Raw genomic sequence first — 576,716 nt, 5'->3', positions numbered from 1 at the left:
AATCAACGTTGTGGCATAAAGCAAGCAGGTCAAGTTTTGAAGTTAGCCTGGGAGAGTTTATAAGTCAGACTGGTTTTGACTCAACTCTTTCAAGTAGGAATACTGAGCCAGATCCACCCCAAATGTGAGAGCAGTACTCCATACAAGGACGGATCAATCCTTTGTATAAACAAAGCAGCTGTTCAGAAGAAAAGAAAGTTCAACATCTGAACAGGACTCCCAGTTTCTTAGAGGCAGACTTATGTAATTTGTAATGATGGTATTCCAAGAAAGAGTGGGTGTTACATGAGTAGATGTATAAGATGGGCCTGAGACAACTGTTGGATGGTGTGAAAGCCTTTTGTAGAGGAGTAAATGCAAGTGTTAGTGTGGATGGAGACTTGAACAAAAGTTTTGGTATACATGTGGGTGTGAAGCAGGGCTTGTGATGTAATTGTGGCTTTTTAACATATATATGGATGGAGTGATAAGAGAGATGAAAGCAAAATTAGGGGTAAGGGATGCAGAGATGCAGTGTAGTAGTGAGGTATGGTGTAGAGTGACAAACTTGTTTGTGGATGATATTGTGTTGTTTGCTAAGTGAGGAGGAATTGCATAAGTTTGTGTGTTTTATGATGTAGAGAGTGAAGGTAAATGCAAGTAAAAATATAGCAGTGGTATTTGAAAGGAGATAGAATGAAAGTATAGATTTTACAAAGCCACAGAGTGAGAGAAGAATGTGTACTAAACTGTGTTATGGATTTAGGAGGAGAAAGACTGAAAAAGGTGACAGAATTTAAGTATTTGGGAGCTATCTTAGGCAAGTTTGGTGATGTGGAAGGAGAGATAAGGGAGAGAGCAGTACTGGGTAGAAGTATCAGTGGATCCCTTGATAGAAAAATGAGGGGTGGAGGTGTAAGTATGGTAGTGAAGAAAAGATAAAGGGACAGCATAGTCCTCATGACCCTTTCCTATATATCTGAAATATGGACATGGAATGAGTCACAGAGGTCAAGAATTCAGGCTGTGGCAATGAGCTATTTGCAAAGAGCATGTGGTGTTACTAGATGGAATGAAGAAAAAAATGAGGTGGTGTATGAGAGGTTTAACATGGCAGGGAATAAATGCAAAGGGAATGAATTGTGGAGAGGTAGAGTAGGTGAACCATAATACTTTGAAGTGGTTTGGGCATGTGGGTAGAATGCAACACAAGGACTTTACAGGGAGAGTGTATGATAGTAGTTATATAGTAGTTAAAAAGGGGTTGGTGTGAGAGGAAGACCTCTTGTGACATGGGGTAAATAGAGTGGAAGAGTACTGGAGGGAGAGAAATGGTGGAAGAATGCATGGAGTGGTGTATGTAACGGAGGCATGTAAGAACAGGGATAACTGGAGATTTTTTCCCATGACCATCCCCTTGATGGGAGTTCCCAGAGGGAATGGGCATCAGTAATATTGATAGATAGAGAGATAGACTTGTGTGTTTGATATCAAATTCAATATAAGTTTTTCAGATTGATTAATATGTGCATTTTTAAACATCTGTTCAACACACTACATAATTAGAGGCCAACATAGTTTTTCACATGGCAAAAGTATACAGAAATACAGAAATAGCTGTTAATGCATAACCAAAACATATTTATTTATATTTATTTTACTTTGTCGCTCTCCCGTGTTAGCGGGGTAGCGCAAGGAAACAGACGAAAGAATGGCCCAACCCACCCACATACACATGTATATACATATACGTCTACACACGCAAATATACATACCTATACATCTCAACGTGTACATATATATATATATATATATATATATATATATATATATATTTTTTTTTTTTTTTTTTTTTTTATACTTTGTCGCTGTCTCCCGCGTTTGCGAGGTAGCGCAAGGAAACAGACGAAAGAAATGGCCCAACTCACCCCCATACACATGTATATACATACGTCCACACACGCAAATATACATACCTACACAGCTTTCCATGGTTTACCCCAGACGCTTCACATGCCTTGATTCAATCCACTGACAGCACGTCAGCCCCGGTATACCACATCGCTCCAATTCACTCTATTCCTTGCCCTCCTTTCACCCTCCTGCATGTTCAGGCCCCGATCACACAAAATCTTTTTCACTCCATCTTTCCACCTCCAATTTGGTCTCCCTCTTCTCCTTGTTCCCTCCACCTCCGACACATATATCCTCTTGGTCAATCTTTCCTCACTCATCCTCTCCATGTGCCCAAACCACTTCAAAACACCCTCTTCTGCTCTCTCAACCACGCTCTTTTCCACACATCTCTCTTACCCTTACGTTACTCACTCGATCAAACCACCTCACACCACACATTGTCCTCAAACATCTCATTTCCAGCACATCCATCCTCCTGCGCACAACTCTATCCATAGCCCACGCCTCGCAACCATACAACATTGTTGGAACCACTATTCCTTCAAACATACCCATTTTTGCTTTCCGAGATAATGTTCTCGACTTCCACACATTCTTCAAGGCCCCCAGAGTTTTCGCCCCCTCCCCCACCCTATGATCCACTTCCGCTTCCATGGTTCCATCCGCTGCCAGATCCACTCCCAGATATCTAAAACACTTCACTTCCTCCAGTTTTTCTCCATTCAAACTCACTTCCCAATTGACTTGACCCTCAACCCTACTGTACCTAATAACCTTGCTCTTATTCACATTTACTCTTAACTTTCTTCTTTTTTTTGCCGTTGTCTCCCGCGTTTGCGAGGTAGCGCAAGGAAACAGACAAAAGAAATGGCCCAACCTACCCCCATACACATGTATATACATACGTCCACACACGCAAATATACATACCTACACAGCTTTCCATGGTTTACCCCAGACGCTTCACATGCCCTGGTTCAATCCATTGACAGCACGTCCACCCTGGTATACCGCATCGTTCCAATTCACTCTATTCCTTGAACGCCTTTCACCCTCCTGCATGTTCAGGCCCTGATCACTCAAAATCTTTTTCACTCCATCTTTCCACCTCCAATTTGGTCTCCCACTTCTCCTTGTTCCCTCCACATCTGACACATATATCCTCTTGGTCAGTCTTTCCTCACTTATTCTCTCCATGTGACCAAACCATTTCAAAACACCCTCTTCTGCTCTCTGAACCACACTCTTTTTATTACCACACATATCTCTTACCCTTTCATTACTTGCTTGATCAAATCACCTCACACCACATAGTGTCCTCAGACATCTCATTTCCAGCACATCCACCCTCCTCTGCACAACCTCTATCTATAGCCTATGCCTCGCAACCATATAACATTGTTGGAACCACTATTCCTTCAAACATACCTATTTTTGCTTTCCGAGATGATGTTCTCGACTTCCACACATTCTTCAACGCTCCCAAAACTTTCACCCCCTCCCCCTCCCTATGATTCACATCTGCTTCCATGGTTCCATCCGCTGCCAAATCCACTCCCAGATATCTAAAACACTTCACTTCCTCCAGTTTTTCTCCATTCAAATTTACCTCCCAATTGACTTGTCCCTCAACCCTACTGTACCTAATAACCAAAACATATATGAAACACAAATGCGAAGAAAGAAAAGGGATACTGACTTTGCTGAGGTAAATGGGTCCCTTACCTACTATTGTTTTTAGTATACGTGCTTATAATAATGATGAATGATTTTCAGCAAATCTGAAATAGATATGGGAGTTACACAAATATTTATTTTTCCACATCAAAATAGGGTGCATTATAATATTTGTAATCTTGCTCTGCAGTAAGATTGCCAATCCTTAGTGTAGTTTATACTTTCGGATATGATGTAATGGATGCTGAAGGTAGGTCAGTCTTTCTTGTGGAATATAAGTAAATTTCATGGAAGTGGAAGCGAGTCACAGGGTGGGGGAGAAGACGAAGGTTCTGGGAGCGTTGAAGAATGTGTGGAAAGCCAGAATGTTATCTCGGAGAGCAAAAATGGGTATGTTTGAAGGAACAGTGGTTCCAAGAGTGTTATATGGTAGCGAGACATGGGCTATAGGTGGGGTTGTGCAGAGGAGGGTGGATGTGTTGGAAATGAGATGTTTAAGGACAATGTGTGGTGTGAGATGGTTTGATCGAGTAAGTAATGAAAGGGTAAGAGATATGTGTGGTAATAAAAAGTGTGTGATTGAGAGAGAAGAAGAGGGTGTATTAAAATGGTTTGGTCACATGGAGAGAATGAGTGAGGAAAGATTGACAAAGAGGATATATGGGTCAGAGGTGGAGGGAACAAGGAGAAGTAGGAGACCAAATTGGAGGTGGAAGGATGGAGTGAAAAAGATTTTGAGCGATGGGGGCCTGAACATGCAGGAGAGTGAAAGGCATGCAAGGAATAGAGTGAATTGGAACGTTGGGTATACCGGGGTCGATGTGCTGTCAATGGATTGAACCAGGGCATGTGAAGCGTCTGGGGTAAACCATGGAAAGTATTGTGGTGCCTAGATGTGGAAAGGGAGCTGTGGTTTCGGTGCATTACACATGACAGCTAGAGACTGAGTGTGAATGAATGTGGCCTATGTTGTCTTTTCTTAGCGCTACCTTGCGTGCGCTTGGGGGAGGGGGTTGCCATTTCATGTGTGGCGGGATGACCATGGGAATGGATGAAGGCAGCAAGTATGAATATGTACATGTGTATATATGTTTATGTCTGTGTATGTATATGTATGTATACGTTGAAATGTATAGTTATGTATATTTGTGTGTGGACATGTATGTATATACATGTATATTTGGGTGGGTTGGGCTATTCTTTCATCTGTTTCCTTGTGCTACCTTGATAACACAAGAGACAATGACAAAGTATAAATAAATAGATAAATTCATGTAAAAGTTTATTTGATATCACATCTATTATAGGATACCATGTACTTATTCATTAGTCTAACACCTCAGGAAATGAAGCAGGTATTTTTGAGGTCATGGACACCAAAATACTTATTGTGTCTGCTGAAGTGGACATCATCAAATTGGGTATGGAGGCTACCACATGTTAATATGACTAGTTTCTAGTCTGATTTACACACACTCCATTCTAAGATGATTACCTGTTGCTTTACTCCATATCATATCTTTGGGTGTGTCAGTACCTGTTTAACATTTATCTTTCATTTTCAGGAAATGCAACAGAACTCTCGTGAAAGTAAGTCATCAGTTGCCATGGGCATCATCAAATTGGCTATGGAGGCTGCTTTAGGTTAGTGTCACATGTAACCACTTTCTAGTCATTGATTAAATTCAGACCACTTCATGATGATTAGCTGTTGCTGTACCCCACTTCATACCCATGATAAAACCTTGAGGAAAATATGTGGTGTGAGGTGGTTTGATTAAGTAATGAAAGGGTAAGAGAGATGTGTGGAAATAAAAAGTGTGGTTCAGAGAGCAGAAGAGGGTGTGTTGAAATGGTTTGGACATATGGAGAGAATGGGTGAGGAAAGGTTGACAAAGAGTATATATGTGTTAGAGGTGGAGGGAAGAAGGAGATGCAGGAGACTAGATTGTAGGTGGAGGGATGGAGTCAAAAAGATTTTGAATGATTGGGGCCTGAACATACAGGAGGGTGAGAGGCATGCAAGGAATAGAGTGAATTGGAATGACATGGTATACCAGGGTCAACATACTGTCAGTGGACTGAATCAAGGCATGTGAAACTTCTGGGGTAAACCATGGAAAGGTCTGTGGGGCCTGGATGTGGATAGGGAGCTATGGTTTCAGTGCATTACACATCACAGCTAGAGACTGAGTGTGAATGAAGGTGGCTTTTTTATATGTTTTCCTGGCGCTACCTCGCTGAAGCAGGGGATAGCAATGCTGTTTCCTGTGGGGTGGGGTGGTGTCAGAAATGGATTAAGGCAAGCAAGTATGAATATGTACATGTTTATATATGTATATGTCTGTGTATGTATATGTGTGTGTGTGTGTGTGGGCATTTATGTATATATTTGTGTAAAGTTGAGAGTGAATGCAAATAAAAGCAAGGTTATTTCGTTCAGTAGGGTTGAGGGACAAGTTAGCTGGGATGTATGTTTGAATGGGCAAAAATTGCAAGAATTGAAGTGTTTTATTTATCTGGGAGTGGACTTGGCAGTGAGTGCACCCATGAAAGCAAATGTGAGTCATAAGGTGGGGAAGGGGGTGCGAAGGTTCTGGGAGCAATGAAAAATGTGTAGGAAGAGAGAATTTTATCTTGGAGGGCAAAAATGGGTATGTTTGAAGGAACAGTAGTTCCAGCAATATTATATGGCTGCAAGGCATGGGTTATGACAGTTGTGTGGATGTTTTGGAAATGTCTGAGAACCGTGTGTGGCATGAGGTGGTTTGGCTGAGTAATGAAAGGTGAGAGAGATGTTCAGGAATGAAAAGAGTGTGGCTTATAGAGCAGAAGAGGGTGTGATGAAATGGTTTGGACTTATGGAGAGAATAAGTGAGGAAAAGTTGACAAAGAGGATATGCGTCAGAAGTGGAGGGAACAGGCCAAACTGGGAGACCAAATTGGAGATGGAATGATGAAGTGAAAAAGATTTTGAGCAATTGGGGCCAGAAAATCCAGGAGGGTGAAAGGCATGCATGGAGTGAATTAGAATGATGTGGTAGACTGGGGTCGACGTGCCATCAGTGGCCTGAACCAGGGCATGTGAAACATCTTGGGTAAGCCACGGAAAGGTCTGTAGGGCCTGGCTGTGATTAGGGTGCTGTGGTTGTAGTGCTTTACACGTGACAGCTAGAGAATGAGAGAGCAGATGAGGCCTTTCTTCGTCAGTTTCCTGGCACTATCTTGCTGACATAGGAGGCGGCAATCGGGTGTTGGGGAAGAGAAGGGAATGTACATTTCCTATTTTTCATTTCCTTCAAGCATTTTGTGCTGTTTTCTGTGGGGCGGGGTGGCATCAGGAATGGATGAATGTGTATGTGTACATATTTATTTATTATACTTGATCACTGTTTCCTGTTTCAGTGAGGTATCACCATGAGATAGACAAAGAAAGACCCATCCACTCATATACACATGTACATATTCATACATGCTTGCCTTCATCCATTCTTGGCACCACCCTGCCTCATAGGAATCAGCATCACCACCCCCTTCTGTCAGCCAGGTAGCACCAGGAAAACGGAAAAACAAGGCCAAATTCATTCACACTCAGTCACTAGCTGTCATGTGTAATGCACTGAAACCACAGCTCCCTATCCACATCCAGTTCCCACAGCCTTTCCATGGTTTATCCCAGACATTTCACATGCCCTGGTTCAAATCCATTGACAACACATTGACCCAAGTATACCACATCATTCCAATTCACTCTATTCCTTGCACGCATCTCGCCCCAATCACTCAAAATCTTTTTCACTCCAACCTTCCGCCTCCAGTCTGGTCTCCTGCTTCTCCTTGTGCCCTCCACCTCTGACACATATATCCTCTTTGTCGACCTTTCCTCACTCATTCTCTCCATATATTCAAACCATTTCAAGACCTCTTCTGGTCTTTCAACCACTCTCTCTATAACCACATATATGTACATATGTATATGGAAGTGCATATATGTATATATATGTGTATGTGAGTGGATGTGTCTTCTTTGCTTGTTTCATGGCACCACCTCACTAATGCAGGAAACAGTGATCAAGTATGAAAAAAAAATATTAAAATTCTGTCCTTAAACATGTAATATCTCCATGTCACACATAACACTTGACACATTTAACTAAAGCAAGTCATTCTTTGTAATTCTAGATTTTCCTGCAATAGGCACTATATGCTGGCCTTGCCTTTTGGCAAAATGATAGGAGCCGTAGACAGAAATAGACAGAAGCATTAGGTAGGAACATTAGATGGGAGCAGTAGGTAGAAGTAGTAGGTTGGAATATAAGGCAAGAACACTAGACAAGAGTTGCCCTTTGCCAGTGGTCTGTTAAGGGTGAGGCACTGAAGACCAAGAACCAGCACTGGAGTTCACTAGTTATAAGCCTTTTGCCTTAGCCATCTCCTTGAGGGAGTTCTCAAAGGGAACAGGCATCAGAGATATAGATGAACAGATATTATTGAAGCATGTATAGCTCACAGGTCATCATTTAAGGTTTTTCTCATGGAGAACATGACTGACATTAGTAATGCATCAGTCATAATAATGTATAATCTTTTTTCATACTGTTGATGTAGGAAGACGATGCACAAATAGTATCCAAAGACTTTTGAACAAGCACCACAACACCATTTGGCATTTTATATGGCCCAACCCACCCACATACACGTATATACATAAATGCCCACACACGCACATGTACATACATATACATTTCAACATATACACACATATACTTGCACAGACATATACATAAATGCCCACACACGCACATTTACATACATATACATTTCAACGTAGACATACATATCCATACACAGACATATACATATATACACATGTACATATCCATACTTGCTGTCATCATCCATTCTTGTCGCCACCCCACCACACAGAAAATCTTTATGCTTGTACACTGAAATATTTAAGGCCTCATAATTGCACAAGGGTAACAAATAAAACAAGGCTTTTTCGGTGACTTTCAAGTCCCAAACCCAATAGATTTTTATCATATTTTATTTTCTCTTCCAGCTGTCAAGTCTCCAGCTTTAGCTTACAAAAAGTTCTGAGGCTGGATGGAACTGGTGTTTTTAATACACCGAAAAATTAAGTTGAGAAAATGGAAAGTGCCAGAACGACTTTCTGGTAACAAGTGGAAGCAGACACAATGATGCTTCTTTTGTGATGGTGCATTGACAGCAGTTGCCTTAAAAGAAAGGATAATAACTCAAGTTCAGAAACTCTGGGCCATTGGTTTAGAAATAAAGTTTGTACTCTGTGACCAAGATACTGTGAATAGGTTTGTATCAAAATTACTATGCAAAAGTTTGGAGAATCCTTCATATGTGGTAGGAGGAGAGCTTATTTATTTATTTATTTTATGACTCATCCCACCTTCTCAAGAGCACTAGGGATAATTTTAGAGAGTATGGAATAAAAGTTAGAGAGCATATTGTGAAGTAGGAATATGTAGAAAGATATAGAGAAATCAACAAACAAAACATCAGTCTGGCTCCCAAAATAACTGAATAACATCTATGTAGACAAGAGTTTTCTAATATGCATATACACCTTGCTGCTCAGACACAACCATTTGGTAGCATACATGACTTGCTAAACTCAGATGCTGTTTGAGGGCAGATCAGCTCGTGATATTTTTTCTTACTAATGTCTGGTCGTCATCCCGGAAAGATTTTGAGGAGTCATGTGTAGTTGCTTGTGACATTTCCAAAGCTTTTGACAATGTGGGGTCAGGGTCTCATCTCTAACCTTTCCTCTTTTGGCTTCCCTCCCTCACTTTGCTCCTTCATATCCAACTTCCTCTCCAGTCAGTCTGTCTATGTGGTTGTTGATGGATCAGCCTCCCCCATTTTCTCCAACAGCAGTGTCCCTCATGGTTATCTTGTCCCCTACATTTTTTCTCTTTTTCATTGATCTCTTAACAAATAATCAAATGCACACATGTGCTGACAACTCAACACTGCTTTCATTTACTTCATTCAATTCTGCTCCATCTTCTATCACTTGATCTGCATCTTGTCTTGACACAGCTTCCTTAATAAACTCAGACTTGGACAGGATATCTCAATGGGGTAGACATAATCTAGTTGTTTAATGCCTCAAAGAACCAGTTTCTACCCATCTCTATATCAAAAACTCCTCAACTCTCATATCCTTTGATGGTTTTGTAATTACACCTCTTGACTCATTGAACATACTTGGTATTACTGTGACATCCACTCTTTTGGAAATCCCATATCAGAGGAATAGCTAGGTCTGCCTCAAAAAAACTGGTTGTCCTATTTAGATGTCGAAATTTTTCTTCTGAACAGTCGCTCTGTTTATACAAAGGATTGATTCATCCTTGTATGGAGTACCGCTCTCATGTTTGAGGTGGTGCTAGCTCTGTATCCATACTTGACGAGTTTTCTCGAAAGCTGTGCAACTTATAAACTGTCTCAAGCTAACTTCCAAACTTGACCCTCTTACTCCATGCTGCAGTGTTGGTTCATTTTCCCTCTTCTATAGGTATTACTTTGGTTTTTGCCCCCATTAGCTGGTTGCTTGTGTTCTCCCATCACTAGGTAATGTGGCCATTGGCAACTCATGGGTTGGCCATTTTGATAATTGCTCTTTCCCTACACATCATAGCTTTGGAAATCTACCTTCTCATGTCTTTTCCAATAACTAAGACAGGTTTTTCACTTCCTCCAAAATTTGTAAATTCTTTTCCTTTTTCATTATTCTGTATTTCAATAGCCCCAGCCTTGATGTGGACTTTTGTCCATGTCTGGAGGCATAAAAAGAAAAAAATTTGAAGAGCTGTAGTGTTGTCTAGTCCACTGTCTACCAAAGTAACCACAAGGATTAGAAATCCACTTTTGGAGAAAATAATGTCATTATACAAAGGGCATGTGTTAGAGAATAGTAGTAGCCTTGGTACCTTCAGCTCAAGTCTAAAGCTCTCAAGATTTATTAGCATTTACGTAAAGATAATGTAGCCAAGTGAGAACCATTTCAAGCAAGTAAAGGATGGCTAGATGAGTTTATTCAACATCACAAGCTACATGATGTGAAAATAACAGGAGGATCTGCCAGTGCTGACCACAAACTTACTGCACACATCCCATTTTTCTGTTTAGTGGTTCACTATATACAATTTCTCTTTTTGGGAGCTTTTTGCAGAACCTAACCCCAAATAAAGCAATGGATGGATGTATTTTTCGTAAGGCAAATATTTTAGAATATAAATGATTCTGCATATTACTGCATGTACATAGAATCTTGCATGCCAGGTTGTTGTGTTTTAAAATATTAATTTTGTTTATATAAACTTGCATTGCCTAGGCAAAGGGTGATATTAATACCTCAAAATAGACCTTGGAGAACTTGATTGACTACTGAACATATGAGATTTGATTATTTTAGATTGCCCTCGAGTTTTAAATGTTTTTAAATAGTAACTTCAGCACTACTCTGATCATAAAAAATTAAGTTGGCAAAGTCCTTTGTTATGTTTCCTTGATCTGACTCATGCCATATACAGGATTTTTACTGCCACTAGTAGCATTACTGTGTCACCATACCTACACATTTCTGCCTCAGATTAATTAAATGTTTACAACTAATTATTCTCTCGAATTGTTTTCATGAAGAAATGTAATGTTCAACATGGCCTTCAATAAGTTCTTTTTCTATTCACTGTTTGTGATATTCTTTATCCTGCTTAAGCAAAACTAAAATTCCCCAGTTGTAGCTGACAGACCATCAACATTCCATCTTCATATATTCCTATTAACTCTGTTGTCCCCTTTAAACATACATTATTTAAAAATAAAGTTTAACGAGTCTTCACTTGTGATTGAGGGAACAGAGAAGGGGGCCAAGTGAGGATTTTCCCCTCTTAGGCTCAGTCCTCTGTTCTTAACACTACCTCCCTAACATGGGAAATGGCAAATATGTATGAAAAATATGTAAACATGTTTTCTGCTTTTCAGCATCATCTGAACATAAAAATATCTTTAGAATATTTGTATGTTAAACTGGTCTTCAATGAGTATACCATGAAATACTTTAATACAAGCAGTCCACACTAAATATTGAGTAAAAACTAAACTTTATATCCAAATCTTATTGTGCAACTGCAAGGTGTATACTTAAAGAAATCTGATACTGAGAGTGGCTTCTGATATCCATGGTAACAATTAATGAATTTCTAGATTTTCATGTATTCTAATCATCAGCCATCCACTGAGCAAATATGAGATTCACAGCAGCTTGAACGTCTCCATTTGTTGCCTGTAGAGCTTGCCGACTAAGGTCTTCATCTGGGATGCCCATCTCTCTCATTAACTGCAAAGACTCCTCAAGGTTGGGGATCTGAATACTGGCAGATGGAGGTCCTGATGAGGATGAGGATGATGAAGGACCAGAAGCCTAAAGAAAAAAAAATTTAATAATGTACACATCTGATTTTCACATAACTGTGGATAATAAAGTGCCATCTGCAAAGAAAATAGGGTGTTGATGAAGTATGAAAATTAATATTGAGTATAATAAGACATTACATAAATGCACAAGAGCATGCGGAATTTTCCTGAAACAGTTAGAGACTATTTCCACACCTGCGAGTGCTGCAGACCACGAACCAAACCGTGAAACATTTGTATGAAAACAATTCTCCATAAGTAGGTATCACAATAAACTTTTCACTACTGTAGTCATATAAGCACATATGGAGATGCAATATCTTTTGCAGCTGTTTTTGAAGTTAACCAGGGCATTTGAATATCTGGAGTAAACCAGATATGTGGGGCCTGGATGTGGATACAAAGTTAAGGTTTCGGTCCATTACACATAACAGCCAGACACTGAGTGTGAATGAATGTGGCCTTTTCTGTCTGTTTTCCTGGTGCTACCTTGTTGAAGCAGGGTGTGGCGATGCTGTTTCCTGTGGTGCCGGGAACAGATCAAGGAAAGCAAGTACAAATATGTATATGGCTGTGTTTGTATATGTTGATATGTATATGTATGTGTATGAGCATGTATGTATGTGTGTATATGGCTGTGTATGTATATATGTGTGTATATGAAAGGATGTATCTGTTTGCTTCCTGGACATCCTCGCTAACACCGGAAACAGCGATCAAGTATAATACTACTACTACTACCACTACCACTACTACTACTAATAATAATAATAAGAATCTCTGGAACATTTCCCTGGGAAGTTATTCACTTCAAAAACAGATACAAAGGATGCATCTTCATAAGTGCTTAAAATAACTACAGTAGTGACAAGTTTAATATGAGATAACTACTTATGCACAATTGTTTTTATGCCATCCAGTGTGAGAGGGTAAATTTAAAACATAACAGCAGAATACAAGACTCAACTTTTGTAAAAGTCTGAGCAGATATTATTGTACATTTCACATTCCTGTTATGCATATGCTACTGTATGGTGTGAGATTTAATGGGATTACCCTCTTAAAATGATGGCTCTTTTCTTTGGCCTAAACTTCAAATGGTCTAAGAATAGAATCTCAATTTCCTATATTTCTGTTTAGCACATAAGAAATATTCCTGAGTTAGGTCTCAATTAATGTAACTAGCTTTTATCTGTGGAAAATCCACTTCTACAAGGAAAACTCCATTGAAAAAGGAAAAACTATAGAAGCACTGCATATAAAATTTTTCATGTCATGAAAATACATCCTAAAGTCAACTAACCCGACTTGCAGAAGCCGCCAGAGCATTCTGTAAGGCATTGCTGAACATCTCATGAGTGATAGGTCCAGGCTCTACTGAGGCACCACCTGAAGGTGCTGGGGTGTTGAAAGGAGTGGTGGTAACTGCAGAAGGGGTAGTGGGAATGCTGCGAGGAGCACTTGCAGGCAGACGATTACTGTTGCCATTACTGCTACTCCCACTACTACTATTACCTGTTCAGAGTAAATTTTTTCCATAATCATTTTTCCATCATTATTAATATACATTCATTCATATATTTCCTTTGCAATCTAGTTTCCTTATCTAAGAAAAAAATCATAAAACATCTTCATACATAATTTATTGTAATACTGTTACTCGGAGGGTTTTGATTTTCATGTCTAATACTCATCAAAAAGCTTTACCACAGATATCACTAACCCGTAGCACTGGCAAGAGCTGCAGCTAGTTGGGCTGGTGTAATTGGTTGAAAAGGAACTGAGCCACTTGCTTGGCTTCCACCTGCTGAGTCTTCAGACTGCAAAAAGGAGTTACTGATTTCACACTCAAGTTGTTTTGTGCATTTGCTTATTATCTGGAATAAGGCACTTAGACTCTACATAGAATAAATACTACTAAGGATATGGTTTGGATTGCAAATACTGCGTAACTTAACATTCATCTCTGAAGCAAAAAAAAAGAAAAAAAATTAAAAGATGTGCTAATTTGCAAATAGAGATCTGCTTCAATCTGATGTAATGTAAATCTATGTCCCACATTGTTCAATGATCCAGTCTATTATAGTCATAAAACCTCAAGGTGTTTCTCCAACTGTGGCTAATGAACTTTGAACTGAAAATGTTCTCTAGGACAGTACACCAAGTATAATGAGATTACTGGCATCATTTTAAGAAGTCTTGCTTCACTTAATACTCCAAGTTAATGACAACTCAAGCTCCTCAGGCCTGACTGAAGTGATAAGCACCCTGACACTTTAATAATATGCACCATAGAAAGGGGAAAACACAATTTCTGCTGATACATGTTTGGAAAATAGAATATCAGTGTGTTGCTGCAAACTAAAAGTCACTGCAAAATTTATCTATTTACCTGTCTATACCTCTGACACCTGTTCCTACCTGGAACTCTCTCAAGGGGGTGGCAATGGCAAGAGTTTCCACAACTAGTGAACTCCTGTGCCACTTCCTAGCCTTTATGCCTCACCCTTAACAGGCCACTGGCAAAGGGGAACCCTAGTGCAGTGTTTGCAGAGGCTCTTACCTAATGTTCCTCTTGACTACGTCTACCTAATGCTCTGGCCTAAATGTTCCTACCTACTACTTCTATTCATTGCTCTTACCATTTTGCCAAAAGGCAGGGCTAGTGAACAGTGCTCACCATAAGAAAATATGGAGTACAAAGACTGAACTGTGCGAGTTATGTGTTGTTGAGCATTATGTATGACAAGGAAAGATTGTATAACTGTAGACAGAATGCTAGTAGTCTATGTGTGGGTGAGGCTGAAAAAAATACAGCTACCTGGATCAGAGGAGTGCAACTTGATAACCAACATAAACTTTGGTCCTATTGCAATCCTAGTCCTTAAAAATATCTTAACCACTCTAGGTTAAAAAACAAATCCAAAACATCTGGAAGTTTGCCAACAGTACTCAACCTTAAACTCTCTAAAACCAACCTATTCCCCATCATCATACTGTCCTATTGTATTCAATATATCAAATTCCTTGAAAAATCAATCCAAAACAGAATCAAACAGGATATCCAAATATCACCTAACTTGTTCCTTCAGAACTATTTAGGAATGCAAGGGTCCTTGTATCTCAGATACTAGCAGGGGGAAGGTTGAGGCCTTGTTTCTCAGGTACTGGTGAGAGAGGTGATTCACCATATCTTTGTCGCATTTAGAGCATTCCATGGTCTATTCCATCAATAATTATCCAGTGATATCTCCACAATGTAAATTAATTTCTCAAGATCATTTACAACCACTAAATGGGCCAACCAAGAGATTCACATGCTACAGCTGTAAATCATGAAAAACTGACCACAAAACTTCACACTGGAGGTATAATAGTTACCTGTAAATATGAATTTTGGGAATAATCATGACTCCACTTACAGTGTTTCCTTAAAAGACAGGCTTCACAAATTAGGAAGTGACATTTTACTATATGTAGACATTAGACTGCAAGTAATCATTGTTACAATTAAATGTCAAAGCAAACAAATCGTTGTACACTGAACTGATATGATATCCAAAACCATTTTTGGCAAAGTGTAATGAACCATCATACTATGTGTAGAAAACAGCAGAGCTTTGTATGGTGACATACAACTCATAATAAATAACAAAGAAGTACTGGATGGAATGACTGTTTCTCACACAAGTCTACTATCAAAGCAACTGTCACCTGCAAACAGCAGCTGACTCATCTCCTAGGCATTTCTAACCCTCCCAGCAAACTGCATACCTGTGGTCTCAATGAGGAACTTTTCCCTACTTACTAGCTGACACAGTTAAGAGCTCTTTCAGAGAAAGGGATCCCAGGGTTATAGTATCATTATTATGGTAATAACAATAATAATAATAATAATCCTTTTTTCATACATATTCACCATTTCCCACATTAGCAGGTTAGCATCAAGAACAGATGAATGAGCCATGGAGGGAAAAATCCTCACCTGGGACCCTTCTAAGTTCCTTCTTTTGGAATGTAAAACACCAATAATAATAATAATAATAATAATAATAGTACTAATAATAATATTAATAATGATAATAATAATAATATGAATAAGCTTACTGTCTTCCCATAAATAATAATAATATGAATTAGCTTAATCTATCCTCCCACCTTACAGCCTTCCTTCATATCTATTTCTATTCACCTCATTCACGAGCAATTAAGTCACTCCTCCCACATTCAATTTCTCATAAAATATGTAGTTTCAATAGCTTCCTAGTATATACTATGCCATCAAATACAATAGACCACACCTGATCTGCCTCCATTTCATCGTCATCAGAGAGAGCGTCCATGGAGTAAGACACATGGTGTGAACGACGAGGAGATGTGGTTTCACTTGTCATTAAAGAAGTTACATATTGTGCAACTCTTCCAACAGCTGGCTGAGCATCAACAACCCTGTAGAGAATATAAGATATTTAATAAACCCATTCACAGTATCAAGTATAATAAGATATACTGTATCTAAATATCAAATAACTTGAAAATACTTCGGCATCTCTCATTTACACCTAATCCACAAGTGCCCAATTTGCACATATGTGCTGTACAATTTGCTATCCCAAATTCAGTTTTACCAGTGAGGATTCAAACTTACACAGATGGGCATACAAACAATAACTTTAAAAAAATAAGTTTATTTAACACTGAAAATTATGAAAAACACCAAAAGCCAGAAACAGATAAAGAAATGGTCACATTCACTCAAAACCAATCTCAAGCTGTCAAGTATAATGCACCAAACCACAGCTCCTAATCCAAAACCATGCCCAACAGACCTTTCCATGGCTTCAACTGACTGCTTCGTATGCCCTGGTTTGGCTCAATGAAGCCAAGCTTATATGATACATGGCAAAAATGGGTGTTTGAAGGGTATTGTAGTCCTAATGTTGTATGGACACAAGGCATGGGCTATACATGAGAATGTGTGGAAAAGGGTAGATGTGTTGGAGATTACATGTCTGAGAAGAATATGCGCAGTGAGTTGATTTGAGCAAGTAATAAAAGGGTAAGAGAGAGAGGTGTAGTAATAAAATGTGTGGTTGAAAGGGTCAAAGAAGGTGTGCTCAACTGGTTTGGATATGTGGTTTTGCCAACAACTGTGTCTTTCAGGAACTTAACCACTGCTGTTGCCATGAAACCTTTACACCATCAGCAGAGACTATAAAGAGTACAATGTCATCAAGGACCTTACCATTCCAAAGGAGCCCACTTTACCCTGCTCCTCTGGGGAGCATGGCTTTGAAGCTTCAGAAGCCCTATAAAAGGGACCTTATGGTTGTAACTAAAAACATATATAAAGCTCACATGCTCAGATTATCTGGATTAGTCAAACCCGTAAAGAGTTCTGGATCTTGCAACATGGCAAGCGCTCTTGGATCACTACGAGCAAAGGGGCATGAAGATAATATTTTCTCTACCATTTCAGGACCACGCAGTTTCTGAAAATAAGAGAACATATAATGTAATCATGTTTCAGGATTCTGATTTAAAAGTGTGTGAAAGGAGAAAGTTGACAGTTCAATGACAGTACATCGATCCCAGCATACCACATCAATCCAATTCACTCTATTCTGTGCATGCCCTTCACCCTCCTGCATGTTCAGGCCCCAATTGCTCAAAATCTTTTTCACTCCATCCTTCCACCTCCAATTTAGTCTCCCACTTCTTGTTCCCTCCACCTCTGACACATATATCCTCTTTGTCAACCTTTCCTTACTCATTCTCTCCATATGTCCAAACCATTTCAACACACCCTCCTCTGCTTTATCAACCACACTCTCTTTATTACTACACATCTCTCTTAACCTTTCGTTACTTACCCGATCAAACCACCTCACACCATATGTTGTCCTCAAACATTTCATTTCCAACACATCCACCCTCCTCCATACAACCCTATCTATAGCCCATGCCTCATAACCATATAATATTATTGTAACTACTATTCCTTCAAACATACCCATTTTTGCTCTCCAAGACAGAGATAATGTTCTCTCCTACCACACTTTCTTCATTGCTTCCAGAACCTTCGCCCCCTCCCTCACCCAAAAAATCACTTCCACTTACATGGTACCAATCACTGTTAAGTCCAATCCTAGATATCTAATACACTTCACTTCTTCCAATTTTTCTTCATTTAAACTCACATCCCAACTAACTTGTCCCTCAACCCTGCTGAACCTAATAACCGTGCTCTTATTCACATTTACTTTCAATTTTCTCCTTTCACACATTTTTCTAAACTCAGTCACCAACATCTGTAGTTTCACACTCAAATCAGCCACTAGTGGTGTATCACCAGCGAACGACAACTGACTTACTTCCTAGGCACTCTTATCCCCAACACACTGCATAGTCACCCTCTCCCCAAAACCCTTGCATTTATCTCCCCTAACAGTCCCCTCCATAAACAACTTAAACAACCATGGAGATATCACACACCCCTGCCGCACCAACCTTCACTGGGAACCAATCACTTTCCTCTCCTCCTACTCACACACATGCCTTACATCCTTGGTAAGAACTTTTCACTGCTTCTAGCAACTTACCTTCCGCACCATTTACTCTTAAACCTTCCACAACGCTTCTCTATCAACCCTATCCTATGCCTTCTCCAGATCCATAAATGCCACATACAAATCCATTCTTCAAAGCAAACACCTGATCTACACAACCTCTACCACTTCTGAAACCACACTGCTCCTTCCCAATCTGATGCTCTGTACATGCCTTCACCTTCTCAATCAATGCCATCCCATATAATTTCCCAGGAATACTCAACAAACTTATGCCTCTGTAGTTTGAACACTCACCTTTATCCCCTTTGCCTTTGTACAATGGCACTATATATGCATTCCATCAATCCACAGGCAGTTCACCATGGTCCATACATATACTGAATATCATTGCTAACCAATCAACAACAGTCATCCCTTTTTTAATACATTCCACAGCAGGCTACCCAAACTCACTGCCTTGCTGGATTTGATCTTCCACAAAGCTTTCACTACCTCTTCTCTCTTTACCACACCATTCTCCCAGACCTTCTCACTTTGCACACCATCCAGACCAAAATACCCTACATCTACCATTCTATCATCCAACACATTCAACAAACCTTTAAAATACTCACTCCATCTCCTTTTCATATTGTTATTACCTCCCCACTTGCCCCCTTCACCGATGTTCCCATTTGTTCTTGTGCCTTATGCATGTAATTTACCTCTTTCCAAAACATCTTTATAATATATATATAATATATATATATATATATATATATATATCTATATATATATATATATATATATATATATATCTATATATATATATATACTTGTCCACCATTTCCCACATTAGCAGGTTAGCATCAAGAACAGATGAATGAGCCATGGAGGGAAAAATCCTCACCTGGGACCCTTCTAAGTTCCTTCTTTTGGAATGTAAAACACCAATAATAATAATAATAATAATAATCCTTTTTTCATACATATTCACCATTTCCCACATCAGCAAGGTCAAACCAGGAACAAATGAAAAAAGGTTGCATTCACTCATATCCATTCTCCAGTTGTCATGTGCAATATAATAAAACCCTAGTGTTTTCCTTACATACCTGAATAAAATCACGGAAATTAGGGCTGGCAGCAACATTTCGCAAGGATACCAACAATGTCTGGACTTCTGGAAGACTCAATGGCACAGCTGCAGGTATTAAATCTTCTGTAATAAAAAAAAAATACAGCTCCAAATGCTAAAGTGCTGAAATTCAAGATATGTCTAGCAAAAGGCTAGAGAAGTACCTATATTGAATACGTACATTAATGCACTGGTCTCCTGAAAGAGTAAAACAGTGGTCCTGTATTTCCATTCTTCCAACTCCAATTAGGTCTCCCCATTCTCCTTGTTCCCACCATTTCTGACACATATCCTATCTGACAACCTTTCCTCACTCATTCTTTTCATATGTCCATACCATTACAGCAAACCCTCTTCCGCTATCTCAACCACACTTTTTTTACCACATAACTGTTGTACCCTTTCATTACTTAATCAAACTGCCTCACACCAAAAAATAGTCCTAAAATGTTTCATTTCCAACACCCCTACCCTTCTCTGTACAGACTCATCTGTAGCACATGCCTTGCATCCACATAATATTGTAAGGACCACTATTCCTTCAAACATACCCATTTTTGCCCTCCTAAATAACATTCTCTCTTTCCACACACTCTTCAGCTCTCCCAAGACCTTCGGATCCTTCCCCATCTTAAGACTTTCTCCCACTTCCATGGTTCCAGTCGCTGCCTTGTCCACTCCTAGATACCTAAACCACTTCACTTCCTCCAATTTTATATATCTAAACTCATACCTCAACAAACCTGTCTCTCAACCCTGCTAAACATAATAAACTTGCTTTTATTCACATTCACTCTCCACCTTCTCACTGCACACACTCTTCCATATAGTTACCATCTTCAGCATTTCATCACTTTAATCTGCCACCAGTGCTGTATCATCAGCAAACAAATGACTTACTTTTATCTGCCACAGATTGTATACTCATCCCTCTCTCTAATATATTTGCATGTACCTCACCACCCCATCCATAAACATATCCCTGAGAAAAAACAGATGGATTTATTTGTGTGTGGCATTTATAGATCTGGAAAAAGCATATGATATGGTTTATAGAGATGCTTTGAGGAAGGTCTTAACAATAAGTGGTGTGGAAGGTAAGCTGCTAGAAGCAGTGAAAAGTCTTTATCAAGGGTGTACGGCATGCGTATGAGAAGGAAGAGAGGAGAGTGATTGGTTCCCAGTGAAGGTGTCTTTGGGAGGGGTGTGTGATGTCACCATGGTTGTGTAATTTGTTTATGAATAGGGTGGTGGTTAAGGAGGTAAATGCAAGTTTTGGAGAGAGAGGTGAGTATGCAGTCTGTTGGGGATGAGAGGGCCTGGGAAGTGAGTCAGTGTTGTTCCCCAACGATACAGCACTGGAAACTGATTCAAGTGAGAAACCACAGAAGTTGGTGACTGAGTTTGGAAAAGTGTGTGAAAGGAGAAAGTTGAGAGTATATGCGATTAAGAGCAAGATTATTAAGTTCAGCAGGGTTGAGGGACAAGGTAGTTGGGCTGTAAGTTTGAATGGAGAAAAACTGTAGGAAGTGAAGTGTTTTAGATATCTGAGAGTGGACTTGGCAGTAAATGGAACCATGGAAGTGGAAGTGAGTCATAGGGTGGGGGAAGGAACAAATGTTCTGGGAGTGATGAGGAATGTGTGGAAAGAAAGTTATCTCAGAAAGCAAAAATGGATATGTTTGAAGGAATAATAGTTCCAACAGTGTGCTGTCTATGTTGGTAGATGCTGGACAGTACTTCTGTTGTAATGTTGAGATTTAAATAACTTTATCAAGTATTGGCACCTGATGAGGTGGATTGTCTCCATGAAACATTTCATGCTAAATGTAAAGAAAAATGACATGTTGAATAAAATCATAACTTCTACCTCGCTGGAAGGGGGGGAGGTACTGTTTCATATGTGGTGGGGTGGTGACGGAAATGGATGAAGGCAAGTTGAATGTGTACATGTGTATATCTGCATGTGTCTGTGTATGTATATGTATGTGCACATTGAACTGTGTATGTGTGTGTATAGATGTTTATATATATACTTCCCACGTATTCCCTGCATGTCATACAAGGCGACTAAATGGGGAGGGAGCGGGGGGCTGGAAATCCTCCCCTCTCTTTTTTTTCTTTTTTTCCAAAAGAGGGAACAGAGTAGGGGGGCCAGGTGAGGATGTTCCCTCAAAGGCCCAGTCCTCTGTTCTTAACGCTACCTCGCTAATGCGGGAAATGGCGAATAGTTTGAAAGAAAGAAAGAAAGAAAGATATATATATATATATATATATATATATATATATATATATATATATATATATATATATATATATATATAATTATCATTTTTTTATCATACTTAATCACCGTCTCCCGTGTTAGCAGGGTAACAGACAAAAGAATGGCCCAACTCACCCACATACACATGCATGTACATGTACATGTACATATACATAAACACCCACACATGCACATATACATATCTATACATTTCAACGTATACATACATATACATACACAGACATACACATATATATAAATGTACATATTCATACTTGCTGCCTTCATCCATTCCCATCGCCACCCTGCCACACATGAAATAGCATCCCTTCCCCCCTTCCAGTGAGACAGCCCCAGGAACAGACAAAAAAGGCCACATTTGTTCACACTCAGTCTCTAGCTGTCATGTGTAATGCAACAAAACCACAACTACCTTTCCACATCCAGGCCCCACAGACCTTTCCATGGTTTACTCCACACATTTTACATGCTTGTTTGAGGTCACAAAAGTGAGGTCACCTTTAGCAAGGCTGTAGTATCACTAGTTGACAAAAAAGTGTACAGCCTCGTCAAAAAACTTTTTTGTACTGCAGGAGCCCAATGAAAAGGGGTTCTGAGGTAAGTTTAAATATTTCCTATGAATAAATAAACAGAGAGGGAGAGAGTGCACCTACCTATAAAGGACACACAATAAAATGGCTAGGCTAGCATGAAGTGCTCACTACAAATCTTACATGATGTACATGACTATTCTCAGCTGCCACCTGCATTACATAAATATCAATTTTTGGTTCATTTGGAACTGATTTCAACTATATGTCAAGTTTCCTTTTACATTTTTCTGTATTTCCATGCAAGTTTCTTATTTCTCCTGACGTACAAGTACAATGAATAATCATTCTGCCTACTTAGCTGGGCTGTTAAATATTTTTGTCTGACCTACTTTCAATATGTTCCATGGTACTCTTTTAAACTTAACAACTCTGCATCCTCCCTCTTGAGAAACTTTTAGGTTTAATCCATTTTCTTTTAGTCATTCAATTTGTTGCCATGTGCAGATTACTATGCATCTTTCTCTTCTGTCTAGGCTATATAGTTGCTGTTCATTCAGTCTTTCATGGTAGAAAGAGAAAGGATGAAAAAAGAGAGAAGGAAATACAGGGAGTGGAAGAAAAATAGAAAGCCTGAAACAATCTAAAATATTCAACTTACCATGTTTAGGGAGGCAGTGGATCATAGCACCAGATGTTATTCCTGCTTCTTTAAGTGTGTCGGACCCTTTAAGAACCACACCGCAATGTATTAACTCTGCAATGAACCAGTAACACTCATTATTCTCTATTTACAACTATTAATTTTCATTTGACATATCAAGAATCAAAGCAAAAAATCATTTTCTGATAAAAAAAAGAAAGTTTTGAAAAACGATAACTCTTCTCTGAGGGATGGTAACTCATGCTCATAAGAGAATCCCTGAGGGATGAGAAAACTTTGTCTTCTGGTTAACATATTACCTCTCACCCATTGCTAACCTACTTTTTCTGCGGAAGTGGCTTGTTTGCATGGACCTGGGACTGCCACTGACCAATCAGTAATGCCACATCAGCAATGTCCTACACACTAACTGCATCAAAATTGACAAACTGCCTCATAAGTCTTGAAGCATGGTTGTCATCACAATGGTGGTCACCTTTGATTAAGAAAAAAGGTCTTTGAAAGAACAGAGGGGAAAGAAGGGCAAAAAACATCCCAGAGAAAATGTTTGTGGGAGAGCAAGCCAGAGGGAGAGAGTTTTTCATTATCTAAAACCTAAGGTCAAAAAGAGCCAACAAACGTGAGAGAATACCAGTATCACTGAAGCCAGATAAGATGATAAACTATACAAAAAAAGTTACATTAATAGTTATCCTGTGGAAGACTTAATCCATCTTCACCAAAAGCAGCATTTCTAGCACCATATAGGGAAGATCCACATCTAGAATTACTTACAATAACACAAAAGCAATTAAAGAATGACAAAGATCTCTTTTGTTGACTTCCAAGGAAAGGTTTCTTAGGATGGCTAAGGTAAAGGTTATCTTCCTAACATGATGGGTTCTGGTATAAAGGCTGGGTGAGGCCAGTAAAACAAGTTTCTTCATCTAGATAGAGACATCCCTTGCAGAGATGAATTTAAAGCTTCTTGGACATACGAACAGATGTTTTCTTTGGTAGTCCTTTGCAATTTCTACAAAATCTTCAGGAAATTAAATGAACATGAGGAATTACGTTCTCTAAAATCATAGAATTTGAAGAATACACCACTAAAAGGGTATTTCTGAACATACTCATCTCACTTTTTGCCAAGAATACAGACATGCTATAATAAGAAAATGCTTTAACTAAATAGTGTTATCAGCTTTGGGTATTATCTACTTTCTGGTGCTATAGCTATGTGACATTAACAACCCTGAATATTCATTGATTCTGTTAGGCAAAAGTTATTCAATATTATGAAAATAAAAGTATTAGAGGCATATCAAGATTTGGAGTATAGTTTTATTATTTGATATTAGATAAATTGGCAGAGGTGAGGATAATGAAAATCAAGCAAAATGATGGAATAAGTAATGTAAAGCAAGGTTAAACATATGCAATCAACAGATCCTATGCATACCACTTAACCTTCTCTAGCAGCGATTTAGTGAAGAAATATACCACTAATAATATGGTCTGCTGCTGGGGACTATGTGGAATGGTTGCTTGCGGGGAGGCTGAGGGGTGGTGTGAATGGCCATTCAGTCAGGGATCTGGTTGTTGAATCAACACTGAGCAGTCAGTCATACTAAAGTTTAACCTTCCCACAAGCAGCTAGTCTATACAACCCCCAGCAACAGAGCAACCCTTAATGGACATGTGTCAGTGACACTTTCAGGCTGCCAGAGGTCAGCATGTTGACCTGAACTCTCCCCTGACCCACCCACATACACGTGTATACATAAATGCCCACACACACACATACACATACCTATAAATTTACATATACATACACAAACATATACATGTATAAACATGTACATATTCATACTTGCTGCCTTCATCCATTCCCGCTGCCACCCTGCCACACATGAAACAGCACCACCCTCCCCCCACACGTGCACAAGGTAACATTTAGAAAAGACAACAAAGGCCACATTTGTTCACACTCAGTCTCCAGCTGTCATGTGTAATTCAATGAAACCACTGCTCCCTTTCCACATCCAGGCTCCACAAAACTTTCCACAGTTTACCTCACACGCTTTACATGCCCTGGTTCAATCCATTGACAGCATGTTGACCCTGGTATACCAAATCGTTTCAATTAACTCTATTCCTTATGTGCCTTTCACCCTCCTGTATGTTCAGGGCCTGATTGCTCAAAATGTTTTTCACTCCATCCTTCCACCTCCAATCTGGTCTCCCACTTCTCATTCCCTCCACCTCTGACACATATATCCTCTTGGTCAATCTTTCCTCAATCATTCTCTCCATGTGACCAAACCATTTTAAAACACCCTCTTCTGCTCTCTCAACCACACTCTTTTTATTACCACACATCTCTCTTACCCTATTATTACTTACTCGATCAAACCACCTCACACCACATATTGTTCTCAAACATCTCATTTCCAGCACATCCACCCTCCTGCGCACAATTCTATCCATAGCCCTCACCTCGCAACCATACAACATTGTTGGAAACACTATTCCTTCAAACATACCCATTTTTGCTTTCCGAGATAATGTTCTCGACTTCCACACATTCTTCAAGGCTCCCAGAATTTTCGCCCCCTCCCCCACCCTAAGATTCACCTCTGCTTCCATGGTCCCATCCGCTGCCAGATCCACTCCCCTATCCCCAGGGATAGAGGGGAGATATATATATATTTATATATATATATATATAAATTTTCCAAAAGAAGGAACAGAGAAGAGGGCCAGGTGAGGATATTCCCTCAAAGGCCCAGTCCTCTGTTCTTAACGCTACCTCGCTATCGCGGGAAATAGCGAATAGTATGAAAAAAAAAAAATATATATATATATATATATATATATATATATATATATATATATATATATATATATATATATATATATATGGTGTGGGAGGCAAGTTGTTAGAAGCAGTGAAAAGTTTTTATCGAGGATGTAAGGCATGTGTACGTGTAGGAAGAGAGGAAAGTGATTGGTTCTCAGTGAATGTAGGTTTGCGGCAGGGGTGTGTGATGTCTCCATGGTTGTTTAATTTGTTTATGGATGGGGTTGTAAAGGAGGTGAATGCAAGAGTCCTGGAAAGAGGGGCAAGTATGAAGTCTGTTGGGGATGAGAGAGCTTGGGAAGTGAGTCAATTGTTGTTCGCTGATGATACAGCGCTGGTGGCTGATTCATGTGAGAAACTGCAGAAGCTGGTGACTGAGTTTGGTAAAGTGTGTGGAAGAAGAAAGTTGAGAGTAAATGTGAATAAGAGCAAGGTTATTAGGTACAGTAGGGGTGAGGGTCAAGTCAATTGGGAGGTGAGTTTGAATGGAGAAAACTGGAGGAAGTGAAGTGTTTTAGATATCTGGGAGTGGATCTGTCAGCGGATGGAACCATGGAAGCGGAAGTGGATCATAGGGTGGGGGAGGGGGCGAAAATTTTGGGAGCCTTGAAAAATGTGTGGAAGTCGAGAACATTATCTCGGAAAGCAAAATGGGTATGTTTGAGGGAATAGTGGTTCCAACAATGCTGTATGGTTGCGAGGCGTGGGCTATGGATAGAGATGTGCGCAGGAGGATGGATGTGCTGGAAATGAGATGTTTGAGGACAATGTGTGGTGTGAGGTGGTTTGATCGAGTAAGTAACGTAAGGGTAAGAGAGATGTGTGGAAATAAAAAGAGCGTGGTCGAGAGAGCAGAAGAGGGTGTTTTGAAATGGTTTGGGCACATGGAGAGAATGAGTGAGGAGAGATTGACCAAGAGGATATATGTGTCGGAGGTGGAGGGAACGAGGAGAAGAGGGAGACCAAATTGGAGGTGGAAAGATGGAGTGAAAAAGATTTTGTGTGATCGGGGCCTGAACATGCAGGAGGGTGAAAGGAGGGCAAGAAATAGAGTGAATTGGAGTCATGTGGTATACAGGGGTTGACGTGCTGTCAGTGGATTGAAGCAAGGCATGTGAAGCGTCTGGGGTAAACCATGGAAAGCTGTGTAGGTATGTATATTTGCGTGTCTGGACGTGTGTATGTACATGTGTATGGGGGGGGGGGTTGGGCCATTTCTTTCGTCTGTTTCCTTGCGCTACCTCGCAAACGCGGGAGACAGCGACAAAGTATAAAAAAAAAAAAAAAAAAAAAAAAAAAAAAAAATATATATATATATATATATATATATATATATATATATATATCAAACAACTAACAGAGGACTATTGAACCAATAACTGTGATAATCTCTTGAGAAGCTTATGATGGAGCTGCGGTCCCTTTAGTATAAACACTACGACAATTGACATACTCTGACCAGTAAAGTTTTGAACCAGCAACTCAAGAGAATCTTCTCAGTGTCAGAGGGGCGACTGCTTAGTTAAACACCACAACTCTGACACATACCAGCGACAGCATGGTCCTGTCACAGAGACCCCTTCCCACCTAGCCAGATACAAGAATAGTCCTATACTTCCTATTAAGAATGTCAAAAGAAATCCATCTACAACTGTGCAACTAACCAGGCAAATAGGTTAGTTTCCTAAACATATGTGTATGTCAACTATTATATTACCTGTACCACAACCAACACGAAAATATTCATCACTTAAGTGTTCATCACTAAATAAATGATTTGTAAGACATGACAATATTACTGCAATTCAACCAATATGTAACGTTACATCAATTAATGTTCAACTAATCACCACAAACTGTATAATGTGTAATTTGCTCTCTAAAACTTCCTGTCTCTGTAGATATGCCATGCTCACGTGCTTTTCCAAATCCTAAAAGTACCCAGTCCCACCTGGGTGTTAACCTCTTTTATTATTAACTTCTTACTATTCTGTAATTTCTCAACCATATATTCTAAATGATCTTGATATTCATTTCTATCACAAATCAGTACTTTCTGTGATTCTACTCCCAAAACCATGGTTCCGTGGTGGATATCCAAAATGTATTCTTAACTTTATTGGTTCTGTTTTTTTTCTATGTTGAAAGCTCCGGTAATTGACAAAAGTCCACATCAAGGCTGGGCCTTAACTGAAACAGAGAAAACTACAAAACAGAAAAAGGAAAGACAAGGGAAAGTATTCACAAATTTCAGAGAAAGTGAAAAACCTGTATTTTGAAATATGCCAGGTCATAATTATTGGGAAAGCCATGAGAAGATAGAGTTCCAAAGCCTCACTGTGTAGGTAAAGAAGCAGGTATCAAAATGGCCCACCCTTGACTTGCTGATGGCCACACAATAATCACGTGAGGCAACAGCTTGCCGAGTGCTGAATGGTCTAGCTTATGGTGTGGGCACACAAGCAGCCAACTTACCTAATATTTTCCTTAACATACAGAAAACACTAATACCAAATGCCTTAACATATAATGTAACATAAAATAATGCTCCTAGTCATGCTCAGCAGCTTTTATTGTATTCTATAACATGATAGTGCATTTTAGATCCAAACCTGAACTAGCTTCAAGGAATGGCTACAGCAGTTCCAAAAAGAGGGATTTTTCTTAATCAAAAGCAATATATTATTATCAAAGCCTACATTTTCCCATATTTACTATTATCAAAGCCTACATTTTCCCATATTTACTATTATCAAAGCCTACACTTTCCCATATTTACTATTATCGAAGCCTACATTTTCCCATATTTACTATTATCAAAGCCTACATTTTCCCATATTTACTATTATCAAAGCCTACATTTTCCCATATTTACTATTATCAAAGCCTACATTTTCCCACATTTACTAATGTAACAACCGATCGACATCTAATAAAAAGCCCTTTCCTGTTCCACATGTATTTCTGTAGTCATGACATCTATAGCCTTTTCCAAAAACTAATTTGAATATAGAACTAATAATTTTTTTGTCGTTTCATATCATATTACTGTTACTAACCAAACTACTGCCTGAGGCTAGTATTGAATTCAATGCGTGGCTTAAGTGGTAATTCACCAAATCTCGTGGTATAGACCCAACAAATACTTACTTTCAATAAATTCCCTTCAAGTCTTGAAGAAAAAGTCATCATCCATACACAGTACAAGCTGGAGACTATTACTGGTCTACCCATCAGGTGGTCATCAACCACATGAGTAACCCTATGAAATTTGCAGAAGGCTCGAACTTTTCCCTCCTATGCTACACTAGTAAGAACATCCATCACAATATTTACCGATCTTGTCTGCTGTCGTTTTGCTTTTAGTGGCCGCTTGTTGTCGAAGAGTATCGACCGTATCACTTAAGTTGACATTATTTAACGTCAATTTCTCTAATTTGCGTGAGTTAATACGCAATCCCAAGTGTACCGTCGCCATCTTTGTTTACAAATACCAGCTGTCCTGGCCACATTTTCCAACAGTAAATCCGGATTCGTATTCCCGGTGACCCGTGACGTCATGTACAGTGTTGTCCTGCAGTGACCCACATGTGCTCTCACTCGTACTGATGTACATCGACATACTTGCGCACAAAAAAATATTATTAATCTGCACAAATACACGAAACTTCAACACATGAAACCCTGAGTAAACGATTTTTCCCCGTGGAACAAATAGATAACCACATACCAAGACCAGGAAAGAAGTGCCAATTAACAAGGACCAAAATACTGCAGACTTAGGGATACATAGACAAGGATATCAAGGTGCTCGTACAAATGAATAATGCAATTAAGCGTTAGAAAATGTCATCATGTGGATAGGAGGACGTTAGGACAGACCAGGTATTCAATAATATCAAGGGTAAGAAACTACAAGTCATACTGCGAAAGGAACTTAGCACATGCCAAACTTGTCTCAAGAACTTTAGGTGAAAGGGTGCTTTCAGAAAGGTGAATTGATTTAAGTAGTGTTAGAATTACCAAACTTTATGAACAGCTAGTTGTTGAAAAAAATATACATTATGTATAATTATCCAGAATTGGAATGTGCTGCAATAGTCTGGTTCCCTCACCTAAAGACTTTAGCCAGAAAGTATTGCTAATTTAGGTCTAAAGGAATGCAGTAAAGTATAGTAACAGACGAGTAGAACGAACTATGAAGGGAAGAGAGCTCTAGATCTGCCCACTTTAGAAGTAAGAAATGGAAGGGGAAACAGTTGCATCTTTGAGGGCCCAGACAATGAGTATCACTTCCCTTCCTGTGGGTATAAATTATCCTCAAGCAAAATGCAGGACCAATCTGATTGACCTGCCCATCCAAATTCACAGCATAATATAGATCAGGTTTGATGCATAATTCAAGTTAAAGAGTATAATATCTACTTCCAAAGCCTGAACAAAGAAGTGCCAGTATCCTCAACTATTTTCATACTATAAACTTAACGTGTGATATCCATCATAAACATGGGCTTAGTTTAAAGGAATGATAAACAATTAACACAGAGTAAATAATGGCATCAGTTTTCATTGTGCTATACTTTTTAAATCTCTATTAACTTCCTATTTCCGGTAATGCAGACAATAGTTACTCCATTGATACTATGGCTCTTTTAAATTAAGTGGTGTACAATATCAGGAAGGTATTTAGACAAATCCAAAAACAATATATGAATATTTATTTACAAATATAAAAATATAATAAATTCTAGATGAAGTTTATCACAAAGAATCCGTACACTGTAGGAAATATGGTTTATGTCAGTATACATTTATGTAAATAATATATGGACTAGACAATAATGTATGATATGATAATACTAGAGAATTTAGTCGACTTCCTCAATGACTGGTCCAGGTCGACTAGTGCTGGTGGTGTTGGCGCCCGCTGACCCATGAACCTTGGCAGCCAATGGCCTCCAGAGGTCCTCCAGTTTCTTGAGTTGACTCTCAAACTCGTCCTTGTCTGCCAGTTGGTTGTTGTCCAGCCAGGTGAGTGTCTTCTCCAGATGATCCTTGAAGGTGTTCTTCTCGTCTTGTGTTAGTTTGCTGGAGATGCTCTCTTGACTTAGACTGTTCTTCAGGTTCAGACACAGCGCCTCCAGTCGGTTCTTGCTCTCTATTCTCTCTCGCTGGAGGTTGTCTTCCTTGCAATATCTCTCGGCTTCCTGTACCATTCTGTCAATTTCTTCTTTGTTTAGTCGACCCTTGTCATTTGTGATTGTGATGTTGCTCCCTTTGCCTGTCGACTTGTCTACGGCCGACACATTAAGGATACCGTTGGCATCCACGTCAAATGTGACCTCTATCTGAGGAACTCCCCGGGGTGCTGGAGGGATGCCCGAAAGCTCAAACTTGCCCAGCAGATTGTTATCATTCGTCATGGCGCGTTCACCCTCGTATACTTGGATGAGGACGCCCGGCTGGTTGTCTGAGTATGTGGTGAAAGTCTGAGTCTGCTTCGTGGGGACAGTAGTGTTGCGTTTGATAAGGGCGGTCATGACGCCTCCAGCTGTCTCAATGCCCAGGGATAAAGGTGCCACATCCAGGAGCAGCAGGTCTTGCACATCCTGTGACTGGTCACCACTGAGGATGGCAGCCTGCACGGCAGCACCGTAGGCCACCGCCTCGTCCGGGTTGATGGACTTGTTGAGGTTCTTACCGTTGAAGAAGTCTTGCAGTAACTTCTGCACCTTAGGGATGCGGGTGGAGCCGCCCACAAGCACAATGTCGTGGATTTGACCCTTATCCAACTTAGCGTCTCGCAAAGCCTTCTCGACGGGAAGCAAAGTGCTGCGGAACAGGTCTGAACACAACTCCTCGAACCTGGCCCTAGTGATGTTTGAGTAGAAGTCCGTCCCCTCAAAGAGCGAGTCAATCTCTACGTTGGCTTGAGAGGACGACGACAGAGTACGTTTGGCTCGTTCACATGCCGTTCTCAGGCGTCGCATAGAACGTTTGTTGCCACTAATATCCTTCTTAAACTTTCTTTGGAACTCCTGCATAAAGTGGTTGACCAGACGGTTGTCAAAATCTTCGCCACCAAGATGTGTGTCTCCTGCCGTAGACTTGACCTCAAATATACCGCCGTCGATGGTCAACACGGACACGTCGAAGGTTCCACCGCCCAGGTCAAAGATGAGCACGTTGCGTTCGCTGGAGCTTTCCTTCCCCACCTTCTTGTCGAGGCCGTAGGCGATGGCTGCCGCTGTGGGCTCGTTGATGATGCGAAGAACGTTGAGTCCAGCAATGGTGCCGGCATCTTTGGTGGCCTGGCGCTGTGAATCGTTAAAGTAGGCAGGAACTGTGATAACGGCCTCCCTCACCTTGTGCCCGAGATACGATTCTGCTGTCTCCTTCATCTTGGTCAGCACCATGGACGAGATCTCCTCGGGACTGAAGCTCTTCTTCTCTCCCCTGAACTCAATACTTATCTTTGCTTTACCACCGTCGCTTTCCACCTGGAAGGGCCAGTGTTTCATGTCATTCTTGACAATGGGGTCGTTAAACTTTCGGCCAATAAGTCGTTTAGCGTCAAATACTGTGTTGCTTGGGTTGATAGCTGCCTGGTTCTTGGCTGCATCACCGATCAGTCGTTCTGTGTCGGTGAAGGCCACGTAGGAGGGCGTGGTTCTGTTGCCCTGGTCGTTGGCGATGATCTCCACCTTGCCGTGCTGGAACACTCCAACGCACGAGTAGGTCGTGCCCAGGTCGATGCCGATTGCTGGAACTGACGGTATTCCCATTGTATATAACTGTTGTTATTCAGCACAATGAATATTTCAGCCTCACGATAAAATCGAGGAATCACTGTGTGAAATGGTCTGACACTCGGGTGTTCTCTGGTTGTCAGATGTACTCGCTCACGGATCGAGTCGATTCTGCTCAGGCAACGCTGGGCAGCAGCTTATATCCCCCGGTCTTTTTTCTCGAAGGTTCTAGATTATTCTGTCGTTTTCTGTGAGATACAGCCGGTAGCCAAAGAAAACGTAAAACATTGTAATATGGACAACTATCTTATACTAGGCCTTTTTTCTGAATTTTTCGTAATATTTCATGTGTAAATATTAATTGGTATTATATTTAATGTAGATCTTTAATCAAATCTGATCAAATTATTGATATAATTCCGTATAGATTTTTTTTTGAAATTGTAATGTACCCGAAGAATATTCATGGTCAATCACGATGCGTCTAGAAATTTCTAGGTGTAACTAGTTTCATTTAATCAAATATGATCTAAAGATCTAAGCTAATGGCAAAGAATATTGATAAGTTGACAACTGAAATATTGCGAAACATTTGAGGAAACAATTGTCCAATACATGAGTTATTCATATCAAGATCTACTTACTTACTGTCAAAATGATTTGTCCATTAATAACTCTTGCCAAATTCCTTGACACAAAATAATGAGAGCAGATCAAAGTATTTAGTTCTAGTTACACCTAGAAATTTCTAGACGCATCGTGATTGACCATGAATATTCTTCGGGTACATTACAATTTCAAAAAAAAATCTATACGGAATTATATCAATAATTTGATCAGATTTGATTAAAGATCTACATTAAATATAATACCAATTAATATTTACACATGAAATATTACGAAAAATTCAGAAAAAAGGCTAGTATAAGATAGTTGTCCATATTACAATGTTTTACGTTTTCTTTGGCTACCGGCTGTATCTCACAGAAAACGACAGAATAATCTAGAACCTTCGAGAAAAAAGACCGGGGGATATAAGCTGCTGCCCAGCGTTGCCTGAGCAGAATCGACTCGATCCGTGAGCGAGTACATCTGACAACCAGAGAACACCCGAGTGTCAGACCATTTCACACAGTGATTCCTCGATTTTATCGTGAGGCTGAAATATTCATTGTGCTGAATAACAACAGTTATATACAATGGGAATACCGTCAGTTCCAGCAATCGGCATCGACCTGGGCACGACCTACTCGTGCGTTGGAGTGTTCCAGCACGGCAAGGTGGAGATCATCGCCAACGACCAGGGCAACAGAACCACGCCCTCCTACGTGGCCTTCACCGACACAGAACGACTGATCGGTGATGCAGCCAAGAACCAGGCAGCTATCAACCCAAGCAACACAGTATTTGACGCTAAACGACTTATTGGCCGAAAGTTTAACGACCCCATTGTCAAGAATGACATGAAACACTGGCCCTTCCAGGTGGAAAGCGACGGTGGTAAAGCAAAGATAAGTATTGAGTTCAGGGGAGAGAAGAAGAGCTTCAGTCCCGAGGAGATCTCGTCCATGGTGCTGACCAAGATGAAGGAGACAGCAGAATCGTATCTCGGGCACAAGGTGAGGGAGGCCGTTATCACAGTTCCTGCCTACTTTAACGATTCACAGCGCCAGGCCACCAAAGATGCCGGCACCATTGCTGGACTCAACGTTCTTCGCATCATCAACGAGCCCACAGCGGCAGCCATCGCCTACGGCCTCGACAAGAAGGTGGGGAAGGAAAGCTCCAGCGAACGCAACGTGCTCATCTTTGACCTGGGCGGTGGAACCTTCGACGTGTCCGTGTTGACCATCGACGGCGGTATATTTGAGGTCAAGTCTACGGCAGGAGACACACATCTTGGTGGCGAAGATTTTGACAACCGTCTGGTCAACCACTTTATGCAGGAGTTCCAAAGAAAGTTTAAGAAGGATATTAGTGGCAACAAACGTTCTATGCGACGCCTGAGAACGGCATGTGAACGAGCCAAACGTACTCTGTCGTCGTCCTCTCAAGCCAACGTAGAGATTGACTCGCTCTTTGAGGGGACGGACTTCTACTCAAACATCACTAGGGCCAGGTTCGAGGAGTTGTGTTCAGACCTGTTCCGCAACACTCTGCTTCCCGTCGAGAAGGCTCTGCGAGACGCCAAGTTGGATAAGGGTCAAATCCACGACATTGTGCTTGTGGGCGGCTCCACCCGCATCCCTAAGGTGCAGAAGTTACTGCAAGACTTCTTCAACGGTAAGAACCTCAACAAGTCCATCAACCCGGACGAGGCGGTGGCCTACGGTGCTGCCGTGCAGGCTGCCATCCTCAGTGGTGACCAGTCACAGGATGTGCAAGACCTGCTGCTCCTGGATGTGGCACCTTTATCCCTGGGCATTGAGACAGCTGGAGGCGTCATGACCGCGCTTATCAAACGCAACACTACTGTCCCCACGAAGAAGACTCAGACTTTCACCACCTACTCAGACAACCAGCCGGGCGTCCTCATCCAAGTATACGAGGGTGAACGCGCCATGACGAATGATAACAATCTGCTGGGCAAGTTTGAGCTTTCGGGCATCCCTCCAGCACCCCGGGGAGTTCCTCAGATAGAGGTCACATTTGACGTGGATGCCAACGGTATCCTTAATGTGTCGGCCGTAGACAAGTCGACAGGCAAAGGGAGCAACATCACAATCACAAATGACAAGGGTCGACTAAACAAAGAAGAAATTGACAGAATGGTACAGGAAGCCGAGAGATATTGCAAGGAAGACAACCTCCAGCGAGAGAGAATAGAGAGCAAGAACCGACTGGAGGCGCTGTGTTTGAACCTGAAGAATAGTCTAAGTCAAGAGAGCATCTCCAGCAAACTAACACAAGACGAGAAGAACACCTTCAAGGATCATCTGGAGAAGACACTCACCTGGCTGGACAACAACCAACTGGCAGACAAGGACGAGTTTGAGAGTCAACTCAAGAAACTGGAGGACCTCTGGAGGCCATTGGCTGCCAAGGTTCATGGGTCAGCGGGCGCCAACACCACCAGCACTAGTCGACCTGGACCAGTCATTGAGGAAGTCGACTAAATTCTCTAGTATTATTATATCATACATTTTTGTCTAGTCCATATATTATTTACATAAATGTATACTGACATAAACCATATTTCCTACAGTGTACGGATTCTTTGTGATAAACTTCATCTAGAATTTATTATATTTTTATATTTGTAAATAAATATTCATATATTGTTTTTGGATTTGTCTAAATACCTTCCTGATATTGTACACCACTTAATTTAAAAGAGCCATAGTGTCAATGGAGTAACTATTGTCTGCATTACCGGAAATAGGAAGTTAATAGAGATTTAAAAAGTATAGCACAATGAAAACTGATGCCATTATTTACTGTGTTAATTGTCTATCATTCCTTTAAACTAAGGCCATGTTTATGATGGATATCACACGTTAAGTTTATAGTATGAAAATAGTTGAGGATACTGGCACTTCTTTGTTCAGGCTTTAGAAGTAGATATTATACTCTTTAACTTGAATTATGCATCAAACCTGATCTATATTATGCTGTGAATTTGGATGGGCAGGTCAATCAGATTGGTCCTGCATTTTGCTTGAGGATAATTTATACCCACAGGAAGGGAAGTGATACTCATTGTCTGGGCCCTCAAAGATGCAACTGTTTCCCCTTCCATTTCTTACTTCTAAAGTGGGCAGATCTAGAGCTCTCTTCCCTTCATAGTTCGTTCTACTCGTCTGTTAACTATACTTTACTGCATTCCTTTAGACCTAAATTAGCAATACTTTCTGGCAAAAGTCTTTAGGTGAGGGAACCAGACTTTTGCAGCACATTCCAATTTTGGACAAATATACATGTATATTTTTCTCAATATCTAACTTCATAAACTTTGGTAATTTTCATACTGCCTAAAACGTTTCACCTTTCTGAAGATCCCTCTCACCTAAAGTTCTTGAGGCATGTTTGGCATAATGCCAAGTTCATTGCGCAATACCTGAAGAACAGTCTAAGTCAAGAGAGCATCTCCAACAAACTAACAGAAGACGAGAAGAACACCTTCAAGGATCATCTGGAGAAGACACTCACCTGGCTGGACAACAACCAACTGGCAGACAAGGACGAGTTTGAGAGTCAACTCAAAAAAGTGGGGGACCTCTGGAGGCCATTGGCTGCCAAGTTTCATGGGTCAGCGGCTGCCAACACCACCATCACCAGTCGACCTGGACCAATCATTGAGGAAGTCGACTAAATTCTCTAGTAATATTCTTATGTGTATCATACATTTTTGCCTTGTCCATCTAGTGTTAGATTAATATATAATGAAATGTCATGTAAATAGTTTCATGTATGTATTGATTGTGCTTGAATTCACCCAAACTGTGATTTTTGTTAGTAATATATGTATAGATTTATGTTCTATATATTTGTCTTAAAACTTTACTGATAATAATATGTATACTGATGAAACTATGATAGCTATAGTAACAGAAAATGGGAAATAATAGATTCAAAAGGCACAACAGCACCTGTTTAACACTAAGAAAACTGATATCATGAATACAGCATTAAATCTTATCTTTCCATCTTTTCCTTTACCCTGTTCTTTGCTACCACCCGTCATTACAGTGATTTATTCTCATCTTAGGTGCAATCTTTTGGTACTGGTTACATCCAGCAATCATGGCATCTACTACGGTTATTAATGGAAAAGTGCAAAATACCCTACAAACAAATATGAATGAACACTACAGCTGAAACTATTACAAAAACTGTACAACATTGAGAAGCACACAGACTTGACAAGCAGATACAGTCTTGATTTAGCTTTTTTTTTCTTTACCTTACCTTCCCACCCTAAAAGACCCCTAACTCATTTATGGTTTCATGTAGTACTGAGGACGCCAACCATGTCTTCTAAGAATGACTACAAGTCATAAAGTGTATGTGGTACTGTTAGTGTGTGTTTAAGTGGGGTGTGTGTTCAGTGCCTTCATTGTGGCAGCTCTATTATGGGCATGAGGGGTCTAGAGATATATTGAAGTGATTCTAATGTTGGATTGGATTGGACTATAAAATTTATGCTTATCAGCCAAGAACTGAAGCATCTAAGGATTCAAGCACTCTTAAAAAAGTATAGAATATTCTATCTTAGAAATTCATTTTAACTCATACAAATGACCAATTTCAGTTTTGAGAGAACAAGGAGGGAAGAATGATAAGTATAGGAGAAAAAAGCCTACATGTGTTCATCTGAGAGGTCAAGCTTGACCTTTGCAGTGTGGTTAAACCTACCATGGAAAGGAAAATCCCCACTGCCACAGCTCAAGCAATAACTGCTCCACACAAACCCCACCACTGCATTAAGGTCCAAGTATATCGGGGGGTTCTAATGTTGGAGCAATGGGTAATATACAGAAAAAACACAGGAAAGACTAACGACTTAATATCTGAGGAGTGTAGTTTCTGATGGATATGTATCATGTGGATGGTGTTTAATACTGGATTCAAGGAACAACTACTTAGCATTTGTCAGTGATATCAAAGTTCAAACAGAATAACTATTCAAATTTTTTGCTTAATCAAAATCATAAAAATTTGTCATGTGAAAGGCTCTAATGATACCTAAGTAATAGCAGAATACTTTACAACCAGTTCAAACTTTCATGATCTGAAGATGTACTAATTACATGTCTAATACTGACTGAAATAGGTTTTCATGATCTCAAGATGTACTAACTACATGTCTAATACTGACTGAAATAGGTAAAGATTATTAAAATCAAATAAACTTGACTGCATTTTCTTATGTCTGATCAGCTTGTTAAAAGCTTCACCAAAGCATCATGTTTGAGAGAGTGTGTAAAAATCAGCCAGGCATGAGGCTGATGGAAAATGTAATGTAGTTATTTGTTTGATTCATGATCATGATTTAACTCTCAGAAGACTATCCCCACATATGCAGATCCCACAAATGGATGAATCCCATAACAGTTGTAATCTGTTAGCCATTTCATTCATAAATGAAGTTATGTGCCACACGATCTAGCTATCCACAGATGAAGATCTTCACAACAAGAATTCCACCCACAATTTCTAGGCTACTTTCTGGGTATGTATTAGGGGTGTTACATATGGGAGACAAATGCTACTCTTTGTTACCCAGCAAACTCAACAGGAAGGGAAATGAACAGTTTGTCTAGATGTTGCCACATTTGCCAAACTCTTCTTTCTCAGTGCCACCCCACCCCACAGGGAACAGCATTGCCACTCCCTGCTTCAGTGAGGTAGCACCTAGAAACAGAGGTGGAGGGAACAAGGACGGGATAGGGGCCTGAACATGCAGGTGGGTGAAACGTGTGCATGGGATAGAGTGAACTGGAACAATGTGGTATACTGGGGTTGATGTGTTGTCAATATACTGAACCAGGGCATGTAAAACATCTGGGACACACCATGGAAGGTCTGAGGGACCTGGATTTGGATAGGCAGTTGTGGTTCAGGGCATTACATGACAGCTCAAGAATGGAAGTGAGTGGATGTGGCCTGTCTTCATAATTCACAATGCTAACACATATGAAATATATATAGTATCACAATATTCACTCTTTAGTCATCATGTATAATGCACCAAAACTAAAACCATCTATCCATGAGCAGAACTTGTTCATGGTTTTTCGCTGATCTCTTGCATCCTGACTCAGCCTACTGATGGCATGTCTCCCTTGTACACCACATCACTCCAATTCACTCAATCCCATGTTCAGGCCCTGAGCACTCAACATATTATCTATTCCAACATTCCATCTCCAATTCTCAGTCTTTCCTTACTCGTCCTCTCCATATGTCCAAACCACTTCATCAAACCCTCTTCAGCTCTCTCAACCATACTCTTCTTAATACCACAACTCTCTCTTACCCTATCACTTCTTAATTGATCAATCCTTCTTACACTACTTATTGTCCTGAACTGATCAACCCTTCTTACACTACATATTGTTCTGAAATGTTTAATTTCCAAAATATTTACTCCTCTTTTATACTTTCTCATATATAGCTCATGCCTCACATCCACACGAAGTTGTTGGGACCACTATACCATCAAATATGCCTATCTCTACCCCAACAAGCAGTGACCTCTCTTTCCATACATTTCACAATGTCCCCAGGACCTTTGCCCCTTCATCCATTCTCTACCATGCCCACTCATAGGTACTTACAATATTTCACTTCCTCTAAGTTCTCTCCATTTAATCTAAGTACACACTCAGAGTAAATGGTGGAAGCATGCAAAACTTTAAAGGTCTTAGGAACACACCAAGTATGAAATGTCTATTTGGTTCAGTGCTTAAATGGTGAGGTTCATCTAAATGGCTTATAATAGCTGATTTTCATTATTTCAAATACTCCTAAAAATCCATCTGCTACAAGAGACAACTTTTGGAAATTTACCACTCCAAAACATGTTTAAAGGTGAAATTCTAAAATACAAATGAAACAGTTACTTTTGTATTGTTTACCTTCTTCAATCCCAGCAGGTTCAGTGCTTTGAAACAATATTTATATATTTATCATACTTTGTTGCAGTCTCCTGTGTTAGCAAGGTAGTGCAAGGAAACATACGAAAGAATGGCGCAACCCACCCACATACACATGTATATACATAAACGCCCACACACGCACATATACATACCTATACATTTCAACGTATACATACATATACATATTGAGATATACATATATACACATGTACATATTCATACTTGCTGCCTTCTTCCACTCCTGTCACCACCCCGCCACACATGAAATGGCATCCCCCTCCCCCCGTGTGTGCGTGGGGTAATGCTACGAAAAGACAGACAAAGGCCACATTCCTTCACACTCAGTCTCTAGCTGTCATGTGTAATGCACCGAAACCACAGCTCCCTTTCCACATCCAGGCCCCACAAAACTTTCCATGGTTTACCCCAGACGCTTCACATGCCCTGGTTCAATCCATTGACAGCACATCAACTCCGGTATAACACATCTTTCCAATTCACTCTATTCCTTGCACGCCTTTCACCCTCCTGTACATTCAGGCCCTGGGCGCTCAAAATCTTTTTCACTCCATCCTTCCACCTCCAATTTGGTCTCCCACTTCTCCTCGTTCCCTCCACCTCTGACAAATATACATCTCCTCACTCATTCCCTCCAAGTGACCAAACCATTTCAATACACCCTCTTCTGCTCTCTCAACCACACTCTTTTTATTACCACACTCTAGATGATAATACTAGAGCTTTTCCTGTACATGGAATATAAACATAAGCTTAATCCCTTTGACTTTGAATCATAGAATTTCTTATCTTTCATTTAATTATTAATACAATTTAATTTGATTTAGTCAAAATCTATAACATACATCTCCATTATACTAAAGTTTTTAATTTCCAAACAAATTAATGAAAAATCATTGGTAAGATATTTCTGAAAAGGGAGTATATAGTCAATGTAATAATTATGTTTTAATTGGAATAAAAGTACTTTACAGTTTCAAATAAAATTTTATAAATTAAGCTCAATTACTACTATATACAATGCATCTTATACCATCAACAATCAAAAATAACTTAAGTGAAACAACTGGAGTCTAAAACAAATTTTGTACATGTAAAGAGACTGTAAAGTGCAGCATTTGCTGTATAACTTGATGATGTAACATACATCACTTCCCTAAAATCTTGGACCAAAGAGCTTCCTCCTCACTGTCTTCACCTTCATCATCTGATCCAAATATGGGTACAGCTGTGCTTGAACTTGGAACCTTTTCTGGTGCAGCAGATGATTGACTACACTGCTCTCCTGGTCCTATGGCTCCCTGAAGTGACGTACTCGATGAGTTGGATGCTTCATCTTTATCTTTCTTGACTTTCATACCAAACAATCGTTCATATTCCTCAATACTGCCAATGATGGGGACAAGAGGCTCAGCTGTCTTTTTCTGGGGTTCTTCAATTTTCTCTGCTGTTACAATTTTGGTGGCCTTGTCCTTCTTCTGGATCTTCTTACGAACTCGACTTAACATCTTACTGCTTGTAACAACCTTTTGAACTTTTTCACTCTGAAGCCACCTCATGCTCCAACTCGATCCTTCCAATTCAAAATCATCAAAATTGTCTGAACCCGAGTCTTTACTAGTCTCAATAACTCCAATAATTTCCGTTTCCTGACTAGCTTTTTTCTGAAACTTTTCATCAGACTTAGGTTCATAGTCTTCATAACTTACAGTTTCTTCTGAAGCTGGAATATTAGTTTCTTGTTCCAGACCAAATCTAAGACTCTGTTGGTTGGAAGTGGTAGATGTCATATCTTCTGCCAGTAATGAGCAATCAGTTTCACTTGCAGATGATATACTAGTATTCAATGTCTCCATTCCTGTACTAGGTTTATTTACCTTCAAGGGTTCTCCTTCACTTTCTTTTAATGATGAACCTAGAATATTTTCATTTATAGGTTTACATACCTTCATGGTTTCTCCCTCATTTTCTTTTAATGATGAACCCAGAACACTTTTATTAAAAGGTTTACATACCTTCATGGTTTCTCCCTCACTTTCTTTTAATGATGAGCCCAGGACACTTTCATCTGTAGGTTTATCTACCATTATGGTTTTTCCTTCACTTTCTTTTAATGATGAACCCAGAACACTTTCATTTAGAGTACTTGTTAAGAGACCAATGCCTTCAATGACAAGGGTGTCTTTGGATTTTTCTTTTTTCTTTTTCTCCTTTTTCATCCATGATTTATCTGGCATTACCATTTCCATTTTTCGTTGTCGCAACACACTTTTTCGAATTAGCCCAGTCTCAATTCTGATTGGCTCAACTGGACTACTATCTTTAATGTATTCTTCAATATTGCAATCATCATCTTTGTCATCATCACTGAATGCTAACTGCTCTGCCCCTTTGTAAAAATCCTCTGAAGGCTCCTCCCCACCAACACTACTAGCATTTGTGCCTTCAGAATCTGCACTTCTCTCTTGAAATTTCTGTTCTCTACCCACTATCATCTTTCTTTTTTTTAGTAAGTATTCCTCAGTGGCAATACTATCATTGTCATCTACTTCCATCACTTTCTGAGCTCTTCCTACACAATCTTCAGTTAGACTGTCAATCTCTTGCTCCTGCTCTATATATTTCTCTTCATTTTCTTGGGCATGAGAGATTTCTTTAATTTGAACCCCTTCCTCTTCTGCTATTTCCACACTTTTTTCTTTCACTTTCAGAGTAATTTCTTCTTCGAAAGATTCTGCAGAATCATTTATTACATCTTTGTTTCCTTCAACTCTAGTAAAATCTTTACAAGGAATGTCACTTTCTTCTTGAGAAGCTCTTTCATTTATTGCTGGTGTTACTTCCTTATCAATATCCTTTAAGTTTTCAACCAAAATATGATTATTCTCCTCTGAGTCATCATCTACTTCTTTGCATGACAACCCTGGTTCTGTTTCAGAACTGCAGCAATCAGTGCTCAAAGGAACTTTTTCCTGTAGTTTATTTTCAGTCACAACACAGTCTTTTCCTGTTGTCTCAGAATCATCAAACTTATCAAGCTTATCATCACTGTCACTGAACACTTCCTTTTCTGATGTGTCCACACAAATAACATTTACACTTACTGCTGGAAACTGAATGTCAGAGGAACTGTTTTGCTCAACATCATCACTTTGCTGTTTCTTTGCACCAGTATCATCTCTTTGCTGTAGATTTTCAACATCATTACTTTGCTGTGGTTTCTCTATATCATTATCATCACTCTGTGATATCTCAGCATAATTTTCATCCTGCATATCAAATCCAAGATTGTCTCTATTTCCTATTTCATCCTTAACATCATTCATATCATCAACTTGACAAGTTTCTGATTCTTTAACTGTTGTGGGACATGTAGAATTTGTTATATCTTCATCCTTTTCTATGGCAGCTTTGATCTCATCTTGTTTCTGTGCCTCTTTTCTGTTACAACTAACCTGTTCAAATGAATTATCATTATTCAGCTCTTTTAAAGGTTCACTTTTCTTAATTGGATGGCCCTTTGTTTCTGTATGGCACTCAAGCACTAAATCATCAGTTTCATCTTCTGGATCTCCTAATGTTTTGACCACTTTCACTTGTGATTCAGTGGTTTCTCTCTTGTTGACAGGTGGATCTATTTGTTTTGTATCTGCCTGTTTATGTTCTGATAAGACGTTTTTATGCCTACTTGATGCTGTAGTTACTGGGACTTTCTCTTGTATTTCTCTCTCACTGTCAGAGCTAATTACAATTTCTTCTTCTTTACTTGGTTTCAAAGTACCAATTACCCTAATACCTGATGACAAGTTATCAATAACTGAACTATTTACCTGACTCTGTTTTAATGGCAAGTCATCAAGATCTATGTTTGGAGTTATGTTAGGTGCTGACTTCTTTTGTAATGAGAAGCTAATGCTAGCTCGTTCCAATACTTGACCCTTAGCTGCTGATGCGAGTTTCTTGTCCAACATTTCCTTCTTGGAAGTTTCAAGATGGTCATCAAAATCTTCTTCGGAATCAACAAATTCAATGTCACACTTCTGGCCCCAGTTTTCCTCCTCCTCTTTGTTTTGTTTTTGGTTTCCAGGAGGTACTTTCAAATTACCTCTTTTGCCCATGTTGTCATTCCTCATTTGCTCTCTACTTTTTCTTTCATAACTTCGTTTGCCTTCATCTCTACTCTTCCAGTCAACACTCCTAGATCTTGAGCGACTTCGGGTATAACTTCTCCTCCTCCATCTCCTCCTCCTTCTCCTTCTGCTAACTGGACTTCTTGAAAGACTTCTACTATAGCTCCTAGACCTGCTTCTACTGCTATAACTCTTTCTCCTACTACTTGGTGAAGACGAATAATTACTGGCACTTGATATGTTACTAGGAGTACAAGCTCCCTCCTCTTCTTCATTACTATCAAGCTCACCTTCTTCTTTTTCTGAAACCTCTCCAGTGGCTTCCTCGGCCTCTCCTTCAGCATTATCTTCCTTCTTAGAATCCAAATCATCATTTCTATTCAATTTTAAATCATCATTTTCTTGTTCTATATTTGGTTCTCCTGCTTGATCTTTTTGCATCTCCAAACCCTTTGCTTTATCTTCATCTTCAGAAGTCTTTCGTTGTCTGTATGTCCTATTTTTCTTGGCACGTTTCATCCGTTCCTCAAATTCCTTACGGGTGATTTTCTTCTTCTTTTGGACATGTCTCTCTGAATTAATACCATCTTTTGATCTCTTTTTATATTCACCACAATTACTATCACCACTATAACTTTTCTCTCTCTTATCTCGAACTCTCCTTCTACTATCCTTTCTAGTATCACTATCCCTGGACCTATGACTTCTGTGGCTGGTCTTTCCATCTCTGCTTCCATTGGACTTGTCACCTCTCCCAGTTTCACTAATGGCTTCCTCTAGAGAGGTCTTAAGTAGTAAATCACCTTTCAAGTCTGACTCTACAGCCTTCTTTGATTCAGCCTTTGCAGCAGTCTCTTTCTCACTTCTTAATTGGTTATCTTCCTTTGTTATTTGTTTTGCACTCTGCATGACTGCTGCTATTGCATCTTCAGCTATCTTTTTTCCATCATCACCCTTCTCCAACATTGTTTTGATGATTCGAGCTCTCATCTCCAACTCTAAGAGTTCCAAGACACTCTTTCCAGCGTCAGAACCTAAGCCTCCTTCTGTGCTGTCTTCCAGGCCCGGTTCGACTTTGATTTTCTTCTGTAGGAAGTCTTTTGGTATTTGTTCACTGCTTAACTTTCTCTTGTCTCCCCTTTAATAAAAAATTACCAAGATATGAATAACAAGTGAAATTATCTGCAGAGAAAAAACAATTCAATGAGGCCACAACCAAAAGCCAAAATATTTATGCATCTACCACTGTGCTTTGAAAAAGGCAATCTCTCTCTCACTCTCTCTCTCACACACACAATTCTGAATGCAAAAAGGACTTAGGGGGTTGAAATCATCCCTAACCTAACATCAGAGTTCCACACTAGGAGAATATTTTAGGAGACAAACCATCTACTGGTAAATACTAGAAGAGCTTTCAAATATACAGATAAAGAAATATTTAGCAAGCTGTTCATTTCCTAAATAAGGCCCAAACTAGAAAATGCTTCTAAAGTTTGGTCACCACACCTAAAGAAGTATAAAAAGCTAACAAAGGAGGGCAACAAAGACAGTTCCAGAATTATGATGGTGAGTTACAGGGAAAGGCTACAGGCTTTACATATGTCCACCTTGCAAGAGACAAGACTCACGTGAGGGTGACCTGATCACAACCTTTAAGTTTTTAAAACAAATCAATGAAGTGGAAAGTAAACAGTTTTTGTGTGAGTTGTAGGGACAGGGCAACTAAAGGACATAATATGAAATTCAGCAAGAAACTTGCTAAAGAAGATGTAAAGAAGAACCTTTACTGCATACTGTATAAGAGAGGTGGATGAATGGAATAAATAAGATCACTAAGGACATGGTTAAAGTATGCAGCATACACTAATTCAAAATGTAGTACGATAGTGCAGAGTGTGTAAGACATGAGTCCCTAAAAGAATGAAACTCCCTCCCTGCACAGTATGAATAAGTGATTACACACAAAGATGATACCAGAATTACAAGAGCTACAGAATGGAGAAAGGGTAGAAGCCTTCACACCCTGAGAGAAACAAGAGTGAGGAGTGACCTGATCAAAATCTTTAATTTCTTGAACCTGACTGATGATTAGAGAGTGAACACTTCTTCAGAAGGTGTGGGGTCCGGACAACCAGAAGACATACAATGAAATTAAACAGGAAAATTTTTAAAGAAGATATGAAGAAGTACTTTTACAGGATAAGATAGGTAGATGAATGGGATATACTGAATGAAGATATGGTTAATGAAAAGAGCAAACAAAAATCCAAGAAGTATATTAGTAAAGAAAGTTCAGGAGTTGGATCCCAATGAGGATAAAACTCCCCCCTGTTACTGTGGAAATAGGTAACAGTATTTTTTCACACTAGATGCAATAGCACAGGCAACTGAGAGCCTTAATCAAGGCCATCTCTTTAACGGTATGTAGCAATATATACCTTACTCTCAGCTAAGAACCAATCTCATCGACTACAGGGGAGGGTGAAAAGATGAGATGACAAGAGTAACTATTGCAACCAGGATTGAAACCTATGTGCTTGACCCTGGCCTGTCTATGAATGCATCACAGTCAGTGGTACTAACCATTACACCAAGGAGGTCCATAAAGAAAAAAAAATTACTGTACTGAGCAGTCACCAACTCAGTGTTCAGTATGAAGGGAAGAAAAAATGGCCTCTCGGGGTGACCATGGTCACAATCAAAGAGCTCTCAAGATGTCAAAGTATGTTTCCTCCCTATGGAAGTCCAGAAGTCCCTTAAACATTTATAAGAGACAACAAAAAAGTGTAGGAAAATGTGAACTACAATCACTACCAGAGTAAATGGAAAAATTCCCTCATGTTATATGCCAATGAAGACTGAAAGGATCACAAAGAAAAACTCTGACCTTGAATTAAGGATAACTAGGATGAAGAGCAATATGTTTCAGAATATAAATAAAATGGTATGGTGTAACCCTGATCCTGGTTCTTTTGATAAAAATGGGTAGCAAAATTCTGGCAGGAAGCTAAAAATCTTTTCCTCCTATATTACTTTCCAAAAGAAGGAATAAAGGAAGGAGCCAACCAATGATTCTTTCCTCAAAGGCTTAGATATCTATTCTCAGCGCTATCTTGCTCATACAGGAAGTAGTTTCCTGAATGCCTGTAGCCCTATAGAAGATAAAAGGGATTCCTAAAACTGCAAGATATGGTGTATGTACATAATGATCCAGCAAAATGAAGAAAGCTGCAAGCAACTACTAACTGTAAAGGGACCCTGTGAAGAGAGCTGCAGGCAACTACCAAATGTTAAGAGACCTGCCACACACCAGAATTCTTACTTTCCCCTTTCTTGTGCAAAACACAGCCTTGAGTTTTCCCCATCCACCACAGTATACCACAGGTCATACCCAAACATCTTGCACATTCACACACATTTTCACTATAGGGAGAAGATAGCCCAGTCATCACCTACTACAGGAAGCTGGTGACATCAACCCTAACCTTGGACCTTCAGAGTACTTTTGCCTACAGCGCTAAATACTCACCACCAAAAATCACTATTCCAGCAGATGCCAAAACTGCCACAAAGACTACTGAGAGCACTGGACAAGTAACAGATATTCAGACAAATATTCAAGAAGCACCTTCAGAAAATCCTCACACTTCCAGCATAAACACCCAACAAAAAAACACTCTCTTCTATTCAAAAATGAAGTCTACTGCTCCTCAGCATCCCGACTACAAACTAAGCATCCTGCAACTCCAAGCCAATGACATTAAAGAAAATGTAAAAAAATGCTCAATCAACTCCGAAAATAAGATCTACAAAGCTAGAAACCAGACTCGCATCCAGATCCATCCTCCCACCTTTCTGTAACTACATAACACTAAGACAAGATAGACAACACAGACAACAAAGACAAGAGGAGGGCTCAAAATACTCAACCACCAAGTCACACTATTGTCTGACACAACTCAGAGTACAAAACAGCTCACAGACAAGGACAACAATAAGAATTAAATTTCACTGTACTAAATGCAACTTAACTAATACCTACAAACCTCTTTCCACCAAGTGCACTTTCAGATAAACTCCCCACCTGCAGAATCTGATTGACATACCCAGCATGTATCTCTACAGAGACTTCAGTGCCCACCAACCCACATGGCTGAAAATTTACACCCAAGCTTATCAAGGTGATCTATTCAAAAACCAACTACATCTCTGCAATATCCTCAGCCTATGCAACTAGCCAACCAACACTGCACACAGAGACCAACTGGAGCATGCTACATGACCTGTCCTCTGACCACATGCCTATTTCTATAACACTCTATCTGGACCATCCAATCCATACATCAAACAAAACAATTTACTCAAATGCCAAGAAAGTGGACTGGCCAGCCTTCACAGTTTATGATACTAAACCTCCATAACTTCAGCACATGATTTGCCATACGTAAACAGGCAATCTCACACTACATAAAAATCACTAACCAAAATAGCTTAAAGCTCATACAGCAAGAACATAGAATGAAATATAACCCAAACTTCTTCCCACAAGTTGCATATCTCATCAAACAAAGAAACCAGCTCAGACAAAACCATGCATCAATAAAAATTACAAGACAAATCTAACCTCTTTTCAACACAATCATTAACCTAATAACCAAAAGGCAGTGCAATAAACCATAAGACTCACAGCAACCAACTCTTGTGCACATTAATGAAGATCCTCACCTACCACACAAACCCAGATCCCATTCATGAAGCATTTTTGACCTAATCCAATGACATCCCTTCTCTCAAAGAACACATAAACATACTTATGATGCACTATCTAAAAGTCAGCCACAAACCAATCACACGTCTAAAGAAAAGTAATTAAAACATACATGAAATCCATACAAAAACTACTGTTCACCAATCCCTCGCTCCCACCAATACAAACAATGGAATTAAAAACTTAAAGTACTGTCACTTAAAATACATTGGCCACTCCTAACAACACAAAAGATTGCTAACATCAAGAAACATGCAAAAAATAACACCAATACTAAAACCCTCCAAATCACCCACCTCCTCCTCATCTTACTGCCCTATAATATCACTGTCTTCACACTCCATAATCTGAAAAATTAGGCCACTACAGAATCAAGCAAAACATATCACTCACCAACACAATATGGTTTGAAGCCTAAAAACTCCACAACCACACTACACACTGTCCATACACAATATATCCTAGCTAGATGACCTCAACCAACCACAACCCCTGTCATGCACAATACTAAAGGCTACAGATATTAACAACTTAATTGGCACTGTCCCCTGCCACATTCTCACCCAAAAGGTGCTAGTCTCCACCCTCCATAAAAATGACAAAATGTAGTTAACCAGCTTCATAGCTGGCTGTCATGCCAAAATCACTCACAACAGCTTGATGTCTAAAACCCTTACATTCTACAATGCAGTTTCCCAAGGAACAATCTTACTCCAACCTTCTTCTAACTCTTCCTACATGTCCTCCCATCACCTCCATCAAATCACAGTATAAAGGTCCCCTCATATGTGCACCTCACAATCACATCATAACTCTCTAATACTGAAGCAATGAATATCTATTTTTTCACATAAGTCTACAGTCTTTCAACCTCAGACAGACATGAATCTAACTTGCATCCTCCAGTTGCTTTGAATAAAAACTCACTGTCACTCACCAAAAAACACCAACTATTTTAGCATCACACCCTCCAGCATGTTCAAGCAATAATTACTTATGGCATATTTCACTCCATCTTTCAACCTTGTCCGTGGTTTCCATCTCCTCCATGTTCTCTGCACTCCTGATGCACATATCCTCACAGTCAGTCTTCCCTCACTCATCCTCACCATATAGCCAAACAAATTTGGCTAGTCCTGCTTAGCTCATTCTAACCAAACCTTTGTAAAAAAGTCATGATTCCATAACTTTAAGCTCCAAGTAGATGACTAGTTACTTTTGAGTCTGGTGAAGTGGAAGTCATTATGAAGGTAGCCATGTGGAGAAAGGGTAATGACTCAAAAAATTTGGGAACTACTGATCTTCAGGATACCAAGCTCATCTGTTTACTTACCTTTTGAGACTCTTTTATACTTATTAACACCATTCAACCTTATCTTGCCTCCTACACCGTTTATGTTGATAGCTCTAACATTCTGTTTTACACATTCTTCCATAAACACTAATAGTACCTTAGCCCAAGACCATTTCATTCACCAAATATTTTTAAGAATTTCTGACCTTCAGTGAATCATAAGACTACATATTCAGTCCACTATCCAAAATTTGCTTTTCCAACACATGATAAATTAACTACTTTCAACTCAAATTTCAAGGGATGCATTACAGAATGCTCTGCAACTCTTTCCATAAGCCTCTTTACATCTTTACTCACTTGGTATTATTCTCTTCATTTTTAGCTCCCTCATTTGTTGCTTTTTCTTTATCTTCTTTCTCTTCATCATCATCTTCGTCACTGCCAGATGATCCTTCCATCACTTGACCTGCACACCAAAAATAAAGTTTCTATGAAAGAGCATGCACAAAAAATTCTTTGGAAAACTGAAATGGATTCTGTGCAAAATGGTGAATTAAAGAAAAATGTCTCCAAAGGTGCAGCACAAAATTTGCTATATGAGCAACAATAAGATATAGAAAAAAGTGTCTGAAGGATAGATTTACTCCTACCATGGCAGGATATTATGTAAGATATTCCTCCCTTCTACTACAGGCTGAGCATCCCAAACTTGAAATGCTCCAAAATCTGAAATCTTTTGAAATGCAACATGGTGTTAAAAGCAGAAAATTCCACACCTAAATACATTATTTTTTCATTGTATTAATGGTATTTCATATTTCTTTACTGTTAAGTAGTTATACATTCAGAGTCAGGAATGAAGGTGATGCCAAACCACCACAGACTGTCCATATGGGCAGCCGAGGCTGTGACACCCTAGCTCTCTGATGGTTAAATGTTACACAAACTTTGTTTCATGCACAAAATCATCAGAAATATTGTATAAATTACCTTCAGGCTATGTGTATAAGGTGTACATGAAACATAAATGGCTTTTTGTATCCAGACTTGGGTCTCATCCCCAAGATATCTCATTATATATATGCAAACATTCCAAAATCTGAAAAAATTCAAAATCCGGTCTCATACCTAAGATCTCCAAATTTGCTGATGATATTAAACTAGGAGGTAGAACTGTAAACAGGCTGGACTAAGAAATGATTCAAAGAGATCTTAATTTACTAGCAGAGTGGTCAGACAAATGGCAAATGAAGTTTAATGCAGACAAGCGTAAAGTTATGCACTTTTATGACAAGAATATATGTTACGACTACAAACTATTCGGAAACTCTTTAGCTTATGTAAATGAAGAAAAGAACCTTGGCGTTGTCATTAGCAACAATCTAAAGTACACTAAACAGTGTCCAGCAGCAAGCAAGAAAGGCAACCAATGTTAGGTTTCATAGCCAGGCACATATATTACAAGACACCGGAAAAAATTCTCACACTTTATAATTCTCTAGTAAGATTACACCTTGAATATGCAGTCCAATTTGGTCCCCAAACTATAAAAACGACAAGGAGAATCAGAGCAAGTACAAAGACATGCAACAAAATTGATCCCATCCCTTAGAAATCTGGCATACAAAGAAAGGCTAAAATGATTGGATCTCTTCTCCCTTAAAAGATGTAGACTTCGCAGTGACTTAATCCAAGTGTGCAAAATTCTGAACAAGTTCGATAAATTAGATCACAAACATCTTTTCAAAATACAAGAAAATAAGGTTACCAGGAAAAACAGAATAAAACTCAAAGCTAAAAGATGTAGTATGGATGTGGGAAAAAGCTTTTCCTATGTGTTGAGCACTGGAATAAGTTATTGTCAGACGTAGTGAATGCTAAGACCATAAATACTTTCAAAAATCGTTTAAGTAAAAATCTTAAAAATTCAGGTATACTCTAAGAAAAATGCCAGAAATAAACTGTAAAAACAACAGCAGTAACAAGGACACTGGAAGGTCAATGTGCACTAGGAGGGAGTCAGTAATAGCTTAAAAAACTGCTGAGTGGAATTATATTCTCTTGTCAGGTTAAAATCCTTTGCTTTTTTTTTTTACCAGACAACCCAGTCATGGGTCAATCAGGCTTCCTGTTGTCTGTCTTTCTCAGGTAAAATGTAAACTTCTAGTCCCTTCCATTTCAGATAAGGAATACTTGACCAGCACAATAAGTCCTACAAATGTTCTTGGCATATGGAAGCAAAATTATAAAAATATTGTAAATAAGATCCTACTAAAAAAGTTGTAAGCATACAGCTGAATGCAGTACCACCCTATTCTAATGTCAACCAACTCAAAAAAAATTCCCTTAATTACAGTGTCTGCAAAAAACATTGTCTACCTCACTATACACTTTCAAAAGCGATGTCACACTTACATCATAGTACTTTTTCATCCTTCCTTTGGCTCTGATTACTACCTACAGGTCTGGGCATGGAACTGGAAATGTTCCTGAAGTATTCTAGGTCCATGAACGCAGCCATCTGATCGTGCATTCTGAGCACCTAGTGTACATAGAAATCTCACGAGTACCCACACTTTCTTACTTCCAGGAAAGAATTTGGGCTTTCTACTCCTTCAAAAGATAAGATTCAACTATCCTGAAACACAGATGGAAGATCTACAGCACTCAGATGCAAAATTCTCAAAATGAAGTGGCAGCCAGGAGGAGTAAAAAAAAAACACCCTTCCCTCAAGATAGCCTCAAGCATACTGAGGCAGATGGCTGGTGCTCACACCATTAGAAACACTAGTATCAGCAATCAGATAAACAAGTATTTCACCATGAGAGTTTCATGTGCTTGTACCCACAAAAACTTTAACCATGTATCATCTTTGAAAATATATGGGGGTGGACAATTTTTCCCAGACACTGTTAAAAAAGATTCAAACAGCATCCACAGATCTGAAAGCAGGGTTGGTAGGAAGCAGAACTCAGTTTTCTTGGTCCATATTCTACCACAAAAAAGATAGTAGTCCCTCTCTCTGAACTAAAATTTTTCCTGCAACATGGAAAACTTTTAAAGAAAACTTCTACACCTGCATAATTCAAATGGAATATTTGAGCCACTACGAAGTGGACATTAATTCCTATATTCTTCTACAGCATAAACAATAAAGGCATTTATTTTACAGAACTCACTCCCAAGGAAAAACTTAAATATCTAAATCATATATTGTCAGAAGCAGTGAAAAGTTTTTATCGAGGATGTAAGGCATGTGTACGTGTAGGAAGAGAGGAAAGTGATTGGTTCTCAGTGAATGTAGGTTTGCGGCAGGGGTGTGTGATGTCTCCATGGTTGTTTAATTTGTTTATGGATGGGGTTGTTAGGGAGGTGAATGCAAAAGTTTTGGAAAGAGGAGCAAGTATGAAGTCTGTTGGGGATGAGAGAGCTTGGGAAGTGAGTCAGTTGTTGTTCGCTGATGATACAGCGCTGGTGGCTGATTCATGTGAGAAAATGCAGAAGCTGGTGACTGAGTTTGGTAAAGTGTGTGAAAGAAGAAAGTTAAGAGTAAATGTGAATAAGAGCAAGGCTATTAGGTACAGTAGGGTTGAGGGTCAAGTCAATTGGGAGGTGAGTTTGAATGGAGAAAAACTGGAGGAAGTGAAGTGTTTTAGATATCTGGGAGTGGATCTGGCAGCGGATGGAACCATGGAAGCAGAAGTGGATCATAGGGTGGGGGAGGGGGCGAAAATTCTGGGAGCCTTGAAGAATGTGTGGAAGTCGAGAACATTATCTCGGAAAGCAAAAATGGGTATGTTTGAAGGAATAGTGGTTCCAACAATGTTGTATGGTTGCGAGGCGTGGGCTATGGATAGAGTTGTGCGCAGGAGGATGGATGTGCTGGAAATGAGATGTTTGAGGACAATGTGTGGTGTGAGGTGGTTTGATCGAGTAAGTAACGTAAGGGTAAGAGAGATGTGTGGAAATAAAAAGAGCGTGGTTGAGAGAGCAGAAGAGGGTGTTTTGAAATGGTTTGGGCACATGGAGAGAATGAGTGAGGAAAGATTAACCAAGAGGATATATGTGTCGGAGGTGGAGGGAACGAGGAGAAGAGGGAGACCAAATTGGATGTGGAAAGATGGTGTGAAAAAGATTTTGTGTGATCGGGGCCTGAACATGCAGGAGGGTGAAAGGAGGGCAAGGAATAGAGTGAATTGGAGCGATGTGGTATACCGGGGTTGACGTGCTGTCAGTGGATTGAATCAAGGCATGTGAAGTGTCTGGGGTAAACCATGGAAAGCTGTGTAGGTATGTATATTTGCGTGTGTGGACGTATGTATATACATGTGTATGGGGGCGGGTTGGGCCATTTCTTTCGTCTGTTTCCTTGCGCTACCTCGCAAACGCGGGAGACAGCGGCAAAAAAAAAAAAAAAAATATATATATATATTTTCTGGTAAAACATTAAAAATCTGTAATCCTTGGAACCATTCTATGTGGAGGTTTTGGATTTTTATGGGTTTTAAAATGGCTTGTGGAAAACGTTACAAATATATGGTTTGGGAGGAAAACTATTAGAAGCAGTGAGGAGCTTTATCATGTGACAAATTAATGAAAGTTAAGAAAAACCTACCTAAATATCTCAGTGTAGAGTATAAGACTGTATAGACATTAAAAAAAAAAAGCAAAACAAATGCAGTACTCACCGTTAATACAACACAGGATACGCTTCTTGCTCATGCCACGCAATTCATGAAGGCACAGTTTCTTCAACTCCTTAAGAGGAATGCCCTTTGGAGAGAATAATATATATATATATATCAGCATTTTATCACAATACTAGAGCAAATCTAGAGCTCTTCCAGGGAGAAAGTGCAGAAAATAATATAAGGTTTAAGCAAGGCCAGCAAACCAAAAGTCAAAAGCACCAGGGAGTGGAAAGTCAGCAACATTTAAATGAATATAACATCACTTGTCCTATTAACTAACTTCTTTCTTTAAATGTAACTTCACTTGTCCTATCACTTGACTTTTTCTTTAAGTGTAAATCAATTTTTACTACACCTTATGCCTTCAATCTAACTACTGACCTACCACTACAATTCAAAATCCTAATGCTTTCAGTAACAACACCAGAAATGAGAACGAATGTCTTAAGAAACAAAAAAGTAAGCTGCTGTCACACATCAGAAACACAGAAAGCGTTAGGAAAAGACATGGTGACATCACACAGTCCTGCCTCACGCCTACATGTATGCCCTCCCTCCACTCTTGCACATGCATCCAACAGTTGTCCCCCCTATACCATATATCCTTAACACATCCCATGAAGCATTCCACTCAACACTGTGATATGCTTTCTCCATATCCATAAAAGCTGCATACAAACTTACATCTCGCTAAATACTTTTCTATGGTTATCTTTATTACAAAAATCTGATCCATACATCCCCTACCTTTCCTAAAACCCCCTTGTTTTTCACTTATTCTGCATTCAGTCACTTCCATCACTCTGTCAATTAATATTCTTGCGTACATTTTTCTTGATATACTAAACAGACTTATTCCTCTATAACTGCTAAATACATCCTTTGCTTCTTTTCCAAGACATTCCCAAACCATTCTTCAATCTTCCCCTTGAGCTTTGTTTTACTCAGAGTCAAAACGTCCACTGCTAAAAGCAGCAAAGAGTGTACAAGTTGGAAAAAAGGAGGGTGAGTGGTAAACTACAAACCTTGAGAACTGGTGGAAGCATTGCTTCTAGCTTTGATCCTCGTATAGTTGTAAACATCTGATTTACCAGTTCCTCTTGGTCCGAAACATAATGCAATAAAGGGTACAGCTTCTGATTCAAGTCCAAGTTGTCTCCATCACTCTCTGAATCCTGTTTCTTTGGAAACAGAACATAAACCTAAAGTGTTCTTTCTACAGACAATAAAATGAGTTGGATATCAAATGGTATAATAAACAGCATGTCCTGCGAGTCACAAGTCACTTGTATACAGACAACTATTCATGATGCTCCATGAGTGGAATAAATTGATAAAAGAAATACTATGTAAATACTTAATGGTATCATAGTATAATGCTATTTCAAAATCAAGCAATGATTAAACATATGGGAAAAAGAACTATGCAAGGTAAGCAATAAGGAAACACAAATCTTTATGAGAATTTGTGCATTAACAAGATACTCTATGCTATTCCAAAAATTGATAAACTTTTAATACATTCATACTAACCTCAGGACCCTTCTTATTTTTCTTCCTCTTAGCTTTTTTGTTTTTAATTTTCTTCATCTTAATTTTCTTCATCTTCGGAACAGCAACTATATCATGGGTGACCATATTCCTAAAAGGAGAACTGAGAACTTAGGAGAAAGATCTACACAAACATTGCAAACATCATTGAAAGCAGTAAAATAATCAGTTTTTCTAATAAAATGAACAGTTTGTTTGTGGTTAAGCTAATCTTACTGAAAAAACAGTAAAATAAATTTTAAGGAGATAATGAGGTTAAAACTCCTTCCTCAAAAGTTTATGTACATACACAGAAAATGGTATACAGTCTGGAATATAATTTCAAATCTATACCATTTTCAAATTTGGTGTTTCCCCTTAAAAATACCTAAAGAAGCATTACTAGATTTCATCAACTTGTTATGCCAAGACTGAAAAGTTTCCTTTGTTGAAGTTGTATCACCAGAGTACAATCTTCCGAAAGAACCCTTCACTCTGAAGGAGTCCAACCTTTCCATACTACTGACTTTAATGCACTACTGAAATTGCAAGGATCCCTGAAGCATAATGGGTCCTTAGGATCATAAAATAATAACAATATTAAAAATAATAACATCATGGGGACTTACAAGAGACATTTTCAAATGGGAACAAAAGATGTAGACTATGTAGATCACTTTTTACAGTCCATCTAAATATCTATCTATATCTCTGACACTTGATCCTACATGGAACTCCCTCAAAAGCGTGGCCACAACAATAGTCTTCATAACTAATAATCTCCAATGTCACTTCTTAGCCTTTAGTATCTCACCCTTAACAGGCCACTGGGAGAGGGCAACTCAAGCAGCATTTGCAATAACTCTTACCAAATGTTCCTACTGACTACTTCTATCTAATGCTCCTACCTAATTTTCCTTTCTACCACTTGTACCTAACGTTTTAGCCTAAACGTTTGTACCTACAACTTCTACCTACTGTTCCTTCCATTTTGGCAAAAGGATGGACTAGTGCGCAGCGCTCACCACAGGAAAATCTAGAGTTACAAAGAACAAGCTGCGTGAGTTAAGGGTTATTAAGGGTTATTATTATGTGCGACAAAGAGAGATTGTGGTTTGGACAGATTGCCAGTGGTCCACATGTGGGTGAGGCAGAAAGAAAAGACAGCTACTTGGCAAGGTCAAAGAAGAGCAACTTGACAAGCACTGAAGAGCTGGCTCACTAAACAGTTGTCACCAATCCTCTTTTGCTGTGGCTACTCCATGATGGAAGCAGGCATCAGAGATATAGATAGATTGATAGATACAGCTGAATTGAGTAAGTAATGCTGTGTTAAACTGGGGGAGTGTGTCCATGTTCACCCTCACAAAAGATACAGGTTCAAAAACTTACTGTACTAAAGGTGCAGCTCCATACCCAATACATTCAGGTAAAAGTTTTCAATGACTATTGTTTGATTGTGATTAATTATCCTGTGTCAAAAGGCAAACACTGACAAAACTTGTCCCATACGTTAAATCCTGATGATGCAATGATAAACCTAAGCAAACACAACTGACTGTAATGAAACCAACTCAAACTAGAGCTATTAATATAAGCAAATTCTTCTAACAATCTTGGTTTTCTACAACAGCTACAGAAACATTATCAAAGCATACGAACATGGTGGTACTGAGTGTGAAGCTCCATACTGAGTACGGTAAAGATTTGAACCCTACTTTTACGATCTCCCACGGCCCTTAATAAATGCATTACACACTACACCATCATCTGAAGGATATAGTCTGGCTGATGTTCATTCCTTGGCCCCCCCCCCCAAAAAAAAAAAAAAAAAAATAAATAAATAAGAAACTGACCTTAACCTAACCTAAGGTTGAAGGTGAAGTGTTGGGGGAGGTTGATGGGGAAAATATTGGTTAGGAATCCTCATCACATATTATCCTTTGGGCCGACTCTCATTTGAGGCACTGATAACATTTCAGCCACTGCTTATCGACTCGTATCAACAAAAACAGACTTTTACCTTGACAACTGCTTTTGGTTAACTAAAATCTAGATTCATTTACAAATATGACATTGGGTTAATTTTGGTGAAATATAAATCTCATGACAAAGAGGAAAAAACAAAGTATAATTACATGTACTTATTTCTAATGTGGTCCTCAGTGATACTTAATGATAAGTTTATCTGATAAATGACCTATACTGATATTCTCAGTTAATACTCTAGATCTGCAATTTCCCAGTTACCTATAAAACCTCGAGCAAACCTTCGGAGTAAGCAGGTTCTTGGTGGCTGTGAGTAACTTGTTTGTTTACATGTCACACGAACAGCTGTTTCTCTACGATTCTTTAAGCAATATAGAAACAAAATTGAGAATATCTTTTAAGTAATTTATTAGAGTCATAATTAACGAAGAAATTCATGATTATTTACCCCGTTACTTGAAAATGGCTTTACTCTTAATTTTCTTGTAAAGTAATAATCTGCAATGAATGTGCTTTCAGTCTGCAGTGAGTTAACTGTAAATTACTTGTTAACATTCTACAGTATCTGCATGATGCTAACTCACAAGTGTAAATGGTAAATATTAACTAAAATATGTAAGAACAAGATGACTCGACTGCTTGGGAGGTTGTATTCATAGGTTCTGATTATTTACAAGTGTGTAACCTTTAACATCAATAAACACCACATTTGCTCTTATATACCTAACCTTTACTGCAATTGACATTCTTTCTTTGGGATGTTTATTGTATTACAGCCTTATAATCATTCGTTGCCTTTTAAACTATTTATATAACTATATCTTTCATCTTTCTTTAAAGGTATCTTAAAATTTCATTTCATATAAACATATGACTTCCTTTCAGAAAAAATTCTTCGATACTTTGCCACATCCAGTTATTACCTGAAGATTCGCCCCCAACCTTTTCTAGGCAATCTGGTAAAAAAGAAAATGAGTTTGAATTTATATGTGATCATTTAATTCATATATGGCTCTGAGACTTCTGTATGTTTTTTCATTTCAGTGTTCACATATTGAGGCAGAACTCTGCATTTAGTGATCATGTATGACCAATCCTTAATGGACAACGAATAGTCAAAATAATGATTTCTGTTAGAGGTGGACTGCCATACAGTACTTCAACACCTTCACATTTTGTAGATTCTAGAAGCACGCGTGATGTAAGACCTTCGCAGCCTCGGGGACCGTAACAGCAGAATTCAACTGACAACTCATTAGCGCACATTTCAATTAGTTTGGTAATACGTAGTGATGAATTTCCCACCCCAAATGATTAAACAACCAGACGCAATCAGAAAATCTTGCGTGTGGTCACTCCTCGCGTTTCCTAAGCGTACAGAAAGCAAGTACCACTCCCAGTTCGTCTTAAAATAAACAAACATTAGCACTATTACTACCTGTTTCTATGGGTACATGTAAGACTGATACCCCATAATTGTAACCCGTTGCAAAAGTCAGTCTACGGTCCCCCCTCCCCTCTCCCCATATGGAAAAGACCTTACTATAGAGACTGCAAAAATATGTCGGTCATGAAATAAGATAGCTGTCCAAATTATCCTGGGAAAAATAATCATGATGGCTCTTGAACCAGTGACCAAGGTAATGGACTACTGATCTTAACATCCATGTATCTTCGAGATGCAATCATAAGTGCCTCTTACCGAACCACACTCATGGTCTGGTTGCACTCGAGCACAGATATTGAAGACCTGACTTTGGTAGTCAGTCCACAGTCAAACCAGCTGTCCATACACTCTAACTTTTCGTTGGAAGGAAGGCTCATAATGGTCAACCTCAGTACAAAGACTTGAGTTTACCCTTGTTTTCTCCATGGTGATGCATATGGTCCCATGTAAGTCCAACTAAAACTATCATATCACTTCTTTAGATTTTGGTTTACCTGTATGCAAATTTCTTTTAAATACAGCCAGGCTCATCACCTCTTTCATTAATCTCTATCATATTCTATGAATTACCCAATTAGCTATTCAGAAACAAAGAATGCCCAACCACAAATATACCTTCAAGCATATTCCGTTTCCCAAAATTGAATATTTAATCCCTCGTAATCGTTCCCCATACCCTCTAAATTGTTATTTCTTTCTACATAAAAAAACTAATCTCGTTACCATGACATGCCAAAATTTACATATGCCTTAATCATTTACTGCCTTCCCGTTTTCTTGGTTAAAAGACACATAAAAAATTACCAAATTTATTAAGTTCACTACAAATGCAAGAACAAACATTATTAGGATATTTTTTATTACCTTGCATAGAACATGTAAAAAATCTTAAAAAGTATTGTGAAATAATCCTTTCAAAACCATATATATATATATATATATATATATATATATATATATATATATATATATAATATATATATATATATATATGTTTAAAGATTCCCAAAAAACTTTGTTATAATCTATATAAGAATTTCCTTGTTGTTAGAATGAGTTGGATAACATCCAAAACCCCTTGGTAGTCCCTTTGTTTCACCATCTGAAATAATGGAAATATAACTTCTGCCTTTTTGAAGAAATTTTGATTCCATATGAACTACACTGATATGTTTATATAGTGTCACTGGAAGTAACTCTATGTAAGGTTTGATAAGAAATAAACAAGTAACTCAGTCTTGCAGTCATAGTTCAAATATCTAATCTATGGATCTTGCTTCTGTAATACTGCATGTGACAGCATATCAGAGTTTGTGAATAACACTGAGCCTTTGACATCAGAAAATTATTATCTTACCTCAGATTAATGCATAATAATGAACCTTGCTGTTCATCAGGATGTGGTCTTAAGGATCTTCCTAAAAATACTTTGCAGATAATTAATGCAAATTCTCAAATTCATTTGATACCGTATGTCTTCAGATTTGGTGCTGATTGGTATGTTCTTTCAAGCTTGAAAACTGACTCATCTCTGGATACATCCATTAATTTTCTTGATCACATTCAGTTGAAATCACCATAGTGTGTGTGTGTGTGTGTGAAGTCAAGGCAACAAAGAAGCGAAATAATCTACATTCCTCTGTTTAACTTAATAACTAAGGAATGGGGCAATATGAGTGCTGACTTAACTCTTCATACACTCAGACACATATCATATATAAATCCACACACATCCAAAAGCTTCCTAGTGTAAAAGTAGTGCAACCCATGAATCTCATGAGCCCACGTTTGCATCCAAGTCAGGCTGGTTGACAAAATGGTACTCTGCATAAGCAAAGCACAGTATGCAAGTCCTTTTATATGAAGATGATTTCAGTCACACCACATAACACAGTCCCTACACAAGGAACGCAACATACAACAATACATCACACAAATGTAATGTTGTCTTGCTCAAAATAAAAAGTCTGTATCAACAAAGAAATACAGTTTTTCTCTGTATATGAAAGACATGAATCCAATTTACTCCCTCCCATAACACTGAAAGGCATGAATTCAGCATACTCCCTCCCATAATGCTGAACATTCAATTTATCCCACATGACAAAACACCTTTACATCTCAACGCATACATATTTATACACACACACAGACATATACATATATACACATGTACATAACTCATAGTCTGCTCTTATTCATTCCCGTCGCCACTCCGCCATGCATGAAATGACAGCCCCCTCCCCCCTCATGTGTGCGAGGTAGCACTAGGAAAAGACAAAGGCCACAGTCGTTCACACTCAGTCTCTAGCTGTCATGTATAATGCACCAAAACCACAGCTCCCTTTCCACATCCAGGCCCCATATATATATATATATATATATATATATATATGGATGGATAAGTGTGAATGAGGCCAACTGTTTGTTTGTTTCTGACCCGACCTCACTATATGGGTAATGGTAAATATATATAAAAGTAAAGAAGAAGAGATCTATAACAAACTGTCTTATCAATCATATAAAGACAATAAAGCTTAACATTTCTGAAGAATAGCTTTTAAACCCAAATCATCTTACCAAGTTTTCTAATCTGTAAAATTGTTATGTTTAGAACCTTAAATAATATATGTATCATCTCAAGAACAATGTCCTACAGAAACTGGGCCAACCACTGATACTAATAAACTAAATAATATAGTTCTCGTGTTGTAAACTAATGATCCTGGTTATAAAAATTAATGACCTTTCAGTTACTTAAACAAATACATCTGGGAGAAAAAACATACTTCAAAACCTGTGACAACAAAGAAATACCACATAAATCAATTGCCAACAAAGAAATACAGTATAAATCAAGAGGCAACAGTTAATCCAGCTACAGGTAAAGGAATTCTGTTATTAACTAAAGCAGAACAAGGACAATCCCATTTTTATCTTGCACCTGCATCAAGGCTGCCCTAATACAAAGTTTTTGTTTCTGAATATGTATGCTAAAATATATTTCCACTGAAACTATTCACAATTCTTTTAAAATCTACATACTGATATCTTCTCCAAACAAAAGATTTACTCCTATTTTGTCATGTTAAGAGTTATACAACATTAATTGGAAGGTCATTATTCAGGCCTTTTTCAGGCCATCTATACATATGTGTTAATCTCACACAGAATATAAGTATCTTATCATAAATCCTCAGTAACTGTTAATACTACAATAAAAAAAAAAGATTAATTTCATAGATGACTATGGAAAACTGAATAATCTTCACATGGATATATTTTGGGGGTAATTTTTCAAGTCCTATTGTCAAAATTCAAATGAAGCAATATCTTTTTCAGATTGTCAAGCCTTAATCTCTACCCATAAAATTATTCATTTCAACTTCTGATCTTTATGAACTATGTCTGTAATCATTCAAATTTTTTCATTTAACTCTTTTCTGTTATGGTTTAAAGTACCCTGTGAAAGAGCTCCTTTGGAAAATGATAAGATCTACATATGATTTAATAATCTGCTCTGGCATTTAAGAAGTAACAGAGCTTCAGTGGTGAACACAGTGAATTACTCATTATCTAATGCAGGCATCTCATGACTGCAATACCAAATATCTAATAATATGCTGTACATCTATAAAGGTAAATACAGCAAGAATAGTTGCAAAGACTACACTGGAATATTTATGTTAAATTTACATATCAACACCAGAATTTTAAAGATAATAAATTCTGGTCAATATTTACAATTCTTATATGTGTCCCTGGGGATAGGGAAGAAAGAATACTTCCCACGTATTGCCTGCGTGTTGTAGAAGGCGACTAAAAGGGGAGGGAGCGGCTGGAAATCCTCCCTGTCGTTTTTTAATTTTCCAAAAGAAGGAGCAGAGAATGGAGGCCAAGTGAGGATTTCCCTCAAAGGCTCAGTCCTCTGTTCTTAACGCTACCTCGCTAACGTGGGAGAAGGTGAATAGTATGAAAGAAAGAAAAGAAAGTGTCAAGATATGGCCCAGGTCTGTTTACTCAGATTTATTTGACCTACAAAAATTTTTTTTTGTTGTAAACTGTGAACTCACACTACAAATTCTTCCATGCTATATCTATGAAGTGAGTTAATCTTTCATAACTATAAGTCATAAGGCTCATTACCATTACATGCAACACTGGAGCTCCAGCTATGAAAATGAGTGCACTGAATGTTTGTAGGCGTGATGTTAGGAACTACAGTAAAGTCTTCTCTTGCACATGATTGGATTTTACAAATTACTCACTTGAGTATTTATGAAGTTCACCATCGTCTCTAAAAACATTTGATATCGGATTGGAATGCTGGTTACTGCATGAGAGGAAAGTTGTGCTTAAAGGTTTCCAAGTTGGTTATCATCAAAGCCCTCAACATCGACACAGTCACCAGAGATATTCTGGTGTGACTGATGACACAAATATATGTCCTGTGTTGAATGATGTGACACATTGACTGACTGAGAGTAAGGGTGACCTGGTCTAACATCACAGCCTGCTTGTTCAAGCAAGTAGTGCTGTTGGCTGCATGGAGTCATAGGGGAATGTCTGAGAGTCTCAGTTTTTAAAAGGGAACTCCTTTTGCACGGCTTAGCACAACTACCAATCCGCAGCTCCTCTGTAACACTAGAGGTTCGACTTTTAAGCCAGGCAGAGTCAGGCAATTTAGGCTGACAAAAGCTTTGATTATGATCTTGTTTTTTACCATGATTCCCTTTAATGTTAGTAAACCCTTTTGAATGAATCTGCAAATGTGTATCCAGAAAAACTTTTTTCTTGAAAACGTCACCACATGACATACACCTCCAACTCTCTCCTGTATGCAACTTCATATGGCTAACTAGAAGACCTTGACTCATAAATGTATGCCCACATTTAGAACACCTGAATGGCCGGTCTGCATTATAAGTTTCCAAGTGTTTTATGAGATATTTGGATGTGGCAAACTTCCTCTCGCATCCTTTGCACTGATACTGCTTAAGCTTTCCACGACGATCTAGATGTCGTGCAAGATGGGTTTTATTAGTGAACATTTCTAAGCAAAACGAACACACTTCTGATTTAATTTTACCATGGTGATATTCATGCCTCCTCAAACCCAACTCTGAGGAATATCTGTGACCACAAGTTAAGCATTTATGAGGAAAATCTCCGGAAACTTGCTTTATATGTCTTTGTAAGTGTGAAGCACATGAATAGCCATTTCCACACAAAGAACATTTAAAATATTTTTCTTTTCGGTGAACTGTTTGTACATGATCTTTTAACTGCTTAAAATCTGGGAATCTTAACTCGCAGAGACAGCAAGGTTCCTCAGTTTGAAAATGAATCCGTTCATGATTCCTGCAACTGGACTTTAGCATAAAAGTATGACTACAATAAGAACACTTGAAGCTATAACCATTATCTTTGGCTGTGGTTTGTAAGAGGTGTTTCTTTAAATATCTAAGCTCTTTAAACTTATGACCACACTCATCGCATTCATACCGATTTGCACCCATATGATTCTTTAGATGCAAAACCAGTTTATCTTTTCCTTTGATCTTTTCACCACAAACGTAACACTTGTATTGAGTTTTGACAGGCTTAATTGCATTATTCAACTTCATCTGATTCTTCTCTACTTTTAATCTACTGGCTGATCCTCCAGCAGCATTTGACATATTTTGATTTTCTATTTTAAATTCTTCCCTGATCTCAGAGTTTACACCACCATGAGTTTTGCTGAAATCAGTGGAACTAATATCCATTGTGCTCCCAGAAGAGACAGATGAGAATGGGTCTCCTGGTGTTCCTGATGTTTCTCTAATAACTCCACCATTCCTTGATTTCCAACCTGTCAATATTGAATATAGTACAATGAATGCAAACACACAAGACCTCAAGATATCACAAAAAAGCAATGCATCAAAATATTAAATATGAACCAACCAAATATATACTTTCTACTGATCAGTATTTTGTGGCAATCATGTTGCAATGGATTCAAAGGGACTGAACCAGAAACTACCAGCTTTAGTGCATTGTTTAGGTTTGCTCTCATGCCTCAGTCTAACCTAAACTAACCAAATTTTGCAGTTCAATGGTACTGTATTTTAGGATGGATAATATACAGACATCCAATACCCAAAGAAAACATTCAAACAAAAGTCAACTTATATAAAACTGTTACTAAATACAGATACTTCGGACATGATCAATGCAACTGTAATTACCATTCATACATAGTAACACACACACACTCTTTCCTGTCCATTAAGTTCAGTTAACAGTATCATCACTTGACTCCCCAGCTTCCTAGGTTAGGTTAGGTGACTGTTTGGACACCCCTTATTATGTATTACTAAAACTAGATCGTTCTCTAAGTATGCAAATTTCTTTATATACCTACAAATTCTTCTCTACTTAAATGTTGTTTACCAGATTCATGCTATCCTTTCTTAATTCTAATAATTCATTCCACCTAATTTGGGAAATGTAATTGTGTTAATGAAGTTTAAAAGCACAACATCAATCTTTCATTTGTGCTTGAGATTATGTGGGATGTATCTCCGGTATCTGCACAAGGGAAAAAATGAAATCACCACCTCACTCAGACAAGTGAAACATTATTCTTAAGCAATATCAATTACAATTCCAACAATTCATTCCCTATATATTTATGAGTCAATTAGACAGAAGAAATGAGACTGAAACAAAGAAGTACCTAATAAAACAAATCAAGAAGCCCTATCATGGTTGGGCATGTGGATGGACTTTTTTGTCACCCCATCAGTCATACAGCTAACCTGATGATCTCATTCTCTGTACACCAATGCATCATCACTCTTGTCCCTTCAAACCATGTTACAACTATTCCACAGGTAATGCCCGCAATGACACACAAGAATAATTTTGCAAAGATTCTATAATGCTGCACTAAAGTCCTTATTTTCCGTGGACTTGGCATATGTTAAATGAAAATTCCTAACTTCCTGATCATGACGGTATCAAACCTGAACTCGATGGTACAACCCTTACTAAGGAATGATGGCCAGGCTTGGACCTGATCCTTATTGAGGGCCATTGTACCTAGGGGTCGTATATTCATCTCCAAGGACGGTACTTTTGCGTCAGAGTGGTTGAACATTAATTCCGGCAAGTCTTTCATGTGGGTCAAGAATAACTTCCGAAAACAGAAACTTGGATTACTTCACTGGTGTCCGCCACCCATTTGGAGAATGCTCTTCCGTCAGGGTATTCCAGCTTTCCATGCAATCCTTTTTGAGATGCCATCCCTGTTGTTTTTAAGACCGACCTCAATGTATATTTGTTTGGTTGTTGGTTGTGTGCTGTTAAACTAATAAGGATAGGTTGGCAGATCGCATGAGAGACATATCGGCAAATGTGGAAGTATACTAATGAATACATACGTATATAGCCATATAAACAAAACAAGATCAGGATTAACAGATGTACATATAAAGACGTGTATTATAGAAATGAAAGATGGTGTATGTACGACAGACACATCCACCAAAAACAAGGATGTGCAGTTTTCCACACCGGAAAATAAAACTCAAAAACTATTGTTCCATGAGAATAATACTGTGAATTCTCACACACACACACACACACACACACACACACACACAAAGTCCCACATTCATACACCTTACCTGTCATCGTTTTTTCGGTGCTCGCCGCTGACCTGATTTTTTCGGTGCTCGCCACTGATCTGGCGGCTTCGCTGATAGTCCTGTGGTATGAAATTCGTTCATTAATCGCTTGTATCAGTATATCTAACGATAAAAACTCAAATAATTGATACACTGAATAAAACTATTGTGTTGTGCAAATGCACAAGTGAAACTTTCGAACGCGCGAAATCCTCTAAATACATGCTAAACTGTGAAAACGACCCTGACATATCAAAGAAGTTTTGGGGATAATATAGCACTTTGTGCCATTTACCTCTGCCAATTAAGGACTTACTTATGAACTGTTTAAATGAACTTACTGATTTGTAGAGCCCTCTGCCAAAAAAATATAGCAACCATTGTGTAAATGGATTTTAGACAAGCACACTCACTACACATTTTTTGTGCCATATCAACAACTGTTGGGATGTGTATCTCCTATTAAATGTTTTGCACTCTCATTTGATTCAAGAAGTACCGAGACTTAATATGCTGGAAATCTGAATATGTCATAGTTTATGATAGTCTACCTTGTTAGCAATTTTCTTTCATCCTTGAGCTTGGTGGCATGTAGGTGATCTGAAAAATATCAGATTTCTTCATCCAAGGAACATAAACGTCTTCCTAAGTAATATAATTTCTGAGCTATTGACTTTCGATGGTAAGAAGTCGGCCATCACAGCTTCAGCAAATGGCACACTTTTTAAGATGTCATTCCCTGGTTTCATGATCCCCCACCTACATAACTTAATTTTCACCACGAGAACACGTGTTATCTTGCCGGCCACTACACTAAGTATCAACTCATCAAGATCTGTGTGGAAGTTTGACAGACGTTAAGTACGCTTTCATGGACATGCTTCGAGTTTGCTTTAAAAAAAAAGAAAAAAAGTAGTGGTTGTTTTGCTGACAAGGCACTGCCAGTGGGTCAACTGTTATCTTGCCAACTTTCTGATTACGTTCAAGTCGGGTAGAGTTACGTATAATTAGAAGGCTGGTTGGCCCGAGTTCCTTGTCTGAAGATTAGCTAAAGTAAGCTTGAATGGTCGAACTGTTTGGAGCCAATAAACTGTACGCCAAAATGTCGGGTACCATCTCTTGCAACCCTGTGGTCACAGCGCAATCAAAATTGATCTTCAGATCAAAAGTACATCAATATTAAAGCGAATCGATCTTCACATTTTTTTTTCTAGAGGAAAGGTCGATATATCCAGTAATAAATCATAAATCAGATCTGGTAGGAACTACAACCATCAACAAAATACCGGTTGTCCCACAAACCCAAGTCGACAATACAACCATTGGGTTTCTTCCGGTTCAAAAATATACTTTTCTTGCCCTACAACACAATTTGGAGGAAAGAGAATCGCTTTCAGAAGCACTTTATGTTATCAAACCTAAAAGAAATAAGTAATTGCTTCAAAGGAATAAAATTGTACTTCAAACCTTGAGACCAAACCATACTTACGGAGCTTCGCCCCTTAATCCCTTCCTAAATTTTCATACTAAATTTCCTCTACAATTTTGTTGCTGAAAGCAACCTAAATGTTGTCCATTTCCCATGTGAAAAAAAAGTTTGGAAGGAAAATTTTTCAAATAAACTTTCGGTTTCAGAGCAAAATTTGGTACATCTAAGCATAGGCTACCTCCTAGGACCTATACCGAGACTAAATTAGAATTACTGAACTTACGTCGCTTTTTACATTTGTGTGGAAATATCGAAGGTCAGTCACTGGCAAGTTAGTAATGTTACTGTGTAAACTCAGGATCAATGTTGCACTACAAGCAGAAAGTGAGAAATGTTAAATTTCTCTAATGCAAAATTCTTTCAAGAGATGTACTCTTTGCGAACATTGCAATAAGAGCCTAGCCGACGACTTCTACTGGTCGAGTCCGGTAACACCACAATACCATCTTTACAAGTATTCTACATGCAAGCCAAAGGAAAACGGATTTCTTAACTGAAATACTCCTAAACCGTCGAATGAAAATTAAGAACTTACAGGTGAAGCAAAGTCATTACTGAATGATCATGTAGTAACCTGCTCACCCCCCAAATTTAGTTTCACTGAAGTTTTGGAAAACATTGAATTTAGTCCGCTTCACCGGTGCCAGCTGTCCACGTTTATTCTTCGTATAGAACTCTAAAGCAACTTTCACTCCATATTTGGCGTCCATCTAACTGTTCACTTGGAAAAATGAGGAAAACTAACGCCACGTCAAACCTAACGTGCACACCATTCAGGTACTAGTAGGGTAGACGTCGTGTGGACGGTCCTGTTGTACATATGAGGAAAATGTCGTATTGAGAATAATGTTAATTCCTTCAATCTCATACATTTGGATCTCAGATCATATGCGATTTCCTGACGAATAATTTGTTGGTAATATGTGACTGGATTAATTTCTTTGTGTAATGTACTCAAACGTATTACGTTCATGATCAATTGTCTTCCTGAAATCGTGTATTTGTTAGTGTGACACGTGTGATTTTAAAGACTAGAAAACAATATCATTCCGAATTCGTATTCTTGAAAGACTATAAACATAAGACTTTTTGCACTGCTTTACTTTCACCATAGTCAGGAAATGCAATATGAAATACTACCACTAAGACAGATCCTAGGCTTATATCACATACTTTACCTACTGAGGATATATAGTGCCTTGGTTAAATCTGAGGCCTCATTATTCTATTACTTACTTTGATATCCCATTTCTATTATTTATCCTTGATATCCTAATCTTCTTGTGATGAAATGCATACACAATAACAAGAAGGTTGCATAAAGAACACAAGAACAAATGAGCGAAAAACAATGTCTTTATATAAAAATCCTATATAATTATTTACATTAACCAAGAAAAAAATAAAGATACTATTGGAAATAGAGAAGTTTAAGAGGGGCTCTAATATCAAAGGCTTTGATAATCTTGATCTAACTAGCTTACTCAGGACTTGGTTCCTATTCATTCCTAGCTATGAATACACACTCGATAGCAAAGGTTTTGCCTCGAACGAGGCAAAGTTCTTTTTCTTCAACACGACTGTTAACATATGGAATGATTTACCAGTTATAGTGACTGAAACAACTACTACAGATACGTTTAGGAATAGGCTTGAATATTTTGATTAAAGTCCACAACTTACCAAATTTGCACCTCCTTAGTCTAAATGACAATTTGCAAGTTATACTCTCTGAATTATCCGTATGCCCTCCAACATTTACCACGTTAATCTGAGTTTCTGATATCTTCCACTGTCACAAACAGCCTGGAAAGGACTCAGGAGGCTGTTGCTGTTTGAATTCCCTTTGACATTTAAACTTACGAAAAGCCATAGACAAACTACCTTGCCAAAGACGGCAAAAAAAAATAAGGTTGTTACAGCATGGGATACCAACTCTGCATGTGGACAGTTTACTGACTCACAGATGAGAAACAAATGGTATTTAACAATAAAACATCTAACTTGCTAAGTTCCCAAGGACCCACCTATTCTGTCAACCATCTGGAGACAGAACTCACCAGCAGAGTTTTCGAAATCTGCCGATAACACAGTCAAAAAAAAATTCAAACTGATTTACACAAACTGGTGCATTAGTAAGTGAAAAGACAAAGGGAATTCAATGTAGACAAACAAAAAGTAGTGCATTTTGTTGCTAATGATATCAATCAAAATGCCCGATGACAATTCTTAGAAGAAAAAACTTTGGGGTAATTATTAGTAATGACTGAAATACAAATAACCATTCCTGGTAGATGATACGTACAAACAGCAGCTAGGTTTCATTGCAAGAAATTATCCCATGTAGATTTCATGACTTGAAATTATTCCGAGTGTCTGTGCTTGTTCCAATATCAGCACACCTGTGGCGCATCTTCTGTCCCTAAACGATGAATCGTGTCACTGATTAAGATCTGTCTCTCGACTACCATTATTTCCCTTTGGCTCCTCTATTCTTCTGTCTTTACAAATACCTTCAGCTTTCGTGGACAGTCTATATTCTTGCCGTGCGACCATGACATTCTCTCACTCGTAAGCTTAGGACCTACGCTGGGGAGATGTCATCATACATTATTAAGAATGGTAAACTCCAGTAAAGATAAATGGGGGAGATTGAAATTTTCATGTTCTCCATTCTCAAAGATCCATATCAAAGTATCACCCATACCTGCTGTTACTATATAAAAAAAACAGTCTGTTTTTCACCTTTAAAACTTCATGTTGGACTTAGTAAATCTCATCTTTGGTTCACCTGACCAAACTCTTGTAAATGTATCTTTGTTAATCACACCTCCAGTGTTCCCATTGTATATAATTCCTGCTAATCAATAAGATGTATTTTGCAGTTTACTCGATAAGCCGTAGAAATTACCGTTCGGAATGCTCTTGTATTGTGGTGTTCTCTGCTTATTACGTCTACATGGACGAGTCGACTGCTTAAGCAACTGGGAGCGTCACTTATATCACATTTACTCCCGAAAGCTCTAATTTATTCTTGACGTTTTCTGTGATGCGTAGTAGGAGGACAAAGAAAATGAAATGGGTAATTACTTTATATGGCAAGTAGACAATGGTTTCTCATTTTCGTGCTAATTTTATTGTAAAAATTTACAATCTTCCTTTCCTTTTAACCTAATTCTTTCAGTCTGAGCTGCTGATTACATAAAAAGTAAAAAGAGAAGACGGAAGAGAGTTAAAATTTTGGAGTTACAAGTACATGATACATTTGAAAATTCACACCGGGATATATAACAGAGACTGGATAAATACACTTACTTTAAGAGATAGTTTCAGAAAAAAAATCACAGATGAGAAATAAATATGTGGGTACTTTAGTTAAAAATGAATATCAGAACGGAAGGGATGAGAGAAAAAACAGTTAGTAAAATGAGTATATTCGAGGACATCAAAAAGGAGAGGCCAAGTATAAAGTAGAAGGAATAAGTGGGTGACTGTATGTACAGTAAAAACTAAGTAAGTAGGGAAATCTATAGATATGTAAAGATCACAGTCTGTAGTGTATTCTTACAGTATAGCAGATGGTCCAATCTCTTTTTCTGGAAAAATATAATTTTTCTTTACCGATACAGGGAGTCCCAACTTATAAATGTTCAATCTATACACACTTGTGTTTATGAATGAGCTCCAGAAACAACATCTACTTCTTAGTTAAGCAAACAATCTATCTATTCATATCTCTGATGTCCATTCCCTTCCGCAAATCCCTCAAAGGGGCAGCCACAGCAAAAGTCTCTATAACTGGTAAAAACCAGCAGTGCTTCTCAGCCTTTAGTGTCTCACCCTTAACAGGCCAATGGCAGACAGCAACTCTAGTGCAGCGTTTTCAGATGATCCTACCTAATGTTCCTACCAACTACTTCTACCTCATGTTCCTGCCTAATGTTCTATTACATCTACCTACAGCTCCCATCTAATGTTCTTACCTACTACATCTACCTACAGCTCCCATCTGTCCCTACCTACTACTACTTCTTCATAATACTCCTGTCTAGATAGGAATATGTAGTCAATTACTTATCCTTACAAACTGTAGAACTACTTAAATGTGAATTTTTTCCATTAAGTGTTGCATCAACGGTTTCATTAACTATATTCAATTCAGAATACAGTATTCATTACAGTATTACAATCAGGTATAAGTTAATTTCAAGTGACTTATCGTAATTTCTTTAAATTTTCTAGCTTATGAACGATTCAATTTATGATTAGGGTTGAGATATTTAGCCTGTTCGTAAGTTGGAGACACCCTGAATGAGAAAAATACATTGATGCATGTACTAAATATTGATAAGTCTATCAAAGCAGCCGGAGGATGTTATGAATGGTAAGAGTTAGCCTAAGATATGCACATTACAAGTTACTTCATACATGAAAGGGTTCAAATATAAATTAATAAATTTCTCCATACAGTATGCTTGATCACTACATACTTAGAAAAGTAATTTCAGTGAAAAATGGAACTGATAAACTACAATGGTATTATTAGTAATGAATGGTAAAGGATAACAGAATACTGTACCATTTAGATAATACATACTGTTTTCATGGTGCTTTAAGAGAAGCAAGAGGATTATTATTCAGTCCCTTTAGAAGGAGATTTGTTTGTGAGAGGTTACGATCAGCTTGTATAAGAGAAGAATGAGCTGAAAGTGTGGAATTTTGCGCTGCAGGAATGGTTGCTATGAGTCGAGAAATACGATTAGTTTGCTCCACAAGAGGGCCCCGGATGCAATGTGACAGGTTTCTTTCCAACGATGCATTAGCCTCCCCTACAAAGAATATTAATCAAAATCAATACAAATCTAATAACATGGTATAAGATGAACACAGACTATATAAAACCATATTGCAAAATGATATCATAAAACTTATAACAGTTGTTTATATTCACTTTAAAGGTAAACAGAAAATAGGAAACAAATAGAAAACCAATATCTAGAGTACTTATCTCTATTTTCAGTGTATATCTCTTCTGCTGCACATAAAGCACGGTAGTTTATGAAGATCCTCCTTTAAACATTTGGCTTCTGACCACCCTTACCTTCCAAGTTTTCATGAATCAGCATGAATGCTCAAAATCTTCTGCAAGGCTTTCACCACCTCTTGTCTTTTCACTAACGAATTCTCCATGATTCTCTCACTTCATATGCCACCTCAACCAAAACACCCTAAATCTGCCACTCTCTTATCAAACACATTTAGCTGTCCTTCAAAATACTCACTCCATCTCACTTCATCACTAACTGTTATCACTTCCCCTTTTGCCCCCTTCATTGATGTTCGAATTTGTTCTCATCTTTTGCACATTATTTACCTCCTTCCAAAACATCTTTTTATTCTCCCTAAAGTTTGATGATACTCTCTCAGCCTAGCTCTCATTTACCCTCTTTTTCAACCCCAGCACCTCTCCTAATGATGAAAACAATTAGTCTTCTTTATGAGTCACATTGTACTAGTCTCTAACAAAAGCTAGTAAAGAGGTAACATGATAATTCAAAAAGTCTTACACAGTTTCTGATGAAGTAATGACTGATGAGCTCTTTTCAGCTGTTCTTGATAATGCTGTTGCTGCTGCTGCTTTTGCTGCTTATGCTCAATATACTGCTTAATTGTCATGCCTTCCTGTGAAGTGCCTCCTGGTCTCTGAGTCACTGCAGAAAATGAAAAATTCAGTACCAAATTTCTCTCATAGATATATCCTTGACCCATGCAACTTGAAAACAGAGTGAGCCAGAAAAATCTGGTGCATCTCAGTAAGTAGTTAGCAAGTCTCACTCATTTCACCAGTAATCTGTCCTTAGCACTGACAACACTTGTAGCTTTCATGAAAATCCTGAAATGCAGTAAAATGCACTCATATTCATTAACCCTTATCCTATCAACATATTCTAAACATGTAAATTACCAGCTGCAGTCTTTTAGGACCCCAACACACAAAGAATATTGATGTTACACGTGAAACATACTAAATCATATATAAGTGATTGAGGTTTACTAAAACAACAGATCAACATATGACATTATCAGTGTATTAACTGCATGTTTGGACAGACACATTAAAGAAACCATAATCATTTCATATCAACCTTACTCTAAGGTTTGTAAAAATGGTAATGTTTTTTGTGCAATGAAATGTCCTTTAGCTCCATAAGATGCTGAACATCAAATCACAAATGCAACTGGCCATCAGAAATTTAAGAAGTGAACAACATTTTCTGGTGAACATAAACTGAAATGTGTAAGCAGGAATGATTACTGAAATATTCTTACAGAAACATTTTTCAGTGGGATATGACTGTCACAGAATGAAATTTGTTACAATAAACTATAGTACATCAACGACTTAAATTTTATAGTGGCAAATAGCATGCATTCATCATAAACACACTTCTATGTGACATACAAGCTCCTTGCAATTCAGCATATCCATCTGACTTTCCTGTTAACCTTTCAGGGAAATGTAAGGTGCATAGCTTACTCTCAGATCTTGCACCCTAGCTGCTGGTGGAGCAACATCAAAGCCAACCATCTTTATGGCCAATTCATTGATACATGGAGGGTTTGCAAAGTGAACCTGGTTTGTATTTCTGACTTGATCAAAGCTATCTGGAGTTCCAGCAGGAAGATTCTTCACTCTACTTGCTCTGAGACAATTTCCATTCTAGAAGCTTAAAACATCCATAGTATAGTATAAAGACTTCCACAATTCCAACATTAATTGCATTAATTGTCTTTCCAGTCCTGCCTAGTGGATGTGACTGGCTCCCTGAACATTGCAGGAGCCCCATAGAAGACAGATTGGACTCCTAGAGAAGCCTTGAGTCCCTTCTATCTTCTATGGGGCTCCCAAAGTGCTCAGGAAGCCTGCCACATTCACTGGGTGGTAATGTGTCTATGGGGGGAGTGAAGGGTGGGTCTGGTGTTGTGGTGTTTAAGACTGAATTGAGAAATGGTTGTTTAGTGTTTGTTACATCACTTTGGTATGTATATGTACAGTGTGTTGTGTATGTTAGTGCTAAGGGGTTGTGTGAGTAGAGGATACTGACATGTTATTCAGGGTTAAGCTTTTTAATGTCATTTCATTAAAATGTGATAAAATGGAGATAAAAAAAGATCTAGATACAATATCCAAATGCAGAAATTAACCTGATGGAATTTAATGGAGATAAAGTTGAACATATACATAATAGAATACTTCGGTGAAACCATATAAAGGCCCAAAGGAAAAAGCAATAGGATGTGAGATACATATATAAGATTTGGGTGTCATTCACAGATCCTACCAAAGCATCTTTTAAGTTCTGGGTGCTAAGTGCTAAGACGCACAAGGCCATCACCAGTGAGGTTAAGATGGCTGTACTCATAAGTTATGATAGGTAAATGAACAGCTGATATTAAGTGAGCCCATGTGCTTAGTGAATCCACTTGATGGATTATTCATGAGTGCTGAGAAGATCAAGTTGAGTACCAAGAGTGAAATATTTATTAGTGCATCTCAGACCATGTAAACCAGAAGTTTGATTACAGGAAACTGGAACGAATGTAGAGCAAATCGATTGAATATCAAACTCATAAACATTTTTCCATCGGCATGTTTGTAACACAAGCCAAGACCAAGAGACTATAAATCACAACTTGACAGCAGAAGAAGGAGGACTTGCATAACACCACAGAGTAATCAATTAGGATAAATCAAACATAAAAAAAAGTCAAAAACCAAAAGTAAAGACAAATGAACATTTTGAGGATTTATGAGATGGTCATCATCAGCCACTCACCCTAGGTTTACTTTAAGGATGATGACCAGACCCCTAATCCATTAAAAATAAATTAAACTGCTTTCATCATTTTTTACTACACTTTAAGAGCATCGCCATCTTGATTACAAGTCTGGTCCATATTACATGTTGAATCCAACTATAAGGTACAACAGAGAAGAAAGTCTGAGAGGCCCTGGCCTAGCAGGTCACTTGCACCTGAATTATAATCCCTAGTTACTGACACTAATACTGGGGAAATGTATACAATTCTCTAATCCTTAAAGGAGTAAAGATATAATAGATGTCTAGAAGTTAATGAACATGCTGGTGCAAGGAATAAGGGTAAAGTCTGGCTAAATGTTATTCAAACAATTTAAAGGTTTTGACTGGGCAATGAAAGCTTTTTATGAAAAGCTTTCTTCTCAGGAAAAGAATGTCTGCGTCATTTTAGTACCAATACCAAACAGTTCTTCTCAGGAAAAGAATGTCTGCGTCATTTTAGTACCAATGCCAAACAGTTTTTTGGCTACTTACCAAGCTGCCCCCTAGCCATTGCTGCACAAAACTCCTCTTCTTCATCCGACTCTGATGCCTCCCCACACACAACAATCCCTTGTACCCCACTCATCTGCAAGAAAAATATATGTCATATTCACATTGTAACTGTTAAATTCACGAATACAATAACTTTGCTTGGAGCATGTGAAAAGCAACTTTCTGAAGTAGAATCCTCAGCTGCCCTTCATCCATGTACTAGTTCTCCTATCAAGTCTAAGAAGCCACATGGTTGACATTAATAAGAAATGCAAACACACAACAAAGCTCTACTTCAGTGCCTTCTCTATGATGTTTTATTGCCACATTCTGCCACAGAATTGTCTACGACACCCGTCTCAGCTTTATGAGGTCATCATATTGCAAGCCAAGTTTTTAGAGGGGAGATGGACTGAGCATTTGTGGCATGAAGGGCAAATAAGGATTTTAACTTAAAAATATACTTGTTACAAATTCAACGTTATCATCGTCTATCAATATCTTTCAATACAAAACAACGCTTCAAATCATGCTTGGCAAATATCTTATTCATATGTTGCACATCAAAAAATAAATTCACTAAATTTCCAAAACTAACAACGATGTGAAGCTAAACTATATTCTTATCCTATATTACTGCCAAGCAGATAAATATAGTAATGAAGTGGCGTAGGGTAAGTAAACGATAAATATACGTACTGTTCATTTTGGTCTAGATTTTTAACCGAGTTTCTGTTAGTTTCCCCTATCAGAAAACCACCACTTTCCCTAATCTTCATAACCATTTCCATAAGCTTCTTATCTGGTATAGTATTACGTCCTTCTATCTCATCAGCACTCTCCTAAATCACTCCTAGTATGTCTATAAGGTCAAGATACGCTTTTCCCTTTCCATCAATAACTTCTGTGGTGCCCTTCCACTGCTTGTTAACCTTAGTGTCTCGGGAGGAACAGAGAAAAGAGGTGGACTCTTCACATGACCAAAACCTAAGACAACTGATTTTGTTTGAACAAATCTTATTCAACAAATCTTACAACTGACAGATACAACCTGAGTCTTACAAGTGACAGATACGACCTGTCTTACAACAAAGATACGACTTGAGTCTTACAACAGATACGACTTGAGTCTTACAACAGATACGACTTGAGTCTTACTTACAACTAAGATACGACTTGAGTCTTACTTACAATTGACAGATACAACCTGAGTCTTACTTACAACTGACAGATACGACCTAAGACGAAATGTGTTGTAAACATATCGTTCGTGGATGTCAGTTGATCTATTAGCATTTCGTGCGGACACAAAAGTATTCCTAAAGTATATTAAATACTCTGTTTCTCATGGCCTTTAAGAAAGTTACCCTATTTACTAACAAAAAAAAATGTAGTCTTGTTTGTGTGTAACAGAATACAAGGAGCTACTTTTCCCTCTACAAATCATACACCGCCAGGGAAATACGAGAGTCAAGAACCGGCCACTCACGAGCTATATTTGAATCCATGTGAGCAATTTACTTCTTAACAATTGTGCTTTTTCAAGGGTAAAAATAATTAATGCCTGCTAGTTTTTCAGTTAAAAGACATATCACCCATATAAATATCAAAGCGTTTTGAACAGTTTCTGAAACGTGATCATATAAATAAATATAGTTCGTTATACAGTGAAAGGCCTATAATCAGTTACTAAGTTCAGGTAGCACAACTAACAATATTGGTTCCCATTAAGAAGTTAATAACACTAGTTTATAGTTCAATATCACAGCTGTGAAAAGCAAAGACATTACGAAAGTAATGTTTCCCTACCGGTGTTTTTTGCATAAATTGTGCGCTATATTAATTTTTAGATTGCTAATTTTCCATTCATTAATGTTGGTAAACTTCAGATATGGTAAATTCTCCACTATCCATAAATATTTTCAGGGTTCTCACAGGATCCAACCTTGTTTGTTTCTATGTACAGGATTACCCCCTCCCCCCCATTCGAACCTATATTTTCCCTAAAGTTTACTCATACTATCTCTCCCTGCTCTCGCAGAGTCTCAAGTGCTCTCTTCTTCAACCCCTGCACCTTCCTCTTTACCTCCAACCACTTGTACAACTTCCTATCATTTGCACTCCCCTGTAAGTACTGCCCATACATATCTCTTCTCTGTTTCTTTTTGCTACTTTGTTTCATCCCATAATTCACAACCCTAGTTCACCTATCCACTTTCCATACTCCACACACTCCTCTTGTACATGCTAGTGCTGCAACCCTAAATATCTACCATTCTTCAACCCAAACCCCTTCATTTATTTTCACCATTTGCCATTCTACAACCAATCTTTCCTGGTATTGCTTAACATACATCCTTTACGAGACAGAGTAAGGAGAGTTTTTCCTATCCCAATATGTTTGATCCCTTGCCTGAATGTCTTCAGAACAGGTATGGTTCAACCATGCATTGGAACAAGTCATCTTGGAGGAAGAAAAGGTTAAATGCTTCCATTTTTGCAACAATAACCTCTGCTATGCATTTAGCAGAGACAGAAATATCACCACACAAGCGCAAGAGGTAACTTATCCATGGAAAGTTGGAAAAGAAATTCTTTAAGACTTGTTGAGGTGCCAGTATTTATGTTTAGATAGGAATGCTGGAGGGGGAAGTGCTGTTATTATATATATTTCCCAAATTACCAATATGTACTGTGAAACTTATTGCAGCCTAACAAAAAGAAAAAAAGTCAACAATGCATCAACCCTTCCATTCTCTCCCTTACATTATTCAGTCTATTTCCTCATGTATTCAAAGTGTCTGTTCAGATCAAGGGCCCTTCATCAACAAAACTTAACCAAGGGGTTTTCAATATGATTAAACAGCATTTCCTACATTCCAGTACATACACTATTTTATACTTTACAGGTCTCCTTGCCTACAAAGATTCTGTCAACCAACGCTGGAGACAGCGACAAGTATAATAGAAAAATAATAAATAGTCTTAAGCGTAAATTCTCAAAATAATGTATATCATCTTGCCAACTATGACATCAAGTTTTGGGAGCCCATGTTTCTATTTTTTTTTTCCATATTGTGCAGTATCATATGACCAAGTTTTGTAGCCCAGCCCAGCACACCATCAATTCTAAGGAAACGCTGGAGGAGTATCATAACTGGGATGTGTTGCTCGAGTGGAGTTTTCAGGCTGGCTGCCTTATGGAAGCATGGAGGCGTGGCATCGGGTGACCTACTGCCATCACATAATTACTTTATAGATTTATATGTTATTCCTTTGTAGCTTATAAAGAAAAAGCTTGTTGTTCTTGAAGTATAACATGCTTATCTTTAACCTTGAAGAGTTTATTATAGAAGTGATTGGTTCTCAGTGAATGTAGATTTGGGGCAGGGGTGTGTGATGTCTCCATGGTTGTTTAATTTGTTTATGGATGGGGTTGTTAGGGAGGTGAATGCAAGAGTTTTGGAAAGAGGGGCAAGTATGAAGTCTGTTGGGGATGAGAGAGCTTGGGAAGTGAGTCAGTTTTTGTTCGCTGATGATACAGCACTGGTGGCTGATTCATGTGAGAAACTGCAGAAGCTGGTGACTGAGTTTGGTAAAGTGTGTGAAAGAAGAAAGTTAAGAGTAAATGTGAATAAGAGCAAGGTTATTAGGTACAGTAGGGTTGAGGGTCAAGTCAATTGGGAGGTAAGTTTGAATGGAGAAAAACTGGAGGAAGTAAAGTGTTTTAGATATCTGGAAGTGGATCTGACAGCGGATGGAACCACGGAAGCAGAAGTGGATCATAGGGTGGGGGAGGGGGCGAAAATTCTGGGAGCCTTGAAAAATGTGTGGAAGTCGAGAACATTATCTCAGAAAGCAAAAATGGGTATGTTTGAAGGAATAGTGGTTCCAACAATGTTGTATGGTTGCGAGGCGTGGGCTATGGATAGAGTTGTGCGCAGGAGGATGGATGTGCTGGAAATGAGATGTTTGAGGACAATGTGTGGTGTGAGGTGGTTTGATCGAGTAAGTAACGTAAGGGTAAGAGAGATGTGTGGAAATAAAAAGAGCGTGGTTGAGAGAGCAGAAGAGGGTGTTTTGAAATGGTTTGGGCACATGGAGAGAATGAGTGAGGAAAGATTGACCAAGAGGATATATGTGTCGGAGGTGGAGGGAACGAGGAGAAGTGGGAGACCAAATTGGAGGTGGAAAGATGGAGTGAAAAAGATTTTGTGTGATCGGGGCCTGAACATGCGGGAGGGTGAAAGGAGGGCAAGGAATAGAGTGAATTGGATCGATGTGGTATACCGGGGTTGACGTGCTGTCAGTGGATTGAATCAAGGCATGTGAAGCGTCTGGGGTAAACCATGGAGAGCTGTGTAGGTATGTATATTTGCGTGTGTGGACGTATGTATATACATGTGTATGGGGGTGGGTTGGGCCATTTCTTTCGTCTGTTTCCTTGCGCTACCTCGCAAACGCGGGAGACAGCGGCAAAAAAAAAAAAAAAAAAAAAAAAAAGTATGTCTCTCTAACCCCTACTTCCCATAGACCTTGCCAACCAAGGTTTTACCAACCACAGGGTCTTCCAGTAATGTAATTCCTGTATTCAACAATGTGAGGATATCAATATACAGAAACCCATATTTCTAATACTATTTTGTTTATTAACAAACATACAAATCTAATACAAGAATAAATCTTAAAAACTGTCAATAAATTCATATTCACTACAGATCAGGTATCTGTAAAAGTTTTCCCACCGGGAACTATTTTCTATAAATAGGAAAAAAAGCACTATCTTCTCTGTTATAAAATTATTATAATCAAGATATATAATTTATGAAAAAAATTATCAACTTGCTTTACATGGAATTAGTGCCAATTGGACTCTTGAAGGCCATTAGTTGAGTTACATTTGGATTTTGCTTATGTGTTTGGGATTTTCAGGCATAAATACGTAAGCATACATAAAACGCTGTTTAAGATGTAAAACCAAACAGATAGATTTCTTTGGTAAATGTACAAAATAATGGTGCTACTCTTTACTTGTGCCTAAAATGTACGATACCACGATAATGATTAACAGTTAACAAAAGTCTGAGATAGAATACCGAGAAAAAAATATATGAAACCAAAAGCACAATGAATTTTCAAATTCTCTTTTACTTCAATGACCATATTTCTGTACTCCTAATAATACAGCCTCACCAAACATATTTCACTTGCAGTGTAAACTAATGCAAGAGTAATCCAGGAACATCATGATTGGCTATTGACTATAAAATTAGAAATCAATTAAAGATTCCATGCAATCCTATGGTGCATATAAAAGCTTTAAACTCATCTCATAATGTAACCCTTTTAACACAAAACTGTGGAAAATGGCATAAAGGATGTTAAGTTTTTCCAAAAATATCATGGTAACTGAACCATATAAACCACACTTTATCTCTCAAATTCTATCTACATTTAGTAAGCCTCTTTCTATGCTAAGGAGCAAGAAAGAAATACAATAAACTTAAATTTCAGTATCAATCCAATTAATTTTCTGCAGATACGAGTTTTCATGTGTAATGGCAGGTACTCTCCCTTTCTTTCAATTTCTCATAAGTGGCACTGTGAGTACATAACAATCATGTCTTGAGATAACTTTTTTATTCTTATTCAGCTGATTGCTACAGGAAGCTCCCAAGAGGGAGCTCATCCAAATGAGCAAATATGTGTTTCTTTTTTGGACTATACAAAAGTATTCAGCTACAATGGGTGATAAGTCTTCTTCAAGGTTAGAGTGTATGTTTTACAAAAGAGAGAATGAGTGAGGAAATAGCACTTTCCTCTAATAAAAAAGGAAAACATTCATTAAAAATTTTGGGATAGTGCCAAACTAAATAAGGAAAACATTCATTTAAAATTCTGGGATAGTGCCACACTAAATAAGGAAAACATAAAAATACATATTTAATAATCAACAGGACTTCTAACAGCACCCCAAAGAAGAAAAAGAAAATTAAAAGAAGTACTTTCGACAATTAGCAGCACCACAACGGCACTCAGTCTTCCCATACTGGAGGCCTCTGTTTCCTTTTGGTGTCTTCAAAATTAGCCCAGGGTTAGGCATGACTCTATCTTGTTCGCCTTTCTCTGGGGTTATAATGGATTCCTCACTCTTTTCTGAAACAGATTAAGTAATATATATAATAAAAATAGCATCAATTTATTTTACGGAAAAAAGATAACAGAACATGATCTTACATTTCACTATTCTCTAAGCCTGAAGTGTTGTCTAAGCTATTTAGTCTATTGTACATCTTGTTACCTTCTACCATTAAGTACCCCATGACTGATTAAACTCTATTTGGAAGGACAATGCAAATCAAATTAATAGTTCACATAATTTAAGTGCTGGACAATAAATTATTATTCAGTATACTAAAGGAAAAAGACTAACGAAATAACACAAAATGCTTGAAAATTACAACTCAATGTGAAATGTGGTGTTGATGTTCACTGATAATTTTTGTCATTCTGGGCAGTAGAGAGGCTACTGCAGTAATCAGGCTTTATTCCAGGTTTACATTTAGTTTGTTTCTGTTTTGACTTGATAATGCTCATTGCAGAAAAAGATGCTTCACAAAGGTAGTTAGACCCAAAGGGCAGAGGGTTTTCCAAAGTTGTACACATCTCCAAAACCATGTGAAGGTTGAGCTTTCAAATATCAGTTTGAAGCCATGGTCTGAACATACTTCTGACAGTGCTTCCTGAACGCAAATAGGAAGCTTTTTCATATTATTTTCAGATAGGAGAAACTGATTTATAATCCAATCACCTGTAGAGATCTCTCAGACATGTCAGGAAAGTAAGATTTAAAAGCTGTAGATGCTTTCAGAGCTGCTTGATGTTGTGGAGGCTTTCTAAATTGTTGTCTGGGAACACTTAAAATCAGAAAGTTTTCTTTTAAAAAACTATGCCAGTTTGCCAACCTGACACTGATGTTTTGGTAAGGTGACATGGGAGGTGGGCTGGTTTCATACTATTGTTGGCCAACCTCTCCCCACAAAAGAAGCCCAAAGCCTCCGTAGGATCAAGAATTCGTAGAAGTAAATCCAAAAGGCCCATAATCTTCCATGTATTGCCGATATTTAGGTATGTCTGTTTTCTTTTTCTTCACAGCTGCTTGATTTCCTTCACTTGCATTGCTGCTGTGGCTGCTACAGCTATCATGTTTTAACCATCTATCCATATTTCTTGCTGTTAGAGAAATAACTGTGTCTGGAAGCTTACATGTGAATTTGAAAAAGAGGAGTTCACACTTTCACTGCTACGACGAAACTGAGCAAGAGTGATTTAAGTGAGGAGTTCAGGACTGTACCCTCTATGGTTCCATCTGTTACCATATCCATTCCTAGGTACCTAAAGCACTCCATTCCTCCAGATTCTCCACATTAAATCTTGCGCTTAAACCATCCTGCCTCATCTCCCTGTTGCACCTTATTACCTTACTTTTGCTGCTTTATTTGAACTCCCTTCCTTTACTCTCCCAAACTCACCAGTTTCTGTAATTTATCTCAAGAGACAGCTACCAGCACAATGTCATCTGCAAACTGCTACAGATTAACCTTCCATGCCCTCCTACAACTGGCATGATGCTGAACTACCCTTTTCTCTACGACCCTTGCATGTTCCTTCCACACAACCATCCATAAACAACTTTGGTGTCTTCACACATCCTCAAAACAGACCCACCTTCAGTGAGAACCACTCAACATCTTCCTTTCCCATTCATAAACATTACCCCATACATTCACAATATCTATCATATGGTTTCTCTATTAACCTTATCATACACTTATCCACATTGATTACTTCCACATACAAATCACCCTTTTCCTCCATGTACTTCTCATGCAAATTCTTTAAAGCAAACACCTAGTCCACAAATACTCTGTCTCTTCTAAAGCAACACTGCTCATCCTTAGTCAGATGTTTTGTGCATGTCAGCAGTCTCTCAATCACTACTGTACCATACAACTTTCCAAGGATATTCACTAACTTTATACCTCTATAATTCAGGCATTTACTCGAGACAATAAGTGACATTTTGTACATAACATGAAGACAAATGCAGATGTGAAAATCTGAACAACTGTTGAATGTGCAGAATATTTACCAGCCATATGTTCCGAATTCAACCCAGAGTTGTAATCGAATGTCAGTTCTTCCCCTTTTTTAATATCTCGAACTGCAAACAAGGCCAGTCTGGGAAGGTCTGGATCAAGGCAGTTCACCCATACATTGAAGACGACCAAGTTTGGATCGCACTGTAAAGAAAAAAAATATAGAACAGAAAAACTGTGGGGAAAAGTGAGTCACTGTAAGGTGAAGTGGTTTAAGCTAATACCAGTCATTTATTCCAAGTCAAAATGTATTACCTGAATAAGCATAAAAATTGTGCTCAGCTCAGTTTTTCCTGTTTTGCAGAAAGAGAGAGAGAGATTCCAGGATAAAACAGAACATGAAGGTGCTTGAAAAGAATAAGCAAGCAATTCAGAAAAAATATAGCTCACTCAAGGCAGCTATATAAAACAATCAATAACTTACTGAATGATTGATAAAATGAGAGACATTGCCACACTTTGCAGCATCAATAGTGTATGGGTTCTGGTCACCTTTGTCGTAATCCAGGTCAAACAAGTAAGTGCAACCTTGAGCATCTGTGGAAGAGTACATTTTACTTAAATCTCTGTGTGAGATAATGAATACAAAAAAAAAATATCTACAACAATTCATCACATTTTTTATAACATCATTGAGCAATCCCAGTAACTATGACAAGAACTGGCATGAGTTGAAAATCTTCTATCAGTTACAATCGATTTCTTCTGCAAGGATGCTCTTTTTCATATCAATTTCCTTCTCTCCTCCCTTTTCTCTTCATCAGGAACTTAACAGACCAAAGATGGTTCAACCATATCTTAGATATCTATGTCACTGTTTTAGAGCAGTACAGTGCAAAGTAAACTTTCATAATTCTCTCTATTCATCTTAATCGCAGTACTTTTATCACCATTGGTAAACGTATATGGATGCTTCAAATTTTGCAATTTATCTTTTCACAGATTAACTATAATTTCAAATGTATACATGAAGGAGAGTACTTCTTTATGAGTACTTAACAAGATTTTGCCAAAAGCCAAGTATAGTATGCAGTGCACATTTCAAAAAAAAATCCAATGTAAAAAAAGTCATGCGAGTTACTTGTCAAGTGTTATGTGCCAAATGGAGAAAATGTATGTTTTGAAATGAATCCATACAACCTACATGTGGGTAAGGCATTAAAATAGGCTGCAACCTGAGTGAAAGGAGTGAAATTTGACTAAAAAAGAAATGGCTCAGAGCACATTCATCATTAACCCTCACTGTTCAGTGGCTGCCCACCACATTCTATGCTGGGAGGGAATACCAAACTGCCTAGCTATGAGTACTACTGATGAGGTTAACAAGAAGAATTGGGGGAAAGTGAATTCCATTGGTTTTTCCATGAGAAGCGCTTTCCTGAGATACCTTGGCCCTAGTGTAATGCCTTGTAAAAATCAAGAAATAAAAAATTGACCTAAAAATTGCCACAAAAAGGTGAGGTCCTCATTGTGGAAACCAAACAAACAATGACATCATTTGCAATTATAAGACTAGATCTCTTTTGGACATTCATCAGTATGAATGGGCAAATATGTGGATAATGATTAGAAGAACTATTCATGAAGTTATTTATGTCACTGACCATATATCTTTCCCCTGCGCTCTGCCTCCTCTGACGTGATGATTTCCCCAACATACTCCGTGACTAGGGAGTCCTTTTTTATATTTTCTAACGTTTTTACACCCCAACCTCGTCCGTTGTCAGTGCGGAAGATACACAAGCTAACAGTCCTGCCCTTCTGCACGACTCGATTCTGACAGTTGGAGCCACACTTACAACGTTTATTGCATTCATACACAGGAGTACCCAACGATACCTGGGAGAAATATCAATCAATAGTTTTTCAAAAGTAAATATAAATTTCTTATTGTAAATAAGTATGAAGGATGTAGAACAAAGCAAATAACATTTCACACATTTCCTTCAATAAGAAAAGCAGTTCCTACGATGTTTAAATCAAATTTGAAGGAGAGCATCATTTCTTCCCCTTGGTAGTTATGATGTCTGTCCCTGTGGCTACCTCACTAATATGAGAGAGAGAGAGAGAGAGAGAGAGAGAGAGATAGATAGAGAGAGAGAGAATATGCAATGAACAAGTGGTCCTACTGTCTGAAGAGAAAGTACGAAAGTCAGTGATGTAAAATGAGAAACTGAAAAGTGTAACATATGCATAGTTGACCACAAACTAAAACAAATAATTCTAACTACTTGGGAGTGTCAAGTACTATCAAGACTATCAAGCACAAGACTATCAAGTACACAGGGAAAATTCATTTGCTAAACCATATAATGACAGAAATGTACCAATGAAATGCAAAACAATTATGCTATCTAAGACCCAATTCGATATTTGGGTCAAAAGTATGGTCACTCACAACGAAAACAATTTCACAAATCTATATTGTCACAATGAAAGCACTAAAGTTAATGGATAAGATGAAAAACACCAACAAGTTAAGGTGGTATGGCCATATACAAAGCCTCATAAACCTTTCCTTGGTTTCCGCTCACCATGTTATATGCCCTGGTTCAGCTCTTTTACACAACACTTCAATTCACTCTTTCATATAGAAGCCTTTCATTCTCCTACTTGTTCAGGCCCTGATCACTCCATGTACAAGCCCTTCACTCTCCTACTTGTTCAGGCCCTGACAACTCAAAACTTTTCACTATCCTTCCATCTCCTCAGCCTCCACCTTGATCAGTTCAAAGAAAATCTAGCTCCAAAATCAGATGGAATCCAAACCATATTCCCTCAAAACACAAAAACAATAGCGAAACATGCAAAATCTGCATATATGCAAAATTGCCCAAAATTCAGAAATTGGCAAAATGATAAGAGTAATAGATAGTAGTAGTAAGAATATAAGACATGAGCATTAGGTAGAAGTAGACGGTAGGAACATTAGCTGGGAGCATTAGGTAGAAGTAGTAGGTTGGAACATTAGACAGACACATAATGTAATTGCAGTCTCTACAAACAATGCACTGAAGTTGCCCTCTGCCAGTTAAGGGTGAGGCACCAGAGGATAAGAAGAGGCAATGGAGTTCACCAGTCATGGGTATCTTTTGCTGCAGCCACCCACCTTGAGGGAGTTCCCAGAGGGAATGGGCATAAGATATAGATAGATAAATTAGAGATTACCTTACCTTTAATCTACCATATTTGTTATATGCAAACCAACTGTTCATCTGGTTTGGACAGCAAGATTTGTAGTTAATGGCACAGTCCGTACATTCACAACCAACTACTGGATCTGATGGTACTGTAACTCCTTCACCAGCCTGTGAAGAAATAAATTTCATGGATACATGATTACATAGGATGTATGAATTCATGTCAGATACAGAGCTTTAATCATTGCATTAGCTAAAATGGCAAGAACAGTAACACTTGATAGTTTGTGTGTCATAAACAGCAACATAAGTACCAATTCAAGTTGTGGTAAGGTGAAAGTTCTTCGATTCCTGAAAATACATAGGCGGCAGGTGGAGATGAGGATACATGTATACATTCTTAAACCTATATATGTGCATGGGATTATTTCCACCTCATTCTAACAGTTAATTAAAATCATGCAAGAGAACTGTCTATGGCATACAAATGCACAAATTTCTTCTGTAATGGCACATCCATTAAATGATCATTTGGTATTATGATATCAATTTTGCCCTCAATAATCATTATGGGTTGAAAGTGGGGAAAGGCAAGATGAAGATTTGAAATAAGACAGAGATGAATTATAATGATGATCATTATGCTCAAGTGGGATGAGTGGTTTCTAAAGAATGTAAGCAATGATGGCTAAGAGTTTACACGTGACCCGACAGTAAGTGAGGAAAGAAAAGGGGAGTAAATGTGAAAATATATCACGCTAAGGTATAGAAGAGATGGTTCGAACATTAAGAAATGTAATTAATGAGCTATCACAAGAATGGAATGCACAAGATACCTCATATCATATGGTCAACACAATCAAATTGGTTCAATACCAATATGAATAAAATACTCACTCTACACTCATTGATGTAAATGAAATCAAAGGGGGGAAGTTCAAGATCAACATAATTTTCTACTGAAAGTTTAGCAGGATCAGAGCAGATGGTATTCATGTTACGTTCCCATAAGCGAAGTTCTGCCAGCTGCTTCTTCCGCTTGCCTTGTAACTCCCTCAAAATCCTATCTTCTACCAGGATTTTGACTATTGCATTATAACGATCTTTCTGGAAACACAAAACAAAGTAAACATTATGTTTCGCTTGGTACTTCAATGTGATTACTGTATCATAGTCTCGCCCATGTACTATGTTCATTGTGATTATTGTTGCATTATGTCCCCCTAACTCCTGTACTATTTTCACTGTGATCATTGTGTCATAAAGATGAAGAGATCTCTTGGTTTGAAAAATTCCCTGAATCATTACGGTAATTGTTTGTGCCTCGTAAACTACTGTATTTCTTTTTCCCTTGTATTATTTGTTTCTTTTAATACAAGCAGTTTTAATACCAGTATCTAATTTCATCCCCTAACTTTAAAGTAGCATTATTCTGTGATGCTTAACATCAATAGCACAAAAGGGGGTTACAGGACTTTTTAAACTAGGTATTCCCAATCACCAGTCTTTTTTCAGCACACAAATCCACAAGCTCTTCACCATTTCCACTTAAAACACTGAACACCCTATGTACACCGATTATACCCTTAACTGCCACATTACTCACCTCCACATTTAAATCACCCATCACTGAAACCCAGTCTCATGCATCAAAGCTGCTGACACACTCATTCAGCTGCTCCCAAAACACTTGCCTCTCATGATCTCTTCTCATGAACAAATGCATCCAGTCTCTCAATCCACTTTCAGTTTTACCCAAATCAATCTAGACCTTCCTTTCTTACACTCTAATCACATATTCCCACAACTCCTGATTCAGGAGTAGTGCCACTCCTTCCTTAATTCTTGTCCTCTCACCAACCCCTGACTTTACTCCCAAGACTTTCCCAAACCACTTTTCCCCTTTACCCTTGAGCTTTGTTTCACTCAGAGCCATAACATCCAAGTTTCTTTCCTCAAACATACTACCTATCTCTTCTTTCTTCTCATCTTGGTTACATCCAAGCACATTCAGACATCCCAATCTGAGCCTTCAAGGAAGATGAGCACTCCTCGCTTGACTTCTTCTGTTTCCCCCCCCTTTTTTTTTTTTGCCGCTGTCTCCCGCATTTGCAAGGTAGCGCAAATTGAAATACAAGGAGGGGAGGGTTTCCAGCCCCCTACTCCCACCCCCTTTAGTCGCCTTTTACATGTGGGGAATACAAGGGAAGTATTCTTTCTCCCCTATCCCCAGGGATATACTGTAAAAAATTTTCAGCTCACCTTTTTGGCATACAAAGCCTTGTCTACCAGATCATCAATTTCCTTCTGGGTCTTTAAAACAGGAGGCTTTTGGGAGACCAAAAGTACAATGCTGTTCTGAACTGCTTGCTGACTTGGATGATTTATGTGAAATAATAGGGCCTTGCGAATCAAATGCCAAGTACTTGTATCCAGTGGCATCATTTGATAGGCCAATCTGGAAAAGTCAGTGTGACAAGAAAATAAACAGTTTTTTGTAAAGTAGGAAATGGATGTACTGAACCTAACTTTTCATGAGTGAGGTATTCAATAAAATAGATGACATATCGAGAATATAAATAACATTGGTAAATTCACCTCAGGTACGTACCAAATCATTATACGTCAACTAATTATTAACTGGCACCCTCTCCCTATGCCATAATTGAACTTAAATAACCAATCAATCCTATTATGCTCTCAGATAAACATAAGAGAATAGGTTCTTTGGTGTACTTACTCATCACTTGTTGTAGATTCTCGCTCCTTTAATCTTTTTATGTAAAATTCCAACAGTATCTCCTCACACCCTGTTAGGTTTTCTGAAGGCTCCCAAGTGTTATCTTCAGGTCCATAGCCTCGCCATGATACGTTGTAAAAATACTGTCCCTATAAAAAAATAAAGTGGAAGTATATGAGAGTATTTATTCAAATGTCTGTTTGTGTACCTTCTGCAAGGCCAGTTGGAACATTTACTGTCAAGAAAATATTCTTACATCAGACTGGTTCTACTCAGGATGATCCCAATGGAGCAGAAGGAACTAATCACATTAAAAAAATTCCTGATTCCCATGACCACTAACTTACTCAACTATCCTTTACCATGGAACCCTCTCAGTATTAGCACAATTTCTTCCCCACTGGGGTCCTCTGTGCATAATCTTGCTTCTATAATTTTCAAATGGGCACAGCCAACCAAAATCTAACACATGAAATATCACCCCTAGTACTAAAAGGGCTATATGATTTCCCTTGTACAGCTTTATACTGATTGTACATGGGATCAGTATTAATTCACCAGCTGGGATGCCTCCAGGTGTGCTACTTGTATAGCAAAAGTTATCTTTCACGGGAAGGAGTTCTGTGTCACTTTTACCAAAGCTCAATGTCCTGAATCTCATTCTAATTAGAATCACTGTTGTTTCCAGATGATACAGCTCTGGTGACAGACTCAAGTGAGAAAGTGCAGATGCTATAATCTGAGTTTGGGTGTGTGTGTGTGTGTGTGAAAGACAGGGTTAAAGTGGTAATGTGAATAAATGTATAGTTATGTGATTTGCTTTGGGGGGAGGGAGTTGTTTTCAGTGAGCAGTGAGTCCGAATGGGAAGAACCAGGAGGAAGTGTAGTGCTTTAGGTACCTGGGAGTGGACATAATAACAGATGGGACTCTGAAAGTGCAAATGATTATAGAGTGGGTGAGGGGATAGGATAAAGGTCCTTAGTACACTATGGAGTGTGTGGTAGGTGAGGTCGCTCTCCATGAGGGAAAATGTAGGAACGGTAAAGGTGTAACCAGCCCAATGGTGATGCATAACTGTGAGTCTTGCACCCTAAATACAAAAGGATGGAAGAAAATGAATGTGTTAGATATGAAACACCAAAGCACAACGTGTGTTGTAAGGAGGGTTGAGAGAAACTGACAGAGAATTGAGCACAGTGCAGTGAAATGGTACAGACATGTGGAGGGAATAAGCAAAGAAGCTGACTTACAGAATACACATCAGAAGTGGAGGCAATGAGAGGCAGAGGGGGACTAAGAAGGAAATAAGAGGTGAGGGGCTGAACCAAAGTTCAAAGCATTGAAAGGCCTAGGGAATAAAAATGAATACTATTGAAGTCTTAGTTTCTAGGGCAGAATATGAATTTTCTCCAAAAAATAGATGTCATCTTCATGCCAACAGATTCTGCAGTTGGTCAGTGTCTCTTCAATATGCTAAAAAAAAAAAAAAAAAAAAAAAAAAAAAAAAAAAAAAAAAAACCATTCGCTGAATTCGTACGCTGATGTGAATTCTGATAATACTAATGCTCTGAATGAGTTCTCAACATAAACTATTACACCTCCTCTATCAGCCCACCAGTAGTATATAAAATAAACATAATTAATAAGTTCATATAAAAATAAATATCTGATGTCAGTCTGACTTTTAAAAGTCAAGTTACAACAAACAAAGGAAAGGTTTTTAGACAGAGAGAATAACTGAGCAAAACACTTTGACAAATGACAAATATTTAACACAAATGTGGTCTCCTTATAAATGAGTACTTGGATAAATTGTGCAGCAAATATGACAATCCATAAAATGATCAAGTGTGTATGAATCGTATCAAAATCAGTTTATAAACACTATAATGTACATCACTTTTACAAGATTCGGGAAGGTGTATTGAAATTCAATGTTATTATTTCTATAACCCAATACACACTTACCTCCCCTTTCATATGTATCATTACTTTTCTAACCACCTCATATGTAGTATCTTGTCCTGAACATCTATTACATATTCTATCAACCTCCGATCCCACTTAACTCATATCCTACTTTTCTGTACCTATCAATCCAATAAGTACTTTAAAATACTTTGTCCATACCTCAAAATCTTTATCCTATCGCCATCACTCTAAAATGCTTGTTTGTCTAACTCATTTTTCTCACACTTTGCTGATGTCTTTACTCCCAAAACAGTAAGTTGTTCTCCTTTTTACAATATTCATTTGTTTTTATTCAAATATGATATCCTCCCTTTCTCAAAATCCATATGCTTTCATTCCAATCTACCATCTATTTTAAAAGTTTTCAGCCTGTGCCTTTCATTTATGACAAATCTGTGGAACAGCCACCTTCTCTTTCCACAGCCCCTCTCCAGCAAACTATATTCAACTCTGACAGGAATTAAATACCATAAGAGGAAAAGCAGATTTATGAACTTCAAAGACACATTTCTTGATCTGAAATTTACGTAAACATTTCACCAAAATTTCTGGCCCTGTACTTACAAAGGGTAAAACAGCTATGTTATTGTTCTTATGTAATAGGTTCTAAATAACCATAGGCATTTAACTTCACTCCAAACCCTGATATTTGAATATCCATAAAATGCTTTCTCATTTCTAAATCAAAAACTTACAATATAATAACTACTCACCTGACTTTTCTTGAAGGCTATGATGGTTTCAACTTCATATTCTGCTTCCTCTGTTTTGCTGTCATCCTTTGGAATGTTTTTTTTTCCCTCGGCAACATCTTGTGGTTTCCTCATATAGACATCTATCAAGCTCCTCCTAGGTCTTTTTACCACACAAGAGGAATGTGTTTCTAACATGCCTTTATGAGCTCTTTTCTTCTGTGATTCACCCAATCTGGTTTCCTCAACCATTTCCTTGGTATCCTCTCCCTGGTCTAGAACACTTGCCAGAACTTCATCATCATTTCCAGCTTCAGATGCTGGTGGGGTGATGCTCGCAGTTCCATTGGCCTTCGCCAGCACATCTGGGTGTTCATCACATCTCTTTACAGGTATATCTCAAATGTAGAAATGCATCTATCAACCTATCATTTAAATGACCCATAAAAAACTGACAAGATAAAAGCTGACAAATTCTTCTCTGTACATACCAAAGTCAAGAAATACAACCACTATACACATGATTACTGAATGATGAGCAAAGACATCAAACATGAGTTCCACATTTGTTCAAGCTCCAAGGGTTTTTCATCAATCAACAATTATCATAAATGTTCCATTCATTCATGGTAGATATTGTGCATTCAACCTCTATGTTTATTCATGTATCGATAACTTCTGTTCATTTCTGAGGTATGTATAGCATACCATGATATTCTAAAACTTCTTCATTTCCTCTGCATACTAAGTTAAACTTGCATCTCCATTTCCTGTTTTTCGATGACGGAATGTCTTTCCTATGTATAATAAGCTTCACTATAGATAGAACAGTACTCTAGAATTATTGAGATAATGAAAAACCTTTCAATATTATCTGCTTGTACTATGAATCTATTCATGCGTTGCTTGGTTAACCCCTACCCCTCCAATCATGCTACAACAAATTGTTTTTGAGAGAGAATTCAACCTATAAGTACCCTAAATGTCTGTTCAATTTCAATACACTGCTAACCATATGGTTATCAAGAGATTTCTTACTCTGCTCATCACTAATATCTTCATTCTCTATTCTTTCTGTTCTTTTAATTTCTATTAAAATTCAAAAGTTAAAATTTCTATACCTATGCCTTAACTTACAATATTTCAACTTTAATAATTTTGAATCTGCAACTTTTTAAGTGTACATTGTATCAACCAGCAACACGCATAATATGATGTGATAAATAAGAAAAAATAATTTTCTAACTTTATATCTTTACTATCAAAAGAACATTCATTTTCAATTATGTTAATGTGTAGATGACTGGGGATTGCATCAATTTACAAGGAGACCTTGACAAACTCCAAAGTGGGCCTCGTACATGGTTGATGAACTTCAATAAGGGTAAATGTAAAGTAACAAGGAAGGGCTACAATGAAAGAAGGCCTAAATATGATTATCAAGTAGCAGGACATAAGCTGCAGGAATCTATATGAGAAAGTCTTAGAAGATATACCTAACATGTCACTAGAGTCATATCTTGGGAGAATGGTTAAAGATACCAACTGTTTGATAGCGTATAAGCATATATAATAATTGCATTCAATTCATGTATACGAAAATATCTAACTAGCAGTCCATGTTATGAAGGGACAGACCAATCAGGGGACATAACATGAAATTTAGCACAAAACTTGCTATAAAGTATAAGAATGGTGTATGATGGTGAATGTTCAAGAGATGGAGCCCCACAAGTGGGCCATTTTGGTATATCTGTCTCTTTCCATGTGCCTCCAAGCTTTGGAACTCTAACTTCCCATGACTAGGACTTGGCACATTTTAAAAGACAGATTTTTCACTTTCTCCAAAATCTGTAAATACTTTTCCTTGTCTCCTCTTTTTCCCTTTCATAATCCTCTTTATATTTCAATTAAGGCCTGGCCTTGATGTGGAATTTTGTTTGTGACTGGAGCTTCCAACGAAAAAAGTAAAAGTCCCTCTCCATACATAATTACATAATATGAAATTAGGAAGAAACTTGATAAAAAAAGATAAAGGAGTAATCTTACAGTATAAGTGATGGATAAATAAAAAGAAATGACTGAAGACATGGTCAATGCAAATAGCATACGAAAATATAAGAATTTGTATGCTACAGAATGTTACTGAGATGGGGTCCCATTAGCGTTACTAAGCTCCCTCCTTGTACTGTACAAACACGTAAAAATATAAAATAACTGAGGACACCAAGAAGGATATTCAAAATAAGAGTGAAGGAGGCTTCAAGGTATTGGGGCCTGAACAATCAGGAAAGTAAGAGGTGTGCATGGAAAAGAATCAACTGATAAACATGGTATCTGGAAGGCAATATGCTATTAATGAGCCAAAACAGGGCATTTAAATGGTAAAGGTAAACCATGAAATAGTCTATGAAAATTGGCAATACATAGCACACTGAACTTTTAGCACTAATATGACAGCTAGAGAGTGGATGTGTGCACAAAATAAGGCCAATGATCACTTGTTCTTGACAATCTTGCCAAGGAAAAAGCAAGTCTATTAGAAAATAATATAATCAGATTCAGGTTTTGGTACATTACAAGAAAGCTAAAGGGGTGGTGTATGAAAATAAGACCACTGTTGGTTTGTTTCTGACAATATCTCGAAGTTTGCGATGTAATTTTCCTCTTACACAAACCATAGATCCTAACAATGACACTAACCAAAATTCACACCCTACAGAGTGTTTAACAAGTGTTTATCACTGATGACTTGGTAAAAAGAAAAACATTTCAATGCTGGGAAACTAAAGATTAAAGTTCCAAGGGCAAACGATGAATATTTTTCAAGCTTTCACATACTTTCATTTGGAAGTTAAACTTTTTCATATGTGGTATACTTCAGACAAAATCAAAACCAGTCATATGGGTTTTACTCCATTCAATTCTGTAGATGCTGGGAAACAACTGTATAAAGTTTCAAGATCTTTTAGAGTGTTTTAAATTAAGACCAAGAAAACCATGAAGGTCAAAATAAGCAATGTGAACCTAAGATTACATCATGTAAGATTGTATTGTGGAAAAACTAAATATACCAATGGAAACTCATCCTGATAACAAATGCAACCAGATCATCTCACACTGGTGTTTCAAGTGGGTGATGGAGCTGATCATGTGAGGAGTTGATCATGTGACCAATACAGATTATGCATGGGCTTATAACATAAAACCTAAAAGCATTTCATTCAAACACCTAAAGTGATTGGGTTACCACAATAACATCTATATGTAAATGAGAGTAATTCTGTAATGTTTATTGTTCAGAACTTGTAAAACATCTTTTATTATCATTGCCATTTAAATATAGCACTCTACCACTCCTGAAATCACATTGTTCTTCCCCAGTCTGATGCTCAGTACATGCCATCATACTTGTACTCAATGCTCCTCCATACACTTGCCAAAGTACTTCAACAAACTTACACTAATATAATTTGAACACTCACCTTTGTCCCCAATGCCTTTACACAATGGCACAATACAGGCGTTCCACCAATCTTCAGGGCCCTCACCATGATCCATGCACATACTCAAAATCATAACTAACCAACCAAATACAAACTTAACGGCAATACCATCCACTCCAGCCATCATCTCACATTCTATCTTATGCTAGGCTTTTCACCACCTCTTCTCTTTTCAGCAATCCCCTTGTTATTTCTCTCATTTCACATAGCTCCACAACCCAAACAAACAACATCTGCAATCTTATGCCATTAAACACATTCAAAACCCCTTCAAAGTACTCACTCCATCTCCTTTTTGCCTCATCTCTCTCTCTCTCTCTGCTAGTTACCACTTCCCCATTTGCCCCCTTCACCAATACGGTTTTTATTACTAAACTTACTGTATTCCAAAACATTTTTTTTCTCCTTAACCCACTAACCCCAACTCTCATTTGCCCTCTTTTCAGCTCCTGCACCTTCCTCTGAACCTCTTCCACTTTCTGTTGTACGTCTACTAATCACTCACACTCCTTCCCTTTCTTTTGTACATCTACTACTCACTCGAACTCCTTCCCTTAAGTAATGTCAATACACCTCTCTTTTCTCCTTTGCTAGTGACTTAACTTCATCATCTCTCCACTCACTACCCTTCTCACCTGCCCACACACTTTTCTCACACATACCAGCAGAGCTTTCCTAAACATGTCTCATTCCTCAACCACTCCCTTGGCTTCATTTTTTTTTTTTGTTCTAGCTGAGATGGAATGGGCAACTGATTGCCTTAATCAAGGCCATCTCACCATGCTATATATATATACCCTAACTTAAGCTAGATACCTAATTCAGTGACCAACCCATATGGGAGGATGAACAGTTGGGTCGACTGTGGAATGACCGCCACCACCATGATCTGATCCTCTACTAACCCTAGACAGCCCACAAATGTGTCACGGTCAGCAACACTAATCACTACACCATGAAGGTCCATATTTAACTCTCACCTTTAGATACTCTTTAGAAAACCTACTAAGATGTATCTTTCAGAGAAATAGCACACTGGATGGAAAAAAAAAAAAGCCTTCAACATTAAATACTTACAGGAACTGAGAAAAGAGCTACTCCCCAAGCTTAGACAATAAAGATAAATAAAAAGAAATGGAATGTTTCATTCTCTCAAATTATATAGACACCATAGCCAATAAAAACTTTAAAGTAATTATCTAAAAGTTTCCTCTTACTCATACTCTGTATAACAACGAGGAATCTCTCATCTGCAATTCCCATATACTTCTAGTAGGCTATATGATTACACTCCTTTAAGTATAAGGGAATCAAACTAAGTACCAGAATACCTGAATGCTCCGGTGTGTGACTAACTGAGCCATTGTGAAGTACATCACTTTCTGTCTTTAATACTGCTGGATTTGAGACAACCCTCTCAGGTTCCGCAACTCCATGACGTTCAATCAACTTGCTGAGGAAGCAACTCATTTCTTTCAGTTCACCCTCAACCTGAAATGAGGTTAACCTTAGTTTTAGTTGCAGTAATATTTTAAATGAAAGGCAAGGCAACCTTCAGAATGGAGGAGGTAGCAAATGATCATAGGCAACACAGATATGATATGCAAGGTGTGTTACCTCTCATGCTTTTGAAAATAACAAGACACATTCATACCATGTATATCATTCCCTATGAATTCAAATGTCTAATTCCTTAGCACATCTGAGATGAAAGAGCAGAAAACAGTATCAAAAGTGTTCATATATCTGTGTCTCAATCAATCCTTCATCATGAAATCCATTACTAGTTCTATGGGATAGAACAGGTACATAAAGCCTTTCACCTAACTCACACACATCCCCAAACACATATTCAGTATAATATCTTACTAATTTATATATCACTGAGCACAGGGAAAAAAGAATACTATCCTTGTATTTCTGTATATTGTAAAAAATGACTAAAGGGGATGGAATTTCAGTTTCTAAAAGTAGGAACAATATCATCAGCAAAGGATGACATGAAATACAACTCATGTTCACATCAACAACAGGTGTAAGAATGAAGAGGAAAGATACAAAAGGTACAAGTACTATTCCTTAAGGAACTGAGCCTTTTCCTGTGGAGGCATCAGAAATGGCACAGTTTATGTGTTTTGATCTGTTAGTAAAAAAATTTGTATAATATATCTAATTTTTCCAGGTATTCCCAACTTATGCATTTATGTTCCCGACACTATGGTCATATTCATCAAATACCTTTGCAGGGTCCATGTAAATCACTAGCATTTTGTTTGTTCTCCACAACCTCAACATTCTTATCAGTTTGGTCAAGCAACTGAGAAAGGCAAGATCTTGATCTTGTCTTAATATCATGTTGTCCTGGGTTATACAGCATGTTCAGTTTCATAAATTCAGTCAGTTTGCCTCTTAGGTCTCTCAAAGATTACAATAATGTCATGTTAGTGCTATTAGTCAATAGTTTTTTGAACTTGTCATGTTAGTGCTATCAGTCAATAGTTTTTTGAACTGCTTTGCTTCCAACTTTGTGAAGCTATGTAGTTAAGTTTCAAACTCTTGGGGATGATGTCAGAATCTAGATACTTTCTCCAAAGGATATCTATGGCTTATGAAAGAGGTGTTTTGCATTTCTTTATGAAGATTGAGTTTAAGAAGTCTGATCTTGGGTCAGAGCATGGCCATACACTCAATGACCCTCTCAAAATCTACCAAGTGGTGATACCAGCCATGAGTAACACAGGGACAGATTGGTATGGTTGATGGTACAGTGGCCCTAGTAGTGCTGTATGGATGTAAGAAATGGATCCTATCTGTATAAGTACTGATGAAGATGGATCATGAAAAAGGTTTGTTTGAGAGTTAAGCATGGTATGGTGAAATAATGTGGATATATGAAGAGAATGAGTTAGGCTTGAGGAGAAACTAAAGGATATATGTATCCATGGAATTCGCAATGGGAAGACCAAAAATGAGATGGAGTGATGAAGTGAATGGCACATCTGGAAATATTAGCTGAATTACACCACCTAAACTAGAAAAAATTAATGAACTATTTGTAACAATACTCACTACTAGCTACCTTGCTAACACAGGAAACAGCAATCAGGTGTGTATATTCATACTTGCCTGCCTTCATCCATTCCAAGCACCACTCTACCTTAAAGGAAACAGTATCACTACCCCCTGCTTCAGTGAGGTAGTGCCAGGAAAACAGACAAAAAAGGCCACAAATCATTCACACTCAGTCTCTAGCTGGCATGTGTAACACACCTAAAACACAGCTCCCTATCCACATCCAGGCCCCACAGACCTTTCCATGGTTCACTGCAGATGTTTCACATGCCCTGGTTCAGTCTACTGACAGCATGTCGACCCCAGTATTCCACATTATTGCAACTCCTTGCATGCCTCTCACCTCCTGTATGTTCAGGCCCCAATCGCTCAAAGACTTTTTCACTCCATCCTTCCACCTCCAATTATAAATCTATTCAGCACCATAATACCCTACATCCTAACCAAATCAAAAGACACTTCTCCATGGTAGGTTGGAACCCACAATAATAATAAAAAAAAAAAAATGCTAGAGGCTATTTGCAAACATCTGGGATTCATATAATTATGAGGCAGGTCAGCAAAAACAACCAAGAGACAATAATATCAACAAGTGGAGGTTGCTAATTGGTCAGTGGGTAGATTTGGGCCAAACTGATGGGCTATTTGCATCAAACAAGTGGTTATAATGTAAGAAGTAAGAGGAACTTACCTAACTAGGAAGTTGGAGGATTTCTGGTCCCAGGTGATCCAATAATTCTCTCAGGGTCCATATAACAATCCAGCCCAGAAAAGGAATAGATTCATGCACTCGTAATAGTAACTTTAACATAAGCATAATCAAAGATGGAGTGTTATCAGTCTTACCTGTTTTATAGATTCTGTAAAAATCTTGAATTCTGGGTCAGGGAAGAAGAAACTTTTCATTTTATACAACTGGAAAGCTTGTTTAGTTTTCATAAAGGCTTCATTGAATTCTTTGAAGCAAACATCTAGTTTCCCCAGAGCCTCCTGAAACAATGAACAATGAACAGGTTTAGGCCTTTTATTTCCAACACTGATATGATACATCAACCTCTATTATACTCTTATTAAATATAAGTGCATGTGAAAAATATTTGATTAATGAGTATAGAAACGTATGAAAATTATATTCATGGATATGCTTCATCTAACTTTATCATCACATGCAACCAATCTGCTTTTACGTAACTCAAATTCTAGTCTTGTCTAACAACTTCCTTAACTGTCATTTCTTGCCTTGAGATGTTTTCAGAAGCTGTCAACCCTAAATGGCTGAAGCCAAATCTAAACTGCACATTTAGATCACTGGTCAACCAGGCTTCTGGATATGGCCTCCCCACAAGCCACACAACCACCACAGCTTGGATGAACGGGTAAACTCTTTATATACTTATCCAAGACCTCAAATTTCTCCAATCTACACCTAATACTATTTTTCAGTGCCTTGGACCATGAATGTTTGAAAAGCTCTTTCATATCTTGCTGACAGCACCTTCTGGCTGTAGTAATAATATCCTACTGTCTGCCATGGCTATCATAGCTAGAGGGAACTATTTTCTAGAGTAAGATGAAAAACTAAGCCTTCTAGGATTTTCAAAAAAAATATCACGATGTGCCTCTTCGATCTGCTTTCCAAAGAGTATTTTCATTGATTTCTGTCAATTTCAGAAGTTCATATCTTCTACAGTGTCAATGCTGGCTGTGAAAGTTCTCTGTTACTTTCTAACTGAGCACTTCCACCTGCCCTGAAAGGTAATGTTACCATACAGCATTCTATTTGAGAATGTATTAGTGTATTGAAAGGTCATCATTGTTTTTTCCTCGCTTATCCAACTGACTGCAACTGCTCAAAACAAATGACATATACAACAATCCAGTAAGACTACTTACATGTGTGGTTAGCTTTACAAATGAAAAAATTTTGATGCTGTAAATCTGCCAGCCTATATAAGATGCATCAGTATGCCATATCATACGCACATTTTAAAATGCAATTGTGAAAATTTTGCAGTTTCTAGTGGTACCTATACGTTCTATCATCTACGTACATCATCTATCCCAGTTTTCCTCTGCTGCCTTGGCAGTACAATGAGACATTTTGTCCTCCTGGCAACAAGAATTACTGACTAGCCCTGCGGAGAAAATAAAGGCAAAGGCTGTGGAAACATTGCCCAAGTTGCCAAAGACTGTTTCCAGACGTACTACTCCCCTAATAACCATGACTCAGATTTCTAAAAGCCTCAAGGATGTATATGGGACATCTGCAGTCAACTGTCAGAGACATACTTCAGCAGTCAATGGGTTAAAGGTTTATAATATAGAGCTAGCTAGCTAGCTTTTTTTTGAAGAGGCAACATGTATTCTGTTGTGTTTACTAAAAAAAAGTTGTCACTGTTGATGACCATGAATTAAGGCATAAGAGCACCCAGGTTCAAATGCTGAGAACAAAAGCTGGTGTATACATACATACATATATCTTTTTCTTTTTTTCTTTCAAACTATTCGCCATTTCCTGCATTAGCAAGGTAGCGTTAAGAACAGAGGACTGGGCTTCTGGGGGAATATCCTCACCTGGCCCCCTTCTCTGTTCCATCTTTTGGAAAATTGAATAAAAACAAAAAAACAAGAGGGGAGGATTTCCAGCCCCCGCTCCCTCCCCTTTTAGTCGCCTTGTACGACACGCAGGGAATACGTGGGAAGTATTCTTTCTCCCCTATCCCCAGGGATAATATATATATATATATATATATATATATAATATATATATATATATATATATATATATATATATATATATATATATATATATGTAATCCTTGGGGACAGGGGGGAAAGAATACTTCCCATTTATTCCCTGGATGTCATAGAAGGCAACTAAAAGGGGAGAGAGAGAGGGGGGGGGGGGGGTGGAAATCCTCCCCTCCTGTAATTATTTTTCCAAAAGGAAGAGAGAAGGGGGATATTCCCTCTAAGGCTTAGTCCTGTTCTTAACACAACCTCGCTGATGCGGGAAAAGGTGAATAAGTAAGAAAACTGTGGGGCCTGAATGTGGAAAGGGAGCTGTGGTTTCAGTGCATTACACATGACTGCTGGAGACTTAGTGTGAACGAATGTGGCCTTTTTGTCTTTTCCTAGCGCTACTTCACTTGGGGGTGGAAGGGGATGACGATGCTATTTCATGTGTGGTGGGGTGGTGATGGGATTGGATGAAGGCAGCAAGTATGAATATGTATGTACATGTGTATATATGTATATGTCTGTGTAAGTATATGTATATGTCTGTGTAAGTATATGTATACAATGAAATGTATATGTATGTATAAATGTGTGTGTGGGCGTTTATGTATACATGTGTATGCGGGTGGACTGGGCCATCTGTTTCCTTGCACTACCTCGCTTACGCAGGAGACGGCGGTTAGGTATAAAAAAAATAATGTGTGTGTGTGTGTGTGTTTGATTTCATTCATCCTTTTTAGCCCATAATGAAGAAACAGTCTGAAGTAATTACAAAGTTAATTTTGTATGCAATTTAGATATGCAGTAATGAGTGCTTGGAAGAGGAAAAGATTCTTGAGGTTTTCAAGAAGTATTACACTGAAATTTTATAAATCAAAGGCCACTAACAAAGTGTAGAGTAAATGTTGAAAGCAGCACAACTGTTCAATTCAGTTGTAATTCAGGAACTCTTTGCATTGGAGCTATCCTTTTTCTAGTGATGTATAAAATTTACTATACACTGGTCTGCTATGTTTAATTACTGTGTTTTATATCATGTAGTCTTTTTACTTGTCTTCTTTCGTTTTCAATATTTGATAAATCAGTTCTTTCACTGCTCCTAAATTATCAACTCTAAACAAGAAGTGTCCGATTATATCATTTTGTTCCTGGTATGGTTAATGTAATTCCAGCTCCCAGTCCTTATACCGAAATTTATCGGCAAAAGAATCATTTCGTTTTAGGTATACATAGAATAAACCACATCTATATTCATAAGTTCTACACCCACATACCTACTACCCGGTAAAGCTATAACATATATCTAAGGTATAATCTAATGACAGTAGCGAGGCTCTCACCAGTTTGATTTGATATACTGGACCCATTGTGGCCATCCTAGTCTTGCCCGCCTCTGCTGGCGTGGGGGCGACGATCGCCTCAGCCTCCCTATCCATCACGCCTTCGTTGCTCTCACCACTCATCTTGGACTCACACGGAAATAACTTCACCAACGAACACCAATTAATTTTGGCAGAGTCCGCCAATGCCCATCAACATTCACTTAAACATCAACAAACTTGAGGCGGTTAACGGCGGGAAAACATAACACACTACTGGGTTACAACTATTACAAAATATCTTGACACTAAAATACTATCATTTTCATACAGAATATAATAAATACCCTAAATTACACGATGATATTTATTTGTACAATTTATGAGTATCTTATCACAAATCATGCCTTGGAATTCACTAGCATCAACTTTTACTTGTTACAATAAATATATTGTATCCGCGCCTATTTAATAACAGAATTATATTCGAAAGAGATGAAACTTGCATGACGAACATGGAGAATTAAAAGCAAGCGAGGCGAAACTTGAACCCATAGATTTCTGGAGGTAAACATATCTAAAATATGAAAACAATATACATATAATTTGAAGCAATGATGATATCCAAAGCTAATAACGACGGGGAACTACACTAGACTCCCTCCTGAGTTCTTAACAAAACAACATTCAAGATAGAATGCATGATACACCACTTGACCCACAGAAATTCACAGATAAATTAGAAATTGCAGAAGAGTTAGGCAGAGCAAGTTCCAGTCTAAGAAAGCTGTCACTCCCAGAGACTGGGATTAGGATGTGCAGGAAGAGGGGGAAGGGAATAGAAAAGCGGCCACAGGGTAGGTTATCTTAGGATGGGTCTCTAACATATCAGGAAAAAATTGAAATATTAGGAATAACTATTGAATAACAAATTAAGACATATCATGTTATAGGAGCTAGGCTAATATTCCTGGTCATAACAGTGCAAGAAGGGGGCCCATGGTCAGACCAGTCCTCACAAGGCATTTCACAGCCATGAGATACCTTTAGAGTGTAGTATCATCGTGCACTGAGAAGAAACTATCTACTTTTTATGACGATTGTAGGCTGACCAGAGTCTACCCAACATAGTCAAACCAACTAAAATTAACTGGACCTTTTTTTAGTGCCACAATTGGGTAATCATCAATGGTCACTTGCAAATGAACTGAAGCAGTCCAGTAGCGTGCTTCTCATGTATGAAGGAGCAAATCTGTTGCAAACATATCTTATGTGAAGTTCGCCTTTATGTTTTCAATTCATTTGTCATTGGTTGTGCACATTTATTTTAGTGATCAGGATGGTGGCTGTAATAAGGCTGCCATGAGAAAGGGGAAAGATTTTAGAAAATGAATTCTTTAATAGGGGAATAGTTGTCATTAATGACCTGCTAAACTTACATGAGAAATTAGCAATAAAGCCTAGCTAAACGACATGATTTCTGTCTGGACCTGTGCTTATGCAGTCTAATACTTTTCATCAGTTGATTTATTTATTTAATTTCTTTTATCAGTTGATTTATTCACATTTAAACTAGGAAAACTGAACAAATGTAGAACAAAAGTAGTTAATAGGAAATACCTTTTAAATGAAAAAGTTTACATCTTTAATGAGATGGATGGGGCTAATGATAATCATTAGCCACACCATATGAAGAGTAGAAACTTGCTCAGTCTATCCTTTATGTTACATACAATTAACTAGTTAAACCTTTAAAGTTAAAGCTTTTTGGCCCCCAGAAATCACTCTCCAAACAATCCACAGACAAATCATCATTAAATAATTCAGGATCATTGGCTGGTCCTCCAAATGTAGCTAAAAGCTAGTCAATTCCCTTCCTTGAAAATTCATACAAATGTCCTCTAATTGGCATGGCTATGGGAATGATTGACAGTGGGGGAAATTATCATGCACTAATACCTCAGCTAACACTCATGCTTGGTGCAAAGCCTTGAAATTGAAGTATGAAACGATGCATTTATATCTGCTTAGAGGCATCGCCTAGCTTGTATAAATACCATATTCATCTAGAAACATTAAGGGATTCAAAATGAAAAGCAAAATAAGAAAAAAAAATGCTTTGGGAAAAGTATTAATTACATAAGGTGGTAAAAGAATTGTTTAATATTAGTTAAAATACAATGCAATCAAAATAATTCCAAACAATATAGCTACAGCTGTGTTCTGTAATATTTAACATTATCTTTGATATTTCTTACATACAAATACATTGTGAGATCCATTACCAACCTTAAGATACAATGAAAATATATCCTTGCTTGTGATAACTTTAGTTGCATTCATTCGTCTATGATCCACCAAGTATTCTATACTATAACAACAATCTATTCAAGAAACTATGCTTCCCTTCTATTTTAGACATATCAAAACCAGCATATTAAGATCCAAATATAAGGTATTCTAACAAACTAGAACTCAGATCTGCTATTTCATTTTACAATGGGCAGGTGAAAAAATGCAATTTCACATTATATCAGGAAATAAAGAATATCTTCCCTATATACAACAAGCAAAGTATGGTAATGTAAGGCAAGTTATAATTAAATTTGCTTCATATGAACTCTTAAATCACAATAATTCAAAAATATTCACTTGTGCAACTTTTAAAATTTTGGTACAAGGGGATACAGGTTAAGAATAATGAAGTATATGGGATACAGGTTAAGAATGAAGTAAATGGGATACAGGTTAAGAATAATGAAATATATAACTTTTATATACACTTTAACACATACCAAATCATATTGAGTTTTATGATCAGAGGTTCAAGATTTTTTTCTCACTAGTTTAAACAAATATACCAAATTCAAATCAGATATGTATTTTCCTTACAAGATAAATACATAACATATGTAGACATTCATGTTTCTTCAGGAAAGAAAGAAATGACCAAGAATTCTTCCTTGAAACCCAAAAAGCTCTAAAATCCATTATCACAGTTATCTAGAATATAAGCATAACCATACAAATTGCACTATATCTGTGATCATATATATATATATATATATATATATATATATATATATATATATATATATATATATATATATATATATATAAAGAAGAGCAGTGGCAAGGATACTACTCTCTTGAGATCTGGGCATTCCTGCCCATTTGCCACCTGACAAGATTGGGAGTTGGGATCCCAGCTTTGCAGCTTACTCCCCATAAAAGATGCATTCGCTCTTGGACAAAAGTAGCAGGTTTGCAACTGCTTTTAATTAATAATAGAGGTTTGTATGGATGAATGGAATGTGGTAAGTATAAATATTGGTTGGTTGCTAAAGGATTGTTTATTTATATAAGTTTGTGCAAGACACAATAGCAGGACAGTGGGTCTCTTGAACAAGAGGATTTAGAGGTATGAGCTAAGGCTTTTTAGATGGTACAGGTGAATCACCAAAGGAATTTTGGGAAATATTATACATGTATAGTTGGAAAAGATGTTTGATTCTAAATATGCAATTGTAAACTCAAGTTTGTTCGGTACACAATAACTGTAATTGTTGCAAGTGCACCATAGAATGGTACGTAGGGGATATTAAAAGCACTTTCAAGAGAGAGCTGCAAGGAGCAATTGAAAGTGTGGATCCAGGGCAGATAGTATGTGAAGAGCTTCATGCATGGGTGGGTTTTACAGGCTTCCACTGTGTGGTGGTTATCAATGTTGACTAAAAATTCATACATAGCCCTGCATGGGTTTGAATCCTGGGTGTGTCAACTGGCCCACAGTTAAACTAACTGTTTATACTCCCATCAGGGATGGTCAATAAATGGGTACCTGGCTTACATTGGGGTAATTATATGTGTGTATTTTTTTCATACTTGTTCTCTGTTTCCCATATTAGCAAGGTACATAGTTCCAGGAACTGACAAAGAAAGGCCTCATTCACTTTCGTCATTTCTTTAGTTATCGTGTAATGCATTGAAACCACAACCCTTATTCACAACCAGGCCCCACAGACTTTTCTGTAGGTTCCCCTACTTGCTTTGTATGTACATATTTCTTTCTTTTTTCCACACTTGTCTACCTTTTCCCACTTTAATGCTAGGAACAGATGAAGAAAGGAGGCATCTATTCACATCATTCTCTAGCTATCATGGGCAATGCACCGAAACCACTGCCACTATCCATGACTCGACCCCACAGACTTTTCCACGTTTATCTCCAACCACTTCATATGCCATGTTTCAGTTCACTAACAGCACATAGACCTCCATATACCACAATGTTTCAATTCCCTCATATCCCTTGTACCCTCTTTCACCCTCCTGCATATTCAGGTCCTAGTCATTCACATTCATTTTCACCCCATCCTTCCATCCCCAAATTTGGTCTCCCATTTCTCCTTGTCCCTTCCACTTCTGACTCAAAAATCCTCTTTGTTGACCTTTCCTCACTCATTCTCTCCATATGTCCAAACCATTTCAGCACACCCTATTCATCTATCTCATAATAGCAAACCTGTCTTACCCATTTACTATTTAATCAACCAGATCACCTCACACAACATATTGTCTTCAAACATTTCATTTCCATCACCTCCACCCTCCTCTGCACTTCCTTATCTATAGTACATGCCTCTCATCCATACAACATTGCTTGGACAACTGTACCTTCAATCAGACCCGTTTTGCTCTCCCAGATAACAACCTCTCTTTCCACATATTCCTCAGTGCTCCCAGAACCTTCATCCCCTTACCCACTCTCAAACTCACCTTCACTTCCATGGTTCTATTCACTGTCATGTTCATTCCAAGGTATCTAAAACACTTCAATTCTTCCGTATTTTCTCCGTGCAAACCCACATCCCAACCAATCTGTTCCTCTGCCCTGCCTTGCTTTTATTCACATATACTCCTAACCTTCTCACTCTGCAGTTTCTCACCTGAATCTGCCGCCAGTGCTGTGTCATCAGCAAACAACTACTAACTCACTACCATGCCTCCTCATCCCTCTAGACTGTATACTCACCCCTCTCTCCAAGGCCCTTGTATTAACGTCTCCACTGCCCTGACCATAAACATATTAAACAGCCATGATGACATCACACACCACTCCTGCAGACCAACCTTCCACAGGAACTACTCTCTCTTCTCTTCCTACCCATACACATGCTTTACACTCCTGATAAAAGCTTCTCACTGCACCCAATAAAGGTATCATTCTGCACTCACTCTCTCGAGGTATTTCTTCACACAAGTCTCTTCTCCATGCTCACTTACTTTCCCCATCCTCTTCTCACCCATATCATTTCCTCTGATCAAAACTCTCTAAAAATCTTCAGCCTTGCCTCCACTAGGTAATGATCAGAAAACTCATCAGCTGCCCCTTTAAGCACATCCACAGCCAAAAGCCTTTCTTTTGCACTTTTATCAAGTAGTATGTGATCCAATAATGTCCACTGACCATCTTCCCTATTCACTCACACATACTAACAAGCAGGGAATTAGGAGATAGAATTCTTTCTCCTCAGTTCCAGGATACATTTTACATATATGAAAAATAAACATATGACACAATAACACAAATAACATTCTTTTTTCTTTCTTTCACACGTCTGCCATTTCCTGCATCATGGTTCTGATGATGTGTCTCTGTATGTGCTTAAAATGTGTACAAATATACTTTACAAGCCATTCAAAATATCTGATACTTCACTTGAAGTAGGTATAGTGACAGGAGAATGGAAGGGAGCAAATTTCATGCCTTTCTTCATCAAGGGAGAACAGGAAATTGCATTGAATTGCAGTAAAAAACAAGATAATCAGAAAGCAATTGGATGAATTTCTGCAAAAGAGAAACAATCCAAGTCAGAGGCAATATGGATTTAGGGAAAGAAAGTTCATGTGTAAAAAATTTCTTAGACTTCTATAAAAATGTGATCTCTGTTTTAGACATAAGAGAAGCCTAATGGGTTCACAGTGTGTTCCTGGACAACCAGAGAGTTCTGATAAGGTACCACTCAGAAAGGTGATAAAAAGGTGGATCTTCAGGCAGGAATGGAGAAAATTTACTTAACGAAAGGGAGAAAGGATGTCAGAGCTTTCTCAAAATGGGCAAGAGTCCAATGGCATGCTGCAGGGCTCAGTCTTGGAACCAATGCTCTTATTAATCTTTGTTGCAGGGCTCATTCCTGGATCCAATACCCTTTCTAATCTTTGTAAATGACATGTTACAAAGACAGGATTCTTACCTGAATGTGGATGATAATGAGGTTATGATGGAAATAAAGAATAAGGATAGCATCAACTTAAAATGGGGCCTAAACAAATTTTAAAATTGTTCTAATAAATGGTCAATGAGATTAAACCAAATAAATAAAAAACAATGAGGATGGGGCACAGTGAACGAGTGCCTTTAGATGAAATTTATCAGGAAAAAGTGTACGAAAATCTATGTCCGAGAGGGACTTTGGAGATGATGATGTACCTAACCGTCACCAGAACCACACTACAGGAAGATTGTAAATGAAAGAAACTGCCCTCCAACAAACATTAGACACAAATCTAAGTACAAGGGTAAAGAAATGTCCAGCAAATTATTCACAATGTATATTCCACTGAATTCAAGATATGTTTCTCACATGTGATCACTGCACTTATAGAAGCATAAAAAAAGAAGAGAAGGTCCAGAGGAGGGAAACAAAGATGGCACAAGAATTAAGAGAGTTGTGTTACAGTGAGAGGTTTGAAGCCATAAATTTGCCCAGATGGGTAATGGATGACTTTGACTTGACTGCAAACTTTATTTCTTAACCAAGCTGATGGTGTCCATAGCAAACAGTTCTTCAACAGCTGCAGACAGAGCAACCAGAGCCCATAACAAGAAACTAAGGAATAATCGTGAGAGAAAAGATGAAGAGAAATCCTTTTATACTATATGAGCAATGGATAAATAGAATAAGCTATGTGGTGAAACTGTAAATTCTTACAACATATGAAAGTTTAAAAAGCTGTATGACAGGAGAGAAAGGTCAGATGGGAACCTTTAAGTGTAAAACTCAATCCCCAAAAAATACTGTACAAAAAATAAGTATAACATACTCACATATTTACCAGTTACACATAAGATCCATCAAGCAAACACAACTTTGCCAACCATTGTCAGTTGTGTATAGTTTCTATTATTGTGAGTCAAGCACAATAAACAAAGCATGACATAGTACATGTACAAGCTAAAAGGAGTAAAGGCCTATTGCTAGGACTTCCCCAATCAGAAGATAGAAACATAGGCAGACATATGAAGGTCTATCACACCTTCCTTTCAGGAAGATGATCAACTATATACTGCATTGTAAAAAGTGAATACTGTACCCTAAGAACCATATTTTGGAGCAAAATCAGTTTTCATATGATTCTTTATATATCTAAACAACATATGTATGGACAACATATCATTCATGTCTAAATAAAACTTGCATCAAAATGTGCTGAATAAGCACTATCTTTGTAGAAGTATCTACATAAGCCCCAAAGGTTCAACTGCTATCTCACACTACAAAATTCTGGTCAAAAGTTTAAAAAGATCTAAGGAATCTAAAGCACTTGTATACAAGTATCTAGCATGAGCTTGAAATCAGCAGTAAGTGCTTCAAATTCCAGCTTAATGTGATATAACTGCATTAAGCTTATAAAACATCATTACCATAAAACACATGTAATGTTTCCTATGACAGTTTAGTGGCAATTTTGGAAGCTGATAATTTATTGGATCTTGTTGCTTCTTTCTCAGCTTTGCGTTTCTGCTGTTCTTGTCTCCGCCTTTCTCTTTCACGTTGACGTTTCTCACGTAACACAGCATCCAAGTCTGTTTCTTCCTCAGCCACGCCCTCCCAGCCACCTTCATCCTCCATCCACTCCTCTAGATCTGGGGACTGATTAAATTAAGATATATAAAACAGTTCTTGACTCTGTTGCTAATACCATTCAGGACAGCCCCACTTCATCACCTGTAAATTCCCTGACAAGTCTATATTTAATGGAATCTTAATCTGTTTCTCTTTTCAAATCAAACAGCTTCTCTTGCCTTAGCAAGCTGGCATCAGGAAAAAACAAACAATGATCTCATCTGTAAGCATCAGTTCTCTTCTTGTCATGCATAATGTACTGAATACAGAGCCTAATATCCAGTCAAGGTACAGAGACTATTCCATGATTTACCTGACAGCTTCATATGTCCTCATCCAGCCCATTGACAGCATGTTGCCCTTCCATTAACAATATCAATCAAGTTACTTCTATCTCATGCATGTAACACCCTCCAAATTATTAAACCCCAATACCCCTAAGCCTTTGTCACTAAATCCATCCATCTCCTTGGTCACCCTCCCTCTTCCAACATCTATTTTTGACACAAAGATCCTCTCAGATGGTCTGATTTTGTTCCCGTAATCCTCTATGTATGTCCATACAATTTCAGCAAACCTTGGTCAGCTATCTCAATTAGAAAGCACTTACTACTGAAACTCTCTTTTTCAATGAAACTCCTTGTGACCAACCTGCTTCACATGACATACTGTCCTCAGGCATTTAATTTTCACTCTCTTCCTTTCTTTGCATTCTTGGCCCAAGACACACATCCATGCAGTACTGTCAAGAATTCTATACCTTCAAACATACCCATTTTTTCTATAATTAACAATGATTTCTCCTTTCACACACTCTAATGCACCCAAGACCTTAACCCACTCTTCCTTCCTGACTCACTTCAGCCTTCATGATTCCATTTGCTGCTAGGTAGCTAAAGCACTCCACTTCCTCCAAGTCCTCACCATTAACACTTAACATTCAGACCATCCCATCTTATTTCCCTGCTGCAACTCATTTACTTACACTTGTTCACATTAACACTTAACTTTTCCCTTCCACACTCTCTTCCAAACTCTGTCACCAGCATTTGGAGTTTCTACTCATACCAATACATTCATATTTAACTATCATACAACATTCATCTTTATCTATCATGCATTATCTGTACATTTTTTTAATACTTGCTAGTTATTATCACTAGGGATAGGGGAGAAAGAATACTTCCCACATATTCCCTGCGTGTTGTAAAAGGTGACTGAAAGGGGAGGAAGCAGGGGGCTATAAATCCTCCCCTATCTTTTTTAACTTCCTAAAAGATGGAACAGAGAAGGGGGCTAAGGAGGATATTCCCTCTAAGGCTCAGTCCTCTGTCTTTAGTGCTACCTCACTAAGGTGGGAAATGGTGAGTGAATATGTAAGAAAAAAGACAAACTTACCAGTTGTCACAAATATCATGGCATTAAAAGGTCCCATCTGCCCAAGGTTACACTGTGGCTGAAAAGTCACTTTTGGCAAGTTTGTATCATCATCAATGGACAAAATGAGTACAATTTTACCAAGGAAATTCTCATTCCAAAGTAGTTCATCATTTTCCTGCAAGTGGATAATGTGCTGCCTTAAAACTATAGGAGCCCCATGTAAGAAGCCCAGGGGTTATGCAATTAAAATTATCGACATTCAACTAGATCTATCAGTGAGTCACTTCCTAGCTCTGCATAACCATTTGTACAAATATATTTTTGTTGGATATTCCTGTTTATCAGTGCAGAAAAAAATTATTCATTCAGATACACCAATAATGTAACATTACTCAAGTTCTCTCTAAGAAAAAAATGGTTCAACTCTTTACTGTTTTGTTTATCAGTTATCACAGAAGTTCGTGAGTCCACTAATAAGGCTGAAAAAGAAATCAGATAATAAACTAAAACATCTGGGAGCTGACACCGAATAACATAGCTATGCAGCGACTGTTAGTATGTTTAATGAACCATCCCAACCACCTTATCCACTTGAGCCACCTCACTATTATGTCCATTTAATGAATATCTAATAAGAGAATTGAATTTTGAGTTGTGTTACTTAGATGAATCAAGCACTGCTCTAACAAATTTTAATGTAATGCAAATGGGCTTCTAACAGTCTTTGGACCCTACCAGACTAAGTTTGGGATCTAATGTGAATTTCTGTTAAAGTTTGGGAATCTAAGGATGCTTTGGACTGGGTTTAGAATGTGGTGGAATAATCTGTTTGCTCCCAATCTCAGTCTGGAACAATGGGTGTCATGAAAACATGTGACAGCCTGTTGCACACCACCTTAGTGCACTTTTTCTTTACCAATGTACAATGTTTTCACTTCACACATACAATCGATTTAAATAACTTAATAATGCAATATGCATTTACTCAGAAGTAATCTTTTATTCAGGAGCCTTACCACACTGTGGATAAGGCTGCAAAGAAATGACTTCCCTAAGAGTATATGATGTCAAGACACCAAGGTCTTCGACCTAAATGGCAATTGTAGTAAAGGTTTAATCCTCAGCTATCCTAAGAAAGACAAAGAATGACAATCCAAGTGTTTTAATGTATGCATAGCTTTGTAAGGGTCTGGCTAAACTTAAGGTGTCCAGGACTCAAAGCTCTTGTCTAGCAAATTGCTTCTAAAGCTGACATATTCATACAATATGGCAATGCATGAAGTGAAAGATTGCACCAAGGTCCCAGGTCTTTACACAAATGAATGTCTGAAACTTCCTCAAACTGGAATTGTTGAAGTGTGGCAGTGGGCATCTCTATAAACAATGCTTTAACTTGTGAATCATAAGCTAGTAACTGTGCTACAGAAAAAAGTTTCTTTTAAAATCAGATAGAAAAAAAGTGTTTTCTTTTCTAAATAATGTCTTAAAATCATTCTCACTTCTGTAGAGGTAGACCAAATGCATAGTCTCATTACAATAACACAATTCATAAACCAACATCCAGCATGCTACAGAAAACGTCTCTACACTCATTCAAATACATCTAAATTCTTCATCTAACATGCTATGCATGTATAGGTTCATCATGTAAGACTAATTTTTTCCTTCACATTTCTATTCCAACGCAAAACATAAATCTGCTACATACAATAACCATAAGAGTCTTCCATGGAACACTTGTGACACCTGAATTGCAGTAGTTTCTATGACTGAAATAAAATGACTTCAAACAATGATGCAAGATCCATAGTCAAAGATGGAGTTTGCATAAAGTTATGAACCAAGTTAAGTTCCAGGTTAAAACTTTTTTAAATGGCATATATCAAGCAAAATTCAAACCAGAGTTGTGGGTATTATGCCACTCATGTCTTTAGATGCTAGGGAACAACTGTATTTGACCAGATTTGTACAGGCCAGATAAAGACTGCATCTTCATCAAACCAGTGTGTATTTCCCAATGATTGAGGACAGATGAATGGATGGATTGTGATACATAACTGTCTGCCATGTCATGCACAAAACCTCATTTCTCTGGCAATCTAATATGCTTCTTTCTCCCACTTCTACAGATTAACTCCTCTTCTTGTTCCTTCAGCTCTAGTACAAAATATCTTCTTAACCAATCTATCCATTATCATGTATCATGCATAGCCACACCATCTTAAAAAAAGACTTCTATTCATTCAACATTTCAATAATTTCTTCACACCACATATATTTCTCAAATCTAAATCATATATTCCAACTATTTTACATAGGTTGTCCATCTCCACAGCTCATTTTTAAATGACCTGAAATTCAGACAATGGTTTCAAGTCATACACCAGAGCTAAACAAAGCAATCCATTCTGTAGGTCTGCACAGACTTCACTAAGTTCTTCCTAGTCACCCAAGCTTCTGTGCATTTCCAGTCTCTATCCCTTAATTTCTGCTTTCCTGATACCACATTTACTTACTACCACTTCCAGTATCTGAGGCCATTTACAATTCTTAATACTTTTCCATTCAAAATAAATGTTCCATTGATTGACTATTTCTCATGAAAAACTATATACTTTGAAGATTATCCTTCTATCCATATCATCAAAGTGATCTATCATTCTAACCAACTCCCATGATCAATATAATAAAAAAGCATTATCTGCATAAAGTAACTGACGAACTTCCACTCTGAAATTTCTGTTCCACCATGGTTCAGCAATACAAACCTATCATTCAGGTCATTCTCTTCTGATAATGACCCATTAATAAAAATTATATCAATCACAGACCTCTGAATAGACAGGATTAAGATGCCAACGAATAATTTCCATCTACATGAGATGAATTGAGCAAACAGTTATGCTTAGACAGTTACAAAAAGTAAAGTTGTATCAATAATATCTATGAAAATATCATATAGTGGATTATTTGTTTCTTATGTGAAAAGTGATTCAAGAGTATAACAATAGGGATACTACTATAATGCTAATGAACTTTGTTTAAATTATATTTCCACTATTATGCATACAGCTCTGTGGATTATAATGAAAATAGTTGTAGTAGGGCCCTACCTGAAGAAGTGGATCAGCTAGAGAGAAGGATAGCCGATTGGAAACTTGCTGCTCCTCCTCTGGTCGCTCAAGTATGACAACCTGTGGCTTCTTTTCTATGGTTGGTGCCAGATCCTGAAAAAAGAAATGTTAAAAATCCCTTACAAAGAAACAACAAATGAGGGTCACATAGAAGATCAGCAACAAACCTTGCAATATGAAAGCCATACTGTTCATCTGAAAGAGAGTTATGAAACTAAGATTTTAATAAATTGTGAGTTAAAGAGCAGTTTTAAAGACTTGGAGATAGTAAGATGAATTGGACCAAGGAAAATTTCTATCAAGGAAAAAGTCTGGGGTTTTAGACGGAGACAAAACAGGCAAGCATGGACAGTGGCTAACTCAGAGGCATGATCCTTTAATATAAGAGGAGGTATGCCATCCAACCCAAATGCCTGACAACAAAAGAATCCAATTACAAAAATAGATGTAATCACACACTATGCATCTAACTATAATGAACAATTACAGAGGTGCTTGTATCCTGCAACTCAGCATGCAAAATATTTACGGTGAAATACTCAAACTATTGGGAAAGAAAGGTAATGGTAAACTTGACATCCAATTATGACGAAAGTTACTGGATTTTACTCTAAATTGATAATGAAGCTTTCCATGCTCTATTGATTTTGTCAATATGCTTAGGAGGAAAGACATGAAGTTTGAAAATCTAATTCTAAGAAGCACAGCAAAGCTTACTATTTGGGATAAACATATTTCACACACTCTAGTTGTTAACATTCTGAAGAACATAATAACTGTAGAATATTAGCAACTAAAAAATTAAATTTTCAACTCCTAATTGGTAGAAGCACAAGAGAAAGCAATTGAAGGTCAAGAGAAGGGTACAAATGAGAGATGGGGTAATAGTAATGAACTTCAGTGACTGTGTGAAAATATTCTGAATAAAGGTGAATTATGGAAAGAAAACAGGAATAATGGGAAGAGAAAATAGGATAGGAAAAAGTAACAGGCAAAGAAGCGTAAAAAGACGAGTATTTTGAAGAACTATTTTGCGTGTGGATGGGATGTGTTTGGGATGAGGTGGCATGGAGAGTGAGAGGGATACAGTGAACAGTATAGTGAAAACATAGGCAGTGAAACCTTTGTATAAGATGAAATGTAGCAAAGCAGTTGGAGTGAATGGTATTGCAGTTGATTTTTCAACAGGGGAAGTAACAGTGCTGCTGACTAGTCAGTCAAGCTATTTGAAGTTTGTGTGGCCAAGGTGAGGTGACTAAGGACTGAAGTATATATGTATACTGTGTTTATAGAGGCAAGGGGAGAAAATGAATGCTTAAAATACAGAGGCGTATATAAGTCTCTTAAGTATACCTCATAAGGTGTAAGAGAAAGTGGTTACTGAGAGGGTGATGGCATACACTACTCTAATTGAGAAGGAACAATGTGGCTTTAGAAGAGGTAGAGGATTCGTGGACCAAGGGTTTGCTTTGAACAATATATGCAAAAATTATGTGGAGACAGAAAGTGAAAAGTATGTGGCATTTATGGATCTGAAGAAATCATATGATGGTGTTGAGAGACAGGCCTCACAGAGGGTGCCACTATTGTATGGATTACTGAATGTTACTAAATGCAGGGAAGAGTTTTTACCATGAGGATATGGCACATGTGTGTGTTTAGACGGGAGGAAGATAAGTGGTCCCTGGTGATAGTAAATCTGTATTAAGAATGTGCAATGTCACTATGGTTCTTTAGGTTGCATCAATTGCGTTCAATCTCGTCAAAGAACTTCTCACTCCAAAGGAGTCTAACTTTTCTCTACTAATCAAATAATAATAGTAATAATGATAATAATGATAATAATAATAATAATTATCCCTGGGGATAGGGGATTAAGAATACTTCCCACGTATTCCCTGCGTGTCGTAGAAGGTGACTAAAAGGGAAGGGAGCGGGGGGCTGGAAATCCTCCCCTCTCGCTTTTTTTTTTTAATTTTCCAAAAGAAGGAACAGAGGGGGCCAGGTGAGGATATTCCAAAAAAGGCCCAGTCCTCTGTTCTTAACGCTACCTCGCTAACGCGGGAAATGGCGAATAGTTTAAAAGAAGAAAGAATAATAATAATAATAACAATAATAATAAATAATTAGCAGTGGATGGAACCACGGAAGCAGAAGTGAGTCGCAGGGTGGGGGAGGGAGCGAAGATTCTGGAAGCATTGAAGAATGTGTGGAAGGTGAGAACGTTATCTTGAAGAGCAAAAATGGGTATGTTTGAAGAAACAGTGGTTCCAACAATGTTATATGGTTGCGAGGCATGGGCTACAGAAAGGTTTGTGCGGAGGAGAGTGGATGTGTTGGAAATGAAATGTTTAAGGACAATATGTGGTGTGAGGTGGTTTGATCGAGTAAGTAATGAGAGGGTAAGAGAGATGTATGGTAATAAAAAAAAATGTGGTTGAGAGAGCAGAAAAGGGTGTATTGAAATGGTCTGGTCAAATGGAGAGAATGAGTGAGGAAAGACTGACAAAGAGGATATATGTGTCAGATGTGGAGGGAATGAGAAGTGAGAGACCAACCAAATTGGGGGGGGAAGGATGGAGTGAAGATTTTGAGCGATCAGGGCCTGAACACACAGGAGGGTGAAAGATGCACAAGGGATAGAATGAATTGGAATGATGTGGTACACTGGGGTCAACATGCTGTCAATGGATTGAACTAGGGCATGTGAAGCGTATGGGGTAAATCATGGAAAGTTTTGTGGGGCCTGGATGTGGAAAGGGTGCTGTGGTTTCGGTGCATTACGCATGACAGCTAGAGACTGAGTGTGAACAAATGTGGCCTTTGTTGTCGTTTCCTAGCGCTACCTCGCGTGCATGCGGGGGGGAGGGGGGTGCCATTTCATGTGTGGCGGGTGGCAATGGAAAGGGACGAAGGCAGCAAGTATGAATATGCACATGTGAAGTGTCGGGTAAACCATGGAAAGTTTTGTAGGGCATGGATCTGGAAAGGGAGCTGTGGTTGCGGTGCATTACACATGACAGCTAGAGACTGAGTGTGAATGAATGTGGCCTTTGCTGTCCTTTCCTAGTGCTACCTTCCATGTGCGTGGGGGGGAGGGGGGGTGCCACTCCATGTGTGGTGGGGTGGCGACAGGAATGGATGAAGGCAGCAAAGATGAATATGTACATGTGTATATATGTAAGTGTTGGTGTATGTATATGTATGTATACGCTGAAATGTATAGGTATGTATATGTGCATGTGTGGGTGTTTATGTATACACATGTTTATGTGGGTGGGTTGGGCCATTTTTCCTGTTTTCTTGCACTACCTCGCTAACACGGGAGATGGCGACTTCTTTCGTCTGTATTCTTGCACTACCTCGCTAACACAGGAGACGGCGACTAAGTATCGTAAATAAAACAAGTAAATAAATATATATATATATATATATATATATATATATATATATATATGGGAGCGGGGGGCTGGAAATCCTCCCCTCTCATTTTTTTTTAATTTTCCAAAAGAAGGAACAGAGAAGGGGCCACGTGAGGATATTCTCTCAAAGGCCCAGTCCTCTGTTCTTAACGCTACCTCGCTAATGCGGGAAATGGCGAATAGTATAAAAGAAAGAAGAAAGATATATATATATATATATATATATATATATATATATATATATATATATATATATATATATATATATATACATATATATATATATATATATATATATATATATATATATATATATATATATATATATATATATATGTATATATATATATATATATATATATATATATATATATATATATATATATATATATATATAGCGTTGGGGACAGCCTGTGCCGTCTCAGCTAAAAAAAAGAATAATAACAGTTATAGGAAAAAAAAAAAATGGCATTAGAATACAAATAAATATATGAAGTCCATGGGTTCTAACACTGTAATTGTTAAATATCTCTGAGGGGCTTGTCTTCTCTCTACAAACATATATCATCAAAGAACAGTCTGTATACTCCTTAACAAAAATTATAGTCTTCAAATCAGCAAAATAAGGAAGTTATACAAAAAGATTCTACTTCAGTATACAGTATACTTATGTAATATGTCAATCAATGAAAGAACTTAACAAATGTAATATGGCAATCAAAGAGAGAACTTGATTAACAAAAATGATGATCATTCATGATCAATATTCAAAAGCCAATGATTACACTATAATCCCTGACTAACCTCAAAGTAATTAGGTTCAGGTTCAGGTTCTGGTTCTGGCTCCTGCATCTTTCTCTGTTGGCTAAGCCGATACTGGTTAATCTGTTGCTGCAACAGAGACTGCTGTGGTGATAAAGATGCTCTTCCCCCACCATCACTCACTACTGATGATGGTACATCCCAGGAGTCCCACCCACCGAGACCCTCTTCATTTTTCTGAGGAAATATGCCCCATTATTTAGAAAACAGAAATGCAGATTCTTGTATATTCTGAATGAGTATTGTATATTCTGAATGAGTATAAGTCCTAACTTTCATTTCTAAGTTGTTGTAAACTGTAATTCTGAGCTAGGTGAAAAGTTTTAACTTGATAAAAACTCCTGTCATAGTATTCATGTGGTTGCATAAATACATATCCACCTATTCTACTTACTGTGTCATTCTTTAATACTACTTCATGCCTAAGGAAAATCTACACATTCAGAGGCATACCTGTATGGGAGGGGCAGCAAGTGTGCTGTCATCAACCGACACTGCAACAGGAAGATGAGTCTCTGAGTGTCGTCTTCTACGGAAGCAACAAAAACATCTTCTAACCAGACTCAACAGAAGCAGCAGCAATGATTTAACCTTTTTCACAGCCACCATTACAATCATCCTGCAAAGATATTTCACTACGATATCAAACCAAGCAAAGAAAGGGACATTCACTACAACAAAGAAATGGTTCCCCATTAACAAAAAATTACAAACATTTAAAATATCTTGGTTTTCAATTTTTATGGAAATATTAAATGTTTACATCTTTACACTAAATGTATTTGATGCTGAATTTGAGATAGCCATAATATAAGTCATCTGTGGTACCCACAAAAGACTTCTGTCTGAAAAGGTAAATAAGGTATGAGCCATCAAACAAGCCTGCAATAAAGAGGATCTGGATGGAAACAATTCTATGGATAGCAGAATCATCAAATCCAGTAATGTGTATCCTATATTATACACAGCTAATATTTGTCAGTGCTACCAAAAAAATATAAACACATACTGCATATATTATATGCAATCATAAACAAAGCATCCCCTCTTGGCTTCCCTCCCTCACTTTGCTCCCTCATATCTAGCTTCCTCTATGGCCAACCTATGTCTGTGGTTGTTGATGGATCAGCCTCTCCTTTCTCCATCAACAGCAGTGTCCCTCAAGGTTCTGTCCTGTCTCCTACATTTTTTTCTCTTCAGTCAAGGATTTCCTTTCTTCCACAATTGCATAACTGCCTCAACAATGCCATTCTCCACATCCTTTAATTCTGCTTCTTCTCTCACTTGATCTGCATCTCATCTCAACATAACTTCCTCAATAAACTCAGACTTGCACAAGATATCTCAGTGGGGCAGACAAAATCTGGTTAAGTTTAATGCCTTGATGACCCAGTTTCTACTCATCACTTTACCAAAAATTTCTCACAGCTTTCCTTTCTCATTTGATGGTTCTGTAATTCCACCTCTTGATTCAATTAACATACTTGGCATTACTGAAACATCCGCGTCATCTTGCAAACCCTATATAATGGAAATAGCTAAGTCCGCCTCTGAGAAACTAGGAGTTTTGTCTAGATGTCGAAATTTCTTTGCCTCCATTTATACAAAGGATTGATCTGCCCTTGTATGGAGTACTGCTCTCACATCTGGGGTGGTTCTAACTCTGCATCCCTACTTGACAGAGGTGGTTGAAAGCAGTCAGCCTTATAAACCCTCCCAGGATAACTTCAAAACCTAACTCGCTTGCCCTACACTGCAATAATGTTTCACTTTCCCTCTTCTACAGGAATTAGGTCTCTGCTCCCAATAGCTGGCTGCTTGTGTGCCCCCACTAGCTAGACCACATAATACTTGGCAAGCTGCTATGTCACATGACTACTGTGTGGCCGTTGACAACTCAAGGGTGGGCTGTTTTGATAAATGTTTCTTTAACTACATCTCAAAGCTTTAGAACTCTCTACCCTCTCATGTCTTTCCCAATTACTATGACCTAGCACATATCAAGAGGCAAGTTCTCCACATCCTCCATTATTTGAAAATACTTTCTCATCTCTTCTTTTTCCCTTTCATTAACCCCTCTATATTTCAGGTAAGACCTAGCCTTGAAGTGGACTTTTGTCCATGACTGGAGCCTCAAAAAAAACAGGGTGGTTTGAAGTGAAGGAAACAAGGAGAACAGGGAGACTAAACTGAAGATGGAAGGATGGGGGGAAAAGATTTTGAGTGATTGGGTCTGAACATGCAGAAGGGTGAAAGGCATGCACTGGATAGAGTGAACTGGAATGATGTGTCATATGGGGTTGATGTACTGTCAATGGATTGAACCAGGGAATGTGAAACAGCCTAGGTATACCATGGAAAGGTTTGTGGGGCCTGAACATGGATAGGGAGCTGTGGTTTCAGAGCATTACACATGACAGTCAGAGAATGGATATAAGGAAATTTTGCCTTTCTTTGTTTCTGGTGCTACCATGATAATGTGGGAAATGATGATCATGTATGAAATATCTATATCTATCCATCTATCTATCTGTCTATCTATATATCTATACATTTCAATGTAATGAACCAGGGCATGTGAAATGTCTGAGGTAAACCATGGAAAGGTTTTATTATACTTAATCGCTGTTTCCTACATCAGCGAAGTAGCACCAGGAAACAGACGAAGAATGGCCCATCCACTCATATACACATGTATATATATACCTAAACACCCATACACACATATATACATATCAACATACACACATACATATGCATACACATACACAGACATACATATAAGCACACGTACATATTCATACTTGCTTGCCTTCATTCATTCCTGGCACTACCCTGCCCCACAGGAAACAGCATCGCTAGCCCAAGCTTCAGCAAGGTAGTGCCAGGAAGACAGACAAAAAAGGCCACATTCATTCACACTCAGTCTCTAGCTGTCAAGTGTAATGCACCAAAACTACAGCTCCCTATCCAAATCCAGGCCCCACAGACATTTCCATGGTTTATGCCAGATGTTTCATATGCCCTGGTTCAATCCACTGACAGCACATCGACCCAAGTATACTACATCGTTCCAATACACTCTATTCCTGTGCATGTATAGGCGTTTATGTATATATCTATATATGTGTGTATGAGTGGATGGGCTATTCTTTGTCTGTTTCTGGCGCTACCTCACTGATGCGGGAAACAGCGATCAAGTACTATTATAATATAATAAAATATATATATATATATATATATATATATATATATATATATATATATATATATATATATATATATATTATTATTATTATATATATATATATATATATATATATATATATATATATATATATATATATATGGTGGAAAGGATCACAATTTTACGTGTGATCAAGATATTCCTATGAGTCCACGGGGAAAATGAAACATGATAAGTTCCCAACTGCACTTTCATGAAATAATCACATCGTCAGGGGAGAGACAAGAGAGAAATACAAGTCGGTTGATATACATCAAAGAGATGAAGCTAATACGCCATTTGGTAAACATGTGATTGTCCAAGACAACCGCATGTTTACCACTGTATAAAGGTAAAGGGGATAAACGTGAGTGTTCAAATCACAGAAGTATAAGTTTGTTGAGTATTCCTAGGAAAACTTTCAAAGGTTTACCCCATACATTTCACATGCCCTGGTTCAATCCATTGACAGTACGTCAACCCTGGAATATCACATCATTCCAATTCACTCTATTCCTTGCACACCTTTCACCCTCCTGTACGTTCACGCCCCGACCACTCAAAATCTTTTTCACTCCATCCTTCCACCTCCAATTTGGTCTCCTACATCTCCTTGTTCCCTCTACCTCTGACACACACACACACACATATATATAATATACATATAATAATAAAATAAATATACAGATGGATAAGAGAAGCACTTTCTTCTTTATAAGGCACTGGTTACATCGAAATTGGAGTATACAAATAAGGTCTGAGCTCCACACGTCAAGAAGGGTATAAATGCTTCAGAGAATGGTCAACAAAAGGTTTTCATACTAATATCAGGTTTTCAATATTCAATATACAGTGAAAGACTAAAGAGTCCAGAGTTAACACACTTAATTTCAAATAGGAAAAAGTAAAATGATCAAAATGCATCGGATTTTCTGGAGATAATCTGATCCAAGAGCGTATGACCTCATCAATATCAACAAATATAAGACATGAGAGCTGAAATAGGAGACTGACAAGAAATACTCATTGCTGAATATCACAGAATTTCGTTTGAATATGGTACTGTGAATTCCTTGGGTAATCTCCTGAAAGATAGCTCACACATCAAGTGTTACAGCCTTCTAAAGAGGGCTGGATAAATGTCAGGCTAATGAACGTGAAAATAAGGATCCGGACTCTGGAATACCCATCAACTGGGTTGCAGACGTGATTGTGAAGATCTGACATTGGAGATCATCTAAGCCTTGTCAGGAAAAGACCTTGAAGTACCTGTTAGTTTATAGCTCCTGTCTAGATTACTCAAGTGTATGAAATACACCGAAAGCAATTCTATCAATTTCCATGAAAACAGAGATCGGCGGGGTTAGACTTATACTTTATTCTCTACCATTTGCTTGTATTATTTAAGTGTAAATTGACATACCTTCTTGGAATATTACAAATTACGGTATAAATGTCCGCAATGACCTGGAATATACGAAAATAAAATTCTACGTCTAAATACATAAAGTATACATATGCACAACAGGGAATTGTACTTGTTTTAAACTAACTTAATCTGATCCCTAAATACCTTTATTATTCCCGAGAAATAAGTGTTGGGACATTAAGGACAGGTTCCCAAGCTATCAACTCGTGGACGTAAACAATACTTTCTTCGTCCGATTCGTCGAGCGACAGCTGACTTCCACTATATTTGATAAATTTCGATTACCTTGACCCTAAAAGATGCATAAATTATCGTCGACTTGTATTTTATGTCTTTAAGATAGCATCATCTTTTCAGATCACTCGTCTGATCATGACATCATGTTTGACAAACAGTAGGAAGTGTTCGGAGTTTGGGTTCAACAGGGACCCACAAGATCCAGAGTTTGGGCTCAACCCATTTGAACCATGTGAACTGGTCAAATATTTTGGTTTGCAAAATCCAAAAGGGGATCTGCATTAACCACTGACACTTGGTAGTCTTCTTTCACGATAGTTGGACGAGCCCTCAGAGAAAGTTTTTGTAACAGGTTTCATCAAGTTTGGGCGATACAACCCACATTTTCAGTTCACAAAGCCATCTGAAAACTTATATCACAAGAAAATGTGCGATAATGACACTGAAAAATTAGGAGAGGCAAAAGAAGATCTGGAAATCCAGCCGGTTTTGAACTTCCCGGTTCCCGCCATAGATGAAGTCGGTTACGACTTGCATCCTTTACCAAAACTTACTAGTAGAAATATGAAATACTTAAGTTATATCTATTGATACTTTACTACTCATCTTAATTACCTGTCTCTTTATATCACATTTTTTATTTCTATTTCTCATCATATTGTCATATTTTTTCTTAATTTGGGTGATACTGTCCAGCTCCAGCGAGGAATCGGACAATATCAACATAGCGCACCGCCACAGCGTTAAGTTAAAGCATTACGTTGGTTTCAAATCAAGAAGACGAATAATATATAGCGAAAACATTCTGTGAATCAGGTAAGTGTTAGTAGATGTATCAGTGGTAATGATGATCGTGATGGAATGATAACAGTTGAGTCAAGCAGCAATCAATACAAGGCAGTGCGTCTTTCCTTTAATAAAGCAGAGTTTGAGGATTATATTGAGTAACTAATTTTTAGATAAAAAGCTGGTCAGTATCACGGTCACAACCTCCTTAGTGGTATATGTATATATATAATATATATATATATATATATATATATATATATATATATATATATATATATATATATATATATATATATATATATATATTATGGAAAACGACTAGATTATTGGAATAACGTTTCTAACCTTGTAAGAGTAGGTAGTGGAGTGCCCCAGAGATTGCATTCTCAGGTAGATTTGGAGGACGTACGACCAAATATGGTCATCATAGATAAATGAAAAAGTTCGTTGTGATGTTGGTATATTTGGCAAAACGGATACAAAAACATTATACATTTAGACACAGTAGACTATATAGGAACTAAGATGCCCAGTTAGTCAAATGACAAGAATATAGAAATTATGACTAGCTCATTATGACTTAAATACAAGGATCTATATCACAAATGGCTAAATCACATAGTATAAGTTATATATATATATATATATATATATATATATATATATATATATATATATATATATATATATATATATATATACATTAATTCTGTGCTGCATCTTCATACAGATACAGTGGTTCCAGGGAACAGGGAAACTTCTGTGCAAACATCTACCATACAATATTATTTGTTGCCAATTGAATAGAGGAAAGCATGGAATACGGAGGCCATATCAAGATTTTCCAGTGAAAGTCAGAACATTGTGTGGAGCTCTGACATTCGTTTGCTGAAACGTTCATTAATAGATCAGAATGTATTCCCTGTTCACTGTTTACAAGAAAAGTGTATCGGCATCGGGCTCTGTTATCAGCATACAATTGTATTGACATATCGAAGCCTAAGTTGCGTTGGGTTCCTCTTATTGAAATCGAATTTATGCGTCACGTTTCTTTTCCCCCTAACACGCAGACAGCAAGACCATACGATTTCACTGATCTCACCATATGATGTCAGGATGCGTCTTGTTAGACTTAACGACACTAGTCTTAAAGGAAAACTACACACTTGAGGCACACCTCAAACCTGGTTCATTTGTTTCTGTTATGCAGATAATATTATTCTTGATCTAAAGCGTAAAAGGAGAGTCCTGGGGAATTGCATGGTGAGAGAAGTGTGGAAGGAGTGGATGAGACTGCACTTCAGATTCTCTAAGAGAAGCTGATTACTGGTGATTGTTAACGAGGAGAGAGTTTTACACTCGTGTTGTCCCGTCTCTTAATCTTGTATATATGTACCATGTCCTCTTATGTATTTACACACACACACACACACACACACACACACACACACATGTCTTATGCTAGTGTTTGTTAGGTTATTCAGCTTTTGTATGGCCCAAAGTGAGGTGCCTGAGAACTAGGTTGCACGTATAGTACGTTATAGATAGGCTATAGGGCCCAAAGTAAATGTTCGAATTATAAACGTATGCGTTTGGTAAGTATACCTAGCAAGTGAATGGGAGAGTGATGATTGAGAGGGTAGTGTCAAGTACACATCTGACTGGGCATAGATGATGTGTGTGCTGGGTGTTTTTCTTGAAGAATTAGTATGAGAAATACTCGAAGAATGAGTGAATTGTATTTCCATTCATGGATCTGGTGACAGCGTATGATATGGGTGACAGAGAGGCCTTTAAAGGATGCTGCGATAATGTAGAGTATATTGAAAGTTACTAAATGCAATGAGTTTTTCCCGGGAAAGGAAGTGAGCTCTTGTGGCAGACTTTAAGTGAGTACACCTAGAAGCGAGGAACAGTTTAGGAGAGAGTGTGAAAGAAGAAAGCTGAAAGTAAAGGTGAACTGCATTAAAGTAATCAGGAGCTGTGAGGTTCTGAAAGAGAACGGTTTGAGGGTGAATTTTAATGAAGGTAACATGGAAGTAAAGTACCTTTAAGTAGAAGTGATGGCGGATCTTATGATAGGTGCTAAAGTGAGTCATATGGTGAAAGAAGTGGCTAAAGTTGTCCGTACATTGAGGAGTGTGTGAAAGAGGCGAATTTGCTTTGGGGCAAACTTGGGTATGTTTAAAGGTATAGTAGTCCCATAAGTGTTGTACAGGTGTTAGTACTGGGCCGTGAACGGAAAATGAAAGAAAAAGGTGGACATGATAAAATGAAAAGCGACACAGCTGTGTCGTAAGGTGATTTATCGCGTAAGAAATTACTGTAGAGTATTAAGAACAGTCTGACTGACAGCTGACCAGGGTGTGCTGAAATGATTTGGACGTAGGGAGAGATGAAAGAAGGAAGACTGACGAAGAGGACCTATATGTCATTAGTGGAGGGGACAAAGGGTAGGGGAAGACCAATACTAAAATGAGGGATGTTGTGAAGGAGCTGTTTGGGTATTTGGGCCTGAACACAACGTGGGTGAGAGGTTTGCAAGGGATAAAATGAACTTGACCAAGGTGATATGTGGGGAACGACGTACTGTCAGTGAGCCAAACCCAGGTGCATGAAGTAGTCGACACAAGCCATGGGATAGTGTGTAGGGCTTGGCCATGTATGGTGGGCTATGATTACATTATACATGACGGCTGGAGATTGGTTGTAGGCAAAGGAGGCCGTTGATAGTTTGTTTCTGACCTTAACTCGTTAGGACGGGAAAACGAATTATATTTGTAAACTAAAACCCGAACAACATTACCCATAGTAGTGTCTCTAAAAATCATAATCTGTTGAACTTCCATTTTGGTCAGAATTCTCTTCATACGTGAGAGATACGCACGTTACGTTATTCTTTTCACGTTATTCTTTTCTCCACACGATCCATGAACGCTATGATACGCGCCCGTGACTATTACACACCGAGACTGAGTGAGCTACTGAAGGTGGCAGCTCCTGACATTCACTAGAATGCTATAAGGACGTAATGTGGGGGGAAAAATAACAGTTCTCTTGGCAGGAGGAATATATACTACAACACCAGTTCTTCTGGTATGAATGTTTTTAGCAAATAAGTGAACTCGACTGCAAGAGGACTGGTGATGGTCCACCCAGCCTGTGATATACGTGGTCCTGGGCGGTGATCGCTGGCGTTGCCTCGTATCATTTACTATTAGTCCCAACACACTTTACCAGTGTGACCTCGGCAGTGTGTCTCGCAGGTAACGACCTCTCTAAGGAATATTTTGATGAATGACTTAATGACGGGTAAATACTTCGAAATCTTTAGGTGCCTGGAGTGCATGAGGAGGTGTGGTTAGTTGATATACTTCTGCTTGACACTGGGAAATGCAGTCAGCATCTGACACTGTCAGCATGGTACAACAGACTGGCTGTGTATATGCTCTGTCCTTTTATAAAGCTAGTCCATATCTACCATTTGGTCATTAAGTTACACGCAGCGTCGTCGACACGACAGATATGTAAATTGTTGTATAAAGCGATTTTTTCTTCCAGACTGATGTTGATATAGATGCCAGTTATGTCTGTATTAGTAGTAGGATGTTAGGAAACCGGTTACAGCAATCTGTGAGATATGAGTGCTAGGTTACGCCAAGTGGGTTGGTCTATAGTTGACTGGTGGACGAGGAGTAGGACACACAGGATTGCCGGGGGATGGTCGTTTACCGCCACTCGGGAGCCTTGCAGACGTGGAACCCGAGGCATGCGTCCAGGCAACACTTCTGGCCTTGGTAGCAACCTTGGTCTTCTATACAGGGTCGTGGCGCGTTGTGGCGACTACCTGCAGGGCACGACTGTCGGATCCGGGGACAGTAGTATCCACCGTACAATGGAGCCTCTGGAGGAAACGAAAGCAATTATTGGAATACTTCGTGTGCGTGAACCATGGACAATCGGACATGAGGTGTAACATTAAAGACCATGATGTAAAGACACCACAGTCCTACCTTCCACCAACATGCAATGTAAAGAATACTGATGTATGGAGAATGGTACGTGTCTATGGTCCCACTACTGAGGCGAAGAATGGAAAATGATTTTCAAGAAAAGAATTTGAATTTTCCTTATCGTTATATATATATATATATATATATATATATATATATATATATATATATATATATATATATATATGTTATATATATATATATATATATATATATATATATATATATATATATATATATATATTCTTTTCTTTCTTTCAAACTATTCGTCATTTCCCGCGTTAGCAAGGTAGCGTTAAGAACAGAGGACTGGGCCCCTGAGAGAGAGAGAGAGAGAGAGAGAGAGAGAGAGAGAGAGAGAGAGAGAGAGAGAGAGAGAGAGAGAGAGAGAAGCTTATTTCTCCATTATGATTCGAATGTTATGTCCAATAAAGATGTTGGAGAATCAGAAGCATGAATTAAATACTAGCGAGAACTTCAAATGTATTACGAGAAATAATTTACTGTGAGGATTTAACAACAGACGTGATGGAAGAACTTACAGTAACGGAGGTTACGCAACGGTATGAGCCAGATAACAACAGAAGTATAATAAGCAAGATAATGAAGATGGGATGCACGTGTGACACATATACCTACCAACAATGCACGTCGGTCGAGCCTGAAGCCCCATAACTATTTTTTCTACATTTTCGTTACCTGGTACTGATGACTACACTTCCGAGAATCCTCCAAAACATTTTCTCATAACCTATGTATCCCGTCAACAGTCCAAAAAAAGAAATAATAGTCATCACATGTCCAGTTACCTGCAACAACCCAGAGCAGATGTTTTTACGAGATACACCCTAATATTGCATTTGCATCAACAATCCAAGTGGAGACCTTACTTACTGTTGCAGCAGTAGAAGGTGCCGGGCACGAAGCCCGGGCAGTAGTGTTTGCAGCCAGTGTTGTAATGTTTGGGATGAGTAGGATAGCCATGGCCAGGTCTGTGGAGGGATGGGTAATGGGGCTGCTGGAAGCTCGGGTAATTAGGTTGCAGGTGCGGGTATTCTTCGCTAACATGGAGCGTAGCAGCTGTACCTTGGTAGACCCCAAAACCATTGCCTTCCAAGCTGCTATAACCGGAATTCAGAATGCGGTTCGATCCAACCACCTTGTCGTCGCTGGAGGTGGGTAATTCCTCTGTCGAGTCGTTCGAAGCTTCTAGAGAGACATCCGGCGCCTCGGTGGTGGTCGTCAGGTCTTGAGTGGCGGCGGACGAAACCAAACAAGCCACAAAAAAAGTAGCCATCAGCGGAAGAGCCGAGTTAGCCATTGTCTGGAACAATGGTGAAAAATATAAAGTAAATGATCTCGAAGCTTTTTCCTAGAATATAAAGATTGTTCAAATTTGAAAATCACATAATTTTTCTATTTCTCATCATAATGAGCTTACCATGCATTAATGTACGAAGTGAGTTTGAGAAATCCCATTATGATATAATGATCTGATTAAACATTCCTATGTTCGTATGACCTTTCTGATAACAGTGGACATTATCAGGATTGATTACTTTCAAGACTGAGTCGCTCTTGCGCACCAAGATCAATATAGTATATCACTAATATTCATCACTAAAAAACTGTTGAATATAAAAGATGGTAAAGGTTAAGATTATGTAATATTATAATCATATATATATATATATATATATATATATATATATATATATATATATATATATATATATATATATATATATATATACCTTGTCAAGGTACAATGATAAAGACTCAACAATGGACAGATCATGGAAGGAAGGTAGGAATGTGAGGTCAAAATGGCAGTTAGGCGATTCTGAAGAATTACAAAGTGCGACTAGTTTCAATGACCGCAAAACTTGCCCTATATTTGATCCCATTCCAGAGTTTAACCTCGTGTAATAGTAATCTCATCACACCACTGTATGTGCTGACGACCTTGTCGTACTTCCTGACGTTAACCTTCAGCCTAACCTACATAACGGAGTGCCCTTCAGAGGAGTCATGCAGTGATTACACCGTGCCACAGTCTATTGGCTGGACGGTAAACGAAGATGTAATTTGAATGCAACAGGTATTCGTGGGACATCGTGAATTTGAACGATATGGAATACGTGCTGTCACTGGACAACCAGGGCATATGAAGCAGCCTGGGGAAACCAGGGAAAGGTCTGTGGCTCCTGGTTGTGGATAGGGAGCTGTGGTTTCAGTGCATTATACATGACAGCTGGAGACTGTGAATGTGGATGAATGATGCCTTTTCTTCGCCTGATCCTGGCGCTACCTTACTATATATACATACATATATATATATATATATATATATATATATTTTCAAACTATTCGCCATTTCCCGCGTTAGCGAGGTAGCGTTAAGAACAGAGGACTGGGCCTTTTTTGGAATATCCTCACCTGGCCCCCTCTGTTCCTTCTTTTGGAAAATTAAAAAAAAAAAAAAAAAAACGAGAGGGGAGGATTTCCAGCCCCCCGCTCCCTCCCCTTTTAGTCGCCTTCTACGACACGCAGGGAATACGTGGGAAGTATTCTTAATCCCCTATCCCCAGGGATAACATATATATATATATATATATATATATATATATATATATATATATATATATATATATATATATATACAACTATATATTATCCCTGGAGATGGGAGAATACTTCCCAAGTATTCAATGCCTGTCGTAAAATGCAACTAAAAGAGGAGGGAGCGGGAGGCTGGAAATCCTCCCCTCCAGTTTTTCACTTTTCCAAATGTTGGAACATAGAAGGGGTCCAAGTGAGGATTTTCCCCCTTAGGCATCGTCCTCTGCTCTAGACGCTACCTCGCTGACACGGGAAATGGCGAATGTATGAATATATATATATATATATATATATATATATATATATATATATATATATATATATATTCATTATACTTTGTCGCTGTCTCCTGCGTTAGCAAGATAGCGCAAGGAAACAGACGATAGAATGGCCCAACCCACCCACAGACACATGTATATACATACACGTCCACACACGCACATATACATACCTATTCATCTCAACGTATACATATATATATACACACAGATATATATATATATATATATATATACATAGTGCTTAGAAACGCGCACCTTCATAGAACATACAAACCTCCAACAGCCAAGATCGAACCCGGGACCCCTGTGCAAGAGGCGGGAATGTTAACCGCTAGGCTATGGGCCTGGCTAATAGGAAATAACTATTCGAATACTATGTACTTGAATATCCTTCGTCTCACGTTGTTGAGCAACGGGGTCTACACCGGTCATTTCCCAACAGGCGCACATAGCCAGCAGATAACATTTTACCGAACCTAACCGTACAACGCGGGGGTATATGAATACGAACATAGTGCATAGAAACGCGTACCTTCATAGAATATACAAACCTCCAACAGCCAGGATCGAACCCGGGACCCCTGTGCAAGAGGCGGGAATGCTAACCGCTAGGCTATGGACCTGGCTTATAGGAAATAACTATTCTAATACTATGTACTCGAATACCCTTCGTCTCACGTTGGTGAGCCTGTTGGGAAATGACCGGTGTAGACTCCGTTGCTCACCAACGTGAGACGAAGGGTATTCGCGTACATAGTATTCAAATAGTTATTTCCTATTAGCCAGGCCCATAGCCTAGCGGTTACATTCCCGCCTCTTGCACAGGGTTCCCGGGTTCGATCCTGGCTGTTGAAGGTTTGTATGTTCTATGATATATATATATATATATATATATATATATATATATATATATATATTCCTATGAGTCCAGGGGGAAAATGAAACACGATAAGTTCCCTAGTGCACTTTCGTGTAATAATCGCATCATTAGGGGAGACGCAAAAGAGAAATATAAGTCAGTTGATATACGACGAAGAGACGTAGCTAGGACGTCATCTGGTAAACGTGATTGTCCAAGACATGGTAGTTTTGTGCAGTGAAGGATGGCGACTTCATTCCGTCTAGCTGCTTAATATACACCGATTATCTTGTATGAATATGGAACTATTATGGAGCTGAAACTCTGGTAGCTAAGAAATTATTCTTAACGATTTGATGCTCAGCTAAAGAATTGTAAACTTACCTTGGACGGTTGTCAGTTTAGCGTATGGCGACGGAGTAAGAGGTTTACAGGTGAACAACAGCACGATCCCTGGAGTAAATACTGTAGTATCTGGTAACAGCTCTATTGGTGATTTAATTGTGGATTGTGTGTACAGAGGAGAGTCCACAACTGACTGCAGGACTCGCAGTTTAGTATTATATACCATCACCAGAGACAAAGGCTGAGGTCATTGGGATGTAAACAATAGGACGCTCGCTCTAACACTCACGTTACCCATAAGGGAATTTACCTGGTTAACCCCAGTGTTGTCCTGTCTATTCCTGTTGATTACTTATTCCACCTTTAACACAGCAGTGTCCAGGTAGTTGATATTGCTGTTATAATACTGAGTCGATATAGAGGTCCGCTTGCTTCACTCCATGGATCGAGTTGATTTAGTTCACCCCACGCACTGCAACCCTTATCTGGTTTACTTAACTAGGGTTTGACATCATCTGGTTAATTTAAACAATTGTTAACCCCACGAAGCTCATTAGACTACAATGTGGCACTCATCAAGTTCATCATATTTCACTTGTCCTTTTTTCTCCGTTAGGTGCAAATATGTTTTTCAGCTTGAACATGTTTATATAACCATATTGCAGCCTCATGATCGTGGTACAGCCTAGTCAACAAGTCATTTCAAAATGTTAGAGAAAGATATGGAAAAATCATTTTTCAATGAATGAGTTTCATGGTTGAGATTTGTTAAGTAAGAATATTCTAATGTTTTTACGTTGTGTACTTATAACCCAAGTGCCTGTAGTGTGTCTGTTGCAGTCAACTTATGTGTGAGAAGTGTTTGTTGGTCAAATGTATACAGCACAAATGACAAATCAGCAAGCTTTAGGAGGTAGTCGGAGACGAGAAGACCAGTGCCTTTGTGTCCCTAACTCTAGCAGTAGCCACCCAGGGGGAAGTGAACGATGCTTGTGCAATGTGCAACTGTAAGACTCCAGGGAACAAAACTGAAAGGTTAGGATTTGCGAGTGAATGCAGTCTGTCACCCACCATAAGCACTTTTGATATCTTTGTGACAAGACTCGTTAAGTTTAGAGTATGAATCAGTATGTGGAAATCGTGGTCTGGAAGTTCTGCACAGTCTCTCGACAGGACGCAGGGTAAGGTAAGTCCAAGGGTGAGGCAAGGTAAAGGGTCATTCAGGGTAATGAGGTAAGGCCAAGGGTGAGCCGAGAAAGAATGAGGTAAGGCCCAGGCACGGGAAAGACACAGGGTGAGTTAGGCCGATTGGGAAGATGAAGGTTGTCAAGATGAGTTAATACGGGATAAGGCAAGACGAAGGGTGAGGTAAAACTTGGTGAGTGAGGGTGAGACATGAAGCGCGGTGAGGCAAGACCCCAGCTGAAGGACAGCTCAAGGTAAGGCAAGACATAGTGTTTCTCCATCCATATTATAACCGTTTTTAAGGAAGTTGTTGATCTTTGTGGTGTTTCATGAACGCTGGCTAGAACTGAACAGATGATGACCAAAAATTATTTATATTTTCTAACCTTCGACCTCTATGGAAGGTGATATGTTACTCCGTTTGGTCTTCACGTTAAGGTACTGTTAGTAGTGGTACTTGTATTATAGTTTCTTAACGTATATTTGAGAAGTATGCTACGCGCGTTCTAACAAGTGCTCGACAGCACTGTTTACGTAATGAAACCGAAGGACGTACACAGATAAGGTATATATAGTTGATAACGAACGATCTATAATTTCATGATTCCCATAGAGTATCCATCGTGTGCCTTATAGCCAGCTGGTTGAATTGTACACGTCATGCATACATCACTAATAAACACCGCCTTACAGAATTATTACTTTTTTAAGCTATTGCCACTAACATTTATGAAAATTACATTTTTTTAGTAGATATATCTGAATATAGATTATTTTTTTTTTTCAGGTTATAACGATCGTAAATTTTCCTGGCATGACCCCCATACTCTGCTAACAGGTCATAGAACAATCACAAAAAGACTTTATAAAATAAGCTTATTAATCGGCGATCAAGTATGAATATTATATATATATATATATATATATATATATTTTTTTTTTTTTTCTTTCAAACTATTCGCCATTTCCCGCGTTAGCGAGGTAGCGTTAAGAACAGAGGACTGGGCCTTTGAGGGAATATCCTCACCTGGCCCCCTTCTCTGTTTCTTCTTTTGGAAAAAAAAGATATATATATATATATATATATATATATATATATATATATATATATATATATATATTTGTTTATTTATTTATTCATATGCAGTGAATATTGTAACCAACACGATAAAACATTTTGTTTATCCAATCGCGACAATTTTGGAGCATACCTCTTACGTCATCAAGCAAACTATAGAATGAGACCATACATGGCATTTAGAGACTAGTTATATACTTAGAAACAAGCAGTGAAAAGTATAAGTAACGCTGATAATATAACGTAGTGCTATAACAGAATCCAATACATGATCAGGTAAATTTGCATATGCAATGGTAAAACAATATACTTACCACAAAACTTTGCTTTTTACATGATGTAACAGAATTAAGACAACTTTTAAGACGCCAGATGAAAGAAAAAAATTTAAACCTCTTCGTGTAGTGAGTACAACAGGTGCAGAAATGGGCACAGGAGTAAGTACAGTATTGCTTGCAGCGGTATGTGCAGCATCAGGTAAAGCTGCAGCTGAAACAGCAGGTCGAGTAGCTGTAATTAAAGCAGCAGGTGATAAGTAAACAAAGAGACGTAACTGTTTTCCTATTATCATTATTCTGGCGAGGGCCAGCTGGGTGGGTGGCTGGGTGTGGCAGGTGCGGGACGCTCCGACACATACATATGCAGGATGACTCCTCGTCAAAGCCTTTGTCTAAAGATTATACACAAAAATGCATTTTTCGTGATAATTATGATCTGGAGAATAATCATGATTAATGATGAAATACGTACCTCTTACAGAGATGATACCATTAGATTTTGGAGCACGTTCTTTGTTTTTAATTAACTCTTAAGAACTTAAAATACCCTAGATTAGGATGGAAACGACCTCAATAAACAAAACACTAAATTAGTCAAGCAACGACCTCAATAGAAAAAAAAATGCATGTAGTGATGTAGTGTATGAACGATAACGAAGCGAGGACGATTTTCGTTTTACATCATTATAGGATAAAGTGGATAGAAATATAAAAGGGATCGAACCCGGGACGCTAAGCTTAGACTGCCTTGGGGTCCAGGGCAGCAACCTCGGATGACAGAGACGATGTGTGCGAGAGGCCGTTATTTCGTTTGATGAAAGAATTGCGACAGTTTTACAACACTGCTCATGTTTTCCACGATCATGTAAATACGAATTAAGATTCTAATCTGTTGTCTTTTGTGTTCGTCTTTATTCGCTCTCAAGTTCTTTGCACTATGATATTTGCGATAGAGCGGAGTGACGAGGCTTCTAGATGGACAGTGGTCCAGCGAGGTTACACACACTTCATTCTTATCATGAACACGAGTGAAGTGAGTGCTCTTACACGGCAGATCAATGCTAGACTTAATCAACAGTGGGTGGGTTCTGCAAGCGTGGCCAGACATTATCGGTGAAAGGCTGATTCATGTGAGATTCGGATTAGGAAGTAGTGATGCTATAGCAAAATACACGATTCAGTTCCCCATCTTAGTTGCTTAACTTTTGAAAGGCAAACGGGTTGAGAGTGTAGGTGGACAAATAATTTTGGATACATGGCGCTGCTTAAAGGGGGGCGCCACTCAACAGGTTTGTTTTTTGACATATGCTAACCCAATTGACATTTTTAACGGTTTGGTTTTGTGAGATACAGAAAGAAACTTACCTACTTTTCAACTATAGTATTATTTTGCTATCAGTTGCATTACCGCTTCTACGTTACAATTTTGATCAAATAAGTCTTTAAGTCCTTAAGAGCTTATATAGATTTAAGTTTAGCCTAACTCTTCAACAGTTTATAATTACACTGTATATATCTTTATATACATCCACTGTATGTACATTTTTAATCAAGCCAGGGGCGCAATTTCAGTGCTTGCCATAGGCGCTATTTCCCCTAGATACGCCCGTGTGTTTCACATATATGAAGAAGGGACTAACTGACCGTATGTCTTTTAATTTCCCTCCCAGACTATCAGCAAGAATTGTCCCAATATATTTTCATAGATCCGTCTTTTGTCTATGTTCATCAGTAGTTCGCAGGCAGCGGGGAAATGCTTTTTCAGAAGCATTGAATATGCCATAAGAATCAGGAAATTGAGATAGTCTTAACTGCAACCAGTATTATCTATAATGGATTCAAATCAATAGGGAAAATTTTTGGTTACATACGAGGAATCAGAAAAATTTTCTTTGAACTAATACAGAGTTTGATGAAAAAATATGCTGAGTTTGATAGCGAATCGCTCAGTAGGTATTAACGACATAGAAATTCTACATATGTCGTGGTGATGTATAGGACTGTTTTATATGGCTTCGGTACTTTTGTAATGCTCTATGGTTATTATCCTGCTTAGCACATTTCAACAAACATGCTCTGACATAAAACACGCTTTTTTTTTCATCTTATCTCCAGGCTAGCACACTACATCTTTTATGTTAAATGCTCAGGTGTTTTTCGACGGAATTGAATTTGGCTTGATTTCAAGAATTATAGTTTTAGTGCCATGGTTGAACGCTACGGCAGATAATTTGTTACATTCGCCAGATCCAAACCGATCCAAAACTTTTGTTTCTTAAGGGGCGGATCTCCGAGTCTTTTTTTTACAGTCAAAACGGAGTTTTCCAGCTGTTCCTTGATATACAGGGAATGGCAACATAATCATCCTAAACTGCTATGAGGAGTGTGGACTGAGGTCAGCACCAAATCCGGTTACGGCAGCTGGGATGTTTATGTATATCATCATCCTCTTGTTTATAATTCACATATGCATGTTATGCGGAAGAGGGATCATCATGAATAATACCATTACCAGTAAGTCATAAACTTGATGAATTTATTATGTGTAAGTTGTTACTTTAACTTAAAGTTATAGATTGACGATGGGTGGATGGGCTGTTAAGCGAGAACTATTGACGTCACCGCCTAACATACAGAGCAAAAGTTGTATATGTCATGTATTGATAGACATGAATGTCAAACATTGGCTGAAATTATTAATGAGTACTAAACGTACCACAAACAAGAAAGGAAAATATAATGGGTTAGGTAAGAACTAATCTTTGTTATGTGTTTGATGGTTGGTATTCCCCTGCTCCAGCTCACCACACTTGCTCTTCTGGCTGGGTGGGTCTGTGTCATTGTCACTATGCACCAGCTCACCACACCTGCCCCTCTGGCTGGGTGGGGCTGTTATTGTTCCAATGTACTGAATCACCACTGACTGTCATATCAACCCCTGCCAGCATGCAGATTTCCCAAAAAACATTGTGAAGTATGGGAAATTTTCATGCTTTCAGATGAATTGATTTTTTCCAGATCGTTTCTTTATAAGATGTATTTTCTACATGCTAAGGATTAAGTAAAACAGTTTTTTTTAAATGCTCCTTCAAAAAAAACTCGATGAAATTGAATTTGTTGGCCTTGAGTCTGAGACCCTAATTATTACTCTCTTGGCCTTTACGATGATGGTATATCAAGGATGGAGTGTCTTCTACCACTCAGCTCATTCTGCCACCTTGCTCTTCTCTGGAGGGCCGGATCACTCAATTTCTTTGAATATAATCGCTGCATCTTCTGCAACAACAAATCTTTTATCGCAATTCACATGTAAAATTAGGCGTTTATATTGTCTCTGGGTTGTCAAGTATGTAACCACAGCTGGTGGCCTGCAGCGGGCGAGAAGGGAAAGGCATCTTATCTGTAAGGTTGTTGTTGGTAAGTGGTTGTGGGGAACTTCATGTCTATGGGCAGAGCGATTCCTGTAGTGCCTTTTAACTATTGTTTTTCCTTGCATTTCCTTGAAACGATGCTTTCTATATTTTAGGAAAACTATAATTTTGTCTTTGCACCTGAAAAAGCTTCATTTGCTAAGTACGCTCCCGTGCTGTACCTAACACTTTTCAAACATACTACATATAAGAAACTATCGTACATAACGTTTGTACATAACCTATATAGGTCAAAAACGTAATCGTAGTATGTTATAGTTTTCTTTAAGGTGCTAATACTTCAGATCAGTTCAATTTCAATTAGGCAATTGACGTAGTGTCGTTGGAAAATTAAGGATAAATGGTGTTTACGTAGATGTCGCCTGCGTCGGCGAGCTACAAAGTCAACAATATGGAGTTGTCACGTACTGTGTCCATTACAGGTGTTTGTGATATCAACAAATTCAAGGACAGTCTTGTAAGTTGTTATCAAGGTGCATGGCTTTACGGAGACATAGTGAAAAAGAAAAAGTACATATGTGCTTGAGGGTAATAATGTACTTTCGTGCCGTCAAGAGAAACGTCTACGGTTCAGTTCCCAAAAGGACGTTTTCCCAAGGAAAAAGTGTATCGTCTCAGAGGGTAAGTTGATGTACCATCAGTATAAAAATAGTATCTGTATTTATAGAGTGATATATATATATATATATATATATATATATTGCCCACAATCAGCACGATTTGTATGTTCCGGTCGCAAGAAAGCCTGGTACTGTTCAGAAAAATGCCAGCGTGATCACTGGACAGTCCATAACTCAGCTTGTGTTCCTTGAGTCTGTGTTGCCTGTCTTGAATGAAGACTCTGGAAGGGCATATGTAAGATATTACCCTAAACTTCACGAGTGTGTGCAGCCAATCCTCTCCTGTTATGTGACTTGATCATTGGTTACATGGAAACTCTATAAACTGAGACAGTTTATGAACATGGTTTTGAAATAACCACATCTTTCCCTGTATTACATTGCCAGTTGAGCTGTTGTATGTGTAAAGGAAACTTGCTAATGCATGTTCATAAATGAGCTACCATTAAAGTTCATTTACATTTATTAAACTGAAAGAATAACCCACCCCTCCATTATAAGAAAAACTATGAAGTTCTTGAAACACATGCACTCATAAATCTGTGAAACTATAGATATCACATAAGAACCTAATTGTAAACAAAAGTGAATAGTTACTGCAATATTAGAAAGAAGTTCTTTTGAAATTGTGTTTATGATCTTTATTTACTGTATATATATATATATATATATATATATATATATATATATATATATATATATATATCCCTGGGGATAGGGGAGAAAGAATACTTCCCACGTATTCCCTGCGTGTCGTAGAAGGCAACTAAAAGGGAAGGGAGCGGGGGGCTGGAAATCCTCCCCTCTCGTTTTTTTTTTTTTTTTTTTTTTTTTTTTTTTTTTCAAAAGAAGGAACAGAGAAGGGGGCCAGGTGAGGGTATTCCCTCAAAGGCCCAGTCCTCTGTTCTTAACGCTACCTCGCTATCGCGGGAAATGGCGAATAGTATGAAAAAAAAAAAAAAAAAATATATATATATATATATATATATATATATATATATATATGTTATGTGTGTGTGTGTGTGTGTGTACCCTGCTTCAAAACAAAAGTTAACTTCAAAGGAAGTTGGGATTTACCTTCAAGGATGAAAGTGAAAATTTTATATGGTAATTGTGTATACACCTTCGGACACGAGAACGCTGTATTGCATCACCATGGCGGTCAAGTATGTTCATTATATTAATGTAGGATATAACACTTTCTTAATGTATTTTATGGGTTACTCAGAAATATCAACAGTTGTAATTTAAACCAATTTATACCAGACAGTTTGATGCTTCATTTTGTGAAACGCGAGTGAACACGAATGCGCTTTTTTTTTTTTTTTTTTTTTTGTCAAGTCGACTGGTTCGACTGTATTATATCAGAGGTATCACTTGTATCATATACCTTGTCATCCAGTAAGGTTAGGTTAAATGAGGTTTAGGGGAGACTAAGTCCTTTGGTTATGGTTACGGAATGATTGATTTTACCGTATAATACGGTATTTTGGATGCCATTTATGATTTTAACATCAGGATGTACGGATGATGTGATGTGTAATTTCCTTGCAATAATTGGTCCATGTACAATTATGTGTAACAGGAATGGAAGGCACCTCTTCCTGACCCAATAGTAAGGGAAAAAAGAGTTGGCATTTATTCTATTTTGTAGGACTATCATGTAGACTCCTTTGTAAAGATGTTGGGACGTTGAGGTCAGTAACAAATTATGAAATGAAACTAGGATACGTTTGTATTGTCTAATTGCTAAATTATTTGATTGTAATTGTGAATTATTTGGGTGCTTGTTAATTGACCTTATAACAAATTATAGCAGTTAAGTTACTGTGCATACAGGCATGCCAGGCTGCTATTCAACTACTGTATAATTCAACTAAATCATGATATTCATGGCTACTTTAGTAATATGATATTTTTTTCAAGAATCTGTATCGTTGAAAATATCTATTAATTATTTGCATTTAGAAATACAGGGCATACTTAAAGTTGGTTACGAATTTCTCAGCGATAAAGAAAAGTTAAATGTCTGTTAAGTTACTTTTAGAAACTAGTTTTGTATATTGAATGACATTGTTCTCCAGTGCTACTTTAGTATTTCGGGAATACAAAAAAGAGTTGTGGAGGGTGCTTTAAAGCATTAAATATTATTGTAAGATGCTAAGTACGGTGATAGCAGTGTAGGTGAGGTATATCGGAAGATGTGGGTTTACTTATAAAAGTAAGTAATACGTAAGATATTAACAAAACCAATAATAGACGAGAGTTACAGTAGAAATATGCCACTAATGATGTTCCTGTGGGGAGGGTGGGTTGGTGGCTCGGGACATCGTTTGTTGACAGACGGCAGTTAGTGCCGACAAATGTGTTTGGAATATATCGACTAGAATATTGATCATTAAGATATAAATTGGATTCAAGGGAGGAAGGATAATTAGAATTTCTACAGGTTGCTGATTTTTACGTGTTTTACCTACTTTTATATCAATTAACACCACGTTTTCCCTGTAATAAACAATGTAGAACGAGATTTAGTGATTTAGCGCTTCGCAACTCGTGTATTCTCAAAAAACTATACTAAAATTGCAGTACTAATATTGTATAAGTCACACAATATCTAAAGCTAATTTCTAACTTTCAGTAGATTGATAAACTGATAATTTACCAAAAGTAAATGTGTAAATATGCTAAGGACACATCCGTTTTTCGGAAGTATGTAACATGAATTAGAATATAATTTAGTTCTACCCAGACCTAGGAACAAAGTGCATGTGAACGCGCACCTTCATAGAACATACAAACCTCCACCAGCCAGGGTGATCACAGCCTAGCAGTAACGCTCCCACCTGTTGCACAGGGGTCCCGGGTTCAATTTTGGTTGTTGCATGTTTGTATGTGATATGTATATATATATATATATATATATATATATATATATATATATATATATATATATATATATTGCAGTAGATCATAGTGATCTAGTATTTGCTGATAACCACTAGGAAATTTAAACAAGTGTACGAAAATGCATTAGGGACTTATTGTTTCATTTTCTTCGTGAAGGGAATAATTTCGCTCTGCATTGCATTGAGCTTCCCAGTAACATAGGTATGTTGATAAAGGTGAGTAGGAAGGCGCCCAGCCAAAGGCAGTCCAGACACTGTCATCATATTTGTGTTGCGCGCGTAGGAAACTGGTCACCGAGGCCAGTATGTAGGCTCTTCCGGGTGGACCGTGGAACAAGGCTATTCGATGGTGACGGTCGTGTAGTTAACGTCGTTGTGTAGAGAATATTCTCCCTTTTCATTCTTTCACATTATTTTCACACACACACACACACACACACACACATATATATATATATATATATATATATATATATATATATATATATATATATATATATATATATATATATATATATTTATATATATTATCCCTGGGGATAGGGGAGAAAGAATACTTCCCACGTATTCCCTGCGTGTCGTACAAGGCGACTAAAAGGGGAGGGAGCGGGGGGGTGGAAATCCTCCCCTCTCGTTTTATTTTTTTTTTTTTTCCCCAAAGGAAGGAACAGAGAAGGGTGGGCCAGGTGAGGATGTTTCCTCAGGGCCCAGTTCTCTGTTCTTAGCGCTACCTCGCTGACGCGGGAAATGGCGAATAGTATGAATATATATATATATATATATATATATATATATATATATATATATATATATATATATATATATATATATGCGCAGTCCATTTCGAGAGCTGTCTCCTTACCAACTGTATTTCTGTCTCAAGCTTGTAGCTTGTATGTGCTCTCTGAACGTAATTAATGTGTGACTTGACATGTCATAGTATAGACGTGTTAACCTAAAACGAAGTGGTATGGCCTTGTACAGTAGCGCATGCCTGAGCATTAAATGTTAAGTTTTTGTTTACCTTAGATGTCCCAGAACTTGGTTCATATGGTATGAAATTATTGATATGTGGTTGTACCCTCAGAACATACCATTTAGTCATGGTGGCCATGAGCGTCACATCAACTCAGTTATATTGGCCAGGAACCGTCACATCAACTTCTAGTGACCAGGAACCGTGGCATCAGCTTATTGTGACCAGGAACCGTGGCCTTTGCTTGGATGTAGTGTCCAGGAACCGTCACATCAGTTCCGTTATATTGGCCGGGAACTTTCGCATATGCCTGGTTTTAATGGCCAGGAACAGTGACATTTGCTTAGATTTAGTGTCCAAGAACTGTCACATCATTATAGTCATGAGGAGTTGAAGTCTTCACGTCATCTTAGTTGAGCTAACTAGCAACCTTCACGTAAGCTTTGTCATGGTGGCTAGAAGTCGACACAACGTAGTTAACAAGGAACTGTCAAAGCATAGTATATAGCAGCCAGTAATTGACGCCAGCTCAGTTATGGTAGCCAGGATAGAATCACAGTTATGGTGGCAAGGAACAATCACATCAGCATATTTAGGTAGCCAGAGTCGCATCACTTTAGTTATGGTGGCCGGGAACACAGTAGCATGTTCATGGGGGTTAGGAAGTTGCATCGGCTTAGTTATGGCAGCCAGTACTTATGGCATCACATTAGTTCTACACTATTGCCGTTATTTAGGGTGAGCATATATCCATCAGGCACGTGTGTTTTGTGAGGGGTGCCATTAATGTCGAAAATGAGAATGTTATTCATGTCACTAAAGACATACGTTACACAGCGGTGTCAGGGTCGTGAATCTGGTTCAGCTACCACTCGACTGAGGCGTGGATACTCCACTCCTCTGGCGTTATTGGCAACAAATGTGGTGACCGCCAGTTGGCATCACTTGCTGTCCAGGGAGGCCCACCGCTGATATAGATAGGTTATATACTTTCAATCAGTGGAAGGGCGCGTCTGCGGAATGCCGCGAGATTTTCAGTTTCTTAAAGAACACAACTGTTCTTTATGTGCGTGTAAAGCATGTATAGTTACCTACTGAAATGCACTTAATAAACAGGATTGTGTAATCCTAACGTTCAAACTAGGCTTGGATACCTTGACACGGTCAGCCGCAGGGAAACATAAGGAATGGAATTGTAGAATTAGTTTGGTACACAAAGCAGTTTATGTAGTCATATCTTGTCCTTTCAATGCCTGTGTATACACAAAGAACTTCAGACTCAAAACAAAGTGTGAATAACTCACGAAAGGACAGTTCCGAATCAGACAAAGGGATCTATTGTTCGGACGACAAAAGGTCGAACTTAGATAACATGATCCATGGCCAACAATGGAATACTCCAGAGCCTTCTGCACTGGGAGGGTAGCTGACACGCACGAACACACAAAGCTGTCCCAGTTGAAAGTAAAACGAACCAAGGTGTGTGACTAGGCAGGTGTGTGACTGGGGAAAAGCCCTGTAAGAGATAGAACTTTAATTGTTATACTAATTAGGACGCGTGCACATACTCGGGATGGCTGGCATAGGCTAGTGTGTGCGTGTATCTGTGTGCATACATAAAAGTAATATATATATATATATATATATATATATATATATATATATATATATATATATATATTAATATATTATATATATATATATATATATATATATATATATATATATATATATATATATATATATATATATATATAACTTGGGGCAACACGTGTAAAACTTTCTCCCTGTAACACACAAATGATTATGACAAGAGAGTCATCACGGGCCTGCGTAGTATAGTGATAAACGTTACTGGCCATGAGTCAGCGAGGGCCAGCCCGGGGTCGAGCTAACACGGGTTAGAATATTGTGTGCGGCATTTGTCCCACACCCAAACTCGGCGTTAGTCGATAAGTGGGTAAATGGTTTAGGTTGGTCTATGTTTGTATACACTCATAGACATAAAGACAGTACATAAATAAAAAGTTTATTGAAAGACGAGTTAACATTAATGTAAAACTCTCCTTGTATCAAATATTAACCTCGGGAAATTTTCCTGTGCCACATGTCATAAAGGACAATAGAAACGAAAGGGCAAATAAATGGTCAATACAAGATCTTATCTTCGTGTAGAATACCATGGATATGGAAAAAATCGTGTATAATGAAGACACCATTTAGTCATGTAGTGCGCATGTCTGGGTACGTGGTAAATGTGCATTGACATGAATAAAGAAACCAAACAAAAATGAGAAAAAATTTTGACGTTACACTGCAACTAAATAATTTTTGTGGTATCATAGATTGGGAAAAAAAATTGATTAGAGAATCTAGGAAGGCTTTTATTAGATTTACATTGGGGTAGGAAAATGGTTGCCTTTAGCTTCAAATACAGAGGAAAGTTTAGAATAACGATGTCATATAACAAGGTTCTGTTAACGATGTAAAAAAAAAGAAAGATAAAACGAATGTACTGTGGAAAAACTAGACAACATTCCAGCTAGCCAGCATTGGAAATGTATAAAGATGACCAGAAATGAGTGCAGCAGGGTAAGAAAGCAGGAAAAAAGATATGAACAAAGATTGATAGCTGAAGTCCTGAGGTACCGTGATTGAGAGTGCTGTGGTAGAGCGAGACTTTAGAAGCCATTCTGTGGTAGAGCAAGACTTTAGAAGCCATTATTGTGTCCAACATGGAAGAGAGGACTTGATCATAACCTTTTATATTTTTACACCAATTTGATGACGTCGGCAGTTAACAGTTCTTTGAGACAGAGACTTTTTAGAAGAAGCTTATGAGGACAGATGTCAAGAAGTACTTGTATGGTATAGGTGTAGTGGATGAATGGAAGAAACCGAATCAGGAAATTGTAAATGATGCGCTGCCCTCCCCAACACACTCGAGTGTTTAATGACAGGTTGCTAACACAAAATTCTACGTGTCCTGCGGGATTCAGCATCTGATACTTCAGCTACATATTCGGTTTATTGTCGGAGAACCGATATTATCTAAAATATTTAGACTTGGCTTACCCAGCCTTGTTAACACTAGGTGCAGCCAGTAATATTCACAAACATCCTCCTGATCATAGATCAGACATGTGTTTGTTATGCTTAAATAATTGGAAATATCCATACCCAGTGTTGATACCTTAATTTCATGGTACCTCTAAATTGAAAATTTTAATAATGAAAAGTTTTTAGATATTTTGTCAAGAGCCGCTTCATGTATTTGTATTTTTTTTTTTTATTTTCAACAGTTTCCGGTATACACAGTATGTCTTTAGATAATAATAATAATGATAATAATAATAATAATGAATAATTTGTTACTATTATTATTACACAAGGTCATGTTACCTTCGACGTGGGAGCAAGATTAACGTAATCTCTTCCATTTCGGTAATATAATGAAGAAAAAATAAACATTTTCAACTTTTGTGGTAACACCTGCGTGGCCTGGAAAAAGGAGAAACAAATAGAAAAAAATAGCAAAATTCTAGTAAGATGCGGAAATTAAAGTGATTTTTGTTTGGGTATGTGTGATGTATTGTCCGAGCCATTGTAGGGTAATGACCTATTAACCTCTCTCTCTTAGTTGAGACGGCACGGGCTACTGAAGCCCTAACCGAGGCATCATCTCATTAACAATATATATATATATATATATATATATATATATATATATATATATATATATATATATATATATTACGATATATATATATATCCTAGCCTAAGCCGGGTACCCATTTTATCTACCTACCCCTAGGGGTAGATGAACTGCTGGAGTGACTGTGGACCGACTGCCACAACGAGGATTCAAACCTATGCGCTCGATCGTAGGCGGTCCGTGAATCCGTCTGGAAGTCCATCCGCTACATCATCCAGTGGCGGTACCGACTCGACGTGTGCACTTTCGTTGTTGACAAAATGATGGTAGATGTACTTCACACCACGTTACATTGTGTCAACAGATAAGGACCAGTTCGATTCTAACCGGTTATTCATAGTAGTGTTTAATGTGATTTAGTAATTCGACTTTACTTCCACTCAAGTCTTAGGCTAGGATAAGTCTCTACCCTGTTTTCTTTGAACTCATAAGTGGAATAGTAATTATTTTCTTGCTGGGATAAGGAAATTCCATATCGTTTTGTGTTTCGGAAAATATGAAAAATGACGTTGATAATGGGACTCTCCCTGACTTCTGCCAGTAGGAACAGGATCATATGCAACAACAGGTAACATCATAAACTTTAGTAATGACTTCATCCTATATTTGCCACAACACAGTATGTATGAAGATGGTCTGTTATGAGAGGTTCTAGGGATCATGAGGTTGATTAATGGATACAGAAAAATACAAACAATTGGTTAGTCATTTGCGAAAGAAGTAAACCATATGATTTAATCGTCTCTGTCTTGATTTCAACGGATAGTTTGGTAGGCTCGATCAGCAGTGACTGGATTTCATCCGCCGTGGTATTCCAGTGTAGCACTAGGCGGTGTGTTGGTCCTACATAGTAACTAAACTCTCCTTGGTAGCCATGCCCTTGCCACGTTCACCCCGTGGCCTTCGTCAGATAGCCTGGGTTATATACTGTTCTTTCAGTACTTCCTGCCCGTAGTGAAGCTGACCATGTTCTGGCATGTCAGGTAGCGATGATGCCAAGTTCACCACATTTGGTTTACCCAGTTTATGTGCATCTTGTATCAAGGTATAATCTTCCACGAAAGTATAGATAACATTGTGTGGCTAGGTTACAGCTGTTGCATTTAACGCTTAAACCAGACCCCTCCATCCTGTGTTGTAGGTACTGATTACACGTTGGCAGTCAACACCAGTAGTTCTAGCTGTGCCGACAATCCGTAATAATGACGTTGATCACACTGATAAAAACAGTAGGGCAGCCTGTTGTCCAAATTGACGGGAAGTATTGCCTGTCCGGCAGCATTGTACAGCACGTCCTGCTTCATGCTGGCGCAACAGGGGGAAACATCGCAGAAACATATCTCATTTGCAGTATATAATTCAAGTGTTTAGAAACACGATTACTATTAAGATATTTTGAAGTTAGGAGCACAGTCTCCATATGTCAGAAAACCAGACCCGATTTCAGGGCTCGGTTGAGGAGCCCTGACCAGAGCTCTCTTTCGTCCTTCATCGTTTTTATGTGTAAAACCTTTCTCACCTCTTCATCGTTATGTGATACACTTCGTACATTTTGCTTTGTTTTATAGGCTTCCTAATGCCATAATGCCCTAATTTGGGATCATTTTAGTAATTTTTTTTAAAGAAAAGTATAAAAAGAAAAGTGAGAAAGAGCCCCAATGAATGTTGCCGGTCCTCCCCCCCCCCCCTCTTTCAAAAGGTGTGTGGGGGGTTGGGGGAGTTGAGGTTGTTTGACCCGGGGACTGTGCTAGTCCTCTACACTTGCTGAGGGACTGGTTAGGTAAAAAGAAAACTGTAAATAAATATGGCTATTATGATGGGTATTTTTCTGCATACTACTACTTCGTGCACTGACTTTTAAACTTGAACTGTGTAAGCCAAGAAAATGTCGTATGTGCATTATGTCTTCTCGGAACATTAAAAACACTCTCCAAGTTCGATTATACTGCCTATATCAGTTAAGAGAAAGAGAAGGCACAGATAAATGATAGGACTTTCCAGCGTGAGACAGAGATGCTTGAAATGTTATATTGCCTTCTGTGTTAAGGTTAGACTAACAGTACTGTGGTGCATAGCGTGTACGGCTCAGGAAGTAAAGCGTAGTGAGAATATGACCTACATCGTTTAGAAAGTCGGTACCAGCTGAATTGTTGTGCTGGATGAAAACATTTTAGGGTAGGCTCAGTATAGAGGCCAGATCTTGCACTTTTTTATTTATATTTTTAACCTGCCAAAGTTGTAGGAGCTTAGTTATAGATGATATATTTCCAGAAAATTGGAGGGGGGGGGTGGCGTTGTGAGCCCTTTAACGGCCATGACAGGGTTCGGCGGGCTTACAGACGTGCTGCTCGAGGCATCTGTCGAAGCAACATTTATCGTTGAAATTGGGACAGGAATAATCGTGGGTGCAGGTCACCGGCGGGCCTATCCTGGGACAGTGAGGCCGGACTCGTGGACAACAGCCTGGCCGAACTGTGGGAGGGGAAAGACGGGGGGGATTAGCGCACTAAGAAAAGAAAGAATAAATTCACTGTTCATTGTATATGAGATGATAACCACCCTTAGCATGTAGTACTTTTAAGAACCTCAGCATTGTGAGCTGTTGGACCTGCTGGTGGAAACATGTTCATAATGCTAGCAAATTTTGGGGATCATGATTTACTTAAGACAACCGCTGTAAACAAGTATAACTCATCCATATCTTCTCTAGGCTAGGCCTGATTTATGGGCCCCGTATTCGCACGGTTGTCTCAGAACTGGAAACTGAGTCTTGTTCAGATAAACCACACTGGTTGGCTTTGGTTACAAGAAAAAAAATTTAACTGACTAGGTATCTTTAGGAGTAGTTTTTGTCGTCTTACATCCCTGGCGTTCTTGACATGGTGGCTACGTATGAGACCCTGTCGATGCTAGTATGCATGTATCTGTCGGGAAATAAGACTTGGGGTCTGGCACAGAATATGTTTTATGGAATATGAAATAGCTGAAACTTGTGGAGACGGTGAATGATAATGGATGTTGTGGACGATGTGTAGGTGGTTCATAATGTTGGAAGATCATAACCATTAATAATGTTAGAAACGTAGCTAAGACGCCAATTGCGTCTAAGCTACGTTTCTTCCTTGTATATCAATTGACTGTTCTATATCTCATTCTTGTATATCTCCTGCCGATATGATCATTACACGAAAGTGCACTTGGGAATTTATCGTGTTTCAATTTCCTGTGGATTTTTTTGCATATATTAGATCACGCGCACCACTGTGACCTCTTGCAACAAATGATTATATATATATATATATATATATATATATATATATATATATATATATATATATATATATATATAATGTGTGTTTGTGTTCTGCGTGAGCGAGGTAGCGTCCTGAAGATATGATATACAGTTTGATATAGACAAGCACGCTTGGTGGTTGTTATTACAGACAGAAGAAATCAGAATAGTTCCCACCTGGCCTGAAAGTAGTAGTTGTACTAATAATTGGGTGTTCGCAGCAGTAGAACTGGTGTTCAGGGGTCTGGCACCAGTACCTACAGCTGTTGCTCGACACTTGAGGCTGGACGATGATCACGCCCGAGGTGGGTGTCCCGACATGGTTGGGACGACTTCCCGTAGCCACGGTCAAGATTCCCTGGAAGACTCCTGCGGCCGTTTTCCTGCGGATATCAGAATTAGTGGTTTCTTAGGTTCACTGCCGTTGTTAAGAACTTAAATTTCACCTTACATAGAGCAAAGGTTAACCTTTCATTTCCTACCACCAGCACTACGGACTGTCCCCATAACAGATATATCCAGTCATATCATAAAATCACCAGCACCCAATTTCAGTCTGTAATACCACTAAATATTTCAGAATATTACCCTGACATAAGCATACAGTACGGGAGAGAGAAGTATGATGGTTTAAAAGCATCAGATTAGGGTAACTCACCGGGCCTGGGAAGGACCGTTACGGTTGCCAAAGTGGATCCTAGCATTCACAGACTCCTCCGCAACACGTCCTGGAATTAGTACCGCCAGGGCTGCCAACCAGATGATCGCCATCATCGCTCAGGCTGCCTCGCTTTCTATATAGCTTGCTTTCTGATAGAGCAAAAGAGACACATGCAAATTTTGAAATTATTGCGACCCTCGAATCTTAGGGGCAGTCAACCCAGCTAGGGCCTTGCTAAAATGGGTGGGTAGTGGATGTCATTCATTATACTATAGTTTGCGCCAGGGTCCATGCTGCATCTGGCCGGCTCTGCGAATGTGCTTATTATCCTTTTTTTCGGATAGGTTGAGGAATTATACGTGACATAAATTAGGGTATATTATTCTCATCGCTACCTTGCCATTCTCTGCTTCAGCTAAGTTACGATGGGAACACGACTAAACCTGAGTGAGAAAAGCTTCGCTTGGTTCTATCCTATGTTCCTTTCATATATTTGGAATGAGATCATACAAGAGAGCAGGATTTCCAGCGCCTCCCACCCTAATCTCCCGCCCCGGTTAAGTCGCCTTTACGAACGCAGGAGATACGTGGGTTTATTCTGTCTGTCCCGTCACCAGGGATAATATCAGTATCCATCTATCTCTATTATTGTATAACCCCTGGACATCCCCCCCCCCCCCCTCTAAAGATACAGCCTCGCCGAGGGGGACTGTCACTCACAGCATAACCTCAAGGTGGCAGCGTCTGATAACGCCTACCTTTCTCTTTATCTACCCTTTTTTTTTTTTTATAATGACCGACATGGCACAGGCAAAGCATGCCCCCTGTCAAGGCCATATGTAAAAGAAAAAGAAAACAAATCAATCAGGGCGTCCAAGTGTTTTTAGATCTGACTCGTGAAGGAAAAAAAGGCTATGTGAAGAATTCCTCACCTTAACTGTTTGAGGGAAGAGGGAGGCATCATTACGGCATGGTTATTTATTTACTGGTACCCCCAGGACCTTCTTACCAGGAACTCTTGTAGTTCCACAGCTTCGCTACTTCCAGTTGCATTGTTCAGTTGTGAGCTGAGACGGCAAGGGCAAGTAAATGCCCCAGTCAAGGGCATTTCATTAACGCTGTATATATATGATAAAGACCATTTTATTTTGGGAATATGAAAAAGAATAGTGCTCATATATCGGTCCAGACAGTGGGACTCGTCTGCAAACTGACAAGAAATTAAATACGACAAAAGAGGAGAGTTGGGAAGGTCAGGTGGAATGAAATTTACAGATTTCCGAAATGGGGAAGACATGACTACTAGTATCTAGTTCTTGATATGACGATGGCGGTATTATTTAGCAGTTCTTGAACTAGGTAGAACTTGGCAGTAGGAAGCGACAGGGAACTAAACAGGAAGAGGGGCAGACAATATGAAGAAAAATTTCTGTGTTGAGACTTGTGGACGAGTAGAATACAGTAATTGAAGCAATGACAGCAAAGAATATTAATAAGTTCAGCTGTAGGGATTTAAAGATGAGGTGGGCAAGCAAATCTATTCAGTTACTCGCTACATCCGTCTCAAACTACATGGTACACATCTTCCACGTTCATCCCACATAACTGACATGCGATACAAAAATTCGTGTAAGCCAAAACCTGTGCAATAAGACTAAGTTGTAGTTACTAACCACGTGAAACGCAAACCTCGGTAGAAGTAGTGTAAGCTAGGCTCGCGGTTGCAGAGGGCTTGAGTGTCGTGACGAGGGTGATCGTGACGGGGTATATGAGAGACTCGGACAGCTCCTGATTTGCTGGTTGAGGTCCCAACTGGCCTTTTCGAAACATAATTTCCAGTTTGATGTCATCCGTCAGAGATCTCCAAGAGACTCGTGTGTTGAGAATGTTGATATCGCGCCATCATGTGCAAGTGACCGTTTATCAGTAAATTCTATTTCCGTTGAAGAGATTTACATTAGATTCTTCCTGTGTAGCGATATGTAGTGAAAGTAGTTGGGAACATGAGCGCGGTAATTCTACCTTACACAAGTGCACACAAAGCCACATTCCAGATGTAGCATCAAGGGAAGGTTCATGGTTACATCGTACAAGGTTAGACATTCAACTGGGTACCATGCTCTTGTTATTCCTCCCTCAGCTGGTAGCCTTCATTAACCTAATATCCTTCATTTCCGCGTAGTTTTCGATACCAGTTGTTTTATCTTGATTCGTTAGGTGTTCCACTGGCGCTCCCAACAGTTCAGGTGTGCAAGTTTTAAGTGATAAATTCACGACAACACTAACCGGCAGTTTGTAGTTATTTGTAATATTTTATGAATGCGTTTATATGTAAGCTTACATCGGCATCAGGTATCGGCCGATATTGGCAGTCACTTGATTGGCTGCATGCACTTGCAAGCGACCTTATCTACTTGTTCTTGCGCTTCGCTATTATGGTGCACATGCATAGGCTTTAATTGAGTTTCCTTAGTGTGCTCATGATGATACACAGGAAACTGGCATGTTAACATTTTAATTGTCAACTGACTGCATGAGGTTTTGATTTGCATCATAACGCATGCGCATCAAATACAGCGAAAATTCTGACCAGACGCACGGAAGTGACTTGTTCCCTTCGATAGGAAATAGCGAAACGCGGTAGAATCAGTGTTAGGCTGTGGCTGCCCTTTGCTTTCCTCTTTGTACTCTCACACACACACACACACACACACACACACACACACACACACACACACACATACATACATATATATATTTTTTCTCTTTTCTGGGTCCCCTTTTCCAGAAGCTTTAAGGTTTCGCTGCTTCATCAATAAGGAGGTGTTGGATTCCTTTGGAGTGAGAAGTTCGTTGACGAGATTATATTTCCTTTCGTCAACTGACGACGGCAAAGCCTAGTGGGTGCAGTGTAACCACACGGTTTCTTGTCTTGTTTTCATGAAGAACTAATATGGAAGCACTGGTATTTATCCAGAACTAATATATTTTTTTCGTTGTAGAAAAATAAGTATAAACTTTCGCTCCACGATCACCAATACAGTCATGAGGCAAAATTATTCCTCGGCTTGTTTATAAGACTTGCATGAATCAGATCCACAGAGTGCATGGAGAAATCACTGGAAGGTACCTTTAACAAGTCTAAATTTCTCAATAGAAATGAACTAGACTCGTGAAATAAATGATCAAAGTACCTTTATGATAAAATTAACTCCGATGTTAACTCTAACGAACCATAGTAACGACCAGACGACCTAATTGGTGGAGTTAGATAATCGGTGGGAATATCTGTGAGCTTTCCACTGCGACCCTGAGTAAGGCTTACTTCTCACAGTCTACCTATTGACAGATGCCTCTGTGATCAGCTGCCATCGACTGACAGAGCGGAAGGAGTAGTTACCAGTGCCAGGGAGCAACAGGCAACAACAGTAGTTAAGTGTCAGGGAGCAGCAGTTTGGATACCGTGTTAGGGAAATGTGTTGGTGTTATTCCTGGCACAACGAGATATCTCACTTTTGACTAAAACCAAGAAACTTTCAAGAAGTTTCATTTCATATTTGAAAGCCTAGTTTATTTCGGGCGTTCTGACTGTTTGTGGGGAGTGATCAAGAGAACTCATTGCTTCTGTAGGTCACAGACCATTTTCATAATGGAACAAAAATACAGGTACTGCTTTATCTTAGTTATATATGGTGTGTTGGCGGCCTTCAGTGGATGACGGTCAACTGTGGTAAGGAGTGGCAGGTCATGTGGAAGCAGCACTGGCGAGGTAAACCTCATGATTGGTTCGTGTTTATACATGGCGGCAGCGACTCTGTTCGTGTTGTCACACTCAACCAGTTGTGTATCTGAGACGGGGGCCTTCTTCTCCCGCCGACGGCTCTCTATTTGCTTCTCAAGACGAAAACTAAGTGTCCTTGATGGCAGGTGTGATGTGGTGCGACTGTGGTATCTGCTGCCTGTGTGGAGTAGGCCTTGTGAGTCTTACTAGCCATAGTATCCCTCGGCCAGCTTGCAGGTGCTGAACTTGAGGCAGGTGTCCCAGCAGCACTTCTCCCTGGGGTTACTGCAGTATCCGTCGTGGGCGCAGGAGGTCGGAGGCCTGAGCCTGGTGTGTTCCGGGCAGGTGGGCCGCACAGGCGGACACTTGCCCGGCCGATTCGTAGGTCTCTGGGCTGAAGTGGTGAAGAAATAGAACGTTAGCATCTAGATTAGTCAAGACCTGGTTTGTTGTGCATCAATAACACAGGTAGAACCTCGGTTCCAGGAGCCTTGTTAAAGATAGGCCGGACCTTACACTTATTAAATCTTCTCTTCAGACAAACACTTTACGCTGTAAAGGAGAAACCAGAAGACGCCAGATGATATAAAGTTAATGATGCAAACAAAGAACTCGCTCCTGAGAGAGTAAAGTATGTAACTGGGTTAGTAAGGTCGTCACAAGACACGAAAACTTGGATATGTGGAACCAGTTTTCAGGGATGTAATGCACGTTTATAACACTGGGGAACTGAATGATGTAAACATGATGTGAAGATCTGCACCTCTGCGAGAGCAAAGCTATCCCCTCCCCCTCCAAATACCTAGTTAGGTAATTGAACACACACACACACACACACACACACACACACACACACACATACATATTGAGAAAGAAAACATATTAACATTGAATTGTGAATCAAAGATAATAAACAGTTCAGGAATTGTTAGTGTGGCTGAGAGTGAATGAAGCTTGTTGTCAGAAGATCTAACCGAGTTAGATCTTAGACTTAATATGTTAAGCAGAATGATCAGTTTTACTGATACTGGATTGGAATATATATATATATATATATATATATATATATATATATATATATATATATATATATATATATATATATATATAAAACAGGAATGTCTGTAAGAGTGCTGGTGATACGGAACTACACCCAAGTAGGTAGTTGATGCGATTGTTTGGTTTATGTCTGGGTAAGTGATATGGTAGTTGGACTTGATAAAAGTAATATTGAAGGTTCAGAGTGTGAGACAGAAGGTGACCTATTCCTGTGGTCTGGTGAATGTTCCAGTCCCCTTACACACTGGCGGACGTACGACAACTCCTACTGCTGTGCTACCTTGTTGCTAGCTGCTTGTGTTTTCATGACGGAGGCTCCGGTCACGGACGAAAGTCCAAACCTTAAAGCCAAACCTTAAAGACTGAAACTTGACAAGTTTAAAGAAATATGAATTGAGGAGAGATTGGATGACTCGCCTTAAACGACGAAAGTCATACCAGCGAGACGATAGTTGGAAGAGCTGGACCGGTCATTATTGTACCACAGTATATGCATGCTTGCAAGAGGCAAAAGATTGGATTCTCATAAAGAAGTGGCACAGTCGAGCAGGCACAGGGACAAGTTCAGAAACGCTCTCCGTCGAAACCGAGAAAGGATTGCCGTCTGGTTCACACGCCTTGCTTGTGTCCAGAGGGAGGAGAGATAAGTTCTCTTTGTGCTGTGCGAAAATAGATTATAGGAAGGATCTTAGGATTGATTAGTAAAGAGAAGCATCAAGGAGTCAGCCAAACCTGAGTTAAAGAGAGAGAGAGCCATAGAGAGTGACTGTCACCTGGGAGACATCTATAGTGTCGTCGGAATGTTGGAACAAATGAAAGGTCGGACGATAGAAGTTGTTAGAGACACAGACTAGGCGAGAGACCAAGCAAGACATATGAGTGGGAGGAGAGGAGAGGTAGCCCGACTGTGTGACGAGCACCGGGAGGAGGAGTGGTGGTGGTGGCGCGGGTAGGGTAACGTGTGGCGGGCGGCATGAGACTCACTGGTGGTGTATGGGTTGTTGCTATCCTCGCAGCACATCAGCTCGCCACACGGGGTCTTGCAGAAGTACTTGCAGCTGGTGATGGGTCTGCTGGGGCTGTGGTCCTGGCACGGGCTCCCGTGTCCTCCCCCGTGTCCTGGGAAGCCCCCGCCGCTACCTGGATGGCCACCGTGTCCTGGATGGCCGCCATGTCCTGGGTAGCCGCCATGTCCTGGATGGCCGCCGTGTCCTGGGAAGCCGCCGTGCCCTCCATGTCCGCCGTGACCTGGATACCCACCGTGTCCTGGGAAGCCACCTTGTCCTGGACGGCCGCCGTGTCCTGGGAAGCCGCCGTGCCCTGGATGGCCACCGTGTCCTGGGTAACCTCCGTGCCCTCCATGGCCACCAGGACGGCCACCGTGTCCTGGGAAGCCGCCGTGCCCTCCATGTCCACCGTGACCTGGATGGCCACCGTGTCCTGGGTAGCCTCCGTGCCCTCCATGGCCACCAGGACGGCCACCGTGTCCTGGGAAGCCGGACCCTGGTTGTCTGCCGGCGAGGTTGTTCAAGATGTTCACCAGCCCCTGCGCTCGGTTGCCACTGCCGGCAGGAAACACGTAACTTTATAACCTTCTAAGTAACATTATAACCTGAGTCATATTATAACCTTCTGAGTAACATTGTAACCTTCTGAGTCATATTATAACTTTGAGTAACATTGTAACCTTCTGAGTAACATTATAACCTGAGTCATATTATAACCTTCTGAGTAACATTGTAACCTTCTGAGTAACATTGTAACCTTCTGAGTAACATTATTAACCTTCTGAGTAACATTGTAACCTTCTGAGTAGCACTGTAACCTTCCGAGTACCCAAATCTGAGAATTCCTACGTCTGAGTGGCCTTGGTCAAGGTCACCTTACTCTCGCTTCCAGTCACAATTCTTCCATCAGACTGAACCTAGGACAGCTAACTTGCTGTCCAGAAATCTTCAACTGTGACTTCAAGTTGGAGCGTCTGTGGTGCAGTGGTTTAGCGTTGTTGACTGTGTATCACGCGCGGGTCCACCTTCACCAGGGTTTGATTCCCGGACGGGGCAGTCGTCTCACAACCAACCTGGCTGTTCATCCTCTTTTCGAGCTAGTTGGTGTGTGGGTAACTGCCGTGCGCTGGACTCGTAGGAATATGAATGTTATCTTGAGCGAGCGACGCCCTGTGACCTATGCTCCCTCGTCCACACCTGCAGCAGCAGTTAATCAGTAAGCCAAGTGGCCCTCCCCTCACCCCTCGCTGTGGCTTCCCTCACCGCCCCCGTGACAGCCACACATACCCAGCCATGAGCCAGGCGGAGGCATGAGATTGTTCTTACGTCATATCGTGATTTTACGCCTCGCGTATAGTGACTTTAGCTCACGCACAATGATGTTTACCCCTCACGTATCTGGCGTACAGTGTCTTCACTTTGCGTATCTCAGACGCATTATGTATTTACCTCTTTCGCACCTCGAATACAATGATGTTCCTCCCAGTGTATTTTGATTTTAACCCCCCTCCCCCGTCATCAGCGTACAGGAACATAAAGGGGTGGGTGTGGTGCCAGCCGCTACCTCCTTCGTCACGACAACTTACTGCAGTAAGGCGCCGTGGATGCTGGAGACCCCGACCACCTCGCCCTTCGAGGCCAAGGCGGGATTCTGGCTGTAGATCCTGGTGTCTTGCTCTCCCGCGCTCGACGCCTCGCCTTCCGTCTTGTCCTCGGCCGCTTCTCCAGCCACCACCAGCAGCGCTAGTGTCAGGCACGTCCACCCACTCATCTGGGGACGTGTAGAGCATGTATGGTAGTTCACTTCATTTCGGTAAATTACACATGACAGAGATTGGATGTGAGCAAATGAGGCCTTTCTTTTTGTTACTGGCACTACCTTCTGTCGCGGGAACCGGCGAACAAGTATGAAAAGTATATATACATATCTTAATTATATAAGCTCATATATATATATATATATATATATATATATATATATATATATATATATATATATATATATATATATATATATATATATATATATTTGGGTCTACATATCGAGTAAAACAATAAATAAAACCTTCAGCTCTTATCACTTAGGAACTATCGTATTGTGTGATCCATACTGCCTGGCCACGCACCGCACTAGTCCCGTGATGAAGAATATAACTCGTTTTTAGTACCAGTACGTGGAACGGCACCAGAAATATCCCAAGCCTCGCCTCAATAGTACATTCTTAGAGAACCACATCTGAGAACCAACCTTGTCAAGAGGAAACAATCGTTACTTGACTGTTGTCGATGCCGCGAGACTGAGCCCAGTCGCGGTAGCGTCCTGTCGACCTGGGTGTATATATATACATACATGAGCCCGGGGGAGGGGGGGGGGGATGATCAGTGGGTGCATCTCCTGTGCCTTCTGACGCTACCACTTAGCCTTATTGTACGTCTCTGTTCATAGTTGCCACCGCGACGTGCACCGCCACAGGAAGGGTCAGATGATTATTAGTAGAGGTGCTTTATGTGTGTCACGCGCTTGTGTGTGAGTGACGCTAGCCGTTCCCTGGCATATGCCGTCATTTTAAGGTTATTCGACGATGTGACTTGCCACCTACAATGAGGTCAACAAAGATAGCGCGTAACCAGTTGCTTTATTCTATTATCCCCATCACATGCGCCCTACCTTTCCCTGCACCAGCTGGGGTATTGCATGATTAACCAACGATACGTCTGTATCGTAGAAAACGGCGAAAAAGGGATCGAAAAGTGTTTTGAATCATGTTCCTGAAAACCTGAGTCTAATTATGACGTTTGGCAACACAGTTTGCAATGGTTGCGAAGTCGTGTGGTGAGGCGCAGGAGAAAACTGGGTAATACCCATGCTGGAATGGCGCTGACCTGCTCGCGGACTTCCCGAGGTAACGGGTTTTGTTTTTCCTGGGTGGCTCAGGTTTAATGTGACCCATGAGAGTACTCGTGGGCTGGGGACAGTGACCGGTCACAACAAGATAGGCTGCTGCGGTAATCGGCCTCAACCCCGATCGTTGGCTCTGCAATGAATTGAGGTTGGGAACGTCCGACGCGCCTGAATTATGTAAACAATATCGATTCTGAGGTGGGGACGACGGAGAACGTAAACTTGAGGAACTTCAGATGTGTCGCGTTTTAAGACTCCAGGTGCGTTTGCGTCTGCCCAGAAGGCAGGATGTGAGCGGGGTAACGTGAGCGGCATGAGAACGGGTTCCGGGAGGCCAGCGTCTACTGTGCTTGTTTGTAAGTACGTACATTGTCCACCGGGCCATTCCATGATGCCCGCTGATTGTTGTCAGTAATCCAGGTTTTCCAAAAACAAAATCAAGAACCACTCGATTGTACTTCGAGGCAGTGACATTTACCACGTCATTTACCGCGTCATATTGGCAGGTTACAAGGATTTTTCGCCACCCTGGATCTCGTGTTCTCTGTTTTCTTCAACATAACATCTTCCATAGGTTTCCCTCTTCCTCTAAGCCTAGGGCTCTTGATGCCCTCAGTCCGTCTCATTCTGGGACGTCCTGCTCGCCGTCTTGCATTAGGTTGTCCAGTTTAGAGACTTCTTGGCTTATGCCTTCCATTCTTTGTACGCAGGCCATACCACCTGTTTTACACTGACGATTTGAACGTTTCTCTCGGGACCAGTGTCATGGTGGTGTTATCCCATTCCCACAGGACTGGTCCACATGGTAGTTTAGGTACGTATACAGTGCGGTAACAACTTTGTGTATGATTCCTCCTCCATACTGACCTTGTTGGCTTGTGTGACCCACAGGGTGTCACAGGTAGGAGGAAGGTAGGGTGATGCATACATTGCTTAATGCTGTACTCATTGTCATCATTAGGACATTTTCCCGTTTGTGAGGCTTGGCATCATACTAGAACTTTTAGAAGTTGCTGTTTACTATATATATACTGTAATGCTCCGTGGGTATAGTGACGCGTCGCATCTTGGTACCAACTTTTTAGGATCTGCCACGGTGATATTTTTGAAGGCGCCTTGAGCGTAATTTTGAGAGTTCACACGTAGACGTTCCTTGCTCATATAATGTCTATAAGTTTCAGTCCCTGGATGTTTTCAGAGACGAGTCTTAAAGTACAGCGTTAAGGCAGAGAGCTACAATAATTTGAATTTGTAAACCTAGGAAGGAGAAGAACAGGAGCCCACCTGACTCCCAGCACTTGCTTGTACCCAAGTCATGTACCTGTGTACGTGTGGTGTCCGACGCTAGGGCCGCCACATAACGCTTGCTCTGTGGGAAGCTCTTGTACGCTTGACGTATGGAGGCTTTTGAAGAGGAAACTTATATTGATCATGATGATGATCGCCCTGTTGCTCTGAGCAATATTCAAGTTGTCTACATCTATCATTAAAACTATAAAGTTACGTTCTTCCCCCTGATGATCAGTGTGGCTTCCACAAGGCAAAATCCACCGCTGATATCGTCTGCTACCTCAGTAATGTCTAGTCATCCTCTCTGAGGAGCTAAGGAGACGCTGCTATTGCGGTCCTTGACCTATCAAAAGCTTTGACTGGGCATGGTATCGGGGCGTGGTCTGTTCCCACTAACTCGATTCCTCTCCGGCCGATCTGTCTTCGTAGTTTTTGATAGATCATCCTCACTCTTGCCACCTCGGCAGCGTTGTTCTTCAAGGTTTTGTTTTATCTCCAACACTCTCCCCTCCGCCGCCGCCCGCCCTTTTATATATCAGAGGATTTCCTTTCTTCAGCAGTTAGCCAGTTGCAGTCGTACGCTGGCGACTCAAAACTGCATTCCCCCAGTGCCTTCCGAGCCAGTCCATCATGATTGGTTTGCTTCTCGTCTCGTCAAACTTTCCTCTTTTAACTCAGACTTCGACAGAATTGCCCGGTGGCACACAATCGCTGCCTAGCATCGTTTACTGCATCTGGTTGTTTACCATCGCCATCAGCTGGATCACGTCACACTCGGCAAGCTGCTTCTTCATATGATTACTGTATGGGCGTCGGTAGCTCGAGAATGATGGTGGATCGGTGTGACATGTAGCATCTTCCCTTACGCGGGAAACCTTGGAATTCTTCACTCCATCTCTCCTTTCTTAACAACATTTTGATCATCTCACTCTTGCCTTCACTATGCCCTCATCATCACTACACACACCCTCGCCATCACTACACCCTCATGTTCACTTCAAACTCATTTTTATTACACTTCACTACACCTCCTCATTTACTGCCCCATTATCTTCACTACATCTTGTCTTCACAGTATCCTTCTCTTCATTAAGCTACGTCCGCTGTACCTGTCTTCACTACACTAGGATCCATGCTGGCTTTGAACGTGGATTTCATCAATCAGGTGTTCATGCATGGTATTATTCCTCACTAAGTTACGTCCGACCTTGATGAACCCAGCTTAGATCGTTTTGTGTTGACTACATTCTTAAGTACACAACCCGAGCTCTCTACAAAGCTAGTTTCATTATCCTCTTCTTGTCCGCATACCTTGATCTTCGCTGAGCAAAGTCCAGTGCCGGCCTTCGTTCGGCCTTGAGCTTTTTCCACACACACACACACACACACACACACACACACACACACACACACACAGAGCGTCGTTATTGATATATTATCATTATTATGGTTTTATGTTCGAAGTTATTTAGTCCCGTAGTTTCGATTTAGCTGCTGTCTTCTCGCCTTATTAGTGAATTATGGGTACTTGTGGTGTCTGTGGAGCTTGAATTTCAAACTGTTACATGGTGTTGTCATGCTGCAGGTGTTACACGGAGTTGACACGCTGCTGCAGGTGTTACATGGTGTTATGCTGCAGGTGTTACACGGAGTTGTGCAGTAGGGCTAACCAAAAGTTCTTGGATTCATCGGTTGGCCTTGTGAAGTGAAATGTCGGGAAATCATCCTAACTTCTCTCACATCATTGGCGCATCCTCACCTTGAATTACTGTGACCAGTTTTGGTAACTTTGTTTTAAAAAAATTAGAAAACAAAATGAAGAGTGTAGGACGTCGAGATCCTTAGACGGTTCCCAGACTGAGAGACCAATCGTGTGGGAACCAATTAAACGCATGAAATGATTAGCTTAGAAATGAGAAGGTTAATAATGAGGTGACCTGATTTAGATGTTCAACATTTCCTAAGGTTTGGATGATCTCGATTTAAGAGGCTGCTGAAGGCTTGATTTCTCTGATGGCGCTCGTGGTAATGGGCGCAAACATTTGACCTCGAACGATACGAACTACCTCAAGAGTATTGTTAACACTTGGAATGGTTTGCTAGTTAGAGTGGTATGAAGGCAGTACGGTGCACCGTATATACATTTGAGAACAGATTATTTCAGCCTCCTTGTTTCTAGTATATGTTTGCCGGATTTTCTCTTGTAAATCAAGTGTGTGTCTTTGTATTTTTACCCGGACTCATGTGTGAGTCTCCGACATCTTCCACCGTCACAGGCAGTCTCGACAGAGTCCAGCCGTCTGTCTGCTGTTGTTGTCAGATTTCCTTTGTATACATCGAGTGATGTGTTCAATGTGTGTCCGTCATCCTGACCGAGGGACGAGGGACGCTGCAGCCCACACACTGGCCGGCCCTCGCTGTGTGTGTGTGTGTGTGTGTGTGTGTGTGTGTGTTATGTATATGTGTATTCATATGCACGTGTATGTGTGTGTATGTATATATCTCTGTATATGAGTGGATGGGTCTTCTGTTTCCTGGAGCTACCTCGCTGATGCTAGAAACTGCGATGAATTATAATGAAATAGATGGTATATATATATATATATATATATATATATATATATATATATATATATATATATATATATATATATATATATATAATTTCTGGGAATAGGGGAGAAAGAATACTTCTCACGTATTCCCTACATGTCGTAGAAGGCAACTAAGGGGTGGGAGCGGGGGGGGGGAGGAGGGCTGAAAATCTCCAGTTTTACTCTTTCAAAAGAAGGAACAGAGAAGGGAGCCAAATGAGGAATTTTCCCTTTAAGGCTCTGCCATCTGTTCTTAGACGCCACCTCACAAACATGGGAAATGGCGAATATTTTTTTCCCCGTGGGATGAAGTCGTTTTGTTTACCAAGTGTGTATCATGCATCAGTTGTTCTCGATGGTTGCCATCTTACTGGCAACGTGGAAGCGTTGTGTGTGTATGAGGAGATGTTAGGTGGGTTTACTAGTCCTAACGGTTCCCGAACCTGGCCACTCTTCGCAGACGAGTTTCAAAAGCATTTGGCAACGCTGCTTGATATTGGATTGGTTTGTTGATCTGACGGTACATGTTGACCTTTGGGAATACACTGGTTGTAATAGCGATCTCTTATATTTCATATACTACTTTCACTTGTTGCCTTTTTATAAACATATTGGGTGGTCTAGTGCATCAACAGATGACAATGGCGAAGGAAGGGATGGCAGGTGGTTGTAAATTAAAGTTTCTAACTTACCCTATTTCCTTCTTAAACCAACAAATATTATCACACACACACACACACGCGTGCGTCGTTTGTCAGGTATATATATGGCACCAGAAATACGTATCAGTCAAACCACCCTCACAACTCAGCAAAACCAGCATATATGTAAACACTGTAACAAATTTTCATTATATATATATATATATATATATATATATATATATATATATATATATATATATATATATATATATATGTATTTGCAATTAGATTAAATTTGTCTCTGTAAAGACACCATGATAGTGAAGTTTAGCTAAAAATAACGTTTTCTCCGTCAGCTGTACTTTATAGAAAACTTATCAGGGTGTAGGGTAAACCATGGTATATATATTTTTTCTGAATTTTTGTGCAGAATAAGTAAAAGATATTGTGAACTGCCTTCCCCTGCTAGATCAGGTCAGGGAATAGGGAGATTTATTCTCTTTCAGGAAGAATAATCTATGAATATACATTCACCCAAATTAAAGTAGTTTCCAATTTCGAAGTTTGCGTCTTGAGTCGTGTTGTGTAGGTTAGGTCGGCTTACATTTGCTGGGATGCTGAAGCGCTCTCCATTGTAGATGTGAACGTGAAGTAACGTGACAGAACATCACTTAGTGTCTGTGTCTGAGAAATGAACTCGAATGTAAGAAGTAACCGAGGTGGAGGACGTGTATGTGGGCACAGACGTGGACATATAGAGCAGTAGAGTAGTTCCCGTTCTGCTTCGCGTGTTAGTGATATTGTAGAAGTGGCCCCCTGCCCCCGTGTGTGGTCTTATACAGAAAATGGCAACGTCTCGTTAGGGACGTTCACGTGTATTTCTGTCTCACCTGATGTCTTCTCTATATTATTTTGCGAAGATAATGTTTAGATACGTCAGGGAACATGATTAGTGGCTGTTGGGAGTGTGGCACTGAACAAGAGTGGTATGACGTATAGCTCCCAGACCACATTCCCATTCTGACACTGGACACATTATTGGTGGGTTAACCTTCCTTGACCTCCGGACGACGAGAGAACAGCCCCTGAGGACAGGGGGTATTTCAGGATGTTACCGTCCTGGTCCAGGGTTGGGTTACCCTTGTTGTAGTGAGGTTACCCATGTGTGGAGGCTGGCTTGTGAAAGTGGACAACCTTCTGCTCAGTGGCAATGAGCGCCACCTATACAGCCAGAGGGGAAATATAAGTATGACAGATTTTAACTCGGCAAGAAATGATGCAGGTGGCAGGCCATAGATGGCATGAGTGTAATATGATCTTGTGTCTTGTGAAGTAAAGTCTTTAAGAGTCAGGTTGTACAGTGGCTGGAACCAAGGAATTAGTTGGCCGAAGCCCGTAGAACTCCGTCGTCCACACCGGATCATTACAGCCTTGTCTCCATCCACCAGGAACATGAAGAAAAACCCGCTGTGCTTTTATAATGATATTTATGTGATAGACCTACAGATACATATATACATTTGTCCATATATACTCTTCATATATCGTAGAAACTGTTGACCTATATATAACAGTTATGACCGCAAAGGGTTTGGGAATGACAAGTTGTTCATCACATCCCATTAACGAGTATATAGTCACACGTCAGCCAAACTGTCCAGTGACATCTAAACACGAAGTTCAGAAGGAGAAAGATTTACAGAAAAGATACTGAAGTGCTCAGTTATGGGGTTGATCAGTTGGAGTTTAGAGGTTGAAAGGATAAAGTGAACTATAACGAAGCAAGGAAAGTATGTTAGATAGAATGATAAGAGAATTGAGCCTGTTGTATTTGATTCCATTACCGTTTGTTCTGGAAATGATGCGAATATATTTTATAACCATCGCTTAGGATGGAGGTATTATGAGCGAGGCAGCAGGTGACCAGCAGCGTGGTCCTCGCTACACTGTGGAGCGCCTGCGTTAATTCCATTATAGGTCTGGTGGAGCCCTGAGTGAGGCGGGTGGCAGGCAGGTTTGGTGGCAGCTTACCTCACCTCTTGAGACGCGCAGAAGCGGCGGCAGAGGTAAGCCCTGAAGAATGGCTCGTTCCTGCATCTTACGATTACCACTCTCCTAGCACCAGCATTATCTGACGGTGGTAGTGGTAATGGTAGGGGAGCAGCAGCAGCAGGGCCGACATCACGACCTTTCTGGAGTCAGCCATTCTGCCGTGAGAGCAGACAAAGGAGACGGAACCTCTGTTTATCTGGATACATGCAGGTCACACTGGGTTAAGACCATTTCTTACTAATACAGTGTTTATAGTTAACCAGTAGAATCATACTCTATTATTGACAACCCAAACACGTTCTGAGTCTGAACAAAAGTGCTACACATACTGTTTCAGAAACTACAGATATTGCTTGTGTCTTACTAGTCATTGCGGTAAAGCGATTGAGCTCTGGATGAACCTGCTTAGCACCGTACATCAAGAGGATGCAATGCCATCTGTCTGGTATATACAGAAGCCTGCGAGCTTCCTATTGCCTCATAGAGTACACCTGAGGAAGTGTTGTCAGAAGGGGTGTGTGCTCTTGTTGTGAAAGAAAAGGTGCATTTTATACAGCTTGTGTTTTATACAAATTGAACTAAGTCATAAGGGTAACATTAGGTAGGTCATCAGAGATTAGTTAACAACCTTAAGCTGTCAACTGATGGATTTGAGCCTCTAAAAGGAGGTTAGTCCTGGTCTTTATGATCAGCCCTTCTCTACCTCCCTATTCTGGCTCCTTTGTTCTCCATCATTGTTTCCCTTCAGACAAATTCTTACGAAGTATTCTTGACTGTGAGTCGAGGCGGTGCCATTATATCTTACGCAGGTAAGGTGCACCGCAGGAGCGGATCCTTCACGTGCTTCGGGGATTCACCCAAGTTTGATAGAACTTGACGACCATGGAGAGTGCCTCTGGACACCCCCAGGAGCCCTGGGTCCTCACTCGAGCCTCTGCAGGAAGATGGGTAGGACGGTGTGAGGGCGGCCGCAGTCCGGCATGGAGCGGCCCTTGGACTCGAGGCAGAAGTCAGCACAGAGGCCGCCCTCGAAGTGGGCGTGGTACATCTCCTTACACTGGGCACAGTTCTTGATGCAGACGGTTACCTTGTTGGGGGCAGCGGTAACGGAGGGGAGCAGCAGCGCCATCACCACGCTCAGCACCAGCAGGGCCGACGCGACGACCTTTCTGGAGCCAGCCATTCTGCCGGAGAGCAAAGAGGGAAGAAGGAACCTCTGTTATCTCGGTAGGTATACCTCACATCCGCTCAAGAGCAGTTACACATTCACTGTTACACTGGACAGACTGTTTTGGAAATGACAGAAATTTACTCGTTTATTGAAAATGACAGAACTTTACTCGTGTTATCAGTTATTGGTTAAGAGTATTCATGCTTCAGATGGCGCTGCTAGCGGCGAGGAATGCGTTAGTCCTCAGATCTCGTCGTACGTGAGGATGCATCGCCAACAGTTTCATGCATTGCCTCAAACTGGTAGGAGCAGTGCTCTTGCAAGGCTGAGGTAGTACTCGTTGTGGAAGATGATATGGAATCTATGTAGTATAAGATTAGTACACAGTGAACCAAGTCGTAGGGGTAACGGTAGGCATATGTAAGATTAAGATTTTAGCTAGATGGTCTTGATTAGGGTCTCAGCTACCCATGCAGTCTCTGATAACATTAAACAATATATCTTTTTCTCATACGCTTTCTCCGTTTTCGAGTTAGCGAAGTGGCGCCAGGAACAGACGAAAAACGGCTTCGCTCACATCCACTCTCTAGCTCTTTCCCTATGTGTGTCGTGTATTTAAGATGAGTTGAGGAAGACACAGACAATCACAAACGTACTTACTTTAGTATTTGTAAACATCAGCACACGCTATATGAGGACGGCTGTAACTAAAGATGAATTTAGACTAGGCTGAAACACCAACTGTGTTCTTCCTGGGAATAACAGCGACTACAGGGAAGGTACTGCACCTTGAGAGGGAAGGTTGGGATGTGATAGGCTACGCAGGCGGAGGCTGTAAATGGAGTGACTTTTTTCTCAGTTTTTCCTATGGTTTTCCGTGGAATATTGGAAAGATCACTTGACCGTTAAAGTGATGCGACGTTGATCAGCGTTTAGAGAGTTTAGAACGTTGGAAAATCTTGTTTACTGCATCTTAGCCAAGACAGCGGATGTACCATCCCGTGTGGGGAGGGGGTCTCGCGGAGAGAACAGTCACGGATTTCTTCCGGATTGAATGACGGGTCGTGACAGTTGGACGTGCTGTGTTATGAAGATTGGAGGCCGATTGACCCTGATGGATAAACATTTCTCTTATGATGGCAAAATTAACATTGGATGGTAATTGAATAGAACATTGTGAAAAGTCTGTAGAGTATGACTGGTCTGATCTAAGTTATAGAATATTACGGATAGGTATGACGGCTTAGATATCATCTTGCATGGTAGGGTATAATGGGTTGGCCATCATACCAAGGGTGGGGCCGGTCGGCCATCATAACCAAGGGTGGGGCCGTCGTGGTGAAGGTTGGTGCCTCACTGGTCAAGGAGCCAGCACTAAAGTCTCGTCAACTGTGGGATGTCACTCATACTGACCTTGAACTGGGGCACGACATACTTAACTGATAGCAGAAGTCTACCTGGACCTGGGGCCAGACTCACCTGGACTTGGGGCCAGGCTCACCTGGACCTGGAGTCAGACTCACCTGGACCTGGAGCCAGACTCACCTGGACCTGGGGCCAGACTCACCTGGACCTGGGGCCAGACTCACCTGGACCTGGAGCCAGACTCACCTGGACCTGGGGCCAGACTCACCTGGAAAACAACATCATGAGTTAGTCTGTCATTAGCACTGTCACATAACCAGCTTCTGACGGTTAGTTACGCATTTAATGAAATTTCTCGTTACAAAAATAATCTGAACTTGATATTTGGATTAATTTTACCCTTAGGCTTCCATAAACGGATCAGGATGAAATAATAGAATTGTTTGATTCTCCATTGTCGAGATACATCAGTTCGTCATTTGTTGGTAGGATACTGATTAGGATCTGTGGTTATGAACGTGTAATTTGTAGGTTTAGAATAACTGCATGCGATACATGTCCGGAACGTTTTGCTGGGTTGTAGAATTACTACAGGTTAGTGAAAGATGTTTGAAATATGAGTCCAGATCTGAAAGGGTGTAGAGGTCAAGCGACGGGTGTCTTGTCAGGTGTATGTGATGTAGTCAGTGTAATGACAGGTGTCTCGTCAGGTGTATGTGATGTAGTCAGTGTAATGACAGGTGTCTCGTCAGGTGTGTTTAATGTCAATGTAGCGACGCGACATGCAGTCTACCCACCACCTCACCAGCAGCGATAGGCTACTGTGGTACGACCCTACGTAAGACCCGTGGATATGAGGGCTTGTCTCTTGACGTGATCCTTATTGAAGGATGTCAAAGCCCGGGCCGTCATCCCTAAGGGCTTGCCTGCCCGTCATACTCTGGGGGTTAGAAATAGGATGATAAATCAAAGAGTCCTGGTGTCACATGCTGGTGGCGGCGGCAGTCAGATGGTCACAAGCACGGGACTGTGTCCTGGGAGGCCCGAGGGGGTGACACACCCGGTACTCACCAGTCACATCTCGTCCTGGAAGAACAGACAACGCCGGCTGATGTTGCCCGAACCTGTGCGCGGAGACCTACCCTAACCCAACATTTTTTGTTGTTTTTTCTTGAATAGAGGGTACTGGATTCTTCGGAGGGAGGGTTCGGTGGATTATCTCTTATGTGGGTAAATTAGTGGGAGGGAATATGCTGTCAGTAGAACTAGGGTAGTATGGTTCAGACAAAGACCATTCCTTCTCTTACTGACCTCCGGTTTCTGGCATCTGCAATCTAGGTCAGTACTTGGTCCGTACTGCGTCCTCGGCAGCCTAGGGCGTAATGTTGACTTAAGTTACGGGTGTTGTGTGAGAATCGTTATTTCAGTTTATACTTGTAATTACTCTACTGGGGGTGAAGGACTCCCGTTTGATTTAGTCGTACGTCAGGCAGCGAGCGCCGGCTTGGTCGTCCCCGGCGCCACATGCAGTACCCTACTACCCTCTTCACTTTGCTCGTTTCACTCATCCTCCGTCTTGTATGTTAGTAAGTACTTCATTACCTTCTCTCTGTCCCGTTTCTGCCGCAGTTTCCTGACTTCATAAAACTTCATTCACGACATTGTCACTCATACAGTCAAATATAATTAAGCTTTGTCCTTCTCCGTCCCCTTGTCTTTTTAGCGTTAACTCACGAAATTTGATCTTACGGTGAACCTTTATTTCCTGGACTTGTGATATATATATATATATATATATATATATATATATATATATATATATATATATATATATATATATATATATATAATTTATATATTGAGTGTATGACCTTAGAATTATCTTGACCGCCTGCTTCAGGTAGCCGTAACTTGGCGTTGACAGCCACACACAGTATCTTGGCATTCGGTAGGCCTGAAACCTAAATGACCAACCGACCAGGTATTCCTCAATATCCGTTCCCTATGGCTTGGTTTGAGTTTTTGTTTTCTTTGTTTTCCTGGAAGTTCCTGTCGGCCATGACATTTCTTTAAGATTTTTTTCCCTGAAAGAATGTTGTCTCCGTCTAGGTGATTTCTCCTCTGCTGGAAGTCATCCATTTGCTTTTTGATTTATGTTTCGCATTACCTTGAAGACTGCGCTCGTCAGGAACACGGTCAGTAACTTAACACTTCTTTCTGGTCTCGTTTCCTAAAGACAGGTATGAAGTGTGCCTTTTTTACGCCCTTTGGCACTTTTGTCTTCCTCGAGCGACATCTTGTGAAAAGCATTTCAAGTGGTTTGTTTAAGTTTATCTACGAACATCCTTAGCCCATGTGGTGGAATATCATCAGGACTGTAAGACTTACATGTGTCAAGACCCTTTACTTAATCTTTTAATATCTTCCCTCGATCTCTTCATGCTCTACGAGACGCTTATCCCCCAATCACACCTTTGGTGTTGGGGTAACAGTGTCCGCCATCAAACACCTTTGAAACGGTGTCACTCAGTTTCCCACGTATCCCGACACTAAGGTCCTGGAGGCTGTACTCCCACCCTCCCGGATGCCATAGCGTCACCCTACTGGACGAGTCTCACAGACGTACTACACCGCGTCTTGCCGGGCCTTAACCGAAGAAACAGAATCCTAAACTCAAATTTTTCTTTCTGAATAGAAGGGAAAACTCCCTGGATGGATGGGGGTATATAGTGCAGAGGACGGCGACAGCTCAACAGACTACTTGTTCAAGGTAGCCCTAGTTATGTCATTAATCATAATTATATTCACGATAGCAGATGACGTTAATAGTAATGATGACGGTAAACCATTTGGATTTTATATCAATCGAATATGCCAGAACAGTAAGGACCAACTACGTTAGGCGGACTGAGGGTGTGTAGCGTTGCCAGTGAGGGCGATGCAGACCTGCTAACATTAGCCCAAGTTTAGCTTTGTCAGCTCTGGGTAATGCCTGTTTAATGAGCAGGTGCAGAGGATGTGCCTACGCTGCCCGGGAATTAGTGACTTCTCTAGCTCCAGGGGTTAATTAATGAGCAAACTTGAAACTTACCAAGCATAAGAAATGTCGAGGGAAATGTCTCATTCATTTGACAAGTAGTGAAGGTACTAAAGGCAGTGTCACATTGATGTATAACACATCAATCATTCATTCATAACTGACATTCACGGTTGGTTTAAGTCGTATGGAATACGGTCGATGAATTCATGTTTTTGTAAATAATTACACTCGTGAAAGTTGCTTTCTGTAACTTAGGTTGCGATATTGTTCTTTTTATTTCAGCGTTTTTTTTCAGTCCATTAGCCATTTTCTGTGTTCGTTTACATCCAGAAATGTTTTTCGGAATGTGCATGGTAGCTATCACGGTCTTGTGTTATTTACCATTAGAAGAAAGAGAGACTGCCTTTCCACTAGTGACTGAATGTGACAAATTCTCCATCTGTTTCTTCTATAGTCAAACGTCCAATACCAGCACTTGCAATATATATATATATATATATATATATATATATATATATATATATATATATATGTGTGTGTTCCTATACTTGATCGCTGCTTCCCTCGTCTGCGAGGTAGCGCCAAGAACACAGGAAGAAAGGCCGCATCCGCTCACATCCATTCTCTAGCTGTCATGTATGATACACCGGGAGCACAGCTCCGTATCCACAACAGACCTTACCGTGTGTTCCCCCGGCTGCCCCACATGCCAATATGTCAATATGTCCAGACCCTCCATACGTCCACGGCACCACCCTCCTCAGTTGCCCACTCAGCCTCGCTCTTCTTATTACCACACATCTCTCTTACTTAATTACTTTACTACGTCATCGCTAACACCACACTCTCCTCAAACTGTTCAGGTACATCACCTACACCCTCCTCTACACATCATCTGTGTCCCATATATATATATATATATATATATATATATATATATATATATATATATATATATATTCACCATTTCCTGCACTGGCGAGGTGGCGCCAGTAACAGATAATTCGGTAATATTATTGTTATTGTTGTTGTTGTCAAATAACCCTAATACAGCATACAGAAATCTAAAAGGTTTTTCACTACAGAATGTTCAGTGGATGGTGAACCCACTAGTGTAAGACTACCCCTCCCTCATCGTACAGCACAACCAGGTAATGCCACACACACACATGATGTGTAGTGGATGGTTGAAGCGATGAAATTGTGGGTCTGACGACTCGCAGGAGTTTGATCAGTAGTACGATGACCGAGACAGTTCAAGAGGGCAGGGCCCCACGAGTGTACAACTCCCTCCCTGAACAGTGCAGTACAGTACAAGTAACTGGTCACAGACACACACACACACACACACACACACAGGGAGGTAAGGTCTAGCCCCTGGCTGGCGTCAGGGACAGCTGGTGGTGGTGCCACTCCTGCCCTAAGTCAGGAGAAGGTGATACAAGGAGAGGACTTGGGAAGGGAAGGACGGCTGGGTTGGGAGACCCGTAGGGCAGGCAGGCAGGGAAAGAAAAGATGGAACAGCGGGACGGAAGGGATCATTAAGGAGGGTGGGAAGGCTGCAGGTGTGATGGTGTGGGGAGGACGCGCTGAGTCATGACTTGGTGAGAGGTTGTCCCTTCTGAGTGGCACACGTTGTGAGAGGGGAGGTTGTGGGTGAGCCAGCGAGGACCATCAGGGTATGAGCCTTGAACTGCGTTGGGAGTGATGTGAGGCAGAAGTATTTCGAAGCTTTCAGATAGAAGGTTATGAGGCCATTGAGTTGTCAAGAGGGAGAGTTGTGAGGTTATGAGGCAGAAGGAAGACAAGGAAGGTGGAAGGCAGGCTGCCAGAGTCGGGGTGCCGGGTCATCCTGGTGCTGGCGTGGACAGTGAGGGAAGGAAGGAGACGGGAGACAGGAGGAGCCGGACACTGGACGGGGGAAAAAGATACGAGAGGTATGGGAAGTTCAGACGGGACGGTGACAGACGGGAGGGAAGACAGAGGCTCAAGTGATCTGTCTCTGGTCACACACACGAAGGGACAGACATGAAGACCTGTTGTGGGAAAAAGAAATGAGAAAACAAGTTGACAAGTTGCAGAGACTACACTCGACTGGCTGGCATCACCAGATGCTTTGTTGAGTTAATGATAATGAAATATAAATGATTCGGGGAATAAGCTTTGCTCCCTTATGATGTATAATGAATTACTTTGTTATAGGTCACTATTGACTGTATGTAGATCCTTCTCTGTAATCATGTGAACTTCAGGCGTATAATGCTTTATGACTTCATGAACTGCTTCCTTGTCTAGTTATACAATGGGATCATAATACGTTGGTGACACCTGACGTGTCTCCTCCAAATACTATTTGACGCCAACCTCAGCATAATTAGATATACATGACTCTTGTATGCAGACTCATGTCTGTATCTGAACCCTTGTTTATCTTTGTTTACATATTCATATATCTCATCTCGACCATGGGACACACACACACACACACACACACACACACACACACACACACACACATGCCAGAAGGTATGGATTCCTACCTAGATATGTTTGCAGATGATGCAGAAGTCATGAGGAGAATGAAAAGCGAGAAGGATTGTCACAGCTTACAAGGAGGACCTCAACATATTCCGTAATCGTTGGTCTGATCACACGGGTGATCAAGTTGAACTGGAGCAAATCTCCAGTAATGAGGGTGGGACGGAGTGAAGGAAGACCTCGCTGTAAACTTTATGTTGCAGGATTTTACGTGTGAGAAGGACTTGCGAGTGGACATCATCCCTCACCTATCGTCAGTGTCCCACTTTAAAACAGTCAAGGAAACGAATTGCCTTCAGGCAAATATTTGAATAGTTTTTAAGTACATGGACGAAGAAATACTCAGCAAGCTGTTCATATCCTACATAAGATCAAAACTAGAATATGTTTTTCAAGTTTGGTTACCGCTACTAAAGAACCAATGGAGAAGGTGCTGAGGAGAGCATCAACCATAGTACCAGAATGAAGAGAGCTGAGTTACAGGGAAGGCCGGAGGCTTTGAATATACCCACCTTGGAAGAAGAGTGAGGGGGGACCTGACCTTAACCTTCAACTTTTTAAAACTGGTTAATGACATGGACGGTAAACAGTTCTTCGAGGGATGTTAGGATAGAGCAACCAGAGGACATAATGTGAAGATGATCAAGAAACTTGTTAGAAAAGATTTAAAGAAATCTTTTATAGTATGGGTGATGGATGAATGGAATACAATAACAGAAGACACGGCATACATAAATAATCCCGTTTTATCCTCAAAGAAACAGTTCATCCACTCCACCCTAAAGTGTCTCACCTGTTTGGTCACCTACACTGTCAAAAGCATGTGACAGACCTACGTACCACACAAACGAAGGTTTGCACAGCAATCACAGGTTACTTAGCAACCACAAACGTTCAACACACGCAAAACGAAACGCAAATATTTCCAGCACAAAGTCTCTCCAGCACGCTGGCCGCTCACTTCTCTAATAGCACTAAGCCCATCCCACCCAAACCACCCCATAACCAACCACCACACAAGAAGCAACCACAATCTTACCCCTGCTTCCCATCTCATACAGGTAACCCTTCCCTCAACAAGACCTACTTTAAGAACGCATATATACACACACTAATGACTGAACAAGGTCTAACTGCCCTCCCATGACATTTTTTAACTCCACTCCTCCCACACCCGTCTGAAACTACATACCTCGCCTCAGGCAAAGACGAGGCGAACTTCTTCGCCTGTGTACTGGATACCATCTACCTCTCCAACATGACACACACAATGACTCAACACATCACAAGACACGTGCCCACCATGCATCGTTACTGTGAGGACAGTGAACACATACTCCTCATATGTCGTGTACTCGCCTCGTACATACATAACAACGCCACACTTCGTTACCTATTGTCCCGCTTGGTGGCAAGGGAACAAGGGAAGTATATATATATATATATATATATATATATATATATATATATATATATATATATATATATATATTAATCTGGCCATGTTAGATATCATAAAGAGTGGATAGTAGGGGACTTAAAAGAAGGTCGAATGTACAGCGGGTGAGGGCAGACTCCGTTTAGAGAAAGTGATTGATCCAGACCCGTACAGCAGGCAGTAGAGCCTCACCTACAGAAGGGATGATAGAGCTTTAACATAGAGAAAACACTGGAGAACTACCTGTACGGTGGATTATAGGACCTTCACCTATAAGAAGGGCCAGTCTCACCTATAGAGCGGATCATGGAGTGTTAATTATAGAACGGATGACAGAGTCTCACCTGTATAGAGTGAATAGAGAGGAAGCCTCACCTGTAGAGCGTGTGAGCGTAAAGTTCCCGTCACGTGGAGCGTCACCGAAGGACCTGTAAGACGGAGAAGCGTGTGAGTGTCTCCCGTGGGGAGGGGTCGGGACCCATCACAAGAGGTGTGTCAGGAGCGTCGCTCCACACTGGTGCCAGGTCACGTTTCCTGGCGCTGGGAGGACGGGTGGGGGAGGAAATACACACACTATAGAGGCCTGCCTCTCACGGTACTGTGGGACAACGTGGGAGAGTTCCAACACGCCTTATTATTCTACTATTCGTAGAATAGGACGAAAGTTTAGTGATCACGAAGACAGTGTTGCTAATGTTGTCGACACACTTCGGGTAAAGGTCCAGGCCAGAGTGTGCCTAGCATGAGTTATATACAGCCTGGCACACAGTGTGTGAAGGTATGTTGGTGTGGGGAGGTCAAGTGCCCTCTGGTGGCCCTGAGTCATTAGAACACGGGGCTGGTAATATTGTGACAGGGGTTTTAGCTGCCGCTCTACCGTCAGGAAGGCAGAGTTTGATGCTAGGGAAACATCGCATGTGAGCGGGACATCTCACTGCCTGAGAAGCCATTCGTGCGAAACTCAGGGAAGAACACGGAGATGTATCAAAGCAACGAGGCAGAGTGTAGAGAACAGACTGGTAGCGCCAAGGGCGGCCTAGGTGTGTTTTGTGACCGTCCTGACTGTTTTCGTCTGGTCCTGTCATGATGAGGTAGGCACAGACGCTGTGGGATCATGTGTTCCTCCTCACACGCTGACACCCACACCCTCGAACCTCTCAGGGGACACTTGACACATACATTGAGAGTCGAATCTCCTCACCCCAGAGATTGTGCCATTTTCGTCATGAGTAAAAATGTGAATGACTGAAAATCTGAGAAAACACACACACACACACACACACACACACACACACACACACACACACACAGAGGGAGGGTCCGTGGGCAGTAGTAAGTCTGAGTGTAGGCGAGGGTGGCACAATGCCTCTGCTGCAGCTGTGAGCCACGCATAGCCAGACGGACCTTCCAGATTCGCACTGTTCCTCCTGCCTCACACTGGGGTTAATCTGTGCCACACGTACACCGGCCGGCAGTCGCTGGGTATCTACCGTAGCTGAAGTCTGACATACGAGATCATGTTTGTGTAACGATGGCTGGACGTCTGGGTGGGGAGAGGATCCGGCTACTCTACTCTCACTTTTCTTCACGTTCGTAAACTTTGCTGGATGACTGCGAGCCCCACCTCAACCCTCCAGTCTGCAGTCATGATGGATGTTCGGCATCTCCTTCCACCCAGGCAGACCTGACTCGCTGATAAGATTTAATCCTCCCCCTCCTCTCCCCACTACCTGGGTCACCTGCTCCCCCTTCCCTGTGTCACATGTTATCCCAGACCCACGTCACCTGACCATTGTGGCATCGTGAACATAGAGGCGGTGGTGGAAGACATCTTTGGTAAGATCCAGTGTGGTAACACTTGGATGATAAGAAGGTGTGACAGCGGTAGAGTCTAGTTCATCACAAGTGGCGGCACTGAAGACTGGCATCATGATGATGTGCCTGATAACGTCATCAAGAAACTACTGTACTGTGCCGACCAGTGTGTCTTCCCTTACCTGTGTGAGTGTGTGTGTGTGTGTGTGTGTGTGTGTGTGTGTGTGTGTGTGTGTGTGTATCACAAAGCTTCTTGTGGTTATATCACCAGGTTCCCTGTGTCTGTATCACCAGGTCCCCAGTATGTTTTATCAGGTCCCCTTTGTCTGTATCAACAAGTTCCCTGTATCTGTTTTATCAGGTCCACTGTGTCTGTATCAACAGGTCTCCTGTATCTTTTATCAGGTCTTCTGTGTCTTTATCACCAGGTCCTCTGTGTGTGTATCACCAGGTCCTCTGTGTCTGTACCAACAGGTTTCCTGTACCACAATCACCAGGTGTCATTATCTATGTTCCCAGTTTTCTCGTACCTGTGTATCTCGATTTTCTTGTCTTTGTACCCGTGACACCAGGTCCCCCTTGGCCTGGGACGCCAGGTCCCCCTTGGCCTGGGACGCCAGATTCCCCCGGCCTGGGTCACCAGGTCCCCCTGGCCTGGGACGCCAGGTCCCCCTGGCCTGGGTCACATGGTGTTCGTCATGTGACCCTGTCCCTCTTACCTGGGTCATTGATTCCCATGAACTGTGGTCCGGCGTGTCGGGTGTTTCACACTGAACGGTCGCACACTGTGTTTCACACTGAACGGTCGCACACTGGCTCCACACACTCTGGTTTCTCTCACACTGGACACAGACTCGACCAGTCAGTCAGCCTGATCGCACTATCACTGTGGGGATGGCAGAGGACGTGCTGCGAGCCACCACACATTTTATGACGTCTTGGAGACGTTGATCACCGTAACCTTCACGTGGGGCGCACATACCAGTATGTCTACACCCAAAGAAAAAAAGAAACATCGAGTAAGAATCTTGTTGTAGTGAGATAGATAATGATTCTTGTGTTCACCGAAGCATCCAACCTGACTGACCACTTCCCTGGGCCGGACCGACCAGACCATGCTGGCGCGGCGGCGGGAGGCGTCCCTCCCACCCATATGGCGCCACTCTGGCCCCGCCACACTGACTGAGGTAGGTCCCTGGGCCACCGAACCCCTCCCAGCACCGCCGGGGTGAGACAGGATCCTGGACCACACCCCAACACCACCGGGGTGAGGCAGGACCCTGGATCACACCCCTAGCACCCCCGGGACGTAGCACGACTCTGGACCACACCCCCCAGGCACCGCCGGGGTGAGGGAGGACCAGCCTGGACCATACCCCCAGCACCGCCGGGCTGAGGCTGGTGCATGACAACCGTACAGACTAAATGAGGCAACTGGACCGCGTGCCATGCACGAATTGCCAGCGACGGCGGAAAAGCGACAGTTTTTCGAGGCGATGCTCCCGTTCGGGCGCGACCGCTGAGGAGCGACAGGGAGGAGGTCAGAACGCTGCGGGTGTGTTAGGCAGGAGAAGGAGGAGGGCGGGTGGGCAGGAGACACTACACACTGAAGGCGGCCATCACTGGCTAGGGTAGCCTCTTGCCACACCCTCCCTCCCGCCGCGCCACACCCGCCCCTCCCGAGAAATGTCGACACCGAAGACAGTAGCTAATGGTCTTCGACAGTCGCTCATTACATACAATTTATTGTCCGAGAACGGAATCTTATACACAGTATCCGGGGGTGGGGATGTTATACACATTATTCGGGGGTGGGGATGTTATACACATTATCCGGGGGTGTGAATGTCATGCACAATATCTGAGGTGGGGATGTTATACACATATCCGGGGTTTGGGATGTTATGCACATTATCCGGGGTTTGAGATGTTATACACATTATCCGGGGGTGAGGATGTATGAGACCCGCGTGTGTGTAGTGTGTCTTTGGGGATCTCCACACCTGGATATTGAGAATCATAACACATCCTGCCGTAGTGAAAGTACTGTTGCTGACACCGCGGACACCACCACCCCTCACAACATCATTCAACTGCTACACAAGATGGCTCTCCAAGTATTACAGGATAACACGTATCCCTTATCCTGGTGGGAGGAAGGAGGGGGTGTGGTAGAGTTGATAAGCAGGGGCGCGGAGGAGTACCTTGTGGTGGCGGGGAGCGGCAGAGGAGGCGTTGTGGGGACTGGCGTGGGGTAGGGCAAACGCCACCTCCTCACCTTGCTTCCGTCACCCGGGGCTGCCAGTTGTCCTTATGCTGCTGCACCCGACTGTCTTCCGGCTTCCTTGTCGTCCAGGCTCTGCCTCACAATTGGCCTGCTGCTGTTGGTCCTTTTGCTGCTGCTCCAACTGCTGCTGCCTGGTGGTCCTCTTGCTGCTGCTGGTGGTCCTTTCGGTGCTGCCCCAACTGCTGCTGGTGGTGGTCTTCTTGCTGCTGCCTCTGCTGTTGCTACTGCTGGTCTTCTTGCTGCTGCCCCAACTGCTGTCGTTGTTGTTGTTGGTATTGCCGGTCCTCTCTGCTGGCCCACGGATAAAACTCACGTAAGAAATTGAACATTTCATCACGTGAGTTTGATCCACAGGTAAACATTAGAGAACGTAGTTTTTCAAGCAAGATAAAGTCTAATCGTTTTTCAAGATCAAGGTTGTTATTCTTGCGGAGATGTAGTTGTCCATCAGTGTAAGTACAACAGTTGTATGTTGGCAAGACAGAGCGACACCCCAGGACGTGAAGCCCTCAACACCTCAGACGATCAGGAGGGAATTACCTGACCCGCACACGCACGATAATGACCGCCGTGTGTGGGCACCGTGCTGCTGGCCAAGTGCTACGTCATGCAGCTGTGTGGGCCGCAGCCCAGCTCTCTTGCATGAACAGAGTCACAATAAGCATTACTGAGCTACACACACACACACACACGCACACACACACACACACACACACACACACACACACACACAGAGTTAATATACATGTTTTAGATCAGTTTTATTTGACGTCGAGTAGGACTGTCAACATACGTGTATGTTGTAACGTTACGATGTTGTGGGTTGTAGGATGATGATCTTGACATGCAGGGATTGCCTCTGTTTATGCAAGTCACATTTTAATGTACGGTATTACATCAGGTGAGCTGGTGAGGCATTTTTGATTTTGCTTAACTTTCCTTTATCTTTGTTACTCGTATTACGTTGGGTTTTCATATATATATATATATATATATATATATATATATATATATATATATATATATATATATATATATATATATATATATATATATATATATATATATATATATATATATATATATATATATATTCAAAGCTGCGCTGCTTCCAGTCTCTGGGAAATGATGGACTCCATTTGGAGTGAGTTCTTAGATGAAACTACTCCATATCAGGAGACGATGAAACGGCCAGCCTGTACCCACAAGCAGGCGGGGGCCGGTGACGTATTTATTGATGCTACATTTGATGATGATGATGATGATGATGATGATGATGATGATGATGATGATGATGATGATGGTGATGATGACGATGATGATGATGATGATGATGGTGATGATGACGATGATGATGATGATGATGACGATGATGATGATGAGTGTGAGTAGCGACCCACTCACCGCGAGCATATGATGGCGAGGCACCACGCGACGTGCTTCATGAATAACCCAGATGGTCCCGGGCGCCGCACCTGCGGGACGTCATTATGTTCTTGCTTCATCTGCCGCGACGCTTCCCATCCTCATGTCATGAGGTCGTTTGTATTGTGCATTAGTGTTACCATGCATATATCTGCCTCCTCCCGGCAGTCCTGTATCATAGTTCTGGCTTCCTGCTTCAGCTATCGTATATATATATATATATATATATATATATATATATATATATATATATATATATATATATATATATATATATATATATATATTCTTTCTTTTTCTTTCAAACTATTCGCCATTTCCCGCATTAGCGAGGTAGCGTTAAGAACAGAGGACTGGGCCTTTTTGGGAATACCCTCACCTGGCCCAATCTCTGTTCCTTCTTTTGGAAAATTAAAAAAAAAAAAAAACGAGAGGGGAGGATTTCCAGCCCCCCGCTCCCTCCCCTTTTAGTCGCCTTCTATGACACGCAGGGAATACCTGGGAAGTATTCTTAATCCCCTATCCCCAGGGATAATATATATATATATATATATATATATATATATATATATATATATATATATATATATATATATATATATATTGTGTACGAGTCATTTGTGATATGTACTAAGGTGTTCTTGATGATTTAATAATATCTCTGTATTTTCCCTGCTGCGAGACTTTCAGGTTTGATACATTTTCTTTTATACTTTCACATTTTCTTCTGTGTAGATGATCGTGTAACTTTCTCTTCTCTTTACACCGTCGCTGCAGGTGAGCGTTTCAACCCTTCTTGTTGGTTCATATGTTCTGTCCCTTAGTTTTTGCTCATAAAGTACCTCTTGATTTTTCTCCCGTATTTTAGCTCTTCCTTGTGTTGTTGGCCACTACACATCACAGTGGGAGTCTGTTTTGATTCTGATGTCTTACGTTAAACATTCTCATCATTACGTTTGTGTCTCGTGTTGTGAAATTCCTCGAAATCATACCACTCACCACTTGACTCACTCTGTAGTGGCGTCTTCTCAGCATGTTCTCTGAAATCTTGTTCCTCATGGATGATGACATCCAAATGTCTCACATTTGTTCTATGTTCTATCACTTCATCGGTTGGGGCAGTGTGTGGTATCACCAGTGTGTTCTTCCATGCTCCATAACGTATTTCCTCAAATTTATCTTCTTCTAATTCCCGTAGGTTTACTTTCGCCCAATTGTAAATTGTGTCTAAGTTTCCTTGCATCTCCCTTTGATCAGTTTCTGATACAACCACTTTGCTTACTCTGATGTCATCAGCAAAGCTCCTTACTATGCTTTCTGTACTTCAATGTCGACGTCTCATAACAATATGACACAAGAGTACTGAGGCAAACACCGCTCCCTGTGGTGCCCCAGATGGATCATCTTCCTCCCCACACATGATTCCGTTCAAACTTTCTATATGTTAGAAACTTCTCAGTCCATCTCCGTGTCTTACCCTTCATGTTGTGTCTAGCTTCTCTCTCTAACAAAATCCTGTGGTTTACTTTGTCATGTGTTTTTGCAAAGTCAATAAAAACAGCGTCCATTGTTTGTCCTTGGATTAAACTTTGACATATGTCGCAGTAATGTGCTAATAACTAGGTCTTCGTACCTTAATCTTGCACAGACCCATGTTGGTCTTCGGTTCACGTAGCTGTTCTTGATTAGATGGTCGAACACAACTCCTTTATCAATCTTTCAAGTTTTTTACCACATGTGAGGTCGCGGTAACTGGTGTGTATTGTGTAGGTAATATTATCATGGTTTCTCCTGCGAGTATTTGTGGCACGTGCATGTTGGTCGTTGTCGACAGATTTTCTGTCACCCGGACGTTGCCTCTCGGTAGCAACATGACTGGGTCCGCTCTTGTAGTTTTCCTCCTCTCGAGGAAGATGTCTGGGATTCCTTGTGGTCCCGCAGCCAGAGTTATCGCCCAGAGATCGAAGGATAACTACCTCCTTACCGTTGAAATCTCCCTGGGGCAGGGGTGTCGCTACCAGGTTCCTGGCCGGGTTTACAATACCTGCAGGTGCCATGTGTACCTTACACACCTGCAGGTGCCATGTGTACTCTACACACCTGCCGCTGCCATGTGTACTCTACACACCTGCTGATACCAAGTGTATTGTAGACACCTGCTGGTAGGACTTATATTTACACCCCAACTGATACCATGTGTACGTTCAAGATGTCTTTGGAGGAAGACACAATGCCCAGGTAAAGGAACAGGACAAACCTCACGTCCGTCTGTAAGGCAAGAGACGGGAGGTGGAGGCTTACAACTATGGTTGGGTCTCCCGGAGACTGGCTCCCGTGAGGTTGTAATGAGAAAGCAAGTGGATGACTTCCTGCAGGCGGGAGGTTATCCAGGCTAGGGAGAACACAGTGTCAGGGAAAGAAGGTCTCGTGCAACGAACCGTCTTAGATTCTTACAGAGAGAGAGAGAGAGAGAGAGAGAGAGAGAGAGAGAGAGAGAGAGAGAGAGAGAGAGAACTTTTTACCTACAAGAAAGCAGACCGAGAAGAGATGTTAGAGTCTAGACTTGTATGTGACGAGTGAGGTCTGCATGTTACTGGAAAAGATAATCAGAGAACAAATGGATGACATCCTGCAGAGGAGAGAGTCAGCCAGTGTGAGAGACAACATGCTTCCATGCAAAGGTCATGCGTAACTACCTCCTGGATTTCCAGGAGAGAGTCAGATCTGCCGTGGACGAAGGGGGAAGACTTTGTGGATAGTTTCAGTCTGGACTGTTATATATTGCATGTGACAGTGTACTGCTGCATGGGTGGTTGATGAAGAAGTTAGATCGCCCGGCAAGAATAAGGAGGAGGAGACTCTTCAAGTGGATGGAATATTATATTAGTGCTAGGTAACAATCGACGCATGTCAGAGGAAACTTCTTAAAATGGCTTGAGGTCTCATGCGGAGCACTGCAGGGCTCTGGTCTGGGACACCAGTCTTCTTGATTTCCAAAATGAGAGAGGCTCCAGGAGACGAGATGTACCGTGACGAGATTACCGCTGGAAAGCAGTATGTCAGCGATACAACTGGTTATGCCAAACCTACGGTTATGATTGGGTACCAACTGGACGGGGAGGAAGGACGAGGTCAGTTCAAGAAAACAGAATGTTGCATCAGGTTAACTCATCATGCATGGGAGACCATCTCTGGAAAGTTTAACAGAAGAGGAAGGCAGCTCGCGGAAGATATACGAACACGTAACATTGAGACAATCAAATAAAGATGAATCACAGGTAAATTTATTTGATAGACACAGTGGGCATGTCAGAGGCTCTCCCGAGGCTGTTTCACACGTTTATCATAATCACATTGTCTCACATTGTCTCACATTGCCTCACATTGCCTCACATTGTCTCACATTGCCTCACATTGTCTCACATTGTCTCACTTTGCCTCACATTGTCTCACATTGTCTCACAGATCAATAATATGAATAGAAATTCACATGACGTTCATTAAGGAATATGAAGACATGTGCACGGAACTAACTACAACTTTCGGAGTGAGTTTGTGTTCGAGGATTGTCACCATTAAGAGTAGCAGATAGGAGAGAAGGTAGACGGTGGAAGGCAGTGATATTAAGAGGGTTGTGAAGGAGGAATCCACAACATACTGAACCACATGCTGGTTCAACACGTACTCCAACCATATGCAGTGTAGCAACAACCTTAACACGTAACTGCAGTAGCGTCTTTGTGTATCAGTAAAGGTCAGTTGTTTATATTGGTAAAGATCAGTTGTTTATACCAGTAAAGATCCATTGTTAATACCAGTGAATATCTGTTGTTTGTACCAGTAAAGATCCGTTATTTGTACCAGTAAAGATCTGTTGTTTATACCAGTAAAGATCCATTACCAGTAACGATCCGCTGTTTGTACCGGTAATGATCCGTTATTTATACCAGTAAAGATCCGTTGTTTGTGCCAGTAACGATCCGTTGTTTGTGCCAGTGAGACATGATCAACTCTGTATCATTTTAAGGAAGATGGTATGAAGGTGGACGTGAATGAGGGTCCTCCCCCCGTGGCGGTAGGGCGGCTGGTCTGGGGAAGATAACGAGGAGGCTGACGCTGGTAGGTAGGTTACCGCCGCCTCAGGAGACGTCCTGCTATAACCAAAGGTCGCGTTCCCATCACCCAGCGGTGGTCTGCTCCATGAAGAAGTTGTGTGTTCTGTTTCAAGAAGATAGATAGATAGCTTCATGGATCAAGAAGATAGATAGATAGATAGCTTCATGGATCAAGAAGATAGATAGATAGATAGATAGATAGCTTCATGGATCAAGAAGATAGATAGATAGATAGCTTCATGGATCAAGAAAAGAGAAAGATGTGGCCGGCTTCTGGGTGAGGACCTGAGAGCGTTGTGATCACACTAATCATGTCGGACGATTACCAGAATCTTGAGAAGCACAGTGATGGATGTTCATTTAACAGAGTCTTGCCTCCAACCTTCCCTTACCTGACAGTGATAACCCTTCCCTCCAGCTCCCCCCCCCCCCCCTCACCTGACACCCTAGTGACTTCCCCGTAACCTTACCTGATCCTCTCACCCACTGGTATCATTATTGTCATCCTAGCTGCCCCGTCCCATGTCACCGTAGCTGCCCCTCCATCTGTCTCTTTATGTGCCCTTGTCACCTGTCGTCTTGGCTTTCGTCGTCACATTGACGCTACCTTCCCTGTCACATGTCACCCACCCTATCTCCCACGTCACTTCAGTTTTGCTTGTCACCTCTCTCTCTCTCTCTCTCTCTCTCTCTCTCTCTCTCTCTCTCTCTCTCTCTCTCTCTCTCTCTCTCTCTCTCTCTCTCTCTCTCTCTCTCTCCTTCGGCTACCCTGTCTTCGGTCACCCCGGCTTTCTCCGTCACCCCTCACCCCAGGTCCTCCCTTGCCGGGTGAGGGGCGTGGGTTCTGCCCGGTACCGGCCGCCCACACCCACTCCCGCCTTATACAGCACTGGTCAGAGTTCACAGCACAGCCCGTCGGTCGAGGTACCCACCGCCGCTCGACCGTCTTGCCTCCCTCTACACAGATTGAGAAAGTAGGATAAGGAGCCTATTGTCGTCCTCCAGCAGATAATCTCGTCATAGACCATCGTCGGCCGTCTATCTGTCCTCACCATATATTCTCCCGTGGGAAATCTCTGTCATGGACTACCACTGGGGGTCTCCTGTCGTCTGGCCCTGCCATGCGGTGGAACATGTCAGCGCAAGTGACGCATCTCAGCTTGAGTGGACTTACAGTACCAGTGTTCTTCCTATGCTTCCTCTCCTCCTGTAGTTGCTGGTTATTAAGCTGGAACAGTCCAGTTTTTGTGGCCCAGTTCATGGCAGCTGTAAGATAATAAGGAAATTCAAATGCCGTCCAGAAGTCGGAGGATTTACCTTTGTGAGCGAGAACATAAATGTCAGGAGAATCAGGAGATACTATGAGCCAGGAGGAAGACAAGCCAAACTTGCTTGATGATACAAGTTTTCCTCAACAAGTGACATTACTGAGGCTTTTCGTGCGGCTGGCAGGCACGTAGCTACCGCACGTTATATAACAGGAAGAGCCAGGCGTTGAACTGGTGCACAGAAAAAAACGCAGTGCCTCACCTAAGTCTTTGTATTACTTCTGATCATCTTGCATATTCTGAACTTATGTCACCACAGTCACAATAACCCTGCAGCAGCGAACACCAGTAGTGTCAGACTTAGGTAAGAACTTGAGGTCTGAGTTTTGGCAGATGCATTTTTAATGTCGATAAGTCCACCAGAATGTTGTTACACGAGGAGGCAGGCGGCGATACGGTACATGTTGAACTACGAGAGGTAAATGAAGAGGAGGACCGAGATGTAATATTCTACCATGACCCAAAGTCAGATCATCAGTGCATGGAAGGAGTTAAAGAGTCGAAGTAGACTCTTGGTAGACCATTAAGTCTTGAAAATTAATCTTCAGTCATTACAGTTTACTAGGGCGGTCATACCTTGAATGTGTGTTCAGATTTGGTCATAACACTTGAAAACAGACACACAGAATAGAGAGTGGAGTGTCGAGCTACTAATGTTGATTCTCGGACTGAGGAACAAGTCGTGTGAGAGCGGGGCAAGACCACTTCAACTTGGCAAAAAAAAAAAAAAAGAGAAGGTTAGGAGGTGATCTGATACAGGTATTCGAAATTATCAAAGGTTTTGTTTATCTCGATCTGAGCAGGTATTCAAGACTTGATTTGTTTAATTTCACTCGTAATATTGAATGCAGACTTGTTGGCAAATATTTTACTTCGAAGGAGGCAAAGTGCTGTATTCTTCAATAGGATTATAAATGTATGGATAGATTGACCAATTAGTTATATGTATTATTCTAAATACGTTTAGTCACAGTTGACAAACATGGCACTCCAGAGCCACGACTGTCATTGCTTGTTAGTTGACGCATAATGTTTACAACCACTTCTCCTTGAGTCATCTTTTTGCTTTCCTCTTCCTCTCTCCACGCCGCCGATGTCCACAGCCTCTCTGATGTCTGCCACTATCACAGACAAGGCTCGCGAGGACCCAGTGGTGTGTGTTGGGCCTCGTTGTCCCTGGTCGTCTGCATCTGGTATAGCCTGTGTCCCATCGGGTAAGGATGGGAGGTTTTGGTATATTATATCCTTATTTACCTGGACCCAGACTGACAGTGTAGCAGACAATATTCCAGTGTAATTATGGCCATTCTGCCGTCCACCTTGTGAGCCAGATATTGACTGGGGGAGTCATGTTAACACTGTCAACACAGGTTAACGTTTTAGTCTAAGTCATCCTTCGAGAATTGACCGCCTTCCCAACGACAAGAGAAATGACCTTAGCTGTGGGTCAGGTCAGTGGAAGTTCTCCCGAGTGGATGACCTGCTTAGCCACCAGGTCACAGGTGCTGTCACACGTGACGATCACTTACTGGCTGTGACAATGGTGTGGTTACGAACCGGTTTACTCCTCAGGTCTTCATATACGTTACTGTGATCTTTGCAGTATGGGAGTGTGTGTTGGCTCTTGTAGTAAACACACACACACACACACACACACACACACACACACACACCATGGTAGTCCACGGCACAGGACACTTCGCTGGATGTTAACGGGTCATGCAACTCATCACGCAAGATTCTCCCTAACCTTTTAAACACATGGACGCTACGACCCTTGGGTATGATGATCTAGCATTTGACCTAACCCTTCATGGGTCAAGTGAAAGGTCAAACGGTCGTCGCTAAGAGTCATCCTGTCCGCGTTTATGGGTCGTGTCGTCGTGCTCAAGGGTCGTATAGCTGTGGTCGGCGGTGATGCGAGCGGTGGAACTGACACCATACTGTATGCTGGCCACAGTGACGGGTGCATGAGGCTAGCCTGGAATAGTTAAAACACACACACACACACACACACATCAGAAGTGGGCGTCCTTGTAAACCAAACCGTAAACGCAACTTTAATCTTCCTGATCCCTTCATCCTTACCTTGACTTTTCGTACGCTAACTTACTGTTCTGTAATCTCCGCTCTAATTTTAGCTGGAGGCCTGAGTTTATTGGCTCGGTAAGGCGATGGGGGGCATGGGGGCAAGGGGAGTTGTCCCAGCGGGTGGAGGGAGGGGACGGAGGGTAGGTACTCCACCCTCGTGGTGCCACCTACGGAGACAGACAGTAAGAATCTAAATTTTGAGGACTGGATTGACGGGCTGAGGACGAGGGTCCCGCGATGGTGGTCCATCTGCCTTCGTCAGGATGATCCCTTCATAGTGATGGTCCCGGGCCTCGTGTTGGTAGTGGACACAGGGCAGGGGAGCGTCCGTCGTACCAGGAAGGTACCAGCCTCTGGCTCCTGCTGCCCTGAGCACCAGCACCACACACCCACCACATGTGGTACTGAAGCTACACCTTCAACAGGCTACTGGCCGAGACAGGACATGTGGACAAGACATCACAGGCACTTGATATAGTCATGGAAATATGTATGAGGTAAGTTACACACACACACACACACACACACACACACACACACACACACGCGCGCGCGCGCGCGCGCGCGCGCGCATTCTGTAGGTTTGGTGGTGGACGAGAAACAATGCTTCATTACAGACAACCATACAAGCGTTTCTGGAGAATACCAGTGAAAATCTTGTTGGTTCAGAATTCCATTACCTCACCACCGTGTGCTTCGTGAGTGTCGCCTCAGCTTGGTGTGCTAGTGTGTACTTCCATCGCAGTACTGCCTTCCTGGCTGCCACCATCTTACCACCCTTACCGTGTCATGCCGTGGCCCCAGGGAAGTGCTGCCCTCCTGGCTGAGGAGTGATGCCCGGAACCACCTCACACCCTTCGTGTCAGGATTGCTAATCTTACTTTCATGTGAGTAAAGGTTGGACTTGATGTCTTTCCCACACACACACACACACACACACACACACACACACACACACACACACACACACACACACACACACTGCACACCTCTACATCTTACTTCCTGTCTCCATCCATTTTCATTCTTTTCTCCACTTTTGTTTCCCAGTCAGAGTTCGGCCTCTGGAGAAGGGCTTCTGCCCATGACCGGAGCCGTTGACGAGAGAAGAAAGCTAATTTGTCAAATTGGTAACTTTTGTTTACCACAGGCGTCTTAGCTACGTCTCTTCCTTGTATATCAACTGACTGTTCTACGTCTTCTATCTCATTCTTGTATCTTCCCTGGTGATGTGATTATCACACGAAAGTGCACTTGGGAACTTATAGTGTTTCATTTTCCTTGTGGTTTTATATACATGTATATATATATATATATGTATATATATATATATATATATATATATATATATATATATATATATATATATATATATATATATATATTCTTTCTTTTCTTTCAAACTAATCGCCATTTCCCGCATTAGCGAGGTAGCGTCAAGAACAGAGGACTGGGCCTTTGAGGGAATACCCTCACCTGGCCCAATTCTCTGTATACTCTTCTCTTGTTTTTCAAGGAATGTTGCCTTTCGTATTACAGCAGTGTTTGAGACAGTGGAACTTTAACCATAATATGACAAGTTTAACTCCGGCCACAAACTGTCGTAGACTTACAACACTTACCCGCCCGCAGAACCTGCCAGTGTCTCGCCTATTATTGTGATGCGCGAGTGCCTGGTTACGGTTGGACGTTATCGACCGGGCCAAACATTAGTTGAAGAAATGAAAGTTAAAAGGAAACCATTGCAATAGAAAAAGACAGAGAGACATATGTGCCTCCGGCACCCAGGTTAAGTTAGTTGCCGTTTCTTAGAAGTCCTGTGCAGGGTGTGCGATGCAGTGGTGCTCCTGAACCTGTGGCTCCAGCAGATGTTTTAAGCGGCCAGGTGGAGTGGCAGCACCAGTGTAGACAGAAGGCTACAGTTAACAACCAGTTATTGAAATTTTCCCAGTGGTTTTGGTGTGTGTGTGTGTGCGTGTGTGTGTGTGTGTGTGTGTGTGTGTGTGTATGTGTGTGTGTGTGTGTGTGTGGCGAGAGGTACGAGTTGAAAACCGTATGTCATTGAGGTGCATGGTGCCCACGTGGGTACACACACACACACACACAGTTACTGCAAGCATCACTCTAGCCCGGTTGTGGCGTCCGTCCTGCTGAGCAACCCTTTGTTAGCGAGGGTATCATCCGCGACCAGGACGCCGCTGCGATGGTTGGGGTGTGATGACATGGTCTCTGACGTGGTAGTTCAGGGTCGGTCAGTCAGTCATACCGTCGTGCCATTACTTACAAGGGACTAATAGTGGTCAGCCAGACGAGAGGTGATGAAGGCAGTCTTCATGTAGCACAGGTTTCAGAATGGTGCATAGAATACAGCGGACGTGGCGGCATTGTAGATGGAGGCTGACGTGATGACTGTGGAGAATACTTACTGACAGTCAGCAACATTACATACGAGACTCCAGAGGGAAGGATGATACATACAAGTGTGAAAGATGTATCCAAAGGTAATGACCAACGTGTTGACAGTTGGTGGAACCAGTGGTATCCACGGCCGGTGGGGCAGCCTTAGCGGCCCACGTTACCTTCCACTCGGTGTCGTGACTCCCCATCTTGAAGTGTCACGTGTCGTCATCAGCTCAAAATACACCAACTATTGTTTTCCCCAGGATGGACGACTCGACCGGTAGTACATTACAAGATAAATGTAGAACTACAGTTTACCATTTGTTGACGTAGATGATTTTGTCACGTGGGAGTTAGGGAGCCACTGTCGGGCAGTGGAGGGAGGTAGGGAGCTACGGGCAGAGAGTGCAGGGAGGAAGGGAGCCACTGTCGGGCAGTGGAGGGAGGTAGGGAGCTACGGGCAGGGAGTGCAGGGAGGAAGGGAGCCACTGGCGGGCAGTAGAGGGAGGCAGGGAGGTACGGGCAGGCAGTAGAGGGAGGTAGGGAGCCACGGGTTGGAGCAGGTAAGAAGCCACGGGGGTGAGGGGCTGCAGATCACACCAGTCACGAGCGGCGGCACATTTCCGGGTCCTAAGTGGCCTCCTGCGGCATCAGTTGGCTGTGCTGTTGGGTAAAGTGTTGGTACGCACGTTTCCGCATGGTGCGGTGCCGTGCGGGATCTTCAGCGGCCGGCCGCTCGGCCTGCACGTTTCCGCCTGCCATAAATATCGCCCCTGAGAGATTTCTGTCCTCAGCCGCTCTGAATATAGATGTGAATATTGTGATTAGATAAAGAAGCCTCGCTCTGTGTGTGTGTGTGTGTGTGTGTGTAGTGGATGGAGGCGAGGTGTGTCCTGACTGATCACATAAGACGGGGAAGCCGACCCCAGCCTTCTGTCTAGTAGTATTTCCTCCACATTCAGGTGGCTAACGGTTCTTGGCATAAACGTCCAGCAAAACTTACCTGCGCCTGCGTGCCCCCTAACCTGAGCTAGAGTTACGGAGGTTATCGTAGGTTAGGTTAGGTTAGGTTAGGTTAGGTTAGGAGGTTGGAGAATACTAATCATACGGTAACATACATCACACAAATAATGAATATTGGATAACCCACGATGATGGTGGTGGTATGATGACCCACGATGATGATGATGGTGGTATGATGACCCACGATGATGATGGTGGTATGATGACCCACGATGATGATGGTGGTATGATGACCCACGATGATGATGGTGTGGTATGATGACCCACGATGATGATGGTGGTGGTATGATGACCCACGATGATGATGGTGGTATGATGACCCACGATGATGATGATGGTGGTATGATGACCCACGATGATGATGATGGTATGATGACCCACGATGATGATGGTGGTGGTATGATGACCCACGATGATGATGATGGTGGTATGATGACCCACGATGATGATGGTGGTATGATGACCCACGATGATGATGGTGGTGGTATGATGACCCACGATGATGATGGTGGTGGTATGATGACCCACGATGATGATGGTGGTATGATGACCCACGATGATGATGGTGGTGGTATGATGACCCACGATGATGATGGTGGTATGATGACCCACGATGATGATGATGGTGGTATGATGACCCACGATGATGATGGTGGTGGTATGATGACCCACGATGATGATGGTGGTATGATGACCCACGATGATGATGGTGGTATGATGACCCACGATGATGATGATGATGGTATGATGACCCACGATGATGATGATGGTATGATGACCCAAGATGATGATGATGGTGGTATGATGACCCACGATGATGATGGTGGTATGATGACCCACGATGATGATGGTGGTATGATGACCCACGATGATGATGATGGTATGATGACCCACGATGATGATGGTGGTGGTATGATGACCCACGATGATGATGATGGTGGTATGATGACCCACGATGATGATGGTGGTATGATGACCCACGATGATGATGGTGGTGGTATGATGACCCACGATGATGATGGTGGTATGATGACCCACGATGATGATGGTGGTATGATGACCCACGATGATGATGATGGTGGTATGATGACCCACGATGATGGTGGTGGTATGATGACCCACGATGATGATGATGGTGGTATGATGACCCACGATGATGATGGAGATATGATGACCCACGATGATGATGGTGGTATGATGACCCACGATGATGATGATGGTGGTATGATGACCCACGATGATGATGATGGTGGTATGATGACCCACGATGATGATGATGGTATGATGACCCACGATGATGATGGTGGTATGACCCACGATGATGATGATGGTGGTATGATGACCCACGATGATGATGGTGGTATGATGACCCACGATGATGATGATGGTGGTATGATGACCCACGATGATGATGATGGTATGATGACCCAAGATGATGATGATGGTGGTATGATGACCCACGATGATGATGGTAGTATGATGACCCACGATGATGATGGTGGTATGATGACCCACGATGATGATGATGGTGGTATGATGACCCACGATGTTGATGATGGTATGATGACCCACGATGATGATGGTGGTATGATGACCCACGATGATGATGATGGTGGTATGATGACCCACGATGATGATGATGGTGGTATGATGACCCACGATGATGATAGATGTGTATGATGACCCACGATGGATGATGATGGTGGTATGAATGACCCACGATGGTGATGGAGGTATGATGACCCTCGATGATGATGGGTGGTATGATGACCCACGATGATGATGGTGGTGGTATGATGACCCACGATGATGATGGTGGTATGATGACCCACGATGGTGATGGTGTATGAGACCCACGATGATGATGATGGTGGTATGATGACCCCACGATGATGATGATGGTGATATGATGACCCACGATGATGATGGTGGTGGTAGATGACCCACGATGATGATGGTAGTATGATGACCCACGATGATGATGGTGGTATGATGACCCACGATGATGATGGTAGTATGATGACCCACGATGATGATGGTGGTATGATGACCCACGATGATGATGGTGGTATGATGACCCACGATGATGATGATGGTGGTATGATGACCCACGATGATGATGGAGGTATGATACATACAAAGGATACATCATCCAGTGGGTCATCGTAACAGCTTCACGCCAGTCATACGTGTTTTTTTTTTAGTTATTTTCAATTAAATTTGTCACTAACATCAGATTTTCATTGTTGCGTCTGTTAATGAACGATATATTTCACATCTTCATAAGAAAGTTAAAAACGAACAAACAAGTAATTAGAATAATCACAGGTATTCCTTCCCTGACGTAACCCACGATGGAATATTCATCCACTGAAGTATACGTACATTGTCCTGCTCTCCACATACAAAAGAACGAGACTGACAGACTACCCAGAACCTGTCCATGGCAACAGTAGTGCACAGTAACGGCACAACAACCACAGTGCTAGTGTATATACCACACACAAAAACCTGTGTGACCCCTAGAGAGCGGGGTGGTGCACGTTGTACCCCTGCTCTACCAACCTGCCCGGGTAGGTACTCTACATGCTACGGTAATGACTCTGTCTTTCCTCACTTCCCCGGCCTCAAGGATCTGGCATCAGTGTGCAAGTCATTGTTATCATGTTGGAACCCACGCATCACTTCCTCGGTACCGAGTCTCGTGTAAACCGGTCTTGACTAGTTTTTATCAAGTGTTCGCCATTCCCCACAAACACAGCCAAACACCTTCCTGTATAGAGATAAGACAAAGGTGTTTGTATTAGACACGGCGACCGCCCTCGCCCACCCATGTTCAAACGAAGGTTTTTAGCGGCCAAGCGACGCGTCTCTGCACATACTTTCGTACGTCTTGCTCAGGAAATGTTCCTACGTCGCCGGGCCAGGTAGAGACGAATCTAACTGAACTCCTTATGAGCTTCCGCAAACTTATAGGATAAGGCCATTGTACTACATGCATAGTATGATACATGCACTGATCCCTTCATCTCCTGTGGACAGGTTATGATGATAATAATAATAATAATAATAATAATAATAATATAATAATAATGATAATAATGATAATAACAATAATAATAATGATAATGATAATAATAAAAATAATAATGATAATGATAATAATGATAATGGTTAATAGAATATTTCCCTGGGAAAAGAAAGAGTAAAGGATATATATATATATATATATATATATATATATGTATATATATATATATATATATATATATATATATATATATATATATATATATATATATATATATATACTCCTATGAGTCCACTTCTGCTTCTGCTGGAAATAGGACAGCTCTAGGCACATGGGAGACACACTGAGTGCCCTCAGTGTGTGATGTGAGTGATCCAAGTCGTGTACACAGGGAAACTCCGACACTTCTTGATGGTATGTCATTTGTGAATCGAACCGACGTAAACATTAGAGAGACAGAGGATCTTCAGTGTGTATAATGTAACGCGAACACAAGGGGTCGTGTCCACCTACACAAGGGGGTCATGTCACCGTACACAATGGGTCGTGTCCACCGTACACAATGGGTCGTGTCCACCGTACACAATGGGTCATGTCCACCTACACAAGGGGTCATGTCCACCTACACAAGGGGTCATGTCCACCTACACAAGGGGTCATGTCACCATACACAAGAGGTCAAAGGTTGAACAGTGAAAGATAACCCTTGTGTTCATATTGTTTTATTACTGTTGGTGAGTACAATATTCCGCAGTTGTTATTACTTCATCCTCCTGGTCATCCATGTTGTCGTCCTCAGTGGCTGGATCAACACTTGGTAAAACTGCTCTGTTTGTTTGTATATTTAGACAAGATGATGATGAGGAGGAGAAGAGGGATATCACCGGTGTATTATTACTACCATCATTCACAACCACTTCTCATGTTTCCTTCTTCACAACATTTCTACATCCACAAGAACTGAAGTACATTATGCAAACAAACAATATATATATATATATATATATATATATATATATATATATATATATATATATATATATATATATATATATATATATATATATATATATATATATATATACTGGGGTCGGATTCGATTCCTGAGGGAGGCGTCCAGGTACTTGGGCCACAAGCAAATTTAAAAACAAAGCCACGAGTCGGCTGGTGTTTGTTTCTCCGCCTCAGTTGGCTGGGGGTAACCTGGGCTTGAATCTGTCACGACACCGAGGGTGTGACACATGTGTCTGCAGGACACACGTACCTGTGACCTGTCACATGCATGTGGCCGAGGTGGCCAGACTCCCTTCCCAGGGTTCGAACCTGACCCGTGCTTTATATATATATATATATATATATATATATATATATATATATATATATATATATATATATATATATATATATAATGATAATTTGACAGTGACACTCGTCCTTGATAACTTTATGCATGGGTAATCATCACACTCCAGTAGGAGTTTAGTTATTATACGAAAACTTTACAATACACGACGTGTTTCACGGGGGAAGCCGCCTCATCAGGTGTAAACAGCTCACCCAGTCTCATATCCCACCGCAGGCAACAGCGGCTTGTACATCACCCGCTCTGGCCACGGCGGCAAGGTCGTGTACAAGCCTGTGTTGCTTGTGTTGGGGAGTTGTCAGTTTGTGAATTGTTTACGCCTCATGAGGCGGATTCCCTCGTGAAACTTGTTGTGTATTGTAAAGACGCCGTCAGTTATCTGAACTCCTGCTCAAATGCGATTATCCCTTCGTATATATATATATATATATATATATATATATATATATATATATATATATATATATATATATATATATATATATATATATATATATTATGATTGTACATAATCTCTCTATCTAATACACACACCAATCCAGCCTTCTTATCTTAATTGAAATCATACATGAAAATCATACGTGGTTTTCACATAGTTGTAATTCATATGTTGTTATTAAAGTTATGTATATGTTGTGTGTGTGTGTGTGTGTGTGTGTGTGTGTGTGTGTGTGTGTGTGTGTGGTTTATATGCCATGAGGTAGGATAGGGTACAGGTGGGAGGGCAGGGTAACAGGGGAAGGTGCGGGTCCCGTGCCAGAGGGCGGGGTAGGGGGACGTGGCCGTGCCAGGGTCCAGGGATCTATGGTACACTGAGGCGTCAGTCATCGTGCGACACAAAACATAATAATGACTGGTGTATGTTCACGGTGGGTTGTTTACCTGGGAGGTTCGTCTGTACGAGAGAGAGAGAGAGAGAGAGAGAGAGAGAGAGAGAGAGAGAGAGAGAGAGAGAGAGAGAGAGAGAGAGAGTAGTATCCATGTAGGAGGGGCAGTGTCGTGCACGTGTGTAGTGTCGTGTGGTGAGGGGTGTCACGCCTGCCGTACTCCCGTCTCTGTCACATGAGGCGGGACCCACATGCCCTCACCAACGGAGGAGGGAGCAGTAGTGGTGGTGGTGGTGGCGTGTGTATTGGGGAGGGGAAAGGGACTGCTGAACCGAAATAAATATCTGTTTTTCTGAAGCATTTTGAAAAGTTGACGTCAAGATATGTTTTGACGTAGAATCGTCTGGTTGGTTGGGGCAAAGGCATCCGAATTTATTATGTTAACCAACAGGAGAGTGTGGTCTCTTGGGATGGTTCATCAGGGGAGCAGGGATGTCATGTCTGATTGATTAAGAACTCTTTTGTGTGTGTGTGTGTGTGTGTGTGTGTGTGTGTGTCAGAAACGTGTGTGTAGCGTTTTGCTGTCGGAGTTCAGGTGTGGAGGGTGGCTGGTGCCTCACGCTCGCCGTGCGTAGGGAGAGCCAAGCAACACCTCGGAACTTGAACTCGGTTGGCCGTGGAGGTTCGCTGGTGCATGGCAGGTGTAGGTGAACATTACTCATCATGGACATATTATCCACACGAAACTGAGAACAAGATGGAGTGTGTGTGTGGGTGGAAGGTAGACCTCGACATTTACTCGTGGCTCGGGAGCGGCTTTGCATGTAACTGTGGTCGGGTCCTTGAGAAGTTTGACCAAATAAAGGTAATTTTGTAATGTCACGTGAGCAACGGTCGAGTATATGACTGGTGGGGCGTGGGCAGGGGCGCTGGGTTAACGTGTGGGGAAACATCAGTGATGAACACGACACTGAGGGACAGACACATCTCTGCAGACGACAGACAGAAGGAAACGGAGACGCTGCTGGCGTCAGCGGGACAGCAGTAGTGTGGTGCGCTGCGAGAGCCTCTGACATACAGTATGGGCGGGTGGACGTGTTGCCCTGGCGAAGGTGGTTGTGGTTGTGGTGGTGGTGGGCGGCGGTGGTGGGCAGATCTAGATAAACCTCTTGAGGAAGCGGTTGAAGGTGGCAGGGTTGTTACAGTCGGGGATACTGACGCCCTGCGTCATGATGCACGACTCGGCGCAGGCCTGGCCGTGGAAGTAGTCGCCATACATCTCCTTACACTGACCACAGTTCCTGCAGGAGGGAGGAGCTATGAGTTACTCACTCACCCCCCTCACACCTACCCTCACGTTACTCACTCACCCCCTCACACCTACCCTCACGTTACTCACTCACCCCTCACACTTACCCTCACGTTACTCACTCCTCACACCTACCCTCACGTTACTCACTCACCCCTCACACCTACCCTCACGTTACTCACTCACCCCCTCACACCTACCCTCACGTTACTCACTCACCCCCTCACACCTACCCTCACGTTACTCACTCACCCCCTCACACCTACCCCTCACGTTACTCACTCACCCCCCTCACACCTACCCTCACGTTACTCACTCACCCCCTCACACCTACCCTCACGTTACTCACTCACCCCTCACACCTACCCTCACGTTACTCACTCACCCCCTCACACCTACCCTCACGTTACTCACTCACCCCTCACACCTACCCTCACGTTACTCACTCACCCCCTCACACCTACCCTCACGTTACTCACTCACCCCTCACACCTACCCTCACGTTACTCACTCACCTCTCCCACCTACCCTCACGTTACTCACTCACCCCTCACACCTACCCTCACGTTACTCACTCACCCCTCACACCTACCCTCACGTTACTCACTCACTCCTCACACCTACGGTTCTCTTCCTCCTCACACATATTACTTGCGATTAAGGAGACTTGTAGAGGAGTAATTACTCTAATTACTGGTGACGACTGAAGGTGGCGTTGTTAGTTTATTACTGAGTTACCCTTAGGAAACAATCGTGGCGGAAGGAGTGCCCGATATTTTACCTAATTTCATTGTATCGAGATACTTGAATTACTCCATTATGTTGATCGCTCCATTTGTATTGGATGGCGCTCCCTCAGGTCGTGGTGAGTGTGAGGAGGAAGTGTGGTGCAGGGTGGCCTTACATGCAACACACTCGGGTATCTGCGGCGCTGATCACACGGAGGAGGAGTAGGAGTAGGGTGACGATGTATACGCTGCCTTCCCTGGTGGCGGAAATGCTGCAGAAGGTTACACGCACAGAGGGAAGGTGAGGGAGAGAGGGGAAACTCTCTCTCTCTCTCTCTCTCTCTCTCTCTCTCTCTCTCTCTCTCTCTCTCTCTCTCTCTCTCCCCTCACCTGATGCACATGCTGGTGATGGTGGCAGCTTGGGAGAGCGACGCGAGGGCCAGCAGACACAAAACTCCCACCAGCACTACGCGTACCTCCGCCTGCAACACAAGACATGATGGCACTGTAGACACTGCAACACAAGACATGATGGCACCGTAAACACTGCAACACATGATATATACAATAAACTTACCGTGCCCAGTACACAGAGTGTGTATGGTGAACAATATACAAATGGTATAGAGTGTAAACAAACCAACACGGTCAGTAATATGTGAAGTGTAAACAAGTACATGATATGGACAGTGCTCTATGTAAATTAAATAAATATGATAAACAGTACTGGGACTGTAAACAAAATACAAAGTAAACACTCCGCATAATCCCCATACCTGTGATGACGTCACTTCCGCGCAACCAAAGTAATATAAACAATCAAGGAGTAAATGACGTCACCATCAGGGGCCCAGACGACTGTCAGTCAAGGGGTTAATGACGTCACCATCAGGGTTTAGTGGCACATCGGCAGGACTGGACCAGTAACCATCAGGATAGCGTCAGTGTACAGACTGGTCCAGCTGGGAGACTGGACCGTGTGGGACAACTCGGTCCTCACTGGTCCATGTCCGAAAATGACAGACCAACGGTCTCTGTGGTCAGCTCCACCCGGCTCACGAACCATAGGGCACCCACCACGGCTTCCCAAAGGCCTCACGTGAGATGACATCATCGTTAAGAGTTATGTAGATACACAGACCCACACAGACCCAGGGTCCAGGCTAGGTGGTCTGGCCTTAACGCTAAGAAAATAGTAAAGTAAAGAGGCCTCCTCCTCCCACGCCACCTCCTGTAAGCAGTGGAAGAAAAGGGTAGTCACTTACCATCTTCTACCTCGTATGATTTCCACAGTAATGTTGTTGACACGACCGCTTCCCTGTGGTGGCAGGGGAGCAAGTTGGATTCGTTCACGAAAGTTGGCAGTCGTGGTCGAACCCTTGCGTCAAAGAGCAGGAGTCGAGTTCGATTCCATCATTCCATTTAACCATCCTAACTCACGTGCGTCAGTGGTTCGACCCATTTGTTTCAGGCACCAGGGGGGTTGGGACCACACCCCATTACACCAGAATGACTTTGGCGTGGGTGGGTTCGAACCGTTACCTCAGAGACCAGGAGTCGCGACCTCATCCACGTGACCATCAGAGTTCCTGGGTCACGTGTACGGTGGTGTAGTCCGTCCGGGAGCACGACGAGGTGCTGGTAAGGAGAGACTATTGAGGCGAGCTGGCCCGGGGCGCTCCTGTCTTGTTACTGTCAGCCACGCCACCACCAGCAGGAGCAGGTCGACACCTTCATTAACATACGCACCCTAGGCCCAGCCATCTTACTGCCCTCTCTCTCTTAACCTCTGTAATGTACCACGTGATGGTTACTTATATACCACGTGATGGTTACTTATATACCACGTGATGGTTACTTATATACCACGTGATGGTTACTTATATACCACGTGATGGTTACTTATATACCACGTGATGGTTACTTATATACCTCGTGATGGTTACTTATATACCACGTGATGGTTACTTATATACCACGTGATGGTTACTTATATACCACGTGATGGTTACTTATATACCTCGTGATGGTTACTTATATACCTCGTGATGGTTACTTATATACCACGTGATGGTTACTTATATACCACGTGATGGTTACTTATATACCACGTCATGGGTTACTTATATGCCACGTGATGGGTTACTTACATACCACGTGATGGGTTACTTATATACCACGTGATGGGTTACTTAGATACCACGTTTTACGGTGTAGCCACAAATATCCTGTGACGTCGAGGCTACGTTAAAGCCAACTGGCTGTCGACAGATGGTGCGGCACGGTCGGGGCTCCAGCTGTGGTACGTCCCACCATCACCCGCCCCGCACTTCACCTCGAGAAACTAGTCGTTTGCTGTGGGTGCCACGGGAGAGGAGGTTGTTGTGTCGAGAGCTAAGCCTGCTGGAAGGGTCTGACACCCCCTCACCCCCTCCTCCTCCTTCAGCCTCAAAAAACGAGGAAAGAGAATGTCATATTGGCGTGAGCAGTGTGGTGGGGCGTGGCCAGACTCACCCGGGTGATCATGCCATGTATGAAGTTTCTCAACTCCGTGCAGCCCAAGGGCCAGCCAGACGTGAATGCCAATATCACAAGTCACGTCGTGCCTCGTGTACACACGATGTTCAGAGACCATTCCAATTACTGGCCAGTATCGGACATCCATAACATGAATCAACACACGACATCGTTTGAGGGACGCCCTCGCTGCCAACGACATCTGTTGACTGACGGCCGACCCACAGTATTCAGGTAGCTGCCTCGTGGGCAGAGGCGCCACAGTTTCGTCTCTGTTTATTTCTGTCTGAGGAACTGTCTCTCAGTGTGACTTTCCATGTTGAGGAGGCTTTTCACCGAGGCTGACAGGAGAAGAAAGAGGGCTTTATCACACGATCAAAAATTGGCTCTTTTTTTCCTGCAGTGTGATTATCGTAGGACAACAGATGACTGTTGGAGGAAAGGATGGAAGGAAGAGAGGCAGCGCAGCGCGGGTGGAACAGAGAAGAGAAATGTGTGTGGGAGTGGAGGTTGGTGCTGGAGACAACAGAGGGGAGGGATTTTTTCTCTGGCGAGGCAGGAGGGAGGGGAGAGGGATGGCGGTGTAAGCTGCAGACGAGACCTTCCAGGCCAGACTGGCAGGGGGAAAGACCGGGTGTACACACAGGAAAGAGAGAGGAGCTCTGTCATCGCTCGGGATATAGTTCAGACACTAAGAGTCCAAGTAGCAAAGAGAAAGGACCTGTGTATCTTCACGTTTAGCCCCGTCATATTCCTGTCTGCTTCATAAATGGTCTCCAACTTAGGTTGCAGTCTGAAGCCTCCTCAATCTGTCACGGAAAGTCATTGATGAACGACCAGAGTCGACCTCCTGAGTCTTCTTATTAGTCACATAGACGTTATTCATCTCCTGCTGCAGTAGAAGATTCGTGACCCTGGATCTGGGTACACATTTCCTTACTTCCTTCACGACTTCAACGTCAACCGCACATATGTTCAGTATGAATCCACTCCCTCAGGCAAGTCATTTACATACACGGAAAATAAAAGAGGCCCTAGCATGGTGCCCTACGGCACGCCACTGTGTAGCCTAACCCATATAGAAAACGATGCTGATGTGCGTCTTCTGTTGTACCTGAACGACCACCACACCCACGACCAGGATGTGTTCACCACACACTCCTCCACAACCACCACGACCAGGACGTGTTCACCACACACTCCTCCACAACCACCACGACCAGGATGTGTTCACCACACACTCCACAACCACCACGACCAGGACGTGTTCACCACACACTCCTCCACAACCACCACGACCAGGATGTGTTCACCACACACTCCTCCACAACCACCACGACCAGGACGTGTTCACCACACCTCCACGACCACCACGACCAGGACGTGTTCACCACACGCTCCTCCACAACCACCACGACCAGGACGTGTTCACCACACACTCCTCCACAACCACCACGCCCAGGACATGTTCACCACACACTCCTTCTCGACTAACACGACCAGGACGTGTTCACCACACACTCTTTCTCGACCAACACGACCAGGACGTGTTCACCACACACTCCTCCACAACCACCACGCCCAGGACATGTTCACCACACACTCCTTCTCGACCAACACGACCAGGACGTGTTCACCACACACTCCTTCACGACCACCACGACCACATTGACTGCTCGTAAGAAATTTCACGTTCAGGAGAAAATATAGTTAGTGTGGTGGGCATCAGGAGATCATGTCTCTATTGCCAGACTATGTCCTGTTATAATATAGAGCATTATGTATGTCAACAGTATTTCACTGCCTCATAATAAATTTAGAAGTATATAAGTCTTTGGCAGTTAAATAAGCGACAAAGAACTTAAAGAGCAATGGCTATTTTAAATGGTTGACGGTCAACCACGAGGGAGACGGGCAGATTTCTGGGCGTCTCCCGCTCTCATAATATTTGCCAAGCAGATGAGCCCCGCCGACAATACTTAAACTCCCCCTGATGCGCCGTTTTCTCTTAAGCTCAATACTCTCGTTTTCTGGGGATTAGACGTGACCCGCCAAGGAACTTGTGGCAACAAGCTTATGCTAATTTGAGCTTTGCTGCAGTGGTTATTACGATGCAACTTGATTGGATATATCATGTATTTTCAGATCATATTACTCTGTCTTTAAGGTCTACCTGATTCTTATGTTGTCCACATGTGCACTGAAGGTTAGGCATTATGTGAAAGTATCCGCCGTTAATTTTCAGGATTGTCAATAGAACGAAATTTCCAATAGCTCGTTATTGAAATGTGTGTTTAAATTGCAGATTCTGTCGTTACTCTCTCGATTGTCTTCGAATTATGTATTATTGCTGTAGACGTTGAGAAGTGATAACTCCCTTTTGGTCGGTCGTATGTATGTATTGTACATATGTATGTATGTATTTAATGTATATATTTATTGTATGTATGTATTTAATGTATGTATGCATGTATGTATTTTATGTATGTATGCATGTATTGAATAAAGTCTTCATTGAGGTTCAGGGTAGCGAGTCTGCCACAGTGAATAGTCACCCATGTCTTGGCCAGCCTGCAGGGCTGTGGGCTCCATTTCTGCAGAACTGATTGTCACAGCACAGCTCCGTGCAACTTATACACCCCGTGTGTGTGTGTGTGTATATATATATATATATATATATATATATATATATATATATATATATATATATATATATATATATCCCTGGGGCTAGGGGATTAAGAATACTTCCCACGTATTCCCTGCGTGTCGTAGAAGGCGACTAAAAGGGGAGGGAGCGGGGGGCTGGAAATCCTCCCCTCTCGTTTTTATCTTTTCTAAACAAGGAACAGAGTGGGGCCAGGTGAGGATATTCCAAAAAAGGCCCAGTCCTCTGTTCTTAACGCTACCTCGCGGGAAATGGCGAATAGTTTAAAAGAATATATATATATATATATATATATATATATATATATATATATATATATATATATATATATATATATATATATATATATATATGAAGCAGCTTAGACATTCATTCGCCGTACTATTTCAGTAAAGCATTTACATAGTTGTATTTTGAATTCAGTAAAATTGAGGAAAAAATACAATCAAGTAACGCCATCTTGTCGAATTTAAGATGTTGAAACGAATTATTTTGGGATGAAGCAATTGATCACATTTTGCACGAGACGCATCCACGTCAGAGCTTTATATATATTGGCCGCTCTGTGTCAGTAATGGTGTCTGGAGGACACACCCCAGACCTCCGCTAGTAATAGCACAATCATGAACGAGCCGTCATTATCTAGCGGCCGTGTCAAGCTGTCCTGGCGAATCACACAGACACACACACGGCTGGCGAGGCGAGGCATGTGGATGTGGCGATACCATTGTGTTCCTTGATACCTGACACACCGGTCTTGATGTCGTACGACAATAATGGAGAAACATATAGACAAAGAAACGACACGAGAGTTGAGGGTAACTGCCACGGTATATGAAGTGATAAATGTTCACCCTTTGAAAGCATAGATATTGTAGTAAGCTTTTATCAAAGCTCTCTCTCGAGTCGAGAGCAACACTTGTGCGTTCAAGGTATGAGTTAGCGATGTGCGAGTTGGTTCGTTGTCTGACCGTGTCTGTCTCTTATTATGGAATATCGTCCAGTTATCCTTGATGACGAGGTACCCCTCAGTGTCTGAGTCTCTGACTTACTGTGGAATATATCCTTGTCGTCATGATACTATCACCAGGTAACCGACCAGAGGCATCTGGTAACCACTGGTAACGTTACTCACTCACAGGATAATTTCATCAGCATCGTTCTGACTCCATTTCCTTCTGCTTCAAGCAGTCGCATGTTTACAAGAGATTGTCCGACTCATTCATTAAGGTGTTAGTGATAACAGAGGCGAGTGTTAACATTAAAGTCGATATTAACTCGGTATTTACGTTACCCACTTAAAATCTGTTTTCATGTCGTAATAAGTAAGATTGTCCCTGTATGATTACATGTCATTGTTTACGCCTCTTTAAGTTTCCTGACGTGTGGGAGTGAACAGTAAGGTCGGACCTTACGAGAGAATACGACCTGGAAAATGCCCGCGTAACAGATGTTTACATGTGTACACATAAAACTCCCGAGTGACACTTCCAATTACCGTCCTCCTGATGTAGTGTTGATAGTCCGGGTGTACATTAGTCTCCTGGGAAGCAAGACTGATGGTTTTGCACCACATGACCAACTTAACACTTTGGTTAATTGTTGGCAGGGATGGAGGTGTTAGCTGAGACAGCACGGCTGCTGAGGCCTTGATCAAAGCCATCCCATTAACGATATATATATATATATATATATATATATATATATATATATATATATATATATATATATATATATATATATATACCCTAGCCCGAGCCAGGTATCCATTTTAAATACCAGCCCCTAGGGGTGGATGAACAGCTGGGTTACGTATGGACCGTCTGCCGCAACCACGATTCGAACTTGTGCTCTCGACTCTGGCCGGCCCCGTGAATGCGTCACGGTCAGGGAAGCTGACCGGTACACCACTTTGTGAGGGAGGAAGAGGAAGAATTTACGTACTCACGTACGTACAAACACACCGTCGACGAGGCTTTGCTGCTAGGCGGGGGCGAGGGTGGAGGTTCCGGCGGTGAGGAACGAGATGGAGGAGATCGATGATGGGAAGCAGGAGCGTGTGAGCAGAGCCGTACACAGCAAGACGAATGGCGCCTGATAAGGTTGGAAGGCGTCAAGGTAATCTTTAGATACCTTTTTCTCCCTCTCTTTTTCTCATATATATATATATATATATATATATATATATATATATATATATATATATATATATATATATATATATGACATACAGTTGGTACTATGCATCCTGACATTGCTGAGGCGTTTAACAAAGTAAGACAGAGAGAAAGTTGCTCAGGAAAAGTAATCAGAGCAGAAGACACGAGGGAGTGAACACAATGGATGAAGCAGCTCCTCGTCATGTGTCAAGGTGGCAGGGGGATGGCACTATGTTGGTTGCAGTTGTTGCATCAAAGGGTCGTTAGGCATTAGTATTAACCCTCACTGTTGCTCTTATTGATATCTGACACAGAGGAAGATACAGTGGAATGTGTGGTACGTGGAGACTATGGCTACCACCAGATGATGACCACAGTGGAAGACGATGCAACGAAACCTGAACTGAGTGGAATTCATGGAAGAAGAAATTCAGAAGATGGCTGACCAGCGGGAGAGGATATGTCGAGGCAAACAGAGTTAAAGAATGATAATGAACAGTAAATGAACATCCTTGGTATGGGGAACACAGTGATAGAATAACATTATTTGGTGAGGTAATGAGTTATGATCACATTTACCATGAGAGATGCAGTACTCATGATAATGCCGTGCATACATGGTATAATTACCGAATAAGATGGAAATAGTTTTGAAATGTTTCACTGGATAGATCTGATCGTAAGCAAGTGGAAAGTGATGTAAATCATTAACAAATGTATATTTTATGACCACACAACGCTTGGTGAACCTCTACACGACAGTATAGAAATGAACTTAAGACTGCTTGTCAACAGTGGCTCTCACTCTGGTACACGGATCCTCGCGACTTATAACCCACAGAATGGTCGACTTGATGGCCAGAAATGTTAACAACAAAACCCAGGATACAGTCAGTACCCGCCCTCCACACTGGCCTGGTCAGCTTTCATTTGGAGTACGTCGATCACTTCTGGTCACCAAACCTGATCATAGTTGAACAGACACTTGAACAAGTTCAAAGAAGAGCATCCAAACTAACCCTTCGCTGAGAAATAAGCCGTATGAAGTGAGAATCAAAGACTTGTAATGATTCTCCCAAAAATAAGCTCAGACTCGTAGGTGACCAAGTATCAAGTAAAATTTCTTCACTTTGGACAGAGATTCTCTGATCAGATAAACTTGGTATGTAGATAAAAGGATGACGACGCAATTAATACTAGTACGAACAAAATCATTTGTCTCATTTAGGAATGGTGAAGCTTCGGTATAAACTACATCCGGAAGTAAGAGATACAGAGACTGTAAATACCTTCCAGTCGAGGCCAGACAAATACTTCACCGACATCTGTTCAGAAAAAAAAAAAATCGAAGTTAACACTAATTTTTTTTTCTTTTATCAAAGTCCAGCAGCAGAGCAGATGTCAGACTTGATAAGGAACTACCACTTTCCTATGAAATTTCCACGGCAGATCTTACCCTTCTATTGTATGGTATTATCAGTTTTCCCAGGCGGCTGTTGAGCCGGAGGGAGAGGTGGGTGTTGAGGTGCCGTTTGCCGTCCTAGATCTGTATAAATGTCCAAATTACTTCGTTATGGACCACCAGGTCTCCTGTTATCTGTCCTTCCCATGTACTCCCACGACGAAAATGGCGGGCATTGAGCATCTTGAATTATCATAAGGTCAGATGAACTCAAACTACACAGCCTAGGAAGATGAGAGGAGGAAGCAAGAGCATCAAAAACAATACTCGAGATTTGAGAGCGTTCCAGCAGGGAAGCAGTGGAATTCAATCTGCTGTAATACCCTGGAACTTAATAAAATGTCGTATGAGCTTAAGACAGACAGTCCCATGAGGAAGATGTGAAGATATTGTCTGGTGGAAGTTACTGCCAAGTGGGATGAGAAATATGCCTAGGAGTGGCAGAAAAGTATTGAAAAGATAGCTTTGTTGAATGGTAGAAAACAGTTGTAGATTAACCTTCTATGGACAGCTGTACAGTGTGCGTGGCAGAAGAGAAAAACAGCTGGGCTGATGAAGCAAGATGGGTGGGTGCGAGTTACACGTTAGCCGAGCCTTACGTTGACATTTCGTAGTTCATCATAGGCAGGTAGACTCTCTCTCTCTCTCTCTCTCTCTAACCAGGTAGGTCCAGCAGCCTTATGTATGGTAGAAGCGTGCCTGTGGGATGGTCGACCAGGTAGGTCCTACCATACCAGAGGGATGGTCTATCGACCAGAGGTGCGACCGGCCCCAGTACTTGTTGCGTATCTCCCACAATAATAACATTGGTGCCGTACATCACCCTGGACGTATACAGACAAGAGGCGCACCGCACCACATACTCAACACTCGGCTAACTGGGCCGTAAATCCAACATGTTTTAATTCAGGCGTTGCCCCAGCCGGCCAGGGTAGCAGCCGAGCACCGCTGTCTGCGCGCGCATCTGCCAGGACATCGCGGTTATAACGCATGGTCCTGGTTGCTAGAAATTACTTTAGGATTATTATCTTTTGTTGAAGATATATCGTTAATACTGCATTAGAAGTATGGTGGCCCGCATGATGGGGCTCGTGTTATTATTACTCCTCACCGATATTCACTCTATTTGAAACTAATTTTCCGAAGTTTAATGACTTACATAATAGCTGTATGTGTTCATTACTGACTCTTGAATCAGTAGTTACAATTGTCAGCATGCCGGTGTTAGTTGTAGTGTGTGGGGGAGGGAGGTGTGTCCGCAGTGCACTTTCACAATATCGTCATCAAGTTATTCCATTCCTCCACCACTCTGACGCTTCAACGTATACGTAGTCCTCCACAAGTGTTGTAACAAGTTTCTTGGTTAGTTTCATAACCCGTCTTCTGGTTGTTGTTCATATCACCATCTCTTGAAGAGCTGGTCACTCTCTGAGTTAATCTGATCCAAGAACTTAAAGGTTGTGATCAGGTTATCACTTACTCTTCTTTCTTCGTAGGTTGGAAGAAAAATTTAAAGCGTGTGTGTGTGTGTGTGTGTGTGTGTGTGTGTTTACGAACATGTATACACGACTGAACTTGTCTCATACATACATTGATTATGTATGGACTTGTCTGTGTACTTGGAGCTGACCAGCCTGGCTTCCTGTCTCAAACACTACGTTGTAAAACAGGAGGGGAGTGGGCATGAGTCAGCCACCACCAGGCCGTAACAACCCTCGTGTCAGTAACTACCAATTACCTTCCCCCGGGCAACCCGCTGCGACCTTTATGGCTTTTATTTAATTTTCCCGCCAAATAAACAGGTAACGAAGTGCGCCATAAACTCTGGTTCACCCGCCACACTCCAGCCTCATCCCGGCCCATCACCCACACCCACCCCAGGGTAACCCATCCACCTTGCAGTCATCATCCACCTAGGGCGTGCCATCCACCTAGAGTGCGTCATCCACCGGCCCTTGGAAAGATATAAGAGGAAGAACAGATGAAAACGAGAGAGAGAGAGAGAGAGAGAGAGAGAGAGAGAGAGAGAGAGAGAGAGAGAGAGAGAGAGAGAGAGAGCCGGCCATTTATACATTAAGACCTCGAGATATTGTTGGTGTGGAACAATATCTCGCAGGAGAGGCAGTTGCTGTACGGTCAGAGTGAGTGATGATGTGGCTGTGTCTGATGATCATGTATTATCGTAGGATTGGATTGTAATGTTTTGATATTTGAAGGAAGGGAAACAAGTGAGAGTGAGGAAGATATGGAGAACTAGAAACTGCGTTGGTACACTTAGATCTAACCAGTTTACTGCTTCCTCCTTCCAGTATGCCACGAAGGCCCGAATTAAGTGAGGGACTCGCTTCTGAAGAAACATAGGATATAAAAAGCATGTCAGTATTATTGTTGTGCATTATTTGTATGTGAGGAGGAAGGGATTTATGAGGGAGGAAATGAGAGGGTAAGACGCGATGTTTGGGTAGGGAGGGATGTGTGAGGGAGGGAATGACAGGGTAAGAGGCGATGTTTGGGTAGGGAGGGATGTGTGAGGGAGGGAATGACAGGGTAAGAGGCGATGTTTGGGTAGGGAGGGATGTGTGAGGGAGGGAATGAGAAGGCAAGAGGCAGTGCGTCGGATGAGGAATTGAGGGAGGATACACTGAGCATTACATTATATATAGCCAGGATCAATAAGGATGATAATCGTATGCAATATTATGGGGAATCTCGCCAAAGAAACGAAAACTACCTCAGGCTAACGACTCTGAGCTGGGAAAAATATCACAATATAAAAAATTTCATTTTTCCTCGTAAATCCAAGTGATGGGCGGCTAATTAATGAGCGTAATGAATTACGGTGGCAGGTGTGTGTGTGTGTGTGTGTGTGTGTGTGTGAGGGACATTTAATCTGCCTCACACGGTCACTAAGGCATCATGAGTGTGGCGGGCGGCTCAGCTCTAGCTGGGTTAGTGTCTACCACACCACCACATGACGACCCCCTGCGTCTCTCCCAGCTTGGCCCGCCTCTCCCGTCACTGCTTGGTGTCAGCCGTGGAGGGGGAAATGCTGACGCCATCATAGTCGGTAACAGCGAGTGGTGGAGGTAACGGAGTTTCCCTGGGAATTACTAGCGTTACCATACATGTATACAACGACCAGCGAGTGGGTTACCATACATGTATACAACGACCAGCGAGTGGGTTACCTTACATGTATACAACGACCAGCGAGTGGCTACCAGTCATGTGAGGTGGAGTTCCTTAATGGTACCTGGGAGGCTCTCCCCTGGTCTGCCAGGTCACCAGGTGTGACGGCATATCTCACGGACCAATGATAGTCTTGACTTGGTGAACTCTTATTGCCTCGTGATCCAGGGTTAACGTACCGGCTTGCCACGCGGTAGGACCGGGGTTCGAATCCTTGATGCCCAAAGGTAAATCGTTATCGTGTGTGTGTGTATATGTGTGTGTGTGTGTGTGTGTATGTGTGTTACATAAAGACACTGTGCTTTATGTGGGAGAACATGAGGAAGACCCTCCCTGCACGGGTGGTGGGGTGGGAGACAACCGCCGCTGTGTCAACAGGTCGTGCGTGGGTGACAGTGTTTGTGGAGCTTATGTTTGACGAGTGTTATGGACGGTGCCTGTGTGATAGTCATTATATCCGGGGGAGGAGGGGGGGGGGGGGCACCCTTGCCTTACAGGGTGGACGTCCACAACGCCACCTGTTGTTGCCAGCCATCATCACCCACAACCTCACACAACACCCCCCGAACATACTCACTACAACTCCCGCTCGTACAACACATACCAACATGACCTAGAATGACCAGAAATGATCTGGTTACGGAATATCGGGTATTCCATTCCTCCACTTTCTCTGAGGAAACTGTTCATACTCAAGGTTTATAAACACTTTATGGGACTTTGGATGGTAGTCACGGAGTCAGTACTAGATGTCGTGTGTTTATCATAACAAAAAAATATGATATTTCCAGTTTGACGTAACCAATCACCAGTTGAATGTTACCGTTATGGTGGCTAGTGAGAGTCCCAGCCTGTTACACGTGACGAAGAATTCAAGAGAAATGACTCGAATAGCAAATTTAGACATAATGTAATATAATATGAAATTATATACAACATCAGTATTAATTTTGCCCCTCAAAAAAATATCCATAAATAATTATCCACAATGTGGGCCAACGTTCTCCAGAGAGGATGGACAGCCCGGGTTGGTGTAGGGTGTGCCGGCAGACTCTGCTGTACTGCATGTGGTTACATAGCAGGTGGAAGGTTATCTTTAGCGAGGTTGTGCCACCCACAGTGGACGACAGAGATGATTTCGGTACCGGGGAAATGTGAACTTTTATGAAGTGAGAAATTATGAGTTGAGAAGTTGTATGGTACATCAGAGAAGTAAGGAAGGGCAGTAAGTTTACTTTTCTTCGTGGACAGTTAAGTACCAACTTGGGTAAGGTATTAGTTGTTAGAAACCTCAGCTCAGACCACACACTTGGCATTGTGAACACTACAATGGTTCAAGCAGTTTAGATTGGTGGTTCTTACTTGATCTTGACGGCGTACATGACCCCTGACTGTTGTGATAGACCTGGAGCACCATATAACAAGCCAACGAGGTCGTTAGAGACAGAGAGCGGACCGTTATTTAAGTGGAGGCTCCAACTAGGGGAAGACCCAACAAGTGTGATGGTTCCTTGATAATATCGTAATGTTCAAGATGATGCGAGACATTTGGTAGACGCAGTTGCATGAAGGCTTCCCTCACGTCTGGTTCATGCTGGCTGCAGACACTTCCGCCGCCAGTGTTAACCTTTGACGACGAGAAATCGCGTGAGGTGAAAGAGGAGCAAAATCGTGACTTTTTAACTTGAACCTTATGCTAAGTAATTGCATTTCCAAGCAGCAGGAACCCGAACTCGCTTAATGAATTGCAGGCCACGTCCAACTGCCTGATCAAAGTTCGCTCCAGTATAAAAGTGAATTAGGTCAGGTTGCCCGGTAGGTCAGGCTCGCCGCTGCGGGTGTCGCTAGGCTGGAGCCAGCACCAGGAGGACGCGGCCTGTGTCCGCTCCTAAAACCTTGGCGGTGTCGGCTGCACGTTCGCCATGGTGGCCATCCCAAACAAGACATGACAATGTATCGAATACAAGAACTTAGATCTGATACTAATTCTTAAGACGAACAGTTAGGAACATATTTCTAGATTGGATCAATGATCTAACTTGATATCGTTTGACCAGAACAAACTAATTGATTTCACTGAGTTGATCATAATTCCTAAAATGTGTCTGTCCACCACTTTACAGAGGTGTCTTTACTTTGCCATTTTTTCCAGCCTGTATTTCAGGACCAAGTAAGCCTTAACACATTTTAGTCATTCATTTGTTTATCTTGTTAATTGCTGCTAATTTTTGTCCCATGGCATTGCGTCCGTCGAGGATTATCACTATTTTTTTTATACACGTTTCTTCCTGTATTAGATCCTTAACACGCCGGGATACTCGCACACATCTAAACATTATTGTGTTCGCTGTGGGCAAACCTTGTAGTATTGTGAGGGCCACAGTGCACATGGGAGGACGGGGAAGACACACCAAGATGTAGGTGGGAGGTGGGGAGAGAGAGACAGTGCAGGTGGGAGGTGGGGAGAGAGAGACAGTGCAGGTGGGAGGAGGGGAGAGAGAGACAGTGCAGGTGGGAGGAGCGGAGAGAGAGACAGTGCCGGTGGGAGGAGGGGAGAGAGAGACAGTGCAGGTGGGAGGTGGGGAGAGAGAGACAGTGCCGGTGGGAGATGGGGAGAGAGAGACAGTGCAGGTGGGAGGAGGGGAGAGAGAGACAGTGCAGGTGGGAGGAGGGGAGAGAGAGACAGTGCAGGTGGGAGGAGGGAAGAGAGACGCAGGGCAGGTGGGAGGAGGGGAGAGAGACGCAGTGCAGGTGGGAGGAGGGGGAGAGACATAGTGCAGGTGGGAGGAGGGGAGAGAGACACAGTGCAAGTGGGAGAGAGAGAGACACTGTGCAGGTGGGAGGAGGGGAGAGAGACACAATGCAGGTGGGAGGATGGAGAGAGACACAGTGCAGGTGGGAGGGGGAAGATACACCAAGGTTCAGGTGGGAGAAGGGGAGAGAGACACAGTGCAGGTGGGAGGAGGGGAGAGAAACACAGTGCAGGTGGGAGGAGGGGAGAGAGACAGAAAAAAATTAAATAGGTTTGACTAAAACATAAAGAACGAATAGAGGAAGTGCTGGGTCAGGAGGCAGTAAGTGGTGGAGAGGAGGCAGTAGAGGGGACAAACCTGACTGCAGATGAAATATATTGTCAGAAAATGTGCAAAAATAACACCTCTCATATATATATATATATATATATATATATATATATATATATATATATATATATATATACACACACTTACACACACAAGACCAGTTGACACGCTTCATCCAATACAGATTTTCAGTAAAACTTGTGGAAACTCAGTACGAAAGATAAATTCAGCATCAAAGGGACGCTTGGTGACCTCCATCCATTGAGCATGTTCGGCCCACCACCACTACAGAGCTGACCCTGATAACGACAAAGGTCATGTCTTTCATCACCGCTAGTTAAGTGTAAGTGTCCAGCTGCAGCATTGTGAGCTGCAGTATTGAGAGAATGGTTATTCGGAATTATTCAAGTAGGTGTTAAGTACGTGACTTTTTGTTAAGTATATTACTTTACCATGTGTTTATCATTTTGCCATGTGTTAAGTATGTTTCTACCACATGTTCAGAATTACTTTACCACGTGTTAAATATGCTACCTTACCACCTGTTGAATATGCTGCCTCACCACCTGTTAAGTAAGCTACCTTACCACTCATGATGTTAGAAATGACCCGTGTCGTATAAGAATGATGGATGAATAGAAGAGAATGATGAATGATATGATTAGTGGTGACAGCACACATTGATTTAAGTAATTGTATGAAAATAAAGACTATATATAAAGATGGAGTGAAAAAGATTTTGTGTGATCGGGGCCTGTACACGCAGGAGGGTGAAAGGAGGGCAAGGAATAGAATGAATTGGATCGATGTGGTATACCGGGGTTGACGTGCTCAGTGGGTTGAATCAGGGCATGTGAAGCGTCTGGGGTAAACCATGGAAAGCTGTGTAGGTATGTATATTTGCGTGTGTGGACGTATGTATATGCATGTGTATGGGGGTGGGTTGGGCCATTTCTTTCGTCTGTTTCCTTGCGCCACCTCGCAAACGCGGGAGACAGCGACAAAAAAAAAAAAAAAAATATATATATATATATATATATATATATATACACACACACACACACACACACACACACACACACACACACACTCTTCATCGTCCACACACACACATAACACTTGCCAACGTATAAGTCACGTGACTCGCCCTTCTTGCCTCTCTACATTGTCGTGGGGTGAGCGCTACCGGGCTCCTCCTGCCTGCCTCGTGGTGGAATCTCGTGAGAAGCCAAGAAGGTTTACGGGATGTGTGGGTCCTGGACCCACGAGTGAGGGGATGCTCCTCCCACTCCATACACAAGTTGTTGATTACATCTGTATTGTTGAGTTCATCATCATATAAACATTCATTCATGCCAAAAGAAAAAAAAAAAAGGAAGCTCGCATCCACAAGCAAAGACACTTGCCTACACAAATAAATGAACTGAATTCTTAATGTGGTACATACGCATCAGCCTATACAGAGGGTTGGTGGACACACAACCTCCTTATATATGTACTGACATACGCCACGATTCATACGCAGCATACACCTCTTCATACGCATCAGTTTGACCCTTTGAACAAGACGGTGTGTGACCCCTGGCACACTTGACGGTCGTACCGTCGCACTCAAGGTTCGTACCGTCGTACTCAAGGCTCGTACCGTCGCATTCAAGGCTCGTACCGTCGCATTCAAGGCTCGTACCGTCGCATTCAAGGCTCGTACCGTCGTGCTGTCGTGCTGAAAGGGTTGAACGTAACCACCAACTCATTTGCTGACGTAGCCACTAATACATACACCAATATTCACACATACATACAAGCATACAAGCACTCATACATACATAAGACTCCAGCACCCATACACATAGAAGCATATTTACGTGGACGTACACTGTATGTGGACTTGAAATTACTTGCAGAAATGAACAGACATTTACACAGACGAGCACACTCATACACAGGCATATATATACGTACTTATACGACACACTATTAATACGGGAACAGCATGACACCACCTGTGTAACTAACAAAAGCCATAAACGTTATCATGTATACACGTGTTGGGATACAAAAAATGCTTACAGACACTGGAGCAGAGCCACCATCGCCCAAGCCTACCTTAAGAGACATGTAGAAACAATGGGTGACTACGAGTTTCACAAGGGAAGCTACGAGGAGAGGTGGATAGCGGGAGACCGATCAGTGTGGACCCGCTGTGGTGCAAGAATGATCTGAGAGCAACTGCACAGCCTCGGTTCTTTATATACCTCTCTCCCACCCACCCCCTGCCAGCCTCCACCAATCACAGGCCTTTTAGCTGCCTGACTCGCCCAGTCTCCACCAATCTTCAGCCTTTTTTCGCTCACTGACTCTACAAGGCTCGACCAATTGGGGGCTAAGTTCGTTTACTTACTGCCATTCACGGGGGGAGCCCGGGAGACCTGGGCGGAGGAAGCCGATTTAATCTGGGGGACACGTGGGGTGTGGGCCTCCTACCCCTCCACAACCCTCCACAACAAATCTGAAGAGTAACTTTGCGTCAATTAAAGTTTTATTCATTATCGAACTATATTTGGAATATCCAGAATGAAAGACAAGTGAGCTACGGGGTAAGGCCATACATTTGCTCCCCCGCCCGCGGAAGAGAGGCGAGCGAAGGGTGTCGTGATGACAATCTTCATGATTTCAAATCCACATTGAGAACACAGACGCTTGAACACAGACGCTTGAACAGGTTTTCGAGAGATGTAGGAATGGGACAATTAGAGGGAATAACATAAAATTAAGGTGGATGAATGGAATAAGCTGAAAGTGGACGTGGCCATTGGTCAATACAGGCAACATACTTAGATGTAAGAAGCTGTATGATCGGATAGAAGGATCAACAAAAAAAGACGGGGCTCCGCATGAGTGTAGAACTCCCTCTCCACACCGTCAGAGTTAACTACATTACATGTAGAGACGGTTGAACTCGATGGTAGCACACAATGTGTGCAGTTACTTACCATGCGAATGTTATGCCTCATTTTTGTTATATGTATCATTTTATGAAATACATTATTGGCATTACGGAGCATAACACTGATGTTCACGAAGTGTGGGTCACAAGTATAAGTAGTGTTGTAGCTGAGACGTCGCGTATACGTACGTTTATAACAACCTGTTTATCTTACGATCCACGCACGGTACACTCAGACACGTATACTACTGAACATGTCCTCTGTACGTACGAAATCAGTTGCTTAACTCCTAGTGAGAGAAATTGGGGCGACACAGGTCTCCCCCCCACACACACACACTCACCCAGATTAGATTTAGGATCGGGGTCACGTGCTTCAGTACTCCTCCTCCCCTGTGTAAGCGTTATTACAACAGACGATCTTGTTCTGTGACGTGTGTGTCTGATTAGGTTGTTCAGCGAGAGACGGGACGGTGTAGTGAGGGAGACAACCTCTCCTCTGTTATTGCCTCCCGTCATCTGTCATCCTCACTGGACCATCTTGACGACGCCAGAGGCATTAGGAACGATACGTTGTACCATCGTACGATCAAGACGATATTGATCGCCACCATGTGATGCCTTCAGGAATTTCATGTCTGAACTTACAGTTTATTATGAATGTTTACGTCATCACTGAGTGTTCGAGGGTGTCTGTGTGTGTGTGCTGTGTGAGTAGGACAGGTGGCCCGGACACCAGCCAGATCCTAGTGTCTGTATCTTAATGTAATTAATGTCTAAAATGAGACGTTTAATGTTGAACTCCATGTGGACGCCTGTATGTCCCTCGAGCACGGCAGAAGACTTGAACACGACAAGATGACCGCTGATGATGATGACCTGACCTGACCTGACCTGACTTGATTCGAAACATCAGACGTATCGATTTGATGTCTCTTGGTTGGTTGTGTGACCCAGGCATTAGCCAGACCATGTAATATACGGCAAGCCACTGTGTCACATGATCACCATGTGACCGTTGGCAGCTGGAGGGTAAGCCTGTGTGATCTCCGTTTCTTTCCCTACACCGCTAAACTCTGCAACTCTGTACCCCTTCTTGACCTTCCTAGCAAACCACGACTCGACTCCCTTTTTTCATAGGCAGGTTATCCACTTCCTCCAAGACTCGTGGCTAGTTACTTCATCATTACTTCTCTGTTGCTTTATATTCCAAGCCTGGCCCTCATGAATTGTTTATTCTGTGACGCGAGTCTTGAACAAGAGAGAAATCCAATAATGAGAGAGATGGGTAACATATGGCAGTAATGGCGGGTGTACCGGAGACTCATCTTCAACTTCATTCTCTTGTGTCTTGTCGTCTGCCTTGCTCTCTCCGCGCGCGCGCGTGCACGTGCAGTGTGTGACCCGTGCTCACGCTGCCGCCAATGTGAGTAAGTGAGACGCGGCCGCCGACCTCCGCAGGTTTTGAAGACTTTGCTCAGGCCGGCGGGTGAGTGTGGCTGGCTGGCCAGGGTAGCACACACACTGGTGGCCCTGATCACCTCACACACTGGACGCGCTTCACTGATGGCTTCAGCTACTGTTTGTTAACTGTTGTAAAACGAACAGTACTTTTTTTAATGTATATGGTAATGCTTATGTGTTAATGTTATTGATGGGTATTACATGTAATGGTAATGATGGTAATAAAGTCATAGTGACAAAAAAAAAAAAAACTGCTTTCCCGCCCAGTAGAGTGGCAAGGCTGGTCGTAGTCACCCGTTGAACTTGGTCAGGTGACCAGCAGGCTATACACTCCCTTCCATGGTGAGTTCCCTCCCCCCCGTCAGCCACTCTCTGCAGGAAGCACGTATAGGACTCCCTGGACACGACGCTACGGCCCCGTGGCCTTTGACCTGACCCTGATGAGTGGGTGGAGGTCACTACAGCCCAGCGTTCGTGCCGCTTACAGTCCGGGTGTTGGCGGTGGCGGCGGTGTTGCCATTTCGGTGGACAACGTAGCAAGATACAACCCACTGGGTTTGGCCGCCCTATTTTGCTTGCCTGTGTATATAGTGACGGGCGGTGTCTCCAGCTCTGACGTACAAATAACCCCTGACCTAATCGCTGTCATCCGTGATACAATGGTAAATAAGATGACGGCGCTGAGAGGCTTAATGAGAGAGAGAGAGAGAGAGAGAGAGAGAGAGAGAGAGAGAGAGAGAGAGAGAGAGAGAGAGAGAGATAGAGAGACGAGGCAAGCAATCTTTTGATGTATCATCCTGAGTTTTGTGTTATTAGAGGCTGATGGCGTATTGATCATATGGAAGACTGGTGTAATGCACGAAGTAAAGAATCTTTAGGTAAAATAGATCACGCAGTGTAACGGTAACTAAACTGAATTACATGGAATACGTGATGTATCCCTGGGGATAGGGGATTAAGAATACTTCCCACGTATTCCCTGCGTGTCGTAGAAGGCGACTAAAAGGGGAGGGAGCGGGGGGCTGGAAATCCTCCCCTCTCGTTTTTTTTTTTTTTTCAAAAGAAGGAACAGAGAATTGGGCCAGGTGAGGGTATTCCCTCAAAGGCCCAGTCCTCTGTTCTTAACGCTACCTCGCTAATGCGGGAAATGGCGAATAGTTTGAAAGAAAGAAAGAACGTGATGTTGAACATGGGAAAAGTTCACAAAAAAACAAAGTTTCCCGTCCAAATGATGCATGCAGTTTACATATATCTTTAGTGATATGTTTATTGATTCCAAATTATTGAAATGAATCAGATCTCTTGACGTGACTTGCTGTGTAGGATGTAATCATAAGTCTTGTACGTGCGGACGTCTGTCACAATAATTGTGAACACGACCCAGAGGCTGTGGGAACATTTGCCCGTACTTCTAACCTCCAGGTGCTGGTTCATACGCTGACAGTGACACACACATACACACACACACACACACACACACACACACACACACACACACACATATATATATATATATATATATATATATATATATATATATATATATATATATATATATATATATATGTTTACATACGCTCCCTGTCTGTCTTGATCTCTTCATGTGTCCTGGTGCATCCTGCTAGAAGCACGTCGCCTCCCACTTCAACACAACTGGTCAGCACCCTCGGTCAGCCTGCGCTCACTGCCACACCTCGCCCTCACCGTTAGTTCCTTCTCTACCAAGCTGCCTCATGCTACCAGTTGTCCTCAGGCGTTCCATCTCCAGCACATCCGACCCTCTTCCGTTCTCTGGCAGTGAGTAGGACCGAAGATTCGCATCCACACATCATGAGAGGGACTTGTAACACCATCAAATCTTCCCATCTTTGCTGTAATGGACAGTGACCTGTCCTTCATCACATTCCTCATTGCACGTGCGTAGGATCCTAGCTGCCTCTCCCACGCTGTGGCCTCACTTCAGCTCCCACCGTTCTGTCCACCGTCATGTCTTCTCCGACGTAACACGTATGCACAGCACTCCACTTCCTTCAGCTTCATCCCCTTCACAGTCCTCTGTATCCCATCACCCCACCCTCAGCCACATCTCATTACCTTACGTATATTCACGCTAGTTTTACTCGTCTTCCTCTCACACACTCACGCAAACTCAGACGCCAATTTCTGCAGTTCCTCGGGTCGGCCACCCAGACCCGTGTCATCTACGAATAACTGAATTCCTCACCTTCCTAACTTCCCCGCCTCCTGCATGCTGTAGACCCACCCCTCACTACGACACCCTCACATTCCCCTCGTGCAACACCCCGCCCATGAACAGTTGCACTCCTGTGAAGTGGGAAGTTATGGGACAAAACTTCCTCTCATCAGCTGGTGACGTTGTCGCCCCGTCGACCGTTACTCTTCACGCGCCGTGTAACCACAAGCAGGCGGAGTCCGGTAACGTCGACAAGAAGAAGGGAGGAAAAAATATATGTATATAATCTCGTGTTGATTTGTGGAAAGAGAATGTGGGTTATGTTGACCAGCTGTGTGCAGCAGATAACCACCAGACCGGAGGTAAAAACTCAGACACAGAGGCCGGAGACCCGGTATTGAGATCACAGACAACTCCTGTAGATACGCCGGTTTTTACCGCACTCATCACGTCTCTTTGCTTCGCGCGGTTTCAATATTCCTGCCCTCACAGGTTCATGCCACCGTTCTCAAGCGTCGTACCGTCGTGCTCAAGGGTCGTGCCGTCGTGCTCAAGGGTCGTACCGTCGTGCTCAAGGGTCGGACCGTCGTGTTCAAGGGTCGTACCGTCGTGCTCAAGGGTCGTACCGTCGTGTTCAGGGTGTAGACATGAGAAAGACTTTAACAAACTATTGAGAACACAACAGCAGATGATCTGCACCGTGCACATCCCTCACAGTACAGGTGTTGCACAGAGAAACAGTCTTTCCTTCAAACCCGAATTTTCTGAGATTAAAAGAATGCGCAAACTTTCCACCCCAGCCTTACAGTGTGTCACCACTGGTAGTAGTAGTAGTAGTTGTGGTGATAGTAGTAGTATTGATGGCAATAATAGTAGTAGCAGTAGTGCTGGTGGTAGTAATAGTAGTGGCAGTAATGTTAGTAGGTGGTGGTAGTAATAGTAGTAGAAGTAGTTGTAGAAATAGTAAGCAGAAACAGTTGACAGTAAAACATACAGATGTTTAGATATGTTTCCTCCTCTATAAAGTTCATGAGGTATAGAATATCCAGATTCTCATGAGAGGAATTTAAACAATTACGAAAACGTGTTCGTGTTCATGAGAAAGTTGGAGGTCACGAAGCAGGTATTTGTGAAGTATTTACTGACCTGATCGTTTCATGTTTCATGAAAACGTTTACAACACTTGACCTGAAACCATATAGTGTACCAAGAATGTTTGCATCTCCTCATACCCCAAGACAGGCATGAGTGCAACATGCACCCTCACTGAAAGATTTTGATAGCATTGAAGTTTGCAGTTGTCTGAGGCAGGGTTTGTCTGATTCCATCAGCAGTAATGGCTACCAACTCGTGGACAAACGTTTTACTTCGAATGAGGCCAAAATGTATTTTTCTTCAGCAAGATTTGTTCCCCGGCATCACTATAGGGACGTTGGAAGAACACACACAACAAATACTTTTCTTCGAGTCCACGACTGTTGTTTAGTCTCCACACTGACGAAGGTTGTGATCTCGTCCGCTGTCTCAAATGGCATCGAAAGGTTTTTGTTGTTGCTGGCATTACCCTGTTGTACGTAATGTAATTTAAGAATTATCGGATGTTTAAGACAGGGTATTGTGGACTCGCGTCTTTCCCAGTCCTCTCTACCACTGACGAGGTTTGATCCTTGGGCAGGGCCGGCACCTCCTAGCCCTCTGCCTCGTCAGGATCCTCCTGGTAAGGTCATCTCATGTAAGACTGGCTGGGGTCGTGACCAAATCCTCCATTTCGTACATTTTCGCACCAAAATCACCCGATTGATGGTACCAGTCGCTTTCCCTCGCACCTCGGAACTGGGCTGGCCCAGTAGACCTGGCGACGGAAGCGATGCTGTGGATGGACCCGTCACGCCATCACAGCCTGGCACGTCTCATCGCCGAAGTCACGCCCGACTTCAGCCTCTCTCTCACTCGGCCAGGCACCTCATCCCATCCTGTTTACAGAGGCAACTCCACGGCAGCTCTGCCCTCCGGATGTCGTGTATCACAGCACACGTAAAGCCTTGCCCATTAAAGATGTTGGAAGGAACTGAGGGAGTGCGTCTTGATGCCAGCCGCTCATTAAGACGTCGCTGCAAATGAGTATACCGGGTGTGCCTTGAGATACAGTGGCAGAGACATGTCCTGATTAATGTCGGGGAAGGTGGCTGAAAGACAGAGAGACGCGGGACTGTCATCATCCTTGCTTGTCTTCATCTGCCACTTGCTTCTCTCCTCCTCACACGTTTTAATGATCGTCATCGATGGAAATTAGAGGAGGTCATTTCTGGTTGAGCTTGACAATAGTTATTGTCTTCAGGTGGGAAATAACATTTTGCTCTCAGAATTCGCGTCGCTGATGTCTAGTTTAAAACATCGGCAAAGGAAAAATCGAAGATTTTACTGAGCTTTTATTATAGATTTACTCTTTCTTTTTCCCACGTGCTCCTGTCTCGTATTTCTGTAGTCTTCCTGTAGATTATCTCACGAAATGAAATGCCTCATCTCTTTAATTTTTCAGTTCTCAATGCCTCTCTCTCTCTCTCTTCCCACTTTTCTTCTTACTATTCATAAATTCTACCGCTCACACAGCTCGCCCAAAGCGACGATCGTTTGATATGCAGATGCCAGTTTAGAACCATCAGCTTGCCTGGTCGACACACAAATTGTTTCCGAAAAATCATCAGTTTTCTGTACTCGTCTCGTCTCGTCTCACGTCAACATTGTTATTACGTAAAAGTGCGCGTGATTGGCTGATGGGCTTCTGTACCTACTAACTGGCAGTTAAACACGGGAACGATTGGTTGATTGGAAGTGCATGCCCACCACTTGGTACGTTAACAGATTTTTTTTAGTTTCTCAGAAGGTTAAAGTAAGTATCAAAGTCCGTCGTGGATTTTGTAGGTAAAGCGATCATGTTTTGTAGTTTGTAGACGACATCTTGTGTGTCCAGTGAACCATTTGTGTGTGGACGTGACGCGTGCAGGCAGCCAGGTGACTAGTGCACCGGTGGACCATGTGGGCGTCGGACAACGACCTAAATGTTCACTGGTTTGCAGATGAGCCGCCTCGCGAAGCGGCCCATAACTTAGCGCGACGCTGACCATCCTGATGATGAATGTGTTTGATCCACACTCTCCCGCTTCTTAGGCTTTGCATAACAACCTGCACGTCGCGGGTGTTACTTACGTCTACATCTGATTTGCTACGTCGTACATACATTACCTTGTATGTGTACCTCGTAAAGTCATGTATGAAGATCATGAGGGCAGCTGTATTTTCGAGTTGCTTATGTGCAACAGGTGTCGTGCACTTCTCCCCCCGCACTTCCAGCCTCGCCAGGGGTTGGCCACCACCTGTGAATCAGGTTTCCTCTGTGACAAAATAACGTTTCCTCTTCTTTTTTGATACCTGGGGATGTAGATGGAACAGATACGTTCCCTGAGACAGTTGTTCTCTGAATGAACCAGACTACACATTCGTGAGGACGTGTGTCCTCGTACATCATGTTTAGTAACTCATCTTGGTGAAGTATTAATATGCACAGTTCACCTCGCCGTCCGAAGTTACCTGTTGTACTGGACGGGGAGGGAGTGTTGCACTCGTGTGGCCCCCACCTGTTCTTGTATGTGTGCAGTCTGTGTTAGGTTCCTCGCTTGCGTAGGTGGTGGTGTTTGCGAAAGTTAGTGACGCGCCTCACGATTGTCCATGTTGACCGAACGGGTTTGTAAACAGAATGCGTGTGTGTGTGTGTGTGTGTGTGTGTGTGTGTGTGAGTGTGTGTGTGTGTGTGTGTGTGTGTGTGTGTGTGTGAGTATGTGTGTGTGTGTGTGTGTGTGTGTGTGTGTGTGTGTGTGTGTGTGCGTGTGTATGTGTTCTTCAAGGCCATGTATACACGTATATGGTTTTGAATTTGGATTGGTTCATCCTGACAGGTTGTGACGTGTGGTTGGATTCATGCAGAACATGTACAGGTTGTGACCTTATCGTTTGCTTAATGTTGTCTGTCTCTCTTTCCAGATGGAAGTCCGCGTATAACCACGAGCATATATTCTGCTGGTATGTCATCGTATAACCGTGAGTATATATTATACTGGTATATCATTTGTATAACCGCGAGTATTTATTATACTGATATATCACTTGTATAACCGCGAGTATTTATTATACTGATATATCACTTGTATAACCGCGAGTATTCATTATACTGGAATATCAATTGTATAACCGCAGCATATATTATACTGGTATATCATCTGTATAACCGCAGTATATCCGTCCGCTTCACCAGGAGGGGCGATTTTTGATACCCAAGAGTATGTTTGTCGTGCACGTTGTATCGTGGGTCAGATCTGGTGTGTGTGTGTGTGTGTGTGTGTGTGTGTGTTGCTGCTTGCATTTTCCCGCTCTCTGCTTTCACGAATTTTGACGAAACTGAGCGTTGCTTGCTGCGTCATGCCTGTAGTATGTCATGATATCAAATTTTCGTGGAGTATCATGTAAAAATCTGAAATGAAAACCCAAGTCGACTTTATAAGCTATGTATATATATATATATATATATATATATATATATATATATATATATATATTTTTTTTTTTTTTTTCTTTTTCTTTTGCTTTGTCGCCGTCCCCCGCGTTTACGAGGTAGCGCAAGGAAACAGACGAGAGATATGGCCCAACCCACCCCCATACACATGTATATACATACACGTCCACACATGCAAATATACATACCTATACATCTCAATGTACACATATATATACACACACAGACGCATACATATATACCCATGCACACAATTCACACTGACTGCCTTTATTCATTCCCATCGCCACCTCGCCACACAATATATATATATATATATATATATATATATATATATATATATATATATATATATATATATATATATATATATTTTGTGTGTGTGTGTGGAATGAAAGATGTGTTTATAACGAGTGATAACTAATAATCGGAATATCTGAATAATATTTACTCTGTAATCTGATATGACATGAAAATATATAAACAGAAAATATGATGTTTGTGTTGCTGGAGAGGTTAACGTGGCTATATCAAAGGCTAGGACACCTGATGGTGGGGTCCCTGGCGACACCCAGATCAACCATCAGCAGGTGAGGGATGATGGCCAGGCTGGGGGCGACCCCGTCACACACGGCGGTGGTGTGTGGCCGGCTGCTTCAGCTGTGTATGACCGCAAGCCTTACGAGACCCAAGGCTCCTGCTGGCCCAGGTAGTGGACGTAGGCGCTCTCTGTAACAGTCATACAAAGAAAAGTTCATTTATATATATGTATATATATATATATATATATATATATATATATATATATATATATATATATATATATAATCCCTGGGGATAGGGGAGAAAGAATACATCCCACGTATTCCCTGCGTGTCTCAGAAGGCGACAAAAGGGGGGGGGGGGGTGGAAATCCTCCCCTCCTGCTTTTACTTTTCCAAAAGAAGGAACAGAGAAGGGGGCCAAGTGAGGATTTTTCCTTTCTTAGGCTCGGTCATCTGTTCTTGACGCTACCTCGCAGACGCGGGAAATGGGTTAGCATCGTCCGGGGAGGAAGGCGAGTGTCCTTCACGAGAGTATTACCTTCTGTCGGTCGACGATGATGAAGACTTGACGTTGGTGACTCGAATTGTTCCTGGCGGAGTACGGTAACACACACACACACACACACACACACACACGCTCGCGCGCGCGCGTTATAGACTTGGCTGACGCAGTTTGTGGGGTAAAAGAAGGAAGAATGGTTGGTTAGGATGTAGGTAAGAAAGGGAGCGCCAGGTATGGCCAGGAGTCATCCAGCGAGGAGGCTGAGAGACCCTCACAAGATGGGGTGAAATTCACGGAGGAAATTCAGGGAGGGATGGGCACAGGGTGGGGAGGTAACACACCCCCGTGTGGGGGGGCAAGTGACTGAGGACGTCAGAGGGGACGGAGCAAATCCCTCTCCTCCCCCCCTCCGCCTGCACCATAGGAGTGTTGGGGACGCTGCTGGAGTGGTGGTGGTGGTGGTGTAGTGTTGGGGACGCTGCTGGGGTAGTGGTGGGGATGTAGTGTTGGGGTGGTGGTGGTGGTGGGGGTGTAGTGGTAGGGTATGTAAACAAGGCATCACAAGAACACATCCAGAGCATCAGTCACCTGCAGCAGAAGACTCGCCACCATACATACAACTGTACACACCTCAACCTTCCCTTCCCCTTCAAACTATCCTGTCCTCTGTCCCACCTCTGCTTCCTATCCTATAAACACCCTTATGAAAAAAAAGTAAGAGAGATGGGGAAGCTGCTGGTGTTGGAGACGGTCGATGGGTGATGGGGAAGCTGTTGGTGTTGGAGACGGTCGATGGGTGGAGAAGAGTCGTGATGGCTTGCAGTGGCAGGTAATGAGGAGAACAGCAGGGCGCAGGACGTGTTCCCCTGGGTAATGAGATGGTGAGGGAGGAATGCGGGAGGTCATGAAGTGTGTGGGAACTGTACCCTGACGTCCATGGGTGTAGCATGTGTGGCTGCCTTTGCCACACCCTCTAACTAGGAATAAATAGATAAATAAATAAATAAATAAATAAATAAATATATATATATATATATATATATATATATATATATATATATATATATATATATATCATGATTGTTCGTTGCATTATTTGCTCACATGCACATTTAGCTTTCATGTGCAATGCACCGAAACCAGGACACACACACCTTTTCAGTGATGTCCTGCCGGCCGCTATACATGTCCTGGATCAGTCCGTAGATAGAACGTTGCTCCAGTTCACTCTATTTCGTGCACGCCTTTCACCCTCCTGCATGTTCAGGCCGCGAATAGTGATTTTTTTCCCCCACTCCTTCCTTCCATTTCCATTTTGGCCTCCCTCTTCTCCTTGTCCCCTCCACTTCTAATATATATATATATATATATATATATATATATATATATATATATATATATATATATATATATATATATATATATATATATATCCTCTTTTTGAACTTCTCACTCATTCTCTTCATATGCCCAGACCATTTCAGCACACCCTTTTGAAGTCATTGAGCCACGCTTCTCTTTATTGCCCCACATCTCTCTTACGTTTGTACCACCGGAGAACCCGGGTCAAATCGTGGAAAATCCCTAAGCTTAATTGTTAGGCCCGTTGGAGGGAAGCCAGACCGTGCTCAGGTTACAAAATGCTGGGAATCAGTCGGTTTCTTTTGCACGATGGTGACTTATTGAAAAGTCTCTAACACGGACTTTCTCATGAAATCGATGCGAAGCTATCACCCCCTTTGCGCCGAGGATTCGACCCTGGGTCAGATTGCGTTAATCCTAAAACATAGGATCCGTTCAGCCACGACGGTACGCAAGTCTCCTATGTCTCTCGCCACATCATGTGGTCTGAGCTGAGGTAGGTGACTTGTGTATCGTCGTGGAGGAGCGATGTGATCGCGCATTGTGAAGTCATTGACCCAAGTTCGAATTCTGGGCGCATAGGTAATGATTAGATTCCTGAGGAAGTAGACATGATTTTAAGAAAGATGAAAACAAAAGCCGACTGATGTGTTGAGAGCAGCTGAACGTTTAAGATAGGATCATATCTGAAAGTCTTCACTTGTTAGAGCATCATCAACATCAACTTTGTAAACATCAAGCTGAAGATTTCTTGCAACGACACACATCGTTAAGATAAGATGAAAAATGTTGAAGCTATTGGAATATATGGTGAAGTAGAGTGAACTCATGAATATGATCATTGAAGAAAATTCCATTCATAAGTGTCAGACAAGGACGATTTAGTGGGTGTGGAGAAGGGTGAGGGATCAGTGAAATGATAACAAACTTATACTGTTACAGTAATACTGTCAGGTTGATCAGAGTAATATTGTCATGTTGATCATAATAATAGTCCGGTTAATAAGGGTAATATTGTCACATTGAGAGAAATACTGAGGAGAGGGGGAGACTTATTAACTTGGACGTGGCCGCAGCGATGGGGAAATATTTAGAGGCTGCCTTCCCTGGCGACCATGCACAGGGGGGTGGGAGGAGCCTGTGTGTGTGTGTGTGTGTGTGTGTGTGTACACAGGGTTGAGGGGGAGGCGCTCCCTGAGTCTAGCCGGATTAGAGTCTGTGCGACGGCAAAGATTCCACGATGAAGAAGCATTAAATGCCATACGAGAGATGTAGTATGGAGGAGGCAAGTATGCCGCCCTGTGGAGGCAATGCATGACACGAGGGTAGGGAGTGTGTGCATGACGCGGGGGACACGAGAGTGAGGTACTATGGGGACGGGTGACAAGTGTGAGGTGTGGGGACCTCATTGGTGCCGTGAGGACTGGTGGCGGCGTGAGGTGTGCGTACCTCATGGTTACTGTGGGGACGGGTGACAAGTGTGAGGTGTGGCTGCCTCATTCTGGGTCAGCCAGGTCACACGGGAGAACTCGCCCACACTGATAATGGAAGCATCAACGAGCGCTATATTTTTGATGGCCCGGTGTCTCCCCTCGTCGTGTTGTGGCTGGGAGTGGGGCCGACAACCGCCCGTCAGGCACCACTACCAGCACAGCACCTTGGGTCGGTGTGCTCCCCTAGCTGATGTTTCCTCGCTCTGCCATACCTTCACTCTGCGATATACCCCTTCCTGCCACGCTCTCATTCACTGCTGTACTCCCTTACTCACTGTTGTACTCCTTTACTCATTGCTATACTCACACTCTCGCTGGACTCTGCTGGACTCAAACACACTGCATTATACCCCCTCACACGCCGTTTTACCCCCTCACTAACTTTTGCATTATTTTTGCTTTATTCTCTCATTGTTACACTCCCTCAGTCACCGAAAAATTCTCTAACTCACTGCTGTAGTTTCTCACTCATTGCTGCAGTCCCTCACTCACCGTCATACTCCCTCACTCAGCGTCATACTCGGTCAGACATCAGTATTCTCACCCATACACATTTCCTCACCTGTTGATATATTTCTTCACTCGCCAGCATACTCTAGCCATAGACAGTATACTCAGCCCCCACGAACATACTATCCCCATCATAAAATTCCCTCACTCGCCACCATGTATCCTCACCCTCAACACGATGGCCAGACAATCGTTCGTTCCTCTTCCCTCCATCATACTTTCTTAACTAACCAGTGTTCCCTCACTCACCGACACTCACCCAGACTCGCCACCATAGTGACACACCACCACACATCTAGCTTCCTCATTCACCAAACGATTGATACGACTTGCCCATGTTAACTGGACCTCAATGACTGCATTACGTCACCCGAAGCTTTCCGGTCTTCATCAAACAGGTCTTCCTTGTTCAGTGCGTGACCGTCACCCTTGGTCGATGTACATGTCCGTGACGGTACACTTCCCCAGTGTTGTCCTTGACAGGGGTGTCCCATTTGTGGGACAGGACAATCCCTAGTATTCCGTACGTGTCCAGGACGGTACATCCCCGCTGTAAAAAAAAAAAAAAAAGCATGTCCTTGTTCGTGACGGAACACACCGCAGTGTTCTATACCTAGGTCAGAAAACGCCCTAGAATTATGTACGTGTTCTGTACGTGTCCGTGGGGGTTGCGGTCGTTGCCTCCCCCCCCCCCCTCCCCCGGGAACAACCAGCCAATCACGGGAAGTAAGGCGACCCCCGCATGGGATGTTGTCACAACGAAAAACAACCTCTGGTATTTTTGACATCAGATTTATACAACCTCTGTAACACGATTTCATTCCCCAGCCTCGCTAGCATACTTTCAACTGGGCGATATCGTTGTTAATCTCATAGTCTAAAAAGTAACAGTTTTCTAGGAACTGGTGATCTTTTTTAACACCTTTGGTTCTTAAGGTGGAACCTAGTAACGTCTTAGCTGTCTCTTCCTTGTATATCAGCTGACTATTTCATGTCTTCTATCTCATTCTTGTATCTCCCCTGACGATGTGATCATTACACGAAAGTGCACTTGGGAACTTATCGTGTTTCATTTTCCTGTGGTTTTGTACATATGTAAGACTCACGTACGCATGGAATTAATTTTTCATTACCATTAGTTTGTCATTAGCTGTTTCTTATTACCATCTTACCGTGAGTTACCTATACTTAGTTGCATCACAAAAAAAATGTTCCCGCAGGCTCACTGTTCTTACGGGCCCAATGTTGATTAGGATGTTTGAACTCGTAAGAGCTGATCACTTGTTTGAACACGTAGGGCTGTAATATGGCAGAATAGATGTTGACAAACTTTCCACGGACTGACTGTTCTCACTAGCCACTGTTAATTAGGATGTTTGAACACGTAAGAGCCGATCTGTTGTTTGAACGCGTTGTTGATTGGGTGTTGACGTGCTCCTACTAGTGCTGTCTGAAGGGACACACTGTTCAACCTCGTCACACCATTCACTAGTGTGTCATAAGACCATAAGGCCCAGAGTACTATAAGTGTACGTACCTATTTTCATAGTAAAACTATAAAGGCCACTTGATCTTCATGGGGTACCACGGAATGAAGAAAGACCCGATCTCCTGCTTACCAACTCGGTGTGACAAGTGGTGGTGGCATCCTTGCAGGAAGTGGCCCCCCTTACCGTACACCCAGTGTCATCGTCCACCTTCGTCTTCCTGAGTTAACTTCTTGGGGAGGCTTTTACACTTTGCAGGAAGCTGCCACAGAACATTACTGACCAAAAGTCTCTCTATAAAACTCTGGTAAAAAGAAAAAAAAAGATAAACGTCTGATTTATGAGATATTGAGGTATTTTTGTGCCGCCGGGAGTAGGATCAGCGACCAATTGTGAAGACTGGGAAAGTGTATCCCTGGTCCCTCGGGACCGGCAACCCGAGGTGCGCGGCTAGGCTACAGGAGATTTGGTGCACAAAGACGGTTCGGCTGAGTCTGCCGCTCCAATGGATCAGCGGCGGAGGTATTGGACCTGGTGGTTCGCGGGTACGCATTCATATCTTACACGACTTTTCTAAATGTATATAAATGCCATCATACTCACCTTTTAGTTTGAAATTCCTACATGACCTTTTTTTTTAAAGAATATAATTGCCAGCATACACACCTCTTAGTTTAAAAAAACACTTTTTACATTATTTGTTTTCATAACATTTATTAGATTATCTGTGTGTTGGAGTGCACTGTTAGCATTATGTATACTCCAGTGGTAAGATACTGGAAACTTTCATGATAAGATATTCTCAAGTGTTAATGTAGGCGACTAGTCAGCAGTCCGACTTGGCACTGGTAGGTCAAATACTGTTGCCGAAAAGGTTATAATTATCTATTACATTTATCGACAAATACCTCAGTGATACATGCTGAAATTAAATCATCATTCTTCAGAATTTTTTCCCAGAATACATCCGTTTCCAAAATTTGTCGGGAACTTTTCCCGTTTACTTTCCTATGATATTTCCGTCATTTTTTTTTTTTTTTTTCATCATTGCTGTGTTTCTAGTAATCTTATCCTACCAACGGTTGAGCTGGAGGGGAGAGGTGGTTGGGGAAATGCCCTCTCCATTACTATCCTCTGTCTGCCACTTTTTTGGTAGATGGCAGATAACTGTCATAGACCTTCATGTCTTGCTATCTGTCCTTCCCATGTCCCATGAAATTATCACACTTGCCCTTCCCCCATATATTGGGATAGGGGAGAAAGAATACTTCCCACGTATTCTCTGCGTGTCGTAAAAGGGGAGGGAGCGGGGGGGGAGGCGGCTGGAAATCCTATCACCCGTTTTTAATTTTCCAACAGAAGGAACAGAGAAGGGGGCCAAGTGAGGATATTCCCTCCAAGGCTCAGTCCTCTGTTCGTAACGCTACCTCGCTAATGTGGGAAATAACGGATATGTATGAAAAAAAAAATATATATATATATATATATATATATATATATATATATATTGACAGCACCTCGACCCCGGTATACCATATCGTTCCAGTCCACTCTATTCCTTGCACGCCTTTCACCCTCCTGCATGTTCAGGCCCCGATCACTCAAAATCTTTTTCACTCCATCTTTCCACCTCCAATTTGGTCCCCCACTTCTCCTCATTCCCTCCACCTCTGACACTTATATCCTCTTGGTCAATCTTTCCTTACTCATTCTCTCCATGTGACCAAACCATTTCAAAACACCCTCTTCTGCTCTCTCAACCACGCTCTTTTTATTTCCACATATCTCTCTTACCCTTACATTACTTACTCGATCAAACCACCTCACACCTTCCAAAAGTCTTCTCTGTTAACCCATATACGGTATTTCCAGATACATGACTGGAAATTACGGTTCACTATTGCACCAACACTTGAAAATCCTGGTCCGAATACCGACCCCTGCTGAAGCCCGTAGCAAATGCTGTTTATTCCAGCAGCCTCTCAGTCACTGCAGTTCCCATCAACCACTTTCTGTAATTCTGGGATTCACTTTTACCCATCTACACCCCCCCCCCCATACCTTTATAAACATGCGCTATACTTGCTTTCTGCTCGTACACATGCATTGTATCCTAAGCTGTGCAGACGTTGTTTAGCCTGACTAACCAGTCAACAGTACTTTCCCACGCTTTCTTAAGAAACAACTGTGATCCCGTCCACTGTGGCAACACTTCATCTTACACAAGGCTTCCAATGCTTTTTATTTCACCTGACCATTTGCCAGGGACTCTGTCACTCCACAAGCCTGTTTCCCAAACACTCCATTTCTGCCTCTGTCATCCAGCACAGTCAGTAGCCCTTAAAATTCAAAGACGCACTCCTTACGTTTTTCACATAGCTTGTTACCATTCCCCCGCCATTACTATTTGTCCCTTTCTTTCGCTATTCCCCTCCTTCCAAAACATTTCTCTTTCTTTCTAAAGTTCATTGATACTTGTACACTGTATTGCTCATGTTCTTTTCAGTCGCAGTGTAATCACAGGCAGGCAGAATCCGGTAACACCCCATGTGTGTGTGTGTAGTTATCAATTTGTACTGCACGATGAGTAGGTTTACACCCTGTCCATGGTAGATAAATTTGTGGACTGTATCCCACCCTTGTAACTTAAATGTGTTATTTCTCGTACCATCATTGTTGCTCTCCATTGGACCTTCTCTGTTGGCTTCTTTTGTTTCTTTAAAAGCAGGTTTGGTGGCAACATTTGAAAAGCTCTAGTCTTGGCCTTATGGAGGATGCCAACAGCCTTATATTGATCAAGTCCATTAAATATTCTTATCTTTTAAAGATGTCAGTGTTTTCTAATAAAAAAATCGACTCCTATAGAGTTTATATTGTCTTCCACTTTTGAATTTATTTTGTTCCTTTCACTCTTACATTATCCTCTGTAAATCTTTCGTCTGATTTCCCTATCGTGATTATGATTAGCTGCTCTTAAACTGCTTATTTTTGATGAATTTATGGAAAAGTTCAGGAAGTTCTCCTGCCTTGCGCACAGGATTCTTTTGACTTTCATTTCTTATCCTGATATACTCTTCCCTTGTTCTCTTATAGCTTCCGAATGCTGGCTGGCTGGGTTGTCGCTTATGTCTTCGGCGCTACCTATTTCAAAGCTCCTCTGATTTTATTAAAACTGTCCCTCTTCTCTGGCATTTTCTCCGTATTTGAGTCTAAAGGTACCCATGTTTTTATTCCATTGTAAATTTAGCAGTATGTGTTTATGTGTAATAACAAATTTGTAATGTTCGGGAGGCTTTTACACATATGACAAAAATTTCCTGTCCACACTGACCTTTAGAATATCCAAGTTGGTATCCTCCCATACTTTTTTTTTCTTTTTAGGGCAGCTGAACCAAAAGGAGAAGTGGGTGACTGGGTGCCTTCCCCTTTATTGTTTCTGATAAGTACTTAAGCCCAGTTAATGGCAGATAACATTGACATGCACCGTCAAGTGAACCCTATGTACTTCCATCATCTCAAGTCTTCCCCTTAGTCTTTCTTCACTCCTCTCTTGTCCAATCGGCTTCAGCGATCCCTGTCCAGTTCTCTCATTCCTAATCTGCTTTCGGTACATATCTCTTTCAGACTGTCATTCTATACAGCATCATGGGAAGTACTGTAAAATTATCTCGGAAAGCAAAAATGGGTATGTTTGAAGGAATAGTGGTTCCAACAATGTTGTATGGTTGCGAGGCGTGGGCTATGGATAGAGTTGTGCGCAGGAGGATGGATGTGCTGGAAATGAGATGTTTGAGGACAATGTGTGGTGTGAGGTGGTTTGATCGAGTGAGTAACGTAAGGGTAAGAGAGATGTGTGGAAATAAAAAGAGCGTGGTTGAGAGAGCAGAAGAGGGTGTTTTGAAGTGGTTTGGGCACATGGAGAGAATGAGTGAGGAAAGATTGACCAAGAGGATATATGTGTCGGAGGTGGAGGGAACGAGGAGAAGAGGGAGACCAAATTGGAGGTGGAAAGATGGAGTGAAAAAGATTTTGTGTGATCGGGGCCTGAACATGCAGGAGGGTGAAAGGAGGGCAAGGAATAGAGTGAATTGGAGCGATGTGGTATACCGGGGTTGACGTGCTGTCAGTGGATTGAATCAAGGCATGTGAAGCGTCTGGGGTAAACCATGGAAAGCTGTGTAGGTATGTATATTTGCGTGTGTGGACGTATGTATATACATGTGTATGGGGGGGGGGGGGGTGGGGCCATTTCTTTCGTCTGTTTCCTTGCGCTACCTCGCAAACGCGGGAGACAGCGACAAAGTATAATAAAAATAAATAATATATATATATATATATATATATATATATATATATATATATATTTTTCCGCTGTCTCCCGCGTTTGCGAGGTGGCGCAAGGAAACAGACGAAAGAAATGGCTCAACCCACCCCCCCATACACATGTATATACATACGTCCACACACGCAAATATACATACCTATACAGCTTTCCATGGTTTACCCCAGACGCTTCACATGCCTTGATTCAATCCACTGACAGCACGTCAACCCCGGTATACCACATCGATCCAATTCACTCTATTCCTTGCTTGCCCTCCTTTCACCCTCCTGCATGTTCAGGCCCCGATCACACAAAATCTTTTTCACTCCATCTTTCCACCTCCAATTTGGTCTCCCACTTCTCCTCGTTCCCTCCACCTCTGACACATATATCCTCTTGGTCAATCTTTCCCCACTCATTCTCTCCATGTGACCAAACCATTTCAAAACACCCTTCTGCTCTCTCAACCACACTCTTTTTATTTCCACACATCTCTCTTACCCTTACATTACTTACTCGATCAAAGCACCTCACACCACATATTGTCCTCAAACATCTCATTTCCAGCACATCCACCCTCCTGCGCACAACTCTATCCATAGCCCACACCTCGCAACCATACAACATTGTTGGAACCACTATTCCTTCAAACATACCCATTTTTGCTTTCCGAGATAATGTTCTCGACTTCCAAACATTCTTCAAGGCTCCCAGAATTTTCGCCCCCTCCCCCACCCTATTATTCACTTCCGCTTCCATGGTTCCATCCGCTGCCAGATCCACTCCCAGATATCTAAAACACTTTACTTCCTCCAGTTTTTCTCCATTCAAACTTACCTCCCAATCGACTTGACCCTCAACCCTACTGTACCTAATAACCTTGCTCTTATTCACATTTACTCTTAACTTTCTTCTTTCACACACTTTACCAAACTCAGTCACCAGCTTCTGCAGTTTCTCACGTGAATCAGCCACCAGCGCTGTATCATCAGCGAACAACAACTGACTCACTTCCCAAGCTCTTTCATCCACAACAGACTGCATAATTGACCCTCTTTTCAAAACTCTTGCATTCACCTCCCTAACAACCCCATCCATAAACAAATTAAACAACCATGGAGACATCACACACCCCTGCCGCAAACCTACATTCACTGAGAACCAATCACTTTCCTCTCTTCCTACACATACACATGCCTTACATCCTCGATAAAAACTTTTCATTGCTTCTAACAACTTGCCTCCCACACCATCTATTCTTAAAACCTTCCACAGAGCATCTCTGTCAACTCTATCATATGCCTTCTCCAGATCCATTTGTTTTTCTAAGTATTTCTCACATACATTCTTCAAAGCAAACACCTGATCCACACATCCTCTACCACTTCTGAAACCACACTGCTCTTCCCCAATCTGGTGCTCTGTACATGCCTTCACCCTCTCAATCAATACCCCCCATATAATTTACCAGGAATACAACAAACTTTATTTTTATTTGCTTTTCTTTTGCTTTGTCGGTCTCCCGCGTTAGCGAGGTAGCGCAAGGAAACAGACGAAAGAATGGCCCAACCCGCCCACATACACGTTTCATTGTTTTGGAAGCCTTTCTAATATAAAGTTCTATGATAATTTAATACCAACTTAGCATATTGTACTTGCGATAAAATGAATAAGTAATCAAACACAATGCATCTATTAAGGCTTTATTTAGGAAGAGGTATCCATTGCTGTGAACTTGTCTTTATCCTTGCCTTGTCTTGCAGCACGCCCTGTTGCTCTTCCCTCAATTACTTTCTTGCGGTCTTTGTCCATCTTGAGTTTAACCACACACACCTGTAAACAATAAAGTGACAAATTTATCCATGGGAGAGCAAATATATAAACAACAGCATAAACCATCAAGACATCAATACAGGACAATTAAGGCAAATTATTTTTCCATTATAACAGCTTAAGTTCCTGGTAACACATCCCAAGAACATGTGCACAGACATACACTCAGATACAAATAAAAAATATATTCTCTGCTAGGTTACATAAAATTAGGTTTCAATGTGCATGTTCAGCACTCTAGAAAATAATCTAAATAAGGGAACTGTCTTTTTCTAAATTAAATTCAGACGCTTTTTAATCATCCAAGAGCCAGGCAAATATGCCTGATGCAAATGATGGGGAGTCTGTGTATCAGGTGGAGATCTGGACAGGAGAACCCTGCCTGAACCTCCAGAGACTGCACACTGTAACAGACAAGGTCACAACTCCCCAACACCTACTCTCTGAGAATGGATTTGCGTATCATCATTCATCAGGGTGGTTTTGAATGCCTATGTTAATGCATGTTATTTAAAACTCTCACATTCACCTTTGAGGGGTGGATGCCTACATAGACAGAGGCACCATTAGCCTTTTCTCGCTGGATTCTCTCAATGTAGATGCAGTATTTCTTACGGTACACGCTGACAATCTTGCCCACCTGCTGACCTTTATAGTGTCCACGAACTACCTGAAATATGGGAAGTGAATTTGAGATGTAATTCTATAATTACAAATGGCTAATTAAATAGCACCAGTTAGCAGAGGCCAAATGTATTTTTTCTTTATGTAGCTTTTGCTACATTTACTGAGTGAAATAATTTAGAAAATATTGCAAATACTAGTGGCAAGAAAAAATGATCAAAGCATGGGTATAAGGCTTCCAGCATTTCAAAAAACATGAGGTGCCAAAGCTCAAAGGTTAAAGTCTTTGTTTATGCAATATGGCCAGTTAAAGAGACAGATCTAAGGAGGAGGAATGGGGACTTATGCCACCAAAACACACATGCCCATGCCAGGACAAGGCCTGGCTAATCTTAATACCTGCAAAACAATATAAAAGATGTGGCAGGGGTATGCAATGTCCCAGTTACCTGCTGCCTTTGCAACCACAAACATATGCAACAAATATGTCAACATCCTCTCCCAACACTCTTCAATCATTCAACAGTGTTTGGGGGAGTTCGTGGAATGAGTTAATAATTTGTACAGCAACATGAATACATGCAACTTCAATCTATCAACCTTTCCAGCTGTTAAACTAATATCTCCCCTCCAATACAGGGGTGACACAAACTGCTTTAAAATGTTTGTCAAATCAAATAAATAATGGTTTACTGGATTTTGGCAGCCATTCCACTAAAAATATAAAGATGAGGTATTAAAGAAAATACAAAACTGAGCCATAATAGTTAAAATAGATAATCATACAGGAGCTTAAAATTAGGGTTAGTTATTTCCACACTTCGGATAAGCATTTGGGTGAGGTACATTAAAACAGCCAAGGTGGTAGATATACAAGGATGTTAACATTATAAATATGGTTTACACATTATGAACTTGATGGAACATTAGGTGAAAAGTTACAATAATACAGTTATGGGGCTTTATGGGGTAAGATGAAAAGCTACAATAATACAGTTGTGGGGCTTTATGGGATAAGATGAATTATTATATCATTATTATTTTGCTTTGTCGCTGTCTCCCGCGTTAGCGAGGTAGCACAAGGAAACAGACGAAAGAATGGCCCAACCCGTCCACATACACATGTATATACATACATGTCCACACACGCACAATATACATACCTATACATCTCAATGTACACACATATATACACACACAGACATATACATATATACACATGTACATAATTCATACTGTCTGCCTTTATTTGTTCCCATCACCACCTCGCCACACATGGAAAGACAACCCCCTCCCACCCTCATGTGTGCGAGGTAGCGCTAGGAAAAACACCAAAGGCCCCATTTGTCCACACTCAGTCTCTAGCTGTCATGTAATAATGTACCGAAACCACAGCTCCCTTTCCACATCCAGGCCCCACACACTTTGCATGGTTTACCCCAGACGCTTCACATGCCCTGGTTCAATCCACTGACAGCACGTCGACCCCGGTATACCACATCATTCCAATTCACTCTATTCCTTGCACACCTTTCACCCTCCTGCATGTTCAGGCCCCGATCACTCAAAATCTCTCTCACTCCATCTTTCCACCTCCAATTTGGTCTCCCACTTCTCCTTGTTCCCTCCACCTCTGACACATAAATCCTCTTGGTCAATCTTTCCCCACTCATTCTCTCCATGTGACCAAACCATTTCAAAACACCCTCTTCTGCTCTCTCAACCACACTCTTTTTATTTCCACACATCTCTCTCACTCTCACATTACTTACTCGATCAAAGCACCTGACACCACATATTGTCCTCAAACATCTCATTTCCAGCACATCCATCCTCCTGCGCACAACTCTATCCATAGCCCACGCCTCGCAACCATACACCATTGTTGGAACCACTATTCCTTCAAACATACCCATTTTTGCTTTCCGAGATAACGTTCTCGACTTCCAAACATTCTTCAAGGCTCCCAGAATTTTCATCCCCTCCCCCACCCTATGATTCACTTCCGCTTCCATGGTTCCATCGGCTGCCAAATCCACTCCCAGATATCTAAAACACTTCACTTCCTCCAGCTTTTCTCCATTCAAACTTACCTCCCAATTGACTTGATCCTCAACCCCACTGTACTTAATAACCTTGCTCTTATTCACATTTACTCTTAACTTTCTTTTCACACACTTTACCAAACTCCGTCACCAGCTTCTGCAGTTTCTCACATGAATCAGCCACCAGCGCTGTATCATCAGCGAACAACAACTGACTCACTTCCCAAGCTCTCTCATCCACAACAGACTGCATACTCGCCCCTCTTTCCAGAACTCTTGCATTCACCTCCCTAACAACCCCATCCATAAACAAATTAAACAACCATGGAGACATCACACACCCCTGCCGCAAACCTACATTCACTGAGAACCAATCACTATCCTCTCTTCCTACACGTACACATGCCTTACATCCTCGATAAAAACTTTTCACTGCTTCTAACAACTTGCCTCCCACACCATATATTCTTAAAACCTTCCACAGAGCATCTCTATCAACTCTTATCATATGCCTTCTCCAGATCCATAAATGCTACATACAAATCCATTTGTTTTTCTAAGTATTTCTCGCATACATTCTTCAACCACACTGCTCTTCCCCAATCTGATGCTCTGTACATGCCTTCACCCTCTCAATCAATACCCTCCCATACAACTTACCAGGAATACTCAACAAACTTATACCTCTGTAATTTGAGCACTCACTCTTATCCCCTTTGCCTTTGTACAATGGCACCATGCAAGCACTCCGCCAATCCTCAGGCACCTCACCATGAATCATACATACATTAAATAACCTTACCAACCAGTCAACAATACAGTCACTCCCTTTTTTAATAAATTCCACTGCAATACCATCCAAACCTGCTGCTTTGCCGGCTTTCATCTCCCGTAAAGCTTTTACTACCTCATCTCTATTTACCAAATAATTTTCCCTAACCCTCTCACTTTGCACAACACCTCGACCAAGACACCCCACATCTGCCACTCTATCATCAAACACATTCAACAAACCTTCAAAATACTCACTCCATCTCCTTCTCACATCACCACTACTTGTTATCACCTACCCATTAGCGCCCTTCACTGAAGGTCCCATTTGCTCCCTTGTCTTACGCACTTTATTTACCTCCTTCCAAAACATCTTTTTATTCTCCCTGAAATTTAATGATACTCTCTCACCCCAACTCTCATTTGCCTTCTTTTTCACCTGTTGCACCTTTCTCTTGACCTCCTGCCTCTTTCTTTTATACCTTTCCCACTCATTTGCATTTTTTCCCTGCAAAAATCGTTCAAATGCCTCTCTCTTCTCTTTCACTAATAATCTTACTTCTTCATTCCACCACTCACTACCTTTTCTAATCAACCCACCTCCCACGCTTCTCATGCCACAAGCTTCTTTTGCGCAAGCCATCACTGCTTCCCTAAATACATCCCATTCCTCCCCCACTCCCCTTACCTCCTTTGTTCTCACCTTTTTCCATTCTGTACTCAGTCATAAGATGAAAATCTACATTAATACAGCTGAAAGGCTTTTAAACGTCCCACTTACTAAATATGCTACAACTTACATTAACTGTTACATCTAATCCTTTCATATATACTAGAGATATACAAAGTACAGCCATTGATCAGGTTTCATCATACTTGGTCCACAATGATACAGCTCCATTATAGAATTTTACTTATTATTACCCACAATACCTATTCTCTTTGTAATTAGGTGCACTGAATACGGATCGGCCTCTTATGAATGTCATAAGTGACAAAAATGGGTTTGGGGTTAACTGAGAGTGCCAGCATTCTGGAATGTATCCTTAATTCTTAAAAGTGGAAGTGAAGGATAACATCCAAAATATACTTAAATACAAAACTGTGTAGATAAAGTGATAATGTACCTATACCATATTCTATGTTTCTTAACATTTTATTCAGTTATGAAAACTGGGGTGAAAAATCTGAAGATACATGACCACCCTTTTTTCCCCAATGAATTCTTAGATAAAATGGGTTCTAGTATTTATAGCATTTCAACTAAGTTGTATTTTCCAAGAATGCATCTCAAATGTAAAGCAGTAATCAGGTGCATCTTATTCAAGTATTTACATGACTACAAATGGCATAAACTATATACGTTGTACAGTACTTCACACAAAACTGTGTACTCAAAACATAATAAACTCAATGTGGCCCTCTTATACTACAGTACATGTGGAGAAGTTAAATATCAAAGGTCATGTTTCTCTTCAAGTACCATTCATACATAGAATAAATCTTTTTACAGTGAGCTACACAATTTGAAAAGTGGACACAAGGACAAAAAAAGGGTAAGACGGTATATGTCAGCAGTAAAAAGAATGAAAGGAGACCAAAGTAGAGATATAATGATAGAATTCAAGATGCTTTGAATAGGCTGAACAATATGAAGTGGTCTGGGGAACATGTTGAAGTCTATGGGGTTTTAATGCATTATAATGAAAGCAAGATAGTGAATATCAGCAAACGAGGCCATTTTTCGTGTTTCTGAGACAACCTTGCTACACGGGAAACTGCAAACATGCCTTTCAGTTCCTTTTATGCTTAGAAACGACTGTATACGGCATAGTTTAATGCATCTAACCTGACCCAACACACATCTTCACTAAACCACAGGATGACTACCATCAACATACAAATAGAAAAAGCAATGCAATCCTTAACTGTTTGCCATGCTTAACAGGCAACAAAAAAGTAGATAAAGAATGACCTGAGCACATGTGGTGCATAAATCTTTTTTCTTTAGAAGGAGGCACGATTTAAAGTTAGCAATCCAATCCTAAATGCTTGCTATGCTTAGCAGGCAACAAAAAAGTAAACAAAAAACAGATCTATGTCACATGGAAGCAAATTTTTAGAAGGGAGCACAATTTAAAGTCAATTGGGAGGTACAATGAATGGCAGATAGGAAGATCATCAAGAAGGTATACAACTGTAAACCATGAAAGAAAATGGTACAAATAATGGAATAGTTTGGATCAAATATAACAGAATCGTGTATGGAGACCAAGCTTGCATGAAAAATCAAAACCAACTTGATATGTTCAGTGAAACAGAAGCACTTTCGTAATTGTTCTAGTCTTACATCCATAAACTTGGTACAGATGAGAATTCTCTTGAATGATGTGAAAGGCTGTTTGTATTTCATCCACCCCAAAAAAGTGAGCAGATTTATTGATAGATATTCATTTATTCTTTCTTCACAAATGCTCTAGGAGGAAGTAACTGTTTTAAAGGACATACCTGCACTTCATCGTCCTTGCGGATGGGGATAGACCTAACATTGTACTTCTGCCGTAGTTCTTTAGACAAAGGTGCTGACATGTATCTTCGGCGAATGTGAGAGGGTGCATTGAAGTAGCAACGCCGGTTCTTGCGTCGAGACTCGGTTTTAAATTTGTTTAGTTTCATAGTGGATACTGGAAAGAAAAACCAATATTTAAATCCATTATATACCAACTTTTTTGGCTTAGGGATAATGGAATGTACTTGGGTCAGCAGCTGTTTTGAAATCTTTGAGCCAGGGAGTACCTGGTGTAGGAGCTGGAAAGCCTGTGTGTCAGGTGGAGATTTAGACAAGAGAACCCTGCCCATTCCCCATGGACTGCACACTGTGACAGACAAGGCCACAAACTCTCCAACAACTACGCCTCTCAGAGAATGGATTAGCAGATTTCATCATGTTAAAATGTTGGACAGACCATTATTCCCTAATATTTCAATTCAAAATGGGAGTCCGAGATAATGACGACAACTGCATGAATATGGAACTTTTGAAGCCAAAGTAAAATAAACTAACATTTTGCAACAATCCCACACACATAAGCATTCAAAAATTAAGACCTTGAAATTTCTGACAAGACACTGCTTAAGAACAGATGTAATAAATGATTACAAAATAACCTTCAGGGTGTGAAACATGTCAGGACAACCTGCTTCAGGTGAGCTGCTGCAGCACAACAAATAATGGCCAAGAACTGAACTTTGTTGTAAAACTTTCATCACAGTGTAAATGCATATGCACGCACAATTAATATGGTCACAGCACTAGTCAACAATTAACATTTAAAAGCATAAATCATTAATGCAGAGAGAAAATACATCAAATTTGGGGTCAGTTGCTAAGTTCACTGTTCAACATTTTGAGTTAAATTCCTAAACAATATTCTTGAATTTTTTATGGACTCCCTAACAGTCCATTTTAAGACGAATTTCCTGGTTACGTTAACGTAACCACCTAGAAATTATGTGCATAAACCCCATTAACATAATAAAATGCTGAAGAAATGATAGGAAAGAGAGGTGAAGCTGGGCGTTGTTGACTGGTCATTTTGGATTTTCGATGTAGGCTGAAGACTGGCAGATGTAGCACCATTGTAGAAAAGCAAGGGGTACCAAAGTGAATGTTTCAATTTGCAGGTACAATAATTTTTAGTATATCTCTTCAGCTGTCTGGAAGTATGGTAACTGAGGTGGTGGCATGTACAGTGCATCAGACTGAAGAACAATGGTTTAAGGAATGAGAGTTGTAAGGATTGAGTGTTTCATTTTGAAGAATCTGGTCAAGAAATACTTAAAAGATCTCAAAGTAGCATGTATAAATCTGGAGAAATCATATGACAGGGATGATGATAGATGATTTGTTGAAGGTACTGCAATTATATGGCACAGGAGGAAAACAGTGGCGAGGTGTTTCTATCAAGAAAGTAGATTGTGTGAGAAGGGTGCAAGTGGTTCCAGGTGATGGAGGGTATGTATAAAGAAGTGTGATATGTCAACGTGGCTGAATTAATCTGTTTTTAGTTGGGTTAGTGAAGAAGGAAAATACAAGGGTCTGCAGAGTGCTGTGGGTTGGGAGTGCCTAGGCAGTCAACTGCTCTTTCCTGTTACCACTGTTCTCGTAACTGGCTTGGGTGAGAAATTGCAGAAGCTGGTGTGTGATTGTAGGAATGTGTGGAAGGGAAAAAGATGAGGTTGTGAACATGAATTAATTAGGTTAGCAAGGAAGAATAACAGGATGGTTGGAGTGTGCATCTGAACTGAGATTACCTAGAAGTGTTGTTGATGCTGGGAGTGAACATGACAGCAAATGGAACCATGGGAGCTGAAGTAGGCCAATTATAAGTGAGGGGACTAGCATTTTAGGATTGTGTGGAGAGAGAGGATACTGAGAGGGCAATGTTTATAGATGCAATGCATGTCCCTTAAAAAAATAAGTACATGAGAAAGTGGATGTGTTGGAAATGAAATGTTTGAGGCCATGAGGACACTTGGAGTAAGAATTGATGCAATAAGAACGAGGTGTAGGTTCTAAGAGTACGGTCGAGGGATGAAGAGGATGGGTTGAAACGGTTTTAATACGTTCAAAGAATGAGCGAGGAGAGGCTGACCAAGAGAACACAAATGTCAAAAATGGAGAGAACAAAAAGGGGGAGACTAAACTAAAGATGTAAGGGTGGAGTGATGGATGCTTTAAAATGATTCGAGAACTGAACATGCAAACCTGACTAGCCAGTAATCTGAGGATGAAGGCACTCGCACTTTCCGGTTATGATGTTACCATGTTTACAAACATTATTTCCTGCTGGTGTTTCACATAACGCCATAATATTTACACAGCTTTTCCCACCATGCTTCTTCCTTGCTGTAGACTACAGGAAAATTCCCAGTTCACGTTCACATGGCAGTAATTTACTTTTCCACGATAAATCGAACCATATTTCGAAAGTTCATAACAGAACGGTAATATCAAATTTCATTAAAAAATCCTACAAAACGTTAACATACATAATCTGCGTACTTTAACACTCGTATCAATACTATAATATAAATATTATTCCATTTATATAAGACGAAATACTATTCAAAATACACACGTGTTTACATTGTTCTGAACTCTCTAGTTCGCCTGGCAAAGACCCTTCCAGATTTATACCGTGTAAAATCAGAAACATCTGCCCATAATCGCCATTGTAATTACTGAAATAAGAAAATTTACCTCTCAAGAGTTACCATTTCACTTCATGGGAACAGATATAGAAACTAACAATACAAAGTTTAAGACATAAGTGAAACTCTTTGGATTACTTACAACCTCCACCGACCCACCACTGTAGAGGGAGCACTCTGCTCGTGGTGCATTGTGGGTATCTCTGACAGGCCCACCAACCTTTTTCTTGACATTATTATCATATCTCCATTTGTAATTCCAAAGCACTCTGATTAATGACCATTTTTATGTGAAAATAGTTTTCGCTATCTGATGATTGTTTGGTGATTCTGGACACCTGAGTATGTGATGATACTGATCAGCTGATTGGGGTCTTGTAAGCCCTGAGATGATGTAAACAACGGTAACATGGCTTCTCGAATGATGTTGGCCAGAAGAGCTCTTGTAAGTTTTTGTGGATTGATATGTCATGAACTGTAATTGTATATAAAGGCAATACACACGCTATAAACTTTGGCACTAGTTAGACCCATGTGGTAAACATAAGGTATGGCAAGACACAAACTGATGTAAGTCCGGATATACAATACTTGCGCACTGCAGTGTTAAGGGAAAGGTAAAGGACTCCACCATGATAACATTGATGTCAGCAATATGTGACTTGCCAAACTTTGCTTTCATGTTAATTTTAAGAGTCATGACCTTAGAATTGGTTATATTTTTAGTTTTTATTATACTTTTTCGCTGTCTCCCGCGTTAGCTAGGTAGCGCAAGGAAACAGACGAAAGAATGGCCCAATCCACCCACACACATGTGTATATACATACATGTCCACACACGCATATATAGAATTGGTAAAGAACAAAAAAAGCAGTTTTATATCCTTATGATGAACAAATGGAATTTAGCATATGATAGTGCACGTTGTTACTTGTGTTATCTCTTGTTTTTGTGTGTGCTTATTTCCCTTAGTTTCTTGTAGGTATTAGTAGAAATATGTTGGAATATCACCCCTTCCATTCTTTGCTTCACTGAACTGCATGCTCTTACTTTTGATTTCCTATACATTTTTTTTACTCAAAATTATGTGCTATATTGTTACTTAATTATTATGAAGCATACTATAGAATTTACATTTATATAGAAAATGTAGGTCCATATTACTTTTCAGTACTTGAGAACCTTATTACATTTACAACTTCATTACTATGTAATTGATGCTTATTGGATTATCCCACATCGTTTTCTAACCCACAGGCTTGCACAGGCCGTCTGTACCTGAATTCACGACAGTTTCATACTGGCATTGGTGCTGTTGTACACTACCAGCAGACATCTGCACAGCTTGAGGGAGCCATGGGCCTCAGGCCTTCACCTGTTACTATGTTGACAGAGGAGGAGGAAATGATGAAAGAAACAGGTAAAACTTAATGAAAAGGATATTGTTATACAGTAAATCCCTCTTTTAACAGATTGAATAGGGGGGAAGGGTGGTCCATTAGATGCCAAATTCCATTACATCTTGAATTTTTCCAAGGAATATTAATAAATGAAGTATTAATGAGTGTAATGGAAACCTACCTTATCCATTCAAGGCTGGAGAAGTTCAAGGAGTAGAAAGACTACTCTGATTCAGAAAGAAATAGCTCCAGGGTCACATGTGTCACTTCCTAGTTAGGAATGGGGTTTGCCTGATGTATGAGCTACTATGTTCATTCTCATGATGTTCAGTCTTTTTCAACTCTTCAGCATTGCTGAGGGGTTTGCTGATACAAAAAGACAAGTCTTTGGACCTTTGAAAAAATTTGCATTTGCATGAGAACAAAGGCTCTGACTTTATTTGTGTACTGACCAAGTGGCAATTATCTCAAGCTGGCTGGCAATGGCCAGGCTATGTCTTGTTTTGTCTAAAAATTTCCACTTCATTTATTTTTGAAGGTCTAAAGGCACAAAAGATAATATTGCACCATTGAATTATTGTGAATCAATTGAAAGCTGTTTGCATGTGTACATAGAGAATGTTGTAGTGGGGTTCCTTGTAGGATGATGCGGTTATGTTCCTGACAATCTGTTGTTGTGGTGGAATGTATAATTGATTGAAATTCATGTTATAAGGGGGAATATATTCCGGATTAAAAAATTTCCCCAATTCAAATTTCACGTATGGGCTGTGCCTAAAACATCTTATCACACCATCAGTATGCCGAGCTCTCTCATAATGCTGTATCAGCAAAGACGGATGCCAGTCACACTAAAAGGGTCTTATGGTTAAATGACAGTCTGTTTGGACATAAAGAACACTTACTGGCCTATTCCTATTCACTCCAGAATGACAAAAAAAAATTCTAGGGGGTGGGAAACTGACCTTGACATTTGAAAGAGATACCCTATGGATTGTGCAGTCTCATCAATTTTTACAACTGGTAGCATCTATGCTGAAAAATTAAATCTTCCTCCGAAGCTTACTTGATGCTTTTATAGTAATTGTAAATCACTTGAAGAATTTACCAGTCATCCATTATGAGTCTGAAATACTTTTAGAAAAGCAGGGTTTGTCATCAACCAGGAAAAGCGTCACGAATCTCAGTCAGAATTTTACTTGACATGGAATAGATTTACTCTTGGAAAAGATTTTTGTTTAACTGTTTGGTCCTAGTCCAAGGTGTCTTGACATCATTCAGAGCATATGATGGGGAAGTTTAGTTGTGCAGTTCATTGCAAATACCATGGTAAGAGTGTAGGCCCAAAAACTGACATTCTGGACAAACAAGCTTCTTCATTTTTAACATAGTTCTTCAGGAAGCTTTACCTTAAGACCTTGGTGCTTTAGAGTAGTTGACAGATATGAGGAATCTCCAAAGGTCTCTGCCTCAGACAGTTTCTCTCACTTCCTAATTGCTTTGGATAAAGCTTACATCCTTTAGAAGTTCACATAAGTTCAGGCTTTTGGAAGGAAGAACAGAATTACTAGCATGCAAACAAAAGGGGGCTTTGCTGTTGGAACCATGGTTATTCATCTTCCTGAATGTCGTGAATCCTGGATATGGGATTCTATTTCTCTTAACCCTGCGACAGTCCTGTGTCCAATGAACAAGGATCATGCATGTCCCTTCCTTTATTAGAGATAAAGAAAAGAAACTCTTGTGATGGTAAAAAACCCTGTTTCTTGAGTTAATCTTTAGTCAAAGAGTTTGTTTGCATGAGCAGGTGCTTTATCAAGATTGATAGACATGATTGCAAAAAGTCTACAAGGAGAGTGGCATTCGGCAAGTGCTTTCATTAGAGTTAGCTAGTCAGTGGATCAGTTCACTACAAGGCAAAAGCCATGTTGCTAATATATGTCTTTCTTTGACAAGAAGCACTTACCCTGGTCTTAGACTGGAGCTGTAAGAAGGAAATTTATCTCTTTCCCCCATGTAATTCTTGGGAAAGTTCTCAACTAATTGGCTCATGGGATTTGAAATTTGTTGTAATGTAAAGTGGGTGAGACAACCTTGGTGCTAGAGACTTCTTCGGCTGAATCTCAAGTTTTCTATTTCACCTCAATCTTGTTTCACTGTGGAGACCAACATTGAAACTGTGGACTATGAAAATTCACACAGATTATCTTAAACTTTTACCTACAGCTTGAGATTTTTTCACTCAGGACATTCTTAGTCAGTCTAGAACCTCTTCCAGTCTTTTCTTAAAGATTCTAATCTAAATTTTCATAAGCCTCTCTTCAGAGTTCTTTAGTCATTTTTTTTATGATGAAACAAGGCAGATAAGACTACGATAGTGCCCTATGAGAATGACTTTTGGTGGGTTGTGGTATAAACCTTGATGAATCTATTTATGATTAGCTTTTTTGGTTATTTTTTTGAAAAGTTCAGTTGCCTCTGCAGCAGCATAACTGCAAATTGTCAAAAGTCCTACTTTTATTACAATCAGAGGGTTTTGTCTTGTGTTTTAGCACCTCAATAACTCATCAATGAAACTTATAGCCTTTGGTGCTGGGAGAAGGGTTGATCAGGTAAATCTGAACCTTTCTGTAGAAACAATGAAGGAAAGGAAAAATTGAAAAGTAGTAAATTTAGAAGATAACCTTATTGTGATATATTCTTGGAAGACTGATTTCCTTCAGCTCAGTTAAATCTATGAGATAATTTTTAGATATCACTAGAGAGATAAAGAACATCATTTTGTGTCCAGGAAGCTAATTTTTAGATATCACTAGAGATAAAGAACATCATTTTGTGTCCAGGAAGCTTAAAATTTCTCTTGGTAAGGAACATCACTTCCTGGATTGAGACTCATTTAGTTGACAAAATTTGGCATGTAAGAGCTCATGATTTTAGGAGAGTAGCCTTCACTTTTGGCATTTCTGAGAGCCTTTCCTTAGATATCAGTGATAGAGGTCTTTGGCATGACAAATTTATTTTGGAATGAATTTTTTCCCCAAAATTGTTGTCAACTACCAAAAAGCAGTTTTAGCATATAAGGTGTCTTTAATTACTTGAATATTTTGTGAACTACAGAAAAATGATGATTACTTTGCTCTTGAAATAAATAAGTTGAACTGAAGTTGCCGTAACTTGCACATTTATGTTTTACTGCAGAAGGGCTTGGGGTTAACTGTTGGATAGCCAAGCCAGTAGTATATGGCTAAGGTGGTGGATTGATATCATCTTTGTTTGTGAATGGCATGAACCCACTATTGCATCATTGAGAAAGAGATGATTAGTCTGTTAAGTAATTTAACTTCTTGGTTTACAAGGTAATTTTTGTCAGTCGCCAAGACAGGTTCAAGGTACTTGTCACCAAGGTTGATATACTGTTTTCTGTACAGACAGCATTATTTATTCTTTGACAGCATTATTTATTCTTTTTCAAACAGTTGAATGAGAAGTGCTATTCTTGTTAAGAAAATATTTTAATGATTATTTTTTTTACTTCCCCAGTGGCCAAATTTGCTCGTGAGAAGATTGCCCCTCTTGTGAGCAAGATGGATGCTGAGAGTAACATGGACGAGTCAGTTTTTAGAGGCTTGTTTGAAAATGGGGTGAGTTTAATTCAATAGAGCATGGAAAGCATAAAGCCATCTAGACCAAGAATGATACTTTGATAAGACGTATCCTTCTAATTATTTATCTATTTATCTCTCTTTTCTTATATCACTCTTTATCTCAGACACCTGACCTCAGGAAATGTACCCCCAGGAAGATGACCAAGGCAAGAGGGTCTTTAGGCTGCACAAACACACCTCTTCAGCATGCACTTCTTTGGGTTCTCCCAGATATATTTCTTCATTTTCCTTTCCCTGGAAGCCATATGTCATCCCCTTATTCCTTTTCCTTGTATCCGCCTATATGTTGTTTTTTATGAGTCCTACTCTACATGACTGCCAAACCATGTCAGAATATTTTGCTTATCCCAACCTGTGACACAGTATCTTATATCTTTCCCTGTCTGCTTTTCTACATCAATTCCACTTCACCATTACTTGATCAATCCCATGTGCTAACAATGCAGTTCCCTTCAAATTGCTCATTTATGTTGTCTGAATCCCAGAATTGTCTGGTGTATTTCATGTCCATGCTGTAAACCCATAGTAGGGTTGGCAGGAGTATGCTGTCCCTCAGTTCTTATTTATACTGTTGTGGTCTTACTTTTGCCCTCTAATGATTCTCTATGAGAACCCTGTCACCTTGCTTCCTTTTATCCATTGTGCATAGTATTGAACCCAAAAACTTGAATTCTCAAACATTTTACAAGTTCATCTTCCATTCTAACCTTGCACCTAAACACACAGTTTTTGTTCATTTTACTGTGTATGGTAATGCAGTATCTACCATACTGTGTATGAGAATGTAATATCTACCACCTCATTCTTCCTTCTTTTGAAAACCATTACCATACTCCTTCCACCATTTACCTTCAGTTTTCTTTTACACCCCTGTAACACACATTTACCACCTGTACTTTTGCCAAATCATTCCTTCTAAGTTGAGCTTTGCTCCCTCTTTTGCTGTTATTGTGGTGATATCATTCTGTCCCATCTTTATGTATATAGATATTTGGAAAACCAAACCGAGATCACAAATCAACCTTTGTCGAATCCCATTTCTATCTCAGAACCTTCATGTATCCTGCTGTCTATCCCATGTATTAAATCACTGCCTGATTTCCATCATTTGGTGTCATCACCTAATTAAAGAATTGCCTTATGTTCAATGCTTTGTTTGCAACTCATTCTTTCATTCTCTACTGCTGTTTTTTCTTTTTTTCTTTCTGTACATATTCTTATTTTCTACAGACTTTTCAGTCAGTTATCTTTGAAAGTCTTTATCTTTTTTTTTCCTTCTGTTATCGTTCACTTTCGTGTTTTATTAGACTCATTATGGTCGTGTTTCATTTTTACACCTGACTTCATTTGTCAAGTATTCCTTTAAAGACTTCATGTATGCCCCTTTATGTATTTCTTTATTACCTCATTTTACCACACACATCCCCACTCCCTTTTTCACTTTCTTGCTGCATATATCCCCTCCTGGCTTCAGAATGGTCTTGACAGTGTACCACATACTCTCTGCATAATCCTCAACCCTGACTACACTTTTGTAATAATCCTACTTCAACAACATTCCCCATACTAGCCTCACAGGAAACACTTCTTTCCTGATTCATACATGAATTACAACAGTGTCTGGTTTTGCTTTTTTCTCATTTCCTCTTCCAGCTGTTTTCCATGATTATATTTGAATTATCTAATGTTTAGAATAGGAATTTTTCAGGAACATAATTCGTTCTGAATAGATAAAACATCAGCTCACCATTTAATCTCACACTTGGTTGGTTTCTCATCCCACTTTTTTTTTTTTTTTTTTCCCACAGCATAACAGTTTATCTTTCCACTTAAGAATTCTTTGTACATTTGTATGACTGCTCCAAGAATTTTTTTTGAAGCCCTACCTTTTTTCTTTTTTCTTTTTTTTTTTTTTCTTTTTTTTACAGGAACATATTCTCAAAATGATTGCATATTTGTCCTCCCCAGTGTTACAGTCCACCCAAACAGTTGCAGAATTAACACATTCATACTAGATAACATCCTCCCAAGCTTTTAATGTGAATAAAGGGCCATTTACTGCTTGGAATTCCCTCAGTAGCCTTCTTTCCTTCTTTCTGTCCTAACCACACAGCTCCCCCTTACGGTTATTCTTCACCTTGTCGTCTTGTTTCTTCCCCTCCTTTAGTACTCCCTTGCCTAACAGATGTGTTTTTGACTCACCGTCATCCAGCCTCCCTTTCTTAATCCATTTATTAATTCTGTAGTCTTCTCTTTTTTCTTTTATATGTGATTGGTTCTCAGTGAATGTAGGTTTGCGGCAGGGGTGTGTGATGTCTCCATGGTTGTTTAATTTGTTTATGGATGGGGTTGTAAGGGAGGTAAATGCTAGAGTCCTGGAAAGAGGGGCAAGTATGAAGTCTGTTGGGGATGAGAGAGCTTGGGAAGTGAGTCAATTGTTGTTCGCTGATGATACAGCGCTGGTGGCTGATTCATGTGAGAAACTGCAGAAGCTGGTGACTGAGTTTGGTAAAGTGTGTGGAAGAAGAAAGTTGAGAGTAAATGTGAATAAGAGCAAGGTTATTAGGTACAGTAGGGGTGAGGGTCAAGTCAATTGGGAGGTGAGTTTGAATGGAGAAAAACTGGAGGAAGTGAAGTGTTTTAGATATCTGGGAGTGGATCTGTCAGCGGATGGAACCATGGAAGCGGAAGTGGATCATAGGGTGGGGGAGGGGGCGAAAATTTTGGGAGCCTTGAAAAATGTGTGGAAGTCGAGAACATTATCTCGGAAAGCAAAAATGGGTATGTTTGAGGGAATAGTGGTTCCAACAATGCTGTATGGTTGCGAGGCGTGGGCTATGGATAGAGATGTGCGCAGGAGGATGGATGTGCTGGAAATGAGATGTTTGAGGACAATGTGTGGTGTGAGGTGGTTTGATCGAGTAAGTAACGTAAGGGTAAGAGAGATGTGTGGAAATAAAAAGAGCGTGGTTGAGAGAGCAGAAGAGGGTGTTTTGAAATGGTTTGGGCACATGGAGAGAATGAGTGAGGAGAGATTGACCAAGAGGATATATGTGTCGGAGGTGGAGGGAACGAGGAGAAGAGGGAGACCAAATTGGAGGTGGAAAGATGGAGTGAAAAAGATTTTGTGTGATCGGGGCCTGAACATGCAGGAGGGTGAAAGGAGGGCAAGAAATAGAGTGAATTGGAGTCATGTGGTATACAGGGCTTGACGTGCTGTCAGTGGATTGAAGCAAGGCATGTGAAGCGTCTGGGGTAAACCATGGAAAGCTGTGTAGGTATGTATATTTGCGTGTGTGGACGTGTGTATGTACATGTGTATGGGGGGGGGGTTGGGCCATTTCTTTCGTCTGTTTCCTTGCGCTACCTCGCAAACGCGGGAGACAGCGACAAAGTATAAAAAAAAAAAAAAAAAAAAAAAAATGTATTATAAGTAAATAGCTCATTTATATGCTTACTTGAAAGAAGAGGCCAATCTCAATTATATGTTTTAGGTAAAAGAATTTATGTAATACTTTTAACTTTTGTTTTCTTCACAGTTTATGGGTATTGAAATAGAGGCAGATTATGGTGGATGTGGATCTACATTTTTTGTATCAAACTTGGTTGTTGAGGAGCTGGCTAAAGTGGACCCTTCAGTTAGTGTTATGTGTGACATTCAGAACACATTGGTGAACACTTTGTTTGGCAAACTGGGCACAGATGAACAGAAGAACAAGTACTTAACAAAACTTGCATCTGAATATGTAAGTTACTTTAAAAAGTTGTTGAACCTGTAGTGGAATAATTGTAAAAATAAGATTTTTTTAGAATGTAAGCAGTAATATGGCACATTTGTTGTGTTATTCTTGTGTCTATGATCTGTCCCATGATCATGAGATATATTCCTTGGGGACATATGAGGCCAGACCTTATCCTTTCCTGTTATTTTAGTGCAGTTGTACTATCTTTTACTCTTCCTTTGTGAACAACCTAAAGGTACCTGCTTGCTCATTGTCTAGGCTGATTTCATTGACCTTCCTCATACCATCTACTCAAAGCACACATTTGCTTTGGGATTGCATGCACAGATGGATATGCAGCATAGCTTCTCTGGTGTTGTTGCCAACCAGTTTATCTTGGATCAGTCTACTTTTCATTTGTTTTAGTTGTTGATTAGTTACAATGATGTATTTATATAGGTAGTTATATACTTTTGTGAATATAATGTAAAGGATACTTAAAGTGAAGCTTCGCTTTATCTGACTGATTGTCTGGAAACCATGTCTAATAAGTAGATTTTTCCATTATATCTCATCTTATTGGGTATATTGGACATGTAATCCTGTAAATATAATGGTAGTTTGGAGCAGTGTTTCAAAGACTCAGAAAATATTAGACTGTATGTACTTGAAAGGTGTATGCACTAACAAGCAAGTATATGCTAATTAGACAAAGAACATCATTACAGTCATTTTTGTCTACAGGACAGTAATGTCCTTACTAGAGCTGTTGTTGGTAGTACATCAGTCTTGATTTTGGGGCTAGAATTGATGGTAGAGATGGCCATGGTGTTGATGGTAGGATTGTAGGAGATGGTGCAGGTAGCAGCAGATTTCCCTTACACTGTTTATTTATTAACCTTGATAAACTCTTGTACAGACAATCCCCCTCACAATTACAGTTCAAGTGACATTTCATGACAGTGACATCAGAGAATTAGAATGCAAATTAGTAGAGCAGCTGTAAGTTTTGCAGTAGTATATTCTTTCAATATCATTTCAGTTAATAATGAAATATTTAAGTATGTTGTATGATTTTTCAGTTATAATGCATTTTGTAGTGATAGTAAAGCAGGAAAATATTCCCTTTTTAAATGTATTACAACCACTGACAGTCACCTTGATTATGTTATGTTAGATAATATAGTGGCTAAACACATCAACAAACATGAATATCACCTATTAAAATGTATATACTTACTTTAGAAAACTTGAACACTGTTCACTCCACCCTAGTCCCACTCAATCACCATCAACCTTAATCTCTCATCTATTGCATTTTCATTAAGTCATTAAATATTCAGAGTTATCATTGAAATGGAAACAGTTGCTGTATCAGGGTTTCTGATTAACATAACGATAATGTGTGATATATTGATGGTAAGCTGTTCGGTACAGTGTATACATGTGAATAAGATTTGGGAAATTTTTGTTCAGAAATGTACCCCCCTTATACCTAGGGCTTCATTTACTAGTATGAAATTTTTTCTAGAACAACAGGTCAACAGGAGCATAACCCTGTCATTTTGTGAAAACTTCCTGTAGTACACTGATGCATCTGATATTAGACAGAAAATTTTCATGGTATGAGGGTTTCCCTCTGGAAGCTGTAATGACTTTGATTGGAAACAAAACAGAGTAGGTGTAGTGGAACAAAAGCTTAAAAGATGTTGATGGCATGGGCAATGCAGCAAGACTAACTTGATAAACAGAGTAGCCAGAGGGAATGAACCTCCATTTTGGTAGTAATACCATACCGTAATATTTATTATAGTGGTTCAATCATTTTTATGCACAGAATCTGTACTTTACTGCACTTACCAGACTGTTGTTGATGATCATCAGCATGAATCACTTCTATCATAATATTGCAGTAATTCTAATAAATCTGATGATAGTCCACTCAGGCTTTGGTTGTCCAAGAAAGTCAGTTTTCTGTATATAGAGTGCCTGATAGTATAGAGTTATACTTGTTATTGCATTTTTTCAGAATGATCACATATTGGGCTTACATGTACAAACTGTTTGTTTATTCTTGATTAGCATAGTCAGGTTGATAATTGTTTTTGGATTACCTGGCATGGATTTTAGATATCTTCTACCCTTTCTACCCTCACAGTCTTGGCTGCAGAGTTGGGTTATTTGTTGGTTAGGCTATGGGAAACCATGGCTTGCAGGCCCACATAGCTAACACATCCCAGCTGGTATGATAAACCTATATTTTTCCATTGTGCACCCTAGTGTTTTTTATATCAGCTGGCAGTGTTCTGAACACCCTTGGGCCCATGATGTTGAGATAATTTCTCTTTTTTTTTTTGCTTATTTCACCTTTGGATTTCAGAGGTAATTTTTTGAGGTTTTCCATACTTGTTGTGCCTGAAGGAAATTATTTTGGAGTGAAGGTTTGGAAGCAGGTCTTTTAGGATTTTCCAGGTGTAAGTGAAGTTATACTTCACCTCTCTCTATTTCAGAGAGTATAGCCTTGATAGTTCAGCTCATTTACTTTGTCACTATGGGCAATGAAGGATCTTGGAATACTTTCTAACTCTACAGTTTCTTGCACCTTATATGATGCTGGTAGTGCTTAATAGTATTGCACTTCTAAGAGCATTAGCACCTTGAAGAGTGTAATTATTGGTTTTTCCTTTCTAGGCTTGAAGGCCTGGAAGATCCATCCTGTCATCATTTTGGAAGAGACAGCTGTTACTTTATTTTGTTCACCTAAGGTAAGGTCGTCAGACATTTGTTCTTCAAGATCCTTCATGTTGTTGTGTTTGTTTGGTATTTTCTACTGCTTTTGAATTCTTCATTCTCCCCAAACTGGAGGACTTGGAACTTGTCTCATTTGAAAAGGTTTTCTCAGTTGCCCTGTGGTAGTTTTTGTTTATGTCACTGTTTTCTGCTGATGAGATTTTCAACTACAGCAGAAAAGCAGTACGTCAGCCAGCCACCATAAGGGGTTTTTGTACAGAAGGTAGTTGAAGTCCTGTTTATGGTTCTGTGGAGTAACAACACCATGTATTATTGTGAAGACATTCCGAGAATAGACATACTCCAACTCAGCTTCTGTAGTGTATCACTAGTATAGGAGTCAAGACATTGGACATTAGGGCTCAAGGTCTTTTTCTTCTATCCTAGTTGATGAAAGAGAGTTACAAGCTGATTTCAGCATAAACAACTGAAGCAGTCATACCAGTAATGGCAGAATGACTAGATTTTTTTGGTGAAGGCCTTCTGGTGGACCATCTGGGTGAAAAATATACCTATTAGTCAGTTGAACTAGTATCTGAACTTCATTCAGCAGTGTTTAGAATCGTCCCCTTATGTTTTATTGCCATCAAGTCCCAGGTTTTTACACAATATCTCCACAAAAATGTGTAATATTAGTGAAATATGCCAAAGCTGTTACATCATTAGATAAAGAAAAAATTATAAACAGAGCACGAGAAAAGGAAAAGAATCCAGAATACATAATAATTCGAAAAGTGGTTTGGTACTTATGAAAACAATGTTTAGTGTTACTTCCATGTGGCAGCTGACACCAGTGATGTTCCTAAGTAAAATGATTCTCAAAATACATCAGAGTAATTTACAAATGATGTCATGGAAAACCATGAATAAAAAAACAATGAAACCCATCCAACACTTTTGAATGCCGGAAACAGAAGTGAAGAAACAACAAGCTTAGATCAAGTAATAGTCAGCAGATATGGACATTGTCAAGTAAGCTAGTGAAGTGAATGATGGTATATTGCTGCTTGGAGTAATGTCACCTCCATGCTGTAATGCCATAAACCTGGGCAGGTTACTGTATGGTCATAGAGTCTTATTAGATGAGCATTCACCATCCCCATTTGCTTTTTGATGTTTGAAAGGTGTGATTCTTAATGGATACACCCTAGTTTCGGATGTAAAGTGCTGATTCCCTCCACTTGGCAAGGTCTCTGTCAGATGAGAATGGTATTGTTAAAGTGATAAGTACTGTTTTATCTAACCTAAATGAGTACCTTTAGGCATTATTATCAAGAGAGAAATTTATAGAATGAATGAAAATTTCCTTTATGAGTTGTAAAGAATGCCTAGGCTTTCATTTACTTGCTTACAGATGCTCTGCACTTAAATGCAGTAGCACCTAAGCCTTGTATTGGATGGATATAGTATCTAACTCTCAGTCTATCTCTCTGATGCTTGTTACCTTTGGAAACCCCCTCATGCTGGTGGCCATGGCAGAAGAGTCTCCATAAGTAATAAACTCCAGCACCAGTGCTGTTTCTTATCCTGTAATGCTAACCCTTAACAGGCCAGTGGTGAAGGACAAGTCTAGCACACATTGTTTCCAGGGGCTCCTGTCTCACATTCCTGTTTGTTTGTTTCTACCTAATGTTCCTGCCAAATGTTCTATCTTCTACTGCTACCTCATATTCCTGCCTAATGTTCCTTCCTCCTTTTTCTGCCTAATGTTTGTACCTATTGCTCCTTCTTAATGTTCGTATATACTACTTCTGTCTATTGCATATACCACTTTGCCAAAAGGTAGGGCTAGTGCATAGCATTCATTGCTGAAAAATTTAGTTACGAAGAATGAGTTGAGTGAGGTAAGCATTGTCATGTGTTATATGTGGACAGAATGCCCGCAATCCTCATGTGGGTGAGGCAGAAAGACAGTAATATGGGTCAGAGGAGTTGAATTTTGCAACTTGACAAACATGTAAGTGTATTTCTAATTCTGGTTTTGATTTCAGTATGCTTGGAACAAATTTAATGGATAGAATGTCTTAAGCGCTCAAAATATTTCTGCTTTAGATATAGTTACTTTAGGTGGAGTAAGCAGTCTTCTTCTTCCTCAGACTGGAAGTTTCTGTCTCTCAGAAGCAGAATCTGGTTCAGATGCTTTTGCCATGAAAACAACTGCCGTGAAGGATGGAAACTACTTCCTCATCAATGGTTCCAAAATGTGGATATCATCAGCACCCCATTCAGGAGTGTTCTTGGTTATGGCTAATGCAAACCCATCTGCTGTGAGTTCTGTCGTGATTTATGTATTTTGATACGACCTTGAATTTTGTACCCTTTACAGAAAATGCTTCTTCTTTTCACTGATATGATGTCAATGCCTTTCATTCATTTGTTGCTTTTGCTCAGCTTTTGACATGCATGAATCTAACATCACATAAAGTAGAAGTTTAGCATGCTTAACCTCAATGTTAAAAAGATTTGCAATGTCTTTAACAGAAATTTTCATACGTATTTAAGTAAAAAAAAAGTGTTGATATTTTAGAAGTAACTTGAAAACAACCAGATGAAATGTCTTGAAACTTATGTAGATGTACAATTGCCTAAGTAAATCACAAAATTTAGTGAATTTTGCTCAGTGGCGACATCTGGCATCTTGCCGACTAGACGGATTTCTTCTTGTATTTTATCCAGTGGACAATTGAAATAATACTATATGTTCAGGCCTCGATCGCTCAAAATCTTTTTCACTCCATCCTTCCACCTTTCCTTTTGGTCTCCTGCTTCTCCTTATTCCCTCCACCTCTGACACTTACATCCTCTTTGTCAATCTTTCCTCAATCATTCGCTCCATATGTCCAAACCATTTCAGCACACCTTCTGCTCTTTTAATCACACGTTTTTTTATTTCCACACATCTCTCTTACCCTTTCAGTACTTACTCGATCAAACCACCTCACACCACATATTGTCCTCAAACATTTCATTTCCAACACATCTACCCTCCTCTGTACAACCTTATCTATAGCCCTATATCTGATGCCCATTCCCGGCAGGAACTCCCATCAAAGGTGGCCACTGCAGAAGTCTCCACTTGTCCATCCTTACAAGCCTCCTTCGCATGCATCATTCCATGCATTCTTCCATTATTTCTCTCCCTCCAGTATTCCTCCACTGTATTTGCCCATATCACAGTTGGTCTTCCACTCACACCAACCCCTTTCTTTATACTATCATCCATTCTCCTTGTAAACTCAGTCTTGCATTCTTTCCATATGCCCAAACCACCTTAAAGTATTGTTTCACCCATTCTTCCACTCCACAATTCACTCCCTTAGCATTCTCTGCCATACCACAAATCTCGTACATTTCTTTCTTCATTCCATCTGGTCACACCCACATGCTTTTCTCTTAATAGCTCATTTCCTCAACCTGGATTCTTGACCTCTGTAACTCATTCTCTGTCCATGTTTTGGCTGTATGGGTCAGGTTTGGGAGGACTATCTTTTCCCTTAATCCTCTTTTCACTTCCATACACATCTACCCTTCATTATTTTATTAAGGGACCCAATGACTTTTCTACCCTGTACTACTCTCTCCCCTGTTTCTCCATCCATGTCACCACACATACCTAAGACTCCCCTAGATACTTGAATTCTCTTACTTCTTCCTGCCCTTTTCCCCCATATCCACAGCACAGTTTAGTACACTTTCTTCTTTCACTCCATATGGTTTTACAGAATGTATACTTTCACTCTGTTTCCTTTCAGACACCATTACTATACTTTTACTTGCATTTACCTCAACTGCCTATGCTTACACACCTCATAAAACATACAACCTTCTATTACTCCTCTTCACTTAGCAAACAACACAGTATCATCTGCAAACAGGCTTACCACTAGCCACCATATCTCCCCACCACACTTCATCTCTGCACCCCTTTTCCCTAGTTCTGCTTTCATCTCTCTTATCACTCCTTCTATATATACATTAGAGAGTCACAGTGACATCACACAACCCTACCTCACACCTACATGTATCCCAAAACTTTCACTTACTTCTCTATCCACTTACACTCACAATTAAACTAAAATCATTTATTGAAATTGTAATTTCACAACCAGTTCTTTTTCACTGCAGGGCTACAAAGGCATTACATGCTTCATTGTTGATGCTGGAAGTCCTGGTCTGAGTATTGGTAAGAAGGAGGACAAGTTGGGCCTACGAGCATCCAGCACATGTACTGTACACTTTGATAATGTTATGGTAAGGCAAATGTAGTTTATAAACCAAATGGCAAGTAATAATCTAACTAACAACAGTAATGATAGTAAGCTCCCACATTTGTTGATAATTCCTGTATCAGGTCTTCCCCAGACAGTTGTACTCCTTTTCCCCACTGTGCATGAGCCCAGAATGCATGGTTTCTCATGATCACATTTTATACTTTAACACCAGTTTGAAGAAAAGAGGGATGAGTTTCACTTGTGTGGTAAGTGCCCTTAATTTAATTGGGTGGCCAAGGCAGTGGCCATCTAGCCTCATAGCCTCTATCACCCATCACTTAGTCCCATGTCCCAGTTCTGCTGCACCACACTTTTAGTCTGTGCTCTCACCTATAGTCTAAAGGCCGACATTCCAGTTAGTTTACCCAACACCATTGTCAACTAGCCCCATCTTCCTAGCAGCTTGATAATGTGATTAGTGCAGTTTTTTTTTTAACATTTAGGGATAGAACAATCAAAGGCTATAATTTGAAATTAGAGAAGAAACTTGTCAGATAGAATGTAAAGTATTTTTTATAGCATAAAGCTAATGGAAGAACAGAATAAACTGAATGAGGATATAGTTAATGCAGACACTATACTAAAGTTCAGCAAGATTTATGATATAGGGCACTATGGGTATAAAACCTTCTCCCAGTGTTGAACATATAGGTTCAAATGAAATCTGGCTAGGCGGTGGGTTTAGATGGTGTTGCAGTAGAATTTATTAAGAAAGGAGGTGACTTGTGTTGTTGATTGGCTGGTAAGGATATTCAGTATATGTATGGATCATGGTGAAGTGCCTGAGGATTGGCAGAATGCATGCATAGTGCCATTGTACAAAGGCAAAGGGGATAAAAGTGAGTGTTCAAACTACAGAGGGATAAGTTGGTTGAGTATTCCTGAGAAATTGTATGGGAGGGTAGTGATTGAGATGGTGAAGGCTTGTACAGAGCATCAGACTGGAGAAGAGGAGTGTGGTTTCAGAAGTAGTAGAGAATGTGTAGATCTGGTGTTTGCTTTGAAGAATGTGTGTGAGAAATACTTCAAAAAACAGATGGATTTGTATGTAGCATTTATGGGTTGTTAGAGATGCTTTGTGGAAGGTCATAAGAGTATATGGTGTGGGAGGTAAGTTGCTAAGAGCAGTGAAAAGTTTTTACCAAGGATGTAAGGTATGTTTACGAGAAGGAAGAGAGGAGAGGAGAGTGATTGGTTCCCAGTGAAGATTGGTCTGTGGCTGGGGTGTATGATGTCCCCACAGTTGTTTAATTTGTTTATGGATGGGTTGGTTAGGGAGGTAAATGTAAGTTTCAGAGAGACAGGTGAGTAAGCAGTCTGTTGGGGATGAGGTGGCCTGGGAAGTGAGTCTGTTGTTTGTTGATGATACAGCTCTAGTGGCTGATTCAAGTCAGAAACTGCAGAAGTTGGTGACTGAGTTTGGAAAAGTATGTAAGAGGAGAAATTTGAGACTACATGTGAATAAGAGCAAGGTCAGAAGGTTCAGCAGGGTTGAGGAACAAGTTAGCTGGGATGTAAGTTTGAATGGAGAGATATTGGAGGAAGTGAAGTGTTTTAAATATCTGGGAGTGGACTTAGCAGCGAATGGAACCATGGAAGTGGAATTGAGTCACAGGGTGGGGGAGGGAGCAAAGGTTGTGGGAGCAATGGAGTGTGTGGGGAAAGAAAGAACTTTATCTCGGAGAGCAAAAGGGTTATGTTTGAAGGAATAGTAGTTCCAACAATATTGTATGATTGCGAGGCATGGGCTATAGATGGGGTTGTACAGAGGAGGGTAGATGTGTTGGAAATGAAATGTTTGAGGACAATATGTGGTGTGAGGTGGTTTGATTAGGTAATGAAAGGGTGAGAGATGTGAGGTAATAAAAAGTTGTTGAGAGAACAGAAGAGGGTGTTTTGAAATGGTTTGGACACATGGAGAGAATAATTGAGAAAAGGTTGACAAAGAGGATACATGTGTCAGAGGTGGAGGGAAGAAGGAGAATGTGAGACCAAATTGTTGGTGGAAGTATGGAGTGAAAATCCTGGAGTGAAAAGGATTTTGAGTAATTGGGGCCTAAACACATAGGAGAGCAAAGTAGTTCACAGAATAGAGTGAATTGGAATGATGTGGTATATTGAGATCAGCGTGTTGTCAATGGACTGAACCAGGGCACATGAAACATCCATAGTAAATCATGGAATGGTCTGTTGGGCCTGTATGTGGATAAGTAGATGTGATTTTTGTGCGTCACATGTAACAGCTTGTGTATGGATGTGATCGGATGTGGCTTTTCTTCATGTGTTCATGGTGCTACCTTGCTAATGCGGGAAAAGGCAATCAAGTATGAAAAAGACATTTTCTTGACATAACCTCAACCTTTCTTTGTACTATTTCAGTGATATCTTGCAGCTTCCATTTTATTGTCTCATAGAAATCAAGCCTTAACACTTATTCTTAAAGTTTTCTGCTTTTCTTCAGTTTTCTGACTAGCATTTCTAACACAAGATCATTTCAGGTAATTGGCTAATTGTACTATTATCATCACATGCTATCTCCCCCCCCCCTTCCAGAACTTCTCATTATGCATATTATATTTTTATTTTTACTTAAAACTAGTTGTTCTTAATTTTTTTCTGCCCTCTCATCTTTGAACTTGTATCACTCATATTTATGAGCAGCCTCAATTTGAAAGTATGTATGCAAGACTCTACCCGTTTGTACACATTTTTTATGTATTCTTGTAGAGCTAACTTTGATTACGTTCAGATACACAGAATATTATCTTGCCTTCTGTTTATTACTTTGCAGGTTCCAGAAGAAAATATACTTGGAAAATTTGGTTTGGGTTACAAATATGCCATCGAGATGCTGAATGAGGGACGCATTGGAATTGGTGCCCAAATGGTGGGTCTAGCACAGGGCTGTCTTGATGCTACTGTACCTTATATTCTTCAACGCAGGCAGTTTGGGAAGAGGCTGTTTGATTTTCAGGTATTGTATAACTTTGATTTGCAATGCTCCATCATATATATTTCCCTGCTTTCACCCATTAAAGGCTGAAGTTTTTGTATACATCTGTGTAAGGCGGCATATTTTAGAAATAAAGTATTGAGGAATAAGCCAGTACATACATAAAAAGATAAAATTGGATGAAAAACGAAGGTAAGAATTGTTACTTCCACGATACTGCATCCTATCTGGCTGTGGAAGGAGGTGAGGAGTACTAGGCACCTGCTGTTGTCTCAGCTAATACTAACGTTAACCCTGGCTGGGCAAGCATGGATGGCTGTTTACAGGTGTGTCCAAACAAAGAGCATGATAGTGCATGTCAGAGATGCCACATTACCTGATTTTAGTATACAATTATGATGCAAAAGAGCCCAACATTACGTAACGTTGCCTGCCTACTACTGTACAAATGTTAGATAACAGCTAATACTGGCACTGACCACAGATAGGTGAGTGAGGGTATATGTTTACAGGAATGGATAAACAAGAGGTCATGACAGTAGATGACAGTGATGCCACATCACCAAAAGTCAACAAACAATTATGATACAAAATAGCCCAACATTATGTAGCATTGCCTGGCTTCTACCATATGAATGTTAGGTAACGTCACCTGCCTTTAATGGGTTGAGGTAGAATGTCTCATACTAAGGTGGATGTAAGAGTGGAAATAATGATGAGAAGTAAGGAAGAGGAATTGCTCTATCAAAAGGAGGAATTGAAAGTAAGATTGAAAGAGTATTTTGAAGAACTGATAAATTTGGGAGAAGGTGAGGCAGCAGTTATTACATGCTTGGGTATGGAGGGAAGGAAGAGGATGCAAGTGCGGAGGGCCAAAAAAAGGGATGTATGAAAGACAGTAATGAGGCTGAAGGTAGGAAGGGCAGCTGGAGTGGATGGGATTACGCCTGAAATCCACTCCTGTTTCTCTACCACACCTTCTCTCGCACAAGGCTTTCATTATCCCCATGTCTTTTCACCATAACATTATCTTGACACTCTAACTCTAGATGCCACCTCATCCCAAACATACCCTGTCCACATGCCTCTGATCTGAAGAGGATAGTCCAAAATGAAAATCAATTTTTTCCATTCATATTTAAGATTAGTCCTCCTTCATATGGCTATACTCTTTAATACTCTCAGGGATCTTTCTGGAGATGAAGAATGATGATAAAATCCCATTTTTGTGCAGAGGGAAAAGTGATAAGGGCATCCTTTTACTTTGCCATTCCTTTCTTCTGCTTTGCATTTTTTCAAAAATTAGTCTAAAGCTTGACAATAGTTGGTAAGTGATGAGAGTTGGTGCCCAAGAAATGCCACTTTGCCACCATGCCAGTGTCATCACAGACCTTAGCATATCGCTATTTGGTTTTTAGGTATCTGCATAATAGAGTACTGTATCTTGCAAGCTTAGAATTGTGTTTGCCATCTTTGAGCAGGTACTCTATAATTGTATTGGGATTCTGACCTCAACACCTTTCTCTTTCCATCAGGCAAAATTTTCATGTGGGCACCAGTTCTTGTGTTTAGTGCATCATATGAAAAAAATAAAAGCTGGTCTGGATGATTTTCAGTGAAACTGAACTTTCATCAATGTTTTCATTTTTGTGCTTGCATTTAATTGTACACATGCTAAAGTGAGTGTATAATAGATATTTTTAGGATCTTGTTGAAGTTAAGTACTTGATTCTTCCTTACAACAGGCCATGCAGCATGCTGTTGCATACCTGGCAACAGACATTGAGGCTGCACGGTTGCTGGTTTACAATGCAGCAAGGCTAAAAGAGGCTGGCCAACCTTTTATCAAACAGGCAGCCATGGCTAAACTGTACAGCTCAGGTATGACTTAGTAAATGATTGTATGATACAGGTTGAAATCTAATGCATGTTCAGTATTAGATATACGTATATATATATATACGTATATATATTCTTCTTTCTTTCTTTCAAACTATTCACCATTTCCCGCATTAGCGAGGTAGCGTTAAGAACAGAGGACTGGGCCTATGAGGGAATACCCTCACCTGGCCCAATTCTCTGTTCCTTCTTTTGGAAAATTAAAAAAAAAAACGAGAGGGGAGGATTTCCAGCCCCCCGCTCCCTCCCCTTTTAGTCGCCTTCTACGACACGCAGGGAATACGTGGGAAGTATTCTTTCTCCCCTATCCCCAGGGAAAATGAAATGGTTTTGAAATGGTTTGGGCACATGGAGAGAATGAGTGAGGAAAGATTGACCAAGAGGATATATGTGTCGGAGGTGGAGGGAACGAGGAGAAGTGGGAGACCAAATTGGAGGTGGAAAGATGGAGTGAAAAAGATTTTGTGTGATCGGGACCTGAACATGCAGGAGGGTGAAAGGAGGGCAAGGAATAGAGTGAATTGGAGCGATGTGGTATACCGGGGTTGACGTGCTGTCAGTGGATTGAATCAAGGCATGTGAAGCGTCTGGGGTAAACCATGGAAAGCTGTGTAGGTATGTATATTTGCGTGTGTGGACGTATGTATATACATGTGTATGGGGGTGGGTTGGGCCATTTCTTTCGTCTGTTTCCTTGCGCTACCTCGCAAACGCGGGAGACAGCGACAAAGCAAAAAAAAAAAAAATATATATATATATATATATATATATATATATATATATATATATATATATATACACACACAGACGTATACATACATACACATGTACATAATTCATACTGTCTGCCCCTGTTCATTCCTGTCGCCTCCCTGCCACACATGAAATGACAACCCCCTCCCCCCGCATGTGCGCGAGGTAGCCAGCAAGCCGGCGGGTTTGGATTGTATTGCAGTGGAAGTTATAAAAAAAGGGGGTGACTGTGTTGTGGATTGGTTGGTAAGAATATTCAATGTATGTATGGATCATGATGAAGTGCCTAAGGATTGGGAGAATGCATGAATAGTGCCATTGTACAAAGGCAAAGGGGATAAAGGTGAGTATTCAAATTACAGAGGCATAAGTTTTTGAGCATTCCTGGGAAATTGTATGGGAGGGTATTGATTGAGAGGGTAAAGGCATGTACAGAGCATCAGATTGGGAAGAGCAGTGTGGTTTCAGAAGTGTTAGAGGATGTGTGGATCAGGCATTTTCTTTAAAGAGTGCATGTGAGAAATACTTAGAGAAACAGATGGATTTTATTGTATGTAGCATTTATGGATCTGGAGAAGGCATATGATAGGGTAGATAGAGATGCTTTGTTGAAGGTTTTAAGAGTATATGGTGTGGGAGGTAAGTTGCTGGAAGCAGTGAAAAGTTTTTACCAAGGACGTAAGGCATGTGTACGAGTAGGAAGAGAGGAAAGTGATTGGTTCCCAGTGAATGTCGGTTTGCTGCATGGGTACATAATGTCTCCATGGTTGTTTGATTTGTTTATGGATGGGGTGGTTATGGAGGTGAATGCAAGAGTTTTGGAGAGAGGGGTAAGTATGCAGTCTGTTCTGGATGAGAGGGCTTGGGAAGTGAGTCAGTTGTTGTTCGCTGATGATTCAGCACTGGTGGCTGATTTGGGTGAGAAACTGCAGAAGCTGGTGACTGAGTCTGGGAAAGTGTGTGAAAGAAGAAAGTCGAGAGTAAATGTGAATAAGAGCAACATTATTAGGTTCAGTAGGATTAAGGGACAGGTTAATTGTGATTTAAGTTTGAATGGAGAAAAACTGGGAATGGACGTAGCAGCTGATGGAACCATGGAAGTGGGTCACATGGTGGGGGAGAGGGCGAAGGTTCTGGGAGCATTGAAGAATGTTTGGAAGGCGAGAACAGTATCTTGGAGAGCAAAAATGGGTATGTTTGAAGGAATAGTGGTTCCAACAATGTTATATGATTGCGAGGTATGGGCATAGGGTTATGTGGACGAGGGTGGATGTGTTGGAAATATTTGAGAACAATATGTGGTTGAGGTGGTTTGATTAAGTAATATGGAAAGAGTTAGAAAGATGCGTGGTAATAATTAGAGTGTGGTTGAGAGAGCAGAAGAGGGTGTGTTGGAAAGGTTTGGACACATGGAGAGAATGAGTGAGGAAATATTGACAAAGAGGATATATGTGTCAGAGGTGGAGGGAAGAAGGAAAAGCATGAGACCAAATTGGAGGTGGAAGGATGGAGTGAAAAAGATTTTGAGCAATCAGGGCCTGAATATACAGAAGGGTGTGCAAGGAATAGAGTGAATTGGAACGATGTGGTTTACCGGGGCCGATGTGCTGTCAGTGGATTGAACCAGGACCTGTGAAGCGTCTGTGATAAACCATGGAAAGGTCAGTGGGGCCTGGATGTGGAAAGGGAGCTGTGGTTTTGGTGCATTACACATGACAGCTGCAGACTTGAGTGTGAATGAATGTGGCCTTTTTTGTCTGTTCCTGGCGCTGCCTTGCTGGGGGGTGATGCTATTTCATGTATGGTGGGGTGGCGACGAGAACGGATGAAGGCAGCAAGTATGGTTATGCACATGTGTATATATGTATATGTATGTTATACGTTGAAATGTATATGTATGTATATGTGAGTGTGTGGGTGTTTCTGTATATACATATGTAATGTGGGTGGGTTGGGCCATTCTTCATCTGTTTTCTTGCACTACCTTGCTAACGCGGGAGGTGACTGTTAAGTATGATAAGATATAAATAAATAAAGAATAAGAAAATATTGTTGAGACCAGAATTAGCTTGCACCTGCTTTCATTACCTTTTTTTTTCACTTTTGCAGAGGTAGCAACACGAGTCACTTCCAAATGCATTGAGTTAATGGGTGGCGTTGGCTTCACAAAAGATTATCCTGTTGAGAAATTTTACCGGGACTGTAAGATTGGCACAATCTATGAAGGTACATCTCACATACAGCTCAACACTATTGCAAAGCTTGTGGAAAAGGACTATATTCCATAAATGCTCTGGTAGTGTTTAAAGAAACAGGTAGTGTATTGCATATTGCTCATACATTGAATAATATTTAGTTCAGCTTACTTTTCACTGGGTTCAGTAAAAGACTAGGTTACTTTCATGGTCACTGTAAGGCACAAATTATATACTGCAGTTTAGTGGCAAGAAAGCTCCATTTAAGGGAACTTCCATGTTGGTAAAGTGTAACAGAATTGTGAGAAAACAAATTATTACAGTATTTTCATCATCTTTAATTGCCTTAGATTTGATTTTTATTTTCATTGTGGATTATAATGCTGAAAGAACTAAGGTCTCCAGGATATCAGTAATGTTATGTAGCATTTTACACACACAAACTATAACGCCTTGAATAGCCATTTAAAAATGGCTCATGCTAAAAATTCATCTTCTTGGGAACTCTTTAATTTGCTAAGCTGCAGGGAAAGGTTGGAGGCTTTAGATTTACCCACCTTGGAAGAGAGAAGACCAAGAGATGACCTTATCACAACAGTAAGTTTTTAAAGATCAACTAAGTGGACATTTGTTTGAGAGATATAATTAAGAAACGTAATTAAGGAAGTAAAGAAATCTTTGTATTGTACAAGAGTGGTGGATGAATGGAGCAGATTGACTGAAGACAATGGTTGATGCAGAGACCATACATAGATTGAAAGAGGTTGTATGATAGAGAGCATTCAAGAGGTGGGGCCCTGTGAGTGTAAAACTCCCTTTCCTTACAGTACAAGTACGTAAATACACCCAGACCAAATTTTCTTGACTTGTGAAGCTTTTGTGTGTTCCAGAGCTTGTCCATAATATTTTGTCCTTCGTTTTTCTCCAAATTCCTAGGCTATTTGGTGTCACCAGATAGTGGTCTAAATCCTTAGGTAGCTGGAGTAGAACTTTATTCCATTGTAGAATCAAATTATCACCAGTTGATAACAAGAAAAGCATGTCTAAAAGTTCTCCCATGTGGTACAAACACTGACTAAATCAGCATTGGTACTAGAGAGGAAGGGGAAGTATGATGATTGGCTGAGCATGGCCATGTGATCATGATCCTGCTCTGTGATTTTTGCTTGGCCTGGGAGGCATTACTCGTGTCAGTCTTGCAACAAGATGCTGGATTGTACAATGAAGAGCTTTGTCCTACTTGTTTGCTGTTTCCTGCACCAGGAGCAGACAAAGAAAGGCTGCATTTGCTCACATCCATTTTTCACTTCTGTGTAATGCATTGAAACTACAGCCCCCTATCCACAATCAGGCCTCTTAGACCTTTCCATGGTTTCCCCTGGCTGTTTCATATGCCTTGGTTCAGCCCTCTTACAGTATTTTGCCCCCTGTATGCCATATCACTCCAATTTACTCTGTCCCATGCAAACCTTTTACCCTCCTGCATGTCTAGGCCCCAAGCACTCAAAGTAAATCTGAATAAGAGCAAGGTTATTAGGTTCAGTAGGGTTGAGGGACAAGTTAGTTGGGATGTAAGTTTGAATGGAGAAAAATTGGAAGTGAAGTGTTTTAGATATCTGGGAGTGGACTTAGAAGTGAATGGAACCATGGAAGTGAGTCATTGTATAGGGGAGGGGTTGAAGGTTCTAGGAGCAATGAAGAATGTGTGAGGAGTTATCTATCACAGAGTGTGAAAATGGGTATGTTTGAAGGAATAGTAGTTCCACCAATATTATATAGCTGCAAGACATGAGCTATAGATAGGATTGTATGGAGGAGGGTGGATGTGTTAGAAATGAAATGTTTGAGGACAATATGTGCTGTGATGTGGTTTGATCGAGTAGGTGATGAAAGAGTAAGAGAGGTGTGTGGTTATAAAAAAAGTGTGGCAGAAGAGGGTGTGTTGAAAAGGTTTGGGCATATGGAGAGAATGAGTGAGGAAAGGTTGACAAATAGGATATATGTGTCAAAGATGGAGAGAAGAAGGAGAAGCTGGAGGGTTTTGATTGAGAGGGTGAAGGCACGTACAGAGCAGCAGATTGGGGAACAGCAGTGTGGTTTCAGAAGTGGTAGATGTGTGGATCAGGTGTTTGCTTTGAAGAATGCGTGTGAGAACTACTTGGAAAAACAGATGGATTTGTATGTAGCATTTTAGGATGTGTTCAGGATATATGGTATAGAGGACAACTGTTGGATGGTGTGAAAGCTTTTTATGGAGTAGCAAATGTATGTGTAAGAGTGGATGGAGAGCTGAGTGAAAGTTTTGGGACACATTTAGGTGTAAGGTAGGACTGTGTGATGTCATCATGGCTTTTTCATATATTTATATATATGGATGGAGTGATAAGTGAGATGAAAGCAAAACTAGGGAAAAGGGGTGTAGAGATGGAGTGTGGTGGTGAGATATGGTGGCTAGTGGCAAGCCCTTTTTCGGATGATACTGTGTTTGCTGAGACCGAAGAGGAGTTGCAGATGTTTGTGTGTTTTATGATGTGCAAGCTTAGGCAATTGAAGGTAAATGCAAGTAAAGGTAAAGTAATGGTGTTTGAAAGGAAATAAAGTGCAAGTATAGATTTTGTAAAAACTATGTAGAATGAAAGAAGGAAGTGTATTTGATTGTGCTTTGGATATGGGTGAAAAAGACTGGAGAAGTGAGAGAATTTGAGTATATGGAAGGAGAGATAAGGGAGAGAGTAGTACATTCATTATCCATCCAAAGCTGTAGGTCCTTTAGGAGATGATGCAGACTTCCACTAATCAAAGTTGTGAGAAGCTATGATGTAGGGCCCATGCAATTCAAAGTGAGTCCGAGCCTGGCTTGATGCAGCCAGCCAAGGAAGTCCAAGCTGGGTCCAGTGTAGTATGTGGGTTAAATAGAAATGATTATTTTACCCATTAGAAACATTCAGGAAGACATTTATTTTCAAATCTTTTACAAATAAGAGATGTTACATGTCCTGACCTGAGCATGTACCCTAATCTTTAAGTTTCACAAGTATGAAATGTCACTGTTTAAGCCTATCATTAAGCAGAGGCTCACAGCATCTTACTGTGGATTCATGTTTCACTTTATACACAAGACATGAGTAGAGAACATGTACAAGTGATACAAGACTGCATCTATTTAATTCATCCATGGAATTAGTAACAGAAAGAAAAACAAGACATTGGAAGATTATAAGAGGATAAAGGGGAGAAAGAATACTGCCCACATATTCCCTGCATGTCGTAGAAGGCAACTAAAAGGGGAGGGGGCAGGAGGCTCCTGTTTTTAATTTTCCAAAAGAGGGAACAGAGAAGGGGACCAAGTGAGGGTATTCCCTCTAAGGCTCAGGAAATGGCAAATATGTATGAAATACATATTGCAAAGATGTTTCAGTTGTGTTGATTACATAATCACAAAAGTCATATTTATTAAAGGACTGGATAAATTGTCAAAAACCCCAAATTTTAGATTCTTGTATGAATATACTTTTTTTATGTTGAAGGCTCCAGTCATGGACAAAAGTACACATCAAGACCGGGCCTTGATTGAAATAAAGAGAGAATTATGAATTGGAAAATGAAAAGACAAAGGAAAGTATTTACAAATTTTTGAGTACATGAAAGACCTGTGTTTTGAAATGTGCCAGGTTGTAGGTATTGGGAAAAACATGAGAATGTAGAGAGTTCCAAAGCTTTAATGAGTAGGGAAAGAAGCAGGTATCAAGACAACTCACCCTTGAGTTGCCATTGGCCACACAATAATCATGTGACACAGCAACTTGCCCAGTATTGTGTGGTCTAGCTATTGGTGGGGGCACACAAGCTGCCAGCTGTCTTAAGCAATAACCAAAGTAATACCTAAAGAAGAGGAAAAGTGAGCCAGTATTGTGGCATAGCAAGGGAGCCAAGTTTGGAAGTTAGCTTGGAACAGTTTATAAGTTGAACCGCTTTCAGCTAGGTCCTGTCAAATAAGGATACAGAGCTAGAACCACCCCGAATGTGAGAACAGTACTCCACACAAAGATGAATTGATCCATTGTATAAATGGAGCAACTTTTCAAAAGAGAAGTTTTGACGTCAATACAGGACACCCAGTTTCTTAGAGGCAGTAGGTAAACAACAGTGATGCATGTTTGTATACTTATTTTTGTAACTGTATTTGGCACCATAGATGTATGATAACTCTAAGTACTTTAGTTTTCAGTATATAACTCCTTAGAATTATATGAAATATTTTATTTTATGCTTACTTTTATTTGCATTGTATATTGTAGTAACATTATCATCTGGTTAGTAAAATGTGTAATGATCTTAGACTGTATTCCCTGTACCGAAAGGTGTCAGTTCTCTTGATTTTGCCCTCCTCCGTGGGAATCAGGAGTGGTTATACTTTTTTTTCTCCTGTTCATTTTTTATTAATATTGCACATCACCATTTTCCAGCCTGGTTTTTGTGTTTTCATAGTTATTACTCAAGTTCCAATAAGATATCAAACTTGTAGAAGTATTTTGCACTGATCTATTAGTGAAAACAGCAAGGGACCTCAGGGCCAAAATCTTTCTCTATCACCCAATCTGCATCTTTGCATCAGTTTGAGTCCTCTCCTACGTTTGTCACTTATTAACTTCCCAGGAGTCATTGTAAGGTCTTTTTGTTTGTACGCTTTAAAGAACTCCCAAATCATTTCCTTTACATTTTTTCGTAATGTTCAGAACAGGTTTGCTTTATGAATAAGTATTCCTGGTTGATTTACCTAGCATTAGAAACTAAGCACTATACCTGGGCACAAGAGGATATAAAGAAACAAAGGAAAACATGAAAGAATGCAATAAGATATTGAAACTAGGTGTGCAAAAAACAAAATTGCATGAGGTCGTGTACTGCCTTAATTGTTCATTATTGACTAGGGAATAAAGAGGGTTGGAGTGAAAGAGGGGTAGGATATCTGTGGAAGAGGACAGAGGTCTATTTTAGGGATAGATGGGTTGTAATTGTGGGTTACACTTTAGGGAGTGGGGTAAATGGCCCTGATTGTCCCAAATATTAACAAGAGTGTCTCAAATTTATACCCACCTTTTTGTCACATTTTGCCTTTTAACAGTATGAAGCTGAATTCATGATCAATTGTGGGGAGGGAAACTAGGCATTTCCCTTTTTTATTTCTGTTCAGCTGTGAATACTTTGGAAATGTTGTTTGGAAAAATTGGTGGCACACAAGAATACTTTGGTGAATATAATTTTGTTAAAAATTAAACATCATCCTTTTCTGAGATTTATTGTATGATGTAACAGGAACTATATTTAACAAGCTACAGATACATATAGTAAACATTGACATAAAGCCTTATTTTAAAATCCTTATTCATGTGACATGTTTACACAGGATAAGAGACTACCAAGTCTCTTTGGTTAAGTCGAACTCACATCAGTGTGTTGTCTTCTCATGTTTTACAGCGCATGTTAAATTTTTACTACATTGATTTTAAATAGACTACATCAAGCTGCTGTCAAACATAACATTGCGAGAATTTGTAGACACAGAACAACATTATGGATAGCTTCACCGGTCATAATCATAATGTCATGTTTGAGTTACACACTGGTAAATCCTGTATGCAAGTTCATCGCTAGAAACTTGTTCCTGACACGATTTCTTTTCCAGTAGTCTATAAACTATGATAAGCAAGGGATGATCATACTTATAATCCTGGTTTTGATGTAGAATATTCTTCAGTGTATATGTATTGTTTTGAGAAGCACATAGGATGCACCCTGATTTTAAACAGAAGTATTTGGGAAAATAATTCTTCAGTTTGTGTAGGTATTTGATATTTACTCTTAGCATTATATATACAGAAAAAAAGTATTAATATAGCATCCCTAGGCTATGCCTTTTCATAAATCAGCAATACAAAGAGGTTGTCCCAAAATCACTGATACCACTGACCGATCACTGACATTTACGAAATAGGATCCGCTAAGAGAACACGAATACTATTACTGCTAATATCCTGCATAGCATATTGAATGAATAGTGTATGTTAGAAACATTAAACTTGTATTAATTGATGTCAGTTAGCATTAATGAATATGTAACAGGTGAAAATATGACCAGAATAATTTGCACAGTATCTTTATATTCATAACTGTATTTTGCTAGGTCTGGTGGAAAGGTACTTGCCACCATTATTTGTCTCTCATAGTCTCATACAGTATCAAAAAACAAACGTACCGTATGTTGGATGTCTTCATCTTTCTTTTATTGACTAATATCTGTAACAATAAATTATGAACTGTACAACCAAAAATATGGCAAATGCTATGTACAACATTTTCATATTGAACAGCATACCACCTGGGACTGATGATAAGATTAGGTACACTACCATTTGCCTGTACTGATATTTTATACAGCATTTAAGGAAAATCTGTACTAAATGTTAAATATCTTTAACTTTCTTGTATTTTGTTTTTCATATGTGCTCATAGTTTCCCTGTTTAGCAATGCAGTGCCAGGAACAGATGAAAACAACAGCTTTATTTGCTTACATCTACTCACTAAGTGTCATGCATAACAGCCTACCATCCACAGCCAAGCTCCACAGACCAGTAGCATGCTTTCCCCATACTACTTCACTTACCCTGGTTCAGCCCATTGACACCAGTTTGTTTAATCCCATGCATGCCTCTTATCCTTCTGAATGATCAGGCCCCAGCACCTAACTGCCTATTTTACTCTGGCCTATTTCCTTGTAGATTCATACACTGCCACCAACTTCTAGAGTTTCTCTTTAGTGTCTATTAATGGAGCTGTGTCATCTGCAAACAGCAAATGACTCAACCCCAAAGCCCTATAGACCAACCCTTTTCTTTTCAAAGATGTGGTAGTAAGAAGAGTATGGTTGAGAGAGCTGAAAATGATTTTTTGAAGTGGCTTAGACTTATGAAGAGAATCACTGAAGAAAGGTTGACCAAGAGGATATATATTTCAGAAGTGGAGGGGAAAGTTGAGAAAGTGGTGGCATGCGCAAAGTTTCATACTGGAGAGGAACAGTATGGTTTAAGGAGTAGTAGATTATGTCTGAAGTAGGTGTTTACTTTGAAGAATGTGAATGAGTAATAAACAGGGAAACAAGGATTTTTATGTGGCATTTGTGCAACTGAATTTCCTAACAATAGGGATGACTGTTGTTGATAGGTTAGGTGGATATTTTAACAAACGTATAGATCATGGAGAAGTGCCTGAAGTTTGGTGGAATGCACACAGTAACACTATATAAAATGCAAGAGGGCCAAAGCTGAGTGTTCAAATTACAGATGTACATATAAGTTTGTTAAGTATGACTCAGAAATTATATGGAAGTGTGGTGACTGAGAGGATGAAAGCATGCACAGAGCATATGACCTCTTTAATGCTATTGCTAATGTTGGCAGGAAAAGTATCACCCTGTAGACCTTAACAATTCAGTCACATTATACGCTTTATTGGATTTTGCTACTCATAATGTTATTGAGTCGGTCTTAAGTGCTAATATTGATAACTTCAACCTATGCCAGGTACCTTAAAAGCAAATATTATTATCAACCAAATCAAGATAGCACAAGGAAAGTGGTTAAACACACATCTCTACTCTGGCCAGCCACCCATGCTAAACATCCCTTAACCAGAAAACATTCCATACAGGTGTGTATGCTTGTGTTAGGAGTTGAAACTTTATGAATTATTTACACCTGGTGGGGCAGATTTCTTCAATGAAACATGTAGTGCAATGTAAAGTTTCAATAAACTAAATTACATGAACTCCTGATGAAGTGCAGTTACCCATTTATATATGACAGCTCGGGACAGTGTGAGTAGATATGGCCTTTTCTTGTCTGTTTCCTGGTGATACCTCACTGACGGAGGGGGTGGCGATGCTGTTTCCTGTGGGGCAGGTTGGTGCCAGGAATGGATGATGGCAAGCAAATATGCAAATGTATGTGCATGTGTATGTATATGTAGGTATATATGTATATGTTGATATGTATATGTATGTATATATATGTTATATTTATATTTTATTATGCTTAATCGCTGTTTCCTGCATCAGCAAGGTAGAGCAAGGGTACGTTTGAAGGAATGTTATATGGTTGCAAGGCATGGGCTGTAGATAGGTTTGTATGGAGCAGGGAGGATGTGTTGGGAATGAAATGTTTGAGGACAATATGTGGTGTGAGGTGGTTTGATCGAGTAAGTAATGAAAAGGTAAGAGAAATGTATGGTAATAAAAAGATTGTGGTTGAGAGAGCAGAAGAGGGTGTGTTGAAATGGTTTGGACACATGGAGAGGAGTGCGGAAAGATTGACAAAGAGGGTATGTGTGTCAAAGGTGGAGGGAACAAGGAGAAGCTGAAGACCAAATTGGAGGTGAAAGGATGGAGTGAAAAAGATTTTGAGCAATTGGAGCTTGAACATACAGGAGGGTGAAAAGCGTGCAAGGAACAGAGTGAATTGGAATGATGTGGTATACCGGGGTTACCATGCTGTCAATGGACTGAACCAGGGCATGTGAAGGGTCTTGGGTAAACCATGGAAAGGTCTGTGGGGCCTGGATATGGAAAAGGAGCTGTGGTTTCGGTACATTACATATGACAGCTAGAGACTGAGTGTGAACGAATGTGGCCTTTTTGTCTGTTCCTGGCACAACCTCGCTGGAGGATGGGGGGATGCTATTTCATGTATGGTGGGTTGGCAACAGGAATGGATGAAAGCAGCAAGTATGAATATGTACATGTGTATGTGTGTGTTGAAATGTATATGTATGTATGTATGTGTATGGGCATATATATATATATATATATATATATATATATATATATATATATATATATATATATCTTTTCTTTCAAACTATTTGCCATTTCCCGCGTTAGCGAGGTAGCGTTAAGAACAGAGAACTGGGCCTTTGAGGGAATATCCTCACCTGGCCCCCATCTCTGTTCCTTCTTTTGGAAAAATTAAAAAAAAAAAATAATGAGAGGGGAGGATTTCCAGCCCCCGCTCCCTCCCCTTTTAGTCGCCTTCTACGACACACAGGGAATACGTGGAAAGTATTCTTTCTCCCCTATCCCCAGGGATAAGAATATATATATATATATATATATATATATATATATATATATATATATATATATATATATATTCTTTCTTTTAAACTATTCGCCATTTCCCGCATTAGCGAGGTAGCGTTAAGAACAGAGGACTGGGCCTTTTTTGGAATATCCTCACCTGGCCCCCTCTGTTCCTTCTTTTGGAAAAAAAAAAAAAAAACCTCACACCACACATTGTCCTCAAACATCTCATTTCCAGCACATCCACCCTCCTGCGCACAACTTTATCCATATATATATATATATATTTTTTTTTTTTTTTACTTTTTTACTTTTATATATATATATATATATATATATATATATATATATATATATATATATATATATATATGGATAGAGTTGTGCGCAGGAGGGTGGATGTGCTGGAAATGAGATGTTTGAGGGCAATGTGTGGTGTGAGGTGGTTTGATCGAGTAAGTAATGTAAGGGTAAGAGAGATGTGTGGAAATAAAAAGAGCGTGGTTGAGAGAGCAGAAGAGGGTGTTTTGAAATGGTTTGGGCACATGGAGAGAATGAATGAGGAAGGATTGACCAAGAGGATATATGTGTCGGAGGTGGAGGGAACAAGGAGAAGTGGGAGACCAAATTCCAGGTGGAAAGATGGAGTGAAAAAGATTTTGTGTGATCGGGGCCTGAACATGCAGGAGGGTGAAAGGAGGGCAAGGAATAGAGTGAATTGGATCGATGTGGTATACCGGGGTTGACGTGCTGTCAGTGGATTGAATCAGGGCATGTGAAGCGTCTGGGGTAAACCATGGAAAGCTGTGTAGGTATGTATATTTGTGTGTGTGGACGTATGTATATACATGTGTATGGGGGTGGGTTGGGCCATTTCTTTCGTCTGTTTCCTTGTGCTACCTCGCAAACGCGGGAGACAGCGACAAAGCAAAAAAAAAAAAAAAAAAAAAATTTTATATGAGTGGATGGGCCATTCTTCATCAGTTTTACTGGCACTACCTTGCTGATGCAGGAAACGACAATCAAGTATAATAAAAAAAATATAAAAAATATGGTATTTAATAAGCTTGTTCATTGTAATAGAGAAATGAAGTGGATAGTAGAATAACACTGTGATAAAAAGGTATAAGTAAGGTTATCTGATAATTACAGTTCAGACAGGCTTTAAATGAAGAGTCAAACATGTGCTGGATTAAAAGTAATCAATAAGTGATGGACTAAGTAGTCAAGCAAATGGCAGATTATGAAAAATATTAACTGCGTAATAACAGTATCTGCTGGTAATGAAACAGGTAACTGGTGCAGAAGTCACAGTAGATACTTGGTAAATAAACAGCTATTCAAAAATATAGTTACTTCATTTGGTCCATAATCCAATTTAAGAAATATCTGACTTCAGTGTATACACCAGGGAGTGAAGCATCTGTGCAGGAACCTGATCCAAAGGACACTATACCCACCTGGACATATTTTTTAGAGCCTATGGGCCATTCCACAACAGATGGACCTCCACTGTCACCCTGAGGGAGTTATAAGAAAGTAGATGAAACTAATCAATGGTAAAACAGGCAGTAATGATTATGAGTAACTTTATACTTGTACAAATATGATCCTAAATTTTTACTCGTTCTACTATTGCCATAGCTGCTTTTACTGTCACTACTGCATCATTATAAACTTAGCTACCACTACCACTACTACTAATGATCTTCTGTTGTGCTGCCATTGCTCATACAAAACTAATGTAATAGTACATCAGCCGATAAGGTACATGCATTAAAGTTACATTTCTTCATTAAATCTAAACTTCTAACTATACCTCTGCCTGTTTTATGTAAGATATCCTAATGGACAATAATCTTTTAATCGAGGGCAAAAATTTACATTTTTGTTCACTATTTTCTACGTTAGCACAGTAGTGCTAGGCATAGTCAAAGGCCACATTTACTCATCCATTCTTTGCCTGTCTTGTACAATGCATTAAAACCACAGCCCGCTGTCCACAACCAGTATCAGAGACCTTTCCATTGTTTCCCTTGGCAGCTTCACATGGCATGGTTCAATCCATTGACAGGATGTCGCCCTCTGTATAGCACATTTTTCCATTACACTCTGTCCTGAACACATTTTTCACCCTCCTGCATTCAGGCTGCAATCACTCAAAATCTTTTCACTCCAGCGTTCCATCTACAGTTTGGTCTCACCCTTCTTTTCCCCTCCACTTCTGACTCATAAATAGTCTTTTTCAACTTTTCCTCACTTATCCTTTTCTTACATCTATACCATTTCAGCAATTCTAGCACACCCCATTCAACTCTCTCATACCACACCATTCTCTTTTTCTTGTATTCCTTACTCACTCAAGCTACCTCAGACTACATATTGTCCTCAGACATTTTATTCCCAGCACATCCAACCTATGCACATTCTCATCAATAGCCCATGCCTTGTATCTGAACAACACTGGGACTACTATACCTTAAAATATACCCATTTTCACCCTCCACATATTCCTCAATGCTTCCAAAACCTTTGCCTCCTCACTCACCCTATGACTTGCTTCTGCTTCCATGTTTCCATTCACTGCTACGTCCACTCGCAAGTATCTAAAACACCCCCCTGCCTCCAAATTTTCTGTATTCAAACTCTTACCCCAACTAACCTGCCCCCCCAGCCTTGCTGAATCTTATAATCTTGCTTTTGTACATTTTTACTCTCAACTTCCTCCCCTCACCCATTCCTCCAAACTCAGACACCAACTTCTGCAGTTTTTATCTCTCAAATTTGCCACCAGTGCTGTCATCAGCAAACAATATCTCTCTCTCTCTCTCTCTCTCTCTCTCTCTCTCTCTCTCTCTCTCTCTCTCTCTCTCTCTCTCTCTCTCTCTCTCTCTCTCTCTCTCTCTCTCTCTCTCTCTCTCTCTCTCTCTCTCTCTCTCTCTCGTGATAAGGACATCACACACCCCTGCTGCAGACCCACCTTCAACTGGAACCATTTACCCTCCTCTCTAGCTACAATCACACACACTTCACACTCATGATAAATACTTCACACTGCTTTCCTTCGGCAACATATAGTCATAAGGTCTTCCACAGGGCATCTGTATCACGTGCTTTTTCAGATCCATAAATGCCACACACATATCTTCCTGTTTCTTTAAGTATTTTGCACACACATTCTTTAATGCAACACTTAATCCACACATCCTCTGTCACTCTGGAAACCACATTGTTCTTCCTAACAAGCACTAAACAACACTTTTCTCTAATTAAACTTAAACTCCAACTCACCAGACATATACCTTAGAGAAACCATACTCCCCAAACAAGCACGAGTCACACTCTTCCAGTTCCACTCTGGACATCTTCCTTCAACTACAACACTATAAACATAATTTCAAAAAAAGACTCTTTATGCCCATGATGCAACTATCATAAAGAAGATACCAAGCACATACTACTCATTTGCCTTGCGCTCTCTGCACATAGACCCACATACAGTAATACAATACTTATGACCTGTGATCCCGACTGTTGAATGTTGCCAGATTTCTGACTGCTCCTTAAGCCTCATAAGGACAAGAGGGAGTCCTGGGCAGGATGTAAAGTGATTTTATACAATATACATATTTCTTTTTCTTTCTTTCATACTATTCGCCATTTCCTGCATCAGCGAGGTAGCGTTAAGAACAGTGGACTGGGCTTTTGAGGGAATATCCTCACTTGGCCCCCTTCTCTGTTCCTTCTTTTGGAAAATTGAAAAAAAAAAAGAGAGGGGAGGATTTCCAGCCACCCGCTCTCTCCCCTTTTAGTCACCTTCTACAACACGCAGGGGATACGTGGGAAGTATTCTTTCTCCCCTATCCCCTATTTCAATACACCCTTTTTTGCTCTTTCAACCACACTCTTTTTATTACCACACATCCCTCTTATCCTTTCATTACTTACTCGATCAAACCACCTCACACCACATATTGTCCTCAAACATTTCATTTCCAACATATCCACCCTCCTCTGTACAACCCTATTTGTATAGCCCATGCCTCGCAACCATATAACATTGTTAGAACCACCATTCCTTTAAAAATACCCATTTTTGTTCTCCGAGATAACGTTCTCACGTTCCACACATTCTTCAACACTCCCAGAATCTTCGCCCCCTCCCCCACCCTGTGACTCACTTCCGCTTCCATGGTTCCATTTGCTGCTAAGTCCACTCCCAGATATCTAAAACACTTCACTTCATCCAGTTTTTCTCCATTCAAACTTACCTCCCAATTGACTTGTCCTTCAGAATTGTACCTAATGACCTTGCTCTTATTCACATGTACTCTCAGCTTTCTTCATTCGCACACTTTACCAAACTCAGTCACCAGCTTCTGCAGTTTCTCACCCGAATCAGCCACCAGCGCTGTATCATCAGCGAACTAGTGACTCGCTTCCCAAGCCCTCTCATCCAGAACAGACTGCATACTTGCCCCTCTCTCCAAAACTCTTGCATTCACCTCCCTAACAACCCCATCCATAAACAAATTAAACAACCATGGAGACATCACGCACCCCTGCCGCAAACCAACATTCACTGGGAACCAATCACTGCTTCTAGTAACTTGCCTCCCACACCATATGCATACATATATTTTTTTTTTTTTTTTTTTTTCACTGTCTCCCGCGTTTGCGAGGTAGCGCAAGGAAACAGACGAAAGAAATGGCCCAACCCACCCCCATACACATGTATATACATACGTCCACACACGCAAATATACATACCTACACAGCTTTCCATGGTTTACCCCAGATGCTTCACATGCCCTGATTCAATCCACTGACAGCACGTCAACCCCGGTATACCACATCGGTCCAATTCACTCTATTCCTTGCCCTCCTTTCACCCTCCTGCATGCTCAAGCCCCGATCACACAAAATCTTTTTCACTCCATCTTTCCACCTCCAATTTGGTCTCCCACTTCTCCTCGTTCCCTCCACCTCCGACACATATATCCTCTGGGACAATCTTTCCTCACTCATTCTCTCCATGTGCCCAAACCATTTCAAAACACCCTCTTCTGCTCTCTCAACCAATGGATGGGGTTGTTTTTATTATACTTTGTCGCTGTCTCCCGCGTTTGCGAGGTAGCGCAATGTGGAAAATTCAAAGAAGTCCTTACATTATGTAATGAGTTTTTAGGTGTCATTCCAAGATAATTCATATATTAATGGAAACAATTATCATGAATATTTGTGCTGGATCACTTTTAAAACCCCATAAGTTTCACTTATTTATACCTGAGAATACTCTTGGTGTTTCTTATAAGACTGGCAGTGGAGCAGCACTTGAAAATAACTTTATGTCATTTGTTTGAAAACCTACATTGATTTCAGTAACAAACATTTGGAAATAGTACTTTAGAGTCTCTGAGAATATCCTGCACAGCGTATACTGCAGTGAAAGGGTTAAATGGGCAGCAGATCTTTCAAGATGAAGCATCCTAAAAAATTAGAAATTCACTTCTATAAAATTATTAGAAATGCACTTCTAGCATCAGCATAATGATCCACTACGTTACAAACAGTTAAACAAATATATATGCAAACTATACACAGTATTTAATGAAGTCAAATCTTGAACAACCATGTATTCTATTAGTTTTTCATTCTTATCTACTCTTTCATGCCCTCATTGGACCTCATCCACTATGTAACTGACATGAATAATGCACCAGAATCATACCCCTCTGACCTTCCCGTGTTTCCCCTTGACCATTTCATATTCCCATGTTCAATGCACGGACAGCATGTCACCCCTTGTACACCACATCACTCCAGTTCGCTCTTTCCTTTGCAAGCCTCATACCTTCCCACATGTTCAGGCCCTGGTCATTCAAAATGTTTTTCATTCCATCCTCCCATATCCCATTCAGTCTCCCCATTCTCCTTTTCCCTTCCATATTGACACGTACCCTTTTACTCAGTCTGTCCTCATTCATCCTTTCTGTATGTCCAAACCATATTGGCAAATTTTCAAGTTCTCTACCTTCCTCTTTCTTACCAAAAGTGTTATACTGTACCATAGAAAGCAGAACATTTAGTACTGTTGGGTTAACTTACGTTGCAAGAATCACCATTTGTAGAATCCATACACAACATGGTGGGTACAATGAAACCTTTTGCAGCTCCTTGTGCTTTCCAGCGAGAGTCACATAATGTATCATTAAGGACTAAGGCCGTCAGGAAGTGAAGTTGGGCTTGGAGCTTTTCATGCTCATTTCTTCCCCATCCTGTCACAGTAGCTTGCATTCCTTCCACACTCAGATCTGATATGACACAATGGTGACGGTAAAGTTACTTGTGTCAAAAATAACACTAATTGAAATAAAAAAATATTTTTGATGTCCTGCAACTCATTCTTAAGCAGTGTCCAGCACATTGCTTTTCTCTTCATCTCTGTACAATACATTATGCATGACATGGATGTAAGCAGATGTGGCCTTTATTCGTATGTCCCTGGTGCTGCTTAGCCAACACTGGAAACAGCGATCAAATGGGAGAGAAAAAAGAAACAATACACTAAAATCTCACTATTTTGAAACGTAAAGAATGTCATGGTGAATGAGACATATATATGAATGAAGAGGCAAAATTTAAATGGGGCTATTTTGGCTATTTCCAGGCATAATATATCATTTGTTTACAGTTATTACTTGTACTGTACTGTACTTTTCACAGCTATAGCCAGTAATTTCAGAGGACTGTTCTTGTTTATGGTATTTATGTTTTCTGTTGAATTCGTTTCCAGTTCAAAATAAAGTTTACTAAACGTACATTTAGGTCACTTAGACATTGGCTGTTTTAAAGCGTAAAATCTTAACCAGCAGATGATGCATGATGCTATAATACCCACAGTGTCTGTATCATAAATGTGGATAGTCTTGACACATACAAACAGCAACTCTGGCTGCTGACCTAATTCAACCAAAGATCATCTGAGATCAGTTTATCGGGAGGATGTCTGGATATCTGATTGCAAATTTGTTCAAAATATTTGAAATTTGAATTAAAGAAGTTTGGGATAATGAGGTTTTACTGTAACATTTCTTATTTCTACCACTCTCTTTATCTTTCTTTTCTCTTTTTTATTATGTACATCTGTTATGGAACTCTCATTCTTTTCATGCATTATTGTTTCAAGCAGAAAACAAGGTGTGACTGATTTTCATGTACAACAGCGAAGCCTTTTTTTTTTCTATTCACAGAATTACTGCTTGAAACTAGAGTAGAGATGAGAGTAATTTAACATGTGTGACCATACCTACAGTGCAAAAAAGGCACAAACAAAATGTAATGGAACAAAAAGTTATGCTTGTAGATGATAATGATGAAAAATGAGAAAGCAGTGAATCCATATTAAATATAGGAAGTAATTTCTGCACCATGGTTGTAAAATAAATCATAAAAATCACATGTAATGATAGATGACCAGGTTACTGGAGAAGTTGTGAGGTATGAAATATGGAATACCTGAAGGAATCTAAAGTTGGCTTGTTCTACATGTATTTGATACTAGTAGCAGCAGAAATGGTAAAAAACAGAATGGATATAAATATGAATAAAAGGAAATGACACTGAATGTGAATGCAAGTCCACGAGGAGGTTGTATTCAAGAAAAGGGAACCAGAACATGAAAAGTGGCTGATTAGATGTAATATAAAGAGGTTACAAGAGTTTACAAATCATAGTTGCTGTTTGCTCATGACAGCACTGGTGGCAGATTTGAGTGTGAAACTGCAAACATTGGCATCTTGAGTTTGAGAGAGTAGAGGAGGAAGTTGATGGTAAATATGAGTAAAAGCAAAGTTGACAGGTTTAGCATGGTAGATGGACAGATTGGGTAGGGTGTGTGATTTTGAATGTAGAAAATGTGGAGGAAGTTAAGTGTATAGAACCATAGGAGAAGTAGTGAATCATATGGGGATAAGAGGGTGAAGGTCTTGCAAGCAATGAGGAATATGTGGAAAGAGAGGTTGTTATATGGGAGGGCAAAAATGGGTATGCTTGAAGGGATAGTAATCCTTACAATATTTTATAGAAGCAAGGCATGGGCCTTAGATGAGAATGTTCTGAGGAGGATGGATGAGCTGGAAATGAAATTTTTAAGGGCAATATGTGGTGTGGGCTAGGTTGTGTTTAAATCATTTGGTATTATGAATAGAATGAGAAGAGGCTTGCAAAGACGATATCTTTGTCAGAAGTGGAAGGGACAAGGAAAAAGGGGAGACTGAATCGTAGCTGGAAGGTTGTAGTGAAAAACATAGTGAGTGATTGGGGCACGCACATGAAGGAGGGTAAAAAGTATGCACAGGATAGAGGGAATTATAGCATTATGTAAACAGGGGTCACATGCTGTTACTCCAGTTTAAACAGGGCATTTGAAGCAACCAGGGAAAACCACAGAAAAGTTCTGTTGGGCCTGGTTGTGTATTGGAAGCTGTAGTTTGTTGCACTACACGTGACATCTAGAATGTAGATGTGAGCAAGTATGTCCTTTCTGCATTTGTTCCTGGCACTACCTTGCTAATATGGGAAACAGCAGAAAAGTGTGAAAAAGAAATATATATATATATATATATATATATATATATATATATATATATATATTTTTTTTTTTTTTTTTTTTTTTTTTTTATACTTTGTCGCTGTCTCCCGCGTTTGCGAGGTAGCGCAAGGAAACAGACGAAAGAAATGGCCCAACCCCCCCCATACACATGTACATACGTCCACACACGCAAATATACATACCTACACAGCTTTCCATGGTTTACCCCAGACGCTTCACATGCCTTGATTCAATCCACTGACAGCACGTCAACCCCTGTATACCACATCGCTCCAATTCACTCTATTCCTTGCCCTCCTTTCACCCTCCTGCATGTTCAGGCCCCGATCACACAAAATCTTTTTCACTCCATCTTTCCACCTCCAATTTGGTCTCCCTCTTCTCCTCGTTCCCTCCACCTCCGACACATATATCCTCTTGGTCAATCTTTCCTCACTCATTCTCTCCATGTGCCCAAACCATTTCAAAACACCCTCTTTTACTCACTCGCTCAAACCACCTCACACCACACATTGTCCTCAAACATCTCATTTCCAGCACATCCATCCTCCTGCGCACATCTCTATCCATAGCCCACGCCTCGCAACCATACAACATTGTTGGAACCACTATTCCTTCAAACATACCCATTTTTGCTTTCCGAGATAATGTTCTCGACTTCCACACATTTTTCAAGGCTCCCAAAATTTTCGCCCCCTCCCCCACCCTATGATCCACTTCCGCTTCCATGGTTCCATCCGCTGACAGATCCACTCCCAGATATCTAAAACACTTCACTTCCTCCAGTTTTTCTCCATTCAAACTCACCTCCCAATTGACTTGACCCTCACCCCTACTGTACCTAATAACCTTGCTCTTATTCACATTTACTCTTAACTTTCTTCTTCCACACACTTTACCAAACTCAGTCACCAGCTTCTGCAGTTTCTCACATGAATCAGCCACCAGCGCTGTATCATCAGCGAACAACAACTGACTCACTTCCCAAGCTCTCTCATCCCCAACAGACTTCATACTTGCCCCTCTTTCCAGGACTCTTGCATTTACCTCCCTAACAACCCCATCCATAAACAAATTAAACAACCATGGAGACATCACACACCCCTGCCGCAAACCTACATTCACTGAGAACCAATCACTTTCCTCTCTTCCTACACGTACACATGCCTTACATCCTCGATAAAAACTTTTCACTGCTTCTAACAACTTGCCTCCCACACCATATATTCTTAATACCTTCCACAGAGCATCTCTATCAACTCTATCATATGCCTTCTCCAGATCCATAAATGCTACATACAAATCCATTTGCTTTTCTAAGTATTTCTCACATACATTCTTCAAAGCAAACACCTGATCCACACATCCTCTACCACTTCTGAAACCGCACTGCTCTTCCCCAATCTGATGCTCTGTACATGCCTTCACCCTCTCAATCAATACCCTCCCATATAATTTACCAGGAATACTCAACAAACTTATACCTCTGTAATTTGAGCACTCACTCTTATCCCCTTTGCCTTTGTACAATGGCACTATGCACGCATTCCGCCAATCCTCAGGCACCTCACCATGAGTCATACATACATTAAATAACCTTACCAACCAGTCAACAATACAGTCACCCCCCTTTTTAATAAATTCCACTGCAATACCATCCAAACCTGCTGCCTTGCCGGCTTTCATCTTCCGCAAAGCTTTTACTACCTCTTCTCTGTTTACCAAATCATTTTCCCTAACCCTCTCACTTTGCACACCACCTCGACCAAAACACCCTATATCTGCCACTCTGTCATCAGACACATTCAACAAACCTTCAAAATACTCATTCCATCTCCTTCTCACATCACCGCTACTTGTTATCACCTCCCCATTTACGCCCTTCACTGAAGTTCCCATTTGCTCCCTTGTCTTACGCACCCTATTTACCTCCTTCCAGAACATCTTTTTATTCTCCCTAAAATTTATATATATATATATATATATATATATATATTTTTTTTTTTTTTTTTTTTTTTTTTTTTTGCCGCTGTCTCCCGCGTTTGCGAGGTAGCGCAAGGAAACAGACGAAAGAAATGGCCCAACCCACCCCCATACACATGTATATACATACGTCCACACACGCAAATATACATACCTACACAGCTTTCCATGGTTTACCCCAGACGCTTCACATGCCTTGATTCAATCCACTGACAGCACGTCAACCCCGGTATACCACATCGCTCCAATTCACTCTATTCCTTGCCCTCCTTTCACCCTCCTGCATGTTCAGGCCCCGATCACACAAAATCTTTTTCACTCCATCTTTCCACCTCCAATTTGGTCTCCCTCTTCTCCTCGTTCCCTCCACCTCCGACACATATATCCTCTTGGTCAATCTTTCCTCACTCATTCTCTCCATGTGACCAAACCATTTCAAAACACCCTCTTCTGCTCTCTCAACCACGCTCTTTTTATTTCCACACATCTCTCTTACCCTTACGTTACTTACTCGATCAAACCACCTCACACCACACATTGTCCTCAAACATCTCATTTCCAGCACATCCATCCTCCTGCGCACAACTCTATCCATAGCCCACGCCTCGCAACCATACAACATTGCTGGAACCACTATTCCTTCAAACATACCCATTTTTGCTTTCCGAGATAATGTTCTCGACTTCCACACATTCTTCAAGGCTCCCAGAATTTTTGCCCCCTCCCCACCCTATGATCCACTTCCGCTTCCATGGTTCCATCCGCTGCCAGATCCACTCCCAGATATCTAAAACACTTTACTTCCTCCAGTTTTTCTCCATTCAAACTTACCTCCCAATTGACTTGACCCTCAACCCTACTGTACCTAATAACCTTGCTCTTATTCACATTTACTCTTAACTTTCTTCTTTCACACACTTTACCAATATATATTTATATGTTCTATATAAAATAAAATGAATAAATAAATGATATATATTCATACTATTTGTCATTTCCTGTGTTAGCGAGGTAGCGTTAAGAACAGACGACTGAGCCTTTGAGGTTATATCCTCACTTGGCCGCCTCCTCTGTTCCTTCTTTTGGAAAACTAAAAAGTAGGGGGGAGGATTTCCAGCCCCCTGCTCCCTTTCCCTTTAGTCGCCTTCTACGACATGCAGGGAATACATGGGAAGTATTTTTTCACCCCTATCCCTAGGGATGATATATATATATATATATATATATATATATATATATATATATATATATATATATATATATATGTGAGAAACTGCAGAAGCTGGTGACTGAGTTTGGTAAAGTGTGTGGAAGAAGAAAGTTAAGAGTAAATGTGAATAAGAGCAAGGTTATTAGGTACAGTAGGGGTGAGGGTCAAGTCAATTGGGAGGTGAGTTTGAATGGAGAAAAACTGGAGGAAGTGAAGTGTTTTAGATATCTGGGAGTGGATCTGTCAGCGGATGGAACCATGGAAGCGGAAGTGGATCATAGGGTGGGGGAGGGGGCGAAAATTTTGGGAGCCTTGAAAAATGTGTGGAAGTCGAGAACATTATCTCGGAAAGCAAAAATGGGTATGTTTGAAGGAATAGTGGTTCCAACAATGTTGTATGGTTGCGAGGCGTGGGCTATGGATAGAGATGTGCGCAGGAGGATGGATGTGCTGGAAATGAGATGTTTGAGGACAATGTGTGGTGTGAGGTGGTTTGAGCGAGTGAGTAACGTAAGGGTAAGAGAGATGTGTGGAAATAAAAAGAGCGTGGTTGAGAGAGCAGAAGAGGGTGTTTTGAAATGGTTTGGGCACATGGAGAGAATGAGTGAGGAAAGATTGACCAAGAGGATATATGTGTCGGAGGTGGAGGGAACGAGGAGAAGAGGGAGACCAAATTGGAGGTGGAAAGATGGAGTGAAAAAGATTTTGTGTGATCGGGGCCTGAACATGCAGGAGGGTGAAAGGAGGGCAAGGAATAGAGTGAATTGGAGCGATGTGGTATACAGGGGTTGACGTGCTGTCAGTGGATTGAATCAAGGCATGTGAAGCGTCTGGGGTAAACCATGGAAAGCTGTGTAGGTATGTATATTTGCGTGTGTGGACGTATGTACATGTGTATGGGGGGGGTTGGGCCATTTCTTTCGTCTGTTTCCTTGCGCTACCTCGCAAACGCGGGAGACAGCGACAAAGTATAAAAAAAAAAAAAAAAAAAAAAAAAAAAAAAAATATATATATTTTATTTATTTATTTATTTTACTTTGTCGCTGTCTCCTGCGTTAGTGAGGTAGCGCAAGGAAACAGCTGAAAGAATGGCCCAACCCACCCACATACACATGTATATACTTACACGTCCACACACAAATATACATACCTATACATCTCAACGCATACATATATATACACACACAGACATATACATATATACACATGTACATAATTCATACCTATACATGCACATATACATAACATATACATACACAGACATATATACACGTGCATATTCATACTTGCTTGCTGTCATCCAATCCTGTTGCTACCCCGCCCCACAGGAAATAGCATTGCTATCCCCCACTTCAGTGAAGTAGTGCCAGGAAAACAGACAAAAAAGGCCACATTTGTTCACACTCAGTCTGTACCTGTCATGTGTAATGCACTGAAACCCAGTGCCCTTTCCACATCCATGCCCCATAGACCTTTCCATGGTTTACCCCAGATGCTTCACATGCTCTGGTTCAGTCCATTGACAGCATGTTGACCCCAGTATACTACATCATTCCAATTCACTCTATTCCTTGAATGCTTCTCACTCTCCTGTATGTTCTGGCCCTGATCACTCAAAATCTTTTTAACTCCATCCTTCCACCTCCAATTTGGTCTTCTGTTTCTCCTTGTTCCCTTCACCTCTGACACATATATCCTCTTTGTCAATCTTTCTTCACTCATTCTCTCCATATGTCCAAACCATTTCAACACAACCTCTTCTGCTTTCTCAACCACACTTTTTATTTCCACACATCTCCCTTACCCTTTCACTGCTTACTTGATCAAACCACCTCACACCACATATTGTCCTCAAACATTTTATTTCCAACACATCCACTCTCCTCTGCACAACCTTATCTATAGCCCATGCCTCTCAACCATACAGCATTGCTGGAACTACTATTCCCTCAAACATACCCATTTTTGCTCTATGAGATAATGTTTTCTCCCATACATTCTTCATCGCTCCCAGGACCTTTGCCCCCTCCCCCACCCTGTGACTTGCTTCTGCTTCTGTGGTTCCATCCACTGCTAAGTTCACTCCCAGATATCTAAAACACTTCACTTTCTCCAATTTTTCTCCATTGAAACTTACCTCCCAGTTAACTTGTCCCTCAACCCTACTGAACCTAATATCCTTGCTCTTATTCACATTTACTCTCAACTTTCTACTTTCACACACTTTTCCAAACTCAGTCACCAACTTCTGCTGTTTCTCACTCAAATCAGCCAGCAGAGCTGTATCATCAGCAAACAACAACTGACTCACTTCCCAAGCTCTCTCATCCACTACAGACTGCATACTCACTTCCCTCTCCAAAACTCTTGCATTTACCTCTCCAACCACCCCATCCATAAACAAATTAAACAACCATAGGGACATTACTCACCCCTGCTGCAGGCCGACATTCACTTCCTACTCGTACACATGCCTTACAATCTTAGTAAAAACTCTTCACTGCTTCTAGCAACTTACCTCCCACACCATATACTCTTAAAACCTTCCACAAAGCATCTCTGTCAACCTATTCATATGCCTTCTCCAGATCCATAAATGCTACATACAGATCCATCTGTTTTTCTAAGTATTTCTCACACACATTCTTCAAAGCAAACACCTGATCCACACATCCTTTACCACTTCTGAAACCACACTGCTCTTTCCCAATCTGATGCTCTGCACATGCCTTCACCCTCTCTGTCATTACCCTTTCATATGATTTTCCAGGAATACTCAACAGACTTATGGCTGTGTAGTTTGAACACTCAATGAAGAGCTGTATGTTATAGCTGAGTGTGGATTCTTGTAGGGAAGAAAAACTGGAGGTGCAGTGAAAGCTGTGGTGTATGAAAAGAACTTTAGTGTGTAAGATGCTTGCATACAGAAGTATTGGTCCAAACTTTGATGGTTAGATATAAGAATTAAGTTTATTTCGGTATCAGTCAAATTCAACATATATTAAATAAGAAAATATAGAGTAAGGGATGAAGCTATATGATGTATGGTGTTAAGAACTTGTTAAGAAGACTCCCATAAGAATTCTTACTGGATGGTATTGTTATTGAGAGCATAAGGCAAATGAGAAATTGGTCACATATATATCATCAGTATATCTGAAGGTGTAAAAATAGGTAGACCATTGAAGTGAGAAAACCAATTAGAACGGGAAATACCTCAGGTGAAGATGTCAAAAGAATGAATGATCAGGGTTCAGATGCAGCAGAAGAATTTTGTTTGTTAGGAAGTTTTTGAACTGAAACTTTGGTCCCACCTCACAAATAAATTTAGGATGCAAGGTGGGAAAAACTTTGGAAACACCTACCCTTTATTAGCACAGATTTTCATGTTTAATTTCACACACTGGAGATGGTTTAAGGATTTGAAAGAGGGAACTGAGAGGCTTTATACACCTGACCCTTGCATAAAATTAAGCACAGATCTAATGATACGCCAAATTCTTTTCTTACATAGACTGTTTTCTGAACATTGAAGAACACTTTTAAATATTCAGGACAGACCAGAACAACTTCTCTAGCAAGTTCTGTAAATTTTTATGGCATGAATCTTCATTAGCTTTAGTGAATTAAATGGAAGGAAATTAATATGCAAAAGAATTAAAGAACGGCAGAGGCAATGCATTTAAATTTAACTAAAGTACGTAAACATACATTAATATAACACATCAACAAATTCATACGCACCAGAGGGGGGTAAGCAGATAGGTTGTATATCTCCGGAGTAAGAAACCTTAGAAGTGAGTCTCAGGACAGCTACATCATTCTGCAAAGTGCTTGAGGAATACGAAGGATGTACAAAGATTTTCTCCACTGTAGCTTCTATATGAGGACCATCATTCGTAGTTACAAGTTCCCAGTCACCCAAGGATAACTTGAGTTTTTCAGGCATGTCCTTGTACCTTGGGGGTAAGGAAACACATGATGTATTATTTATGCAATGGGAAGGAGTAAAATGCATGAGGCATTTTATCTCTGATAGTTTCAATAGTAGTATGCATCAAGTAGTTACTAAATACAATAGTAAAGGCAAGTTGGTGCTCTTGCACATAAAGAGATTCATTGGCTACCAAGAAGTTTTCTGGTGTCATTGAAAAAAAGTTACTACATACTCAAAACTAGAAAGGGTTTAAATAGTTATTTTTTTTTTTGAGGATGGCAACACTGCCAAAAGATTTTCTCCGAAAGCAGAAGTAGAATTCCTTATATCGGCCATCTCATCTTGGTTACATTCAGACATTCAAGCCTGAGACCTCGAGATGGACGAGCACTCCTCGCCTTTTAGAAATTAAAATATAAGGGAAAGAGTCCCCCGCCCCACACACACACACGCACGGAAAAAGTGGGCGGTGTTCTGTCCCGTTTATATATATATATATATATATATATATATATATATATATATATATATATATATATATATATATGCCTTTGAGTAGCATCATTATTGTGCCACTGAAGAGGCGATTGCCCTCATGTCTTTATCATTAGTTTATTTATTATACTGACATGAGAAACCATTCTTTATCCACATCATCATTTCTCGCGTCATATGAATTAAGTCTGTCATTGTTGTAATACAATACCATTGCACGTTCATCAACAGTCGCCACACTCTGTGGCCTGTTACTTCCATCGTTATCTCTATTCCCACAAACAACCTAATCATTATTGCGACGTCATCACCACCTCAAGCTTCTATAACTACTTCACCAACATTACTTACGCGATAACACAATGAGCAGCAGTTAGAACCCATCGCTCCCCTACAAGGGACCCACCACAATGGTATTTTCCGCTGATTATCATGGCTACTTGCCAAGGGAACTCTGTAATCCCAGCCGGTGTACCGTAGGTGATGCGAGTGGAGAAGACACTGCGTTCACCAGCATCTGGTATTGGACAAATGATCTTAGTAAATCTGTATGGTCTAGGTAAAAATATATAATCATTTGGCCGAAAATTATGCATACTGTTGGAGTCTCGCTGTAATAGTATAATGGCCCTTCTAAGCTTAGTGAGAAAGCATATATAACAAATATAAGACGTAAGCACTTGAGGAATTGTACAACGAGACAAGTTTACCGTAATTATGATGACAAGGACAACTTACAATGAGCAAAAAGTGAATTGGAAAGGTCCGGCACACCCCATTCATTGGTGTTCAATGCAGGTGTGTTGGACGCTGATCCAGCAACAGTTCCTTGTCGGACTCTGATGTCCTCTACTTGTCTGTTTGCATCTTTGCTACCTGAGGATCCAGCTCTGCGATTTGAGGATCCTGGCCTGTGACTTGCGGATCCACGTCTCCGATTTGCACCTTTACGCCGGGCAGTGAACGACACTATGTCGGGGCCAATGGGGCCAAGATTTCTAACACGCTGATTCTTACTCCGCTGAAAAGAAGACACATATTTGAGTTTCCAGAAAATCGGGAGACTTTATCGCGTCTGGCAGATGATGTTCTTCTAGGTCTCCAGCATGGAAGCAGGTTAACAAGAATCGCCAACATCAACTGCCACAGACTTTCACCACATTGCGATCACATACCTCGTGGGAAATTTCCCAAAGTCTTAACATGAATTTGAAGTTACAACTCAAAGCGCTTTGACTTATTTTGGAAACTACAAGTTCTCCCTTGATCTAGTCAAAATTTCCTACTGGTTGGAAGATTTCGTACATCTCCCTAAAGATAAAATCGCTCGGCCCACAATATTTGAATATGACCCACTGCCATCACCTCAGTCCTAACTTAGCTTCTGCTGTGAAGGTTTTACGTGACTATACTTTCAAAGCTCCTCAATCGTTGGGTAACATCAAGACCTCTCCAACCACCTACTGTCTCAGCAACATAAGCTTCCTGAAATTTATCCACACAATCTGAAATGATGCAAAGACCTCTGTGGCTCTCACTTGCGTCAACTTCACAAAAGCTTTCGACCTCGTCATGCATAAACTTATCATCCACATAGCCATCAGTGTTAAGCAGCTGTGAAGTTTCATTCCGTGGGTTGCAGACAGTTCAGGCAAATCATCAAGATGTATGTTAGATCTAAGTGGCATCGATTATTTTACCAATGGTGTCAAGTGTTGACATGAGAACTTCCGACTTCATCACACTACAGAACATCCTTACAAGCCTCCAAAACTCCACTACTAGACATATCCTGTCGAAAGCCAAATCCCTCACCAAACACTAAAATTTCCTCTGCCGGACATACTGCTTACACCAGCCTTCGCTGACATATGAGGGAGTTACTGAGTGCAAATCTTACGTCTTCATTGTTGTAAAAGAAAAAAAAATGCTTGGTATTCATAACCTGACAGCTTAAGCGAATCATATGTTTCTCAACAGCTGATTGAAATCAAATCTTTTATTCATTACATTATCAACTGGGTTGGTGACCCGAAGACCTCTTTATGGTTGGTTGGTTGTTTGGGCTTTAGGCCAATCAACTGCCAGGATCATTAAGGCCGTCAACCGATAAATCCTTAACACTTGGTGTTAGATAATTCTCAGACTACACACACTCTCACTATGCATGTGGCCCGTGACCTCTTTATAACCTATTATAGTAAACAAGCGTGTAACTTGGTTGATCATTGATGTCCAATTTCTTGCTCCCACTCAGCCTTATTGAAACAAAGGAATTTCTAATGCTGAATCACATATACAAATTTTCTATACTATTTACGGTCAAAATCCTCATTTTCAAGCATACACGAAACACTTCTTGATCCACATACTAACTGTCAGTAATCAGCGTTGCCTAAGGAAGCAGGACATTCGTAACGAGTTACCAAACTACCTAACCCTCTTTACTGTACCATAATGACTACGTCCCTCGAAACCTCACAGACATATGAAGTCCTGCAACGTAGCATTTTAATCATCTAAATCATGACTATAAATATTTACCTCTATTGAGGTGTTACTGGACAACGCCTGCTTGAGGTTGCACCACGAGTGAAAAGTCACTTTGGCGAGGCTTTGCTCGTCAGTAGACAAGAGTACAGTCTCGTCAAAGAACTTAACGCTCCAAAGGAGGCCATCCTGTCCCTGCTAATGAAGTTGCAGGAGCCACAGGATCATGGTCTTGGAGTTGAAGAACAATATATATTTAAGTTTAGATATTGAATATATCACTGAACATTTTTAAAACATTTTCTCATCGATTGATTTCTAAGAACTGAAAAAAAATGTAAATACTTTGAAAATTAAAAAGTGTGCCACACATCATATAGTGCCATAAGCGAGGTTATGTTTGTTAAGGATTCCACGAGTGAATAAAACTTACATATCTGTTGGCGCTATAGAAGGGCTGCCCCCTGTGGCCGCATCTGCTAGAGGTAATAGGTGAGGCTGTGGTGGGAGGTGGCGGGGCAGGAGGAGAGACTCCAGGTGGCAACTCTGCAAGATAATGTCTTTAGAGTTACAACCAAATAGGATTTTGCTTAACATATGGACTAATGAATAAGGCTTGGAAATTGTTACATCAGTAATGCCTAAAAACATGCTCGCATGACTTCTTTTAATAAGAGTGACCCATAACAAGGAGCTTTGTTGGTGTTAGAGATCTATGGAAAACTTAAACAACATTAGTCATATTTGAATTGTGACATCCAAGAGCCCACGTAATCTGCCTGTGAGAATTATAATTTCATTTTCAATGAACTATAACACTTATTACAGCAGTGTTGTGATAATATTGTTTGTACCTTTGATGGCCTGTGTATATATAATGGAATACTGTGAGCTATGGTGAAACGATGAAGATTTATACCTTAATTTTCGGTACGATTATTTTACTTATTAACACCTATATCACGAATCCTATGATAAAAATCTGTAAAAACCACCAAATGTGTTACTTGATTACTGCCTTCCTTATACTTACCAATATCAATGCCTCCACCACTTCCTCCGCCGCTGCCACTTCCGTCACCACCTCCGCTGCCACTTTCTCCACCACTGCCGCCGCCACTTCCTTCACCACTGCCGCCGCCACTTCCTCCACCACTGCCGCTGCCACTTTCTCCACCACTGCCGCCGCCACTTCCTCCACCACTGCCGCCGCCACTTCCTCCACCGCTGCCGCCGCCACTTCCTCCACCACTGCCGCCGCCACTTCCTCCACCGATGCCGCCGCCACTTCCTCCACCACCACTTCCTCCACCACTGCCACCGCCACTTCCTCCACCACTGCCGCCGCCGGTTCCTCCACCACTGCCCCCACCAATTCCTATGCCACTGCCGCCGCCAGTTCCTCCGCCACTGCCGCCGCCAGTTCCTCCACCACTGCCCCCGCCAGTTCCTCCGCCACTGCCGCCGCCAGTTCCTCCGCCACTGCCCCCGCCAGTTCCTCCGCCACTGCCGCCGCCAGTTCCTCCACTGCCGCCACCTCCACCAACAGTGATGACACCGTCTTCACCTCCGATGCTCTCTCCTTCTATATTCTCGCCAGTGAACTCGCTGCAAGGTATCTGTTGGACTTTCATTTTCCACTTGAGTTTTGTTTTGCCGGTAGAGTTCACATGGATGTGCACGCCATCCACTCTGCTAATGTCATATGTGGCTGTGGAGCAATGGGAATCATAATTACCTACACTAACCCTAACCTCTTCATCACGATAGTTAGGTTTCTCGAGCATGATGGTGTTTGACCATTAACCACAACAGAGCGACCGTTGAACATTATGGCATAACCACCGACCTGACCCTCAGAGTCAGGTCACAGATCACGCCTTCATACCCACTGGTTGTATTGTCATGCTCAAGGGTCGCCGTAGCTTGCTCCAGGTTAACTGTCTCAGCCCACACTCAAGACTAGCCTATTATAAAGCGAACCACCGTAATTTTTTCGAAGCCTAAGTAATCAATCTTTTAAGTATTAAGTGTTTACTTGTAGTATCTTTGAATTTTTGGGACAAACAAATTTATAGTTCATTTTTTTTCATAATTAGTTTTCAAAGTCAGAAAAGTTATTCCATAATGATTAATAAAAAAAAAGCTATCAATCATTATTCTCATCTGGGTGTACGCCTGATAATCATCTACAATCATGACATATAATATTACTATATGATACAGATCTCTACTGCAAACCTTTGATGTGATACATTCAAACACCTCGGCTATGAATTGCCTGAAGGACCATGCTTCCACTGTCAGTTCTAATGATTCTCTCTCTCTCTCTCTCTCTCTCTCTCTCTCTCTCTCTCTCTCTCTCTCTCTCTCTCTCTCTCTCTCTTTACAATCTCTGCTTCTTTTCTCGTTGTATGTTTTTCTTCCTATATGCTTCTCCCTACACATTTCAATAAATTTCAATCGTACTATTTTTCTTTTTTTCTATTATTCATTTTTCTTTTTCCCCTTTCTTATGCACAATTATTTCCCTTTTTTTCCTCCTCTGCCTCCTTCCCTTTTTCTGCTGTATTCGAACTCATCCTGTCCCTATTGTCATCTTCCCTTCTTCGTGATCATCGTCTACTGACACTTCCCCTTCTTTGTTTCCAACCACAAACTCTACTTATCATTCTTCTACCCCTGCCCACAACTACCCCACCCTTCCTACTGGTGCCTGCCTCCCTGACTTGGACGTCCCGTTTCTTACTTGCCAGTCCGGTGAGCGTGCCACACATGGGCTGCATTCGATTGTTTGCTATGCCTGTGATGGAGATCATTTCAGTGCACCTGTTATATCTCTTGTCTGGAAAATCAGCATCTAGCATTTCCATCCTGCCGATAATACAAGACATTTAGTTACAAAGAATACTACCATTAAATAATTTGCTTCCATCGCAACTGTCATATATATATAACCATGTAGATTCTTGACCCATTTCGTTATAACAGTGTGTACATATGTGGTATCAAAACAGCAACTACTAAATGCAACTAACCTCAGACCATAACCTCTTTATACCATCTTAGGTTAACAACAGTAATAAATACACCAATTCTGATAACTAATATTGTAAAAACACCCCAACAGGAATACAAAGGAAATCCAATAGCAGACCACTGGGTCCTTTCAAGGTTGTTTATGGTAGAGGAAGAGATCCGAAATTCATAGGTTAGTGTTAAGAATAGAAAGATAGATATTGCAATGAGAAAATGATTTTTTTATGTAACTAAGGCGCAACTAATGTCAGTCGTAGATCTGAAGTGAAATACTTTTCAAGTCCGTTTTTAAACGTACCGATGGTGCTACGTTGGTAGATAAGTCACTCCATATATTAACATTCCTGTTGAAGAAAAAGTACTTCGCCTTATTTGCGGTAAACCATTTGCCCTCTAGTTTGTAACCACACTACGAGTGACTACAGAAAAATCTCTCCTTAAGTAGTTTGTTAGATCAATCAGCACTTTTATGTTATTGTTGAACTATTTTTGTTTGGTACAAACACTAATGAATAACAAAATCAATGGCAATTATGGTATAATGTCATCCGAGAAATTCTCTGTGCGGCATGAACAAATACCAGACTAGCTTTGAGTTACCGCCGAAGTTCAGCTGAGTACATTATATTTACTGGGTCGTTTGCAATACATTCTCCAGCTGATATCTTTCGCATACTTCATTTTCCTTTTTCCTCATTTCTTCTATCCTTATTTTTTAAAAGGGCTTATACTTTCTTTTGTGTTCTTATTCTGTTGCACAGTCTCTTCTTATCGTAGGAGGGAGTAAAGAGGTGTTTGACAATTTTTATGCGTGTATGGAGCTGTGAGGACTTACTAGGATCTACTTCAGTACCTGGTCAGGAAGCCTTGTTGCTGCAAACCACATCTTGTATAAATTAGGGAATGGAATTGTTCCGTAAGTCTTATGAGGCACAAGTTTGCGTAAAGAGGAAGAACAGAGCAATAAGGAAAATATCCTTCCGCAACCTGATCTACCTTACCGAGCCTTATGAAGTTTATGGATGAAAATTATCCCGTCTTTGCCTCACAAAACAGCAACAGCTTTGTATAAATTATAATTTTTAGAAATAAAAGATGCTATTCTTTAAAAGATGTTCTAATGGCGAAGGATGCCAGGTTTTGATAGTATCCTAAATGTATTAGAAAAAAAAGACACCTTAATTTTCAGTACATAATCGAATTCACACTATGCTGCAAGTGTCTGCTACTCTTACTACTACTGTCGAACCTGAAAACACATTGAATTGATTTGGATACCTTTCATTCATCATTCCGAAAATCCAGCCTTACGTGAAAACAAGTCTGTGGTCGTGTGTGACCAACTGCTTGGTGCAGTTCTGGTGATAGCTTGTGGTGACGTGAATCTGTACAAGAGGATGGTGAGGATACTGCAATGGAGATAGGAAAGCGAGATTTGACGCACCACTTACCGGCAGAAGCATCTCACCTTAGGCCACATATGTCGTCGGAGCGCTTGATGATTTGGAAGGAGCATATATCTATATTCTCCGATAAGGGAAATTGAGTATTGCTGAAGTAGGAATACATCTGTGACGTCCTCTGGTCACAATGACGGTGGACTGGCAAGGAGAGACGACACAACTAGGATCAGTACTAATTTCAGAGCTGCGCTCTGTCGTTAAAGAAATAATATTCTATGCCATAGACATTAGACAAGTGCAAGTCTTATTCATAATCATTCTCAATAGTTTCTGAAACAGACCATGTCGTAAGTGTGGATGCTACAGATGTATGAGGCTGCTGGAGCAGTAGCTGGTAGTGAGTGAGGGTAAATTAGGTTTTGGTTGTGGACGGGTTAGGCTGCTGTGTGTGGGTCGTGTATGGGGATACTGGTGCAAAACGTGACGACTGTACGTGCGGGTAGTACATAAGGCTATTATACGTACAGAAGGATACTGCACGTACAGGTTCTGCGTCACCCTACAGGACGTGCGCGGGTCATGATGTGTGAGGCTTGTGTTCGTATAGTTCGTGCGTGTTGTGATGCTTACCATACATGTGATGATATTCTTTCGGTAGTGGAACAAACCAATTCTCGTCTAAGTGATAAGGCATGATTTTTGCTTTTATGTTTGAAATACAAAAAGAGGGAGATCAGTCGAACGATATGATATGACCAAACGGTCGTACATGTGTAGGTTACACACACACACACACACACACACACACACACACATACACACAGAAATTTAAGTAGTGAGAGGATGTTCAAGCTGGGGCCCTGAGTGTAAACCTCCCTCCACATACAGATCATATAAGTAATTACTATTCAAATTAAACCCCTTGTCACATTAAAGTAGTGCAATATTGCTCGTTTTTGAATTTGGTATCAGCCATATAACAAACCGAAAATATGTACTGTCAGAGGGAGAACAATCAGCAAAGTCTATGGTCTGGGAAATATAAAAGTCAGAAAAGTGCAGAGCAAATGGTGTTACTGTTTGCTGGGAGGTTGTAGAGAAAGTTATAGGTACAGATGCTGAAAAATTGAAATTGATGGGGAGAGAGAGAGAGGGTGGTGGGAGGTGTTCAAAGAGTGGTCAGAGGTTATGGGGCAGCTAGTGTTCGCTATTTCCCTTGACCAGGCCCTTAAGGAAGAAAACTGAGATGGGTTCGACTCCACCCGGATTATCCCATGTAGAATGAAACCAGTGTATATAGTGTACATCATCTGCGTACAGGATTTCACTGCATGGGTATGACAGAAGTCAAAGTTGCAGGCTTTTGGAACTGAAAGGAAATCATACGAATTAGAAAAAAAATTAACTCATTATAGATATATCAGTAATGGTTATATACTAAGTGTAGCGCTTCCACAGCTTTAAGAATCATAGTCGCGAACTGTACTTACACAGGCAGCAGAGGCCCTTGAGTCCGGGACAAAAATTGCCGTAGGTACCGGCGAGCGCCAGACACTCGACTTCGCCGTAACAGACGCCACTCTCGCCATTGTACCTGCAGGGTGGGTTGCCCATGATGCTGAACGGGTTGAGGAATACTGGAGGGCAGGAGAAAAGAGGTCCTTTGATAAGACCTAGTCACATGTCCTAAACAAATATCATAGCATGGTATAACTTAACGGTTGATGATTACAATCAATTATGTTATTTCACGATAGAATTAGAATCATTCACTTGGTTACCTTTGCTTTTACGAATCACATCATCATTCACATTTCTTGTTCGTATATCTCCATATCTAGGATTTTAAGGAAGGGACTAGTGAGTCATTCTACTAATCCATCTAATGTTACTGACTACTTAGTAATCAACTGTGACACACACTAGGTGCAGTACAAGTTGTGTAAAAGTACTTAAGTATTGGTGAAAAGGGATTATTAGTACTGTTAAGAAATAAGATATCTAATAGGAAAACAAGGCAATTACGTTAGTATGCACGGGGAATAAGTTTTGGTGACACTTGTGTTATCTTTACCAGGAATTGTCAGGTAAAATATAATTATGACCTGGCACATCTTAAAGGACAAGTTTTTTCTCTTCTTGCAAAATTCTTAAATACTTTACCCTTGTCCCATTTTTTTTATTATAATCCTTTCTGTATTCTAATTAAGATCCGGCCTTGATGTGGACGTTTATCTCCAACAGAATATCTAAATTTGCTAAAATGTTAGGAAACAGGTGTGTTAGAACTACTCAGTGAGTAAATTGGTGTCTTAAAACTACTAAGTAAACTGGTGTCTTAAAAAAATCATCACTGAGTGAACAGATATGTCAAGGGTATTTGGAATGCTGGTAAACGTGTTAATATTACAAGAAACCAATGGATATTCTGTACTAGAATTACTTAGCAGGAGTAAGGAGAACGTAAGAGTAGGCTGTCATATGAAGATACTGAAAATTAGTCTGAGCGGAGTGTAGGTAAGGGCAATGGTGCGACTTACGACGAGAATTCTGCATTCTGGCTGGGTAAAGCGCGAGATTGGCAGGTAACTGATCTGACCCCGTCAACTGCACCAACCACGACGACCTGCCGGAGAGAGAACTGCTGTTTTATACCTGCTAGAGAGAGAGAGAGAGAGAGAGAGAGAGAGAGAGAGAGAGAGAGAGAGAGAGAGAGAGAGAGAGAGAGAGAGAGAGAGAGAGAGAGAGCTATATATATAAAGCGTTAATGGGATGTCCTCGATCAGGGCATTTAGTTGCCCTGTGCCGTCTCAGCTAACATTATCAGAAATATTTGAAAATGAATGGAGAAAATTAGGAAATAGAAATTTTCCATGCGATGTTTCTACAGTGTTACGAGCAGCTTGTATCGACTCATCCGACCCAGGAAAACAATACATCTTTATTAAACGCAGATTGTCCAATCACCGGAACAAGGCATATCCTCACATGACACCTGAAAATACACATTTGATGCAATGAAGAACAGAAATTTGCCCATAAAAAAATAATGTAATTAATCTATTATTTTCGTGAATGCGCGCCCTCTACCCTCGTTCGTCAGTCACCGAAAGGCCTGTCGAATGTTGTGTGGTGAATCCTGCATTCCGGTACTTAGTTGAAGTTTTTCCACTCTGTCATCTTCTGCCTATCAACTCCTCTTGCAGAGTGACCCAGGTAATAATTGTGATCCTGTTGCTCTCTCACCTCTTTGAAATTATTCAGCCCATCGCCGTATATCTGTCAGTGTTAGTTCCGTTGACAGCTGAGACGCCCATTACACATCCATTTGAATTTTACGTGAAGGTTGCAAACATCTGTATAGGTTCGCATTGAGTTTTCAGTTTTCGTGATTGAAATTGTTGTTCTGTTAACCTAGCGACAAGGCTGCTGGATATTGCAAGCCAGGAGTTGCATATATCAGAGTTTCCGTAATGATGTAGTTTTGGACTGTGTTTTGGACAGTGTTTACATTCTGCGTCTGTCTAGTTTCTCGTCAAATGTTATGTAATTCATTAGGTATTATAGTCACTGCTACAGTAACTCATCCTGCAGTAAGTCATGCTGTCACTGCTGCCATATGAGTCATACAGTACTGTCCCTGTGCCAGACTGGTACTGCTAAAGTACTTCGTACTATCCCTGCTACAGTGCTCTTCCCCTTGTGGTTATGAAGTACAAACGGCGGGCGCCCATCACCTTCATCACTTCGGAATACTACTGATCTCGGTATCTGCCTTGCGAATGTGATGTTTTTCGGTAAATCATCTGTACGAGGGACTAATTTGTGTCCAAGTCTCACCAGGACCATGTTTCCTGTCCCTGTCTGCCTGAGGGGCGTATTGTAAGTCTGAATGGCGCCGTGGAGATGACCAAGCTGTTCTCGTGATGATATGCTACACGTAAATGATGACCATCTGTATGGTGGTCGCTTCCCGCTAAAGCGAGAGATGGGTACACATGGGAGGGACGTTATCTCTGATATCACACTGATAATTCTGGTTATCACCTCTCCCATTCCTTCACTGATCTGTACGGTTTCATTATACCGAAGATTTTCCAGAATTTTTCCACTAGATTCAGTGACGCGTTCTTTAAGAGCAGCCTAGTGCTCCTTCACCTACGGTAGAAAGGTCACTCACTGGGGACTTGGAACGTTTGTCAGGACTTGGATTACAGTGACCGAGGTCGTGCTTACCTTACCCAGGTACAACCACGCTCGTCTGAACTTCCTGAGTACGACGATTGCAATCTTTGAGCGATAGGTCGCTCCGTATGCGTACGGACCCACAATACAGCAGCCCTGAATATCTATCTCTACGCTCGTGATGCTCACAGAAGTAGTCGCTCCTCATCAAAAAAATGTCTGGCGAGAATGATATGAGTTAGTACCGAATGCCCAACATGATCTAGCGGGTGAGTGGGTGCGTCACTTTCCTCCCACGCAACAAAGCTAAGCCCACACGGAGGACATGCCCCAAGTCACCCATATAGGAGTGACGTATATGGCAGAGGGAGTGTGGTGTGGGAGGGACTCGACCCACCGCCCACCACTGGAGTGTAACTGCCTGGCATTTCCTAGTAGGAAAATCAGTCTGTTGCCCTGTGTATGTGTCTGAAAATGAATGCCTGCGATGAGATTGGTCAGTGTTCATCAAGGACGCAGTCTACCCCGCACACAGTTGATAGTATAGCTCTCATTAAATCAGTGCACACTTAGTTAAACCTAACCAACCACACAGCAAATAAAACAGTTTTCCTTGATTTAGTTATTTTATTAAATCTTGGGGCTGATTTTTACGAAAAATGTCTTAATTGATTAAAGGCCACAAAACCCCGCAGTTCAACGGACAAGACTTTATTTACCACTGTGGTCAAAACTGCCCGTGATAACATATGAAATGTGATACCAATGTAACATGATCTGTCCACAGGCAATTCGATATCAACTACCGCCACTCTTTGGTATGTGTATTCCCCACTCTACAGTGCCAAAACAACGAACATTTGACTTAAAAAAAAAATAATTGGCAGTGTCGAGCTAGAGATTTCAAGTTGGACTTCGTGTAAACATTCATATTAACCCGACAGCCCAACGAATGGATGGCCAGCTGGTGCATAATAATGTCAGGAATATGGTAATATGTCCTGCTGAGACGAAGCACACCCCAGCTGGTGCTGTCACTCCCTCCACCTTTCACAAGGTCGTCACCTTGCGCACGGTGGTGGGTGGGTGGGTTGTCTAGCAGGGAGGGAGGGGATCGGGGCTGTTGACCCCAAAAGACCACAACCTCACCCGGGCAACCGGCGGAGCGAACTGGTCCCCGCATCTCCGTACTCGCCTACGCCCTTACCATTATCTACATCTGCATCCTCGCCATCATCTACGTCAACATTTGCTCGTATTTCCTCAACAATTACACAGTAACGCGAAAGCTCATCGGCCGGAACGAGTTACTTCTACCCAAATCTTTCCCAGGTCTTTCAAGTTAGATATTGGGAATAAAAACACAATAAAAGCTTGTCAGTTTTTACAGTAGATTTACACAAAATATTTACCGCATCCACTTTAGCACGTTCACCGCTGGCTGTTTCGTGAGTTCGTTGCACATGTTCGCTTGGTGTGCTTTCACTTGGTTTATAGCTGTTTCGCGACCTGATTATGGTAAAGATATTTCATTTACAAGTCATATCATAAAGGGGTATAACATCAAGGAGTATCTCCGGAACTGGTGCAGGTCTACGATTGCCTCAGACGCCGGAACCGGTAGAGCTAAGTTTCCGGGAGATCGCGTTAAGATTAACTCCTGCCGTCAGGTTAGGTTTTTGCAAGATTCTGGGTCAAGTTAGGTGAGGACCAAGGGAGAGTTTGCGTAGGTTTCTAAGATAGATCAGCACCTTCATTTATCTGTAATATAATCTGAGGTCCCCCTTGTGAGTACTTAGTGTACAATTCGCACCACGTTTGATTAACCTGGCTGTAATTTGGGATTACTTTGGTCACCAGTCATCCGAGGTCTGATGTGATGTTTAGAAAAGCGTATGTTTAACCTTCAAGCCGAGAGACGCTAGTGTGTTATGGTATGTTCTATGATAAGGTCTTACATAACGTCCTTAGATTAAGTCCTAGCTTGTTTCCAGGCCTCTTCCTCGGGGTCTCATACGATCCAAGGTTTCGGCCTCGGTAACGTCTTATGATCTAAGAAAAACTAACACCTAGGCCAGAAACCTGCCAACAAAATACGGACCTAATGCAAACGCGCGGGAACGCACGCCGTATCGGATCCGCACGCTGGAGATATCGGGGACCAGTATTTTGAACCCCGCCCCCCACCCACTTATTGCAGCTCTTTACATTATAAAGTGTATGTCAGATTTTGTAGGATAAAGTAGGACACAAAAAATACTGCGACCACATGTAAGTATATCAAGGGAACATATGAAGCGAACGTGCTGGAAGTTGTATTATATATTCTTATGGTCCTTGAAAGGTGAGGCGAATATAAAGTAATAAAATTATGTATGCAAAACTAGGAGGGTTTGGGTAGAACTGGGTAAAACTGAGTAATACCGTACTGGGTAAATCGTCCTGCCGTTCTCATCTTCACATGAGCCTTTAATTATCCCTATTTCCTTACCTACACCCAACTAACCTACACATTCCGCCTCACTCTTAACTCCTACATGTGCACACTCAAGCAACGCCCTCTCCACTGCAGCCGACACTTGCCTGTAACATCAAAACACTGTACTCAGTGTATATCACCGTAGATACATCCGATCATAATGGTAGCTCACCACCCCTTCACCTTACAGTCGCTGTCGTCTTAAAAATGTATATATCTAGACTTTCAATTCTGCAAGAGAACACAACCTAACCAAACTGTCAGACCATACTTATACGAGGCTGGGCTAGTAGGATAAGTCGTCTTCTCTAGGAACCAATATTTAAACCGGGATTCTTATGGTCTCTCACACCACGCAAAGTCATAAACCGTAATTGCTGCTGTATAATCAGGCCATCCATACAAATCAAGTAATGTTAGCCTAGCTACGTAATAGGTTCCCTATGTTTGTTCATTTCTAAAACTGGTCGATAATCTGGGCACCTGACTTAGGTCACTATATATATATATATATATATATATATATATATATATATATATATATATATATATATATATATATATATATATTAACGAGATGGTCTTGTATAGGGCATTCAGTTGCCAGTGCCGTCTCAGCTGAAGAAACAAAAAAAGTCAGTGGTACACACTGTTGGTATCAGAGGAACTATGTCGTTATGAAATGACCGGATCTGTTACCCGAGACGTCAGAGGGAGCCGCTCACCCGAGACGTCAGAGGGAGCCGCTCACAGGGACTCCCGTGGCTTCCTGCCAAAACTGATGGATTCGGACGTTGTTCCTTAATATTTTGGCCCTGCGTATCAACGGCGAATTCTACCCTACTTTTATTTTTTAAGGAAACGGACGGAAAAAGAGGTGAAGGTACTCAAAATTAACCTTGATTGTGGTTCAAGTAAGGATGGGTCGGCCTATGGATCTGGTTAACTCCTTTCCAAACAGAACATTTTACAATTAAGTCTTCGTCATCTACACTGAAGGTTGTTCAACCATATCCTCAAGTCTTGGAAATTTGGAAGGGACTGGCGAGTCATCTCGTCCTATCCTACATGACACTCACACGTGTTCGGGGAAGTTAAGGCAGGTGGGTGTGTACCCTGCTCGCCACGTCTGAAGCCTAGCCAAGACCCTCGTCCTCCCGAGGCTTGACTTTTGTCTCCTTGACGTAGGACCGGCCCGTGTGGGGTCGCCACCTTTACAGGGACACAATTGACGTGACTGACAGGATCTGTTACGATTTCACTTTATTATCTGATTAAATAAATCAATAACACAGGAAGGATGTAAATCCCTAACCATATTTTCTTCAGGCTATATTTAACTTTTGGACCATCCGCGACCCCAGAGCACGACGGTACGAACCCTTAGGCGTGATTGCTTTGCCTCTGATCTAACCTTTAAGGATCAGGAAAAAGACACACCATACCCAGTTAACTTTTTTTTTTTTTTTTTAGAGTCATCTCGTAACCCATTCTCCGAACCCTTCCATGTTAACGATGTATCGCTGGAGTTAGAAACCTGATTTCATGATTCATTGCGGCCATCTCATTTGAACTTGTTCACATGTTGTACGTAGTTGGTTGGCCTTAATGCTGACTTTTTACGTCAATTTGCGCTCCTTTAGAATCTTATAGGATAATCTGATTATTGATGAGAGTAGTGCGAGTACCTGTTCCTCCTGTAAGTACCTTCAACATGTGACAACGTACTCATTATTATAATGAGTTCGATGCAAGCCATCTTTCACGAACAAGATTCCTGTGATCTTTAGCTCGAAGCTGTCGATAGTTACAGGAAGAAATCTACGAAACTGGGAGGCAGTCATCGGTTTTTTTTTTTCTGCCAGCAATACGAGGTCGTGTGAATAAAGCCATAGTAGCAGTTCCAACAACATTCACGTGAGGAACCGCTCGCGTCATCGTGGCCATGTCGAGGGGGCGAACCCTCCAGTGAACCTGTGGGGACCAGCGGCCTCTGCCTGCATAATGAGAGACTGGACAGCCTGACCCGGCAAGCCGTGGCCAAGGCAGCTCAGGCAGCCTGGCCACTGCAACTGGTTAGACCAGTCGCGCGCCTGTTGTGGGTCAGGTCTTCCCACGCCATGGTCAGTCCACGGGCAAGGGCAAGGGCGGCGACCTGTTTCTTCAGGAGGGACATGCCGACTCCATCACTGCGACATTGGTACAGCAGAGGTGGAACCAGCGTGACAGTGACGTGCCTTATGACGTTTAACATTACAACACGTCAGTCATGCAGGGAAATTCTTATGGCATGTTTATCCGTCGTGTATGTGTGTGTGGGGAGGGCAGTCGGTGCGTAGAAGTGCTCTTACCTCGTCGTCAGAGGCCTAACTCAAAATGAGGTTGTGACTTAAGCCTTGGTCCGTGAAGACTACCATGCCCGGTAAGGTCCGAGGCAATTAGATTTCTCTCTCTTGCCCTGGGCAGACCCGCCGGGCAGACTTCATCACAGAATAATGGTCTGTACACACACACACACACACACACACACACCTGGGTGGGAGAGAGGCCGAGGCCAGAAGCATCAATCATACCAGTACAAAGGACTCCTGAGGCCTCCCCTACAGCGGTTTATTGTCGCTCTCAGGGTGTGTGACGCTCCTGCCCACAACGGTACGACCTAAGAACTCGAACACGACGGTACGGCCCTTGTGTACTATAGCCTGACCTTTTGTCCTGCTCTTAAGGTTCAGGTCATAGGTCAACCCATCATGCTCAAGAGACGTACCGTCTTGCTCAAGAGTCGCACCGTTGGGCTCAATGGGTCGCACCTGTCGGGTTCAAAGGCTGTACCATCGTACTTAGGGGAGTGGGTGGGGTCGTACCATCGTGCTTATAGTTGTACTATTGCCCTCAAGGACTGCACTTTTACCTGTCGATCGTTTTAAAAATCCAAACCTTTGAGAATAAAACCAGATCCGACATACCTCGTAGGTATGTGCTTGAAACACATATGTGCCACATTATGTTCCAGTTACTACGTGTGCTACCGACTGTGTGTGTTGTATTCGCTAGTCAGGTGTACATGTAGAAAGTCTACATATTGGCTTCACTTGACAATCACATACCATCCGGTCAGTCACCACATAGTGCGGCATTTTTATTTTGATGTGCTTGCGTTCATGTGGAGATATCAGAGGCGATGCGCGCGCAGCCGGTTGCTAAAGGAGCATTTATATATTATTATCATCATTTCTCTCCAGCCATGGTTTTTATGTTACTTATGACGATTTGTTATCTATGATGATAATTACAAATTATGTATATTTATTCTGAAAATATTTTGAAAAAGAAAACAATGGAAAGAAGGGATTATGATAATGTTGTGGAGGGAGGGACGAGTTATCCATTTGTAAACAGTAAGACATTACGTGCCGAGCCAGCCATCTCCTCACGATGCCTCGGGGTATTCCATGACCTCTACCCGTCCTGTGATCAGACCTACACCACCAAGGTTACCCACTAAGGCCACCCTAACACCGGAGATCACCACGGTTACCTTAAGGTTATCCTAACACTCGACATCACACCACTCAAGGTCACTCAGCATTCGAGACGATCCGAGATTACCATGTTCACCCACACAGGTTACCCTGCACTGAAGACCACTCAAGACTACCTTAGTAACCCCCCTAAGGTCGCCCTAACATTTAAGATCACACCATACAACATCATCCCCTAGGTCACCCTGACACCCCAGGTGCACACAGGCTGGCATCCTATAGGAGTCATGGGCCAGCCCAAGAAGTTCCCTGTCACGGACAACACTAGTTACCGTAATTCAGGTAGCACCCATCCCCGCCTCCAGTACCACAACCAGCCCGGCAGTGCAGAAGGTAACTTGATTACATCACTTGGAGAGTTAGACTTTTGATAACACTGTGACACATACGTTAACAGGTAATCCGCTGAGGACAGTAACAGAATCGCACATCCCCTATCTTTACAGAAGGATACGGAATAACAGAAGGCTTTACTATCTGGAATTGGGGGGGGGGGGGTAGGTGACGAGGCAGGACTGGACAGCAGGTGTCTGCTGGCAACAATGGAGCAGGTGTCAGGGTGGGGCAGCAGTTGACGGAGCGGAACAGCAGGTGAGTGTTGGAAACTGAGGGTTAAATGACGGGGCAGGCTAGCAGGCGAGTCTGCTGGCAGTAGCGGAGCAGTAGGTGAGTGCTAGCAGTAGTGTGGTAAGGGACGGGGCGGGGCAGCAGGTGAGTCTGCTGGCAGAAGTGAAGTAGGTGACGGGGCGGGGCAGCAGGTGAATCTACTGGCAACAGCGGGGCAGATGGCGGGGCGAGCCGACATATAAGGATGCCTGGCCCCGCCCCTCAGTACAGTTACCTGTGCCGTCTTCTCAGGCTAACATCCCTCTTCGGTTATTCACGCCCTTCTTGCTTTCACTTCAGTTTGAAGAAATCGTTTACTTCAAAATAGGTTTTTATTATCGCTATTATTATTATTTTTTGGTTACGGTAAAAATATGGTACATTCATGGGTAACATACACCTGTTTACTAGATACAACAGTGTTTAGGTTAGATTCTAAGATTAACGTGAAGCACATGACCTTCTGACAAGTACACGGTGGATCCCATATGTGCTTTTCTCTCGCTCATTTGTTTCTCCTTCCCCCTTCCTCTAGTACTTCTGTCGTCTCTTATTTCTGGGATCACCAAGATTCTGACAGCGAGGTTGTATACATCTTTTTCTTAGCCTTCAAGACCGTGGCAGAAGGATGTGAATGTGGCTAACTAAAATCCTTGTGTTAACGAAAATAAGAAAGCAGCCAGGTTTATTCCGTGACCTGTAGCGCATGAGGATTAAAGAGGACTCATAGGGTCTTTGCGTGACTCACGTGGCCGTATGATTACGTTGGTTATTTCTGTCATGTCGCTTACACGCTGACCCCCTGTATTTAACATAAAAGCCCTGCCATATCAAAAAATGCTGAAGTAATACAGGAGACTTTTGATATGTGCATGACTTTTTCGGGAACAAGATACACCATGTTCTTCACTTGAGTGACAGACGTATGGTCTGAATCACCCTTTTCTTTGGGCTCGAGCTGTCATGGTATGTGAATTACGTCTTGCATTTACTACGTCGCTAAGACTACTGTTGTCGTAGTGAGTGTAGCAGCAGTGGTGGTGGTGCAGCAGCAATTGTGAAAGTGGCAACAGTAGTAATAGTTGTAGTAGTAGTAGTAGTAGTAGTAGTAGTAGTAGTAGTGGTCATAAAAGTCACAGGATTAGCGGCTGCAAATGGGGTAGCAACATTAGAGTCAACACCATTAACATTAAATTTAATGGTGGTAATAGGTAATTAAAGGAACTTAATGAAACCAAATACGGTATCATGAAATCTTCAGCTTTATGAACGTATATCACAAGCTCAGGTGCAGTTGTATCATTAAGCTGTATTCTGAGCGCACAAAAACAGCGTTTTCGGTTGATGTATAACTTCCTCGCACTCTCATCTACGAATAACCTTCCTGCTCAATTCTTGTTCTCCAAAGGTACTGATTAAGAAGTAAAACTTCAACACGTCGGAATTAACTGTAAACCATCCTTCTCCAGGAACACATGAAAATCCAGGGCACGTGTCTAGTGAAGTAGTTGCCATACTTGTAGGATTTCGTCACGCAATTTCCGTTACCGCTCACTGAATCCGTTCCAGTTCACGACCCATATCTAAACGAACTTATGTACATAAATGATCAAATCCGTGATCAGTGCTCTAGCCTAAAAGTTCAGACATATAAACAGTCATAAACTAGCAGTAGATCTTGTTCCTTGCGTTTTCATTGGCACCAGTTGGCATAGGGTGTGAACAGCAAGAGCGAGATACTCTTGTTACAACGTAACCTTATCTAAACCAACCTAACTTTACCTGAACAAACGTTTGTGGAAGAAAATCTCCTATCTCGAAACCATCACTAGTTCTTATACAATTTCAGTATCAAAATGTTCACAACAAATAAATGAATGTCAAAATGAGGAGCCTGAGCTGAGAGAACCTCGTACTTGTGCCTCTCCATTATCTGTGACCACTGGGGTACCGCCTACTCGCACCCACCACGCTTACCCCCTGGGGTCTTTTCAGGTTACGCCCATGCATATGTATACGGGCCTACAGTTACCTATACTGTATGACATAAATAGACATATATCAGGACTTCGCCTGCTCGTGGTTACACTGCAGGTAAAACCTAAGTAATTTGAATAGAAGGAACTTCCCCCCGATTGTCGCGCATGAGGCCTAGTAGGGCGGAAAACTGTGCAGCGAATCTGCACGTTTATTTCACTAGGTGTAACAGATGAAGAAGTATTGCATGTTAAGCTGACACTGAATATTGTGCAGCGTTGATAAGTAGTGCTTTAAAAGTTGACAGACATGCTTCATGGTGCTATTCAGTTTCATTCCTATTTTACAATGTGACCCACTCAGAACTGTTACCTCTTATTTAATAAAACTATACCGGTCACGGGCTCATATATCCACATCAAGGTTGTATCTCAAATGAACAGAAAGTCTACTGTAAACACAGACTCTCAGACAAAACCTGCCGTACGATTTTGGCTTGTTTATGTGTTGCATAAACCTTGTATAGTATACCATTCCACCCCTGCACCATTCTCTACGAGAGATTAATACGCTATTGTTAGTTCAACAAACTACACCCTTAACACGCCGATAAAAAAAACATTACGCATGACAATAACAGCCTTCTGCAAATTCATCAGGCACATTAGATTAGTTCCATACATATGAAACTATAGATACAAATTCATTTTTGTTCAGCGAGAGCGGAGACCAATCGCTCACGGACTACGTACACATCAAGATCGTATGTGGTCTTAGAATTAACATGAACGGGTGTTCAAAGATTTTTTGGTTGGTGGATGTTGCTTGACGCTAACGGTCTTAATGACCCAGGCAGCTGACAGACCCAAATCCCAAACACCCAACCGAAACGAAATCAAATGAATGATCGTCTCATGATCTGTAAGGTAGCTAATAGAATGCCCTAAGTTCGATCATCTATATGTACGTACCATCACGATGTAAGTAAAATTACTGATAATCTGTAATCCTTACAGGTGTCATGAGATTGCATAAATGCTTCCAATAGTGAAAGGTTACTCTAAGAATCATTTACCGTAAACATTAACCTAGCTGATCTCACAAACCCTATCCCTATATGAGCCAGACTTACGGTACACCACGTTTAAGGGCAACGGTGAAAGTAGCCTTACCGGGGACGCTGCCATTTGTCCAAAAGCTAGGCAGTATGCAACAGTAGGTACACAGCTCTATCACAGTCATGAAGAAAATAGAAAAATCGAATCGAGATGGCCGTGCATTCTGTAACAGGCACGGCACTTATGGAATTAGGAAGCACATTTAAGTGCACTTTTAGTTCGAAGAAAGGTTATGCAGTATTTGGAATCTTGATGAAGAAAGTTCATGATCTCGAAGGCAGAGCAGTTTTAGATATGAATCGAATTTTTTTTTATGAGAACGCCATGTTCCTTTCAACACATCCTCGGCCTGAATATATCCGTAGTAAACATATCCTGGAAGTATCGCTCCCTTGAGCTGCAGGATCCTATGGAAAGAAGTCGGGTAAGACCAGGATTCTTTCTTAGAAAGAGGTTCTGTGACACACACAAGTGAATGTTTCCATTTAAAGTGTAACAAGGTAGAATCTGACTAACTGTGTGGAGAGAGATGTAGAGCACTCTTGAGCTGTAGCTGTCTCGGATACCTGAAAAAGTATCATAACTTTGTTTACTGTAAACAGTTCATCTTGACGCTTATTCCAGTTATTGTTGTTCAACTGTTATAAACTTCACTTATGTAAATTGCCGAATGATTCAATCAGGGTTCCTCAGTACATGTTAACACTTTTCTCACCATGTAACCTACCATGCATTTCAAGCATTGAGGCCTGTCAATTCCTTGACCTTTCGTGCACTCAGTATCTTTCACAACACCGACCCACAGGATGGGTACGAACACACAATAGAGTACTGATCTTGAGGCAAAATTCAAAACAAATGTAACGAAAATTGTCAACAAAACTATATCGTATACAACATGCGGTGTGAAAATAATTCTTAATATAGGATAGGGAAAATGACGACGGCTAATGGGTCTCCTGTGTTAAGTTTGATTAACGGTATAGATAAATTTATCTAAACCATTTTTTACTTTGGTCTTTCAGCTTTATAACAAATCACTCCTAGAATTCTATGATCATTACAACCGTAACGTAAGATATACACAATAAAAAGAATACCCCTATTTCTAGCAGCTACGCTTTCCATCACACAATTTACCATAGTGACACAAAAATGGGAACAGTGTTATCATCCACGGACATCTGAATTTCTATTTTTGTCTAGGATCTTGCTGCTTACATACGGTGGAGGTTCTCCAGGTTAGAGAACAGTGTCACTGACACCATCTGACCCAGATATCACCCGGAACGCGACTTCGAGAAAGAAATGGTGATATATGCATCTCAAACTATACATGTAGGGTACGATTTAAGAAAACTGTCGTGCGAGTACTTATGAAGCCAATATATTACCAACCTACCTGGTATAGATGAGGAATCACTTATTTCAAAATTATAGTTGCCGATAGGTAGGCATTGATACACCACCATAATAGCGTTAACACATTTATATTGAGTTAGTGTTAAACTGTTCTGAAGTTAGTGTTGCATCAATGACGCCTGACAGATCAGGTCTCTTATTAGAGGGCTGTACGTACAATAAATCAGGTAACTCACAGCAAGACAGCCGCAAAGTACATTATCGAAGCCATGATGTGTTAAGATTGTCCTCTCCACAGACGCACTTCTTGTCTCGCCCTGATCAACCCTTGGTACTCGAGGAAGCGCCCTTGACCGCTAGTAACCCCGAGCAGAGGGCCAAGACCTTGCGGAGGGACGTCTGAGTGGCCACGGGCCCAGGCAGCGACTGGTGCTGGCTGCCCCAACTCCCTCCCAAGCCTTGTCCGAGACTTCACCGCTTCTTACCTAACTGCCCCTCTACTTTTTCCAGGTATCTTGGATTTTATTTTTTTTTTTTTTTTTTGATGGGATGTTAGTATTTTCTTCATCTTGTTTAGTTTGTTCCTTTCCCTTGGGTATCTTGCTTTATTTCTACTTCCTCATTTTCAAACCCTACGCAGTACCCAACAGAGATACACGCAACATAACTTTTACCTCATTTTTCGTTGCGCACTTCCTTCCTTTAAGAATGCAGGTCACCACAACTTTAACATACTTTTTAAGAAGCCTACGGTATCACGTAGCACAAATCTGACCCCCAGTGGAAATATGATTGCACAGATGTTACAAACGTGAAACGCTGTTTTTCAAAACAGAAGCCTACTGTTAGTGAGATTGCGACAAGACAATATCCTTTTATTCCCCCTGTACATTACATTATACTTCCGTGCTTTATGGGCTAAAAAGTCTCCTTTAAAAGCAAAAAGATGTGTATTATCAGGATATTTTCCAGTGGTGATCTGTAATCTGCGTGAGGCCGACAGCTGAGTAGATACAGATCGATCACCTCTCCACTCCTCCCACCTGCCAAGCGAACCGGTTTAAAACTGTGACGGTACGATCTTTTCCCACAGTGTGCGATCAAGAAAGCATCAAACGGTGTTTCGCAGTTATCAATACTTGAGATAACAGTATATGATCTGAGGTACGGAATCTATTGAAGAACAGTGTAAAAAAAATTTCGAAATCTTCGGCGTTATCCATAAGTAATTTTTGTCGCTTCATGTCGTATGACACCCACGCCTTGTCTGCTGAACTAATGTATTCAAAAATTATCATTCGTAGCTCGTCCCATATCTTCCTTTACCTTACTGACCCAGAAAACCAATTTTTTAAGACTATTACAGAGCTCAGGAAAACCACGTCCACCGGACCTGACTACGCGTCAATTGGTCAATTGTGTTCATGATGTGTGTGTTTCTTTATGTAATAAAAGTAGGACAGCTGAAGAGTGTTCAAGTGTACAATGCAGAAATTGTATCCTGGGCATGTGAGGTCCTTGATACAGTTTGTAATATGATACAGTTTGTAATATGATACAGTTTGTAATATGATTGTAATATTAAAGTGATGAGTGGAGTCTAGAACACAAACGAGAAAGGATTACTCGTACATGACTGAGGAGTATAGTTTCAGATGGATATAACGTACGTCTGGTCGGGTGCTGTTTAAGAGGGTTGGGTGTTGATTATTTAGTGCTTGTCAGGTCATTTCAGTGTAAATGTGTTTTGTCACTGTCCAGCTTGTTGGGGGTAGGGAATATCAGTTAAAGTGTAGGGCAAGGTAAAGAAATGTATTTCTACATAGGGATTAGGGGTTGGTTATGGAGTGATTTGAATGAAACGGGTAGAGTTCTTTTCCAAATAAATGTCATACAGGCTGAGGTAAGACCTTCCTGGGAGTACTTTTGTTTCGTTTTCTCTCGTATTAAATATTTGTGGCTGCAAGGCAGCCGGTAGTTGTTCTTAGCGCTCTGTTGTATAGTGTTTGCATTTATTATATTTTGTTCTAATAGGGCAGGTGACCAGGAAGGCGAGGCATAGTTAAGAGTGGAATGGATGAAAAAAAAAAAAAATGTAAAGGACACAAATCTAGGTGAGCCAGTGTTTTACTTGCATTATGTAGTGTTGCATGTTTGTGTTTTCTTAGGTAGTGTTGGGTTGCTGGTTGTAATTACCAGGTCATCTATACGTGAGAGGACTCTCCCACTGCTGTGATCGGGAGATTACAGGTCATCTAGGAAGGGATTCAAGAGGATTGGGAAAAGAACTGCCCTTTGAGGAACTCCATTATAGAACTTAAGGATTCTCGAAGTGAAGGTTTTGTGAGTGACTCTCTGGCTTGAGGGTCAGCTATGAAGCCGGCTAAGCCTTTCTTGTCACTGTTGTCGTGGGTGGTGTCAAATATTTTTTGTATGAGAATGTGTCAGGGATGTTTGTTGCCACCAAAACTCTGCGGGAAGTGGGTTAGGGTGGGTTGAATCCATCCAGCATATATTCTGTGAGGTTCGCATACTTTGTGGTAGTGGAGTGAGTGGGTCTCAAGCCGCACTGTGTGGATGAGAGAACGATGCCTTGGTCAATTCAGTTTTGGGTCAGTTTTTCAAAGAGTTTAGATGCTGAAGACAACAGTGATACAATGCGGTAGGGGGAGGGAGAGTCGGGTGGTTTGAAGGGTTTTAGGGTGGGTACTATGTTGAGAAATTTTCAGATGTTTGGGATCTTGTTGTTTGACAAGGGATGGTGGAAGATATATTTTGAGTGTGTGTATTTTATGTTATCATGTTGCAGGGGAGCTCTTTAAGTTTTTAATTGTGTTGCGGGTGTCAGTAAGAGTTAAGGGTGAGTGAACAATTGTTTCAGGGTGGATTTTGCGTCGGTTCTTCCTGAGTTCCATTTCAGGGATGTGGTTTGGCTTGTGGATGATATCTGAATAGAGTTTCATGAGTATCTTTGTGTGGGTCTGGGAGAAGGGATGTTTTTTGGCATGAGCCAGAGACGCTTCATGTGTGTAGTCTTAGGTGGAGTGAGAGGCATTACCGGACTCCGCCTGCAGGAGGTGACACGCATGCGAAAAGTCACCCTTTGGTAAGGCTTTATCATTATCAGTTGACGAAACACAGTAATCTCGTCAGAGAACATTTCGCTTCACAGGAGTCCTTCCTGTTCCTGCTATCCCGCGTAGCGCAGCTTTAGGCTGCAGGAACCCTTGGAAAAGAGGTCCTGGAAATGTTAGATAAAAATCATATATATATATATATATATATATATATATATATATATATATATATATATATATATATCATCCTTGGGTATAGGGGAGAAAGAATACTTCTCACGTATTCCCTGCGTGTCGTAAAAGACTGACTAAAAGAGGAGGGAGCGGGAGGCTGGAAATCCTCCCCTCCAGTTTTGACTTTTCACAAAGAAGGAACAAAGAAGGGGACCAAGTGAGGATTTTCCCTCTTAGGCTCAGTTCTCTGTTCTTAACGCTACCTCGCTCGCGCGGGAAATGGTCACGCTATCAGACCCAGTGATAACGTGGTCGTAGACAAAGGGTTGCGTTAACCCATTAACCAGTGCTTGACCTACATCTCGTTCCTGTTGACCAACGTCCTACCGCTCCGACCCCGATGATGGCCACCACAGCGCCCCCTGCCGGCGACGTGCCGGAAGCCTGACCCTTGCCCAGCGAAAGTCACGCTCGTCCACCTCCCCTTCCGGAGCGGCGGCGGTGGGTTTACCTGGGCCGCTCACTGGAAGAACCTTGTCCAACGGCGTGCATCTGCGGCTGCTCCTATAACCCGCCCTCCTCTGAAGTATGCTTGGGGGCCACGTAAGGTGAGGGATTGACGGATTCCCAAGTATCTGTTCGCAGTGTGGTCCTCACAGGGGCCCCGGGCGGCTCCCTCTGTGACTTCCATAGTTTGGAGAACTCAGATCCATCCCTCGCTGCTCCAGTTCTGCGGTAGAGTCTTTAAGTACGACGATACGAGCCTTCAGTACCACGGTGCGACCCTTGAGCACGACGATACGACCCTTGAGAACGACGTTACGACTCTTGAGCACGACGGTACGACCCTTCAGCACGACGATACGACCCTTTATCGCGACGGTACGACCCTTGAGCGTGACGGTACGAATCATGTGACACGAAGTCCTGGCTGTGGGAGCCACATATGGACCTGGAGTCACTGTAAAGCTAAGTCAACAAGAGTGGGTGTTGGTATTTACGGTCGTTCTAATCCTGTAGACACCCCTCCCTCCCTCGTCTGACTCTGCAGGAACAATTCTTGTTAAGAAGTCGTGTGTCGAGGTATAACCAGATGACAAAGAGCCAGTCAATATTTCGTTCATCTCGTCCGTTCCTGGTGATCTGTTCCTCATGAAATCCGTACTCGGTGGTTCGTTCTTAAAGGTCTCGTTCCTGGTGGTTCGCTACGGAGGGTGGGTCAGCTGTGGTTCGTTCCTGAGGGTCCGTTTCTGATGGATCACTCTTGATGGTGGATCACTTTTGGTTCGTTCCTGAAGGTCCGTTCCTGGTGGTTCACTCCTGACGGTGGGTCAATGGTGGTTCGTTCCTGAAGATCCACTCTTGATGGCTCATTCCTAATAGTCTGTTATTGTTCGTACGTGAAGGTTCGCCACAGTATGCTGCACTTAATTCCGACAGTCATGAACACGATGAATGTCTATTTGTTATTCAGATTTGTCGACACTTCTAAAAAGAAAAGAAGTATAAATGTTATCGTAGTTAATCAGAAAGATTGTGCGATATTTTTAGCAAGGAAATGTTCTTGCTTGTTCCCCTGTCTGGCCCAACGTGGGAGAAAGAGAGCCAGGAGCGCCGCCCATCCTCCCACGTCCGCAGCAGTCACTCATGGGGCCGTCTTCCCCCACTGTTGAAAAGCCCTCCCGGGGTTGTGACTGGGTCAGCCATAACCTCCACCCTCCCGGGGTTGTGACTGGTCAGCCATAACCTCCACCCTCCCGGGGTTATGACTGGGTCAGCCATAACCTCCACCCTCCCGGGGTTGTGACTGGGTCAGCCATAACCTTCACCCTCCTGGGGTTGTGACTGGGTCAGCCATAACCTTCACCCTCCTGGGGTTGTGACTGGGTCAGCCATAACCTTCACCCTCCTGGGGTTGTGACTGGGTCAGCCATAACCTCCACCCTCCCGGGGTTGTGAGTGAGCCAGCTTCACCAACCAGGTCATGCCGGAGAACCACGTATGGCTGAAGAGTTCAGAGCAGAATCGGGTTACTCACCCGTGTGGCGCCATGCTTTCTCCTCCGTTACCTTTAGCTATCCTCCAACGCCTCTCTCTCTCTCTCTCTCTCTCTCTCTCTCTCTCTCTCTCTCTCTCTCTCTCTCTCTCTCTCTCTCTCTCTCTCTCTCTCTCCTCTGATCCAAGGTGGTTAAATGTAGAGCCTCTGGCCTTTTCCCGTAACTCAGCTTTCTTAATGCTAGTATCATCTTTTTTGCCTTCCTTTTGTACCTTCTCTCTTAGCTCTTTTGTGCTTCTTTAAGTGCGGTGACCAAACAAAGTATATTGTAGTCTTGGTCTTATGTAGGATATGAATAGCTTGCTAAGTACTTCTCTATCCATAGACTTCAAAGTTATTCTGATATTTGCCAAGAGACCGTCAGATTCCCTGACTGTTTTCCTACTGTGCGACTCGGGGCAACAGGTAAGAGACGGTGTCGAGACTCCTAAATCCTTCTTACACACAGAATCCTGAAGCTTACATCCTACTGCTACGTGATATTCATGTTCAGCTCTGGTTTCACTTTTTCTCGTCCTATCCTCATTACTTTACATTTTTCTGGGTTGAATTTCATTAATCAAATATCAGACCAAATTTGGAATCTGTTGAGGTCTTATAAGCTTTTTGCTTTTCATTCCCTTCCTGACCTTGGCATAATCTGCAAACATATTTAGGAAGGCGTCCATATCTTCTCACAAGTTTCGTGGTCCCAGAGCATAATCCTGTGGCACTCCGTTGGTCATCTCGCCCCATCCGCTAAGATGATCTTTAATCCCTTTGAAGGATTATCCCCATGATTCGCGTGTGGTGATCCAGTTTCTTAGTCATCTTTCCATTTGGTAGACGGTCTAGTGCCCCATGGGAGTCCAGATATAAAGAGTCCAACCAGGCTTGCCTCTTGTGTAAGACAGAACTCACTCTCATAGAAATTAAAGAGGTGTGTGTGTGTGTGTGTGTGTGTGTGTGTGTGTGTGTGTGTGTGTGTGTCATTATTGTCTTGTTGGTACGTAAGAAGGACCTTGTATGTCTTCAGGGACTTTGTCAACTTCATCCTCCGTAATTTCATTAAAGGAAAACAAAGAAGGAGGCTACGGTGGGTGGAGGAACCCACCGCCATCACTGGCCATCCTAAGTCGCCAATTTTTTCAACAAGAGCAAACATCAGGCACAGTGGACAGTGAGGTATACCACCACGGCGGCGGCGGGAGTCGCTACGGAGGCCATTTTACCCGACTGTCAGGTTAGACAGGCTGGCTTGCTCCTTCCTGAAGCAGTGGGCAGAAACCCACTCATCCTTTGCTATCAACCGGTCTCATAAAAGTGTCTTACATATTCCAGTTTGAGTCGGACGCAGTGGTTATCCACGGAATATTGCAGAAATACGAATGCCTCAGTCCAAAAGAAAGAGGAATTTTCTTGCTAGTCGTCATTTTTCTTTTTTCTATTGCTCAGGTTGAGTCCTTGTGAGGATTTTACACAATTTCTCGTCGTGTGTTATAAAAACTGCTTTTCTATACCACATTGTGGATGTTGTGTTCATTATGCGAGCAGACCCATGAGCGTGCGTCCTCGCCACCAAGGCTTGCGTCCGTGGCACGCATCTGGCTGCCGCTTCCCATAGTTTCTGTGGGGATACCAGTCAGGTCGAGGCCTGACCGTACTGGTATCACGTATTGACCTCGAAGAGCAAAGCTGTGGAATCCTCTTTCTTCTCTCCCTCTCCATATAACCTTTCTACGTGGAAACGTCAGTTCTACACCTGAGGATCTGATGAGTTCTTCTTATATGCTATTGTCTTTCCCTCCGACATGGCCATCAATGAGGCATGTTTGGGCTGGACCATGTCGGTCACCATGACCGAAAATATATGTTACGGGAATTCACGAGGGATTATGTAACACGGACATTCGTAGTTTGCACAATTCCTTCCGGTAAATTTTTTTTTTAGTTTTATCTTTGCAATGTATCCGGTGGAGCAGTAACCTTGTTACAAGTCAGATATTGCCAGCAATATATATATATATATATATATATATATATATATATATATATATATATATATATATATATATATATATATATATATATATTCCACTACAACGTATGTTAGAAGATGCCCAGGCACACTCCTCACCCCTTATAAGGCGCTTGCCATTACGGTCGGGTTGGGGTGATTATTAACATGACAAGACTGCTGACCCGGCCTACGTCTTCCTCCCACCACTCGTTTAACTTCTTTACTCCCTGATTTTCTTCATTAGTCAGTGTGTCTCCTTTCTTGACCCTACATTTTCTTTTTATCACATTATTTGTCTCGCAAATACTCACCTTCCATATCCCCTTGCTCTTTCTCATCTCCCTGTTATTTTCTCTCTCATTCTCACCCAGTTTTACCTTCCCTTTGCTTCCTCCTCTTTCTTCCAATTTCTCCCCTGATTTAACTTTCCATTCGGGATGTAAACCTAACCCTGATCCCCACCTGAGTCCCACGCTTCCAGTCCCCATGTCCAGTTAAGGAATGGGAGGAGATGCCAGCAGGGTACGATGTTGTTGTTGTTGTTAAGATCGCCGGACCTGCTGGTCCCACACGGGTCTTTGCCTGTTGGCGGCCCGTTCCCTGGTCTCTAGTCTTGATTCATTCTCACTTGGGAGGTGGGAATTCTCTTATGGTCTGTAGTAGGTGTCCCATATGGTTTCTTTGAATCCTCTGAAATAGTGAGGTCGCTGGTAGGACGTGGTCTTCCTCACTGAAATCAGGGACTCCCTCACGGAGACTTTGTGTCACTTGACAGTCCAGCATGTAGTGTTCCAGTGGGCGCGTTGACGGCTCCTGGCAGTAGACGCAGTCCTTGATGACGCCGTCAGTTCATTGCCAGCTACATTGGTACCCCAGTCGTAGACGGTGTAGATTGTCTATGGTATTCCTGCTCATGTCTCTGTCGTTATTTAGTGGCACTCCAATGACGTGGCCACCAGGTACCACTTGACTGACATGGATCCTGCATTGTAGGCGTCCAGTAGATTCTTCTTGATCCGGAGCCTCGCTGCTTTTTGTAGCTGATGCTTCGTTTGTTGCTAGGCCAGCCACTTTTATTGGAGTCGGGCTGGCGGCGCGGCTGGGGTCGACGTCATAAAGATATACACAGGTTTTGAAATCTCATGTACCATAGATTGATTTTCTCTAAGCACTTACAACTTGATAACGTATCACCATTTGCGGGACAGTTAACGCCTCACTTCGATGGTGTTGTAGGATATACGACATAATACATTGACTAGGTCTTATGTATCCATTCTATCATCATGTAAGATGTTGTATGTCACATCCTCATACTATCCGGTATTTACATAGATGAGCTACAGTCGTAACAGAAGTTCTCACTCTGAATATATTTGGTAGATATATATTTATTTACATAATACTGAATTTCACACATGATTTGTCTCACTTTGTACACTCTAAAGAGATAATAATGATAATAATAATAATAATGATAATGATAATAATAATGATAATAATGATAATAATAATAATATACCTCTCCACGAATGTCTATATAAGAACGATACACAAAAACTGGAGTGAGCAGGACCCTGGTGGTGGCATCGCCCCCCCACACCAGCTATATCAGTCAGCCGAGCGTATGATAATGGCGAGATAATGTCCTGCCCGGTGGATCAAGAATGGAAGAAGACTTTTGCTTTAGCTTTACAACACAACACTTAACTTCCAATATGTGGTTCGCTTATATTTGGTAGGTTATGAACCTCTATCTAGAGAAAAGAAAAAAAAATGAGCATCTAATATTACCGAGTACTGGTATCTACGGGTTCTCAAGATACGTAAGGATTTTCTTGTGAGATTTTATGTTTGTTCATGGATGCTCGCGCAGCTTGGCCAGAGGGAATTGCAGTTAATAACATTATCAAAAATGTATAATTTTGACGACAGTCTTTCAGGCCAAAAGAGAAAGTCATATATATGGTTTGTCTGAACATCTGTTAAGGCTAGCATGTTTGTATGAATCTGACTTCAGAATTCTTGGCAAATAATAATGGCTGAAGAAACTGAATGATTCTCCAAATTATGGAACTTCAGGAAACCGTTTATTAGCGTTGGATTATAAATTATTGATATGATTTGCACAGATAATTGCGAACGAGGAAAGTGAGAGAAAGGGTAAAGCAATACAATCTTGTAAAAAATAATATATAACAATCAAATTGATTTATATAAACAAAAGAGATTTTCTAGAAACGAAACCAAAATAGATTATGGTAAATGTGTTGGATGTCACTATGGCGTCAGACTGAACCACTCCGCTTCAGTCAAGATTTTTATCTTTGACAAATTATTCTCAGGATGATAAAGGTAAGGTACACACCTCAGTAGCAAGGTGGGTGTTGGTAACGCGCCTTACTAATAAGGTACTGAGCTAGGTGTTGGTAAGGCACCTCGTTGCTTTTTTTTTTCTTTTTTTTCTTTTTTTATCTACCCTGCCTTCTTACTGGACGCAGGACGGGTGGCGGAGGTTGCTGACTCACGGCTGGCCAAGGTTGAGGTGGTTCACCTCACCATGATGCACTGTGATTCACCGACCTTCACCGATGCCGGAAGACAAAGAGTACCAACGAATTATTTTTCTTATTTTGGTCATTAGGTGAGGCTCGCGGGTGGCCCTCACCACCAAAATGTTAAGAGTGAGTTACCTGTTGTCGTTATATTTGAGATGGAGATTATGTATTTGTGGGATTGAATGCCAGCAGACCAAGCTTATGAGGAGTAGAAAGAGAAAATGGCAACTGGACCTTACAGTGGAAATTGACGTCCACTTTAGTGCTGGCTCACTGAGTCGCCGTCGCTAACTCTCCCGATACGCAGGTGGTACTACTTTCCTGGTCAATATATATATATATATATATATATATATATATATATATATATATATATATATATATATATATATATATATATATATATATATTTCTTTTTCTTTTAAACTATTCGCCATTTCCCGCGTTAGCGAGGTAGCGTTAGGAACAGAGGACTGGGCCTTTTTTGGAATTTCCTCACCTGGCCCCCTCTGTTCCTTCTTTTGGGGAAAAAAAAAGAGGGGTGGATTTCCAGCCCCCCGCTCCCTCCCCTTTTAGTCGCCTTCTACGACACGCAGGGAATACGTGGGAAGTATTCTTAATCCCCTATCCCCAGGGATAATATATATATATATATATATATATATATATATATATATATATATATATATATATATATATATGTGTGTGTGTGTGTGTGTGTGTGTGTGTGTGTGTGTGTGTAAAACCACAAGGAAAAGGAATATACGGTATCAGACGCTCAGCACAGATAAAAATTCATAATATAGTATACCAACTGCATCTTATGGAGTATAATGTCCCCATGTAATTCATGTATACAATTTTACCATTGCGCGGCGGCGGAGAGTCGAACCCTGGCTACTAAGAATAGCAAACAGTCAGCTGAGCACTGGACATCAGCGCTATCACTTATTCTCTCATCAATCCTGCTTAAGAAAGAGAACTTCGCCTCATTCGAGATAAAACATTTACCCACGAGATTGGATGCCAGTTCCACGAAGGGGATCAGACGAATCAAATCTTAAGTAACTTGTTAGATCAACATAGCCGATCCGGCGCCACTTGGATGGGTCCTTTAAATGGGTTCCTCAATCTGTTGTCCCTGGAGGAGTTGGGTCCTTTACATGGGTTCCTCAATCTGTTGTGCTTCTGCACATGAGTTCGTTACTCCTCTGTCAGTCTTCTTCACAGACTCCGTTAATGCTTGTGTTTGTAAAGTGGTTCTAATGATCACAACTTTGAAATAGAAATTATAACAATTATAGCAGCGGTAAGATTGATAGGAAACAAATCAAACCCTCGTTTTCTCAGTCATGATTTACTTATTTCACTAGATTTTATTCTCATATGTACAGAATGTACAATATCATGTTGCTTTTGGATGTGGCCAACATTTTGTTTTTCATTAGATGCATAACGGTTAGGTTGACGGACGGCCAGCTGGCATCAATACTGGGAGAGCCTCGGTCTGACAGTCATCTGCCTCCAGTTGCCTTGGTTGAGGAAGACCCTTTTTTTTTTTTTTTTTAGTCACGTCAGTCTTCCCACTCCATGTCTGGTGTTTCCTGAATATGATCTCTTCTCTTTATCTTTTTCTAGGTCTTCGTGCTCTGAATCCACCTGGTATCCCATGTAGAGCCAGTGGAGGTGGATCATTTTAGCTTCTTTCTTTGGGTCTAGGTCAGTCGTATATCCTTTATCATCAGTCTCATCAATTCTCTGGGCATCACCTCTCCATCATTTCTCCAGGCCCGTTGTGATTTTCCGACCCTCTTCCAATTTTACGGTTATGATTTAGGCCACTTTTCTCATGAGCTATCTTTATGTGTCCCTGTCACCGAGGTTGGTACCGGTGACTCGCATTTCCTGCTGTTTCCATAGTTTCTGTGGAAAAACCCAGTCATACGAGGACTGAACTTTATGATATCTTCTGTTTCCATTGAACACCAAAAGTTTGGAACTTTTCCTTCCTTCATCTTCCTTCCTTTCAGTAATTAGTCATGCCTCGAGCATGGTTTGCCAAACTGTGGTAGACACTTAAAAAATGACAAGATTCAGTTCTATTTTCGTTCTCGGTGCGAGGTAGCCTTTTTTCCCCCTATTTTGAATACACCATTTTCTGCTGTTTTTATTGCCGAATAGCCAGGAGAACTAATTCTCCTAGCAAACCTTTCTAGCTGATACAGTATTTCATCTTTGTACAGTAACGGGTATATCTAGAGTCGAGTTCATTTCAGTTGTACTTTGGGAGGTCTTGCCTTTGTATCGGCACTCCCGTTTGCTGTTTATATATGAAATTTACTGTACTCTGGTCTGATATATATACTCATTCCAAGTCTTTATAGCGTGTAGTTATTGTTCTCTTTTTTTACATCTTCATTTCCAATAAATTTTCAGTCTTTTTTTTATCTCCCATCTCTTATCTCCATTTTTTGAACTTGGTTTTATTTTCTATTTTTATGTCAAGCTTGTTGAATTCTATATTTGTTTCCTGAAGGTACTTTTCTGTCGCTGTTATACGGATTTTGTTTCCGTTCCCATTTCCTGTCCTATTCTTCTAAGTAGTGCATTTCCATTTGCATTCATAATATACCGTAAATATTCATTATATACCGTAAAATGTTATCTGACACCTATTTCTCCTCGTGCATATTTCGTTGTTCCATTTATTTGTCTATTGACTCCTATTTTTTATTGTAGTCAAATAATCCATTTAGATAGTTGATAATGCGACGCTTTAAAAAAAAATGTATCGCAGCTTTGTACAATGATAGGGTATGTTATGAAAGATTTATGAAGGGGATACGGACGGCTTTGAAATGTATGTCATTGACACAAGTTATGGCGTTTATACAAACTTAGATAATTTGAAGATCTCTGCTAGATCATATTTGTTAAGTAAATGATAAAATCATTGTATAAGTCAAGTTATAGATACAGTTTATCATATTAAGGAAAGTCAGATGCCTTGTTTTATACCCTTAACCCCTTCGCTCTTTATTATCTGTCTGGGTTAAATGTTTACTCTAGATCATCATCATAACGAATTAGTTAATTTTGTTGATTTATCGTAGAAACCACTTCATTGTTGTTGTTGCTGCCGTACACAGAATCACAGGTACGGAAGCTGATATAAGGTGATGTATGAAGGTTTATGAATACTTATGTGAGTGAGTTACAGAGAATATAGGCGTGTCCAAGAAGTTAAAAGAAATTAAATGATGAAATAGCTTCAAGGGAAAATAGATATATTTTGAAAAGCTTTTTAGTTATGCTAAACATTGTTTTGTTTTCATTGTGTATATAAGTTCATTCGAAGTGACGTTATTACAGTAATCCCAATCGTGAAACTTCGAAGTGACGTTATTACAGTAATCCCAATCGTGAAACCCAAATCACGGGACTGATAAAATTGCAAGCCTTCTCTTGCCATATTATCTCTCAGATTCGAGAATCTGAAAGTTGAAGAGTATCTTCCAGTTCATATCTCAGAAGTTAGGTTACAGAGGGTGTGAACACCATGTTTGTGGAGGCCATGAACGTCATAGATTATTGCAAGGAAACAGCTAGTTATATTCCTTTATTGTTGTTTTATGACAGTGAACGACGGGACTGAAATTTTTCTTGTCCTTCATTTCTGGTTGATATACTTGTCGGCGTGAAAGTTCAGTGGGACTGTCAGTCATTACAAGTATTCATACTGCAAGCAGTAATGAGACCCGCCAAGGTGGCATATTTTCACTATGATTTGAAATTATAATGATGACATGATTGTCTCCATAGCTGAGGAGATGCTGGGATGAGTTCCTGCTTTTTCAAATATTTATAAAGTGCTGTTCAGATAACTATTGTGGATGCTCTGCTGCAGTGATCAGCAAATGTTAGGCTTTTGTAACTTGTGATATAGTCTGTAATGCTACACAGGTTCATAGTAAGTTTTGAAGAATTCTGAAAGTACAGTATACTCTGAGGTGGTTTGAGCATATTGAAAGAATGCAGGATGGGGAGTTTACAGGGAGTGTTTGATAGTACAATTAAAAGGGTTGGTGTGAGAGGGAGATGGAGAAATAGAGGGGAAGAAGCACAGGAGTGAGAAATGACGGACGAATGCATGGAATGGTGTATGTAAGGGAAGCAATGAAGGACAGGGATAAGTGGAGACTCTTTTGCCATCCCCTTGATGGGTGTTCCCAGAGGATTGAGTATCAGATATATAGATGAATAGATAAGTACATAAGACATTGATAGTAAGGGTCATATGTGTACCAGGAAAACGGAATTAATGAATATAAGTAGATAAAACACCTATAGAAATAGCAACAGAAACTGTGAAATAAACACTTATGAAAATATCAACAGAAACTGTGAAAACTTTTACCTCACATTGAGCTGAAATGTAGCTATAGAAGAAATATTTAAATTTTAAATTGGTCTGTTACTGTGGTGCCATGGAATGGCTGGTTGTTTGGAGTTTGGTTATTAGCATAACTGCATTCCTGGTCTGTTATCTGCTTGTTGATATTTCTTAGCAGTTAGTGCAGTGCTCAGTCATGGGCGTGACTGGTATATTTTGAGTAGAATATTGAACATATGAATACTTGTTAACTGCCTGGAAGGTTAGGTTAGGTTATCAAAGGTTTTGTTTATATTTTGATTTACACATGGTTTACCTACCTTAACATTGTTTAACCCCACATTTTCCATTATACATAACCCTCACTACTGTTGCCTTATTTCACTGCAGAATGAAATATAATGCACCAAATCACATTTCACAACTTATATTATGCAAAGGAACTCAAAGGAATTCACACAGCAACACATCATTGGGTCCTTTTAAGGCTGATTGTGAAAGTGAAAGTTATCAGAAACCCATAGATTAATGTGGTAAAAGTCAGAAGGCATGCAGAGAGTTTAGAGAGAATAACCTGCAAATTGTCAGCATGGCTAAGGAGGCAAAAATAATGTAAATTGTGGACTTGTAGCAAAATCTCTATCAAGTCTGTTCTTGAATGTATCTGCAGTTCTGCTTTTAACCACTCTAATTGGCAAGTTGTTCCATATGTTGACATTCTGTTGAAGGAAAAGTACTCTGCTTTATTTAAGGTTAAATGTTTGCCCATGAATTTGTATCCATAACTGAGGGTGAAATCAGATAAATCAAGTCTTAAGTGACTTGATAGGTCAAGATGATCAAAGCTCTCGATGATTTTGAATACATGTATAAGATTGCCTTGTACATTTCTCTTTTCTTAACTAAATAGATTCTGGTCATTTAATCTGCTCTTGTAGGATTTGTTTCTCAGCATGAGAATCACCTTGGGAGCTCGACACTACACTCTCTCTGTTTGCCCCCCCTTTTTTTTTTTAGGATGACCAAAACTAAACATAATACTTAAGATGGGAATTGTAAAGAGTAAGGATGTTTGCCCTGGACGTAAATTCAGAGACTATGCCTATGAATCAAAGAATGTTTTTTGCTCTTTCAACTGCCTCTGTGCACTGCTTTCTTGGTTTTAGGTCACCATTGATTATTACACCCAAGCCTTTCTCCTCATCTAATTTTTGCAGTTCAACAGAATTGATGCTGCTACTTGCCTTTTATTGATATGTATAACTTTGCTCTTATCGATATTAACATTCATTTGCTACCTTTGAAGCCAATCCATCAGTTTGTCTGTGTCAGTTTGAATCTGTAGATGTTTCACTTCATTTGTAGATTGAATTTCCAGCTTCATATCAGTCAGCAAATTTTGATATTTTGCAATATAGTCCATAATCACTATTATTGATATTTATGAGGAAGAGAATCGATTCCAAGACTGATCCTTGTGGTGCTTCACTTGTTATGTCAAATCATTCTGAGGCTTAACCATTAATCACACCTCTTTGTTTATGACCAGTCAACCAATTTTCTATCCACAGAAGTACAACCCCTTCATCATGTGGCATAATTTTTGCTAGTAACCTTTGATGCGGAACAGTATTGAAAGCCACTCTCATTTTATTAAATTGTGATTGGAGTGTTGTCTGTGTTACACATGCTAAGTGGTCCAGGAAATGCCATAGTATTGCTGATAAGCTGAAAATTATTTAGTGTCATCAGCATGAGGAGAGTAGCTTGTGCCTCGTGTATCCTGCTTTTCTGACCAGGAAGTGATTTAGATAGCTTTAACTGACCCTTTAAGTGATCCTTATGATTCAGTGTGGTCTTTGCTATTCCCTGAACACCTTCGGCCTCAAATGAATAAAGTAGGTTTCGATTGCACTTGTTAATATTTCATTTATTAATATAGATGTAAGGAAATTTGACACCTAATGAACCTCACTTCCCCCAAATTACTTTGTTAGAATGGTAGTTTACTGTGTTACATTCTTGAATGTAATGCCTGTGCACCCTTTTCTACGAAACTTTCTCTCCATCTTCCGTAAAAACATTTTTCATCTTTTGTCATCATTGCAACTTATTCTACATTCATTTCATATTGTAATCCACTTTTGTATCCAAGTTCCAATATGCTACAATAATATCCTTATGCCATGTGTATATCTTGCATCTTTATGTATTTCATCATACCATTTTATACCTTTATTTTTCTCTTTTCTTTAGGTCCTTTCTGATATGTTTTTACATTATTCTTCAGTTTTTCTGTATGTGTAGTTAGCTGTTTGAAAATTTTTCTCATTCCCCTTACATGTCTTTTACCATAGGATCAGCCAATTCATTCCCTGCTAATCCAACAGGTATAGGTACCCCTAGGTATATATAACATTTCTTCCTTCATTTTCTGAATATCTGTTCCTACAATCACAGAAATTTCCTTAGCACTCCTTCATCAGTAGTATCATCTCTTTTTGGTTTCTGAAAGTCACATTTAGAATCTCTTACTATTAGTACTGTGTATCACTTTCAGTGTTCAACCCTCTTCTCATGTTTTAGAATATCATCAATACGAACTACTTCTGCCTGTGTTAAGAAAACTTCATCTCTCAGCCTACCACATTTTTTATTCCAAGGCCCATGTTTCCATGTCACGAATCCCATTCCACTCCTGTTATCTTGGATACTTCCACCAGTGTGACAAGCACCATCATAACCTCGTTTTATTGCATGAATATTTTCAAGTTTAAGAGCTTTTGCTTGGTTACAATTAAGATTCACTCTCTTTTTTGGTAAAACTTTATTATGTTATCAGTTTTTAGATCCTAGATAGTGCATTCATCATACTAAGAATTTCTGGTTATCTTTTCTTTATATGAGTAAACCCTTCAAACTCTTTCTCTTCATCTGTGACAACACATCCCGTGTATTTACCTCTGACATTCCACATCTCTTATACATTTTATCATTATTTACTCCATCCCATCTGTTAACACTGCCAGCACCCTTAATTAAACATTATATCAACGTTTTGATTCTGAGAACTGTCTACTCATTTCATTCTATCATGATTATCCCCAAGGATCCAGTCGCCTTACTCCATCGGACAATTATCTCCTTTGCATCTCTTTCCATTGTGCCATGTTTGATTGTAGTGTACCCAGATATTCAAATTCTCCTCCTTTCCTAGAATTGCTGCAAATTTTGTAATAGGGGTGAAGTGAAATTATGAGTTGTTGAAAATATGTTTTAAGGATGGAACATGATGATGCAGAGACATTGAGTGATTAGTGATCTTTTTTTTTTTTTTTAGGTTTCTCAAAACAGATATATATGAAAGATGATAGAGGCTGGTAAATGAGTGATAAAAACATCTTCAGATTTCAGTGTCCATGTTATTTTCAAACTGAAATCTCGTATGACAATCTGGTTTCAGGTTCAGAAATAAAGCACATATGATTTGTATGTGACCACAAATCCTGTAATGATTTTGATGAATAAAAAGGAAAATGGCATTATCAGATAGAAAAATGATGGTGCTGACTTGAGTCAAGGGCAAAATTGTTTTATAGAACAAACGGTAATGTAATGTAGCTGATGATTTTATGTGTGTGCAGGTGATTAGTGTAATTACTTTGAGAAACTGTATATAGTAGCCATGTATATAAAGTAACAGTAATGGGAAAAATGTACTATTAACAGCAAAGCCTCCAATTCAAGTATATTATTGGTATTGTAGGATAGTACATATGAATTTATTTTAAACTGTACCTTCAGATTAAGGTAGTGTTTGATGGTGATGGACTGGTTGCTTGTCAGATCAAGTGATCTTATTGCAAATGACTTCAAATTCAGGTGCATACCCTGTTCTGTATCACAGTTACATAGTCATCTACTGCTTGAATATTGTGATATCCATTATTCATCCTGATTACATCTTTGAATATTTGGTAGTACATAGCAGGTCCATGACTAGGATTCCAGTTGGGAGTTTTTTTTTTCTCTGGGATGGATTTTTGGAGTTTTATGTGCAGCATATATACTTATACACGGTGAAACACAAAATACCTTGTTTAAAAGGATTTTTCTTATGTGGAAAAAAAATTGAAGACTCACAGTATAATGTTTCATAGACAAGTGTGGGGGTTGCTCAAACCCCTTGACCCCTTGTATATTTATGTTCCTTTTGTTTACTTATCTGACATGGATCAAAACTTGATCAGAAATCTAGGATTGACATCTAGCACATAATCTGAAGTGTGACAGCAAAATAGATGAGATTATGGATGGCTTTATTAAATTGGAATTCATAAGTATTTCTTAAGAACTGATTAGGATTTAGGATCTTAGATTCATGACTTTATTAGTTATTATTCCTGCTGCATAATCTAATCCAGCCCAACCAGTATGACAGGTCTTGTAGTTTTTTTTTTTTTTCGCTGTCTCCCGCATTTGCGAGGTAGCGCAAGGAAACAGATGAAAGAAATGGCCCAACCCACCCCCATACACATGTATATACATACGTCCACACACGCAAATATACATACCTACACAGCTTTCTATGGTTTAACCCAGACGCTTCACATGCCCTGATTCAATCCACTGACAGCACGTCAACCCCGGTATACCACATCGATCCAATACACTCTATTCCTTGCCCTCCTTTCACCCTCCTGCATATTCAGGCCCCGATCACACAAAATCTTTTTCACTCCATCTTTCCACCTCCAATTTGGTCTCCCACTTCTCCTTGTTCCTTCCACCTCTGACACATATATCCTCTTGGTCAATCTTTCCTCACTCATTCTCTCCATGTGCCCAAACCATTTCAAAACACCCTCTTCTGCTCTCTCAACCACGCTCTTTTTATTTCCACACATCTCTCTTACCCTTACGTTAGTTACTCGATCAAACCACCTCACACCACACATTGTCCTCAAACATCTCATTTCCAGCACATCCATCCTCCTGCGCACAACTCTATCCATAGCCCACGCCTCGCAACCATACAACATTGTTGGAACCACTATTCCTTCAAACACACCCATTTTTGCTTTCCGAGATAATGTTCTCGACTTCCACACATTCTTCAAGGCTCCCAGGATTTTCGCCCCCTCCCCCACCCTATGATCCACTTCCGCTTCCATGGTTCCATCTGCTGCCAGATCAACTCCCAGATATCTAAAACGCTTTACTTCCTCCAGTTTTTCTCCATTCAAACTTACCTCCCAATTGATGTGACCCTCAACCCTACTGTACCTAATAACCTTGCTCGTATTCACATTTACTCTTAACTTTCTATTTTCACACACTACCAAACTCAGTCACCAGCTTCTGCAGTTTCTCACATGAATCAGCCACCAGCGCTGTATCATCAGCGAACAACAACTGACTCACTTCCCAAGCTCTCTCATCCACAACAGACTTCATACTTGCCCCTCTTTCCAAGACTCTTGTATTCACCTCCCTAACAACCCCATCCATAAACAAATTAAACAACCATGGAGACATCACACACCCCTGCCACAAACCTACATTCACTGAGAACCAATCACTTTCCTCTTCCTACACGTACACATGCCTTACATCCTCGATAAAAACTTTTCACTGCTTCTAACAACTTACCTCCCACACCATATATTCTTAATACCTTCCACAGAGCATCTCTATCAACTCTGTCATATGCCTTCTCCATATCCATAAATGCTACATACAAATCCATTTGCTTTTCTAAGTATTTTTCACATACATTCTTCAAAGCAAACACCTGATCCACACATCCTCTACCACTTCTGAAACCACACTGCTCTTCCCCAATCTGATGCTCTGTACATGCCTTCACCCTCTCAATCAATACCCTCCCATATAATTTACCAGGAATACTCAACAAACTTATACCTCTGTAATTTGAGCACTCACTCTTATCCCCTTTGCCTTTGTACAGTGGCACTATTCACGCATTCCGCCAATCCTCAGGCACCTCACCATGAGTCATACATACATTAAATAACCTTACCAACCAGTCAATAATACAGTCACCCCCTTTTTTAATAAATTCCACTGCAATACCATCCAAACCTGCTGCCTTGCCGGCTTTCATCTTCCGCAAAGCTTTTACTACCTCTTCTCTGTTTACCAAATCATTTTCCCTAACCCTCTCACTTTGCACACCACCTTGACCAAAACACCCTATATCTGCCACTCTATCATCAAACACATTCAACAAACCTTCAAAATACTCACTCCATCTCCTTCTCACATCACCACTACTTGTTATCACCTCCCCATTTGCGCCCTTCACTGAAGTTCCCATTTGCTCCCTTGTCTTACGCACTTTATTTACCTCCTTCCAGAACATCTTTTTATTCTCCCTAAAATTTAATGATACTCTCTCACCCCAACACTCATTTGCCCTCTTTTTCACCTCTTGCACCTTTCTCTTGACCTCCTGTCTCTTTTATACATCTCCCACTCAATTGCATTTTTTCCCTGCAAAAATCGTCCAAATGCCTCTCTCTTCTCTTTCACTAATAATCTAACTTCTTCATCCCACCACTCACTACCCTTTCTAATCAACCCACCTCCCACTCTTCTCATGCCACAAGTATCTTTTGCGCAATCCATCACTGATTCCCTAAATACATCCCATTCCTCCCCCACTTTGTAGTTTTATAAGTGCAAATTTCATAAAGGCAGTGTTAACTTTAGAGGATATTTAAAGTAAATTTGGTTTTACTGATGCTGATGCCTCGACTACACAAAGAAAAAATCTTTTATACAAGTGTTCTGAGTAGTTATGCTGAATTAGTGAGGCCTGGTTTTGCCTGTACAAAAACAGAAAGCCATGAAAACCCATCATGTGCATATTTTCCATACAGTATTAGTTACTTGATAATACAGAGGTGGGCTAATTAAACTTCAGTAATTTTTATTTCTTCAGATACTTAAAGCATGAAATCTGATCATATTTCTAAGATGGAAATAACCATAGTTGTAGTAAAGCAGCAGAAATTTGGAGCCAAGGTAGCTTTTTCTGTTGATATGAAGGGGTTAGTTTAGGTGACTAATCCAATAAGTATCATCCCTCTTACATAATAGTACTGAGAAGCCATAGGAGTTAAGCAAATGGATTTAGCACAATTGATTTTCACTTACTATGGTATCTGAATGAGAACCAATGGCAACACTGCCCATAGCCTGCCATCCATACTATTTTTTGTCATGGTTATTCTGGTTTATTTTTTAAATCATATGATGCTTTTTTTTAGTAATCTTTTCTATTTATTGTGAAGAATTGTTCCCTATCAAGAAAGTTTACTGTAGATAAGTTGTTTTTATTAGTGGAAAGTAAACTTTGACTTTCTCTGGCTTCCTTGCCTTTAGTATATTATGCCTGCACAACTTGGGTTTTGCCAGTCTTTGAGACAGTGGTGGGATGAGTGGGAGTGTCCTCAATACATATTTTGGATTTTATCCTGTTTCAGTGCAGAGCACTGGATTCAGGTTGTTAGAAGGCTAAATTACTTGAAGCAACGACAATTACAGAAGAAATAAATACATTGTGTTTATTTTTGAATTGTTTTGTTTTTCTGAGGATATAACATTATGGTAAGTTGATTTTTTGACAACAAAGATTGCTTTTTATGATTTTGTTGCTTCCTCTTCTTTTAGGTGATGGACATGATTAAATTTCATCTTGTACATGGATTTGCCATGATATAATGTGCGTAATCTTGCACAGGTATCATTCATTGTTATTGATGATATCAGTTATACAGACACTGATGAGAATAGAACTTTGTTTTGGTGCAGAGAGACCTGTTTCCATATTTCTGGCTGTATTTTGATATCAGACTTGTATTTTTGAGTAGCTATGATAGAGCAGAAGTCACCTGTACACTTGTAAATCATTGAAATACAGGTACCGTACCATAGTTTACCCTCTTTGATTATTATCTGTCTTTAATATTTCTTTTCTTTCTTTCAAACTATTCGCCGTTTCCCGCGTTAGCAAGGTAGCGTTAAGAACAGAGGACTGGGCCTCTGAGGGAATATCTTTAATATTTCAATATTTTTATTTCAGTGAACTTTATCACATTATTTCATGTATTTCATTTACATGAAAAATTTGTTTTGGCCAAGGAGAGAGTACAAAATAATTTTTACTGAAGTAGGGGATGTGAAATGTCTGAGGTAAACTATGGAAAGGTATGTTGGGCCTGGATGTGGATAGAGAGCTGTGGTTTCAGTGCATTACACATGACAGCTAGAGACTGAGTGTGAATGAATGTAGCTTTTTTTTTTGGTCCGTTTTCCTGGTGCTACCTCGCTGAAGTGGGGAGTAGCGATGCTATTTCCTGTGTGTGTGTGTGTGCGTGTGTGTATGAGTGGATGGGCCATTCTTCATCTGTTTCCTGACGCTACCTTGCTGTTGCGGAAAGTGGTGATCAAGTATAACAATAATAGTAATTATAATATTTATCTATAAATATGAATATATAGTATTTATTATACTTGATTGCTGTTTCTCGCATGAGCGAGGTAGTGCCAAGAAACTGATGAAGAATGGCCCATCCACTCATACACACACACACACACACAAGGAAACAGACGAAAGAAATGGCCCAACCCACCCCCATACACATGTATATACATACACGTCCACACATGCAAATATACATACCTATACATCTCAATGTACACATATATATACACACACAGACATATACATATATACACATGTACATAATTCATATTGTCTGCCTTTATTTATTCCCATCGCCACCTCACCACACATGGAATAACATCCCCCTCCCCCCTCATGTGTGCGAGGTAGCGCTAGGAAAAGACAACAAAGGCCCCATTCGTTCACACTCAGTCTCTAGCTGTCATGTAATAGTGCCCGAAACCACACCTCCCTTTCCACATCCAGGCCCCACAGAACTTTCCATGGTTTACCCCAGACACTTCACATGCCCTGATTCAATCCACTGACAGCGCGTTGACCCCAGTATACCACATCGATCCAATTCACTCTATTCCTTGCCCGCCTTTCACCCTCCGGCATGTTCAGGCCCCGATCACTCAAAATCTTTTTCACTCCATCTTTCCACCTCCAATTTGGTCTCCCACTTCTCCTCGTTCCCTCCACCTCTGACACATATATCCTCTTGGTCAATCTTTCCTCACTCATTCTCTCCATGTGCCCAAACCATATCAAAACACCCTCTTCTGCTCTCTCAACCACGCTCTTTTTATTTCCACACAACTCTCTTACCCTTACATTACTTACATTACTTACTCGATCAAACCACCTCACACCACATATTGTCCTCAAACATCTCATTTCCAGCACATCCACCCTCCTGCGCACAACTCTATCCATAGCCCATGCCTCGCAACCATACAACATTGTTGGAACCACTATTCCTTCAAACATACCCATTTTTGCTTTCTGAGATAATGTTCTCGACTTCCACACATTCTTCAAGGCTCCCAGAATTTTCGCCCCCTCCCCCACCCTATGATCCACTTCCGCTTCCATGGTTCCATCCGCTGCCAGATCCACTCCCAGATATCTAAAACACTTCACTTCCTCCAGTTTTTCTCCATTCAAACTCACCTCCTAATTGACTTGACCCTCAACCCTACTGTACCTAATAACCTTGCTCTTATTCACATTTACTCTTATATGGAGAAAAACTGGAGGAAGTAAAGTGTTTTAGATATCTGGGAGTGGATCTGGCAGCGGATGGAACAATGGAAGCGGAAGTGAATCATAGGGTGGGGGAGGGGGCGAAAATCCTGGGAGCCTTGAAGAATGTGTGGAAGTCGAGAACATTATCTCGGAAAGGAAAAATGGGTATGTTTGAAGGAATAGTGGTTCCAACAATGTTGTATGGTTGCGAGGCGTGGGCTATGGATAGAGTTGTGCGCAGGAGGATGGATGTGCTGGAAATGAGATGTTTGAGGACAATGTGTGGTGTGAGGTGGTTTGATCGAGTAAGTAACGTAAGGGTAAGAGAGATGTGTGGAAATAAAAAGAGCATGGTTGAGAGAGCAGAAGAGGGTGTTTTGAATTGGTTTGGGCACATGGAGAGAATGAGTGAGGAAAGATTGACCAAGAGGATATATGTGTCGGAGGTGGATGGAACGAGGAGAAGAGGGAGACCAAATTGGAGGTGGAAAGATTGAGTGAAAAAGATTTTGTGTGATCGGGGCCTGAACATGCAGGAGGGTGAAAGGAGGGCAAGGAATAGAGTGAATTGGATCGATGTGGTATACCGGGGTTGACGTGCTGTCAGTAGATTGAATCGGGGCATGTGAAGCGTCTGGGGTAAACCATGGAAAGCTGTGTAGGTATGTATATTTTGCGTGTGTGGACGTATGTATATACATGTGTATGGGGGTGGATTGGGCCATTTCTTTCGTCTGTTTCCTTGCGCTACCTCGCAAACGCGGGAGACAGCAAAAAAAAAAAAAATATATATATATATATATATATATATATATATATATATATATTATCCCTGGGGATAGGGGAGAAAGAACACTTGCCACATATTCCCTGCGTGTCGTAGAGGGCGACTGAAAGGGAAGGGAGCGGGAGGCTGGAAATCCTCCCCTCTCGGTTTTTTTTCAATTTTCCAAAAGAAGGAACAGAGAAAGGAGCCAGGTGAAGATATTCCCTCAATATCCTCACCTGGCCCCCTTCTCTGTTCTTTCTTTTGGAAAATTGAAAAAAAAACGAGAGGGGAGGATTTCCAGCCCCCCCCGCTCCCTTCCCTTTTAGTCGCCTTCTACGACACGCAGGGAATATATTTATTTCTATTTATTATACTTTGTCGCTGTCTCCCGCATTAGCAAGATAGCGCAAGGAAACAGACAAAAGAGTGGCCCAACCCACCCACATACAATGTATATATATACACGTCCACACTAGCACATATGTACACATGTACATAATTTATACTTGCTGCCCTTATTCATTCCTGTTGCCACCCTGCCACACATGAAATGACAACCCCCTCCCCCCGCACGCATGCAAGGTGGCGCTAGGAAAAGACAACAAAGGCCACATTCGTTCACACTCAGTCTCTAGCTGTCATATATAATGCACCGAAACCACAGCTCCCTTTCCACATCCAGGCCCAACAAAACTTTCCATGGTTTACCCAAGAGGTTTCACATGCCCTGGTTCAATTCATTGACAGCATGTCGACCCCAGTATACCACATCGTTCCAATTCACTCTATTCCTTGCACACACACACACACACACACACACACACACACACACACACACACCCATATGTTCAGGCCCTGATCGCTCAAAATCTTTTTCACTCCATTCTTGCACCTCCAATTTGGTCTCCCATTTCTTGTTCCCTCCACACGTTCTCTCCTTGTGACCAAACCATTTTGATACATCCTCTTCTGCTCTCTCAACGACACTTTTTATTACCACACATCTATCTTATCCTTTCATTGCTTACTCAATCAAACCACCTCAAACATTTCATTTCCAACATACCCACCATCTTCTGCACAACCCTGTCCATAGCCCATGCCTCGCAATCATAAATTGTATTTTTCATATCTATTTTCCCACACAGTTCTCAGTGAGTTGTTACCTAACTCATGAACAAGTAATTATTTAGTTATACACAAGAGTAATGGTGAAAATGGAAAACAAATAGAAATAACTAATGTAGCAGTCCAGCTTCCATTCCTTCTCCTGTAACGGGGTATAATATTACCAGACTTGTATGACTCGGTATTCATGAAAATTTATGTGAAAATACGCTGATAAGGACTGAGTTGGGAATAAAGTACTATGGAATGGAATGAAGATTACTGGGAGGGAGAGGGAAGGAGATTGGTTTCTCTACGGAATCCTATGATTGTCTAATCCAACAAGTGTTTTCATGTCACAGGTAATGCTGATTTTACATAACCCTGGGATTTTCTGAATCTCCTTTTTAGTATAGTAGAAGTGTTAAGCGTTCTTTGGTGGCCTTAACCCCTGGAACATTCTTTCCTTCCTTGCTAGTGAATGTCCTGGCTGGCATACTTTTCCACAGAAACCTTGAAGAGCAGAGAGAGATCTGAAATTGTTTCTGGGTAAACTAAGGCCAACAGTTATGCAGCTTGCATAGGTGCAGATAATAAGAATGTTACAGTGTTAAACAAGGAGCATGTGCAATAAGTGCTTTGCTCTAGCCTTACCTCATTGCAAGAACTTGTCTTAGGAACTTCAAGATAGGTAGATACTCTGTCATTGCCATTCATCCTCTCTTGAGCCATAAAGATTTTATTGCAACTAAATCTTGATATTATTTCAGACTCGCTCCTTGAAACCCCCTCGAAGAGGGAAGAGGCATGGCAGTCCCAGACCTGGATTGGTAGGTAATGTTGATTCTTTGATTCAGTTTTATTTTCTGCATGTGTTGGGTCATCTGAGGATTATACAGCATTAGGCTAACTTTTTAAGACAATAATTTCCCCCAAATCCATTTTAAAAGAACTATTGGTTACCATTACCTCTTGATATCATGCAGTTTCTCTCACCTGAAGGGCTATTCCACCGCGTTCTTTGCCTCTTCTCTCCCTCAATGATATTGTACAGCCCTTGGAAAACTTCAAAGGCTTTGATCTTTCTGAGTTTAGTCTTAGCGTAGCCTTTGATGACCTGCTTATTTCTCATTTTCATGTTTCAAATTTTTTCCAGTCACTCTATTAGTACTTGTATAAATCACTACAAACATACTGTTGTCTGCCTCAACTCCACTAATGGGATAGGTGACTCTTGTCTCTTGTCTTGTCTTATATTTTATTTATGCTTGGATTCTTAACAGTGGTCATGTATTCTCTTGTCAGTCAGTTTAACTCAAGATATAACCATTTTGTGTTCTGAAAGAAGTCATAACGCATTATGATTTGTAGTTCTTGTGATAAAAATTTTTCATATCAGGTTTTGGATAACAAAATTTGCTGTTTCATAAAAGTGTTAACCACATGTGAATTTGCAAATGGGAAAGACAGTCATTGGAAATGTCTTAATCACCGTTGACAGATGTATTGATGGAATTAGAAAATTTACAGTTGAGAGTTTATGATTTAGGATAAGGATGCTGTTTGCAAATTTTGATTAAATGAATTCTTCATGTGCATTAATTTGAAAATGAGCTGAGAGTAACTGTGTTGAATGCTGATTTTATGTAAAGCCCTATGAATGTGCTACTTCTGTGTAGTGATAAATAACTCTAACAGTTATTGATGTAGTAATACACAGAGTCTTGAATTTGTATTACTTATGATTACTCATTGAATGATAAATGTTCTTTTCATTGGAATTTCACATTTTATATTACACTTACTGAAGGGTAAAAGATCACAAACAAGCCTGTCTTTTTAGTTTTCTGATATTTTGCAGTGTGTTACATTCTCTCCCTTTTTTTGAAAGAGTTTTCAGAATTTTTTTTTCCCCATTGCCATACCGAATTGATATGAATTAGAGGAATATCAGTGCATGAAGACTGCCAAATGATAAAGTTAGCAAGGGAGAAGTACACTAAAGGAGATTTAATTGTCTCCTTTTTGTGTTAGTTTTTTGCACTGCATGCATAAGTTTTCTACCTTATTGCAATATTGATATAATACCTTTGAGAAAGTGTGTGAAAGAAGAAAGTTAAGAGTAAATGTGAATAAGAGCAAGGTTATTAGGTACAGTAGGGTTGAGGGTCAAGTCAATTGGGAGGTAAGTTTGAATGGAGAAAAACTGGAGGAAGTAAAGTGTTTTAGATATCTGGGAGTGGATCTGGCAGCGGATGGAACCATGGAAGCAGAAGTGGATCATAGGGTGGGGGAGGGGGCGAAAATCCTGGGAGCCTTGAAGAATGTGTGGAAGTCGAGAACATTATCTCGGAAAGCAAAAATGGGTATGTTTGAAGGAATAGTGGTTCCAACAATGTTGTATGGTTGCGAGGCGTGGGCTATGGATAGAGTTGTGCTGGAAATGAGATGTTTGAGGACAATGTGTGGTGTGAGGTGGTTTGATCGAGTAAGTAACGTAAGGGTAAGAGATATGTGTGGAAATAAAAAGAGCGTGGTTGAGAGAGCAGAAGAGGGTGTTTTGAAATGGTTTGGGCACATGGAGAGAATGAGTGAGGAAAGATTGACCAAGAGGGTATATGTGTCGGAGGTGGAGGGAACGAGAAGTGGGAGACCAAATTGGAGGTGGAAAGATGGAGTGAAAAAGATTTTGTGTGATCGGGGCCTGAACATGCAGGAGGGTGAAAGGAGGGCAAGGAATAGAGTGAATTGGATCGATGTGGTATACCGGGGTTGACGTGCTGTCAGTGGATTGAATCAGGGCATGTGAAGCGTCATGGAAAGCTGTGTAGGTATGTATATTTGCGTGTGTGGACGTATGTATATACATGTGTATGGGGGTGGGTTGGGCCATTTCTTTCGTCTGTTTCCTTGCACTACCTCGCAAACGCGGGAGACAGCGGCAAAAAAAAAAAAAATGGGGTGGGTTGGGCCATTTCTTTCGTCTGTTTCCTTGCGCTACCTCGCAAACGCGGGAGATAGCGACAAAGCAAAAAAAAAAAACTTTGAGAAGATACTGCTTATCTACTTTTTTGATACATTAGTATCAGTTAGAGATTGTGGATGATATTTGTTAGTTTTTATTGGAATTTTAATTTCCTTAGATTTCTATAGCCAGTATTCTGAGATATTTTTTGCATTATGTGCGAATGTTATTATTCATTTGTATCTGAGGCTGTCTTACTAAAGCAGGGAAGGCAAAAGGGTATAAGAAAATGATTTTGTTATGAAATGTAATACTCTGCATTTGTATGATGAACTCAAATAATGGGAACAACATACCTCCGTAATTCCAGCATAGGAAGTCTGTACACCATTGATTGCATCATCCCTTATTCCTTATTACATTGCTGTGGTTAGGATGCACTGTATTTAGTAATACAGTTAAGTGAAGTGAAATTCGTAAAACTTTTTTCACACACTCATTTTTTAGATGGACCTGTATTTCAAGCAGAAAAAATTTGCATTACAGGGTAGTACACACCAGGAAAGATGGAGAGTGGATGAGCATTTAAGCTGGTTGGTTGCATCTATGTGGCTTCTGAGAGTAGGGTTACTTGAGCAGCTTTTGTAAGAGGGACTCTTATGGTATCTTTTGTCTCATATATGAAATGCTTTGTTGTGCAAAGAATAGAAATGCTCACTTATTTGTATATGCATTGTGTGCACAGTTAGATAGCTTTTCAAAAGGATCATTTTCCCATTTGGGAAAAAATAGAAGAGGTGCAGATGCTCCCCAACATATGTCTGAGTTCTGTTCTTACCAACTCGTCATATCTTGAAATGTATGTAAGTTGGACTTGTGTCAGCATGGCATGTAGAATTCTTGTACCTATACACCATTCTTTTATCCTACTCCATTTCTATCATGATTGTCTCATTTTTTTATTACCCAGCTGTAGTTTCTTCTTACCTTTTTAAGATTGATTAACAGATTGATTCATCCGAACTTCCAAACTCCATCAGCTCTTGCTGCTTCACCTGTGTCTTGAACATTTTGCAAGCTATATCTTCTTTAAATCTATTGAACCAATCATGACTTACTGTGAAGCTCTTGATATGATCCTCTCCCATTTGTTACCTCTAAAGTCTCAAAAAGACTTTTACCTTCACGTGAGTTGTTAGTAAGCTTAATGGCACATTTTTTGATCTTCAGTCTACAGCATCAACAACTTTTCCAATTCGTGGATGGGCCCTTGTCATTGCTTTGTTATTGTCATAGACTTCATACTTGCCAAACCTTTCACTGCTTCGCATATTTTTTTCTATGTCCTTTGAAAATTGTGGAGACTGTCGAATGGGACAACTGTAGATCACATGCAATCATATTAATTTATTTTCCTCCTTTATATTGCATGATTACCTGCATTTTCAACTCCAAATCAAGCATCTTCCTTGGTTTCTTGCCAGATCTGACAACATGTGATGGTGTTTTCCTCTTGTTCATCATCTTTGGGGTTTAATACAAAAATGGTTTAATCCAGCATGAAGATTTGTTAGATTCATTTGAACAATGCACGCTTACTGAATAGTATCTAAGAGAGATGCTGTGATGTACACAATGCTGGGTTTGTCTGATATTCACTATCATACACATGCAGCCATTAGCACTGGCAGATGTACGGCCAAGCATGATTTTTATATTTTTTTTATTTTTTAAGTCATATTTTTTTTGGTCGTATGTATGGATGGTCATAAGTCACATAGGTAATAAGTTGGGAGCATCTGTATTCGACAAAAAAGAAATAACAGGCTACTAAGACCTCATGTACCTAAATATGTGCTTAAGTTAAGTTAGGTACCTTTATATGAGGTATACTTTGACTTTCTGTTTGTGCTGCTACAGAAGTTTGTATCAGTGGTCCATCAGCACAATTGCAGAGAAGCTGTTTAAAGGATAATGTTTAACAGTCAATGAATGGTGATAAAGTTGTTAATTTGTAAGGTAGATACCAACATGCCATAAAGAGCGTAATTATTATCAAGAGATGTAGAAGAAAAATTATAAGGTGTTTTTTTTTCTTTTTACAAGATGGCTTGACACACATCTCTCCTCAACATGGCTAATCTGTCAGACTTTTTATTCTTACAGTCATCGGGGTTTCGACATCTATTGCACAACACATTGAGCCCTCAGCTACAAGGTTGGTAAAACTTTGCACATATAACTTAGATGTTTCAGTTTCTTTGGATTAGTACAGGAATCAACGATGTGTAATGTGTCATTTAGAATTCATTACTGCATTAGATATGTTATTCCCTCAAAACACATGATAAAGTAAATAGATATTTACATATATATCTACATATATATATATATATATATATATATATATATATATATATATATATATATATATATATATATATATATATATATATATATATATATATATTTACATATATATTTACATATATATGGTATGGGAGGCAAGTTGTTAGAAGCAGTGAAAAGTTTTTATCAAGGATGTAAGGCATGTGTATGTGTAGAAAGAGAGGAAAATGATTGGTTCTCAGTGAATGTAGGTTTGCGGCAGGGGTGTGTGATGTCTCCATGGTTGTTTAATTTGTTTATGGATGGGGTTGATAGGGAGGTGAATGCAAGAGTTTTGGAAAGAGGGGCAAGTATGCAGTCTGTTGGGGATGAGAGAGCTTGGGAAGTGAGTCAGTTGTTGTTCGCTGATGATACAGCACTGGTGGCTGATTCATGTGAGAAACTGCAGAAGCTGGTGACTGAGTATGGTAAAGTGTGTGAAAGAAGAAAGTTAAGAGTAAATGTGAATAAGAGCAAGGTTATTAGGTACAGTAGGGTTGAGGGTCAAGTCAATTGGGAGGTAAGTTTGAATGGAGAAAAACTAGAGGAAGTAAAGTGTTTTAGATATCTGGGAGTGGATCTGGCAGTGGATGGAACCATGGAAGCGGAAGTAAATCATAGGGTGGGGAGGGGGCGAAAATCCTGGGAGCCTTGAAGAATGTGTGGAAGTCGAGAACATTATCTCGGAAAGCAAAAATGGGTATGTTTGAAGGAATAGTGGTTCCAACAATGTTGTATGGTTGCGAGACATGGGCTATGGATAGAGTTGTGCGCGGGAGGGTGGATGTGCTGGAAATGAGATGTTTGAGGACAATATGTGGTGTGAGGTGGTTTGATCGAGTAAGTTACGTAAGGGTAAGAGAGATGTGTGGAAGTAAAAAGAGCGTGGTTGAGAGAGCAGAAGAGGGTGTTTTGAAATGGTCTGGGCACATGGAGAGAAAGAGTGAGGAAAGATTGACCAAGAGGATATATGTGTCGGAGGTGGAGGGAACGAGGAGAAGTGGGAGACCAAATTGGAGGTGGAAAGATGGAGTGAAAAAGATTTTGAGTGATCGGGGCCTGAACATGCAGGAGGGTAAGGCAGCCAAGGAATAGAGTGAATTGGATCGATGTGGTATACCGGGGTCGACGTGCTGCCAATGGATTGAATCAGGGCATTTGAAGCGTCTGGGGTAAACCATGGAAAGTTGTGTGGGGCCTGGATGTGGAAAGGGAGCTGTGGTTTCGGGCATTATTGCATGACAGCTAGAGACTGAGTGTGAGCGAATGGGGCCTTTGTTGTCTTATCCTAGCGCTGCCTCGCGCACATGAGGGGGAGGGGGGATGTTATTCTGTTTGTGGCGGGATGGCGATGGGGGTGAGTAGGGGCAGACAGTGTGAATTGTGTGTGTGTGTATATGTGTGTGTCTGTGTGTGTATATATGTGTGTACGTTGGGATGTGTGGGTGTGTATGTTTGCGTGTGTAGAAAGGATCACAGTTTTGTGCGTGATCAAGATATTCCTGTGAGTCCACAGGGAAAATGAAACACGATAAGTTCTCAAGTGCACTTTCATGTAATAATCACATCATCAGGGAAGACACAAGAGAGAAATATAACAGTCAATTGATATACATCTAAGAGACGAAGCTAGGATGCCATTTGGTAAACGTGCGATTGTCTTGGTCTTGGACAATTGCATGTTTATCAAATGGCGTCCTAGCTTCGTCTTTTTGAAGATTCTTGCACATGTTGCCGTAAATACCTCCCAGTCATCATGCACTTCCTTCACTTCATTTGCTCTAACCTTTTGCAATTCTACACTCAATCTTTGCTGGTATTCACACAAGTTTATTTTCCAAGCTCACTGACTCTCACTACTCTCATCTCCCTGACATTGTCTCCTCTCTTTCGAAAATCTTTGCAAATCTTTACCCTTGCCTCCACAGGATTAGTGATCAGACTTCCTACCTCTCAGCATATCTACATCCAAAGTCTATTTTATACACCTGTCAATTAATACATAATCTGATACTGCCCTTTAACCATTTATCCTGCTCCCGTATGTATATTTATGTATATCCATCTTTTTAAACCAGGTATTCCCAGTCACCAGTCTTTTTTTTTCAGCACATAACTTCACAAGCTCCTCTTCATTTCCATTCATAACCCCATGCAAACCACTTATACTCTAAACTGCCACATTACTTACCTTTGCATTTAAATCACCCATCACTGATGGTCTCATGCTCCAAAACTTGTGACACAGTCACTAGCTGCTCCCAAAAACACTTGCTGCTCATGATCTTTCTTCTATTGGCCAGGTGCATAGACACCAATTATCACCCATCTCTTGCCATCCACTTTCAATTTTACCTACATCAATCTAGAATTCACGTCCATACGCTCAGTCACATGCACTCCCACAACTTCTGCTTCAGTAGAAGTGCTAATCTTTCCTTAGCTCTTTTCCTCTAACCAACCCCTGACTTTACTCCTAAGACATTTCCAAACCAATCTTTACCTTTACCCTTGAGCTTCATTTCACTCAGAGCCAGAACATCCAGGTTTCTTTCTTCAAACATACGTTATCTCACCTCTTTTCCCATCTTGGTTACATCCACACACATTCAGACACCACAATCTGAGCCTTCAATGGGGATCAGCATTCCATGCCTGGCTCCTGTGTTCTCTTATGTGTAGAATATATATTTGCTGCTTGCTTTCTGCAAACATTTCTGCCTTTACAGACCTGCATTTGACTTGGGTGCAGTAGTGTAAGCTATGCAACTTCTGGCTAACCTTACTTCGTTCCTAGCTGATTTTTTCCCCTCCCCGTCTTCCTGATATTTTTAGTAATACAGGTACACCACCGATTTTTCAGCACTCTTGGTTCCAAAGCCTTGCCAAATTAACCATTTTGCCGGATGAACAGTGGTCACGTGGTAATGATTCATCAGCACACCTCTAACCCACTGATCATACATCTCCCATGTGTCTAAAGTATACCATGGGCTGCTAGAAATTTAGATTAAACAAATATTAAATGTAAATTAGATAAATAATTGAAATACATTATACACCTGCTCAGGACTGAGGTGCTCATCACATACGAGTTTTGTAAATTCATCCTAATACTCGGCAGCTCCATCGTGGTTTGTAGACTGCTTTTCTCTGCACTCTTTATTCATGGAAATTCCATGACACTTCTTGAATCTTTGAATCCATCCTTAACTATAGTCGCGCTCATGTCGTAATTTAAGTTCTTTATGGAACAACGTAGCCTGGTCCATTATCATGCTACCTGACAAGTCCATTACATTACTCTGACACTGTCGAAACCACTCCATCATCACTTGATCGTGCATAGAATTTCAATGTTTTCTCCGATGAACCAGTACTGTAGAGGTCACACAGCTTACATACCGAAACACCATGGTCCATATTTTCAACAGTTCTACTTTATCTTGGATCGACATGGACTGGTGTTTACGTTTTCATACAACTGACACTCATATGTCTTATAAGTCATAGCTAGGTTTGAATATAAGCAAGATAAGCTAAGAATCTCACAGAATTGTGGTATTACCACCAACACGTGCAGTGTAAAGAATGTAAATAAGCCCACCATACTCACAATGCCATCTCTGGCCGCCCAGTAACCTAGTTTGGTGGCCACAGTAATTTGTTTCAATCACGTAATTTTGCCCGGACTAAAGGAGGTGCCGAACTATCAGTTGCCGGAAAACCGATGGTGTACCTGTACTTTGTTTAAAGCAGAAGAAAGTGGAATAAAAAAAAGAGGATCATAGTTTTTGGTCAGAGATTTGGTGATAATTCTTGCATATGCTGTTGTGAGAATATGCTTGGATATAAGAAACTTCGTGGTAATTTATGGATGAAAAGTAGCACTTGAAATATTAAACCCTCATAATAATAATGATTGAAAAAAGAAAGAAATTTTAATTTTTCCATATATGTTGAATTAACGTCTGGATGATGGCAGATGATTGAAGAACTGAAAGAGCATAGTATTTTTCTAGTGTGTATACCTCCAACAGACTTTTGGTGTTATATGGAAAATGGCAGGCAGTGGTCTGAAAGTGCGGGTGGAGCAACTGCGTTCCCACCTGCATCGACATAGAAGCAGTACATATGAGGTTGTACAGACCCCACTTACAGGTTAGCTCCAATTTAGAGCCCCTACTTGTTTCAATCAGAATTTAACTCCAGCCTAATAAAATCTTCTGTAAAAGAAAATAACTGAAAAATATGGCTCACATAAAGCGTGTTTTTATTGCATTCGTGTGACTAGCAGTTTTGGTGTGCTTTCCTCAGGCATGGTAGTTGAATGTTGTTCATTTATGATGGGTTCTGTCATTATTGCTACATTCAGGATTAACAGTTTTGATTTTCTGTATCCAGAGATATGTGTACCTTAGTCTTCATAATTTGTCATGTTGGTGTGTCCAAGAAGGTTAGTGTTATGATGTATTCCTCACATGTGCATTAATATTATCATAGGCTTGACTAAGAATTTGATTATTCATATGGAATTGTCAGATTTTTTATTGCAGCTGTTACTAGCATAGTTTATTAATGCATTTACAATTAACTCAGTTATGAAGGTATTTCATATTCTTCATGTATCTAATATGTTTTATTACAAGCACTCAGCTTCTTTGAATGACATAATCTACCACTTTGTTGTGCTGTATCCTGTTTCATTTATTTTTCTTGTTCCTTTGGGGTCTTTCATTCTTGGAAGGTGTGGTGATTTGACCAGAGTGGTTTGGTTGTATTCTGTAAATGTTTCTTTGCACTAAATGTAAATGGAAGGTACGGCATAAGTATGGATGGTTTGACATGCATTAAGGACTGTCAGTTTGGTGTTGAGCATGTACAACTGGTTTTAAAGTTGTGCTTTCTGGTGTAGTGCTCTTCAAGTTTTTACATAACACTTTTAGTGGCCATTTAGATCTGTGATTGTTCGTGATTAGTCGTGACTGGTGTCGGTATTCTTGTTGGATCTCAATTAGTCATGACTTGTACTGGTATTCACATTGGATCTTAGTGTGGCATGCCAATTTTTATGTTTAGTTATGACTTGGCACAGTCATTGTTGTTGCACCATACACAAGTTCATCCATTGCTGTTAGTGCTGTGTATTCAAGATCACAAATTTGATTGTTCATTTCCAATAATATGGTATAGGAAATTCACAATTATGTTGTTCATTAAGATTTAGGAGCTTCTTTTTCGTGAATTCATTGATATCTCTTTTAACCTTTTTCATTCTGAATTCTCTCGTTTTGCATGTGCAAATATCAATTTCAGTTTTTTGTATCGGGTCAACACCATTAGGTTCGTTAATCTGGGATTAATTTTGGTGTGTTCATTCCAAGTCTAAAAATTTTGAAATGCCCCTTTCCATTTTACTAGAAACATTGGGAAAACTTCAGTTAGTTGTTTGAATAAGTGAACTAAAATATAAATCAAGTTCATTCAACATTTTGGGAAGTTTTTAATTTACAGCATTCACTTCTATTTCAAAGAAATGCTTTTTGCTTGGAGATATCACATTCACATGGCATAAGTGTGCTTTGTATATGTTCATTGCTTGCATAAGTTTGAATTTTCTGCTGTTAAGCATGCGTTCTTGCTTTTATGTTTGCTTCTTGGGTTAAAGTGCTGTTGTGTTGCCATACTTAAAATTCCTCTAAAGGTAAAATGTCTGAAATTATTAAGCACCAGTAATTGACCTATTTTCTATATTGTTTATGCACTAGAAATGCACCTAAAGGTGTATATTAATTTGTGTGCTTATTGAATCATTACTAATATTGAATTTACTCTTTAATTTGGTGGATGGTGATTGACTGATTTTATATTTCAAATTTTTGGTTGTGAGTGTACTGTTGATACTGCAAAGTATACTAGAAATATTGTGCCAAATTAGCCATTTGTATGTACTGTACAGACTAAAGATGTCTATATAAGTATTGTTTTTTGTGTTGTGACTATTCAAAAAGACAATTTTTCTTTCTCATTTAAAAGTGCATTTTCTTAGTAATAAAAGAAAAGAAGTCCATGATAGAAAAGATTATCTTTGATTTACTATCTTTCTGTTAGCATTAGGTCCTTTTTCATGTTTCTATTTTTTCTTATGTCCATTTCTTACCCATTAAGTCCCCACATCAACAAAGGATGGATCCTATGAACTAAAGTTTTGTAGTTGTTTGCTGGTAATGACTGCTGTGTCCAGAGATACATTGGACGTATTCTTTATGGCCTTCCACGAGTGCTTCTGATGATGTATTGGGACCAGGTAAAGCTAGCTAAAAGTGACTTGAATAATTACTTGTCTGTTGAAGAGATCTGTGTGATCTGCTGGTTTGTACTTCCAATTATCAAAGCATAAGAAAATAAGATTTAAGAGTACTGAACAGTGTTTTCATAGCATCTGATAATGGGAAACTAACCTCCAGCATACCACAGTAATTCATGTTGGTTGTAAGTAAAAGGTATTTGATTCCTGGTTTGCCATACAAAGAAGACTCAAGGTAACCTTTGTTGGGTAAGGTTGAAATGTGCAAAGAATTTTGAAAAAGTGACATATATGTTGTGTGATAGTCTTGTGTATAGCTGCTGTATGCATCTTTGATATCATTATTCTATGCTTTGCCCATATGTACTATATATGGGCAAGCAAGTATGAATATGTACATATGTATATGTATTTATATGTGTGTGTATGGGCCTTTATGTATATATATATATGCGTATAAGTGAATAAGAGCAAGGTTATTAGGTACAGTAGGGTTGAGGGTCAAGCCAATTGGGAGGTGAGTTTGAATGGAGAAAAACTGGAGGAAGTGAAGTGTTTTAGATATCTGGGAGTGGATCTGGCAGCGGATGGAAACATGGAAGCGGAAGTGGATCATAGGGTGGGGGAGGGGGCGAAAATTCTGGGAGCCTTGAAGAATGTGTGGAAGTCGAGAACATTATCTCGGAAAGCAAAAATGGGTATGTTTGAAGGAATAGTGGTTCCAACAATGTTGTATGGTTGCGAGGCGTGGACTATGGATAGAGTTGTGCGCAGGAGGATGGATGTGCTGGAAATGAGATGTTTGAGGACAATGTGTGGTGTGAGGTGGTTTGATCGAGTAAGTAACGTAAGGGTAAGAGAGATGTGTGGAAATAAAAAGAGCGTGTTTGAGAGAGCAGAAGAGGGTGTTTTGAAATGGTTTGGTCACATGGAGAGAATGAGTGAGGAAAGATTGACCAAGAGGATATATGTGTCGGAGGTGGAGGGAACGAGGAGAAGAGGGAGACCAAATTGGAGGTGGAAAGATGGAGTGAAAAAGATTTTGTGTGATCGGGGCCTGAACATGCAGGAGGGTGAAAGGAGGGCAAGGAATAGAGTGAATTGGAGCGATGTGGTATACCGGGGATGACGTGCTGTCAGTGGATTGAATCAAGGCATGTGAAGCGTCTGGGGTAAACCATGGAAAGCTGTGTAGGTATGTATATTTGCGTGTGTGGACGTATGTATATACATTTGTATGGGGGTGGGTTGGGCCATTTCTTTCGTCTGTTTCCTTGCGCTTCCTCGCAAATGCGGGAGACAGCGACAAAGCAAAAAAAAAAAAAAAAAAAATGAGTGGATGTGCCATTCTTCGTCTGTTTCCTGCCGCTACCTTGCTGATGTGGAAAACAGCGGTTAAGTATAATAAAAATAATATATATGTTTAATTTACTTATATTTATTTACTATACTTTGTCGCTGTCTCCCGTGTTAGCGAGGTAGCGCAAGGAAACAGACAAAAGAATGGCCCAACCCACCCACATACACATGTATATACATACACGTCCACACACGCACATATACATACCTATACATTTCACTGTATACATATATATACATACACAGACATATACATATATATACATGTACATAATTCATACTTGCTGCCTTTATCACTAATCTTATCTTATCACTAATCTGCTTGTGTGCTGTAGATAAAGATATTCAAAAACTTGAAACTTCATTTCACTCGTAGACACCTACAAATGTGCTCCTTTCCTTTCTTTCCATTGGTACTCTTGACTGCTTAATACAACATGTATATGTTGTTACTCATATGGGCATGCCCTTCACATATTTTCATGCTGTGTCCAAGTTGCATTATACACATCCACTACAATACTTAGCCTTGCATTTTGGCACCAACCCTCTGTATCTAAACTAAATATGCCCTTGCTTACTTTGCAGCTCTCACAAGTTTCTAAAGGAATATTCTTACGTTTTCTTTCTGGTTCTGGAGAGCTTTCGTCTTTGTATATATTGCTATATAGATTCTTTCTTTGGTCACTTTATTTACATGAATATATCATTATATCTCATATATATTTTCCTTCAACCTGTCTCTTTTATAAATCTTACGTGTGGAGACTAAAAGTTTTAACATCAGACTCTTTTTTTTCAGTTGACAGAATGCGTTGGCTTGACTTGATCCTTCGTTCTGTGCGGCTGCTATTTGAGATGCTATCATGTCTGATCTTTGGAATCATGTACTATGGCAACCCCCACTCCCCATTACCTCCTATCACTAATCTCATTCTTCTGGAGTCTGCAACTGCATTAGCAACTAAAATAAGAACCAGAAAGGTAATTCAAATAATTTACTTCATTTTTTTGTTTGTAAAGTATGTTTTTCTATCTTTTACATGAGAGAGGACAATAGCAAAGGAAGGAGTAGCACTGCTCTTGAACTGGAGTTGTGGGAGTATGTGATAGTGTAAGAAAGTAAACTTAGATTGATATGGGTAAAACTGAAAGTGGATGGAGAGAGATGGGTGATTATTGGTGCCTATGCACCTGGGCATGAGAAGAAAAATCATGAGAGGCAAGTGTTTTGGGAGCAGCTGAGTGAGTGTGTTAGCAGTTTTGATGCACGAGATTGGGTTATAGTGATGGATGATTTGAATGCAAAGGTAAGTAATGTGGCAGTAAATGGAAATGGTGAAGGGCTTGTAGATTTGTTTGCTGAAAAAGGACTGGTGATTAGGAATACCTGGTTTTAAAGGAGAAATACATAAGTATACGTATGTAAGTTGGAGAGATGGCCAGAGAGCGTTATTGGATTACATGTTAATTGATAGGCGCGTGAAAGAGAGACTTTTGAATGTTAATGTGCTGAGAGTTGCAACTGGAGGGATGTCGGATCATTATCTTGTGGAGGCGAAGGTGAAGATTTGTAGAGGTTTTGAGAAAAGAAGAGAGAATGTTGAGGTGAAGAGAGTGGTGAGTGTAAGTGAGCTTGGGAAGGAGACTGAGTGCAGACTGGAAAAAGGTGAGAGCAAAGGACGTAAGGGGAGTGGGCGAGGAATGGGATGTATTTAGGGAAGTAGTGATGGCTTGCGCAAAAGATGCTTGTGGCATGAGAAACGTGGGAGGTGGGTAGATTAGAAAGGGTAGTGAGTGGTGGGGATGAAGAAGTAAGATTATTAGTGAAAGATAAGAGAGAGGCGTTTGGACGATTTTTGTAGGGAAATAGTGCAAATGATTGGGAGGCAGGAGGTCAAGAGAAAGGTGCAAGAGGTGAAAAAGAGGGCAAATGAGAGATGGGGTGAGAGAGTATCATTAAATTTTAGGGAGAATAAAAAGATGTTTTGGAAGGAGGTAAATAAAGTGCATAAGACACACACTTTTATCCCCCTGTCTTTACACAGTATCACTCTATATGTATTCCCCTGGTCCTCAGGCCCCTCACTGTGATCCATACATACATTGAAAATCCCTACCAGCCAGTCAGCAAGCCACCCCATTTCTTGATAAATTTGGCTGCAGTACCATCCACTCCCACTGCCTTACCACATTTCATCTTATGCAAGGCTTTTACCATCTGTTCCCTTCGCCAATCCATTCTCCATGAATCACTTCATATACTACTCCAACCAAAACACCCTACATCTGCCACTATGTCATCAAACACATTTAACAGTCCTTCAAAATACTCAATCTTTCCCTCACTTCATCACTTCCCTTTTTGGCCCCTTCACTAATGTTCCCATTTGCTCTCATGTCCTTCACACATTATTTACCTCCTTTACCTCCTGCCACTTTCTCTTATTATTTTTTTTTTTTTTCTGTCTCCCACGTTTGCGAGGTAGCGCAAGGAAACAGACGAAAGAAATGGCCCAACCCACCCCCATACACATGTATATACATACGTCCACACACGCAAATATACATACCTACACAGCTTTCCATGGTTTACCCCAGACGCTTCACATGCCTTGATTCAATCCACCGACAGCACGTCAACCCCGGTATACCACATTGCTCCAATTCACTCTATTCCTTGCCCTCCTTTCACCCTCCTGCATGTTCAGGCCCCGATCACACAAAATCTTTTTCACTCCATCTTTCCACCTCCAATTTGGTCTCCCTCTTCTCCTCGTTCCCTCCACCTCCGACACATATATCCTCTTGGTCAATCTTTCCTCACTCATTCTCTCCATGTGCCCAAACCATTTCAAAACACCCTCTTCTGCTCTCTCAACCACGCTCTTTTTATTTCCACACATCTCTCTCACCCTTACGTTACTTACTCGATCAAACCACCTCACACCACACATTGTCCTCAAACATCTCATTTCCGGCACATCCATCCTCCTGCGCACAACTCTATCCATAGCCCACGCCTCGCAACCATACAACATTGTTGGAACCACTATTCCTTCAAACATACCCATTTTTGCTTTCCGAGATAATGTTCTCGACTTCCACACTTCCACTTTCTATTATACATCTCTCAATTATTTGCACTCCTTCCCTGTAAGTATTGGCCGAATGCCTCTCTTTTCTCTTTCACTAGCAACTTCACTTTTTCATCCCACCACTCTCTATCCACCTCCCACCTGTTGCATACCACATACATTTATTGCTCATGCCATCACTGCTTCCCTAAAAACTTGCTTCATTTACTCTAACCTTTTGCCATTCTACACCCAGTGTCTCTGGGTATTTCTTCACGCAAATCTCTTCTCCAAGTTCTCTTACTCTCACCACTTTCTCCCCAACATTTTTTCTTCTTTTTTGAAATCCTCCTCAGATCTCTCTTGCCTCCATAAGGTAGTGACCAGATGTCCTACCAGATGCTCCTCTCAGCACATTTACGTCCAAAAGTCTCTCATTTACATGCCCATCAATTGATATGTAATCCAGCAGTGCCCACTGACCATCTCTCCCACCCATACATATATTTGTGTGTAACCCTCATTTTAAACCAGGTATTGCCAATTACCAGTCCTTTTTTGACACACAGCTCCACAAGCTCTTCACCATTTCCATTCATAAACACTGAATACACCATGCACCCCCAATTATACCCTCAACTACCTCATTACTTACCTTCACATTTAACTTACCTTCACATGTAAATCATCCAGTACTAATACCCAATCTCTTTCATCAAAACTGCTGACACACTCACTCAGTTGCTACCAAAACATTTTCCTCTCATGATTTCCTTCTCATGGCCAGGTGCATAAGCACAGTTAATCACCCATCTTTACCCATCCACTTTCAGTTTTACCTGCATCAACCTAAAATTTACTTTCTAACACTCTGTCACACAACTCCTGCTTCAGAAGTAGTGCTACTCCTTCCTTATCTCTTGTCCTTTTACTAATCCCTGACTTTACTTATAAGACATTTTCAAATCATTCCACCCCTTTACCTTTGAGCTTTATTTCACTCAAAGTCAGAACATGCAGGTATCCTTCCTCAAACATACCACCTATCTCTCCCTTTTTCTCATCTTGTTTACTGTCTATCTATATCACTGATGCCCATTCCCTCTGGGAACTCCTTCAAGGGGTTGGCCACGGCAAAAGTCTCCATAACTGGTGAAATTTGAGTGCCACTTCTTAGCCTTTATGCTTCATCTTGGTTACATCCACACACATTTAGATACCCCAGCCTGAGTCTTAGAGAGTTTGAGCACTCATGCCTTGCTGCTTCTGTTCCCTCTTTTAGAAATAGAAATCCAAAAAGGGGGGTTTACCAGCCTCCCACTCCCACCCCCATTTAGTGCCTCCTTTGAAATGCAGGGAATATGGAGGTAGAATTCTCTCTCCCCCACCCCTGGAATCTTTGTGTTTACCTTTTAGTTTGTTTTATGATTAACATTATAATTTTGAGGATATATATACATGATCTGTTTGATTAGAAGAGTAAGGTAATTGATAGTTTGGTGAATGAGTTAAATCATCAAATGAATTTTCACTTTAAACAGTTATTTTTAACTTCAGCTGACAAGTGAAGAGGTGGTAAAATCATTTATAGCACGCATCAAGGAAATTAATCCAGTACTCAACTGTGTGGTCGATAACCGATTTGAAGAGGCTTTAGAAGATGCCAGAGCTGCTGACAAACTCATAAGGTATGAAGCTAGTTAAGTATTTTATCAAGGTTATTTTCTATGTGTTCAGTATGTTGTTTTGAACATTAAAGATAATTTGAAATCTTCAGCATTATTTTTGTATGCTCGGATACACTGGTCTGTTGAGAATTAATTTGTTAAGATAGATTTATTCACTACATTTTGCAATGTATGGCAGCCCATTTGTGCACTTAGAATTACATAAGACAATTGGGCTCATGAGACTAGTTGCTTTAGTCATTGAGACCCTTGAATAGAAAGTCTCTTCCAACCAGTACATAAAGTTTCATCTTCATCTTACATTAGGCTTCTCATTAAATTGAGAAAATTTCATAAGGAAATGATTAATTGGTTGCTTATATTTTCTTCTAATTCCTGCTGAGAGATAATAGGAAAAAATGAAGATACTTGTATACTTGTTTTTCCTTTACATTTTAAGAAACTTAATTTTCAAATTCTGCTGTTTGATTTTAATGTACAGCACCTTATATTCCTGCCAAAGGAAATACATGTCATATTTATTTCCTGATTATTTTTCAAAACACATTTTTGATGTTTATCCCCTAGATCTGGCACAGTGGATGAAAAGAAGCTAGCAGAAACTAAACCCTTTCTGGGTGTTCCATTTTCTACAAAAGACTGTTTTGCTGTGAAAGGTATGTTGCATTTAAATTGCAGGAGTTAAAATTTTGATTCTCCACACGTGTCCTTGCTTTTACTTACTGTGGTCGGTCTTGTTCTTTGCATATTCTTACTTCATTTAACATGAAAGTGACAGGTCACCTTGATTTTAAAATGTTACAAGTCCAAAATATAGCAAGTCGAAGTGTCTTACCTTGAGGCCATCTTCTGTGTATTGTCTATGTAAAAAAGAAAATTTAATACTTTTGTGTTTTATGGTCACTAACAAACAAGCTGAAATTATTAAGCTTGGGAAAATTCAAAACACTTTACCGAGCAGAATTAATGGAAGGAAATACATAAATCATCATGGTAGATTGAGAGGGCTTGAAATATAGTTTATGGAGAAGGGGGAAATGTATGATAATTTTTTCTTGACAACATATTAAAGGACCTAGACATGTTCATAATATGGAAGAAGCTGAATAGTTAAATCTGTTAATGAATCTGTGGAATGTAATACTCACCAAACAAAATTGTGTGAAAGCATAGGCATATAAACACTCGTAAATTATAGAAATCCACTAACTATTTAGCCCACAGGAATGAAAAACCTGTCAGGAGTTGATACTGAAACCTTTTAGAGAACCTCAACAAATGGCTAAAAATGCTCTTGAGTGACAAAGATTAACAGCAATGCAATATGCTGTTTCTTTCTTCCCTACTTTTATTAACAGCAATGCAATACCCAGTTTCTTTATTTTCTACTTGTTAATCGTTTTCTACATTAGTGAGGTAGTGCAATGAACAATATGCAATTTGCATGACAGCAAGTAATAACATCATTATAAAACATGCAGCATATGTGGTAAGTGCTTTGTGCCAGCTCTACTTGTAGATAGTGCTCCCTTCCATGTTTTCATTGCACTATATTTTTCTATCATTTGGAGAATGATTTTTACAATTTCACAAAAACTTCTTTTAAATGGAAATTATGAATATTTGTTGTTTTCTTTTATTTACACTGACTGTTTATATTTATAGGCTTGCATCAAACAGCAGGTTTGTGGATTCGAAGAAACATGATTGCTGAAGAGGATGCTGATGTTGTGCGACTTATGAGAATGGCAGGTGCCATTCCTCTTTGTGTCACAAATGTGTCTGAATTGTGCATGTGGTGGGAGAGTGCAAACAAAATATTTGGAAGGACAAACAATCCTTATTGTACTTGCAGGATTGTTGGTGGATCATCTGGAGGAGAAGTGAGTCACAATTTTATGTTTAATCATTGAATAATTTAGATTATAATTTCTTCCCATGTGGACAAAGCCTTGTAAACATTTGAGAGAGAGCATCATTTTGCTCCAAAAAATCAGTTATCTCCATGAGGTTTTTTCCATACTATTCGCTATTTCCCGCGATAGCGAGGTAGCGTTAAGAACAGAGGACTGGGCCTTTGAGGGAATATCCTCACCTGGACCTCTTCTCTGTTCCTTCTTTTTGGAAAAAATGAGGTTTTATCACCTCTAATATCATAAGAACATATGAACCCAGCAGATTCCATTTCAAAGGTCAAAACAACTGCACAGCAACTCATCCAGGCCACTTACTCTGGCATTGTTTGGACCTGCTTGTAATGTCCTTACTTCTATTTTTGGCTTAGAAATTGAAGTCTAAATAGATGTATTTATCCTTTATTTATGTGTTTTTCCTGACACAAATTATAAGTCCTTTGGTGTGTGTCTTGAGCACTTGGGGACAACACTGTGGCCAGATGGCACAACATATCAATAGCTTGAACTTTGTTTTGATGGTCACCATAACCACTGCTTTTTGTTTTGCATTTTTTTTACTTGTAAAATAGGGTGATTAAAGATGTTTTTATTTCAAGTAAGCATATTTATCAATCATAGTTCAAAATGACCACATATATTCTGGAGAAAAATGTATGGATTTGAATTCTTGACTATTATATGCCAGTTCATCTCATGGTGGTTATTTAGTTAAATATATTTACCACCCTATATGTGATGTTGTGGGCAGGTTCTAAACTTTAAAAGAATATGTATACTATTATATATTAGAAATGAAAATGGAAAGCTTGAAGACAGTATGTAGTGTGAGATGGGATGATTGTTTAAGTAATTACATTGTCAGAGAGTAGTATGGTAATGAGCATAGCCTGAGTAAGAGGGCCAACAAATTTGTATCAGAGTGGTTCGGATATATGGAGAAGAGTGAGCAAGACTGCAAAGAGGACCCATGTGTTAGAACTTGAGGGAGCACAGGCAAGGCAGAGATGATGTGAAAGAGGCTTTGGGATATCAAAGCCAGAATGTAAGAGAGAGAGAGAGAGAGAGAGAGAGAGAGAGAGAGAGAGAGAGAGAGAGAGAGAGAGAGAGAGAGAGAGAGACTTTGTACTAATTGAGTCTGAGTGATATGGAAAGGTAACTTCTTGTAGATTGTCTCAAGTAGAGGATATAAAGTGATCTAGGTAAACCTTGGAATAGTATGTGGGACTTGGCTGTGGATGGTAGTCTCTGGTGTTGGTACATCATACATAACAGCTAGAGATCAGATGTTTGCAAATGAGGTGGTCGCACTTCCATGATCATAGAACACCTGCCACCTTCTGATATTATGTTTTGTATAATGATAGTTTTATTAATAATGACTTCCCCCTCTCAGGCATGTCTGCAGTCAGCCTGTGGAGCTCCCTTTGGCATTGGATCAGACATTGGAGGCTCTATACGAATGCCATCATTTTTCAATGGAATTTTTGGTCACAAACCTACATATGGTAAGAGTGTTGGAAAATGTTAATTACAGTTGTGTTAGATTCTCGAATTAACAGCAAAAATATAAAAAATGAGTGGTTGCATTATTTCTGTTTCTTCCCATAAGGTACACATTGCCTCCTGCTATCATATTTTTCATTGTTGCTTGTAGATGTCACTTGGAGAAAATGGAGGGACTTGTAGTTGCTTACAGAAATGTACTGTATGATATAAAGCAAAATTCTTTTCCTTAGGTTACTTGTTGCTCTTTTTTCAAATTCTTCAACTAATTCCTCACCATTTTGTTATTTTGTCAGTTTTGAATAGTTTAACAGAACACCTTATACCATTGTCATTTTACATTTAATGGTAAAACATTCTTTCGATGATCTGCTAAACTTTCATCTTTGATTTTCAAGTATTTCTTACATTGATACAGGAATAGTGAGTAATTTGGGCCAGGAGCCAGTTGCAACTGGGGAAGCAAAGGAATTCCTGGTAACAGGGCCTATTTGCAAATATACCCAAGACCTGTTGCCTATGCTGAGAGTTTTAGCTGCTAGTAATGCTCACCTGCTTAAACTTAGCAAGAAGGTAAGTTAGAATGTACAGAAATGCAGATGTTTAAGTGATAGAGGATGTATTTATATGTTTTCTTGTTAGACTTAGTGGCTGTCAGTTGCTAAAGATCATTATCCAGAATGAATAATGTTGAAAATGTAAGTTACTTATAATTTTGTGACAGAAAACTTGCAAAGAAATAGTGATATGAGGGAAGTTGGTTTCTCTCTCAAGATTTCAGGAAGATTTCCTGCACTAATATACCATGTAGATATATATTATTTCATTATAGATACTGGTGAAGACATGAGTGGTTATACCAGTACATATAAGTTTGTGAAAAAATACTTGGATATTTTAAGGTTGTGGTTAGTAAATACCTTTGTATTTGTACATAAGCTGATGATTTATTTTACTTTACTGTTTTTATGATTTAGACTTATCAGAAGCTGATTATTAATTATTCATGGTAGGTAGATGTCCGGAACCTTCGCTACTTTTATGTTGAGGATGATGGTGGGTCTCCACTGGTAACACCCATTCATTCAGAACTCCGAGCTGCACAAAGAAAAGTTGTCCTACACCTTGAGAAGGCTTATGGCATTAAAGCAAAAAAGGTATATGGACAGTTTTACTCTATTATATATACAGTTTGAGGAAAATAGGTTAAGAAATAAGCTTATTCGTCTCTTTATTGTAAATAGAAATTTGTATTAGCAAAAAAATAGGCTGTGCATTGGCACAAAGTTTAGGAGCAGGAGTTACTTATGACTTTTTGCTGTCATTAGATCTCACTGACGAAGTTGAAAGCAGCACTACCCATATATTTTGCCAAGCTTGCTAGTGTGGAGGGAGCGCACACGTTTTGTGAGGAATTGGCATTAAAAAAGGTAAGTTGGACTTTAATCATTAGTGTCTTGGTGTATGATGGTATTTAGCAGGAAATACGCTGCTGCTCACAAGGAATACCATTTTATGCGGCAATGAGAGTCATTCAAGATCTTTACATTCATCCTGAATGCTATCCCAGTATCATGATCGATGGAAATTTATTATTTGACACATTCTGAAATCTGTAATTTTTACTGTTTTAATTATAAGAAATGTTTTTTGCTACCACTGTGAATGCTGTATAAGTAATTAACATGGAAGTGTTTATTTTGTGTACATTAACACAACTTATTGTAGAATAACAAGGGTTTGCAGTGTATTTATTTAAATGTACATATGAAATATATGAACAAATAAGATTAACTTTATTATACTTTGTCACTGTCTCCCACATTAGCGAGGTAGTGCATGGAAACACGAAAGAATGGCCCAACCCACCCACATACTTATGTATATACATACACATCCACACACGCACATATACATACCTATACATATCAACGTATACATGTATATACATACACAGACATATACATATATACACATGTACATAATTCAGACTTGCTGCCTATATTCATTCCCATCACCACCCCACCACACATGAAATGACAACCCCCCCCCCCCCCCCCCCGCATGCTTGCGCGAGGTAGTGCTAGTAAAGACAACGAAGGCCATAATTATAAATGATAATATAAGATTAACTTATAATGTGAAACTCATTTACTTGATTTCTCTAACCATTTGTTAAGTGTTCATCACTTCACACTGCTTCAAACAATTTTACTTTAGGTTCATGTAGGCACATATCCTAGCCGCCTTTAATGTTACCCGTATGCCATAGTAATAACCCTCCAATTTCTGATGCAAGAATGTTTAAGGTCAGATGGTCTCTTTTCTGTTTACATCTTGGTAAAAATTGTCATTCCCTTCAAAGCATGGTATTGGCAGCATACAGCAGTGTTTGTTCTTCAGTATAATGGCTGTCTATCTTCAGATGCGTTCCTTTATGGAAAATTTTTGTACTCTTCCCCCCCTATTTACCTGATCTGTAAATAGTTATCTATAATTATAGCTGCATCTTTTGATCTGCCATTGTCGAACATTGAGTATGGAAGTCACAGGGTAACATCACAGGTGTGGCTGTAGGTTGGGCCACTAAACTCATTTCTCTGGGGACTATTAGATCAGGTGAGGTTACCTGCTGTGTCCTGCCACCAAGTCAGGGCATCATCAGTAAGGTAACACTATGGAGCAACAGTGGGTTACTACAAAGTTGAATATATTTCAGGACTTTACAATTTATGTTCTCATACAACAGACATTTCCTCATGAACATTGAAGACAAATTACTTTATCATAAAGTTTCCTAATAATCATTTGTTCTATTGAGTTATGGTCAGGCTTTGCATAGTAGTTGTTAGGTTTACCCTTTTGTAGGCCTGGAAATGGTTTTCCCATATACACAAAACCATTTTCGTATGGCATACTGATATGTTGATTTTACTGTAATATAGTTTATTGATATATTTCTTTACAGGGAAGTGTCAACATTTGGATAGAGGCTGTTAAATGGTGTGTAAGGTTGTCTCGACATACCTTGCCTGGTATACTCCTAGGATTAATGGAGAAGCTTTTCACTCATGGCAAGAACTCAGAAAGCTATCCCAAACTCCTTACTATGTGTGCTGATCTCCGAAGTGAGATTAAGGTATATGTTGTATTTAATGTGTTTATCAGTAACTGATTGAAATATAGTAAAATTTCTTTGCTTAAGTTGACACAAAACTGAGAACAGTATATTAACAGTGAGACAGGGACTATTTACAGAATAATGTAGTCATGTTGGGTATAAGCATTTCTTGAGCATGCATCTATATGCAGAAAATGCAGGGCTATTGAGTTGCAAGTGTTCAGTGTCTTCTTTGAGTTAGTTACATCTTGGGTATGATGGGTCTTGGATTAGAACCTGTGTTGTCCAGAGCAGAAATGGGAGAGTAGCTTGTGTTTGGCTAGGGAGTGTGGTTTCTGATGGATGTATTTGATGAGCTAGTTAAGACTGTGTTGGGAGGTCATTTGTTTAGTTCTTATTGGATTAATTAGGTGTGCTTTTGTTTTTCAGTGTTATAATTGTTTACAGTGTGGGGATCTGTGAGTAGAGGTTACTTAAGTGTGAAGCACTGTAAGCTTTTTCTTTCTACTTCAGGTTTGGTGGTTAGTTATAAAATAGTTTGGATAGGGAGTTGGATCTACTGCTGTTGCATAGAATTGAGTGCCGAGCATGTTAAGATGGGACTCTGTTGGGAAACTCTTTGCTTTATTGTGAAAGTGTCAAAGTGTTTTTAGTGGCTAGGCAACAAGTGATTGTTCTGAGTGCACTATTTTGTGAGTTTTATGCTAATCGCTTTGAGAGGGTGGAAGAATAGGTAAATGCAGCAGTTTAAAGTGGAACATGCAGATGAAGAAGCAGTTCTTAGATAATGTTTTTAAAGTGGTTCTTTAATCTTCAGGAACTTCTTGGTGAAGATGGAGTGCTCCTGTTCCCCAGTCACCCTACGACAGCACCTTACCATAGTCAGCCAATCTTCAGAGCCTTCAACTTCACATATACAGCTATTATTAATGTACTTCTCTTCCCATCAACACAATGTCCCCTTGGCTTAGGAACAAATGGCCTTCCTCTTGGTATCCAGGTATGTTTGCTATAAGGCTGTTATGTATTAAAGTTTAAAAGACCAACATTGTTGTATCAGGTACATATATTTCAGGTGTTGTCATGTCTGCTTGTAGATCTAATGATTCTATGAAAGTTTGAATGTTCAGGGATATATAAAAAAAAGTTGGTCCAAAAATAGTGGTTAGGAGGTAAATGCAAGACTTCTGGAGAGAGGGTGAGTATGCAGTCTGTTAGGGATGAGAGGGCCTGGGAAGTATCATTTGTTGTTCACTGATGATACAGCTCTGGTGGCTGATTCAGGTGAGAAACTGCAGAGGTTGGTGATTGAGTTTAGAAAAGTGTGTGAAAGGAGAAAGTTGAGAGTAAATGTGAATATGAGCAAGGTTATTTGGTTCAGTAAGATTGAGGGACAAGTTAATTGGGAAGCAAGTTTGAATGGAGAAAAAATTGGAGGAAGTGTTTTAGATATCTGGATTTGTGGAAAGAGATAATGGCATCTCGGAGAGCAAAAATGGGTATGTTTGAAAAAAAAAGTAGCTCTAACAATGTTATGTGGTTGTGAGGCATGGGCTATAGATAGGGTTGTATGGAGGAGGGTGGATGTGTTGCAAATGAAATGTTTGAGGACAATATGTGGTGTGAGGTGGTTTGATTTAGTAAGTTATGAAAGGGTAAGAGAGATATGTATGGAAATAAAATGTGTGGGTAAGAGCTTGTATTACACCTCATCAGTTTTATTTTTGCTTCAGGTTGTTGCAAATCACCACCATGATCACCTCTGCCTTACTGTGGCTGGGGAGTTAGAGAAGGCCTTTGGTGGATGGGTTTGTCCATCAGAAGTACCATGACCAGTAATGACAATGGTGTTTATAAGTACTCGAGCAAGCAGAATTCTACAATTTTACCTCATTCCATGGGATGGAAGTAGGTCTTTATATGTACAAGTATTTTTTTAGTAATATAGTTGATTTTAGTGTTTCTTAAAATTTCAGTTAGGAACCATATGTCCTCGCCAACATGTATCAGTAAAACTTTCCAGTGTTATTGATATTCAGGCAGTCTCAAGTTAAATTTTTCCCCATAAGGTCACCTAAATCTTATCTACTTAAAATTTTAGTGTTGTCTGGTAGAGTTGATATACCTTAATGTGATTTTAAATAATGTGTGTTGACCAATTTATTGTTAATATATATTGTCATATTTATCACACTTCTGTATTGCTTCAGTTAAAGTGAAAGCATTTCAAGCAATGTTACATCTTTTTTATATATTTTTTTTTTTATGCATAATTATCACCAAATGTATTTAGTGCTTATATACGGTTACTGCACTACTGTTGCTCCATGTACAAATAAAATTCTTCTAGTGTTCGTACCTACTTCTACCTAATGCTCATGTGTAATGTTAAGAACACAAAAGGATTAGAGATGTTATAAACCACATACTTCCTATACACATGAGGTTTTCCCAGATGACTAGTTATACATACCTTATGTAATTATAAAAGATTTGCATTGCTATTTGGTTAAAGGCACATGTTCAACAGAGATCAACATTCAATGATAAAAAATACAGCATGTAACATGGTATGTAATTAGTAAACAATATCCATGAATGACATTAAACCTAATTATATATAGATCTGGGTAAAGCATTCCAACATAATACAAATATGACAGGCTAAAATAAGTTACAAGACTTAAATACCCAAAATGTACTATACTATAAACCCCATAAAACAAATTTCTAGTTTTACTGCAGTGTTTGGAGCAGCCTGCATCAATGAATCGATAAAATGCAGAGCAAATAAAATTATCAAAACCCATGTAATGCTAACAATGAAGGTTTGCAGTTTTTGTTTAAGGATTAATTGTTTTAGGATCTAAACCCAGTGTTCTTGAGGCACATATTTAACCCTTGGCTTATGATAGGAGGCACAGGAACATTACTTTGACCTTGAGTAAGGGAAAGTGGTGGTTAGCCACTTAATGGGTATGTATGTTGGGGATAGTGCCAGTCACAATATATCATGGCTATCAACAGATACATTGGATTGTAAAACTTAGGCTTAGCCAAATACTGGAGCTTCTAAGGCTATTCAGTGCTGATTTAAGAAATACGGTGGCAAGAGGCACCATGAGAGCTGAAGTAACCCATAGGGTGCATTGAGAAATATGTGGAAATAGAGGTTACTTATTTTGGGCAAAGGGTAAATTCTTAGTGAAGTAGTCTATCAGTGCTGTACATATGTGAGGAATAGACCTTGGAAAAAAAAATGTAATGAAGAGGGTGGATGTATTTGAAATATGACATTATAGGGTATGAAAAGTGTTGATAAAGAAATGAAGTGGTAAGATTGGACTATAAAATTTAGGCTTGTAAGCCAAGCACTGGAACATCTAAGGCTATTCAGCACAGATTCTTAAAATATATAAATACATACATATGCATGGGGTAGGGTAGCACCAGAAATGGCTGAAGGCAAGGAAGTATGAATATGTACATGTATAAATGTATATGTGCATGTACATATTATTTTGCTTTGTCGCTGTCTCCCACATTAGCGAAGTAGCGCAAGGAAACAGATGAAAGAATGGCCCAACCCACCCACAGCACATATACATCTCAATGTATACATATATATGCACACACATGTACCCACATACATAATTCATAGTCTGCCTTTATTCATTCCCATCGCCACCCCGCCACACATGGAATAACAACACCCTCCCCCCTCATGTGTGCAAGGTAGCACTAGGAAAAGACAACAAAGGCCCCATTAGTTCACACTCAGTCTCTAGCTGTCATGTAATAATGCATCGAAACCACAGCTCCCTTTCCACATCCAGGCCCCACAGAACCTTCCATAGTTTACCCCAGACGCTTCACATGCCCTGGTTCAATCCACTGACAGCATGTCGACCCCGGTATACCACATCGTTCCAATTCACTCTATTTCTTGCATGCCTTTCACCCTCCTGCATGTTCAGGACCTGATCACTCAAAATCTTTTTCACTCCATCTTTCCACCTCCAATTTAGTCTCCCACTTCTTGTTCCTTCCACTTCTGACACATATATCCTATTGGTCAATCTTTCCTCACTCATTCTCTCCATGTGACCAAACCATTTCAAAACACCCTCTTCTGCTCTCTCAACCACACTCTTTTTATTACCACACATCTCTCTTACCCTATTATTATTTACACGATCAAACCACCTCACACCACATATTGTCCTCAAACATCTCATTTCCAGCACATCCACCCTCCTGCGCACAACTCTATCCATAGCCCACGCCTCACAACCATACAACATTGTTGGAACCACTATTCCTTCAAACACCCATTTTTGCTTTCCGAGATAATGTTCTCGGCTTCCACACATTCTTCAAGGCTCCCAGAATTTTCGCCCCCTCCCCCACCCTATGATTCACTTCTGCTTCCATGGTTCCATCCGCTGCCAAATCCACTCCCAGATATCTAAAACACTTCACTTCCTCCAGTCTTTCTCCATTCAAACTTACCTCCCAATTTACTTGGAAAGGTCTGTGGGGCCTGGATGTGCAAAGGGAGCTGTGGTATCAGTGCATTACACATGACAGCTAGAGACTGAATGTGGCCTTGTCTTTTCCTAGCGCTACCTTGTGTGGGGGAATGCTATTTCATGTGTGGCAGGGTGGTGACGGGAATGGATAAAGGCAGCAAGTATGAATATGTACATGTGTCTACATGTAGATGTCTGTGTATGTATACGTTGAAATGTATAGGTATGTATATGAGCTGTAGTTTCGGTGCATTACACAGGACAGCTAGAGACTGAGTGTGAATGAATGTGGCCTTCTTGTCTTTTCCTAGCACTACCTCGAGTGGGGGATGCTATTTCATGTCTGGCAGGGTGGTGACGGGATTGGATAGAGGCAGCAAGTATGAATATGTACATGTGTATATATGTAGATGTTTATGTATGTATATGTCGAAATGTATAGGTATGTATATGCGGGTGGGTTGCGCCATTCTTTGTATGTTTCCTTGTGCTACCTCGCTAACGCAGGAAACAGTGATTAAGTGTAATAAAATATAAATTATATAAATAATAGAAGTCCTTACCTAATTAATGTTCCTACCTACTTCTTCCATGTATAATGTTAAGAACAACACAAAAGGTTAAAAAGAAACTAAGGATAGAACTTTTATAAACCACATACTCCCTATACAAATAAGGTTTTCCCATGATGACTAGTTCTACACATCTTGTGTAATTATCAAAGACTTGCATTACTATTTGGTTAAAGGCACATGTTGTTCGACAGTGAGATTAACTTTCATATGTTAAAAAGCACGTTATGTAACATAATATATAATAATTTGTCATAATATAAACAATATCCATGACTGCCACTAACACCTAATTATATGCAGATCTGAGTAAAGCATTCCAACATAATATTACATATATGACTTAGAAGGCTAAAATAAGTTACAACAGACATAAATATAAAACAAAAAATATTGTTCATTAAACATCATAAAACAGATTACCAGTTTCCCTCCATAATGCATGGAACAGCATGCATCAATGAATCAATAAAATGCACATCAAATAATAAAACAATATAAAAACTCATGTGATGCTAACAGTGAAGGTTTGCAGTTTTAGCTTAGGGATTAACTGTTTTGGGTTCTATAAACCCAGTGTTCTTGAGGCACATATTTCACAACCCTTGGCCCATGATGAGGAGGCACAGGAACATTACTTTGACCTTGAGTAAGGGAAAGTGGTGGCTGGCCACTTGGTGGGTAAGGTGGGGGTGGTACACTAGGTCGGCGCCAGTCACGATATATCATGGCTATCAACAGATACATTCCACCAATTAGTTTTTCAACAAATGACAGTAAAGACTGAAGAAATGGAGTGATGTTGCGGAAAAAGTTGCCTGCTTCTCGAACAAAGTGAAGTAAGAAGTGGTGCGACTTCCTCAGGAATGAAACCAAGCCAATTGCCAGCGTCACAACCAGTACAATAAGGAACCTGCCAAACATAGTGGTTGCTGTCAGTACTACCTTACATTTAATTTCAGTGTTCTGGTTAATGTAGTGATTACACTGATAAAAAGAAATATGGCAGCAAGAGGCACCAAGGGAGCTGAAGTGAGCCATATGGGGGTCCTGGGTGCACTGAGGAATACAGGTCAGGTCTTTATGGTAAAGAATGGTAGTGGTGTAGTAATCTGTCTGTGATATATGTATGGGAGGCATAGATGTTGGAGAAAAATGAAAAGAAGGTGGATGTATTGGAAATGAAATATGTGATGGCATTATATAGTCTGAGAATGGTTGGTCGAATAAAAAATGGTGGTAAAAGAGAGGATAGGTAGTAACAGGGTATGCTAAAATGTCTTGGACATATGGAAAAGATGACTAAGAGGGTGCACATGATAGAAATGGGGAGAACAAAGAAAAGAGGAATCAATCCAATAATTGTACTATCATGCACCATTCCCATCTTGTGCTCTTTTTTCTACTTGCCCAAAGATCCTAAAATTATTACATTTCACCCACTCTGCCACTCCACAATTCATTCCCTTTGCATTCCCTGCCATACCAAATCTCTCAAACACCCTCTCATTTCTTTCTTTACTCCAGCTCATCATACTACATGCTCCTCTTAAATACCTTATTTCCACAGCCTGGATACTTGACCCCTGTGATTCATACCATGCAGATGTTTTGGCTGCATGTTTGGGTCAGATGGACTGCTTTCCCCTGATCCTTTCTTCACTTCCATACTTACACCTCTTCCTTTCTTATTCTATCAATGGATCCAGTGACTGTTCTCCCCTGTAGTACTTCCCCCTCATCCCTCCTTACATATCACCATACTTACCCAAGACAGCTCACAAAACTTAAATTCGCCACCTCTTCCAGTCTTTCTACCCCCATATCTTTAACACAGTTTAGCACACTTACCTCAATCACTCTATAGGACCTTGCAAAATCTCAACTTTCAGTTTCCTCGTAAACATTATTACTTTACTTTTACCCACATTTACCTTCAAACACCTACACTTACACACATCATAAAACACACATGCTTCTGCAACTCCTATTCACTCTCAGCAAACAACAAAGTATCATCCACAAACAGGCTTTCTCAACCTCCATAAAAGGTACATATGACTTAGCCTTCACTAGATACTTTTCCAGAGTCTTTTTCACCATAAAAATCTTATCCACACATCCTCTACCTTTACTAAACCCCCTTGCTTCTTGCATATTCTGCATTCAGTCATCTGCATCACTCTAGCAATTAACACTTGCATACCCTTGACCTGGTATACTTTACAGATGTATTCCCCCTACAATTGCAAAACATACTTAGCAGCTTTTAGCCAATTTCAGGCACAAACTAAGAATTTTTCATTATATATTTCAAGTAATATAATTGGGTCTTCCAAAATTGAAATTATGGAGAAAGCATGGCAATATAAATGTCTGAAAATTAATCTGCATATGACACCATCCACGAAGAGTGGCAAGAGAAGAGATACTGTAAAAATAAGTAAATAAACTGAAAATTCTACCCTGATGCACCTCCAATCCAAAAGCTGAGTTCTGTTCAAGAGCAGAAATACTATATTAAATTTGTAAATACCTGATCCACTCCAGGATGGAGAGACTTTACAAAGTTCTTTGGCAAATGCTTTGACTGATCCTATCAGATTACAGGCACCTCCAGATGGAAATATACAATGACTAACAACTACGGTAAAAGCTGTCATCATGTCGACACATGAGATATAAATAAAACCTCAAATCAATAAAACATTGGTTTAGAGGATACTGAGTTTTAGTTACCCTCACCTAATTGTTTCCTTTATGTTGCTGAAGGTTATGGTAGAGCTGACTGCTGACCAAATCATAACTAAATTCAACTGCCGAACCTGCTCCAGCCATTCCTGTACCTGCTCACCCAATGTCTGAAGCTCATTGCTCGATTCGTTTGTTGACAATTTTCGTTGTCGTTTTCGTCGAGCCACTGATGACTCCCCATCATGGGGGTGAACACTTCTGAAAATGTAAAAAATTCTACAATCAATACCTGTGACACACCACTGAAAATCATATCCACCATGTAAGAACAAAAAGTACCTCAAATCCTTAATTTCCAGAAAATCCCATCTAATATTCTACCCCTTGGAGTTCTGCTGCCCTCCATTCTCTTAAAATACCCTACTACTAAAAATCTAGTAAAACCTGTGCCCATCCAGATTAACCCTGGTAGAATACAGAATAAATCAACAATGTGCAGTATACTGGGACAAACATTTAAATAATAAATAATAAAGAATCCTTGTAGGAGAGACAGTACCCACTCATGAGACATGTAACAAGCACTGTCCTAGCCCTGCCATTCCAGGAAAAAATCATCGAAGGTAGGTAGATTGATAAATAGGTAGGTATTCTCTGCTGCAACTCACCAAATATGAGGCTGGATGAGGGGTCCTAGCAAGTATGTCTATCTATATCTCAGATGCATATTCCTTTCTGGAACTCCATCAATGGGGGGTGGTCATGGCATTAGTCTCCACAACTAGTGAACTCGAGAGCCACATGTTAGCCTTTGGTATCTTATGCTCAAGGAACAAACCACATACTTAAAAAAAAGGTGAATACAATACATAATACACTCATAATTGGCCTAAAGCTGATAATTCGGAACAAAAAGCTGAGCAATAACTTTCTCAATGCATAAAATTCCTACTGGCATGTTTATAAGGTGATAACAAGATGCCAAAATTGCACCGTCACATACTCTTGTTTGCAAATATTTTGTGCTTATATATGTGCTTATATATATCCCTGGGGATAGGGGAGAAAGAATATTTCCCACGTATTCCCTGCGTGTCGTAGAAGGCGACTAAAAGGGAAGGGAGCGGGGGGCTGGAAATCCTCCCCTCTCATTTTTTTTTTTTTAAATTTTCCAAAAGAAGGAACAGAGAAGGGGGCCATGTGAGGATATTCCCTCAAAGGCCCAGTCCTCTGTTCTTAATGCTACCTCGCTAATGAGGGATATGGTGAATAGTATAAAAAAAAAAAAAAAAAAAAAAAAAAAAAAATATGAAAAAAAACAGCCATAGCCATCTTGTGTATTGATGTTACATATATGTGCATACTCATGAGTTTCGGAACTCCCTACACTTTAGCAAAACCTCAAATTTCAAACTGCAAAATTCCCAGACTTTTCCCAAATCTAGGAGGAAAAAAAAAAAATCCTGATCCCCCCCCCCCCCCATTAAAAACCCTTGATATGAGAGTATGTACACAAACTATGTTCCCAGTTCTGATGTCAGGGACAAGCTTCCTCCAGTTTAATTCACAGCAACCTTGACAACAGACTCAGCTGAGTTTGGCTAACTCAAATGTGGTATTCCAAACTGCTCTCTCAACTTATAAGAGCCTCTGATTTACTTTTAAACAAAGGATTTCCTTTTCAAAACTCTAAGTAAGTATTCCCATAATATAGCACTCATGAACAAAGCAACAAGCTATTTCTAAAATTCTGTTTCTCTTAAATCATCTTACAATAAAGTCCTGAATAACCTAAAAAAAAAAAAAAAAAAAAAAAAAAAAAAAAAAAAAAAGGGTAACTCAAAAAAAGTTTTATCCTTACTCTAATATTTCCTACATTTTTGAGTCCTACAACTTTTCACACATTTACATTACCTCCAGCTTAAACATCTCCCCATATTTGTTTATATTTTTGACACATTAAATACCCCAGCCCAAGGTTTATTTTTGTGATATTTTCATTAGTACAACTGTCCCTAAAACTAAACAAAAAGTTTTAACACAAACCAAGATTTTTCTTACCTTATTTCTTTCACCACAATCCTAAGGCCAAATTGTGGTTGCAAATGAACCCCAGTAACAGCATACCAGTAATGGCCAGGAGCAGGAGGTGCAGCCAGCAATACCCACAGGCAATAGCATGGGCTTTTACCAGGAGCTGAAATATTCAATCAAATTCAACTTGGCTGTTCCAGCCAACTTTGTAATTACCCCATGTACAACATGTGGTTTCGGTGCATTATTACATGACAGCTAGAGACTGAGTGTGAACGAATGGGGCCTTTGTTCTCTTTTCCTAGCGCTACCTCGCACACATGAGGGGGGAGTGGGTTGTTATTCCATGTGTGGCGAGGTGGCGATGGGAATTAATAAAGGCAGACAGTATGAATTATGTACATGTGTATATATGTATATGTCTGTGTGTGTATATATATGTGTATATTGAGATGTATATGTATGTACATTTGCATGTGTGGACATGTATGTATATACATGTGTATGTGGGTGGGTTAGGCCATTCTTTCGTCTGTTTCCTTGCGCTACCTCGCTAACGCAGGAGACAGTGCAGGAGGATGGATGTGCTGGAAATGAGATGTTTGAGGACAATGTGTGGTGTGAGGTGGTTTGATCGAGTAAGTAACGTAAGGGTAAGAGAGATGTGTGGAAATAAAAAGAGCGTGGTTGAGAGAGCAGAAGAGGGTGTTTTGAAATGGTTTGGGCACATGGAGAGAATGAGTGAGGAAAGATTGACCAAGAGGATATATGTGTCGGAGGTGGAGGGAACGAGGAGAAGTGGGAGACCAAATTGGAGGTGGAAAGATGGAGTGAAAAAGATTTTGTGTGATCGGGGCCTGAACATGCAGGAGGGTGAAAGGAGGGCAAGGAATAGAGTGAATTGGATCGATGTGGTATACCGGGGTTGACGTGCTGTCAGTGGATTGAATCAAGGCATGTATATGGGGGTGGGTTGGGCCATTTCTTTCGTCTGTTTCCTTGCGCTACCTCGCAAACGCGGGAGACAGCGGCAAAAAAAAAAAAAAAAAAAAAAAAAAAAAAAAAAAAAAAAAAAAATTCATATGTATATGTGCGTGTATGGACATTTATGTATAATACATAGGTGTATATGAGTGGATGGGCCATTCTTCGTCTGTTTCCTGGAGCTATCTCGCTGACGTGGGAAACTGATTAAGTATAATAAATAATTAAATACATATATCATACTTGATTGCTGTTTCCTGTGTCAGCGAGGTCATGCCAGGAAACAGAGGGAGAATGGCCCATCCACTCATATATATATATATATATATATATATATATATATATATATATATATATATATATATATATATATATGTGTGAAAGAAGAAAGTTAAGAGTAAATGTGAATAAGAGCAATGTTATTAGGTACAGTAGGGTTGAGGGTCAAGTCAATTGGGAGGTAAGTTTGAATGGAGAAAAATTGGAGGAAGTAAAGTGTTTTCGATATCTGGGAGTGGATCTGGCAGCGGATGGAACCGGATGGATATTCTTAATACCTTCTTTTTCTATATATATATATATATATATATATATATATATATATATATATATTCTTTTTTCTTTCATACTATTCACCATTTCCCACGTTAGCGAGGTAGCGTTAAGAACAGAGGACTGGGCCCTTGAAGGAACATCCTCATCCGGCCCCCCCTCTCTGCTCCCTCGATAAAGTTTTGTGGGGCCTGGATATGGAAAGGGAGCTATGGTTTCGGTGCATTATACATGACAGCTAGAGACTGAGTGTGAACGAATGTGGCCTTTGTTGTCATTTCCTCATGCTACCTCACACGTGTGTGGGGGAGGGGTCATTTCAGGTGAGGCGGGATGGCGACAGGAATGAATAAAGGCAGCAAATAAGAAGTATGTACATGTGTATATATATGTATATGTCTGTGTATGTATATACATGTATACGTTGAAATGTATAGGTAGTATATGTGCGTGTGTGGCTGTGTATGTATATACATGTGTATGTGAGTGGGTTGGGCCACTCTTTCGTCTGTTTCCTTGTGCTACCTCACTAATGTGGGAGACTGCGACAAAGTATAATATATATATAAATAAATAAATATGTACATATACATACATACAGATATATACATACACAGACATATATACACATGTACATATTAAGAAAAACAGACAAAAAGGGCCACATTCATCCACGTTCTGTCTCTAGTTGTCATGTGTAATGCACCAAAACCACAGTTCCCCATCCACATCCAGGCCCCACAGACCTGGGGATAGGTAAGAAGGAATACTTCCCACATATTCCCCGTGTGTCGTTGAAGGCAACTAAAGGGGGCGGGAGCAGGAAACCCTCCCCTCCTTGTATTTCAATTTCTAAAAGGGAGGTATATACATATATATATATATATATATATATATATATATATATATATATATATATATGTGTGTGTGTGTGTGTGTGTGCGCAAAACAACACTCGGTTATCAAAACCCATTAATCCTTAAGTGTCGATGTAAGTACTAAACAATTTCATGATGAGGTATTCCATGCTTATTCATAAACTTTAAGGTTTAGGAATAAAAACATTAAAAGCTCACTTACGAGTTATGTTTATCCATTTTGTTCCTTCATAAACTCCAGGGAAGCTGCTGATTATGACCTTGAGCTGCTGATTCATTTCTACTTCCCATTCATCCACTTCTATTACATCTCGGTAGCCACCTAAATCTTCAACCCACCTCCGTTCCTCTACCCAGCCAGAAAACACACGTCCACATAACCGTTCCCCAATGTATTCCAAGCTTCCCGGAGCAAACTTGGATTTGATACGTGTCTTGTTACTACTTCCTCTTTTTTTTGATGACACAGATGAGTCAGAGTCCCGACTATCCTTAGAAGGCTTATGTGTTTTTTGTTTCTTAGTTTTGCTCTTCTTTTTAAGGCTAGATAAGTCATGAATTGACTGGACCTCTGAACCTGACATCTGGTTTATAGTTAAATGGGATTCAGACTCTGTGTCACACAGTGATTCCTCATCTTTGTACTTACATGGAGGTGGAGAAGAGTGCATGTGTGTAACTATGTCCTCAAGTTTATCAACAGTGTTTTCAGTACTGATAACGGTTGAGCTTATTTCTTCATAACATTCATCAAAGCCGTCTCTTGCCATATCTCCTTTCACATCTTCTGGGCTGTTTGTGCTACCCTGACTGACAAAATTACTACTTAATGATTGTACCATTGTATCAGCCACTTCTTTCTCCTCCCCTATAGGTGCTGTTTCATTCTGGTTCTTAGACTTATCTGACATGTTTAATTTTTTTGTATCAGTTGTATCATCTAATTCTAGAGCCTGATTGTTCTCAGTTTGTTCTAAGTGTCTTCTCCTAACTTTCAGTTCTTCCTGTGCTGTCTCACTTTCATTTCCCATAGTTCTAATGATGGGCGAAGAGAGCAACTGCAGACATGAGCTTGATATAGATGAAATCTGGGATGAGTCCTCTTCATCAATGGTAGGTATATCTTCAATACCATCACGTATAATAGGGAGTTCTTCTTGGTCTACATTTTTTTCCATTTCAGTTGAGCTGATGATTCTGAAATGAAAAATTATGGCTATGCAATCAAATTATTAATTCCAGTTCATATGAATTAATATTGACAAAAGGTATCTCTTCTAAATACTTACTAGATATTACTGTAATGTATAACTGCAATTTGTTTTCCTTTTCCCACATTAATGAGGTAGCACCATGAACAGATGAAGAAAACATGACATTCATTCACATCCATTCTCTAGCTGTCATTTGCAATGTACCAAAACCACAGCCTTCTATATACAACCAGGCCTCAAAGACTATTCCTGAGTTCTCAAGGATAATTAGCACATCCTACTTCAGTCCACTGACAACACATTACTCCCAGTACACATTACTCCAATGCCAATCCCATGCACACCTTTCATCTTTCTGCACGTTCAGGCCCATCACAAAATCTTTTTCACTCCACCCTTTCATTCCAGCTTGATCTCCTCCTTCTCTTTCCATCCACGTCTGACACAATCTCTTTGTCAACCCCTCCTTAATTATTCTCTCCAAATCTTCAAATGTTTGGTGAAGCAGTTAGCATTACTGATTGTGACATATTCATGGGCTGCCAAGGGTCAAGCATATACATTCCAACCCTGGTTGTGGCAGTCAGTCCACAGTCAATCCTGCTTTTCATCCACCCCTAGGGTTTGGTCAATAAAATGGGTATCTGGTTTAGGTTATGGTATATATATATATATATATATATATATATATATATATATATATATATATATATATATATATATATGGTGTGAGGTGGTTTGATCGAGTAAGTAATGAAAGGGTAAGAGAGATGTGTGGTAATAAAAAGAGTGTGGTTGAGAGAGCAGAAGAGGGTGTATTGAAATGGTTTGGTCACATGGAGAGAATGAGTTAAGGAAGCATTGACAAAGAGGATATATGTGTCAGAAGTGGAGGGAACAATGAGAAGTGGGAGACCAAATCAGAGGTGGAAGGATGGAATGAAAAAGATTTTGAGCAGTTGGGGCCTGAACATACAGGAGGGTGAAAGGCATACAAGGAATAGAGTGAAGTGGAATGATGTGGTATACCGGGGTTGACGTGCTGTCAATGGATTGAACCAGGGCATGTGAAGCATCTGGGGTAAACCATGGAAAGTTTTGTGGGGCCTAGATGTGGAAAAGGAGCAGTGGTTTCGGTGCAATTCACATGACAGCTAGAGACAGAGTGTGAACAAATGTGGCCTTTGTTGTCTTTTCCTAGTGCTACCTCACGCTCATAGGGGGGTTGCCATTCCATGTGTGGTGGGGTGGCGACGGGAATGGATGAAGCAGCAAGCATGAATATGTATGTGTATATATGTATATATCTGTGTATGTATATGTATGTATACATTGAAATATATAGGTATGTATATGTGCGTGTGTGGTGTGTATGTATTTACATGTCTATGTGGGTGGGTTGGGCCATTCTTTTTTCTGTTTCTTTGCGCTACCTTGCTAACGCGGGAAACAGTGACAAATAATGAAATAATATATATATATCTTTCTTTCATACTATTCGCCATTTCCCGTGTTAGCGAGGTAGCGTTAAGAACAGAGGACTGGGCCTTTGAGGGAATATCCTCATCTGGCCCCTTTCTCTGTTCCTTCTTTGGGAAAAAAAAAAAAAAAAAAAAAACAAGAGGGGAGGATTTCCAGCCCCCCGTTCCCTTCCCTTTTAGTTGCCTTCTATATATATATATATATATTTTTTTTTTTTTTTTTATACCTCGTCGCTGTCTCCCGCGTTTGCGAGGTAGCGCAAGGAAACAGACGAAAGAAATGGCCCAACCCCCCCCATACACATGTACATACATACGTCCACACACGCAAATATACATACCTACACAGCTTTCCATGGTTTACCCCGGACGCTTCACATGCCTTGATTCAATCCACTGACAGCACGTCAACCCCTGTATACCACATCGCTCCAATTCACTCTATTCCTTGCCCTCCTTTCACCCTCCTGCATGTTCAGGCCCCGATCACACAAAATCCTTTTCACTCCATCTTTCCACCTCCAATTTGGTCTCCCTCTTCTCCTCGTTCCCTCCACCTCCGACACATATATCCTCTTGGTCAATCTTTCCTCACTCATTCTCTCCATGTGCCCAAACCACTTCAAAACACCCTCTTCTGCTCTCTCAACCACGCTCTTTTTATTTCCACACATCTCTCTTACCCTTACGTTACTTACTCGATCAAACCACCTCACACCACACATTGTCCTCAAACATCTCATTTCCAGCACATCCATCCTCCTGCGCACAACTCTATCCATAGCCCACGCCTCGCAACCATACAACATTGTTGGAACCACTATTCCTTCAAACATACCCATTTTTGCTGTCCGGGATAATGTTCTCGACTTCCACACATTTTTCAAGGCTCCCAAAATTTTTGCCCCCTCCCCCACCCTATGATCCACTTCCGCTTCCATGGTTCCATCCGCTGACAGATCCACTCCCAGATATCTAAAACACTTCACTTCCTCCAGTTTTTCTCCATTCAAACTCACCTCCCAATTGACTTGACCCTCAACCCTACTGTACCTAATAACCTTGCTCTTATTCACATTTACTCTTAACTTTCTTCTTCCACACACTTTACCAAACTCCGTCACCAGCTTCTGCAGTTTCTCACATGAATCCGCCACCAGCGCTGTATCATCAGCGAACAACAACTGACTCACTTCCCAAGCTCTCTCATCCCCAACAGACTTCATACTTGCCCCTCTTTCCAAGACTCTTGCATTTACCTCCCTAACAACCCCATCCATAAACAAATTAAACAACCATGGAGACATCACACACCCCTGCCGCAAACCTACATTCACTGAGAACCAATCACTTTCCTCTCTTCCTACACGTACACATGCCTTACATCCTCGATAAAAACTTTTCACTGCTTCTAACAACTTGCCTCCCACACCATATATTCTTAATACCTTCCACAGAGCATCTCTATCAACTCTATCATATGCCTTTTCCAGATCCATAAATGCTACATACAAATCCATTTGCTTTTCTAAGTATTTCTCACATACATTCTTCAAAGCAAACACCTGATCCACACATCCTCTACCACTTCTGAAACCACACTGCTCTTCCCCAATCTGATGCTCTGTACATGCCTTCACCCTCTCAATCAATACCCTCCCATATAATTTACCAGGAATACTCAACAAACTTATACCTCTGTAATTTGAGCACTCACTCTTATCCCCTTTGCCTTTGTACAATGGCACTATGCACGCATTCCGCCAATCCTCAGGCACCTCACCATGAGTCATACATACATTAAATAACCTTACCAACCAGTCAACAATACAGTCACCCCCTTTTTTTATAAATTCCACTGCAATACCATCCAAACCTGCTGCCTTGCCGGCTTTCATCTTCCGCAAAGCTTTTACTACCTCTTCTCTGTTTACCAAATCATTTTCCCTAACCCTCTCACTTTGCACACCACCTCGACCAAAACACCCTATATCTGCCACTCTGTCATCAGACACATTCAACAAACCTTCAAAATACTCATTCCATCTCCTTCTCACATCACCACTACTTGTTATCACCTCCCCATTTACGCCCTTCACTGAAGTTCCCATTTGCTCCCTTGTCTTACGCACCCTATTTACCTCCTTCCAGAACATCTTTTTATTCTCCCTAAAATTTACTGATAGTCTCTCACCCCAACTCTCATTTGCCCTTTTTTTCACCTCTTGCACCTTTCTCTTGACCTCTTGTCTCTTTCTTTTATACTTCTCCCACTCAATTGCATTTTTTCCCTGCAAAAATCGTCCAAATGCCTCCCTCTTCTCTTTCACTAATACTCTTACTTCTTCATCCCACCACTCACTACCCTTTCTAAACAGCCCACCTCCCACTCTTCTCATGCCACAAGCATCTTTTGCGCAATCCATCACTGATTCCCTAAATACATCCCATTCCTCCCTCACTCCCCTTACTTCCATTGTTCTCACCTTTTTCCATTCTGTACACAGTCTCTCCTGATACTTCCTCACACAGGTCTCCTTCCCAAGCTCACTTACTCTCACCACCTTCTTCACCCCAACATTCACTCTTCTTTTCTGAAAACCCATCCTAATCTTCACCTTAGCCTCCACAAGATAATGATCAGACATCCCTCCAGTTGCACCTCTCAGCACATTGACATCCAAAAGTCTCTCTTTCGCACGCCTGTCAATTAACACGTAATCCAATAATGCTCTCTGGCCATCTCTCCTACTTACATAAGTATACTTATGTATATCTCGCTTTTTAAACCAGGTATTCCCAATCATATATATTCCCAATATATATATATATATATATATATATATATATATATATATATATATATATATATATATATATTTCTTTTCTTTCTTTTAAACTATTCGCCATTTCCCGCGTTAGCAAGGTAGCGTTAAGAACAGAGGACTGGGCCTTTTTTTGAATATCCTCAACTGGCCCCCTCTGTTCCTTCTTTTGGAAAAAAAAAAAAAAAAAAAAAAAAAAAAAAACGAGAGGGGAGGATTTCCAGCCCCCCGCTCCCTCCCCTTTTAGTCGCCTTCTACGACACGCAGGGAATACGTGGGAAGTATTCTTAATCCCCTATCCCCAGGGATAATATATATATATATATATATATATATATATATATATATATATATATTTTTTTGCTTTGTCGCTGTCTCCCGCGTTTGCGAGGTAGCACAAGGAAACAGACGAAAGAAATGGCCCAACCCACCCCCATACACATGCCTTGATTCAATCCACTGACAGCACGTCAACCCCGGTATACCACATCGCTCCAATTCACTCTATTCTTTGCCCTCCTTTCACCCTCCTGCATGTTCAGGCCCCGATCACACAAAATCTTTTTCACTCCATCTTTCCACCTCCAATTTGGTCTCCCTCTTCTCCTCGTTCCCTCCACCTCCGACACATATATCCTCTTGGTCAATCTTTCCTCACTCATTCTCTCCATGTGACCAAACCATTTCAAAACACCCTCTTCTGCTCTCTCAACCACACTCTTTCTACTTCCACACATCTCTCTTACCCTTACGTTACTTACTCAATCAAACCACCTCACACCACACATTGTCCTCAAACATCTCATTTCCAGCACATCCATCCTCCTGCGCACAACTCTATCCATAGTCCACACCTCGCAACCATACAACATTGCTGGAACCACTATTCCTTCAAACATACCCATTTTTGCTTTCCGAGATAATGTTCTCGACTTCCACACATTCCTCAAGGCTCCCAGAATTTTCGCCCCCTCCCCCACCCTATGATTCACTTCCGCTTCCATGGTTCCATCCGCTGCCAGATCCACTCCCAGATATCTAAAACACCTCACTTCCTCCAGTTTTTCTCCATTCAAACTCACCTCCCAATTGAATTGACCCTCAACCCTACTGTACCTAATAACCTTGCTCTTATTCACATTTACTCTTAACTTTCTTCTTTCACACACTTTACCAAATTCAGTCACCAGCTTCTGCAGTTTCTCACATGAATCAGCCACCAGCGCTGTATCATCAGCAAACAACTGACTCACTTCCCAAGCTCTCTCATCCCCAACAGACTTCATACTTGCGCCTCTTTCCAAAACTCTTGCATTCACCTCCCTAACAACCCCATCCATAAACAAATTAAACAACCATGGAGACATCACACACCCCTGCCGCAAACCTACATTCACTGAGAACCAATCACTTTCCTCTCTTCCTACACGTACACATGCCTTACATCCTCGATAAAAACTTTTCACTGCTTCTAACAACTTGCCTCCCACACCATATATTCTCAATACCTTCCACAGAGCATCTCTATTAACTCTATCATATGCCTTCTCCAGATCCATAAATGCTACATACAAATCCATTTGCTTTTCTAAGTATTTCTCACATACATTCTTCAAAGCAAACACCTGATCCACACATCCTCTACCACTTCTGAAACCACACTGCTCTTCCCCAATCTGATGCTCTGTACATGCCTTCACCCTCTCAATCAATACCCTCCCATATAATTTGCCAGGAATACTCAACAAACTTATACCTCTGTAATTTGAGCACTCACTCTTATCCCCTTTGCCTTTGTACAATGGCACTATGCACGCATTCCGCCAATCCTCAGGCACCTCACCATGAGTCATACACACATTAAATAACCTTATTAGTTGATAAATCTAGTAATAAGGCAGCAAAAGGAAGTTAAACAATGTCGTAATCAAGTTTGATGCACTAGTGCCAATATATCTGCCAGTTTATATGCTTCATAAAAATGAAGCTATAAATATTATGCTGACAGCAGCACCAGGAAGTCATATGGTTTTATGCAGGTATTACTAACTTTCTTCGTGCACTAATTTATTAATGCAATCATCGACTTCTCCAAAAGCAGAAACTTTCTGCATACAAGACTCAGACAAATATCAATTCTGAGAAACAAACACAAGACATATCAATATGTCCAGTGGGAGTCACCAGAAAGCTCTTATCCATTTCCATCTTGAAAGGCACTTTGTGTAATGAAGCAGTCAAGCCAATCAACCTTGTCTAACTTCTGAAACAGTTCTCAACCTCCCGCCTCCCTGATCCTTGCTGACCGTAATGTAACCCAGAGGAGGACGAGAGTTTGAAAATATTGATGAAGTGCCATAAATCCAGCCTTATGAATGATGGAATGATACCATTTGAAACATCTATGCCGACATATGTTAACAAAATAACCAATTCGTAAACACTAACACCTGTCATGCTTCCCCGGTTTAAATACAATATCCTATCAATCCAATGCAAAATCAGTAATGCACATATACTTCTCGTGTTGTTATAATTCATATCTATCACCATCAAGTTACAAACACAATATACATATATAAACAAAGATACTGCCACATATGCTGATATCGCGTATTCAGAATACATACTGACCTAACATGAAAAAATAACCCATAACGTGAGTCACTTCCTCATGCCTCATCTGTTTACATTTAAAATGGGGTGTGACGAGTGGTCAATATGAGGCATCGCCCGAAGTTACCCAAATATATTCCTCAATTCCATCACCAGAGGTTCATCCCTTGTTATAATACGTGAAACAATACTGTCCTCCTGTGCAACAAGTCCTTCGGTTGGTACATCATAAAGCTTCTGCTGGTGTTCTTCAAAGATTTCCACACCCTTTTCCAAACTTCAGTGATCATCGACAAATACCAGACCTTCGAATTTACAAACACCACAGAAATAAGCTTCATAGATCTCTTAAATACCTGCATGTGGCTGGGTATTGTTAGTCACTCATTACATAAACGAACATAGTTGCTACCTGGAGATGCACTCTGTACCAGTTGCTGGGGCCAACTGCCTTCCCAGTGGACCCAGTTCCCAACTTCCCACGTAAAAGTTGTTTGGACACATCAGCTGATCGCCAAAATTAAACTCGCGCTGCCTCTTGCTTCAACTTACGTAATTATATAGTCGTAACTGTTCAGTCTTAACAGTCATTAGTTTAAAAGCTTGGTTCTATTACTAATGCCTACTTCAACACCAAGAATGGAAGGTCTTTACAAAGATGCTTACTCTTATCTACGCGTATTCATAAATCTATTTTCAGTACAAATGTCCCAAAATAAGCATATTGCTTGCTATCTATACTGAATACATCATTCCCAACCTTAGCTGAAGGTTTTTTTCAATATAAGATGTGAAATGCCCAATACATAATTGTTTGTTCTCGCGACCTTTTGACACTACCTTGGCGGCAGCGTTGCCAATTTGCAATTTCAGATGGGACTAAATTCACTGTCGAGAGGCGATAATTAACACTAAAATGAGCAAAAGAATGCCCTTCGAATTATTTCTGCTCTTTGACGTACCAAATTGTTAACAACAGGTACAGATGACTGCTTTAACACTAAAACACAACACTATTCCATATCTGCTCAATCCCAATCCACAATCTCGTCGCCCTCGTGTCCTGGGGTTATGGTGGTCTATGTGAGGGTCCTGGGTCCTGGTTGTGATGACTCATATGCTTTCAATGACCCAATGTTTTCCATTACTTCCTTGGGCAGTTTATCATCATAGCAGTTTCCATTTCTTCTTTGTCCATACTTGATAGTATTGTATGGAAGCTTTTAATAGCCTATTTCGAAGCTCTGACTAGATCAGCGATGAAGTGGCGCAATGCCAACTAAGAGAGGTCACTGAAGGGATTTTCACCTGTTGCATCCCTGAACGAAGATATTTCAGCCCAGAGTGCTAGGGTGCCAATGTTATGTTTGCACAATACATGATGAAGCTTTCTCCTATGGAACTTAATGTATGTGAGAATTTCTTCGTTATCAGCTTGGTTGGATCCTGTACATCTTTAAATTCTCATTTCCACGATGAACTCCAAGAATATGCTTCAGGCATATCAAGAAATACAGTCGGTGCCAACTGCAACAAGGTTTAGTAACTCCAACCCATTATTTTTCAAGGGCTTCTTAATGGCATCACATATCCCATTACAGTCAGCTCAACAAGGTTCACGAAGGTCAATACAATCTTATTACTTTCAATATAGAAACGGATAACTAACAGTTTCGTTACCGTAATGTCATTACTCTCATCAATTAAGAGGCTAAACTTCTGACTGTCTATATCACTTTTCAATGATAAAATGCGGGGCAATCGCATTGCACACACTTGCACTACACTTCGACCTTCTGAACGAAATTATTGCTTCCTTTTCTGTCTGTAAATTGTGGTTTGCACAGCTCGCCGAGATGATGAACACGTAATGAACAATGTTCTACAACGAATAGCAATAGATTTCCTTCAGTGTCCTATGCGTCATCACTCACTTTTTCACACGGAATTGTAGTTTGAGTACTGAATGGCTCTTCATCTTTCTTGTGTTTAGCTATCTTTCAATGTCACTAAGTTTGGCAGACAATGGACAATGACAGGACTTGCAGAGACAGTTTGTGTCACCCCCTCCACTTTTCATATTTGAGGTCTTTCAACCAATCTACTCTAAAATGTTGAGTATATTTCTTACTCATTGTTGTCATCGTTAAATGGCCTGCACACTCACAACCAGCAATGTAACTGTCCTTCATCGCCCACGTATAATGCTTCACCAACGACCGTGCAACTGAACCTAAACAGAAGGGAGGACATGAGGGGGAGCCTGCGGTAAACACTCGGACTGAACTTGTTCAAATACATTTCGAACATGTTCCTTTCGATGAAAATGAATTACGTGCAATATTTGTATCGTTTTCCTTGTTATTCTAATAAGTTTCTATTGAACTTCCCAAATTCGTCACCATTTTAATTAATGTTTGAATGTCCTCATATAATCTTGAAATAACACCAAGTTTGGCGCTAAATACAAAAAAAGCCGCCGAGAAACGCGCTAAGGCGCCAAATACGAAATTTAGAAATTTGGGAATTCTTTTGAAGTTTCTGGATTTCTGAGGGAAAAATCATTTCATATTTGCGGGATTTGGCTCACTACAAAGTGGCAACACTGCACTATTGAGAGAGAGAGAGAGAGAGAGAGAGAGAGAGAGAGAGAGAGAGAGAGAGAGAGAGAGAGAGAGAGAGAGAGAGAGAGAGAGAGAGAGAGAGCAACGGTCCAACTGACTCCCAACACAGCTGACCAGCAAGTAACGACATTACATTGACTTGTCCAAGGTGAGTTAACTGCCTTTTGGTAAGTTACTTTTCAAGAAACTGTGTAACATTCGTTTCATTTCGCAATTCTCATCATGTAGTGAGGAATGTATGTCGACTTGACGTCCTAGTTGGGTGTGAGTTAGCAGAGGCTAATACCAATCTTTGAACGTGTTCCCATATGTACTGTTTAGTGTTTTTGAGTATGATGGACCCTGGTGAAGACAAATGGTGTTCATATCACTGGGTCAAGTTTCAAAGAAGCGTTGCCACGATAACGTTTTCATGAAATTTTGATTCAAATGTTGGTCGTTGGTGTCTGTTAATTTAGAAGTTATATGCCAATGAGAATAAGTCATTTCCTCTGGTTTGGTTTAGTTTCATTGTCTCCTTCCCCAGTACACCGTCGCAGCCCAACCATTCTTTTTCATTACTGAATTTGGTAACTTAATCCTCACAGATTAAACAAAGATGTTGAGTCAGACCATAGTATGACATCATTCTCATAGTTAAAAGTCACTTCTTTATATATATATATATATATATATATATATATATATATATATATATATATATATATATATATATATATATATGGAACAAAACCACGTCATTTGACTTGCAACAGATACCAACGTTACAAACCAGTTTAGTAGTGGATCAAAACTAGCACTGGATATCAACGTAAAGTTTTGGTTCTTAATTATCCAAATTATTTTGCTCAGCCATGGTAGTGTGATGTTCAAAGATCAGCCTAAAAGTTATGATGCATGGGGACATTGTGTTGTATTTGTGGTATTAAAGGCAGTAGTGGTGAGGGACATACATATGGAAGATCTTGCTATAAGCTATGATTAGTTTAATGTTTAGTGATTTCAATAACAAATGAAGATAATAATTTTGATCATAGTATTGAGCAAAATTAAATAAGATGACTGTTGTCCACACAGGGAAATTGTTGGGTTTATTGAAATAGATAATACCGTTTAAAAACTAATAGAACCTGAGTAAAAAACCTCACCTCCACATTCCTATCAGTCACGATTTGGCTTAATGTCTAGTATTCTTGTCAACATATATTTTGCATTACTACTATAGTTGAGTAAACATTTAATAATAAAATATGTCGCTCATATTTAGCACCATGAAAATGGCACTGTCAATAAACAGACAAGGGACAAGGTGGCCAAGGGATTCCTAGGAGATGAATTTAATGTTGTTACATTTCTACAACCATTTTAGCTTTAGGGTTAATTTTCTATAGGTTTTATTGAAATTTTTTGAGTGTATTGCATAGTTTTGCATTAATTAACCCAACATTTTCCATTATTAACTAAACCATATAATTGCCTTAAAATTGTTGAATAATGTTTAATATTCCAAACCATGCTCAGCAGCTGTTATTGTAGAACAAAATTAATCACCTATTGTAATGCATAGACAAATTGATGAATTACCGACTATTATTTATCTCAAAATCATAGATAAATTCTAGGGAGGGATTTGAAGACACAGATGATGCAATGATGTTGTACATAGAAGTTGGTGAAGTGTCTTTGAAAATCAAAAGAACTTATAGGTTTTTCAACATCTCGCACTTGCCTTACTGGTCATAACTAGGTCAACCAGTCCCAGCTTTGCATGGAGAGGTGATGTTCGAAGGAAGAAAAAAGTTTCTGGGTGGCAAACTTGGCTTTGTCAGTGTGGCTTAAAATGTCACTTGCAGACACGTTGTTGGTTCCAAGCAAGAATATGGGCCTTTCTTTTCTTGGAACAAAATCTTAGGACCCATTATTACTAGTAGAGGAAAAAATATTAGATAAGCACATGGAAGGTGAGCATAAGTTGCATCCCTTATCTCTCTATACCATTGGGTAACCTAGGTGACAAATCACATGGATGGTAAGCAAAATTTCCATCCTTTCTCACTCTATGCCATAGGGGTAACTAAGGTGACAAATCACATGGACGATGAGCAAAAGTTGCATCCCTTCTCTCTCTATACCATGCGGTAACTAAGGTGACAAGTTATGTCATCTGCCATTCAAGACTGTTCCATGCTGTCACATATATGATATCCCCACAATAAACAAGTAATAGGATTTGTTTTGCAAATAAAACCTTTCTTTTGAAAGCCTTAAACAATCATCAGATGTTTTTTGCAGAATATATACATACATACATACATGGAATTTTTTCTTGATTAAGAAAATGCATGGCCTCTGAATTAGATATTTATCAAGTATGTACAGTGACACCTCTATACACAAAATTGCATTGAATGATTATGTTCTAATTTTTCTGTTTCAGGAGACCTAATCCACAATGAGCACGGAAGACCCCACCTTAGAACGTCATTATAAAGGTCACAAGGATGTGGTCACAGCCCTTGACTTTAGTCCAAGTATGAAGCAGTTGGTAACGTCATCACTCGATCACACAGTCATGATATGGAATTTTCGTCAACAGACTCGTGCTTATAGGTTAGGTGATGCATCCTTCATGCTTATGGTATAATTTTAGTATCCAGATATTGGAGTAACAAAGATATTGAGTAATTGGCCTTGTTTACTTGTAGAGGAAGTACAGTGTGAATTTGAGGGCTAACCGTATTTAAATTTTGACTTTTTATGTTTTCTTTTGTTTTTCACAAGTTATATTCTCATTGAAGTACCATTAGCTGTGTATTCTGAAACTCCCTCATCAAACATTGAATTTTTTCTTTGTTTCATGTATCCTCAGGCATAGAGTGAAGAAATGCACCAAAAAATGTTAGGAAACTTACAATGACTTATTATAGATGGTAACTAGAGAATATAAGGTGAGGAAGATGACAAGATTCAAGGAATGAAGGAACAATGTCCAGATAAGAATGTGTCTGAGTGAATGTTTGAAACTTTAAAGTAAATTATTTAAGTTTGAGAGAAATTCTGTTTCTTGCTTTCTATTTATGAAGTTGCTCTTTGTGCATTCTGAAAATTTTTTATTTTACAGGTTTGTAGGCCATACAGATGCAGTCAATGATGTTTGCTTCTCTCCAAGTGGGAATATTATGGCATCAGTTTCCCGTGATAGAACAGTCAGGCTCTGGATTCCCAACATTAGAGGTGGTTATTCTGAAAATTTTAAGCTTAACTGCTTAGAAAGAAGTATTGCAGGTGGTCTTGTGTATCTATGCTTACTAATCTTTATAGCTGTAAAAGCAGGGGTGTACAGAGCTAACTTTGGTATGAAATTCATGTTATAAATGATTCTGTTCTCTGTGTTTTGCAAAGAACTTTCATAAGTGCAGATATGAGAAGGCCACTTACAAGTATGTCTGTCTTTGCACAACTGTATTGGGAAGACTGTATACTTTTGTTTATTTTCAGTTTGTGCTAGTATAAAGTTGACATGTTTTATATATTTGTGCTAGTATAAAGTTAACCTTTTTATATATTTGTGTTAAAATACAAAAGTATATGAAACAAAAGTTTTTAGAAATTTAGGAACTTGTATAGACAAAAACATATAATAGTCAGTGAAAAAAATGAGTGAATCAAATTATGTGAATTGTATTAGGAATGAGGGATACCAAGGATTTGCAGAAACAGAAGACTAAGTGGAAAGATTATACTGATATAGGTAGAATATTTTAATTAGGCAGACTGAATAATTATACGTATTACCGCTGAAAATATAAGACATTGAAGATAGCATGTTCACTCACTGTAGCTGATTAGGTAAACATATATGAAATGAAGTTAAATGTTTTGTCATTCCAGGTGATTCAACAGTATTTCGTGCACACAATGCAACTATTCGATCAGTGGATTTTTCCCCAGATGGTCAGCAGTTGGTGACTGGGTCTGATGATAAGACAATCAAGTTCTGGAGTGTACACAGACACAAATTCGTCTGTTCATTACCTACACATACCAACTGGGTTTGTTTTACCAAATATCTTCTGAAGTATTGAAGGTAGAAATATTTTGTCAAACAATGCATCACTTTGAATATTTAGTTATTAAATTTTCAATTACTGCTTTTTCCAAAAATCTTTTATATATTTGTAAACCTATTATGTTTTCAGTTTGCTGTTTCCTACTTTAGCAAAGTAGCACTACAAACAGACAAAAAAGTCAGTACAAACAATTTCAACATATCCAAAGTACCACAGTAAATTCAGGAATTGCATGAAAGCAACATATGAGATAGAATAAGATTTTGGAAATGTTAAGGTTATATACTTAAATGTTTTTCAGGTACGATGTGTGAGATTTTCTCCTGATGGACACATGCTTGTTTCTTGTGCAGATGACAAAACAATCAAACTTCATGATGTACAGACTGCAAGCACAATACACAGCTTCCCAGAACTGAAAGGCTCATCAAACCATGTTGCTTTCCACCCATCAGGCACCTGTATTGCTGCAGCTAATACAGATAATTCCGTTAAGGTGGATTTTATTTTTGATACATTTTATGCATATTTTTTTCATGCTTGCTTGCCATTTCCCATGTCAGCAAGGCAGTGCCTGAACAGATTAAGAAAGGCCTCATTTGCTCACATCCATTCTCTAGCAGTTGTGTACTGCACTAAAACCAAAACCTCATATCCAAACCAGGCCTCACAAACCTTTCCATGGTTACCCCCAAATACTTCATATACATTGGCTCAGTCCACTGACAGCACTTTGCCCCCTGTATACCATGTTGCTTGAATTCACTTTATCCATTGCACACCTTTCACCCTCCTGCATGTTCAGGCCCTTATCACTCAAAATTATATTCACTTCATCCTTCCATTTCCAGTTTGGTCTGCCTCTTCTCTTTGTCCCTTCCACTTCTGACATATATTTCCTTGTTAACCTCTTCTCACTCATTTTCTCCATACACTCCAAACCATTTCTACACACCTCTTGTGGCAGACTAGACTGAGAAACAAAAGAAGCTGGTGTCTGAGTTTTAAAAAGTGTGAAAGGAGAAAGTTGAGAATTACTATAGGTAAGAGTAAGGTTATATAATGTAGCAGGGGAATTGAGATAGGTCATTTGTAATGTGAGTTTGAATAGAGAGTATCCATAGTTAGTGGATCTCTTTAGATGCCCATGAGTGAATAGTTCTGAACCGTGGAAGCTGAATTAAACCCAAGGGTAAGAGAGAGGTTGTGGTTGTGGGTTTATTGAGGAGTGTGTGATATGAGAAGTTACTGTCTGTAAGGGCAAAGATGGGTATGTTTGAATTTATAGTAGTCTTGACTGTGTTGTATGGATGTGAGGTGCGAAACAGGCCACTGATAAGAAAGTATGGATGAGGGTGGATGTGTTGGAAATTAAATGCTTGTACACAATATGTGGTGTGAGGAGAGTTGATCTGAGTAAGACACGTGATAGTAAGAAGAGTGTCGTTGGGAGATTTGAAGATTGTGTGGTGAAATGGTATGGACATATGAAAAGGACTATCTGATTCAGACCCTTTTCTTTTTGCTCCTACGGAAAGCTACCATACTTTCCCTCGCCAGCAACAAATTCTCCCACCCTGGCCACTACACCTTCCCCCACCAACACTTGCACTCCCTCCTACCTTGACTACTACACCTTCCCTTACCACCACCATGGCCTGCCAACACTGCCACTATATCTTCCCTCTGCCACCATTCCCTCCCCCCCTACCATAAAGCTCCAGACTGAAAAGGAGCAGTTTAGTTTCATGAGTAGCAGAGGGTGTGTAGAGGAAGTGTTTGCACTGAAATATTTGTGGAAAAATTGTAGACAACAGAGAGGAATTTGTATTTAGCATTTATAGATAAGGAGAAAGCATATGACAGTGTGACCAAGATGCCTTGGGAAAGTCCTACAGATATGATATGAGAGGAAAGCTATTAGATACGGTGTGGAGTTTTTATCAAGAGAGTGAAGCCTGTGTGTGAGAAGGAAAGAATAAGGTTGGAGTGAAAGTGGATTTGAGTTATTGGGGCCTGAATGTATAGCAGGCCGAGAAGGATCCATGGGATAGAGTGAATTGTTGTGATGTAGTATATATGGGTTGACTTGCAGTCAAAGAGTTAAACCAAAGGCATATGAAGTGGTCAGGGGAAACAGTGGAATGGCTTCAGATATGGAGCTCTGATTTTGGTGCATTATACATGACAGACAGAGAGTGGATGTAAACAAATGAGGCTGTTCTTCTGTTTTCAGCACTTCCTAACAAACCCAGGATATGGCAAATAAGTATGGTTTAAAAAAATTCTTTGTACACCTCTTTCATAAATTTTTGGTATTTATTGCTTTGCTTTGGTGAGGTAGTGCTGGGAACAGGATCCTTAAAAGGAAAATCCCTCTCATGGCTCCTTCCTCTATGCCCTTTTTTGGAAAGTATTAATACAGAAACCAACTTCTGCTAATTCTTGCTTGCACCAAGTCATCAGCAAACAATAAATGACTTGTTGCCCAGGCCCCCCAACCCCTGACAGAGTGCAGACCTGCCTCTCTCAAAATTCTTTCATCCTCCATTCACTTCCCTAACCATCCCATCCATAAACAGATTAAACAGCCATGGTGATGTCACACACCCTTGTCACAGACCAATCATCACCTGGAACCACTCGCCCTCCTCTCTACCTACTCACAAACACACCTCTTGGTAAAAACTCTTCACTGCTTCTAATAGCAGTCTTTACACACCATATACTCATAACATCTGCAAAGTATCTCTACCAACCCTATCATTGTGGATTCTTCAACCCATACATATCCTTCTGTTTCTTTTGATAGTTCTGACACAAACTCTTCAAAGCAAACACCTGATCTACACATCCTCTGTCACTCCTGAAACTACATTATTCCTTTCCACTCTGATGCTCTTTGCTTTCTACTATACTGTCAATCACCACTCTTCCATACAGGTTACCAGGTACACTCAATAAATTTGTACATCTATCTATCTGTATCTGACACCCATTCCCTTTGGAAACTCCCTCAATGGGGTGGCCACAGCAAAAGAGTCTCCATAACTGTCGAACATGAGGCTGCTTCTTAGCCTTTTGTGTGTCATCCTGAACAGGCCACTATCAGAGGATAATGCTAGTGCAGTCTTTTCAGATGCTCCTACCTAATGTTCCCATGAACTACTACATTTTTTTATTTAGTTGATTGCTCTTTCCCGTTTTAGCAAGGTAGCACCAGGAAATAGGTGAAGAAAGGCCATCTCCGCTCATGTATGCATATATATTCATATATGCACATTCACTTACATATACATATATATACAAATACATGTACATACACTTGCCCACCCCAGCTCTCATTTGCCCACTTTTTCAATCCCTGCTGTTTTCTTTCATACATTTCTCAATTCCTCACACTTCCCTGCAAGTAATGCCCACAAACCTCTTTTTTCTTTTCTGTACACATATGTATTTATTTCCCTGGGGATAGGGGAGAAAGAATACTTCCCACGTATTCCCTGCGTGTCGTAGAAGGTGACTAAAAGGGAAGGGAGCGGGGGGCTGGAAATCCTCCCATCTCTTTTTTTTTTTTTTTTATTTTCCAAAGGAAGGAACAGAGAAGGGGGCTGGATGAGGATGTTTCCTCAGAGGCCCAGTCCTCTGTTCTTAACGCTACCTCGCTGACGCGGGAAATGGCGAATAGTATGAAAGAAAAAAAGAAAGATATGTATTTATATGTAAGTAAGCATGTATATGTTTCATTGTTATCATGATTTACTGTAGGTTTTTCCTTGTTAATGACATAGTAAACAAAAGCTTGGAAGATGAAGAAATGAGTAACTTTTAGTGTCTTTTCTTCAGATATATGACATCCGGACACTAAAGTTACTGCAACATTATGATGCTCATTCTGGTCCTGTCCACCGCCTCTCCTTTCACCCTTCAGGTAATTCCTGCCTTTTTATTTGAGTTGCAGTTCCTTTATAAGGGATCAGAAAGTCTTATTTCTATATGCTTAGTCCATTTCAGCAAATGCTGGTTTACCACCTCAATTAAACTATGCTTACTAGCACATCTTTTTACTTAAATGTATAAAAGTTTTTTTCTTTTTCTTCCTCTGTAACCTTGTCACTAGTTTGGTTAACAGTGGAATAACTGATTTACGTGGAATTAATGGGAGTGCAGTCCTGAGCATGTGCTGTTAGGATGTAGTACATTATTTGAAGTTAGCACTTGGCAACTTCTTGGTTGACTTTTTCAGTTTTGATATAATGTTGACAAGCTATTGCCTAAGGTTTGCATCATGTAGATCAGTGACTGGACTTGAACTGTGGAGAAGACTTGCTCAGATTCAGAAATGTTGAATTGATCCTTCAAAATCTTCACTTAAATCTTCAGATGGTTCTGTCATATAGTTTAACACCTTTTTTCACCAGCATATTTTTTAATTTCGCATTTTTCATATCATATGAACTATATAACCAATGTTAATATGTACCAAGATCATTTTTTTGCTTGTACATAGGTACACTAGGACAGTGTTGCATAACTTCAGAAATGTTCATTAAACATGCACCGACTTAATTTTCTGTACATAGAATTTTTTTGTTCTCTAGTGGCTTGTCATCCTCTTATTTCTCTAAATTATTTGTAACTCTTCTATTACATTTCCACTAAATATGCTACGTAGGTAGCTGTTAAGGAAGTTAATCTGTCCTTGAGCTGAAGAGTTCAAATCAGGTGCTTTTATTCATGTTGAACATCACTTTTTTTTTTTCCCCAGGCCACATTTTGATGACATGCTCAGCAGATGGAACTCTAAAGCTACTGGACTTATTGGAGGGAAGACCTATATATACCCTACATGGACACCAAGGGGCAGTTACATGTTGTGGATTTGCATTCAGTGGCGAATACTTTGCATCGGGAGGTAAAGACAAACAGGTATTTTTTTCCATCTCTATTTTGTCTTAATATCCAAGTTTGTCTAAGATGGGGGTATTCAGTTGCTGTTTAGTGATGACACAATGCTGATGGCAGATATGAGTGAGAAACTGCAGAAGATGGTGTCTTGAGTTTAGGAAAATGTATGATGTATGAAAGGAGAAAATTAAGAGTATGTGTGAAAAACAGCATAACATTTAGGTTTAGCAGCGCAAAGAAACTGATTAGTTTAGGTATGTGTCTGAATGGAGAGAGCTTGTAGGAAATGAATTGTTTTAGATACTTAGGGGGAGCACTGTAGCAAATGGAACCATGGAAGCTGAGATGAGTTGTAAGGGTGGTGAGGAGGCAAAGGATTTGGTAGCACTGAGGAATTAAGGCAAAAATAGGTATGCAAGAAGGTATAGTTGTTCCATTGCTGTTGTATGGATGCAATGCATAGGATATTGTTCTCAAATGAAATGTTTGAGAACAATACATAAAGGTTGATTAAGCAATGACAGGGTAAGGAAGTTAAGTGCATTTGAAAGAAACACCATAGATATGTTTAATAGAATAGACAAACACTTCGAGTCCATGGCTGATGATATTTTTGCCTCCTTAATTATATATGAAGTTTGCAGGTGTTTCTCCTCAAGTCATTTGTTTTCTTTTCTACCTTTTCTTCCTGTCATAAATATCTTTGAAAGGATCCAGTTTTGTCTTTCTGTTTGCATTCCATCATGTGAAATAGACAGGAGAAAACATGGATAGTTTGTAAATTTTGACTGTGAGTGTTGGGCTCTAAGTGCATTACATAGCAGCTTAAATGAGAACAAAATGAAGCCACTGTTAGTCTATTCATGGCACTACCATGTTAAGGTAGGAAGCCTTGAACGTATATGGAAAAGAAAACAACATTGTAGAAGTGATGTGACACTTGAAGAATTGATATAGTTCTTTTATAGCTCAGAGAAACTTTCCTATAACATGGGGCTATTTAACAGAGAATGGTGATTGAGGTAATTTCATTAAGGGCAACGTTAAGTCAAGATGAAGCAAGGGAGAGATATGAACATTAAAAGATGATAACGTAGTCTTTTTTGATAATAGTGTACTTGGGTGGTTTGGACATGAAGAATGAATACCTGAAAGAAGAATGACCAGCAGAATATATTTAAGATGAGAAAGATGAATGAAGGGAGGAGACCAAATATAGTGTGGAGACAAGGTGGTAGAACATGGGACTGAACATCGCACTGTTTTGGATGACGAGAAAATGAGTAATTACGATGCTTGGTGCAGAAACTGTATAGGACTTTACTGTAAATGTAAGAATGGCACATAAAAGAAAGATACAGAGATGTATTCAAAATATTACCTTCACATTTTTTCTATATTACTATTTGGCCTTTTTAAAAGAACATGGTGCAGAAAATATTACTGAAATGTTTGTGTTGCATCTCTCTGAATATAGAAACTATCAGTTTGGAAAGAAGTATAGATAAATAATTATATTCATCTAAATGCTATTGTACCAATTCATTAGATATGATTTTATGTAAAACTTATCTACCACAAAAGGTGATGCTTTGGAAGACGAATTTCAAGCCAGTGGAGCCGTGTCCTGCATTGGAGGTAACAGAAGATGCCAACTTTAGTCAACCACTGGATGTAACTGTTGCTGTGTCACCAGATGATTCAGAAAATGAGGAAGTAACCACTGTTGAAAGTCACTCCAAGCCTAATACTTTTCAAAATTTCAGTGGTCAAAAAGAAAACCAGGTAAGAGGTATACCATGACAAGTTAGTTTAATTATTCACTTATTCTTTGGTTATTGGGTAACTCATAGTGCTCCATACATGAAAACTTTAGATGCCTATGATGAAATTTCATCACCCTGACACATTCATATTTCATGTCAAATAGTCACTCATGACTGTATGCTCATGCACTAAAATCATTACTATTATAAAAGGTTCAAAGATTCAGAAGTCTTTCATGCACACCATATACAGAACTTCCCAGTATCCTTTCATCGTAAGTTTTTCTTGTTCATTAACCATAAATGTTACATACAGTTTCTTTTCTTTACTCCATTCCCCTCTACCTGTCTACATACTAAAATCTGGTTTGCAGACCCCTTTCTTCTCTTAAATCCACCTTGTTTTTCACCAATATGAGCTTTAGTAATCTTATTAATAGATGTCATCCACAGTGAGGTGCATGAGGACTGGAAGAATGCACATGTAGCCCCATTTTGTAATTTGCTTCATTACTTTTATTTATATACAGTGTTGATAGGTAATTTGCTTCCATTTCCTTTTTATACATACTCGAAGGCACCAAATCTGCCAAGTTCTTGAGAATCTGTGGGTCCAAATTATGCCACTATTCACAAATGGCCGCTTCAGGCTTGGGGACACTGCTAGTACCCTTCCCTGAAATTTGGTGCTTAATGATGCTCCACAAATTCTATATCGGATTAACGTCTGGGCTGTTTCCAGGCCAATCATTGATGAAGTGGATTCCACAGTCAGTAAGCCACTGCTTCACAGATTTTGCCACACGGCAAGGAGCACCATCCTGCATGAACATGTCCGCATGGCACTTATGAAGAAAGTCTGGTAAACAGCCCATCAGTAGCTTGAGGTAGTTGTGCTGATTCATGCTTTGATGTCTGGGCAGTATGGCAAGGTCACCAATTCCATAATAAGAAAAACAACCCTAAACCATGATAGAATCAGGGTGTTAAACAGTACTAAAAATGTACATGGGATCGAGAAGGTCACTCCTGACTTGCTGATAAAAATGATAACACGGTTCCCAGTCATGCAAAAAATGGCTTCGTCACTCCGTGGCATGTGCTTCCACTTGGTCTTATCCCACTGAAGTTAGGTTTTGGCAAACATGATCCTAGGGTACCTGTACATAATGGTGAGGAGGGGCCTCTTTCAGGCGTGATGGCAGCTGAAGTGCAGGTCATTATGGATGCGTCAATGAACGGTCATTACTGACACTTCAATCAGTCTTGGTTTTTTCTTTTTATTTTCATGCTGACATACGTGGATTAGCTTCTTGCCGACGTTTCAGGATGGCAAGTGTACCTGGTGAAGTCTTCTGAGCCTTCCTGGGTTTTCCCATGCGTGCTGGTGTTGCCTTACCTCTGCTGTTGTGAAATCTTATGTCCATACCTGAATTGATTGGACACTAGCACTGACAATTCTCAGTATTTCCCTTACTGGCTTCTGTGCCTTATACAGACTAATAATTAAAGCTATTTGCTCTTTTGTCAAGTCCTTTCGCTTCCCCATTGTGGCTAGAGAGCATGAAAGCCTTTGGCAGTAGGGTATCAGAATGGGACAAACTCAGATAGACCAACAGCATTTATCAACTTTCCACTAATGATACAACTTAAGGTTATTTCCCTTGGCATGCTCGTAGTTCTACCCCTCTCATCACTGCCTGATGCTTGATAGCCAAAGAAACTTCAAGTGCTCTGGCTGCAAGGGGTAGTGAGCTGGAATTAGTCATAGGGTTATGTGTCGGCCCTCTCACACATAATGCTATGTCGAGGTGTATACTTTTTAAAACTTTTCTTTTAGATAGTTCAAATATGGAACAGGAGAGTGTATAATAGTGATAGTATGACTTAAGGGACTAGTGTGAGAGGAAGACCACCCATGACATGGGTAAATGAAGTGGAAGAGTTCTGAAGGGAGAGAAATGATGAAAGAATATGTGACATGGTGTAATCATGGGAGGCATGTAAAGACAGAGATAAGTGAAAAGTCTTTTGCCATGGCCACTACCTTGATACAAGTTTCTGGATGGAACAGGCGTCTATGATATAGAATAGAATAGAAATAGAAGAAAACAGGCTTTAGGAAATGTATCATTATGTACACTAACTGATGTTTTCAAGAAATATTTTGGCATAATCATGATTGACAGGTAACACTGACTTTTCTGATGGTATAAATGCAGTTGCTAAAGACTTCATTATTACGTTTCTCCATCAGACAACAAGTGGAAATGCAGATGAGGACATGGCCACAAGTTTACAGGAAGTGAAAGGTTCGCTCGAGCATATCAACACGCAGCTTTCCACCATCACTCAGACTCTTGTAATCTTAGAGCAGAGATTATCACTTGCTGAGAATAAAATAACTGAACTTGTAAATAATCAACGCTCATCCCACTAGATATTTCGTTATGCCTCTTTTGATATATTCAATAATGACTTGTATGACAGATAATGGGATCATCCACTGTTGTGAAGTATTTTATATAAGAATACCAGCTTATTATCTCAATGATTAACTTTTTAGACTATTAAGGTTTAGGTAATATATGGCAGCAGCTATATCCTTGAAATTTTTGAGTTTAGACAAAATGAAAACATGTTGAGATTTTACATTTGTTCTCTTTATTCACTATGACTAATCTGTACCAGAAGATAGTTTTAATGAGGACTTTTAGGTTTTGTATAAGGCTTAGAATTGTGAATAAATAACTGTCCAACCAAATTATGTTTCGCAAAGCATTTATTATGTTTATAAGATGGAAGCTGTTACTGTATGGGATGTATATTGAAAACTTCAGCTGAATTTTAAGCTTATTTATGTACATTGCCTAATTCATTTATATACAGTAATTATATGCATACATTATACATGACAGCTAGAGACTGAGTGTGAACGAATGTGGCCTTTGTTTCTTTTCCTAGTGCTACCTCGCGCACATGCAGGGGGAGAGGGTTGTCTTTCATGTGTGGCGGGGTGGTGACAGAAATGAATGAGGGCGGACCGTATGAATTATGTACATGTGTATATATGTATATGTCTGTGTGTGTATATATATGTATATGTTGAGATGTATAGGTATGTATACATCTCAACATATACATATACGTTGAGATGTATAGGTATGTATATGTATGTGTGAGGACGTGTATGTATATACATGTGTATGTGGGTGGGGTGGGCCATTCTTTCGTCTGTTTCCTTGCGCTACCTCGCTAACATGGGAGACAGCGACAAAGTATAACAACTAAATAAATATTAACAAATGTTAATGTAAATGGCTGTGATATGTGATTTTGAACTCACGATAAAGGTTATTAACCATTGTAACATCCCTCATATTTTCTTTTTTTAGGATTAGTTCTCATCAGCACTTTTAGGTTTTGTGTAAGGTTTAATAATTCTGAATAAATAACTGTCCAACCAAATTATGTTTTGCAAAGCATTTATAAGATAGAAGTTGGTACTATATGGTTGTATATTTCTCTGAAAACTTCAGCTGAATTTTAAGCTTGTTTATGTACATTTCCTGATTCACTTATATACATTAATTATGTGAATACATAAACAGATATGGTAAATGTAAACGGCTGTGATAACACTGTGATTCTGAACTCAGGATAAAGGTTATTAACAATTATAACATCCCTCATAATTTCTTACTGTTTTAAGATTAGGTCTAGTGGTATATGGGGAATGTGCTGGTATAAAATGTTCATTCCAATGCAATGTAATGAGCACAAAAGGTGCCATTTACAGTTTCCAAGAAGATTTGTAATTGCAGCTCTCTACAAAGGTTAAGACTGCATTAGCACAGAGTACAGATTGTGTTATGAAACAAAGTACAAGACTATTCCGTATGTAATTTGAATATCACAGCAGCCTTTATGAAAAAGTGACACTATGATACAGTATTTATTGATTAATGTTGTTTAGCACTCCAAAACTTCTTTGGGAGCAATTTTATAGCTAGGGATCTTTCATTGCAATAACTTTCATCTATCTATCTATCTATATCTCTGACGCCTGTTCTAACTGGAACTCCCTAAAAGGGTGGCCACGGAGACAGAGTCTACATAACTAAAGAACTCCAATGCTACTTCTTAGCCTTTAGTGCCTCACCCTCAAATGGCCATTGGCAGAGGGCAAGTCTAGTGCAGTGTTTGCAGAGACTCATACCTAATGTTCCTAATGACTACCTTATCTAATGCTCCTACCTATTCTACCTGTTTCTACCTAATGCTCCTACCTATTCTACCTGTTTCTACCTAATGCTCCTACCTACAACTACTATCTACTGCTCCTACCACTTTGCCAAAAGGCAGAGCTAGCGCATAGTGCTCACCACAGGAAAATCTAGTTACAAAGAATGAGCTGCATGGGTTAAGTGTTGTCAAGTGTTACATTTGTTTAACAGAAAGGCTAAATTAATTTTAGTACGAATAACTATAGAGCTTATACTTGTCTGTAAGTGTTCCATCGTGTGTGGTGATTATGTGTTTGTGTTGATGTCATGGCTGGTAACCTGAGGCACCTAACTCTGTGTAGCTACATCCATATTTCCAGATAAATAGTGCACCTGGAACTGATGAAGAAATGGCTTCATTCCATTCACTCACATCCATTCTCTAGCTGTCATGTGAAGTACACCAAAGCCTCAGTCCCCTGGTTCAGTCCAATGACGGTACATCACACCCTGTATACCGCATCACTGCAATTCACTTTGTCCCATGCATGCCTTACACCCAGTGGCACACCTAGAGTATGGCAGGTGACCTAGGTGCCACTTGAAGGGGGGCGCCACTCAACAAGTTTGGTTTTTGACATATGCTACCCGACTGACATTTTCAACTGTTTGGTTATTTTTGGCACCAAAAACTTTTTGTTTCAAAATTGAAAAGTAAGACATTCAAACACTTCTAAACTTGAAATAATCATGAAAAATATATCACAATGCTCTCAGTTACCGATACATGGTAAATACGATGCAAAGTAACAGAAATACTTTAGAACTGACTTAATTGAACGTCATGAAGAGGACTAAACGATATTTTAACACCGTATTTATATTCAGCAAGAAAAATACTTATGAGTTGTTAAAGGAAATCTGTTTTTTTGTTTTTTGAGATAAATGACAAAAATTAAAGATAATAGTTCAGATTTTTTACCTCAAAATTTAACTTTGTTTCAACATTGAAAGACACGATATTCAAATACTTCGATACCTGAAATAATCATGGAAAATATATCATAATGCTCTAAGTATCCTATAAATACTCAGTAAATGCGATACAAAGGAACAGAAAATATTTAAAATTGACTTCAATTAATAGCTGAACTGAATATCGTAAAGTCGACTAAACAATATTTTAACACCAGATTTGTATTCAGCATGAAAAATACTTCTTATACTGAGTTTTTAAAGGAAATTATTTTTCTGAGAAAATTCCTCAAAATTGAAGAATAGTTCAGGGAATTTTTTTGGCGCCAAAAACTATTTGTTTCAAAATAGAAAAGTAAGATATTCAAACACTTCTATACTTGAAATAATCATCCCTCGCCAAACCTACGCATCTCTCCCAAACCCTTGCATTTACTTCCCTTACCACCCCATCCATAAGAAGACTGATCACTTTTATTTCCCGCGGACTGCTTGATTCTTGCCATATATATTTCTTATTACAGGTTATAGACATGAATGACGATCCTAAGCTAACTTTCACGGTGAAGACTCGTCTTTCACTGATAATACTCACAGGAAAAACAGTTTGACTTCTTTCAGTCAAGAGTCTTACGCACCGTCTACCTTATGGTGTGACACCAGCCCAGTCAAGATATTCCTAGCGGCTGACCAAAGGCTTTAACATGAGTGACCTTCCAGACGAGAAACGTCTGGACCTTCGTGTCACAGAGCGTTCCGGGCTGCAGGTGGACGCTGACAAAGGACTAGCTGGTGCAACCTACCACGCCGACTTGGGAGGTCATTGTATGATCATTATTCTAAGAAAGTGAAATAAACCCATTAATCTTTGGCAAGTCACGCTTAAGCACCTGTTCGGTCTCTGAACCCATGAATATGGGGTTTATAAAGATATACAGAGAAAACTCCTTAAAGACATTTAAATACTACAAAGGGGCAGCCTCTATGACTTTGTAAGTGTTTGACCAAATGATTTACGGAAACCTAAAGAGAGACCTGTTCGGATGAAAGTGTCGTACAGTGAACTCAGAAGATAAAACAAAATAAAGCTTTACACAGTGGCTCTGACAGGGATTTACAGTGGTAAATAAATACACCTCGACCAGTTCTATTATTATGGTCCATTATGTATGATGATCTATCATGCATTCCCAGGGTGATATAAAAGTTGCGTGCTACAACCTTATCCATATGACTGATATAAAATAATACCATAATTTTTTAATCTGTAAACAAATAAGTGTTCTTATTCACTCATACCTCCAATAGTTTTTGACTACCGGGCGAACGGTGCAGCCAGCTTAGTGATAGGCTGTCGCTGTCGGTGAGGCATGACGCCGCTGTCACCACTTAACGCTGGTGTAACCCATTCTCTTCTCTTCTTTGCAGGAATAACAAAACCGAAAGAACCACTGTAGGGTAATACTGAAGTCAGCAAGATAAGAATATCTGTCTTTGAGATCGCATCTACCGGCTGAAAGGTCTTTCAGTTATAATTCACGACGCAAACATTTTGACTGCTCTGCTCTGGATACATTTTGAGCGACTACCATCAATATTATATGTTCACCTGTTATCTCATGAGTAATCATTTCAGCGAGATGTCCTTCAGATGTTTTGATTCATGATTTTTTGAACACAAATTAAACAAAATCCTACTCGTAGCCTGCTGCTATCAAGTTAACTAATTCTGTAAAATTGCGTCTTTTCATAGTGGAGATAACAGTATGAATCAGCATGTTGGTTTACAAAAACAATTCTTAAGTGAAAAAAACTACATAAGTTTTCCAGAAAATAGGTTAACCTGACTTAATAATTTGAAAGAGGTAAGGTCTTCGAGGGTGAAGCTGTGCCTAAATCCCTTTACGTCTCCTGACTCTCGCCAGCGGCTGTTTGTGTATTATATCCTGGTTCTTGCATAGCTGTCGTATGCAATGCATTGAAACCAGTCTCCTGTCACCCAAAATATACTGACCCGTACATCACACACATTTTTTTTTTTAGGACTGATCACAGGCACTAGTGCCCACATCAAGTCTGAGGGTTAGAACAGTGTCATTTCATTGTCATCCGCTCTTCATTCCATGAGAGACTTGTATATTAATGGGCGACAGATTGTTGCTGGATAAAACACGAGACAAATAGCTGTTCAGTGTGTGTGTGTGTGTGTGTGTGTGTGTGTGTGTGTGTGTCACAAACCATGACTCTCATGTTAGCAATAGTGGCAGCGGGTCAGGTGTTCACCACCTCCCGCCCCCAGAACTCAACAAGGACGAGAGAGCCACAAGGGAAGCCTCCCGAAGGAGACGGTGTTACTTCAAGCTTGGAGTTGTTACCAGTGCAGCAGCTGCCGTAAAGGGAATGTGTGACGTGCGTTGGGGAGAAGAGGCGGGTGTTGGAGGAGGTGGAGGGGGATGAATACGTACGACACGGCTGGAGAACGACAACGCTGGGGGGAGCGGGTGACGTATAAGTACAGGTGGGGGGTTGACGATGAGCTCAATGCACGGCAGGTCCCGGCATGAGAAGGCTGCCCCGTATGTCGCTATAGACCGCGTCACGCTCCTCTGTGATCTCAGCCCCGTGTGACTGTCCTCGCGTACTGTATTAGTGACAGTATGAAGTGACGAGGAAGAGGATTGTATGTGTGTGTTTGTTTTTTGAGGGTAAGATAATGGCTGGCCTGGCTTCCATGTGGCTTCTCCTACTGTGGTTGACTGTCGCGCTTACTGCATCGAGCGACGCCTTACGCTTTAAGGACAGAAAACAAGCGGACACTTGGCCTCGTCTGGCCAGGAGGATACTAGAGCCTCCGGGAGTGCAGTCGCTGAGGATCCAGCATAGGTCGTCTCCCGACGGGGCCGTCGTGATGCTGGAGAACGACGGAGACCGTCGCGCGTCCCTCATCCAAGACGACGGCAACATACAGTACGCTTCCCTCAACAACAAAGTGAGTCAACGTTCCCTGTGCGTTTGCTCACCTGAAATGATGCAAGGTAGCGAGACGCAGGGATCGTGAAGTGTGTTAATTAACCTTTCTTGTGTTGTATGTGATACTGGGAGGTCAGGGGGAATCAGGACCCTGGGATTGTGTCGACGATGCAATCCTTGGAGCAATGCACCAATAATCATGACCAGCTCCTCTGTCCACTGCACTGATTCCCGTGGCACAGAGAACGCATTCACGTCTTTCAGTACCACGGAAAAGACAAGCATGTCATCTCCACTCCATCTATAGTCCCCAGATGAGGAACTCCCTCTTCCTGTCCTGTCGGTGTACACCAGACCAGCACCTTCATAAACATCGACCCGGACGGCACCATCCATTTGGGTACGATGGCCTGGCTTTTGACCTCAACCAGGAGGGTCAAGTAATGTTCACACTATAATACCCGAGGGGTCGTCCCGTTCCGCTATAGGAGTTAACATCGTAGCTACAACTGACACTTACAGCTTCTGGTGTACTTTTTCTCGCCCTCTTTTTCTCTTCCCCTTCTTTTTATGAAAGTCTTGACCTTGATGAAGATTCCTGGCCATGGATCGCGATCACAGAGCAAGGATACACTCCTGTCATTCCTTCTGTTCATCTGGTGTACACTGGGGATCACCAACATCCCGCAAGCAGTGGTGTGTGATCCAAGCAGTGGTGTGTGATCCAAGCAGTGGTGTGTGATCCAAGCAGTGGTGTGTGATCCAAGCAGTGGTGTGTGATCCAAGCAGTGGTGTGTGATCCAAGCATTGGTGTGTGATCCATCTACACGTATTACCCACCGTAGTCAGTTACTCACCTCCTGCCAGTAATTACCGCCAGTAATTCAGTCCATCTCAAGTCATGATCATTACCACTTTACGTTCCCTTCTGTGAAAGCTTTATCATCTACCACCTTTCTTACACCACTGAGGCAACGAACATTACTGGCGTTTACCACACATCAGCGAACAAACGCCTCGAGTTGCCTTACACACCCCGTCCTCAGTACAGACACACACTCATGATCAGCCCGTCAAGTACCTGGACCAATCAGGTCTTGGGGTAACCAGACCGTCAGTCATGTGTCGCAGCTGGCAGCGTTCCTTGCCTCATAGGACGACACAGAGTCACCACACCCTCTGAATACTACTGTAGGTTGCAGATAAAGTAATATTTTCTCTTCATTTTCCATGATCTTTTCTTCCTACTCACATGCCATCTTGAGGAAGGAGGGTCATTCTCCGGCTCGGCTGGTGTGAATTCGTATGGTCAGTATGTTCGTAAAGTACTGCTAAAATTTGGACAGGGTTCGACACGCAACAGGTTAGCAGTAAACTCCAGCTAAGGATAACCTCGCAACAGAATCAGATTTCATCTGTACCTCCAGTGTGATTAAGATCCAACTTAGTATTACTCATATAAGACAAGGAGATGCCCTTAGTGGTCGCTTTCACGAGTGGGTAGTCACTCTCATTGTTGGCCTCCCTAAACGCATCCTTACAGAGATACAGACCCAAATGATCACCTCTTTTGCGTAAAAACGTGGTTCCCTTCAGCACACACGTACCACTACGAAATGCGAAATAACGAATGAACGTCATGACTCGTATTCCTTCGTGAGTACTCTTCCTGCAGGTGCACTGTTCAGGCACAACACTGGTCCAGTAATCCTCTTCACTGATGGCATCATCATGAACCAATAGGTTTAGCTTCCTCATATGGTAGAGGAGCCACCCTCACGGCCACGGAATACAACTGGTTTACAGCATTTACTGAGCTGCGAGGGTGAAGTTTGCTGCTCTTGATAATCCATATTTTCGTATCAGTGAGTCTGCTGTACCACAGCTTCCCAGACACTGCCATGCGTGACCTACACACTGACGATCCAAGGTAATTGGCCCTACACCTGTACTATAGTAAGACTGGTGGATGAAAGGAATAAACTGAATGTTGAAACGGTAAATACAAGAAGGATACACAAGTTGACAAAGCATGATAACAGAGAAGGATCAAGAGATGAGGAACGTGTGGAAAATTCCCTCCCCATACAGTACACACATAAACATACACACTGTATATATATATATATATATATATATATATATATATATATATATATATATATATATATATATATATATATATATATATTCTTCTAAACCAGTGGCAGATAACAGCACAATGACCACAACCTGACAAGAAATCAAATTTATGCATATCGTGATGGCAAAAGAAAGTTTACGGTGTGTATGTGGTTGCAATCACAATTACTGGTGGCGGAGAAGTGCACACGGTGTAGGTAGCAGAGCACAGTCTACACTACGCCCAGGGGAACCTTACCACCGTGAGATACGACACTGAGTGTGGTGACGAGCAGAAATATGTGGCACCTGCTACCTCAGGGATTTTCTCCTCCACAAACATCGCTTCTGTGGCGAAATAATTGTGAGTTATGATGGTGGCCGTCCCTCACAATGGACCAGGCCTCCACCACTTCGTCTTGTGTTACTGAGACTAATGCGACGGGGGTGTGGTGCAGTTGCTGTTAGCGGGTAGGGATAACCACAACAACCTGGCTAGGATGCCTGGAACCATCCTGCACCCTCAGGGTCAGGAGTGATCTTGCTTCCCGGCTCATTACTCGTCTAATTTCAACTTAAAACTACATACACTATCACACATTCTACACAATTTTATTTTTTTCACATTCTTTCCGTTCCTTTCCCTTTTCTCATTAAGAATTGTAGATACGTGTACGAAAAAGTCCAACTGGCTTTTAACTCCAGTTTGCAATATAGGGCGGGAATAATTCTTGTGTTTTCACCTCTATCCTGCCAACGAGAGTTAGGGTTTCAGGCAATAGCAGTACTGACCCTATCCAGGCAGGACCCCTGTCCCTATAATAAACCTGAGTTTTTTTTTCTTTCTTTCGTTTCATTACCATTTGGTGTCATTCTCCTAACTTTACATCATTTCTCAGTAATCCTATTTACGTGTCCAACCTCGCACGACCTTGACTGTGGCTCTGCTCCAGCCATGTCTGTGGTTATTCCAACACCAACACACGCGTTGCTCGCCTCATCAACTGGAACCTCCAGATTCTGACATCATTTGGCGGCTCAAAAATTTCTCTCTCAGCCGTCACTTGTTTCCTCAGTCAACCACCGCTCTCCTGGTCGTACCACTTCATCCTCTGATTCAACGACCTCAGTTTCTGTCACGAGGCTCTGACATCCTCCCTCACCCACAAGCTGTGGTCCTCTGCTAACGTACCCACCATACATAACCAACAGCCTCAGGTGAGGGCGTCGGCAGGAGACACCCTCCGCCCCCGAACTCACCCACCCAGCCAGCCAGTTTTAGCGCGCGTCGCGTCTCCCTCCCGCTCCCTACCCTACCTCGTCTCGGAGGGGTGGGAGGTGGGGTTGGGGAGGGGTAGAGGAAACCCCCTCACTTTCCATTCGTCCTCACCCAATAACTACCCTCCCACCCAGAGTCTCTCTCTCCCCCACCCTACCCCCTCTTTTTTTTTTCCTGGTCTGTGGAATTATCATGATAATTGTCCATGCTCTACCCGAGACGCTCTCACCCGAAAGAAAACGAGATCAGTCGCGATCATCCGGATATTATTTTGTCTTAATTTTCTTCGTGGAAAAAAAAAAAATTACATGGGGATCATACCATCAAGACGTCTTCCCGGATCTAGTTATTTCCCCAGTATTACTGTACGTTACTGGTCATAGTGAGGACACATCGACTGTTTACTGTCACCAACTTTCACAATCATTGTTACTTAAAATCGTACTTTTTTTTTTTTTTTTTTTTTTTTAGCTAACCAGAGTCTACAGTCTTCCAGCACCTACCGTACTCGAACACCGTCGCAGATGAAGAGTTTCTGTAAAGAATTCAGTATGATTCGAAAATGATTGAGAGAGAGAGAGAGAGAGAGAGAGAGAGAGAGAGAGAGAGAGAGAGAGAGAGAGAGAGAGAGAGAGAGAGAGAGAGAGAGAGAGAGTTCTACTCTCGTGGGGCCTCATCTGTTAAGCTCCCACGACGACCATTCACTTTCTGAAATTTCAGCATACCGTCGGCGTCAACAAATGCCTCATGACGTACCCCCATCCCCTCAGTAATCTTGTGTAACATTACAGTACTTCTTTACATCTTTTAGAACAGTTCTTCTTTGTAGTTTCACGTAACAGTTCATCTTTGTAGTTCCACGTAACAGTTCATCTTTGTAGTTTCACGTAACAGTCCATCTTTGTAGTTTCACGTAACAGTTCTTGTTTGTAGTTTCACGTAACAGTTCAGAAGTGGGTATGTTGAAATGGTTTGGACATATGGAGAGAATGAATGAGGAAAGGTTAACAAAGAGGGTAAATCTATCAGAAGTGGAGGGAAGCAGAACCAGGAGACCAAAGTGGAGTAGAAGGTGGAGTGAAAAAAAAAGATATTGAGCCTGAACATGTAGGAGGGTGAAAGGCGTGAACGGGACAGAGAGAATTGGAACAACATGGTATACAGGGGTCAACGTGTCAATGGACTGAACTAGGGCATGTGAAGCGTCCTCGGTAAAACACGAAAAGGTCTGTAGGGCCTGGTTGTGGATATATATATATCCACTTCCTCAAACCTTCAAGATTATTTATATTCTTCTTTCTTTCCTTTTCATTCACATCAAACCTTTTTTTTTTCTTGATATATATTTCCTTGGGAACCTGGCCTCGGTGAGGACTTAGGTCCGTGACCGGAGCCTTCATCACAAAAAGAAATCTTCACATAGAGAGACAAAACTTTTGTCAGTTTTCTATCTCGTATATTTTGGCGGGGTTGTTTTTATCGGTGGCGTTCGAGTCTGTTATACTCGTCTGTGCTGATCATAACAATGTTTCCTGCGTGACTTAACTCGTAATAAATACTTGCGAAACCGTTCCTGAGGCTACAAATAAAGATTCTCCGCCAGAGCGCGCATAAAGCGAATCGTTATGAGAGATGCCTTTTACAAGCACTCACAAAACCTGATAACAACGTATCTTTTTCCACGCGGTACTTGAGTGTAAACGCCAGTGACTTCCAGTGACTCCAGAAGGCTCCGTCGCCATGCATGACGGGCGGCAGCAGCCCTCACCTTCCTCGCCAGAAAGCGTGCATGACTTTCTTGAGTGCAACACTCACTCTGCGAGATACGCATATTTCACAACGTTTCCAGAGGCGAGAGGAGGAGACACGGGTACTGGTCAGGAGCGGAGGCCATGAACACATTCACCTTCCTCCCTCCTCCCCTCACACGCGCTCACTCGCACACATGACCACCCAGCCAAGTGGACACGACTCACATTCCTGCACAGCCTCACTCATTATATGGGTAATTACACTCATAATTCCCGGTGTTTCTATAACTCTACAAATACCGTCGTCCGACGGAATCTCTTGTGGACCTAACTTTGCCCTTCATGATCATTACGACATACCTGACTGTCACATACGTGACCGCCCTCCTGGAACCCGCGCAGGTGTGGCTGTGTCCTCGGGTGCACGCTGGAGACCTTTAACACACCACACACGGACGCATCACACCTCTGCTCCTCATGTCTAAGAAAGTGTATACCTCGAGTTAGCATTATTATCACCATTATTACTATCATTATTCTTTTTTATTATCATTATCAATATTACTATCATAATTATTATAATCATTACTATTATTATTATTATTATTATTATTATTATTATTATTATTATTATTATTATCATTATCATCACTATTATTATCATTATTAACATTTTTATCATTAATATCATTATTATTATTATTATTATTATTATTATTATTATTATTATTATTATTATTACTATTATTACAAGTTTGACCAAATCTGGAGTCATGGGACAGAGGAAGAATGCTACAAAGTCAAAATTTACTGAAAGCAAATATCAGCAGGTCAAGAAACTGCATGACGTATGGAATCCATTTCTTGTTCGGGAACCGTGACTAGAAACCTGCCCCTAGTAAGCAAAAGCAGGTAATTACACACACACACACACACACACACACACACACACTCAGGAAGTTAAGCAACAAAAACTATCAGAGTAGAACATTATGCACAACAACTTTCACAAATTATATATAATCAAAAACCCGTTTTCCTTGCCTTGTGTAGACGCAGAGGAGAGCCAGGCTGTCTCCCGCGAGTGTGTGTGTGTGTGTGTGTGTGTGTGTGTGTGTGTGTGTGTGTGTGTTGGCCGGGTGTACGGGAAGTTCGGATTATCCCCAAGAGGAAGAGGAACATGGTGGGGGCAGTGAGAGTGTACTGCTGGGGATACGGAGGGTTAATGAATACACAGCAATGAGAAGCAAGTGTCACAACGTACGGGTAAATAATATAAGGCATAGGGAGAGTCTAATGGGCAGTGAGAGTAGGAGGGAGAAAGTTATATATATATATATATATATATATATATATATATATATATATATATATATATATATATATATATATATATATATATATATATATATATATATATACATATATATACATATATATATATATATATATATATATATATATATATATATATATATATATATATATATACATATATATATATATACTATTTCTCACATGAAGGGAAGTGATTGCTTAAAATTAAGGGGATATTTTGGGGATTCGACTATGTATGTACCTGTAGCACATATGCCATGCACTGTTATGTGCTTAGCTAACAAGAGGGCTGCACATGCACGAGGGACCGCCGTGGTGCAGCAAGATATGGACGCAACTCGCGGACCGAAGTTCGACTTGCGACGCTGGGAAGAGGAGGCAGCCCAGCCCAACTCGTTCACAGATGACACTAGAAACGACTGTTGGTCATGTGTTGATACTGGGTCACCTGGCACATCCGGGGAGGGGGGTATCAGGGTTTCCTCTGACCTCACAAAAGGGCCCCGAACAAGCCTGGCACCACCAGAATAACACAGAATGTGGGGTCAGACCACACGCGCCACCTCAGCACCAGCGCTTTGCACCGTCCGAAGAGGGAGGGGTATGTCTACCAGGCTTCGACGTGAGATGTTGTCTCAGAGACCTTCCATATGCCAAGACCTTCCTCCGCCTGTTTACCTTGAGAATGAGATCTTATACCTGTACAACACCATTAGGCTGGGCTGCAGTATGAACGGCCAAGTCCTTGTCTCAACCTCTACATATATCATGAACGTCTCACGTGTGACAGTATTCAAGGCAGGAGGCTTGCCTGTACACACGACACATCACAACTCAAATCTGGGCAGCAAGTTAAGTACAGCCGGCCACAGGACGATGGTGCGGTCATCCTCTCTGGACCCCAACACCCTCCTCTACCGCCTGACATATTCCACTTCTCTCCCACTTGTCAGGTTCGTGTAAGCATCCCTCTCACTGTCCACTTACCACACAGCTCCGCCAGGGTTCCCTCTCCCAGGATGACACCTTAATGGTATGAAAAATGTTTCAACTTTCGATGGTAATCGGACCAGCAGAGGCTTAATAACCGTCCTGAGTCACGGGTTCATCAGGGGTGTGGAGTATGTGGAACGTGTCCACTCGGGTCCTGGCCTTCGTGGCAGACTGCAAAGTTTATTTCTATTAACTTCCGAGCAAACTAACCTGGTGGGCAGACAGCTCATGACTAGCTAGTCAGCGTTTATAAACCCGCGCACTGAGGTAAATATATGATAGAAAAAAAAACTTAAAAGTCTAAAACGTCAGTTTGATAAGTGATATTTGAACTTCTTCCAAATAGAAAACTTGAAACTTGGTTCCTGGTTTCAAATTCTGGCGCTAATGTTAGGATATGATGATGATAAATCTTCTTCCGTGTCAGAAATAACTACAGTGAGGTAATCGTGCGCGTCTAATCTCTTTATGACTTGCGTCAGTTGGGGGAGAGGGGGACGGGCCACGCTCACCACCACCACCACCAGGTCTGTTTCTATTTTCGTCTAATTCCTACCAACTCTGAGCATCCGTCAACGATCAAGGTGTCCTCCTCCGTAGTGGCACGAATGTCCTCCCTAACACGTGCACTACAGGGAAGTACCTCACTCTAACCCCAGCAACCACAGTACCACACACACTCCAGCCACATCACGCTGGTGTCAGCAGGTCTGACCGGATTGAGAAACTCATAGAAGCCTACATATTGCCTGGACATCATGGTCCCCAGGCCTTCATCACCTATGAAATGTATTTCTCCCTTGAAATCTGAATAAATGGAAGAGAAAGTGTATCTAGATTTCGTACGTGACGCCTGGGTGGCAAGGCTGGTGTAGCGGTGCGCGCGCGTGGATGTGTCGTTGGGTTCATGTCTTACTGGGCTGGATTTGTGAACGCCAGGATTAGACACGCGCCTCCAGCATAGACCTTGAAGTTGCACTTGTATCCTCCGTGGCTGGATTCAAGAAAGGTCGGGGATGGGACAGTGAGAGTGTGATGTCAAGAGGAGGAGGAGGAGGAGGAGGAGGGGTGAGAGTGTCATGGGCCCACGCTCCGGTGCCAGGGATGATAGCCTCCCTCCCTCCACACACACACACACACACATATACCCGTCTCACACACACGAACCCACTCACCCACCACGCATGGTGTTCTCTATTCGATCTTCGCTCTCTCAGTGACTGAGAACACTGACGCTCGTTCTGATCTGTCACTCCTGGGTGCAGAGGAGGACCAGGGTGACCAGCGGTGACGACATCTGTTGAGGGACGTATGCTTGCAACACCGCCTCTATTCATACCACCAACATCTAACAACCTTTGTATCTATACCCACAGGGACACCTATATATATATATATATATATATATATATATATATATATATATATATATATATATATATATATATATATATATATATATATATATACGTATATCATGCTATTATTATAGACCACAGCAACCCCGTCCCCCCTGTATGACACGGTGACTGAATGCAGCCTTCACCCGCAGGGCAACAACACGTACGAATTCGGTTACGACACCCGCGGCGGCAGGACGGGCGCCAGGTTCTTCAGGCACGAGGAGAAGGGTGCGGACGGTCGCCTGCGGGGCCAGTACGGCTTTGTGGACGCTAACGACGACCTGCACGTGGTGGTGTACGTCACAGACGTCCTGGGACACAGGTACGGTGCAGCCTAGCTCGCCATGACTGTACCGTGCGTAGCCCCGGCATATCCTGCGTCTACCATTTTACATTATGAACCTGAAATATCTCAACCATAATTCAAACCGAATAAATCAGTTGCGAGTGGTGTACATATCCATCACTTGGTCCCACCAGGAACATTACTAAATCTAACTATCTTCAGTTATTCTAGTTAAGCTCACGTAGAAGATTCATGTGATATTTATTTAAGATCTATGTAGTAATGTCAGGCTCGGTGTAAGAGTGTTCGTGCTGGCTCTTCTCATTCTTCTCAAGTCCAACAATTCGGTCTTCAACCTTCGTTTCGTGAAGGTGAATCCTTACCTGACCCTTAGGCGTCAGGTGAGACGCATCTTCACTAAACCAGAGCATCTGACCTGATCGGTAAAGGTCAGGTCAACGATAAGTGGTGCTGAGGGTGTGATGAAGACGAGTCCCGGAGGTGCCTGCCTCCGTGATGAACATGATGGTGAGTGATGGGGTGGAAGGGAGACATATTCCCCTCGAGGTAATAATTTTTTTCACGTGTCATTATCCGTAAAGGCGTTGGTTACCTCCCGAGTCTTACCATAGGTGTCGTCCCCCAACAGGATCAGGAAGGAGACCCACAAGATCGAGGGCTACGGTCGGCAACTCTCCAAGATCTTGGAGAAGGGAGCCTCCAGCGCTCAAGTCAAAGATCGAATCAACGTCATCCTGAAGGAGCAGTCTTCGTCCAACCCACCTCGCATTACCTCGTCATCCTTCACGACGGTGTCACGACCTCTTACCGCGACGAGGAAGGTCCGGCGGACGACCCTCAGGAGCCAAGTGCCGACCGGACCCGAGCCTTACTTCTTGGACGATGACGAGGAGCTGCCCCTCATCTCCCCACAACCACTTGCCTCCAGGCAACCTTCAGATACCTTTTCGCAGGGCAACGCGAGGTCACCCATCCTCAACCAAGTCACGCCCTCGCCAGCCTCGACCACGCCCTCGCCAGCTTCGACCACGCCCTCGCCAGCCTCGACCACGCCCTCGCCAGCCACGGCCAAGCCCTCGCCAGCAACGGCCACACCCTCGCCAGCCTTAGCCAAGATTTCCCACCTTCCTCAAGGCTTGACGCCCCCGCCTATCGTCTTCCCTATGAGCTTCGACGACACCCACCAGCAGGTGCCGGGCGGCAGCCTCTCCTCGACCGATGACACCGGGCACGTCTCACCGCCGGCCACGATCATCACTGCCCCTCCCTCCCTCCAACCTGACGCAGGTCCTGCCTACCTCTCTGTATCATGGTGCACTTACTAACAACAACATTTTTGCGTCACGTTTTTCTGACGATGAAATCACATGACACAATCAGTATGAAAATGTTCTCATTTCTGGCGCGATCTTATACATTGTTGGGTTATAAGAACAAGTTATTAATGATGCCATATTACGGGTGAAGAGTGAGTAACCTGTGCTGGAGACAGGTCCAGGATGACACTAATTCTCCTTATATTCCAGATGCGGGCGTGAAGCAGACCACCCCTGGACCAGAGGGAGGAGGCGAGGTGTTCCCTCCACCGCCGAAGTTCCCGACCGTGATTTACCCCACCAAGACGATCATCGTGCACCACACGACCTCAGCTCAGGGCTTCACACCACCCTCCACCTTCCATACACACCCGTCGCCTGGACACGTCTCCGGCAACGGCCACAAGCAAGGTCCCTCCGTCGTCATCCATGCGCCACAGCCTCGGCCGGCAACATCAGACGCCAACGCCACACCTCCCCTTCCTTGTCCCTCACCATCCCTCTGCGGTACTCCCTCTCAGATGAGGAATACCGGGAGCTTAGGGACTACCTCAGGAGGATCCTGAGCAGCGACAGGAACCCTCTGGGGACCACAGTGCTGCAGAAAGTGGATGTGACGAACATGGGCACCACAGCTGACGGCGCCGCCCCCGGATCACTCGGTACGAAGTCTGGGAACGAAGGGGATCTCTCAGTCTTCGTGGACCGGGATGTGATCGACGGAGGCATAATCGACGGTGGCATAATCGACGGTGGCATAATCGACGGTGGTATAATCGACGATGGAATCATATACGAGAGTGGTGTTATCACGGCTCACAACATTGATGACGCAGTCAGCAGTGGGACAGTGGGCGTGAGAAGTGTGAGTGATGGTTGTGGCAGGGCCTGTGTGGTGAGCGGTGGTGCCGCTGACGGCGGCACTGCCGGTGAAAACCAATCTGACATAATCGACGGCGGCATCATCGATGGGGGAATCATCAACATCGACACCCTCACCAGCAGAGAGCTGGAACTCGTCGCACAAATGGGGACGAAACCCACTGGCTTCCGGGACGCTCTCAATGGCTACACCGCTGCAGGTGACCACGCAGCTTCACAACAGCAACAGCCTGGTAAAACATCTGCCTCAGGCAACAACAGAAGGAGTGTCTTCTCAGAGTCCCAGCCTGGCGGACGGGGACACGCCGCTACCACCACTCCGCCAGTCTCCCTGATCGACCAGCTCATCGCCTCCCACAGACCCGGCTACCCCGGGGACCTGGACGAGCGGAATCTCTCCAACAGCCCCACCGGTGAAGCACAGACTCTCAGCGCCCTCCACTATATTCCTTCGCCTGACCTGTCCACCGACGGGCCCATCAAAGGAGATTTCGCCACCTCATTTCCCCGGCAAGTCAGTCAAATTAATGATAGGAATGCATTCCAAGGCACATATACAGCTTCAGCTTCCTCTAAGAAGGATTTCTATTCTCGGCAAGATTTTCGAAACAGTTCTGATGAGGAGGGACACACGCGAGACACGTCACCTCGCCATAACTACAGTTCCCAGCCAGACACAGGTGGTGGCTCCAGCCATGGCGAGCATGGCTCTCCGACCCCGCCTCATACTGATCACAACACCGGCCGGGCCATCAAGAACCACCCCAGTCATGGCCACAATGCTCCCGGCTCATCTGGAAATACACGCTTAAACACAGCAGGAGACGCCACAGTGGCGTTAGCTTCTGGACCACAAGAGAGGCGGTCAAGGGAAGAAGGAGAGGGCCAATCCCGCGGGTCAAGACCTCCCTCCATCAACTTGGTCAGATCCATAAAGATGAACCATGACGACCACTCCAGCGTGGCACTCCGACCCGCGGCCAGGTCGTCTGGTTCACCGAGCCGTTCATCCGCGCCCCAGAACTTGACGGTGTATGTAACTACCACCGGCCTGTCCAAGACGGTCCACCTCTCTAACAACCGCCCTAAATCTTCCCCATCATCCACACACCTCACACATCACGTGCTGCCTATACATCTGTCTATGAACCTGCCACAGCCCAACCAACAGGGACCTTCTCCATTGACACAGGTCCAAAAACCTGTAACAGATAGGCATACACGTGACCACAACAACGATCCCACCAGGACAGTTAAGAAGCAAGAAGGTAGCGACGTGGCCACCAGCAGGGGCCAGGCTCGGGCGCATGAACCACGCCAGGCCATGGGTTTGCTTAACCCGGGAGGCAGTGGCCACCTGTCCACGCCAGCCTCCCCACTTGGCCAAGCGATAGATGCGGCACGAGTGTCCACAGCGACCAGAGCCCTGCCCCTGGCGCCACGCACTTCCTCGGGAAGAGACACGTCGGACGCTGCAACACTACAGCCACCCGCAGCCATGCCTCCACCACCACCACCACCACCCTCCCATACGTCAACGCTCCCACCATCCCAGATCTTGACAGACCCCCCATCCCAGGGTCACAGGTCATTCGGGATACATATGCTGCCGCCTCACCTCACACATCCCTCACCTCCCCTGGGCCCTCCCCAAAGCCCAGCGGCAGCTGCCCCGTCTCCTCACTGGGAGCCTCAATATTTTTCTATTCCTCCGAGTTCGCCCAGCACTCCACCACACAGCCTACACCTCCAAGAAAGCCCTCAGGGTCCTCACGGGTTGGGTCTCGGCCGAACACAAAGTTCTGGTCATCCTTTCCCTCCACCACCACCTCCTCCTCAGGGTCTTCCACAGGGCGTGCCACCTGAGGACGTCGTACCGATCCTTCACCACGGTCCTCCCCTAATACCAACGACACAGCGAAGCTTCTCCTTTCAGAAAGTCACGTTCCACAACTACCCGAGAGAGCGCAGGGCTGGCGGGGGCGTCGCCCTCGGCCAGGATCATTTCAGCGGTAGATGGAGCCGACGATGAGCCAGGCACCTTCATGTCGTGAGTACCTAAGACGTCCATCCTGCAAGACTGGTCATAGGATAACGTATTTTTGCAGCTCAGCTTAACATGTCTGGACATCTTTTCCCAGTACTTCAGCGATGTATCAATCTATAATAAGGGAAAATGAAAACAGAATTCTACCACATACTACGAATAAAATAAAGAAGACACTAACTAAACTAAACACGACTCCATCTTTCCTGGTAGCGGGGGCCAGGCTATCCTAAGACTCGTACATAGTCATAAACAAACTCTAGGAAAGTTTCCTACATACGGTGTGGAATGTAGCAGTCTATAAACCTCTCTCGTGTGAGCGTTAGGCAATATGATACTACCCACAACACTATAAATAAACTGCTTTATGTATACTGCTCGAGCGGCCGTGAGGCGGTGGTGAGCTAGGCTGGGCCGGGCCACACGGGGTAAACACACACACACACACACACACACACATGGATGTTGTTCTGTCGAGACAAATACTGCACGGTTGAACACTTGGATCCGGTGGTCATCATACACATTTGGTGGAGTTTATCAAGTACTGCCATGAATTAGTCAAGTGACTACAGTCTATCGTGACACAAGAATGAAGGACTGCTTCCTGACACAGGAGACCTGCTGGATGTTTACTCCTCTTCCTCACAGTGTCTGCTTCCACCCATTCTTAAATGCTCAGGTCATCATGGAGCACCGTCGTACGCGAGGAGTTGAACTTTCTTGACCAAACCCAGACTCAGGGTAGCCGTTACCACTGGCAACACTGGTGGTCAACAAATGAAGAACGACCACACTAATATCGTCCCTACGGTACACCAACCATCAGAAACATACTTCATGTTAAACCAAGAGAGTGTCCACGCTTACAAAACACTCTTCATGTTATGTCACAGCTCAATATAAATACCTGTACTGTGAATCAAAGCAAATCTGACTTGTAAATATTCTAGAATAAGTAAGATGTTTAGATACGATTAATTCCATATTTTTTAGTTGCTGACAACCGTCAAAGATAATCTAACTTGAGTCATGTAATAAATGATCACATGTGAACAGATTTATTCCTAACCTTATACACGTCAGTTATGACATCATCAGACATGACTTTACAGTGACGTCACCTCTGGAGTGTTACGTCACAGTCGTAGTTTCCCGTCATGGCTTTTCTTGCTGTGAAGAATGACGGGATGTTACACGATACGATGGACAACCTCGCCTCCTCACATCCCTGACTTACGTCACATAAAACCATTCAGCAGGACGCACAATGGTCGAGGGTCGTACCGTCCAGATCAGGGATCTTACGTTTACCTACTACATCAACGACAACCACTACGACTCGAGAAAACCCTACACCAGCGCGTACGACAGTACTGGACCAGTTCAACATGCATAGCTTTACGTATAACTACGGATGAGGGGGTTTTGTACAAACTGTTGAAGTTATCCCTTTACCATCACTTGCACGTGCTACCGTTTTCTTACAGCCGAGACAGCAGCATTATTTTCAAACAATTCATCACCGTTCTTCACTTTATAATATCTGTGAAAGCACATTCTTGATGAGCTGGAGAATGGGGTTGTCACTGGCAAGGACCCTTGACAGACCGAGGTTTGGTGAGTCGTCACACACACACACACACACACACACACACAGTATATACAGCTGCAGCATCATCAGTGTTACTGTGGTTGTTATAGTTTGGCATGCTGTTAAATCCATCTACCCTCAGCCCACAAGTGTAACTCTCCTCATGTACTGCTGTCCATATAGCTGGTGCCAACTCAGCCTATAACTATTCAGATCTGGCACATTTATGGTTCCTTTGTTTACCTCATACATTTATCGTAGTACCCTTGTCTGATTTACATTCTTACGTTCACGGCACAAAAAATGACTACACGTTAATTATCTCCTTATATAGAATCTTCCTTTAAGTGTTGACGATAACCAAATATCTAACCTGACACTAAGGTGCTTCGGTAAGGTGTGGTCAGAATGGTAACATCTGCAATTCATATCGATAAAGGTTTATACATCTGGGATGTTATAACGACAATATGCACTGCTGTCTTCAATCACTGCTAATCATATCTACTAAAATCTTCAAAAGGCTTATTCATCACATAATATATATATATATTTTGGATTCTTTAATGATTTCTAGCCTTCCAAATCGTCCAATACTCATGCCATACACTTGTGTAGGAACAATGACAATGATTAACAAAAAAAAAAAACAGAGGCATAGATGACTTAATCTACTGTAGTTTATAATAGTTTGTCATTATTTAATATAGAAAACCTTAGTTGTAGCGCCAGGCTTTCAAGGTAAACTATCCTATTTCGGAATGAATTCATTCAGTGCCCAGTATTGTTTTTAAACATTTTAAGAGTAAACGTATCTGCATTCAGTAACTGTTTACTTTCTTTCTTTTCCCCTATATCAGAGGAGTTGTTAAAGTTAGCGAGATTCCTATAAATATATACATTCTTATGAAAATAAAGAATTTAACTGCCATTTCATATTTTGAATAAGTGCCGTGAGGATCGCCGGAGGAAAGTACCTATCGTGAAGTTTATTTCAGAGCTGTTCCGGAGTGATCATTTTCTTTCTCAAGCAATATACTGTTAGCATATACCTCTACTTGCAATACAGTTGAGTAGTCATCAAAGCCAGGCATTATTCCAAGTTAAACATACTATAACTAGCCAACTGTATAACCTCGTCTATACGGCTGGTCTTTTACATTCAACAAGAAACACCCATACACACCATTACTCAAATTTCATAGGAAGTTCGGTACGCTGACTTGTAAATCGTCATTCGTCGTAAATATGTCGTGTAGGTTTGTTCTGACCTTCTACCAATTTTACTGTGCTACTTTGATGCCAATGGTTGTGGTCACTTTTCCCCCCCACTATTTTTAATATGATTCTTCAATCGCCACCTGAGTCACACTGAGGTATGTTCCCCAGTTGAAGGTTTGGTTTGGTTGTTTCAAGATTTTTGACGGGTTTTGAACTATGATGCGCGATCCCCTAAGGAATTAGTATGATAAAAACTGATTTTACTTTCCTTCATCAGAAATAATACCAATACTTTCAGTACGTATGAAAACCGATCACGATTTTTTCTATATAAATATTTGACGTTGTTTGATCCATGTAAAGAGTATGGAACGTTTTCCTCTTGAGCGTAAATATAACGCCGGTCTGCCATCAACGACAGTAAAGCCCAGATGAAGGTTGCTCACAGCTGTACATATATCATACATTACTTAATTTATGATATGACCCAACAACCTTTACAATAATTTACGTCATATATATATATATATATATATATATATATATATATATATATATATATATATATATATATATATATATATATATATATATATATACGTATATCATGCTATTATTATAGACCACAGCAACCCCGTCCCCCCTGTATGACACGGTGACTGAATGCAGCCTTCACCCGCAGGGCAACAACACGTACGAATTCGGTTACGACACCCGCGGCGGCAGGACGGGCGCCAGGTTCTTCAGGCACGAGGAGAAGGGTGCGGACGGTCGCCTGCGGGGCCAGTACGGCTTTGTGGACGCTAACGACGACCTGCACGTGGTGGTGTACGTCACAGACGTCCTGGGACACAGGTACGGTGCAGCCTAGCTCGCCATGACTGTACCGTGCGTAGCCCCGGCATATCCTGCGTCTACCATTTTACATTATGAACCTGAAATATCTCAACCATAATTCAAACCGAATAAATCAGTTGCGAGTGGTGTACATATCCATCACTTGGTCCCACCAGGAACATTACTAAATCTAACTATCTTCAGTTATTCTAGTTAAGCTCACGTAGAAGATTCATGTGATATTTATTTAAGATCTATGTAGTAATGTCAGGCTCGGTGTAAGAGTGTTCGTGCTGGCTCTTCTCATTCTTCTCAAGTCCAACAATTCGGTCTTCAACCTTCGTTTCGTGAAGGTGAATCCTTACCTGACCCTTAGGCGTCAGGTGAGACGCATCTTCACTAAACCAGAGCATCTGACCTGATCGGTAAAGGTCAGGTCAACGATAAGTGGTGCTGAGGGTGTGATGAAGACGAGTCCCGGAGGTGCCTGCCTCCGTGATGAACATGATGGTGAGTGATGGGGTGGAAGGGAGACATATTCCCCTCGAGGTAATAATTTTTTTCACGTGTCATTATCCGTAAAGGCGTTGGTTACCTCCCGAGTCTTACCATAGGTGTCGTCCCCCAACAGGATCAGGAAGGAGACCCACAAGATCGAGGGCTACGGTCGGCAACTCTCCAAGATCTTGGAGAAGGGAGCCTCCAGCGCTCAAGTCAAAGATCGAATCAACGTCATCCTGAAGGAGCAGTCTTCGTCCAACCCACCTCGCATTACCTCGTCATCCTTCACGACGGTGTCACGACCTCTTACCGCGACGAGGAAGGTCCGGCGGACGACCCTCAGGAGCCAAGTGCCGACCGGACCCGAGCCTTACTTCTTGGACGATGACGAGGAGCTGCCCCTCATCTCCCCACAACCACTTGCCTCCAGGCAACCTTCAGATACCTTTTCGCAGGGCAACGCGAGGTCACCCATCCTCAACCAAGTCACGCCCTCGCCAGCCTCAATCAAGGCCTCGCCAGCCTCGACCACGCCCTCGCCAGCTTCGACCACGCCCTCGCCAGCCTCGACCACGCCCTCGCCAGCCACGGCCAAGCCCTCGCCAGCAACGGCCACACCCTCGCCAGCCTTAGCCAAGATTTCCCACCTTCCTCAAGGCTTGACGCCCCCGCCTATCGTCTTCCCTATGAGCTTCGACGACACCCACCAGCAGGTGCCGGGCGGCAGCCTCTCCTCGACCGATGACACCGGGCACGTCTCACCGCCGGCCACGATCATCACTGCCCCTCCCTCCCTCCAACCTGACGCAGGTCCTGCCTACCTCTCTGTATCATGGTGCACTTACTAACAACAACATTTTTGCGTCACGTTTTTCTGACGATGAAATCACATGACACAATCAGTATGAAAATGTTCTCATTTCTGGCGCGATCTTATACATTGTTGGGTTATAAGAACAAGTTATTAATGATGCCATATTACGGGTGAAGAGTGAGTAACCTGTGCTGGAGACAGGTCCAGGATGACACTAATTCTCCTTATATTCCAGATGCGGGCGTGAAGCAGACCACCCCTGGACCAGAGGGAGGAGGCGAGGTGTTCCCTCCACCGCCGAAGTTCCCGACCGTGATTTACCCCACCAAGACGATCATCGTGCACCACACGACCTCAGCTCAGGGCTTCACACCACCCTCCACCTTCCATACACACCCGTCGCCTGGACACGTCTCCGGCAACGGCCACAAGCAAGGTCCCTCCGTCGTCATCCATGCGCCACAGCCTCGGCCGGCAACATCAGACGCCAACGCCACACCTCCCCTTCCCTTGTCCCTCACCATCCCTCTGCGGTACTCCCTCTCAGATGAGGAATACCAGGAGCTTAGGGACTACCTCAGGAGGATCCTGAGCAGCGACAGGAACCCTATGGGGACCACAGTGCTGCAGAAAGTGGATGTGACGAACATGGGCACCACAGCTGACGGCGTCGCCCCCGGATCACTCGGTACGAAGTCTGGGAACGAAGGGGATCTCTCAGTCTTCGTGGACCGGGATGTGATCGACGGAGGCATAATCGACGGTGGCATAATCGACGGTGGCATAATCGACGGTGGTATAATCGACGATGGAATCATATACGAGAGTGGTGTTATCACGGCTCACAACATTGATGATGCAGTCAGCAGTGGGACAGTGGGCGTGAGAAGTGTGAGTGATGGTTGTGGCAGGGCCTGTGTGGTGGGTAGTGGCGCCGCTGACGGCGGCACTGCCGGTGAAAACCAATCTGACATAATCGACGGCGGCATCATCGATGGGGGAATCATCAACATCGACACCCTCACCAGCAGAGAGCTGGAACTCGTCGCACAAATGGGGACGAAACCCACTGGCTTCCGGGACGCTCTCAATGGCTACACCGCTGCAGGTGACCACGCAGCTTCACAACAGCAACAGCCTGGTAAAACATCTGCCTCAGGCAACAACAGAAGGAGTGTCTTCTCAGAGTCCCAGCCTGGCGGACGGGGACACGCCGCTACCACCACTCCGCCAGTCTCCCTGATCGACCAGCTCATCGCCTCCCACAGACCCGGCTACCCCGGGGACCTGGACGAGCGGAATCTCTCCAACAGCCCCACCGGTGAAGCACAGACTCTCAGCGCCCTCCACTATATTCCTTCGCCTGACCTGTCCACCGACGGGCCCATCAAAGGAGATTTCGCCACCTCATTTCCCCGGCAAGTCAGTCAAATTAATGATAGGAATGCATTCCAAGGCACATATACAGCTTCAGCTTCCTCTAAGAAGGATTTCTATTCTCGGCAAGATTTTCGAAACAGTTCTGATGAGGAGGGACACACGCGAGACACGTCACCTCGCCATAACTACAGTTCCCAGCCAGACACAGGTGGTGGCTCCAGCCATGGCGAGCATGGCTCTCCGACCCCGCCTCATACTGATCACAACACCGGCCGGGCCATCAAGAACCACCCCAGTCATGGCCACAATGCTCCCGGCTCATCTGGAAATACACGCTTAAACACAGCAGGAGACGCCACAGTGGCGTTAGCTTCTGGACCACAAGAGAGGCGGTCAAGGGAAGAAGGAGAGGGCCAATCCCGCGGGTCAAGACCTCCCTCCATCAACTTGGTCAGATCCATAAAGATGAACCATGACGACCACTCCAGCGTGGCACTCCGACCCGCGGCCAGGTCGTCTGGTTCACCGAGCCGTTCATCCGCGCCCCAGAACTTGACGGTGTATGTAACTACCACCGGCCTGTCCAAGACGGTCCACCTCTCTAACAACCGCCCTAAATCTTCCCCATCATCCACCCACCTCACACATCACGTGCTGCCTATACATCTGTCTATGAACCTGCCACAGCCCAACCAACAGGGACCTTCTCCATTGACACAGGTCCAAAAACCTGTAACAGATAGGCATACACGTGACCACAACAACGATCCCACCAGGACAGTTAAGAAGCAAGAAGGTAGCGACGTGGCCACCAGCAGGGGCCAGGCTCGGGCGCATGAACCAAGCCAGGCCATGGGTTTGCTTAACCCGGGAGGCAGTGGCCACCTGTCCACGCCAGCCTCCCCACCTGGCCAGGCGATAGATGCGGCACGAGTGTCCACAGCGACCAAAGCCCTGCCCCTGGCGCCACGCACTTCCTCGGGAAGAGACACGTCGGACGCTGCAACACTACAGCCACCCGCAGCCATGCCTCCACCACCACCACCACCCTCCCATACGTCAACGCTCCCACCATCCCAGATCTTGACAGACCCCCCATCCCAGGGTCACAGGTCTTTCGGGATACATATGCTGCCGCCTCACCTCACACATCCCTCACCTCCCCTGGGCCCTCCCCAAAGCCCAGCGGCAGCTGCCCCGTCTCCTCACTGGGAGCCTCAATATTTTTCTATTCCCTCGAGTTCGCCCAGCACTCCACCACACAGCCCACACCTCCAAGAAAGCCCTCAGGGTCCTCACGGGTTGGGTCTCGGCCGAACACAAAGTTCTGGTCATCCTTTCCCTCCACCACCACCTCCTCCTCAGGGTCTTCCACAGGGCGTGCCACCTGAGGACGTCGTACCGATCCTTCACCACGGTCCTCCCCTAATACCAACGACACAGCGAAGCTTCTCCTTTCAGAAAGTCACGTTCCACAACTACCCGAGAGAGAGCAGGGCTGGCGGGGGCGTCGCCCTCGGCCAGGATCATTTCAGCGGTAGATGGAGCCGACGATGAGCCAGGCACCTTCATGTCGTGAGTACCTAAGACGTCCATCCTGTAGGACTGGTCATAGGATAACGTATTTTTGCAGCTCAGCTTAACATGTCTGAACATCTTTTCCCAGTACTTCAGCGATGTATCAATCTATAATAAGGGAAAATGAAAACAGAATTCTACCACATACTACGAATAAAATAAAGAAAACACTAACTAAACTAAACACGACTCCATCTTTCCTGGTAGCGGGGGCCCGGCTATCCTAAGACTCGTACATAGTCATAAACAAACTCTTGGAAAGTTTCCTACATACGGTGTGGAATGTAGCAGTCTATAAACCTCTCTCGTGTGAGCGTTAGGCAATATGATACTACCCACAACACTATAAATAAACTGCTTTATGTATACTGCTCGAGCGGCCGTGAGGCGGTGGTGAGCTAGGCTGGGCCGGGCCACACGGGGTAAACACACACACACACACACACACACACACACACACACACATGGATGTTGTTCTGTCGAGACAAATACTGCACGGTTGAACACTTGGATCCGGTGGTCATCATACACATTTGGTGGAGTTTATCAAGTACTGCCATGAATTAGTCAAGTGACTACAGTCTATCGTGACACAAGAATGAAGGACTGCTTCCTGACACAGGAGACCTGCTGGATGTTTACTCCTCTTCCTCACAGTGTCTGCTTCCACCCATTCTTAAATGCTCAGGTCATCATGGAGCACCGTCGTACGCGAGGAGTTGAACTTTCTTGACCAAACCCACACTCAGGGTAGCCGTCACCACTGGCACACTGGTGGTCAACAAATGAAGAACGACCACACTAATATCGTTCCTACGGTACACCAACCATCAGAAACATACTTCATGTTAAACCAAGAGAGTGTCCACGCTTACAAAACACTCTTCATGTTATGTCACAGCTCAATATAAATACCTGTACTGTGAATCAAAGCAAATCTGACTTGTAAATATTCTAGAATAAGTAAGATGTTTAGATACGATTAATTCCATATTTTTTAGTTGCTGACAACCGTCAAAGATAATCTAACTTGAGTCATGTAATAAATGATCACATGTGAACAGATTTATTCCTAACCTTATACACGTCAGTTATGACATCATCAGACATGACTTTACAGTGACGTCACCTCTGGAGTGTTACGTCACAGTCGTAGTTTCCCGTCATGGCTTTTCTTGCTGTGAAGAATGACGGGATGTTACACGATACGATGGACAACCTCGCCTCCTCACATCCCTGACTTACGTCACATAAAACCATTCAGCAGGACGCACAATGGTCGAGGGTCGTACCGTCCAGATCAGGGATCTTACGTTTACCTACTACATCAACGACAACCACTACGACTCGAGAAAACCCTACACCAACGCGTACGACAGTACTGGACCAGTTCAACATGCTTAGCTTTACGTATAACTATGGATGAGGGGGTTTTGTACAAACTGTTGAAGTTATCCCTTTACCATCACTTGCACGTGCTACCGTTTTCTTACAGCCGAGACAGCAGCATTATTTTCAAACGATTCATCACCGTTCTTCACTTTATAACATCTGTGAAAGCACATTCTTGATGAGCTGGAGAATGGGGCTGTCACTGGCAAGGACCCTTGACAGACCGAGGTTTGGTGAGTCGTCACACACACACACACACACACACACACACACACACACACAGTATATACAGCTGCAGCATCATCAGTGTTACTGTGGTTGTTATAGTTTGGCATGCTGTTAAATCCATCTACCCTCAGGCCACAAGTGTAACTCTCCTCATGTACTGCTGTCCATATAGCTGGTGCCAACTCAGCCTATAACTATTCAGATCTGGCACATTTATGGTTCCTTTGTTTACCTCATACATTTATCGTAGTACCCTTGTCTGATTTACATTCTTACGTTCACGGCACAAAAAATGACTACACGTTAATTATCTCCTTATATAGAATCTTCCTTTAAGTGTTGACGATAACCAAATATCTAACCTGACACTAAGGTGCTTCGGTAAGGTGTGGTCAGAATGGTAACATCTGCAATTCATATCGATAAAGGTTTATACATCTGGGATGTTATAACGACAATATGCACTGCTGTCTTCAATCACTGCTAATCATATCTACTAAAATCTTCAAAAGGCTTATTCATCACATAATATATATATATATTTTGGATTCTTTAATGATTTCTAGCCTTCCAAATCGTCCAATACTCATGCCATACACTTGTGTAGGAACAATGACAATGATTAACAAAAAAAAAAAACAGAGGCATAGATGACTTAATCTACTGTAGTTTATAATAGTTTGTCATTATTTAATATAGAAAACCTTAGTTGTAGCGCCAGGCTTTCAAGGTAAACTATCCTATTTCGGAATGAATTCATTCAGTGCCCAGTATTGTTTTTAAACATTTTAAGAGTAAACGTATCTGCATTCAGTAACTGTTTACTTTCTTTCTTTTCCCCTATATCAGAGGAGTTGTTAAAGTTAGCGAGATTCCTATAAATATATACATTCTTATGAAAATAAAGAATTTAACTGCCATTTCATATTTTGAATAAGTGCCGTGAGGATCGCCGGAGGAAAGTACCTATCGTGAAGTTTATTTCAGAGCTGTTCCGGAGTGATCATTTTCTTTCTCAAGCAATATACTGTTAGCATATACCTCTACTTGCAATACAGTTGAGTAGTCATCAAAGCCAGGCATTATTCCAAGTTAAACATACTATAACTAGCCAACTGTATAACCTCGTCTATACGGCTGGTCTTTTACATTCAACAAGAAACACCCATACACACCATTACTCAAATTTCATAGGAAGTTCGGTACGCTGACTTGTAAATCGTCATTCGTCGTAAATATGTCGTGTAGGTTTGTTCTGACCTTCTACCAATTTTACTGTGCTACTTTGATGCCAATGGTTGTGGTCACTTTTCCCCCCCACTATTTTTAATATGATTCTTCAATCGCCACCTGAGTCACACTGAGGTATGTTCCCCAGTTGAAGGTTTGGTTTGGTTGTTTCAAGATTTTTGACGGGTTTTGAACTATGATGCGCGATCCCCTAAGGAATTAGTATGATAAAAACTGATTTTACTTTCCTTCATCAGAAATAATACCAATACTTTCAGTACGTATGAAAACCGATCACGATTTTTTCTATATAAATATTTGACGTTGTTTGATCCTATGTAAAGAGTATGGAACGTTTTCCTCTTGAGCGTAAATATAACGCCGGTCTGCCATCAACGACAGTAAAGCCCAGATGAAGGTTGCTCACAGCTGCTACATATATCATACATTACTTAATTTATGATATGACCCAACAACCTTTACAATAATTTACGTCTATATATATATATATATATATATATATATATATATATATATATATATATATATATATATATATAATTATGTAATTTGTTTTATCTTGACAAATAGCCAAGGACGTAAGAAATGTTATCTCTGCCGTGTACAACAGTCAATATTACTTATAATTCATCGTTCTCAGTTAAACATACCAAGTAAACGCAAGAAGTCTCAATGGTTAGTGTAAAAAGTCTTGAAACATTGCTAACAGGTAGTCGTAAATAATAATAATAATAATAATAATAATAATAATAATAATAATAATAATAATGAGAAGAAATCTCGTATGACGCTCTACATGCAGAAAGTCCCCACTGGACATTCTCAAACATTATCTTTTTCCATGTGGCTGACAAATTGAAGTGTGCACAAAAATGTCCTCAAGGATTACTCAAAAACTACGGAAAAAAATGTCGAATGAATATTCTATAAATGCCATACCTTAAAGTTCGTAATGATCTATGTTGGACATAGTCATAGGGCGACATCTGCCTTAAGTAATACACAACACAACACTTTCTGCCGAGCTTTGCAAAACACATTCTTTCACACATACGGTTCTACGTAAACTAAAAACAAAAACATTGTTATAGAGGACTAGAGAAATATAAAAACCTCAACAAATAAAAGAGATTATCGGAAGATGAATCAGAACCATCTTTTGTAGCATGTATAGATTCCAGTACCCTTAGGACATAAACAATACATTTGGCGCTACTTACCCCCGTGCATCGTCTAGGGTGGCCGTGGGATTACAAGTTCTAACACAAATGTGCATTAGAAAATGATCTTCCTCATGATGATGCAAGTTGATGTATCAGTATGTTTTTTTATTATGTTTCAGTCCATTTATTTTTCCAACGTTGATGTAAAATCACAAGATAAGGAGAGAAGAAAAAGTCTTGGTATTAGTTTACTGAAATTCAAGTTCTCGAATGAAGACTAGGGAGTAATGGCTGCAGATTTTAAGGTAAGTTCCCAAGGCCTGGTAGGGGAACCAAGGGCCACCCTCGTGCTACCCTTAAATCCGCGCCTCTCACCCCAAATCACAATTTCTTGGTACATTCAATCCCAAGGTTCTCGTTCCAGGTTCCATATGCCCATTCTGAACTTTGACTAGATGTAGTGCGGATGTGCAATACGATTGGAATAAGCCCACATGCAGAGTGAGGTAATATGATGTTGCGCGAGTTGTTAATATGCAAATTTTCATGTTTATTATTGTTAAACAAAGAAAAAATCTCAGTGCCTGTTGGCAAGAGTAGCGACAGAAAAGAACAAGAGGAAAGCTGTTAAGAGCGCTGGTGACATCTAAAACGTCCACTGAACCAGATATTCAATGTGTGGTGCCTGTTATCCGTTGGTAGAGACAAGGAAGGCCCTCTTGTGCCGCAGTTTTTCTTCATCCGTGGAATTAATCATGTCTAATAAATCATGAAAGACTCCAACATTTTCTGTTCATGTATCAAATTATCTGTAATTGCACTTGTGACTTACCAATCCCTTTTCAACGTGGGCTGATGCCTGGGGCAAAATGCCAGTAGCCACTCAGTAACCTTGACATACTGCTGCTACATTTTGAGACATCCTCCTGTAAAAATACGGGTTATAGCTGAGCCCTTTTTCTCAATGCCCATATACTTGTGCTATTTTATTTGATGTGTAGACTTCAGGTAAACTTACACTGGGAAACCCACTGCCTGTGTATCTGCAAGTGGAATAGCCTCATATTTGTGATTGATCCACTCCTCCAACTTGCATATGCCATCTAGAGAGTAGCACTGCCGACGTAAAGCTGAACGGATCACAAGATTCTTTCCCCAAATTTACATACATAGGTTAGGTTAGGGTTGTCTCTATCCTAGGATATTTATAATTGTTTCTATCCTAGTTGGTTTGTACTCTACCTAGGTCAGTTTAGGATTTTGCCTATCCTAGGAGAGTTTAGATTTGCACCCTAACCTAATTTAGGTTTGTAACCTAAGTTTGTGTCTTATCCTAGCTTAGATATGAACGTTGGGGTCGAGTCTTGGATGATCCGCTTTAACTGCTTACGGCTGTGAGCTTTTTCTTTAGTCATCATTTCAGAATATGTATTCTTATTTCACCAGCTACACACACGAACACTCGTTGCACCTCACTGGACCTAAGTTACTAAAAGTTATGCTTCATTCACACAATGCAGCCTAACTTTTTCCCTACACCTCTTCCGGCGTTCACACCACAATTTCATTGTTAGGTGAAATACACTACAAAAGCTCATCATGTTTTATTCAAAATTTCTTTACATAGATTCATACTAGAAAAGACGTCTCTACAATAAAATACAAATATATTATACACTGTACAAGGGCAGCCTCAGGTCTGGGGTGGTGGCAGTGCGCGCGGGGAACACCCAAGGACCCGCTTCACATACTCTAACATAAACCTACTTCATCCGTTTTCTATTATAATTTTACAGTCTACTACTTTATATTACGATAAAAATAAGTTGGAAATTGTTGAAAGTGCAATTAAATAGGAAAGATAGGAGCAAACGCTGCAGGTAAAGAAGAAAAACATATAAGAAACTAACACAGCAAGAAGGGGGAAATACGGACGATACAATACTCAGTGCAGGGAATGATGTAGGTTAGGTTCGAGTGTGTGGAGTCGGGCTTACCTAATCCTGAGTAACAGAGCATCTCATTACCTCCTGGCCACCACAGTTAAACGTAGCCAGAGCCACGCGGAAGCTCACCTGAATGAAACACATCGACTTTGATAAATAATAATAAACACCAACCACAAGATACGTTACAAAAATAAACATACACATCTGAGTTACATAAAAAAAGGAAAAATGGTCGAAGACACTCGACCCTCTGCCGCACTACATAAGGATAATTATTGCAGGCATTCGTACGTCTTAAACGTGCAGATTTCCATGCTAACATCGTACACAAACATATGAGTAATACTTAATATGTGAAGTCATTCTTGTGGTTCATAATGCGACATATTGTCCATTTACAATATTATGATGATACTGACTGACACACACACACACACACACACACTATATATATATATATATATATATATATATATATATATATATATATATATATATATATATATATATATATATATATATACTATACTATCATGCAAACATCACACAGCACAGCACACAAGCCCCTAACACGCACGCCATAAACTGCTCCTCATTATGCCAGAGAGATGCATCTCTGGCAATTGCACTTGTGAGGAACCAGAGAAAACAAACCTCTGCATATCCTGGACCACTAAATATCAACTATATGCTGGAACCTTCACTGTGTTTTCATCTAGTTGTGTCTACATTAAGAGTTTACGGCTTTCTCGTGCAATATTGGTTAACTAAACAAATCAAATTTGTTGTTCAAACCTGACGTGGTTTGGGTCGCTTCGAGGGACTGACTGATTTGAGAGAAAAAATGAAAAAAACAAAAACAAAGACACTAGCAATTCTAACTGTCGCTTACATGAATGACGGAGGGCTGCACCCATGTGGTGTACGCCTCAGTATAAAAATAAAATGGAACCAGACTTTGGTATGTGTATGAAAGGTGTGGTCAAGGTTGGGAATGTGTCTCCCTATTGGTGGTGGCCCCAGCTGCACACCACCTCCCACTACGTTCCTGGGCCGCCCACGCCTGACTGTACACACCCACACGCCCCCCTCCTGGCCGCTTCTGACGAAGGACCACCAGGGAACAGTGTACTGAGAAAGGGAGAAATGTGTGGCTGACCCCTAGGCCTTGAAACAAAAAAAAAGAATATATAAATCTTCCTGAGGTAAATCTCAATTTTGAAAGTATATTGGTACATGTTTACTGGCCTTCTGAGATGAGCTACACATGACAGCTGTTCTCCTCTTATAATATTGAGGTATAAATTGACGAAAGATTTTGTGCCGGTGAGTAGCAACATTCTCGATGACTTGAACAGCTGCACTAGAGAAGCAAAGGTGGATCTTTGTGGAGAACTTGGCCAAAGAATGAAACTATTTCATCTAAATCTTTAATCTGCAGACATCCAACGATGTCAACCCAGCTTACTCTAGCCCAGTGTTCGAATCCACCGACTCACAGCACACACTCCACACCTACTCACTAGTGGACACTTTCAAACGTCCTCATCAACAATGCTTCACTTCAGCACCTGCGGCAGGAGGAATAACTTATGTCACCTCTCCTCTGACACTTTGTAAGACCGTCCCTATCAGCTTTGTGTCAGGCATTGTTTACATTTCCCGCAGTGGCTGAAAAAAGGCACTTCACACTAATGGGCGACTCTATCCAACTCTTGGGTATTTGAACTTCACTTCCATAAATAAGAATTTTTATACAACGTGCATTTTTTTTTATGGGAGCAAAGAAGCAGGTACTTCACTGAACACCTTCTAAAAATACTGACCATATGAATAAAAAATATAACTGTCGTCCTTGCCTTTCCCAATGAAAATATTTGAAAGGCAAAAACAATTTTTCGAAACACAAACCATGAGGTATGAACACACATGCATGTCTTGAACATGTCAGAATTGTACAGTAATAAGACGAAATGCAAGAGGAAATCATTTTTCTTTTCCTTAATACTGTTACGACATGTGCCTCCTTGTGAGGGGACGTGGGAATCATCTAAGTGGCAGTTACTGTCAATGTACTTGGGGGGGGGGGGGGTGGCTTTGTGCTTGATCCCTCACACCATGGAGGAAACCCATCATAAGTATGGTATCAAGCAGTGAGACACAGGAGAGTTAGGTTTACAAACTCTAGTGTCTGAGGATCACTAAGGCCTGGGAAGGAGTTCACCAGACTTTTCATGGTGAGGATCAAATGCATGACGGATCCTGAACCCCCCCCTCAAACGTCTCTCGCCACACTACACTGCCAAGTGAGACACGAACACAACACAATCACAATACTTCCATTGCTGTACCCAATGACTGAACTTTCTGTGGGAGAGGTAAGGAAAGCGTTGTGTGCTGGCATCTGTCAACGTTCACTGGTAAGCTTCGCAAGAAGCAAAGACGCCAGATCAAGAGGTAGTTGAAGCACCAAGTATCTGTTGTGATAGGCTGGAAAGTACCCGGAGCTCTTGAAGATCTTGTGCTTGCTGAGGTTGGGTGAGGTCTGAGCTGTTCACGTCCCACAAGAAGGCATTGGCAAGGGACAAAAGCAGTTTCTTTGACGAGTGGAGTAACTGAGTTGGGTTCGACTTGTTTGATTTTGGCTTGGGCTTCCCGCTGGATGGCCCGGTAGCACCATACGGACGAGGCGGACGCACACCTGCCAAGAGAAAAAAAATAATAACATGAGAAACGATTCCTCTGTACAAGACCAAGTCAAGCACTACAAGACCAGGTCAAGCACTAAGGTTAACACTGGACAGAAGAATGAGAAGTACATCAGTGGCCAGATGAGGACTTAAATATTAAGGCATTGGAAAATATTCTCCTAAATTTTAAGACCGCGATTACTTAGACAAGGAACTGATAACCAGTGGTACAAAGAAGAGGATGATTCGTACACCCTCTGGGTGGCTGGTTGGCTTATCAGGGCTTTTAACTCAAATCAACTGTCAGGATCATTAATGTCAACATCTACTTATTACCATCACCTAACAACAACAACAACAACAACAACAACAAAATAGCTTGAACACTTTCCTTGTATGTTCGACCCAATACTCATGCTACTACACTCTCCCTGCATGTGACGCACACCCTCCCAGAGAGCATTCAATTCTATCTTGCCCACATCAACGGCTCTGGCAACATGACCATATACGATGTTCAACTTTATCTTTGCAATCATAAATGTAGCTATGTGAGGCGGCAGTGAGCGAGTGGTAGTAACGTGTGTAGCAATGATTGTGTGGTAGTGACGTGTGTGACAGTGTCTGTGTGGTAGTGACGTGTGTGACAGTGACTGTGTAGCAGTGTTTGTGGCAGTGACTGTGTGGCAGTGTGTGTGTGTGGCAGTGACTGTGTGGTAGTTACGTGTGTGGTAGTGACTGTGTTGCAGTGTGTGTTGAATGGCGTGGTGTGATGTTGGTGGTTCGTGTACACAGATGACAGTGAGTGTGGCACTGAGTCTAGGGCAGTGAATGAACAGTGTGTAATGGTAGTGCAGTGACGTATGCTGCTGAGTGTGAGGCAGGTATCGTGTGGTGAAGGTCGCTGTATGACCCACCCGACGTACAGCGCAATCCATTTCGCTCTACACTCGCCCCACCGCCCACCACACACCACCCACCACACACCACCCACCACACACACACACACACACACACACACACCAGCGGCATCCTCGCCTCCACAAATCACAACTTTTACATGTCCACGTCATCAATTAAGGGAAACATCAAAGCGTCTGCAAGAGTATGTCGGAACCACCTCCTTCCCCACACCACACCACACCACACCACACCACACCACACCACACTAGCCTATACCATACCACACCACACCACACCACACCAGCCTACAGATTAAATGCTCCAACGTTGCTGAGAATGATAAGGAATCCCCACTAGGCTTAATATATATATATATATATATATATATATATATATATATATATATATATATATATATATATATATATATATATATATATATATCAAAACGGCAGAAACCGGCGAGTTAAGCGCATCAGTGGAGAGAGAGAGAGAGAGAGAGAGAGAGAGAGAGAGAGAGAGAGAGAGAGAGAGAGAGAGAGAGAGAGAGAGAGAGAGAGAGAGAGAGAGCAAGGGCCATAGCATGAAACAACTTCTAATACGAAACTGACTATAATCTCACGTCCCCTCAGACTACGCCGGCCGCTCGACGCTGAGTCTAGAGAGCGTAAGGATAATTTCGCCAACGCCCGGCGGACTGGGTTACGCCTCTCTGCCACGCGCGAACTATTACAAATAGAGTCGGCGGCGGTAGACGACACTCGCCCTTACGGCCGGTAATACGGCAACTTGGGAGCCTCGGGAAGGTGGGTTGCGCCCCTCTGCCCTCGCCGCAGGTCGCCCGTTTAGATAGCAGAAAACCACGAGCGGCGACATTCCACAGATAACGCTCAGCTCAGCTTATCTTTCCCAGGGCACTGGTTTCCGGCAGGCCCCAGGGGGGGGGGGGGGTTCCTCAAGGCTCCTTAGGGGGTATATCCTGAAGGGGACGTCCCTGTGGCACGTCCGCCACCCGCCCCGAGGCCAGAGCTTCCGAACGTGCGTTGAGGAGGAGGGAGGAGGAGGAGGCAGGTGGGGACGGGTTACGCCCCTGTGGCCCGCCACACACCTCGCCTTGGATTGAGACATCAACGTCAGGCAGGTAAATACTGCCGACCCCGCTACACGGACGCCGCGGCACCCACCGCCCACCGCGCCAGGCCCACACACGCCCACCCCCGGGCTCCACAACCTCCTGCCGCCGAGTTATGATGCCCGCCACGCCCACACCTGCACGGGCGTGGGGCACGACAGGTTGTGTGGGTGGCGTAAGGGGGAAGGCCCAGCTGTTCATTGTGTGTGTGTGTGTGTGTGTGTGTGTGTGTGTGTGTGTGTGTGTGTGTGTGTGTGTGTGTGTGTGTGTGTGTGTCTGTGGAAGTTGTAGGCCCGCCTTGTGGTTCTAGACCAAGCACCTTCACACACACACACACACACACACAAAGTTAAGAGACGGGGCAACAGGGGCGTAAAACTCTCTCCCCCGCAAGATACAAATAGTAAACACACACACACACACACACACCTCCTACAGGAGAAGGGCCAACAGAAGGGGCGGGCGGCTGGTACATCCTGCGGGTGCAACACATCTGCGGTCTTGGGTCACCCCACCAGCGGGGGTAAGTCACGGGCGGGAGGTTCCGACCTCCGCCAGGCTCCCTGTGTGTGTGTGTGTGTCACGGGTCACGACTGGCCCTCCACACCAGCCCTGCCTCCTGCAGGCGTCACACCACACGGGAGTGGGGATCGCCGAACCCCTGTCCGTGGTGTAGCGGTTAGCGTTCCTGACCGCGACGCATTTGCGGGCCGCCCAGGGTCGAATCCCGGTTGCGGCTGTCGGTCCACAGTCAACCCAGCTGTTCATCCACCCCTAAGGATCAGTCGATAAAACCTGCCTCAGGCTAGGATATATATATATATATATATATATATATATATATATATATCCCAGGTGGTGTTACCGGATTCCGCTTGCTTAAAGTTACGTCCCGAGTGGAAAGCCTCTTTTGAAGTTCAGTTTCGTCACAACTTTTAACTTCAGAGGAGTCCATCCTTTCCCTGCTACTGGAAGTAGCGCACAGCCTTGGAGCTGCAGGAGCCCCTGGAAAAGCAATCCTGGAGCATATCCCGAGTCCTTTTTAGAAGTTGGTGCTAGAACAACTATATATATAATACCCAAGTTACGGTATGTATCATTTATTGTGTGTGTGTGTGTGTGTGTGTGTGTGTGTGTGTGTGTGTGTGTGTGTGTGTGTGTGTTCTGCTGCAGCCTGAGCCGATGATCCACATCTCGGTGTCTATTACAGCTGAACGGAGGCAAAAAAAGGTGTAAGATTACTATCATCCTTCCTTGTCGCAAGAATTCGAATGACTGATCTCTTGGTTACCCGGGCGAGCACGGTAGCCACCAAGACACGAGATCGCTATTTATATGAGATTTTTTTTCAAGTTACTGTATCAGTAGATCTGAGAGTGAGTCACGAACTGTATCCTGATCGGTCAACAGCTAGGCAGCAAAGTCTCCTTATCAGTTAATAAGAATAATGTTTGTTCTACAGATATTCTTTTTTTCTCTCTCATTCTCTCATTAAGAGCCTTGACACACTGCTGTGTTACTGGGACAGCCCTTGGCTCCAGCCATCAGAGACGACGGTGTTGTTGGAGCAGCTCACAGCCACCGCCCACCAGAGCTGTATTGTTGTTGGAGAAGCTCTTAGCTCAGGCCACCAGAAGTGTATTGATGGGGATCCTTTTCCTACCAGAACTGACTGTTGTTGGTACAGTCCTTGGTTTTGACCATCAAAACTGACTGTTGTTGGTACAGTGCTTGGCTCTGACCATCAGAGGTGACTATTGTTGGTACAGTGCTTGGCTCTGACCATCAGAGGTGACTGTTGGTACAGTGCTTGGCTCTGACCATCAGAGGTGACTATTGTTGGTACAGTGCTTGGCTCTGACCATCAGAGGTGACTATTGTTGGTACAGTGCTTGGCTCCGACCATCAGAGGTGACTGTTGGTACAGTGCTTGGCTCTGACCATCAGAGGTGATTGCTGCTGGTGAAGTCCTCGGCTCCGGCCATCAGGACCAACGGAGCAACATCTGCCTCCCGACTCGCACATGGATGTCCGTGCACCGAGCGAGCGTCCACGTCCCGTTAGCATACTGGCGGTGGCGCCTTCGTCCAGAGGAGTCCGTGGGTCTGAGGGACTTCCTTGAGAATTATCTAATTTAGCACGGGCGTCGTAATGACCAGGTTGGGAAGGCTGGGCGGCCCACGGGGCGGCGGCAAGATCAAAGTCCGGCGCCGTGATTGAATTCTTCACACAATCACCGGACAATAATGACGCTCTCGTGTAAAATTAGCGACGCCGGTGCTGCCTTCATTGTAAACCCCTGACGCTATCTTTGTCGCTTTGGACGCGGCGATTTCTCTCACATCGTGGGATATCCTTGATGTTGGGGGACTGTATGCTACCAACAGTGTGGCTGGGGAGGAAGGGGAGGGGGATGATCCTGGGTGGGTGGGAGCGCATGTGGGCGTGGGCGTGACCGGTAATGAGGGACGTCTTCATCCACCAGGAGGGCCGCAGCCACCATCACCCTAGGGGTGTACCAAGTTTCGCGTCGCATGACTTAAGTTTCTGTGAATGAAACTCGGCGTAGCCTCCACTCTGTGGCTGCCGGGAAGCCCTCCCTCCTTGTACAGCGCAAGGCTCACGGATTGGCCAAAGGGGCAACAGAGAGTGCCTGAGCGGTAGGACCGACGCGTCCGGGAATCATGGAGAGTATCAGAAGTGTAAGAATCCTGCAGGCACAAGAAACCACAGGGGCTCATGCGAAGAACCATGACGTGACCACAGGCAGCCAACACAGGGACACATTAAAGCCAGGAAAGTCTATCCTCAAATCACACAGACCAAGAGCGAACGCCTCACAACCCCGCCAGTGTGACCAACAGACTGAGCCAGCCCGCAGTGGGTCACGCTTATCTCACAAAATGAAAATGTCAGCTTCTTATCAGTAGAATTACGTCATTAGCCATGGTTGGAGCGTAAGTATCGTATTTAAAACAAGTATTCTGGATCCTGCGGTATCAAAAATGATTCATGTGAGCATTTTCTTAATTAAATAAGCGGAACGGAACCAGTACAGAGGCGGGACCACCTAGGCAGAAGGCTGACGGAGACGCTGGTGTGGTCGCTGCTGCCTCCCGCCTCCATCCCTCTCTCCCTCTTGTCTTTCTTTCTTCATATCATTCTCTCTCTCTCTCTCTCTCTCTCTCTCTCTCTCTCTCTCTCTCTCTCTCTCTCTCTCTCTCTCTCTCTCTCTCTCTCTCGCGTATCATTCTGGCAGTCCCTGAGCATCTCTCCGTTCTAGCCAGTGGAGTCATCAGCTAGAAGCATCAGTTGTCCATGAATAATGCAGATGAACCACACAGAGCACGCAAGCCACCCGCCATATTGCGACACTCATTACCATGTTAAACCGACATCTCCCCCAAACTGTCCATCTCCCACCACAGTAAGAAAAACAAAAAAAAAGAAAAAAAAACTACCACAAATCATGCAAAAATTCCGGCCAATCTTGCTCCTAAAAGATGTATACGATATGGTCTTCAAGATTGGCGTGAGGGAGTTCCTTGGTGGCTTGTCTTAGTTGGCTCTGTGGCGCAGGAATGTATTGCTAAACAGATGCAGACAGACAGATGCACAGACATAAGCAACTGCACACACACACACACACACACGCAGACGACCGGAGCCATACTCACTTGATGACCTCACTGCAAGACGATGACATGCCTGACGTCGCCCAGACAGCACTTGGTCTGTGAGATCGCGGAGGATCCAACCCACTTGGACCACAAGATTTACACTGAGCTCTTCCCAAGCTTTCCACCCACATCTCATGACGTGATGGAAGCTTCGAGTGTGTTTTTTTTTTTTTTTTCCTGAGGGCAAGCATCACCTCATCAACATGCCTACTGAAGGCATGTGTAACGGTGTGTGCCAGATCGCAACACCTGCTGGCGCGGCACGCTCTACGCCTGCCCAGCCTCGCCACAAGAAACCCTTCAGGAGAGCTTCTCACGTTCCAGGTCGCCGTCCTCACTATACCTGCCGGGAGAAGGCCACTCCCTGCTGGTGTAACAAGACAAAACCAACACATTCGACAGCGTTCCTGGCGACTCCAATACCACACCAACTCATATACATCTCCCCCTCCCCGCATATATATATATATATATATATATATATATATATATATATATATATATATATATATATATATATGAGTGACTCACCATAAGAGGGTCTTCCAAAGCGTGCATAAGCGTTGCGAAAGCTCCATGTCATCAGCTTTACCGACTCACCTCACTTGGAGACGGACTCGTCATCCATGTCTGAAGACCCTTTGGAGGAGGAGGAGGAGAAAGAGGTGCCCGCACCACCGGAGGAGGAGGAGCTGCAGTTGAGGGAAGCCGAGGCTGAGCTGCTCCCGACGACTCCACACCCACTGCTACTGCTGCTCCGTCGGCTGCTACGTCTGGTGCCACTGCCGCCGCCGCTGTTACTGCTGCTGCGGTAGGTCGGTTCAACAGCTCCTGCGGGGAAGCACCAGGCACAAGGTCTCAATTAGCTTTTATTTATGCCAGTCAGGGTTTTAGTGCTGAGTAGATTCTATTGGGTCAGGTGTTGTTCTCTACATGATTTTACACACTTGAGACTCGTAAAGACTATAATTGAACTTGATCTGGATGAATATTAACGTCCCCGAGTTTTTATATATACTTTGAGGAGAGACTCACCCGGCAGAGGCGTGTGTAGTTCCACCTTGACCTTAGCTGTCGCCGTAACTTTTGTGGTGACGTGGTGGTCATGGTGCATCTCACCGGGGTTGCTACTTCCAGGCGAGGTCGTCGTTTCAACCACGACCTGAGGCTCAACCACGATCTCATGGGACGACCTGAGCGACTGCGATGACCGCGTGGACGACGACGGCTCCTCGGTGATGGTGGTGAGCGAGAGGTTGGAGCCGTGGAGTCTTGGGTAGAGGGTCGACCCACCGCCGCCACCAGAGCGGCGAGAACTCCGCCCCCCAGGCCCACTGCGACCACCGCTCCGTCGGGACGACCCGCTGTGGGAGTGAGCATGGGCTTGTTGGGGCGAGGGTGGTGGGGAGGGTGTCGGGAGGCGATCTGGATGGTTTCTGGGCACAACTTCCGCAGGAGGACCCACCAGGGAGAGGAGAACCGGCAGGAAGACCAAGCCGTCCAGCACCCCGAGCACCGTCAACGCCAGCAGCACGTAGAAGAAGTACCTACCAAACAACAAAACATAGATTAAGTCGTCTGCCGATGTTTCCCTCGTAAACACATTAACCTCGTTCATGGGTTGACGAGGACATGTCAGACACAAGTGTACAGGGCGGGGAGAGCAAGTGAAAGCGTACATCTGAAGTGTCTGCAGCTCGAGACACTGCGAGACGCTCTGACTTCTCGTGAGGCGAAGGGTGGCAGACAAGGAAAGGTGTGTTGGTGGCGAAACCTGAGGATGATGATGATGATGATGGGAGAGGAACTTTTGTAGGAGTGGAGGCGGGGAGTGAGGAGTGTCCCGCAGCCAGGGGTAGCGTCGCCCGCCAGTGCTGGTGGCGCGGCGGCATCAACTAATGAGTCGCCACATTGGTGATGCAAACAATGGTACCCAGGGTCCTAATACGGCGTCTCTTGCGCCCCGGCTCTCGCTGTCTCCGCCGCCTCTACCACACACACACACACACACCACACACGTAGTCACCTTTCCGTACACACAGACCCACACAATTCTTCCCTGACCCTGATATCTCCGCCCCATCCGCACACACCCTCACACACACACACACACATACATACGCAACACACACACACACACACACACACACGCAAACAAAATCCCTGTGCCCCCAAAGAACGCAGACGGGGTTGCGTGGAAGAGGTGTAAAAAAGCAGGTGTTGAGCAGGTGTGATCACAGGTGTGAAGATTACCACCCAGCCCAGCGCCGGCTAAGATGGACATACGCACCGCCACTTCAACCCTTGGCACGCCTTACATTAAGGCTCATCGTCCTCGATGCATAAAGGGCTTACAGGTAAGAGGAACCTCTGTACACCTCCGAACTCTGTAGTTCGACCTGCTAGTCTTCAAGAGCCAGGCGAGGAACATAGCTTTATAGCTCGATGTCAGGCTCTCAAAACATGCTAGAAATTCTATAGTCACCCGTTGAATCCAAGTTTTCCACAGCGTAAGGAAAAACGGGGGGATATTTTATCACATGAAGAGTGCTGGGAGGTGTCAGGGGTCGGTCGCCTGGTGCTGATGATGTGGCTGAGGCTGTGTCTTGACCTGAGGCCACACTACAACCACCACCTGCTGGAGGTAAAGCAACGCTCGGGATCATCATGGATCCTCCGTGTCAGGTCTACTGGTCTTACTTCCTCACATTAACACTAAGCTACCGGGCTATTTCTTGTCACCTCCTCCACACACCTATCCTACACATTTGTTACTTATCCTTACCTTCATTCACTCACGGTCTTTTCTTACTATGAACTTCATACGTACAAACATGTAAGAAAGGGATCAACAAGCCTAGTTCCCGGCACGCGAGCATGGGAAGATCAACGACGTCCCGCCTGTCTCTGCTGCCAACGAGAGGCCAGGATTCAGGCAATGTTAATTCTCCTATGAGTCTTGCCCCTCTCACAGCCGTCACACTTGTGTACTCTTCCATTCACTCTGTCCTACCCTTCCATCTGCTGATCATCGCCTGGCCACTGCCTCTACACACATAGATCCTTTCCTCTGTTACTACCGTCCATTCACTCTCTCTGGAGACTCTGGAGAACCCTAATTTGCTGCCCATGATATATCGAAAGCCCTTTTACTGGGTGGTGTAGCATCGGTGGTTTAATCTCCAAACTTCCTTCTTCGGCCATTCCTCCCTCACTCTGCTCCCACACATCTATCTTCCTCTCTGGCCGGCTAATATCCGTTGATGGATCAACCTTTCCCAATTGACTACGGAGTCCCTCAGGGTCCTCTCCTGTCTCCTACGCTCTTTCACCATATAAGTAATCCTTTCCCCGCCAGCAGATAACCAAATGCACTCATAAGCTGACGACTCAGTAATGTATTCTTCCATTTTTCCAAATCAGTTCTGTCTTCTGTTACATGATGTAAGTCTCATTTTGTCACAATGATCTTATCAAGATTTGGTAAAGATTTCTAAGCGGGGAAGACGATATCTAGTTAGGTTTGGTCCGTTCATAACTCAGTTTCTGCCAACATCTCTCTTTTAAGGCACTCAGATTTTTTTCCCAGCAACTTTAACGGTTCTGTAACTCTACCACTTAACACAATGAAGATGCCTGGTATCACCATCACATCTGATCTGTTCTGTAAAGTCGACACGACACTAATACCCACGGCTGCCTCTGAGAGACTGGGAGTTCTGTTTATATGTCTACATTCATTTCTTCTGAATAGCTGAATCAAAACGGATGTATCACTTCTTCCAGTCTGACCTCAGAGCTTGTCCAGCTATCATTTGGATTTCTGTTCCGGAGATCTGGTTGCTTGTGCCATGCCCAGGATTCGAACCCATGCGGGTCCGACCCTGGGCTGGTCCGTTCCGACTCACGGTTAGTAACGTTGCCCGCTGCACGACGGAGGCGTGCGAGGACATGCAAGACCCGCCTCGGTTCTCGACACCACTTACCCAGAGGCGTCACATACGCTGGGGCTCCAGATCCTCTCCTCCTCCGGCAGTTGAGGGGAAAAAAAAAGCTGAAGCACCATCCCCTTTCACGTCACCTGCTACGTGAGATCCCTCGTCCCCCAGCTGCAGTTCCGTATCATAAACACATCCAGCCTATCGCTGTTTTCCTTCTGTATTGCTGCCACCATCAGCGGCTGGTTTACTGTGCCCCCATCACTCACTCCTCCATGCTTACTGTACGAACTTTCTCCAAGGCACATCTGCTCCCCCAGTACAGATCATCACCACGTATGGTCACATGTACACACTCCCCCAGTACAGATCACCCCCTATCCCTCACGGTCCACAGTACACACTCTACATACTCCCTCCCGGTCCACGTACACCTAGTGTAGCAGGTGTAGATCCTCCCCCCCCCCCCCCCCCGAGGTAGAGAGAGCCAGGCACCCCACCCCACAGTAGAGCGTGCCCCCGGGCGGCCGGCAGCCAGCATGGCGGGTGGGGCACGGCGACTTTTTGCCTGCTCCTGGAGGACTATAATTTGTGGATGAATGAGATCCCATCGGCGGCTCCATTCAAACCCAGCAGGCTGGCCGCCTTGCCCTGGCCGGGACCACGGCCGCTCCCGGGACACACCAGCACGAGGAAACGAGAAAGGCGACGAAGGACGCAGGACGAAGGAGGATGTTAGGAGATGCCTCAGCAACGTTCAGGGGAGGAGGGAGGCAAGCTAACAGTCCTGGTGGACGCACACACCACCTGGTTAACCAAATGCCACCTTGATAACCTCCTGCACCACGTCGTGACCTGGCTCACCATGACCCGTGACTCATCTGCTGACCTGACCCACGGCTGGGGGTCAGTCACTACAGGTTTGCCTCCAGTCCGGCTAATTTGCTCGACTTTGAAAAAAAACCCAGTTGGTCTTACGTCAGGGATGATCACCCAGACTGGTCTACTGTCGGCAGGTACTTGAAGCTCTGTCTTGTAAACATGTTAGTTTCTGGTGTCTTGTGTCTCGTACTGACGACTGTCGTTTATCGTTCTTGGTGTTTAACACGATCATTAATGGCCTTCAACCCGATCATGAAGGATCAGGTTAAGAGGTCAAGTGACTATAGTAAGGGATCCACTGGGTCCTGCTGGAGGGTTACAGGACGTGACAGTCATCCTCCTGACAGTGTTGCCAGTGGCCTCCTTACGTTCTCGGCAGCTTCCCTTTCACTGACCGACAACCTTTTCCTCGGTCATGAGGAGCTATGGCGTTCCCGGGGCTCCGGACTCACCAGGTAACACTACTACTGCCTGGCGAGCCTCGTAGACACGTACCACGTGCAGGAGGTCATCGTATTTTCCTGGGATGTGTCGCTGTTTTCTCGTCATGCGTTACTGACGCCAGAAATATTATCCTCGGTGATGACCCGTGTGGTCATCAGGGATGCTGGTCGTCCGGTGCACTAGGAACATTGTGATCATGATGTCTGCATCATATCCAGGCCAGATATGTTTAGTTCGATTCATGATCATAATAAATAATAATAATAACAATGTGTCCAATAGTACATTACTGGAAACATTCATCACCTCGTGTCCAACTAAGTGCACAATGTGTCCTGGACACGAGGGAAGGTTGAGTGGACCGTCTGTATCTGGACTACCGGAAAGCATTTGACGCTATCCCACATGGGAGGCTCATCAAGAAAGTGCATCACCAGGCAGAAATGAGGGGAAGAACCCTCCGATGGACTGATCATGTTAGTTGGAGGGAACAAAGGACACGTGTGAGAGGAGCCTATTCCAAAATGGGTTGAAGTGACGAGTGGAGTGCCCCAGGGTTCGACTCTGGGACTATTACTCTTCTTGATCTATGTAAATGATATATCTGATGACATGTTCTCCTACCTGAATACGTTTACAGATGTATGTGTGTGTGTGTGTGTGTGTGTGTGTGTGTGTGTGTGTGTGTGTGTGTTGTATGTGTGTGTCTATCTTTACGTGGAAACGAGCAAATACAATTATGTAAATAGAAAAAGACCCACGTCATGCAAGCACAAGAGGATGGAGAGAACGCTGCCAGTCTGTCTTACCTCCTGATGAACTCGAACTCGGAGAAGAGGAGCATGACGGAGGCGAGGAAGGTAGAGGCGGCGCCGTGGAGCACTGGGGCGGCCATGTGTTGGAGGGCGAGGATAACCCTCCGGTCCCGACCTCCCACCGCCGTCAGGAACCCGACGGTCACGTGCACGCAGAACTCCACGCCCACGCCCACGCTGACGATGAGCAGCACGGCCGGCACGGCGGACAGCTTGACGCCCAGGACGCCCAGGACGCCGAAGAGTTGGAGGACGAGCGTGGCCAGGAGTAGCACCACCAGCGCCGCCGCCCACAGGTTCATCAACACCACCGCCAGCACCAGGAACAACGCCGTCAGCACCGCCAGCAGTGCCAGTACCAGGTAAAACCTGCCACACCACAACCCATACTCCCATTAATGACGCCTCCTGCACTACACTCACTGTACACACAAAACATTACAAACACCTCACCCTGTTTACTCCCTTATATTCATCACTTAAGAGTCATCACCAGGGGCCTCAACTAGCCCCGTTGCCCCGAGGTGAGACATCCCTGGACGATGTCCTAACTACCTCCACACAAGTCCACACCAGTATATTGGAACAATCTGGTCTTTGCTGGAATTAAGGATTAAGGTGACATTACGATCACCTGAGCAACTGGCCAGAACACGCCCGTTAAATAGGCAAGGATGAGCTGAACAAGTTAACTATGAGAGGGCGACTGAGGTGATCTACTTACCACAGGTAGGGTGAGTGAGGTGAACTAGTCGAGACGTCCTCCTGAGAGAGAGAGTGGTGGAGAGAGAGAGAGAGAGAGAGAGAGAGAGAGAGAGAGAGAGGACTGACCTGAGCTTGATGTACTGCTCCCAGAAGGTGAATGGGACGCCTGTGGGGAAGTTCGGCAGCCCCAGCTCCTCGAACTTGCGGCAGATGGCCCGCACCTCCTGGATCATGGCAGTGATGGAGTCCGTGTCGGCCAGCTGGTGCAGGTAGAAGGGCAGCTGCGTGTACACCAGCGGGGAGCTCTTGGGAATCTGCGTCACAACGGGACAAGCGTCAACAAGGAATGGGTCAACAGACGCAGGCAAAGATCCACAAGACTTCGTCAGTCACCGTTTCAATACAAATCACTACGACGTAAAGACAAATATATAATCCACTGTGTATAATCCACTGTTAATCATAAAAATAATCAACGACTAAATACTGTACAAGTCCATAAGTGAACACCTATAATTCATAAGAATGATAAAACAGATACACAAATGGTACAATCTGGTGATGTCATACCTTGTGAACGCGCGCTCACACATGACGGTAAATTTAGCCACTTTCATACATTCGTGTTTACTGGTATCTCCTGTACAGCTGCTGCTGCTGATGCTGATGATGAACGTGCTCGAGTAATGAGGGTACGACCCGACCACTCCAGATTGCTTGGAACGTCAAATTCGAGTCCAGCATGTCCGTCTCGGCAGAGAAAAATGAACAAACGGAAGTACTGACTGATTATGTTCGTGACGTCATGCAGCCAATGAATGGAGAACGTTTGAACCCCCCCAGCACCCCGCGTGTCTGATGACGTATCGAGTGCGTCATACGATGCTTGGCACTCTGACCGCCACCTGGTGTGCACACCAGCGCCCGCGAGTGCTTCAGGACGGAGGATACATTGCCACTGTGGAAGATGGCAGGCTCGTATGGAGGATGTGATCCCGACATCTCTGGCCACTCGTGTGTCAGACGCAAGCTAGGTTTCCCAGTCTGTCTGGGCTGTGAGCGATGCCCTCATCATAAAACCACCGAGAAAAAACACTCTCTCTCTCTCTCTTCATCTAATGCATGACGTCATCCACATATCATTACGACAGCCAGTACCATTACTCGATCATCTTTAGGGGCGTCATAACTACTTGTTCTACACATGTATCAGAAGGTGTTCAACGGAGAACGTTTATAAACACACACACACACACACACACACACACAAACACACACCTTATATGCAACAAGTCAATCGGTGATAAGCGCGCGCCACCAGGTATAATTTCCAGGGCGAGCAGCACACTCCGGCTGCCTGCATGCCAGAGGCCGCCTGGCGGCTGCTGTTTAGGTTTGGCGATGCACGACCACACACCACCCACCGACCCACCTTCAGATCACTGTCGAACCTGTCGTGGGTCCACTGGCGGGGCTCAGGTCGCAGGTCGGCCTGGGAGGCGCTGTAGGCCAGGGCGTCGTTGCTCACCCACGCCGTCAGGTAGTTGTAGAACGCCTTCGGGTTGATGATGCCCTTAGAGTCCACCAGACGGATCTTCAACACACAGACACACAAACATATGATTACCATTTTACTAAATCACAAGGTCATCATGACACGAAATCATTTACCTGACTCGTTACGAGCCGTCGAGTGTTCTTAACAAGTCGACTCACACGAGACTGAAATGTGTTCAAGAAACAGAAGTGAATCATTTTCAGTTTCGTTGCTGTACTGTTCGTGAGACACTGTCACATTGTAACACCACTAAGTCATCAGTGACACAACCCAAGCAACATACTGAATATATCAAGTGATTTATAAGTCAAACACAACTGCTCAGAAACTTTTCTCGAGTTTTTAAGCATCAAACATATCAATCTTTCTCAGATAAGATGACCTACAAACAGAAAATATATCAGATAAATCTAGAAGTGTAATGAGGTCTTAGTACCTCCATGTGTCGACCTTGATGAGAGGAGGTCGACGTGAGAGGACCGGGACCTACCTGGTTGACGAGGGAGAGGTCGATGGGGTTGTCGACGTGGCCGGTCTGCACCAGGAGCTTGTACGCCAGGACGCCGTCGTCAGAGGCGTTCTTGTACCACGTCTCCTGCGTGATGCACCCGTCGCGCCAGTCCCGGTCGAAGGCTGCCTGCAGCCCTGTGGTCAGGCACACATCAAGAATTATTTCCAGTACACATCCCTGCCACAGTGGGGCCCACAACACCCCCAGCGACAACAGCTACATGTACGCGAGGTACAGCTACATACTACACTCCCACCACTACACTATCGGGAACACTCGCACCACTACACTGCCGTCGTCCACTTCCTCACTGCTCGCATCTTTCCTCCTCCTGAAGTTTATTATTCATCAGGAGGCAACATGCCACGGCCCGGGGGCGTTACATGGTACAGTCGGGCTGAAAACAGCGGGTTGGGGAGGACACCTGCGGAGCGCCACCTGAGGAAGGCCCTCACGGCTCATCAGTGCCACCATGATCACTGGCACTGAGGGAGATGAAGGTGCGCCGGGACCAAGGCAGACGGGACTACTATAGCTAGACTCGGAGAGGTGCCAACCAGGTTCCCTCACCCTCCACCTGCCTCCCTGCCGGCTAGTCTGCCTCCCTACCATGACGTCCACTTTATAACACAGGAAGTGTAGCTATTACTACACCACAGGCCTGTCTGTCCCTCACACCACACAACACTCCACCTACCCTCCTCATCACCAGGTGCGCGCCGCTACCACAGTTATCATCAAACATTTCTCTTTCTACTGCAACGGTGCCACAAATTTCCCTATTGTCTACATCATCATCCGTCCATCGCCACCCCCTCTACAGCCTCCTCCAAGGCCTATCATCATCATCCGTCCATCGTCACTCCCTCTACAGCCTCCTCCAAGGCCTATCATCATCATCCGTCCATCGCCACTCCCTCTACAACCTCCTCCAAGGCCTATCATCATCATCCGTCCATCGTCACTCTCTCTACAGCCTCCTCCAAGGCCTATCATCATCATCCGTCTTCGTCACACGCTCTACTGATCACCACCCGCCACCCACTACACTCAACAACCACAAACAGGTATCACCACAGCATCACTCACCACGTGTTCTTAACCATCGTTGGGAACTTGACGCTACAATGACCTCTCCTCACTCGTCCTGAGGTCACCACTGTATCACCGAGGTCAGTGACCCATCACTGCTCCTGGCACTGTCGGAAGTACCTACAGTAAGACCGGTTATAACCACAGATGACACTGCCAATGTCTCTTTTTGTTGATCCTGGCAGGTCTAATGCTCACGTGAGAATGTAAAGTAGGCAATAAAACACCCCGGTGAATGATGTGTGGGCACGGAGTACGTCCGTAGTAATTAATCTGAGGGACGCTTTGACGTGTGTGTGTGTGAGGGAGGCAGACAGGAAACTATCACAGGGGCATGACAGACAGCCACGATGGTGGTGCTCCAGTAAATCTTTCCCCTCCTTCCTCCCTCCCTCCTTTCCTCCGCCTCTGCCATCCATCTCCGCAACACTCCGGCAGATCAGAGCGATAATTTGAGCCTCTTTATCATCCACGCCACAAAATAGATCCCGGCACTAAAAATACGACGTCTTATATAGAACGAGACGAGGAGGAGCCAGGCTGGGGGAGGGAGGGAGGGAGGACGAGTGATGGCGAGGTGTCAAACATCGTGGGTGGTGGTGGTGAAGGGAGGGAGGGAGGGAGAGGAGGGGCGAAGGTTTGGTGGGGGTGTTGGGAGACTATGGACGACGTAATTTTTCTAGTCATTAGGTGTGAAGCAGCTGGCAAGGGTCTCTGACGTCAACGCCCAGCTGATCCTGCCAAGGGTAAACAAATATAGATGACGGTATCGTTGAAAACCGAGAAGCTACGCCCCTTTATGACGCCTATATCAAGTACTGTACGCTCGATCCCTTATGTTAAGCCATCAAATTCCATCAGAAATCCCCCAGAGTGAGATCAAGGTCCTCTCTTGTGAGCCCAGGTGCAGGGACGCATCATACGGGTAAGTCATGCTATATCATGCACATGAATGTGTTAATCATATCAAGACTTACCCCAGACCTCCTGTGAAACCTCTGTACCTGCCTGTATGTCCCCCATGTTAAGCGACACAAAACTAAAATTACATAACTGCCAGGTCATGTAACTGTTACATAAAAGCCTCCGTCTGTTACCCATTTTCTGATGTTCTCCCAGGCCTACTCTGTACCTTGCCTAGTGCAAGGAGGACGTTATCTGTATGGTGCGCGTGTCGTATACTATTGTATTGTATTCTGATCTCTCTGTGTGTCCCACAATCGACATTACATTATGTCGTTTCCCACCGCACACTGGGAGCGTGCCGTCCACACTGTGCCTACCTTTCCTGACGTGGGCGCTTCCTGTACCTGCTTCCACCTGACCCCAGCCATGCGTTGCTGACTCGTGCTTTCCTTGTGAAGCTTCGTACAATATAGCCGAGTGGGATGAGATACTCACCGCAGACCATGGTACAGGGCACTGAAGATGGGTCGTGCCCAACGATAAGCTGTGGTACAAGGGCTATACAAGAGGGGCCAGACCTTAGTGATAAGCCATGGTGCAAGCCTTCGTGAAGAGAGGTACTCATTACTAAAGCATTTTTCACAGCCCCTAGATAAGGGCGGTACTCACTGATAAGCCGTGATACAACGGCCTTAGGGATAAGCCACGGTACAGGCTCCCTAAAGAAGGGATGTTCGCGATAAGCCATGGTAAAGGTCCCGTAAATAAAAGCTGCATTACCGATAAGGTTTAAGAGAAGGGCGGTACTCACCTATAATTCATGGCAGAGGGTCTGTTCCATTGCGAGAGAGAGAGAGAGAGAGAGAGAGAGAGAGAGAGAGAGAGAGAGAGAGAGAGAGAGAGAGAGAGAGAGTCACGGGAAGGCATGACAGTACTCACCAATGAGCCAATCCCTGAAGAGCGAGAGCCAGAACTCTGGCAGTCCTCCGTCGTCGTTCTTGATGATGTGGCTGACCCTGGTGAAGGCCTCGTAGTAGTGGTGGAGGAGGGGCTGCTTGCTCGGGTACTCCAGGTTGCCCTGCGTCACAGCGAACATGTTGTAGAAGCCGAAGTAGCGCTGCTGGGCCGACAGGAAGGCGTACTCCGGCGTGTGTCGGGGAACTATGTCGGTCAGGTCCAGGCCGTCCTCCACGCGGCTCACGCCCCACGCCGCCGCCGCCACCGACACGATCAGACCCACCACGGCGGCCGCCTTAACGGCCCCGTGGGTCAGCGCCGGCCCGTAAACCGTGCCCGCCAGGTTGCCCACGCTCCAACCCGACCAGAACTTTACCGCCGACGTCCACGCCCGCGAGAGGCCGGAACACTTCTTCCTGCCGCCAACAAGGTCGCGGGTGGAGGCAGCAGTGGCTATGGACTCTAGGGATGGCGCTGATGGGGCATGAGGGTCAGGAGGCGCCCCCCAGCACTCCCGAGGGGCGACAGGAGGCACCACGTGGGTCACGGTGCCTCCTCCAGGGGGAGGTAAAGCCCGAGTCACCGTGGCTTTTCTCGTGCGGTCTGCGGTGGGTGGAGGCTGACGGGAGTGTCGCACTCGACTCCTACCTTCCTCAGCGGCCGCCTGGTGCTGCTGCAGGGGAATCACCTGGTCGCTGTGGCCGCCGCCGTGCAGGCAGCAAAAGATGTCCGACCTCTGAGCTTGACGCCGCCGAAGATCCAGACTCATGACGGCGGGGAAGACAGTGAGGGCGGAGACTAGGTTGACCAGCACCAGCAGCGCCGCCTGCAGGCAGAAGGTCCGCAGAGCAGGAACGGGCACCAGTGCTCCCGCGAAGAGGGCGCAGGCGTTGCAGACGGAGGTGAGCACGACAGACACTCCGGCCCGCTTCACCACCTCACCCACACGCTCCTGTAGGGGGTAAGTGACCAGTGACAACCTGAGTGATGCACGGCGCCCACTGAGAGGGGAGGGAGGGAGGAGGAGGAGGAGGGTTGAGGTGGGTGATGTGACGGGAGGGAGGGTAGCCTGGGGGTGGGAAGGAGGGAAGGCTGTGGACGAAGGATGGGAGGGAAGAAGGAACATGTGTGTGTGTGAGAGAGAGAGAGACAATACAGTAATGACTACAGACTTTCTCCCTACCTGGCCTGGTACACACTGCTGCTAATAACAGATAAATCACACCACCCAAGCCCTCTCCTCCAGCCCTTCCACTAACCAGAAAGGTAAGAGGCCGAGACCCAACCCCTTTGTTAGCCATTACCGTGGGCCAGTGTGTGTGTGTGTGTGTGTGTTGGGGGCGGGGGTGGGGGGGGGGGGGTAGGTGGGGTGGAGGCAGAACAGTGGTACGCCACACTCCACCCTGTTCCCCCCCTCCCCCCTTCTCTCTCTCTCTCGGCCGGAGTGAGATGTCACCGTCAAAATATTGGCCGTGTACGAAGACGCGACCAGACCAAGATGGTAGGGGAACCGGCCCGTCCTGCGTGCGGCTTCCTAGGCCCACTGGTGTGTGTGTGTGTGTGTGTGTGTGTGTGTGTGGAGAGACCTGTACACTCGTGTTGCCCCGTCTCTAAACCTTGCATATGTGTGCGCATAAATGAAAGAATAAATAAATAAACACATGTGTACGTGTAATAATGATAATAAATGATGAAGCCAATCAACAGCGGCTGAAGCCTGAAATCATTCAAACTACAGACCAGACAGAGAGCAGGGCTATAATACAGGAAGGGAGGAGGGACTGAGACAGTCCTGACATACACACTAGGGTGGCAGTCTACCGCTTACTGATGCTTTCTACAATGACTAGGATATGGGGGCCAGTCCTGCAGCGGTCTGTACTAGCAGGGACGGCCTTCATACGGCTGTGGCAGGGACGAGGGATGTCTGGAGGAGGTGACGGTGGCGGGTATGGTACAGCAGCTTCCATCGGTGGTGTTGAATAGCTCTATGCACGTGGTAGCTAGGAGGATGGGAGCGAGGGGTGTAGGTCACCGCAGACCGGCGGTGTAGGCATGGGAGGAGCCATACCGTCTTCACTGAGCATCTCCTCCTATCCTGACGCACCAGCCTCACAACCCTACCTCCTCCTTCCTCACCCCCAGGACCTTCTCACCCTCACATCTTGCAGTCTCTCACTCCCCGTCGTCAGCCTGAGCGTGAGGCCTCACTCTGCTGGCTCGTCCTCATCCTCAGCGGAGACCCTTCTAAAGTAACTTGACCAAGAGGCCGTCCGGCTGCAAGATCCAAATCACGATAATATATGGTACGCGGCCATACTATCACTGGCTGGGTGGCGGCTCTGGTTGTGGTGTAAGCGACCCCTCCTGCCCTGCCGGGTGCCACCCTCAACCATCCGACCCCAGCAACTCTCTCCCTTCCTCCCTCCGGTGTCTTCTGATCCTCATCTTCCATCTCAAATCCTCATCATCTCTCACTCACCATCTTTACTCCACTCTGTATCCCTTTTTCTCTACCTCTTCCGCCCTTTGTAATTCTTTATGTCTCTTATTCATTTTCTTTTTGTTACATTTTCCTCTTCCTTTGCTGGTGTTCATGTTTCCATCCTCTGTTCCACTAATGTTTACTGTACCTTCTCCTCTCCCGCCACATCCCAGGTCCTTCGACTCACGCACGTGTCACAATGTTCTCCATTTCTCCACCATTCATACTTCCCTCACATCTGTAGCCTCCATCTTACCCCATCCCTACCAATACTTGACTAGACAAACCATGAGAACTGGTTTACCCATCTTCGACCCGCTTCCATCATATGTTCATACGGTTTTTGTCTCATATAAATCAATATACCATGCCAATTTTACACCAACAGAATGAATACTTGTACTATCTTCTAAAAATCGAAGAATTAAATTTCAACCTGGTCATGAGACCTTAAACTAGTATATATCTAAGTCTCGGACATTTGGACGGTACCTTAAATATCATCAAACACATCAAGATGGACTGACCATGTTGTCAATGTCAGCTTCCAGTAACAGGTGCAGCAGCAAGTGTACTGTGACTGAGGAGGCCATCCAGGGTGGGGTGAACTTACTCGGACGCATAGAAGAGACGGACGAAGAAGACTGACGAACACATGTGTGAGACGTGGAGGAGCAAAGACTGTGTACGAGATGGAAGGATCGACTGCAAGGGACTCTGGGTTGGTGAGGTCCGAACAGCCAGGAGGGCGGGAAGGTTCCAGCAGCACTGGATATAATGAAATGGATCGGTGTGGTATACGGGGGGTGGCAGGTTAGGGAAGGCAACGACGTGTTGTCAATAGGCTGAACTAAGGCAGACGATATATATATATATATATATATATATATATATATATATATATATATATATATATATATATATATATATATATATATAAGGTGAAGAGGAGAGAGGAGTAACGTAAATCTTTCCTGACAGAGCAGACCTGTACACTGGCTGTCCACCTCCACCCTCGCCCTCCCTCCTATCTAAGTATCTTGTGTGCCCACTTGTTTGTCTGTCTGGAGACGGGCCAGTGAGGCGGGGTCACGTTGCACACAATAAATCTCGAGGAAAACTAGTTCTCTGGGAAAATTATGTCTTGATTTGTTGGTCCGTGTGGGTGGCTCAGTGTGTCCGGCTCTGGGTGGCGGTCGCATCTGCTGTGGACGGCTGAGCGAGAAGGAAGAGCGTCTTGCTGGGCATGATAGCTGTGGGTGCTGGGCTGGGCACGGGCAAGTTAACTGTGGGAGTGGAGGTGGGTATGAGCAAGACAGCTGTGGGCGTGGGTAGGTTAGCTGAGGGTATACTAAGTCGTGACAAGTAGTCATCATCCTTGCGTCACCGTCAATCGCTCTTCCTCCGCAGTCTTTGACATTTCCATTTCCTCTCTACCCATCACCTGCCTGCGCCCCCATCCCTCTCCCAGCACCACAGAGCCAGTATCGGAGGATCAGCGGCCAGGCTGGGCCAGGCCAGGCCGGGCCACCATCCATCACGGCCAGCCTTATCCCGCACCATCCGCCACGAGGCACCGCACCCGACAAATTGTTATTGTGCTCACTCCAGGGAGGTCGCCCCAGGCCACGCCACGCCACACCTGCACACCAACACCAGGCCTCCCCAGGCCACGCCACGCCACACCTGCACACCAACACCAGGCCACGCCACGCCACGCATGCACACCAACACCAGGCCACGCCACACCTGCACACCAACACCAGGCCACGCCATGCCACACCAGCACACCAACACCAGGCCACGCCACGCCTGCACACCAACACCAGGCCACGCCACACCACACCAGCACACCAACACCACCTCAGGCCACACTTGCACACCAACACCAGCCCACGATACACGCCGCTTACTGAGTGTATACATCAAGGAAGAAAATCATGCGATATTCACCCAAAAATGAAAGAAAAAAATTGGTTAGTTGCCCAAATACCTCAAAGTTGCATTCCACTTACGGCAAGTACAGAGGCAGGACTGTTCCTGTGTCAAGGTAAGGGCGGAAGGAGAACCCTGCCTGAAGGTCAAAGAACTAAACATTGCAAGAACCAAGGCAAACAGACCCACGTGCGAGGTGACGAACCAACCAGGCCATACCGACGGCGCAGTAAACCACAGTGGCCTACACATCATCATCATCATGGCAAGCCATACAACATGACCATGACGAGGACCACCTCCAGGGGGGTGGGGGGGCCACTCCACCACTCAGTATCAAAGACCAAGTGAAATCAGACCACCACAATCTTCCTGGGGGGTAAGAGCAGCCCACCCTGGGCGACACTAGGGCAAGGCAGACGACAGGCCACTGCCAAGCAAGCCAGGCTACACAACCTCCCGCACCAGACCATGTACCAAGAGGACGGGCAGGCAGGCTTACTATACACGAGACACACACACACACACACACACACACACACACACACAAGGTGGAGACCTCCCGGGAAATCTGCCGTTCCTCCAGAGGTTAGAGACTGAAAATATCTCAGATATGAGGAGAAATTAAGGGTGTGTGTGTGTGTGTGAAGACAGGGGATGGAAGACACAGTGCGATCCTCACAACACTGGGTGTAAAAAACGAGGCGCGTCAACACGGGCACCCTGCTGTACACTTTCTTGATGTACAAATTTATGGTGTACGGAAAAGCGAACAGAAAATGGGAAACTGAAAAAAAAGTTTTGTAAATAATAGTTGACGAAGAGGAAGAAATGATATATGAGGCAGCAGTGGCACTACCACTCCTTATGTTAATGTTATCTTCGTGTATACCATGGCTGAAGGTGTGTGGTATACACGTAGGGGGACATAATGGCGGGTGGGGGGTCAGGTAAGCTGGTCAAGGGGGCAGTTGGGGGAGGGGTGGGTGGAGGTAGTACGAGATATGTACATCAATGGTGTGTCTGTCTCAGGCGACGGGAGCCACACAGACACGTAGCACGGGGATGGAGTGGAGGAGAGGCGCAGACTGGACGACACGGGTGCACGCTGGGTGGGTGAGGGAAGCGTCATGATACAGACTGTACGAGAGAGAGAGAGAGAGAGAGAGAGAGAGAGAGAGAGAGAGAGAGAGAGAGAGAGAGAGAGAGAGAGAGAGAGAGAGAGAGAGAGTAGATGCTTGCGGCGCGGCGTCTCAGATGACATAGATAGCAGTGGTACAGCGGGACACAGCGGAGGTGTGGGACCCCCTACGGAGCCAGCAGCCCACACCTAACACCAGCCTATCCCACTCCTACCCCACCACCTCAATCTAACCCTTCCATCCCCGTGGCTGGAGGGGCCGGGACCGCACCTCCGTCCCAGGCGACACTGGGCCCAAAGTCTCAGGAGATGGCTATCCCAGCGACGGCCATCGTGGTACCTGTTGTCTTCAATGACCGCGGGTCTCTAAGGTCTTCATTCCTACGCCTCGGTCCGCCAGGATAACATGCTCATCTGCTGCCCTCGCCCGCACCACAACGACCGCCCACCGTCCTACACCCACGCCCCAGCGTGTCGGGCAGGGGCGGGCGGGCGTCGTGTGGGCGGGGTGGTGTTCGACGTCTAACGCCAAGCTCAGCTCAACCTTTGTGTCGCAGGTGGAGGAGATTTGACCGAGGTGTGACCCAGGCCGCGCTAGTCTGTATCTAAATATTTGGTGTGTGTGTGTGTGTGTGTGTGTGTGTGTGTGTGTGTGTCCAGTATCTGGTCGATATCTACTCAATATCTGGTGGATATGTGTCCAACATATCGTTGGCATATAGTCAATATTTGGTCGACATATGTCCAACATTTGGTCAGAATACAGTCAATATTTGGACATATGTCCAACTTCTGGTCGGTATATAGTCTGGTGGGTATGTACCTAACATCTGGCCGATATCCACCCAATATGTGGCGCGCGTCGCATATGTTCCAACAACTGGGGGACATGTACGCACAACCTGGCCAATACATGAAGCATACCTCATCTCAACCACACATAAGAACATTTCATTTTACGATGTGTCGAGTATCTTGCTGGAGTGGGTCATTTACCCACCAATACACAACCAGGGACGTGGCCTAGCACATGGCAAGCTGGGGGCTTAGCACACAAGCTGGGGCCTAGCACACGACAAGCTGGGGCCTAGCACACGACAAGCTGGGGCCTAGCACACGGCAAGCTGGGGCCTAGCACACGACAAGCTGAGTGGGTCAGCTCCGGGGGGTGGCACTCACCTGGTAAGGGATGAGGTTGTTGTCGGCGGTCTCCGTGAAGGTGTGCGCCAGCAGGAACATGTCGTCGACGCCCAGGCCAAGCGCCAGGAAGGGCAGCACCTGCGTCGTGGAGGCGTTGAAGGGCAGGCCGAGGAGGGCGCAGAACCCCAGGCCGGCGGCCACCGTCACCGCCACCAGGAGCACCCCGGCCAGGCCCAGGCCCGCTGACGACCGCACGGAGTCCGACAGCCGCGCCAGCGACACGCAGGCGTACACCAGCTGCAGCAGAGAGCGGGAGGGGCAGCGTTAGTACACACTCAACACGGTTCCTGTCATCACCGTGATCGGTGCTACCAACCACAGTCACCATCACCCCTGCCTGGTCCAGCCAGCTGACTGGCTTAATAACCTCGTGTTTCTAACTGTGTCACAATGCGTAAACATAATGGACGGATTACCTAATCAAACTGGATCATCACAGGCAGGAACTAAACAAGGTGTTAGTTACTTTCTTTGAGGTAAACAAGAAATGACAACGTTTTCCATGACAGTAATATTAAGATATTAACTGCAAGTCCTGTGTGAGTGTCCTCTGCCTCACACAATACTCCCCCGGCACCATCATGTATGTACCAAGGCATTATACTCCTGGCTAACGGAGGAGGTCCGACGACAAGGCAATGAGACCAACTCCCGCTACCGTAACCTACACCAACACCCAGGTCCCTCCCTGCCAGATACTGACCATGAAGACGTAGCCGAGGGCGACCCTGGAGGCGGGAACCTCGGAGAAGTCCCTGAGGAGGTGATCAAGGGCCGCGCTGGAGAACGGCAGAAGCCGGTAGGGTCGCGTCTCGTTGTGCAGCCGCTGCGTCTCTGTCAGCACTGCCTGCAGGAACATGGAGTAAGTGATGTCAAATGTGCTGCATGATGGGTGGCTGGCTGCTGCATGACTTAATGACTGGTTTGTGGTGCATGAATGATTCTATGATTAACCTGTGGTTTATCAATGGTTCCCTGGTTGATTTGTGGCTGGTGCATGACTCTGACTGGACGGTGAGCTGCATATGACCTCAAGATTTGTGGGTTAGCAATGGTTTATTGGCTTGTCTGTGGATTACAGATACGGATGATTTAACTATATGTCCGTGGGTATGAGGGTGATTCAATGGTTCGTCTGATGGGGTACACATGATTCAATGGTTCGTCTGATGGGTTACACATGATTCAATGGTTCGTCGATTCATTTGGTCAAGTATGGCCAAAGCAGATCAACTTGAAGGGTCGTAAGATCAGGCTAGTGGTTCAGAGACCTTGCCTGACCACTAGGCTATGGTCTGATCAGGTTAATGGTCTGTGGTCAAACTGACACTATAGAATAACAAGTCAAGATGATATCCTCAAAAAACTAAAAGCCTTACACAATATTTCACAATTTCTGGCGATCATTAAGAGTGAACACAGCGTAGTATGTGTTATGATCTCTGTATCCAACCCTCAGACAATGTACAGTAAGAGGTAAAGAAATTAACTGCAGCTGAAACATTCTACGTAATACTTAATCTTATGAATCAATTAACTCGAGAAGAATTGATTAAGAAAAAATAACTCTGGAAACATGCATTAGTTCCAACCTACCTTTGGTTGCTGTATACTTACATGTGCGGATCACGAGATTAGACTTCTACACAATGTATCCACTAACACATTCACATCACAGATACTATCATTGTTCCATAGCAAGACGAGAGAGTAGTGTGTCACCGTGTTCAACACGAGCCTTGTCGCACCCTCTGGTCTGGGGAGGATGTTCAACCTCACACACCATGAACACATGAGTCACCTGGTGAACAACATTTACAACATACATAGTTGTCTTCATGGTAGGTCATCATCTATGTGATGCACTGCCAGAAAGAGCCATGTCCGTCCTCACCTGCGGTGTAATAGGCCCCATACTGGCGGAGGTGTAATATAGGGCCTTACCAACACGACTTCTCCCAAGTACCTGCAGCCAGACCCGCCCCTAGTGCTCCTCCGCTGGGCTAAGTTCATCATGTTTTAGGTGTTACAACCCAGACCCACTAAATGGTGTTACGTGTCTCGTCAGCGGTATACATTGCTGTACCTCCATGCATGACACCTCCTCCCAGCACACCTCCCCGGGAGGCCAACTGCCTGTGTGTACCTACTCGTTCCTACAAAACTCTCTACTGGTAAATACCAGGATCGTCTTCCACTACGTGGATAAGGAAACGTTTAGCACACACTCTCTCTCAACATAGGGTACATCAGGCCAAAACGAGAATGTACATCTCAAGTTTCGTGACCGAGTTTAATAAAAAATAATGAAATAATAAAGTCCAGAGGAAGGGAAGAATGAAATGACTGTACCTGAGTTAGGATAAATGAGTTATAGTGAGACGCTCTACTACTAGACGTGGCTGAGAGGCTGGAGGGAGGTAGGGGCTCTCGGGGACAGGCCAAGACACGAGGGTGAGGCAGATGAGGGACGAAGCAGGACCAGTACGAGAGAGAGAGAGAGAGAGAGAGAGAGAGAGAGAGAGAGAGAGAGAGAGAGAGAGAGAGAGAGAGAGAGAGAGAGAGAATATGACACTTGGTCGCAGGAGGCCCGTTCCCCCCCCCCCCCCCCCTTTCGCGGACCACCCAGATACACAACGCACAAATCTCTCTCGTATCTCTGACCATTATTCAGCATAGGTTCGAATCCTGGGCGCAGCAGTCGGCCTACACCCAACCCAAGTGTTCGTTCTCCCTTCGCGGCTGGTCGAGAAATGGGTAGCTGACTTGGGCTGTGGTGTGTGTGTGTGTGTGTGTGTGTGTGTGTGTACACACAGAGGAAAAGAAAGACATGGTATATACATACAAGATAACGAGACACGAGTGTAAAACTCCCTCGCCGTAACACACAATCAGTAATCACAAATAGTAAACACATACACACACGACCTCCACCGCCCACAACCTGCCCGCCTCACCCCCAACCCGTATTTAATTATGCCGGCCAGCCACATCGTACCACAACATATCCAAATAGGAGGCTGGGAGTGTCAGGGAAGGATGGATACTGGTTGTGGCCCGGCAGGGTGAGCTCTGACCCAGAATAAATCGCGTTAATTCACTCCTCATTTAATTAATTCTCAAATATATCTTCTTTCCCTCCCCCATCCACCCCACCCCCCTTCCTCTCTTGCATCATTAAGAAGAGCATATGTTATCCACAAGGGAACAATGCTCGGGGAATTGCTTGTGTTAATTCATGTTGTGTGAAGGCAAAGTTGGAGCTGTTGTCTGTTTTTCTTTTCTGCTTGAAGAGTTTGGTGCGGAGGTGGGTGTTGCAGTCTGCCATTCTTCGTTCGTTCGTGTGCATTCATGGGACTTGGTTCGTATCTCAGAAGTGAAACTGACAATGATGGTTTCTGAGTATGCCAACCCCGCACACCTCCTGCAGCATGTGAGCCAGGCTCGTAGTCCGGAGCAACAGGCGTCCTACACCAGCTGTAACGTGATACATACTGCCTTGCTGGTGCTTCAGGCACCAGTGGGCCAGGAGGCAGGAGGTGAGGACTGCGTCCTGCTTCTGTGTGATGGGCAGTGTGTTCTGACGTGAGCTCTGCCCCAGGACACAGATGGTGCGCCTCTTGCGTCAGGGGAGAGGTCGAGGTTCTGGTGGTGTGGCAGTGGACCTGAGGAGAAGTGCCACAGCAACTGCAGGTCATCGTCTCGTGCAAGGCAACATGACAAGACCCCCAAGAGATGTAGTCCTCCCGCCGGTGTAACGAGAGGCACCTCTACTGCAGGTAATCATTCATGCACGAGTCCTAGCAGGGCAGAGGAACTCCTGGGCTGATGAGAGAGACAACCTCGGCAGCATAACGTGGCACAACTCTCACCATACACACCAGTGAAGGTGTTCCTGCCTGTATCACTGCCATTGTTATCCTCTACAAGGGTCTACCTCAGGAAAATACATGGAGGAAACTGACGATAAATGTAGTGACATGTCACAAAATCTACTTCACTTCAGGAACCATAACACGTAGTGTCAACAAACAGAACCACCTCAACGGGAAACAGTACCGTTAAATGCTACCACTGTTGATACTTACCAAGAACCACGACCAGGTGCGTAGGAGTAACAGAGAGCAGGGACAACGTGGGCCCAGAGTACCTACCTGCGGAAGCACTACGCATCACAACTCGCCAGCAGCGGGTCCGTGACCGTGCCTGCCTGGGTGCTCAATGACCTACCTCCGTGAACTTGTTCTGCCACGCCTCCAGCAGGAGAGTAGCCTTCTCCTGGGACCAGTCGACGTGGTGTACCCGGTAGTCGTCCTGCCAGTACTCGTACAGGTTCTTGGAGCCCATCAGCTGCACCATACTCTGCAACGCCTCCGCCCTGAGGCACACGGGACACAATGATGATCAACCCGCACTGCACAGTGGTATACAATATCATATACCCAAACATGTGATCAAACACAACACAAACACCTGATCACACACAACACAAATATATGATCACACACAACACAAACATGTGATCACACACAACACAAACATCTGATCACACACAACACAAACATCTGATCACACACAACACAAATATATGATCACACACAACACAAACATGTGATCACACACAACACAAACATCTGATCACACACAACACAAATATATGATCACACACAACACAAACATCTGATCACACACAACACAAATATATGATCACACACAGCACCAACATAGGTTCACAGACGGAATCAGTTTGTCAGAATAACCCGGACTTTTGTACACTTGCATCCCCTGTACAGAGAACATGTGACCCTTCACAACCTACAACTTCCATGCAATATTCCACTCTATAAATCCAACACCACCTTCCACGGCCCACAATTACCGCACCATAAGCCACAACTAAAACACAACCTTCCATACCACTTTCCACAACACCGTCGGCTCCAGTTTTCCCCCAGAGCACATTTCTATGACAATAGCCAAGGGTATGGAGGAGCCCCCCGAGGCGGCAGGAGGAGGAGGACCTACCTGACGATGTGGCCGGTCTTGTTGGTGGTGGTGGCGCCCACAATCAGGTCCTCGGGCCAGTGCATGTACTTGCCAGCGAACCCGTAGCAGCCGCCCGTCAGCTCGGCCCCCACGTCCGGCGCCTGTACACACAAACACACACAAGACAAACTTATTGACAGTCGTTCTACAGGTGACATACCCTCCTAACACTCGCTATTTTGGCCTGAACATCTCTCTATATAACTGGTCGCTTGTTCTTCAGCCTCCCAGGCGAAGGTCTACCATCACTTACACTTTAGTAATAAACATAAGATGGTAGTTGATGAACAACACAAAAGCTGGCTGGCTGACGACTGCCGTTACCAACTTATGTGCATCTATCTGCATACCTACATATTTGTGTCCACCCATCTCTATATATCTATGTCTCATGCATACATCAAGTATCTATACATCTACCTACTTATCAGCTATCTGTGGCGTTATCTATCAACTTATATTTAATGATCCATCAGCCTAATATCTATGTACATTTATATTCTATCAGGGTACGTACATAACTGACCCCCACCATCCTCAGATTACAATTGGTACTGGTGTCTGGGCGGCACTGGTGGCCCCACACTCACCTGTCTGGAGTGCTTGTTGGGTGCAGTCTCCGGGCAGAGGGGGTCGCTGGGGTCCAGACACGGTTTCTCCTGGTAGGCTGTGGTGATGCCCGCCTGCACGGGGAGGAGGAAGACAGACACCCACGTTAGCTCAGCAAATACCGGTGTGTGTGTGTGTGTGTGTGTGTGTGTGAAGCGGTGAAGATACAATGACTGGATCAACAGAGAAGTGAAAAACACGGGGACGAGAAAGGTAGTGGAAATGAAGACACGGGAACTAGATCACACTGGGAAAAGGGTATACACAACAACACAACGGAAGAGAAAGGAAAGAAAATGAGATAAAAAAAATAGATCAGTAAACAAGGGAAATGAGAATATAGGAAGTGGATATCAAACACGACACTGAGGATCATTAAACAATGGTTAGGAACACTAGAATGAAAGAAAGTTTTGCAGGTGATGAAAAATGTATGTAAAATTGGAATCAGAAAACGGAGGAACATGATAAACATGAACAAGAACACTGCAGGTAAAGAACATGTGACTGGTTGATAACAGATGAAATAATATGAATTTGGAAACTATATATGTAAAAAACAGAATGAGGAGGAAACTCTATGATAAAAAAAAATGCAAGAATTGATATAAAACAAAACAGAACATTAAATGAACCTGAAATGAGATGAAAAATAAAAACAAGAATTTCACGACCAGTGACCACGTACGTGGCAAGGACGTGCTGGTACATGATCGTGCCTGAACGTCACGTCACAGGAGGGGACGTGGTGCCCTGGGTGCTCAGTGGCTGTCTAAGGGCCAACACGTCACACACACACGGCAGGAGGTGGGGGGCTTCAGATGAAGGGACCGTCTGGTGGCTGGCTCTCCTGTGGGTTTCCTGTAGGGGGGGTTCACAACGTCACGAAGGGAGGAACTCACGTCGGCGTCACATGGTGTCCTCCTGCTCCAGTAGGACATCCTGTGGAGGGAAGACCCACCTTCCATAATCCCAGGCTTCAAAGGTCCTCAAGACGGAAACTTGTTCCTCAGACTTCGTGTTGTTATCTCCAGCAGCGAACAAGGTAACGTACGGAGGCAACGGTGAGGAAAATCATTCACACGACGGTCAGAGCGCCCGCCTGGTACAACATCAGTCGCTAACCACCTTCCAAACTACGGCAGTTACGGTAGGTTGTTAAGACGCCTCCTTCCAGGCGCGAGTGGCCAGGCAGACCACCCAGGGGAGGCGGCCATGCAACCCTGGCGTGGCTCCTGCAGCTCCTCCGGTGACGCAACTCCTGCTCGCCTTACGTGCGGCAGCTGCGGCCTCGGGCTTGCGGCCGTGTAAGTCAAGCCGCAATGAAACAGCGAGGCTTCCTGGAGCGGCAGCGTTGGGCTCGGGTGACACAGTCGGGAGGTGACCGTAGGAAAGCCATCTTTGTCTCCCACGGGGAGCACTGAGCCTGAATCACCTCACCTTCGCCTCCCGCACCACCAGGAGTGTCAGACAGCCAGGTTTAGCCCGTCATCACAACTCACCAGATGTGAAACTAGCGTATAAATAGACGAATATTAATTACTGGAGGTCGGAAGGTGTGGCGGGAACCCTGACCACGGCCAGTAACCTGATCACCAGCTTCCTCACCAACTTATTAAACGGTAAAACCACAGAGCACGAACCACCGTGGACCACCGAGGACCACCTAGGATAAGAACCCTCCCCAACACCACTCACAAACTATACCTTTAACACCCCACCATCGACGTCCACACCTCTACCTACTAAAACCATCGCCTTATGGGCCCTTAAGAGCATAAATGAGACCTCAGTTGACGTTAAAACACCAGAAATTGAAGGCAAAAGCTGCAGGTTGAGGAGGGCTGCCGACAGCCTTGGCTACCCATGGCGGTGCGCTCAAATAACAGGGTCTCCGGGCGACCCCGCCATTAATTACTGATATTGACTCGACTCTGGAGATGATGGCTTGATATCTCCTCTCAAGCCACCGGCAACAACCCGGGGCTTGCGACTGACTAGCTGGCCTCCCTGGCGGTGCATTATAGCTCCTGTTGCTCGTGCCCCCAAGAGAGGCAAGTACCTTCCTGTCAGCCTCTGACGCAGCCACCACCGCAAAAGGGACGGTCTCGTAGCCTCTTAGGCTTACACTCTACCGCGGTGCTCCTCACGTACTGAACCAGGACGTAAGAAAGTCCGTGCCTGTGACCGCACCCATGCACTACGGGCAACAGTAACGGCTGTAGCACACCACTGGGAAACAACACAAAATAAACATCTTACCGTGATGGCATGACTCTTGGGGTCATTCCAAAGGCCAGGCTATCATACATGGGGGTTGGACCGTCGTGTTCAAGGCTTGTATCGTCGAGCTCCAGATTCTAATATTCTCCTCACAGTACTACGGACATTGTGAGATTCAACTGTACATGAAGATACGTAGGTGTTCCTGGTGTGGACGGTTCAGTTCCGCTGTGGCTGTAGAGTTCGTTATGATAGGTGGAGGTCAGCAGGCCGGGTCACGCCGATATAATACTCGTCTAATATCCTAGGGAGGGAAGGAACGTGAAAACCGTGGGAGTCGGAGGTCGGGTCAGGTCAACTAGTGCGGTGGTAAGTAACCCGTCTCCCTTCCCAGGTCAACACATTCACCTCTCCGCTACGGGTCTATTTTCCAAGTGATCCTGACACAGGAGGAAACTACTTCCCAACTCTCGACCTGGTATAAGTTTTGGACACCCTTTGAGTGGCTTTAGCTTACGGCATGACAGTATCATGCACTGTTTTGAGCACACAACAGAGCCAACCCCAGGAGCCAGGAGAGAGTGTAGAGGAACACGCGTGTGGTGAGCATACGACACGGCAACGTGGTGCGGGCACAACCGATATGGTCAAAATACATAATAAACTAATGACACAGCGAGTTACATGAACACTTGACTGTAAGCGATGATACGATATTTCCCCGCACATTAAACAAGCCTTCCAATTTGCATGTACCACATAATGACAACACTGAATGGTCTCAAATATGCCAGCGTAAGATTACACCCCTGATAATGTGCAGGCTCCATGCAGGCGGCATCAAGATGAGTCTCTGAGCTTGGGGGCTCCAAGCTGGATGTTTGAAGCCAAAAGCTCTAAGCTCGCAGCTCAGACTGGTCGACCTTCTTCTTATGTTTAGGAAAATCCACACTTCCTCAACGCTTCAGCCATCGCCACCATCCATCTCCTTTACCTGATATTTTCAACAATATCTTTTCCCTATCTTACTGCTTCTCAATATTCCTTATCTCCTCTCATCTCTCCCAGACATCTTCAGGAAGTCAGAAATTAAAGAGATGTTCTGTCTGTCTGTCTGTCTGCATCAATAACACTACGTACCACCATCTTCCACCACCAAGGCTAGCCCTCACCAGGTTCACCCACACGACCAGGTCCCCACCATCATCATCATCATCATCATCATCCAGTACTCACCAGGTTCACCCACACGACCAGGTCCCCACCATCATCATCATCATCATCATTCTGTACTCACCAGGTTCACCCACACGACCAGGTCCCCACCTTCATCATCATCATCATCATCCGGTACTCACCCTCTTCATGAAGTCAGCGAAGGAGGAGAATGGGAAGGCGTTATCGTAGCCCTCAAACTCACGCATCTTGTCTAGGATGTTCTGTGGGTTGAGGCCGGTCCACTTGACGCCCGACCGAAGGACACTGTAAACCAACATACAAAGTCACTCGTTAATACCATGAAGGATATAGTGTAGAGTTATCCAACCTGCTGCAGACGAAGGCATATTGAGGAAGATATGACATGGAAATAACATCAAGAGGGAATTACCTCCTGGCTGGGGTCTGAAGACAACACCCTTAGCCAAAGACGAGCTGCTAATATAAGATTCAATAATAATGATACTACCTCTACTACTACTAGAATAATAATAATAATAATAATAATAATAATAATAATAATAATAATAATAATAATAATAATGTTGAACAGCTTTAGGGTAACCCAACCCTACCTATAATAGTGAGCAATATAACAGTAAGAGACAAACAGAATTCCATAGCAAGACTATACCACACCTCAGTCATCCAGGGGATAATATAGTGCAGGGCAGGGAAACATATAACATATCTAAGACCTTAAAACTTTATGACAAGTGTCGTCAACAATTAAACCAGGCGACACAATGCAACAGGATCTAAATGCTTCCAGAAGTGAGAATTGTAGTTCTTATGTTTGATTAAACTAGTTGCCTACCTCAAGGTTTAATACAAGAAAAAAGATAAAAGTTTTTCAGGGACACATTTAGCATTTATAACATTAAAAGCCCCTTTTTTTCCCCTCTGGGAATGTAATCAAAGACGAGGTATTCCTGCACCAGGCCTCCAAGTAACGGAGTCCCACACACTGGGTATGGTGCACCCTCACCGTCCAGGCAGGTACCGGGCGGGCGTCATGCAACAGGCACGACCCACTTCATCACTCTCCTGCTCGTCACACAACGCCAGTCTGCCTTAACGCTGGTCTTATTTATCTTTTTCTGTTCTTGTATGGTTACTGTGGACCTGACCACCGCAGGCCGGGGGTAGAGGCTGACAGGGTTAGTGTCTGGTGCAGGGGAAGACAGAAGGGAAGGAGGTGATGCGCTGGACGGTAGACAGAAGGCGGCACGATGAGGAGGCGCAAGAGAGAAAACGGGCAAATATAAGAGGGGAAGAGGGTGGAGTACAACTGGTGCAGTACGAAACTGGTGAATAAAGGCTTAATTATACGTTGCCTGATAATGATCGCACTACGTCCTTATGGCTTCCTCTACCTCCCTTGCCCCGGGCCAGCCCCAGGAGTCTCCACCATTCTCTAAGACTTGGTGTGACGGTGTGACGGGTAACATATATGTGACGGGAGACCCCCGTCACCCCTGCTGATTGCCGTGACAAACGCACAATGGTACCGCCCGCACTCTGCCACCCCCGTCATGTACCAGCCACCCACGACAGGTCGCCCACCCATCACACAACAGTCATCACAAACCGCCCATCAATCCAAAATTAGCCCGGCAATTCACCGTTCTGCCGCCCACACTACACAACCACACACCTGGGGGAGGCGTCTCTGCCTTACATTACTTACGACGAGATTTTGCCACATGGCAGAGCTGGCGCGTACTCCTCACCCTTGGACAATCTATAATCATGAATAACGAGGATCATAACTTACGTGTGAGACGGAAGAGAACGTATATGTGGCCTGAATGACAGAGATCCACTCGCGTGCAGGAGGAAAGAGAGAGAGAGAAAAAAAAGATAGCAACCTGGTACAAGAGATGGAACTTGACAACCCCATAAGTGCTGGATCACTGTCGCTAACCCTGCAGGAGGGTAGGAGCTTCCCGGTCAGTGGCTGCCTACACCACTTGAGAGAGAGAGAGAGAGAGAGAGAGAGAGAGAGAGAGAGAGAGAGAGAGAGAGAGATCAGCCAGTTCCCGGCTACATTCTTCTGCCGTGCCACATGACACCTCACCAGAGGGCGCAGCGCTGCCCAGGCCACTGACAAATGACCCGGCAAATCTTTTTCAAAATCTATCCTTCACATACTCGCCCTCCTCCCCGCCCCACGGGTGCCGCCCACCGCCCACTGCCACCGCCAGGCCCCCAGCCCACACCCACCAGGACGCTCTCCACGTCTCAGCGGGACGACCCTCGGAATACGACCTACGACTAACAAAGAGGAGCTTGGCATTCCGCTGGGAGGGTAACTGGCGCCTTTTGAATCCTGCATAGGGTCCTCATCAACAATCGCGACGTGGGGCGGCCGCAGCTTGATTAAGACATCCTTCAGGACGTATAAGGGAGGAGGAGGGGGAAAGAAAGGCAGGGGGAGGCGTGCGCTGGTGTGAGGACGGTGTGGTGGGTGGCGGAGGGCGACGCTCCACCACAACACCCTACTGTACACGGGACGGACGGATGTCCTCAAGGTGGTGCTGAGGGCAGGCAGGGAGGCGCAGGTCAGGACGAGCGGGCACAAGTCATGAGCAGGAGGTGCAGGTCATGAGCAGGTCAACTACAGATACACACGACATGTGAGTGGGGGAAGAGGAAGCAAGGACGGGAGGGGACGAGGTACGTAGTAGCCTCACACCAAAAAGAGTAACAAAGGGAGACTAAAAGTTGTGATGACTAATCCTGAATGATGAATAATCATTCATCATTAAGGATTAGTTATCACTACTTCTAGTCACTTTTTTTTTTCACTGTCAGTGACTGAGAGCCATCTTGCAGGAGCAGGGAACCCAGATGGTAGGGCCGCAACCCTTCGAGGGGATCCCTGGGGCGCTGCCATAGTTGAGGTTGCCAGGGCACCTGACTGGTCTTCCGAGGACGCCAGGAGTAAGACAAAGGACTGACATACTAGGTCTCCACCAGCAGCAAGAACTATCACAACCCTACGTGTATCTACAGACGACCTTGGTGGCTCGTGTCGACCTCTACAGCTCAGTCTGGGCAACAAGCTGCTCTGTTGCCCCTCTGATCAGTCAGGTTGTCGGAGGCTGACCAGGTGCACCAAGAAGTCTCAAAGCGAGTTCTTGAATCTCAGCTCTGGATGACCCACAACGTAGCTGATAACGGTATGAGGCACCTTCAGATATTAGTGGTATATGTTACGCACAATCTTCCAGGCATGGCATGCCACAAGGGGAAGACTTTTGAGTGTACACTGGGAACCATGCCTTCCAGGATTTTCCAAGCGTAACATGATATATATCTGCCGTCTGCGCTCAGTCATGAGTGGTACTTGCAGACTAGTCTGGGGCCTTATTTAGAAGAAGAGGAAAAAAAAGTTCCTTGTGCGGTGGTTTGTGGAGTATGTGGCTGCAGGGGATAGGACCACCAGCAGGAGAACCGACCGGGCCAGCTGCCCATCCTCTGTTGCCAATCTTGTCCTTCGTTAACCCACGACTACGTGACGCCTGTCAACATGACAGTGTTATCCCCCATCCCCTCGAACTGGCGTATGTGGCCGCCTGCAAATTGGATAATTATCAGAAGGAATATCATAAGTTATCAGATCTTCTCAGATAAAGGACTGAGGTAACCGCCTCTGGGAATAAGGTGAGGAAGGCTCAGTACAAAATCAACCACGACGACACGAGTCTCACCCGTCGCGGGTCTGCGTCCTCCGCGACTCCCACCAGCAGAGCTACGGTTGAAGGGCCACATCCTCGTCCTCGTACCTGTGGTCTCCTCGGAGCGGAGGATGTGCCTGAGAGGCTCAGCTGAAGAAACGCGGTATCTGACGGTCTCTCGAGGGTTGAGGGGCGTCCTGAGAGGAAGGACTGAAGGGCCGCGTCTACTATGATCCACCTCACGTGTGTTGCTGAGAGGCACAGCCGGAGGACTCGCTCCCCTCCGAGGTGTCCACACAACCTCCTCCCACGGATGAAGGATCACCAGCTGGCCGGCCGCCGCCCCCACCCACCCAGAAGTGGGTCCGGGCAGAGGGTGAGAGTGGGTGTTAAGAGCGAGGGCTGGAGGACCCCGCCACCGTCAGCTGCGGGTTGATAGAGTCATCACGGTGAGGCCTGCGGGCCAGGCGGGAGGCGGTGCTCACTTAAAGACACACACTACAATTGAGGCTTGCGGCACACCTGGCCACCCGCTCCTCCCCGGCTGCATGCCAACTTCAGCCCAAGAGCTGGGGGATGGATGGGCCAATATCTACCGCACCGGAGCCGCTGTATGTGGCTTTTTTGCTCGGAAGGGTTTTAATTATATCCTTCAGGTACTTTGCATGCTCGTGACGGGACGGAGGGGGTGAGGAGGGGGGTGTGTCGCCCTCCTGCTCACTCTGGCACTAGTGTGTGGCACAAGGAGGAACACCCAGGTATTACCTGGCACTCACAACCAGGCATCTCTACCATCGCCACCTGCTACAGCACGGTCCTACCTCACTGTTTTCCCCGGGGAGGGTTGTAGATGGGAGCTCTTCATGACTCGCACCTTCTAACCAGAGATTAAGGCAAAAATTAGATACGATAGAGGTACTCCAGAGTCATGTTTATGTTCATCATTACGAGTTCTTTATGGTGATGAACGCGGAACACCGTCGTAAGGTGGGTCCAGGCGGGGCACGGCCCTGGGCGTGCGGGGTACAGAGCCGTGTGAGGAGCTAGTGGGTGGCTGTGAAGCGGGGACAAGGTGTGAGTGGGTGAGGCTGGGGCTACACTCTGTGCGGGTGGGTGGATGAGAGTGGTGGGTGGGATGATGTAGGTGGGCTGGTGGGTGGAATGATGTAGGTGGGCGGGTGGGTGGATGAGAGTGGTGGGTGGGATGATGTAGGTGGGCGGGTGGATGGATGAGAGTGGTGGGTATGATGATGTAGGTGGGTGGGTGGTGCAGCAGGTGGGAGGCTGCTGCCTGGGTACCTCCACCACTAATGGCTGGGAAAAAGGCCTGGTGACGACATGAAAATTGTTCTCCTTACGTGACCCCTCTAACCCCGTGAGACCCACCCTGGGCGGCTCCGTGTGTGTGTGTGTGTGTGTGTGTGTGTGTGTACCATCATCACACAAAAGTCTATGTCAAGGAGCACCAAGGAGTGTTCCTCAAGCGAAGCGTTGTAGCGCACGAACAAGCCTGTGTGGTGGAGGCAGACACCACCAACAACCCGGATGATGATGAGCGAGGTATGAGAGCAGCGTGTTGGCAGAGCCAGCTGTGGCAAGAGACAACGAACAACTCCTGACACCAAGCCAGTATATACCGGGCAACACGCTGATGTCCTACCTCGAAGACCCACACTGACTCTGAGCAGGACGGCTCGTCCCTTGAGCAGGACGACACGTCCCCTTGTGCAGAACGGTACGTCCCCTTGCTCAGGACGACACGTCCTTTGAGCAGGACGGTACGTCCCCTTGCGCAGAACGGTACGTCCTCTTGCGCAGGACGACACGTCCCTTGAGCACGACGACACGTCCCCTTGAGCACTAAAGGATGATCCTTAAGCAAGGGCGTTATGAAGAGCCTGGCCTTGATCATCAAAGGTCAGGTCAAAGAGCAGGTCATCAGACCCATGGGTGGCAAAGTCCTGCTCCAGGCTCTCAGGTCAAACAACTTACAAACAAAATATTCCAGTTACGTTGTTTCCAGCAACCAACATACTCATATAATGTGAACACTTTAGCATAATCATACGTTGGATTACCACACTGCACGGTGAAGACTGGCGTACAACACGACCAGCGACAATGCAACACGACATGTCGTCACACAGTTCCAGGTCGTGTAACTCCAAGGCACAGACCCCCCACGATATTCTAGACGACCTCCGGGAATGACTACAGTCGTGGTGGTCGTCGTTGTCTACAGGTCACTGCAACGGAACGCGCTGGAGAACCACGATGTTTACGGAAAATGATACCCAAACCAGACAACATCCCTTCTTAATAAACCCGACCTGAACGACACCCGATCTAACTATAGCCACACTGAACGACGCCTCTGATGGAACGAACTCCAAGGCGTAAACCCTGGAACACTGGAACCACCAGGCAAGCGCCCGGATCGTATGACACTCGAGGAACATAACACTGAACCAGCCCAGACCCAGCGGGCCCGAAATTCCGACTCCATCCTAGCAAGGGAAATCACGAAGACCACGGATGCTAAAGTTTAACGTGTGTTCTTCATTTTCGTGCATAAAACTTGCGCCTCTCGATTTTAAAGTTAATCATTTAGCTCCGGATGCTTGTCATGCCAGTAGGGAATCATTTCCAAGTGTCGGACAGGAACCATAACTTCTCCAAGTTTTGCAAGTGTACATGATGATAAACGTCTGCCTGCGCCCCACACCACACCCTCAGTTCCCAGTCCTTAACCACGTTAATTAGGGCAGCGAAAGATCTCTGAACACTAAATGTGTAATTTTGCCTGTCTTATATATACAGCAGTATTCTATTCATAACAGTATCAACACCTTTAGGAGTGTTTATATATATATATATATATCCGTGTCTTGAAATTCTCCAGGATCCATCCCGGAGACTTTTGAAGGAGGCAACTGTTGTTCTGTCGTGTTTACATAAGTTCAGGTCACCAGACACCATTACTTCAGGGTGTTTCATAATGTTTATTTCAGATACGGCTGACTCTGTCTGTCCGGCATTCTGTCCTCTTCTTGATTTCTTCACTTTCTTCATCCTGCTGGAGCCGGAACTTGCTCCCGTTCAGAAGCATGTTGTTCTCGGTGATCCAAGAGGAGACTTTGCTTTCGTGTCTTTGTAGCCTTTCACCGTCTTCTACAGGCGATATATTCATAATGGTTCTATCAACATCTGCAACAGATTATGTGAACCTGACGCGTTCAGGCTGATGTCAGATATGTCTGAGCACAGCACCAACGGTCCGGTCCCCTAGCCACGACCACCACCCTCAGCACAGCACCAACGTCCTGGTACCTGACTATAAGCACCACACTCAACACAGCTCCAACGGCCCGGCCCCTGACCACGACCACCATGTTTTACGACTGTGCTCACAGCTGGGGGCCCTCAGCGTCTCCGGCCAAACCACCTCCAGTGTTTGTTCCTCAATATTTACGAGTGGCGAATGAAAACGGACAAGTGAATGACTTTTAGATAGGAGAGAGCGGGGCGGAGGTGACCCTCTCCACGTATGAAAGACTAAGTCAGAGGTGTTGACCAACTACCTGGATTATTTCCAGCACATTGTCACTCTCAAGTCCACATACACACACACACACACACACACACACACACACACACCAACTATGATGCGTGATAACACACCCTCCCTACACGAGGTCTTCCTCTACGGCAAATGTCATGAACATGTTAAGTTAGCGTAAGTGCAACATTAGCAGAACGTTTAATCAACAAGAGTAAAACGTTGTTAAAGCGTCATCAACCGAAGTAAGATATTATTAAGACGATGAATGACTGTAGCAACACAAGGGGAGGTTTATACCACCACGTCACACCTACAACCCGGGAACACACTCGCTGCCACCACTCGCCAGAGATTTCAACAGAGCAGTAAGAAGTCTTGCCTTACACTGATGGTCACGCTCGGATTATCAAGCCCTTTCCACTATCTTCATTACCTGCACTTCCCGGCTGTTCTTTCTGTACTATTCATCCTTCCTCTTTACTCACATGTGCGTCTCACTTCCCGTGCGCCTTCACGAGGTCTTCACAGATCCTCATCAACCTGTACACCGTGCCATCAACCCCCCACTGTACGTCCTGCCATCTATATATTCTCTCTGAGGCCGGCCTTTACCAGGTGGTCGGCTGTAGCTGCACATCTCCTCCTCACCAAACATTCAGTCCAGTTGCCACACGTTACAAACCCCGGCGAGCCTGAGGGAGAGGTCTCTCCTTCCCTCCTGTGCTGTCACCTTCCCACACAACAAAGGCAGGAGGGTCGCCACGGTACCTAGCGCTCACGCCACAGGAAATCCGTCAGAGGATCTAGGGAGGTCGTTCAGACGGGGCCACGTTCAATACTTCTCCCTCACCAAACTGTTGTAATGTCTCCGTTACGTTGGAGTCTCCGGTCAGACGGCCCCGGGAGAGCCAGGATATAAAGATAAGGTAATAAGGCAATGTTTTACGCAACGAGTGAAGGGGAAAACAACCAAATGAGCCTTCCAGTGCCACACCACGGCTGTACGGCACATTAAACACTGACAGCTCAATATCTTGATCCCCCCCCCCCCCCCGCCTGCCTCCCTCCCAGGGTGACGCCACCAGGCTGGCCTGTCGCAGACCTCCCACGTCGAGGACCCAGGGCCAACACCCCCCCCCCCTCCCCCCAGCACACGTCCGGGAGGGAGGGATGTAAGATGTCAGAGGGTGTCGTTCAGGTGGAGTGTTAAGACACCATCCACCAACGCGACACCACACGTTCCCTAACGCACTATAGGAGGCACTAACACACACTCACACACACACACACACACACACACACACACACACACACACACACACACACACACATAACGTTGATGAAATTGCCTTCTTCAGGGCACTCAGTCGGCACTACCACCACCAATCACATCTCCACAACTGGCACAGGAACCAGTGCCACAGAAGGCTGTGCCGACACGGAGACAACAGTGACTGACCACATCACTAGCGCCATGTGAACACAACCCGGGGGAATTACTGTTGCCCTCCCACTACCCATACACTCCCAGAGGTATACACGACAGCCATACCTGCTCCTGCTACACCCTCACCACACACCTGCTCCTACTGCACCCTCACCACACACCTGCTCCTGCTACATCCTCACCTGCTCCTACTACACCCTCACCACACACCTGCTCCAGCTACACCCTCACCACACACCTGCTCCTGCTACACCCTCACCAGACTTCTGCTCCTGTTACACCCTCACCACACACCTGCTCCTGCTACATCCTCACCACACTCCTGCTCCTGCTACACCCTCACCACACACCACCAGCTCCTGCTACACCCTCACGAAATACCTGCTCCACCTAAACCCTCACAAGACACCTGCACATTTGGTGGACTTGGACAAAATCAAGGAATATAATAAGATGGCTTAGATATAAGGGTGAGGAGCAGCAGCAGCCAGGAGTAACGTCACATGTGACGTGAGGTCCATCGTCAACTGACGATGGTAACCACACGAAGATGACCCTCGGTGTGAGGTCGCCCTATCTCACGCCCCACACATCAAACAACCAGACACACTCCGACCACCTGGCCCTGACGTAAGTCATGCACTATATGGGACAGACAGACAACAGGGGACCCGATGGCCCATGTTGAACTTGTCCATTGTGAACCTTATGACAAATATATGGAATTGAATATACGATATACAAATGGACTTTATATCTCCGACATACGTGTATCTCAAGTGACACGGGAGGTATACCATTTGAAGGGGACGGCCGCAGTCAGCCCACCACACCGGCAGTAAGGTAGGACGGGGCTGTCTTGACAGCAGTAGGCCCAGTCAGACGGCACAGGCCGTACTGTGCGAGGAGGCGGCCGTGCACTCACCAGTCAGAGGCCCCGTAACGCTAGAAGCTACGCCAGGCCGGGAAGAAAATCGTAGCTAAGGCCGTGTAAGGCTGCAAGAAGCCGTGTAGGGCAGCCAGAGGCCGTGCAGGACAGCCAGCGGCCGTGTAAGGCTGCAAGAAGCCGTGTAGGGCAGCCAGAGGCCGTGCAGGACAGCCAGCGGCCGTGCAGGACTGCCAGGGGCCGTGCAGGACAGCCAGAGGCCGTGCAAGACAGCCAGAGGCCGTGCGGGGCAGCTAGCCGTGCGGGGCAGCCAGGAGCCGTGCGGGGCAACAAGGGGCCGTTTAGACCAGCCAGGGGCCGAGGTCTGATCCACTTCTCGGCTCCACCTCCTTGACCGCCGAGTCATCAAGAGTTATAATTAAGGTACAGCATTTCCTGAGAGGCTGGCACGCCACACATTCCTCACAGTGCCCACACTCCCTCGCCCTTCCTGGCAGCAGCCGGCCTATCCCTCCACTGTCCTGACCCTCGTCCCACACACCTACTCCTGACCCTCGTCCCACACACCTACTCCCAAGAATGACCTTCACTCATTCAATCTCACTTCTGTAAACAATGTCGGGGGTAAATATTAGTCGACAGATGACTTCACTTTAGCCTACATGTGAAGAATGAGAGATAACAAGATCAACTGTGGATCATAAATTCCTATGTTCTCTGACATTAACACGCCAGATGGGAGGTACACCTAACGCCAGATGGGAGGTGCCGCAGCTGGTGGTGACGCCTCCCAGTCTCCATCTGCTGCAGCAGGACCCGGGCTAGCTGCTGCACACACACAATTCATGCTGTACAGCAGCCGGGACAGCTAATGCAAACACTACATGCTGTACAAACATGGTGGGGTTCTTCGCTACCCACAACACATCGAACACAAACTATAAGACGGCCAACGCACACCATGCAGTCTTGTACGTCGACCTTTCCTGGCGACCTGGTATTGAGCAAGTAGCAAGGTATCGATGAATGACAAGACAGCCACAGATTGTATTTCACTCTCAGCGAGAATACAAGTTCCCTGAGGAGCACTATCAACGGCTGTTCTCTCTTGAAGTTCCGCAAGATCCATCCTACAATCCCTATGGAAGAGGCAACTGTTGCTTCGTTTTGTTCGCTGAAGGTGAGGTCGTTAGATATCATGACTCCTTTTGAGGTCTTCCTCACTTTTCAAATGTGACATGACAGTGTCTGTGTCTCATCCGGCGTTCTGCACTGTTCTTAATTTCTTCAGTTTCCCAACAACACAGTTCAGCATGTTGTCTATGGTTGCCTCGTGGAAGATTGTCAGTCTGTAGCTTATCAACATCTACTGTCGAGATCATCTCGCCTGCAAAGGGTCACATGAAACCGCAATTCGTGTCTGCGTCAATGTTACAGTCATCAAACTCTTTCGCAAGCAAAGTCTGTGTATATCGCGCCAGCATTCTCTTCGTTCTCAGTACCTGTGCAATCATTTCACAGCGGGAAGCAAGATCCTCCAGCCCTGAGACCATCACATCACAGGATCCTCCCAAGAAATCTTGACGCGCGAGCGATGCAACTAGGGTTGCTTGAGCTGCACCTTTGTGCAGTGTGTGTGTGTGTGTGTGTGTGTGTGTGTGTGTCACTCAAACTTATGGGAGGGAAATCAGTCCAGATTTCCTCCCCCCTCCCACAGGATATTCAGTACTGGTGCCAGAGGTATCACCACAAGCTCCCAGCTAGGATTAGTCCTTCACACTCTCCCTGCTAGGAAGAGCCCTTTACACGCCTCCCTACTAGGAGGAACGCCTCCCATTCCTCCCTCCTAAGAGGCGCCTTCACACAGCTCTCTAGTTGGAGGAGTCCTTCTCAAACCTACCAGCTGTAAGGCGCCCTTCACAATCTCCGTGTCTGCAGGAACCTTTCACAAATTTCTCGGTGTCTTCTCCGGGAGGAAGGCAGGGCGGGTTGACCCGTGTGGAGCCACATGGGGCGGTGGATGGGTGAGTGAAGCCATGTGGAGGTGTGTGGGACGAGAGGTGGGTGGGCGGAACCATGTGGAGGAAGAAGGTGGGTGATCCCGTGTGGAGGAAGATGGGTGGGTGAAGTCGTACGGAGGCAGGTGGGTCGGTAGGTGGAGTCGTGTAGAGGCAGGTGGGACGGTAGGTGGAGTCGTGTGGAAGCAGGTGGGACGGTAGGTAGAGGCAGGTGGGACGGTAGGTGGAGGCAGGTGGGATGGTCGTGTGGAGGCAGGCAGGTGGGAGGGCCGGCAGACCGTCCTAGTATTAATATGTACCGGTGGGGACCTGGTCGCCACACACACACACACACACCACTCCTGCCGATGGTCACTCGGCTGGGCAGGCCTCCCGCCTCACACCACACGCCTCTCCAGCCTTCATGTTACCTTCACTCCAACACACAACTATACACTTACTGAACATGACTGGAAATTCGTCTCAAGAAACGTCTAGTTTCTTCCCTGTGTGTGTGTGTGTGTGTGTGTGTGTGTGTGTGTGTGTGTGTGTGTGTGTGGGCTGTGGCCATGTGCGTGCGTGCGTGTGTGTGTGTGTGTGTGTGTGTGTACGCGTCTGGCCGCGCCCGAGGCAGGACTTTGCCGAGTTCTCCACCTTAATGTCTTAATCTTGGCGCAGCGGTCAGCGGAGAGCGCCCGTCAGTCACCAAGAGGATGGCTAACCTGGGCGGCCGCTCCGGACCCCCTACCCGGGCCCGCGCCACCCAGCCGGGCGGGTGGCGGCGTGGGTGGCGGGCGGCAGGCACACCTTGTTAGCCAGGATGACTGGAGGGGAGGAGGAGCGGGAACCAACAATAAAGGTGACATAATGACGAGAACCGATCTGCCCCACACTCACCTTATCCGATAATGGCACCGCCGCTCGCTAGATAGCAGGAGGCAGGCGATAAGGCCAGCAGCCCGGCCACACACAGCCGCTGCCCCGCGCCGCCCGCCCCCGCCAGCCTGCAGGAGGAGGACACCACCACCACCACCAGCAGGACAACACTGGCACCAACACCAGCAGGGCAACACTAAGTAGGGCCAACAACAACACCATCACCAACACCAGCAGACGCAGGGAGGATCGCGTCGCCAACAAAGGACCAAACACCTTCAGACCATGAACAACCCCACGGACACCCGCCCACCTGAGGAAAGTAATAACGGACAGGACAATATGAGGGGGCGGGGGGCAGCAAGCACTGATAACTGGAACAATCCGATAGTTTCTGCAGGCAGGGGAGCCGTGGTGGCTGCTGGGGGAACTGTGGTGTGTGCTGGGGGAACTGTGGTGTGCGCTGGGGTGGAGGCAGGGAACAGTGGTGGGTGCTGGGGGAACTCTGGCGTGTGCTGGGGGAACTGTGGTGTGCGCTGGGGTGGAGGCAGGGAACAGTGGTGGGTGCTGGGGGAGCTGTGGTGGGTGCTGGGGGAACCGTGGTGGGTGCTGGAGGAGGAGGCAGGGAACTGTGGTGGGTGCTGAGGGCTGTGGTGTGTTGAGGGAGGAGGAATTGGCAGAGGGTTGTGGGAAGGGAAGGTCAGTATATGCTGTCAGGATGGAAGTACAACGAGAGGGGCAGAGGAGGGTGAGGACATGGGGGGTTGAGAGTGAACCTAGAGTTCCAGAACCCGACCATCTGCATGGTGAGTCTGTATAGCTCACTAACGCGAGCGATGATTGGCTACATCACTTGACGCATCAATAACAACTGGTCTTATAGTTTAGAACATGAACGATGGGCGCTTACGCTACCTCCAGCTGGATCAATGGTCAGCTGTACGGGTGATAACGAGCGATAGTTCGCTACACCACCTGTAACATGAGTCATGACTGGGTGTACAGTTTGGAACCATCATGTGACAAACGAGCGTTTCAGCACGTGCTCTAACAGGCTAGGTCGCGTGCAACGCGATCACTGATTCACTGAAATGTCCCGAATCATCACCGGGGATTGGCTGCTTCGTCTGCAGACACTCCTTAGCTCTCACATTATCAAGTAATGACTGATCGTATCGTGTGGGGATGTGTGGCGGTGTGGTCTTCCGTGTGTAATCATTACCGTGGCTTTATCGTCCCCGGCAGACACACGGTTCCAGGCGAGGCATATTCTTCATTAGGAACCATTTCCATGCAAGCCAACCCCCCAAGGAAGAGGTGTATACCCAGGGCTTCACTGTGCATCACAGGGATGGGATAATATACCAGAATATTACCTGGGTACACACATCCATTCCCTTATTCTACGAAAGGAACAGAGAAGAGGTCCAGGTGAGGATATTCCCTCAAAGGCCCAGTCCTCTGTTCTTAACGCTACCTCGCTATCGCGGGAAATAGCGAATAGTATGAAAAAAAAAAAAAAAAAAAAAAAAAATATATATATATATATATATATATATATATATATATATATATATATATATATATACATATATATATATATATATATATATATATATATATATATATATATATATATATATATATATATATATATATATATATATACATATATATATATATATATATATATATATCCTTAGCTAGTTACCAGATGCAACGAGCAGCCCCTGGGGGAGGATGAACAGCTGGGTTCAATGCGACCCCCGTGAACGCCTCACACTCAGGAGCGCTACCCACAACGCCACGTCCGTCACCAGTCAGACTGCTGCAGCGTGGCGACCCACCGCTCCCCACAGCCTGACCTGCCATTGTCACACCACTCCGCAGGAATGTGTGTGTCCAGCGAAGGATCCTGAGAGTTTGCAGGAGTCTGCTCGTGGCAAGAGCGGCAGCTTCAGCGGCACGAGGGTACGACCCTTGGGGTATGATGGTATGGATTTGGGCACGAGTGGGCTGGGTCAAAGACGACTCAACTGTCGTGAGGTCGTGTCGTCAAAGGTCGTACCATCACTCTCCACAGGTCAAGATTATGACCTTGACAGTGGCAGTGATCATGGTGATGTCAGAGTCCCAGGTGGCAGGTCGGTCGTGCGGGAGGAGAGAGGACACACCACACTGGGAGCGGGAGGCTCCTACCGCTAGCTAGTCAGGAGGCATAAACTGTACCGGATGGTGACGCTGATGGTGGCGGGCTGATGCTGCCACGATAGTGAGACGAGGATAATGATGGTGAGGTGTCCGCCTTATCGCAAGGTACAGCGGTACGGCTGAGTTACGTTCCGGTAGCTACCGTCCTGGCCAGCGTACACCGCTGGGTTCCTCCTCCTCCTCACCAGCGTCCAACACCCAACACTCCGCCAACGACGGTGAACAGTGCGATGAATTCCTAGTACCAAGGCTGGAGGATGATCCCCCGGTGCATGTAGTTCTACAATCACTTCTACAACACCACTACAACCACCACCACCACCTGCACCACCACCACCACCTGCACCACCAGCTGACCCACTGTGGCCCTGACGTGCACCTCTCTACCTCAATTTACACAACTTCCATCCTGACGGCGCAACAAAGGAATTCCTCGTCCACCAACTCCTTACATTAATATGTCGTCTGCAACACTTGATCGCAAGTTTAACACGTACAGAAAAAGATAACATTATATATATATATATATATATATATATATATATATATATATATATATATATATATATATATATATATATATATATATATATATATATAATATTCCTCGAATACTGTTTCTATCTATGGATTATTTTCTTAGCTTGAAGGGATAAGACGATGATGTAAAACTATTGTTCCTGCTGCTCCTGCTTGTGCCACTCATCATACTGGGTAGAGGGAGGGAGGAGCAGCCAGCACAGCACTATACTGCTCCGCGAATGACAAGACAAAGGCCTGCTGGAGAACTGCCTCTTAACACGCTCTTAAAGTCAATCAAAACGCATTTTATTATGTTTTCCCTGACAGAATTATAACACCTTAGAGGAGAAACCTGCGACGCCCCCCTCCCCTCTCTCTCTCTCTCTCTCTCTCTCTCTCTCTCTCTCTCTCTCTCTCTCTCTCTGCTCAGGAGGCAGTCAGAGTGGCCGTTCAAGACTTATTCTACCACATTCGCCCCCAGCCAGCCCCCACCCTACACCCCCGGTCGCTCCTGAGCAACATTTTGCCCCGAAGACCGATGTGTCCTTTGGGGTGACGTGTCTGTGGCCTGACGTAGAAAACACGATCACAAACCATCCTATGTGAACCGACTGCCTGGCCCAGGATTCGAACCCGGGTGCGACTCCTGGCCAACGACGCTCCCAGTACACCATGGCAGCACGTGTCCACACGTTGGCCTGCCATTACCAGTGATTACCGGTTATCTAGGCTGGGTTAATTAGCCTGAACATCTGTCCGAGCCACTGGAGGGAGAACCTCTTAAGTCTACATGCAGTGGAAGACTAAGTACTTCCTCAGGGTTTACAATGTCCTGCCAGGCCAAGCCCCGTACCGTCACACCCAAGGGTTGCACCGCCCCGGCCAAGCCCCATGTACCGTCGTGCTCCTGGGTCCCGTATCTGCACACTAGAGGCAGCAGGAGGGAAGGGTGGGGGTAGGGGGTGGCATTAATTAAGCAAGATTGGGCAATTAAACAAAACTAATGAGAGGATTTGCTATTCCACACGAGCCGGCCTTCAAGTATGTGGAGCAGCCGAGTGTTCCTGTTCTTATCCTTCTAATCACAGCTGTGGTGTTGGTCCCTTTCCCTTACGGTTTCCTATGTACTTCGTTATCATTCGCCGGCAGTGACGATCACTGTTCCTGCGTCAGTCATCAGTGACGGTCACTGTTCCTGCGTCAGTCATCATCAGTGATGGTCACTGTTCCTGCGTCAGTCATCATCAGTGATGGTCACTGTTCCTGCGTCAGTCATCATCAGTGATGGTCACTGTTCCTGCGTCAGTCATCATCAGTGACGGTCACTGTTCCTGCGTCAGTCATCATCAGTGATGGTCACTGTTCCTGCGTCAGTCATCATCAGTGATGGTCACTGTTCCTGCGTCAGTCATCATCAGTGATGGTCACTGTTCCTGCGTCAGTCATCATCAGTGATGGTCACTGTTCCTGCGTCAGTCATCATCAGTGATGGTCACTGTTCCTGCGTCAGTCATCATCAGTGATGGTCACTGTCCCTGCGTCAGTCATCATCAGTGATGGTCACTGTTCCTGCGTCAGTCATCATCAGTGATGGTCACTGTTCCTGCGTCAGTCATCATCAGTGATGGTCACTGTTCCTGCGTCAGTCATCATCAGTGATGGTCACTGTTCCTGCGTCAGTCATCATCTCATTCGTCGATCATCTAGGTCGTCTTGTTCCATCCTAATTCGTACGCTCCCTGGCGTAACCATTTTCCATTAGCTTTCGTTCTGGGCGATTATCTTTTGTTTTTTCTTACATCTTTAGAGCTTTTGTTCTTTTGTTTCCCTTCCTACGTCCCTGCGGGGAGCGCTACGTGCTAGCCCGCCCTGTTTCTTTTTTTTTTTTTTCTTTTGGCAAAATCTCGCCACAGGTACTCGAAGGTCGGTAGATGGGTAGAAGTCCTCAGGAGTAGGTAGGTAGATAGGTAGGTAGGTAGGCCTACCTACCACTTACACCATCACCACCTCCATCATCACGTACACCACCAGCTGCACTACCACATCACCATCACCACCACCATTACCTTAACCATCACCAACTACATCATTACCACTTCCACTACCCACCCTACCACTAACACCACCACCACCACCACCCATCACAATCACTTTATACCATCACTACCACATGAACCATCACACCACACCACACCACCACTACACCACTCTCACACCACTTGCACCACCACCTCCGTTGCTCCATGTTATCAGAGCTGCGGCAGCCAGCCAGGTGTTGGGGGGGGGGGGGATGCTAAGGTATAATGTCCTTATGGAGTCAACAGTTATGTTCGCTTTTAGAATTTCAAATGAAGGCGAGTGGAAGGTAATGCTGGTGGTGCTGGTGCTTTCATGCCCTCCCTGGACGAGGGAGGGAGGGAGGGAGGCGGCAAGCTGGAGGACCTCATACCAGGGAGGTAGGGTAGGGAGGGTGGCAACACACCAGCCAGGGTGATGCTGACACATCAGGTAAGTTAGCACATGAGAAAGTGACGTATACACACGATCAACTGATGACACGCTTCACGTGCCATCACAACCACAACTATAACAGTGCCGTCAGTGCTATTACAACGACCACAGTGCTATTACAACTACCAGAGTGTCATAATATCCAAAAAGAGTGTCATCATAACTACCACAGTGCTATAATATCCAACAGAGTGCCATCATAACGACCAAACTGCCATCATAATTACCAAAGTGCCATCATAACTACCAAAGTGCCATCATAAGTACCAAAGCGTCATCATAACTACCACAGTGTCACCATAACCACCATCAGTGTCTTCATAACTACCACAGTGCCATCATAACCACCAGAGTATCATCATCACTACCACAGTGCCATCATAACCAGAGGTGAACTTGTTGATTTCATGAAGCTGGTCATCATTGTGGCACGTAGTACACAGTTGTAAACCTCATAAAGATCTACCTCACGTAACCTCCACACTGATGTGTGTGTGTGTGTGTGTGTGTGTGTGTGTGTGTGTGTGTGTGTGTGTGTGTGTGTGTGTGTGTGTGTGTGATATCTAAACTTATCTTTTCATACACTGTGTGGGATACAATGGTTGACCCCTTGTGCACGATTTTACGACCCTTGGGTATAATGACCTCTGACCTGCTTCGAGAGCCCTTAGGGGTCACACGACTGCTAAAGGGATGCACCATTTCCCACTGCTCTTCCCTGTAGATCTACGGAGTACACAACCGGCCGTGCTAAGTGGCTGTCACTGATACAGTGGGGGTGAGGAGCCCCCATCATTGCGTCTACACGTGACCCAGACAGCTTTTTTGAGTCATGTATGTGTCCTGGTGGTTCATAGATACGATCTGGCACTTATGTACGGTGACCTACCATGACCCCTGATGACCACAGGGCAACTGTACACAGCCTGGGGAGTGTGAGGTGACCTAACATGACCCTTGATGATCACAGGACACCTGTAGGAGTGTGAGGTGACCCACTGTGACCTGTGATGATCACAGGGGCAACTGTACACAACCTGGGGAGTGCGAAGTGATCCATCATGACCCCTGATGATCACAGGGCAAGTGGGAGGTGGTACTGGAGACAGCCTGGGGAGTGTGAGGTGACCTATCTGAGGAGAGCTGAGTATATGATAGAAGGCATTTCACCTGTTCCCAGGTTGTCGTAAAGTGGACCACCAGAGCACTTTCCAGCGGCTTTTCAGTTGGCGTGGTGGTGCGTCAACGAGGGTGGCGGGCTGCGAGTCGCCGCTAAATTACGCCAAATATGGGGTTGGTGCAGCGGTGTGCGGAGCAGGGCGCAGGGACCACCGCCGCCACCTGTCCGCCTCCAGAACCCTACTCCTACTGAGACACTCGTGGCTCCGCAACCCCTCCAGAACAACCCAGAATATCCTTGGGTGGGAGGATGGCATCCACCCACAGCAGGGAACGTTCTCCCTCCACCCCCTGATGATCGGGAGGGCCCTATCCTGGGGCGCAGGAATCGGAGAGAACAGAGGAAATCCAAAAATGCACGGGTCGGGACGTGGTGGCCAGGTAATGAAGACATCAAGGTGTGCCCAGAGGCTCTTCCACTCCCTCCCCCCCTCCTCTCCTACACCCAGCAGCCTCCTCCTCCTCCTCCTCTCTCCCCTCCTACTCCTCCTCTCCCGCCACTGTCACCCCACCCGCCTTCCACTTCCCCCTGTGCTTCGTACTCCTCCTTTAACCATGGTAGGTCCTCCTTCCTCAGCCGTCGGGGTGGCGGTATTGATGGTCAGAGCGGCTTGCTGGGCCAGTGAAGACGGTAATCCTCAGCTCGACTGTGGCATAAGCAGGCCACAACGATGGTGTGTGTGTGTCTCTGCCACTAGCGTTCCCACCCATGTCGGGTCGTGGTGCTGGCCGCACTGGTGGCCTCTACACGTCAGCCACGTCCATACGTACCGTCACTCCCACCTCTCCTCCAGTATATATGGCCCGACCCATCCCACATCACTCTCCCCATCATGCTACTCTTTACCTGCCTCTCCTCCCTACTCCATCGCCCCCCCCCCCCCCCCGCTCCTCATCTCTCCATTCACCCACCAACTCCCACCTTCCCTTCGCCACTGACGAAGCCACAGTCCTCTCCCCTCCCTCTACTACACTCCAGCCTTGTACCCAGACCCAGACCCCCCTTTCCTATCCCTTTCTCCTCCCTTACCCCTCTAAGCATGTGGACTTTCTCTTGGACGAACCACAAGTGACCTTCCCCTGCCTGTGCCACTGTGCTCACCCACCTACCCACCTCCTCCCTGTCATTCATTCCTCGCCCGTGTGGTGGGGGAGGCGGCACACACACAGCAGCCATCAGCCCACCCGTCATGACAAATCCAGGTAGAACGTCTCCCTCTAGGAACATTCTCTGACGCCCTGGGTGTCTTGAAATGCTCAGCCATCCGCCCCACTCTGGCCGTGTGAACCAACACGCTGCTGTTGCTCGCGGGGCGCATACTGAGTGAGAGAGAGAGAGAGAGAGAGAGAGAGAGAGAGAGAGAGAGAGAGAGAGAGAGAGAGAGAGAGAGAGAGAGAGAGAGAGAGAGAGAGGCTAGTGAGGTGAAAGGTTCCATGCTCTAACTACGGCGTATCATTTGCGAGCGGGTGGAGGGCGGGCGGCTGAGTGGGCGGCTGGCTGAGGGCCTGCTGGGCGGGGTGGTAAGCCAGCAGCCTAAGGTTTAGTGTCCCTCCGGCCCGGGGTGGGCCCTTATACGGCGCCCCGCCCACCCGCCCTCAATGGCAGCCCCCACCCCACCACCACCCAGACCACCCACCGCCCGTCGACCACCCCGTCATGCCTGCCCGCTGCATGTGTCGTCCCGCTGCTTGCCACCTACCGCACGCCGCCCACTTGCCGCCCACCACGTGCCACCCACAGTACACCACCCACACTTTAGCCACCCAGCTTTCACCGGACAGCTGCCCAGCTCTGCCCTCCGCCACACGGCCACCTACCACCCACCTACCCAAACCACTTACCATACCACCAACCAAACTACCTACTCAATCTCACACATCACACCAACCACCACATAACCATCCTAGCCTATAAAACCACAAACCACTAACCACCAATCCAACCACCAACCACCAACCACTAACCACCTACCTACTACCCCAGTCCAGCAGACCTTTCACTCCCCTTACCACTGAGCCACCCACCCACCTGCAGTATTCTTCAGTGTCACCCTCGCCTGCCCCATTCTCGTTCCAAACTAATGGCGACTCCTTCCCTGGCTGGCAGAGGAACGGGGCCTCCCGTAAAAGCAGACAACCTGCGCAATTATGGCGGAGGCACTGGTCCCAGCACAGAAACCAACCCAGAGGTTATTGCAGAAGCAATGAGATGTGTGTGTGTGTGTGTGTGTGTGTGTGTGTGTGTGTGTGTGTGTGTGTGTGTGTGTGAGAGATGAACACTTGTGTCCTGTGTGGCAGGAGCCGGATACAACACCAGTGGACAGGGTCTAGACGGAGAGCGAGCTAGCAGTGAGGGGAAGGCAGGAGCTGGGTGGGTGGCACAGGGTAATCATCACCACGGCAGCAGTAACCGTCCCTGCCAGTGGCCCTCACACAGCCTTACTAGTGGATCCCACACAGCCCTCTACAGCCGTACCAGAGGCCCTCAGACAGCCCTCTACAGCCGTACCAGAGGCCCTCACACAGCCCTCTACAGCCGTACCAGAGGCCCTCAGACAGCCCTCTACAGCCGTACCAGAGGCCCTCACACAGCCCTCTACAGCCGTACCAGAGGCCCTCACACAGCCCTCTACAGCCGTAACCGTGGCCCTCACACAGCCCTACTAGTGGGTCCCACACAGCCCTCTACAACCGTAACCGTGGCCTCACACAACCGTGTGGAGTCCTGGAACTGCTCGCTACACAACCCTCTACCTCGGCTCCCCATTTCCCAGCTGGGAATATTGCAAAGGTTTGGGTAGTATGAGAGTGACGTGGTGTACTGATGATCTGAGGAGGAGGAGGAGGAGGAGGAGGAGGAGGAGGAGCACTACCGTCCTACCAAGACATCAAGTCCCCTCCTCTAGGTAGCATGTGAGAGATGCTAGGATGAGGGAGGTGATGGAGACCCGGGGAGGACGTTCTGCTGCAGGGATCCTCATGAGGTTCCAGTTCCGTCTTACCAGAAGTGAAGCTTCTGCTGGGCGCTGATGACACCGTACTGATGGCCTGGGCGGAGGAGAGGCAGAGACGTAAAGGGTGAGGTGGGTGTGGGACGAGGGAGGCAGGAGGTAATTAGTGGCATTAGGTGGAAGTGCTGCAGGCAGCTAGGACTTTGATGACTTAATCCTGGCAAGCAACAGGAGCGCAACCCACCCACCTCTTGCCTCTGTCACCCGCCCCTGCTACCCAAGTCCCCTTCCTGCCACCCCTGCGGCCTATATTCCCTTGTTCCTACCCACAGCTCCCTACCTTCCCTCCCTGTCATCCACTTTGCCATAACCCGCTGACCACACTCCCTCACTGTCAACTACTGCCAACCATACTCCTCTCTCTCACTCAGAAATGAACCTTATGAGCACTAACAGAGAGAGAGAGAGAGAGAGAGAGAGAGAGAGAGAGAGAGAGAGAGAGAGAGAGAGAGAGAGAGAGAGAGAGAGAGACATACACCGACCACAAACCAACTGTAGTAGTTTCCCAGTGGCCGAGGAGTCAGTGGGCGCCGCGTGCAGAGGGCACGACTCCGTGTACGAGAATGTCAGCGTGTGCCCCTGACCTGCCCTAACATGCCTTGGTGCTGCACAGGACACACCGACCAGTGCGATGCTGGACGAACGGAGTATCACGGTGGGTCAGGTGCCCCCCTCCCCAACCCACCTCCCGTCCGTAACCTGGCCACCAACACGTTCAGACAACTGACGTTCTCCCACAGGCACTCTCCAGGCCGCCCATCCGACCACCACGCCGCCCACCCATCTCCAACCAAACTCCGTCACAGCGGTATACCGTCACCTAGCACCGTCATGAGCCTCAAGGCCAACATTTTTCAGGCATCTTCCAGGCAGGGGACGGCAGAGCACTTGGCCGGCCAGTTTGGAGGGAAACCTGATATACGCACTTGGCACTAGAGCCTCACATCCGACCGCTACACCTACCAGCAACAGTCCACCAACACCGCATGCTACTAGTGAGTGTGGCGGCCACACTTCACAACAGCGTCCCAGCGGGTTGAAATACACAGCAAGTGTGAGGAAAGTCGCTACATCTCCCGAACAGATAGAGTCTGGGTAATGCCATGTGTCGGTGATGATCACCGTCGACCAGACACAACCTACGGCCTGGTATCCTGCAGCAGTGTTCCTCAAGACCTCTCGTCCTGACACCATTCATAGTTAAGGAAAAGATTTCAAGACAAACAAACGTTCAGGTAAACGACACAGCCTGGCAAACTGTCCTGTTGACGAACATTTTCAATAATCTCAAAGAACACAGAAAAAACGTTCACTCTGGCTCCGTTAGGTTGATGGAGTCTATCAATACTACACTGGAGTCATTTAGTGTGGATGGAGACGGTGTATAAGTATCCAGCCTGCTTCTTTCGACCCGAAAACTCACGGATGCTTCTAAGCCAACGACGAAAAATATCAACGAACGAGTGACTAACATTAATACCAACGTACGACAAGAGTGTCAACAGCAGAGCAGTGATCGTACTCACTGTAACCATAACCCTGGCATCAACAAACGCGTCATTATTACAGTATTTATTTGTATGTATCGCCGGCCACCCACCTGCAGGACCCACTCACCTCCGCGCTACACCATCTTTACCCCAGCACCTCCGCCATATCAGCGGGCCCAGCATGGCCGCAACAAAAGGATACCCCAGCAGCCTCCACCTCAAGCTGTGGACGCACCCATCATATATTCCCCGGCAAAACCAAACAAACCATCCTGCACCAAGATTCGTCTGTACGTGCCAACAATATTCAAAACGTTCGCTACACCGCGTATCAGTGACCAGCAAAACCCCTTTCTGAACAAAGTCGCTGGGGCTGTGTGAGAGCTTTCATGTGGCCGAGTCGTACCGGCTCGCCCGCATGACTGATCCGAACATTACCCAACGGATAATTACGTAAAATTAAGACCCGGGCGAGGTGGGTGGCCGCGCGGGTGATGTCTTCATCGTCCTCCGCTGCCAGCCGTGCGATGCTTCTCGCTCACCTGCGCGCCCTTCCCCAACTGCCCATTGTTCTCCGCCTCTCTCCTCTTCCTGGGGCTGTTCTGGGCTGGAAATGGTGAATATCGGTCCAACTGAGGATCTATCAGGGGATAAAGATGAGGAAGGAAGTCGTAGGGGGAGAGGAGACGAGGGAAAAAGTCGAGAAAATCGGAAGAAGTCAAAGATGGTCACGCTGCCGCAGCTCCCTAACGTTTTTCTGGCGGTATGTTCCAGGTAGGGCGGCGGGCGGAGCGGCTTGGTGGGTGGGCCCGCCTTGACGTCTTAATCCCGCGCTCTGGCTCGGCGCAACCGAGGCGCAACCCACCGACCCACCACCCACAGCGCTCAGCCAGCCTATACCAGGAAATGCAACACACCCTCAGGACCCTGTTCGCCCAATATAACTACCGCCTAATTGCCCACTAGCCAGCAGCCTACATCCACCACTAACAGCCCACTTCCAAGTCTGGAAGCCCAACTCTATTACGAACCAGCCCACCCCTGACACCACGGCTGGCTCGTCCTTACTTCCAGCACTACCCAACCAGCCTACCGGTGTGTACAAACAGGTCTACTTCCATTACCAACTCTTCTGTTGACTAGGCCTCTTCTACTACCACCAGCCAACCTCTACTGTCAACAAGTCCTTTTCCACTACCACCAGCCAACCTCTATTGTCAACCAGCCCTCTTCTACTACCACCAGCCAACCTCTACTGTCAACAGGTCCTTTTCCATTACGACCAGCCAACCTCTACTGTCAACCAGCCCTCTTCTACTACCACCAGCCAACCTCTACTGTCAACCAGTCCTCTTCTACTACCACCAGCCAACCTCTACTGTCAACCAGTCCTCTTCTACTACCACCAGCCAACTCTACTCTCAACCAGCCAATTTCTACTACCACCAGCCAACCTCTACTGTCAACCAGCCCTCTTCTACAGCCATCTCTCACTAGTAAGCCAACTAACTATCAGCAGCCCACCTCTCCTAGAATCAAACCTCATTACTAACGGCCCAACTTTATCCTATCAGCACGAGACCCAGCTAAACCACGAGCAGTCCACCAGTCGTCCACCAGAACACTACTCAGTTCACCGGCACATCATGCCACCCACAGGGGTAATAACCATCGCTTATTACTCGTCCCACACCCTGGCCACCATCACCGCTCCACCAACATTACCTTGTAGCCTCCAACCTCCCCATCAAGACCAGTGAGAAGGTGGCCTCCAACACCAGCACCACCTGGCCTCCCAGTGCCACCAAACACTCGCCACCTGGCACTGTGGCTCACCATATCACAAACATGCTTCACTGGAGCCCACTATCACGTCTGGTTACCACACCATCAACATCCACCAGCCCACTATCATCATCCACCAGCCCATCATCAACATACACCAGCCCACTATCAACATCTTCCAGCCCACAATCAACATCCACCAGCCCACCATCATCATCCACCAGCCCACCATCATCATCCACCAGCCCACCATCAACATACACCAGCCCACTATCAACATCCACCAGCCCACCATCAAGGTACAGCTATCTACCAGGTCACTACAGAGACACACGAGAGTTAAACATACCACCCAGGTCATGACTGACACCTCCACTGTCCAACACTACCAGAACCACAGTGAACTACCACCACTACCACCACACCTAGGGGCCTATAACTAGCCCTCCACCACCACCATTACTTACGGGGACAGCCCAGCTACCACAACCACTACCACCATTACCTATAGGGTTAGCAAGGCTCCCACCACCACCACCACCACACATAATGGCCGTAACTAATATTAAAAATGGTGTGGGAGACCTAGAGTGGCCGGCACACAATGCCCCCCACCCACCCCTCTTCACGCGGATACAACCCCCACCCCCGTTCCCCACCCCAGCCTACAAAACCCTCTCCTCGTCCAATCTCTCCCAAGAAACATCTGCTACAACCCCTGACTTCTCTTCCTCTGGCGTTCACAACCTCCTTCACCCAAAGACATCCCCCCAAAACAGCCCCTTTGCCTCCCTTAGTATCCACAACCTCTTCATCCCATAGACACCTATATAACAGCTCCTTTTCCCCCTTATTGTTCACAATCTCTTCATTCTACACACCCCTCTATAACAGGCCCTTTATCTCCCTTAGTTTCCATCGTGTCCTCAACCTACAAACACCACTAGACACAACCCTTCTGTCACCCTTGGTTCTCAGGAGGCTCCTTCACCCACAGACACCTACACAACAGCTTCTTAATTTCCTTAGCTTCCACAATCTCCGCAACCCACACACACACACACACACACACACACACACACACACACACACACAAAATACCACCCTGGAACAACGCCAACCAGGGAACACGCGGCGCAGCTGGAAAACTGAGGACGAAACACAATAAACATTTGGCAACACAAATGGAAACACAAATGGAACACCTGTGGACGTGACGATCCGTCTTCACGTCACTGTCCCGTAGCTCGCTCTAGTGTTTACCTTACGCGAGAGAGAGAGAGAGAGAGAGAGAGAGAGAGAGAGAGAGAGAGAGAGAGAGAGAGAGAGAGAGAGAGAGAGAGAGAGAGAGAGAGAGAGAGAGAGGCAGAATACAAAACATGAGTCGACCAATATACTTACGGTATGGTGACAGGGAAGTCTGGGCCGAGGAGCTTGGAGCCCTCCCAGAAGCAGTCGAGCGGCGTGATGATGGTGCAGGGCGTGATCTTCTCGAAGATCTGCGAGCAAGACAAAACACAACACCTCCGTCAGAGCCGAGGAATAGCAGCCCCCCTGAACCTCACCACCGAGTATGTGAAGGACAGACACCCAGCTACTGACCGCTTCACACGGGAATAATGACTACAAAGGTGTGCATGGCGTCAATCACTCGAGCACGAAGGTATGACCCTTGGTGTATAATGGCTTAATGACCAAAGCTGTGGGAGTATAAGACCATGCCATGGGTATGGTACGTCAAGTGAGGCCCTTAAGGGACAGTCCTAAGGTCAAGCCATCATCACAAAGGGTCGTACCGTCGTCCTGAACAATCTATTGACTTGAGTATACACCCTCAACTTTACAGAATGAAGCAAAAATGTGCGTCAAGGGTTAAGGTCTCTTAGTCAAAGGTTACAATGACAGCCAACAATACAACCAATGTTACAGATTATCAAAACTCAATCTACAAGTTCTATGGTCACTGTGGTACAACACACGGCGCTGCTCCCTCACCTGCTCTATGAGATGATTGTCGAAGTCTGGGAAGTTGGGAGCAAAGCAGAGATCCCTCAGACTCCACGAACTGCAAAAAGAAAGATGGGAAAACATACATAAAAACCTGATATATATATAAAAAAAAATGGGATGAGATTAACCAGACATTCATAATGGTCTCTCTCTCTCTCTCTCTCTCTCTCTCTCTCTCTCTCTCTCTCTCTCTCTCTCTCTCTCTCTCTCTCTCTCTCTCTCTCATCCGTCTCCCAAGATCTGCAGATATATCTTCATCCACGAGCATCCATCCCTACACTCCTTCATCCACCAGCTCACAAGCTTTACCCTTATCATCATTACTCAACATACCAACTCCCCATTTTCTTTCCTCCTATCCTGTGCACTTACCACCTCCCCGTCCTGTCGTGCCTCAAGAACATTATGCTGTCATGTTTACCCGGGGAAAAATGAGTAATGACGTCACAGGCTATACACGAGAGCAAGTCTTATCTATCGTCAACAATATATGTGTGTGGTTTGTATGATCATAGGCGTGGAGAGGGGGGAGGGGGGTATAGGACGAAGCCCCTGGTTAAGCCTGCAGGCGCCATCATAAAGATTATGAATTAAATTTACATCTTAATGAGCGGAATGGCCAATCAAGCGATGAATTGTAATTTGGTCGGTTGGGAGCGGAAGACAGGATTAGCATAGCCAGTGAGCTGGTTCATTCATGTGACTCAAGAAGCTGTTGAATGGATTAGCTAATCCTTTTGTTTACAACTGAAAGCTGACGAAGGGATTAGCTCATCATTCTGTTTACATTTGGAAGTCGAACAATGGATTAGTTAATCCTTTTGTTTATAAATTGATTTGTTGCGTCCCTCTGGCTGCCAGTGTGGCGGTGTTGCTGGCTGGTAATGTGCCATGATTATGTGACTGACGGAGAGAGAGAGAGAGAGAGAGAGAGAGAGAGAGAGAGAGAGAGAGAGAGAGAGAGAGAGAGAGAGAGAGAGAGAGAGAGAGAGAGAGAGAGCACAACTCAGCATGACAGTGATCAAATCCAATATTGTACGTTCTCTCCTCCCACGTTGATCACCACCACCTCCTCCTCCTCCTCCAAGCCACACACCTGACAACGTCGTATTAAAGAAAAACGTAAAAAAAAAAAAGAGAAAAAAAATACACCTGATATTAAGCGATTTTTACCGGTGCCTTCCGCTGCCATATGACTTCACGTGTGGTGAAGGTGTTTCTAAGAATAACCAACCTCCTCACACCATTCCCTGGAATGCGAATCCCGTCTCTTCGTCCCTGAAGTTCCTACACAGTGGGAGGTGAACAGTGGCAGCAGTTCTGGGTAACCCCACATACACCACACAGCCCGCCAGGTGAACAAATAATCTGAGAGTAAAAAAAGATGAAGTGGAAACAGCGATTATAGTTTACGTTATGCAACACTGGCCACCTCTGGGGCCGACACTGAACACCTGACGGGCGTACTATACGCAGGAGACACACACGACGCCCCACGCGATTCAAGGAATAACACCAGAAATCCTTAAGTGTGATCACATGACCCAGGCAGGCCTGCGTCAGGAGGAGATCTGCTGCCCGCCCGTGACTGGTCTTCCGACACTCTGCCGCGCTGGAGGCAAGGCTGCTGTACACCCCACCCACAGTAATACGGTACGTAACATATGCGAGCAGGTTCAGTACAGGCAAGCACTGCGTTATTACGATATAAAGGACGAAACAAAATGAAACAAACGAGTCAGTTTCCCGGATGTAAACACTGTCGTGAGAACGATGACGCGACGCGCGCAGGGTAAACAAACAGAGGTGACCGTAACAAGGTCGCGCTAGCTGGACGGGTTCCCTCGACGCGAGGCGTTACGGGGCCGCCTGAGGTACATACACGGACAACCTCTCCAACACTGAGGATGAGGAACTGGTCAAAGTTAGGATGGGACCTTAACCCGTGAACCTCGACCTCCGACACGTCGTGCACAAGGGTAACAACCACGAGGAAAGAGAAGGGATGAGAAGGACGCCAGTATAGGGAGGAAGGACGAGGGAGAACCAGGGCTAAAACTGGGGACCAGGACGACTACCATAGTGGGGTACACTCAGGGAGGGAGACGGGGAACGACCAGGTTATGAAGAACCACTTCATGATGAAGAACCACAGCCACGGAGGCCCACCAGCGCACGTGATGGACATCATGAGAGGCTGGAGCGAGAAACAAGTGCCACGACTAAACATGGATACCACGACACAAGAAGATCCGATCAACGAATCTTACGACGACACACCGCAACAACCGAGGCACCAGACACATGTAGGAACAACATAATGAACCAACCACACACCAGAGTAGCACATGTGATAAACACAAGATATAGAGAGGGGCAGGAGGGGCGTGAACACGGCCCCACACGCGGAGCTCGGGGGGGCCAACAAACATATCACAAACACACAAACAAACAGGTGTGGAGGCCAGGCTCTCCACCGGCCGCGCCCCAAACATTCAGCTCACAAAATAAACGGAAACTGAAGAGGCTTGGTGGGAGGGGGGCTTCTTTCTTTATCCTCCTGTGTTGGGTTCTGTGGACGTGGCAGACATGGGTGGTAGGGGGTCGTGTTCGGTTGTTAATCACATCTCTCTCTCTCTCTCTCTCTCTCTCTCTCTCTCTCTCTCTCTCTCTCTCTCTCTCTCTCTCTCTCTCTCTCTCTCTCACTTTCTATCTCCATTCCTCTATATCTGTCTTTGCCACTCTCCCTGGCAGACGCACACACACCCCGGGGATCGCCACCACATACATCACACAACATACATTTCTACACCTCACCCACTGATCACGTTAATGGTAACTTTTATCCACGTCGTGCGCTCCAGGTATGGGCAAAGTGATACAAAACGAGCGTTAAAATGACAATTCTGTTTTGTTTAAAGATGTTCAAGTATACAGTGTTCTGGGGTGAGTCGTGGCTGTATGGGAAACCCATGAAGGGGTAAAGAGCCCCAGAGCTTAGCGGTGTAGGGAAAGAAACACACATCATACCGGCCCACTCTCGAGTTGCCCACGGCCACACAGTAATTATGTGACGCAGTGGTCGAGCTAATGGAGGGGGACACACAAGCAGCCAGATCTCGACAGCAGACAACAAAATAATATCCATAAAAGACGAAAAAAAGTATTAACACCACTGCGTAGGACAAGTGGGTTAGGGAGAGTTAATATGACGGACTGCCACTCGAAACCATCCAGTCAGGACCTTCCCCAGATGTGAGAGCAATACTCCACATAAAGACCAATGAATCAGTGCTACAATCAGTGATACAATCAGTGATACAGTGATATAATCAGTGACACAATCGGTGCTACAATTAGTGATACAGTGATATAATCAGTGCTTCAATCAGTGTACCTGGTGAAGCGAATACCTGGTGAAGTCTTTGTGGTCTACTACCACCAGAGCCCAGGCAGTTCAAAGAAGAATTTTCCACATCTGTACGGGGCTCCAGTTGAGACAGACCTGACTCTATGTGTACTGTGAGGTTTCCACGATAGATTTCACGTACGGTGATAACAACCATGTTTACGGTGTTCAATGGTGGAATGACAGAACAACTGGAAGAGACCAGGAAGTTGTTATGGGTTTTAGAGAGAAACAGAAGAAAATGGGTTTTCGAGGCTTTGATCAAAAGCAGGTTAGAAGCACTTCACTGTTAAGCCCACATGGAAATTCACACAAGTATTTTAAGAAAGCTATCATGAGAGAGTTAAGTCTACGTACTTCAAATAACGGGAAATCAATCCAACAATAAATGAGGACAATATTTACCATCTTATTCCCGTATATGGAACACTGAACGGTGGGAGAGGCAGACGTGGCAAGGCTGGAGGTTAACCATGAGTTGGTCTTGGGGGTGTCACAGGCCACACCGTCTCCCACCCGGCCCTCAGCCATTGCTGAACCCGACAGATTTCCGTGATATTCCCTGCGGACCCAACTCTGCCAACGCGTCTTCCTTCAGCCCTTCTCCGTCGTCCAGCCAGCCTAAATCAACCCTTCTCCGTCGTCCAGCCAGCCTAAATCAACCCTTCTCCGTCGTCCAGCCAGCCTAAATGTGTGGGTCAGTGACCAGACGCGTAAGACGAACAGCAACTTGGATAACGCACCCCCCCCCCCCCCGTGCAGGATGTGGTCCTGGGAGGTGTGAGGTGGGTCAGGCATGGGAGATCCATCATACGCACCGGGTCAGGAGCCACGCAATCAATCCTCCAGGGCCCTCTCTTCATCCCCCCACCCAACCCCACATACTACCAAACATATGCAACCCTGAATTTCATTATACAATAAATGGAGGATCGGTCCAAATCCCCCCTAATTTCCGCGCGGGTGAATCCCTGGCCGGTGTAACAAGCCTCTTATTTCACCATTTGCCACGGCCTGCCTACGGTCGACTGCAACTGAAAGGGTAATTGCAAAATCCCGGATCATAACTCGCGCGGCCCGGCTGCCCGGCCGCTCCGTAAACAGGCTCATAAAACACCAATTCGTTCTTGGATTACCTGGCCGCAGACAGCCACGCCTTTATGTCCAGGTGTCACGCTAAATGTTGAGGGTCTTGTGTGCTGCATCATACTGTGACTTGTGGACGGGCCAGCCAGCCATCCTCCGCCTGGACACACGACTTTAGTGAGGTAACGCACAGCACCTCCACGACGTCAGTGTCATCATTACTTACTAACGTACCAGGAGGTGATCTCGACTACACATGACGTGGATCGTTAACGATACGATAAACCAATTTAGCCTTGTTGGATGTGGAGGTGCTGGAAGGCCAGGAGCCACCACCTGCCACACGAGGGGGCCATACCGACCACCACTAACCCAGCCCACTAAACTGCAACACTCGCCCATCACCAGCAACTCCAACTTGGCGCACTGAGTGTCAAGCAGGCCATCATCAGGGAAACCTGTAGGAAGCCAGGATGGCAACCATCACTAGTTCCTCTAAACCTGGCACTTACCTGGCCAGACTGGAAAATTACCTCCGGCCTCACCTGACCCACAGCTGCTTACGTATACCTCACATTGGTTACGCAGATCTGCCCCCCACACACAGCTGGATATGGGACCTTACCCTACCTTACATTATATGACCCCCCAACCTAAGCACGCCCTTCCCTTCCCTCGACTCCCCGCACTGCCAACTCCTCCCGAGAACCCCACCTCACCCCCTCCCTGCACGGCACTCTCCTCCCTAGACCCCCAACTCAGCGGTGGCCTGGCCGGTCGCTGTGGCCATGGTGGCCTCTCTAGTCTACATGTCCAACACAGGCCACCCACCACACGAATCCGTCATGTCCTAAGCCTAACACTAAGTAATTCTGCTGGAGTACAGCACATGGCGAGTCTCTGGACTGTTCCAACATTCTGCCAAGTGGCCATAAAATCCATAGTGCTATTTCGATGTTATCCATTTCGGTCACATAGACTGTATATACACAGACGACCACTCCATCGCTCAAGACTCGTACTTATCATGTACGGTGAATGAGTCCTCCTTAAGGCCATCATCCTCTGGGTCATCCTACTGCCACTTGCTGTACACGTCGGGCACTGAGGAGCCACACAGGGGCGTCATCCACCAAGACGAGGAGCCACACAGGGGCATCATCCACCAAGACGAGGAGCCACACAGGGGCGTCATCCACCAAGATGAGGAGCCACACAGGGGCATCATCCACCAAGACGAGGAGCCACACAGGGACATCATCCACCAAGACGAGGAGCCACACAGGGACGTCATCCACCAAGAAGAGAAGCCACACAGGGACATCATCCACCAAGACGAGGAGCCACACAGGGACATCATCCACCAAGAAGAGAAGCCACACAGGGACATCATCCACCAAGACGAGGAGCCACACAGGGACATCATCCACCAAGAAGAGAAGCCACACAGGGACATCATCCACCAAGAAGAGAAGCCACACAGGGGCATCATCCACCAAGACGAGGAGCCACACAGGGACATCATCCACCAAGAAGAGAAGCCACACAGGGACATCATCCACCAAGAAGAGAAGCCACACAGGGACATCATCCACCAAGAAGAGAAGCCACACAGGGACATCATCCACCAAGAAGAGAAGCCACACAGGGGCATCATCCACCAAGACGAGGAGCCACACAGGGGCATCATCCACCAAGACGAGGAGCCACACAGGGGCATCATCCACCGAGACGAGGAGCCACACAGGGGCATCATCCACCAAGACGAGAAGCCACACAGGGACATCATCCACCAAGACGAGGAGCCACACAGGGACATCATCCACCAAGACGAGGAGCCACACAGGGGCGTCATCCACCAAGAAGAGAAGCCACACAGGGACATCATCCACCAAGACGAGGAGCCACACAGGGACATCATCCACCAAGACGAGGAGCCACACAGGGGCATCATCCACCAAGACGAGGAGCCACACAGGGACATCATCCACCAAGACGAGGAGCCACACAGGGACATCATCCACCAAGACGAGGAGCCACACAGGGACGTCATCCACCAAGACGAGGAGCCACACAGGGGCATCATCCACCAAGACGAGGAGCCACACAGGGACATCATCCACCAAGACGAGGAGCCACACAGGGACATCATCCACCAAGACGAGGAGCCACACAGGGGCGTCATCCACCAAGACGAGGAGCCACACAGGGGCATCATCCACCAAGACGAGGAGCCACACAGGGGCATCATCCACCAAGACGAGGAGCCACACAGGGACATCATCCACCAAGACGAGGAGCCACACAGGGACATCATCCACCAAGACGAGGAGCCACACAGGGACATCATCCACCAAGACGAGGAGCCACACAGGGACATCATCCACCAAGACGAGGAGCCACACAGGGACATCATCCACCAAGACGAGGAGCCACACAGGGACATCATCCACCAAGACGAGGAGCCACACAGGGACATCATCCACCAAGACGAGGAGCCACACAGGGACATCATCCACCAAGACGAGAGCCACACAGGGGCATCATCCACCAAGACGAGGAGCCACACAGGGCAGTCATCCACCAAGACGAGGAGCCACACAGGGGACATCATCCACCAAGAAGAGAGCCACACAGGGACATCATCCACCAAGACGAGGAGCCACACAGGGGCATCATCCACCAAGAAGAGAAGCCACACAGGGACATCATCCACCAAGACGAGGAGCCACACAGGGGCATCATCCACCAAGACGAGGAGCCACACAGGGACATCATCCACCAAGACGAGGAGCCACACAGGGACATCATCCACCAAGACGAGGAGCCACACAGGGACATCATCCACCAAGACGAGGAGCCACACAGGGACATCATCCACCAAGACGAGGAGCCACACAGGGACATCATCCACCAAGACGAGAGCCACACAGGGACATCATCCACCAAGACGAGGAGCCACACAGGGACATCATCCACCAAGACGAGGAGCCACACAGGGACATCATCCACCAAGACGAGGAGCCACACAGGGACATCATCCACCAAGACGAGGAGCCACACAGGGACATCATCCACCAAGACGAGGAGCCACACAGGGGCATCATCCACCAAGACGAGGAGCCACACAGGGACATCATCCACCAAGACGAGGAGCCACACAGGGCATCATCCACCAAGACGAGGAGCCACACAGGGACATCATCCACCAAGACGAGGAGCCACACAGGGACATCATCCACCAAGACGAGGAGCCACACAGGGACATCATCCACCAAGACGAGGAGCCACACAGGGACATCATCCACCAAGACGAGGAGCCACACAGGGGCATCATCCACCAAGACGAGGAGCCACACAGGGACATCATCCACCAAGACGAGGAGCCACACAGGGACATCATCCACCAAGACGAGGAGCCACACAGGGGCATCATCCACCAAGACGAGGAGCCACACAGGGACATCATCCACCAAGACGAGGAGCCACACAGGGGCGTCATCCACCAAGAAGAGAAGCCACACAGGGACATCATCCACCAAGACGAGGAGCCACACAGGGGCATCATCCACCAAGACGAGGAGCCACACAGGGACATCATCCACCAAGACGAGGAGCCACACAGGGACATCATCCACCAAGACGAGGAGCCACACAGGGACATCATCCACCAAGACGAGGAGCCACACAGGGGCGTCATCCACCAAGAAGAGAAGCCACACAGGGACATCATCCACCAAGACGAGGAGCCACACAGGGACATCATCCACCAAGACGAGGAGCCACACAGGGGCATCATCCACCAAGACGAGGAGCCACACAGGGGACATCATCCACCAAGACGAGGAGCCACACCGCTGAAGGAGATGTGATCCCATGATAACATGTGACTGAGGGACCCACACCACGAGATCCCTTTTTCTATGAGTATTCTGAGGGTTGAGAGCAGACTCCTGGGTGGAAGTGGGCGGTCGGGCGGGGTACATGGGCAGCTGTAGAGAGGGTATGAGGGTGGGTGGTGCGGTTGGGGAAGCTGGTGGGCGGGGGAGGATGGGCGGAGGGTGGAAGTGGGCGGCCGGCCACTCCTAAGATCATTACCAAGCAGCACTACACTAATAACACCACCCACCCACCACCCCACCATCTCCTACCCACCCACCAACCCACCCACCAACCCACCCACTGGCTTCACTAAATAATCATGGTTCTAAATCCACGAGCTGGTTAATACGAGCGCCCACACACACACACACACACACACACACACACACACACACACACACACACACACACACATCCCGCCCAGATTAACCAAGGCATTTTCGTCTTTACGGTCCGTCTGGGACTGGTCTCATCACCATAAATATTGGGCCCGGGTCTGGCCACGGTGTCTTCCTGGCTTTCCCTTCCACGATCTCCAGCGAGACCAACAACGCTCGTTGTCTTGGGGAAGAGAGAGAGAGAGAGAGAGAGAGAGAGAGAGAGAGAGAGAGAGAGAGAGAGAGAGAGAGAGAGAGAGAGATGGTGTGATGCTGGATCGACATACACACAGTTGTAAGAGAAGTGATTTGGTCAAACGTGTGAACCATCGTCTACATGACATGATAATGATAACACACGCGGAACTGAGGACACATTTCCCCCCACTCGTGGATATACTGACGTGGCGGATCACGATGATGGAGCAAGACATCAGCCAGGGTGTGCACGACCGTCTGTCATGCTCATGATGCGACTCCAGCACTCCCCCTCCGCCCGAGAGGTGGTGCCCACACCTGTACTCTGACCATCGCAGCCCCACCGTATGAAGCGTGGGGCGGCATCCAGCACACCTCCCTCCTGCTCCTCCTACTCCCACATACTTCGGCTCGCTATTTACCTCTGGATATCAGTTCGTTCCTTAGTGTTACACTCTTCCTCCATCTGGTAACACCCTGGCACGACCTCTACAAGTTAGGTCTTCATTCATTCGTGTTGGTTGTGTTGGGGGATTGTATCTTCGTCCTGAGGCATGTAGTAGTCTAGTCTAGGCCACGCACATGCCGAACCTGTGTGTGTGTGTGTGTGTGTGTGTGTGTGTGTGTGTGTGTGTGTGTGTGTGTGTGTGTGTGTGTGTGTGTGTGTGTGTGTGTGGTGTTACCGTTTTAGGAGGCGCAGCATTTCATTCTGACAGGCTGCAGGTTTGAGGGGACTTACCTGATGTTTTCCCCTCCCCTTCATGACCTTCATTGGTAAATACTTCCACACACACACACACACACACACACACACACAACCCACTGAGTATGCACACACTACCCACTGAGTATGCACACACTACCCACTGAGTATGCACACACTACCCACTGAGTATGCACGTATGGTAAGTATGCAACTGCCCTTGGGGCTATGAGCTACACCCCCTTCATCATCACCAGAGCGGCAGCACGTGCATGTAACGTACATTACCTCAAGGTAACTGTACTGTTGTATGTGCTCAGGAGAACCACCCATAACGACACCATCTACCGTGACAATGCCAGTCACATCACGTGACAAGTGATGCACATCCTCCTCCTCCCTCCCTCCCTCACCCTCCCTCCCTCACCCTGCCACACACACACACACACACACACACACACACACACACACGACGCCCCACACCACCGAGGCCCATCACATCGTAAACAATCACACATCACTCTCAAAACTAAGGCTCAAATTATCCTAAAACATACACAGATTCAGACTCTGTTCACTTAAGGTGGAGACAAGAGTTCTAGGGTATACTAATATATAACACTTGGCTACAGATTTCTCGTGTACACTGCAGGTATACTTACATGTCGAACATGTCTATCTTGACTTGGGTGGCAGCCAGGAGGACGGCAGTGTGCGCCAGGAGGGCGCGGGGGTGGAGGACGTTCGCTCCCTGGTCCCTCGGGGTCTGGATGAGGATCTGCTTGGTGGTGCCGGCCCCTTCACCCAGGCTCTTCTCCACGTACGCGAGCTCCTGCTCCAGCCGACCACCCTCTGACGAAAACGAGAATTCCTCACTAACATCATTACAACACTGAGTTAACTTATGATTAACACTTCCCCCTGTACCCAGCCACAGTGGAACCTCAAAAGGCACTGGAGGGCTCAATACCCAATCACCACCTGGAAAAGAAATGTGCAAACAGTTAAGGAGAAAAGTAGCCTCTCACCGCTGAAGAAAATAACATGTATGTACAGGAGTTGAGAACCTGAACCTCACTTCCTACACATACAGGTTATCCTACGAGGATAGTACGAGGTCATACATAACATGTACTTCGCGTATCTACTCCGCCGGGTCCAGCTGTGGTCACAAACAGCCGGACTGACTGATGGAACTGTGGGAGAAGTGATGAGTCTACCATAAAGGTGTAAGATGCATGTAAGGTCAGGGACACTTGGTAGAGCAATAGATAATTTCCTAAAACAAAAACTCCATTAAATATAAAAGATTGACCTCAACATCAACAAAGTTCAGAAAGTATTCAAAGTTGTATAGTAAAAAAAAAGGGGGGAAGAAGGCAGAAAATGCTTCTTTAAATTGTCTGTTGTACTCCGTGCAAACCTCTGATTCTCTTTGATACACGAATCCGACTCGCGTGTCAAAACACGACACTAAATCCCTCCCACGTAATGATCTTCATCCAATATTGACCATTCTAGCAACAGCTCCACATATAAAGTAAATATCGTTCTCGTGCGACAGACGTTACTCCTGGCCTTCTGCAAGCTGCGGCATCAAATAACTCGACTGAACAAAGTGGCAGCAGCAGCAGCAGCACACCTTAGTTCCAGCTCGAGCTCAGCAGTGAGACGAGCATCCAACATCGATGTAAGAAACACAATACACAACGTTCCCTTAACACATGAAGCCGCCCGCAAGAGGTGATCCTCCAGCTGGTGGGTCACAATGTTGTCAACACGTGTACTGACTGACTCCTCCCAACCTTCCTCAGAATACCCACCATCAACCTACGTAAGTCGACCTTCCTCTACAACACCTACCATACACCTGCTCAACCAACTACCATACTACTGCTCAACCAACTACCATACACCTGCTCAACCAAACACCATACACCTACTTAACCAACTTCTATGAGGAAAACCTGCCATAACCTTAGCCAATCAGTCTCGACGACTCCTACCCTAAACCCAGTCAACCTTCCTCTACACCATCTACCAGTCAACCCTCTTCCACCACCCGCACCACCTGAGCCTCAGCCCACAACACCACGTGAGGCAACACACCTTTACCCTCAAAAAACAACGTTGAGTGAACATCCACCAGGGAAGATGCCACACCAGCACATTACGAGGCAATCAGATGCAAGTGACCCCGTGGGCGACCACGACCACTCTCCACACAACACAAGAGCTATAAGTGGGTGACTGTGATGTTGATTTGTTACTTAGGAGATTCATTGTATGTACGGACCATAGTGAGGTCCTTGAGGATTAGTGGAATGCATGTATACTGCCCTTGCTCAAACGTAAGGGGGACCTAAACTCGTTAGGTTTAGTCTTGTATGAATATAGACTGGATACCCAGCAGCAGAACGCGGGTACTGCAGTAGTTCACCAGCCCCGCGACCCGCGCCGGCACACGCGGGGCCACCCGCCTGAACATGTGAATAACGTCTTAATGCACATCGACCCCCAACACAAGTCACGGATCTGCCAGTGCTTCCCCTCACCACACTTGCCGTGTACCACACTTCAAAGATGTTGATGTCATACCCAGTATGACTTATCCCTCACAAGTAACTGCGGTCGATTTTTTGTTCTTTTCTCTCTCTTGGAAGAAGCATGGAGGTGGGAGATGTGCCCGTTACAGAAACCATCAACCCTCCCTCACTTCATCATGACCAGTACACATCCCTCCTCCAACTTCCTCAGGCCACGGGGGAAATCACGGGTAATAGAGACACCACCACCCATATGTATTCAACAGACGGGGTGGAAACCCCTAACAGGCATAATGCTCGTCTTATGCTACGAAACACTGCAGAATTTAGGACTAAGTTTCTCATGTGTTTCTCTGATCATTCTGGCAACTTAGGTTACGTCCTGCTGGCCTACAATCTTGCCACACCTCTGGACTGTGCATCGTGGGAGAGGCGCAGTCATACAGAGGCACTATTACCCTAGATAAGCCAGGGCCTGTAAACGTTCCCCTAGGCAATCACACACGCAGGCGTATGTAGCACTCATGACCTGTACAGAAGTAAAGGTGTGGAGTTGGTTGGGTTTGGCCTTCCACAACACCATCGGGTCTCAGACATCTGTTCCGCCACTCATGGTCCAGCACAACGTAACTGAGGAATTGGCCTATGAATTTTTTTTTTCTCTTTCCTTGTTAAGCAGAACACGCACCTGTCATACTGAAAACATGTCTACTCCATAATAGATATTCTCTTTTACTGGCCGGGTTATAATGGCTCTAATACCTGCACGTACTACCAACCTCAACGGTATTGGTCGTCCAGCGTTTACAGTGTCTCCTCTCACTGTACTTATGAACCTCTGAGGATTTTACTGCGGGATGACTCAGAGTCTTCCATCTATGATTCATGCAAACACGAAATGATTCCTGAGTGAGGATCAGGTGCCAGGTCTTCCAGGTGATATGTTCCCACTCACTGTGTATCAGGTGACGTGTTCCCACTCCGGGTGTCAAGATAATAAAGTCTATTTCGGTCGTTCTCAGCAGTTTTTGCTTTCTAACACTAGGACTACTGACTGTCTGTACGTGATCTTGACACGCTCATTAACTGGAAGCTGGGGCGGCCTGCTATTCAAGGTGACGTCATCACACAGTAATACACCACACTGCGGATCGTAAGTGTAGCATCAGGACCATGAACGTGTCATGACTCACGAGACTCGTCCGTCCCAGCAGACGCCTCACCACTCCCATGTGCTCTCCCTGACTCCCTCCCTCCCTCATCTTGCCTCTACATAACGCAGGGCTTCCGGGAGGCCCCGGCCCCCCTGTGGCTAAGTCTCCGTCCGAGGGTTTGTCAGTGAGGGTTCCGGTCAGCCAGGCTGTCTAATGCTCCAGGTCTCCATTCATGTTTGTGCTGCCAGGCTGGTCTGGCGAAACCATGAAGGAGAGCGTCCCGTGTCTGCTGCACCACACGTGTGGGGCTCCGCACGTTCGTGCTACCATCATATTTCATGCTACACTTCGGCTACTATGATCATACTGCCTCGTCTCTTCGTACGTAGGGTAAGTCCCTTGCCTGCCAGTACTTCGCCGTTTCCCTCTCCACTCATGCCTGTACGCTTACCCTCCTCTATCTTACTCCCTCACCGACCAGGTCGTACACCCGCTCCTGTCCAAGAGCGTATCAGAAAGTGATTGTCATGACCGCAGGAGAAGGATGCCAGGCGGGTGTCTTGTCTTCCAGCCTCACCCGCACCACAGGTGAATAACTGGCTTTCAGTCCACAAACACACCCTCTCTCCATCACACTCACACCATCGGACAACACGTGACTCTCAGATTATGCGCGGGGGTTAAGCGTTATGCGCTAGCCCAGTCTATTGGCAAAATTATGTCTTAAGCACTCGCGACAGAGTGCTCTTTATCTCCTCCTCTCCCCGACACATACACACACACAGCGCACCAGCAGCAGCAGTGGCTGTACATTGTACTGGGATCTTCAGGCGAGGTTCTCATGAAGAATGTATTGAAGGCCGTATGTGTTAAGGCGCCACTTACTGTCAAGTGAACCGGTGACAGGAGGCAATAACCTCGCTTTCTTGTGTCATGGATGTTAGTTCTGAGCATCATCAAACCAGAACTTCCCTGAACGGTCTGGGGTACACCCTAGCGGGGTTGGGGTACCACCAGTACCTCCTAGGGTATGAGGTACACCTAGGAGTACTAGGGGTACCACCAGTGCCTCCTAGGGTATGAGGTACACCTAGGAGTACTAGGGGTACCACCAGTGCCTCCTAGGGTATGAGGTACATCTAGGAGTGCTGGGGCACCACCAGTAAGGTTCTTCAAGCCACAGTTAGTGTGGTAGTTTTCCTCACCCCTGGGTAAGAACTCACTGTGGCCATCTGGCTTTATCAACGGGTCCTCTTCCACGACTGAGACTCCATCATCAGCTTCACTCTCACCACAACTATAATTTCTTCGTCAGGTAAGGTATACCTGACGAGGGATTCAGGGCTCTTCTTCCTCTCACAGCTCGGGTTGGACCTAAGCTGCTCAGCTGGGACGTTGGCCGAGCAGGCTGTTGGAAGCCGCGACACCAACATGCCTGCGAAGCCACCACAGCCTGACGTATGTGGTACACCCTGTCAATACCTGTCCAGGGCATTCTTGAATTTTCCCACAGTGCACTCCACTGTTTCTGATATCCGCAGGCGATGTGTTGAACGGTCTTCGGCCCCGGATGCTCGAAGTAACTTCACTTTTCATGCATCTCGTGCCATCTCTATGCTTGTTAAGGGTGACTTTTCCCACTGTCTTCAAATGCCTGTGGTGTCATTACGAAATAATTCTTGAGTGTAGGATGGGGACCGTGCCTTCTAGGAATTTCTAAATGCACAAAGTGATAAACCTCAGCCCACCTGCGTTCCAGAGAGTACAGCTTTAGTGATTTCAGTCGCTCTCGGTGGTTCAGTCGCGAAGGATCTTTGAACGCCTCCTCATTCCCGCAAGGTGACGTCAATACGCAAGAATATTCCATTCGTGAGAGTATGAGCGCTTAAAGAGAGTCGTCACTGGTTTCTCCCTCCCTCGTCTTGAAGGTCCGCATGATCCATCTCACCATATTTTGAAGGAGGCAACTACTGCTTCAGTTTACCTACTCTTACCTTAAGACGACTGAATTCACCATATGCTCCCAATGCACTTGGTTACTCTAAACTTGTACGAAGAGATGCGGGAGGCTGATCCCTCTGGGAACTAGACACTTCCTGCCACGGATCAATACTCCCAAATCACCATTTGCCTCCAGACCCCAAGAGTCTTATCAATCCTCAGCTCCTGATCCTATGTAAACCTGAAGTCCCTGATCTCTTCACCTGACGATGCACGAGACTATTCCATACAAATAGTCTTCAATGAATATCTAATTACAATGTCTATAATCCTTAAGGTTTACATCTTTAGGAACTTTATTGATGTTCGTTTCTCCCAGCAGGAAACACAGGGAAAATTCCCTTTCGCGACCCCTTGTAATAAAGTCTTGTCAGCGGGACACACACAGGATATCAGGTCAACTCTCGGGTCATGGTAGTTAGGTCGCCCTAAGGGGCATGTCAAGATGAGGTCAGTCACGAGTCATGGCAGCGTCAGGTCAACCTAAAGGTCATGGTAAGGTCAAAGAACAAAAGGGTCATGACAGTCTCAGGTCAACTTTCGGGTCAAAGTAGAATCAGGTCAACCTTTACGTCATGACAGAGTCAGGTCAAAATAGGGTCATTGAACGATCAGATCAACCCTTGGGTCATGGTTAAGTCAAATTAACCCCAGGTTCATGGCAGGGTCAGGTCTGTTCAAGGATCATGGCAACCCTGGGGTCATGGCAAAGTCATGTTTACTCTAAGGTCATATTAGGGTCGATGACTCTTGGATCAAGGTCATATCAGGGACAGGTCAGCCCTCAGGTCATAGCAGGGTCGTAAACTCTTGGGTCAGGGCAGGGTCAGGGCGTGAGGATTGGAGGTCTACTGAGGGTCAGGGTGTCAAGCTGGAGGCCAGACATGGGGAGGCGGGGAGGATGGAACTCAGTCTTTTTATTTAATTTACAACTTGACAAAAATATTCAGTTTTCCTCGAAAAATTAAAAATGCGTAGAATTCTCTCCTTGGATGTATGGATCTACCATTAAAATAATGACATTAATGTCTTCTAAAGCTGGAGATCTTGACGAGTGGAGACAGTGCGCAAGATCCCTACGCCAGACTGTACAGTCATCGCTCCTGAGGCTGCCGCACAGACCATAACGCCAGACTCTTTCATTATCTCGGACTCTGTATCCTCATTACTTGCTCTAAATACCCTGACATCTTAATGTAACATGGTTGTCTCTGAGGCCAGATACAGATACGCGCACTTCACTAGCAAAGGGGACGTGAGTGCAACCTTTGTGGCTTCTCGTACATACATCTCCCACAACATTAGGCTGACGCCTCAGGCGAAGTTACAACCCTACTGAGGCTCTCGAACATAATAGTGGGTTGCCTAACACAAGATTAAAACCTGCACTCAGGGAGGAACGAACGGTGGGACTTCAGATACATGAGCGTAGGGACGCAGCTGTACGTCGACTTTCCATCATAACAGAATGCGTCAGGTAAAACACATATGTCTAGAGAGAGGAACAGCATCAGCGAACTACATCACGACTACATCAAGGCCAGGTATTAACCTGTATACAGATGGTTATCGTAGCAGTTGTAACGTGAGCCTAGCCTTAACCCTAACAAAGGCCCACCTTTCACAATGATATAAAACCTTTCTTTTTTATGGAGGTCATTTTTTCCCCCCTCTCTCGTGCATCGCCGAGTTGGACCCCGACTTGTTGTTGATATAAAGATACCTGACATACCCAGACTGTATATACCCACTCATAGCGGCGAGTGTATGATTCTAACGCAAGCTAATGTAGCGACGCAACCGGGCAACATGTAATGTTATAATCTTCTGGCCGCCAGTGGCAACTGACAATGATCTTGGTGACCCCTGTCATCCCCTGGCGCTGCCGCTCAGAGGAGGAGCATCGCAGCCACATCACCACCACCACCATCACCACCATCACCAGTGATGGCAACACCACCAACAACGGAGGCAACACCAACAGTAGCAGTGATGGGGACAGCAGGAGAGGGTGTGAGCACGCCCATGCCCCACCCATCCTCGTTAAGACGGGCCAACTGACCAAATTTGGATGTTATTATGCTGTAATAAGCGGTGTACATCATGGTTCTCCCGCAGCTTTCACTCGTCACACTGAATTTTGTAGAGCGTCGCTACAACTCCACCGACCCCTCCGTATGTCTGCCAACTCAATGCTGCGCTCATTAGTTCATGCGTTATATGGCGAGGCTTTCCCTAGCCACCACCTGCTGGGCTCCCACTATCTGGAACCTCCCTAGCCGACCACCTGCTGGCTCTCCCACTGTCTGGGGCCTCCCAAGACCACCACCTGCTAGGCTCCCACTATCTGAAGTCTCCCTAGCCGACCACCTGCTGGCTCTCCCACTGTCAGGGGCCTCCCAAGACCACCACCTGCTAGGCTCCCACTATCTGAAGCCTCCCTAGCCGACCACCTGCTGCTCTCCCACTGTCTGGGGGCCTCCAAGACCACCAACTGCTGGGCTCCCGCCATCTGAAGCCTCCTAGATCTACCATCTGTCAAACCCTTGGCCTCTAGAGACTTCCCTGGCTCCTCGTCAGCTGGATCCTGTCAATTTTCTAGAGCATCTAGACTCTAGAGCCTCCAAGACGCATCTAGAGTGTCACCCTACGAGGTGTGAGCACTCCTGCAGGTCCTCCTGCACCATCCGAGTGACTCAGCCAATACTCGGCTTGTAAAAACCAGTGCTAGCGCCCCCCACCATGCCCCTTCCACACCTCCAGCGACACCCTAGCACACGCTACCTGGGCCTCTCTTGCCAGAGGAGTCCTTTCGAGGGCAGGCGACTGTCGTACGGATGGAAGCTGCTCCACAGATTACCTCACGAATCTGGGCTTTGACACCAGGATAAATTCTTCTTCGTGACTTCAGGTTCTGGTTTCTTTTCCCAAGTTCGTGGTGGCCAAGAACCAAACTAAGCTAATTGGGATAATGATATGGGTCCTGGTAACAGAGCTGTTCATTAATTCCTGAACAGGTGAAAAATATATGATCTTAATTCCAAGCGGAACCAGGACTGGTCAGGTGTATTTCAAGTGTCTTCAATAGCCGACGTCTGGCACAATGGGCCTTTTTAAACCTTAACTCATAGTCGGTTTCCAGGGAGTTTTAATCCGACAGATGGACTTCAACATAGGATTCCCTGATAAAGATGTAGTTTACTACTGAGGACCGTGTACTCCTGGGCCAAAGTGGCCTGCCTAAAATTCGGGAAAGATAGCTTGCAAGATCTTCCGGAGCTGTGGTCCGGCCGGGTCAGCCACATCTCGTGACATTCTTCGAGACTTCCAAAGCTGCTCCCACAACTCTGCATTATCAAGGTCTTGCCGCGTCCCCCACACACAGCTGGCACTCACGCACCTACGTAGGTTAGCATCAGGAGGATGGCAGTGTTGCGTCCACCTTCCTTCGCCCGTCCATCCATCACTTACCTTATACGTCGCCCTGATGACCACGACCACCACACAGCATAATCCACTATCTTGTGTAGGGAAACAGCTGAAAATACACAAGGTATTGACCCGTGTATCGGTCGCTTTCTGGCGCTTCCAGCCGCGACACTTCCAGATCCGGTGTGGCTGCGGCCCGTGTGTGTGTGTGTGTGTGTGTACGGGAGGTAGGTACCAGGGTTGGAGGTCTTGCATGAGGGCTGGCCTCCGTTGCCCTCATCCCAGCCCATATTAAGTTAGGGGAAATAATGACGGGGCCCGGCCACGCAGTCCTATCTCCACCATCTTCCTGGGGCCACAGCAGCGCGGCGCACCCACACCCATCTTCGCTAGACCCCAGTAGCGCGGCGCGGCGCACCCACACCCATCTTCGCTAGACCCCAGCAGCGCGGCGCACCCATACCCGTCTTCTTTGGATTCCAGTGAAGCAGTATGTTTACACCAAGACTAACCCCTGCAGCCTCCATAGGCCTTCAGGTGTACCAGTACTTTCCAGATCTACCTCAGCTTCCTCCAGTACCATCACACGCAGCTTAGCTTCCGTCGACGCACTGATCCTGAGTTCTGCCGCAAAGGCAGCGAATATATCGTCCTGCCTTGGGAGAAATCTTGCTCTCCCTGCAGCCGTAGTGTTCGCCTTCCCCCTCTGCTGGCTGACCTGAAGCAGCTGCTCACGGGCACCACACCACCAGACCTGGCTGAGCCGGACTTCCCCTGGACCTCCGGCCGGCGTCTGCGGGAAGCTTGATGGATGCTACTTGAGCCTGCTCCCCGATGGCCGGTTGGCGGGTGTCCGTACATCATGCGGCCGGTCTGACGCACTCCATCACACCAACTACCGGCTGGTAAGGCCACGTGCAGCACTCGACACCCGCTGTATATCACAGCAATGGCCGGGTTATATAGCAGCGCACAGCATTAATACCGACGTACATCACGGCAAACTGACCCTCACTGCTGTCATCAGGAAGGCACTGAGGCCGGCAGCGGGGCAGCCCCGCATCCACACAGGTAAACGCCACAATCACCAGCGTTATCAGCAGCAGTATTTCACACAGCATCTCAATAATCACCACCCACACCAGCAGCATCATCATCATCATCATCGTTCCTGAACAAAGATGATACAGCAGCAGCAGCAGCAGCACCAAGAACCACCAAGTCTTCTCCGAGCACCACCAGCCTAACCCCTGCACGTCCCTCGGGTGGCCGGACGCGCAAGCCTCCCTCCTCGCAATACGTCAACCCGGCCGTCTCTTAACCCGCGCTAATCACGGTGCCTGACCCCCACCACTTGCTTTATGGCTTGATGACGACCGATACACGCCCCGCCGACAGTCTGAAGCCATTCGAGTCGTGAATGAGATGGTTATCGGTAATTGTGGCTATGATATGTTCGGAGACCTCGTAAAGAACGGCGAGATTTAATACTGTCCGCAAGGATGGCTAAGCAAGGCTAGCATGGCTTATGGCAAGGCTGGATTAGAGCAGGTTTGGCTACGCTAACCTGGACTATGGTAATGCAATGGATGCTGGGTTAGAGCAGGAATGGCTAGGCCAGGTTTGGACAATGGTGAGGCAATGGATGGAGGGTCGGGTTAGAGCAGGGATGGCTTGGCTACGCTTGACCACACTAAGGTGATGGTGGGTGGGTTGGGTCAGTCAATGAACATTAACTCTCCGATATGTGGCGACAGCATGACAACTTGCATTTGCTGGGCGGCGAAAGACACCACCACTGTACTGGTGACTTAATGCTGTTACACGCTCTCACTGTACCCGCACACTTCAGGTACAGGACCTAGGCTGTAACCCGGTTATGACAATCATGATACGCCTGTAATGTTATCTAACACCAGTACCAACCACAACACGACATTTCCTCAGCGGTAAACCTTATCTTGGACGAGTTTTCTCGAGCAACTTCGAGGACACATCGTCTGTAAGACCTGGTGTGGCTCTTCCCACCTTATGGCCTCTGGTGTCCACGACACACAAATTTGGAATATGTTTCTCAACTCTGGTCACCGCACCTAAAGAAGCACAGAGAATTAACACAGGAGGGCGCACAGAAGGGCAACGAAGATGGCATCAGAATTAAGACAGCTTATTTACAACGACGGGCTACAGGCCACAAATATGTTCACCAAGGAGGAGAGAGGAGTAAGTTAGAAGTTGCCACAACCTTCAAGTTTATAAACCAGTTTGATCAGATCAACAGAGACCAGCTGTACGAAAAATACAAAGATAGAAAGAATAACATAGGCAATAACACAGAATTAAACAAAAGATTTCTTGGAATATATGTCGAAAAGTACTTATACAGTATGAGTAGTGGACGAATGATGTGGTGAAACTGTGAATGATGACCAAAAAAAAAAGGCTTTCAAACTTATCCTCAGGTACGCATAGCCACACACACACACACACACACACACACACACACACACACACACACAACAAACAAACACATATGGTGCTTCCCACACGTGGACCCACATTCAACCAAGTCTGAGAATACCCGCGAACGTCAAGACGTCCCCACACAACCAGATGAAGCAACATACAACTTTCTGGGGTGAAACAACATACCCATGAACACGTACGGAAAGCTCCGGTATACAGAGGCTGATCAACTGGGTTCGCCCAGGGTTGGTGCAACTTCTCAAGCGAATCACATCAAAACTCAAACCGAAGACAACCACACAAAAGGTTAATACCGATTTCCATGACACCAGACGCAGTCAAGCAAGGCTCGTCTACCATAACAACCCTATTATCTACCTCATCCTGACGCTAAGATCCTTCAAGTCGGGGCTTCCACGCCCCTAAGAAGTGTGAACTCCTCAAGGAAACACAATAGCAAGGAAGAAACCCTCTGAGGGTAACTGCGGGGAAGTGATGCACGGGGCGATGTGCAAGGAGGGAGGAGGACGGAGCAAGCGATCTGGGCCACAAAACTCACCTGGTGGAGGAGTCGCCGCCGCCCGGCCACCCACCCACCCACCAGCCACACTGTGCCACCCACCCACCCACCAGCCACACGGTGCCACCCACCCATCCACTCACCAGCCATTCATCCTCACCCTCATCTTACTCACGCTCGTACAAACCCGTGGGAAACCAGCTCCACTGGCAACCAAATCTGCCCTTCAATGATGCGCCATGTGCGTCACGCACAGCTGTGTTCCGAGCGGTCAGGCAGACCCACACGAGTCCGTAGGACCCTGGGCCTAATGGCTGTTAGAGAGGTTTATGAAGGTCTCGTGCTGGAGGAGACGACTATCGGAGGGAGACGACACCACCCAGCCTCTAAAATCTGTGATGACTTAATCGTTCATCGCCGTTCAATGTTCTTCTTGCGTAACCCTGAAAGAGACAAGCTCTGAAATATCATCAGTCAGCACACACACACACTCTCGACGGAGGACGATAAACGAATCGGTTTTTCTATTTTTAATAAGAAATTAATGTCAACTCGGCAGTAGGGAAATTCATTGTCTGCGAGACCAGGCTTTGCCAGGAGACAACGATGATGGTGACACTCGTGAAATTTAGTTTATAAGTCTTGGTGTTTGTTTTGGTGATGGTTTACTGATGACAGTCTGGAGTCTGTGATGGTCAAGGCTATGCTGTAAAGCAAGTCTGGTTTTGCTGCAGTCTTGGCTCACCTGTACAGAATGACTGGGTCTGCAAACCTTGGCTGAGATACACTGATACAATCTTGGTTTAACGTCCAATCACCTTCAGCTGCGAACTCTTGCTTCATCTAACATAATAACGTGGTTGTGTATTGAGATTTTCAAAGAATTCACGGGAGAACATGGGAAGGACAGGTCAATGGAAAGTTGATGGTTCATGATAAGACTATCTGTTGTCTTAATCTTATTTGTGGTATAAAATAGATAGTAAAGCAGAAGGCACCTCCCACCCACCACTCACTTTGGCCCAACAGTAAGTATACTAATATGGAAGTCTTGATTTTACAGCCTGAATGAGAAAAAATCCTAACAGCGATCAACATATATATATATAAACATATATATATATATATATATATATATATATATATATATATATATATATATATATATATATATATATATATATATAATTTGGCATTACACAGGTGCAGCTGGTCCTGATCAAGGCCATCTCGGGTGAGAAGGAAAGGAATAAGACAAGAATGTAATCAAGGCTCCGCAGGTGTTGGCGAACCAGACATAGCTCACAGGAAGAAGGAAACACGAAGTGTATTCGACAACAGCAGAGCAGGTATCATGACGGCCTACCCTCTCCTGTCACGTACCATCAAGGTGCTTTCCAGTCAACTCCAGTACAGAATATATAACCCGTGAATTATCTCAAGATTTTCCTGAATTTCCGTAACAACAATAACAACAACACTGAGTTCTTGTATTTAACCTCCCTCCCTCCCTCACCCCACCCACTTTTTCACCAATTCCGACACACGATGTTCAACAATTCAGCAAACCATGTGTAGGTAACCGCTAACCAAAAAATAACAGGAAAGACTTCAGTACACTAAGGTAAACGTTCCTGATCAACATCTAACACAAGAAATGCGATTACTTTACACAATCAAAGCTCAACCCTCCGCTCTCTTCGCCTTGCTAATGCTGTGAAGATAAGGAAGATGTAAACAATACCGCTCAATGTCCACTTTCGCTAACAAAAAGAGAGAATAAAATGTAGCAGAGATAACCCAGCAGACAGTCCGGGCAGGGTGATGTACAGGCAGGTCCGCCCAGTAACTCCGGTTGTATAACCTCTCACAATACATGACCAGGTTTAAATACCGTCTGTATACCATCACTCCATATCCATACGCTACCCTCAGCCTCTATCTACACCATTCTGGACGGATTCATTATTGTTGCTGCTGAGTAAACTATGCCTCTGTCCCCCAATGGCATTGCACCTGCTCCTCATCACGAAAATAAAACACGTTATTTCACATAAACTAAACTGAAAGTAATGGTACATTACACATCAACCTATCAACAACCACAACCTCAAATACATATATAATTCCTGACTGGTATGCTGAAGCCAGCAGAGCACCATGATGTAGGACTTAAGCGACGCGTAAAGTAGCAGCCAGACATAGCCCACAAAATAAGCCGAAAGCATTCGATTAAGCCATGAGCATCAACATAATAAACCCAGAGCGTCTACATAATAAGCATACCAGCCTGTTGTCTGGTCAGAGCATGAATGGAGGCTTCTGTACTCGACGAGCAGAGCAACATTTGCCAAGTCAATAAGCAACTAGTAGAGGAATGCACCGCTGCCTTTCAAGTTTCGCTGGTTCTGAATGATTCTCTGGTGGTGTTAAGAAGACGGCAGCATGATCCCAAGGGTTGCGTCATAACTGAAGCAATTGAGTACGTGCTGAAGGCCAACCGTGAGGATTTGTGGCGGGACGTTGGGGAGGAGGAGGAGGAGGAGGTTAAGAAACAAATGAACGTCAGAGCGGCGGTGCCGTGGTAGTTGTTGTTTGCGGTGTGGGTCACCGTCTTGTTTTTCCTCTCGTTCCTGGCATAGATCAATGACCACACCTTATGAGCGGAAATACCATACACGATACGTATTCTAGCAGTCGTAGCTAGCCGGTGCCCCGCCTGGGGGATCCACTGTAAAGCTAGAAAATAAGCAAACGTGTGGGCGCGCGTTCCTACACACAACAAAGCAGAGAACTTGCGTTGGCAAGATGGCGCGCCTCCCTGGGTGGTCGGGTGCGCTGCTAGCAGGGGGGTCCGGCCTCAGCCACCACCTACTATTAACACTGTTATTAAATTATCAACAAAAACTGGTACCTCTGACTCTGCTAGCCCAAGTCCTATTTGATGTCTTACTTACCGCTCCTCCCCAGGTGGGCGGAGGAGCCTATACCCACACACAAGTAGTTTTGGAGGTATGGACAGACGGGAGGATGGGAGGGCATATGGAGTGAGGGAGGGAGTAAGCGGGAGGATGGTTTTCACTGAAGGTGACACGGCCACTACAGAGGCCAGATAGTGATGGGGAGAAACATAAGACACGCTGAGGAAGGGAAGAACTAACCTTCCCCTCGAGATATGATGGACAGCACCCATCACCAGGGAGCAAAACCTCACATGACAAGGTCGAACGTACAACCTTTGGCATACTGCCATGTTTCTCTAATGCCAAACACTCGAGAATAAGATGGACTATATATACTCACACGATGGCTATCAGGTCTTCAACAAGACGGGAGCTGTGAGGAAGAATATCCAGTATATCAACAGAATGTAACAAGACGGGAGGAAATTCCACTAGTGGTGTAGGAAATGAAGAGAGAGAGGAAAAAGAGAGAGATATGCTTTAAAGGAATATGTGTCAAGAGTAAACAGATCACCAATGATAAAAGCTGCGTTTCAGTCTCACTTGACACTTGAAGATAACTAATATCTACACAGATTAATCTCCCTCAATATCAAATGACATCTGACGTAGAACATGCGATTATAAACTAAAATGTTGATGTTGTAAACCACATTAAAACCAAAATCGCCATTACCCTGCATTATCTTACTATGCGCACATAATCCTCGTAACATAAATACAAGAATACATGTTGAATTTAATACAACTGGAGGTCGACCCTAGAGCGCGAAGTTACAACCCTTGAACAGGTTATAACCCTCGAGCACAGCGTTACCATTCAAGCGCGACGTTACGACCCTAGAGCACGACTCCAGAGCACAATGTTCCGACTTATGCACGATGTTACGAGCGCAGAACACGAGGTTACGACCCCAGAGCACGACGTTACGCTCTTTAGGTACGGAACAAAGGCTCAAGCAGGAGGTTACGACCGCACACCAGCGTTACAACCTTTAAGCACAACTACGACCCTTGAGCACGACGGTACGACCCATGTGTATGATGGCCTGACCCCTGAAGTGACCCTTCCCAGGAAACAAGTAACAGAAGGGAAGATAAACACCTTCAAGTCTGGCCTAATACTGAATCCCACGGCAATATGCCTGGACAGTAGCGACACCTGAATATACACGATGCCGGGATGAACACAACTGACTCTTGTACACAAACCATGAGTGTGGAGAGAGAGAGAGAGAGAGAGAGAGAGAGAGAGAGAGAGAGAGAGAGAGAGAGAGAGAGAGAGAGAGAGAGAGAGTCTTTACGTTCAACACTTCACCAAGTAATTCTGGAAACGGCTTTATACACTTCCCAGCAGCTGGTCACGGCCCAAGTTGTTGGTAAAAGAGGAAGATCTTAACCCAACATATAATGTTGCTGGCAATGTTGTGCTCTAGTCACGAGTGAGGAGGGTTCCGAAGGCTCGAGCACAGCGGTCCGTGGTGTGTGTCTGTGGCTCCAGGAGCAACGTGTTCCAGAACCAGCCTGAGGGGCCAGAGGAACACCAGTGTGTGTACAGCTGGTCACAGCTCTGAAGGTACATGGGAGAGGCAGGTGACGCAAGACCAGATGGTCTTATGACCGGGTTATCTCCTGGAAGACGACAGCGATATCCTGAATTACTAACACGGGAGGGCGCGAGCCTCCGACATCGAAGACATAAGCAAAGTTGGTCAGGCCGTCGTGTCGGGCCTGAGCGTCTGGGGAGAAACCACACGGTTGGAAACACTCAGCCTGATCCCCTTCCACCTCCCACCTGGAGGGGAAAGGTCCATGGGCCTGTGAGGGTCCGCTTTGCTCCCCGCCTTACACGTCTGCCACCTCTACATTCCTTCCACCCCTAGACATCGTCACAGAACTCATACAATGTCTTCTACTACACTGACGCCATGCACGATTACACCACTGACATACACAGCGGAAAACAGCCGCCTCTTAACAAACGAACCCAAGAAATCTGTGTGTAGCTGTCACTCTTCCCTATGACTTTCAACGTCCATACAGGAGGCGTAGCAGGTCTGAGACAGGTAAGGAGGGAGGAGGGAGGGAATGAGACACCAACGTTTCCGTGGTCTTGAGGGTGAACAGCCAGCCAGGCCCGGGGCAGAGCCCCAGCCTTCCCGGGCTCAAGTAAGCGGTGTGGGCTGCTTCGTGGCCCCCCTGGCGAGATCAGCGTCACGAGGCGGAGCCATCTCACCTTCCCTCCCTCCACCACCTGCCGAAGTTCACGTCACGAAGGTGAGCGCCGAGGTTCCCTCCACCGGAGGAAGTGCTTGGTGAGGAAGAACATTCTGCTTTCCTATCCTGTCTCCATGTATACTGACTGGGAATTATCAAGGTTACTATTACCGTCCTCTATTGGACTTGTCACAGGTCATCAGGTCTGCTGTTCACCACCACCATCATCAAGACGTCGCACGTCATACGTCTTGCCGAGGGAGATTCTCGTAAGGCTGCGACGTCTGGGTATATTCACTACAGTGCACACTGTTTACCTTCGTCTTATGCACACATCGAACGGCTGCGGTAAAAATGGAGAGTCCTAATGGTCGTGGGTTATCAACAGGTTCTCTCGCGCAGGTCTCGCTGCTACCTATATGTGTGGAGTGACACCCAGTCATAGGCTGGATACACTTAGTCCTGTGATGCAGGTGGTACGGCACCAGTGTCCTCACTCGGAGCTGCAAGGTAGACTCCAAGGATCCCAAGGACTGAGCACCATTCCGGTGGCTTGTGTGTGGCGAGGGCTGTGGTCTGTACCACCTGGTCTCCTACACCAGCGCTCGGGGTATAACGCTTCCCCAACTCCCCGAACAAAGTACAAGAGTAAACGATGAGTGAAGGTGGTCCTGTCGGCCGGTCACCAGCAGCCCCGTCTCTATCCCATGGCTGAGCTGGACACACCAGGATGGGTGGAGGAGGGTTCTGACTTTCCCTGGTATAAGGAAGCTGCGATTCCCACCTGCTGATTGGGGAGGGGAGGACATGCACCCTGGTGAGGGGTTTATGGCTACGGCTAAGGTGACCGACCACCGCCACTGGCACGGATAATTCGGTCCCGGCCAGGCTCTGAGGAAGTCCCCGATACACACACACACACACACACGGCAGGTAAACGCAGGACATGTCCTCCTGTAGGAGGAGATAGCTGTCAGGAGGGAAGTGAGAAGGAAAAGTAAGTTTGATGGAGCAGGACGCTGACATGGCCGTGTTACCACCACAAACGTTCGTCTGGCGAGGTACCAGCCACCCCACACTACACCCTCGTGTCCCCAACCCACAGGTCGCCCCCTCCTCCAACCACTGCACATCCTCATACTTCTCCCCTGCGCTACCACAGCCCATCCCACTACCACACCACCTCTCTCTCTCTCTCTCTCTCTCTCTCTCTCTCTCTCTCTCTCTCTCTCTCTCTCTCTCTCTCAGAAACACCTCCCTGCAGGAGCTGCAACACCACACACTCTCTCTCTCAGTACCAGCACCACTTCCCCTTCGTGTGCCATCATCACTAGGGAATCACAGCACCATTCCTCGTCCTGCATCAACAAGTCGGATGTCAATACAGGATGTGTTACAGCCTCCTCCTCCTCCTCCTCATCTCCTCTCCCCATCTCCCCCTCCAAAGTCTCAGAACCCTCTCTCCCTTCCCCAAGCGTCAACCACAGGCAGGAGCCCCATGGATGTTTCCCACGCCCCGTGAGCCACCAACCCCCTCCCACATACACACACACACACACAGGGCCCGCAACACAAATCCCTCCCGTTAAGCACAGTGTTAGAGAGAGACACAGACTCGCCCCACACAGGCCAATGTCTCCGGACGGCCCCCATCTCTAACATCTTTTAAGGTATTCCTGAAATTGCCTTAATGACCGATAACGACCCGACACATACCTGAATCACCTTCAGACTGCTGAACCAAACCTTGACTAACCAATACCATACCTGGCTAAAAGTAGTCACACATATCCGGCAAAGAAGAAAAGAGAGAAAATCATCACATTTGGCAAAAAAAAAATCAACACATTTGGCCAAAAAAATCGCCACCTCCACCCACATGTGGCCCAGAGAAAGCAACAGAAGGCCACCAGACGTCAGGCCTATGTACGAAACAAAACGTGGTGGTCATATTGGGGCTTGGGAGGCCTAGTGGGGCGTGGGGCAGGGCAGAGCGCCCGGCTGGGAAGGCTGCAGGCAGGCACGACGATGAATCTACGGCAGAGAGAGAGAGAGAGAGAGAGAGAGAGAGAGAGAGAGAGAGAGAAGCCGCCACGCCCCTGCCCCTGATGTCTTCATTCAGCCCGGCCCACGCCGGGGGGAGGGACGGGGTACGACCGCGATGGGAGGGTGGCGGTACAACCATGATGGGAGGATGAAGGGAACACCATGATGGGAGGGAGATGGGGTGATAACAGAGCTAGTTATATCATGATGGAGGAGGAAAGGATAAATATACAAATAAAGAGACGAGTTGTACAGGAAATGAATAAATAATGATGATAAAAAAATGAGAAACAATAAAGGAGGAAGAGGTACAGGAGTGAAAGCCACAGTGTCCACACCAGACAACTGCCACACGGAGGAACCAGAAAAAAAAGAATTTAATCCCACACAAAAGGCGTAAAAACCGAGATAAGATTTAAGGTTAATGTGATGCTGGTGTACGATAGGATCTGGCTTGTCCGAGAACCTTTACCCTGTAAATGATTATGACTGGGTGTTCCTCAATAATGTAGGCGGGTAACGCGAGCAGACTGAACATGGTCAACACGGGCAGCTCCCCTCCCGCTACACACACACTACAGTGCTTCGCCGCTGTCGTGCCGGGATACAGCGGCCTACTTACGTGCTCGGGAAAGGCTTAGCAGCAACACTGGGCTGAGAGCAGATGTGAGTCATGTCTGCCGTGCGTAAATACCTTTTAAATCATGGGAGGAGGAAGACAAGACCACCCGCAGGGGCCGCTGTGGACTTGCGGTGGAGGGCGGTCGTGGAGATGGATGGAGACAACTTGATAGGAAGGCGCGATAACGGAGATGGCTGGCCAGATGCTGCGGTAGGGGAGGCAAGGGGCGCTGTGCGCCCGGGAGAGAGAGAGAGAGAGAGAGAGAGAGAGAGAGAGAGAGAGAGAGAGAGAGAGAGAGAGAGAGAGAGAGAGAAAGAGAGAGAGAGACTGCTGTGTCCTCACAACAGAAGGATCACTTTCTACCTCGGCGTACGAATCTCCAGGTCAGTTGAGCAGCTTGGGAGTTTCCTGACAATCGTGATCATGTGAGGCGGCCCTCCTCCTCCTCCTCACCAGGGCCGTTGCTCAACACACTCATGACCCAAGCACAACACAACATTCAAAACCCTCAGACAACACAACAATCAATCATAACCAACACAAATAACCACCACCATCTAGATGTTCGTGTGGGACATAACACTGATAGAATACATTACGACAGCTTGGGTCGCCATGATCATAATGAAGACCCAATTAATGATCACAAAGAACACTATTCATGATCACTGTCTAGACTACACGTTATCACTCATCAAGATAAGACATGTTATCGTCTGTTATCACTGTGGTCAAGCGCGTTCCTGTAATGCTCCTTCAAATCAAAAATTCGCATCCATTTTTTTTTTCCTCTCTACTTTTCCCATTTCAAAGTATGGCGGTGATGAGAACTTCTTTAACGTTAACCTTATGAAACACACACACACACACACACACACACACACACACACACACACGGATCTTCGTGTTTCACTTTCCTTGTGGCTACCAGCATATTGCCGATCACGTGATCTGTGATCTCTCTCTCTCTCTCTCTCTCTCTCTCTCTCTCTCTCTCTCTCTCTCTATATATATATATATATATATATATATATATATATATATATATATATATATATATAATTTCATTATTCATACTTGATCGCCGTGTGTGTGTGTGTGTGTGTGTGTGTGTGTGTGTGTGTGTGTGTAATAAACAGGAGAGTCCTGGGTCGGAAGGCCTTTGATCCTTCTTGAAACGCACTTTATGATCCTATGATTTCTTGTGCACATTCTACAAGTTTCTCACTTTAATAATGGATCAGTTTTTGTGCACACACCTGTGGGTCGATCTCCCCCGATCTTTAGCGCGCATCACAGGTGCAAGACGGCAACAAGCACACGGGTGGGGACATCAGCAACATCACTTGAGGGCAGGCGAACGCAAGCAAGAGAAGCTGAGGCCAGTATGACACCATGCAGGACTCAGGGGGCATATATACACGAACCAAAGGGAGTAAGAGCAGCGGACACGATGAAGCAAGGTACACCATCCGCGCGCGGTGTGTGTTTCCAACGCTGAAGCAGCGACCTGTGTGGCGCATGAACGGACGGAGAGCAACGATGAACACGGACGTGTTATGAGGTACGAGAAACACACTTGAGGAACTCCACTCTCACGTTCAGGGAAGACGAGGGTGAGTGGCACACATGGGGCATGGGGGGGCGGCACCACGCACGGCACACTGAATGACTCAGGCCAGCAAGTGAAAGGCACGGCAGTTAAACCACAAGCACCGTCCACCGCTGGTCGAAACATCGTCCACAACAACTCTCGTTAATACTGTCTTGAACACCACGTCTCTCTCTCTCTCTCTCTCTCTCTCTCTCTCTCTCTCTCTCTCTCTCTCTCTCTCTCTCTCTCTCTCTCTCTCTCTCTCGTCGTGCAAAACAATTTTTTGAAGGGGGGATGTTATTCTCCAAACCTCATATCAATATATCATCACAATTCTGTCAAGAGAGTAACTCAATCTTCTTCCTCGAACCACTGATGCAAGAGCGCGATTATATATATATATATATATATATATATATATATATATATATATATATATATATATATATATATATATATATAACCTCAACGTACCACTCAAGTAGGAATCAAGCACATTGCCTAGCTACCATAATGCAGACACAAAAAGCTTAAAACTCCGGGAAGAGAGTGTGCGGCGGGAGATAATAAGAGGCTGGAGGTGGCAGCAAGGCCGGCGAGTTGGCGGGAATGAAGACATCTCGGGACTAGAGGGTCTCGTTGACAACCGTAGCGAACGCCGCCACTACCTGGCCACGGGGAGCCAGACCTGGCAGTCACGACCTAACCTCTCTTTATTACCTCATCCTGCCACGTTTTTACGCCCGATATCGACAGCTTTTTTTTTTTCTCTCTCTCTCCTTCTAATATCTTATTGAATCTCGGTGCAAGGTGAGGGCTGTTTGTGCTTCATGGTGTCGCAGGTCGCGAGGGAAACGACCGAGGGAGGGCGGGGGGAAAAATACAGGAGGTTCGTATGGCAACGCCACATTCGAGAGTTGCGGACGAGAAGGGCCTACCTGCCGACCGCCAATATTACAAAGGGGTTGAGGGAGCGCTTACCCAAACTGGTTTCTTGTTATTAATTGTTAACGTCTACACTGTGAATGAACTACATTTATCCTGCCCCACTGTATATTATGATCTATTCCACATATAAGGCTTGCAATACATAAAAAAAACAACTTGGTAAAACTCGCACTTTATTCTATATCGCAGTTCAAAAGTGGAGGGAAAAAATTCGCCAACGTAACCTCTTTTCTCCAACCACCTCTACATACCTGTCCGAACTACCAAAACTTGTGCCAGCTCCCGTATTACCTATGTGCAGAGAGAGAGAGAGAGAGAGAGAGAGAGAGAGAGAGAGAGAGAGAGAGAGAGAGAGAGAGAGAGAGAGAGAGAGAGAGGACATGGGTGGCTACACACATACACCATCTCCTTAAGGTCATCAGCAGAGAGAATTTCGTCTTAGCCACAAATCGCCAGCCTCCTAATATAGTGTATCCTGTGGTCTTAGCTCTCTCTCTCTCTCTCTCTCTTTCTCTCTCTCTCTCTCTCTCTCTCTCTCTCTCTCTCTCTCTCTCTCTCTCTCTCTCTCTCTCTCTCATTTACACAAACGCGCTTACACCACAGAACACATATGCATAGGTATACATACACATAATATATATATGCACAAATGGAAGATGTGATAAAATATGCAATACTGTACCTACCTACGTCTTGTAACATTTTCTTTCTACACCAGGAATGCCCAGCAAGCCTACCTCCCACCTTCAGACTCTCTGACCAACTCTACGAAAATCGTAGTTACTCTTGTAGAGAAACGCAACTGCCATCACGAGCAGATTCATACAAAAGTCTTGGTATTCAGAGAGTCAGCCATGTTTATGGTCTCTTTAAACAAGTGTTGGGAGGGGAGCAGTTTACTCAGTAAACACACGTATCACAGCCGACTTCAGAAGCCACCGACCCCAGCCAGGGCGCTGCCCTTGCCTACCAGGGAAATCCGACGTCAAGCATTCCGTCCACACGGAGGCTACTCCCTCCTCCCCAGCCAGACGGCGTCCAAAGCAGTTCAAGGGTTATATGTCGATGACTTGTCTCCCACGTATTGTTTGGTCTCTCTCTCTCTCTCTCTCTCTCTCTCTCTCTCTCTCTCTCTCTCTCTCTCTCTCTCTCTCTCTCTCTCTCTCTCTCTCTCTCGTCCGTGTTCCGGGACACGTCCAGCATCCTCCCCTCAGTACCAATCCGACTACTCATCTCCCCTTCACCACCCCCATCCTCACCCCAGCCGTGTGCCCCCCTCGCCCCCAGCACTCCTGGATCACCTTTCCTTCAGAGTTGCTAACTACTGCAAAAAACCAGCCGCCCCTCGTTGTCCGACCCCCCCTGATGAAGGAAAGAAATAAAACAACCCCCCTCTCTCCCGAAACACAACTTCCAGTATAACCTCAACCAGCATCCTACAACATCCAAACTGGACACAACTTAACCGTGGGGTGAAATCGTTCTTGTAAACGTGAGGTGAAGGTCGGGGTAGATACGCGGCGGTGTGTATTGTGGGAGGTGAGTATCGTGTTACTGTCCTCCCTGAGAAAGTTCCAAGTGATCTGGGACTGAAGCGTGTGAAGAGCCTATTGTTTCCTCCCTCTTCCCTCACTCACTCACCACGGGCGGGGGGGTCACCACCGGCCACCACCCTCCCTCCACCACCCTCCCTGATCGATTTCCGGACTGGCTACCCTCTTGAGCACGACGTCACGACCCTTGGGTACCATGACTTGAGCTAAGCTCGAGGGTCAAGACAGAGGTCAGGTCATCACACCACAGGGTCATAACTCCGTGCTGTTGGTCGACACTAATCGATCTTACCAAACCTCACCGTACCGGACCAATGGGCTGTGTCTACCAAATGAAATGACTGAACTTGATAATGAGAACGATTATCGTAATGACCAAAAACACTATCAACTTTATGGATAACATCTCTAGTAACACGTGTGGATTTGAACTGCTTTTGCATCAACCTCAACACTGATTATACGAGGACCCGTTAATATAAGGACCTCTGAGAATATATATATATATATATATATATATATATATATATATATATATATATATATATATATATATATATATATATATATATATATATATTTCTTTTCTTTCAAACTATTCGCCATTTCCCGCATTAGCGAGGTAGCGTTAAGAACAGAGGACTGGGCCTTTGAGGGAATACGCTCACCTGGCCCAATTCTCTGTTCCTTCTTTTGGAAATATATATATATATATATATATATATATATATATATATATATATATATATATATATATATATATATATATATATATATATATGAGGATCATGGTAGCAACAGCGGTAGGGGAGAATACAGTGAGAGCACGTGAGGCGACTGTCTCTCCTGACAAATGTTTCCGGCAACGCCCGTCACCCATCATGGCCAGCCGGTCCCTCAGTTCCGGCGGCGGCGGGGGAGGCGGAGGTGGTGGTGTACAGGCCCCGCGGGTCAGCGGTGAGGCAGATGAGCCTGGCGGCGGTGAGTCAGGACAGGTCACGAGGGGTGAAAAGATATGTGCTGAACACTGTATTTTTTATCATAATTTCTTTTCTATTTTCTATTCGTTCACACCAGTTGAGGAATACAAAATAAAAAATAATAATAATAATGATGATGATAATAATAATAATAATAATACTAATACTAATAATAATAATAATAATAATAATTATCCCTGGGGATAGGGGAGAAAGAATACTTCCCATGTATTCCCTGCGTGTCGTAGAAGGCGACTAAAAGGGGAGGGAGAGGGTGGCTGGAAATCCTCCCCTCTCGTTTTTTTTTTTAATTTTCCAAAAGAAGGAACAGAGAAGGGGGCCAGGTGAGGATTTTCCCTCTAAGGCCCAGTCCTCTGTTCTTAACGCTACCTCGCAAACGCGGGAAATGGCGAATCGTATGAAAAAAAAAAAAATAATAATAATAATAATAATAAGCAGATACACCAACAAAATAAACTTAGATACATAAATTTCTCCGGCAGAGTCACACCCTCCATTCATTAACAGCACAACAACATAAGCACAAAAATGCGAAAGAAATATTGGTCAAGATATTTAAGATAGTCATACAGAAGACCTCCAGCACACCTCGGCCACAGTATATCTGCAGTGGGTGACGCTAATTCAGTTCGGTTCAGCTTCCCAAAGGTTACCCACTAGAAAAAGAAAATATCCTGCCTCCTCCTCACTCCTCACTCCAGCACTCAGGCCATAGTGTTGTGATGTGTGTGTGTGTGTGTGTGTGTGTGTGTGTGTGAGAGAGAGAGAGAGAGAGAGAGAGAGAGAGAGAGAGAGAGAGAGAGAGAGAGAGAGAGAGAGAGAGAGAGAGAGAGAGAGAGAGAGTATGCAGGGCATACGAACAGTAAGGACTCGAGGCCTTTCTTGTGGCAGCTGCACTGTGGACATAGAAGGATCTTGGAATATGATGACACAGTCTTTGCCGTGATGGGTGTTGTCCAAAGCGTGGACGAGAGAGAGTGTGAGTCGTGTTGGTCTGGGGAGTGTGGTTTCTGATGGGTGTAAGTCTGGTTGGCTGGCACTGGAGATAGGAGGTCGGCTTTTTGGTGCATGTGTTTCGTCATTGTTGTATCTGTTTGGGGTGTGGGGTATCTGCAAGTTGAGGTTACATAAGCGTGAGGCAGGAGAAAGCTTTTTGTTTCCACTTAGAGTGTTAGTGGTTAGTTACGGAGTGGTCTGGGAAAGAGGGGTCTAATGCTCTTGGACTGAATTACGTGCCAAGCTGGGACTTTAATTCAACATAAGAATGGGTGGAGAAATCAAGAGAACTGCGAAAAAAAAGAATACAAGAGTATTAAACGAGTTGAGAAAGACTTTTCAAAAGGGTTAGGTCACAGATGTCACGACAAACATGAGGTGATGAGTTCCAGAACTCAGAGATGTAAGGAAAGAAGCAGAGATCACAACGGGCCACCTCTGTAACACTGAGACATCTTCTCTATCTCTGACACTCCAAAGTATACGAGTACGCATCTCTAGAGGATGACGACGACGCTTAGCTTTTTAAAGAGATTTCATTTTGTTTTCCAAACTGTTCAGAGCGTCTGATCCTGAGAAATGGTAAGTGACCCATAAATATGAACAGCAACAACATAACATCTGGTAACAGATGTACTAACGTAAAGTTTTCGACAATGCTAAGGTTGGGTTGTGGGTATCCCATTACTTTCACAGATGCTCCCACGTCGTCACCAGCCCTTCCTCTACACCCCACCCATTAACACTGCCATCGGCACCTTACTCCACCTCCTCGACATGCCACACAGACAGACACACATTAACAGGCCCCGAACGAGCCTGCAGGCGCCTTCACAAGTCTGTTGGCACCCAGGACAGGTGAAGGATGGTCAGAGTGTTGCATGGATGACACGCTCAACACCTTCAGGAAAGTAACATGACAGGAAAGTGATGGCACTTCAATAGCTTCTCCTTGCTTCCCTGTATCATTAGATGCCCATCCATCTACCTACCCATATATTTCAACTGTGCCCGGGGTGATGCCTGAGATCGGTCAACACGCAGCCTACCATTCTTGCATCAGTCAGTCAAACACATTGCCATGGAGGACATGAAACGATCACTCATACCAATCTGTTGATGCTCGAGGAACAATCACAAAGCTCGTCACATCTTCCAAATCATCATTATTGTCTCTTAAATTCTGATGATCGAGTTCAAATACTTTTGCAACGCCTCGTTACCACAAGTTCACAATGGTAGTTAGGGGACTCTGGTCTTACACCTGCCTGTGCGAGATCTGGCTGGGATAAGTGGACTGTGATGACGAGCCCGCGGTGGTCCCTGGTGGAAGGCGTCAAAGGTTTCTGTGACGGTGTGTTAAAAGTTTATTGCCAAACTGCCGATACACTCACGTCACAGAGACCTCCTCCCCTCCGACGCCCCTCCACAACGGACCACAATCGACTCGTTCCAGTTAGTCCTATACCTACCACTGTGAAGGTTTTAAAACAATCCGTGAACAAGTGCGTAGCTATGCAGCAAGTGAGCAGCTCAGTTTTCTGTCAATCTGGCTACATGTTATCTCGACTGTATTACTGTAAATAATCATCATCACCTTATGTTCAATCAAGCTCACAATGTATGAAACATAACACTGACTGTAATCTCTACTTCACAGAACTGAGTCGAAAGCAGTCCGCCTTATAAACTGTCCCAGGCTAACCTCCAAACTTGACCCCCTTACCCTACGCCGCAATGTTGGTTCACTCTCCCTCTTCTATAGGTATTACTTTGCTTTTTGCTCCCGAGAGCTGGCTGCTTGTGTGTCCACACCACTAGCTAGATCACGCAATACTATACAAACTGCTGCGTCACATAATTATCGTGTGGCCATCGGCAACTCAAGGGTGGACCATTTTGATACCTGCTTCTTTCCCTACACGTCGAAGCTTTAGCACTCTCTACCTTCTCATGTCTTTCCCAAAGATTCATAAATACTTTCCCTTGTCTTTTCTTTTCCTCTTTCATAATTCTCTCTTTACCTCAATAAAGGCCCGGCCTTGATGTGGACTTCTGTCCGTGACTGGAGCCTTCAACATAAGAAAAAAAATGATTCCTGTACACCTGCCACCTAAGTGTACCTCCCTCACCCACACGCGTACCTAAAGTGTGCAAATATCTAGTTCACCCCAATGTTAAGTTCTTGTGTGTTTAGTTAACTAGTAACCATCATGTCCTCCCAAAATATCTGCACAACCTAAACCATATATCTCCAGCCAAGTGGCTACCTATATCCAGTGAACCGTTTTTATTTATTTATCTCCTCACACTTCCCACAACACTGTTGAGAAAATCCTGACCAGACGACTCCAATTCTTCCTGAAGAGTTTCACGACTGCCGAGGAATCGTGCCACATGATGCCACCAGTGCTGGACCAGCCCATCCGCACTGGATCAACCCCGCTGCACTGGACCATCCCAACAGCACTATACTACCCCATTTTCATAGAGGCAGCGAGAATGCACTGCACCGAACTTGCCCACCTTCAGTGAACCAGCCCACCTGTACTGGACCAGCCTGCCTTCATGCACCAGCCCACCTGTACTGGACCAGCCCACCTTCACTGCACCAGCCCACCAGCAGGGATTCACATGGTCGTTCCGTACCACAATCTCAGTCAGAAACAGTTGCAGTATCACCTTTCAGGTGGGGTGGTATCTTTGGCGTGAATGGATGGAGGGATGGATTGCTGGCTGCCCCTGGGCAAACGTTTTACCGCAGCAGGCCTACCAACGCCTTCCTCGCAACCCACCTCATCACCAAGACCCCTCGCTGCACTGATCACAAGGTCGAGTTTACGAGTGTCTCAACCCCCCCTTCACTCACCACGACCCCTTCCCATGTTGAGTATTATGGATGGGAAGTGAGAAAGTCACTAGCTGGCAGCTGTGTATGGGTAAGAGGAGGGGTGCCCGCCATCACCCTAGTAGCCCAGGTGCCTGAGGTAAGACGATTATCTAACTCGCAACCCGTCCTCCAAATCATCATTACGGTCTCTAAATCCCGATAATCGAGTTCCAATACCTCTGCAACACCTCGCTACCGCAAGAAATAACTGAGGTGCACCAACCAAATGGGTTGTAAACAATACGTAGAAGCAGGCCAGCACGGGAGACTGGCCAGCAGGAGGTACACACACATCCCGCTTATCCCACACAATCCCCAGGGAAAACATCCCAACCAACCGCTTCAGAAGAAAGTTATATGTACCCAGAAAACGTTGGCTGGTCCATGGCAGGAAGAAACCGACAGGTGTGTGTGTGCGTGCGTTGTGGGCGACGACATGTTAGAAAACTATTGTTCCTCGAGGGTTCAAAATCATGTGATACATAAACGGGTGAATACAGGAGCACAGTTCCCAGGTACATGGGATCAACAGACATGTCTACCCGTTACAAGAATACAGATGATCAAAACCTAGACATCTAAATTCATCGCGACGACTTGGAATTTTTTTTTCAGAACTTACGGTAAGGAAAGAAAGGAAAGAACTAGTGCGATCGTGTACGAAGAGAGAAAACAAGGTCGGATGTTCGCCTGTCTGGCCATCAATATATCATCTCCACTAAATCCTTGGTACAAAAGACCTTTTCTATTAAACGGCCAATCTGAAACTTCTGCCAGTCAAGAAGGTGACTCACAAAAACGCAGAGGTACAAAAAAACAGCTTGAATGGCGCGGCCACATCAAACTGCATGAGTCAGAGGTCGAAGCCACACACATCGAGACGAGGCTCGTGGGCTGCCTGGCTGAACGGAATTCCTACCATGTCTTGGTCACCAGCGTTGCCAAACCTTACTATTTTGCTTTACCATTACCTTTTACTCTGGCGGTTGGTTGCTGGGACTGTGATTCTAACTCATGAGTGATTAAAGACGTTGCACAAAGATTTCTTGCATATGCTCAGTAATAAACACAGAGGACAATAATCAGACCTCTGCAATTATGTCACGTAGTAATACTTCAAACCAAAAGGTAGAATTCATTCACAAGTCTCTTTAAACTCCTCACTACATATTCTGAACTTTTAACTGCCAGACTTTGAAACAAATGACTACCACAGTAACATGAGTCTCTCAATACTGATATATTATACTACAAGACTAGGAAGAGTACCCTAATAATAAAGCAAATGCATCTAATAATTCAAATCTGTGGCTGAGAGATGATGCCATGTATTGGAAAGCATTTACCATACTGCTCTCAGACATCACACAAGAACAGACGGGAGGGGAAACAGCCATTCCTGCAGATAAATACAACGAAGCAAAGCACGTGCCTGCCTCCATCCCCCAGCCACCCCCTATCAACACACAGGCTTGAGTCGGCCCATCTGTCCATTCATGCTCAAAATAACTCAGGGCCGGGTTTCAACGTGAACCAACTATGGTGTACGGTAGACAGGTTATAAAATCAGGCAAGGGCGTTATCGTCGATGATTATCGGGGCATGTTTATGAAAGGGCAGGGTGTTAAAGAGGAAGAGGGACAGGTTAGTCTACCTGGTACATACACACACACACACACTGGCCCACAGGCAGGCACCCGCTTTTCATTACCTTCCTCCCGCCCGCTAAACATGCTCCCAAGCGGTTCAGACCGCTGCTGCTAGAAGCTTCTGCTCGCTTTAAACCTGCTCCAGAAAGCTAAATGGCATGTGAGAAGATATGGATCGATGTATTCGTGCGCTGATGATCTTCAGCCGCTGCTAACTGACAGCACAGACTAGGTTATGAAAGTAATTAGTTCACATGATCAAGACGGGGAGGCAGCGGCCGCGGTAGCTAAGCACCAATGCTACAATATCAACAGTGCATGAATAACTCATCCTCGGTGCTTGCACGCGCGTCTCGTGTTCCATAACAGATACAGTGGATGGCGAGGGGGATCAGGCGGAGTTTAAATGCACGCGTCGAATGCATTGCAACTGGTTTCTCATAAGAGGAACCATGATCAAGCCGTGACCAGGTTGTACCCATACATTCGATGCTCAGAGAACTACTCGAACGCGAGGATATAGAGGCTGTGTCATCCTATAGAGCTCAGACACAGAAGTCTCTCTTCCCTACTGTAATCCCAGACATAACTATCTAGTTCCTAAACTCATCTCCAATGGACATCCTTACTCCAGTGGCTGCCTTAAAATCCCAGTTTAGTTTGGTAAATACACAGTAAATGGAAATCGTGTTTATTTTCTCTGTACACAATGACGTACGTACAGGATAACCAAGTGGAGGGATTTATCAGGGTGCACAGAGCGGGTACAACCTAGCGGCTAGATCCGGAAATAATGTAGCATGAAAACATAAAAGTCAGCCAAACGTGATGCATTAATGCTCTTTAAACCCTTGCGCGCGACGACGGTACGACCCGTGAGCACGACGGTACAATGCTTTACCACTAGTGTACGATCCTCGAGCCTGATGATGTGGCCTTTACCCTACCTTCTTGTGGGTTCGGGTAACGATGATACAATCATACCCAGGGGCTGTGCCCTCCTGCTGAAGAGGTCCCGCATGATGACTTCCCCTAGAACTCCGAGGTTTGCTCTTGAAGTTACGACTAACAACAATGAGAACGTTAATGCAGTGATGTAAGCTGTCACATTCAGTACGTGGAGTGAAGGGTACCACCCCTGCTGAACTAGATGCCTTCTCGGTGAGCCAGGATGATATACACTAGGTGCACGGTCGGCAAACCATGCCCCACATACCAACACTGCATTCTCGAGATGAGCTTCAACGTGGAACAGCATATATTATGTAGCTACAGTGTGTCCTGAAGCCTTTCCACATGAGAGCTAAACCCAATCTCCCCACACCATACCAACTTGGGGAGGACTGTGGGGTATGGGACACCGATACTCCCTACCCATAGCAACACACTACGGCCATCAATACACTCCGGGTCATCAAGGATACACACACGAAACTAAAGGACTCTACCGACAGCGATCATCTCGACTACGTAGCAGGTCCTCCACGACCCACGGCTGCTACCCTACAGAGGCGAAGGAAGATACCTCAGATCCACCCTCAGCAGGAGAGGAGGACTCCCTTATCCACCCGCGAAAGCTGAGGATGACCCATCCACACAAGCAGAGGCCTGCCTGCCTCCTGATCCATGCACGTCAGCAGAGGAAGGCACCTGGATCCACCAAGAAAGACTGAGAATCTCCTCTTTGTCCACCCACAGAAGCGGAAAGAACCTATTTGTACCCGCTAAAACGGAGGACTCATTATCACACACACAAAAAAGGGCCTCACTGAACCTCCTATTCCGAAGGAGCCCCGCCCATGGTCGCCAAAAGAGGGCCTCGTTGGACCACCTACAGCAGAGAACCCCCCACACATGGAACCTGAGGACCGGCTCCCTTGAACTACCTATTAAGGAGGATTCCCACTTACTACAGACGTAGAGAAGTCTCCGTCATCTTCCTTCCCCTGGAGCGCCTCCAGTCGCCCTCAACTTTACACCAGAGACGGACGGCCCCAGCTGCTGAAGCAGGAGAGACACCTTTCACAAGCGTGCCCCCACAGTGCTCCTCCCACCGAGGGTTCCAGTAATAAGCGTCCTCAACCCCTCACGTTATGGAGAGCAGCCCAGTAACCTCACCTCCCCCCTGATGCCCACGCTGATCCGCAGGAGGTGTGAGGGCTGAGCGGCAGGGTGTGGGGGAGTGGACGGGCCCGATCATTGGGATGCTGGTCGCGTCCCCCAGTAAAAGTGCCACATCATACTGGCTTATCACGAGCCATTCATCCACGCCTATGAATGGACTGTGGACATGTTTTTCCTCGCTGTCCACAACCCTTGGGGTGGCCCCCGTGGGCCGTGAGGCCCCCCTCGCGCCCCCTGATACAGCCCCTTGTGTGTCTTGATGTCTGGCGCGTCAGTATACCCCACATCCGCAGACCCGTGGTGGTGAAGCAACAGGGACGTCTGCGTCATGAGTATCATGAGTCAACAACAAACTCTCCGTCATGTCAGCACCCCGTAACTCATGTCACTCATATCCACACTCGTCACCCTCTCTCTATACATGAGGGGCCGCCTCACAACTACCATGATCCTCACACTGTTATTTCCTCTCCAGTCACACTACACGGTGACCTTGTCTTTCCTCACACTACGCTGTGACCTGGTGTATGGTCACACTACGCTGTGACCTGGCGTATGGTCACACTACACTGTGACCTGGTGTATGGTCACACTACGCTGTGACGCGGTGTATGGTCACACTACACTGTGACCTGATGTATGGTCACACTACACTGTGACCTGGCGTATGGTCACAGTACGCTGTGACCTGGCGTATGGTCACAGTACGCTGTGACCTGGTGAATGGTCACAGTACGCTGGGACCTGGTGTATGGTCACACTACACTGTGACCTGGTGTATGGTCACAGTACGCTGTGACGCGGTGTATGGTCACACTACACTGACCTGGTGTATGGTCACAGTACGCTGTGACCTGGTGTATGGTCACACTACGCTGTGACCTGGTGTATGGTCACAGTACGCTGTGACCTGGTGTATGGTCACACTACACTGTGACCTGGTGTATGTATGGTCACACTACGCTGTGACCTGGTGTATGTATGGTCACACTACGCTGTGACCTGGTTTATGGTCACAGTACGCTGTGACCTGGTGTATGGTCACACTACGCTGTGACCTGGTGTATGGTCACAGTACGCTGTGACCTGGTGTATGGTCACACTACTTTGTGACCTGGTGTATGGTCACACTACGCTGTGACCTGGTGTATGGTCACAGTACGCTGTGACCTGGTGTATGGTCACACTACACTGTGACCTGGTGTATGGTCACAGTACGCTGTGACCTGGTGTATGGTCACAGTACGCTGTGACCTGGTGTAAGGTCACAGTACGCTGTGACCTGGTATATGGTCACACTACGCTGTGGCCTGGTGTATGGTCACACTACGCTGTGACGCGGTGTATGGTCACACTACACTGTGACCTGGTGTATGGTCACAGTACGCTGTGACCTGGTGTATGGTCACACTACACTGTGACCTGGTGTATGGTCACACTACGCTGTGACCTGGTGTATGGTCACAGTACGCTGTGACCTGGTGTATGATCACACTACGCTGTGACCTGGTGTATGGTCACAGTACTCTGTGACCTGGTGTATGGTCACACTACGCTGTGACCTGGTGTATGGTCACAGTACTCTGTGACCTGGTGTATGGTCACACTACACTGTGATCTGGTGTATGGTCACACTACACTGTGACCTGGTGTATGGTCACAGTACGCTGTGACCTGGTGTATGGTCACACTCCACACAGCTTGTCTGTGGGCTGGCCAGGCTTGGAGGGGGGGGGGGCCTGCGAAGCAGCGGAAGCGAGGCATCACCAGATAATGATAACATCCGAGCTACAGATACGTGATATCGATCAGGGTGGCCACCTCCCTCCCTCCCTCCCCAGTAGGCTTGGCACAGGAGACCAGGATGCAGGAGGGAGGGAGGGAGACGGGACAGTAGCTTCCTGTGTTTTATCATTTCACCACTACCATCCACACGGACGGGTCGTTCCAGTACAACACTCACATGAAAATGTCAACCTCAAATTCAAATCAGGTTTCAGTTGAGGAAATAAAGAACAGAAATCAACTTGTAACTTCCATCAGGTTTCAGTTATCATCTGACTCAACCCGAGACATAACGGGAAAATGGAGCGACATCTGGCGGGGTCACTACACACAAATCTGAATTACGTGACCGTTCACACACGTTCAACCCATCCTCTCGTGTTGATTAACGTCACTGGTGAAAATGTATCAATGAAGGAAGACACACATGAAGGAAGACACAAATGAAGGAAGACACACATGAAGGAAGACACAAATGAAGGAAGACACACATGAAGGAAGACACACATGAAGGAAGACACAAATGAAGGAAGACACACATGAAGGAAGACACAAATGAAGGAAGACACACATGAAGGAAGACACACATGAAGGAAGACACAAATGAAGGAAGACACACATGAAGGAAGACAGAAATGAAGGAAGACACACATGAAGGAAGACAGAAATGAAGGAAGACAGAAATGAAGGAAGACACAAATGAAGGAAGACACACATGAAGGAAGACACAAATGAAGGAAGACACAAATGAAGGAAGACACAAATGAAGGAAGACACAAATGAAGGAAGACACAAATGAAGGAAGACACAAATGAAGGAAGACACACATGAAGGAAGACAGAAATGAAGGAAGACAGAAATGAAGGAAGACACAAATGAAGGAAGACACACATGAAGGAAGACACAAATGAAGGAAGACACACATGAAGGAAGACACAAATGAAGGAAGACACAAATGAAGGAAGACACAAATGAAGGAAGACAGAAAACTGTCATGATAAACTGCACCGTTGATCAACACAGCTCTATCGCGGCAAACGTGTGTTACAACAGTACAAACAAAAAAAAGTACCTCAGTGGGCTCATTAGCCCACACGGCCCAGACCAATATCATGAATTATAGAGAATTACACGAATGAAAGACAACGTGTCATTTAAAACTCATTCAACCACAGGGAAAAACACAACATTGTTATCTGGCTAAACTTCATTCCGTGCAAAAATGACGTGTCAATGTCATCCACTGTCGTGTTTTTCCACGAGCGATTCCTTAATCAGCCACAGCTGTCGACATGGACTGATCTCAGAATTCTCACGGTTTATACACCGGCAGATGGTAATAATGAATACAGAAATAACACATTTATTTGGCACTATCTCAAGTCTTCTTGAATAACACCAAACATGAGACACTGTTAACTACGTCCAGGCAGATGTGGGAGGCCACCTCCCTCCGTCCGTGTGTGCAGCGGCCACACGACGCACGCTGGCCATGGTGGAGTTCATGCCGAGGTGATCCATCCTTCTGGCCAACAACAGTACCATCCTGGGGCCACAACACCATCCTTACATCGCCCGGCTGGCATCACCCACCAAACTCTTAACCTTCCTCTTCGTCACAGCTCTCTCTCTCTCTCTCTCTCTCTCTCTCTCTCTCTCTCTCTCTCTCTCTCTCTCTCTCTCTCTCTCTCTCTCTCTCTCCTTGTAAACCACAGGCCAGGGGGCTGGAAGGCTCTGGTGCGTGGGTAGCAGGTCCCTAGGCCCTAGACAGTGGACACCAACCACCTACCAAGACCTGGTTAATGACGCACACCCACACACAGCGACCGTCTGGCTACGAGCGTTATGCCGGGGTCAATAACTGTGGTCACTGTATGTACGAGAGTACGAGCAATCCTCACCACAAGAACCAGAGGAAAGACACCACAATACATTGTGTCACCCACGCATCAACATCTGAAGCCACGACACGGTGGCAGGACGGACGACATGTGACTAACAGCTTCGTCAGGATCTGTTGGTCTGTTGCTGTCTGAATGCCCTCGCATAACACTGGAGGAACACGTCTCTTGACGGCTGAGACTGGGAATGGCTCAGCGACAGCAGCCGGGGTGCTGACAGAGAGGCATGAGTCTGGATCATTGAAAGCGAGAAAGAAGCAGAACGTGCGATTAGAGTGTGTGTGTGTGTGTGTGTGTGTGTGTGTGTGTGTGTGTGTGTGTGTGTGTGTGTGTGTGTGTGTGTGTGTGTGACTACTGTCTGGGCTGGTGTGTGTACACTCGTGAGGCTGTCTCAAGCAGCACACCAGACTTGCGTCCAGCACCAGCGACGCTACGTAACTCCCGTGTGGTGTGGTGGGTGATGCCTGGGGTGGTCAGGAGCCACCAGCAAGGTCGGGCCCCTCGCCCAGATGGTCCCACCACCACGTGGCTCTCGCCGGAACACGCACACGTAAACAAACCACACGGCCCACACCAAAATAGCCAGCCACACGAATTTGCCCAACGCTTCACTGAGTTACGGCCACATCTGCCCGAGTGGCGAGGGCGACCCGCGCCCCTCCTGAGGGGCACATGCCCAACAAGTCCTCTATGCCGACCCGGGGAGGTTAGTCATGCAGCTGATACGGAAGGATCAGCTGTTTGGCATCAGCTGATCCAGCCTGACTGTAAACACGAGGGTCGTGGTTCCGCTACACTCCATCCACCCACAACTGGTTTTACGCTCACTTACGCCCATCACACGCAACGGCCCACGCTTACAACGTGAACTCTCTCTCTCTCTCTCTCTCTCTCTCTCTCTCTCTCTCTCTCTCTCTCTCTCTCTCTCTCTCCACTACATACCATACACTGGCTGCCCCCCACCCCACCTCCTCCCATCCCTCGGCGGTGTACACAGTGGGGACCACCCAAGACGAGGACCCAAGGGAGCGTGGCCTTAACCGTGCCAAGCCTCCACATGGCACCGGGGGCAAGGCAGTGCCAACCACACCAGGGCCAGACGCCCGCAGGGAGGGAGGGGAGGGGAGGGGGGAGTTCTGAGGAGAACGTGGGGAGGGAAGGAAGGAGTCTGGTAGGCTTAACACAGCTGAGAGTAGCGAGGAAATACGCTGGAGTGTGAGGAAGTGGAGGTGTTGGAGGGGGAGGGAGTGGTGGTGTTGGAGGGGGAGGGAGTGATGGTGTTGGAGAAGGAATGGTAGTGTTGTGGAGTTACTGGGGAGGATAATGGTGGTGTTGGGGGAGAGAGGGACTGATGGTGTTGGGGGAGAGAGGGACTGATGGTGTTGGGGGAGTGAGGGAGTGATGGTATTGGGGAGAGAGGGAGTGATGGTGTTGGGAGAGTGAGGGAGTGATGGTGTTGAGGATAGTGGTAGGGAGGGAGGTCAGCTCACCTGGCCCAGGGTCTTGCTATCCTCACACACATTCTCCCTCTGGTCCTCTGACCTCGGCCACCTCAACCTACACCACAAGCGAGGGCTGAATCCTCCTCCAGCCGATAACGAGGTCATCCAGGTCTACTCGTCTGGCCTTAACGATCGGCAGCAACTAATTAGACATCCTTCTCGTGTTCGCGATCGTCACGAGCCAATTTTTTTTTATCACACTCGACCTGCGTTTCACCTATACCCCAAGCTCGCTATCACAACATAATTAGATGCCCATTTTATGATCTCCTGATCACGTGACCATCACCTCGACGCTGACTGTGGTGCATTAGGAAGGCTCTGTGGACACTCATGTGCCATGATTCTTTTCACACTTTCCCCCCTCGGCACAGACTGTTGCCTCTCTGTTGCACACCACATATCGGGTGTCGTGAGGGGCTCCCATCCCTTCCTGCACACTGTCTCTCCTTCCAACCCAGAGTTGGATTTCTCTGGTTCTGAACACCGAGGGGAGAGAGAGAGAGAGAGAGAGAGAGAGAGAGAGAGAGAGAGAGAGAGAGAGAGAGAGAGAGAGAGAGAGAGAGGCTCTAGGTATGGTAACTCTCTCTCTCTCTCCCCTTCACTCAGCCTTCAGTTCCGCCAGCAATCCCTGCAGTTCCACCACTCGTGAGGTGGGACACTCCCTCCCACCACGGAGGTGTGCCCACATCTCTTCCCTCATTACGTCTCTGCCTCGTCACAGTTGAGACATCGTGTCTGATCCTCTTCTGGAACACGTTAAAGAGGATGACAAATGCCGTAAATAATGTCGACATAAAATTAATTAAGTTACGCTTCCCTGCGTGCACGAGACCAGGCGACACTGTGGTACTATGCAGTGACCCCACCATCTGGTGGATCGAGTCTCACTTCCCTCGATCTCTTTTTTCTTTTAAAAAAGGAAGCTGGATGCTGATGACAACAGCACACACACACACACACACACACACACACACACACACTTCTCATGGTGAAGGAAAGTCATGAGGAGACGCGAATAAAGAGCGTTGGATCGGGTTTGGGTCCCATGAGCCCTTGTCTGTTCGTGGAGACCTACCACACCGTCCCTCCCTCACGCACCACCACGTCGCGTCGTCCCACCGTGGCCACCAGACCCTCCCTCACCACCATCAAACCCTCCCACCCTCCCCATCATACCTTTCTTCAGCGCCACCAATCAATCCCTTCCTGGCCAGCCAGCGTCTGTTAGATATACGAGGTCAAGGAACGAGTGGAGAGGGATAAGAACGATGAACAAATGAATTCTGAAAAATAATACTGAGCAGAGGGAAGGAGAAACCAAAACTTTGCTATAAGTTCACCAGGAGTTGGCCTAAATCGTCAGCTTAAGAGCAACGAATCTGGCTGAGGGACTTTGGGAGAAGAGCTGTGGAGGATGACCAAACAGAACGCTGGGTCGGGGATTTGTATTTGGACTGCCTGAAAGCATTTGACACCAACCCAGATAGAATGCTGCAGGGTTTTACTGTGGGACCTTTAATCTTCTTGATCTCTATACATGGCCTTCCAGAAGGCATGGACTCCCACCTAAATTGGGCTGCTAGCGATATAAAGGTCATGACGGGAACTGTGAAACGAGGAGGTTCGACTCAACCGACAAGGGAACCCAGACAGCCTCCGTAAAGTAATGAAGACAAGTAACGGTGAAAGAAGTCCTCGATATGAACATCATCTGGCATGAAAGACGCTGCACGAACCTGGGTGAGAGATTTAGGAATCGGCATTGTCCCTAACCTGTGGCCAAAGTCCCACATTCAGTGAACAGCTCAGGAGACCAGCTGTTTGCTGGCAAATATTAGATTCCATCTGTAGTGACGTCCATGAATAACGAAACAGTTAACATATTCTTAATGTCATACATATGGCCAAAATGGAGAAAAATGCTTTTCAAGATTGGTCAGCGAACAGCCCAGGCTGTGGGGAGTGAAGACCCCAGAAGACATCACCAGGTATTTAAGCACAAACATCTGACAGAAAAGGTCCAGTGAAGAACGACAAAGATGGACGAAGAATTAAGAAACATGACCAACAAGGATAAGCTTAAAGCTTTACAGTTGTCCAAGACTAAAGCGTTTTTGAAGCAAACTGAAGACGTGCACACTGAACAGTTCCTCAAAAGATGTAGCAAAAACAGAGATAACATGTAATCAAGCAAGAAACTTGTTAAAAAGATGTAAGTAAGTATTTCAACACTGTAATGAGAAAAAACGAGAATATGGATAACCCTACGTAAGCGTAGAAAGCTTTAAGACAGCAGAGATAAGGGTAAGCCCAAGTATGAAGCCTCCTCCCTGTACTGTACAAATTACAGTACAAATTACAGTACAAATTACAGTACAAATTACAGATATCTACACACTTCCCAACAGTGCCAGTCTATCATCACTGGTAAACAGACCATTGGCAGCCTTCTGAAAGGATCAGTCTTCACCAATCAAGAGTCTTTATGACCTAACCACTCCGCACATTCCCAAGATGAAACCACCTTAACTTGCAACATTTAAGCGACGATAAATCCCCAGTTATACCATCATCAGAAATAGTTACAAGCAAGGAAATTAATTTACGAGAGCTTTGGCAAGAAGTGGTCGTAAACCTTCGTTGATCGTGATACAATCCGCAAATTATGAAACAATAAAGCGTATTCAACAACAAACAGAAGATCTACGATACAGAACAGGGCAGCTAACGACTTGAGATTAAGCCACTACAAATACCCTCCAATTATACAATAACAACAAGACTCACTGGGTGACGAGGACGCTACAACCTCCAAAAACCCACAAGAAATAAATCAAATCATCAAAGGAGCGCCGGGTCCAACTTTCTTGTCCAGCAAAGGGAGCCGCGGACCAATTAGATCACTAAACCATTACTATCATACCGTAGTAACAGTTGCAACAACAGGCCAATCATCGCGACGTTTAACTACCAATTAGTGTGAATAATGGTCCTAAAAGCGTGCTTTAATCCCCCCCACGCAACCCCACCCCCAACGCCCACAAACCCTCCTTGGCGACCCAAGTCGACAAAAACTAAAGCTAAATTCATCAGAAACTGTGGTAGGAGGAAAAAAGTTTATGTTTACATGGGTTTGTTTACAGTGAGCGAGGATCAGTCAGGTGCGTAAGAATGGAGGGATCAGCAGCAGCAGCAAACACAAGCCTCACCTTCATTCACCAGCTTACTCGTAATATCACTTTACTCCAGAGTAAATCGCCAGGTTAGCTCCACACGATTGCTGTCTTTAAATATCTAACCACAACGCAGCTATAGTTTTTATATGACCTTCATGGTACACGTTCTCTTATTACTATCATTTTTTTCTCTCTCCCTCCCTCTCTCTTCCTGCTCGACCATCGGTCCTTCTTTCATGTGCACAACACCAGGAGCGCCAGCGACACGCAGCCTTCATGAGCCTCAGGCAACAATGTTCCATCTTCTGCTGCTGAGACGAGATTAATGGTTCCATCTAGGTGACGAGAGGCACCATGATGCTGCTGTCCACAAGGTTCTCCGCCACACCAGAGGCACTTGTGTTCACCACACCAGAGGCAAGAACTCAGCAAAGAAAAAAAAAAGTGAATCAAAACTTACAGAGCCAAGCGGAGAACGAGCCGATAGCAAAAGTTTAATGTCATGGATCTCAAACGATCAAGCTCAGCTGTAGCTCTGCGTACCTCATATTACACAACGTGACACAAAACAGAATAAAACAAACACATTATCTAATACAAGTAAATAGTTTTCAGGCTACTGAATAGAAGCCTGAGAGAACACAGCTGTCATGAGTCTGATTAAATGAAGAGGTTGTGAGTCGTGGCCCACACGGAGAACATGGGTAAAGAGCAAGACATCAGACATGTTACACCAATACTGAAAAAAGAAAAATAAGAGAACACAGAGCGGAATTGCTTACCTTCGACCCATAGTTTCTGTACATCCGTGAGCAGCGTGGCGCTCTTGAGGCCGACGCAGAAGGTGGCCAGGACGAGGAGGGCGACGAAGAGCACCTTACCCGCATGTCTCTGGCAGAACACCCCCAGTTGTAACAGCTGCTGCTGCAGCTTCGTCCGTACCCATAGTGCTGCCCGACTCCCCGTCGCCCGACCCTGTAATGGAAAGCAGTTAAGATCAACACGTATCGGAGGCGATCACAAACATCATGGTTCTAGATGAGACAGTAAACCATTCCTTACCTCCTCACCAGACCTTCCTTGCCTGCTCACAGCACCACACAGCCGGGCGCCTTCCCTCTACATCCACTTACTTAACCCTTCAGCCTCCACGACGACCCCCCCTTGTGTCATAAAGGGTTCTTCTTCCCCAACCAACACACACTGTCACCGCCCAACACTCATAATTGTCACGCACTGATTTAAAAGTGAGTTTCACACCATCTAAATATAAAAGAGTACATAAACAGCTCCAACTCAAACCTCTCTCTCTCTCTCTCTCTCTCTCTCTCTATATATATATATATATATATATATATATATATATATATATATATATATATATATATATATATATATATATATATATATATATATATATGTGTGTGTGTGTGTGTGTGTGTGTGTGTGTGTGGTAGTGTATCACGGGGCTAAAGTGTAGAGAAGAGGGACCGCTTACCTCCCCCTGACATACGGTTCAATTTGCTCCTCTCCCGTTCATCATCACATTCATTTTCCCCTCGCGCTCTTCCCTGTCACATTCTCCCCTCCTCCTGTCCACCAACCCGCCCTCACCCCTTCCACCGTCACCACCTGCCACATCCATTACATTCCCCGTCCCGTTTGTCCACTCTCCCTCCCCCTTTCTCCATTCCTATGTGTCACGATGGGACCATGACAGCCAACACCCCAGTCTTTAAGGATGACAATCGTACCAGCAGCAGCTGGTGGGAGGTACATGTGATCCAACATGAGGATGCACTTGTGTTCATCATGATGACGTGACGAGAGGACACTGAAGGTGAGATGCGCCGTGACAGAGCTGCTGGGGGTGTGGGTGTCTGCCGTAACACCACTGCCTTCTATTTCCTGCCAAGACCCAGGCCTCGCGTGCGGCCCCGTTACATCTACACGAAAACCAGAACCTGTCGGAGAGGCTCGAGCCTTAGTGGAGGACCACAGCAGACCCTGCACACTCACTATACCCTACCGCCTCCTCCCTGGGCTGGACCTCACTGGACGTCCCCTACATAGTGACACGTCCGCTACACCCATAGCTTGATGTAGGTCCATGACAGGTGTTACACGCATGACCACAATGCAGCCCACTCACGACAGAGTGCCACTGAGAAGGGGAGTCCGCGACGCTTCCCGTCCACCTGAGCAGAGCGAGTGTGGACACTAGAATGGATACATAAACCAGCTGTGCTAGATAGAATACCAACAGCCTGGTGGATCAGACTGTTAAGATACAAGCCTCGTCCCGGCGTACAGCAGCGCAACGGCAGCAAGTTACAAGATCTTTGACCTGACGTTACCACGGATTTCTCTTAAATGCTAGGATAGGCACCCTTCTGTCCTTGAGCTGAGCACTCTACCATTACCACCAGTAGCTGTCCACCAAGCCTCTGTGAAGCACAAGAAAAAGACAGAACAAGTTCCATGTGCATCAGCCACAGCCACGGGCGCGCCACAGATAATTTTAGCCTATTTAGAAGCTCGGTAAAACCTGCCTTTAATTACGTCGGTGAAATTATTGGTTGCTTCTGTCAATGAGAGGAATTATCTATCTCTCACAAAAGGAGTTAACAAATCTGTATGATTCATACACACATACTGTATATCCATTCCCCCCCCCCCCCCCCCCCCGTGCGGCGCGAAGCAAAGGTATGTTCCGACATTATATATATATATATATATATATATATATATATATATATATATATATATATATATATATATATATATATATATATATATATATATATATACTAAGCTATTACGGTTTGATCCGTCGGCCAGGCCAGCATCAATCTTCATTACCATGATTAAAACGTCGCAAAGATAATTCTAAAACTAACACAGAGCAAATTAAATTCTATTATGGTGAATTATCTCTTTACGGTCATTATAGTTACATTTGTCGAGGGAAGGGGATATTAATATTATAAGATTAATACGCTGATGTGTTGAACTGAACTTGACGCTGCAGGAAAACCTTCGTCTGTGATCGTCTTTCGCGGCATCAATAAGGTGGAAGACGAGAGTAGCGACCGCACACATTAGGACGTTATCATATTCATCATCACGGAGACGCCGAGGATCAAATCCTATTCCCTGGTATCAAGACGGGTATCTACGTCTTTCTGCTACTATGGTTTTCTCTGATGGGAAGTTTACAAGTTAATACCCTTATCCAACATTAAACAGCAGGACAGGGAAGACAACTCCTTATGAACGAATGTTAACATTACTCCCACTTGGATAGTGCCGCTGGAGACGGCAGGATAAAACAGGTCAGTTCAAGAAGATATATGAGTAAATAAGGTTCCACTGGAGGTAACAATGATTGGAAAAGACTCTCCGGAGCAGTAAATACAAGGCTGTCTTAAGGAATGTACCATCCAACACCAGATACAGTGATCAGGAAAATTATCAGTACACTAGATCGATTCAAGAGAATATTGTTGGAAATACAAGTTGTATTACGAGACGATACACAAGGATTCTCCTGGGCAGGACGGTAAGGCAACAGTGGTCAGCATACGGCAGTGGAAGACTAGAAAATAAGAATACAGGTGTCTATGGCAGGCATTACCGGCCCACACGCAGCAGCAAGTGTATACATCCGGCCATTCTCATTTATAAAGTGTCCTGCTCAAAGTCTGAAATCTTCCAACGTTCTGGCCTTTATTACCTCCACAACCTAAGCCATTCATCTTCAGATCAAGGTTCACCATCCACACACGGTATCAGGGGGCTGGCCAGCCACACCAGATGTCACAGTGGGCAGGCCAGCCACACGCGGTGTCAAAGGCAGGGCAGGCCAAACCAAGTGGTCTGTGTCAGACCAGATTAGTTCAGCTAAAGAACGCTCATGATCACAGTTCTATATATTCATCTGCAGAAGAACACAGCATGAACTGAAGACCAGCACCCAGCGAGGGGGACGACACCAGGCGACAACGATCTAACAGCAGCAGCAAAGGGAAACTCTCAAAAAACGAAGAAAATATGGGTCATTAATAATATCTGAGGGACAAAGCACAGGGAGAGACGGGGGGAGGGAAGGAGGGGACGTGGAGAGGGGCGCGGCGTGCGACGCTATCAAACGCTGAAGCCGCTTGATGACGACGGAGGTTCGACGGGCCACCTGCTCCCGGTCCGTCACCACATCCATCTAATCAAGACCTGCAGCCAGGACGATACACGAGCTGCAGGGAAAATGTTGAGGTCGGCACCACAGCCACACAGGGGTAAAAATCTGACCTCCCTAAAGAGGAGAATCGTGGACTCAGAGGCGAGCCACGGCCTCATACAAAAGAGGGAGGGCGGGAAGTTCAAAATGGCATCACAGAGAGGGTAGCGATGAGGGGGGGAGAAGGCTTGATGACGCCCAATAGGAGGGGGGAAGGAGGGGAGAAGCTCTAACGCTATAAAGAGGGAGGAGGGAGGACAAAGGTATCAGAACTAAGAGAGGAGCTGTACGACACATACGAATGTGAGAACACAGCGGATGAAGCTAAACTTAACGCAGGGCCAGGGAAATTATGATGTGGAGGAGAAGCCATAAAAGACTATACTTTCTATGGCACAAGACTAGTTGCCTGGCTGACCTGTTGTTATCATGGGTTCTGGTGACACTGCAGTATCCCAGCTGAACTCCCCGATACCCGTACGTCCCTCAAGCAAGCGGCACCAGAACCCATACCTCGTATGATCTAAGACCCTTTACGACCCGCCATGGCCACCGGGAACATATCTGGGCCCGTAAGTACATCTAGAGACCATGAGAGCCAGTCAACACCTACAGAAACTCTTGCATCTCGTCAGCAACCATCCCCACCAACCACAACCAATAAAGGTACGTTACCATCCAGCCATCTACCTCAACATACTCGGACGCAAGGATATCCATCACTACCTCCCGGAACCCACCTCTATTTGTAAACACACAAGAACAAGGTACGATCCACCAGGACTCCTCACTCCACGCCGACACCAGCCAAAACCTATAATAGCCATCTAGGAATACCAGAACCCCTGAGGGTGCACCAGACCCCACCAGGATGCTGCTAAAAATCATATTTATTGATCCGTTGCGGGAACGGCTGTGTCCCAGCCCTCCAACCCATACACGCGCCATGTTGCCACCACACCAGACTTCCCGGGACGATCACTCGCTAGGCTGCCAATAACTGGATGGTGATCTGACTGACACCGACTGGAAGGAATAATATACCGGCCAGTGACCGGAACATATCATGTCAGCCCGTTTGGCAGGGGAGGATCTCCTAATAACTAGAGAGTGAGCTGACACCGGCTGGATGGCATAAATCTACCAGTGACTGGAAGAGGGGGATCTACCGGTGACCAGAAGGACGGGCTCTACCAGTCTCTGACTGGAAAGTGATCTGCCAGAGCCTGGAAGGTGGGGAGATCTCTGGGTGTCAGGAATGAGGAAATTTTCGAGGACTGGAAGGAGGGGATCTGCAAGTGACTGGGAGGTAGGGATCTGACAGTGACATGAAGGAAATAACCTGCTGGTGACTGGAAGGAGGGGATCTGCCAGTGTCTGGGAGGAGGGGATCTGCTAGTGTCTGGGAGGAGGGGACCTGCCAGTGTCTGGAAGGAGGGGATCTGCTAGTGTCTGGGAGGAGGGGATCTGCTAGTGTCTGGGAGGAGGGGATCTGCTAGTGTCTGGGAGGAGGGGATCTGCCAGTGTCTGGAAGGAAAGGATCTGCCAGTGATCCACCAGCTGAAAATTATATGAACCTACGGACATGTAGGACTGCTAACGACAGCAACAATACTCTTAAAAGACAAGCTTGTCCAGGCAGAGCCACGCGCAGTCGTAAGCACACATACACAAGTGTGTGCTCCTCTTTCATTCCCTCTTGCTACACGCAAGACCAGCTAGATGACAAAATCTAGTCGGTAAGTAATGAACTCTACTAAAACCAGCAATGAACAACACACAGGTTAAAACCATTATTAAACCTCCTCAGAGGACGGGGGCAGAACACTTCTTCATACACACCACCAGACGAAAGTTCATCCTTCCCCTCACAGAGTGCCGGGTGGTCCAACGCTGCAGCTCCACGAGCCGCCACCAAGTCTGCCAATGTAACGACGACTCTCTCGATGCCCCACAAGCAGGAGGAGGACGGTACTGGTGCTCTGTCCTGGTGAAGCTGACGACCACCACATGTGACCTGGGTGCTGGTGGTCTTGGGAGCCTGAAGGTGGTCAGGAGAGTGGCAATGAAGGCGGTACTGGTAATGGCAGTGGCGATGATGATGATGGTGGTAATGGTGGCAAGAAGGGTAAGAGTAATGGTGATAGTAATGATGATGGAAGTAGTAACGGTGACATGGGTGACGGAGAGGGTAGTGGAGCTACTGAGGTGGTGGCAGTGAGATCATGGGTAGTGGCAGTGGCAACGGTGGTACTACTACGGTGGTGGTAGTGGTGGTATTAGAGTGATGGTGGTGTCGAGATATTGTGGGAGACGAGACAGTGATGGAGTCATGTGGTATATCGAGAGTAACACTCGGGATGGAGATTCTTACCATTCATGCTACACTGGAGATGACGACCCCCATCACCACCCACACCTCTCCAGTGCCCAAACCTTGTTGTACATTGTTGGTTGGTGCCTGTGGAGGTAGTAACACGACAGCCCTGAGGAGAGACTGACTCTTCACGTTAAGTCTAGATGCTTTAGTACATCTCAGTACATGATAGTACATCTCAGTAGTACATCTCAGTACATGATAGTACATCTCGGTGCATGATAGTACATCTCAGTACATGACAGTACATCTCGGTGCATGATAGTACATCTCAGTACATGATAGTACATCTCGGTGCATGATAGTACATCTCAGTACATGATAGTACATCTCGGTACATGATAGTACATCTCAGTGCATGATAGTACATCTCAGTACATGATAGTACATCTCAGTACATGATAGTACATCTCGGTGCATGATAGTACATCTCAGTACATGATAGTACATCTCAGTGCAAGATAGTACATCTCAGTACATGATAGTACATCTCGGTGCATGATAGTACATCTCGGTACATGATAGTACATCTCGGTACATGATAGTACATCTCGGTACATGATAGTACATCTCAGTACATGATAGTACATCTCAGTACATGATAGTACATCTCAGTGCATGATAGTACATCTCGGTACATGATAGTACATCTCAGTACATGATAGTACATCTCAGTGCATGATAGTACATCTCAGTACATGATAGTACATCTCAGTTCATGATAGTACATCTCAGTACATGATAGTACATCTCAGTACATGACAGTACATCTCAGTTCATGATAGTACATCTCAGTACATGATAGTACATCTCGGTACATGATAGTACATCTCGGTACATGATAGTACATCTCAGTACATGATAGTACATCTCAGTACATGATAGTACATCTCAGTACATGATAGTACATCTCAGTACATGATAGTACATCTCAGTGCATGATAGTACATCTCGGTACATGATAGTACATCTCGGTACATCAACTGAATCTACGTCCAGCGTCACACGCTCGTGTACTCTGACTCCCAAATAAAGGAACAGAACTTCACCTGCCGTGATCTTAGAATCTAATCTTAAACAAACATCTGAATCCACTGCATTCGTCTTCCTCTCGGTGTACCTGTATCATACACCAACCAACATATACCCTGAGCATGTCAGCTCACACACATAGCAAATATGGAACTGAAGTATTCTTGTGGTCAAATCTTTAAGCAGTCTTAGTGATGTTCACACAGTTGTGACACTTATATACTTTAACATTACACTTCAATGACAGGTATAAGACTTAGGAGCAGCGGTAGGGCGGATGGCGGAGCATGTTTGGCTCAGATCACCTGGTGTTGGTCAAATGAACGTTCTTTATCTAAAGGTCCTGGTTCTGGGGATAGGGTGTGTGGCAGTGGCGATTAGTGTGTTGTGACAATGGCGCAGGTAACAGCTGTAACGTCATGGTAACGTAACCTATTAATGGCATAAAGGTTCCCAAAACCTTACATAAAACACAAGGTATAAATGTTAGGATACAGCTATGATCATACCTTCCACACAGTCGTAAAACCAAACGTCTAACATGACAGCTTTAAATTCACTCTGAGCGATCCTCAGTCAGGGGGGAGGGTGCATGAGGATGAATGATACTCCCTCAGAATGAGAGAACATGAACCCGATTGATATTCTCGCGAGCGCGTGTGCGTGAATGTCGGGCCAACGTGCGTGAGGGTGTGTGTGTGTGAGTTTGTGTGTGTGTGTGCGTCTGTGCGCGTAGTGGTAGTGGTGGTGGTGGTGGTGGCGGGCGGGCAGCGAGCCTGGCGCCACAACGCGAGCCTTCGAGAGGGAGAGAGTGCGGAGGGCTGGCTGGCCTCGCAGCATCCCCGGGGTCAAACGAGGAACTATAGTGAGGTTCAGGGGCGCCCTAGGGATTCCCCGTGGCCTTCTTCAGGAGCCTGGAACTCCTACTGAGTCTACTCTACACGAATACCAGGACCAGTGACCTCTGAGAGGCACTTCAGGTCGGTGATCTGGCCGTGTGGCGTCTGGGGTTGTCGGACGACATTAAGGGGGTCAGGGGAGGACTTACCTTGTTAATATGGGCGAGGGCGGTGCGGGCGTCTGCCCAGCTAGTTCTAGTGCACAAGTCTTCATGCGGGCGGGCCCCGGACGCCCACACACCGCCCTCACCAACACTTTCTTCGCCTCGCACGGCGATGGCCATGTCACACTACACAATTCACTGCAGAGCCGCGTCTGCTGCGGCTGGACCCCCACCAGACACAGTGGGCCAGCGGGTTATTGCATAGGGGGCGGCGGCCCCCATCCCTGCCACATGACACCTGCCACTCTCACTACACTGCACTCATAACCTCCGCTAGCACGACAATCCATACCACCAGAGCAACATGCGTCAACTAAACGATTTCGCCGCACAACGTTGTGTTGTGCCCCAATGGCTGGGGGCGGAGCCCGAGTAAATCCCTCCCTCCTGATGCGCCCATTGGCTGTCGTCCGTCGTCATGGCAACGGGGCCGCCTGAGTGCGGGCCACCCAAGTGGCACCGCCAGAGCTACGATAATTCCTAAATTATCGTCGCTCGAAAAGAGGGTTGGGCTTGTGGGGCATTGCGTCTCCTCATCTCATGTTCACCCCACAGCAGGGAGGCTGGGGAGGACACCAAGTACCGCACCCCTACGCCGTCTTCCCTCACTCATAATACAATACGAAATGTGACTAGGGCGCTACACCAAGGCAGGCGGACTCGGCGCCTTGGACCCAACTGACAGAAACTCTGTTATAAGCGTGTTTCCTTTTTCTCTAAATATAACATGCAAGAGGCAACTCCCGAGGCTCATTGTCAAGAAGGCTCCGAATTGTAGAAAGTAAACATACACGGAGAGCGAGAAGTCTGCCAGCGCCCGGCCACCATACCGTCACCGATGACTTAGGTCGTAGAAGGAAGAGGTGAATCAAGACCTATTGAGAGAAATCCAAACCATTCCAATCATTCCCCTGATCTGCCTCCGAAGACATGTCTCTCCTTGCCATTTAAATCATACCCTGCGATCCTCTTCCTTTTATCTCGGGGTGGAGGGCGACGCGTTGCCCTTCCATACGCACATATAGGCTGAGGGACCCCCCTTGTGGGTGGTTCACGAGCGCACACACCCTTCATTTGTCGAGATGCTGAGCTCTCGTCTCCAATATTTTCACAACACTGAACTACCTGTTCCCTGCGAAGCCAGCGTCTGTGGTGAGCGCTACACAGCAGCGTATATGTGACGGTCGCTATAAACGGGTGTTGTTAAATGCGAGCAGAGTGTGAGTCATGATCTGGCCGAGAGAGAGAGAGAGAGAGAGAGAGAGAGAGAGAGAGAGAGAGAGAGAGAGAGAGAGAGAGAGAGAGAGAGAGAGAGAGAGAGAGTACATCGCTGAAAAAAAAAAATTTCTACCCCACACCAAGTTACTACACCTTACCCTTAATACTGCCAGACCCAACTGCTATGGTTTTAGGGGAAGAAAAAAAAATGATTCGCTTTTCTCGTCGTGGGAACCCCCCCCCCCCCCCCCAACCTCCCTGAACACAGACCAGATGAATCCTACTGGTTTTTCGACGGACTAATTTATACATAAAAGCTGCGACCGAGGCTGGGGTCGTCCATGCCTCGCACTTATGAAATGCTTACCAGGATTTTTTTTTTGTGTGTGTGTGAGTATCCGCGGTGTAGCGCTGGGAGGCTGCGATCTGGGTGGTCCCTCAGTGACATCTTCATCTACTCCATCTCTCCTTGACCTTTACGGCCTCCCGTCGGAGAGCCGGTTTTGCCTCGCGTTGAACTCGCCGTTCTTGACTGTCTCGTGCGGCCGGGCGGATCCACATTAAGTCGCTGGGACGTAAATGCGATATTCCCGTGCTGGCCTGCTGGTTGCCGACCCCTAGGTGTCCAGGCAGAGTTTCTATTCAGTCTAATACGATCTTCTCCCGGTCGCCACGGTGGATGGGGGCGACGCAGGCCATTCAGACACTCAGTTACCTCGCCCAGTCACCTCACCTTCCCCCCTCCACACCACACACACACACACACACACACACACACACACACCAGTCATTTTGTTATTAGCAGGTCCTCCACGACGAAAGTTCATTAATTCAAGCAGTAACTTGTTCTTCATCCAGGCACACGCAACGACACCGACGGACGCGATGGCATTCTTGGTTCTTGGTTGCGTATAGTGGATGTGACACACCACCACACACCATACCACCACCACCCCGGCCCGGCCTGGCCTGGCCATGAATGTTTGCTACGGGAGGGAGGTGTCAGCCAGGCGCAGAAGGCGCACCTCACACCGGTATGGCAGAATACGTACTGTAATGTCTTATACGATACATCGTCAGATTTGACCTGTATCTGGCGTGGTGTAGCATACATTCAGCCTCTCAAAGACTAATGAGTTTTGCACTTTGCCGTGTATATATATATATATATATATATATATATATATATATATATATATATATATATATATATATATATATATATATATACAGAAATGTGAACTTCATTTGCAAGAGACTATTTAGTCATGAGGTGAGGGGGACAGCCAAGGGCCAGCCAGTGGGCTTCACCAAAACAGCAGTTGGGTGTAGTTAGAACAGAGCCGGGAGGGTATAGGAGAGGGGGAGGGGGAGGGGGGAGAGATGTTCAGCGGAGATATGACCCTCTTGCCCGGGTGCCGCTGATGAAGACATTAGCGCTGCCGGAGTGACCAGAGCCGGGACCTCTTCCCGCTGGCCTTCACTCACATACCACAATGGTGCGCGCGCACCACACGCCTACCGCACGCACGCACCACCATCGTCACACGTACACGAAACATGGAAAAGAAAAAAAAAAAACGATTTTTACACGACCGATTTACAATGAAGTTCGTGTATGACTTGCTTTCTGTACTATTTTCACTGAAAATTCGGATAAAATGAGAGTGTAAAGATCATTATGGATTTCATGGTAGAGTAGGACACACCTGGACCATGTTGCGGTGGTGGTGGGAGGGGTGCGAGTGAGGGGGGGGGGCAAGACCCTGGTCAAAGCCTTGCGTACACTATCTCTACGGCAGCCGCCACCCACAGTCTCTCTCTCTCTCTCTCTCTCTCTCTCTCTCTCTCTCTCTCTCTCTCTCTCTCTCTCTCTCTCTCTCTCTCTCTCTCTCTGCCCTCATGGCCCACCATGCACGCATCCTCCTGTCTTCTTCGGCGTCTAGTCAAAACAATGTAGTTCAGGAATCGCTTGAAGGAAATAGTCTGATCACACACACACACACGACGCGCACCGACGCAAAACACAAGACTCGTCCCAACGTCTACAACACTGTCGACGTAGAGTGACACAGAGGCTCGGGTACTACTACGAGATCCAGCCTACATCTCAGCAGCTCCAGTGCTACATGCCTGGTCCATCCTTCTGACCTACGTCATCCTGTCACCCGCCAAGACTGACCTCCTGGTCCAACCCGTCATCCTAGCCCACCACCCTGTCCTGGTCCATCCTGGCGTCCTGGTCCATCCTCTTGTCCTGATTCATCTTATTATCCTGGTCTATCCCCGCCTTCTCGGCTCATCCTGTCGTCCTGGTCTATCCTGCCCTCCTGGTCGACCCTGTCGTCCTGGTCCATCCTGTCGTCCTGGTCCATCCTGTCGTCCTGGTCCATCCTGTCGTCCTGGTCTATCCTGCCCTCCTAGTCCACCCTGTCGTCCTGGTCTATCCTACCCTCCTGGTCTATCCTGCCCTCCTGGTCTATCCTGCCCTCCTGGTCTATCCTAAGGTCCCAGTCCATCCCGCTGTCTTGGCCGACCCTGGACCATCCCGCTCTCTTGGTCTATCCTGCCGTCCTCATCCATCCGGGTCAGTTCAGCTGTCCTGACCTACCCTGTCATCCTGGTTCATCCAGCCTTCTCGATCCACACACACACACACACACACACACACACACACACACACACACACACACACACACATGGATGACTTCCAACAGGGGAGAAACTCGCTACGAGGGGGACAACATGGTTTTAGGTTAAAGAAATCATGCGCAACATTTGCTACGAGAGAGTGAGCTCTCGTCCAGACATAAGGTTAGCTGTATTGGCAGCCAGGATAGCTCACGTCGAGGGAGCCTTCTCGAAATGGGTTGAAGTGACCACTGGCGTGCTGCAGGGTTAAGTCCTACGACCACCGCTCTTCTTGATCAACTAAGGGAATGACTTGCCAGAAGGACTGAACTCCGACTTGAACATGTTTGCGGATGTTGCTAAAGTCATGAGGGAAGAAAACGCGAGGAGGACTCCATTAACTTGTAAAGGGGGGACCTAAACAAATCCCAGAATTGGCCTGATACATAAGCGATGTAATTCAACCTGAGTAAACGTAAAGTAATGAGGATGGGGTACACTGGAAGACCTCAATATGATCATCATTTAAGAAGAAATAAGCAGCAGAAATGTGGGGGAGAAGAACTTGGGAGTTGATACCGTATCTAAACCGTCGCCAGAGTCCCATATCAGGAGAAGAGAAACGGAGACAAGCCGTGTGCTGGTAAATATTAGAATAGCATCCGTCTGTATAGGTAAGGAAATGTTCAGCAAGCTGTTCATCACGTCCTACATTACACCGAGACTAGAATATGCTTCTCATGTTTGGGTACAGCAATTGAAGATGTACAAAGACCTAACAAAGAAACTCCAGACCAGAGCAATAAAGACTTTACCAGAATTAAGAGAGCTTAGTTACGGAGAAAGGACAGAGGCCTTACAATCTGTCTATCACTGAGGAGAGAAAAGTGAGGGGTGACGTGATCACAACCTTTAGATTTCTAAACATTAAAAGGTTTTCAGTCAGCTTGATGTTGCTGACAGTAAGCCATAATGTCAAACTGAAAAAGAAACAGGTTGAGGCGGATATATACAACTAATGAAATGGATAAGGTGGATGAGGATATAAGTGTACGAAGACGGTATACAAAAGTTTAATATGACAATAAAGATGAGGCCCCACAGGTGTGAAACTCCCGCCCCGTACAGCACAGATAGAAAATAATAGTTAAGTATATGGAACGATACTCATATATATATATATATATATATATATATATATATATATATATATATATATATATATATATATATATATATATATATATATATATAACTATGGCATACAGTGTGTTGAGTTGTACTGCAAATGTGTTGACCAATCCGGAGATATCAAGACATAAGACAACTGTTATTACTGCATGTTCCACAATACGTGTACCTCGCGACCTGATCGAAATCCTGTATTGCCCCAACTGGCCCACACTGTGTTCCCTGGCCAGTACCACTGCTGGACAGTCTGTAGCGGCCACACTCTGCTCCCTCTGCGAGACCTTTGTATGACCGTGAGGAATGGTGGACACGTAGGCTGATGGTGGTAGGGATGACCACCCATATGGGAACACACCCAACCCTGTATGGCTCACAGCCAACCAAAAAAAAGAATAAAGATGGCCTCGGGAGCGTCGAAGGACCTCCATCAACTCTGAGAACTAATCATAAATGCTTCAGTTTATCATCATGTTTACCTTGACGGCTGGATGACGGATGAGCGTGTGTGGCTCTGTCAGTGTGTGGTGGCGGAGTTCTTCTCGTGGCTTCCCATCACCACGCTGGAAATAGTTCTTCTGGGGATATCTTCTTCTGCAACATTTCAGTTTTCAGCACACCCCTTCCTGTGAGGCAGTAGCTGAAGCTGAAGGTTACATCACAGATGAACATGACCGAAAAAAAGTCATCCATCGTCGAATCAGCGTCTGTTGCACCAGGTGTAATGTCTTGTGTTATGGATTGAGATCCACTTAACTGATATAATGTGGTCCAGTGGAGAGTCCACCAGGATGATGTAGTTCAGTGGAGAGTCCACCAGGATGATGTTGTCCAGTGGAGAGTCCACCAGGATGATGTTGTCCAGTGGAGAGTCCACCAGGATGATGTAGTCCAGTGGAGAGTCCACCAGGATGATGTAGTTCAGTGGAGAGTCCACCAGGATCATGTAGTCCTGTGGAGAGTCCACCAGGATGATGTAGTCCAGTGGAGAGTCCACCAGGATGATGTAGTCCAGTGGAGAGTCCACCAGGATGATGAGCGACCCAAGTCATTACTTGCCGTAAACATCATCGAAGTCTCGTCTGCAGGACGATAATATATGAACGGTTATGACAACCAGACGAACGAACGCTCAAGCTCTTACACTGACACTTGTAATAGTATGCATTATATAATAAGGAATGGCTCTAACCGTGTGAAAGAGATTGGGAGGATGTTTCAGAAACCGCCAGTGTTGTCTTACTTCTATAAACACAAGAATCTTGGGAGGAACTGGAAGGTAAGTGGCAGGAGTACCCGCGCCACCGGTGGGGTCAACTCGTACAGAAGCGGGTGGCAGGTACTCCGCCTCAGGCGGTAGTGGGACCTGCTTATCGTCATAACCCACTCCAGCAGCGGACGTGGCTCCTCCTCTGGTCACTCCAGCAGCGGACGCGGCTCCTCCTCTGGTCACCCCAGCAGCGGACGTGGCTCCTCCTCTGGTCACAGTACTGGCTCGTCAGCAGCGTAGTATCGACCACCACATCTGCTGATCTACAGAACCACAACGCCTTTTTTGATAATGGCTCTCTCTCTCACCCGACCTGGAGAGTTTCTGAATGATAACCTCCATCAAAAATATGTTATCAACTGGTATATTCCAAGACCAGACCCACTGTGGCGAAGTGTTCTAATAGATCTTATCGCTTTTCAAACAGACGTAAAAGTACTCATTATCATCCACGTGAGTTTACATAATACACGGGAATCATCAGCTGGACTTGAGTCACTTCAATAAATTCAGTGGAGACACAAAGCACTGAGGGGAAAGTGTGAGAGAGTGAGGGAAATATAGTGTTTGAGAGAGATTGAGGGGAAAATATTGAGAGAGTGATAGAGAATATAAAGTGTGAAAGAGTGAGGGGAAAGACAGTGTGATAGGAAGAGTAAGGGAAAACACAACGTGTCAGAGAACCAGTGTTTGCTATGCACGGTAGCGACTGCATGTGTCAGTACCCAGTCGTACAGTGCGGGGAGAGTCCTGCACTCGTGGGTAACTGCCCATCACTCGAACTCTGCCATAAGATTCTACCATTACGCGGGATCAACACTTGGTGCTCGTCACTATCCCTCCCGATACCCAGGCGGCAGCACCCGGCTGCTCGGTGGGCTGCCTCCCACCCGCTCTGTGTGTGTGTGTGTGTGTGTGTGTGTGTGTGTGTGTGTGATCAAGTATCTGTCCTGTATGGGAGAGGGAGTTTCATACCTCTAGTGCCTCATCACCTGGACTTTTCTTTTACCATACAACTGTTCAAAAAACTTCTGTATGGTATCCACGTATGAGCTACCATCTCATTCACTTTATTCCAGTCATCCACCAACCACTCTCTAGACCATCAAAGTTCTTTCTATCTTTTCTTCTACCAAGTTCCTGGTTGCTTTATTCAAGCAATATTCGGAGAACTGTTCACTTATGATATCATCAAACTGGTTTCAGAACTTGATGGTGGTGATCGGGTCACCTATGTCACTTCTTTCTACTAGGATGGAAAAATTGAAAGGCTTTAACCTTTCAGCTCACTGAATTCCATCTCTGGATCCTCTCAATTAGTTCTCTGAACTTAAGTGACGCAACCAAACACTGAGAAACACTCTAATTTTGGCTTTATGAAGTGTATGAACCATGTGCTTACTATTCCATTATCCATCTAGTCATCCTGATACTTGACAGCAGAATACATCGATGCAGTCTCCCTCTCACTCCTGCCTGAAGGTCCAGCATTTTTCTAACCAACCTCCTGTGAGGTACAGTGTCAAATGCTTGCTGTCAGTCCAGATACAGACCCTCCACCCAGCTTTCTCTATTGTCGAACAATGAGACATTCGTCACACATGATCTTCCCCTGAAGCCCCGCCGTCTCGCTCTTAAGGTAGGTTCTCCTCTGCAAGAAGTCATCCTTCTTCTCTCTAGTGACATGTTCCGGGACTTCACCGAGTGCGCTCGTCACACAGACGGGTCTGTGGTCCGGCGCGTCCTCACGGACTCCTTGCTTGAAAAAACAGACATGACATTTGCATCACTTCCAGACCCTCAGCACTTTACCTCTTGTCTGGCGACATACTGAATGACATCTCAAGGTGTCTGTCAAGAGAGAGAGAGAGAGAGAGAGAGAGAGAGAGAGAGAGAGAGAGAGAGAGAGAGAGAGAGAGAGAGAGAGAGAGATGAGGCTGACGCTACTGAAGTGTCATACAGGAGGGCAGCTCAGCCTGTGGTCGCCAGTTCTCAACTTGATCACTTAGAAACCACCTCTCACCCCCACACTCCCTCCCTCACCCCCACACTCCCTCCCTCACCCCCACACCCCCTCCCTCACCCCCACACTCCCTCCCTCACCCCCACACCCCCTCCCTCACCCCACACCCCCCCTCAGTCGACTCAGCTGTACCGACGGGATGGGGGGAGGGCGGTGTACCACCTTAGCGGGTCTTGGAAGCGGCACTGAACGGAGGGAAGAGACGTGGCGGAGAAGGAGGGAAGGTGGAGGGAAGAGGAGAGGAGGGTAAGAAGCGCTGGAGGGGGAGGGAGGGTCAGCACCGGAACCAATGGCAGGCCACTCCGGGCGGGCGGTGCCTTTGATCCTCCCGCCGCCGCTCAGGTGCACCAAATCAATTACTCAGGTGTAACAGACCACAGTCCCGCCCCCCTCACCACACCTCCCTCTGGCTCCCATACTCCCTCACCCCCACCAGCACCCCGTCCTCCCTCACCACCAACCCCATGAACGCCATCACCACCCCACCCGTCCTCCTTCATCCCCTGTCCTCCCTCACACCTCCTACCCTCCATCACTCCTCACTGCCCCCCCTCCCTCACTCCGCTATGTGCACGGGGTAAAACAAACATAATGACGGGTTTCTTGACCCAAAAACATGACGGACACAGGACACAACACTCCTGGTCACACCTCAACTACGATACACTATTCAGTTCTGGTCATCAAACTTTATAACAAAAAGAATAGAACACATACATAGATGAACAACAAAACCACAACCATCAGGCCGGCATCAGCTTCATAAGAAAGGCTAAGAATTCTGAAGTTATTTTCCTTCTAAAATCACAGACTCTAAGAGGGAATGAGATTTTTATATATATACTCTGGCTGCCGTCCACAACGTACCATACAACACATTCTGAGCCTCAAACAATACTCAACAACGAGAAATAGTAACATGAAATTGAATGGAAGATGCTGTACTAACGTGGGCGAAAGTCTCTCCATCTACAGAGCTACAGAACACAGGAACGGATCACCACCACAAGTCATCAGCATCTCTTGGTCATGGCTGGACATATATTTTCATAACAGCAATTATGGTAAAAGTCTAGTTTAGCTCCGCATCGCTGTTAGCGTCGGGTATTGAGAGCTTTTAGTTCTACAATGATAGTATAGTGTCTACAGATCACTACGACAGCTGCAGAGCAAAAGAAACTGGGCGTCACACTTTGTTGAAGGATATGAAGTAAGTCGACAGTAAAGAGGGTTATGTACATCAGGGAGAATGTGTTCTTAGATACGGTAAAAGTAGATGAACCACCTGTAAAGTTCGAGAGGACCCCCCGCCCTCACCTGTGAGCTGACGATGTGATTGTAGACATATACTAACAGGAAATTCGTCTCCTGCTGGGGATGGCTGAGCCATTCGCTGTGTCATCTGTTTGTTGACAGGAGGCGCCACGTACGCGGCATGCATCCGTGGGCGTGGCTGATGCATTTCCAATTAGATTGCTGGGCATTACTATGTCCCTCTAATGTACTCTCTGCTCTCCTTTACCACCTGACCACCTGGCCTCTATCATCCCTCGCTACTTCCCCTCTTTAACACTTCAACCCCTTCCCTCCCTCCCTCTCCCTCTGTCATCCCCTCACTTCTCCTCCCTTAATCCCTCAACACTCCTCCTCATTACACGTGAAGTCCACTACAGAGTAAAGTAAACTGATGTTAATCATGATCAAAGGGTATCTATAACCTCTCTCGTGACATTACGTATATCTGTGATGGTGCAGATGGTCCACGCCATTTGAAGTACCTCTGTCATGGCCCACTGGCCCGCACTAGCCACAGGCGTCCACAGTCTCTGTGCCAGTCACGACCCTCACTACTTCCCTGTGTAATAGTCACTAAACGCCCCATGTCTTGTATGTAATCCCCCAGTACATGTTATGGTAACACTTCCCGTACTACCCCAGTACACGTTATGGTAGCACACCATGTATTCCCCCAGTATACATTATGCTGACACTTGACGTACAACCCCAGTACATATTATGGTAACACTTAATGTACTTCCTCAGTGCACGTCATGGTAATATTTCATGTACTCTACAATGCATGTAATGGTACGACATTGTACTCCCCTAATGCATGTTATCCAAATGACCTGTGGCATGATGTAGTAAATACAGTAACTTGTAGTTTATACCTAAATAAAGTACGAAAACGACATCTGTGTTCATGAGCGCCATGCAACTTCCCAATAGACAAACCCTCCCACACACCTGCCTCACCCTACACTCTCCCTGTACCCTCATCCTCTCTACAAGCTAGCTTTGCGCTGTGGCATAACCTCAATCTAAGTAAGCACACGCCAATGTTTGTAATCTCTACCTGTGTTTAGTCTCCAGGGCTGGTTATAGTAACTATATATATATATACTACATAACTTTAGTGAGGGGGGGGGGCCCACATGATACACAAACTCTATGGGTGGACACATCCATGTTTCATTAACGTTATATTATCATCATCATCACTAGTTTATGTTCGAGGCTCCAGTCATAAACAGTACTCCACATTCGAGGCTAGATATCGACCCGAAATATGGAATGATCCTTAAAGAAAGGAAGAAAGATAAGAAGAGGTATCACAGGGTTCTGGATGAGTGGCAACATCGGTCTTTTAAAACATAGTCAGGTCGTGGATGTCAGACACGACCTGATGGCGGGGTAAACAGTTCCTCAGCTTACCGGTGAATACGAAGATGTAGTGTATCACGCCAGCCTATCCTGGAGTTGCCAACGACCACACGGAAGATGTAGTGTATCACGCCAGCCTATCCTGGAGTTGCCAACGACCACACGGTGACCATCATGTGGCTCACTGGGCTGCCGAGCACGACATGGTCTGGCTAACAGCCGGGGGCACACACGCAGGCACATATCGGGAGCAGAAACCAAAGTAATAGCTACAGAAGAGGGAGAGAAATCCAACACTGAGAATTTATCAAAAGATAATTTGAGATCAAAGTGACACAGTTATTAATGAAATGGTTACTGACGACGGTACGACCACTGGGTATGAAGACCGCCTCGCCCAAAAGTCGTACCGTCCTGTTCAAGGGTCGCACCGTCCTGTTCAAGAGTCGTACCGTCCTGTTCAAGGGTCGTACCGTTCTGTTCAAGGGTCGTACCGTCCTGTTCAAGGGTCGTACCGTCCTGTTCAAGGGTCGTATCGTCTGTTCAAGGGTCGTATCATCCTGTTCAAGGGTCGTACCGTCCTGTTCAAGAGTCGTACCGTCCTGTTCAAGGGTCGTACCGTCCTGTTCAAGGGTCGTATCGTCCTGTTCAAGGGTCGTACCGTCCTGTTCAAAAGTCGTACCGTCCTACTCCGGGAGAGTTAATTATTAATCAGTTCACTTCGTTACATGACGAAGGAAGTGTCTACTGACTTGACGAAACACCGTCACTCAGACCGAGGTAAACCACCGCTGACCACAGCCATATAAACCACCGCTGACCACAGCCATATAAACCACCGCTGACCACAGCCATATAAACCACCGCTGACCACAGCCATATAAACCACCGCTGACCACAGCCATATAAACCACCGCTGACCACAGCCATATAAACCACCGTTGACCACAGCCATATAAACCACCGCTGACCACAGCCATATAAACCACCGCTGACCACAGCCATATAAACCACCGCTGACCACAGCCATATAAACCACCGCTGACCACAGCCATATAAACCACCGCTGACCACAGCCATATAAACCACCGCTGACCACAGCCACATAAACCACCGCTGACCACAGCCATATAAACCACCGCTGACCACAGCCATATAAACCACCGCTGACCACAGCCATATAAACCACCGCTGACCACAGCCATATAAACCACCGCTGACCACAGCCATATAAACCACCGCTGACCACAGCCATATAAACCACCGCTGACCAAAGCCATATAAACCACCGCTGACCACAGCCATATAAACCACCACTGATCAATCACAGCCAAATACCCGAGTGCATCTCGCACTTCCCTAACAGCATCAGATAACAAATCACAGCTCCGGAAACAACAGGGAGTCAGAACTACCATGAGACGAGACTGCCAGTCATACCTGTACATGGGAGAGAGAAAGAGAAAGTTAATGACACCGGAGACTACGGAAGTGGGTACAGTAGTTGATAAATACAGCAACAACCACGCGATTTCACATGCCTGGGTGGAGGACCAGTCAATGCCAGCATACCTATGACCTGGTGAGACGCGGGTCACCAGCAGGGGAGGTCAGGAGGGGGGGTGGGGAGGGTGGGTGGCTGAGGGAGACTTGAACGAGGCGGCAGTAGTGATCCAGTGACCTCCCCTTACCTTGTGATCTGGCGGGGTGTGGACGTGGCTGGTTACCGTGTGGCGAGGGGATGATCCACCCATGATATGTTATCTTTGTGAGGACGACCGCGCCGCCCTTCACCTCAGCTCCTGAGGACGACTGCCCAGCCTCAAGGATCAGCTCAAGAGGCCAGGCCATCTAACCCGAGGCTCACCATGTCGTGCTCAAGGGTCGTGCTCAAGGGTCGTGCTCAAGGGTCTGCAGTGGGTTAACAGAGACACTCCCGGCCGATATATATACTTACGTTCTCTCCCTCATTTTTACGTTAGCTGAGACGGTACGGGAAATTGAACACACACACACACACACACACACACACACACACACACACACACACTACTCTAACATTACAGATCCTTACGAAAAAAAGCTTATTGAATGCTACTGTCAGTGATGAAAATGAAGACTAAAAATCACGTTTCCACCCAACTCAGCCGCCTTTTACAACACGCAGGATGAATGGGTAATGATATATATACATTCCTATGAGTCCATGGGGAAAATGAAGCACGATAAGTTCCCAAGTGCACTTTCGTGCAATAATCACATCATCAGGGGAAAGTGCACTTGGAAGCTTGTGCATCATTTTCCCCGTGGACGTATAGGAATATACTTGATCACGCGCAAAATTGTGATCCTTTCCATATATATATATATATATATATATATATATATATATATATATATATATATATATATATATATATATATATATATATATATATTTTTTTTTTTTTTTTTATTTATATTTATTATACTTTGTCGCTGTCTCCCGCGTTTGCGAGGTAGCGCAAGGAAACAGACGAAAGAAATGGCCCAACCCCCCCCCATACACATGTATATACATACGTCCACACACGCAAATATACATACCTACACAGCTTTCCATGGTTTACCCCAGACCATGGAAAGCTGTGTAGGTATGTATATTTGCGTGTGTGGACGTATGTATATATATATATATATATATATATATATATATATATATATATATATATATATATATATATATATATATATATATATGGAGTAGCTTGGCTGTGGATGGTAGGCTCTGACTTCAGCACATTTAACCATGACAGATAGAATGGATAAGGGCAAAAGAATCCGTTGTTCACTTGTTCCTGATGCCACTTCACGGGAGGAACAATTAGGTAAATTATATACACAGGCAGCATCGGCCCTCCGGACACTCGCTCCTGCGGAGAGGTTCGGGAGCCACTGATCACCTGCTCTTTGAACTCGGACGTGCACTGAGAGAAGACGCTCCCACAACAACAACACCCTTCATGGGTTTCATTCGAGAACAGCGACATGCACCGCACAGTG

At 43.2% G+C, this 576,716-nt stretch overlaps 21 protein-coding genes and 1 long non-coding RNA gene across 69 annotated transcripts; 7 read left to right on the top strand and 15 right to left on the bottom strand.

The window, feature by feature from the left end:
- Positions 1–8,570: 8,570 nt before the first annotated feature.
- On the bottom strand, positions 8,571–29,554 carry LOC139759628 (ubiquitin-like protein 7). Its single transcript, XM_071681988.1, has 8 exons — positions 29,381–29,554; positions 23,200–23,295; positions 19,699–19,805; positions 17,391–17,524; positions 16,334–16,481; positions 13,756–13,852; positions 13,336–13,547; positions 8,571–12,039 (listed from the first exon to the last, which is right to left on the bottom strand). Exons 1-8 carry the CDS (start codon positions 29,520–29,522, stop codon positions 11,836–11,838), a joined length of 1,140 nt encoding a protein of 379 aa, XP_071538089.1. The 5' UTR covers positions 29,523–29,554; the 3' UTR covers positions 8,571–11,835.
- Positions 29,555–30,745: 1,191 nt separating this feature from the next.
- Positions 30,746–32,974, bottom strand: LOC139759627 (heat shock 70 kDa protein-like). The gene has a single exon (XM_071681987.1). It carries the CDS (start codon positions 32,827–32,829, stop codon positions 30,913–30,915), a length of 1,917 nt encoding a protein of 638 aa, XP_071538088.1. The 5' UTR covers positions 32,830–32,974; the 3' UTR covers positions 30,746–30,912.
- Positions 32,975–33,851: 877 nt separating this feature from the next.
- Positions 33,852–36,074, top strand: LOC139759626 (heat shock 70 kDa protein-like). Its single transcript, XM_071681986.1, has one exon. The coding sequence runs from the start codon at positions 33,993–33,995 to the stop codon at positions 35,907–35,909; it is 1,917 nt and encodes a 638-aa protein (XP_071538087.1). The 5' UTR covers positions 33,852–33,992; the 3' UTR covers positions 35,910–36,074.
- A 5,273-nt stretch (positions 36,075–41,347) lies between these two features.
- LOC139759624 (uncharacterized) lies at positions 41,348–68,012 on the bottom strand. 10 transcript variants are annotated; one of them, XM_071681980.1, is made up of 7 exons: positions 67,942–68,012; positions 64,534–66,119; positions 56,833–56,941; positions 56,325–56,480; positions 55,297–55,381; positions 50,965–51,073; positions 41,348–45,680 (listed from the first exon to the last, which is right to left on the bottom strand). In XM_071681980.1, exons 3-7 carry the CDS (start codon positions 56,935–56,937, stop codon positions 41,561–41,563), a joined length of 4,575 nt encoding a protein of 1,524 aa, XP_071538081.1. In that variant the 5' UTR covers positions 56,938–56,941; positions 64,534–66,119; positions 67,942–68,012; the 3' UTR covers positions 41,348–41,560. The 10 variants fall into 10 exon arrangements, with proteins under 10 accessions (XP_071538081.1, XP_071538083.1, XP_071538084.1 ...); XM_071681982.1 differs by lacking the exons at positions 64,534–66,119; positions 67,942–68,012 and adding exons at positions 58,686–58,825; positions 59,080–59,113 and having other exon boundaries at positions 56,325–56,474; XM_071681983.1 differs by lacking the exons at positions 64,534–66,119; positions 67,942–68,012 and adding exons at positions 58,697–58,825; positions 59,080–59,113 and having other exon boundaries at positions 56,325–56,474.
- A 2,753-nt stretch (positions 68,013–70,765) lies between these two features.
- Positions 70,766–79,097, bottom strand: Blos3 (Biogenesis of lysosome-related organelles complex 1, subunit 3). Of its 3 annotated transcripts, XM_071681973.1 has the most exons (5): positions 79,007–79,097; positions 77,785–77,878; positions 74,998–75,141; positions 74,028–74,259; positions 70,766–72,019 (listed from the first exon to the last, which is right to left on the bottom strand). In XM_071681973.1, the coding sequence occupies exons 2-4, from the start codon at positions 77,876–77,878 to the stop codon at positions 74,033–74,035; spliced, it is 465 nt and encodes a 154-aa protein (XP_071538074.1). In that variant the 5' UTR covers positions 79,007–79,097; the 3' UTR covers positions 70,766–72,019; positions 74,028–74,032. The 3 variants fall into 3 exon arrangements, with proteins under 3 accessions (XP_071538074.1, XP_071538071.1, XP_071538073.1); XM_071681970.1 differs by lacking the exon at positions 70,766–72,019 and having other exon boundaries at positions 72,544–74,259; positions 79,007–79,095; XM_071681972.1 differs by lacking the exons at positions 70,766–72,019; positions 79,007–79,097 and adding an exon at positions 78,976–79,001 and having other exon boundaries at positions 72,544–74,259.
- Positions 79,098–79,166: 69 nt separating this feature from the next.
- LOC139759623 (uncharacterized) lies at positions 79,167–81,087 on the top strand. Of its 2 annotated transcripts, none has more exons than XR_011715119.1 (3): positions 79,167–79,292; positions 80,212–80,345; positions 80,868–81,087. It is a non-coding gene; the product is annotated as an uncharacterized lncRNA (long non-coding RNA). The 2 variants fall into 2 exon arrangements; XR_011715118.1 differs by having other exon boundaries at positions 80,694–81,087.
- A 1,325-nt stretch (positions 81,088–82,412) lies between these two features.
- On the bottom strand, positions 82,413–105,401 carry Su(var)3-9 (Suppressor of variegation 3-9). The gene is made up of 12 exons (XM_071681969.1): positions 105,145–105,401; positions 101,912–102,055; positions 99,325–99,484; positions 94,509–94,852; positions 91,824–91,972; positions 91,346–91,541; positions 89,981–90,190; positions 89,117–89,251; positions 87,548–87,782; positions 86,368–86,480; positions 85,937–86,087; positions 82,413–83,940 (listed from the first exon to the last, which is right to left on the bottom strand). Exons 1-12 carry the CDS (start codon positions 105,265–105,267, stop codon positions 83,777–83,779), a joined length of 2,124 nt encoding a protein of 707 aa, XP_071538070.1. The 5' UTR covers positions 105,268–105,401; the 3' UTR covers positions 82,413–83,776.
- A 7,207-nt stretch (positions 105,402–112,608) lies between these two features.
- Positions 112,609–126,700, bottom strand: LOC139759620 (uncharacterized). Its single transcript, XM_071681968.1, has 5 exons — positions 126,591–126,700; positions 122,245–122,410; positions 121,774–121,968; positions 117,527–117,640; positions 112,609–113,060 (listed from the first exon to the last, which is right to left on the bottom strand). Exons 2-5 carry the CDS (start codon positions 122,407–122,409, stop codon positions 112,854–112,856), a joined length of 681 nt encoding a protein of 226 aa, XP_071538069.1. The 5' UTR covers position 122,410; positions 126,591–126,700; the 3' UTR covers positions 112,609–112,853.
- Positions 126,701–127,919: 1,219 nt separating this feature from the next.
- On the bottom strand, positions 127,920–135,796 carry LOC139759618 (uncharacterized). Its single transcript, XM_071681967.1, has 3 exons — positions 135,632–135,796; positions 132,380–132,809; positions 127,920–131,376 (listed from the first exon to the last, which is right to left on the bottom strand). Exons 2-3 carry the CDS (start codon positions 132,804–132,806, stop codon positions 131,201–131,203), a joined length of 603 nt encoding a protein of 200 aa, XP_071538068.1. The 5' UTR covers positions 132,807–132,809; positions 135,632–135,796; the 3' UTR covers positions 127,920–131,200.
- A 16,184-nt stretch (positions 135,797–151,980) lies between these two features.
- LOC139759694 (uncharacterized) lies at positions 151,981–155,493 on the bottom strand. Of its 2 annotated transcripts, none has more exons than XM_071682099.1 (4): positions 155,411–155,493; positions 153,735–153,886; positions 153,254–153,459; positions 151,981–152,256 (listed from the first exon to the last, which is right to left on the bottom strand). In XM_071682099.1, exons 2-4 carry the CDS (start codon positions 153,848–153,850, stop codon positions 152,090–152,092), a joined length of 489 nt encoding a protein of 162 aa, XP_071538200.1. In that variant the 5' UTR covers positions 153,851–153,886; positions 155,411–155,493; the 3' UTR covers positions 151,981–152,089. The 2 variants fall into 2 exon arrangements, with proteins under 2 accessions (XP_071538200.1, XP_071538201.1); XM_071682100.1 differs by having other exon boundaries at positions 155,427–155,493.
- Positions 155,494–157,357: 1,864 nt separating this feature from the next.
- LOC139759693 (uncharacterized) lies at positions 157,358–161,898 on the bottom strand. The gene is made up of 4 exons (XM_071682097.1): positions 161,833–161,898; positions 161,171–161,355; positions 159,562–160,139; positions 157,358–157,912 (listed from the first exon to the last, which is right to left on the bottom strand). The coding sequence occupies exons 2-4, from the start codon at positions 161,353–161,355 to the stop codon at positions 157,725–157,727; spliced, it is 951 nt and encodes a 316-aa protein (XP_071538198.1). The 5' UTR covers positions 161,833–161,898; the 3' UTR covers positions 157,358–157,724.
- Positions 161,899–168,486: 6,588 nt separating this feature from the next.
- LOC139759617 (eclosion hormone-like) lies at positions 168,487–181,837 on the bottom strand. 2 transcript variants are annotated; one of them, XM_071681966.1, is made up of 3 exons: positions 181,512–181,837; positions 178,994–179,046; positions 168,487–170,250 (listed from the first exon to the last, which is right to left on the bottom strand). In XM_071681966.1, the coding sequence occupies exon 3, from the start codon at positions 170,247–170,249 to the stop codon at positions 169,989–169,991; it is 261 nt and encodes an 86-aa protein (XP_071538067.1). In that variant the 5' UTR covers position 170,250; positions 178,994–179,046; positions 181,512–181,837; the 3' UTR covers positions 168,487–169,988. The 2 variants fall into 2 exon arrangements, with proteins under 2 accessions (XP_071538067.1, XP_071538066.1); XM_071681965.1 differs by having other exon boundaries at positions 181,153–181,835.
- Positions 181,838–200,130: 18,293 nt separating this feature from the next.
- LOC139759692 (eclosion hormone-like) lies at positions 200,131–219,662 on the bottom strand. Its single transcript, XM_071682096.1, has 3 exons — positions 219,545–219,662; positions 202,751–202,842; positions 200,131–201,624 (listed from the first exon to the last, which is right to left on the bottom strand). Exons 1-3 carry the CDS (start codon positions 219,554–219,556, stop codon positions 201,480–201,482), a joined length of 249 nt encoding a protein of 82 aa, XP_071538197.1. The 5' UTR covers positions 219,557–219,662; the 3' UTR covers positions 200,131–201,479.
- A 20,860-nt stretch (positions 219,663–240,522) lies between these two features.
- RpL26 (ribosomal protein L26) lies at positions 240,523–249,598 on the bottom strand. 3 transcript variants are annotated; one of them, XM_071681961.1, is made up of 4 exons: positions 249,463–249,598; positions 246,615–246,790; positions 241,196–241,336; positions 240,523–240,666 (listed from the first exon to the last, which is right to left on the bottom strand). In XM_071681961.1, the coding sequence occupies exons 2-4, from the start codon at positions 246,780–246,782 to the stop codon at positions 240,541–240,543; spliced, it is 435 nt and encodes a 144-aa protein (XP_071538062.1). In that variant the 5' UTR covers positions 246,783–246,790; positions 249,463–249,598; the 3' UTR covers positions 240,523–240,540. The 3 variants fall into 3 exon arrangements, with proteins under 3 accessions (XP_071538062.1, XP_071538063.1, XP_071538064.1); XM_071681962.1 differs by lacking the exon at positions 249,463–249,598 and adding an exon at positions 249,370–249,388; XM_071681963.1 differs by lacking the exon at positions 249,463–249,598 and adding an exon at positions 249,248–249,287.
- Positions 249,599–249,627: 29 nt separating this feature from the next.
- Positions 249,628–278,334, top strand: LOC139759613 (short/branched chain specific acyl-CoA dehydrogenase, mitochondrial). Its single transcript, XM_071681958.1, has 9 exons — positions 249,628–249,765; positions 250,579–250,741; positions 254,262–254,362; positions 257,926–258,132; positions 262,995–263,165; positions 265,024–265,149; positions 267,961–268,143; positions 269,868–270,003; positions 272,884–278,334. Exons 1-9 carry the CDS (start codon positions 249,730–249,732, stop codon positions 273,060–273,062), a joined length of 1,302 nt encoding a protein of 433 aa, XP_071538059.1. The 5' UTR covers positions 249,628–249,729; the 3' UTR covers positions 273,063–278,334.
- A 1,873-nt stretch (positions 278,335–280,207) lies between these two features.
- Positions 280,208–320,968, bottom strand: LOC139759607 (uncharacterized). Of its 2 annotated transcripts, XM_071681922.1 has the most exons (13): positions 320,780–320,968; positions 307,815–307,900; positions 306,765–306,911; positions 305,340–305,472; positions 303,582–303,706; positions 301,866–302,543; positions 301,266–301,378; positions 299,081–299,363; positions 298,694–298,859; positions 297,655–297,869; positions 288,212–288,417; positions 283,564–283,623; positions 280,208–280,917 (listed from the first exon to the last, which is right to left on the bottom strand). In XM_071681922.1, the coding sequence occupies exons 1-13, from the start codon at positions 320,812–320,814 to the stop codon at positions 280,786–280,788; spliced, it is 2,379 nt and encodes a 792-aa protein (XP_071538023.1). In that variant the 5' UTR covers positions 320,815–320,968; the 3' UTR covers positions 280,208–280,785. The 2 variants fall into 2 exon arrangements, with proteins under 2 accessions (XP_071538023.1, XP_071538024.1); XM_071681923.1 differs by lacking the exon at positions 280,208–280,917 and having other exon boundaries at positions 282,469–283,623; positions 320,780–320,967.
- Positions 320,897–373,965, top strand: LOC139759610 (fatty-acid amide hydrolase 2). Of its 24 annotated transcripts, none has more exons than XM_071681935.1 (15): positions 333,410–333,564; positions 347,171–347,230; positions 351,532–351,583; positions 355,794–355,914; positions 360,222–360,403; positions 364,054–364,184; positions 364,752–364,840; positions 365,850–366,067; positions 367,494–367,605; positions 368,022–368,176; positions 368,617–368,760; positions 368,932–369,033; positions 370,572–370,742; positions 371,542–371,724; positions 372,458–373,965. In XM_071681935.1, exons 4-15 carry the CDS (start codon positions 355,815–355,817, stop codon positions 372,554–372,556), a joined length of 1,686 nt encoding a protein of 561 aa, XP_071538036.1. In that variant the 5' UTR covers positions 333,410–333,564; positions 347,171–347,230; positions 351,532–351,583; positions 355,794–355,814; the 3' UTR covers positions 372,557–373,965. The 24 variants fall into 24 exon arrangements, with proteins under 24 accessions (XP_071538058.1, XP_071538054.1, XP_071538046.1 ...); XM_071681936.1 differs by having other exon boundaries at positions 347,171–347,234; XM_071681937.1 differs by having other exon boundaries at positions 333,512–333,583.
- Positions 373,966–375,890: 1,925 nt separating this feature from the next.
- On the bottom strand, positions 375,891–393,431 carry LOC139759609 (uncharacterized). Of its 8 annotated transcripts, none has more exons than XM_071681924.1 (5): positions 393,274–393,431; positions 383,173–384,167; positions 380,584–380,719; positions 378,574–378,780; positions 375,891–376,741 (listed from the first exon to the last, which is right to left on the bottom strand). In XM_071681924.1, the coding sequence occupies exons 1-5, from the start codon at positions 393,414–393,416 to the stop codon at positions 376,378–376,380; spliced, it is 1,845 nt and encodes a 614-aa protein (XP_071538025.1). In that variant the 5' UTR covers positions 393,417–393,431; the 3' UTR covers positions 375,891–376,377. The 8 variants fall into 8 exon arrangements, with proteins under 8 accessions (XP_071538025.1, XP_071538027.1, XP_071538030.1 ...); XM_071681926.1 differs by having other exon boundaries at positions 393,340–393,431; XM_071681929.1 differs by having other exon boundaries at positions 393,238–393,372.
- A 159-nt stretch (positions 393,432–393,590) lies between these two features.
- On the top strand, positions 393,591–407,942 carry LOC139759614 (uncharacterized). The gene is made up of 9 exons (XM_071681960.1): positions 393,591–393,878; positions 396,168–396,340; positions 396,852–396,964; positions 397,622–397,782; positions 398,102–398,296; positions 401,647–401,731; positions 402,569–402,729; positions 404,293–404,493; positions 406,732–407,942. Exons 2-9 carry the CDS (start codon positions 396,183–396,185, stop codon positions 406,912–406,914), a joined length of 1,257 nt encoding a protein of 418 aa, XP_071538061.1. The 5' UTR covers positions 393,591–393,878; positions 396,168–396,182; the 3' UTR covers positions 406,915–407,942.
- Positions 407,943–412,239: 4,297 nt separating this feature from the next.
- On the top strand, positions 412,240–427,138 carry LOC139759616 (uncharacterized). Its single transcript, XM_071681964.1, is given in 5 exon segments — positions 412,240–412,664; positions 421,680–421,852; positions 422,466–423,124; positions 423,364–423,608; positions 423,611–427,138. Coding segments are annotated over 5 exon segments (3,810 nt in total). The 5' UTR covers positions 412,240–412,388; the 3' UTR covers positions 426,068–427,138.
- A 214-nt stretch (positions 427,139–427,352) lies between these two features.
- On the top strand, positions 427,353–435,068 carry LOC139759671 (uncharacterized). The gene is made up of 4 exons (XM_071682075.1): positions 427,353–427,447; positions 429,567–429,752; positions 430,366–431,045; positions 431,285–435,068. The coding sequence occupies exons 1-4, from the start codon at positions 427,353–427,355 to the stop codon at positions 433,984–433,986; spliced, it is 3,663 nt and encodes a 1,220-aa protein (XP_071538176.1). The 3' UTR covers positions 433,987–435,068.
- A 4,565-nt stretch (positions 435,069–439,633) lies between these two features.
- Positions 439,634–563,002, bottom strand: ptc (protein patched). Its single transcript, XM_071681921.1, has 19 exons — positions 562,666–563,002; positions 554,754–554,946; positions 513,548–513,737; positions 503,216–503,285; positions 502,622–502,719; positions 476,201–476,324; positions 472,601–472,693; positions 471,990–472,111; positions 471,195–471,342; positions 467,668–467,811; positions 466,944–467,201; positions 460,186–461,155; positions 457,228–457,382; positions 456,612–456,773; positions 455,306–455,493; positions 454,469–454,843; positions 449,431–449,942; positions 448,996–449,226; positions 439,634–442,691 (listed from the first exon to the last, which is right to left on the bottom strand). The coding sequence occupies exons 1-18, from the start codon at positions 562,798–562,800 to the stop codon at positions 448,997–448,999; spliced, it is 4,167 nt and encodes a 1,388-aa protein (XP_071538022.1). The 5' UTR covers positions 562,801–563,002; the 3' UTR covers positions 439,634–442,691; position 448,996.
- Positions 563,003–576,716: the final 13,714 nt, after the last annotated feature.

This window comes from Panulirus ornatus, chromosome 33, assembly GCF_036320965.1.
Source record: "Panulirus ornatus isolate Po-2019 chromosome 33, ASM3632096v1, whole genome shotgun sequence".
Lineage (NCBI taxonomy): Eukaryota > Metazoa > Arthropoda > Malacostraca > Decapoda > Palinuridae > Panulirus > Panulirus ornatus.
Note: the sequence above shows the minus strand (reverse complement) of the source record. Positions and strands in the feature narration are given on the sequence as shown.

Bases quoted from the DNA above. Each gene is read 5' to 3' on its own strand.
- LOC139759628 (XM_071681988.1), bottom strand. From the start codon at position 29,522: ATGGCGACGGTACACTTGGGATTGCGTATTAACTCACGCAAATTAGAG. The intron at 17,525-19,698 runs GTATGTAAGGAA...TCTTATTTTCAG, and splicing joins ATTTCCGTGATTTTATTCAG to AAACTGCGTGGTCCTGAAAT. The intron at 16,482-17,390 runs GTGAGCTTTATA...TATTCTCTACAG, and splicing joins AATCCAGATAATCTGAGCAT to GGTTGTTGATGCTCAGCCAG.
- LOC139759627 (XM_071681987.1), bottom strand. From the start codon at position 32,829: ATGGGAATACCGTCAGTTCCAGCAATCGGCATCGACCTGGGCACGACC.
- LOC139759626 (XM_071681986.1), top strand. From the start codon at position 33,993: ATGGGAATACCGTCAGTTCCAGCAATCGGCATCGACCTGGGCACGACC.
- LOC139759624 (XM_071681974.1), bottom strand. The intron at 51,074-55,296 runs GTGAGTACTGCA...TTTGGTGTGCAG, and splicing joins TATCCTGTGTTGTATTAACG to GTCAAGTGATGGAAGGATCA. The intron at 45,681-50,964 runs GTGAGTAAAGAT...TTTTTATTAAAG, and splicing joins AATGAAGAGAATAATACCAA to GGGAGACAAGAGAAAGTTAA.
- Blos3 (XM_071681973.1), bottom strand. From the start codon at position 77,878: ATGAGTGGGGTACAAGGGATTGTTGTGTGTGGGGAGGCATCAGAGTCG. The intron at 75,142-77,784 runs GTAAGTAGCCAA...CATTTTCTGCAG, and splicing joins AATGGCTAGGGGGCAGCTTG to TGACTCAGAGACCAGGAGGC. The intron at 74,260-74,997 runs GTAAGACTTTTT...TATTCTTTGTAG, and splicing joins ATTACTTCATCAGAAACTGT to GGGAGGCTAATGCATCGTTG.
- LOC139759620 (XM_071681968.1), bottom strand. From the start codon at position 122,409: ATGATTGTAATGGTGGCTGTGAAAAAGGTTAAATCATTGCTGCTGCTT. The intron at 117,641-121,773 runs GTTAGTCAGGGA...TTCTTTTTTCAG, and splicing joins CTGAACCTAATTACTTTGAG to GATCTGGCACCAACCATAGA. The intron at 113,061-117,526 runs GTAGGGCCCTAC...TAATTTAATCAG, and splicing joins TAGCTGATCCACTTCTTCAG to TCCCCAGATCTAGAGGAGTG.
- LOC139759618 (XM_071681967.1), bottom strand. From the start codon at position 132,806: ATGGCTAACTCGGCTCTTCCGCTGATGGCTACTTTTTTTGTGGCTTGT. The intron at 131,377-132,379 runs GTAAGTAAGGTC...CGTTTCCTCCAG, and splicing joins CACCTTCTACTGCTGCAACA to AGGCTCCATTGTACGGTGGA.
- LOC139759694 (XM_071682099.1), bottom strand. From the start codon at position 153,850: ATGATGGCGATCATCTGGTTGGCAGCCCTGGCGGTACTAATTCCAGGA. The intron at 153,460-153,734 runs GTGAGTTACCCT...TGATATCCGCAG, and splicing joins AACGGTCCTTCCCAGGCCCG to GAAAACGGCCGCAGGAGTCT. The intron at 152,257-153,253 runs GTGGGAACTATT...CCCCTCCCACAG, and splicing joins AACTACTACTTTCAGGCCAG to TTCGGCCAGGCTGTTGTCCA.
- LOC139759693 (XM_071682097.1), bottom strand. From the start codon at position 161,355: ATGAGTGGGTGGACGTGCCTGACACTAGCGCTGCTGGTGGTGGCTGGA. The intron at 160,140-161,170 runs GTAAGTTGTCGT...TCCTGCCGGCAG, and splicing joins ATCCACGGCGCCTTACTGCA to TGGCAACCGAGCGCAGGGGC. The intron at 157,913-159,561 runs GTGAGTCTCATG...TCACCACTTCAG, and splicing joins CAACAACCCATACACCACCA to CCCAGAGACCTACGAATCGG.
- LOC139759617 (XM_071681966.1), bottom strand. From the start codon at position 170,249: ATGGCTGGCTCCAGAAAGGTCGTCGCGTCGGCCCTGCTGGTGCTGAGC.
- LOC139759692 (XM_071682096.1), bottom strand. The intron at 201,625-202,750 runs GTGAGGGGAGAG...TCCCTCCTGCAG, and splicing joins ATCACCAGCATGTGCATCAG to GAACTGTGGTCAGTGTAAGG.
- RpL26 (XM_071681961.1), bottom strand. From the start codon at position 246,782: ATGAAACTAAACAAATTTAAAACCGAGTCTCGACGCAAGAACCGGCGT. The intron at 241,337-246,614 runs GTATGTCCTTTA...CCCATATTTCAG, and splicing joins GCAAGGACGATGAAGTGCAG to GTAGTTCGTGGACACTATAA. The intron at 240,667-241,195 runs GTGAATGTGAGA...TATTGTTTACAG, and splicing joins TAGGCATCCACCCCTCAAAG to GTGTGTGTGGTTAAACTCAA.
- LOC139759613 (XM_071681958.1), top strand. From the start codon at position 249,730: ATGGCTTCTCGAATGATGTTGGCCAGAAGAGCTCTT. The intron at 249,766-250,578 runs GTAAGTTTTTGT...TCTAACCCACAG, and splicing joins TGTTGGCCAGAAGAGCTCTT to GCTTGCACAGGCCGTCTGTA. The intron at 258,133-262,994 runs GTAAGTTACTTT...CTTCTTCCTCAG, and splicing joins CAAAACTTGCATCTGAATAT to ACTGGAAGTTTCTGTCTCTC.
- LOC139759607 (XM_071681922.1), bottom strand. From the start codon at position 320,814: ATGGCTTCGATAATGTACTTTGCGGCTGTCTTGCT. The intron at 305,473-306,764 runs GTAAGTACAGTT...TCTCCTTGCCAG, and splicing joins CAAGGGCCTCTGCTGCCTGT to TCCACCGTCATTGTGACCAG. The intron at 302,544-303,581 runs GTAAGAAACGGG...ATTGCTCCACAG, and splicing joins CACGCTCACCGGACTGGCAA to CCACATATGACATTAGCAGA.
- LOC139759610 (XM_071681933.1), top strand. The intron at 355,915-360,221 runs GTTAGCTCCAAT...CTTTTTTTTCAG, and splicing joins TGTACAGACCCCACTTACAG to TTGACAGAATGCGTTGGCTT. The intron at 371,725-372,457 runs GTATGTTTGCTA...TTTTTGCTTCAG, and splicing joins GCCTTCCTCTTGGTATCCAG to GTTGTTGCAAATCACCACCA.
- LOC139759609 (XM_071681924.1), bottom strand. From the start codon at position 393,416: ATGTTCGAAATGTATTTGAACAAGTTCAGTCCGAGTGTTTACCGCAGG. The intron at 380,720-383,172 runs GTAAGTGAGCTT...TGAATATTTCAG, and splicing joins AAAATGGATAAACATAACTC to CTCCTGGTAAAAGCCCATGC. The intron at 376,742-378,573 runs GTGAGGGTAACT...TATGTTTGGCAG, and splicing joins AACATAAAGGAAACAATTAG to GTTCCTTATTGTACTGGTTG.
- LOC139759614 (XM_071681960.1), top strand. From the start codon at position 396,183: ATGAGCACGGAAGACCCCACCTTAGAACGTCATTATAAAGGTCACAAG. The intron at 396,965-397,621 runs GTGGTTATTCTG...TTGTCATTCCAG, and splicing joins CTGGATTCCCAACATTAGAG to GTGATTCAACAGTATTTCGT. The intron at 397,783-398,101 runs GTTTGTTTTACC...AATGTTTTTCAG, and splicing joins TACCTACACATACCAACTGG to GTACGATGTGTGAGATTTTC.
- LOC139759671 (XM_071682075.1), top strand. From the start codon at position 427,353: ATGGTCGAGGGTCGTACCGTCCAGATCAGGGATCTTACGTTTACCTAC. The intron at 427,448-429,566 runs GTACGACAGTAC...GACTGAATGCAG, and splicing joins AGAAAACCCTACACCAGCGC to CCTTCACCCGCAGGGCAACA. The intron at 429,753-430,365 runs GTACGGTGCAGC...GTCCCCCAACAG, and splicing joins ACAGACGTCCTGGGACACAG to GATCAGGAAGGAGACCCACA.
- ptc (XM_071681921.1), bottom strand. From the start codon at position 562,800: ATGGCCATCGCCGTGCGAGGCGAAGAAAGTGTTGGTGAGGGCGGTGTG. The intron at 503,286-513,547 runs GTAAGTATACCT...TTCTTTTTGCAG, and splicing joins AAGATAGACATGTTCGACAT to TTCGTGGAGTCTGAGGGATC. The intron at 454,844-455,305 runs GTCAGTCCTCTC...GTGGTGTGGCAG, and splicing joins GAGCAGTACATCAAGCTCAG to GTTTTACCTGGTACTGGCAC.